The sequence below is a fragment of the Homo sapiens genome, chromosome 8, assembly GCF_000001405.40.
Source record: "Homo sapiens chromosome 8, GRCh38.p14 Primary Assembly".
NCBI classification, from domain to species: Eukaryota; Metazoa; Chordata; class Mammalia; order Primates; family Hominidae; genus Homo; species Homo sapiens.
Window position 1 is genome coordinate 23820728 of NC_000008.11, and position 456651 is coordinate 24277378.

The 456651-nt window shown below is 38.4% G+C and overlaps 1 protein-coding gene, 2 long non-coding RNA genes and 1 pseudogene across 3 annotated transcripts, besides 8 other annotated features; 2 read left to right on the forward strand and 2 right to left on the reverse strand.

Moving 5' to 3' along the window:
• Positions 21202-34079, reverse strand: STC1 (stanniocalcin 1). The gene is made up of 4 exons (NM_003155.3): positions 33679-34079; positions 31515-31657; positions 30593-30804; positions 21202-24313 (listed from the first exon to the last, which is right to left on the reverse strand). The coding sequence occupies exons 1-4, from the start codon at positions 33794-33796 to the stop codon at positions 24043-24045; spliced, it is 744 nt and encodes a 247-aa protein (NP_003146.1). The 5' UTR covers positions 33797-34079; the 3' UTR covers positions 21202-24042.
• Positions 69347-70546: an enhancer, noted in NCBI's record as "CDK7 strongly-dependent group 2 enhancer chr8:23747587-23748786 (GRCh37/hg19 assembly coordinates)". NCBI's record gives its function as "activates an origin of replication core promoter dependent on BRD2, BRD4, P300/CBP, MED14 and CDK7 cofactors, with strong dependence on CDK7, by STARR-seq in HCT116 cells {active_cell/tissue: HCT116}" and the evidence as "EXISTENCE:reporter gene assay evidence [ECO:0000049][PMID:35650434]".
• LOC107986931 (uncharacterized) lies at positions 96606-386801 on the forward strand. Its single transcript, XR_001745844.1, has 3 exons — positions 96606-96675; positions 97974-98041; positions 384805-386801. It is a non-coding gene; the product is annotated as an uncharacterized LOC107986931 (long non-coding RNA).
• Positions 97064-97600: an enhancer, noted in NCBI's record as "OCT4-NANOG hESC enhancer chr8:23775304-23775840 (GRCh37/hg19 assembly coordinates)". NCBI's record gives its function as "activates a minimal SCP1, AML or CMV promoter by ChIP-STARR-seq in primed H9 embryonic stem cells {active_cell/tissue: H9 hESC(primed)}" and the evidence as "EXISTENCE:reporter gene assay evidence [ECO:0000049][PMID:30033119]".
• Positions 97601-98137: an enhancer, noted in NCBI's record as "OCT4-NANOG hESC enhancer chr8:23775841-23776377 (GRCh37/hg19 assembly coordinates)". NCBI's record gives its function as "activates a minimal SCP1, AML or CMV promoter by ChIP-STARR-seq in primed H9 embryonic stem cells {active_cell/tissue: H9 hESC(primed)}" and the evidence as "EXISTENCE:reporter gene assay evidence [ECO:0000049][PMID:30033119]".
• Positions 100675-100945: a silencer, noted in NCBI's record as "fragment chr8:23778915-23779185 (GRCh37/hg19 assembly coordinates)". NCBI's record gives its function as "represses an EF-1alpha promoter that drives an FKBP-Casp9 reporter gene in an ReSE screen in HepG2 liver carcinoma cells {active_cell/tissue: HepG2}" and the evidence as "EXISTENCE:reporter gene assay evidence [ECO:0000049][PMID:32094911]".
• Positions 158237-159219: an enhancer, noted in NCBI's record as "OCT4-NANOG hESC enhancer chr8:23836477-23837459 (GRCh37/hg19 assembly coordinates)". NCBI's record gives its function as "activates a minimal SCP1, AML or CMV promoter by ChIP-STARR-seq in primed H9 embryonic stem cells {active_cell/tissue: H9 hESC(primed)}" and the evidence as "EXISTENCE:reporter gene assay evidence [ECO:0000049][PMID:30033119]".
• Positions 218609-218903: an enhancer, noted in NCBI's record as "tiled region #10080; HepG2 Activating DNase matched - State 5:Enh". NCBI's record gives its function as "activates a minimal TATA promoter and a strong SV40 promoter by Sharpr-MPRA in HepG2 cells {active_cell/tissue: HepG2}" and the evidence as "EXISTENCE:reporter gene assay evidence [ECO:0000049][PMID:27701403]".
• Positions 256270-256431, reverse strand: RNU1-148P (RNA, U1 small nuclear 148, pseudogene; annotated as a pseudogene).
• Positions 269262-285577, forward strand: LOC105379328 (uncharacterized). The gene is made up of 3 exons (XR_949589.2): positions 269262-269649; positions 280047-280156; positions 284317-285577. It is a non-coding gene; the product is annotated as an uncharacterized LOC105379328 (long non-coding RNA).
• Positions 285634-286271: an enhancer, noted in NCBI's record as "OCT4-NANOG hESC enhancer chr8:23963874-23964511 (GRCh37/hg19 assembly coordinates)". NCBI's record gives its function as "activates a minimal SCP1, AML or CMV promoter by ChIP-STARR-seq in naive H9 embryonic stem cells {active_cell/tissue: H9 hESC(naive)}" and the evidence as "EXISTENCE:reporter gene assay evidence [ECO:0000049][PMID:30033119]".
• Positions 346976-347176: a silencer, noted in NCBI's record as "peak6951 fragment used in MPRA reporter construct". NCBI's record gives its function as "represses an SCP1 promoter by STARR-seq MPRAs in K562 erythroleukemia cells {active_cell/tissue: K562}" and the evidence as "EXISTENCE:reporter gene assay evidence [ECO:0000049][PMID:32103011]".
• Positions 386802-456651: the final 69850 nt, after the last annotated feature.

A 456651-nucleotide genomic window follows, 5' to 3' on the forward strand; every position in this document is an offset into this window, starting at 1 on the left:
GAACTTCTGAAGGTTCTCCTATGAAGCAGGAATGCGACATTAGAGACATCACCCTATAATGGGGAGGATGGAGTTGAAGGGCAAAGACTGACCTTCAGAAGGTAAGTTGGGAGGTCATTTCCTTTGTCCAAGGAAGAGAGGCTGGGGCCTTACTATAATATGGGGTTAGGGATGGACATTTAGGGAGAGAGATGAGAATTATTTAAGACTTAAAAATGTCAGGACATCTTAACTTACTGTGTGTGAGGGAATGCGGGAGAGGGTGTGGGGATAAAATAAGTTCCAGTCCTTTGGCTAGAATAACCACATGAAAAATGCTGGAAGGAAATGTTACGAGCTGTGGTGGGGAGGAACAGTTCTGGGGCAGGGAGAGTTCAGGAAATGCTGAGCTTGAGGTGGCTGTGAGAAGATGCTCTTTTTGATGCTTATTCTCTCTCTCTCATTTGTGCCTGCCCTACTGGTGGGACAAAAAATGTAAGAGAATTTAATACCTGATTGAGGAGACTTTTTCTCAAAATCAGATTCCCACTCACAAAACTCTGATTCTTGGTCCATTTATCAACAGCCTCTGATAATTTGGGGGAAAGCCATTTAGGGCTGCTGTATTAGGTTGTGTACATTGTCTGTGGTTCTGCTGTATAGCCACCATTCGTATCATAATACAATGAATGATGCTCCCTGGAACTGGTCTGCATGTGCCCTGGGCAGCTGTATGTGGGGTGTATTGTTGAGTTATAGAAACAGCCTGATCTTGACTCTTACTGGACCATTTCCACATTGGGTGACCTAGGTCAAGTCACTTAACTTTTATGATCCTCTCTTTCCTTGTTTATACTGTGAGCCACCTTACAGAGGTGGCTGTGAGAATTAAACAGGTTACAAATTTAAAAAGCATTAGTTGTTATTCATATTTTATCCCACCTTTTAAATCTATTTGCTAATATTGAGGAAGTTGGGTGACAAGCTTTGGATGACATATTTGCTCCATGGCAATGGTGGCTATGGCTAGAGGAACATAGAAGAAAGACAAAATCAAGATTCAGGACTTGAGGACTGAGAGGGTGCAACAATATCTTTCATATCTTTCTGCTGTTTTGCTCCCCTTCTCCAACCATCTGATTCCTGTATCTTCCTAAATCTTTGTAAGGGGCTTGGGCTGGGTATAAAAATGAGAAGTAAGGGCTTGAGCAGTGGTTTTTAATCTTAGAAGCACACTAAAATCACATGAGAGTGCTAAAAAATACTGATGTCTGAGTACCACCCCAAGGGTTTGTGCCATAATTTACCTGGGGTACGACTTGAGTTTTTGAATTTTTTTTTTAAATTTTAATTTATTGTTGAGATGAAGTCTTGCACTGTCACCCGGGCTGGAGTGCAGTGGTGTGTTCTTGGCTCACTGCAACTTCTGTCTCCCAGGTTCAAGTGATTCTCCTGCCTCAGCCTCATGAGTAGCTGGGATTACAGGCACCCACCATCATGCTGGCTAATTTTTTGTATTTTTAGTAGAGATGGGGTTTCGCTATGTTGGCCAGGCTGGTCTCGAAATCCTGACCTCATAATCCGCCCACCTCAGTGCTGGGATTACAGGCAGGAGCTGCTGTGCCTGGCCACTTTTGAATTTTCTAACGCTCCCTTGCTTCCAATGTGCATCTGGGATTGAAGAACCACTACTTTAGCCTTTGCATGTCACTGATATAATTGGAGGCCAGGATTACAGTCTGTGCTGGGGGCAAGGGAGGGTTTTCTTTGTTCTCTTTTTGTTTTGAGATTAGTGTTTGTTATTTGGGTAAGCTGGGCTGAAACACAGATATAAAGATCAGAATGGGGCTGGTGAGATGGGCTTTCTAATCTCTGAGCTTTTTGTTGTTTTTATGGTCTTGTTATGAGAAAAATGTTGAAATTTACTTATGAAATAAATCCATAAATAAAAAGACATTCTATGTTTTCAAGAGGAATGAAATTGGCAGCTGATGTCTCCCTTTCTGCTTTAAGGGTAACTAAAAGCATTACCGTATTAAAATTTATTGGGTTCGGAAGGAGACAAGAGGTCAGTATGAGGATAAAATAGCTTCTTGCCAGACCCAGCAAATAACAGTAGAGGACACATTTCAATTTGAATTGAAGATAAATGAGGGATACAGTTTTCAGTATGTCTCATGCGTGATTTGGAACATACATGTACTAAAAAAATTTTGTTTGTCTTAAATTCAAATTTAACTAGATGCCCTGCTTTTTTTTTCTGGCAAGCCGAGGGTAAAACTACTCAGTGAAGCTGAGAGAAGAACCTGAAGCAAGTCAGGGTGAGCTGGTCTAGGAATCAAAAGTCATGGTTTGACTATAATCATAAATGGGTTGCCATTGGCTTAGGTTCTTGGGATTAGTCCGGCTTCGAGAGAAAGAATCGAAAACTAAGTAGCCCACAAAGCTGTTTTAATAATACGATCTCTTACATGGATATAACACATATGCTTTTCCAAAGTGCTTTCACAATACATTCTCTCACTTTATCCTCCAAACCACCAGAAGTTTAGCTCACATTAGCCACAGTTTGACAGTGGAAAAACACCAAGGGCTAGAGCAAAGAAACTGCTCTGAAGTCCTCAAATGGGTAAGTATTAAATCAAGACCTAGGATGTATTTTTTTTTTCCTACTTCTAGCTCATAGTCATCTTTAGGTATGGAGTTAACCTTTTAAAATAGAGGTGCCAGGCTGGGTGTGGTGGCTCACACCTGTAATTTCAGCACTTTGGGAGGCCAAGGCAGGAGGATCACTTAAAGCCAGGAGTTCAAGAGCAGTCTGAGCAACATGGTGAAACCCCAACTCTAAAAAGAATAATTTAAAAATTAGCCAGGTGTGGTGGTGAGTGCCTGTGGCCCCAGCTACTTGGGAGGCTGCGGTGGGAGGGTCACTTGAACCTACATCACATTATTCTAAAACTTCCTGAATTCATGGAGTGAAATGGAAAATTCAGAAAATAAAAGGAAGTACATTGTAAAAGCAGATTATAATAAAGCCCAGAGGCATTGAATTTTGGCCTGAGTCAAAATTCAGTGGGATCCTCCAGGCTCCAGTGAGCCATGATCACTCAGCTGCACTTCAGCCTGGGTGACAGAGTGAGACCCTGTCTCTAAAAAAAGAGGTACCAAGGTGCTTAGACTATGTGTGTGTATAGACTTTCAGCAGTGAGGACAAGTAGTTGTCAATATATTATCTGTCCTAGTAAGGGAGGAAGAGGTTAATCTATTTAATATGTGCCTAAACCTATGAATTTTACCCAGGTCACTCTTCTCACTCCTATTCCATAGCTGAAACTGAATTGAAATCCACCTTGCAACCACAGCTCTGTCGTAGGCAGTTCTTTGGTCATACTCACTTCACATCTGCTCTAGCTTCTTCCTCTGTTACTGCCTTTCTTTGCCTCTTGGCTCTTGGTTTTATTTACTGTATCTGGCTCCACAAAGACAGATTTCAGGGTCTCAGGTTTCATCATGATTATCCTCTAGAAGCAACTTGACTTACTCCCCTCCTCCAGCTCTTCCAGTTCCAGCCATCCCCACTGAGTTCCAGCCCCTAGGCCCCAGCCTGCTGTCTAACCACATCACATTATTCTAAAATTTCTAAACATTTTAGGAGAAAATGATGTACTGGAACTCAAATTATCCAGTTGTCAAATATCTAAGTTTGGTAGGGCATTGGAGACTCTGAGGTATTGAATGAGGTTGACTCGGGCTGAAATTCAATGCCCCTGGGCTTTATTATAATCTGCTTTTACAATATACTTCCTTTTATTTCCTGAATTTTTCATTTCACTCCATGAATTCGGGAAATTTTAGAATAATGTGATGTAGTTAAACTAGTGGAAATATCCGAGCTACAAATCTAGCTGTTCATCGGATTTAAGACAGGGCTGATTCTCCATTGTAGGGTGAAGTTCAAACTCCTTAGCCTGCCATTGAAGACCTTCCCCAGGCTGGTACCTGCCTGCCTTCCCACTTTTATTCCTCATGTGTCATCTGCTTACACAAATTGGTTTCCCTGCTGTTCATGGAACACTCCTTATATTTTGTCTCGTCTGACTCTGTTCCTATTTCTGGAATGGGCTCCTCCCCCCATGCTATCTACATCCTAAGCCATCTCAAGGCCCAGCTCAGATGTCACCTTCTCTATGAAACTTTTCTAACACCCTCTGATCTCCTAGGCCATTTTTGTTTGCACCATTCTTTGATGATTTATTATATACTAGGAATGCTGTTCAAAACACTGAGCACTAACTGATCATAATGGCTGCTGGCCATAGTGCTAGCACATGACTCCAAAGGCCCTTCTCTGTGCCAGATATTTCCCTATATATGCTGAATGATGGAGAGGCCTTTAAGGCCTGAGCAAGGGGTCAGAGTGGTCAGAATAGTGGGGAGCGCAGAGGTGGGAGTGCTTTGGGACAGATGCCATTTGCCACCCAGAATAGAAGTATTTCAAGATTTTAACAGCACAGACATAACAGTGCATACCAGATGAAGTCAATTTGCCTTATATTGTCTTATTTTTCTTAACTGGATTTATGTGTATGTTTTGGAAATCATTTAGTCCAGGGCTTCTTAACCTAGGGTCTGTACTGTAGACTCAAAGGGAGTTGATGGCATTTACCAGATTTTCAAAGGTACGTGTAATGCAGAGAAGGTTAGGAAACGCTGGTCTCTCCAACACTTCCATTTACAGATTAAGAAACTGTAGCTGAGTGAGGTTGAGCATAAGAACTATGCATGCAATAATTTTCAGGGAGATATTTGCCATCTGCGGTCCAATTCAAGTTCCCTTATTAAAGGTACACTTAGAGTGTTCCATGACATCATATCAATGAACTGTCCTCACTTTTTCTCCTGCAGGCACCCTGGAGGGCTTGCCTGGTTGGTCAAGACTCTTGGTAAGGTTGGCAGGGAGCTGGTGCAGACAATTGCTCTTCTTAAACAGTAGATGAAGTACTGGCACTAGTACTTAGCGGTCTATTGGGAAGAGGAGTTCAGAATTCCAGTACAAGGAATCTAAAGTTGGTTGTCAGACCAAGGAGAGGGATTGAAAGCAGGTATTAATAATTTACTGAGCATTTACTATCAGATAGGCTTTTTGTTTTTATTAAGCTATTTAATCTGAATGAGAATCTTATGAAGTAGGAACTGCCATCCCCTACTTTACAGATGAAGAACTCAAGGTCCAGAGAAGGTAAGTACCTTGCCCAAATGTATACAACTAGGAGAATTAGGATTTGAACTAACGTGGTCAGGCTCCAGCATCTTCACTTCCAACCACTATACCAGGCTGCCTCTTAAGAGTTGGGTTGTGGAGCCAGGGAATGAAAAAGCAAGGAAAGGTGGGTTTCAGTGAGTGGGTGGTATACGTGGGATTGGGTTGGAGGAGGCCCTACCAAGTGCTGATACCCTTGGCCAGGCCTCATGTGGTCTGGTGCTGGGATTCTGGACTTGTGTCAAGAGCAGTCATAGGGTGGATAGAGTGTCTTAAGAGTCTGAAAGCAACTTGCATTGTGGTATTTATTTACTCATCCGTGTAGACTCCCCTATCTTGGTATTAAGGACACAAGATGTACTTACCACCTGGAAAAAGAACTTGCAGTTCTTTCCAAAGGAATAGAAAATTGAGGATGTGACAATTTTGTTTTGGGGCTATGCTCTCTCCTTTGTAAGTTGTTCTTGTCCCTTGATGCTGTTTCTTTTCTTTCCTCCACGGTCCTCTCATCCTTACTTCCCCTCTGTCAAAATTCTGTTCTTAGGAAGGGAAGGGAAACCCTTTGAGACTGAGATGTGTACAGCTAAGGGGGCATAAACAATTACATCTCCTGGATATTATTTTGTGCATGTTTTGTTTAGCTCTTGCCTTTTAACTCCTATGCCTCCTGAAGATCCATGTAGTTAGCACCACATGCAGCTAAGCTCCAAGCACTCCCACTGCATTTTCAACCCAAGTTGGGGACGCTTCCTTGGCACTGGGCTCTTGCTTTGCCTCCTCTTTCTGTGTCTGCATTTTCTTTGGGTCTGTATATACCAACCTCTTCCCTAGCGCTAACTGGCTGCTCTTCTTGTCTCCCCCGACCAACCCTCACCACCGCAAGCCACGTCTGAATGATCCTGGCTGGGAAGAGGGCCTACACTCATCAGAAGCTATACTGGGTTGACTTGTGTTGAGGTAGATACTTGACTGGGGACTGGGACTGGAAAGAGCCAGGGGATGGGTGTGACCATTCCTGAGGTCCCACCAGCCTTTGAACTTTATACACCTTATCTTATTGAATCTTCCCTACAACCCTGTGTGGGTTGTATTTAGTGACCTCATTTTTTAGATGAGGAAATTGAAGATAGGAGAGTTTAAAATAATTTGCTCAAGCTCACACAGCTAATAAATGGCAGAGCTGGGACCCAATCCTTATCTGTTGGATTGCAAAGTCCATGTGTAATATTTCCCCTGCCCTGGTACCAGTAAAGAAGCAGCACCCATAATCTAGTCTAGGGTAATAAGGAATGGCCAGAAATTTAAAAGGAAAGTAAAAGGGCTAGCAGTTGAGTGGACATTGAAATGGAGCAGCCAGAAACAAATGAACAGGAAAAGAGCAAAGATAGAACTAGAAAGTCTGAGACAACTACAGAGAGTGAATCTGGAGTTCTTGGAACTTTTTGTTTTTGGTCTTCGGTCCCATGGTTTGGAGGAGGGGTGGCCTGGCCCAGGGGCCCAGGATGGGTACCCCTCAGCTGAGCTTGGGTCCTCACTCCTGGATCTGTTCTGCTTACAGTGACCACTTCACTGACTGAGCTCCAGCCCCAGGATACCGCTCCAACCTCGGCTAGAAGCAACATGGGGCTCAATTCAGCCTTGGATGGGACAAAAGGAACAAAAACTAAGGGAATGAACAAATAAGGCATCCTGGGTTTTAGACATTAAAGAGTTTTCTATAAGCTTGAGGATGACCTCACGTAAAGTTATATAGGTGATATTGGCCCCATGAATGCTCACGTCTTGGTCTTTTGACCTCCCTTATGGTCTTTCTAGGAAGATCAATTCTTTCCCTCTCCCCACTATACTATGTACTTTCTGGCTGGGAGGAGAGATGGAGGCTGCAGATGGCTTGGAGGAACCCCAGTGGTCTCAGATGTAGCTATTGAGGCTGGAGAGGGAGGATTCCAGCTCTACCCTGAGTGGCTGACTCAACTCAGCTCCACTCTTAGGGCTCAGAGCAATGGATCATTTTCTTCTGTGCTTCTGGGTTTTAGGCAGTGTCTTGAGAACTGCATGGCTGAGAGAGAGGAAACAGGTGGACACCACGTGGGCTGAAGGAAGCCCAGGGTCACCAACCCACCCTGGGGCCAGAAGGCAATTGTTCCCTTTGGAGGATGGTGTGTTAATCATCAGATCACTGAGCTGTCAGGCTGCAGAGAGGGGAAATTTAAAGTCAGGGCTTGTCAGATTTGCAACAAGGAACTGATTTAGCAGCAGTTTGAGTCCCTTTTAGTCCTTCTTATTCTCATCAGCAATAAGTTGGATGTTGGAAAAAATTTAACATGGTAATTTATGCCAGGTGAACTACACTGTGCTCTGTGCTTCTGGGGTGCTTTCCTGGAGTCCTGGAACTTTGTAGCTGGGAAAGGCCGTCTGGTCCAGTGCCTGATGATTGATTGGTTCTTGGTCATGTTTATTCAATCATACTGATTCTCTGGAGAAGGGAAGTGACCTGCCTAAGGTTGTGTAGCATGTTAGGGCTGGAGGGGGTCTGGTCCCAGGCAGCAGGTGCCCTTCTCCACAGGGACCATTGAATTCTGTGCTCCTGGAAACCTCCATCATAAATACGATCTCCAAAATGAGCTGAGTGGAAGGGCAAATGTAAAGAATTTCACACATCACATGTTATTTTCCTACTGATTTGTTAATTTTATAGATAATTTATATTGTATATTGTCTTTAGAGTTAACGAGCATTTACATTTCTAAGCCTTCTCCCTTGGCCGCTAGATGAAACTTGTACTTTTCTTTTCTTATTTTTTTTGCATTTAATATGCTACAAACATTAAGTGGCCCAGGGGGTTTACATATCTGCTGGGGGAGGCAGTATGGTTTAATGGAAAAAGAAATGGATGAGGAACTAGGCAGGCCTGAAGTTCAAATCTTTTCTCTGCTACTGATCACATATGTAACTTTGGGCTGGTTACTTTATTTCTCAGAATTTGTGTTTCCTTATCTGTGAATAGGGCAACAGGACATTTCCCCCAACCCCCAGTGGGTTACTCTAAGGATTAAATGAGATAATACATGCATAGCATGGCATCTAGCATATAGTAAGCACTCAATAAAAGTTATTAATACTGAGTACTTAACGTTAATTTTCTTCCACTTATAGGATGTTCTGTTTTCATCATAGAACCCTCATTAAAAAAAGAAAAACCAAAGAGCAATTGCCTTTTAAAATGGAATGTTCTTGTGTTGGCTCACATAAGTGGAAATGCACATCTGTATTTTGAATTAGATCACCTGGTGTTTATAGCATCTCTGGGGCATACAAAAGACTTTTACATTAGTTTTGTTTAGTTTTTTATAAGCTCATGAATTTTCACAGCATTCTTATGAGACAGGAATTAGACATATTGTTCATGAATTAATGAAAGTACAGAGAGGTTTAGGCACTTGTCCAACATCACAGAGACAAATCAGTGACAGCCAGGAATAGTATCGACATTTCCAGCCTGGAAACTTGGTACTGACTCGCTGTCCACTGATGACATGCTCGATGTTTTTGTGTGTGTCTTTTCTCCTGCAGTAGGGTTTTGCGTCTCTTAGGTCCTCTGTAGTGGCGCAAAGGTCATGAAGGGTGTACACAGAGCTTCTATCAGATATTGGCCACTCCTCCCCTATGCCGGTTTCCACTGGACGAGCAGGGAGGGGCAATTATAGCAGTGCTGATGGGAGGGAAGTGGAGTCCATGAAATGTCCATCAAGTTCTATTCCACAACCAAAGGCACTTCAGGCATTCGTGAGGTGGTGGTAGTGATGGTGAATATTTTGGGGGACCAGCAGTGGCATTCCCAGTGCTTCTAAAATCACCTTGTAAGGGTGGGGAACTTTCTGGTTCTGGGTGAGGGGTTCTGATGGAAATTACGGTGTCAGATTCTGGGGTCTGATTGCCTTGCTTTTAGGGTGGGCACAAGCCCCGCTCTGGCAGAAGGAGTCTGCTCCTCAAAGGCAGCCCTGGGATAGACTCTGGAATGACCGGGTGGTCGTGCCTGGTCTCCCTGTTAACTCTGGCCATCTCAAAACTTGGGATGACTCACAGACTCTTCCTATTTCATGTTTTTGGACAAGCTTTGTCTTTTCTTGACTTACCTGCTAATTACACTTGGGGTCAACCTTCACTCTACTTCGATCACTGTAACTGTGTTTTGATATTTAAAAAAAATTATTTTTTATATTTAGAAGATACAGTACTTTGTTTTCTTTCCTTTACTTTTTTTTTTTTTTTAATTTCCATGGGTTCTGGGAGAATAGGTGGTATTTGGCTACACAAGTCCGTTCTTTAGTGGTGATTTGTAAGATTTTGGTGCACCCATCTCCCGAGCAGCATACACTGAACCCAGTTTGCAGTCTTTTATCCCTCACCCCCTTCCCACCCTTTCTCCCTCAGTCCCCAAAATCTATTGTATCATTCTTATGCCTTTGCATAAGAATCCTCATAGCTTAGCTCCTATCCCACTTATGAGTGAGAACATACGATGTTTGGTTTTCCATTCCTGAGTTACTTCACTTAGAATAATAGTCTCCAATGCCATCCAGGTTACTGTGAATGTGATTAACCCATTCCTTTCTATGGCTGAGTAGTATTCCATCATATATATATATATACACCACTAACTATGTTTTGATTTTCTTCTTTTTTTTTCTGGCAGCCTAACATTGCACTGTCTCTGATTTTCAGCTTCAAACGCTTGTCTTGTGGCCGACCACTTAGTTTTCTGTCCTTGCTGGCATATAAGAAGAAAGAGGGTGGCACAGGTGGATGGCTCAGAGGAACTTTCCTGTAGGAGTTAGGAACTGAGCTGGGCCTTGAAGTTTGGGAAACATCCTAACACGTGGAGAGAGTTGGAGAGGGGGCCTTAAGCAGCAGGAGCAAGAACAAGGCGTAGAGTGTGGAGTCATAGGAAAGCCATGGTTCTAGAGTTCAAAGGGTGAGTCAGCTCTGATGCTTACAAGAGTCAGAGTGCTTACAAAAACCTGACCTTGGGCAGGTTCCTTAACGTCTCTGGAGCTTGGCTTTCTTACCTGTAAAATGGGGATAATACAACTTACTTCTCAGAGTCATTGGGGCTATTAAATAGTACATATAAAAGCAACTAGCATGATGCCCCTGGTAAGTTCTCAATAAATGTTGATTTTATGTCATTTCATGCTGCCCACCATGCTGGTTAACAGGCGGGAGAAAGAGCTAGAGAGGGGAAGAAACTCCTGTTCCTGCTCTAGCCTCTTGCCTGGCCAATTGCTCAATGCTGAGTAAAGGGAAAGCTTCTTAAACAGATGTGCCTGTGCCTCCAGGGCCGGTCCTTGAGTGTCTTGATTCCTGGAGCTTGCACATGGGGCTAATGCTGCGTTATCTTGCCCTTGTTAAAACTCAGCCTGGGGATGTAAAGAGATGTCAACTCCTCCCCCTCCCACGTGCCTGTGTCCCTCATCCTTCCTCCCTGGGGTGGTGTATTCCAGCTGTTGTAGGCTTTGTGCATTTAACAAAAGGCATCATTATGGAAACCCCTGTATTGTGTTGAGTTCAGGGAGACCCTGATGTTGGGAGCGGCCTGGACTCATTTGCTCTTGTTAACCAGATGTGCTTGTGTGAACATGTCTTGTCCCAGCTCGAGTTCCTTTTTCAGGTGACCTTAGCACCCCCATCCTGTTTATCTTGCTGCTAACTATGGCTCTTTCTATATTTATTGATCATCTGCTCTGTCTCTGGGTTTTGATCTTTGCTCCAGGACTTCTGTCTCTGGATTTGAACCTCTGCTAACAGAATGTTGTCATTGTCTGTGGTATTTAATTTTCTAACTCCTTTTCTTAAATTTGATCTAGAGTTCTCACCAGGCTCCGTCTTTTCTCATTAGTAATTAAAAGTACTACTGATCACTGCCCAGGCATTAACACTAGGGGCTCTGGACTGGATGTCCAGAATTCTTTATTTCTATTTTTAGTTGAATCCCTGGATCCAGATCTTTTATATTGGTTTGACTACCTATATCCACCCAACCTGTCAGAAATGTCTTGCTAGGATTTCTTCTAGACTCCAAACTGATAAATTCCAGCAGAGATTCTGATTCAGAAGGTTGGTTAGGGAAGGAGATAGGGTGAGAGAGAACTCCAGGGAACCAGAGCCTAGAAACTGCCTAGAATCCCATGTGTTTCTGATACAGGTGGATCATGGATCAGACACTCTGAACAACACTGATCAACACTGAAGTTTCTGGAAGTCTGACTTTCATATAAAGGGAAATATTGTCATATTGGCCAATAGAGATTTAAAGTCGCAAGGTTTAAGACCAGGTAAGAATAACTTAAGACATCAGATCTTCTTTGCAGGTGGCAAACAATTTAATTTCCTAAGTAAGCTAAATGTTCTCTCCCTAAGTTTGTCTCTTTTAAGTATTGTCTTGATTAGCTGTTTCTTCAGAGGAAACTCAGAGGTGAACTTCAGGCAATGTTTTGTTCAAATTACTTTTAAATTTTGAATGTGTTCATGTCTGTGTTTATGACCTGTGCCTGGGCTTACAGAGTATAAAGTGTATTCTCATCAGGCCCCATTGTCACTTTCCCCTTCCAACCCTTGCCCTTAATCTGCCCCATATTCCAGCCAGCTCCCACTAACTATTGGTTGCCGTTCCAATAAGTACTTCATGGGCAATCTTTCTCTGAGTTGTATTTTTAGAGGAAGAGATGAAAGGAGACTGAAAAATTAAAATCAAGATAAGCAGTCTCTCCCTTGGAATGTTATTAAGAGGATGTGGTCATTTAAAAGTACTTTCCCCTCTCTTCTCTTCAGTGTTTGACATCTGAAGTCATAGAAGATGCTATCATACCTTGCTTTATTAACATGGCTAGAGTCACCTGTTTCAAAAGGCCCAGGAACATTAACCTTAAGTGAAAAGAAAGTGGCACGAAAGGAAAGATAAAAGGAAACTGGCTTTTGGCAGCAGGAGACACTGGCTCTCAGCCAGGCTCCTGCAGCTACTCTGTTAAGTGGCTCCATGAAATTATTTTACGGGGAGATTATTTCCACTATCTGAGTATACTGAGGCTGTCGTGGTTCGGACATCTTGTGAAGTTATATAACTCGTTGCTCTTCCAGGAGAATGCGGGAAGTGGGTAGTAAGTTAGGAAAGAGAGTTGACCAGGCACATAATTGGAATTGGCTTCCTTTGGAGCTCAGCAGGACTTGCCGAGAAGAGTTGGAGGGTTCAAGAGAAGTTGGAATGAGGATCATACACACTCTTGCCATAGCCATTGAGCTCAAGGCCAAGAGAGTGTTCTGGCAGAGCAGAGTTGTTAAAGGAAAGGCGAGGGGAAGCAGAACTGGGGGCATGGGCGTCACCCAGCTGGCAGAAGCCCTGTAGCAAAGCACTATTGCTAATTCAGTTTTCTTGCACTAAGCCCTGGGCTTACACTGGGCTTATTTCTGGTTGTTAGAGGTTGAATATTCCTAAAAGATAGATGGAGTGGGACAGGGTAGGGGTAGTCCTTTTGGGCATGGTGACCTTATAGCCCAGCCTTTATGAGAGAGTACAGATTCCAATGCTCTTCTTTGTTGACTCTTTTGCCCATTTGTCAAAGTGTATGTCCTGATTTTGGGGTGGGCGACCCCTGTGCTTGGTTTCTCCGGCAGAGTATCACAGAGTGGCTTTGGATTCTGTTAATCTTCATTTCCAGGTCTGCTATTTCCCCTCCAGAGTCTAACAAGGCAAGTGATTTTTAGTTCATTAGTATATTAGACTAGTTCATTAGTCTATAGAATAGCCTGGACTGAGGAAGGAGTTTGATTAAAAGCAAGACAGCTGGTTTTGCTTCTTCCTGAGCATAGGCAGAACCTGCCTTATAGCAAGCTACCTTGCAAATGAGAAGAGCCAAATGCCATAGAGCCAAGAAGAGTGGGGAGGGGGCAGAGATCAGGTGTGAATGGATTTTGCCACCTGGGAAGCCAGCTCAAAGCATGTGTCATCATGATGGCTTTATCATCATGGAGAAGGAACAGTAAATTAGTATGCTGGCAGGAAGTACTTTCCATTCACTAAAGAAAACGATAAAAAAATTATGAACTGTAATCATCTTGTAGGGGTGAAGGTGGTTGTTAGTCCCAGGCTGTGATTGCTTTGGAGCCTAGCACTTAGTAGGAGCTGGATCTTGGTGTTGCATGTTGTATGAATCGCCTTGACCTTGAGTTGTGTGACTCAGCAGTTTTCTGGGAACAGACACATATGTCTTAAACATTAAAATCATTGGATGTATATGTGAATAGCTAGTAATCAAACATGACAAAAGTGTTTGCTACTTTAAAGAGGCCTTTTATATAAATACCTATGGTTAGAACATGGTATTGATACTTTGGATCCTTTAAGGTCAATCCAGAGTAGTTTTATGGTAGTAAGTGACTGATTTGTTGAAGGCCTGCTTTTTGATTGTGATTTTTAAAAAAAAATCTTACTTTTGTCTTACTACAAAAATATGGTATCTTGTAAAAATACTGAAAAAACCCCTCAAACCCAAACTCAAAATGGTAAGCAACCCTATGAAACAATCACTACCAACCTTCTAAAATATAACCTTCTAGCCTTTTATATATGCATGTATATGGGTACATATATATATATATATATATATATACCCTTATACACATTTTAAAAAACTTTTAAGTTCAGGGGTACATGTGCAGGATGTGCAGTTTTGTTACATAGGTAAATGTGTGTCGTGGGGGTTGTCGTACAGATTATTTCATCACCCAAGTATTAAGCCTAATATTCATTAAGTATTTTTCTGATCCACCCTCCACCCCCAGGTAGGCCCCAGTGTGTGTTGTTCCTGTCTATGTGTCCATGTGTTCTCAGTATTTAGCTCCCACTTACAAGTTAGAACATGTGGTATTTGGTTTTCTGTTCTTGCGTTAGTTTGTGAAGGATAATGGCCTCCAATTCCATCCATGTCCCTGCAACAGACATGGTCTTGTTCTTTTTTATGGCTGTACAGTATTCCATGGTGCATATATAAATGTTTTTACAAAAAGGAGATAATATCACGTATTTTACTAAATTATTTTTCTACCTGTATGTATATGTTTATAAATAGACTTTTTTTACATTTATTTTTTATTTTTTGAGCCTGTATCACTGGCAATGTTTTTTATCCTTTTTAATAAGTAAATGTTGTTTCATCACAAATTCCTTAATCACTCTATTGTTAAACATATAGATTATTTTGATTTGTTTGGCAACAGAAAAGTTTTGTGATAAATATCTGTGTCATAAAATGTTACATATGTATATCATTTCCTACTACATTTCTAGAAGTAAATTCTAGTTCAAAGAATTTGTAAAATTTTAAGACCTTGTATAGGTTTAAAATAATATTCCCCCCCACCACACAACCAAGGCACTCTATTTTGCATTCTCATCAGTAGTGTTTGAAAGTTCTATTTTCTTCAAACACTGATCCACTCTGGAAATTATTATTAAAAAATATTTTCCAATTAGACTGGTGAAAATGTGTGTAACTTGAGCATTTTTCATCTGCAATAGTCAATTGTATTTGTTCTTTTGGAATTTGCTTTTATTTCTTTTGCTGCTTTTTCTACCAGAGTGCTTATGCCTATAGATGGTAAGAACTTTTTGTATATCTCACATGTGTCTTGCTATTGTCCCAGAACAAATTTTCTGAAAACAGAGTGACTACCTTTTAATTTAATTAGGTCATATCTTCCTTCAATTAAATTAAACAAGTATCTGCTGAGTACCTATTAGGTACCGAGCACTGTGCTAAACAATAGGCAATAAGTGTACAATTTTGTAAAATGACACTTACCTAGCTCTCAAAGAACATATAGTCTAGGGAGGGAAGAAAAACAAGTCAATAAGCACATTAAATCATCTAATAAAGAGGTGTATTCTTCCATTCTTACACTGCGAATAAAGACATACCTGAGACTGGGTAATTTATAAATGAAAGACAAAGACTGGGTAATTTACAAAGGAAAGAGGTTTAACTGACTCACAGTTCCGCCTGGCTGGGGACGTCTTGGGAAACTTACAATCATGGCGAAGGCACCTTTTCACAGGGTGGCAGGTGAGAGAATGAGAGCCCAGCGAAGGGGGAAACCCCTTATAAAACCATCAGCTCTTGTGAGAACTAACTCACTATCATGAGAACAAGATGGGGGAAACTGCCCCCATGATTCAAATATCTCCACCTGGTCCCTCCCATGCATGTGGGGATTATGAGAACTACAATTCAAGATGAGATTTGGGTGAGGACACAGTCAAGCCATATCAAGAGGTAACCATTAGATGCTTTGGACACAGGTAGAATGGGTACCTAAACTTGTCTTAGGTAGTCATGGGATGTTTCTTGGAGGAAGAGATGAGTACACTGAATCCTAAAGGATTAACAGTAGTTAGCCAGACATAGAAATACGTGTGTGTGTGCAGGCCAGTGAGGTGGAATAATATTAGCAAAGTATTAATGCATAGTTAATACAATGGTATAAACAAAGGTCAAGGAGCAGTTGTATCCCTTAAATGTACACAAATTTAAAAAAAGGAAAGCAAGGTAAATGCATGGAATTGCATATACTACATACAAGACTGGAGCTCATAGTGGGAGGGGTAGAGTAGGGGTTCCGTTTTTTAGCAAGAGATTAGGCTGAAAAGTAAGAAGTGGCCAGATCATGCAGCATTTTTACATTGCATACTAAGCAATGTGGATGTCTTTTTCTGATAGTTTAGATTTGACATCGTTGGTTTTCAGGAAGACAACTGACAGAATCAGATTTGCTCTCTGCAAAGAGTCCTCTGACCCCAAGGGAGGGAATGGATTTGGGGTTAGGGGCAGATTCCAGGTATTCCTTGAATCTGAGAGAGAATTTAGGGGGCTCCTAAGGATGGGCCTAATGCCAATGTAGATAAATGGACGTGTTTGAGAGATAATTAGGAAGAAGAATCAATGGGTATGATTTTCTGAGAGGGGTGAGGAGAGAGGAGTCAAAGATGGTATCCATATTTCAGGGGGATCAGGATGTCATTCACTGAGCTTGGGAACACAGAGGAGGAATAGTCTCTTTAAGAAGGAAGGAGGTTTGGAGAGAGTTCAGTTTTGAATGTATTAAGACTTTAGTGGCTGTCATACACCAGAGTTCTCCAGTTTGATATGTAGATCTGAAACTCAATAGAGTTTTCAAGGGATATAAAGAGTCTTGGAGTTATTAATACATCAACAGCAATTGAAATAGAAGAACAGACCAGAATGCCAAAGAAGAGTATATAGAATGAGAAGACAAGAAAGGCCCCCAGAAAATGCCAAGTAACTCCATTATTTAAAAAATGAGAAGGGAAGGTAAAGATTGAGATGGAACCTTTAGAGAGAAAGGAAACAGTGTTGTCATGGAAAGCCTTTTCAGGAGAACAGCATGCTTACCGCTGCCAAAAGGCACTGATTAATTAATTAAGACAAAGGATGGAGAGCGTCCTCTGGACTTAACGATGAGGAGTCTTTGACCTTGTTGGTAGGTATTTCATTGGTGATGGATGCCAGATTCTAAAGGGTTAAAGATTGAATTAGAGGTGAAGAAAAGAAGAAAGTAAATTCAGACATCTCTTTAGAGAAGGTTGGTTTTGAAGGGGTGAGAAGTATATGGTGGCAGCTGAAAGACAGATGGTTTTGAGGGGAAGCAGAGGGGAGCAGGTGCTGATTAGGCTGTAGAGATCATGGAGGCTGAAGTAGAGAGAGGGTGCTAATAATGAATGACTGCAGGCTAGAAGGTCTGTCATGAGTGGCATCTAGGATTCAGGTGGACTCATTAGTCTGAGATAGGAAGGGGGGTTCTGTACCTTTTATGACAGGAGAAAATAACAAAGGATAGGTGTGGACGGGTATGGTGGCAGGGAATTGAGGAATTTGCCATGTGATGGTTTCTATTTTGTCTGTGCAGTAGGAGGCAAGATTTTCTCCTGGGCATTAGAAGGGAGGTGGCTGGGTGGGAGGTTTGAATGGATTGGAGAAGGTTTTAATAGTTGCTATGGAGAGTAGAAAAGGAAACTGAGCAGGGAAGGATAAGAAAATTCCCAGGCAACACTGAGGGTCTTGTTGAACTTGAAGCTGACAAATTTTAAGTGACACCAAATCTGTTCATGGATTTATGATTTTTTTTTCTCTAGCGGAGAAGGCAGACTCCAGGGCTGGAATTTTTCCAGTTGAGTGTGGCAAAAGATTGATGAGGCAAGCTATTTGAGGGCAGTGCAGTGGTATGGTTGAAGTGATTAACCATGGGTTCATGGTTGGGCAGAGAGGAGATGATGATAGGAGAGGTGTTGAAAGATCAGGAGAATGTAGAAGAATCAAGGGAATGGAGCTTAAAGAATGGGTATAGTGCAAAGAAGTGAATAGGAGAGCTGTAAGGAAAAGAAGCCATAGTTAGAAGGGGAGATTTTGGATTTCAGAATTGCATCAGTTTCAGAAAAGGGTGATATTTAACATATGTAACTGGCATGACATGGAGAATGACCAGTCAGAGTGAACAGCCAGTACAGCCATACTGGTGTGTACCTCCTGTTTCTAGGGTGTGGCTAGGGAATGCAGGTTATCATTATTGGAGCCAAAGAAGGATTGTAAGTTTGAGTACTGGATGAATCACTCACATAAATATTGAATTTTCCCAGACTTATGATGAGACTTGAGAATGAAAAGGAAAATCATAAATCTGACATGAACATCATTGATCAATGAGAGGCAATTTCTGTCAATATCATTCCAAGGTATTTTCGGACTGGATAACAGTGATGTAGAGAGGAGAAAGGGGTATGCCCTCAGTCAATCAGAAGCTCTATAGGACAGTAGCAGAATTATATCTGGAACAGCATTGGGAAAAGAGGCACATGAACCCCTTTTGTCAATCTCGAGACTTGGAATAATAAGCGTCCATTTGGGAGGATTGCACGGGACAACTTTTCTTGAGAAACCAGGTTTCAGTTAAGACAGGACACTGGAGGGAATATTAAAGAAGAGATTGAAGATGTCGTAGAAATGTTTTAAAAACCGTGGAATGGACAGATTTTGGAAGGAGGAGAGTAGTGGGAGATTGACTCAGGGAGGAACATAAAGCCATATGGGAATGTGCAGACAGGAGGAGCTAGATGATTGCGGAGGCTTACATTTTGAGTGTGAGTTTGGATGACCAGAATATAAGGCATGAAGGGATTAGCAGGCTTCAAGGTTTCCAGATAATTAGTCCTAGCAGCCTCCCAATGCATACAAGATGGGGAGGAAAGGAACTTAGGCTAGTGTGGCCGGAGAGAGCTATGGACAGAAGTGATTGAGTTTCCAAGAAATCCCAGGACAAGTGAGTGGGCTGTCATTGGAATTGGTTCCAGGACTGTGACCACATGTTGGAGACAGCTAGTCTCTTGCGGGACATATACTGTGTCTGGTTTTCCTATAGCAGAGGACACCTGCAGTGTGACTTAATTGTGCTGGAGTTAAGAACAACATTCTGTCCTCAAGTGGAAGCCACAGATCCCTTAGTCCTGAGGGGGAGCAGAGATGTATTTAATTGGCAGATAAGGATTGGAATCAGTGAGTTCTCAGCTTAGTATGCTGTGGGTCATACAGGCATAGTGTTGAGAAGCATACTGGTACTTAGTTGACACTTATTTAATAATCAGGCTTTAATTAGTTATTTATAAATGGAGCGATGTGCATTGCTCTTTAGATTTTACAGTAGGGTGGTAGGATAGGCTTAAGCAGTGTCTCACCTAGGTTCTCAAGTTCTTCTTTGAGGTAAAAAAAATCAAATCAAAGGGTCATGAGGATTGCAGTTTGTGGTAGAGCTTGAGCATAGGGAAGAAGAATTAGTGAGCAGAGGGGTATTAGAAGAATGACTATGTGACAAAATAGCTAAGGATACAGGAAATATGATGGAGCTTGACTTGCAGGTGGATATAGTCTCTCTGTGTTCTAGCTCTCTAACACAATGCTTTGCATAGGTCAGGCTAATATCTAACCATGTTTGTTGGTGAGTCTTTTGTTGCTCAGATTAGCAGTTTTCTCTACTAAAACTACAAAAATTAGCTGGGCATAGTGGTGGGCACCTGTAATTCCAGCTACTCCAGAGGCTGAGGCAGGAGAATCGCTTGAACCCGGGAGGCGGAGGTTGCAGTGAGCTGAGATCTCACCACTGCACTCTAGCCTGGGTGACAGAGTGAGACTCTGTCTCAAACAAACAAACAAAAAAACAGATTTATAAAATCTTAATTAAATAATAATGTTTGGTGACCTACAAAAGGAAAAAGTCAGAAAAACATTCTTCATCCAAAATGGTACCTCAATACTCACAGTGAGGGTGAGAGTAGAATCTAAGTGATGGGAATAACTTTAATGTAAATGGTGAGAGTTACATGTATTGAGGGCTCGAGGAATTCTATTCTTTGGGTACTTGCTATATGGTAGACACTATTTTAAGTCCTTTATATGTAACACATTGAATTCTCAGTTACTTTTGGAACTAAGGCCTACTATTTGTCCCTATTTTGTAGGGGCATTTTCATAAATGAAAAAAACTAAAGTGTGAAGATATGAGACACTTGGCCCAAGGCCACAGAAATGGTAGAGGAACTAAGGTTTAAACTCAGTTTATACAAATCCCAGGTCTGTTTTTTTTTTTTTAAACACTATACTACAGTGCAGCATGCAGTCTCTCTGTATAAATAAATATTTATAGGAGACTATGGATGAAGGATAATAATAAAAGAAATGTGCTCTTTTTCCTTGGCCAGGTCAGAGTAAAGCAAGTGCAGTACGTATTTGGCCCTTAAGTGACAATTCATGTACTATTTATTAGTTGCTTTGGGCATAACTGAACTTGGGAAAATGCAATTTGGAGCTAGAAATGAATGATGTTGAGAAAAATGCCCCCATTTGAATTTAAAATATGGGAAAAATTCACTAATATTTAATTGTGAAGATAACCTTCACAATTAAAGGTGTCTCTTATATAAGGTGTCTCTTGAAAAAAATTATACCACCGAAGCTCCCCTTTTTATGTGACCAAACTCATAAGCATCCTTCAAGACCCAGCTGTCATTCTGTTGTGAAGTCTTTGACCATTTTCTGAGATAGGGAGCTTTTGCTCTCATTGTCGCAACTTGTATGATAACAGCTGACCCTCGTTGAGCATAATCGTATATTGGGAATATTGTAAGCAGTTCACTTGTTTTATTTCCCTGTAGCAGCTCTGTGAGATGACTGTCACAATCCCCATTTTACGGAGGGAGAAATTGATGTGTTTTGAGATTAAGAAACTCTTCTGACATCATGTGGTTAATGAGTGACAGAGACTGAATTCAAATCTTTTGTTTTAACTGCAGAGCTATCTGCCTTCCTTGTCACACTGATTCAGTTGTCTTTTTCCCCCTCCTCCAACTCTTTCTAAATCATTCATTTAAAGTATTGAAGATGCTATTTTAGCGTTGGGAACACACTGGTGACCAAGCACGCGCTTCTCCCCATCATGCTTTCAGTCTGAGTGAAGGATGGAGAAAAAAAATCTTCCAAAAAGAGACAATAGCATAAATAAAAGACCTGGAAGGGACAGATCCCAATCATTCCCAGAACTGCCTATGTGGTGGGAGCGTAGAGGTCACTGAACAGAAAGAAAGTTGGGTCTTACAGTTGAGCAGCCTGTAGACCTTAAAGCTTCTTCCAACTTTGTAAGGAGTTTGGGATACCATCAGTGAGAATAATGGGAGTCACTCAATGTTTTTTAAAAAACTTAGGAAATGTTGACTTAAACAATATGTCAAATTTACATATTGACAATTAGTGACTTTAAAGAAACCAACCAGTCTGTGGTTCATGTTCAGAAATTCTCATTCAATAAGTTTTTCAAGAATAACAATGAAAGACATGGGGGGAAACCAATAAAACGTAACACTTTATTATTATTTTTATCTTAGAAGGAATTCACCAAAGGCTTCATATTATGCTATGGCATCTTTAATTATAAAAATAAGCAAATAAAATAACTTGCATCTGTCATTACCATGATATGTTTCATAACCTTTATATGCACATGGAGCTTAAAAATGTAATTTAACAATAAATAATGACATATACCAGATATGCTCACTGTTTATTCCAGTACTCAGCCAAAAACCTAAATATCATTTAAATTATAAATACATAATGCAAATATAATGGCACAAAAATGTCTAAAGTGCAACCAAATCACAAGAGAAGAATCATGCAAACTGGTCTAGGTCAGCCCCCGAATCACTCTGCAGCAAACACAAGACGAAGCTTTGGAAGTTTAAGGGGGAATTGGAGGGAGTAGGGTGGGGGAAAGAGAAGCAAAAAACTAGCAACATTGTGAGAACTGCTTCTTTCTGTATGTGTAGATATATGTATTGTAGATACATATATAGATATCATCGTGGGGAGAAAAGGGGGGGTACCACGGTTTGAAGAGGTCACAGCCAAAAAAAAAAAAAAAAAAAAAGAAAAGAAAAAAGGAAATCTACTGAACTGAAGAAAGAGAGAAATTTGCTAGGAATACTCATGAACTACTTGTCGCATTGGGGTCCTGGCTTAGTTGGGTTTGCAAAATGGACACAACACACAAACTTTAATAGCTTTTCTGATTCAGAGAAGTCAGCCTTGCCTGGGGGTGGGAAGTGTGGGAGGGAGGGGAAGAGTCTAACTTAGAATATGGTCTACCTGATTTCCAAGAGGCTAAGGCAGTGTCCATAAGTTTGGGGACCTGGGGATGGGACAGTTCTGAGTATAAAAATGCCCTTAACAATCTGATGTCAGCACGCTTAGAGGCTGTGTGGGGACAAAGGCAGCAATGTTTGTGCTGCTGCTGCTGCTGCTGGGTCTGCTGCAATTGCTCTTGGTCCTTGAGCAGCACGTTACTGGTTTTAAAGGCTTTATGGTAAAGTTGTATTGCTTTTCATTTTTCTGGAGATGTGCCCTCTCTCCTCCCACCAGGATCCCTATCACTCGATTTGGTCAAATCTTGAGTTTAGCCTAGTGAGAGTCAAGCACCAATAGTTTCTACCTAAGCGAGTTTGGAGTGGCCCCTGCAGTCCTACCCCTCCTCCCTCTCTTCCTCTCTTGACATTGACCTTTGGTGGGCAGTGACGCTCATAAGGGACTGTTGGGTTCAAGGACAGTGACCCTGAGAAACTACTGTTGTTCATAGATAGGTTAGTCGTTTGACTTTGGTGGTCGCCATCTTGTAAACATCATGGCAGAAATGATCAAACCACCAGCTCTTTTTCCCTCTTTCTTTCTTTTTTTTTTCTTTTTTTCTATTTTTTTACGATCCTACAGAGATGGTCCAGCTGCCAGGACTACTTTGGCAGGCAGCGTGCTACAGGACGAAAATGTAAGAGAAGTCTATTAAGGCTGGACAGCCCAGGGTTATTTATACTCTCTCAGCCCCAAGTCCCCCGGACTAAAGACCTAAAGGCTGATTGACTCATTCCTGATTGATTTAATGGAAAGTCTCCCACCCCATCATCATTTGCCAGAGTACCAGGCACCGATGAAAGGGGACGAGTAAAGAACTGCCACTTCCTAATGTATAGTAGGCCTTATCACACTGTAAGTGGTCCAAGCCCATAGGGATGCTCTTTTTGGTTCCTGGAATTTCCAGTTGGATGTGACAGAGATCTTTCAGTATAGGTCTAAGTCAAGAGTAGCCTCTGGGTTGAGGTGGGCTGGGAGATTAACATCTTACCTGGGGTCCTTCAGATAAACCTGTTGGTTTTTCCTGTCTCATACAGGCCCATCTTAAGTTTTGATGTTGAATTAAAACTACTTCTACCCCCTTAGTTATAAAAAAGGCCACAAGGAGCATTTATGTGGATATCTGGAAGTGAGATAGTTATTCCATTCCCAGGAAAAGAAAAATAAAGCTAAGTTACAAAACTAAATCTATATGCAATAAAGTTATTATATACTGCTTTGTTTAAGCAGAGTCCTCTGGAATTTATGTACAGTACATTAGTTTTCAGCTATTTATATTCCACAGTTAGACCTTAAGATTCTCTGGTTTTAAGACAATTGTTAAAGATACTTTTAAAGCTCTGAGCAGTTACAGTACGTAAAGATGTTAGCTTTTTGTTTTTCATTAGATGCAAGAAGATGCAGGCTCAAAGTCTGGTTGGACAGCCAGGCTCAAGCAATTTGGTAAATGTGTCGGAAAGAAAATTAGACATTGGAGGATCAAGACCATAAGACACTAGCTCATTAGAGATCAAGAATTCAAATGTGACATTCATATTCGTCCATGGCCAGCACAGATTCATAACACGAATTCCATTTAACATCTTTATGAGCATTTAAGACATGCATTTAAATAAAGTTTCCTTATCAGCTAACTCTACTGGGGCAACCGTTCTAAAGGGATCCACATCTTCAAATTACAATGGCTGGAGAGTTACATGAATGTTTTGTGTTTGGGGGTGGTCTCAGGGGAGCAGGGGAAAAACATGGCAGAGGAAGTTGGTAAAAGAGGGTACTTTCTCCTGAGGAGAGGCAGAATGGTCACATGGATTTTGTTGGTGGGAATGCTGCCATTGCAGAATGTTGGGATATTGATTACAGAAGCCTAGTTTCATGCAATTTTCTTTAAGGGGGATAGAAAATAGGAACTACTTTAAAAAAATCAAACCAGGCACAGTACACTCAAAACTGGTGTGTCAACACCCCTAAAATGATACTAGTTTGGTGAGGTTGTGAATAACCTCTCCCTGGTTATGCACTCTCATGGGATGTGCGTTTGATGTGGGAGGGAGAGTCCTCCTCACCTCGGAGGTTCCTGAGGAGGACTTTCAGCTTCTGCGGCTCATTGGTGCGTCTCCTGTTGAAGTCAGCTCGTGGGTGTGTTTGGGCACAGTGGTCTGTCTGCAGGATGTGGAAGAGGCTGGCCATGTTAGGCCCAATTTTCTCCATCAGGCTGTCTCTGATTGTGCTGACTGTGTCTTCATCACATTCCAGCAGGCTTCGGACAAGTCTGTTATAGTATCTGCATCAAGAAAGAGAGTGCATATGGTGGTCACCCAGTGAGAGCCCGGCGAGACCCAGGCTTTCACCCGGGCTCTAGCCAACACGAGTCCCTAATGGCCTGACCATGCAAACATCAATAGTTCATCAGCTGAAGGTGGCTTTTGCTCTCTAACCCTTGTGCCATGTCACCCTAGTTTCAATGCATCTGCTCCTAGGGTTTACCACACAATGCAAGACAGATCTTCATGTTTAGAGTTGAGGAGATTTAGATCACACTTTGAAGAGCAGGCTGACTGTGGTGACTGACATTTTTAGAAACAGAATTACAGAGCTAGCTGGGACCACAGAGACCATTTGGTGACTAGTTCAACTCTCATTTTGTAGAGAAGAAACTAAGGTGGATGAGGTGAAGCAAATTAGAATGAAGTGAGTCCAATGCTCATCACTGAGATTAGTAGCCATTGTACATGCATGTGTAATTATTTTGATGCTTTTTTGTAATTTTCCTTTTTTTGGTGGTGTGTGGGCACAGGTGTGTGTGTGTGTGTGTGTATGCAGATCTGTGCATCTTCTGATGAAACTTCTGTCTAAGGCCCCCTCTTCTGTGTGCCATGCATTTTTCTACAAAATCTAATGCCCTTATCACATACTTGGACAGCCCTGATAAAAGATATTGACTGACTCCATCTTCAGCCCTCCTTCAAAGGTATATTGTAGTCAGAAGGCCAAATCCTAGGCAAGAAGTCTATTTAAATGGAAATATTGGTGGTTTTTAAGGGTTCATGCTACTATAATTCATGAATCCTTCTTCTACTATACCAGAGTTTGCTAACCTCTTCCCTTTTTGGATATTTATAGATCTTTGTTTGCCATCACATAGGCCAGCATTTGATGGTTTTGTGATGGCTTTCTTTCGCTGACTAGACTGTAAGCTTACTGAAGGCAGGATTTGTGTCCTTCTTTGTATTCCTTATGGCCCGGTGCCATCGTGCTACATTGCCTGATCACTGCACATTTGTTGATTTATTTTGCAGCCACTAAGGAAATGGAGTTTTAAGAATATAATTCTCTCCAATAAGTAGTGATTCCCAGAAGAAAACTTATCTGTAGTTTTAGTAAATTTTACCAAAACCCCTTGTGTTTGGTATCAGTTACCTTCATCTTTGCAGCGAATTCTTTAAATACCCCCAAGCAATGTAGCTAAGCTTTGTGGCTCAGAAAGGATTAAACTGTCTAATATTTAGGGCATATCAATGACTTGTCCTGTTATTTGGGAAGACAGTTCAGGTATTATCCAATTTAGACTGGGATGCATTTGGTCCATTTTGTAGTCGCAGTTGAGTTGTCAAAACCCATTACCTCTGTGTTCGCTAATAAGAGACTCAGTGACAGTGACCTGCAGTATTTACATGGAGAGAACTTTTTCTCAGAGGAGCCCAAGGATCTCTGGGGCCACCAGGTCTTCCGTGAAAAGAAACCTGTTTATTTTTAACTCACCAAACAGTGCACAGGATCAAACATCTTTCTAGAATAACTTAATCCCCCAGAGAGGTTATTTCAAAGATGTGTGGTAAATAGCATGGAACGTGGGTAATGAGGTGATATGGTCACCCTTCTGTGGCACAGCAGAAGGAAGCTGGGGACTGAGAGGCAAGTGCAGTGTCTTGGTTGCTGACACAGGCCTGGTGAAACCCTTCCCTCCAGGGAGAATTATATCCAGCTGTGGTCAAAACTGGGACTCTCTGGCACAGAGGAACATTGTCCAACTCTTTGGAATTACAAAGCACATGAGTCAAAGGAGATCTCCTTTGGATGGGGAAATGAGGAGAAAACCAGTTTTGGAGAAACATAGAATAAACAACTTTGCACCAGCAGCTTCTGACATCTACACACCCATATAGATCTCCAGGCATCACCTGGCTCTTGGGCTCTGCTAGGACCTGGGTCTTTGGATGGCTGTGTCTATTTCAGAGGGTGATTAGATCCTGGTGGGTGGTTTCTGATCTCCCATCCCTCCAATAAGGACTTTATAACTTAGAAGTTAACCCTTCCATTTCTAGAAAGAGCTGTTCATGCCAGATGAGTCCCCAGATAGGCTGGAAAATACAATCTTTCCCTAGAAAGGGATAAAAAGAAATGCTAGTTCTTCCTTAGAAGGACTTGAAAGCTCTTGTCTGGACAAAGAAGTCTAGTACCCTTAAGGTAATTAAGCTTCTGCAGCCAGCTTTGCAGCTTCAGGGCCATACATTTCCTTCAGGCCCCACTTTGTCAGAGTGCCTGCTCTTTTTTGGAGGGTTTCTACCTTTCTACCTTTACTGTTGCTTTGTCTGCTGGCTCAGATATGACACCTGACCTTGGTGTTTCTTGACAGTGACCCTTGCCAGCCTGAGGGCTCTTAGTGAGAACCACCCACCCCCACTGGAATCTACCCTATTTCCCTCATGGGGCTTTTGTTAACTCAGCAAGGGCAGGCTGAGAAAGCTCTTTAGAATATAAAACAAAGTCCATGTCTCCATTAGTAGTTCTTCAAAGGCTGGAAAATTTGTCAGGATTATTTGATGTCACCAGTTTCTCAGTATGAGCAATAGGTTAACCAGTGCCTGTCCAGTAAGGGCTGGAATAGCCATTTACCTCTGGGATCATGCTTGCCAATGACATAGCCCTTTCCTGTGTCACTAAGTGAGATGGATTATTTAAGAGGTTGTGTCTCCAGCAAGAGTTGACTTAGCAATCGTCACCTATTTAGTGAGCACCTTCTTGTGCTATGGTCTTATAGTTCCTATAGCTATTGGTAGGATGTGTCCATCCTTTTGGGAGAGAAAGGACGCAAATTTAATTGTGGACTACCACGGTGCACATATATTCAATTGTGCTTGGTATTCTATTTTTGGGTTGTGGCTATTTCCTGCAGATTTTGCTGGCTGCCATTTTTGAAGTAGAAATCAAATAGCTTGGCTCAAGGCCACATGAGTTCTAAGCCCAACTTAGTTATTCACAAGCTGTGTGACCTTCAGCAGGTCACTCCACTCTCTGAGCCTTTATTCTTTAATCAGTAAAATGAGGCAGTTAGTCTAGTTAACCTCAGCAGTCATCTCCAACTATGACATTCTATGTTTCTAGGGATTCAATACACATTTTTCTTCTCAATTTTACAAAAAATAGAGCAGCTCTGCTTACATCCCCTCCTTTGCAGTGGTAGTTAGGACTGCTTAAGAAGATTCCTTTCTTGGCTGGGCATGGTGGCTCATGCCTGCAGTCCCAGCACTTTGGGAGGCCAAGATGGGTGGATCACCTGAGGTCAGGAGTTCAAGACCAGCCCGGCCAACATGATGAAACCCTGTCTCTACTAAAAATACAAAAATTAGCTGGGCGTGGTGGTGAGTGCTTGTAATCCCAGCTACTCTGGAGGCTGAGGCAGGAGAATTGCTTGAACCCAGGAGATGGAGGTTGCAGTGAACTGAGATCTCACCACTGTACTCCAGCCTGGGCAACAGAGCGATACTCTGTCAAAAAAAAAAAAAAAAAAAAAAAAAAAGAAGAAGAAGATTCCTTTCTTTATCTTTATGGAGGATGGAGGAGATGTGTTGGAAAGACTTGGTGGACTAAGTGTTCTGATCACCCAGCCCGAAAGGACCTTTTTAATTATGTTTCTTTTTTCTCACTTTGAAAATTCCATCCCTGACCTTTTTTTTTTTGATAAAGAATAAGATCAGATATTCTCCATAGCTACTGTTTCAGCCATGCTTACCCAAATACACACATACTGCCTAGGAACGTTCTGTGTGAGGGTTTATAAATAGTCCTTTGTTTCCCTTGATCAATATTATTCTTCTGTTTCCTGTTCCCTATCCATGCCCTAGAGAGTTGGAAGCTTTGTCAGTTTTCCCACTCTGGATCTGGGTTGGTCTAAGTGGTTCCCAAGCCTCGCACCGCCCTGCTGGCCTGATCAATTTTGCCTGCTTCCCACAGGGTTGAAAGCATAGTCTGCAAATTCAGGCAGGTGGAAACTCCAGCTACCTCTTTACCCTCTAGGTGCATTTCTGTCATGGAAAATCCCCTTGTTCTGGCTCCTGGTCCAGTCACAGGCTTTTGGATTCTCCCAGCCCCAAATCTCATGCTAGATAAGTCACAGGAAGGTGGAATGAACCTGTAACTACTTCCTCTTGCAATTCTGTGCCAATTGGCACTGACTTAGCGTGTGTCTATGGTGGGATAGAGGCTGGGAAAGCAGGATGTCTCAGGAAGGTGAGCAGCTTCAATGGAGCAAAGCAAGCCCAGCATGGAACCGGACATTTCTACAATCCTGAGCAGGAATAATATAGCCTGTTAAAGTGAAATTTTTGGAGAAAGGTTGCATGGAAGATTCCGGTTTTCAAGGGCTGGCCACATTTTTTTTTTCTCCAATTGACCTTTCCTAATGAGTCCCTAAGATGAAAGAGGGAGATAAGAAGACTTTCTTTGTGACCATTTTCTAAAGGTGTTGAAAATAAGGCACTGATTAGAAGAAATAATAGCCTGGTTAAAAATTTACTAGTCTCTTCTTAGATAAATTGGGACCTCTAGTCGAGTAGCTATATAGTTCTGCCTAAAGACCTCTCTGCCTTTCTAATGGAAGATGCTACTTCAGATGAAATAGGGAGATTAGTATCGCCTCAAAATTGGAAATATGCCGTATTATAGATCATGATTTGTCACAGAATCCTTAAGGATCTAAATTGTAATAGTGGCTTTGCTAATGTACCTCTCCCCCCACCCCTAACTACCACACAAACACATACTTTGTCCTTAGCCCCTGTCTGGCTAAGAATTCTTCATTTCTTTTCCTAATGGTGAAGGAAGTCTCCAATAATTAATCAGATCTCCCCTCCCCACCCTCTGCACCTGTTTCCTCTGTGCAATAAGAATCTTCCTAGGGGAAATTTAAAACCAAGAGTTATATAGAGACAGCCCACTTGAGAAAATGGTTGGATTTTTCTGTTCTGAGGAAACCATTTAGAACCCCATGATAAAGTCACTTCCAAGGACTAGAGAAGTGATTTTTACAAATTGATTTGTGGTTCTGAAGGGCACTCACCTGTAGTTAAGGGTGAAAAAGAAATTTTACACAGCGTTTGTGTTAGGCACCTTAGCCTTTCCCTAAGGAGGAACTACTTTTTTGTTGCATGTATGTACATGACTAAATCACTTGTAAGCCCCAGAGGGACTTGGCTGTTGCCACTGTCTTAAGAAGGGTGGTGGCACCTGGCTAGGAAATTAATCAGATAAGCCTGTGATAACTCTCAGGTGGTCAGAGTAACATGCAAAGCACTGATCATTGTGGATATGTGCAGATTTGAGTGGAGAGTCAAAGAATCATAGAAATTCAAGGCTGGGAGTCAAGTTTTTAGGCTGAGGGATATCACAGGGGGCTAAACTTGACCGGTCTGCACTGCCCCTGCCAGACCTCCACGCCAACCCCATTGGCATCTCTTAGTTCTTGCTGGGAACCTTTCCAGGCCACGCACATGAACTGAGGATGCCAGCTGTCTCATGTAACAGGAATTCACTCCTGGCTGGTAAAAACACTGAAAAGTACAATGCCCAGATGTTACTGTACTAGCTCAGTGGCCTTGGGTGGTGTTTGAATACTAAGATGAGAATGGGATCTGGACAGCCATAAAACACACTCATTCTAGGAAATCTTGGGCTAGAGGAATGGGATAACATAAGGCCTGGAAGGAAACCTGAAAATGGTCCAGTCCAGCCATTTTGCTTTTTACAAAGGAAATCTGAGCCCCAGGGAAGTGAGATGGCTTGCTCTGGGCTACCCAGTGAAATCTCTGACTGTGTTTGGGACTGATTTGAAATAGATGGAGACTTAAAATCTGCATTATGACATTTAACCAGAGGGCTTTTTTTTTTTTTTTTTTTTTTAATCATGGCCAATTGTGTTGTTGCACGGTCATGGTTTCAGCCAAATCTGATGTCTTAAAAGCTTGTTTCCAGAAACTTCACCATTCCCTTCAGGCTTATGGCAAAAAATGGTCAATGAAAGCACCCAGGGATGCTGCAGATGAGGCTGGCTTTCTATGAGCTGCATGAAAAGACTTTTCCTATAACAGTAGGGAAAAAAAAGCCCAAGCTGCTTAAACTGTCACAACCAATCACAAACATATTTTTTTCCTGCAAAAGCTGGGAAGACTGCAAGCTAAAATAAGAGCATGACTGTGGCAATTTAACCCTCCCTCCCAGTCTGGCTCTGCCAGCCAGCCACCTGCTCCCAGTCCCCTGATTGTGAAAAAGTAGACTCAGTTTGTACCTGTTGGAGAAGTGATTGGGCAGCTGGACGACCTCAGTGATGGCTTCAGGGTTCCGCTTGGCGATGCTGCACACATTCAGCTTGCTGTAGCACTCTTCCTGCACCTCAGCAATCATCCTTTGGAAAGTGGAGCACCTCCGAATGGCGAGGAAGACCTTGGAGGTGACCCCGTTGGCGATGCATTTTAAGCTCTCTTTGACGAATGCTTTTCCCTGCCATGGAGGAAGGACAAGAGGGAGGTCTTTAGCTTGACCTGACAAAGAGGATGGGCATATACATGGAGGAATTTAAGGGGGCTCATCTGGGCAACGTATCATGGCCATCTGCATATCCTTGCAATGAGAAGATTGCATGTCTCGGCTAAGGATTGAAAAAAAAAAAAGCCCTCTCCCCATCTCCCTGGATTCCCTTGAGAATTAAGCTCTACCGAAATGAAATTACAGAAAAAAAAGATGAACCGTGATCAACCATTCTGCAGCTTAAAAATAGTCGTAATCTGACTTCATATTCTTGAGATTGAGACTTTGAGAATTCAGATCAAAAGCTAGTATGCTAGGTCATGCAGAGAGAACTTCCTTGCTCTATGCACGTTTTTATGTCCTCTTACAGAGGAAAATCTTTTTGGCTTATTACCCCTGGCCTTATAAGACAGCCTCTACTAGCTCCTTAGAATCATGCATTAGAGTGAGTGGGGCGTGTCTTATACAGAACCTATTTCCTGGCCAGATGAGTGCCTCTGTGTGTGTGTGTGTGTGTGTGTGTGCATGCACACACTTGTGCATACACATGCTGAGATGGGAATTTAGAGTGGGGAAGCTGAGAAGCAGGGCTGGTTCCCTACAAGACTGGTTCCTAAGAACCATGGTCTAACACACTGTTAAAGACAAGCAGCCAGTGGGAGCAGGGGTCAAGGTTTTATTACCTGAGTGTCAAATTTAGCAGCGCTGTACAAGAAGGATTTACAGATGTCATACATCCCATCTGTGTCACAGGTGGAGTTTTCCAGGCATGCAAAAGCCCCGCAGCCGACCTGTAGAGCACTGTTGAGGCAACGAACCACTTCAGCTGAAAGAGACAAATCCATCCATTCTGGGTCAAACAGTGAGGAATGGCTGGGTGGGATCAAGTGGGTGCAGAGGTGAATTTCAAGGACATGAGGTCAGAAGAACTTATCCTAGGAATCTGTCATGAGGGGCAATTGATAGACCCATTTGATTGAGAAAGAGAGGATAGACAGGCTCCTTTTGTTTATGATTGCTGGAGTACATGATGGACAGGGAGGGAGTTCTCTGTTTCAGACACACGCTCCCTGTTTCACCATTACCTACAATTTTGGTGTCTGGAGAAGTGAGGCTCAAGTCTGGAAATGCACAGTGCCTTTAAGCCATTCCATAGAATCAAAGGTCATTGCTTAGCACTTGAAAGCATGGGAAGGAAGGAGACAGTGGCTAGTGGTCAGGTTTAAGAGGTAAAAGGGCCAGGGAATCCATCTAGCTTTGGAAAAATGCACTCCCGAGTAAAAAGCATGGGATTTTAGTCTAAATGGCAGAGAAGACTGTGCCAGGAGTCCACTTGGAGACCCTTCTGATTTCAGGCTTTTAACTTACCGTCATATTGGCAAAAAGAAATCTGATCCGTTCATGTTTCACCCCAACCCTCCACTAGGACAGTGCTTAGAGGTATGCATAATCTCTTTCATATTAAAAGCCTTTTAAAAAAGAAAGAAAGAAAGAAAGAAAGAAAGAAGAAACACAGGTGTGGAATAACCAGGCCAAGGCCTCCCTATGCAAGACTGGAAGAAAACCGCAAAAAACTTGCATGAGGCTTTCTACATTCTGGATAAGATCTCCCATAAAAGTAATTTTTCTCCCACAGAAGGGGGGTGTTCTGGCAGGCAGCTAGGCAAGGAATGATCTGCAGCCTTCATGCCATAGGATTCTCCTCTGAGATCAAAAGCATGGTTCAGTTAGTCTTCCCCACCCCCTCCCACCACCCGCAGCCTCTAGGATGTTACAAGTCATTTCCCTAATTATATATTTCCACGGGTTTAAATTATAACTTTGCTTTAAGCAGTTTTAATATGCATTAGGGCTGCTATTGTTTTAGGCAAGCTCGAATTGTGAATCACTGCATCTCTATAGCAACTAAGTACAAAAGGAAGTGAAGCAAAAGCCCTCCTCTCGGCAGGGACCTGTGCTCTTCCAAGGGGATCATCATCTGCAGCATTTTGACACCTGTGATCCGGTCTTTGCTGACAGTTGGAGGACAGAGGGCAGTATTGGAAGGGGAACAAGTGGAGCCAGAGAAGTCAAGAGGCAGAGGTGTCAATGCAGGCTTCCTAATGATTCTTTTCCTTCAGAAGCCAAGATAATGCACAATTAACTGCTCCAAGAGTCAAGACGAAAGTGAGACCTTACCCTTGGAGAAACAGCTGCTACGTTTCACAATTTTTTTTTTCTAGGGGCTCTCTGGCTACGGGCTGCAGGGACGACTGAATGGAGCCCTACAGAGCCAGGAGGGAGACAGGCAGCAGGGTTGGGGGTGGGATGTATAGGGTTTTCTCTGAATCCGCCCTGGATTTGTCAGACTTGAGGGCTATGGTTCTGAAAATCAGTCTGAAGAGGGAGCTTTTCTGTGTATTCTCTTAGGTAGAGAAGTCAAGAAGTGAAGAGGTAGAGTCTTAAGAGGAAAGGAAGAGGGACAGCATCAAACAAGCCAGGTCTTACCTTAGATCAGCTTCTGGAAAGTATAGAGAGCGCTTTGAAGCATGCCAACATTCAAGCCTTTCCTCCCCTCTCACCCCTCCCCCTCCAAGAGGGTACGTGCCAGATTTCAGGCAATCAGGCTAGGCTTATGCAATGAAATACCCTCAGCAGAGCGTCCAGCTTCTTCGTTTAGTTGCATGCAATTTATTAAACAAAGGAGCTCCACTGCCTAAGGCTATTGGATTACACTGGCAGTTTATTGCCATCAGGCATGAAGCACATTTATTATCAAGATCAGCCGTCACAGACACAGTTGCAAAAGGGAGAGGCAAATGAGGACAGCTCTTTGGGGGAGAAACCGCTCTTGGGTTTGCTGCTTACCTGAGTTTTGAGCCGCCACTCGGGATTTCCTGGGGCTCACAGAGTCATTCTGCTCCGCCTCATGGGTTGCAGAAGCACTGATCACCAGCACCAGAAGCACTGCTGAGTTTTGGAGCATTCTCTGAGAAGTTTCCGCTAAGTTGTTGGGTTTTTTTTTTTTCCTGCCCCCCTTTCCTCTTTCCCTCTCCTGGCTTGAGTGAAGATGTGGATCTGGATACACTGAAAGCTTAGGTGAGGATTTGATGAGGATTTTTTTTTGTTGTTGTTGCTGGTGATGCTGCTGCTGCCACCGGTGCCTCCGCTGCTGCTGCTGCTGCCGCCGCTGCTGCTGCTGCTGCCACCGCCGCTGCTGCTGCTGCTGCTGCAGTCGCTGCTTCTTGCACCTCTGGCTTTTGCAAACTGGGGGCCCAAGAGCTGCACCCAGGGATTTTATAGCCGTTCTTATCGGTCCTCAGGATCAAGGACCAATCAGGTCCCTCAACTGGTCTGGTGAGCCAATAAGAGGGCATGCAATTCAGCTGGAGCTTTTTGACTTCTTAGAAATATTTTCCAGCAAATTAAAAGTACCTGCTGCCAATGTTTTATATGTGTGTGTGACTGTGTGTGCAGAGATGTGTGAAAAAGCTATTTTCGTGGAAGTAAGAGATAACTCTGTATTGATTGAACTAAAGAAAAATCCTATAGAAATCTCTCCAAGTTGCTTTTTGAAATCTAGCCATCTTTTTTTCTAATGAGCCACTTGGGGGAAATGGATAGCAGGGGTATGGTGGGGAAATGTGATCTCTTTAGATGAGAACTTAACCTGCTTACAGCAGTTTTACTCTAATTTTAACAGCACATTCTCGGTTCTGTTTTGTAGGCTACAAATGCAATAACTCCCTATCTTCTCTGTGTGTACATGTTCACATGTCTATGATGCATTTTTGTTTGTATGTGGACATCCTGGGTTCTCACTCACACATTTGAGCCCTTGAGGGGGAATTTATGTGAGTGGAAAAGCCTTGGGGGACTGAGATATGACAGCTCAGAGCTGAAGCCTTAGTCCCCCTACTGATCAACCTATGACTCTGGCTAAGTCTTTTTACCTTGCCCCACCTCGTTTTCCCATCTGTAAAACGCCAAAGTTGGACTCTGACATTCTGTATACCTCTAAAATAATGTGATTCTTCAATAATCAAATCAACTTTGACTTCATCTTTTCAGTCACCAGCAAAATTGCATAGTCCAGGAGTGTTAGTTACCCCAGGTACACATGTGCACACCTGCACATACCACACTCAACAGGGAGACATCATGAATGCCTGAAAATTAATAATCTGTGTTCAAGCCCAGCAACTTTATAACCACTTTGAAACAATAAGCTGGCCAAAGCAAGACTAAACCTGCTGAATGGAAACCAGTTCATTTCTTGGGGAGAGGGGTAGGAAAAAAGGGGGCAGAATGGAAAGAAGGGGTAGAGAAAGACCAGAATGTGTAGGAGAGAAGAATGATAAGCTCTAGACTTAATAGGAAAATTGCACTGCAATCACAAATCATGCCTGGTATAGAAACTTATATTTTCTTATAAGTGAGTTGTAGGCAATGCTGAGGTTTGTCCCCAACATGTGAAGGAGGTTAATGAGCCAGAAGAGGACTTCTTAGGGTAGGAAGGTGGTGAAGGTATTATACAATAAAACCTTTAATAATTTTGGGGAAGTAGATGAGAAATGGCCACTGGTGATTCATACAGATTTGGGCAGGATAATCTTGCAGAGAAATGGGGCCAGTGGCTTTACTTTGCATCCTAAAACCTTCAAACAAAAGTTGAAGAAAGAGTGCCACCCCTGTTAACCACAAACTAAACCAAGTGTCAGCTCTGTGTATGTTGTGGGGTGATAGGGTGGTGGGGGGCGGGGGGGGGGGGGCGGCGGACGGTTCTGGGTGATGATAGCCTATCCCTCACAAAATAGGGTTGTTTGGTAAGTATGAAAGTTTGCTAGAAAAAGGAATAGAAGGAATAAAGGATACAGGAAATATCTAAAAGAAAGGAAGGGAATTTTCAGATTTACATTATATAACAAGAATACATTTTAATTTATATTAACAGGCAGTATTGGTATTTCTTTAGAACCTTCTGGGCTGAGTGCTAGGGGACAATGTGGGAGGATAAATGAGAAGACATAGAGAAGAAGGTAAGTTCATTATTCTTGTCCTGAAGGTACTTACAGGTGAGTTGGGAAGATGACCAGCCACAGTCATACTTCCTAAAGGTTCGGGATGTCAGGACCTCATATAGTAAGACACAGGCTCAGGCAGCACTGGCTGGAGATGGGGGGAAAGCTCTTGAGGGAAAGATCAGTGGGGAAAGATGTAAACTGCTGTTGTTGCTTTTTAAGAATTTAGGAAAAGCTATGCTATTTCATTTTTAAAAAACAAAGCTTGTATTGTGGAAAGCTTCAAGGTTATTTGTATTGCTTTAGTTAGAAGTAGTAGATGCCAGGCAAGGCAATAGAATTTCTCAGTGCTCTCTTCCAGAAAGGGAGTAAGAGGACAGATGCGTATTCCTCCCAAGGGTCTTGACTTCTGTTCTTTAGCATTCTCTACCTCCTTGGCCATTATTCATCATCTAAGGCAGTGCCATTTGTTTCTCTTGGGCTTTCCCTGAGTTGGTCTGCTTGGCTTGGTAGGGTGATGATTTACCACCAGCCATCTACTTTGTTTTTCCAACTCTCCGTTGCTCTCACCAGAACACGATGTCCTACAAGCATCAAGATGTGTTTGTGTTTTTTTTTTCTGATGTTGATTTATTATTCCTTCTTATTTTGCTCACTTACTATCTTGTGCCTGGAAGTTCATTGCTAGGTGTGCCAAGTGTTTCCCAATAACAGGTAAACTGTCCTTTGAAGAAATACAATAGTGGTCAGCCCATTGATTTGAATGTAACTAGTATGCATGCCAATGCATTTGAGAACCTTAGGGGAAGGAGCTGAAGTCTACATGAAATGCCCAGTGTAAAATTTCTGCCTAGAATGTCATGGTATGTGGATATCCAAGTGCCCTCAATCATTGTGCAACTGTCTGGAACTGTGATATAGCAAGATAAAAGGGTCTTGGGGGCCCTGGTGGTGATGTCTGGTTTCTTTGTAACTTCTCTTGGGGGTCTGAGAGAATATGGAGGAGTTTGCTTAGCGCTCTTCACAGTCTGAGTTTTATCCTGTAAGGAACAGGAAGTTATTCGGGCTCTTGAGTAGGAATTGTTAAATGATGGGTGGAAATAAGTGTTTAGGCAAGATTATTTCATCATACTTATGATGGTTTGGAGGAAGAAAAGAACAGAAGTTTTAAGACTTGTTAATAACAGAATTTTGTTGATGAGATTCTGGCCTACAATGGTTGTGGCAGGAAAGGAAGGGAGACAAATATGAGAGATGTTTTAAATGAACTGGAAATTATTAATTAACCTAAGGATTGTCTTGGGAAAAACCTTTCTCCCAGTTTAGTGGTAATGGAGATAATACACATGAGGACTTTTCCCTCCTTATATTTTAGTTATGACTTTTAGTTGACAGGACTATCTAGTGTCTCTGTTAGGCAGGTGCTTTCTGGCATACTGTTGAGCAGCAGAATTACCTAAAAAAAGGACTTGACTGCAATGTGCGCCCAAGTGCGCCCAAGTGCAGTGGGTGGGAGGGGAGGGTATACTTTGCCATTGCCCTGAGCAGGGAAAGTGCTAAGAAGTTGGTGGGAGAAGCTGCCAACACCTAAGACTGGGTGATGATGCCCTGGCTGTGCCCGTGCAAGGCTGGCATGAGTTCAGTGAGAAGATTAAGCCAAAAGTCTCTGGGGCTTTGTTGGATTTGGCTAGCTTAAAGCTAAGCAGTGAACAGCTCTTTGCCTTTTGGTGAGAGGAGCCCAAGAACAGAGCATGTTTTCTTGGTAAATGTTCGTGTGTGTGTGTGTGTGTGTGTGTGTGTGCGCACGTGTTTGGCTAACAGAATGCAAGACCCACCAAGGTTGTTTTGGCATAGTGACCAAAGTTGGACCATTTTTCTTTGGGAATTCTGAGCCTGTGTTTTTTTTGATTGGACTTTGGGCTGTTGATTCATGCCTTCCTAACCTCAAGACAAAGAAGAAGAAGAAGGAAAATGAGGAAGATGAGGGGAAAACATTTTTATTTACTCTTCTATAAAGGCACCAGATTATCTGTGTGGACAGTCCTCAATTCATGAGAAAATCTGTGCCATTTGCAAGTCTTTGATTGCTGTAAACTCTACTAAAGAAAGAAGGTGAGAAAATATATTAAGAGGGCAAACTCCCCACTTCTCTCCTTTGTTGATGGAAGGTGACTGTGTGCCTGGTTCTAGGTCAGGTGTTGTGGGAAATGCAGAGATGGTTGACCTTTGCCTGTGCTCCATGAATTCCCAAGCTAGTTCTTAAAGCATGCATGTTGTATTTGAAGAAGAATATCTGTTTTCTGGAAATACAATACAGCAAGTGGGTTGGAATAGAGTTTGTAGATTTGGATTCAATTAACATTTACTGGGTGCCTATCTGCTCTATGCCAGGCATTACTGCAGAAACTTCTTAACTGTGAGCAAAGAACTGCTCTCCTCCCTTCCCACAGGAGGATCTGGGGATCCAAAGAGAAGAATGGCTCTCCCATAGTCTTAAAGTGGATGGTAGAAAAATCTCCTGAGATTTGCTTATTACAGAAACAACTCTGGGTTCTTTAGTTGTGTGACCAGAGCAGTGATAGAGAGAGTGTACATGCTGACAGCCCTGCCCCTCAGGGTGCGGGGAGCAGGGTACAGGAAAAAGAAATAGGCAGGATGACCTGACATGCTTAAACCAGAACAGGCAAGTTGAAATTAGCCTCTACTCCTGTTAACATCTGCTTCTCATACCTTCACGTATAAGTTCCAATGTCACTTTATATCAGAGAGGACAAATTCATCATTCTAGAGCAGCCTGAAAATCTGCAAAGTTTCACATGAGGCTTCTGAAGCAAATAGGAAGAGGATTTGTGTGTCATGGAATCTGTCCTTTGAAATAGCTCTTGGGGAGACCTAAAATGACATTACTCTATTGAGACACATGAGGGCGCTCGGACCAACCAACAATGAGGATCTGTTTCCTTTAAAATTAAAAAAAAAACAAAAAGTTGTGAATGCTGGCTATGTTCGATCAGCCTTTGTTTCATGTTGTCAGGATGCTTCTGTGTTAGTGGTCTAGGGCAGTCACCTATAACTTAGCCCTTGAGCTTGCAGATTAGTGTGGTCCTGCATATTTGGAAGTTTTGCACCATATACCATTCTATGTACTATTCTATTATTGCCTGATAGGGAAATAGGTTGCAGGCAAGTTTCTTACCTGATCAGCCCCAGTCCTAAGTGAAGATCAATATCTGTACTCAAATTGTTCAAGGCAGTTGAGAGGATATGTCAGATAATACACTTGAGGTACTTTGGGCTTCTTAGTTTAAAAAGAGGATTCTATTTCAAGGTGGTAGTGAGCATTCCTCTTCATTACTAGAGAAAAAGAAACCTTTCATTCATTTTTCTACCTAGGATTTTTTTTTTCCAGTTGTCTCTAGGCAGATCAAGGCTGAATAACTTAATCTATTTATGTCACTTTTTGTGCCCATCCTCCTGCTTGGAGATCTTCCAGGGGAGTGTGGGAGGCAGACATCAGGACAAACCTGTGCATCTGCTACTTCATGCTCCTGTCCCCAGACACCTTTGTGAAGAAGGGGTTTTGCATTCAGTTGGATGCAGGGACTGGTTTGCAATACCCAAAGGGTGGGGCAGGCTGTCACGCTGAGCATGTCTGAGATGTGCAGACCCCTTCAGTGAGAGGGTCAGGGCTTACCACTTCCAGTGACAAATCCATCCATCAGTGTGCATTTATTTCTTTTGCTCTCTTTGCCGGAAATGGTGTCAGCATTGTGAGAGTGCAATGAAGTCGTGGGGCAAGGCTTGGGCTCATAACACTGAACCCAAGGTAGCATACGCATGGTGTTAAAACCGAGCTATAATGAGTAGGGCTGATCAGTGATGCCAATGAATTTGTGAAATAGAAATATTTAAAAGTCCACCCCAACAACCCATGCTGAAGCATCATTCTGACATATTTAGCCTAAAGCCAGCTTGTCATTTGCAAAATGCTGTCAAATTGTAAAGAAGTGTCTTTCAGCCATTCCTAAGTGCTAGACAAATCTATCATTACTAGTTTATTGGCTGAGAAAGAGAGGTGTGGGGAAGAAACAGCCTTTATACAAAGTTACCTGGCAAGTCAGGAAAAGGGCTAGACTAGGAGATTATAGATTTCTTTACTTGATGTTTGGAAATCTTGCCAAGAATTTTTTATGGCAATTCAGATGTATTTTATAATCAAATTGCATTTAATATGCTTTAGGCTAAAGTGCAATTAAGAGACATCAGTTCCTGGCTCTGGATGGGTATCATGGGAGAATCAACATATTCCCATTACTATATCAGAGTAGTAAAGTGCAGAATGCAGAGTCAGAATTTATACTGTAAGATTTTGATCATGGTAGCAAAAATGGTCACCCAGTACCATTTTGTCTGCTTTTACAGAACACAGTTCTTGTTAGCTGTTTGGGAAATGAACTCTCTCAGCCCTTTTAAAAATTAATTGTAAGGAAATTTAGTGGAACAAATGGAAATCCAAGTGCAAAGGAAACACACTCTGGCCTCCAGGCAAGCATTTTCTTGAACATGTCATTCCGCTCTCCCTAGTGACAATAATAGGAAGGGGAGGAAGAGAGAGAAAAGTTACAGCTTTGGAGGAAGTGGTGAAATCCATAAGAGCAAAAATGTCATTGGGGGAGTCACTGCTGCTAGGATAGGGAAATTTAGCTCAAAAAACGGTGGAAGGGTGCAATTTTTTTTTCATGCAGCAAATTTTAATTATATTTTCATTGCTTTTCATATTTGTACTTAGAATAATTTCTTCACATAGTTGAAATTGATTGTCTTTACTGTTTCTCTTGTTAGATTAACAAAGGAAAGGCCGTTTCCTCTGTGGGGGGTGTGTGTGTGTGTGTGTGTGTGTGTGTGTGTGTGTGTGTCTACCCTTCTTTTCATTTAGTGTTTCAATCATTCACAATAGACTTTGGTATACGGGAAACCATGTGAAATGAGTCATACTGTGAAAATCAAACATTTGAAGTGAGAAAAGTGTATTTCCTTACATGATACATATCAGACCTTAAAAAATGGGTTGATTTGAAGAAGGGTTAATATTTTGGGCTTTTGGAATCATAGCTTCTTTTTTTTTTTTTTTTCTCCATAGAGGTAGAGAAATGGACTGACAGCTTAGACTTATTCCATGAGTCCAGATGTCTTTCCAGACCATTCAGAAAGGGACACAGACACAGAGTCATTCTCCAGAGATCCCTGTCGTTGCCCTCACTGGCCCTTTATTGCAGCCCAGGCTGGAGCTGAGGACGTGAAGGGCGGCCGTATTTTCACAGTGAGCAAGGCTCCGAGAATTCTTACCTTTATGTAATCCTTACTTTTTCCTTTTGAACAAGTGAAATTTCTTTAGACGACCTTTAGAAGCTGAGGTTTTCTTTCAGCCTTGCTCCAACTCCTTCCCCCACTCACTCCTGAAAATGTTGCCTTTTGCCATCCAGAGCTCCTTTCAGAAGCCGTGAATGCGAAGCCACCAGCTGTGAAATAGGTGCTGTGAATGGCTTGTCACAGGGAGGGGTAGATTTACTGAGAATGAGCTGTGCTTTGCTGCAGAATTCTGTGACTATTGCCAAAAAGGGTTTGCTACATGACAAAGAATCCAAATTGTACTGTCTGTGGACCCTGAGGGCTGTGGAAGGTGGGGAGGGAGAATCCTCTATGTACCCTATTATTAGGTTCAGCAACTGAATCCAGGTGCTGCTCTTATGCCAGAGGCTTGGTTCATAATTTTGGTTCCTTACTGGTTGGAACTTCTGCAGCTCCAGGGTGTGCGCGCGTGTGTGTGTGTGTGTGTGTGTGTACACATCATATGAGTGTATATCTACGGTCAAAAGGTATGGCCTTTCTCAACTCTAGGTTCTCATTCTCATGGAGCTCCTAAATCATAGCATGGCAAGCATGTTAAAATGCACCCATATTCTATGATGTGTATTTTTATGTAATTATATATATAAAATGTCATGAACAGCAGTTGATTAGTTGGCATGCTGTTACATTTTGTAGATGGTTACTTAAATATATGTTTCAGCTTTGTGCAGTTTTCTTTTTGCATTTTTTTCTTTGGAGTAAGCATTTTTTCCCCAGTTCTCAATCGTCTTTAAGCCTTAGAAAAGCTTGTGGATGCTGGGCACCATCCTATAGTGACTAATGAATAAGGTGGCTCTGGGTTTTGAGTTCAAGAAAGAATTGTCAGACAGAACACAGAGGCCCATTCATTTAAACCGACATTTCCCAGACTATGTTCCAATAGTCCTTTGAAATGTACCAAGAGAAAGGGACTCCATGCTCAAATTCATTTTGGTGTAGGGGAGTACCAGGAATATCAGCATGTGAAAGTCACCCAGAAATCCTGCAAGAAGAAAGCTTTTAAATTATTGAATCCAATGTTTCCCAAATGCATTTGATTCAGAAATTTTATTTAAATGAGTACCACTTAGTATTCTCCTAAAAAACTAGTGTTCCTTGGAACTAACTTTGGGAGCTGCTGATTAGAAACCTCTTAACTGCCACGTTACATCCTCTGGGTTTACCTTGGTCCTACTCTGGACTACATTTTTATACCTGCAACCTCAGGCATCCTTCTTTACAGCCATATTCAGAATTAAACCCTCCTTTGCTTGAGGGTCAATAGGGCTTTGAGTCCTGGACATACACTAATTCAATTAATCTCACCATTGCAATCTTCATCACAACAGTGTAATACAGGTATTATTATGCATATTGTACCTACAAAGAGAGTGAGGTTCAAGGAAGCCCTGTCAATAAGTAGAGTCTTTATTCAACAGAATATGGGGTGTATAAGACTCTAGAGCCCATGATTCTAACCAATGGCATGTTATAGAAGAAAACTAAAACACTGAATCCAGAAATAAGTATATTTAAGAATCCAGGACATGGCTATGCCCCATTTTCATTCCACTGTAGGTCTCTCCATATATGTCTTCTATCTATTGCTCTAGGAAAGGTAATAGAAAGTGTGTGTTTCCTTTAGGTCCTGGTAAACTCTACCTTCAACTGAACAAAACTCTTCTAAACTGCCTGATGAAGCAGCTTAGGGAGGAGGGAGTGCAGGCATTCATGACCAGTATCTCTCCCCCAGTTTAGAAAGCTCTCTCTGCTGCTGACAATGTGCAGGGTGGTTGGGCCAGGTTGCACCCAGAGGTTCAGGATTGCTTCTTCCTTTGGGATTTCTCTCTGGCTTCCGCTCCTCAATGGCCATTTTTCCACATGGATCCTTCTAGTAATCACTGCTGAGGTAGTTGCTGGCTACCTAAAATACTGCAGCAAAACAGAATCATCTGGGATGCCCTTTTCTCTCTTTTCAATTTTGTCCCATTAAAATTGCTCTTGCCTCTCACTAGGGAATGGCCCAATCTCTGCTTGAGGGTTACTTTCTTGACTTGAGAAAATGGAGGGGCAGCCCCATGGCTGCTTTGATGAGTCTGTAGAGTGCATGGTGTCTTGGCTTTCTCTCTATACAAAGAGAGGAACTTCAGAATTACAGCTCTAATATTGCTCCTCATTTGAGGAGTCCCAAGTCCTTACTCCTCAAAACTGCTGGGGAAAATTCTAAGCTTATGCCTTTCTCCATTCACATGTAGTATGGAGGGTGCACACCTAGTAAAGGTCACAGAATCTAGTATTTGTAAGCATCTCCTTTTATAGAAGGGCCTCTGTGTGCCACCTAAGTAGTTGATTCTCCATTAGTGAGATCCTTTGTCTGAGCTCTAAGACTTTGTATAGTTATAGCCTTCCCATGGCTTGTTTTCTTGGAGGGTGGATTTATGGAGGAATGGATATAAAATTGCACACCTATACTCTCCAGGCTTTGTAGCTGTGTGAAACAACAACAAAAAGCCAAATTATTGAAATAAAAAGGATAATTAACATTATTTTATGTTTCTCTTTCATGCTATTTCTAAGCTGAGATCATCATCAGGGATAGGAAGAAAATATGCTAAATATTACTTAGGCATTTGACATGATATGAAGGAAAAAGTCTAATCACATTCTTATGTATACCATTATGTTCAGTTCTCTATTAATATCAATAGTTTGGCTGAGTGAAAATTACAGGCTAACATTGAACAAAGAGTCACAAATGTGCTCAGTGTTGCAACTCAAAAATTCAAGATGAGAATCAGACTGAGCCTGGGTTGGGTGACTAGAGAAGGTTTCCTAAAGGAAGAGATGTTTAAGCTGAAATCTAAGTAGCTAAGAAGTAGTTAGACAATAGCAGGGACAGGGTAGTTGGTTGCACAACTCTGGAGATCACTAGTTACAGTATCTAGACTAGTCCTGAGTGTGGAGCGTGTGAAATTAGGTTGATTAGTGGGGAGAGGTTTCTAGTGAGAGGGAGCAGCATGTGTGACTATCCTGAGATGCAGTATGGTGGGTACGAGAAACTGAAAAATGTACGATATGGAGAAACTTGGGGAAAGGAAGAGTGATATTAGATGAGACCAAAGAGATTGGATGGGGCTAGATCAAGCATGATTTTGTAGTCCCTGTTAAGGCTTTTGGACTCTTCCTAAGGGCAATGTGAGAGCACTAAAGGATTTAAAGTAGGCGAATGCCAGGGTGGGATTTGCATTAATAGTATATACTTCATACTACAGTATGAAGAATAGGTTGGTTGAGAACTAAAGTAGAGTAGGTAGACTAGTGGGAGATGAACCATAATGAATGTTGTTTGGACTACAGTGATAGCAGAGTTGGAGTAAAAGAAATGGGTCCAAAAGATATTTAGTGGGTAGAGGGAGTGTGAAGAGAGGGAGTGTGTGAATTCAAGGATAATTTCCAAGTTTCTGTCTTGAACTGGTTGGATGAAGGCAACATTTACTGAGATATGGAACACTGGTGGGAGAGAGTTTTCTGTGTGTCAATGCAAGAGGATGACCTCGGTTTTGGACAAATTTAATTAAGATGTTAGCATGTCTAATAGAAAATTTTGAGTAGGTGGTTGCTTTTGTGGATTGCGAGCTCAGGAGGGGAGTCAGCTGGAGTTATAAATTTGCTGGCTATCAGGTTCTGGAAACCATAGAAATTGGTGAGATTATTTAAGGGGAAAGCATTGAGTTAGAAACAAGGAAAGTCAAAAAAGTAAGCCGTCTATAGAAATCATACACACCTTAAATGGTTGGGTAGAGGAAGGAGATTATGAAGGAGATTTAAATGGCATGTTCAAGGGAGGTAAGAAGATCTAGTCAGCAAAGGCAAAGGAAAAGATTGTTTAGGAGGAAGGAAGTAGTTAACTGTTAAGTGCTATAGAGAGAACAAGGATATAAGGCTGGAAGTAACAGAAAACCTGATTCAAATTGCTTAAACAACCAGGGTATGTATTGACTCTTCCTACTAGAATTTTAGAAGTAGAGAAGGCTTCCAGTTCACCTTATTCTAATGGTTCTGTCTTCATTACTCTGGATTCTCTTGGGGGTACCCTTCTCTGTGTGTTGGTTTTATCGTGAGACTATTTCCCTCATGGAGACAAAATGGTTATAGTTGCTTCTGGTTTCACATCAGTACCTTCTGGCATCCAGAAGAGAATTTTTGTCTCTTCTACTTGCTCACACTTCAGAGGGAGAAAACTTAACTTTACAGAAGCCCCTGGTATACTCTTCCTGGCTTATTATTGGGCTAAATTGAGTCATGCTTATTCCTGAACCAAATCCTGGACAGAAAAATACCTTGCATTTAATGACTTAAATGTGATTTCCCAAATTTATTATTGCTAAGGCATTAGGGGTAAATAAACCAATAAATCCTACCTCAGGAAATAGGAATTATCTTCCCTTGAGTCATAAGACTAGAGTTCTTTTGGGGATGGTGAAGGAGAGAACAGATGTAGGTTGGGCAACCAACAATGTCCACTATATTAACATAAGCAAGAAATGAGAATTGCTTATTGGAATTAAAAAAAATTGTACATTCTTATTGAGGTATACTTGACACATATTCATTGCACATATTTAAAAATGCACTATGAAACCATGAACACAGTCAGGATAATGAACACAAAAGTTTTCTCACTACACTTTGTAATCACTTGCTCCTCTCCTCACCCTTCTCCTCCCCTCCTTGTCCAGTTCTCAGACAGTCACTGATCTTCTCTCTGTCACTATAGATTCATTTGCATTTTCCAGAATTTTTTATAAATGAAAAACTTTATGTGTTCTTTTTTTGTGTGGCCTCTTTCATTCGTTGTATTTTGTGATTCATCCATGTTGTTGTGCATATCAATAGTTCATTCGTTTTGATTGCTGTATAGTATCACATTGAATGGATATGTTACAATTTGTTTATCCATTCACATGTTGATGGACATTTGGGTTGTTTCCAGTTTTTTTTTTTTTTTTTTTTTTTTTTTTTTTTTTTTTTGAGATAGAGTCTCGCTCTGTCACCCAGGCTAGAGTGCAGTGGCACGATCTTGGCTCACTGCAACCTCTGCCTCCCAGGTTCAAGGAATTCTCCTGCCTCAGCCTCCCGAGTAGCTGGGACTACAGGCGCCTGCCACCACGCCTGGCTAATTTTTTATTTTTAGCAGAGACGGGGTTTCACCATCTTGGCCAGGCTGATCTCGAACTCCTGACCTTGTGATCCACCCACCTCAGCCTCCCAAAGTGCTGGGATTACAGGCGTGAGCCACTGCACCCGGCCCGTTTCCAGTTTTGAGGTATTGCAAATAAAGGTGCCAGGAGTATTCATGTACAAATGTGTTCTCTAGGGTAGATACCTAGGAGTGGAATGGCTAGGTCATATACTAAGAAACTGAAAAACTGTTTTACAAAGTTGTGGTTCCATTTGACAGTCTCACTAGCAGTGGTGGGAGTTCCACCTCCTCACTAACATTTAGTATTGTCAATCCTTTTAATTTGAGCTATTCTAGTGGGTCTGTAGTGCTATCTCATTGTGGTTTTAACTTGCATTTCTCTAATAACTAATAATGTTTAGCTTCTTTCAATATGCTTATTTGCTATCCATATACCTTTTTTTGGTCAAGTATCTGTTCAAATCTTTTGCTTTATTTAAAAAATTATTTAGTTTCATTCTTGAGTTGTAAGAGTTCTGTATGTATTCTAGATATAAGTTATCTATTAGATATATGATTAGCAAATATCTTCTCTTAGTCTTTGGCTCCATTTTTATCTTCTCCCAGTCTTTGGCTCCATTTTTAATCTTCTTAGTGCTATTTTCTAAGGAGCAAAGTTTTAGTTTTGATAAGGTCAAATTTATATATTTTTATGTTTGTGCTTTTTGTACTATATTTAAAAAATCTTCACCAGACTCAAGGTCATTAAGATTTTCCCCTATGTTTTCTTTTAGAAATTTTATAGGTTTAACCCTTACAGTTAAAAATATTATTGATTTTGAGTTAGTTTTGTATATGGTTTGAGGTAAGGGTCAGGTTAATTTTTTTTTGTACCAATTGTTCTAGAACTATTTTTAGAAAAGGTGATTTTTTCTTAGCTTAATTTCTTTGACATACTTGTGGAAAATCAGTTGCATATATGTATATGCATATTATACAATTGATTTTCAACAAGCATATATATGTAAAATCAATTGCATATATGCAATTAATTTTCAACAAGTATATATATGTATGCGTATATATATACACACATATACATGTATATGTATGTACATGCATGTACATGTATGTGTATATATTCCTATATTGTCTCTCATGTTTGTCCCTTTATTCGGTTTCCACCCACTTTGATCTTCCAAAGTAATTATTCTTAACAGTGTGGTGAGTATTCTGCTAGATAGAATGCAATACCCAATGTTATCATTGCTTCAAAATTTAAATGGGATTACATTGCACATATTGCCCTGTAATTTGCTTTTTTCTCTTTAAATACATGTCTTGGAAATAAGTAAATACAAATACACCTTATTATTTTTAAACTGTTCTATAGAATTAGTGTGCAAGATATATAGCCAGCCTCTGAATGAGGGACATTTAGCTTGTTCAAATATTTTCAGTGTTACAAATTACATCATTGTAAATGCCTTTTGGGGCATGCATAAGCTTTTCTGTAAAATAGGTTCTTCAAGGTAGAATTTTTGGATCAAAGGGTAAGCACATAAAATTTTATATGTGCTTAAAATATCACCTAAAGGCTATATCATTTTTTGAACAATCTATGAAAATAATTATTTTATCCATACACTCACCAATGCTGAACATTAGCAACTAAAAAAAATTTGGTGAAATTAATGGAATACTATGAAACTATGAAGAAGAACAAGATCATGTCCTTTGCAGGAACATGGATGGAGCTGGAGGCCATTGTCCTTAACAAACTAACACAAGAACAGAAAACCAAATACCACATTTTCTCACTTATAAGTGGAAGCTAAATGATGAGAACACATGGATGCATAGAGGGGAACAACACACACTGGGCTTTTCAGAAGGTGGAGGGTTGGAGGAGGGAGAGAATCAGGAAAAATAACTAATGAGTACTAGGCTTAATACCTGGGTGATAAAATAATTTGTACAACAAGCCCCCATGACACACAGTTATCTATATAACAAACCTGCACATCTGCCCCTGAACTTGAAATAAAAGTTAAAAAAATTTTTGGCGAAATTGAATGGTCATTGTAATTTATCTCCTATATTACTATTGTGTCTTGCAAAGTGAATTTTTTTCTCTATTTTAAATGTTTTGTTTGTATTTTTGCTTTATTCAGATTTTCTACCCTTTTCTGAGTTTATGTTGGCAATTTATGTTTTTCCTAGAAAAACGTATTCATCTACATTTCATTACATTAGAATAAGTTTCTCTATGGTATTCCCTTTGAATTAGTGAAATTTCCTCTGTAGCTGTGATTGAGACCATCTGTCGGCTTTTAATATTGTTTATTTGTATCCTCTGCTTTTTTTAATTAGTAAGACTTGTTAAAGATTTGTTCATGTGTTTTCAAAGCACCATTGAGTTTTATTAAATCTTCTAATTAAAATCTTTCTATATCCTCATTAATTTATTTTTTCCACTTTTAACATGCTTGTTTTGCTGTTAGTTTTATCCCTTTTTGGAAAATATTTTTAAAAATTTTATGTGATCAATATTCAATATTTTTCAGTCAACTTTATTGTGATATAATTTATACATAATAAAATTAATTCCATTTACCCACCCCCTATACTTTAAGTATAGTTATCACATATATTACTTTTATATATTATAAACCTTCTTTCTGGTGATATTATATTTGCTTTCAACAGTCAGTTATGCTTTAAATAAATTAGAGAAGAAAAAAATTGTATTTACTCATTTATTTACCACTTCTGTTTCTCTTCATTCCTTCCTATAAATCCTAGTTCTCATCTGGTGTCATTTCCCTTCTGACTTAAGGCTATGTTTTAGTACTATTTCTAGTAAAGATCTACTGAACAGGCTGGGCATGGTGGCTCACGCTTGTAAACCTATTTTGGGAGACTGAGGCAGGCAGATCACTTGAGGTAAGGAGTTCGAGACCAGGCTGGCCAACATGGTGAAACCTCATCCCTACTAAAAATATATATATATATATTTGTATATATATACACAAAAATTAGCCCGGTGTGGTGGTGCATGACTGTAATCCCAGCTACTCAGGACGGGAGGCTGAGGCATGAGAGTAGCTTGAATCCAGGAGGCGGAGGTTGCAGTGAGCTGAGACTGTGCCATTGCACTCCAGCCTGGGTGACAGAGTGATACTCAGTACTAAAAAAAAAAAAAAAACCTACTGAACAAATTCTCTCAGTTTTTGATTTTCTGAAATATCCTTATTTTTGCTGGATATAAAATTGTGGACATAGTTGGTTTTTTTTTTTTTCACTTTAAAGATGTCATTTCATTAAATTCTGACCTCCATTGCTTCTGATCAAAAATTAATAGTCTTTATTATCTACACTCCCTTCCATGTAATTAATCTTTTTTCTCTGGCTGATTTTAAGGCATCTTTGGATCAATTTTGTGATGATCATCCTCAGAGTGGTTCTTTTCTCTTCATGTTTATCCTGCTTGGAGTTTATTGAGCTTCTTGGATCTGTAAATCAGTTTTTAAAAAAAGCAAATTTATGAAAGTTTCTAGTTATTATTTCTTCAAATATTCTTTTCTGCCCCATCTTACCCTATTATCTTCCTGAAATTCTTATTACACGTAGGTTATATATCATCTGATATTTTCCCACAGGTTCACGAGAATGTATTTATTTTTCTTCCATTTTTTTCCACAGATTGAATAATTTCTATAACTCTGTATTCACACAGACCGGGCTAGACATCCAAGATGACCATTCACATGTTGTTGCTGATTGTCCACTGGACCCAACTCTGTTGAAATTGTCAAACACAGCATCTCCATGTGGCTTCTCTATGTGGCTTGAACTCCCACATCATGACAGCCGAATGTTTCAAGAGGCACAGGTGGTAGCTGTAGGGCTTCTTAAGACCTTGCTTGTCCAGGGTGTCTCGTTATGACACTTCCATGTATTCTACTGGTTAAAAAGTTCCAAAACCAGACCATGGGAGATTGGCACATACACTTTGAAAAAGAGCATATGGGGTAGGATATTGTTGTAGCCATCTTCGGAAGATACAACCTGCCACCACTTCCTTAGACTCTTAATCTGCTAAATATAACATCTGAACTTGTTTTATTGATTAATTTTTTCCTTTACGATAGGTTACATTTTCTTTATTTTTTAAAAAATATTTTTAGTGGCTTTTATTGAATATTGGACATTTGGAATAAAACACTGTAAGGATTCTGAATTCTGTCATATTTCTTTGAAGATTATTGAGGCATGTTTTAGCAGGCAGTGAAATTAGTGGTTGGTCATTTTGAATTTGTATAGAATAGACTTTATGCTTTATTTGAGTGGATATATTTCCCAAGCCCCTTTAAGTCTTGGCAGTCCCTTATAACAAAAGGGATCTCAACTCCCAAAGTCCCTCTTCCATAACATCTTGTCAGGGCTTAGTTTTAAGTGTTACTGATTTTCAGAAAGTCTAGAATAAGTCTTGCTCTAGAGCTTTATCCTTACTTTTAAGTAAAGGTTTTCTGGAAATTCAGCCTGATGTCGAGAAATTAATGAGGATTCTCCACTCTGGCGGGGTCAGAACTCCCTGGTACTGCTCTTACCTCAGCACAGTCCAACCTCTAGAAGCCAGGTTCTCTTTTCAACCCTGTTGCAGTTGCTCTCTGGAAAACCGTGAATGGAATTGTCTTGTGCCTGTGCAGTCTAGATCTCATTGTGGGCTCATGTACCTAACACAGATTGTTGGAGCCCCCAACTCTGCACATCTGCCTCTCTCTCCTACATCTTTCCCTGTAAAATCAGCTGCTTTGAACTCTGATCTCTTCCTCCTAAACTCACCAGGATTGTCAAATTCAGCTTACCTCCTGAATTTTCCTACTCTCACAAATTATAGCTATCTTGACTTATCCAACATCTTAAAAGAATTGCTTTGTATAGCTTGTCCAGTTTTATTTATTTATTTTTTTGAGATGGAGTCTTGTTCTGTTGCCCAGGCTGGAGTACAGTGGCATGATCTCAGCTCACTGCAACCTCTGCCTCCCAAGCTCAAGCAATCCTCCCATCTTGGCCTCCCCAGTAGCTAGGACTGCAAGCACCCACCACCACGTCCAGCTAATTTTTTGTATTTTGGATAGAGGCAGGGTTTCACCATGTTGGCCAGGCTGGTCTCGAACTCCTTAGCTCAAGTGATCTGCCTGCCTCAGCCTCCCAGAGTGCTGGGATTACAGACGTGAGCCACCGTGCCTGGCCTTATAATTGTTTATAGTGAAGAAACTAATGTCATAGGGGTTACCTCATCATGGCCAGAAGGTGAAACTCTGTCAGTCTTTATATTATGACTTCTCAGTTTTGTGTTATATTTGGAAAAACTCTCTCCATTCTGCGATTACAATCAAAAACTCATATTTTTGTAGCACTATTTATGCTTTTAATTTTTAAAGATTTAAATCCCTGATCCATCTAAAATTTATTTTGATGATGTATGGTATGAAATAGGGAGCCAATTTTATTTTTTCCTCATGATGGTTACTCTAGTCCCTAAAACATTTATTTTAAAAAAGCCTTAAGTTTTAACAGTTTACTTGAAATACTTCCTATATAATTTACTGTATTTTAATTCTTATTTGAGTATATTTCTGGACTTCCTAGTATGTTACATTAATCTCTCTGTTCAGATACTTAACTGTTTATTTTAAACTTTATGATGCATTTTAATATATGATAAAGCTGTTTCCTCCTCATTAATATTTTCCTTTCTTTTATTTTTATTTTATTTTATTTTAATTTTTGAGACGGAGTTTCGTTCTGTTGCCCAGGCTGGAGTGTAGTGGCCCAATCTCAGCTCACTGCAAGCTCCGTCTCCCGGTTCACGCCATTCTCCTGCCTCAGCCTCCCGAGTAGCTGGGACTACAGGTGCCCGCCACCACGCCGGGCTAATTTTTTGTATTTTTAGTAGAGAGAAGGTTTCACCGTGTTAGCCAGGATGGTCTCGATCTCTTGACCTCGTGATCCACCTGCCTCGGCCTGCCAAAGTGCTGGGATTACAGGCGTGAGCCATCGCGCCCGGCCTCATTAATCTTTTTCACAATTGCAATGACTCTTCTTATTTTATTTTACATCAACTTTAAAGTCAACTTGTATAGTTGAAAAATCCCATTGTTATGCACTTGGTTCGTACTTAATTTAGCAAGAATTATTATCTTTGTGATGCCATTCTCTTCAAGAATGCATATTTCCATTTTATTTACTTAAGAATTCTTTTGCATTTACCAGTAGCACATTTTTTGTTAAATTTACATCCAGGTACATCTTTCTTGTGCTATTTTTAATGAGGGTCATCTTTGCAGTGCACCCTTTAACTAGTCATTGTGTATAGGGAAAGACTTTGGATAATATATGGCTATCAATTGCTCATTTTCAATCAATTTTTAACAATCCTCTGTGATGATGTAGATGTTTCTCATTTTAATATAGCAATATCACATTTGTAAATTTTGAAATTACAAAACTACAATAAATGATGTTCATCACCATATAATCCTCCACCTTGAAAGTGAATAAATAATACAAATTCCCCTTCAGTTTTTAAGGCCATTAGAATGTGTGGATGCTGCTCACTTTGCACTTCTCAGTTTGTGACATTGCTGTCATTTGGTCTATCCCGCCAGGAGTTGCAACTTTTCTTCTTTCTCTCGATGAGACTCAAACCAAAATCCTGTTTTTTGTTTTTGTTTTCGTTTTTGTTTTTGTTTTGAGATGGAGTCTTACTCTGTTGCCCAGGCTGGAGTGCAGTTGTGTGATCTCTGCTCACTGCAACCTCCGCCTCCCCATTTTAAGCTGTTCTCCTGCCTCAGCCTCCTGAGTAGCTGGGATTACAGGTGCGCACCACCTCGCGTGGCTCACTTTTTTATATTTTTAGTAGAGACAGGGTTTCACCATATTGGCCAGGCTGGTTTTGAACTCCTGACCTCAAGTAACCTACCTGCCTTGGCCTCCCAAAGTGCTGGGATTACAGGCATGAGCCACTGAACCGAGCCCAAAACCCTTTTCTTCAGAGCTCCAGTTCCCTGAGCAGGTCTTTAAGCACCCAGGATGATGACAATGGGCTATCGGCAGTGCCATCAGCAGAGACATACAGAGTGACCAGTGCATTTCTTCTATCCCATAACTACATCTGGGTCTCTGGGAAGCAGCTTATGTGGCCTTCACCCTCCCTTCCCCACTCTTTTAGTGGAATTTGGACCCATGGACTATCTGGCTACCTGGCCAGCTCAGTTTCAGATATGGCAGCTGAACTACCTACACTCCCACTTCCAGGTCTGGGTCTCCCGGGCTTCCCACATCTGTGTTTTTTACCCAGGGAAGGTAAGAACCTGGCTTCCAGAGGGCTGGAGTCTCAGCTGTGGGAAGTCCCTCTCTAGAACTCTCTGTACTCAGATAGGCCATGGTGTAGACACAAGGCTGGTGATAGACCCTCATGTTGGTGCCAAGGATGCCTCTACAATATTGTTCCAGGAAGTAAGTTCCTTCTCTCTGATGCTTATAATATCACTGACACAACTTTCTGGAGCTACCGCTGCTGCTGCTGTCATCCTTTTACGTCCTTAGACCTGAGAATGGTGCTGGGCAGAGGGTTCAGGATCTTGAATAACTCACATCCCTGAATGGATGGGGCCATCCTGCTGCAGTCCTGGACACAATGCTTTTCTTCTTGTGTCCCTGGGCTCTTCCTCTCACCTGCTGCCAGGCAGCCTGACCTGCACCATGGCCTTCCACTGATTGGTGTGGTCCTCCCTTTCTCCTGTGCTTTCAAAAGGACTTGTGTGTTGAGTTTGAGAAATGGTGGAATACAGCATTGTCTATAAACAGTCCTTGTAAAAATGCCAATATGTTCATTTATTGGATCAAAGTTTAATATAATTCCAATATTCACCAACAGATTTGTAGATTAGCTAGTTATCATGCACCATAGCACAATAATGCCACTTAACATAGGCCGGCTGAATTCTGATGAAGGAAGAGGCTTAGATTTACTTAGCATTTGCTAATCCTAATCATGAGATTCCAAGGAGAGAAATAAGGTAATAGAGAGAGGCAGAAAATGGTGTTTTCTTATGTTATAGGTTTGCCTTCGTATAGCTCTAATTTGACAAAAATTTAGTGAATATAAGAACTTATCATGACTGTAGAGAGCGCTTGCTAGTGAGGGCGATTTTAAGCCCCTTGTATTCACCTCTGTCCCCGCCTGGCCCTCAGGTGAGCACAGTGAACTTCAATTTCACCCTCTCCTTTTTTCTCTTCGTAGTAACTGCCTATGTAGGGAACTCTAACCTGGTTCAATCCCATCATTTTATATTTGAGAAAACTGAATTCTACTTATCTCAGAATGACTTTTCCAACACTTTTAATCTTACATCATGTAATATTCACAGGCTCCCTTAAAAGCAATAAACTTCAGTCCTCCCACTATGGCAGCAGAGGACAGAGCCTCCTGTGATGATTCTGCTTCTGGGACCATCGCAGGAGATCTAAGCACAACTTTCCAGAAGCTTCCAGTGGGCTTCTTTGCATGCATTTTGTTGTTCTGGAACTTTGAGTATAGCCACAGTAATAGAAAAAGCTTTTGACAGTGGCAATCTCAGGTTTAAGAGAAGAGAATTCTTAGCAAAAGTGTGAGAAACTGGTTGATAGCTATGTGATATGATGTCAGACATATGTGTGAGGACTAGGGAAATATTTGTTTACCTAACATCTCTAGGTGAATGTTGTCTTGAGAAGATTGGGAAGAAAATATTGAAGGAAAAAAGCAGATTTCTGGAGACATCAACTAAAGAAAGAACTGAAGAAGGCCAGGTGCGGCGGCTCATGCCTGTGATCCCAGCACTTTGAGAGGCTGAGGTGGGTGGATCGTCTGAGGTCAGGAGTTCTTGACCAGCCTGGCCAACATGGTGAAACCCTGTGTCTATTAAAAAAAAAATACAAAAATTAGCTGGGTGTGGTGGTGGGCACCTATAATCCCAGTTACTCAGGAGGCTGAGACAGGAGAATTGCTTGAACCCGGGAGGTGGAGTTTGCAGTGAGCCAAGATTGCACCACTGCACTCCAGCCTGGACAACAAGAGTGAAACCCCCTCTCAAAAAAAAAAAAAAAAAAAAAGAAAGAAAGAAAAAAAAGATAAAAAGAGCTGAAGATCAAAGTCATGACTTGTTTGTTGTCCCATGGCTATTTTTTTGTTGATTACCAACAATTGGTTTAACTTTATTGGGTGTCAGATTCTCTATCTTTTTAAAAATAAAAATCATTTCCAAAAAGTTTACCTGTATTTATACCTATCAATCATCTAGTATCATGTTTTGGACTGCAAAGGTATGGTATTTTAAATGGGTTTATTCTTCACATTGTACTATAATTGTCTGATTATACGTATTTCTTTAAAAATACCAGACTGAATTATTTGAGGAAGGCGTCCATGTTTTCTTTGAACTCTCTGTCCCTGGGGTCTAGTAGAGAGAGCTTTGGGATGAATTAATGAGCTCATCGTATAAGAGAACAGAGACTAGAGGCACTGACTTTGTGTGTGTGTGTGTATTTGTATAAACTAAGTGGCTAACAAATAGTGCCAACATAAACTAATATAAAAGCTAACATAAGAGTTGAGTGTAAAAGAAGGCATTATAAGGATTAGACCCTCAGCTAGTCCTTGACAGATGGAGAATTGGATCTATGGATAGAATATCAGAAGATGCTTGAGGAAGGGGAAATGGTGTGAACTAAGATGTGGAGTCAGGGGAGCATAAGATATGCCTGAGGAGCAGTTGGGATCAGCGTGCCCAAATGGGATGGTTTGTGTTGGGAAATCACGGGCAGAAGGGCCCAGGTTTGGGCTAGTGTATGAGCACCTTGAACATCCGTAAGACATTCATATTTTACCCTTTATGCACAAAATGATGATGTTGGGGTATGAAGTGGGATGGTAGGTACTAGCAGCTTTGAAGAGAGTACTGGGCTTTCGTTGTGATACTGCCACAGTGAAAGCAAAAGGGTAAGAGAGTTTAAAAGTACTTTACTCATTCTACCGATTTTTTTTTTCTATGCCATACAAAGTCCCAGCCACTAGGGATACAATATTGATAAGAGTCAGTGAGTATCTGCCCTCAGGAGCTTTAGAAGAGGCAAGCAGCAGACATTTACAATACACATTATCAGTGCTAAGGGGTCCATATGACGTGATTAGTCATTAGAAGGAATATCTGACACATCCTTGGAGGATGGGCAGGGAAGGTTTCCCAGAATAAGTGACATCTTGCTGAGTCCTAAAGGATAAGTAGCAAGTTATAGAAGGAAGGAAGGCACCTGAAGAACAACAACAAAAGAGCTCCTAGCGTGCCACAGAGAAGAGCGTGGCACTTTCAGGACATTTCAAACAGTTTAACTTGGAGAATAAGGGACTGAAGGGGAGGAGCAGAAAGTGGTGACGGGGGGAACTGGAAAGGTCAGTGGGCTGACTTGCAACCCTAACCAGCTCGTTATTAAGAATGGAATATTCTTAATATCTAAAATATTCTTCTTCCTTATATCTCCTCTAAGATGTTTATCAGTTTACATTTTTTATACTCTGTCATCTTAATTCATTGCATTCTCTTTTCTTCTTAGAATAAGGGCTTTCAAAACCAGTGAACTTCTGTCCACAAAGTACAGGGACTCTAGTTTTCTTCACTGATAATCTAAATTCAGTTAATGGATTTCTAATATTATAATTCAGGCGTTTCTAGAGTAAAACTTGATTTATTAAAAAAAGTATTTTTCTAATAATTGATGGATTCATTTACCACTACTCTATTTCAGAGTTTTGCTTACGTATTTTGCCAATGGGATTATTTTGCAGCTGTGTTTTTGAGTGGGCTGTTTGTCAGATTTCAGAGAAGGTAAGTATAACTTGATGAAGTAAATCACCAGTTAACTTTCTATTGTTTTCTGTGGCCTAGTATATTTTTTAAACAGTGAAGAAATGACCTTTCCCCAACATTTTGAAAGCTTTGTAATCTAGTAAGAAGAGCTTCTAATGGCATGAATGTTCCTCTGAGAACAATGGTGGCCCCAAACTTGTTTAGTTATATAGTGTTTGTATCTTATTATTTTTCTGGATAATTTGCAATTGTGGTTTGTGTTTATAATTTCTTTTTATTTATGTATATGTTTATTTTATTTTTTTCTTCCCACCTTAAAATTTTTGAATGTATTTCCAATTTTGTACAGAAATTTCTTAAAGGTATGTTTTGTAGCCTAGTTTTTAAGTTGGTTTCACTCATGAATTAAAATGATTACTATGATTTTCTTTTTTTAGAAATCATATTGTGTTCATAGATTTTGATGTAAAGCAGTGATAGGTAAACTTCTGTGAAGGGCCAGATGGCAGGGCTTTGCAGGTGGATAGTCTCTGCTGAAACTGTTCAACTCAGCCATTGTAGCAGGAAAACAGCATTAGACAGTCTGTTAATAAGTTATGCCTCAAATGGTGATGTTCCAATTAAACTTTAATTGCAAAAGCAGACAAAGGGGTGAATTTTGTCTGTGGTTCATAGTTTGCTGACCTCTGGTCTAGACTACTTTTGATTTTTGCAGTTTAGTGACTTTTAAGCACTTTAATATATGGTTAACTTTTATAAATATTCCCTGATCACTAGAAAAGAAGGTATGTTCTATCTACACATGGTACAATTTTTATCTCTTAAATCTTATTTCATATAATGTAGGCCATTTTAGCTTTTTTTTTTTTTGGTCAAGTTTCTTAGCCTTTGACAAATCAGTTCATTTCTATCAATTATAACAATTTTATGTGGTACAAATAAAATATTTGCCAGTTGTCCTTTTAAAAACGTTCCAGGAGGCGAGTGCTGAAACGTCTTTTTATGAAACATTATAAACTGGTAGCTCAGTTACTTTTTATTGTGGGGGGGCTTTACAGTGGGGTTTTCTGTTTCGTTTTGCTTGAATCAGTTACCAACATTTAGCTATATGGAGATTTTATAAAATTTTATAAAATTAAGATGCCATGATTGATTTTAAGATACATCATTATTTTACATACCACTAAGGAAATAAAAACATTGTTGCCAATTATAACTGTAAGACACTATTGATTATAATACATATCCTGACTTTAAACCTGTTAAAATGTGTAAAGTATTACATCTGAGAGTCAGTGAATTATGGTAAAAAGTTCGGGATTTGTGGCTGCCTTTATTCATGGGAAGACCCAACAGTATTGGGACCACATTGTCATGTCATAAGGCTGCTCTATTGATGGCTTTGAGCTTTGAATTTTTCACAGTCCCCACCTGGCCCACTAATTTATGTAAGTTACCTGCAGTTGTGACTCCTGTTTCTATGGTAATAGACTCAACCCAGAGGCATGCTCTTCCTTCTTCCGTGGAAGCAGAATGACTCCTTGCAATAATGAAGAGAATACTTGACATCTCAGATTGCAGTGTTTGGGTTGCAGTGACTTTATGGACAGCTAGAGCTTCCATGGTTAAAGAATAGGTACCTTTACAGAGGACATTTGCATGCCGAAGGAGACTCACCTTGAAGTGCCTCTCAGAACAAAATGTCTGCCATTTATTTTTAAGTAAATCCAAGCTTCCAACCTAAGGATCACAGAAAGCGTGTTTCTGGAAGTCTTAGAATAGCAATTTTGTTCCTACTTCTTGCTACCAAATGATCAGACACACTGAAGTCCTTTCTCAGTGTATCCCGGTACATAGTCTAGAATGTTTTCTTTTTAAGTGATTAAAGAAATGGACATTTTTATGTCTAGTAGGCTTTATTTATAATGTAACTACACTAGAAGCCAAAATATTTTACCATTCAGTTTAATACTAAATACCTAGAATTGCCATTTAAATATTCATTGTGAATTCTACCCTTTAGCACCGTAACAGAACCCTCTTTGGAATGTTTCATGCTTTTGACTATGAATTCTAATTTTTCTGCCATAAATACAGCTATCCCTATTTTAGTTATTGCAACTTACCTGACATATCTCTGCTTATTCTTAGAACTTTTTGGATCACTTTGTTTTATGTTTGTACCCAGAACTGATAGAGGATGGGAGTAACTGCTTCTAGGATTTCTCTTTACTCCTTGCAGCACACAGCATTTTTTGCTCTCCCCTGAAGGGCAGGGAATCACTGCCTCCCTTCTTTTAGCCCAGCTATTTCTGTAAGATATCTTTTCCTATTTGTTTCCAATAGGGAAGCCTAATTCTGTTGTATTAGTCCATTTTCACATTGCTATAAAGAAATATCTGAGATGAGATAATTTATAAAGAAAAGTTTAATAGGCTCATGGTTCCATAGGTTGTACAGGAAGCAGGATGCTGGTATCTGCTTAGCTTCTGGGGCGACCTCAGGAAACTTTCAATCATGTCAGAAGGCAGAGCGGGAGCAGACATCTCACCTGGCTGGAGCAGGAGCAAGAGGGAGAGACCGGGCGGGTGCCACACACTTGTAAACCACCAGATCTTGGGAGAATGGACTCACTATCACGTGATCAGCATCAGGGGGATGGTGCTAAATCATTCATGATATCCACCCCCATGATCCAATCACCTTCCACCAGGCCCCACCTTCCATACTGAAGATTACAACTTGACATGAGATTTGGGTGGGGACCAGATCCAAGAAGCCATATCAGTTGCCGTGAGGAGAAATCTGATTTGTTGTTTCTTAACCCAGCTCTCCTCACTGGAAATGACTAACAGAGTCTGACATTATATAACCTCTAAACCTGAGTTTTTGGCATAGCACATTACCATATTTCCCTGTACCCTCAGCAATGCGTAGAGTGAATTTGGTAAAGATGAGCGCCATTTTAACTAGAAATTTCTAAGTGCTATTTTTAATCCCTCCCCGGCTGGAAAGGTAGTTACTATCTGTGGGTTAATGTTTCTGACTTCAATTTTTTTTTTTTCCTGTTCAGCATGAATAATTTGGGGGGAAAACAATTTTTTGTTTTTTTTTTTGCTTGGTACTTCCCTTTCAAGAAACATCAAGTACATTATGACCATTACTTAGAAACAATGCATAGTTTATTTGGGTCTTGTGTGTTTGGTATGTGTGTGTGTTTTTCTAAACAGATGTTGAGTAAAATCTTCAGAAGGTCATGTGTGAGGCAGAATACTTAGAAGAATGCTTCAGAGCCCAGCCGACTTTAAACAACTTGCTAAATCCATTGTTTATTAAAGTGAAACAATGGAAAAGAGGAAGTGGCAGAAAGCTGCTTGGTTAATATTAAATGAAAGTCATCTCTCTCCCCCTCATAAGACATGTCAAACCACCGTAAATTACAAGCTAGATGAAGTTGGAGAGCTGGTTCAGAAATCTTTGAACCAAACCGAAACAAAACACAGCCCTAATGACATGAGTTTCTTGTAAACTGTTTTACCAGGTTGTTTACTGCAGAACAGAGGTGAGTCAACAAGAGATAGATTCTCAGGGTCAACCTGAGAATGACTACCAAATGGGAGAAGAGATGTAGCTGATAGAGGTCTTGAGAAAAGTGGATTTAGGAAGACAAGGAACGTTTTCCTATTGCTGGAGAAGAACTGGCTCTACTTTAGATTGACTGAATGCTTTTTAATGTTTCTTTCTTTCTTTCTTTCTTTTTTTTGTTGTTGTTGAGACAGGGTCTCACTCTGTTGCCCTGGCTGGAGTGCAGTTGCACGATCATGGCTCACTGCAGCCTCTGCCTATTAGGTTCAAGTGATTCTCCTGCCTCAGCCTCCCAAGTAGCTGGGACTACAGGCATGTGCCACCATGCCCAGCTAATTTTTGTATTTTTCAGTAGGGACAGGGTTTTACCATGTTGGCCAGGCTGGTCTCCTACTTCAGACCTCAAGTGATCCACCCGCCTCGGCCCGTCAAAGTGCTGGTATTACAGGCATGAGCCACTGCACTTGGCCTAATATTTAAGTAAGATCAAAACATTCACTCCAATCAGGCTTAGTACTTTACAGGAAACCAAGCCACTAGGAAGAGGAAGCAAGGTTGGAGGGATAAGAAAGAAACCTGGTTTCCTTTCTATGATGGCTAATGTTATGTGTCAACTTTGCTAGGGCGTGGTACCCAGATATTTGGTCAAGCACCTATCTAAATGTCACTGTGAAGGTATATTTTAGATCAGATCAATATTTAAATTAGTAGATGTTGCTTAAAGCTGATTAACCCCCATAATGTGGTTGGGACTTCAACAATTAGTTGGAGACCTAAAGAGGTAAAAGACTAAAGCCTCTTGAGGAAGAGAGATTTCTGCCTGTCAACTGTCTTTGGACTCAAGGTACACCATCAACTCTTCCATGGACCTCTATCTTCCTGGCCTATCCTGCAGATTTTAGCCTTGCCCACTCCACACTCGTGTGAGTCAGTTTTCTAAAATCTCTCTCCCTCTCTTTCTCCCCTCATCCATCCTTTTGGTTCTGTTTCTCTAGAGAACCTTGACTAATACACTTGCAGAAGTCCACAGAAAGTCCATTACTCCAGATACCACCTAGGTGAGTGCCAACTGATTCTTTCTCTTTCTTTGGTCATAATGCAGTCAAACTCCCTAAGCCATGCAGTCAGCTCACACCTGAATCAGCATAGTTTCTAGAGTGGCTCCTCATTGTTGAGAAGTCAAGTTCAGAATTTTATAACTGAGTGGTGGGGATCATTGTAATCTGGCCTCATGCTCTCTGTCCTAGGTCTCTTTTTACAACATAAAACCTCTGTTGTAGATCAATAGTTTCTTTTACTCTACTTGTATCTCTAGTAAGCCTCACATTGCCATTACTTATCCTATACTATTGATTGGATATGCTTTTAAATTCAACTGGAGTCTCCTGGAGAGAAGAGACCAAGCCTTTTACTCATTCTGCCCGTCCCGTGATGTCTACTAGAGAGCTAAACACACAAAAATATCATCCAGTTCATGACAATTGATGGCTGAAAGAATCTCATCTGGGGTTATGCAAATTAACCCTACATCTCCTAGACCCATAGGTGCATGTTAAACTGTGCAGTCTTCTATATGCTTTCTATTAAGGGAAATGTGACTTCAATGTGAACAATGGCCATGATTTCCTAGCAGTTATTGTTCGTGTCACCCATTAGTAGATTGCTGTTTACTGCCTTCTAATAGCTTCTGGTAGAATTCTCTTTTGAGGTGTTGTTTGCTTTTCCTATGCTTTAATATTTCATCAGTTTATATCTTAGAGTTTAAAGACATTTAGTAGACCCCACAATTCCTTGCACATAGTAGGCTCTCCATGAACCAGGCCATAATAAACCAGTAAGCCAATAAGCTAAGTGTAAACCTGAAAGATACAATCCCAAACACTATAATCCTGAATGTTGAAATCCTAAAAGATCAAAATCCCCAAAATTTAACTCTGGAAAAAATAATTTAAAACATTTTAAAAAGGCATTTACTTACATTTTAAAATGGGGATTTATTTGAGAAATATAAAAACATGACAGGACACTTCACAGGCCACTTTACACAATAAAATAGGCAAGAAGAACGTACATATTTTTGCAAGCATAAGGATTCAGTTATGCTAATGACAGTTGCACTGGTACAATACTTGTGAGCAGATGAACCACATCTATAAAGAAATAGATAAAAAAGGGAAATATATAAACACATATTATAAATGGCAATTGTGTGCACCCAACTTTATCACTGCAGTCATCTGAAATATTGTGATAGACAACGTAAGCCTTTGACAAGATTGTTCAAAAACCATGATGGGTCACCACTGCATATGCACTTGTTCAAAAAGCCAGATCTTGAGAAATTTTATCTTTCATAAATGCAGATGTACCAAAAGGACATCTCTTCATTTACTGAGGAAATTTTAAAGTTTTTATGTACACGCACAATGTTAACATGCAACGTCAATGTTGTGATAATGGACTTTCGTGGAGTCAAGTTTGCAAAAAATGCATAAAACAGATTAGAATGCTCTAAAAGTCTCTATATAACTTATACTTCCACTACTGGAAATAATGTGAATACGAAATACATAGTGTAGAAAATTTTTAAAAATGTGCTGAAAATGAAAAATGGTGAAAAAAACTAAAAAAAGAAAAAGGGAAAAAACTGAAAACCAAAGCACAATAAACTAAAAAGAAAATTCGACATATAAAATAGTGGATTACAGGGATAGTTTATGGGCATTCACATGGAGATAGCCCATAAGAACTGGCCTAACATGATGCAACTATCCTGTGATTATGATTTTCAGGATTTTAGACTTTAGAGATTTTGATCTTTCAGGATTTCACCATTCGGGATTGTGGAGTTTATTGCTGGGTCTTTGGGGATTATGGTTCAAATCCGCTATAAAGAGTATGGAAAGATGTAGTACTCTTTTTTGCAATAGTTTATCACCAACTTTAACCAAGAGAAGGCCCCTCATCCTGTCTAAGCCTGGCCATGGACCATAGTGGGAACAAAGGAACTCAGGGTTAGGAATGTCTGCCTGAGCCCCAGGAAGTTGCTTTGAAATTCTAAGCTTGTGGCTTGTAATATATGTTTGTCCATCAAATAGTTCCATGATTTCTTCTGAACAAGATTGTTTTCATAGTTTTAAAAGATGTGTTTGTAGAGAATTTTAAACATAGAAAAGATGAAAAAAATATTGGTGGGTGGAGAGCCTCATTTCCATCAAAAAACTATGCTCCATGAAATAGTTCAAGGGCTTCTCATGTAAGCCATCTCAGAGAAAGGGCCTTTTCAAGTTGAAGTGGGGCATAAAGATGTCTCTGATCTTGGGCTCTGAGAAACCTCATCCTTGATGATGCTGCCTTTCTTTCTGCTTGCTGTCTCATCCCCTTGCCTACCAAATCCATACACTATACAAGATACCAGTTATATTTTTAAAAAACAAAGCTTAATGCTTAATCAACATATAATTGGGCACCTACAATGTGGTTGTCACTTTGGGTTCTGAGCATGTTTCTCCTCTCCTTGAAAATCTCTCTTGATTTCCCTTTGCTCCAGATTAAGTTCACATTTCCCTTCCAGCTACTGCTCTCACCACATCAGACACAGTGTGTAGGGCACACCCTGTTTCTGCCACTAACATTCCATGCCTTCCATACCTCTGTGCCTTTGTTCACATAGCTTCCTTTGCCCGAAACATGCTTCTTCCTACTCCATGTCTAGAAATTTCATTTTATCCCTCAAAGCTTAGCTCCCATTTCCATCTTCTGTGATGCTTTTCTACTCGGGCTCTGTTAGTTAGTTTCTGCAGGAACCCATAGCTCACAGTTCTGCTGTGGCACCTGAACTGTGATCATCTGCTTATTTGTATTTCTCTCTCTACTTCAGTAGGACATTAAGTCTTGTATCTTACTCATCTCTCAATATTTGGCACATAAGAGATAACAAAATTTTAATAATATGCTGTATGCAATACATACATAAGTTATAAATTTTTATCAGTTAAAAAATAATCAGAGGAAAATAAATTCTGGGAGAATGAATAAATGAGGAATGAAAGCTAGTCAAAATGGTTGAGTATGCTTCTTCTTGGAGTCTTGACTGACACATGGAATGAAATCTTTGTGGTACCATTTTGAAGGGAGGTCTTAATGATTTCTCAAACATCTCTTCCAACTTCTCCCTGATTCTTTTCTCACTGGTGGGAGAACCTCTTTTCCCTTAGTGGGGAACAATGACCTTCATTTTGCAAGTAGGAAGAAGATTTAATGCACAGTTACCCTTGGGCAAGGTCACAGACCAACTGCTGCTCACCTTGAATGGTCCTTTAATTAATACTAGAGCTTTTTCTGAAAGCAGACTTTGGTGGGTGATGGAGAAAGAATTGGAGTGGGGCCTCAGAGTCCAGAATGCTTGATGAGCTTGGGGAACACAACATAGAAAAGGATACTGGGGATTTCAGGATGGTGTCATTATCCACTCTAGAAGCTCTTTTGCAACACTCTGAGATTACTGTGGGAGGCGTTTCCTTAGTGCCCATTGCTGGTATGTGTTGACTTGCCTTAGTAATACCAACTCTGCTACCTTCTATTTACACAATATCGGATAAAGTATTTAACCCCCCGAGTCTCATTTATAAATAGGGATTATAATACATAGCTCAGAAATTAGTTGTAAGGATTAAATAGGGATCATGTATGTAAAAATGATATTGCTCTTTGCAAATGGAACAGATTAGTACGCTATTTTGTGTGTTTTTTTTTCTAGTAACTAGTGCCATGCCTGGCATCTGCTGGGCATATTTTTTTGAATGTTACATATTGCACAAATATGCATATGCAGTGTACAACTTGTGACCATGGTTGGAATCCCTGCAAGCCTGTTTCAGGGTTAAATCAGGAAAAGAGTTTAGAAGCAGAATACCTGAGAAAGCTTTCCTTCACCTAGTGAGTATAATATATTCCATACTTTCTGATAATCAGACTGAACCCAGCTCACCTCCTTTTTCACTTTTGTCCATTAGTGTACACCTTATTTTTTTCTAGAATCCTCGATGGCAATTCTTTCAGGGCTTCTACCTGATGACTGTATAAACTAGAATGAACCAGGGCCAAGGAAGTCTTCTTGGGGCGCAGTTGTCCAGCAACTGTTTTCATCAGCCTTGGGAGATGGGCCATGTTGGGGGTCTTACCACATAGGAGATTCCCATGACCTGAGTCTATGCATGCTCTTATAATTACTTTCTTATCCAGAAGTTGCTCCACTACTCCCGATCCCATATTACTCATTTTTAAATGTTCCTCTGATTTTTGAGAAATCATCCTTTCCAGAGCTACAGGGGGAGGAAGGGGTTGAGTTTAGGGATGAAGAACTAGTATTCAGGGATAACAAGGGGAGGGAGATAAGGTCAGAGCCCATCCTTCTGCATGAGCCCTTGGGCACCACAGAAAGGATCCTGCAATGAAACCAGCCACATCATCTTGGGCATGTGCCATTCTGCCCCACCCTCCTGCTGGTCAGTGGCCTCTCACATCCAGTCTCTTCTAAATATGCCTCAGGTAATGGTAACTAGCAGAACCACACACTGTAGCTAGCTAGTCACATTGAGAATATTCCTTTTGGAAAAAGGGGCTCTGGAAAATAGGAAATGCAGAGTGGCAGATGTTAGAGTATTAGAGTATGTCAGATTTTGGGTGCTCTCTTTCCCTAGCTGAACAGTGGGTAGATTTGGTTGGTGCCCTGGCATGATGGGTGATTTTATGTGTCAATTTGACTGGACCATAGAGTGCCCAGATATTTGGTCAGACATTATTCTGGGTATATCTGTGAGGGTGTTTTTGAATGAGATTGACATTTAAATTGGAGGACTCTGAGTAAAAGATATTGCCCTTCCCGATATGGGTGGGCCACATCCAATCAATCAGTTGATGGCCTGAATAGAATAAAAAGGCTGTATTCCTCTCTGCCTGACTGCTTTTGAACTTGGGCACTGGCTTTTTTCCTGTCCTTAGACTTGAACTGAAAGACCAGCTCTTCCTGGGTATTGAGCCTGTTGGCCTTCAGACTAGAACCACACCGTCAGCTCTCTGGGATCCTGGGCATTGAGACTCAGAATAGAACTAAACCATTGGCTCTCCCAAGTCTCCAGTTTGCTGACTGTAGATCTTGAAACTTTCCAGGCTCCACAGTTTTGTAAGCAAATTCTTAACAATAAATCTCTCTCTCTCCCCACCCCACCTCTGTATGTGTGTGTATGTGTGTGTGTGTACATATACACATACATATAATATATACATATATATGTGTGTATGTATATATATGTGTGTATGTATATATGTGTGTGTGTTATGTGTATATACACATACATATACACATACATATGTGTATATATGTATGTATGTATGTATATATGTGTGTATTATGTGTATGTGTATATATGTATGTGTATATGTGTATATATGTATATGTGTGTATATATACATGTGTATATGTGTGTATGTACACACACACATGTACATACATATGTGTATATATGTATATATGTATGTATATATGTGTGAATATATATACACATATATGTGTATATAGGTACACATAACACACATATATATACATACACACATATGTATATATGTATGTGTATATATACATATATGTGTATATATGTATACATTTATATATTATATATGTGTATATATGTATACATTTATATATTATATATGTGTATATATGTATACATTTATATATTATATATGTGTATATATGTATACATTTATATATTATGTGTGTAGATATGTATATATTATATGTATGTGTATATACACATATATGCGTATATGTGTATATACGTATACACACATATATGCGTATATGTGTATATACGTATACACACATATATGCGTATATGTGTATATACGTATACACACATATATGCGTATATGTGTATATACGTATACATACATATATGCGTATATGTGTATATACGTATACATACATATATGCGTATATGTGTATATACGTATACATACATATATGCGTATATGTGTATATACGTATACATACATACATGTGTATATGTGTATATACGTATACATACATACATGTGTATATGTGTATATACGTATACATACATACATGTGTATATGTGTATATACGTATACATACATATATGTGTATATGTGTATATACGTATACATACATATATGTGTATATGTGTATATACGTATGCATACATATATGTGTATATGTGTATATACGTATGCATACATATATGTGTATATGTGTATATACGTATGCATACATATATGTGTATATGTGTATATACGTATACATACATATATGTGTATATGTGTATATATGTATATATATGCATATATATGTGTGTATATATGTGTATGTGTGTATACATATGTGTGTGTGTATATATATGTCTCCTGTTGCTTCTGTTTCTCTGGAGAACCTGAGAACCTTCACTAATACACCTAGTCTCTCTGCATAACACTGGACTCTACCTAAGCTCTGGTGATGAATCAGCGTGATTGATAAACATATAAAGCTCACAGAGAGGTTATTCAACCAGCTCATGTGGCCCTGTTTGGTGCCTGGTTACTGATTGCTGTTTTGTTTCCTGTTTGGCAGGATCCGAATTTCTAGTACTGATCTGGGGCCAGATCCTGCTATGTCCACCTTTCCTAGAGGGAATTTTTCTAGACTATTAGGGAATCCAGGGTCTCTGACAAAAGGGGTAGAGAGGATCTCTGCCTAATGGACCTGGAAGGTGGCATATTATAAGGATAAAATTGATAGAATATTGGGGATTGAAGGGGGCCAGTACAATTTAGTAGCATAACAGGAAGCATAATACAAAATTGATTTTCTGAAGTGCAGTTTTTGCTCTGGTTACGTGTCTTGGTGTGTGTTCCTTAAACAACAATGAAATGTTGTTTTTGGTATTTTTGAGTGTGAGAGGTTAAGAAATTCTTCCCAACTGTGAATGGGATGGGAGTATGTGGGGACTCATGTGAACTCTGAGTGCCATTTTATTGAATCATGAGTGCCATTTTATTGAATCATGAGGGCAAATGTCTAGAACGAGCTTAGGGCCGAATGTGAGTCAGTGAAATAACTCATAATTCTATTTCTACTTTTAACTCAGGAGGTGACCTTGGGCAAGTCATTTAATTGCTCTTGGCCTCCTATGTCCTCTTGCTTCTTGAAAAGTGGTCTTCAAGCCAGCAGTCATAGCATCACTTAGATGCTAGTTAGAAATTTAGACGTTCACACCCTGCCCCAGAACTGCTGAATCAGAATCTTCATTTTAACAAGATCACCACGTGATCAATTTTGACAAGCACTATTATGGAGGAAAAAGAGCACAATGTTTTGGGATTATTTAGAAATGACCGTTTTCTTGATCTGTACACTCCTATATGACTTTGGATGTGTCAGTGAAACTCTCTGAGCCTCAACTTCCCTATTTGAAAACAAGGGTGAAAATAGCTGCCTTACAACCTGATGGACTTTTCATGAGGATGAAATTAAAATCTCATATGCATGTATTGAGTGACTTGCATGTGCCTGGTCCCATCTAAACACTACAGGGTACAGAGATGACTCAGACATAGTACTTATGCCCAGGAATTCGGCCTCTAGTAGAATGGGAAAATATGTGTGACAGCACTTTGTAAATGCAAAGGGCTACCTAAATGTTAGCTATTCTAAGTATTAATGGGGATGATAATACTTGCCCTACTTATTCTGAATGGCTATCATTAAGCTCAAGTGAGATAAAGCATGTCAAAGTCATCCGAAAAGTTGAAAAGTACTGACGTAAGAACTTATTATTAGTAGTATTATCGCCATCACTGAGTGAATGATCATTAATTTTAGTAGGCAAAAACCTAGATTTAATTATATTTACTCAGGCAGCAGAGGATGCTGGAGTTTAAATACCAAACTTAGAACTCTCAAGTTGAACACACAAGGAGACTCTCACTTACTTTTGGTTCTGCAGGGGAACTACATCGACAATTAAGAGTCTGTTAATACTTCTGCTATTTCAGAATATCTGATCCTAGAAGCAGGGATTTCTTCAGAGTTTACTGGCGACCCACTGAAATGCATCCATCTGTGAGGTGGAATGTTCTATCTGATGGGCAGCCTGACAATAGCACTACCCTGACGATTAGGATGTGGTCAGGTGGAAAAAACACAGTTGGCTTATGCTTTGCGAGGTCCTCTATCTGGGTGTCTGTTCAGGGGCAGTCTTGCTCTGTGCATGACTGTCCACAGAGCCCATGGCATTGTGCTGAAACCCTGGAAACTCAGGGCAGGCAAAGGAACTGGGAAATCAATCTAGTCTAATTCTCAAATTTGCAGACACTGTGGCCCAGATCATCAAAATGTTGTCTGTGGCTGGCTCCGGATCACACTTGAAGATGATAGAAAAGTTGGGACTTGACAACTTAGTTCTCCTGGCTCCCAGTACAGTGCCTTCTCCTTATAGCTTCATGCATTGAGGATGCTTTTGTGCTTTGAGTCATGTACCTGCAAGGAGACAGTGCACGCTGCAGTTTTGATCTGGTCGTGTCTACCCTTTGCTTTGTTCTTGACAGTGTAGATGCAGTCTGGGATCTTCTTCCTCACTTCCTCACGGTTGCTCTTCTCTCCTGACACTGCCTGTGATGTGGTCAGTGCAAATTTTAATGAGGCAGCAGCAAAAGGGCAAGATTAACATTTCCCTCCCTGACAGTCCTCATGCATGTTGTTTATTCTTTTATTACATGTTTATCTTAGTCTTCCTTGACTTTGAGTTAACATATATGTGTTTACTTTTCCCTCTAGATTATAAGGCTCTGGAGCTCTGGAGGCGGCAGCTCCATGGTTGAAATCCAGCTTTGTCACTGCATAGATCATTCTGTGATCTTGGGCAAGTCACATTGTCATTTTGAACTTTTTTTTTTTAGCCTGTAAATTGAGATACGATCATTCCTACTCTATAGATGGTGAAAACTAAAGAATACATGTGATGCCACTGATGCATTGTAGTTACTGTCTCTGCTGCTCTCAGATGTGGGCCTGAAGGGACAAAATCTGATTAACCATAGCCACCTTCCTCACCTTTCCATGCTATATGGGGATCCAAATGCACTCTCAGGACAAAAATGTCCTGAGCCTCTCAAGTGAACTTCCAGACATTTTCCTAAGAAAGGAGCTTTAAATCACTCATGAGGTCTCTTATTCTAACTACTGGTCTTTTCCAGGAAGGTTGGGTCACAGACCGTTAACTACCATTTATTTCAGCCTTTGGTTATTGTTTTTTAGCTCTGATGTCTGGCATTCTCTTACTTCTAAGCTCATTCCCATTTTGTTTTGAAGGATGGTGATGATTCTTTCAGGATACAAATATTACCTGCTTCCCTATGCATGAGTTAACGTGTACTGAATTGAGAACAGGTAGATGCTACCATGCCTCTGGGCCTTGGCTCCTTATTTGTGGCACATTTACTGTCTTAACTTCTTCCTGTTCTGAAGCTCACAGCCGGAAGTGACCTCTTCCTCCTTTGATTCTGTGACCTCAAGGGCAGGCCAGCCTTGGACTGCTCCAGGCCCCGTGAAGCACTTTATATCCAGAAGAAACAATACAGAGTTGCTTGATTCCTGCTTCTTGAACTTGATGCTCCTCTTTTAATTAAAAGGAGATGTTTCCCTCTCACAGAATGTATTGGAATTCCTCCGAGAGAGTGTCTCAGCTCCTTGCCTAGAAAAATGTCTTGTTAGTCTATTAGGTGTAGAAATTGAGCCTCTAGGGCTTGGTGCCGAGGTTTCTGAAGGAGAAAGCTTCTTCACATAAGAGAGAAAAGAATATTTGGAGCTGGGGAATTGGGGTATTCAGGAGAAAGGTGGCGAGGATCTGGGAGAGAAGGACAGAGCAGACAGGGGTGAACATGATGGCAGAATGCCACGCTCTTGATGTTATGACCTCTACCCTGATCCTCAAGTAATCTGAGAAGATGGGTGTGATGGGCTCTGCTGTGGATGTGGAAGAAAGGCTGATTCTGCCTTGTGAGTGGGTAGAAGGCAGATCTGGAGACTGGACATCTCTGTGATTTTACAGGAACTTGAAGGAGGAGCATGGATGGGAAACAAACTTTGAACTTCCCCAGACCTTGGAAATGGAGGTCTGATGTAATGTGTGGGGGGCGCAGCAATTCAAGGAAGTTAAGTCAAGAATGCAAGGAGCAGAAGGCCCCCAGCTGACCTCTGGGTTATACTCACATTGAGCCTGGCACAAAGTCAGGCATTTAAAATGATATCCTGCCAGGTTTTTTTTTTGTTTGTTTCCTTAGAAAAGGATATGGCAAACTTTCAAGGGGAAACTGTTGATACCAGAAGGCCACTTTGGGTCACCTCATCCAAGAGTCTGTGCAAACTCCCATGATGCCCAGGGACTAGGTTGGTTTTAGAGTCTGCTGCCACTGCCATTCTCCCGACTGCCTTCTCTCTAGATAGATACGGGTGGCAGTGACCACAGGATACCAGGCATTTGGGGAATCTTAATCCTGCTATGTTTTAAGTAACTATTACTGGCTGTGAACACCACCACCTCCTCTTCCACTGAGAGTCATGGAGCCAGGCTGGCAGTCGATCTTGTGAAACTGAAAAGGGGCCACTAGTGCACAGAGGCCATGCTCAGTGGCCCTATCACCACTGTCAGGAAGAGGAGACAACCAACCAAACCCATGAGATCTTTCAAGAATGAACAGATGAAGGTTTCTGAGAAGTTTCCCAAATTATTACTTTGAAAGAGCGCCTCCGCAGTCTTTCCTGTGTTTGCTGTGAGACAGCAGCTGTGTAGCTGTCAGCAATTGCTGCAGAGATGCAAGATTGTAAGAGGTGGATCAATATTTTTTTTCAATATGACTTACCCACAGCTGTTCACATATTTGGTTTCTTTGAACAGTCTTTCCACTGAACTTAACCAGGGCAGGAGTTTCTTGAATCATAATATGACATGCAGAAAAATTAACAGTAAAAATTTTAAATTTAAAACTATTTAAGTGACCTTAAATAGTTAATAGGTTAACAGAGAAATCAAAACTGCAATAATAGACTCATTAGAAAATAACCAACAATGAGAATACACATATCAAACTTATGCCAATGTTGTTCTTGAGAAATGTCACTGCTCTGAATATTTTCAGAAATAAACAATAAAAATGAAGGAGAATTAAATGGAGAAATGCAAGCAGCCAGGAAAAAAAAAACAAAAATAAAAAAACAAAAACTAAAGAAAGCAAGAAGAAATTTTTGAAGGTTGATATTAGATGCCTAAAGGTAATAGAATGCATTAATAAATCCAATAACAATTTGTTTTGTTTTATTTTATTATTTTTTTGAGATGGAGTCTTAATTTGTTACCCAGGCTGGAGTGCAGTGGTGCAATCTCAGCTCACTGTAGCCTCCACCTCCAAGCTTCAAGTGATTCTCCTACCTCACCCTCCCGAGCAGCTGGGTCTACAAGCAGCCACCACCATGCTCAGCTAAATGTTTATATTTTTAGTAGAGACAGGGTCTCATTATGTTGGCCAAGCTGCTCTTAAACTCCTGACTTCAAATGATCCACCCGCCTCAGCCTCCCAAAGTCAATAGGTATTTATTTTTAATATAATAAGATAGGCCAAACTCTGGCAAATATAAATCACAAATGTAGTGAAAATGCAAATATTTAATATTAGAAGTAAGAAAGAGAATGTACCTTAGAGAAAGAGGTGATTTAAGGAGCAAAACAGTATTATGGGCAACTGTATGCCAGTAATCCTTAGAATACTATGTAAATAAATAATTTTCTTATACATATAAATCACCAACTTGACTGAAGAAGTACAAAACCGAAACAGAAGAGTAGCCATGAAAAAATTGAAAAACAAAAAAAAAAGTTTAGAGGATTACTTCAAAAAAAGGTCCTGGTATATACGGTTTTATGCTTTTCTTCTTTAAAACTTTTAAGAAACCTAGCAATCATAAAAGAAAAATCAACAGATTTGGTTACATAAAACTTAAAACAATATATTATGGTAAAAGATATCAAAAAATTTTGAAAGAAGATGATGGAGAGAGGAAATATGTGCAAATATATATAAAAAGGCTAATATTCCTTGCATGCCAAGAACTTAGAGATTGACAAGAAAATTGTCTAATAAAATAGAATTTATTATATTTATTACAGAAACAAATTTATCACATGCCTTTTTAAAACTGTTAATGGTACATAAGCAGGTTTGTTATATAGGTAAACTCATGTCACGGGGATTTGTTGTACAGATTATTTCATCACCCAGGTATTAAGCCTAGTACCCATAGTTATTATTCCTATCCTCTCCTTCCTCCCATGCTCCACCCTCCAGTAGGCTCCAGTGTCTGTTGTTCCCTTTTTTGTGTCCCCGTGTTCTCATCATTTAGCTCTCACTTATAAGTGAGAACGTGCGGTATTTGGTTTTCTGTTTCTGCATTAGTTTGCTAAGAATGATGGCCTCCAGCCTCATCCATGTTCCTTCAGAGGATGTGATCTCGTTCTTTTTGTCGCTGCATAGAATTCCATGGTGCAAGTATACTACATTTTTTTATCCATGTTACCTTTGACAGGCATTTAAGTTGATTCCGTGCCTTTGCTATTATGAATAATGCTGTCATGAACATACTCATGCGTATGTCTTTATAATAGAACAATGTACATCCCTTTGGGATTGCTGGCTCAAATGGTATTTCTGTTTCTATGTCTTTGAGGAATTGCCACACTGCTTTCCACAATGGTTGAACTAATTTACACTCCCACCAACAGTGTATAAGCATTCCTTTTTCTCTGCAACCTCACCAGCACCTGTTATTTTTTGACTTTTTAGTAATAGCCATTCTGACTGGTGTATCACATAAATTATATTGCCTTATAATACCAAGCCTTCTAGAAACAATTGACATGTTCAGTATAGGGGGATGATTATACAAATTATAAAAGTAGTAATAATTTCTCAGGCCCAAATCTTTTCTGTTTTCACACATACTCCATATCCAATTCATCTATAAATTCTGTTTGCTGTCCCTTAAAAATGATTTCAAATCTGAACATACTTCTTCACTTACACAGCTACTCTGTGGTCCAAATCCCAGCCCTCTCTGGCCTAACACTGGAGAGTTTCTCACCTGCTCTCCTTGCTTTCACTCTACTCCTCCTGTTGTCTCTTATGTGCACAGGTGCCACACCGGGAATTGAAAATGCAAAATAGGTACCACCATCTTGCTCAAAACTCTCCAGTGTCCATCTTCTTATTGCACTTAACATGATACCTGAAGTTCTGACCAAGGCTTACAGGATGTTACTTGATCTGAGACTTGGCCATTGCTCCAACCTCATTTCCTACTGTTCTCCCCTTTCTGGCTTCTCTACCAACACTGGCTTCTTGTTGTTCTTTGAACATGTGTACGAATCTTTTAACTTGATGTTCCCTCTGTTTGGGACACTTTCCCCTAAGGTTATTGACATAACTTTCTTCTTCACTTCCCTTGCATCTTGGTTCAATTTTGTCCTTCTCAGACCATCCTATTCAAAATAGCAATTCCCTTCTGATCCTCATTACATTGGTGACGCATTCTGAGAAAACACAAGTCCAAAATTCAAGAAAGCATTGGATTGTAGTTTAAATCATTGCTCCCAAAGCTGGGTTGCAGTGGTATTTCTACACCAATTTAAGCGCTTTATGCAGATTGTCTCATTTAATTTTCACCACGACTCTTTTGATCAGTGTTTCCTATTTTCAGATCATGAACCTGAAGATGAGAGATGATTTCCTGTAGTGTAAGTGGAGGAGCCAGGACTTGAACCGCGGCAATGGGGGTCGGCACCAACAGGCTAAACTGCCTCCCAGGGCACTGGGCACATCTTTCCTTCTCACCCTTGCACTGTGTCACAAGGGGCAGCAGCTGTCTTTAATTTCATGTTTCACTCTCTCAAAATTTCCCCCTTTTTTATTTTCTAAAACTCAGCCTACACTGATTAATTGCTGTCCCATGCTCTACTGCCTTTGTCCTGGGTCTCTCTCCTTCTTAGACACCTCCACTTTAAAGCAATCTGGAATCCCTGACTTCTCCAGCTCTATATTTTTGGCCAGTTTGTCATCATTTGCATAAAGAAGCTCAAAAGACAGCCTGGGGGCATGCCACACCCTCCTACAAAGGGGCAGGAGGAGAGACACAATTCTCATCACACATTTTCAAGTTTCTAGAAGATGCCTCTGCAATACTTCAGTACGGAGCACACACTTCCTGAACTACTCCAAGTGGAAATGATTTCACCTTTCTCTGAATCTTTATAGAATGTGTTTCTGTTTCTATTGATTTGACCCTAGTATTTAACCATACAAAGCGAATGGTAGGTGTGTTGCCTTTAGCAAGTTATTCATCACTTTGTACCTTAGTTTCTTTCTCTGTAAAATGGAGAAAATAATATCTACACTTCAAGGTCGTGGGAGGGATTAAATAACGCAAGATACCTATTAATACTTGGCATACAGTTGACAATCATTAGTCATGAGTTCATCTTGAATCTGATTCTGAAGGCAGAATATGTATCTTTCCTCATACCTGCAGTGTTGAGTCATTGTATTAGTCCTGAGGAAGTGACTGGAAAAGAAGTCTCAATTTCACTGCCAAAGAAATAATTGGATCAAGGTTACATAGCGTATTTAAAAAAAAAAAAAAACAACTCAAGCAAACAAACAAAATAAATGTGTGCATGCTTATAACCCTCTTATGCATGATTTCCAGGTCAGACATTTCTAAATGTAGCCTTCTGTGGACACCTTTGAGCACTGAATGACAGATGGCATAGAGTGATGGACAAGGAAATGGACCCAGATAGGAAATCTGGGTTCTAACCATTCCTCCCTAGCTACGTGACCCAACTTAAGGTACTTATTTTCCTTAGGCTCAGTAGGTCTTTTTTTGTTTGTTTTTGTTTTTTTATCCTTTAAATGGGAAATACTAAAAAAAAAAAAAAAAAGCAAAACAAAAACAAAAACAAAAACAAAAACACCCAACAACCAAACAATAGGGATTTCTGCTTGCTTCATAGATTGGCTGTGTCAAGAAAGATAACCTACATTAAAGTATTTTGTGCATTCAAGATATGAGAGATTAGCTTAATAATTTTACTGTCTCCCTTTCAATTGAAAAACAAAATGCAGCTATAAGTAAATGTTTCCTACAATGTTGGGTTCCCAGATACATTCTGCAGATATTGAACAGCTTCTACTCTTGTTAGGGACATGTTACTCTAGGATAACTGCTTCAGTGTGAGGATTAGGAAGGGCATGATCAACAACTGAATCTTGAACCATGGCTGACTTCCAAAGGCCATTGCTTCACCTTTGATAGGACAATGACTCAACCTCCAGGGCTGAGTGATGCCTGTTTGCCATGGAGTGATCTCTATTTTCCTCTCCATATACATCCACACATTTTTTCTGTCTCTAACTCTATATCTCTGTCTATATGTGTGTGTATATATATACACACGTATATATGTATACATATATACACACGTATATATGTATACATATATACACACGTATATATGTATACATATATACACACGTATATATGTATACATATATACACACGTATATATGTATACATATATACACACGTATATATGTATACATATATATACACACGTATATATGTATACATATATATACACACGTATATATGTATACATATATATACACACGTATATATGTATACATATATATACACACGTATATATGTATACATATATATACACACGTATATATGTATACATATATATACACACGTATATATGTATACATATATATACACACACACACACACACACATACCTGTATCTATCTATCTATATACCTATACCCATACCTCTCTCTCTTCCTCTAGTTTTTTCTTAATCTTGGCAGTTCTTGATCCAAATTCCTCTTTTTGCTGCAAAAGCTAGCTTTATTCATTGTCAAAAATTTATTCATCATCATAAAAACAAATGCTCCAGAATAGTTGATTACCACACAAATAAAGTCAAATTCATCTCTCTATTTTATCTCTATCCATCCATTTACCTGTCTATCCATCTATCAATTCAAACTCTTGTTCAGCCCATCCATTCAATCGTACCTGCTAGAGTTTATCTTCCTTTCTTTATCTTTTGCCTATCTTTGGGCCCAACCTGGAATAGAAACTATGGCTTCCATCCAAGAAAGCATCATTCAAATTGTGCTCAGCCACATGGCAGTCTAAATTTGGAATCCACAAGGTTTTGAGAATGTCTTTCAACCTTTGGGTGATTATCTGAACTCAATTCAAACCTTCATGCTTGAAGACTCTGCTATTGTTAATTATGGCTCCTGTTCGCCGCTGGTCAGTCACCTGGCTGTTTTCATTTTGCCTGGGAAATGACCTTTTACAAATTCCCTGGATTGTTTGAAACCAGCTGCATGGCAGAGGCTGGTTGATGATGGGTGAACCAAAGAAGGTTGATAGTTTTCAGCTTAGCCTACCCTGGACGAGGGCCCGAAGCTCCTGGCTTTGAATAAACTCAAATAGAATTCACCTGGAAGAGCAGCTTTCCCTAACAGTTGTTTGTGTTACAGACTTAGCCACAAAAGCCTCATGAGAATGCTGGGTCAGAAAACACAGGGATGGGTGTGATTTGGGGCCGAGCGGGGATAGGGGAGCTGATTACAGGATATGCTCACCTCCCCCACCACGGATGTAGCTTTGGTTTGGTGGTTTGATTTTAGTATACCCTAAACTAATTTAGTCCTATCCATACTAAATTCTAGTTGGGCACTTGAGAAAGAGCTTTTATTTCATCCTTGGCTTTAAAAAAATAAAGGCAATATGTTCTTTTTGAAGAGAAAACAACAAAACAGGTTTTGCAAGGGCTGGATTTTCAGTTCTGGAGTTTCCCACACTATCTATGGCCTAAAGGCTTGGCAAGGGCAAACCAGGGCTGTTTAGGGTGAAAAAGATAAAACTAATATCTTAAGCTTGTGTAGAGCTTTATACTTTAAAATGTCTTTTCAACCATCGCTGACTGCAAACTTAATCTCTGCCATGCAGTGTGCTGGGGAAATAAAGGAATAAAGTGAGGTCCTTGTTCTCAAAGAGCTCATGGGTTAGTAGAAGGAGATCAACACTGATGTAAGCAGATGTAACAAGACAGTTTCATGCCACCATGCCAGGAGAGAGGAGGGAGGAGCCAATTCTGCTGTGTAAAAGGTAAGGCAGTTAGAAGAGTAGGACAAAAGTATTATAGAATATTCAAGCTTAAAGGGACCTTAGATTTTATATAATCCTACACAATCATTCTAAAGATGAAAGAACTTCATCCCAGCTGTGAAATGACTTACCTAAAGTCAAACAGCTGGATTAGCAGTGCAGTGGGTCTAGGATGCTGAACTTTCAGATCTCAGGGTCGTAGTTCTTTTTTTCCCCACACTGCATGGCAATATCTCACATTCTCAGCAAGGGACCTGAGCACTTCCGTGGGGTACTGCACTGTGCTGGTGAAGAACCCACGAACTCCTCTGTCTTGCATGCAGGGCTAGTTCAAGGCTGACTGGGCCTCCAGTCTGTGTTCTGTCTGCCTTTCTCACTCTTTCATTGATGACCAGTGTTTTGATGCTCAGGGTCTCTCCAGGAATCACATATACTCGTCCATTCTAAGGAGTTAATGGTTTCCTTTTGGAATCTCTTCCAGAGTACAGCACTTAGTATAAGGTCTCAGGAAAAGCAACTAATAGCAGACTTTTAGGCACTTAGTAGAGATATATTTGGGAGACAAGAATCTTCCTGTGTCCCCTCAGTCACTCTTCACTGAAGACCATTCAGTACGTCTAGTTTTAGAAGTGAAATTGTCAGGGAGAACCTCTGCCTTGTTGTCAGAAGCAATCCTTAGCTCGTGGAAGTGCATTGGGAAGCCACACCATGGCTCACAGGTGAAATTAGATAGAGGGGTAACTGGCATTTTACGGGAGGAGACTGAGAAAGTGATGTGAAGTCTAAGGTCACACAGCTGGCAGAGGACCTCCAGTGCACATGCTGCCTGATGGAGATTTAATTGACATCCCTCTTACCAAGCTCTGGTTGAGTCCAGATACTCACAGATGCCGTGGGAATGGTGAGGTTTGAGAGCGAGGTTTGGAGGCTGAAAGCTTTTCTGTATGATCATGGAAATCCATTACCCTCTGTGCTCTTGGGAATGCCTGCTCTTCTTCCCTGCATTGGTCTGAAAAAGAACAAGCAAACAAAAGTAAGTATTGCTTTCCCCTGTGTTTGACAAGCACTTTATGTTGTGGGCCTCTTTTGTTACTTAATTCCTAGCTGATTTTTGGCTCTGTGTGCAGAATATTGGCTCTTGGGACAGTTGTGTGTGTATATGTATTTTAATCTCTGTGTGTCAATATACTAAAACAATGAAGTCTCAAAGTTTGTTTCAGGCATCTGAGTATGGTAAAATTTGGCTTCTGGAAGGTCTAGGTCCTGGAATTTTCTAGGCTAAAAGTTTTTCAAGTTGTTTAAAGTCATAGAATCTTTATGTAACAAAGAATCTCATAATTGTGTCTAAAAATTTACTTATATATGTGTGTGTGTGTGTGTACACACCCACACATACATAGTTTTAAACTATAATATCTATTTGAAACTATATCTATTACTCCTTGCCATGGGTATATTGCAACTGACCCTTAATATATTGCGCTGTAAATAATGCTAGAAAGGAATCAAGGATGATAAGTGAGTATAGGAAGGGAGAAGAGGGAGAAGCATATAATAATTTGTTAAGATAGAATATTGACAAGCCTTTTTTAATAAATAAAAATACTGCATCTGACGTATACGTGGAAAAACATATACACATTTGCACAAATTTAAAATAGGAAATAAAGCAGAATTTATATCCATTTATAATAGAGATCTATGGGAAGGTTGTTGGTCTCTAATGATAACGGTGCTGCCCAGGAGGAAGTGTGGAGTGCCGCATGAGAGAGTTGGGGGCGGGGGAGGTGCTAAGGTTTCAAGCCAGCTGCTCCCACTTAACAACTCTATAAGCTTGGGACTATTACTTTCTATGGGCTTCAGCTTCCTACTCCGTAAAATCAGGGGAAATGATGTTTCTTCAGAGAATAATGAAAATTAAACAAAATCTTAAGTTGCTTGGCACATGACCAGCATTCCATAAAATGTCAGTTCCTTTCTTAATCCTAGCATCTTTACTGTTTATGGTGGTAACATAATACTTACATATTGTTATGGACTGAATATGTCCTCCCAGAATTGGTATGTTGAAACCCTAACCCTCAATGTGCTATTTGGGGGTGGGGCCTTGGGAGGTGATTAGTTTAGATGAGGTTATAAGGGTGGGACCCTCATGGTGGGATGAGTGGCCTTATAAGAAAAGACACCAGAAAGCTTGCTTCCTTTTACTCTCTCTTCTCCAAGTAAGGGCACAGTGATAAGGTGACCGTCTGCAAGCCAGGAAGACAGCCCTTATCTGGAACCAAATTGGTCAGCATGTTGATCTTGAATTTCCTAGCCTCCAAATAAATGTCTGTTGTTTAAGCCACCCAATATGTGACATTTTGCTATAGCAGCCTGGCTGGCTAACACACACTTGACGACATCTTGTTTGAAAAGGTAGTTATGGCTTGATTCCTCTTTTTTTTTTTTTTTTTTTGAGACGGAGTCTCTCTCTGTTGCCCAGGCTGGAGTGCATGGTGCGATCTCATCTTACTGCAACCTCTGCCTCCTGGGTTCAAGCGACACTCCTGCCTCAGCCTCCCGAGTAGCTGGGACTGCAGGCGCCCGCCAGTACGCCTGGCTAATATTTGTATTTTTAGTAGAGACGGGCTTTCACCATATTGGCCAGGCTGGTCTCAAACTCCTGAGCTTGTGATCTGCCCACCTTGGCCTCCCAAAGTGCTGGGATTACATGTGTGAGCCACCACGCCCGGCTGGCTTGATTCCTATTTTAAGGATGGCAAACTGGAAGTCTCAGAGAAGTTGTGAAGTCCAACATCACAAGAAAGAGCCAGCATCAGGATTAGAGTTTGCACTTCCAGTGTCTAACTCAGCATTATTCCATGATACCATACTTCCTCTCTTTATAATAATTAGGGCTGTAACGTCAGAAATGGAGATGGTGTGGGGTTCCATCTTACTTCATTGTTTTTAATTTGGTTTCTTGTTTGGGTGACAGCAGATCTTCTTAACCTGGAGCAGTTTTGCCACTGCCCCTCCGTCCTGGGGAGTATTTGGTATATTTGGAAACAGTTTTGATTGTCTCTATTTTGACTGGGGTAGAGGGTACTGCTAGAATTTTAGTGGTTAGAGACCAACGATGCTGCTTACCATCCTACAATGCATAGGATAACTTTAATGGTTGAAAAACCCTGGGTTATGGTCATACAATGGAATGCATTCTCTACCCGGAGACAGCAATACTTGTACTGTTTGCCTTTTGCTGTGACTGAAGAATTTAAGGATTGACATCTTGCTGCAAAGTGTAATATAAAGCTAGAGGGGGAAAATACAACCAGGCTCAGAAACAATAGTCCCTGAACACTTTAAAAAATATTATGGCATTGACAAAATCATATTAAAATAACAGGAGGTATCCAAGATAAAAATATTTCTCAATTTCATCACCTAATTAAATCATCCCCATATATATTTAAAATGTGAGAAATTCATAACACCATCCAAATTCTAAGTTTATTAGTAAATATTCAGCTGGTTCTCATGGTTGTATAATTCTACAGAATTGACAAAACGTATTCTAGAACCTTCCTTACGAGTCTGTTATTGAAGAAATGAACCGGAAGCTGGGCGCGGTGGCTCACGCTTGTAATTCCAGTACTTTGGGAGGCCGAGGCAAGTAGATCACTTGAGATCAAGAGTTTGAGACCAGCCTGCCCAACATGGTGAAATGCCGTCTCTACTAAAAATACAAAAATTAGCCAGGTGTGGTGGTGCGTGCCTGTAATCCCTATGAGGCTGAGGCAGGAGAATTGCTTGAACCCGGGAGGTGGAGGTAGCAGTGAGCTGAGATTATGCCACTGCACTCCAGCCTGGATGACACAGTGAGACTCAGTCTGAACAAAAAAGCTAGAAAAAAAAGAAAGAAAGAAAAGAAGTGAATTGGAACTTTGTTAATTGGATCTTTGGCTATTTTGAACCCCTATAATCTTATTTAACAGAAAATATAGAAATGGCAAGAAAAAGAAATTTATATGAGGGATTTGTGAACAAATTTCTAGGGCATTTGCAGAGGTCAATATGGATTTCAGATTCCCCCACTCTCTGCAGGCACTTGAGCAATCTGGTATATGATGTAAATGATCCCAGGCCCTTGTGTTGCCTCAGTTGTCCTGGACAAACTTCGCCTGACTTTGCCAAGGCAGGAAGGTAAACCCAGAAAAAAAATTGCACCAGCACAAAAGATTGGGAGTGAGGAGAAATTTTTTGGAGTCGGGGGGAGGGGGTTGGATTAATTACCTGAAAAGCTCAGTACTCCAGGGTATTCTAACCAATGGAATTTTATTGCAAAACACCCTGTATATGTGAAAGATTGAGTAGGAGGCTAGAGGAGGATGCATACTCCAGCACAGAATGCTGTTAGAGGTGAGAGTTTACTGCAAGAAGCTCAAAGAATCCATCCTCAGCCAAACCTCCTGGGGGTGTTAAGCTGGGGGATCTTGGATGGTGACAACTTGCATGATTCTGTCACCAAAGCATACTCAGATTGTGGCAGAGGACTTCTTCCTTTGGAACATGAGATATAGGACGGGCATGGAACGCTTGTGTGGTGGCTTGGCAAACCTCTTCTTGAAAAAGTGAATTTGATTTAGAAAATAAGAAATGCACAGAAAATTTAAAAAATACATACCAATAATTACATACCAAAATACATAATTAACAGTATGATGTACACTTTGCACCCCTGACCCAGATTGTCCAATGGCATCATCTGGCCTCAACAGTTCCATCCCACTTGTCATGTATATACACACTGCCTTGGTGCCAAACTGTTGATAAATAGGCTGCAAACATCGTGACAATTCACTTCTAAAAGCTTCTGCATGCAACTCCCAGGGAAGAGAGAATTCTCATACACAACCACACCCTTAACAAATCTAAGGAAATTAACAATAATTTCATATCATCACCCAATAGTCTGTAAAGTTAAATATTCCCAATTGTCCCGACAATGTTCCCTATACCCTGTAGCTATTGCATTGCCCATGTATCTCTTTAGTTTCCTCCCATCTAGACCAATCCACAAGTCTTTCTTTGTTCTTCGTGACAATGAAGCTTTTGAAGAGTGTGAGATTGGTTTGAAAGTTTCCTCATAATTAAATTCAGGTTAAACAATTATGGCAAAGTACACACAAAGAATGTGTGTACTCATGGTACCACACAAAAGGGCATACAGTGTCAGCGGTCCCACTACTGGTGATGTCAAGTGTGACTATTTGGGTAAGGTGGTAACTCCCAGATCTCTCTGTTGAGAAATACATCCTCTCCACCTCCCTGTCCTCCTCCCCACACCATCCCTGGAATTTAATAAATAATCAGTGGGGTGATACTTTAAGATTCTATTTTTTTAACATACATTGATGATTTTTGCCTTAATTATTACACTGGAGGATTTTCTAATTTTTTGAGTCCTTTTACACTTACTAGTTACATTCTTTTGTAAAAAGAGATTTTCCTTTCACTCTTATTTCTCTTCTCTCCCCTCCCCACATTTCCTCTTCTTCCTCTTCTTCTCCTCTGCCTCCTTTTCCTTCTTTTTTTCCTCTCTTGCTTTTACTTCTTCTCTTTCTTTTTCTCCTTTATCTTCCTCATCTCTCTTTCTCTGTTTTTCAAATATCAGTATTATAATAACATCTGCATTTCTTCAGTGTTACATTTGATTATTATTGTTACTCCTTATGATCTGCAATCATCCCAGACTTGGGTAATGAGAGCCCCTTCAAGACAGCTCCTCCGTCTTTTGACCTGTGTCCATCATCCCTGGACTCTTGCTTGATTCTGGCTGAAGATGTGTCAGGCTTTTCATTGTCCAGGCCTGGAGTCAGCATTTCTCGAGGAATAGTGGTTCCTATTGGTGGGGAGTGGTATTTAGAAATGCACACACAAACACACACACACACACACATATGAATGTACACTTCACATATACATCCTATTCATGTAGAAAACCACAAAATTTCCCCCCGGCTTCTCTCATTCCATATCTGTGTCTTCCTCTTGCAAAGTGGAAACCCTGGCTCCCTAAAATATTAATTTACTTACACATTTACTCTATATTACACCACAGACAAAGTAGTTCCAAATTACAGCATGAACGCCACTAGGAACAGCAAACCTAATTGTAAAATTCACAATTTGTTTGCAATTCATCTTCTTAGACTCCATTAGTTCCCCCTTACCTGAAGTTATGCTTTTCAGTGTTTCAGTTATCTGCGGTCAACCCTCTGTCCAAAAATATTGAATGGAAAATTTTAGAAACAATTTATACATTTTAAATTGCACACCCTACTGCAGAGCATGATGAAATCTTGTGCTGTCCTGTACCTTCCTGCTCTGTCCTGCTGGGATGTGAATCATCCCTTTGTCCAGCTCCTCCATGCCGCGGATGTTCCCTGCCTGTTAGTCCCTTTAGTGCCGTCTTGGTCATCAGATTGACTGTGATGCCATCACCATGCTTGTGTTCAAGTCACCCTTATTTTACTTAATAATGGCCCCAATCCACAAGAGGAGTGATGCTGGCAATTTGGATGTGCCAAAAAGAAGCCATAGGATACTTCCTTTAAGTGAAAATGTGCAAGTTCTTAACTTGAAAGAAAAAAAAAGCATATGCTGTTTTTGTCCAGGATCTATGGTAAGAGTGAATCTGTGAAATTGTAAAGAAGGAAAAAAAAATCATGCTAGTTGTGCTGTCACACCTCAAACTTTATCATAGGTGCATATGTTTGTACAGAAAGAAACAGCGTATATAGGGCTCAGTACATCCACACTTTTGGGTGTCCACTGGCGGTCTTGGAACGTAGTCCCCATGGATAAAGGGAACTACTGCATATCCTATTGTATTCATGTTACTTTAAATAATGATTTTTCTCTGTGTATGTTTTAAACTTTATATATAGTTTGAATCATTTGTTTCTGTTTGTATTCAATTCTAGGGTTTGCCTTTTATATTCTTTGCAACTTAAAAAATATGTAAACTCTTAACATGATTGAAAAGTCAAAATTATATAAAAAGATATACTCAAAGAAATCTCATTGCTTCTTATACGCTCTTCACTCCATTCCCATCACCTTCTATGGATAATCATTTTCATTACCTATATTCTTAAGTAAAAAGTAAACAAATATGCTTATGTGTGTTCTTATTTTTCCACTTTTCTTTTGGAAAAGGCAACACACTCTACAACCTCTTCAACACTTCAATGTGTAATGTACATCATGCAAGTCACCTCTCCCCTCCCTCCCTGCCACAATGCCACCTTCCAGAGATGCCACTGTTCCCAGCTAGCCATCTGTCCTTCTACCTTCCCCTTGAAGAGTTCTAAGTAGGTGATGGCACCAGGTTGGAAGCCGCATGTGATCTCCCTTCTCCGCTGCTGTATGATTCCCAGTGTTTTCAATATGGCCCAAATTTGAGCTTCAAGCTGCTAGTGCCTACAGCGGTTCCTCATTCAGAAGCCTGGGTTGACTCTTAACTTTGATGCTGCTTTGCAAATTCAAGGCTTTCTTATGAGGAGGGCTAGAGAGAAAGGTTTGTTACCACCATCCTCTCAATTAGGTGACTCTCATATACTGCGCCTTCTAGCATGATGGCCATCCAGGAGAACGATACACACAATGTTTGCCTCATGATAAGGCCTGGCTTCCAAAGGGGCTGCAAGTTTATGTTTGGTTATAAATTTAACGGTTGGTTGAAATTACTACTAGGAATACTTTGAATGGTGGTTCAGCTTCTGTTAGAGTTCGGCTAGGCAGATCCTGCTGGAAAACCCATTTAGCTATAGAAAAGTGGCTGGGCTAAGTTTTTAAATTTATAATTCCATTGTTTATAAAAGCAGTCTCCTTCTAATTCCTCTTTACCCCAGCTCTATGAGATATCTCAAATTTTACTTGTTTTCTTCAAGTATAGAGTTTATCAGTTAGGTAATGAACCAGAAAGATCCTTTCTGGCTCTGACCATCATTTCGGCAGAAGTACCACAGCTGTGACGAGAGCAGCCTGCTCAGGGGTGGTTTGTTAATGCCTGGGGGATATGGACAGGGTCAGGATGGCCATGCTAGGGAGGGCTTGCTTTATTAGGTTGGAAAATGTCACATGGAGGCATGGCCCTTTCCCCGAGGGGCTCTTGGAGAGGAAATCATAAACACAAGGCTTTGGAGCAGAATCCCTGGAAAACCATTTATTGCTACAGTTTCATGGCTTGGCTCTGGAATCTTGTCTCCAGCACAGCTCTGATTCCAACTCTCTCTGCCCTGCCCAAGCAACTGGGTCATGTCCCCACCAGGGTGTTGGACACTCAAATAACTTTCATAGACAAAGACAGCATGATATTTGCCCAAGTCCCTCTTGGTGTCCTATGTAGAGTCCAAATCCTTCAGCAATGCATTTGGAGGTCTGCCAGAATCACCATATGTCTGTCTTAAAAATGTCTCATCTTATTCAACAGGAAACCAGTTTAACACTGGGCCCTGGGCTGAAGGGGTCTTATAATAACATTATACTTTATCAGGAGGAGAAGCAGAGAGGCTTTTGCTCACAGCATGAGGGTTCAGGCTGAAAATCTCCTGGGGCATCACTTTTAGCATCTTCTTCCTCCACAAAGGCAACATTTCTCAGAGATTGTCAGGAATGAAGCATGGGGAAATAACTTATCCCAGGCCTCCTTGTGCAGAGGCTGGAGAAGAGGGATTGATAGTGACAAGGATTCTCATCTCCATTCTAGATGAGGGGTGGGGTAAGTGTTCTATAGCTCGACTCCCCACCCACTTTTTTGTCAGTTCTCTGACTTCTTCAATGCCCTGGAAGGTGGGAGTGGGATTCAAGGACAAAGGGCAGTGGGAGTAAGGGGGAGAAGAACTAAGATCTGTCGAGTGCTTCCTATGTGCTGGGTAACATCCATGCTTTGTGGTAACCTGACAATCACCCTGTAGGTTAATCTCTGTACTCTACGGGATAGCAACTGAGTCTCCATCACACTGAATGACTTGCCCAAAGTTAAGCAGAGAGTGAGGGGTGGAGCCAGTATCTGAACCTAGGCTTGCCAGCCTTGTCCAGTAAGTCACACCGATGCCCTTCACTAGTGTCCCCAATAAAGGATCCTTATAGGAGTGAAAAATGGGTTGGGAGGAAATAGAACAATGCCCAACACTCAGAGCAGAGGCAATAAAAGTTACCCTCACTCCTTTCCTCTCCATTCTCTCTTTCCGTTATCACAGGATTAGAGGTGGTGAGTGGGTGGCAGCAGGTGGTGCTTCTGTGGAAAGAAGTAAAGCGATACCAAATCGAGGCCAGCCAGAGGAGGACACTCTTTTGAGAATCTGGGGAGCATGTCAAAAGGCACAATGATCATTTTCTCTCTCTTCTTTCTCTTTTTGGTGGTAAGACTTCCTTAAGTCTTCCTTAAGGACAAGATGCATTTAGCTTCAAAGATACTGTTGACTGTTGATAGCTACAAGTAGCAGCTCTCAAAGTTTTTGGTGTAGGTCCTTTCACGCCATAAAAATTATTAAGGAATCTTAAGTGGTATTTAAAATGTGTATCATATTTATTGGTGTTTACTAAGGCAGATATTAAAATAGATAAAAATTCAAATACTTATTAGTTTCCTTAATAGTAACAACAATATACTGTTGTATGTTAAATTACATATTTTAATTAAAAAGAACTGTATTTTTCAGAACAAGATATTTATTGGGTAGAGTTGCATTGTTTTATTCTTGCAAATCTCTTTTATGTGTGTGTCTTAACAGAAGACAATAGCGTTTTTATATTTGCTCATACATTCAGTCTGTTGGAATGTACTATTTTGGTTAAAGTATATTTGGCAGAAACTTTATACAGATATGTAGTTGGAAAAGGGAGTATTTTAATTGCCTTTTCAGATAACATTACTGTTCTTTGATATGTCAAAGCTCAACAAGTGGAGATTTTTAAAAGGTTGGTGCAATGCAGAATATGAAACCATATCAATGAACTTTATGTGCTCTGTGAAATTGAGATATATTGGTCTATCTTCCACTTTGAATATATCTTCATTCATGCATGATTTTATAATTTTCCTGCATTGGTGATTTGGAAGATATTAGCTCATCGAGTCATGCGAATCTTCCAAATGTTAATTGGTTTTATTTTTAAAAGTCACATTCATTAATTGCTAACCTCATCAGAAAAGTCACTAAGTATTGGAAAGCTATCAAGCTCATAACAGTGGATACAAGTTTTCTAATATTCTTGTTTCTTTTGAAAGCTCAAACTTTATCATTGGCAACAAATGCTGATTGTTTCTCTTTAAGTGACAGATTCACTTTGTTCATTTTCAAGAAAATGTCTGCTAAATGCACGAATCTAAATAACCATAGTATTATGACTAGTCATTCTTCCAAGTAAAAAATGTTGCTGCATTAAAAAATCGGGTAGTTTAGCTCATAGTTTAATCACATCAGTGCTTTTTCTTGAGACAATCATTGGATGTAGGTGTGTAGCAGAAAAGCTTTATTCCTATTTCCCACTTAGTTACACCGAATATTAAAAAGACATGTACTCAAAGATTAAAATATAATAACATTACTACTTTTTCCTGCTTTATGAAGGACATTCTCAAGATAAATTGGCATTTTTCCTCCGTGCTAGTATGTGGTGTTGAAGAATATGGCCACTGGTAGAGTTTGATGTCACTTCCTTGATTTATGCTAAGTGAACAGCAATTTTATCTACCATTCCTGTGCCACTATCAGTGCAAATGTCAACATTGTTGGTCCAGGATAAAACATGAGATTTTTAAAAGTTATTAAGCACTTTGAATATGTCAGTACCACTGTGTTTGTTGCCAGGCACTTACATAAAACATCTTCTTTGATCATTAGTTGTTGCTGATACCAGACAAATTCAAGCAAAACAACAAGTTTAGCCATATCTATAGGCTCACTGAATTGTAAACAAAAGTGCAGTTGTGCAGAGGAGATACTAACTCAGTTTTTCTGTTTACAGACACATTTTTAATTCATCAAGTTACGTGTTTTTTGAAAGTGGCAGTGTCATGATTTTGTTAACAGACTTTTCGTCTAGTAGGCAGTTGGCAGATGTCAAATGTGGATGCTTTAGTAACATCTCAGTTATTATATCCACTTCTCAGCCAATGCTTTAGCTGCTGAATATCAAAATGATACCACACCTTAACTGACACCAAAATACCATTCAACAATATTCTGTTACATAAGACACACCTGGTAAATTATTATCTATAAAACCAAGGAAAAGATAACTTTTGCTTATTTTTATTTCTTATTTACAGTTTTGCCCAGTTTGGGGCAGTTTCTTCCCTTTCATGAGTCAAAGGACTCTGATATGTCAATATTATCTTTATTAGCATTTTAGAGCTAGATAATGCAGCTGTGAGTTGAAAAAGTAAGTCTCTAATTTCTCCCTTTAAGCCAACAATGTAGCCTAAAAAATGCAAGAAAAGCATATTTTAAATGCATTTTTATTTATTTTAGAATAAAATTCTATTAAGTCCTAAAATAATGTTTTAGATAAAATAGAAAAGTCTTAAAAATTGAAAAATAATTTTGCAAAAGAATACAGAAAGTATATTCACCTTTTTCTTGTGCTTCTGCATAGGTATGAGGAAAACTTGGGGATTTTAAAGTAACAGCTTATTGGACAGAAGGAGATAACACATATCAGATTATAGATGGTATAAATGGAAGTAGCTGGCAAAATCTCAGTAGAAATCCCGAGAACAAACTGAGCTAACCTCTGGAAGCATATGTGTTTATATCCTAAACCTACAACCTTACAAAGTTCTGGAAAACCCAGAACACAGAAACACATATTTCATTAACCATCAGAACAATGGAATTATTAGACATCATGTGGCTTCAGGAAAATACCTTATACACATGTGAAAGAAAAAGAGTGAAGAGGGCAAATGACATTTGTATTAGTCCGTTCTCGCACTGCTATAAAGAAATACCTGAGACTCGGTAATTTATAAAGAAAAGAGGTTTAATCGGCTCATGGTTCTGCAGGCTGTACAGGAAACATGGCAGCTTCTGGGAAGGGCTCACAAAATTCACAATCATGGTGGAAGGTGAAGGGGAAGTAGGCATGTCTTTCACAGCCGGATCAGGAGGAAGAGAGATGTGGAGATGTGCTAAACCATTCATGAGAAATCTACCACCATAATCCAACCACCTCCCATCAGGCCCCACATCCAACATTAGGAATTACAATTCGACATGAGATTTAAGTGGGGACATAGATCCAAAGAGTATCAATGTCTTAGTAATATGGCAAAAATTATCTTGGCATCATGGACTCTAAAAGAACTACTGATTCTTTGAGAGCTGCTGGATAAGGGGGGACTGAACAAGGTTCAGAGCAAAGAAAGAAAAAGGTAATCATTTAGGACCTGTTTTTGATTTTTAAGGGAAAGGGATAAAGGGGACATGAAGGTTCCACAATGTCAGGCCTACCTTATCTGAGAAGGCAGGCAGAGAGGAACTTGAGAACAGTGGCCCTACTGAGGAACAGAGGCTACAGATAGCTTGAACATATTTTGTGTGTGTGTGTGTGTGTGTGTGTGTGCGTGTGTGTGTGTGATTCTAAGTTGACTCTACATAGCAGAGGATTGCTGGCCTAGGTACCAGTCTCATGGAGAGCTGGGAAGACCTAATAGTCATCAATCGATAGAAGGCCTTTTAAAGGTGAAAGAGGAAAAGGAACAGAAAGACATGTATATTAAGAGATTGCGTTTTTTCACACTGAATGTAATGTTTCTATTCTTGTTTTTTTTTAAATCATACGGAAAAAAGTAAATATTTATTTCTTTACCACTGTTCTTCCATTGTAGTTCCTTGTTTTCATCCCCCACCCCATGTCCATTTCTTTGCCTAGAATTTTCCTGTCAAATGGTGAAGAATCTGAGCTGACCCAGAGTTTGATAAGGAGCAGTATTGGGTCTTCAGTGGCAATGATATTGTCTGGCAAGAAATGGTTTTCTTTGGAAATAGACAGTGCGCTTCTGACTCATTCTCCTGCCACCAAATTGTAACTGGCCTATTGACAGCTTCCACTGCTTTATACTTCTTCATCTCTTCCCTCTTCGTCCATTAGAGGATTTAAGGTGAATTAAAAACCAAACCCAAAATATAAACAAACTTAAAACATTACAGCAGTCTAGTTCATTAGAACTTACTGCAATGATGGATATATCCCATATCTGTGCTGTCCAATGTGGTAGCCACAAGTGACATGTGGCTATGGATCCGAGAAATGCAGCTACTGCAACTGATGAATATTTTAATTTAATGTAATTTGAACTTAAATAGCCAAATGTGGCTTGTGTCTACTATATTTTATTGCACATCTCTAGAAATCATTGGCCCTGACCAATCTTTCTAGTTTCATCTTTGGTCTCTGTACTCCTAAATCCCTTAGATTTCAATAACATATCTTTCCTTCATAGCATTTATTCATGTTGTTTTCTCTGCTTGATGAAATCTTACTTGTCCCTTAAATTGCAATTTCAATGCCATCCATTTTGCTAAATTTCCTCAGCCTTTGGAGCCAAAGTAATTGTTCTTTACTCTGTGCTCACATAGTATTTTGTTCATGCTACTAAGAGAGCACCTGCCAAGTTGTCTTTTTTTGTAGTCATAATATGTTTGTCTCTCTCATGCATGTCCAATACAGATGCCACTGGCCACCTGTGGCTACGTAAATTTAAGTGAATTAAAGTGAGATGAAATTAAAAGTTCACGTAATTAGTTGCACTTGCCATTTCAGGGATTCAATAGCCACATATGGCTAGTGCTACCAGATGGGATAGCTGGGATAGCACATATATAGGGCATTTCTATCATTGCAGGGAGTTAAATTTGACAGCACTGACTGAATTATCTGATTGCAAAGACTGTTCATCTTTGTGGCACTAGGATATTCATGGTGTCTGAAAGGGAGTAAACACTTATCCTATCAGGCCATGCCAAGAAGACAGGACTCATGGGCACATTTAATGCTCGAATATGAGAGATAGAACCAAAAGCCATTTGATGAGTTGAAGAATCAGGATATTGGAAAAAGACTGCTAAACACCAAAGCCTCTTGGGGTGGTAATAATGATGGCATGGCCAGGGATTAGATACCTAATGAGTTAGCAAATCAGGGCCAAAATCAGAGAAAATTCGCTAGATAAAATATGGGCACTAACGTTGTAATCAACGTTTTTTGGACAGGCATTGTCTGCACTCTTGCTAAATTATTGGTAATTTTAGAGTGCACTTAAGGCCTGGCTTCTATGAGATGAGAGATAGTGCTCACTAATTGTAAAATAAAATGAACAAAATGTAAATGCAAATTATGTATTTTAGATATAAAGTATATAAGTTATAAGCCATGTATACACTGAAGAGACAAATAGTTTCTCCAGTCAGCAAGTTCCTAGTCTAGGTAGAGAGACACATATACAACCAGCTAGAGCAGTATGATAATGCTGTATTAATATGAACAAAACATGGAACCCACTAGGAAAGGTGATTAATTCTACTCTGCTTTTAATAGCCACATTCTTTCAATATGAATCCTTCATTTGCTCAGTGCTGCACAGGTACAGAAATGTTTGTCAAATAGAGGAATGGATACCCTCTTAACAAACATACTGTATTTCTGCTTTTTGTAATCTGGGTATCACCTTCTCATTACAGCTTATTAAGATTCCACCAACATCACTCCTGAATACTTGGACAACTTTCCTTTCATCACTAGACAATTACTCAACCAATGTTGCTGGGGCATCTACAGGGCATCCTGCTTACCATTGGGTGCTTTGGAAGATAATGGATAGGTGCTTATTCTCAAATAGCTTAGGATTTTACAGGAAAACAAGCATAGTGCACTTATAAATATCATCACCAATCCAGCGTACATTAAATATCAGATGAATGGTATAGACATTAAGTGCTAGGCCAGTTCAGAGGAGGGAGGGATGTTTTCCAGCTGGTGTGATCCAGCTGCTGTGATTAATCAGCAGAAGGATGCCCCAGGGGATGGTAGCTAGAAGTCTGTTTTCTGAGGTCTTTACTGCTAAAATAAGCCATTCTAGGGAATAAGGAAACTGACTCCATGAAAACAGTCCCACTCTGCCTTCTTTCCTAGAAGAGCCTTGGTAAGTGGACTTCCCACTGTAATTCAATGACCAGCAGCTTGACACAACTGTTGTAGATTGTCCTGTTTATTTTATTTTATTTTATTTTATTTTATTCTTTTTCTTTTTAAGCTTCTTTTGGGTATGAATTAGGCAAAAGAAATTTCTTAAAGTCACAAAAGTACCATTCTGGTGTCAGTTTTTGTACATTGCAGAATGTCCCCTTATTGTGTGCTTGGGAAACTCTGAATCTCATGATTTATTTGTAATTCATTGCAATGTGGAGTAAGATCTGGATTTAAATTTCAGTTTGCCACTTGCCAGCTGTGTGACCTTGGACAAATGAATGTCTCTAGTCTTTCCTCACTTTTCCACTTTTATCCCTATTTTCTGCTTTTATTTCTGTGTATGTAGTTGTTAGGTGACACTACAAGTGATCAGTTTATTCAATACCTTTCAGTTTAATAAGATCCAGGATCTCTTGTTTATAGACTTTTCTTTCTCTATCAGATATAATTCTTTCTGTCTGTAGCTTCCCTTTGGACATAGATTATATTATACTATTTCCAGTGTAATTGCCTCAAGAAAGGAGGCAGAAACCTTCATCAGGACCACCTAAAATAAAGGCTTCACTTTAAAATACTCATAGGCGACATTCTCTCTAAATTTAATGTCAATTATGGTATAGAGATATGGGTTTTGTGGTGCTGAAAGATTATCCTTTTGAAGGTGGAACTTGTCATTTATTTCTTTTCCCATACTTCTTGTTATATAGATCTGAGATTCTGGCCTATACTATTTTTCTTCTCCCTGAAGAATTTTTAACATTTCTTACAGAGCAAGTCTGATAGAAAATTTTCTTTGTTTTTGTTTGTTTGAGAAAGTCTTTATTTCTCTTCCACTTTTGAAAGATAATTTTGCTGGACATAGAATGCTAGGTTGGTGGCTTTTTTTTTCTTTTTTGACATTTAAGTATTTCATCCCACTCTCTTCTTGCTTGCACAGTTTCCGACAAGAAGTCTACTGTAATTTTCACCTTTCTTTCTCTATAGGTAAGGTCTTTCCCTGTCCTTCTCCACTCCCCACTACCTTCTTTAAAGATTTTGTCTTTGTCTTTTTTTTTTTTTTTTGGCAGTTTAATATATTGTGCCTAGGTTTACATATTTTTGTTATTTATCCTGCTTAGTGTTCTCTTGGCTTCCTGGATCTGTGGTTTGATGTCTATTTATTATTATTTTAAAAATTCTGAGCCATGACTCCTTCAAATATTTCTTCTGCTTCATTCTCTGTATCTTCTCCTTCTGATATTCCAATTATCTGAATACTTCACCTTTTGAAATTGTCCCACAATTCTGGGATGTTCTTTTCTTACATTTTAAATTCTTTTTTTTTTTTCTCTTGGAGAAGAGAAAGTTTGGAAAATTTCTATTTGAACTATCTTCAAGTTCAGTAATTCTTTCCTTGGTCATATCCAATCTACTGATGAGCCCATCAAAGGCATTCTTCATTTTTGTTACAATATTTTTGGTTAATCACATTGGATTTCTCTTTCCTGGAGTTTTCATCTTTGTGTTTACATTATTCATCTGTACTTGCTTTTTTTTCTTTCTCTTTTTTTAAAAAAAAACAAAACTTTTCATTAAGCCTTTAACATATAATCATAGTTATTTTAAATTCCAAAATCCATGCCATATCTGAGTCTGATTCTGATGCTTACTTTTTTTAAAAAAATTGTTTTTCCATAAGTTATTGTGGTACAATGATATTTGGTTACATGAGTAATTTCTTTAGTGGGGATTTGTGGGAACCTGGTGCACCCATCACCTAAGAAGTATACACTGCACCATATTTGTTGTCTTTTATCCCTCACTCCCCTCCCACTCTTCCCCCCAAGTCCCCAAGGTCCATTGTATCATTCTTATGGCTTTGCATCCTCATAGCTTAGCTCCCACATATCAGTGAGAACGTACTATGTTTGGTTTTGCATTCCTGAGTTACTTCACTTAGAATAATAGTCTCTAATCTCATCCAGGTCATTATAAATGCTGTTAATTCGTTCCTTTTTATGGCTGAGCAGTATTCCATCATATATATGTATACCAGAGTTTCTTTATCCACTTAATGATTGAAGGGCATTTGGGTTGGTACCACAATTTTGCTATTGTGAATTATGCTGCTATAAACAAGTGAGTGCAAGTATCTTTTTCGAATAATGACTTCTTTTCCTCTTTTCAGACGTTGTTTTTTTACTAACTTTTTTGTGGAAACTGCACATGATATGTTGGGTAATAAGAACTGAGGTAAATACGTCTTTTATCAAAACATCTCTGTACTCATATAAATATGTACAATTATTATGTGTTCTTTAAAATTCCTTTTTAAAATGGGAAATAATAGGCTTTACTGTGAGGTTCTATGTTAATCTGTCTAGGAATTGGGCTGTATTTAATGTTTGTTGCAACTGTAGCTTCTAGAGCTCTATGTTTCTCTGTTGTCCTTGTTTCCTCTGTTGTCACTGGGCTTTCCTGGGAGCTCCTCCTTAGATAGTCTCCAACTTGCAGTTCTTTTAGCTATAGTCACTGTTATTATAATGGAGTCCCGTTGGCATAATGGTAAGGTCTGAAGGGGGAGAAGCATTGTATAATCTTACGATCAGTGCTCAGTCTTTTAGTGGGCCTGTGACGTTCGTGAGGGTTTCTTAGATTTTATTTTCTCACTCTTTATTTGACACATAAAAGTTAGATGGGGCTAAAGCCCCCAGGTGGAATACAGCTCTGAAAACATATTTTCCCTGGGAGAACAGGCTTTTGAAATAAAGAATGCTCTGGGTATACTATTTGATGGTTACTTCTTCTCCCCTCTTGCCTAAGCTAGTCAGGGATCGACTTGGCTCTTTGTAGTGAGAACCTGGTGTAATTCCTCAAGGTAAAACCCATAAAACTGTAGGGCTCCCTCTAAGACTGTGCTCTCAACACTTTCTCACTCTGGCTATTGCACACTCAGCCTGGAGAAAATCACCAAAATGACCATTTACATGTTCCTACTAGTTTATGGCTCCAGCAGCTTCTGCTCTAGGTAGTCAGATCTTGTCCATGAGTCTCTGAATTTGCGTTTTTCTCCAGATTTCAAAAGTTAAAGACATACACTTTGAGTATTTGATTTGAATGGACTCACAGTATGAGCTAGATTTTGCATATGTGTCCTTCTCACATGCAAATCAACCTTGGCTCTAAAACTACACTTGGTTTTCAAGCCTTTTGTTTAGGTTTGTTCTAGGGGTTGTTGCGGGTGGGGGGTGGGCAGCGGGAACAGAAGGAAGATGAGTTTTGCATGATGCTTTGCATTTAATGAATTCTTCAGAATCTGTTTGATTTCTTGGGCTTATGGTAACAAGTTTTTGTAATTACACAGGAGTGCCTGAAAAATCTTATAATTCTTTATACCTGTAATACTTAGTCTATATATGAGATTGGCAGAATAGTAGGAAAGCTATGTTTCTCTTGGTGTTGTTTCCAATAAGTAGAGTGTTTGGTGGTTTAAAACTCTCCATTTATTCTGCTATTTTCTCCATTTTTCTCATGGGATGGACTTAATCCAGGAACAAGGTAAATGGCTGAGCTATTACTGATCAAGATGAAAGGAAGAGAACTGCTCCTCTCTGTTCAGGTCAGTACAGGCTCAAGTCCCCTCCCTTGGGCCATGTGGATGTGTGTTACAGCTACATTTGTTAAACTGAATGACAGTCCTTAAGGGCAAAGCTATACAATCTGTCACCAACTACCATGGTGCATGGTATATCTTAGAATGTAAATCATTCAAAAATACTTTAAAGTCATAAATGATATTTTAATTACAATATGTCAGAAAATAGAGAAAAAGAATAAGCCAATTTATCTCATAATTAATTTTCCCCCTTTTATGCATTTCCTTCCTTACTCCTTTTTCCTATGCATATGTTTCATGTAACTGTAGTCACAGAGCAAACATAATTTGTATCCTGCTTTCTGAACACTGTTCTATTGTTATGAACTGAATTGTGTTCTTCCTTCCCAAATTCATATGCACTAACCTCCAATGTAACTGTATTTGGAGACCAGGTCTTTAAGGAAAGTAACTAAGGTTAATGAGATCTTAAGGGTGAGATACTAATCCTATAGGACTGATGTGTGTGTGTGTGTGTGTGTGTGTGTGTGTAATTTTTTCTTTTTATTTTTGAGAATGTATGTGTGTTTTGTGGTGGATCATAAGGGGTAGAGGAAGGATTGGTGTGAGATCTATGAGAGTGGTTTGTAGTATTACAGACTTCTATTCCTCTCCCTTAGACCTCTGTTGGGTGATGGGAAATTAATGGTATCTGTACCTGTGAAACCTAGAGCGCATCCCGCCCCCAATAAGCCAACGTTGCAGAAGGTACTCTGCTTTCTAGTTTTTATTGCTCCAGGCTCTAGAATTTTGTCTGCAGGGCAACTAATATCTGCATCTACAGCTATATCTAGTTTTTATACTTGGGAAATTTTAAAGGAAGCAATGTGATTAAGTTAGATGACTCAAGACACACTATGAAATTAGAACTATAAATATTTTGGTATACAGTTAACATAAGCATAAAAATATATATTAACAATGAACAGACTGGGGTTCTGTTTCTTTTCAATTAGGAAACTTTTAACTGTAAATGGCTAAGGAAATAGTTTCTGTTTCAGTTCTATCTAATTTCTCTTCTTTTGAATTATCAAGATTTTGATAATTCTCATTAATGCGAGGGAAATGATCAATAGCCAATATGTATAATTAATCAAATTTCACATCTACTGCCAAGTCTTTGTAATGGACTCCTTCAAGAACACTCTGCATCCACCTAAGGTTACTTGTTTATTACTGTGGGAATTATTCCTTCACAGTTTTCTTTGACACACTCTGCAATGAGTGTTGCATGATCTATGTGGAGTATCTGTGCTTTGCATTCGTGTATGTATTTGTGTTCTTCTCCCATCCTTTTAATTCAATGTCTTTGGCAGAAAGAACAACTTCCTGATGGATATTCAAGCTGGGGAGAAATATGCATGTTTCCTAGACATATTTTGTAGCACCTGTTCACCAACACCCCATTCTAAAGGATACTGCTTCATCGTGTCCTATGTTTCCTCACCTGCTTCAACTGCAACTGATTGGGAACATCACCAAAGGGAGAGAGTTGGGAAGCAAAGCCTGGTGTTTTGTTTGCGTAGAGAAATAATGTGTCTTGAAAGTCAAAAGCATGGGTTATTCATTGGATATATTTCTGTGATGAGCTACCGTCTAATAGGGAAAGGGAAAATGTCCGCCTGGCCTGCAGTCTCAGTACAGTGGAATTTTGACAGCAATTTGCAATTAGGTACGAAGCTTCCTTACCAGTATCTAATATTGTTTGATAATAATACCCTTAATGATACTCGGATGCTTTTTTTTTTCGACTTATGGCTTTATGAAAACATCATAAAAGGATTTATTGAGACTGACTGAACCTACATTAAATATATAGTTAACTCAGCATAAAGTGATACAGATATAACCATAAATAATATAATGTTGTTCTATTATTAACACCAATCTCCTGCATGAGAATGAAAAAACTCCTCCTCAAGGGAGGCAAAGAAAAGATGTCTGTCCTGGTCCTGTATGTATCCTCCTCTTCTTCTTTGGTTCTACAACATTTGCCTTCTCTTTTCTAGACCCCATGATATTCTGGGTCCTATGCAGGTCCACCTGGGGATATATGTGTTTTTGTAAATTTGGATTTTGTTTTAAATCACCTCTTGATATGCAATTGATCAAATTTCAGACTTAAAGTACAGATATTATTTAAATTGCCGCTTTGAAATCAGGCAATCTAGGTTTGCATTTTGGTCTCTGTCATGTACAAACTCCATGACCTTAGACATGCTTCTTAACCTCAATCTGTTCATTTCTGAAATGGACATAAGAATATTACCAAATGTATAGGATGGTAATGAGGATTAAATAAGACAGCCTTGCGTTTACTCTCAGTGTGATCTCGGTAATGTTAGCTCCTTATAGCAATCATGCTCACAGTGGATACCTTTGGACAATGCAGTTGCCGTAAGGCAACCACTCTGTGCAATGTAGGCTCAGGGACATTCATTTCTTCTCTAGCCACTGTCAAATGCCTACTGCAGCTGCTTATGACTCAGGAGAGCCTTCTCTCTTTATTGCTTTGCATTCTGTGGCATCTTAGCAGGATAATTGTATTGTTCTTACTTTGGGGAGCAAGAAGACATTTTCCAGGTTAAGTGCAGAATGGGAAAGACTCCTTTCTCTCTCACCTCTTCCCCATACCCACACAGTTGCTGGCTGATTTGTTTTTTCATGTTGCACCTGGCAAACTCACGTTTGGATGAAGTCGCCTGGAGAATTTTGTTCCCTTAGTTGCCCCATACAACATTCAGGCTACATTTGTACTGCTCGAACTACTCATTTATAAGATAAAACAGTCAACACTCTTTTCCACTGAATTAACTGACTTTTACCTACTGTAGGTTTTTTGCAACTAACTGTATCCAGGCAAAATGATGAAGATGATGAGACTTAAGACTGATCCTCTCCCCGGTTCTTGGAGTTTTTCTGTGTTTTTCTGCATCTTTCCTCCACAGATTCCAATAACTGAGCACCATTAAAATTAGATGCATTTAATTTGGCATGTAATTTTGAGTTCATCCAAGCCCCTCAAGATGTATCCTATTCTGATGAAGAAGGGAAGCAGAACTGAAGATTCATTTATACCCAGGAGTTAACATGTTTATCTTCTTCCTTTCTGGGAATAATATCTGCAAGAAACAAAAGGAGATGGCAAGGCTGAAGTAAACCAAGGAAGGAAAGAAATAGGGATGCAGTGAGTGCCTTCTATGTGGCAAGAAATGCTATGTTTGCGCAGCTGCATGATCTCCTGAGGTAGTAGCTCTCAGGCATTTGATATGCAGGATTGGACCTTTTTAAATTTTTTTTGAGATGGAGTCTAGCTCTGTTGCCCAGGCTGGAGTACAGTTGCACAATCTCGCCTCACTGCAACCTCCGCCTCCTGGGTTCAAGCGATTTTCCTGCCTCAGCCTCCCGAGTAACTAGAACTACAGGCATGTGCCACCACGTCTGGCTAATTTTTTGTATTTTTAGTAGAGACGGGGTTTCACCTTGTCAGCCAGGGTGGTCTCCATCTCCTGACCTCATGATCCACCCATCTCAGCCTCCCAAAGTGCTGGGATTGCAGGCATGAGCCACTGCGCCCAGCCAAAATTTGACCATTTTACAGGTGACTCAGACAGATGAAGCAACTTTTCCAAGATAACTCAGCTATTATGTGGCAGAGCTTGGATTTTAGACATCAAGCTTGTGTTTTCAGAGAGACTTGGAAGCACCTCATATCATAACAGCAGGGCAGCTGTCCATGTACTCAGGCTGGCACCAGAGGCCCCAGGAAGACTTGATCTATGGCCACTTCCATAAGGTGAAGTCCTATTTTCTGATGGCGGTTATGGGAGGTAAGATTGGAAAGGGTTAACAGATGGTTTGCAGTTCCTTCAAGAACCCTGCTGACTTTTGTACAGTAAAATAATAATGTTCCAATTTGGAAGCGAATTTTCTACTGTGACACTAATACAGCCCCAGGCTATCAGAGGATTAGATGAGTACAAAGCTGTATGAGCCATCAGCTGTGGCACTGGAGGGTGACTCAGCACGCTGGGCGCTGGGAGGATGGCTGTTAATTGGAACTGGAAAGAAGGAGCCCTGGTTTGGCAGATCGGGTTTAAATGGGTGGATTGTCTGATGGAGACTTTTTCTGTTCTTTTTTGGCTTTGGTTCAATGCATATAGCCAGACTGTCCTGCTGCCAGCTGGACTTTGCTTGAAATGTGTTTCTTTTCTTTCTTTCCTTGCTTTTTCTTTTTTGTCAGTTTGTAGCTCCAGATTCATAAGAGCTTGGGTTAAGTGAGAAGCAGTGGCAATACAGCCAACTTGCATCCTTTGACTCTGAATTCTCTGAGACCCCATTTTACTTTCAAGTTCATTTCCTTCTGCAGTCAGTACTGTCCTGGGCTCCTTCCCTCCTAATCATAGAGCCACTGTTGACTGCAAGTTTCTCCTCAGTGCAGCCCAATTTAGTAAATGTTTATTAGGGAGTTAGGGAGATACAAGGAACAGAGGATGTGCTGGATAAAGACCAGAGTTCTAGTACTGCTCTTACTACTTGGACAAATAACTTGACTGCCCAAAGCCTGAGCTTCTTCCTTTGTAAAATGCAGATTATAAAAATGATATTCACCTGGCAGGTTGGTCTTTAACCTATGCATTTGAGAGGCTACCGTATTAGTCTAATTTCACACTGCTGATAATGACATATCCCAAACTGGGTAACTTATACAGAAAAAGTGGTTTAATGGATTCACAGTTCCACGTGGCTTGGGAGATCTCACAATCATGGTAGAATGCGGAAGATGAAAGGCACATCTTACATAGTGGCAGACAAAAGAGAATGACAGCCAAGTCAAAGGGGTTTCTCCTTATAAAACCATCAGATCTTGGGAGACTTATTCATTACCACGAGAACAGTATGAGGGAAACTGCCCCCATGATTCAATTATCTCCCACTGGGTCCCTCCTACAACACGTGGGAATTATGGGAGCTACAATTCAAGATGAGATTTGGGTGGGGACACAGCCAAACCATATCAGCTCCTATGAAACCAAGTAGTAAAAACTCAGAGAAACTAATGTCTTCTTACTGTTTATGAAACTCAAGAGCCACACTCTCATGAAGTTTTTAAAAATTTTTCCTCAGACAGGGTACCTTTCTTCTTTAAGTTCCTTAGTGTGATGAGATCGCTGTGTGTCTACCTCTTATAATCCACATAGTATAGACAGTAGAGACTGGAGGGCAGGCTTTGGAGATCGACTAGGCAGTGTGACCTTGGGGAAAGTTACTTTGTCTTCCTGAGACTCAATGGCTCAAACTCTAAAATTCATACCTGTCCTGCAGGGTTACTGCAAGGAGGAGAGGCCATAATGCTTTTACAGTGCCTTGTACAGAGCCTTGAGCATAGAAGGGGCCATAAGACCTTTCTGTTTCTTCCACCCCCTTATTTTTATTCTCCTTATCCCCTTTCTCTTAACTAAGTCCAGAAAGAAGAGTTTGCAAAATGCTCTTTGAAAAGGGGTAGGAATTGATTGTTTACTCTTCTCAGGTTTTCTAAATTTTTATTTTATTTTTAATTAACTTTTAAATTTACAATAGACATATAATAATGGTGAATATTTATGGAGTACAATGTGATATTTCAACGCGTGTATACATTGTATAATGATCAGATCAGAGTCATCACTATAGCCATCATGTTAAGCATTCGTCATTTCTTTGTAGCGATAACATTCAACATCTTCTCTTCTAGCTATCTTAAAATATATATCATTTTGTTATTTGCTACAGCCATCCTACTGTGTAATAGAACTCCAGAACTTATTTTTTCTGTCTAACTTTTTCCCATAGTTCACAAAGTTAGGTGATACTTATAAGACTTCCAACAAACAACAGTCCTCTCTACTCCTGATTTCTAGTCCCCACATCAGTTCTAGTAACTCTTTTCTTTAAATGATGGTTAACTCTAGCAATAGATGCAGACAAAATCTATTGACTTCCTGCAGGGAAGATGTGAATTCATCCCTATTTCATCTCCTTCCCCATATACCCCTGTATTAGTTTCCTGTGGCTGCTGTAACACGTGACCACAAACCTGGTGGCTTGAACAACAGAAATTTATCCTTACATAGTTCTGGAGGCCAGAAGTCCAAAATCAGTATCACTGGGCCAAAATCAAGGTGTTGACAGGGCTGCACTCCCTCTGGAGGCTCTAGGGCAGAATCCTTCTTTGCCTCTGCCAATTACTAGGGGCTGCCAGCATTCCTTGGCTCGTGGCCATATCACTTTGCTCACTGACCCTGTCTTCACATTGCTATGCCTCTTTTGTGTGTCTGTCTAATCTCTCTCTCCCTCCCTTTTAAACAATTCGTTCAATTGCATTTAAGCCTTATTTAATAATGCGGGATAACCTCCTCATCTCAAAATCCTTAATCACATCTGCAAAGATGTCGTCCCCACCCCCCTTTTTTTCTTTTATTTTTTTTATGGAGTCTCCTTCTGTTGCCCAGGCTGGAGTGCAGTGGCGTGATCTCAGCTTAATGCAACCTCCACTTCCCAGGTTCTAGCAATTCTCCTGCCTCAGCCTCCCGAGTAGCTGGGATTACAGGTGCCCGTCTCCATGCCTGGCTATTTTTTTTTTTGTATTTTTAGTAGAGATGGGGTTTTTCCATGTTGGCCAGGCTGGTCTTGAACTCCTGACCTCAGGCAACGCAACTGCCTCAGCCTCCCAAAGTGCTGGGATTACAGGCATGAGCCACAGCACCTGGCCCTTTCATTTTTTTCAAATAAGGTAATATTTACAGGCTACGGTGTTTAGGACCTGATATCTTTGGGAGACATTATTCAGCCTTCTATGCATCCTTTATTTATTATGGATTGATTAGATACTTTTATTCAACTAATATTAGTGTTGGCATTCTTATGATTCTGTAAATATTGTTCACAGTTGAATGGTGTAGTATACTGTAAATACGTGTTTTCTTTGAAATAAATAATTTTTAAAATTAGCTTTCCAGGTGCCCTTCACTACATCAGTGTCAATCTTCCCAATAGAATCACTAAACTCCTCTCAATATGTTTATCATAGCCTCTATCACTCTCCCAGTTTTAAATTAGATATTATCTTTCCAGAGCCTCTTCCCACCTGCTCCAGTCTGGACTGGCTACTCTAGTCCTGGAGCTCAGCTGTCAGCCCCAAACTTCTCTCTGCCCTCATCCTAGCTTTCCTTCATTCCGTGACCTTATTAAAGCATCTTTCTTGGATTCAGTGTCTCTTTTCTTCATGGTTTTCTCCTGGTGTTGGTAGAGTAAATCATGCAGTGGCTCTGTGTGCATGAGCGATAACACTTTGGAAACCCTTTTTCACTGAAAATGTATTTAAGCATTTTCTTTGATTGGCAGTTTAAGTATAGACTCAGGATTGTACCAAACAAATCCCAGAATTCTCAGAAGACTTGTCCCCTGGTATCGCTTCTGGTACCAAGTACTCTATCAGCCAGAGTTCAGTCATAAAACAGAAACCACATCACTTATTTTCAGAAGATTAATTTAATATAAGGAAGGTTAAACGGGTGTTAAAGAACTGAGGAAATGAAGATGGGATACTGAGATAACACAAAGCTAGTAACTAGAGGAAGCCATCAGCACACCTATGGCAACAAAAGGAAGGCTTGGGAAAATCAGAACCCAAGAGTTTGAAGAAGGAGCCTCTTGAAGCTGAGATACAGAACTTTGAGGAAGAGGTGAGGCCAACCAGCACTGAGACCCCTGAAGGGTAGCATGAGGTTGGGTTTGGAATTCCAGAAAAGTAAAATACCCAAAAGCTGGAGATCGATCAAGTGCCACAGCCAGGGGAAGGGCTATGACAGAGGTGATGCTGATAGGGATAAAAGAAAACAGGAAAGAGCCTGTCCTTGTTCTCCATCCAGGTTGCCAATCTCCGTCTATACCACCTGTTAACGACTGTACCAGGAAGCCATTGTGCAAGGGAGAAATGCAGCTGGGAGAGTCCCTGCTGTGGGTGGGACGGGGCTGAGGGACAATAGCTTAGTAACTGGCACAATCTCCTTCCAGTTCCTGGTGTTTCTAGAGTTTCAAAAATCTCTGTAACCTTGGTATTATGAAATTTCACATGAAGGGCCTTGCAGTGGATTTTTCTTTTAATCGTTATGCTGGGCATTTGGTGAGTCTTTTAGATCTGAAAACTCTATTCAGTTTTAGAAAAATTTTTTGCATTTCTGCTTTAGTTATTTTACCCCTTCCCCTTTCTTTGTTTCTTTTTCTTTTTCTTTTTTTTTTTTGAGATGGAGTCTCACTCTGTTCTGCCCAGGCTGGAGTGTAGTGACGTGATCTCGACTCACTGCAGCCTCCGCCTCCTGGGTTCAAGTGATTCTCCTGCCTCAGCCTCCCAAGTAGCTGGGATTACAGACATGCACCACCACACAGGCTAATTTTTGTATTTTTAGTAGAGATGGGGTTTCACCATGTTAGCCAGGTTGGTCTCAAACTCCTGACCTTGTGATCTGCCCGCCTCAGCCTCCCAAAGTGCTGGGATTATAGGCATGAGCCACTGTGACTGGCCTCTTTGTTTCTCTTTTTCAGGAGTCCTACTACCTATCTCTTTTACCTCTTGGATTGATTGTATAATTTTCTTATATTTTTGCCTTTGATTTCTTATCTCCTTTTCTTCTTGTTATATATTATTGGGAGATTTTTAAAGACCTTTCTATTCTAATCCTTTCAATTTTATTTATTTTTTTACTTTGTAGAGATGGAGTTTCACTATGTTGCCCAAGCTGGTCTTGAACTCCTGAGCTCAAGCTATCTGCTCACCTTGGCCTCCCAAAGTGTTGGAATTACAGGCATGAGGCACCACACCCAGCCTCCTTTCAATTTACAAAAATATTCTGCTAGCATATTTTTAATTTTTCAAGACTTATTTCTGACTCTTTCTTAAATAGCACCTTTTGGGTTTTTTTTGTTTTGTGTGTTTTTTTTTTTTGCTCTTATCGCCCAGGCTAGGGTGCAATGGTGCGATCTCAGCTCACTGCAACCTCTGCTTCCCGGGTTCAAGTGATTCTTCTGCCTGAGCCTCCCGAGCAGCTGGGATTACAGGCGTCTGCCACTATGCCCAGCTAATTTTTGTATTTTTAGTAGAGACAGGGTTTCACCATGTTGGCCAGGCTGGTCTTGAACTCCTGACCTCAGGTGATCCACCCGCCTCGGCCTCCCAAAGTGCTGGGATTACAGGCGTGAGCCACCACGCCTGGCCAAACAGCACCCTATTCTTGTTTCATAGCTTTCAATCTTGTTCCATTCTTTGTTATATCTCTTATATTAAATATGTTTAAAATTTTCTTTTTCTTCTACATTTCTCTAAGACTTTCCTCAAGTCCTAGATACCCACAAGTCATCCTTTTAAAGGTTGAAGTACTCACAGGTTGAACGGAATAGCTGTGTTGAGGAGGGGTTCCTTGATTTCTGGGTGCCACTATAGGATGCTCAGGTAGGAATCGGGATCATTTGTTGGAGATGAAACTTCAACATCTATAGGTGTTTTATTCCCCCTGCTTGGGCCTATCTGAGAGAGGAGCTCTTTAGTTTCCAGGCTGGGAGCTGTAAACCTGACTGCCACTTTCCTAAGAGTTCTCTAAGGCGATGAAGAGGTGCGAAGCCCACCATTCATTATAAGGACTTACCTAGTGCCCCTGTGTTCAGTGCAGTGTCTCTCTCCTGCTCATAGCTGTGCCTACTATTCCTGTTTCCAGAGCTTACTTGTCTAATTTGTTCAGAGACTAAATCTCCCATCTTCTGCCAGGCTAAGAGATGGCAACATTTGGGCTGTGCAGGCTGATGGTGAAGATCTGGAGGTTTACCTGCTTCTTGCACAGGTTTCCAACCAGTTTTTGTCTTTCTCCTCCCTCTGGGCTCTCACTCTGGCCTTCAGCAGTTCCTGCTGCTACCACCTGCTGAGGCTCTCTGAGGATCCTTCTCCTCCAGGCAGGAAACATGAGAGCATGTCTCTTTCACACCATCCCTAATGCCCACTGAGTCCTGAAAAACCATAAAGTGCAGCAACAACATGACATAGCCCTAACATAGCCCTATTTCAGTTAGAAAAGATGTTATGGGAAGTTTACTAAATACTTGTCTTATTTGAGTGAGGTTTTTTTTTTTTTTTTAAAAAAGGAAAAAAACAAAACAAAACAGGGTCTTGCTCTGTCGTCCAGGCTGGAGTGTAGTGGTATGATCTTGGCTCACGTCAACCTCCGCCTCCCAGGTTCAAGTGATTCTCCTGCGTCACCCTCCCGAGTAGCTAGGACTACAGGCATGCACCACCATGTCTGGCTAATTTTTGTATTTTTAGTAGAGATGGGGTTTCACCATGTTGGACAGGCTGGTCTCGAACTTCTGACCTCAAGTGATCCGCCTTGGCTTCCCAAAGTGCTGGGATTGCAGCACTTTGTGAGTCACCACGCCCGGCCCTGTGAAAAGATTTATAATATAGGCACTCCCAGGGGACTCCTTTGAACTCCACTGAATACACTCAGGGGAACAGGGTGTTGGCAGGTCCCTGACCAATTGTGTGCTACCTACCAAGTCTTTTCTGCCTTACTTTAAGGACCCAGAAGATCCTCCCCTCTTCCACAAAGCCTTCCCGAGCATCCCCATTCACGCATCCATGTTTCTTTCTAGTTCTTACTATCCATGATCACCAGCCCTGGGCTTGCCTGGGGCATCTTCTCTCTTTGCTGTCTAGTGTTACTTATTTATCTGTTTAGACACTTACCTCTTTTGATCCCCAGGGATGATGGGTACTTTAAGGATGGTGGTTCTTGAGTTGCACTTGTTAATATCCCTTGTTCTGTGCAAAGTGTCTTCACACTTACACACACACTCACACACTTATGCACTCACACAAATGCCCTCATTACCTTAAAACAGCAGGCATTTGACTATAAATAATCACCGATGGAGATATTAACATCACATGAATTTAGTTATTCATACTTCGTAAGAACCTTCGCACACTATGTCACTGAAATTTTACAACCAGCTGGGAGGAAGATGTGTTGCACCTTTCTCAAAAGCTGAGAATACAGAGGCTCAGAGAAGTGAGATGACATGCAAGACTCACAGCCAGATCTTTGGATAGACAAATATTCTTTCCCACAAATGATCACTGACCCCTTCACCAAAGGGAGGGCTGGCGGGGCACTCCCTCTGACCCACGTTGCAAAGGGAGAAGGCAGCCCTAGCAGTGAGCTGAGAGAATAAGGTGAGCTGTGATAAAACCAGCCTTGCAGAGCCCAGGTGTCACATCTCCCAGGCTGCTTGAATCACACTTCCTCTCAGACGAATGTGGGATTGTTTTGTCATAAAAACACAAGTACAGTCATAAAACATGTCTTTGTGGGGGGAAAAAAGTTCCCAGGCCTAGGAATGTGTATGTGTATATGTGAGACAAGCTAAGACAGGTGTCCCTCTTCCCTGACCCCAGCCCAGGGCCAGGTGTGATCTCATGCTAACCTACAACACGAGGGAAGCCTTGAAAGGCCACGGGCATCTGATACCCTCCATATCAGGCTTCCAACAGTTTTCCAAAAAGCTTTGCATTCCCCTGGGTCAAGAGCTCTCTCTATTTTTTTTTTCCTCAAAAAACATGTGTATTTCAGCAGAAATTTAATCCCTGGGGCTCCAAGTCCTTCACACTTACATCAGTTAAAATGGCATTTCTGCAGAGACATGTGATCCTGCAGAAGCCTCCAGGGACTGTGCTCAGCTTGGCATCCTTCTCATTTCTTGACCTGAAAACAAAACAAAACAAAAGAGGAAGTCACGTTTCATTTTCAAAATGATCTTGACAAAGTCTTTCCTTCAAGTTGGCCTGGATGGAATTGCCTCTCTTGCAGATCCTTTTGCAACATTGTCCTATTGCTTTGTGTGATGGAAGCAGCTGCCAGGCTCAGACCATGCTCCTGAGCTCGAGCTGCTGGGCTCCTTGAGAGAGCTGCCTTGAGAGATGCTGGGCCTTGCATGAGAATCAGACAAGTTTTCTTTATGGAGGGACCCTAATGTTGATCTTCCAATTACCTCCTCCCTCTTTTGTAGATGAGGAAACTGATACCCAGAGAGAGGAAATGCCTTTCTACAATCACACAGATAATGAGTAGAGATTCCCATTGTTTGAAGACCTAAACTGCCAGACATAGTGCTAAATGTTCTACAGGTATTATCTTATTTACCTATTCAGTAATTCATGAACAAGTCATTATTACCCCCATTTGACTACAGGGGAAATTGAGGCCTTCAGGGATTAGGCACCTTGTGTAAGGTCAGACAGCTTCTGGGGCAGAATGGAGATTAGAGTTCAAGTATCTGATACTGATGTTCATGATCTTACCCAAGTGTACTACAGGGCTCCCATAGGGCATGGAGAGTGGTCTGGAGCAAGGACCCAGGGCTCCTGATGCCTGTCCCATGATATCTTTTATGATTTTGACTTTGAGAATATTTTATAGGCTGGGTGTGGTGGCTCACACCTGTAATCCCAGCAATTTGGGAGGCTGAAATGGGCCAGTCGCTTGAGTCCAGAAGTTCAAGACCAGCCTGGGCAATATGGTAAAGCCCTGTCTCTATAAAAAATAAAAAAGTTAGCTGGGTGTGGTGGTGAACACCTGTAGTCCCAGCTACTAGGGAGGCTGAGGATGGAGGATCAATTGAGCCCAGGAGGTTGAGGCTGGAGTGAGCCGTGATTCTACCACTGCACTCCAGCTGCAGTGACAAAACGAGACCCTGTCTCAAATTTTTTTTTTAAAAAAGAATATTTTATATAATTGCTCAACTTCAGTATGTATGTCTAGCACTTAAAAACTTAAATCTATTTTTGCCTAAGTTTGATATTCTGAGAACTAATACCAGGTGATATTGTTGCCTTAGGTTTTTATTCTACCCCCACGTTAGCCCCTCCATCACACCTCTTCTTTGTCGTTCATGTATTGGTGGCACCCAGTTCCCTCTTCTTTTTAGGAGCAATTTTCAAGAAAGGATCTAATATTGGTGATTTATAACTCAGTGTGAACTTAAACCCATCAGGACCTCTGGTAAGGGTATTGTCTTATCTCTGATGATGAAATGAAGAGACTTCAAGGAAGAGGGAAAGGCAAGGAAATTACATTCAATACTGGCAGCTACTTCATGTCAGATCCTGCCCTAAATTCTGCTCGTAAAACTCTTCCTTTCTCTTACCCCACCTTTTTGCGGATAAGGAAACCGAAGCTTAGGGTGGTTAAGTAACTTGCCTCAGGTCATCATGCAGTGACTTCTATTTACAGGATTTTTTCCACCGTACCATCAGCTAGAAGCTAAGGATTTTGGCGGGGGGTGATAAAGTTGGGGGTGAGGGCTACTTTTTGTCCTTAAATCAATTGTGAGAGGCTGACCTCTACTGGACCATATAGCACTTGAACACCAAAAGGAAGAAACAGTTTTCTTGGCCTCTTGTGATCTTTTCTTATATTTTGGAGATAAATCAACTTAATATACATATGCCAAGTGCTTATAGCATGTGAAATGCTGGACTAAATGCTGAGTGAATTCAAGTATAAATGCATTGGCCTCTGAAAGTCCCACTAGGAATGCATTGCAAGCATCCTATACCCAGCATGGCCTCTGCTTTACCAGGGAGATATTTCCAAACAGCAAAAGGACAATGTTCTCTTCTGGAGGGACTAGAAGATGCAGGTCTAACCAAGGAGCAGCCTTTCTCTAGGTAAACATTCTTCTCATGTCCTATTCCGTGTTTTAGAATATGTGCATCTTCTTTCTGTATCATTCTCTGTCCAATTGTCCTTTCTTTTTCATGCAATATAGATTATTTAAACAGCCACTCTCACTGCGAGTCAAATAAAATGGGTTGGTGACACAGAGAATGGACTCCGACGAATGTTTTATTTCCTTATCTGTCATTCTTATCACTGGCCTTCTCTCCTGTCTCTGGTTACCTTTTTCACTTAGCTGGCCAACTGAGAATTAGATGAAGGATGAAAATAAATTGGCAGATTGCCTTTAGCTGCGAGACAAGGGTTCTTTCTTTCTGTGGTTTAGTTTCACAAAGGGTTTTGTAGGCACTGGAAGTTTTGCTACAAAGCAGCAGGATCTAAAGGCTGCACCCCAGAAGGTTGAATGAAGAGGTCAGTGTCCCTGGCTTCATGCTGCCAGGTTTTGATGTGAGGAACTCACCTGTACCTCTTCTTGTCCTTTTTCTGCACTTGGAAAAATTATCTTTGAATTACAGTAGATTATGATCATTATTACTTTATGTTTGATTTGGAAATAAGTTAGTCTTACTAAAGAATGTGGCTGACTGGGGTTGTATAGTTCATAGTCTGGATGGGATCACAGAGCTGCTCAAGATCATGTACAAAATCACTCTGCATCTAAAAGAAGCAGTTTTCTATTAATTTATAATGTTTTTATTATGCTTTTCTTATTACACGAGTATTTCATGCAGAAAATTTGAAAAGTACAGATAAGTGACAAATAAATACATAAAAACCACTTGAATCCTGTCACCTAAAGATATCCACTGATAACATTTTATATTATCCTTTAGGCTTTTTAAATACATATTTTAACATAGGCTGTATTATACTGTTCACAGAATTTTTAAATTGCTTTTTCTCTCAGGAGCATAACAGAATATCTTTCTATGTCATAACAATCTTCTACAATATCATATTTTGTGGTTGCCTAGTATTTTGTCATATAGACATATCATAATTTATTTAAGTCTTTCCTTTTTTAGGGTTATTTAATTTATATCCAATATTTGGTTCTGTTTAACCCTTCTGCCCTAAACATCTTTGTTGCTAAGTCTCTGTGCACATTAATAATTTATTCTTTAGGATAAAAAAATGCGAGTACAAAAAGTTTAAGGGTTTTGATATTTGTTGTCCAATTGACCCCCCAAAAATGGTATTAATAGATATGTCTGCTCATTGAATTACACCTGGAACAATAGTTGCAGTAAACTATTTAAAAATTTTGCCAATTTGACAGATTAAAATAGTGTCACGTTATGTACTTAAATTTTCTCGATTACTGAAATGAAACAGTTTTTGGATTTGTACAATAGACTTACTGATTTCCTAACCCATAAATAGCTCTTTATTTCCATTTGTATATATCTACATATCCAAGTATTACTATACAAAGCATGGGCTCTGGAGACACACTGTCTGGGGTCCAGGACAAGCTCTGACACTTTTTGTCCTGCTTAGAAAGGCCTAACCCCAAGACTATATGAATATTAACTCCTATTTTTTTTTTTCCAGATACTTTTTGGTCCCATTTTCTACTTATCTGCATTTTGAAAGCTGTATTAGTGGCTGTGCTGGTTGTTCTGTTTGCTCCATCAGAACCATTTCCGCTCCTTTCCCAGTCTGCTCGGTGCCATGGGGGGGTTGCAAGAATGTTCTGCCTCAATGGGCTGCCTTGCCTGCTGGCTTTTGGTTGGGTCCAAGAAATGCATGGCAGAGAAAGAAAAGGAGGAGTCTGGAACACTAGATTGTAGAGAGCAGCAGCATGTGCTGAGCTGAAGGGTCCGGATTTAATTCTGTGCTCGGTGGGCAACTGTGAAGAGTTTTAGGTGGGAAAGTAAGATGATCAAAGATCAAAGTGATCAACAAAAAATAGTTAATTTGATGGCATCGAGTAGGCTTGAAGACAGGAAGGCCCATGAGGAGGGCAAGGATTGCAGCAAAGAGGTCGAACTTGCAAATGTTGACTGTGAGTGATGAAAATAACAAAACACTAACTTAGACATTTCCAGAGAAAATGGTCTTGGAAATGGGTATTTTAGGTGTAAGGAATTGAGTAGTAACACTGTTAGTAAATCATCTTTGACCCCTGCCTTCAGCCCTTCTAGAGTGAGATTCCACATGGATCTTTGCAGGGAGACCCTACCTGGCCTAATAAAGAGAATGGCCTTCTTTGTCATGCCACTAAAGCCGAACAATATTTCTGCGTTTTTTTTCTATTTTGTTTGATCCTGGGTCTTGGAATTTTGTAATTTCTTGAAAACTTAAAATAATAATAGCTAATTTCATCGAGTACTTTTCTCCCCTTCTCTCTTATTTTTTTAGCATTAACATATTATTCCACTTAATATTTCTAACTGGCCTAAAAGTTATTGCATAATCAGTTGGAAATATGAGTTGGGATGCAGCCTGGAATAGGGAAGAGCCTGGGTCTGGTGCAAGCAAAGCTGCTTCCAAGCAAAATGGGGCAGCCCACAGATGGCACAGCCTGCTCAAGCCTTGTCTTTCGGTAACTTCTTTATCCTCTAAATCCTTTTCTCGAAAACATGACTTCATCTGGGGACAGTATATGAGAAGTTGGGAAGGAGTGGGAATTTCGTCCCTGAGAGATATGATAGATTTGGCCCTCTTTGCCATTGGCACTACTTCCTCTTGGGCATTTTCCGAGATAATTGTTTTGGTCTGATAAGTTAGCAATGGTAATTGTATTGAAAATTCACCTTGGCAATGACTTTACATATTGTGTAATCCAATCTCTTCACTGTGCCAACAAGGAAACCAAAATTCAGAATTCCATTTTTCTATTCTCTTTGGTCTCCTCGCACTGGAAATCCCTTAGTTTCTGTGAAACAACTCTATTATTAGTTATGTGCCACATAACAATGTTTCAGTCAACAATGGACTGCATGCACTATGGTGGTCCCATAAAAGACCATGTTTTTACTGTATCTTTTCTAAGTTTAGATATGTTTAGGTGCGCAAAGACTTACCACTGTGTTACGGTAGACTATAGTATTCAGTATAGCAACATGCTGTACAGGTTTGTAACCTAGGAGCAGTAGGCTATACCATATAGCCTAGGCATGTAGTAGGCTACACCATCTAGGTTTGTGGAAGTTCACTGTATGATGTTTGCACAACATTGTCTAATGCTGCATTTCTCAGATCTATGTTGTTAAGTGATGCATGACTGAATTTGGATACCTTGGAGGTGCCTGGTAAAATGTGACAACCGCCATGACAAGCCTGTGACTCTCCTCTGGCTCTTTGGTGATCTTCCCATGTTCACAGCACCCATTACATATTTTATATTTGCTTTTATTTCTGAGGGAGTTGATTTTGATGTGGACTAGAGCGTGCTCGGGGTTACATAGGGAGCAAGTGTTCTTTGCTCAGTGGGGTTCAATAGATGAAGTGGAGGAGGAGATGCAACTGTGATCTGTGGGACAAGAAAGCAAGAATTTATCTGAAAAGACCACACTGGTCCTTCCACGTAGCAGAAATTCTGCAGGATTAACTGGTTTTCAATAGAAAACACTTACAGGACTGCAATGCTATTCACTTTCTCATGGTTTTAAATTTTCTTCTTTGTAGATTTCTTTATTCTCTGAATTTTATGCCATGAATGTCTTCCTTTGGTGTTCAGAGACATTTATGTATCTGTATCTACCTCTCTATTGTAATTTCTAAAAGAAGGCCAAATGCCTGGGGAGATCAGCTCTGAGAACTTTGCGCGGGAACTTTCAAGAAGATTGAAAGTGAAGTCCTAAATGGAATTTGCTAAACGTTCTTGAGGAAGCAACCTTGGAAAAACCGTTCTGTGGTCAAATATATTTGGAATGGTGTATTCCAGCCCCTTTGTGGAGACTCATAATGCCCGTGAAAATCTCTGAAACTTTCTGGAGGAAAAGGCAACAAAAATGAAACAATGCAAGATTCTGTCTAAATCTCTTCAACACAGTGTTTCTAAACTTATGGGACTTGATACTCATTTTTTTGTGTCTCAACATTTTAACAGGAACAATATTCTGTGAACCATACTTTGGGAGAACTACTCTTGAAGGAGTCCTATAACAGCTTTTTTTGAAGCTGTTTACTTGAAGCCCGTGGGTCTCAGGATAAGCCTGCCAGGGGCCGGAGACAAACCCGATTGTGATGTCTCTTCTTTACTCTATTGGTGTGTAGGTGAGCACCAAATAAGGTAAGTAGTAGGACTTGCCTTGAAGAAGAAAAGAAGTCCTAAAAGCACACAATTTGGGGTAGGAGGGGGAGGTGTCTTAGTGGGAGGTTGTCAGACTTATGGCCTGGAGGCAGGGTCTACACATACCTCAGTGTAGCTGGGATAGGGCTTCCTCTTCCCTTCTCTGTGACTGGCTTCTTTTTTTTTTTTTTTTTTTTTTTTTTTGAGGTGGAGTTTCTCAATTGTCGCCCAGGCTGGAGTACAATGGCACAATCTTGGCTCACTGCAACTTCCACCTCCTGGGTTCAAGCGATTCTCCTGCCTCAGCCTCCTGAGTAGCTGGGATTACAGGTGCCTGCCTCCATGCCCAGCCAAGTTTTTGTATTTTCAGTAAAGACAGAGTTTCACCATGTTGGCCAGGCTGGTCTCGAGCTCCTGAACTCAGGTCATCCACCTGCCTCGGCCTTCCAAAGTGCTGGCATTACAGGCGTGAACTACTACATCCAGCTTTGTGACTGACTCCTTGAGTTACCACCTAGGAGCTTGGCTGTAGCTGTTCCCTGGCTAGGATGGTGGCTGCTGTTCTCTGTTGGAGGCCACAGAGAAGTGGGATCTGCAAGTACTCTGAGTCCACCCTAGGTGTGCGGCACTGTTCCAGGTGCCCAGGAACCACACAAAGAGACAGACAGCCTCACTCTTACCTTTCTCAGCTAACAATGTAGTTGAGATATGGCATATACATCCGAGGTATCAGAAAACATAAGATTGTGATTGCATGCTTTGTCATGTGATATAGATTTTAAGGTATTGTAGGCTTCTGGGGAAGTAGAGGACATCTACAAGCCAGGAAGGGTTAGGAAAGACTTTCCTAGGGTGTAGGTAGAAGTAGGGTTGAAGAAATGAATCGAGTTTGAAAAGCTGGAGGTGAAAGGTAAGGCCACTGGACCAGGGAACCCATGTAGGGGATGGTGCAGAGCCCAGGGGGAACACAGGATTTGTCCTGGGTGGTATTAGCAAGTCTCGTTAAGAAGTCTCAGTCCTCCCCAAAAGGTGTTACACTTGGTAGAGTTTTTCAGTCAGGGATGCGACTTGAGCATCTTCTTCGTGAGGTCTTACTTGATTACCCCAGTGTCTTCCCTGACTGGAATGGGGTTATGGTGGAGTAACCCATTTGTTATTCACAGTTGCTGGCTTGTTTATTCATTCTGCAAGTACATCTGACAAGATGGCCTGATTAAGCCTATGAACTCTTTGAAGGCATGAACCACGATGGTCTTGTTTCCCTCTCTCCTCCTACCCATTTGCCTTCAGCAAGGCTCAGCACAGGGAATGAGCTCAGTAAGTGTCAGCTGGTGGATCCATTGGATTCTGATGAACACTTCTTGCTTAGAGCACATGTCATCTGTCAGTGCTCTCATTTCACTGGGGTTGGAAAAGGAGCAAGGAAAACCAGTGTGTACTCCAAGATTGCACAGTCTCAGGGTGCTGTAGAGCCTTATCTAAAATTTCACTCTCTTTTGAGGTTTAAGAGGTCCTTGCCTGCTTAGTTCAGTGTCACTGTAAGCATTTACTGGAGCACTATTTTCAGTCCAGTTTGAGGGCGTGTGTGTGTGTGTGTAGAGGTGGGAGTGGGAGGGGAAGAAGATAGTGCAGAGATGTTGATAACATTAGTCCTAGTCTCAAGATGTTCGCATTCTGGTAAGGAGAACCAGACTGAGAACTATCATCTGTAACGTAGTTGCCAACCTTTTGGAGTGCTGGGAAAGGAGGGGCCCATTCAGTTCCTTGTAGATTCTTACCCATTTTTCGGGAACAAGGAGTTGGAGTCTATTGTGTTGTGTTCTGCAGAAGCTGTCTTTCTTATTGATGCGGACTAGCCTGCCAACCACCCTAGGCCATATTCTCTCTCTTTCTACCCCAGGGCAGGGACTGGAAGGTTCTTTAGCTCTGCCAATTTCAGAGCAGACCCTGTACCTCCAGGCACAGTCCACCAGATGGTGCAAAACAAATGAAACACTCATCCTGGTCTGTCCAGCTTATCAAACCCAAAATTGGGCAGCAGAGGAGAGAACTTTCTTTCCTGGAATTTTCCACTTCTGAGTTCAGCCAGAATGGTATGAAAATGCACAACTTAGACTTGAATACGAAGTTTGGAGTAGCTTTAGGGATTACAAACATTTGTGCGCGCACACCTCCTGTGTGTGTTTGTGGTGAGATCTTATATGTAAGCAGAAAGGAGGCATTTGCCTATGCGTGATTGCCAGGAATCTGGGAGACCCCCTACCCTCACCCCTAATATTCTTTCACCTCCTGGCTCTAAGCTAAACTTCCATGCCACAAAGTCATAAAGGTTTTAAAGTGTTAACATCCTAGGGAAAAGTCATAATAATGCCTCATATTTATTTAGAGCCTTGCATGCACCTTCATATATATTGTTTCATTAGAACTTCATACCAACCCTGGAAAGCAGGTAATGCTGCTATATTCACTTTTTAAATGAAGAAACTGAGAGACAGAGACAGTACAACAGGTCCCCCAGTTTACACACTTGGTCAGTGCTAGAGCCGCTAGATCAAATGGAGAACGTCAAGGGTTGAATCTCCTTCTATTTTTCATTACTCTGGGATGAATTCTCTCTTTCAATGACTAGAATCCAGTTTTTTAAATAAATAGATTGTGAGAGGGAGAAAGAGTAGAAGAGCTGAGGGAGCTGAGCTCTTTACAGAGGAAAGAACAGGGACAGTGAGGGAGACTAGGGCCCCAGAGATGCAATGCGCTTCTCCAATTTTTCTTGGAGCAGTTGTGTGGTGCGTGTGTGTGTGTGTGTGGGGGGGTGTATACTCACACATACTTGCACACACAGCGTGAACGTCATCTTATGTATATACTTTTATTCAAGTTGGTTGCATTTGATTCCAGTGACCCTTGCTATAGCAGTGAATAGTATTAGAAAACCAAGTTCTAAGCAACAAACTATGGGAAATAAACATAGGAAGCTCTTTCCTTAATAGTCAAGGTTGCACCTATATCCCAATATAGTACTGTGCCAGGCCTGGGGACATCGTTTCCATTCCCTTTCCTATCTGCTCGCTGAATTGTGCAAGCTCTGTCCCTCCTGGTGTCCTCATAGGACAGCCCTTGCAAGTGCATCATCATGCATGCTCTACCTCTGTCATTCTAGCCTTCCCCTCAACAGATCCCAGAAGACTGTTGCAGCCCTCACAGCCTGCCAGGTGACCAACAGATCCCTCAGAATTTTCTGTGCTGAATATGTCAGTCAATGGTAGGGATCTCATGGGCTTCTCCTTCTGAGTAACACAGACGCTAAGGCTTTATTTCACTCAAAGCTTTAGACACAATTCAAAACAAAGCAATATGGAAGTTCCAGGCATTGCAGTTGGTCAGACCTTCAAAGTTCTGCAAGACTTCTCAGAATCCAGCATATCACACGAGCTGTTTGTGCAACCAGCCTGTGGGGTCAGCCTTGAAACTTGGCCTTAGAGTTGTTTTCTGGGAGAGGTTGTACCTAACCAGGTAAAGTCACTCATACCTGCTCCCTTCTTTTTTATTTTAGTGCCTCTGGGCTAGTTGAGATCCCCAGAAGCTCGACTTGGATTACTGCAGTTATCTAATTGGTCATTTTATCTCCAGCCTCCAGCCTCCTTGTATTTTCATCTTAGATGTGGCTACCAGAGCAATTTTTTTTTTCTTTTCTGAGACAGGATGGATGTCTTTCTTTTTTTTAGTTTTTGTATTTTATTTTATTTTATTTTATTTTATTTTATTTTATTTTATTTTTGAGACGGAGTCTCGCTCTGTCATCCAGGCTGGAGTGCAGTGGCACAATCTTGGCTTACTGCAAGCTCCACCTCCCAGGTTCACGCCATTCTCCTGCCTCAGCCTCCTGAGTAGCTAGGACTACAGGTGCCTGCCACCACGCCCAGCTAATTTTTTGTATTTTTAGTAGAGACAGGGTTTCACCGTGTTAGCCAGGATGGTCTTGATCTCATGACCTCGTAATCTGCCCACCTTGGCCTCCCAAAGTGCTGGGATTACAGGTGTAAGCCACTGCTCCCAGCCAGGATGGATGTCTTTCTTTTGCTCAGGGTAGAGTGCAGTGGCATGATTCATAGCTCATTGCAGCCTAAAACTCCTTGGCCTCCCAAGTAGCTGGTACTACAAGGCACGTCACCATGCTCAGCTAATTTTTTTTTAAATTGTTATAGAGATGAGGTCTCATCATGTTGCCCAGGCTGGTCTCAAACTCAGAGCAATTTTTATACAACTCAGATTGTATCATTTCACTTTCCTGTTTGAAAATTCTAAATAACTCCCCTGTTTTTCTTTTTCACCCTATTTTTCTTTTTTAAACAATTGCTTTATTGAGACATAATTCACATACCATAAATGTCACCCATTTAAGTGACAGAACTCGGCTGGGTGCAATGGCTCATGCCTGTAATCCCAGGATTTTGGGAGGCTGAGGTGGATGGATCACTTGAGGTCAGGAGTTTGAGACCAGCCTGATCAACGTGATGAAACCCCGTCTCTACAAAAATTACAAAAATTAGCTGAGGGTGTTGGAGCATGCTTGTGATCCCAGCTACTTGGAAGGCTGAGGTGGGAGGATCGCTTGAACCCAGGAGGCAGAGGTTGCAGTGAGCCGAGATTGTGCCACTGCACTCCAGCCTGGGTGACAGAGTGAGACTGTATCTCAAAAATAAATAAATAAATAAATAAAATAAAAATAAAAATTAATTAATTGATGACATGACTCAATGAGTATTAATATATTCACAGAGTTGTGCAACCATCACCACTGCTATGGGCTGAATCATGTCCCCGCCATTCACGTATTAAAATCCTAATGCTCCAGTACCTCAAAATGTGACTGTATTTGGAAATAGGGCCCTTAGGGAGGTAATTAAGGTAAAATTAGGTCATATGGATACACCCTAATCTAGTATGGATAGATGAATATGGATGAGGATGTATCCTAGTCCAACTGGTATCCCCATAAAAAGAGGAGATTTAGAAACAGTCAGTATACAGACTGAGAGGACAGCCATCTGCAAGCCACGGAGGCGTCAGGAGAAACCAAACCTACTGACACCTTGATGTTGGATATCTGGCTTCCAGAAATGTCAGAGAATAAATGTCTGTTGCTTATCCACCTAGTCTGTAGTATTTTATTATGGCAGCCTGGGCAGGTGAATACAGCCACAATCTAATTTTAGAACATTTTCATCATTCCATCATCCAATTTTCCTTTATCTCCCCCAGGCCCTAGTTAACCACTAATCTATTTTCTGTTGTATAGATTTGTCTGTTGTATAGGTTTGTCTATTCTGGACATTTTATTTAAGAGAAATCACACAATATGTGGTCTTTTGTGACCAGCTTCTTTCACTTAACATAAAGTTCATCCATGTTGTAGTATATGTCTATAATTCATTCCTTTTTATTGCTGAAGGAAGTTGCACTATTTGGGCATACCACATTTTATTTATTCACTCATTGGTTGAAGGAAATTTGGATTGTTTTCAGTTCTGGGCTGTGAATAAATTTGCTGTGAGCATTCATATACAAGTTTTTTGTGTGGACATCTGTTTTCATTTTTCCGGTGTATATGACTGGGTCAAATGGTTACTGGTATATTTAACATTTTGAAGAACTTCCAAACTGTTTTCCAGATTGGCTGTACCTTTTACATTCTTATCAGCCATGGATGAGAGTTCTAATCTCTCCACATTCTTGACAATACTGGTTTTTATAATATGTTTATGATAATAGTTAATAGTAGTTAGTGTGACTATTTATTATCTCTTGTGGTTTTGAGTTGCATTTGCCTAAGTGGCTAATTTTTGTTTTGTTTTGAAAATTTTTCATGGGCTTATTGGCCATTTTCATATCTTCTTTGGAGTAATGTTTATTCAGATTATTTGCTCATTTTTTAATGATTTAGTTGTATTTTTATTATTGAGTATTAAGAGTTCATTGTATATTCTGGATGTAAGTCCCTTATCAGGTACATGATTTACAAATGTTTTCATCTATCCTGTGGGTTGTCTTTTTGATGGTATCCTTTGTAGCCCAAATGGTCTTAATTTTGATGATATTAAATCTGTTTTTCTTTTGTTGCTTGTGCTTTTGGCATCTTATCTTCTAAGAAATCATTGTCTAATCCAAGGTCACAAAGATTTACTCCTATACTTTATTCTAACAGTTTTACTGGTATAGTTCTTACATTTTGATGTGACTCATTTGAGTTAATTTTTCTGTATGGAGTTAAATAAAGAAGTCTGCTTCATTCTTTTGTCTTCAGTCAGTTGTGCTAACACTATTTGCTGAAAAGACTTCTTTCCCCATTGAATTATCTCAGCATTCTTGTTGAAAATAAACAAACCATAAATGTAAAGCTTTATTTCTGGACTCTTAAATCTATTTCATTGGCCTATATGTTTATCTTTATGCCAATAACCCACTGTTTTGATTACTATAACTTTAGAGTACATTTGAAATAAGGAAGTGTGAGTCTTTCAACATTTTTTCTTATTTTTAAATATTGTTTTGGTTACTCTGGGTTTCTGCATTTCCATAAAATTTAGGATCTGCTTGTCTATTTCTACAAAGAAGACAGCTGGAATTTTATTTTCATTTCTATTATATATATTTTATAGATAAATATAAAAATATATAAATACATAATAAAAATATTTATTGAAGCTATTGAAATATGTATATATTTCAATAGATTTGGGGATACAAGTGGTTTTTGGTTACATAGATGAATTGTATAGTGGTGAAGTCTAGGATTTTAGTGTACCTGTCACCTGGGTGGTGTACATTGTACCCAATATGTAGTTTTTTATGTCTCTCCTTCCTCCCACCTTCCCCTCTTCTGAGTCTCCAATGTCCATTATACCACTCTGTATGCCTTTGCATACCCATAGCTTAGCACCCAGTTATAAGTGGGAACATCCAGTATTTGGTTTTCCATTTTTGAGTTACTTCACTTAGAATAATGTCCCTTATCTAAGTTGCTGCAAAAGACATTTCATTCTTTTTTATGCCTGAGTAGCATTCCATTGTGTATTCATACAACATTTTCTTTATCCACTCACTGGTTGATGGGCACTTAGGTTGATTCCATATCTTTGCAATTGTGTATTGTGCTGCAATAAACATTTACATGCAGGTGTCTTTTTGAAACAATGACTTCTTTTCCCTTGGGGAGATACCCAGTAGTGGGATTGCTGGATCAAATGGTAGATCTACTTTTAGTTTTTTGAGAAATCTCCATACTGTTTTTTATAGAGGTTGTACTAATTTGCATTCCCACCAGCAGTATATAAGCATTCCCTTTTCACCAGATCCATGCCAACATATATTGTCTTTGACTTTTTAATAATGGCCCTTCTGGCTGCAGTAAGGTAGTATTTCATTGTGATTTTAATGTGCATTTCTCTGATGATTAGTGATGTTGAGCATTTTTTCATATATTGGCCATTTGTTTATTTTATTTTGAGATGTGTTTATTCATGTCATTTGCCTACTTTTTGAAGGGATTATCTGCTTTTTCCTTGCTGATTTGAGTTGCTTGTAGATTCTAGGTATTAGTCCTTTGTCAGACGCATAGTTTGCAAACGTTCTCTCCCATTCTGTGGGTTGTCTGTTAACTCTAGTGATTATTTCTTTTGCTATGCAGAAACTTTTTAGCTTTGTTAGGTCTCATTTATTTAATTTTGTTTTTATTGCATTTGCTTTTGGGGTCTTGATCATAAATTCTTTGCCTAGGCCAATGTACAGAAGAGTTATTCCTAGGTTTTTTTGTAAAATTTTTATGGTTTCAGGTTTTAGATTTAAGCCTTTAATCCATCTTGAGTTGACTTTTGTATATGATGAAAAATGGGGATCCAGTTCATTCTTCTACCTGTGGCTGTTCAGTTTTCCCAGCACCATTTATTGAATAGGGTGTCTTTTCTCCAATTTATGTTTTTGTATGCTTTGTCAAAGATCTGTTGGTTGGAAGTATTTGGCTTTCTTTCTGGGTTCTCTATTCTGTTCCATTGATCTATGTATCTACTTTTATAACAAGCACCATGCTGTTTTGCTTACTATAGCCTGGTAGTGTAATTTGAAGTCAGGTAATGTGACGCCTCAAGGTTTGTTCTTTTTGTTCAGGATTGCTTTGGCTATTTGGGCTCCTTTTTGGTTCCACATGAATTTTATGATTGTTTTTTCTAATTTGTGAAAAATGATATTGGTATTTTTATAGGAATTGCATTGCATCTGTAGATTGCTTTGGGCAGTATGGTCATTTTCATGATATTGATTCTTCCAATCCATGATCATGGGATGTATTTCCATTTGTTTGTGTCATATATGATTTGTTTTAGCAGAGTTTGGTAGTCTTCCTTATAGAGATCTTTCACCTCGTTGGTTAAGTTTTTGTTTGTTTGTTTTTTTCAGCTATTGTGAAAGGGATGTTCTTGATTTGATTCTCAGCTTGGTCGTTGTTCGTGTAAGGCAGTGTTATTGATTTATGTAAATTGATTTCATAACCTGAGACTTTACTGAATTCATTTATCAATTTGAGGCATCTTTTGGAGGTGTTTTTAGGGTTTTCTAGGTATATAATCGTATCATCAGCAAACAGAGGTAGTTTGACTTCCTTTTTTCCAAATTGAATAACCTTTATTTCTTTCTCATGTCTGATTGCTCTGGACAGCTGGAATTTTAAAGGAATTGTATTAAATTTGTACATCTATTGGGAAATATTACCATCCTAACAATATTAAGTCTTCTGATCCATAAACATGGGATTTCTTTGCACTTATTTAAATCTTTAATTTCTTTCAGCAATGTTTTGTAGTTTTCAGTGTAAAATTCTTCCACCTTTTTTCAATTTATTTTTAAGTATTCTATTTGATTCTATTGTATATGGAATTGTTTTTAACTTTTATTTTAGATTGTTTATTGCTAGTTTACAGAAATACAATTGACTTTTGTATGTTGATTTTCTATTCTTCAAACTTGCTGAACATATTTCAATGTAAACATATTTCAATAGTTTTTTAGTGTATTCCATTCGGTTTCCCATGTGCAAGGTCATGCCATTTGCAAATATAAATAATTTTACTTCTTCCTTTCCAATCTGGATTTTTAAAATGTTCTTTCCATTGCCTAATCACCTATCCAAAAGCCTCGAGTATAATGTTGAATAAAAATGGTGAGCAGACATCCTTGTATTGTCTCTAATCTTAGGGGAGAAAAATTCAGTCTTTCAGTGCTAGCATTATGTTAGCTATAGGTTTTTTATAGATGCCCTTGATTAGGTTGAGGAGTTCTATTCTATTCTTAATCTATTGAATATTTTTATCATTAAAGATTGCTGGATTGTGTTAAATGCTTTTTCTGTGTCTACTGAGGTGATGATGTAGATTTTTTCCTTTATTCTATTAATATCACGTATTACATTGGTTGGTTTTCAGATGTTTAACCAAATTTGTATTCCTAGGATAAATCCTACTGGGTCATGGTAGATAATCCTTTTTACATTTTAATACATTTGATTTCAATTTTGAATTTGTTAGTATTTTGTTGAGATTTTGGTATCTATATTCATAACTGATATTGGTCTTTAGTTTTTTTGTGTTGTCTTTGGTTTTGGTGTCATAGAATGTGTTGAGAAGTTTTTCTTCAACTTTTTTCTGAATGAGTTTGTGGGGTTGATTTTCATTCTTCTTTACATGTTCTGTAGAATTTACCAGTGATTCCACCTGGGCCTAGGCTTTTCTTTGTGGGAAGTTTATAAATTATTGATTAAATCTTGTGGTGATTGTTATAGGTCCATTCAGATTTTCTATTTATTCTTGATGATTTCTGTAACTTTTGCCTAAGAATTTGTCCATTTCCGGCTGGGCCCGGTGGTTCACGCCTATTATCTCAGCACTTTGGGAGGCTGAGGCAGGTGGATCACTTGAGGTCATGAGATTGAGACCAGCCTGGCCAACATGGTGAAACCCCGTCTCTACTAAAAATAAAAATTAGCTGGGCATGGTGGTGTGTGTCTCTAATCCCAGCTACTCGGGAGGCTGAGGCAGGAGAATCCATTGAACCTGGGAGACAGAGGTTGCAGTGAGCTGAGATTGTGCCATTGCACTCCAGCCTGGGTGACAGAGCAAGACTCCGTCTAAAAAAAAAATTGTCCATTTCATCTAAGTTGTTTAATTTGTTAACGTACGTTAATTGTTCAATAATTACTGATTGTCAAACAGTAACATTAATTTTTTGTATCATTCTCTTATAATTCCTTTTGTTTGTGGAAGGTTTGTAGTGAAACACTCTCTTTTATTCCTGATTTTCATAATGTTAGTTTTCTCTTTTTCTTGTTCAGTCTAACTAAAAGTTTGTTAATCTTGTTTCTATTTTCAAAGAACTAACTTTTGGTTTTATTGATTTTTTTTTCTATTTTTTTTTTTTTTTTTGAGATGAAGTCTTACTCTTGTCACCCAGGCTGAAGTGCAATGGCATGATCTCGGCTCACTGCAACCTCCACCTCCCGGGTTCAAGCGATTCTCCTGCATCAGCCTCCCGAGGAGCTGGGATTACAGCTCCTGCCACCACGCCCAGCTAATTTTTGTATTTTTTTTTCTTTTTAGTAGAGACACAGTTTCACCATGTTGGCCAGGCTGGTCTCGAATTCCTGACCTCAGGTGTCTGCCTGCTTTGGCCTCCCAAAGTGCTGGGATTACAGGCATGAGCCACCGCACCTGGCCTATTTTTCTATTTTCTATTTTATTTATTTCCACACATATTTTTTATTTTCTTTCTTTTTGCTTTGAGCCTAATTTGTTCCTATTTTCTAGTTTCTTTATTCAAAAATTAGGCTATTGATTTGAGATCTTTCTTTTTTAAAAAATTTATGCATTTACAACCATAAATTTTTCTCCAAGAATTGTATTGGCTACATCACATAAATTTTAGTCTGTTGGACTTTTGATTTCATTGGTCTCAAATCATTTTCTTATTTCCCTTTTGATTTTTTCTTTGGTTATTTAAGAGAGTGCTGTTCAACATCCACATGTTCAAACATTTCTCAGTTTTTCTTCTGTTATTCCAAACGTCATTGTCTTGTATTTGGAAAACATACTTTGCATGATTTAAATTCCTTTGAATATATTATGGCTTGTTTTATAGTCTATAATAGGGTTGATGCTGAAAAATATTCCATATATGCTAAAGAAGAATATATTCCACTGTTGCTGGGTAGAATGATCTATAGTTGTTTTTCAGGTCTAATGAGTTTATATTGTGTTCACACTTTTTATATTGTTGCTCTTTTGTTATCCTCCCATCCACATACATCGATTCAAGTCACTGTCTAATATTACTTCTCTTCAGCCTGAAAACCTTTGAGTACTTTTTACAAGGAAGGTCTGCTGACAATAAATTCCCTCAATTTTTGTACTATAGGAATATCTTTATTTTTGCCTTAAGTTTTGAAAGATAGTTCTGCTATATATTTTAACTGACTTTTGTCCTCAGTACTTTGAGTATGTCATCCTGCTGACTTCTGATCTCCATTGTCTGTGATGAGAAGTCAGCTGTAAGTCTCACTGGGATCTCTTCCTATGTAATGAGTTAATTTTCCGTTGCTGTTTTCAAGGTTTTCTCTTCGTCTTTCAACAATTGATTATGGTGTTGCATCTATCCTACTTTGAGTTCATTGAGCTTTTAGGATGTGTAAATTAATGTTTATTGTTAAATTTATAAGGTTTTCAGGCATTATTTCTTTAAATATTTTTTCCTTCTCCTTTCTGGTACTCCCGTTTCGTATATGTTTGAAAGTTTAATGTTGCCCAAAATGTTTGTCTGAGGCTATGTTCATTTGGCTTTACTCTTTTTTTTCTCTCTTTTTAGGTTGCATAGTCTCCATTGATCTATTTTGAAGTTTTCTGATTCTTTTTTTTTAATTTTTTCTTCTGCCACTTTAGATATACTGCTTAGATATACTGCCACTTTAGATATACTGCCACTTTAGATATACTTCTGCCACTTTAGATATACTCCAGTGAGACATTTTTTATTTCTGTTATTTTTTTTTTAGCTCTGGAATGTCCATTGGTTTTTTTAAAATAACATTTATCTTATATTGATATTCTGTATTTTAATTAGACATTATTATACTTTAATTATTTAATTATAACTTTGTTTAGTCCTTTGAACATATTTCTAATACTTGCTTTGAAGTGCTGCCTGTTAAGTTAGATATTTAGGCCTTCTCACAGACAATTTCTGTTGCTTGCTTTTATTCCTATGTGTGAAGTCACATTTGCATCTCATAATTTTTAGTTAAAACTGGACATTTTAGATTATATATAGCAGCAATTCTGGATACTGATTTTCATCTCCTCTGGAATATAAAAATGGTCAGTGGAAACAAAGACACCATTAGATTCAACTTATTTATTTTCTTGCCTCGACTTTTTCAGAAAATATTCATAGTCAATATTAAGACTTATTGAATAAAGAGAAATAGAGATATTAGGAACTAAAAGGAAATAAAATATAATAGGAAATAAAATATTGAGTCCAGGCCCTGTGGCTCATGCCTGTAATCCCAGCACTTTGAGAAGCTGAAGTGGGTGGATCATTTGAGGTCGGTGGATCATCTGAGGCTGGGAGTTCGAGACCAACCTGACCAACATGGAGAAACCTCGTCTCTACTAAAAATACAAAATTAGCCTGGTGTGATGGCACGCACCTGTAATCCCAGCTACTAGGGAGGCTGAGGCAGGAGAACCACTTGAACCCAGGAGGTGGAGGTTGCAGGGAGCTGAGATCACGCCATTGCACTCCAGCCTGGGCAACAAGAGTAAAACTCCATCTCAAAAAAAAAAAAAAATATATATATATATATATATAAAATAATAAAAGATTGAGCAAAAGTGTAAAAATTCTTCATTGTACAGGATGAGATAGATATCTATTTTCTACCTCCCCAGGTTGAATATTACTGGATTTATAGGGAGAGGGGACAACTGAAGGGAAAATCAAAAGAAATTGAAATTACTTCTCTATTTTTCTATTTTTGAGAGCAGTATTTTGATACTGCACTGAACTACTTTTTTAAAACAGGCTATGAACTGTGTCCTTCTGGAAAACTAATAAGAGTGAGACAAAGTCCAAAGGAGATGGAAAGGGGAGATGGCTACTCAGCATAATTTTTCAAATCTAGGCTGTAAGAGATAAACGCTTTGAGCTTTTCTTCTAACTCATCTGGTGTAGGTAGCTAGGAGAATGAATACAACACATTTTATAGAGCAAAATCTGTACAATTAGGTGTTTGGATTTTACTAAATTGTGTTATTGCATGGTTTATGTCTGCCTGAATCCTTTTTGTTATTTTCTGATAATAGCATCCCCCCCCCCTTTTTTTTTTTCTTTTTTTGAGACAGAGTCTCGCTCTGTCGCCCAGGCTGGAGTGCAGTGGCACAATCTCGGCTCACTGCAAGCTCCGCCTCCCGGGTTCACGCCATTCTTCTGCCTCAGCCTCCTGAGTAGCTGAGACTACAGGCGCCCGCCACCACGCCCGGCTAATTTTTTGTATTTTTAGTAGAGACGGGGTTTCATCGTGTTAGCCAGGATGGTCTCGATCTCTTGACCTTGTGTTCCGCCCGCCTCAGCCTCTCAAAGTGCTGAGATTACAGGTGTGAGCCACCACGCGTGGCCAATAGCATACCCTTTCATCTGGGGAAGATCTCTTCTCTATTTCTCATGTTCAGGAGAAGCACTTGATGATAGTACCTACCCATCGATCCTCACGGATGTGGGCCTCTGAGCCACATCTTTTTGTTTGTACAATTATTTCTCTGTATTTCTCTACATGCTAGGAACTTTATTCGTGCAATACATTTTTCTTTCCTTCATTAGGTCAGTCAAAGTCTATGCTAATTGCAATTAAAAAATCGCTAGACACCTAGACCTATGTGATATTTGTCTCTTTAGACCTTTATTCTAACTCATGGGACCCCCTCACACAGGTTAATATTACTGACCAAATAACATTGATGATAAGGCAATTATCTATTTCAAATACAAAGAGTAAAAAAAGAATGAATTAGAATGAAAAATTTGTTTAAGAGAACTTAATACTACTGGTGCATTACATATCAGTAGAGAGGAAATGTTGAAAGAGTAACTAGATGCCAAAATGACTAAATTTGGAATTTGGAGAGGGAACTAGAAGGAGAGTGGAAAGAGGCCAAGCTATTCCTTTAACTACTTTAAAGAGGAAAACAAAGAACTCACTGTAATTCAGAAGGCAGTAGGAGAAAATTCTGCACACACCAACAAAGCACATTGTGCCCAGGCAATTTCTTCCTTAAGTCCTGTCCCACTGAGACTTTTTGGCAGCATCTGTATCATGCCTGATGTAAGCTTTGTAGCGTCCTTGGTCTGCTAGTTGGAGCTCCTCCTGCTAGTGGGTTTACTATTGCCACCGCCAGTGCAGGGCCTGTAGGTTGGTTCTGCAGTGCAGCACGCTGGGGCTTTTCCATCCCAACTGTCACCTGTCACCACCTTCCCTGCCAAGTCTCCCCCTAGCTATTGCCTTTGTCCTCTGTGTTCTGTTGCTGGGAGTTCTGCTGATGTTATGCCAGCGCTCTTTGGTTAATGCCCCCAGTATCCCTGCTCTTGTCTTTCTCAAAGATGACAGTATTCTATTCTCTCTTCTAGAAGAAAGGGCAAATTCATTAACACCTCTCTTTACAACCGTCCTCTGCACTCCCTTCCACAAACAAAACCATGTGATCTTAGCTCACAGACATGTTGAACATTGTTCAACATGAGTTCTGCTGGTGAGCTTTTTCATTCAGTGTTCCTCAAGGCTCAGAAAACAGAAGATCCCTAGATCAAAACCAAGTTCCAATTCCATAACTTCAGGCGTTCACCTTGCTCATTGTCCCGGATGAGAGGGGGCATCCTGAGGCCTAGCCATTCATGGAGATGTACTGGGTGAGTCCCATACCTTTTCTGATTCCCAGATTTCTCACTTTTTTTTTTTTGAGATGGAGTTTCGCTCTTTTTGCCCAGACTGGAGTGCAATGGCGCGATCTTGACTCACTGCAACCTCCACCTCCCGGATTGAAGCGATGCTCATGCCTCAGCCTCCCAAGTAGCTGGAATTACAGGCATGTGCCACCACACCCAGCTAATTTTTGTATTTTTAGTAGAGATGGGGTTTCACCACATTGGTCCGGCTGGTCTCGAATTCCTGACCTCGGGTGATCCACCTGCCTTGGCCTCCCAAAGTGCCAGAATTACAGGCGTGAGCCACTGCTCCCAGCCTGATTCCCAGATTTCTAAGTGGGGGACTGCAATAAATATTATGTTTTATGGTAATACTTCATAATACACTGTCACAGCTAAAGCATATGCTGTCTTTTCTTCTCTTTTCCCTCTCATTTTACTCCAATAATTTCACTATGTTTAGGAGGAAAATCCTCCTAGCTTCTTCAGCGATTTTGCTTTATGGCTTCAGCTTCTCCCTAACCCGCTCCTCCTCCTGCCCCAAACAAATGCAGTTCCCTAAGTTGCATTGTCATGGCCTCTGTGATCACCAGCAATTCTATACCATCAGCCTTTGATGCAACCGTATATTCTGGGGAATTTTGTACATTAAGAAGGCAGATAGGCACCTTACGCAGAGCAAGTTTGACCCATTTCCAACAAATAAATTTACCAGTTTCAACAGACTCCTTCAGATTCTAAATATAACTGCTCATGCTGACGTGTGGGTGACTCGCATCACTGCTCCTCTGAAAGTCTAGTGTTTGAGCATGAAGAGGTTGTAAACTTCACTTTTTCTTTTGTTGTAAAAAGACGTTCATTGACTTACACATGACAATCTGTATGCTTCACAAATTTGTTACAGAAAAAGGGCAGAAGAGGCTGGGAACAGTGACTCATGCCTGTAATCCTAGTACTTTGGGAGTTCAAGACCAGCCTGAAAAACAAAGCAAGACCCTGCCTCTGAAAAAAAAAATATACATATGTATATTTTTTATATATATAAATATATATAAAATATAGAAATATACATATATAAATATATATGGAAATATACATATATCAATATATATGGAAATATACATATATCAATATATATATGGAAATATACATATATATATATATATATGGAAAAGAAAGGGCACAAAAGTAGAGAGAATTTGAGAGACATTTCAATATTTGGGAAATGAGTCCTAGTGCTTTACCTCATTACTTTTAAACCAAGATTCAATTCAAGAAAACAAAGGCAAAAATGACAATGGAAGATGGATAAAATGTGACAGGTTTTAGGAAAACATTTTTAACACTGTAAGGCTATATAACAGGTCCTAAGAAAACGTACTATCTTTTTGATAGAAGGAAAATATCTTTTTAAAAAACTTTAAAAAGCTCTTTCTTTTTATTTTAAACTTTTATCAGACTGAGTGACATGTTTCTCACTGACTCTCTGTGTTAGAAAGATTCAGAGTATTTCAGATTGAGGTTCAGTTCATGTTAATTAATGTATTTATTTTATAGATATGGGTTCTCGCTATATTGCCCAGGATGATCTTGAACTCCTGGGCTCAAGTGATCCTCCTGCCTTGACCTCCCAAAGTGCTGGGATTATAGGCGTGAACCACCATGCGCAGCCTCAGTTAGTACTTATTGAAAGCTTATTGCATGTAAAGGTTTTATCTGAAGTTTTCAAGTATATTACCTCATTGAGCACTCAAAATAATATTATAAAATAGTCATTATTATTGCCATTTTACAGGTGAGCAAATTGAGGCTTGTGACAATTAGTGATTTCCCTAAAGTTGAAGCAGAGAGTCAGATGAAATCCTTCCTAATGTTCTTAAACTGCTGCAAAACCAGTACAATTTTCTAAGACCCAACCAAAACTAAAGGAAGTGACAATGAAAAATGATCAGAACTCTCTCCTGAGAGTGGGAGTACCTATAAGCAGGCAATTAAAGTGTTGCCTAGGGGAAAACAGTAGCTTTCTCCAAAAACCATGCAGAGCACTCAAGGCTTCAGAGGGTCACTAAATCCAAGCCTGAGCTCATAAAGATCCACCAGGGCCCTGGGAGGAGGGCACATGCCCACAACTTCCCAAAGAACAGTATTCATAGCTGTTGGAAATGAGACAGAGCTATGCAAAACACATGTACGCCACCTCATACATTGTCACGTCTTTGTGACTGTGCAAAAGGTGTGAGTTTGTCATCGTGGTAGACAATAAAGATAAAGGAAATCTGTGAATACTTGAGTAACCTGTGCTTGGATTGCATGAGTGTTCTGTCCATACCCCCTGGCAGCCTGCAGAGATGATGCGTTTAGGCCAGCACTGCGGAGCTTCACCATGGCTGGCACACAGGGGCCTTACTCCTCTTCATGTATTCTTGCCTGCCGTGTAAAGTCATCTCATGAAGAGACCCTCCAGCTCTGTTCATTCCTCCAAATCCATGCTCTATTCCTGACCACATTAAAATACTCTGAGTGCCATCTTGCCCTGAACCAAACATTTTACTCATGCTCTGTTTATGTCCCTGACTACTTTCCATGGGGGTGAAATCTATTTCAAAATGAGACACGACTTTAAAAACAATTGTTTTATGGAGTGCAGGCAGCACAAGATTCCAGATTAGAGTGAATACAAGCTTCTCTGGAGAGCAGGCTTGGGTAGGGCCAAGGGAGGGTTATGGTGGTGGTTCAGTGTGAAGGACCTCTACTGTCTAGTAGTCAGAAGACTGAGATACCAGACATGGCATTCAGGCATCCAAAGTTACTGGTTGTATTAGTCAGGGTTCTCTAGAGGCACAGAACTAACAGGAGATATATCTATATATACAGATATAGATATATCTCCTGTTAGTTCTGTGTATATATATTAATATTAATATATTATATATATAAAGTAATATATATAATAAAGTAATATATATATATATCTTTATTAAGTATTAACTTACATGATCACAAGGTCCCACAGTAGGCCGTCTGCAAGCTGAGGAGCAAGGTAAGCCAGTCCGAGTCCCAAAACTGAAGAACTTGAAGTCTGATGTTTGAGAGCAGGAAGCATCCAGCATGGGAGAAAGATGTAGGCTGGGAGGCTAGGCCAGTTTCTCCTTTTCATGGTTTTTTTTTTTTTTTTTGGCCTTCTTTATATTCGCTGGCAACTGATGAGATTGTGCCCACCAGATTAAGGGTGGATCTGCCTTCCCCAGGCAACTGACTCAAATGTTAATCTCTTTTTGGCAACACTTTCACAGATACACCCAGGATCAATACTTTGTATCCTTCAATCCAATCAAGTTGACAGTCAGTATTAACCATCACACTGATTAACATTAAATAAGAGGTTTCTATAAGTGGACTTACAGTATTTAATGAGAAGACAGGTAAGATAAGGTGTGTGAAAGCATTATGGTACCTGGAATACAACACTCTAAATGCACTGGTTATTAGAAAGTGGGGATTGGAAGTGGCAGAAGAATAGAAATGGGCCCAGGGGAAGCCACGTGGTTGAAGGGTTGAAACCCCTGCACTTGCTGGTGGTTTTTTCAAGGGTTTTTTCTAGGGATCTAAGAGGTAGATGTTTTAAATATGGCTTAGTTTTCTTCCTATTCTTCATTGATCAGTCAGTGGCTTGTTGGTCATGGATGACATCAATTGCTCTGATGATACAAATGCTTCAGTTTTCCTTGCTAACATCCACCTGATGATGAAAGAGGGCTCTGTTGCTCTCGTTCAGGTTCCCCTAGGGTTCTGAAATTCTGCAGCATGCACTAACCTGATTGCTACAACTGCAGACTTAGAAAAATGTGGTCACTCTTGAGGTGGCTAAAGTAGAATTTAGAACATCTGGGAACATCAAGTCAGCAGCTGTCTCTGGCTCAGTGTCTCTGCCATGTTTTCTTCTTTTGGGTGATCCAGAGGAAGAGAATCCAGTAGCAGAGGAAGAGAATTGTCCAATTGCAAATTCCCTGATATGAGTTAGAGGAAGAAATGGTGTTAGAGGAAGTGATATATATATAATAGTGATATAGTGTTAAAGGAAGAAAGGTTCTTTTGTCCCCTATAATGTTATCTGGAATGTTTAGATTGCTGAGACAATGCCTAACTGACTTTTGAGATAGAAATAAAGTTTACTGCTACAGGTGAGCTCCTGGGCTTTAACTTTGGCTGAGCTAGAGGGTACCAGAAGAGGCAAGACTGACTCCAGGATTTCTCCATTGGAAAGGTTTGGGCACTACTCTAGTTGCCAGCATGGGTTGGGGTAGTGCAGGGAGTGTTGGCCTTGCCAGGGGTTTGTTAGGTAAACACACTGCTTTTACTTAGAGTGTATGTTTCATTGGAGTGGCCTGGGGATCATAGTGTTTCTGATTATGGGTGAGGGCACCTAAGCCCCATCAACAACTCCACAGTGCCAACTCAAGAGCAGATGGGTTGGAGAAACCATGTCAATTGCTTGCTGAAGTATAATGGACAGCACATTAACCAGGGAGGTTGGGAAACCTGGCTTCCAGTTCTAGCTCTGCTGACAGTGTCATACTTTGCAAGCCAGACTCTCTTCTCTTTAGATGCTAGGTTAATAATACTGAAATTAGAGAAGGAGTCTAGATCAACACGATTTCATAGAATATAATGTGAGAAACACATGCAACTTCACATTTTCTAGCAGCCACATTAAAAACATCAAAATAAATAAGTACAATTATAATATTCTATTTTACCCCACATATCCACAATATAATCGTTCCAACAAGTATCCAACATAAAAATAACTGATGGGATATTTAACATTCTTCCTTGTACTAATTCTTTGACGTCTGATATTTATACTTATGGCATATCTTAATTTGATTAGCATGTTTTAAGTTCTCAGGGGCTCCACGTCACTGCCGCATTGGACAGCGCATCTCTAAATGAGTCTAAAGGCCTGTCTAGACAGGCCATCCTTGAAATGTTTTGCCGTTGACTTAGTCATCCTTCTGCTGGGTTTTCAACTCTCAGGGACCCCTGTGTCAACCTGAATACGCAGGAAGAAATAATTTGTGACTAGACCCTCTGCCCCAGATAGGCTATAGGCCTCCCAGGAACAAAGCATATAACTCCCCCACTTACCTTGGGAAATTGCTTTAAGATCCCGTGTGAAAGGAGATGATAAATACAAATGCAAAGTAATTAGTCCTTGAGCATTTCTTCTTACATAGTCATGGACGTAAGTGCAGTCTGTGATGCATGTTCCTGCCCGAAGCCTCAGGAAGCCTAATTAACAATCTCCTGTAAAGTGCTAGGAGATGCTCCAGATGAAAGGTGGTTAGTGAAAGCCAAACATCATCCTGAGCAACATTTGATCCTGCCCCTCCTGGGGCTGCACCATTACCACCTGGACTGACGTCACTTTCTGCAGTTAGCAGCTCTTCTGCCAGGAAAAAGAAGAAATGGGAGTGTCCAGGTCCCACCAGGTGACCCATTAAAAAAACAAAAAAGAAACACCCCCGGACTTTTGCTCCAGGGGCCTTGCCTGCTCATCCATTCTAAGAAGCCAGATCCCATTTTCTCCAAATTACACTCTTACTGCCTAATTGAGCGCTCTTCTCCTTAAGCTGAAGTCACTTAGGGTAGTAGATGAGTCAGAAACACCAGTGTGGTTTCATTTGCTTTGAAGGCAGTTTTTTTCTTTTTGTCAAGTTGAGTTTGTCCTCAGGACAAATGTGAAGGAGGTAGAGTTTATCTTTAACGCATGTCTACTTTCTCTTTCTAAGGGCTATTACCCTTCATTGGGACCTGGCTGTACTAGTCAGGGTTCTCTAGAGAAACAGAACCAAAAGGATATATATATTTAAAATATATATGCCATATATATGTGTATATATGGCATATTTGAGATACATAGTATGATATATGTGATACATACATATCACATCATATATCTATGTGATAGAAATTGTCTCACATCATTATGGAGGCCAAGGGGTTACAATCCATGATTTGCAAGCTGGAGAACCAAGAAAAGAAGGTGAAGTGGGGGTGGCAGTGATGGTACAAATCCCAGCTCAAGTCCAAAGGCCCAAGAACCAGGAGCACAGATGTCTGAGGGTAGGAGAAGATGGATGTCTCAGTTCAGAGAGAGTGAATTCACCCTTCCTCTGCCATTTTGTTTTATTTAGGCTCTCAATAGATTAGCATTGGATAACGCCCATCCACATTGGTGAGGGTAGTCTTCTTTACTTAGCCTTACTATCTCAAATGCTAGTCTATGCCAAAAACCCTTCACAGACACCCAGAAATAATGTGCTACTAGCTATCTGGGCATCCCTTAGCCCAGTCAAGTTAACATATACAATTAGCCATCACACTGACCACCCAGCAGGCCTTCTCTCTTCTCCTCCTACCCTGCTATCTCTAAACCAAGCCCTGGACTCATATGTTACCATTTCACCTTTAAAATTGCTTTCTCACAATTGCTATTTTATAAACATTTTACTATATTTATTTTATCAGATGTGAAAACCATAATGGTTGAGTTCATTCATTCCTTTTTATAGTTTATTTATTCTTCAACATTTACTTAGCACTCCTTATGTATCAGTGTGCTTGGCAGTCAATGAGCTGGGCTTTTGAAGTGAGACATGTCTCTTTTGATAATTCTTTTTTTCTGCCTGTCCTTTAAATGCTGATTTTCCTCTGGGGTCTATCCTTAGACCAGTGTTCTCATGTGTTCATGGAATGTTCTCTTTAGTCCACATGGTCTCTCGAGTCTGCTGCACTTGGCTATGAAGGTTGTCAACCTCACTATTTCAGGGAGCCCCAGGATAGAGTTGAGTTCTATAGTGGTTGGTTCTACTTTCTCTAAGAAATCTCAACTAATCCTGTGCCAATGACCCCAAATCTGTGTCACCAGAGTCTTCCTTATTCTTCAATATTAGGCTGCCTGGATTCAGTTTGATTTGATTTGGTTTGACTTGATTTGGTTCCCCTCCCTTCCCTTCTTTCCTTCTTCCTTCCTTGTAGATAGGTTGCACATAACATATAAAAAATTGATACATAATATTTTACACATTTATGGGGTACATGTGAGTATTTGTTACATGCATATACTATATAATGATCAAGTTAGGGTATTTATGGATTCCCCACCTTGAGTATTTGTCATTTCTGTGTTGGGAACATCAAAAACCTCTCTGATAGCTACTTTGAAATATACAATACATTGTTGCTAACCGTAGTTACCCTACTCTGCTATCAAACATTAGAAGTTATATCCTCTATCTAACTATATGTTTGTACCCATTAACCAACCTCTCTTCATCCCCTTTCCCACCCACAGACCCTTCCAAGCCTCTGGTCTCTATCATTCTATTCTCTACTTCCACGAAATAAACACTTTTAGCTCCCACATATCAGCAAAAACATGTGATATATGCCTTTTATGGTAGAACATAACATTTACCTACAGTGAAGTGTATCAAGTTGATTGGTTTTGGCTGCTTTGACAAAATGCCATAGACTGGGTTGTTTAAACAACAGAAATTTATTTCTCATAGTTCTGGAGTCTGGGAAGTCCAATATCAAGGTGCTGGCTGATTCAGTTCTTGGTGAGGACTCTTCCTGGTTTTCAGATAACCATCTTCTTGTGTATCCTGACATGGCGGAGTGGGACAAAGAGGAAACAAGCTCTCTTCCGTCTCTTCCTGGAAGTGTACCGATCCCATCCTGAGGGCTCCACTCTCATGACCTAATTATCTCCAAAGGTCCCATCTTTAAATACCATCATATTGGGAATTGGAATTTTAAGGCATGAATTTTGGGGTAGACGCAAACATTCAGTATATAGCAGGCTCTAATCTTAAGTGTATATCATAATACGTTTCCACATATGTGCACTCGTGTGTATCCTCTACCCAGTTCAACATACAGAAGGCATCTAGCTCCCTAGAAAGTGAACTCATGCCCCTTCTCAGTTGCTGCCATCGCCCAGAGGTAACAAGTTTTGAGATCTTTTTATGTTTATTTTTCTCTCTGTCACCCAGGCTGGAGTGCAGTGGTGCGATCTCAGCTCACTGCACCCTCAACCTCTCAGATTCAAGCCATCTCCCACCTCAGCCCCCCAAGTAGCTAGGACTACAGGTGCGTGCCACCATATCTGGCTAATTTTTGTATTTTTGTAGAGGCAGAGTTTTGTCATGTTGTCCAGGTTGGTCTCGAAGTCCTAAGCTCAAGCGATCCACCCGCCTCAGACACCATTTTTGAAACTTTTTGACCATAGATCAATTTTGCTTGTTCTTGAACTTCACATACATAGGATGTGAAGCTTGTATTTTGTTGTGGGCTAGGATGGGGGCAAGTAGTTTGGCTTCTTTCACTCAATGCAATGTCTGAGAGATTTATCCTGTTGTTGTATATATCAATATTTAGGACCATATTTCTGATGGGATATTTCTACTTGTATATCCTGCTGGAAAATTCAATGCTATATACCACAGCCAAACACACTATTTCTATATTTTAAAATATGAACAGAGGTAACCTTTGGATCAGAATAATTAAAGCTGACCCTATAGAGTTTCTGGAATATTTTAATGAGATAATGTATATAAAATGCCTAGCGTACTACTCGAATAGTTGAAGTCAAAACAGTTATTCAGAATTAGGGAAGGGTGACATCCTTATTGCTCCTTTTTAATCTTAGTTGTCTACTTGCTATTTAAGGGAGATAGGTCTTGAGCCATCTAGTGGTCATGGTATTAATAGATATTTCAGCCTTTAATAGTACTAAATAAAATGATTCTGTGCTCTGGGGGGATTTAGCGATGCATTGGGGTCTGCTTATTTGTACATTTGCATGTGAGTTAATTTCTTGGGAATTACATATTAGGCTTTGGTAGTACCTTAATTAAGCCTTCTGTGTGAGAAAAATGGTGTAGATATTCTGTCACCTTTAAGCATAGAGTGATGTCTTTAATAACATAGAGAATCTTAATAAAAATAAATAAAAATAAATAAAATAAGCATAACCCTAGCCTTCATTCCATGTAAGTGTCAGACTTCATTGCTGAAGTAGTAAATTTTTCATTTTGCATAACCTTAAAGCTTAAGCATAATGTGAATCTATGGTCGTCATAGAAGCTCTACCAAACATTATAAATATCTAGACAAAAGGAAAAAGGAAACAAAATTCTGGGAATTTGGAGCATAGAGTCAGGAGTCTCCCACTCTGGGAACTAATCCTGGAATCTGGGAAAGTGGCTGAACTGTAAATGTCTGGAGTCAGGAAAGAGTTATGCGTTGCTAGGAGCTCTATAAAGGAAAGAGTAACTACAGGAATTAAATTTCCACAAATCTCCAGTGCTATAGTTTTAGGCACTGCAGCTCAACTGCTGTAATACACACTTAACATGCTATAGAAGTGGCAAAATGCCAACTCCTTTCATACCCAAATTGTCATTTTAGCCTAGTTTGAGCTTTTATAGTGATAACACATTTAAAAATGGAAACAATAAGGAAACAAGATTTATTTTACACAGATTTGCTTCCCAGCTCATTCTGTGGCCATAGTCCATAACAATAAAAATGACAATAGTGAAAGAAAAGCACTTACCTTTTTTTCCCCCCAAAGTTCCTCCATTTCTCAGCCTCTTCTTTTTATGTAAATGCAGTAAAAAGGACATAAGAGTGACACCATGATCTGCTGGCTGCTGAAAATTTGGGGCAGCTACGGAGCCACTGAGTGGGCAGCAGTGATCAGAGGGGCAGGGCTCTTTCTGAACAGAGGCTATGAGGATCCTCAGGGTAAAGACACAGACCCACCTGTCTCTCTACAAGGCAGTGACAAAACACGGGGTAAGCAATGGCCCTGACCTCGCTGTGCTTCTATCTTCATCTCCAAGTTGTGATATTAATGGTATCCACCTCACTAGCTATGTTATTATTCATTCACTGAATATTTATTATCCTTGGTATGGGATATTCTGCTAATTGCAAAGATGTGAGTAAGACATGGCAACTCCTATGTTATTGCTGCTCCTTCTTATTTTAATTTAATTTTTGTTGTTGTTGTGTTTTGTTTTTTGAGATAGTCTTGCTCTCTTACCCAGGCTAGAGTGCAGAGGCGCTATCTCAGCTCACTGCAGTGTCTGCCTCCCGGGTTCAAGTGATTCTTGTGCCTCAGCTTCCTGAGTAGCTGAGATTGCAGGCACATGCCACCATGCCCAGCTAATTTTTTTTTTTGTATTTTTAGTAGAGCAGGGTTTTACCATGTTGGCCTGGCTGGTCTTGAACTCCTGACCTCAGGTGATCCACCTGCCTCGGTCTCCCAAAGTGCTGGGATTACAGGCATGAGCCACCATGCCTGGCCTGCTCCTCCTTTATTGCGAAAATGACCTTTTTCATGTGAAGACTGGACGGCTTGCAGATGGGAGTATCAAAAATAAGAACTCTGGGTCATGGCTTTGTGTGCAAAGGTCAAGGAGAATGTGTGATGGAAGAAACACAGCATGGTGTGACCGTAGCAATGTGACAAGTATTTCAGGACTTGAACCTCAGTTGTATGCATGTGACCTTGGACAAGGTACTTGCATTCTCTGAACTTTCTTCATGGAACAGAGATGATCATGCACACCTACTTCCTAGGATTGAGGTGAAGATCAATGAGGTAATGCATGAGGAAGACAGAGGAAAGGATAGAAAGTGATAATAATTATTCCCCATCCATATATTTACCACCTACTCTTCCAGTGATTTTTCTTTTTCACTTACTCTGTGCTGGGGTCCAGTGATAAGGCAGAGAGCAAGGCAGTCCTCCACAGCGTGGAGAAGGCCAAGTCTGCTGCAGCACACATGGGGACAAGCACAGCTCTCCTGCGGGCTTGGGTTGCAGCTACTTTGTATCTTGATGGCCTGAGACCAGATCTATGTTAGATGGCAGGTTTAGGAATATGGGCCATAAAAGAATCCTCCTCACTCAATTCATATGAGTTGGCTTCTGCATTTCATCGAGACTTCACCATCAAGACTCTTCTTGGGATGAGTGATGTAAAACAGGGAAGGAGGGAATAACTAATATATCAGGTTGTAGATGTCTGTTCACTTAGCCCTGATATTCCTACAAGACTTCTGTTAGCTTGCAGGGAAACCTTTATCTCTGGATTAAACTTCCAGTGTGCAGAGGGGCCTTATTTTGTACAATAGTTGTTTTTCTAAGGGGAAATGCAAAACAAAACAACAAAGATACAAACAAACCTGCCCAAAAATCTCATTTTAAACCTACGAGGACAGTTGTGGCTTATATTATAGGCTCAGGCAGCCCTAAGCACATGAACAGTCCTCCCTTAATTTATATAAAACTGGTAAAGTTAGTCTTGGATTTTCTCACAGTGAGAGATAGCCTTGTATTTAGTAACAAAAACTAACAGCTACCACCTGGGCTTGCTGGGGGCAGTTAGGAGCAGGTTATTCAGCTCTTACTTTAGATAAGCACTGGGTAAGAATGTCAGGTCTCCCCCTCCCCCCTTTTCCTGCTCCCCACATGCCACCCACCCCGGCTCTCCCAGATGTTTCAGATTCCAAGAATGTTTGCATTGATTAAACATTCTATTTTTTGCTTGTTTCCCCATCCTAGACCTTGAAAATGTTATCTCTACTTTTATTGCTTGAGATCAGGGTTACTTCTGGAAGGTGTGGCGTTCTGGGAAAAAAAAATCATATTCTGTGTTCTTCTCTCTCCTGGTTCTTTTCTTTCATATAAGTGGAAGCTAAAGTGACTTTAATGGCAGTTGTGATAGAAGGAGAGACTATCCAAAGTCTATCCTTGAAGGATTCTGCTAGAATGTTCCTTGAGTGATGGGTAAAGGAGTGTTTATGGGGCTTGTCTGCCATCTTTTTTTTTTTTTTTTTTTTTTAGAACCGGGCAGCCTTTGTTTAGTCATTAGGAGCATGGAGTTAATCCACGTGTGGGGAGGGGTGATATATGTGAGGAGGAAGAGAGGTGCGGATGGTTATATCGTCACATTCTGGGGAAGGAAATGAAAGGCAACAGTGCCAATGAACTGAATTTCGGAAAACAAGCCACAGACTAGAAATTAGTCCATCAGTTATTCAGTAGCCTAATTTTGATTCGAATGCACTTCACTGGTTTAGTACCCAGGTCATTGCCTTCAAGCTATGCTTGGGCTAGTGATCAGAGGCAACTAATATGGAATACATTGTGGACTTCAAGTTAGTAGACTTGGGATAAAACTAGATCTTGCCACTTCCCAACTCTACAGCCTTGGGCAAGTCAGTGAACCCTTCCGAACCTCAATTTCTTTATCTACTAAGACTTGGACTATAACATCTGCTTCATAGGACTGGCCTTTCCGTGTTCTTGTGAGCATTAAATGGAATAACATATGCAAAAATTTAAATCCATTGTTTGGCATCCAGTGGATGAATTGTACTGTCAGGAATTTTGAAGTTCATAGAGTGCCCTTTCCTGAGGAAGAGATGCTTTCATGGGGGCTTCTGTGCTCAAAATTGCTTTAAAATGACCCATACCATTCTAAAAGTGGATCTGATTTAGAGAATTCTGGGTCAAGGCTCTATTAAAATGCAAATTTTCATCAGTGGTTGTTCTTGACAAACTTTACTCTTTCACTATTTTGTGAAATAGGTGGGGTTTACAAAAATTGAAGGGTATGGTTTTAGCAATGATTTGGGGTGCTAATTCCCCCAATTTAAAGCATCAGATGGGGTCCATGACACTACTTAGGGACCTGTGAAAAGTGCAGAAACTCAGGCTCACCACAGACCTGTGGCATCAGAATATCTGAGGGTGGTGCTAGAAATCTACATTAAAAACCAAGCACCCTGGATGATTCTGTGCACAGCAAAGGCTGAGAGCCATTGCTTTAACTGTTATGGGTCATTTATTACTTAGGCTGACCATGGGATTTGAGCACAGATTTTGATGGTGTGGAAGGAAGTTGAGGAAGAAGAGGTAGCCAAGGGTTGGATGAGCGGTGAAGACAGAGATAGGAATAACTACAGACCAATTTTGCTGACTTCCTTGATGTGAGAACCATCCCTTGCCTCATTAGGAAGGATCACCTTCTAGAGAGTGAGACTAGGGCTGATTTCGAAGCACTTGAGCCTGGAGCGAACCAATAACTTGCTTTTTTTCCCCTTCATTTTTTGATTTTGCACAAGGTTCTGCAAAGTCTCAATGTTGTGCTTAGAGATCCATGGTGTGAGGACTGGAGAACGTACTCCAGCCATGAATTGTGCCAGCGGGAACTTATTGTTTTTTTTCCTCTCTGATTAGAGTAAGCGTAAATCACATGCTTGCTAGTAGCACAAAAAATAGGTGTGAATTAAGTTATTGTATTTCCTGAATTTAACTTTGCCTGCGTAATAATACTCAGCCCACATGAATAAAAGATGTGTTTTTCTCCCAGTGACACATCTGTGATTCCTCCCTCTACCTTCCCCACCCCAAACATCCTACAAGAAAAGGAAGAGAGCTTTAGCACCAAACACAAGGAGGTTTCACACAATTTAGCAGGCCATGGTGGAGTTCCTGGAATGGAGTGGAAAGCCCAAAATAGACATCCAGGAAGAAAAAAGGAAGCGGCTACAAAGACCTTACTTTAAGATTGCAGGACCCTGCTTTTATTGCCACAATTGAGTCACGTGAATTTTTGGTCTCTGCCACCAAGAGGGGTGTTTCCCATGGATTGATTCATGTTGCCTGTTTCCTCCCTGAAGGAAAAAAAGGAAACTACTCTGATGATCTAAGTAGTCCCTGCCATCAAAGTAGTAAGAACTCACTGATTTTAGGTTCACACAGAAGTATCTGTGAAATAATGCCAGGCTGAGAGATTCTGTTCCTGTAAAAAGGCATTCATTCGGCAAACACTTACTGAGTGCCCACTACATGCCAGGCAGTGTGCTAAGCAATGAGAGACAGAATCTAATAAGAAATTGCCCTTGTCATTAAGGAGGCTTTTGTCCACTGCAGAAGACGTAAAGTGAATGAGGAATGCCAGCAAAATATGAACCGAATGCTGTGGGAGCCCAAAAGACTGCTCTGATTTTCTCTGTGACCCTTCACATGGCTACAGCCCAGTGAAATTCAACAAAGACAACAGTTTCAAAGTTTAGTTGCTGTAGTGGGCTACATAGTGTTCTCCCCAAATTCGTGTCCACCTGGAGCCTCAGAATGTGACCTTCTTTGGAAATAGGATCTTTGCAGATGTAGCTGAGTTGAAATGAGGTCATGTTGAATCAGGGTGAGCTCCAATAAGAAGAGGAGAGGGTACACAGAGTCACATGGGGGGAGAAGACCGTGTGAAGTTGGAAGCAGAGATTGGAGTGGCCAGCAACCACCAGAATTCAGAAGAGAGGCAGGGAACAGATTCTCCCTCCTAGCCCCCAGAAGGAACCAACCCTGCTGATGCCTTGATTTCAGTCTTCTGGCCTCCAGAACTGAGAGGGAATGCATTTCTGCTCTCTTAAGCCACCCAGTGTCTGGTAGTTTGTGATGGCAGCTCTGGGAAATGAATAGAACTGCTTGCTACAGACTGCATGTTGTTGTCTGTCTCCTTGCTTTGCTCCTGAATCTGCTAAACACACACAGTGTTTCTCTTGGCATTTGAAAAACCTCCGAATACTGATAAAAGGGAGAAACAAACAGGAGACAGTTCAGTAATGCAAAAGTTTCCATGGTTACTTTCTTATTTGCCTTCTACCTTGGTGTTTTCTAATCAGGTTATTCTGGCTGGTTCTTAGCACTCCAAAACTGGTAATTCCTATGGCTGGAGTTATCTCTATCTCTGTTCTTACCTGCTGTCTTTCTTCACTTGAGCTATCTCCAACATCCTTTCAAAAAAAGCTTTGTCCCTTACAAAGCTCTCTAGCAACTAACCACATGGACTTGCTAACTCATGGTGCAATTGTAACTGTTGGCCTCACCTCCCTGAAAGAGAGATTAGCAGGAGGATAATGGCTATATGAATATGAGAATTTTAGCCTAATAGGCTCCCAGTTGTTCTTATGAATATAGGAATTTTCATGTTGGGAGAGGAGAATCTAATGAAATTTTCTGTTGTATTGCTATAGAAGTTGAGGCAAGTGTTGGTGGTTTTTGAAACATCTTGGTAACCAGAGCCAGAGTTGAGATTGAATAAAAGGTCTTCTGTCCACCTTTCTACGTGTTGGGCAGAGATGGAGTGGCCATCAATTCCAGTGGTTTAGGTACCAGAGGTTAAGAAGTTTTCTCTCAGGTTGGATTATCTGGGAAAAATTTTAAAAATTCGACTTCTCTTCCCTTCCCCCAGCCTCATTATTAAGTAGATGCCAGATGGTGACTTGTAGATTGTATTTCAGTTTCCCCATTCACTCAGAAATTTTATGACTTTGGTTTCATATCCACAGGGCAAAATGTTTCCAAAGAAGCTTGAAAATTGTTGAGGGGATTGAATGTCCCTCCAACAGCCCCTTGGGAGGCACTTAGGGGTAAACGTATCTTTTTAATCTATTTATTGTGCTGTGTCTATGGGGGCTACTGGATATATCATTTTGATAGAAAAAATAAGTTAAATTAGTCAAAGCAGTGGCCTGACTGAGCCAGACTCCCTCCATCCACCCCAAACATGACTGGTTGTGAAATTTGTGCTAGAAAGAAAACCCAGGATTATTAATGGGCTGGCCATCTAGAATATCTGTCATACTTTTGCTTTACAAACCGCTGCCCGCATCACTCTGTGAGCCAAGGAATAAGTCAACCAGACTTAAAATTATCACAGAAGCCACAGCTCTCATTCCCATTTCCAAGAATATGCCTGAGTGGAAGGACAGACAATCTCCTGAGTGGCTCTACCACTTATCAGAGATGTTGCTTTGTTACTTAGCCAGTCTGGCCTCAGTTTCCTCATCTGTAAAATGGTGGTCACTCAGTCCGCTTCTCAGGATTACCATGAGGACGAGAGATGAAGTTCATGAAGGAGTTTTTGGCGAAGAGTAAGAGCTCCACAATTGGGAACTATGTTTATTATTTTATTGATTGATTGATTGATTGATTGATTGAGGTGGAGTCTCACTCTGTCACCCAGGCTGGAGTGCAATGGCATGGTCTCAGCTCACTGCAACCTCTGCCTCCCAGGTTCAAGTGATTGTCCTGCCTCAGCCTCCAGAGTAGCAGGGATTACAGGCGCATGCCAGCATACCTGGCTAATTTTTGTGTTTTTAGTAGAGACAGGGTTTTACTATGTTGGACAGGCTGGTCTTGAACTCCTGACATTGTGGTCCACCTTCCTTGGCCTCCCAAAGTGCTGGGATTACAGGTGTCAGCCACCGTACCCGGCCTATGCTTATTATTTAAAAAAATCATTATGATTATTTGTGAGTCTTTGTGCATAGTCTTAACCATTATGAGCTTTTAAAATGGGAAGAAAGCCCTCCTAGGTTTATTAATTAACTGACTTAAGAGACAAAATGTCTTTGCGTTACCATCAGTCACATTTTGGCTGTGGTTCATCTGCTTATTAATGTGTCCTTTCTCACGGCCCCTAGGAAACAGGTCAGCTGAATGTCTTGTGGCCTCTGCCTGGTCTTAGGTATCCTGGTGCAGGGACTGGGTGGCGGAAGTAGGAAGAGGCAGTGAATGGCACCCCTCTTTGGGCAAAAGTGTTGTCACCGACTTAGCTGAGTAGTTCGGGTCCCAAAGTACTCTTGCCTTAAAAGGCCCACAGGAGACATCCGAAGGCACAGAAGAGCAGATCATATTAAAATTATGGGGACATCTGATTGTTCTGTCTAACTCCTCTGGGAGAGGCAGATTCTCCATCCTACAGCAATCACACTGATTTTTTTTTTTTTAAATTTAGAGATGTGGTCTTGCCCTGTTGCCCAGGCTGGAGTTCAGTGGCAGGATCATAGTTCACTGCATCCTGGAACTCCTGGCCTCAAGTGATCCTCCTACCTCAGCCTCCTGAGTAGCTAGGATCACAGGGGTGTGCCAACCTGCCTGACTAATTTTTTTATTTTTTTGTAGAGAAGAGGTCTTGCTATGTTTCCCAGGCTGGTCTTGAACCCCTGGCTTCAAGCAATCCTCCTGCCTCAGCCTCCCATAGCACTGGGAGTAGAGATGTGAGACACTGCGCCCAGCTGCTTCTCTTTTGGTAGCTGTTTTGATGCTGCTTGGTCTCCTGTCTTCCACTTTTGCATATCTCTGTCAAGACAAGGCACTATTTCCATTCCTACCTAAGAGGAATTATAGTTTTCCTCTCTGTGCTTGAAAGAAAGAATATGCTGGTGTGTTATTAGGCTTGCTAACGGGTCTGAAGATATCTAAGATTAAAGGCACACCATACTTAATATCTTTCTTAAGGAACTAATTTGGACAAAACACCAGGTATGTAATTATCAAAAAATTGGAGCCAGTGGAGAAGATGGAAGGAGTTATTATGTTTAAACAAATGAAGACATAGAAATGAAACTGTCACATCATCTACAGGCATGTAAGTTTCCATCTGACCTGCTGGGTAGCTGTTTATAATAGAAAGGACACAGCATTTGGAATCAGAACATTTGAATTGTGTTTCAACTCTGCTTGATACTAGTGTGATCGCATTGGGTAAGACTTGAGTCTCAGTGTCCGCATCTATAAATGGGGATAATAATGCCTGCCCTACCTGTCAGGCTTGTTGTAATGATCAAATGAGTTTAATGATGATCAAATGAGTTTAATGTGAAAACGCCTTGTACCAAATGCCATATAAGCATTATTATCAGGTTATAGCTCAATAAAAAGGAGCTTCACGTCCATTTATATCCACTCAGTGCATAGCTGATCCTGATCTCCAAGGAAATTAGAATCAGCTACTGACTTCATATAGAAAACTGAAGGAAAGCGTCTGCAAAACTCAAATCACTGGTTTATGGAAGCTTTTTGTCATTTCCAAATGAATCCGGGAAGAATTTAGCAGCTGAAGCAGTTTCGCTGCTTCATTTGCTTTCAAAACCTCAAGTTGTCTGGAAAATTACAGGGTTGGAGTGGCTAAGAAAGTGAAGCCACTGAGGAAGGCATTGTTGGAGAGGTCCTTGTATGGCCGGCACTGCTGAGTTCTGCTGCAGACACCACGAAGTCAGCTGTTTTCAACCAGAGAGCCGGGCTGGAGGAACTAAACTAACCAGGAGAGCCTTTCTGTGTTCAATTCCCAAAAGCCTGAGGAGGAAGTTAATTTGCTCAAGCTTGCTCAGGGACTTTCTGGTGCAGAGAGGAAAAAGGAAAAAAAAATCCTTCTTGAGTAGGAGGAGGTGGAAAGTCAGAATTTTCGAGGCTTTTACTGTACTGCTGGAACAAGAAAGAGCCAGTACGGGACAAGGAGAAACAAACATGTCCGTCCCTTGACTCAGTTTCTTGATCTCCTTCTTGGCAGGATACACGGCTTGTCTTGCGAACAGAGCCCTTGAAAGATCTAGCCAGCATGTGGGCTCATGTAGAAAGTACATACCAAGTGGTTTTCCTTCATTACATGATAGCGGTGGATTTAGGTCAGGACCGTGAGCTATGCCTTTCATAGTGTGCCCAGTGAAGTACTAATGCTGACATGATTTTTTAAGTTCACAATTGTTCCTGTGTCTGGGCAATGGTGTTAGAAAGTCAAAATGCTCTCAGTCATTAAAGAACAAGATTAGGCTCACCTGTGCAGGCAGAGAATTGGGGCTAGCTCATAGTGAGTAGATGACAAGTCCAAAATAATAATAATAGCTGCCTTTATCTGCTGTGTTCTATGCTTTATTCATTGTGTTTTGTGTGCATTTTTTTCTCATTTCATAATCACAACTAACTTATGAGAGAGGTAGTATCACCCCATTTCTCAGAGTAAAAAATAGTACTGGCAGGCCAGGCGCGGTGGCTCACGCCTGTAATCCCAGCACTTTGGGAGGCTGAGGCAGGTGGATCATGAGTCAGGAGATTGAGACCATCCTGGCTAACACGGTGAAACCCCGTCTTTACTAAAAATACAAAAAATTAGCCGGGTGTGGTGGTGGGCACCTGTAGTCCCAGCTACTCGGGAGGCTGAGGCAGGAGAATGGCGTGAACCTGAGAGGCGGAGCTGGCAGTGAGCCGAGATCGCGCCACTGCACTCCAGCCTGGGCGACAGAGCGAGACTCTGTCTCAAAAAAAAAAAAAAAAAAAAAAAAAACATGAAAATAGTACTGGCAGAGGTTCCATAACTAGCTCAAAGACGTACATTACTAGATGTCAGAGCTGAGAAAATAACTTTTATCTGAGGAATATCAGTCCTTTTAAATTATCAGGCCCAGAGGGACATTAAAATGAGACAACAATCACATCCTACTTCCCGCTTGAGCATCTCTCAAAATTGCTTGCTGTTGCCACAAGTAGCTATAAATTAACCCACTAAGGCCACACCAGACACTATAACCCACACCCTATAGCTTAACGATATATAGCCAACCCGCTAATGAATGTTATTTCTGTAGAACAATAAGAATTTCTGACAAATAGCTTTGTATCTACCCACTGTCTGTTCCCCTCTTTTGCTTTTAAAAATTCACTTGTAACTGCTGCTAATCAATGTATATTCTGAGCAACTTGAATCAGTGTTCCCAGATTACAGTCTTCAAGCTTGGCCCAAATAAGCTCTCCATTTATATTAATTTTTTTCTCAGCTTCTTCCTTTTAGGTCAATGTATCCAAGATTTAGACTCAAGTATGTCTACAGGTGACCTTGTACTGCCTTGACTAAACAAAAACTTGTTGAATTCCTCAATCCGTAGGGCACCATGAAAGGTGCTGTGCTGTCTTACTCCCAGGCTTCAGTGGGTTTTTCCCTCTCATAGGATAAACAAAAGGACACAAATAGCCGTGACATAAGACCTAGCATAGTAAGTGTCTGAAGGAGGAGCCATATTCAACAGATGCAGCAATAGGCAATTGATCAGTCAAAGCAGGTGCTGGCATGAAACCACCAGTCCCGATGTACCAGCAGGGACAAGTTAATCAGCAGTCCCAGCATAGGGGAAACATTTTGAAAGCCACGTTCATTACCATCCATCAAAGAGGATGAGGGTGAATTGTGGTTTTGAGGCCTCATCTAGAACATAAGTTAAACCTTTTGTAACTCAAATTATAACTCAACAAACATCAATGGCATTGATGTGGGACATTAGCTCCCCATCTTACCCTAAGCATCTCCCAGACACTTTAGTGTAATGCTTGTGTGTAATGCTTTGTGTGCAATGCTTTAGTGAAATGCTTGTGTAATGTTCTGTGGAATCTTCATCTCTGGACACCAAGTTGGCCAGGCACAGCTGTGTTTTGGTGACTGCAACCACTCCTCCAACCATGGACTCCCCACAGGGGCGGCTTCTCTCTCTTCACCTGTAAGAATTCCAACATCTTAAGAATAGGTCTGCTCACAAACTTTTTAGCTGTTTAGACTCTGTTATATCCTATTCTCAGAAATCTTTATTCTTTGTTGGCTCTCTGGGAGAATGCTAGCAACATGGTGTACAGTGTAACTCACCATCTTCTTTAACCAATTTTATATCTAGACCGATGGAAAAATGATCCCTCTGCCCCCAGACCACAAAGCATATGTTGAGTTCTTGCTGTTAAATCTGCTAGGTACCATGTCAGAGACCAAAGGAGAAGGCATGTTTCCTTGCTTGAAGAGTTTTTACCCTCCCTAGAGAGACAAGACTGATGTCCCCGTGGAGATCAGGGCATCAGAGAAGGAGTGCGACAGGCAGCCCTTTCCTTTCCTCATGCTGTGACCTTGCTCAAGCCACTCAACCTCATGCTGTGCCTTCATGTCCCCATCTGAAAAGAAAATAACTGACCTAGACGGTATTTTACTGCTATTCTAGTTCCACTTTTTTCAGATTTCATTAACTCATAAGAAAACAGTGGTAAACAATTCATGACCTACTGGGAGAATCAGACGTAGGTTCTGTGTAGACCTGGAAGGAAAATGTGCATAGTGAGTTGGAGGTGTTCATAGAAGAAGACTTGAAGGATAAGAAGGGACTCATTTGCATATTAAGGAACAATTAGGCTTGGATTTGCAATGTGTGGGAAGAATTTGGTCCATTTCTATCCAGGGTATAAAAGGATTAGTTTTGGGAAGTTACTATCTAAAGGAAATTGTAGTTAGTGTATGTAGTGGGGGAGTGGGTGGATTCAGGGTGCATTTTAGACAAATTTGCTATATTTCTGTCCTTAATTTGTTTTCCTAAAATCCAATTCCATTTCTTGAGCTTCTTTCTTGCCCTCTAAGTTAAAACAAGAAGTGGCAGCACATTTGTGTGTGTGTGTGTGTGTGTGTGTGTGTGTGTGCATTTCACCACTTCTTGTTCCTGAATTCTGAATTCTAAGGGAAAGAACAGCTTATATGTCTATTAATAGCTGTCTGCACACTTTCTTTCTGGAACCCCCCACTCCCAATATTCTTTCATTATCTAAAGGGCTCCCAGGTGTAAATAGTACCATGGTAGCTTGTCTTCAAAGATGACCCCCCTGCATAGAATCATGTGTCGTCACACAAATGCACCCTTGCATAACCCTTTCTTTTTGAATCCGACTGACCCTGAAACTCATTCCGTGGAGAGGTGGCAGAAGTGAAGCTGCCTGACTTCTAAGACTAAATCATAGAAATCCCTGATGTTTGGGCCTGAGTGTTGGTATGTTAACTCTTGGTAAACTCTCAGTTAGAAATTAGCCACGATATAAACAGGATAACAACTATCTTATCCTGAGATGTCATGCTGGGAGAAGCTGAGATGCTATGTGAAAAGATCCAGGGGCCCCAAAGGGGCCTGTAAGTGAAGGAACCACCTAAGAAGTGGATCCTCTAGTTCAGCTGATGTCATGTATATCAGAGACAAACCAACACAACCTGTCCCAAATTCCCGACTCACAAAAATTATGATCAAGCAAAAGTGGTTGCTTAAATCCCTAAGTTTTTGGGTGTAGTTTTAAAGCTGCAATAGACAGCTGGAAGAAGTACCACAAAGCTGTAATACTATTCCTAGAAGTGTTTGCAGCAACAATGTACAATTTTTTTTTAAGTAGTGGAAAGTAAGGTCGGAAAAAAAATTAAGGCCAGACCGTATCATTCTAAGACATTTTTATTTTATTCAATGAATAATGGAAAACTATTAAAGTTTTTGATTAGGATAATGACCTGTTGCAATAAAAATTTACCTAGAAGTCTGGCTGATGCCTTTGAGAGAGAGAAAAAATAAACAGAGCCAGGAAAATCAGTTAGGGAGTCCAGGAAAAGAGTAAGGAAGGTCTAAAATAGAAAAATAGGGATAGAAATGGAGAGGAGGGAGTGGGCAAAGTATGTTGCAGCATTATCATAGACAGGATTTGATAACTAACTAGATATGGGGTGCAAGGAAGCAGGGGAGAGTCAAAAAGGACCTCACGTTTGTAAAGCCTTGGTGACTTGAAATGACTGAGCCATTAATAGAACCTGGTGACTTCAGAGGAGGATTATGTTTGAAGGTGGGGGAGGGGAGGGAGGAGGGTGATAATAAATTCAGTTTTGTGATATTTTACTAGCAATCTATTGCTGACTAACAAATTTTCCCAAGACTAAGTGGCTAAAAGCAGCAAACATTTATTATATCGCATAGTCTGTCAGGGTCGGGCATCAGGAAGTGGCTTGGTTAGGTGGCTCTGGGTGTCTCAGGAGGTTTCAGTCAAGCTGTCGGCCCAGACTGCTGTTATCTAAAGATTTGACTGTGTCTGCGGGAGCTTCTTCTAAGCACACTCACATGGTTGTTGGCAAGAGGTTGCAGTTTCTGGCCACGTGGACGTCTCCATAGAACTGCTCACAATATGGCTTTTCTCAGGGCAAGGGATGCAAGAGAGGCAAAAAGAGAGAGGATGGGGCAGGAGGAGGAAGGAGAGGAAAAGGAGGAGAAAGAGGGAGGGAGGGAAGGAAGGAGGGAGGCAGAGCCGGAGCCCAGAAGAGAGCCATAGTTTTTTTAATAATCCAATTCTGAAGTGATATGCCAACACTCCTGCGGCATTCTATCTGTTAGAAGCAAGTCACTAAATCCAGCCCACACTTGACGGGAGGAAAATTAAGCTCCACCTCTCCTGAAGGGAGAATTGGACAGATTTTTAAAACCACCACAGATGTAAGGTTTAGCTGCTGAGAATCTCTCTGGGCAAGGACAGCCATGGACTTTAGGAAATGTGCAGATGGAACTCAGGATTTTGATGAGAGTGCATACCGGGGATTGAGAAATTATTCTTTGATTCATTTGACTTACAAATACTTATTGCACATCTCCAAAGTGCCAGGCACTCTGTTGAGAGAAGGGATCGGATGGTGAATAAGACAATTAAGGTGCCTGTCTTTATCGTGCTGACAGCCTAGGGGAAAATTCAGATAAGCAAACAGGAAGTTATACATAGAAAATTATAATACCTTGGCAATAGGAAATGGGGAGTTAGAGGGTGAGATTTAAAATGAGATCTGAAGGATGTGTAAGAATTAAGCAGATGAAAACAGGGTTAGAAGAGAGACATAGAGGACAGCGTGGGGATCGTGTGGAAGTCAGGAAAAAAGGATGCTGTCTAGGAGACAGGAGCTGTTTCCAACGTGGCTGCTCATGAACAGAATCTGGCCCAAAAGCTTATTTGATTTGGCCTGCATTCTGCTTTCTTTCTTTCAAAAAATGAAATCATTGCCAATATTTAAAAATCCTGGATTTCTGGTTTCTCTAGAAATTTGCATTCTCTTGTGGCATTTCCTGCTGGTGTTGAGATGGGGCTGTTCCCTTTCCAGGTCCGCCTGCCTCCCCACCCCTCTCAGTTGACGCCAATGCTGTTGCCCTTTACTATCTCATTTACATTGTTAGATGGGCCTATTTCCTTCATTCTGACTCTCTGCATTGCCCTCGTTCACATTTAAATGTGCAATTCTTGATTGCCTGTTTGGATATACCACCATTTGGTACACGTTTACATCATCCAAGATGATGGTAGATGTAGCATTAGGGGAAAAATTACCCTATCAAAGAGGGATTCTAGAAGGCACAGCTGAAAGGTCTGGAAGGGAAGGGAGGCTTGGCAGAGTGGTCAGATGGGTGGAAGCACTTGGCCATAAGAGGATGAAATGCTGGAGAGGACAGTGTTTGTGGGGCTGCCATTGAGGATGGCAGACAACAGGATGGGGAGACACTGTGGGCTACAATCTCTCCAAAAGAGTAAGTTCTAGCAATCCCCTGAAGGAGGATGTTAATAAGAATAGCCAATCATCATGGAGCACTTACTATACATCAGCTCCTGTTCTAAGCACTCTGGAATCATTATTTCCATTATTATCATAACAATGCTAGGAGAAAGTACTAGTACTATATCATTTTTTTGGCAGATGGGGAAACTGAGACAGAGAGAAATTGAGCCACTAAAATTAGATAATGGCAAAATCAGGATTTTATTCCAGGCCTTGTGACTCCAGAGCCTGAACTCTCACCCCAAAACTATGAGGGAGGAAATTTGAAAGCGGCATCACGACAGCATGAGCCAGCTGGGCGGGCTGGATGAACTGCGCTTGAAAATGGTTCCTTGTCTCCAGGATTTGCAGAGACACCAGCCTCTCTGGAAGGAGCTAACTTCATTCTGGATGACTTGTGTCTTCTTGATTTTAATTAGTTTGTTTTTTTAATTTTTGGGCAGGCTCCAGAGAGAGGCTCCCAGCCTGAGGCTGCTGGCAAGTAGATGCCTAAGGCCTGATTATTAGAGGACTGATGTCATGAGCTAGGGCAGTCAGGCAGTGTCGTGATAGTCCGATGCCTGGGGTCTCTAGGTCAGATGCCTGGTTTCTTGAGGCTGACCTAAGTACACAATGCAGTTCAGGATTTTTATAAATCTATATTTATTATTAGTCACAAGCACTCTCAGTGTCGGGCCCTGCCTTGAGCTTTGTCTGTTGGGGTCTTGTGTAGTCAAGCGTGGCGCAAAGGTACACAGCCAGCCCCGGCGTGTTTTGTGAGCTGTGACTAAGCTTCAGAATGTATCCTCGCTTGGGTCTTGCTAACATGACTGAAAATGTTCAATATTTACAGCCTACAGTTCTCTGCTTCCACCTCCATGTTTGTGATAACCTCGCTTTAGAATGAAAATCCTGAAATTCTTATAGCTAAAGCTCCCTCTTTCTTAGACGACGTCTATCTGAGAAGGGATAATTGAATTCACAGAAGTAGATAACTTGAGCTGTAAACATGGTTTATCAATTCAAATCTTTTCAATATGGTTTGGTTTATCTCTTGGCCTGTCTTGAGTCCCGGGGACCCCCTGAGGAAAAAACATAAACCCTTCCGGCTCCTGGTTTTGATAATTACCCTTAGCATCGGCTGCCAGGATTTCTTCCTAGCAGTATAGTGCCAGTTTTCCCTCTGGTTTTTCCTTCTTTTGCTGAATCAGAATAAGGCTCAGCATAGAAGCCCTCTGTCTTGCAACATTTGCCTAACATGTGCATTTCAGACTAACCGACAGCAATGTTGCTGTGGCAGTTTGGACTTCCTAGAAATAGCATTTTCATAGTTGGAGGCATGTTAAAATAATAAAAGTAGGCTGTCATCCCTGGGTTATGGGTGAAAGAGCTATTTATAGATGAGCAAAAAATCCCCAATGTGATAACTTACATTATTGTACAAGGACAATGGAAAATTCTTCAGAAGACAGATAGTATAAAAGGGATTTAAAATTAACCTCGTCATGTTTTATTCATCAAGACCTTAAGTCGACTTATTTTTTTATGAAGGCCATATAATTTTGATTCCTTTTACCTCTCTTTTTAAAAATAAAACAGCAAGCCATTGAAATAATTATACAAGGTCACAAACTGTGGTCCTACTGGCGTGTCTTGCCTGAAGACCGATTTGTTTTGCTCAATAAATATTTTATAAAATTTTAGTTTTTAAGTCCTTTAGCCTGGGCTCGTTCTTTCTAGTTTATATAGTCTGCAGTGTGCTCTATGGCAGCACTGTGGGCCGCTTTGGATGCCCGATGAGTATTACCTTGTGCAGATCATGTTTCTTCTATGCCCTCGTCTTTGTGCATATTGTGTCCTCAACTACTGTATCTTTCTTAACCCATTCTTTGAATGCAAATCTTACATATCTCATACACTACTTCCAAGAAGACTTCTTAGGTTATTTTTGTCCATGGCTATCTTTTGCCTTTTTTTTTTTTTTTTTTTTTTTTAAGATGGGGTCTCCCTCTGTTGCCCAGGCTGGAGTGCAGTGGCGCAATTCCAGCTCACTGCAACCTCTGCTTCCTTGGCTCAAATGATCCTTCTGCCTCAGCCTCCTGAGCAGCTGGGACTACAATCTCACACCACCACACCCAGCTAATCTTTGTATTTAGGGGCTTTGCTTTGTGGCTAGGGCTGGTCTCAAACTCCTGGACTCAAGTGATCCTCCCCACTGGGACTCCTGAAGTGCTGCGATTACAGGTGTGAGCCACTGCGCCTGGCCACTCTCTTGCCTTCTTAATTCTCAACACATGTAATTCTCAAATGTTAGGGATCAGGTAGAGGAAATGTGATTATTGAAATGTGTTATAATAATGTTATAATGATACTTAAGATCCTTGAGGACAGGTACCATGACATCTAATTGAAAATGCACACCTCAGTGTTGGCCACAGCTTACACATTGTAGTTCTTTTGGATTGCATAGCATTTCAGATTTACTTGGTTCATTTGGCACTTCAAATAATGAATAATTAGATGTTGGAAAGTAAAAAAAGAAAAAAAGGAAGGAAGAAGAAAAAGAAAGAAGGAGAAAGGGGGAGAAGAGAGGAAAGAATTTGGAGCAATATAATTCATAGAGAATCACCAAGATTAAAATCTGATCAGATCTTAAAGAACACTTAGGGACCCTCCCTCAGATTATGAGAAAATAGAGACATAGAGAGTGAGGTGACTAGTTGAAAGTCACACTGCTAGTTAATAGAAGCATGAAACTAGTAATGTAGTCTGCCAGTTTCCACTCCAGTGTCATTTCTCTCTTCCTCCTTCCCTCTGTGTATAAGTGTGTGTGCATATGTCTGTGTGTGTATGCACCCCCACACACATTGTTATATATAGAGTATGTTTTGGAAGTCTCTCTAACAAAAACAAAAGCCCACTGACCCAGCATCAGTCTTTTTGTGTTGATGGAACAGGATTAATTGAAGCTGTAACATTAGGAATATATAGTTAATTTGATTGAGAAGGTTAGGGAATCCAGCGATACGTTTTAGAAAAGTTTTCATCTGTAATGGTTAAACAATTGTTGGTGCTTTAATGTGTCAGAAACCTTCAGTTAGCTAGAAAGCTTGACTGTCCAAACCATCTCCTTCCACCAGGTTTACAGATAGTTAAGCTTGGATTGCATTTCAATTAGTTTGCTAATGTGAAGCCTCAGCCTCTCTGAGTCTTTGGAGCAAGAGAGAGAGGCTCCAGGTGGAAGGAGTGTCCTTGCAGACGGTTTCTCTTGCTTTCCTGCCCTTCGTGTGGTGGGGGATTGATATGCAGCTGTTCTCCAGATGCCAGCTCTTCCCCAGAAGCAGCTGCGTCTCAGCAGGGGCCCCTTTTATCAATGTGACAACCTGCTGAGGGCTTTGGAACTTTTCCAGATGTAAGGCATGTTGAGGCTATAAAACATAATCATTAGCATTATTTCCATTTTCGTTTTAGAGTCTCAGCTGTTAAAAGTTTCTTGTACAGATTTAGGGCTTAATTGTTCTCATTTTTCTTCATAGGTAGCTTCTTTTAGACAGCATGGGATCTTCCCTTGGAGCTGATTTTCCTAAAAAGAAAGAAAGAATAGCTATGAGTAATGTTCCTTGCTTCTGGCTGGCTGGGAAGGCTGAGATTAGAGAGCAGTCTTTTCCCAGCTGCAGTTATATGAGTGTCTGTGAGCTAAACATAATCGTCCATGGCTTTCTTTTGCTGAATCACAGGCTTTCTTTTGCTGAATTCACTTGGAATCAATTTCTTCTTTCTTTTTTTTTTTCTTTTCTACCCTCCCTTTCCTTTGTGAACACAGCTCTTATCTTTCATATAGCCTGGAGAGGATCTCTTCTTACTTCATCCTTCTTGGAATCTATGCGCTATTCAAGAGGGGCAATATAATTTTTTTTTTTTTGGCGGGGGAGGGTGTTACTTGAAGATTAACAAGCTAACATTACTTTGCGTGAAAAAAATGATTTTATACTGAGGGTGGAGAAAATTGGAAATAGAGAACTTGAAGGTTTCTGAAAATATTAATCAAAGAAACAGATAAAATAATGACCTTGAATAAATTTGCCCACAGAAATTCATCTTATTGGTTTATATTGTAGTCACTTTGTCTTGAAAACCCAATTCCTCAGTGCACAGTCTCGGAATCACACTGAGTTTCGATGACAGGATTAGAAATACTCACACAACTCCATGCTGGTCGTCGTAGGCAGGCGATTTATGGCATCAGCGGTAAGCATCTCATGCCAGGAGCTGCTGAGAAGGATTTGTTCACACAGGGAACCCAATAATTGGCCAGAGGAGAGAGGCTCATGCATACTGATATCTAAATACCCTGCAATGTTTTACAAGTCTTGAATTAGACATTCAGAAGGTCCTTGTCAGCTTCCTAGCCTTCAGAAAGCTGGACAGGCAGGCCCCCAAGGGACTTGGGCTGCAGCCCTCTCTGGAGGCTGGGTGTGGGGCTAGGTGGATTCCTGAGATCCACAAGCCTGTCTTCTCCAGTGAGCTCCAGTGTCTGCGAAGAAAGATGCACAGGTTAGACGGAGGGTGCAGGACCTTCAATCAGAAATCCCTTCTTTTGCTTAATAGCATAAAACAGTATGTGTAGTAAGATTCTGTTTTAAGAATACACACACACACATACACACACCGCTATCTATCATCTCTTTATCTAAAAATGTGTACCTAAAAGAAGGTAGAAAGACATAAAGCTGATATTGCATTGATTTTGAATAATCTATGTTTTCTTTTTTAGATTTTAAAAGCATTTTCTGATGTTTCTTGTATTTTCTATTTTTTTCAATAACACGAGTTACCTTTATAATCAGAAAATATCTAAAGATGTGTGCAAATCTACTAAATATTTGAGCCTGCAAATTAACATCAGAGTTGGACAGGATCAGTGTTGAGATTCTTTTCTCTACAAATCTACTGGAATCCCAAGTACTCTGGAAAGCCACCCTATAAGTCATAAAAGCTAGCTCAGGCAGAGCAGTAGAAAAACACAGATCTGCAATATTGCTATCGTTATTGCTGGTGGATTTCTCTAATATCCATACTTTTATTATCCCATTTTGGCTAGTTATGTGACATATACAATTGTGAAAATGCCCGAATCTCTTAAAGATCTGTGCATCTTATTGTATATTAATTATATATACGTAAAATAGAAATAAAAATAAAAAATCAACATAAGGTGAAATGTGCAATTTTAGACCTTTTAAAATTTCTATGGGACTATTTTTGCACAAATTGGTGATCTGGTCAGAAAAACGCTCAGTGGGAATAAAAAATGTGATATTAATAATATTAGCAAAAGCTATCACTTCCCCCAAGAAATAGCAGCCTCCAAAATGCTGCCTCTTATAGAAGACATCAGTGTCAGGGAAGGAAGGCACTGAGAAAAATCTCTTAGCTTTTATAATTGGGAGAGTAACAATAGCGTGCGAGAAGCTCTGTGATGTAAAAATGTTTGAAAGATACAAAACATCATCTGGCATTAAATCACTGAAGAAGGCAAGAAGAAGATAACATACCTGGGATGTCTTTCATTTTATAAGTAATAAAATCACATTCAAATGGTGATGTTTTCCCCATCAGTGTTTGAGGCTGCGCCCCTCCCAATGTGTGGGACATTTTAATAATAAGCAAATGGACTTAAACCCTTGATAAAGCCAAAAGCTTATTTCCTAGGCCTTCTTTTTAATTTCAGTGGTGCAAGGCGAATTGGAAAACCAGTTAGCTCTGTTTTGTTCCAAATATTTAGCTAATGAAGTAAATTTAGAAAAAAATTATTCTAATTATTGTCTCAATCTTTAATCTTCAGATAGAGAATCATAAGAATTGTGTTTCTTATAACTGTTATAAAAATAGTATTTTAAGTTTTTGGTGCATGATAGTTTTTAAAGCATTTTCACATACTTGATCTCAGTGAATTACCCTAACACCCCTCAAAGAAGTCAGGCTAAGAATTACTACTTTTTATTGTAAGGAAAATGAAGTTCAGCGAGGTTATGTGACTTTCCCAGTCCACTGCTAGAAATTGGAGCTGTTCCTCTCAGTCTGGATTCTGATATGCCTGAATCAGAATCGACATTTGTTACTTATTCCTATTTTAGAAAAATTTGTTTAACCAGAATCCACCAGATCAGTGAGTTGGGTTGCTCTGGATGAGTGAACACCTGAGGCCTTCCACCTATGGGGTTTATATTAGGGTCCAGGCTCCTCCTGCTTCACTGGTCTATGGCTAAAAATGAGGTCACTGTAAAAGTAATAATTTAAATATCTCCAGATCAAGTTAAGTGCCTGAAAAAGGTAGAAGTGTAAACCCCCATACAATTCCCCACTACTTTCAATGGGGATTCAAAAGGGAGTTGGCCCAAGTCCGTAAAATGCCAACATACACTGCTAGTAAACATTTTTACCCATCTGTCATTGGAGGGAGTCCAGAATTCTCCTTTTTAATGGGGTCCAAATCTGCCCTTGGAGGCTCTAGCACTCCCTGAGCCACTGCGAGGTTGATTCTCTCTGAGAAGTGGGCAGCTGTGCCTGGCTTACCTGCTGTCTGTTTCTCTTTATCATATGGGCATCAAAGCAGGATAGCTTAGCACCCTGGTCTCAAGGCTTGCTCAAAAAAAAATGATAATAATAGTAATAATAAAAATCTGTCAGTTCTGCTAACAGTTTGTGTTAGTCTGTTCTCACGTTGCTGATAAAGACATACCTGAGACTGGGTAATTTATAAAGAAAAAGAGGTTTAATGGACTCATAGTTCCATGTGGCTGGAGAGGACTCACAATCGTGGCGGAAGGAGAAAGGCACGTCTTACATGGCAGCAGGCAAAGAGGGAATGAGAGCCAAGCAAAAGGTTCTCTTATGAAGAAAAATGGTTTATCTTATAAAATCATCAGGTTTCCTGAGACTTATTCACTATTGCAAGAATAGTGTGAGGGAAACCTCCCCCATGATTCAATTATCTGCCACCAGGTCCCTCCCACAACACATGGGAATTATGGGAACTACAATTCAAGATGAGATTTGGGTGCAGACACAGCCAAACCATATCACAGTTCTCTTCCCCATACCTGAATCTGAAGACTTAGTAGAGGTCTAATATCTAAAGTCAGACACAAGGCTTTCCCGCGTTCCTTGTATTCCCCTCCTCCACTTGGCAATATATACACACGCACCCGTCCAAAATCTTCAGCAAAAACCTCATATGCAAATAACATTTGGTGGCCCCACCATTTGGTCATCACAGAGGCCAGGCTGCTCAGACATGTTTGAATCCCACCTGTGGCTCAAACCAAAGCCTCTGCCCCATTATTCAGCTGGAGCAATAAGATTAACACCTGTGAAAAGATAAGTGCACAATCCAACATGGAACATAATCAAAGGCTACACAGACGACATGTACTGCCAGTGCTATGGGATTCTGGGCCAGGAAAGGTCCCCACAGGCACATGTTAGGAAAGACTGCACATGAGGATAGAGGTGTGCTGAATCCGGAAGAAAGGGCAGGATTTTGATAGGAGGGATCCTGCTTTCATTAATCGTACTTGAGGCATACTTAGCACATACATCCTTATAGAGTTCATTTAATGAGTTTTCTAATTTCCTGCCTTAAGGGAAACTGAATTACTGCCCCCCACTTCCCCTTTTTTTTCTGGCACTAGAAAGAGAAGTGTTTTAGTTCCAATTCCATGCCTTCATGTATTGAAATTATTCAGCCCAGAGATGAGGGGTTTTATTTGTTTGTTTGTTTTGTTTTTTTGAGACAGGGTCTCGCTCCATCGCCCAGGCTGGAGTGCAGTGGCGCAATCTCGGCCCACTGCAAGCTCCCGCCTCCCGAGTTCACGCCGTTCTCCTGCCTCAGCCTCCCGAGTAGCCGGGACGAGATGAGGATTTTTTTAGACCAAAAGAGAAGCAGTGGAGACAGTAAGAAGTTACTGGATTTTACTGTTTGCTGATGAATGGGAAGTGGAGAAAGAAAGGAGGTGAGAATGATTGTCAGATTTTTGTCCCAATCAACTGGAAGGATGATGTTCCCATGGACTGAGATAAGGAAGGCTGCAGGCTCAAGATGTTATTGAAGAGAGAGGATTGGAAGCTCAGTGTTACACATTTTAAGTTTGATATGCAAACCAAGATACCTAGTAGCCAGTGAGATGTATGAGTCTAAAGTGCAGAAGAAAGTTCTGAGGGAGAGATACAAATTGAAGTCGTTGGCACAGACATGACCTTTAAAACCATGGCACTTAAGGAGAGCACCTTGAAAATAGGAGGAGATGGAGAGAAGGCAAGGCCCCAGGCCTGAACTCCGAGCCTAGGGGTGCCCCAGCATCCCCAGTCATCATTTATGTCTTTCAGATCCATGGGCTTCTGTTCCCTGCACCCCACCTCCAGGCCCTGGAGACCAGGGCGCCAGGGTCATAGGCTCTGCTACCTCAGCCGGGCACTGCTGCCATCTGCTGGGCACTGGTTGGGGCTTCTCCTGTGTGCGGCTACTCGGGGTGCCACAGTGCTGCGTTCTGCAGAGGGGGAGTAATCCTAGACACTTGAGATCCCAGAGATGGGTAGAATGGGGGTGACGTGTATGTGGGCACACAGGGATTTACCAAAGCAGTGCAGCTTATGCCCCCAAATTTAACAACTGAAAACTCCAAATTCTCCCTCCTGGAGCTATCTACCATCCAACCAACTTCTGCAGTACTCAAATTCCATTCAAACACCACGCCCACCTTAGAATTGTCCCTTCCCTGACTCCATCGGCCATGCTTATCTGTTTGAACTTCTATTCCCTTGGAATGTATTCTCCCCTGGGAGGTTTCTTCATCCTTCTTTCAAATAGACATTTGGCAAGTCTAGCACATCGGTTTGCCAGACATACCTAGATATATATCAGCTCTAGCAGTGGGACTTTTAAGCGTTTACAGGGCCCTAAATTCAGACATTTTCTATTTGCTATAAGAACATCTCACGTGTTAGTTACTCTGAAGTTCACTGGGGCAGAATGCCATACATCTGATTTATAATAACGTTTAAAAAGATGATATCTTCTGGTGTGGGGGGTATCTTTTCTGAAACCTTTTTAATCATTAGCTTCAAGGGAACAAAACTTCATTTGGCACCAGCAAAGGCAAGGCACTTGCATATGAGTTGGTAGACGTTTGATATTTAGTTGGTATATAGGTGAAAGTATACAGAAGTCTATGATACTTAAAAGTTCTTGGAAATGTGACTATTAAGATCACACATTCGTTTTATTAATTTTTTATTATGGTCATGCTTTCTTTAAATTTGGGGTTTCAAAGTCTTTTTAAAAATTGATATTTTATTATTATTGTCTTAGAGACAAGGTATTGCTCTGTTGCTCAGGCTGCAGTGTAGTGTCATGATTATAGCTCACTGCAGCCTTGAATTCCCGGCCTTAGTGATCCTCCTGCCTTGGTCCCCCAAAGTGCTGGGATGGGTTTCAAAGTCCTTAAAAATTATATTGGCATTAGGAATCTATGCATGCCATAACAAGTATTTATTTTTGAGCTTGGGCAGGACTCACAATGGTTTTGCCCATGTACCTATTTTGGTATTTTGCTGGTTATACCACTTCTCCTACTATATTGTATGAAGATCTGCAGAGACAGGTTGAGAGTCTGTGGGTAAGCCCCAGTACTGCTGGTTGGTGTTTATTCCAACTGATTGGATGTCCTCTTTGAGGACATTCTCAAAGAGGACGTTTAAGTAAATAAATTTTGAGTACTACTCCTGATTTTAGATAGAGTTGTTAACCCACTAATGTGATAGTTTACATTTTATAGAATGATTTTATATACTTATCACATTGGAAAATTGTAACAACTCTCTGAGGTAGATGAGGGAAATATAATATTCATTACTTTTTTTTTTTTTTTTTTTTTTTTTGAGATGGAGTCTCGTTCTGTTGCCCAGGCTGGAGTGCAGTGGTGTGATCTCGGCTCACTGCAACCTTTGCCTTCTGGGTTCAAGCGATTCTCCTGCCTCAGCCTCCTGTGTAGCTGGGATTACAGGCACCCACCACCATCCCTGGCTAATTTTTGTACTTTTAGTAGAGACGGGGTTTCACCATGTTGACCAGGCTGGTCTTGAACTCCTGACTTCAAGTGATCTGCCTGCCTCGGCCTCCCAAAGTGCTGGGATTACAGGCGTGAGCCACCACGCCCAGCCAACATTCTTTGAGAGATAAGAAAACTCAAAGTTGCAATGATCACACTCCAGTTTATACAATGAGAAGCATCAACATCATCTTCAGGACTCAGGGCCTCTGAGTCCTGGGAAAGTGCTCTCTCTAGTAGGCAAGCTTCCCTTTTCTTTTTTTTTTTTTTTGTTCGAGATGGAGTTTTGCTCTTGTTGCCCAGGCTGGAGTGCAATGGCATGATCTCGGCTCACCGCAACCTCTGCCTCCCAGGTTCAAGCAATTCTCCTGCCTCAGCCTCCCGAGTAGCTCGGATTACAGGCACACACCACCACGCATGGCTAATTTTTGTATTTTTGGTAGAGACGGGGTTTCTCCATGTTGGTCAGGCTGGTCTTGAACTCCCGACCTCAGGTGATCCACCTGCCTCGGCCTTCTGCCTTTCGGATCATTATCTAAATGGACTTTAGTTTCTCTTTAGAGCTGCTGTGGAGAAGGAATATTTGCTAGTGCATATTTTTCACTACTTTTTTAAGCGACATTTTCTTCTTATTTTGGTTTGTGTGTTTGGGAGAAAATGTCTCATCTAACTGGAAAAATGAGGATGTAAATTTATAGGCTGATGCACAGGAGAGAGGAGGGGGTGTCTTGTGGGTGATGACAGGTGTGTGAGGGATGTGAGGTTGTGAGCAGGTGTGTGAGAGAGTGTGATGGAGCACAGTCATGTCAGGCTGAGTAACATTTCCTCTCCACAGGGTAATTTACTAGGGGACCCTTGACACAGCAGGAAATGTGGAATAGATAGTGTAAGAACAGCTGGAACACCTGGAAAAACTGTATACTTGGAGGGAATTGTGGATTCAACATCTTCATCATCATTTAGTTTGCTACCTGGTATTGTTAGTTATGTTTCTTTGGATATGTTATTTTTTTTTCTAATTGCGTGCCAAGCTTTCAGATGGAAGGAACGGTATTTTGCCTCAATACATCCCTGCAGTATTTGGCACAGTAGAAGGAACGGTGCATGTGTTTAGGACTCATTGTTAGTTATTTATTCCTGCTATTCTCAGTGGTCAGGGAGACATATAGCTTATTGCCCCACAAGCTGTAGTTAAAAACAAACAAACAAACAAAATCCATGAGCCCCAGTAAAGGAAATCTGTTAATAGTCATGCTTCCTTCAACTCTTAAGGGGTCCAAACAGAGTAATGCCATCATTTGGGTTTGCAGATAGATTTCCTTAGGTAAAAACTTAACAAAAAAACAAACATTCTGGAAAGTCCAGTCAGAATAGCCTATCTCAAGAAAGTTTTGTTTGCTTAAACTTAATAGCTCTGTCAACCTAATCACTTCCCTTCCAATAATTTCCCTGTGGTCCATTTCACCCCAGATTTTCATAATGATCATTTGCTGGCAGTAGAAACTCAGCAACAGAAAGCATACAATGTAAGCTACATGCAGGTCAAGACTTGGAGCACACAATGCTTGTGATAATTGCAAAAATGACCTCAAATTATTCTCCTCCGTTGTCCATACCCCCTTGCAATTTACTTCATAGCTCCTTTCATCACATTTGGAGTATCTTTCTCCACTCCTTAAGTCCGGGGTGTACTTGATTTTGCCATTGGGACATTAATTAATGTGACTCTAGTCAGGACTTGAAAAGTGCTTTTTTATTGAGACTTTGCTGTCTTGCTGCTTTCCAAGGCTGCTATGTGAATAAACCCAGGCTAGCTGACCACATGAGAGCCAGGTGGTGCAGTTGCCTCTGTTGCCCCAGCCAATAGCTAGTCAAGATCCAGAAGCAAAGCTACCTTAGCTGACTGACAGCTGACTTCAGCCATATAAGTGAGTCCAACTGAGACTAGCAGAAGAATCACCCAGCTGAGCCTGGCCCAACTTGCTACTCTGTCAAATTTTGAGCTAAATAAATGGTTCATGTTTTCATTTATTTATTGATTTATTTACATACTTATTTATTTATTTATTTATTTAGAGACAGTCTCGCTCTGTCGCCCAGGCTGGAGTGCAGTGGCGTGATCTCGGCTCACTGCAACCTCCGCCTCCCAGGTTCAAGCAATTCTCCTGCCTCAGCCTCCTGAGTAGCTGGGATTACAGGCATCTGCCACCGCGCCCAGCTAATTTTTTTTTTTTTTTGTATTTTTTAGTAGAGACAGGGTTTCACCATGTTGGTCAGGCTAGTCTTGAATCCCTGACTTCGTGATCCACCTGCCTCGGCCTCCCAAAGTGCTGGGATTACAGGCATGAGCCGCCATGCCTGGCATAAATGGTTCTTGTTTTAAGCTACTAAGTTTTGTGGGGGCTACACAGTAAACATCAACTAATACAGTCCTCAGTCCTCAATAAAAATTATTGAATAGAAAATTTAAATGAATGAATAAATGATTAAATAAATGAAATAGGTGGTGATTTTATTCAATTTTCCCATTCCACAAATAAGGAAATTGAAGTCAAAGTAGTTAAATAACTTGGCTCATATGAGGCAGCAAGTTTGCGGAGAGACAAGTATAAACTATTATAATTTCCTTTTAAAATAACATTATGGCTCCCTAATGATATTATAAGCTCCTTGAGAGCAGGAAACATGTTTCTATTTCTTTACATCATCAGGGTCTACAAAAAGTATTTCATGCATTTCTGATTTACAAATTACTGTTTTAATATATAGTATATGGCCACAGCACACGAGTCAAAAGGCAGAACAGCTTTAGTGAAAAGCAAATCTCTTTCCTCTTTCACCCAGCTACCCAATTCTCTTCTTCAGAGGCATTCCCTGTCAAAACTTTTTGTTTGCTTGTTTGTTTTGTTTTATGTTCTTTCAGAAGTCTATCATTTGTTTGTTATAGATGATGGTGAGTAGAACTCAGGGCTTGTTTGTTTCCGAAAATCTGGGAAAGGAGAATATGGGACAATAAACAAAGCCCAGTCCCATGCCTCCCTCTTAGCCATCTGCTATACCATCTACGAAACCACACCATTTTTTGGAGACAAAGTTGAACTAAAAAATAATCAGGGCTGATCAAAATAATCAGAGTAAGTGATATCTTCTGGGTTATTGTGGTCTATATCCTAGCAAAATGAAAAAACAAAAACAGAAACAAAAGCAAAGTGAAGATATAAGGGATTCTCTAGATGTTGGCCAAGAGTCATACCCTTAAATGTTTTGTCTGGATCAGAAACAATGGAAATATGTCTCCAAAGGCTCAAAGGGACTGCTTTGCTATCCTGTAGGGGTAATTGTGCATAGACAACATTGACATTCTGGGGCTGGATTGGGGGAAGACACAACAAAGGAGAAGGGAAAGAATGTGAGATGAAGTTGGGGTGCAGTTAAGAAGGATCAGGGTTTCCAGTAGTTTAAAATATGGTAGATAAATTAAGAGGATGAAGTTTCAGAAATGGGTGTGGCTGTCACAGAAAGCAGGGTATGTTATACCATGGAAATACAATACATTTCTGTAAAGTAGGGAGCTAAGAGCTAGATTGCTGGAATTAAGAAGTAGGGGACAGAAAGAGGGAGGACTTGTGTAGAACGTAAAGGTACTAAATGAACACCATGTGTGCAAAGTTTTTTGGCTACTGTGGGAGAGTGAAAGATGAGATAGAATAGAGGAAGAGAGAAGAAAGCATTAAAATATGCCTTTTAAAGAGTGTTTTTAAGATGGGGAAGTTCAGAACATGTTTTAAAATGGAAAGAACTTCTCCCCCACCACCCAAAGAAAGGGCCAAAGAAAGAAAAATTATGGGAAAGAAGTCTTGGATAAAGGGGACAAACTCATTTCTCTTAATAATATCCTACATATAACCTAATTTTTTTCAAAGTGCTTCAAGTACTGTATCTCCTAGGTTTTTCTTCTTATAAATAGACTTACCAGCTATAGAAATTTAGAGTTATTTTTCTCTGTCAAGAAAACCAAATATTTTTACAATACATTTTAGTTTTTTATAAAAATTAAAAATCCGAAGTTTTATTTTCTCTTATTTCCTCCCTTTCTCCCTTTTCCTTAATGCCTTATCTTTTTATAGTCACCTCTTCTCCATGTTTCTGTGCCTCAGCATTTTGCCAGAGATGATGAAATATCACCACCCCCCTCACTTTGTCATTTTCTTTCAACTTGTTCTATACTAAAATGTTGTTCTGCTTCCCCAAAGTTTTTACTGTCAAAACTTTATAGCTCAGCTCTTTTCTATGAGTTTACTTGAGGTAGTTGCTTGTCTCTTGCATCAGGGTGATGTAAATTTTTACCAGCCCTCTGAGGGATGTGATACATACAACATTCCCACACCAATCTTTCATTATGATATTCACCACGTAGCACAGGTTGACTTGTTTCTTAGCAGAGTGCTTTTTCTACCACTGCAGTGTCTTAATTTTGTGTGATGAGGGTTTTTGTATCCTAGTGTGTGCTAGGGGTTTCAGATAAACTGAATTTCCTTCTGCAGAAAGAATTTCTCTTCTGGTTCAGAAAGCTAAATTTCTTTCTGTGGATGTCTACTGAAGACAAGTTTTTTTCTCAACATCTAGTCTCATTCTAGTCTGTTTCTGTTGTCTTGCATTAAGGTATGTCTTCTCATTGGAGCCTAACCAAAGGCATGGCTCCCCAAATTCTCCCAAACAGAATTATATTCTAGGACAGAATCATAATATCCATCAGATGCTACATTCTGGAAATTTCATGTGCCTGAGAAGTCAGGGATATGGGTGGTTTGTTTTTAGTACTCCCAATATCTTTTTCAATATTATCTTGTGTCTCATTTCTCTTCACCAAGTACTTTTGCTGGTTAAAGTTTTGCTGTGATAGTTATGGGAAGGTATTAGTAACTTTAGGAAGAAGGCAGTACTTGATCTGATTCTTAGATGATGACCTCTTAGATCCCAGGGGACCCAAAGGGGAGATACATTTGGGCAGGGGAAAGATCATCCTGACATTCTTCAGCCTAACCAGTAAGTTGCTGCTGACTCTGCATGCTCGTGAGACAGCCCAACCTCCATAGTAATTATCAGTGCTTATACCAAGGTTCAAGGCTGCCTTTTTGCCAGTGCCTCTGCTTAATGATCACTTCTCTCTATGTTCTTCACGACCTCACAGCTCCATCGCACTCTGCTGCACTGGCCACCTGCATATCAAGGTTGCACTTCATCTGTACGTCCTGTCTCTGGCAACTGTGATGTTCAACTTCCCTGAACTAGAAGAAGAGGGAAGAAGAAAAACCTCTTCTTTGTTGAGAATTCATTCCAGCACAATTACCCGGCAGGGAGCCTGCCTTCTAGGTTCCCTCCCACGCACTGCTGGAAGCTTCCAGCATCCTATCTCTGCAGCTCTAACCCTGTGTCTGCTTTGATAAGAGCTATGGTGTAATCAGCGCAGCCGCAGTTCTCTAGCTCTGATTCCCCCTTGTGGCTTCTGCATTCCTGTTGATAATTAAAGAAAGCTTTCTTGCCATGATGCAGGCTATATAAAATAAGTTAATAAGTAATAAAGCAGCTGGCCTTAAGCCAGGAACTTGCTGCTGCTGGTATCGGTCCCATCCTGTGGTATAGTTACTGAGGGGGAAGGAAGCTTGGCTCTCAGACACAGGCTTTTGGAATGGATAGCTGAGAGAGTCAGCTTGGCTTGATGTGCCACTAAAAATGTAAGAGCCATAAAGAACATTCTGTGAGAGAGTTTATGGGTCCTTGGCCTTTGAATGAGATGGATCGCTGACCCTCCTTCCTATGTTCCCACCTCATCTTCTCTCAAGTCCCAGATTATTTAACTCTTTTTGCCAACCGTATCACTGCATAGCTCACTCCTATTTTATTAGGTTTAAAATAAATGCAGCAGGGACCTGATCTCCAAGTTTTGTGTTACTCAACCCTTGATTTCATATCTTCCTTTTGAAGATTGCACCCTGATACATTAAAGATGAGTGCCTTGAGAGCCATTTATTTTGAGATTACTGTGTGCTCACTTATTGTATTAGAGTTCTCCTGTGAGATAGAACTAATAGGATAGCTAGATGGGTGGATGGATAGACAGACAGGTGGATGGATGGATAGATAGATAGATAGGTAGATGGATGGATGGATGGATGGATGGATGGATGGATGGATGGATGGATATGAGGGGATCTATTAGGGAAATTGGCTCACATGATTATGGAGCCTGAGAAGTCCCATCACAGGTCATCTGTGACCTGGAGAATCAGGGAAGCCAGGAGCACGGCTCAGGCCAAGTCCAAAGGCCTGATAATCAGGGAAGCCAGTGGTGCAGCTCTCAGGCCGAGGCCAAAGGCTTGAGAACATGGGGCCACTGGTGTAAGCCTTGGAGTCTGAAGGCTGGAGAACTTGTTGTTCTGAGGTCTAAGGGCAGAAGAAGAAGGGTGTCCCAACTCTAGAAAAGATAGAGTAAATTAGTTTTTCCCCTGCTCTTTGTTCTATCAGGGCCCTCAGCCAATTGGATGGCACTGTCCCATACTGGGTGAGGGTGGATATTCCTTACTCAGTCCACTGGTTCAAGTGCCAATCTCTTCTGGAAGCATCCTCACAGACATAGCTAGAAATAATGCTTTAGCGGTGATCTGGGCATCCCTTAATGCAATCAAGTTGACACCTAAAATTTACCCTCACACCCATGCTCTCTCGAAGTGGCCGTGGGTTGTTTCTCTGTTCCTGGAGGCCCTGGAGAAGCTTCCCCGTAATGAGGTTTCGGCTCCATCACAGCCCAGGAAACTTTCTGGGAAGTGTTTGGGCCTGGAGGAGAGTGGGGTGGTGGTGAGCCTGTTTTGATTAGTAACAGATGTCTTGCTTGCATTTAGTCTGCCTTCGGTACAAAAAGAAGAGCTGAGACCATTGTTCAGGTGATTTGGGTTTAAAAAATCCCTGTACTCAATTTCCTTCAAAGAAGAAAGTGATATTTGATTGTGAATGAGCCAAGATGTCTGTTTCCATGAATGAGGGTAACTGGTGCTCAGGACACACATTTGCTTTTATCGGCTGCCCATATTGTCCTCGGACGTGGAAAAGGTACAACTCTATAGAGGGCTGAAAGGGTAGTTTCAGGAGCTCCCGCAGCAACAACCCCTCTAAACCCTGCAGCCTTCCAAACCCACTGGCAGTTAAGTAAAGCATTAGCAAAATAAGCTCTTCCACACCTAACTGCTACTTCTGACTCTGATGTTTATTCTGGAATTATCTACAGCTCATCCCTGGTTTCTGTTGTTGACCGTAAGCTTTGGGTTTCATACGTTACTCTCTAAACATCCTTTGGTACTGACTTCATGGTGACATTCAAAACATTCACTAACGCTCTTTCCCTCCTGAATACTGATATGTCATCTTCTACTTGCTTCACATATACTGTCCCAGAGTTGTTCTTGGTTGATTCACACTTCCTCCTAGGTTTCCTACCCTAGGTTGGCTCCTGACTCTAGCTCCTCTTAAAGCTATTTACTGTGAAACTTGACTGCCCGGCAGGTGATGAAACAATTGCCACCATTTATTTGTTGACTCATCCTGAGATCCAAAGATATAATTATGACAACTACTGTTCAAATTAATCAACCACATTTCTACAACTAGGGCTGCCACAATGCACAACTACAGGGGCCAGCACTCACATACAATGCAAGGTGAATGGTACCTCTTAGCGTTGTGCTATGTGAAGGTCCTGGTGAAAGCTTTGTCCATGTACAACAGCAGTTCCTTTAACCCCAACATGCAAAACTAGACTGTAGATGAATCTGGAAACTCTGACATATTTAGCGATCACAGGAATGTTAAGATCCGACTTGCTAGAGTGAACTGATTTATTACTGTCTTCTGTGTCTACACTCTAGGTGTACGTGAAAAAGCCACATTGTGGCTGGTCATGCACAATAATAGAAAAATAGAAAGTGGGTTATATGCACTTATGTTACATTCTGCCACATCACTCAGTGCTCTTACGCATCTTCATCCCTAGCTTTTTCCACCATTCTTCTCAATCTGGAACATTCCCTACTATTCAGAGTCTTTGTTTTATTTGGAGTTAGTCAATCCCCTTCCTAACACACACTGAATCCTTTGCCCCTCCTCTTTTTGCCCCAAACACATTTCTAGGAAGGCTTATCTTGGATTTATTTGCTGATGGGATTTGGCAATTTTGATAGTGGTTATAATTTTTCATGTAACCTCTATAATTCTTTAATTGTTGGAAGGCTAGGAGAGATGGTTTTTTTTTTTTTTTAACATCAGGAGGATCAGGAGTTGGATTAAGCTATAAACTATCCTTCCTGTGTAAATATATAGCGATCTGACTTCAGTGACTACTTAATCTCCCTTTATTTATATACTATTATAAGAGGATTGAATTATATAATTCCAGCTATATGACTGATTAAATAGCATGTTCCATATGGTATATTAGTACTTTTTGAGCACCTACTGTATGCAAAGTTTATTGTAGCAAACAAGTGAAATTGAATTTGATGTTATATCAAGGGAGATAAATATTTCACAATTGATTATGCAATATTTGATTATGGTTCCTTTAAAGTACCTTGAAAGAGAGGTATAATAGGCAGTGAGAGCTGATAAAAGGAAAGCTAGCTGTCCTTGAAGGCCAGGGAAGACTTCCTTGAGCTAGAGTTGAGATTTGAATATAGAATAAGAATTATTCAAAAAGGTGAAGTAATGATAATGAAGGAATTGGGGAGTGGAAGTCATCTGGCAGTAAGTGTCCCAGGTAGAGCCTAAGGCATGTGAAGATTCTGAAGCAGGAAGAAAAAGGGCATATTTAAAGAGCTAAAAGATGGCCGAAATGACAGGAACAGAGAGAGCTTGGGGAAGTGTAATATAGATGTTGGCAGAGGTCGGATCACACGTGGCTGTCTGGATCATGTAAAGGATATTGTCACAAGCCAGGTTTCCCAAAAAGCAGACTCAAGATGTACATAAGCAGCATGCAGGGAGTTTATTGATGAGTACTTTAGGGATCAATACCTGTAAAAGAGTGAAGCAAGTGGGACTAGAAAGAGGATAAGTTGAATTAGGGTATAGTCTCAAGAAATATGTCAGTTCATTCTATAGAGAGCTAGGAGGGCTTCTCAGAATTACCAAAGCTTAGGTGAGGGGGCTGGGTCTTTATGCTTTCTCAATGACAAGTTGACCAGTAGCCAATTGAGAAGTGCAGTGGGGAAGGGTGTGCTTTCTTAATTGAGTGGCTCTCTTCATCTGAGGACAAGTCCAGGAGAGGGATTCAGCTGACAATTGTCAGCTTTTATACTCTCAGCAGCTGGGGGAATGCATGTCCTGGTCTGAAGGGAAGGATCTTGATGTATACCATGGTATCCATTATTGATATTATTCTAAGTCTGATGAGAAACTAGTGGAAGGTTTTCAGCTTGGGAGTAATATAATATTTGTGTTTGAAAAGATGATATTGACTTTTGCATGGAGAATGGATTGGAAGGCTGATCAGATTGGCTCTGGAGAGACCAGTTAGGAGAGTATGGGAGTAACTCAAGCATCAGATAACAATAGGTTGCACTGGATGGTGGCAGAAGAGATGGTTTGTTATTTGAGTAACAACAGACCAGGTATGAAAAAGAGAGCCTGACAATAGACTGGCTGGAGAGATTGAACGATAAAGAAAGTCAGGTATAACCATAGAGTTACTGGCTTTCAGCACGGAGTGGATGGTGAGACCATTTGCAGAGCTACACAGCTGAGAAAGAGAGTAGATCTTGAGTTCAATTTAGGCAAGTTGAATTTGAGTTGCTTGTGAGACATTAAAACAGGGAAGGCAGCTGGATGTATAATTATAGAGCTTAGGAAGATGTCTGGACTGTAGATGTAAATTTTAGAGCTGTCATGGTATTTGAGGCCATGGGCATAGATAATAAGATGGCTTAGAAGAGAGCATGGAATAAGATGAGAACCCCAGAATGAGCTTACAGGAGCTCCTGCATTTCAAATGGAAGATAAGCCCCTAACTAAAATAGACAAGGCATAACCAGAGGGGAAGGAAGAATGCCAGGAGAGTGTAACATCAGGAAAAATAAGAAAGGTGTAATGAGGAAGAGTTTCCAATGCTGCTCCTGTAGCAGGTAGGACTATAGCCATGTTTTAGGCACTTTTTACGTTCTAATAAAATGCTATAGTTTAAATATAATGAAAATGTGTATTAAAAATGTGGTTACAGTGTTTTTTACATTCCTTTTGAGGCAAAAACTACTTTATCCAAGTTTCTGAATCTGTGGTCATGCGGCAGGATCCTAATTAAAGAAGCATTTTGCCTTGGTGTGAGGGAAGAATTTTTTTTTTTCTGTCATATTGCACAGAAAAATAATTGTTGAGTGCCTACTGAGTGCCTACTGTGTCCTAACATGCTGCTAAATGCTGCTGAATGCATGGATTCCAAGACAACATCTTTGCTCTCAAAAGGCTCAAAACCTAATTGATGAAACAAGACCTGCTACTTCATTAGATCTCTCTTAGTACCTAGAGAAAAGGTGCTACTGGCCAGCAAATGACAGCAAAAACTATGGGTTGGGGAGATCAGACAAGGCTTAGGTGAAGACACTGAAGTCTGAGCTTCACTCTAAATGTTAGGTAGGATCTGGATGGTAGGGAAGATACTTTAGGTGAAGGTCAGGGCTCAAGGATAGGTGGAGATGGTGGAATATATAGGATACATTTAAGGGATGTTAGTAAGTGAGCAATATACAAATTGAGTGGCACTTGGATGCCACTTGAACTAACTGTCATATTCTAAATTCTCACCTACTTTTGAGGCCTTCAAATATCCTATGTGGTTTGTAATATCTCTTGTGATTCTGAAGTTTTCTGATGAAATATTTTTTTATTTGCTTTTCTTTTGAATTTTAATTGGTGTGTGCTTTGCTATGTGTTATTAAATCTCAGACTGGTTAACTTTGATAATCAAGCCCGGAGGAGGTTTCCTCTGAAATGCAATCCAGTTCACTCCTACATTGTCCTTCATTCTTTCCTCCTTACCCCACCCAGATAGGTCATAGCATGTGCTTTTACTAATGGATTACAGATAACACGTTTGATTGGTTTAGAATCTGCAAAGAGTGGTTTTTTGAAGCATCTAAAGCTTTCACTTATACTCTATTCATATTCATTTAGAATCGATAGACTAAAAAAGGAAAAATATAATCAGCCTATATATGTTGAAATAGTTAGCAGACACAGCACCACAGCATTTTTGTATGATAATTGAACATATTTAGTAAGTGTCAGATTGCTATCTGGCTTTTTTCCAAACATAAGATACTGAATATCATTTTACCTAAACTGCTAGAAGCTTATTTTTTTTTTTTAATGGCGACTACAGTTGTAACCCTTTCAAAACCGAACGACTCCAGAGAGCACCACTGATACTACGCTCGATGTAAATGCCCTTTTATTCCTCTCCTATTGCACCGCACCCAGCCTGTACCACATATCCTAACTCTGCTTGCACACAATGTAGCAGGGAGAGGTACCACCTGGGCCATGGCCTTCTGGTAGAACAGCTAGTTTCTCCATAGCCACAGGATGAGGTGATAGTCCTAATAGTTAACCCTATATAGCATGGACACAAACCCATCTTTACCTACTCCAGCACTTGCTTGATAGTTTGATTGAATAAAGAATTCTAGGTTGAAACTGATTTTCCCTAAAAATTTTGAAGGCTGTGTTCCATTTTATTCTAGTATGCAGTATTGCTATTTAAAAGGCTGATATATTTTAACTATTGATTTTTTTGGTATATAATCAATTTTAATCCGTTGAATAGTTTTGGCATCTTCTCTTTGTCCCTGATGCTATCAAACTTTCTGCATCTAACTTGAATATCTTGGGAGGAAAATTTTCTGACACATTAGGTGTCTGCAAATGTCTTTATTTTAGTTTCTTATTTCATATTTTGTCTGGATATATAATTCTAGTTAAAAAGTAATTTTCTATTAGATTTTTGAAGGAATTGGTTTATTGACTCAGAACTTCCAGAGTTGCCATTAAAAAGATCATTGCCGTTCTGATTTCTATCTCTTGATGTGAATTGTATTTTCTTTTGGAAAGCGTTTTTGTTCTTTTTATCCTGGGAGTTCTGAAATTTCATAATAGTATGCCAAGGTGTGAATTAAAAAATATTTATTATGTTGAACCCACGGTTAGACCATTTCAATCTGCAAACTCCTAATCTGTAGTTTTGGGAAATCTTTTGTATTACTAATACATTAATTCTTCTTTCTGGGTATCAAATTCTTTGGATATTGAATATACTAGTTTGATTCTCCAAATTTTACAGTATTTTAATTTCTGCTTTTTTTTTTTTCCATCTCTGGCTTTTGTTTTACTCTTTAGAATATTTTATCATCTCTTCCAACTTCCTTACATTGAATGTTTTATTTGTGTTATGTTTTTAATTCCCAAGATTTTTTTTTTTGTTCTTAGAATGTTCTTTTTAAAAATAGCATCATGTTCTGTTTTCTTATCTCCATAAGCACATCAATGATAACTGGTTTTTTTTTTTTTTCTGCTTCTTCTCGAATGGTCTGTTTGCTTCAGGACCTTTTATTCTGTTTGTTTTCGTTTCTGTTTTTCATTTTTCAGGCTTTCCTCAAATATCTGATGATCTATGGCAGTATTTAATATTTGAGAGTGAAATTCCGAAATGTCCTTTTGCATAGGGACTGTTGACTGGCGGGTTCACTGCGGATGGCAGGTGAGGCTGTTTCACTGGGCTGGTTGGTTTATCCAGAAAGGAGTCTTGCAATCTTCTTCTGAGGACTTATAGGCCTGGCTGTTTTTATTTCAGGAGTTAGACAGAGGACGGGTCTGTGAGGTGCCCTGCTCAGTATGTATAAACTTTCCCATACCCCCTGTGCAGAACTCCGATCCTCATGGTGCCCGGCATTCCCGTAAGCCATGCCAGCTGGACTCCTTAGGAAACGCCCAGTCTTCTCTTTGGTGGCAGGGAAGGAGAAGTATATTTTCCTATTTTCTTTGTCTTTGTCTATGTAGACCTTTAAAAGAAATCTCTTTATCTTGTTTTTAATAGTGGTTTGAGACACATGGAAAGTTGACTTTTGTTTTTAATCTCCCCTATTTACCCTATGGTCAGTGGCGTTCTCTTCAGAGGCAGTGACCTTGGCCTCATCATGCACTCATGAGGCCATGGTGCGAAGTCTCAGACCTTCCTATGACTGTGGCCACAGTGAATGCGACTGGAAGATGAGGGTCCCTGACACTATCTCTACTATCTGTGCATAGTCTGCCTTCAGGTGTGGTCATTTCTTACCCTTTAATCATTCTCAAGGGCCCTTCTCATGGCCACCAAAGTGGCACCTCACTAGGATTCTGTTTGGATCGCAGAGCAAACAAAACCTACAGTCTACTGGGCAGGTCACAGTGTGTGAGTTAACCATGTCGGTGGTCTCCTGTATGACTCTGCCCACCACCAACGAAACCTTGAGTCCAGCCAGCCCCGATCTTGTGCCCTACCCCTGTTATCCATATCACCTGCAAGGCAGCCCCTCCAGTTTCCTATCTCCCCATCTCCTACTCTTCTTTTCCCCAGGCTTTCTTCTATATAACTCTTCCTACTGCTGCTTCTTACCAGCATCCTTCATATAAATACATTTTTCTATTTTTCTTTATCTTTAGTCTCTTTACAGAATTCTTTCTAATACTTTTCTTTAACTTTACTTAACTTAGACTACATTTTTTAAACTCATGAGCTCCCTTTGCAATATTACATAATTCTTTGGACTCTTTTTTGAATTTGAAATTCATTTAATTATTTTTGTATGGTATGTGATGAAGAAGTGCTTTGAAGTAAAATGCTTTGCTCATGTCAGCATACTATTAAAGTTCATATTATAAATGTCATTATGAAACAAGCTTTACATTTGATTCTCAAACCCAGAAAGGGAAAAGTTGACATTTGTATATAAAATATTACTCATTAATATACATACATATTTTAATATTTATCATATGTGTATTTTTATTTTTCCCATTCACAAAATGAGACATACTCTTTAATTTATAGTAAATTAATCCATAATGATAAGCCAAATTTTTTAACAAACTGCTACAGAAATGGCAAATTTTAAGACGCATATTTTTGAGAACATATTGAAATGTAATTCAACATTACCCCATCAAGGAAGCACTTGTGGCTTGATGATTGGGATTACTTCACTTTTCACTTAAATTGAAACCTAGCTCTCCTCCTAAGGATGCTATCTCCTTATAGCTCTCTTGAGTAGAGACAGTTGTTCCCTTATCTCACAGGGCATGAATATGCCATCAACAATCTCTCCTTTGCCTTTCCTGACCTAACCATAGTAATTGACCAGGCCATTGTTATATCAGGCATTCTTCTTCATTAGTTGAGGGCATGGCCACTTGGATCATGGATTATTTCCATATTCAACAGAGTCTGGCCATGATGGATAAGTTGTCTTCCTGGCTGTGGAAGGGATTGTGGTATCCTGTATGTTGGACAATACTAACGTGAGCCAGCTCTGCATCCCCTCTGAAATAATAAACTCCAAGAATCATTTTCGACCTACGACAACTTTCCATGTCTGTAGACCTTCCTCTTGTCCCAAATACCCTGGGCTTAGATCTCACTCTGATTTCTCATTTCCTTTCTTTCTCCAGTCCACAAGTCTCCTCTACAGCTTGACTTCTTCTCCATCTAGTCGAGAACTCCATTGCATTATTTAGCTATCATTTTTCCCCACCACTGTCAACATTTTATTAGTAATAACAAAAATCACATTTAGTAAGTGTGTTCTAGATATTAGGTATGCTACTAACCACTTTATGTGAATAATCATATTTGATTCTAAAAACTCTATGGTTAGATGCTATTATTATCTCCAGTTGACAAATGAAGAAACTATAACTGAGGATGATTAGATACTTTCCCTCAAGTGATGTAGTTGGAAAGAGGTACACTGAGGTTCTGTGTAGCTCTAGAACACATAATCCTTTAAATCATTCTGTTAGCACTTCAATAGCCTCATCTTACCTGCCCTGCAATTGCTGCTTTGAAAGACTTTTGTCATCCACTTTCCTACTCTTTTTATTTTATTTATTTCTTCATTTTTCTGAGGCGGAGTTTCGCTCTTGTTATCCAGGCTGGAGTGCAATGGCGCGATCTTGGCTCACTGCAACCTTCACCTCCAGGTTCAAGCGTTTCTCCTGCCTCAGCCTCCGGAGTAGCTTGGATTATAGGCATGTGCTACCACGCCTGGCTAATTTTGTATTTTTTTAGTAGAGACGGGGTTTCTCCATGTTGGTCAGGCTGGTCTTGAACTCCTGACCTCAGGTGATCTGCCCACCTTGGCCTCTCAAAGTGTTGGGATTACAGGCATGAGACACCGTTCCTGGCCTCACTTTCCTACTCTTACATCAATGATTTATTTTATTTTATTTTATTCTTTTTTGAGACAGAGTTTCGCTCTTGTTGCCCAGGCTGGAGTGCAATGGCACAGTCTTGGCTCACTGCAACCTCTGCCTCCTGGGTTCAAGTGATTTTCCTGCCTCAGCCTCCCGAGTAGTGGGGATTACAGGTGCCCACCACCACACCTGACTAATTTTTGTATTTTTAGTAGAGACGGGGTTTTGCCATGTTGGCCAGGCTGGTTTCGAACTCCTGACCTCAGGTGATCCACCCACCTTGGCCTCCCAAAGTTCTGGGATTACAGGTATGAGCCACCATGCCCAGCCTTACAGCAAGGATTCTAAGAGCTGCTAAAGGGAAATTGTCAGTGCCAGGTGGATTGGTGCCATTACAGAATCATCATCTCCAGAATCACCTGAGCTTTTCCCTGAATCCAGTTTATGTAATTCTTTCCCTTTCTTCAGTGGCTATTCAAAACTTTCAACACAACAATCCTTGGGTCCTCTACCTCACTCCTGTCTCATTCAGTCTTAGCAAATGACTTTGACTCCTACCTCACTGGGAAAATTATGATAATCAGGTATAAATTGCTCTACGTTTTTGCCTGCACACTGACAAATGGACTTATCTGTAAAAATCACATTAGTCTTTTTCCCTGCAGTCCAAGAAGATGACTTCTCTGTTCAAGACTAATTCTTATGTCTGGACTCTGTACATCCCTCTCTCTCATCTAGCCAAATACAAGGATTGCATTACATATTTCTTTCTCTTTCTTCTGTACTTTCTGTCTCTTCCTCTCCACTGGCTCCTTCCCCTCACTCTGGTCCATATTCTCCTTTAGCAGACTTGAGATATGCATTAGCTGGAGTCCTACCAGGAATCAGGTGGTACTATCACAATATTTTGAGGAAATTTTAATAAAGAGAGTATTTGCAATGTTATAAATAGGCTGTAGGTAAACTACAAGCACAGTAGACATGCAGGGCTGAGGGGTAGGTCAAGGAAGTGGTTACTGGAAGCAAGGAAAGAGTTATATGTGTGGGATCAACTTAAGAGGAGTTGGCCAAGGCACAGAGCTAGCCTGAGCTGACTCTGCAAGAAGGTTGCTGAGAAATAAATACCTGAACCTCATTCCTCTCCTTCCAGTTTCCTGCCAGAGCTCTCCCATTGGCTTGAAGAAGTTAAGCCAAACATAACCAGAAGCCAGAGGACAAAATATTTTTTGATATGATTATAGCCCGTAAATATCAGCCTCTTAGGGCACAAAGCAGGTTGAAGGATAGATAGGAGATCTAGAGGGACAAATTATTGTACAGAATCACTTTATTTTTTCTGGAAAATCTTCACTTGAATTTTCACTGGAATGCTAATTTTAAAGACAAATGTCATTTTTAAATTCTCAATTGTCACCATTTTGCTTCTAGATGGTGGAATAAATTTCAAACAAAATACATCACTGAGAATAGGTCCTGCCTTCTATGATTCTTTGTTCCATCATTGTAAGTGGCCACTTACTATGTCTTGAATATAGTTGGTGCCAAACAAGTGATTGATTGAATTTGCTTTAGCTTCACTACATACCATTCTCTAATTGCTCGTATTTCTGTTGCCTGGTAACCTTCAAAGGCTTCATTCTATAAAAAACAAAGGTGAGAGAAAAAGCAAAACCAAAAATACTCAGGATTTTTTTCTCTCTAGTATCACAAAGTAAAATACACAACAAAACATTGAGTGCTGTTACACATTGGGGAGAAAGATTAATTTGAAAAGTAAGGAAGCAGATTTCCCCACCACGCCTGGCTTTGGCTATGCCATCGTCCATTATGGCCAAAGGGAAGCTACAGGGCCAGGACAGGCCTAAGGGAAACTCTCCGTTCAGACCTGGCAGGCCCCAGACCTGTACACACACACTGCAAGGAAGAGCAGTGGGTTCTGTTATTGGTGGCCAGCAGCAATTGCTCTTTCATCAGAGCTTTTTCTAGGTGTTTTTCATTTATCTAGCATGTATCTTGGCTAGGATATTCCAGAAATGGATATACCTTTGGCTTTCCTAGGAGAGTGATGTGGAAGAGGGTGGGTGTTGGCTACCTAGATTTGGTCAAAGACTGCCCTGGCTTTCTTGGAAGCCTTGAAACCTGGTGTCTCCCTTGGATCTGTCTGAAAGTTTGCATAAGCTGTCTTATATTCAGGGTAGGGTACATCACCATCAATTATTTTATCATCATTATGTCCTGAAATGGTGAAATGTTGCCTCATGGGCATAAAAATCATGTATGGGGTTAAACTGATGGTTATGGCCTGGGGAGAGGATGACATGCATATCTGTTTTATCTTGGAGTCAGACAGAATCTTAAGAAAACTTCTTTGTCTCCTAAGAAAAATTTAAATCATTGTGTTTGCTTCTCAACCTCCATTTTTTCTTTCCAATTTTCTCTTTCCCTTTATAACTGCACTTGAAAATGTCTCTTAACATCAAGCAGAAAATAGGACAGGTACATATCTGATCACCATTCTTTGATACCTAGACATCTATCCCGATCTATAGGCCAGGCAACTGGGCAATGATTCCATAGCTAAGTGGGTTGCAAATGCAAGGGAATTCCTACAGAAGTTTTTCACTGCTATAAGAAATTATTCCTACCCTTTGGTTATATGCTGCCAAATGAAGAGTGGAGCTGGAGCCAGATTAAATATACACTGATTGGAAACTGGGAAAAGGCTAGTGTACTTCTCAATAGGCCCGCTCATTTCCATTTAACTAAAAACTTGCTATTACATATGCATTTGAATTAAAATAAGATCATTTCAAATGAGGCTTTTATTCCCTCTCATTACTTTATAGTCATCTTCTCTACATTCATTCTCTCCACAAATATTTACTGAAAGCCTTGTAAGTGCCAGGTATTGTTTTAGATTCTGAGATTACAACAAGAAGCAACAGGCAAAGCACCTGACTCACCAAGCTTACATGTGAGTGGGGCAGACATGCATGCAAGGGAGTACATGGGCAACAGCAGTTCTGTGAAGAAAGCTGAAGTGGTGTGAGGGGAAGCAGGTTGCATTTTAGCCAGGGTAGTCAGGGAAGGACTCTCCGATGAGAATCCTTTTAGTGGAGATCTGAAAGCTGTGAGGAAGTGTACCAAGAGACTGCATGACAATCTATGCATGCAGCGTGTATCTGGCTACCCAGTTACAGTAAGTGATAGACAGATGCATGTCCAGGTGACACACTTTCTCTCTCTTTCTCTCTCAAGCACATTGCTATATTTTGCTGAGTTTGTGCTTTTCTGTATGTCTGATTACCCGGATGGCCATTCAGATGGCCAGATGATGGTGCAAATATATTTATAGGATTTATTGGATCATACTCCAGAGGGTCAGGAATGATCTGAAGCAGGGACCAGGGACTGAGAAACTTCTGCCACCAAGGAATAGGAGAACATCCCTTCCTGGGCCTGAGCAGGAGTGGCCTGAAGGGCTGCAGAGGTCAAGTTTCATGGGTCGGCTGTGCTTATGGTTTTCTTGGAAGCAGGAAGTGCTTTACACAGGAGTGTTGGAATTGCTACCCAGACCTGTGAGCTCTTCAATGAGTCCTATACATGCCTGGTTGGTAATCTACGTTGGCTCTGAGAGACACACTCAACAATAGAGGTGGGGAGGTACAACCTGATCTGGAGGCATCAGTAGACAATGTTGACTAGCACAGAGGTTTTTGAAGAGGAGAGTGAGAAGAAGTATTAGGAATGCAGGTTGACTTGCGAAGGCCCTTTAAAAAAGTCCTGTAAGCAAGTCTTTGTAGATGCATAGGCTTTAGTTACCTCATCTCTAAAATGTGGATAATAAAGCATCTCATGGGGTGAGAATTAGATGACATAATGCATATAAAATGTTTACAGTTACGTTGGACACATATTAAGTGCTTAATAAAGAATAACGGCTGCTTTGATAATGAACATGGTGTTTAAGGATAACTGATGTGGTGATAGTGTGTAGGATTAGTTGGAGGAGGGATGTAGTGGAACAGGGAGCCCAGTTACACGATGGCTTTAACAATTAAGGCACAAGAGTAGTGGTAATGAGGCTGGGAGAGAAGGGACCCATGAGGAATTGCAGGAAGGAAGAGTTAGGAGGATGTGGAGACTGCCTGGGAATCTACCATAAAGGAGATGGAGAGCCAAAGATAACTGGGATTTGGGCTGGGCAGTGGAGAGAGTGATGGGCTATTTAAAGTGTGAAAGTGGCATTGGCTAGGATTGTTAAATAACAATACACAGAGGAGGGTGGGCTGGGAGACAGCCCCTGGCTGGAACAGGAGTCACACTGGAGGAAGGAATGAGGAGAATGAAGTAAAAGTTGCAGGATGGAAACAGACCAGAACAGAGGAGAATTGCACAGTGGCAAGACCTGTTGATCAGAAAGGGAACAGTACCAAAAATGAGCTGCCTGGTCAGCTCTGTAGAGTCCAAGAATTAAACTAGGCTGGTTTCTCCTTCCCTCCCTCCCTCCTTTCCTTCCCTTACTTTCCTCCCTTTCTTCTTTCCATTGTTTCTTCCTTCCCTTTTATCCCTCCTTCCCCTTTCTCCCTTCCTTCCTGCCCTCCCTCCCTTCCTGTTTCCCACTCTCCCTTTCTTCTTTAAAGAGTGGGCTAGATCCTATGCCCAATACTAGATGTATAAGGAAAGTAAATGACACCTTTGCTCTGAAGAAGTTCACTATTGAACGTGAGTTACAGAAAAGGCTGGGTACAAATGTGAGGGGTAGGTTCAGTGAATGAGGCCCAGTTATTTTTGGATTAAGAGAAATAATTAGAGATTTTTTTTTTTTTCTTCTTGAAGATCTTTACACAGGTGTTATGGTTTGGCTGTATCCCCACCCAAATCTCACCTTGAATTGTAATAATCCCCACCTGTCAAGGGCAGGACCAGGTGGAGACAATTGAATCATGGGCGTGATTTTCCTCATACTGTTCTCATGGTAGTGAATAACTCTCACGAGATCTGATGGTTTTATAAATGGGAGTTCCCGTGCACAAACTCTCTTGCCTGCTGCCACGTAAGGGGTGTCTTTGCTTCTCCTCTTCCTTTGTCTTCTGCCATGATTGTGAGGCCTCCCCAACCATGTGAAATTGTGAGTCAATTAAATCTCTTTATAAATTACTCAGTCTTTGGTATGTCTGTATTAGCAACGTGAGAACAGACTAATACAACAGATAAGGAGATGTAGGTGCACTGATTTATTTTTTATTCTACAGATGATATGAGTATATTTTGCTCCAGGCCTGCTTGTTAAGGTAAGAAGTATGTAGCCTCTGATTGATTTTGATTTTCATTTCAGGAATGCTGAGTTAACTATGTCTGAAATGATCGTGATACAGTATAGAATTAGGTACACTTCTTGCTTGTTGAATTAAGTCACCCCAGCTTACTTAGTGTGGTTGCTAGGCCTGCAGAAGCAGGACCACCTGGGAATTGGTGAGGAATGCTAATTCTCAGCCCCCCTCCCCAGACCTGATAAGTCAGAAGTTCTGGGCTGGAGCCCAGGGGTATTTATTTTTACACATAGTCCTCGTGATTGTGAGGCAGGCTAAAGCTTACAAATTACTGCTTTATGTTCCTAGCATGGAGTCTTGCATTTAGTGGATAACCAATATACATCTGTTGAATCCAATTAGTAATACTGAAGGCTCTTTCCCGTCTACCCGAGAGATGGTAATAGACTCCCAAGGTGAAATACGCTGTAAAGTTCTCTTCGAAAGCTGGAGAAGCACTGACTTCTTGTCCTTTTTTTTACCTGGCCTGATTTTCATCTTTTTCTTCATCTCAACAGTTGTCATATGGAACTTGCCATTTTGTGTGAGGCTCAGGTTAGAGTCTGGGATGACAGCGTCCTGTGCTTATGATGCGATAGTGAATGGCCATGATGAAAGGGAGTCATGAAGAGCAATCTTTTAGTGACTGCTTCAGTTTCTAGGTTTTATATAGAGTCAGAGAAAGAGCAGCCTTTCTTAGTTTATCCTCACTTCTCGGGCACATAACAGCCTTCAATCGTGTTGATTAATGCCGCCTTCTTGGAACTACTCTCTTCGCTTCCACCCTGACCTCTGCTATCTGTCCTTTGCAAGCTGCTTCTCCTGTTCCTGACTCCTCCATGTAGGTCACACTCACTCTCTCTCTGTTCTCTCTGCTTTGGAGATTTCAACCACTTTTCTGGTTTCAACTTGTATTTCTGGGGGGAATTGATCCCAAACATGAAGGTCGCACTGATCTTCACTGCCTGTGAGTACCACATTTCCTTCCTTCCTTTCCGCCCTCTCTCCCTTTCCCTTTCCACTCTTCCTTTCTTCCTTAAAGAGTGGGCTGGATCCTATGCCTGATACCAGATATATAAAGTGAAATAAGTGACACCTTTGCTCTTAAGTTCGCTATTGAAAGTGAATTAGAGCCTGTAATCCCAGCACTTCGGGAGGCCAAGGTGGGCAGATCACCTGAGGTCAGGTGTCGGAAATCAGCCTGGTCAACATGGCAAAACTCCGTCTCTACTAAAAATACAAAAATCAGCCAGGTGTGGTGGTGGGCACCTGTAATTCTAGCTACTCGGGGAGGCTGAGGCAGGAGAATTCACTTGAACCCAGGAGGCAGAGGTTGCAGTGAGCTGAGATCATACCACTGCACTTTAGCCTGGGCAACAGAGTGAGACTGTCTCGAAGAAAAAAAAAAAGGAAAGCGAATTCGAGAAAAGGCTAACTGTCCTCTGGACCTTCTGCCTGGACATGCCGCTGGTACCTTCAACTTACCCTGCCCTAATCAAACTCCTTAATTTCTTCCCATCATCCTACTTCCTTCCAACCTCCCTATTTCTGCTCAGGGTGCCATTATCTTCCTAGTCACACCTGAAATTTTAGAAGTTTTTTTTTTTTTTAATGGGCAGGGTCAAAGTGAGGGCAGGATTAAGGAAGTGTAAGCCACTGAGGATTCTTCCCAGGTGGTTCTCTCTCAGGTACGGCCCTATTTGCCCGCCCCTCTCCCCCTTCCTAGTTTAGCCTCTCACCTAGGCTGTTGCAAGAGGTTCTTAACTATTTTTCTCTCTGTGTGAGAGACGGGAGATTGCGAGAGATTGTCCTTAGCTTTTCCTTTCTCATTTGAACATCCCCCACTCATTATTAAATACGTGGAGAAAATAATTTTGCTCTGTAGTTGTGTAATAAAGCTCTTTGTGGCAGCTTGTTCAGCGTGGGCTGGAGAGCATAAACAAATGGAGGTCACTTTGCCTTCTGGGGGATTATTTTTAATATCCAAGATTTTTCAGTGCCTGCTCATTTCCCCTGCTTCTTACTTCAGAAGCTTCTCACAACTAAATCCATTGATGGCTTCCACAAAACCTAAATCCCACAAGAGAATGCGTAATTAAGAGACCTTCAGATCGTCAATCAAAACACAGGTACTCATGTTTTAGATACATTATTACCTGGCTTTGCACACCACGTAGAAACAGCAAATTAGGTTTCTAAAAGGAGGGAGGAGTGCTAATAATGCTAGCATTTACTGACATTACAGGGTGACCTTTTAGAACGAGCAGAGGAAAGGAAGGAGAGTAATCAATTATCTTTTAAGTATTTTATATTCATTGTTCTATAAATCCCAACAACAACTCTCATATACCAGATGAGGAAACTGGAACTTAAGAGATGTTTAATGACTCACTCAAGGTCATATTTCTGAAAGAACTAGAGATTCTAACTTGAGCCTCTTTAATTTCCAAAGCTAATTTTCTCTTTATTATGGCAGCATTTCCCAAAATGACTGCATGGAACAAGACTTCTTTGGAATGATGATAGGGATTCTGTGTAAAAGGTCAATGAAGTTACAGAATGCTTCTAACACAGCTCTTCTGTTGTTGACTCTTATCCCCACCTTCAGCCTGTGGCAAACATTGATTTCTTTTGTTCTATAGTTTTGCCTTTCCAGATGCCATATGAATGGAATCATGCAGTTTGCAGCCTTTTTGGTTTATCTCTCCTTTTCATTTAGCAAAGGCACTTGAGATTCCCTGTGTTGTGTGTATCAATAGTTGGTTCCTATCATTGCTAATGAGTATTCCACTGCATGGATGTACTGCAGTTTGTTTATCCATTCACTGATTGAAGGACATTTCAGTTTATAGTTTTGGGCCATTGTGAATAAAGCTGCTATAGACAATCACATACAGGTGTTAGATTGCTGGTTAATTGGTTACCTTGAAACCTCAGCTCTCTAATGGGTTCATGAAAAATTGTGAATTTGCAATTGGTTTGACTTTTGATATTGTTATAAAGGAGAAAGCAATGCCCTTCTAAACTTCACCTGTCTCAAGCTGAAACTAATCCTAAACTGGATTCTATTTGTTCATTAAAAGAAATGTAAGCAATGGTTTTGAATAGACCCATATGATTCCACAAACTGATGCAGTTTATTTCCAATATTGTAGATATTGTTTATCTGCACATGAGAAATTTGATTGTCATTTTTTTCATCCGTGAACATGGAGGGTTAATCTCTATGGACTCCAAATTCCAATACCGTCTGCACGTATGTTCTTTAAAGGGAAGCTTGGCCAGGCATGGTGGCTCATGCCTGTAATCCCAGCACTTTGGGAGGCTGAGGCTGGCGGATCACCTGAGGTCGAGAGTTCGAGACCAGCCTGACCAACATGGAGAAACCCCATCCCTACTAAAAATACAAAATTAGCCAGGAATGGTGGCGCATACCTATAGTCCCAGCTACTCGGGAGGCTGAGGCAGGAAAATCGCTTGAACCCAGGAGGCGGAGGTTGTGGTGAGCCGAGATCGTGCCATTGCACTCCAGCCTGGGCAAGAAGAGTGAAACTCAGTCTCAAAAAAATAATAAATAAGGGAAGCTTGACATCTTCTAGCTACAGTGTTCTTTTGTTGATTCCATCCCTAAGTAAGTAAGATTCCTTAGATCTAACTAACGTCAGTCTTAGATGAACTACTGTTCGTCTCACAGGTGCCTGTGCAGCGTGTGTGTGTGTGTGTGTGTGTGTGTGTGTGTGTGTGAGAGACAGAGAGAGAATGATGGAAACACAGGAGCTAGCATATTCCTGTCTAAGCTCAGGAAAAGTGTATATTTTTGGATGCCTATATCATTCAGCTGTACCTTCCTCCCTCCCTCATCTTTGCTGTTATCTTCTGATTTCCTGATCACTACAGCCTGTCCACTGGAGCCTTGGGGAGATAGTCCTGTTATAAATCCCAAATTTTGTCATCTGAACTCTAGCCTCTGAGAATTGCCGTAGATAAAGCCCCAAAATGGTGCCTATACAGATACATGTTTTCAAACCTGACCTCAGCTCTCAGCCCTCACTTCAAAATTCTTGTGTGCATCCCTAGCCTGCTCATTTTCCCGTTAAATTCAGAGAGTATTTCAAAATATTAATCCCCTTTTCAAGATGTTCAGACTACTGTCCTGTTACTCAATTCAGCCGATGACCTCACTGCCTAATGGACAGAGATACACAGTCATCACATGGGTCTTCTCCCTGTCTTCCATGTAGTTTCTCACATCTTTTTTAACCTCTTCTTTTTGTTTTAGTCAAAGATATATTTATCTTCCAATCTAAGCTTAATCCTTCCCTCAAAACCCAGAAATGTCTAATATATAGAATCAACTACTAGTTGTTGACAAAAACAGCTGAGATTTTGACTGGGAATTATTGAATTTATGGAGAGATTCACACTAATTATTAAATTAATATTTGCTGACATCCTTGGTAATATTTCTTGTTTGATGGTTAATTTTCTTGATAGGACTATAGTGACTTTAGCTTTTTTAAAATTTGTATTTGCATCCTTTTTCTCTTCATTTTACTATAATCTGTCTTGAGTTTTTGTATTTAAAATGAGCTTCCTGTAGACAGTATACAATTGGATCTTTTTTTATCTCGTTTGAAATTTAAATTGGGTATTTTATTATATTGACTAATATATGCTGAATATTTAAATTGGATAGTTTAGGACATTTATACTAATGTAATTTCTCATAGTTTGGTTTATATTTTATATCTTACTATTTTTTATTCACTCTCTGTTCCATTTTCTTGCTTTCTTTTGGATTCAGTATTGTACATTATTTCATTTCACCTTGTTTACTCAATTTTTAGTGTTTTGCCATGTTTTCTTTTTTAAATAATTGATCTAGGGTTTAAAATATGAATCTTTAACTTATCGCAATCTACCATTTCATGTGTAATTTAAGACCTTAAGACATATATTTCCATTTCTTTCGCTCTGTCCTGTGACTTGTACAAAGTTTAAATTAAGATTTATGACATAGTTCAGGATAATTTCCACTGTGTCATTTTGGAATGGCTCACTGTTGTGGACCCCAGGGATGCCAAGACATAGAACTGTCTGCAAGGTGATTACTTGAGAATATGAAACATATTTATTTAAAAAAGTACACATATATATAATTTCAATAACTTTTGGGGCACAAGTGGTTGTTTTTGGTTACATGGATGAATTGTAGAATTGTGAAGTCTGAGATTGCAGGGCACCCATCACCTGAGAAGTGTACATTATGCCCAATAAGCAACTGTTTATCCCTTAACCCCATTCCACACTCCCCCCTTCTGAGTCTATAATGTCCATTACACCACTCTGTATGCCTTTGCAAACCTATATCTTAGCTCCCACTTATAAGTAAGACTGTATGGTATTTGGTTTTCTATTTTTGAGTTATTTCACTTTAAAATAGTGGCTTCCATCTCCATGCTGCTGCAAAATATTTCATTCTTTTTTATGGCTGAGTAGTATTCCATGGTGTATACATACACCACATTTTTTTAATCCACTCTTCGGTTGATGGGCACTTAGGTTGGTTCCATATCTTTGCAACTGTGAATTGTACTGTAATGAACATATGCATGCAGGTGTCTTTTTGATATACTGACTTCTTTTCCTTTGAGTAAATACTCAGTAGTGGGATCACTGCGTATCAAAGGGTAGATCTGCTTTTAGTTCTTTAAGAAATCTCCATATTGCTTTACATAGAGGTTGTACTAATTTACATTCCCACCAGCAGTGTATAAATGTTCTTTTTTCACCAACATCTGTTAATATTTTTTGACTTTTTAATGCCATTCTGGCTGGTGTAAGGTTGAATCTCATAGTGGTTTGCACTTCCCTGATGATGAGTAATGTTGAGCATTCTTTCACGTTTTTTGGCCATTTGTATAACATCTATTAATAAACGTCTATGTCATTTGCCCACTTTTTGGTGATACTATGTTTTTCTTTTGCTGATTTGTTTGAATTCCTTATAGATTCTAGATATTAGCTCTTTGTCAGATGCATAGTTTGCAAATATTTTCTCAAAAATATGGAACAAATTTAAATGGAAAGTAATTATAACAGGACAAGAAAATATATGTAGTAAACACCTAATGACAAGAACAGATACTAAGGACAAAATGAGCTCACGGCAGAACAGCATTGCTTTAAGTGCTCAGGAGAAGGTTCATCAAAGGACTAGAATTCAAAAGAAGAATGTATCCAAAGAATGATTTTATTAGTTGAGCAGATGTGAATATGATGGTGACACTGAGATACGGTAGGACTGATCGGATGCAAATGAGCTTGAACAGGATGACAATTTCAGGCTGCAGACGGTAGAATATAAATTTGGAGCAATTGGCATAATTCTGCAAAATTGAGCACAGTATTTCTTGCAATATGCTATGTCATTATTCTACAAATTTTGTTTCTATGGCTTTGTCCCTTTGCATGGTAATGCTATTCCGTCTCACTCTTTTAGATAACAGCAATTTGTTACACAGCTTTCCAAAAGCAGCACTGCTTTCATAAACTTTGTGTCTAATAACGTTTGTTAATGAATTATTGAAGTGGGAAAGGCAGAGCTGGGAGGCAGAGAATTTAATAAGTGATGGAGAAAGCAATCATGAATCTGGTAGCAAATATCACTTTTGGCCTTGAGAGAACTTTACTTGAAAAAGAACAACAAATATTTTATAGTTTCATTCTCTCTTCTCTCAGTCCCTCTTCTCCACTACCTATTAGTTAGATTTGTCCCTCCTTTAAACACATTTTTGTTTGTTTGAAACAGGGTCTCACTCCATCGCCCAGGCTGGAGTGCAGTGGCGTGATGACAATCACAGCTCACTGTAGCTTCAACCTCCCCAACTCAAGTGAATCTTCCACCTCAGCCGCTGGAATAGGTGAGACTACAGGTGCAAGCCAGCACACTGGCTTTATTTATTTATTTTTGTTGCAGACAGGGGGTTTTATCATGTTGCCCATGGTTTTGAACTCCTGGGCGCAAGTGATCCACCCACCTCAGCCTCCCGAAGTGTTGGGATTACAGGCATGAGCCATTGTGCCTGGCCTTAATACATTGCTAATTTAACTCTCGTGTTCCAGCTTGTATTGCTCTTAATTAACGTGTGAGTGATCCACTTAGTGACCTCACGCCATAGTTGTTGCCTGCCACTGCATATGGGGGTGGCTTATCTCCTCTCTGATGGAATCATCCTAGAGGCTGTGCAGGCATTTCACTTTTCCTTCACTATTTCATGGCACTTCCCAAAAGATAATTCTCATTGATACATGGAGATCATTCCTCAGTCAACAGTGTCTCCATATAGTCAGCAATATATAAAGAAACTTTCTGTATGATTACTAATCTGGCATTAAGACTCCTCCTGCCCCTTTCCAACTGTAGCAGTGCACAGCTATTGCCATGACCAATGCTACTTCCATATCCCTTACCACTACCATCGTTGGCTGTTATGCTCAGCATGGTGCTAGACACACTCTCTGTACTGTTTCCAATCCTCCCATAACCCTGCATCACTGACATCATTCTTCATGAGCTCCCCAATTAACTAATGGATTATGCAACTTGCCCAAAGTGAGTGATTAGTAAAGCCAGGAATTAAGCCTAGATCTATCTAATTCTTAAGCTAAAGTTCTCTCAACCATCACAAACGGCCTATCAAGTGCCCTGTGTTTAACAAGAATTCATTTTCCAAAGCTTACATTGGATCCCTACAGGGCTGTGTCTGAAAACCCACTGTTATGTTCAGTGTGTACCTACAGATGTCTTTCTGAACCTCTTAATGTTTTTACTGTTTTTATTATTTTTATTTTTCTCCCCGCCCCTACCCCTCAGCTAAATGTCCTACCCATGGTTTGGAGTGCCTGTGGCAGTTGGTGAACACTCCAGTGACCATTGATCTTATTCAATAAATGCTTTTTAAGGGCTGTGTAACACATTCTCAATGTGAGGTCATTTCATAATAGGGAAAATTGGGCAATTCAGTAGTTTAGAAGTGGTGGCATATGGTAAGTCTAGTTTGAGTCTTGGGGGAAGGGGGTTGATAATACATGATGGTACAGGGTGTAACTTATTTTAAACATAGTCATACTGAAACATTTACACACCAAAATAATTGCCAGTAGTATCTGCTCTCAGGTTATGCCATATTTGTGTTTCTTATAAAACATAGAAAAAATCCCTGCTGTATCTGGTGGTTTTAATTATTTCATGCTTTGCCACTCTAGTTCCTATTTCATACTTCAAGTCAAATTCATTTTCTATAGTTCCAAATCTCTTGTATTTAAATCTTGCTATGTTTAGAATTTTTATCCCAGTTACATCAAATGAGCAGACACTGTTGGTTGTCCCCCTTATTCCCGGAGGCAAGGTTGTAAGCTTGGCTTTATTCCAGCAACAAGGGGATGCATCTTGATGAGTTCTAGCCAATTATAGATCATTTCATCACCCTTTAAAGTGAATAGTTTAAGTCTTGACATTTAATGCAATTTTGGCTGAAGAGACATGAGGGGAAGTCTGTTGAATGATTCTTGTAAAGCTTATTTTCATTGGTAAATATTTATGCTGGAGGAAATATTTTTCTTTTCTTGAATCCCTCACTATTTCTGTGACTATTGTGATGTATGCAACTTCTGTAGTCATATTGCAATGATGAGAAACAAACCTAAGGAGGAAAGAAAACAGATTAAGGATGCAATGCTGCAAGATGGAAAAATCCTGCATCCCTAGTCATGTTTTTGAGCTACTGAGTTAATAAATTCCAAAGCTGAACTGTAATGCTTATATGAGGTGATAATACTACTAGGTGTGCAATTTGTTATTTATGAGCTATCAAACTTTGAGAAGTGGTCAGTTTTTTTTTCTCCCACAGAAGCACTTGTCAGAGATTGCAAGGCCAATAGATAAATGAAGAAAAAGCTCAACGAGCTGAAGGAGGTTGAAAAAGTACTGTATAATTATTAGGATATGAATATCAGCAACCTTTTTTTGTTTTCACTATGCTGAATTTCTAATGCATGCATTACTATTAGATGTGGTCTAATTATTTGGCCTTTACAATTCTCATGAGTACAGAAATCTCTAGTAGACAAACATGGTGATAAAGTTTTCTGCTGACCTCAAAGTCTTCCATGCAGTGCTTTAGGCTGCTAACTACATCAACTCAGCTAATATCTGCTTTTGCAGAGGAGATTTTTGCAAGAAGCAAAGCTGAAGAGTTGGTTTATATAAACCTTTGTGGCAGAATCCCACACTCAGACTTAAGTTATCTTGAAGAGAATAAACAAGAATGATACATATAAGGCTCACTGACTCAAAAAAATTGATATACTCATTTTCTAAATCTTGCAATCGTGTCGGTAAATGACAAACGTGAAATTAATAGCAATAGCTAAATAAACAATTGAAACCATTACAAGATGTGCTTTGTCCTTCGGCATGGAACATTCCAGCCAATCTTCTTGTTCTCCTCCAGTATCGCCTTCAGGATCTAACTTCTCCTGACAAAAATTAGAGAACCCAAGGTCTGTATCTCCCTCTTCTCTTAGAAACCACATCTATTTTGTTGTTCATTCTGTCAAATGCTGGAATTTGCTGACACATTGGAAAATATGATAAAAATACAAAAGCATTTCAGTAGGATTCAGAAGACTTGGGTTCTGGCCTCCGTGTCATCATTGACTAGCTTTGTAATCATACAGACTTTAGGTAGATTTGCTTTATCCATTTTGGAAATGATTTAATCAAAGCCAATTGAAGTGATTTTTGGATAAGCCACAACATCCATACTCTCTGGTAGTAATGAATCACTAAGAGTTGACTATAAACTCAATTTTGTCTTATCACATTATGCATACCTACATTACTTGCTCACCATGGATTGTGAAGGTCTTTGCCCTTCAACTAATAATACACATGCATAGCCAGTCAAGATATGGTCTGAATCCCTGGGGTCATGTGATGCTCTTTGCCCCACATGGACACATAGCATTGCACTTGTTATCCCTAAACTTCTACCAGCTGTGCTTATTGACCTTGTTGCATATCAACTTGTTATGGACACCCATGCCAGAAACTGTGGAGATGGGTGCAAGATACTGAACAAATAAGCAAATGGTACTAATGGATCTGCTAATGATGCAGAACCGTAGAGCTGATTACCTGCAAGCATATTATCTCTTGGTTAAATACTGACTTTGAAGGTGGCACCCGTTCCAAGCTGCTCCTCTGCTTCCTCATACGTGATTTACAATCAGTTGTCAAGTGATAATTTGATGAGATTAAATTATGTTTTTAGAGAAATAAGTCTGCTTTGCCACACTTGAGAAATTTTATGTCACACCAATGTTACGGATATCTCACATCATAGTCAAACCTTTATGTACTGGATTTTTATTATTTATTGACAAAGCCTCTGTGGGTCCTTTTCTGACAGCTCATATACAAGGGTCTTAATGTCAAGGTCAGACCAGTACAGTAGGATTTGTGTTTTTAAGGATAATACCAACCTATTAAGAAAGGAAAGACTTGGAAGACCAAGGAGGATGGAGCAGAATAAAAGATGGAAAGGGAGAGCAAATATATTACATTTTTTTTTCCTGCAGAAAGAGATAGGGAGGAATTTTCTTTTTAAGAGTTAGCAGATAATTGTGTCTCCCTCTTTTTTTCTTATTGACCATGGTCCTGCTGTAAGGTTTGCGAGGTCAGGTAAGTTAATGTGCTGAATCCAAGTATCTCTAGGTCAAGGAAACATGAAAATGTTCAAATTTTTGTGTCAGAATTCAGGGCTTTTTGTTGATGTTGTTCTATATCTGTATCTGAGGCTCTATTCTTGGACATTCGGTATTTGGTTAAAAATACTGTAAAGATGTAGTGAGATAATGGATATGGAGAGAAGAGATTGTTTTCATTAGTATTGTTTAAGCCCATTAGTGTGTGACAGTTTGGCTGGACAGAGCTTCAGAGCTTCATAGAAAGGGTGTTATCAGAGGTTTGTTTGTTTGTTTGTTTGTTTGTTTTTTGAGATGGAATCTTGCTCATTCATCCAGGCTGGAGTGCAGTGGGTGTGATATTGGCTCACTGCAGCCTTTGCCTCCCCAGTTACAGTGATTCTCCTGCCTCAGCCTCCCAGGTAGCTGGGATTACAGGCATGTGCCACCACGCCTGGCTAATTTTTGTATTTTTAGTAGAGATGGGGTTTCATCATGTTGGCCAGGCTGTCTTGAACTCTTGACCTCCGGTGATCCACCTGCCTCAGCCTCCCAAAGTGCTGGGATTACAGGCGTGAGCCACCGAGCCTGGCCCAGAGGTGTCTTGATTGAGCCATGGAATGACAAAATAAGAATGGATGCTTTTACAATTCTGATCTTTCCCGCTCCATTTATAGACAGGAACATTGAGGATGAAGAAGATGAGATAATTTAAGACTACCTGAAAAATTAATGTCAGAGTCACTAGGACATTAAAGAGATAAAACACCAAAGGGTGCAAGTGTTTTGGGGTCTAGAGCTGGGCTCTGAGCCAAAACATGCTTCTGCCACCCCTAACTAAGTGCCTTTGAACAAGTTGCCTAGTTTCTCTGGGACTAATCTTCCTCATATTTAAAATAAAGGTGTTATATACCCATGGTTTTGTTTTATCTACCCCATAAGGTGATTATGTATGAAAATATATGTAAGGATTATAAGTATATATAAAGTAAAAGTATACTTAGGCAATACCTAGTAAATGCTCCATAAATGTTAGCTACTATTAACTATAATTACAGCAACTAGCATTTCATTTCATTGCTCAAATGTTGACGACAGTAAAGATGATGCAAGGTTATAAAGACTATGCAGCGTCATCTCTGACTGTGGGAAGAATATGATCTGATTCAGGAGTCAAGAAATGTTGCTCAAGCAGTTAAAGAGCAATGAAAGGAAGAAACACAAGCTGGTTATTTATAATAGGTATTCATCAAGGTTAGACAAATCTGGGAATTTGAAATAGTGCACCTAGTAGAAATGCAACTGGCCTCTTCTCAGCCTTGAAAGAAACAAGTTTCCCTGAAAGAAAGGAGTTTCTTTTAAGGCTGGGGGCTTTAGTAAAAAGTCTGAGGGACCACGGGTGATTCAGTATAAACTTTGGAGTGAGGATATCGCGAAATGCAAACAAACATGGAAGTATCACAGGAAAAAGATGCAGATTTAACAACCTGCTGGACAGAAGGAAGCTTATAATGGTGCAAGTCACCTAATGACATTTTTGTTTACATTACTACTTTACTCTTCCTTTCCTCTAATCTCAGAGGAAGGGATAAGAATTAGCAGCTGGTATATGGGGATAAAAATGAAGGAGAAAGAAAAAAGTTACCTGCAATTCCTTTCTTAAAGGCAGATGCCTTGTCTTCAATAAGGCATAGCTTGGAAAGAGTATGATGATGTCTTGCTTTTGATTAAAGTAGGTAATTAGGCTGGAGAATTTTATGTACTGAACTGAGTGTTTGTGACTCAAACTCATGATAGATCTTTCTATTGTAAAGTGTCTAGTGGAGTTATGGGAGGGAAGAGCTAACTAAATTTTTATTCAATGGTAAAGGAAAAACTAGTATCACTGAATACCTTCAAAGGCACAGTGGGAGATATAGTAACTTTATGATTCTCTTCATGAGTCTACTCTCCTCAAAGAATCATTTAATGTGTTTGTCCAAATTTGCTATCAGCCACCAAATTATTCCAGCCAATTTTGTCACCCGAAGTCCTCAAGGTAAAACAGCCTATCATTCTCTTAAATTATTTTCAGAATGACAGAAGGAAAGCATATCTACATATTTATTTATATCTACATATGTAGGTATACATTTACATACAAATTATAATTCTCTAGACCTTTCTACACTCACTTATGCAGCAGTCTTTTATAATATGTGACATATTATTCTTATACTTTGGGTAAAAGAAACAGCTCAGAGAGAGTATTTCAGTCGGTCAACCAATATAGTAACAAGACAAATTTCTAACAGTTGAAAGAAAAATGAACCAGAGAGTGAACTTCTAGAGTTATAGACTAAAGACCTTAGTGAACTTGCTTCTCTTCTAAAACAACAAAAATATGGTCCAAACAATTAAAAACAAACATTACAGAAATCTGGCAATAACCAACACCACAGAACAGACTGGAAATCATGTATCCAAGGGAAACTACTAAAGATCAGTAAAATAGGGTCTGTAAAATTCTAACAATGAGTTCATTTCTTTCCTCCTTCATACTCTGTTCAGCAGTGTGGTCACCAAACATTGACAGCCATGCAGAAAATGGAAAGATTTATTGTTTTTGGATCTTGGTTAAAAGCGTTGTTCTCAGAGTATGGTAGCTATTTGACCCAGAACTTAGCTCTGTGTGTGTGTGTGTGTGTGTGTGTGTGTGTGTGTGTGTGTGTGTGTGTGTGTATGTATAGCAGAAAGCCTGCTCTAGGACATTATTTAAAACAATAGCAAACTGCTGGTGACATTTCAGTTGCCCAAGGCTATGATTTCAGTTGGCCAAACAAGAGCCTGTTTGGGTAATTTTAAAGACAATCCTGGAGAACTAGACAACTATAGGAAACTTTAGAAAGCTCATACATGTTCCTTGAGATCTAAAAGACTGCACATGAGCAAACCTGAGCAAATGCCTAGGAAAGAACCGGGAAAGGAAAAGGCACTCACAACTTCCTGTCCTTTTGCAAGTAAGAAATATGAGCTAAGGATACCTTATAAACTGAAGTTTGAAGGGTTACCTTCTCACACAGGTCCCCTTGGCAACAGTGAAAGATTGAAAAGCAAGGCATTTAAGCATCTCTTCTGACCAATCAGTTGGTGACCACTAAATTATACTAAACCAGATGTGACCCTTAGGAGGCCAGGCTTAAAAATAAAAGCAAGGACTTTACAAAAAAACTAGCAGAGGCCACATACTTCAGGGAATAAAGAGTCTAGAAAAGTTGCTAAACAAGTGGCAACCAGAAAAACAACAGCAAAAGCCACAAAACTTTGGGATGGGTGGAGGAATCTGATGCCACAGATGTTACAATGTGTATTTAAAAATCTAATTTTCAATCACAAGTCCTTGTCTAGTAACTTCCTGAGGAAGCTCAGACATTGGATTTACTAGACATAGACTTTAAATCAGCTATGTTAAATATGCTCAAAGAACTCCAGGAAACTATGTCTAAATAATTTTTTAAAAGTATGGCAATACTTCTTACCAAATAGAAAATATTATTAAAGAGCTAGATATTACAGAAAAGAGCCTAAATAGAAATTCTGGAGTTGAAAATACAATAACAGAAAAGAAAAAATATATAACAGCAATAGTAGATTTGAGCTGGCAGAAGAAAGAAGTAATAGACTTAAAGATGAAAAGTCATTCGAGATTATCCAGTCTGAGGAACAAAAAGAATGAAGGAAAAGACTCTGCTCATTTTCCTTTATTTTTTTTGTTCCTCAGACTGGATAATCTTGAATGACCTTTCATCTTAGAGTCTGAGAGACCTGTGGGACACCATAAATATACACATAATGGAAATTTCAGGAGGATAAGAAAAAGAAAAGGCAGGAAAAAGTGAAGTAATGCCTCCCAATTTTTAAAATTTGATGAAAAATGTTAATCTAAATATTTGAAAATTTCAATAAACTCCACTTAGAATAAACTGAAAGGTATCCACACATAGACATATAATAGTTAAATGATGAGGTCAAAAACAGAAATAAAATATTGAAAGCAGCAAGAGGAAAATGACATATCATGTGCTAGGCATCCTTTGTGAGATTAATAACTGACTTTTCATAAGACAAAATAGAGGCTAAGGAAAATCTGATAAATTATTAGTGTTAAAAAGATTGTCAACCGAGACTCCTGTATCCAGATAAGCTATTCTTTAAAAATGAAGAAAAATTAATTAATTTTCTGGAAAATAAATACAGAGAATTTACTGCTAGTAGGCCTTCCCTATAAGAGTTTCTAAAGTACGTCCTTTGTGATACAGTGGACAATAACTGAAACCCCCAAAAAGAAATAAACAGCACTATTTCAGGATAAGTGCAAGTCATTATGAAAGACAGTGTAAATATATATTTGTAACTATCCTGTTTCAAAAGGCAACAGTATAAAGCGATAATTATAAAATTATTTGTTAAACACTCAACAATATATAAGGACATAATTTGTATGACAATACTAGCACAAAGGAGGGAGAAGAGAATTGAGCTATAGAGGAGCAAAGTTTTAAAACACTGTTCCATTTAAGTTGGAATTATTTCACCAGTTTGTTAAAAATTAAGATGTTAATAGTAATCCCCAGAACAACAACTGAGAAAATAAATTTTAAAAGCATATAGTAAAAGAATTGACAGGAGAATTGAAATGGGGACACATTAGAAAATATCCATTAAACACACAAAAAAGACAAATTAAGGAATAGTGAAACAAAAAAGACATAGAAAAACAAAACAGCAAACGTAAGTCTTTATCAGTAATTATGTAAATCGATTAAACACATCAGTCAAAAATAGATTCTCAGAATGAATTTAATAACATCATGATCCAACTATATACTGTCTACAAGCAATACACTTAAGAGTCAAAGATACAGCTTAGAAAAAGACATAAAGATTAAAGACTTAAAAAGCATGGAAAAAGGCATATTATATAGACAGTACCCAAAACAGAATTTCAGTGGCTATACTAATAACAGTAATCACAGAGCTTAAAAGTATTATTAGAGACAAAAAGGACATTTTATTAAAAGAATATTACTCCTTCAGAAAGATGTTATGATTATAAGCAAAGACACCTTTAAAAATTTCCCAAAATACAGGAAGCAAAAATTGACAGAATTGAAGGGAGACATGGAGAATTTAGCAATAATATTTGGAGAATTTAATACACCATATTCAGTAATGAGTAGATTAGACAGAAGGTCAACATTGAAATAAAAGATTTGAACAAATAGACTTAATAGACATCTGTAGAACAGTTGTCTCTAAATCATACAAAGTGTTTTCCAACCAAAATAGAATTAAATAGACATCAATAAAAAATTTGAAAAATTCACAAATATGCGGAAATTAAGTTACACTCTTTTAAATAGCCAATGGGTCAAAGAAGAAAATGCAATGGAAGAGAGAATACACTTTAAGACATGAAAACAAAAATATGGCATACCAACATACATGGAGCACAGGTAAGGCAGTGTTTAGAAGGAAGTATATAACTGTAAACAAATGAAGGGGTAAAATAAGTGATTTTGGCATCAATTTAAGTTCAAGTCAAATAAGTGATTTTGGCATCAATTTAAGTTAAAGTCACTTGAAAAACAGCAGTTACATAAAGATCATTCTGACCTTTGTGCTGTTTCTTGAAAGCAGAAGACAAAATTCCTATGTGAAATACTCTCTGAAGATTAGAAGGAAAAGCAACATCTTCATCCTCAAGATAGGAAGTCAATATTGAGATAATTCTATATAGACCTTGTTAAAATAACTTTTATCTTTTCAGCCTTACTTGCTGATTCACAATTAACTATTGTTAGTTCAATCTAGTACATAAGTAGCTGACTATAACGACTCCTTTGGGTATTCATTATGAGAGTTCTCATATCATGTAAAACTTGTATTATGCTTTTCTCCTGTTAATCTATCTTACTTAATTCTGGGATCCAGCCAGGACCCTAAGAGGTTAGAAATGGAGCTTTTTAACCACTATATATTAAATATATTTAAAAAATATTAAATATATTAACTAATATATTAAATATATAATATATTAAATATATTAACTAATATATTAAATATATAATATATTAAATATATTAACTAATATATTAAATATATATATTAAATATATTAACTAATATATTAAATATATATATTAAATATATTAACTAATATATTAAATATATAATAAATATATTAAGAAAGATCTCTAGATAATTCATCTTAAGATATTCGAGAAACTAGAACAACAAAAACTAACCCAAAGCAAGCAGAAAGAATAAATAACAGAGAAGAAATAAATGAAATAGAGAATAGAAAAGCAATACAGAAAAATCAACAAAATTAAAAGTTGGTTCTTTGTAAAGATTAACAAAATTGACAAACCTTTAGACTGAAGAAAAAATTTTTATTAAATCAGAAATTGAAAGAGAAGACATCATTGATCTTGCAAAAATGAAAAGAATTATAAAGGAATACTGTGAACTGTATGCCAATAAATTTAGATGAAAAGAATAAATTCCTAGAAAGACACAAGCTACTGAAACTGACTCAAGAATAAATAAAAGAACTAAGTAGACCTATAAAAAGCAAAAGTTTGAGTTAATAATTAAAAACACTTCTAGCAAAGAGAAGCTCAGAGCCAGATGTCTTCACTTGTGAATTCTAACAAATGTTTAAAGAACTAATACCAATTCTTTACAAACCCTTCCAAAAAATAAGAGGAGATAACATTTCCCAACTCATGCCATGAATCCAGCATTACCTTTTTACCAAAACCAGACAAAGGAATTATATGAAAACTATTTACCAATATCCTTTATGAAAGTAGATGCAAATATCCTCGAAATAAATGAGTAAACAAAATCTAGTAAGATTTATAAATGATCATACACCACAACTGATGTGAGATTTATCTCAAGAATGCAAGGTAGTTTAACATCTAAAAATCAATAAATATAATATACCAAATTAATAAAGGACAAAAAAACCCCACATTTATTTCAATGGATGAAGAAAAAGCATTTGACAAAATCCAGTACTCCTTCATGATAAAAACATTCAATACTAGGAATAGAAGGAAACTTCAACTCAATGATGGACATCTTAGCAAAAGAAAGAATGACTTTCTCCTAAGATCAGAAACAATACAAGAATGCTGCTCTTGCTATTTCTATTAAACATCGTACTGGAGTTTCTAGCCAGGGCAATTTGGCAAGAAAAGGATATAAAAGACATTCAAATTGGAAAGGAAAAAGTACAACTCTGTTTGCAGATGATTTTGTATATAGTTTTATATATAAATATAGGAAAACTACACAATTTAAACTGATAAGTTCAGCAATGTAGCAAGATACAAGCTCAATATATAAAAATCAATGTACTTTTATTAACTGGCAAGAAACAATTTTAAAATAAAATTGAAAAAGCAATTCCATTTATAAAGAATCAAAGAAAGTACTTAGGAATAAATTTGTGTAAACAAAAAATGAATTTCCCTAAACAAAAACGACATTTGTACACTGAACACTACAAACATTGTTGAAAGTAAGATCTAAGTAAATAGAAGGATATCTGTGTTCATGGATTTGAAGACTTAATGTTAAGATGGCAATACTTAATACACAGATTCAGCATAATGCTATCAAAATCTCACTTTTCCCCAGACATTGATAAGCTGATCCAAAAATTTATGTGGTAATACAATGCGCCTAGAATAGTCAAAACAATTTTGAAAAAGAAAAGTTGGAGAACTCACACTCTGATGTTTTAAAACATACTGCAGTTGGCCTTCTTCTACCATTGGATTCTGCATATGCAGATTCAGTCAACCACAAATCAAAAATAATTGAAAAAAAAAAACAGAAAACACAATATAGCAACTAGTTACACAGTATTTACGTTGTGTTAGGTACAATGGGGGAGCAGGAATAAGGTATGACTGCTATGAGGCTTTTTGGATTGTTGAATATGTCCTAAAATTAGAATGTGGTCATGGTTGCGTAACTCTGTAAATAGAATAAAAATTTTTGAACTGTACAGTTTAAGTGGATTTTATGGTATGTGAACTATATCTCAATAAAGCTGTAAAAAATGATCAAGAATCCTGATTCCTACTGAAAACTCTTTTCAAACCTATGCTGAATTTTTGAGAATTTAAAGACTTATCTAGTGTGACATAGATGGGGTGTGGCAGATTAAGGATGGAAACTAAATCTAACCCTGGAATTTGGGTTTTTAACCTTTGCTAGATCTTCACCAGACAATAGATCTTACTTGACTGAGATATCCATCTCATTCAGAGGTGTGAAGCCCTGGGTGGTTTAGAAGTAGCCATTACTATCACATAGTAAGCTAAGATTGAAAGATAGAATTGATGTAATTATAATCAGGTCTGCCTAAGAAAAGACTGTAGATATTCATTTCTCCTACTGATAAGATTTAGATTCTGTTTCACATTCATTTTGTACATTGATAATGAGGGTTTGATGGAAAAATTAAGACTCCGTAAAAAAAAAACCTTTCTCTAATTAAAGTTAGGGTGTGTGCATGTGTAGTGTGTGAAGTATAAGTTTTCATGTATTTTTTAAACCCCTTATACATTCAGTAAAGTGTTACATATTTAGAGAAACATCAGTGGATCCTCTTGCTTATACAAGCAAGACCACTTGTACATGCTTAGTATTTGAAGTTCTCTAGTTGAGCATCAGCCACTTCATCCCTATTGCCCATGACTCGTCTTCCTATAGCACATGTTATAGCCAAACTGCCTGCGGATGGCTCCTTTGTCACATCTTCAGCTCTGAAGACCGGAAGGGAACCTTGGGAAACATTTCCTTAAGGATAGGGTCAAAGTGAAGGAGACAGAGGAGTAGCCCTCAGTCACTGTAAGGTCACAAGGAAGTGCTGAGTCAGTACTTATTACTCAGAGAAGTGCTGAGCACAGTAAGTACTTCTAACTTACTATTGTAGTGAGTTAGAAGTGCTTACTTACTGTGTGCCTACCATACCCTCATCTTGGCAGTGTAAAAGAAAAAGAAAAATATCAGCAAGGGTAGGCAAGTAATTTCTTGTGGAAAAATAATGTAATTTGGAGATCAATGGGTGAATTCCATTTCAGTAGAAATAGCCAGATTGTAATGGGTGGTGAGCATTGGAGACAATATATGAATTTGAAGGTGAAAGGAAATAAACTTCAAAACTGTCAGAGGGACAAAATATTCCCTGAAGAACTTAGAAACACAAACTGTGTTTAAGCAAAATAAAAGGAAGAAATGAAAAATAAGAATACAGATACCGGTTACAGCCTGTTTGGAGGCTATGTTAACAAGGCCATGGTCAAGGGTTCAGTTGTCATCCAGGCCAGTTAGTCTTACATAATTAATCCTTTGTTTATTGGTCACAGCTGCACTTCTGACCTTGGGCAGCCATTTAATAATTGCATAGTTTTGACTCATGGGAAGTCAGGCAGGTAAGAGCTGTGAATGTTCAGATGCAGCTTCTTCTCAATATATGAAAAAGAAACTTAGATCCACACTCTGTAGAACTAGTAATAGTGGCATGCCGTAGAAATCCCACTGGACTTGGATTTAGAAAACCTGGATTGCATGTTTTCTCTCTGTCACTGTTCCCCTAATACTATCAGGACAAAATAGTCCATGTTCTGCTTGCTGAATATAGCTGAAAGTAGTATAAAAATCCTCATTAAGACAATCTACCCTGTCAACGAAAAGAAATTTACTGCACCATCATAGCATGGCAGGAAAGAAGCAGTGAGCCTGGTTCAATCATTTGTTTATTCATTTAACAAATGTTTATTGAGTGTCTAATATCTCTCAGGCACTAAACTAGGTAAGGGGGTTGCAATTGTTGAGAAGATAAAGTCCTAGGAAAAAAAACCAAAAAATAAAGAGAAAACAAGTAAATAGGGCTTCTAAGAACTGTGATTAAGTAGATAATGAATTTAAATAGCTGGGTGTGGCCTCTGTAGAGAGAGTGGAAATGAAAGAAGCCTTTCTCTTGGTTTGAGTTCCTCCAGGAAGAGGCTCTGAGCTAAGAATTTAGGCACAAGTGGTTTCTTTGGAAGGTAATCCCACGAATCCCCAGAAGATCAGGGAGTGAGACAAGGAAGGGAAGGAGCCCACCAAAGTGCTTCATTAACCCTCCAATCACTTAGGCAACTGTAGCTGATTGCGCTGGGGAACTCTGGGAGATGGTGTCGAACATGGACCTGTGAATTATTCCACCTGAGGTGGGTGGGAGCTGGAGTATTTATAAAGTGATCATGGTCAGTTATTAAAGTTACCGTGAGAGGAGGGCATTTCTGGACATTTCCTACCTACTGAACATGTGGCCAGAGGAGATCCAGCAGCCAGAGAAAAGCTCCCATCTGGAAAAAAAAAATGTGGGTGCCAGCAATAGGAAGTCAGGTCTTCATGGTAAGAGGGACTGATGGAGTCTGCCCCAGTTTCTGAACGACACTTGAGTAGAGAGGGAAGGAATGAAAATGATGCCACCACATGAAGAGCTAGAAGCAGTGCATTTCTGGAAATAGGAACTTCAAGAAGAAAGGTCAAGAAGTAGGAAAGGATGTATGTGTTTGAAACTGAAAAACGGGCCAGCTAAGTACTGGGGTTAGCAGAAAGTAGTATATGATGAAACAAATAGGAGGGTCTCCATCAGATGTGGCTTTAAAGAGAACAGAGAAATGGGATAGAAGCCATTCCAAGGGCAAAAAACCTAGTTAAAGAATTTAGGAAAGGGGAATGATGTGGCCTGATTTACTGGCTCCTAGGGACTGAAAATTAGAAACGAGCAAGAGTGGATGAAGGTGGTGACAGGCAAAAATAAATGAATGGATTTGACATTTGGAAAAAGAAAATTGGCTGAGCGCAGTGGCTCATGCTTTTAATCCCAGCACTTTGGGAGGCTGAGGCGGGCAGATCACTTGAAGTGTAGAGTTCAAGACCAGCCTGGCCAACATGGTGAAATCCTGTCTCTACCAAAAATACAAAAATTAGCTAAGTGTGGTGGTGCCCACCTGTAGTCCCAGCTACTTGGGAAGCTGAGGTGGGAGTATTGCTTGAATCTGGGAGACAGAGGTTTCAGTGAGCTGAGATTGTGATACTGTACTCTAGCCTGTGTGACAGAGTGAGACCCTGTCTCAAAAGAAAATAGGAAAAAAACCCTGTGGGACATGATTTGATAAGAGGGCAAAAGAAATGAAGGACATAGGGCTGACTTAGATGTTTGGTTTGAGCAACAAGGTAGATGGTGGTGCCCTTTCTTGAGATAGGGAAGACTGGAGTAGGAAGAATTTGGGATAGGCAAAAAATAGATTTGTTTGTGTTGTCTAATAAACATCCAGCTGGAGGTGTTAAGTGGGCAGATGAATCTAGAGTTGAAGGGATAAATGAATTTGACATGTGAATTTGGGAGTCACCAACATATAATTGACCTTTAAAATTATGAGGTTAGATTAGCTCACCTAGGAAGAGAATAAGAGATTTAAAAAAGAGAGATTTGTGCACTAATACTCAAGAACCATCAGCATTTAATGGTCAGCTGGAGAAGGAGAAACTGGCAAAAGAAACAGAAAAGGAAAATCTGTGAAAGAAAAACAGGAATGTGCTGTCATGAACACTTCGTCAATGCATTTTGGAGGCAAGTGTTGACTCAGAAGAAAAAACATCATAGCTGACTTACGCCAAAAAAAAAAAATTATTGAACAGTTCAACTGAAAAATTCAAGACTATCCAGCTTCAGGCATGGCTAGATCTAAGTGCTCAAATGACATCATTTATAATTTGGGGGCTCCACTTTTTCCCACTTTCCCCTTTATACTTATGCAGACTCTTTCCACATGGTCACAATGGATTCTTCTAATTTACAAATTCCAGTGTCAAGATAATTTCCGTTAACACACACCCCGTAAATCAATGACTGTGGTCAGGAAATGTGAGAGAAACAGAATAGCACCATGATTAAGGGCATGGGATTCAACTCAGCTCTATTGTTCATTAGCTGAGTGAGCCTGGACTAGTCAAGGATTCTGTGGTTCTGTTTCATTATTGCTAAAGTATGGCTAATAATAGTACCTACCTCATAAAATTATTATGATTATTAAATGAATTATTCCCAGAACGTTTAGAACAGTGCCTTGGACATAGTCAGCACTCTGTGCTATTACTATTTGATTGAACAGGTCTGGAGTAGAAGGTCACTCGCATCTGAAATGATATGACCAAGATGAGGAGGGTACAAAATTAGAGTATTGTCAACAGAAGGGAGAGTGGATCTTGGTGAAAGAACTTCAATAAACATTCACTGCAGAAGCAGGAAACACTAGAATGTTCCATGAGGGAGGACAGAGTGAAGTGAGTTATATTCTGCTGAAGATGCAAGTGAGATGAGAACAGAGAGGAGTCCATTGGACCTGGAAACAGGAGGTCACTGACAAAAGAAGGTGAATGAGAAGTGAGGATGAAGAGGGAGCTAGCAGAGACAACTGTTAAAGTTTTTCTGTGATCATGGACATAAAGATGGAAACAGTGAACACTGGGGACTCCAATAGGGGGATGGAGAGTAGGGGGCAAGAGCTGAAAAACTGCCTGTTGGGTACCAAGTTCACCATGTGGGTGATGGGATCAATAGAAGCTCAAACTTCAGCATCACGCAATATACCCATATAAAAAACCTGCACATGTATGCCCTGAATACATTTTTTAGAAAGTTTTTCTGTGATAAGAGGAATTGAGCAGACACTGATAGGAGATGTGAGAGTTAATGTTTTGTTTTCTTTTGTTTGTTAATAGGAGTATGTATGTAAAGAGAATGGTCCAACAAAGATGGAGAAACTGATGACATAGGGTATGGAGAAGGGAAAAATGAAGAGGCTGGGTCTTGGAGAAAGCAAGAGGGGATGAGACCCAGATGTCAGGCAGAAGAAATTGTGGGCAGTGAGAACAGAATAATGGAGATAATGAAGAATAATGGAGAAGGCAGAGAAGATGAAGATGGATGCAGGTAGTTACATAATTTTGTTGAGAGAAATATGAGGCAGTTTTCCTTCATTGCCTTCTTTTACAGTGCTTTAAAAAGCGACGTCATTATCTGAGAATGTATATCTGTGTGTATAATGTCGGGGGATGCTGGAAGGTTTGAAAAGAGAGAGGTTTTGATAGAGTCTTAGCAGGGCTGTGTGGGATAGTAGGACATCATGGGATAGTCCCTTTCTCTGTTCATGGGTGAGCATTGCTGAGACTGGGGGCACTTTTAAGGTTCGGTCACCCACTACAGTGGAGTCCTGGTATGTGTCAGGCAATCTCATTATGTGAGATGAGTTATAAATTTTTCTGATCTTACACTTCTGATTTCTAAATTTCATTTTAATCACTCAAGTGACGTGTAGATATTTTGAATTATTGGCCTGCCTCTAAGAAGTCTTGCACTGATACTGATAGTTCAGCGCTGTCACCTTTCCACCACCTGCGCCACGTACAGCGACAGAAGCTTTTCCTTAACTCTGCCAGATGCTCAGGCTCAATCTTCCCTGTGGACTTTTGGATGTTTGGGTAATGTGAAAGGTGGTTGTTTTCTTTATTTGATCAGGGCACAAGCAGTGTCTGGACTCACTTGGTCAGTTCTGGATTTTTGTGGAAGGAAAACCCTCATCAGATTCTGATGGGAGGGGTGAGGGTAGCTCCTGGGAAGAGAAGACAGACAGTTTTCATTCTCACAATGGCTGAGATGTTCGAGATGGGTGCCTCAGGTGCCCAGGTTCTGAGACGATGCCCTTAGGTCCCTCGGGGTGTCCATGTGCACAATGGCTCCTTGTTTCTGTATATGAAACATGATCAGATTTGACCTTCATTACCCTTAAATTTTTCTCTCATATTTTTTCTTTCTGTGTAACTTTGGAAGAATCTTTTTCTATTTTCTGGATAAAAATCCCTCATTCTCCTGCATTTTAGGTTTTATTTCAGAAGTATGCCACTAGATAGTGGTCTCTAAGGGATTCATCATTTAGTAAAAGTGTCTAAGCAGGCACCTGTAGTGTATGCATAATTTTATAATTAAATGCGTATTCATATCTGCATGTATTTGTATATATGCAAATAATATATTTGCATATGTGCCTATTTATGTATTTGTGTATATGCATAATTCATACATAATATACATGTACTACTCTATTGATAGTTTAGGTTCTTCATAAAACATATATAGAAATATAAATTTAAATATAAAATAAAGGAAATGAAAAAAGTAAAATTTATTTAAATACATTTAATTTATTAACAGCAATAGAGACCTTTTTGCTCTAAAATATCAGTAATAATTATTATTAATAATAACATGTTGAGTAAGAGTAAGGTGAAAAAATACTGTTTTTGGAATTGAGGCTTTTGAGCCCTGAAAATAGTTTTCAATAAACCCAATTCCTTTTTTTTTTTTTTTTTTTTATTTAACCTTGAATAGGCCCAGACTAGTACTGGAACATGTTTAACTTGGCCTTGGCCAGACTTCACCTTGAAGCCATAATCAATAATTTCTAAAACTCATGCTGAGGATAGTGGGAAAAAGCAGAATATTCATAAACTGGGGATAAGAAATCTAATTTCAAGTTTGTGATTTTATTTGACTTGCCTGTACCTTTACTATGCCATTTTCTCATTGCCCAAAGTTAATTATTTCATGAGGTAAAGGAGTCTCCTGTGAGACTTTTCAGGTAAAATATGTTCCTTTCCATGTTCCCACCCTTTTATTGAGGTTATAATTACAAAGTTCAGGGAAGGATGAAAAGGATAAAAGAATGTTTATGATCCTTCTCTTCATCCCCTCACCCTTTTTTTTTGGTTTGTTTGTTTTTTAAAAGAAGGCAGTATCAAACCATTGATAGAATGGGATTAAGAAGATTGGTGAGTGCCTTTTTTCTCTTTTAGATCATTAATCATGCTGGAGTAGGGCAATGTGGGAATGTCCCATGCTCTGAAACTGATCTCTACCTATATCCTGTCTCCATCTATACTTAATAGATGAGCCATTGAGGAATGGCTATGAGTAAAGGACTTTTAAATTTAATTTCATTTTTTTTATAACAACAAACAAGCTTAGTGAGTGCAACCCCCTCAAAAGCAATGCATTTGTTTGAACAATACTGTCATTGCTAAAAATAATTTCTGTAAGTTGTAGTTTTCAATTCCTCTTTTTAGAATTCTTCACAAGCTCCCTAGTGAAAATCAATGCTCATGTATTAAAAGTCAACCCTAATTTTTTAAAAAATCAGAATTGCTAAGCTTGATTGCATACATTATTCAGAAAACTCAACTTCGGATGAATTCAGGCTGTTTCTGAAACTCCTGAGGATTTTCACAAGAACATAGGACAAGCTCTGAGCACAATTCCACACGGGACAGCTGAGCATAATGGCTTGGACATGGGATAATGTCCTTTAGAGTTAGGAGAAAGGGATTACAGTTCTTTTTAGGACTAGATACTTGACACATATGCAAGCCCTAAGATTCTGGCAATTAGTAGGTTCCCCTACAAACGCTTATGGAACAAATGGCGACAACGAAAAGGTCACATTTACTCATTTTCCTTCCCCTTCCCTCCCCACCTTAGTGCCACTCCCCAGAGGCTTCTGTGCTTTTTCTTCTGTCAGTTACGCCACAGTCCTGGCTTATGGGTTCTGGTAATACCGTCTCTGCTCTGTGCCCCTGCAGTCCTAGGGGCGCTCATAACTTCTAGGTGTGGCTAAAAGTCTGGGTTGCTTAACTTCCTCTTTTGGCTTTTCAGTTCTTCCATGACTGTGTAACCAGTTCTCTGCATTAAATGCCCACTGTTTGAAATACCTAGAGTGGTTTTCTGCTTGTTTAATATGACCATGGCAAAATTTAAAGCCATGTGTGGTTACCTTGTTTCACTGTTGATTTGGGGACAAAAGCCTTATTAGCCTCAATTCAAGACACAAGAAGAAGAATCTGTCTCTAGTGTGTCTAGTTTTCATGTCTGGTTTTTCAAAATTTCTTAACTGATGTGCTAGAGTTCTTTATATATTGATATCCTGATACTAATTTTTTATCTATTGTATATGTAGTAAGCATTTTTCAGGATGTGTTGACTCCTTTTTATTCATTTTTTGTTGTCTAAAATTTTAAAATACTTAAAGTAAAATCATATCTAGTTTATGTAATTAAATCTAAAAACACAAAGTATATATTCATATTTTTCCAATAATTTGTGTATTTATTTAATGTTGAATTATTTATACATCTAGAATGTACTGTTATACTGAATCAGAGACCTAGCTTATGTTCCCCACAACCCTTGCCAAAGGATTAGTTAGAATTATTGTCACTCTTACTTATTGTTGATAAGTAAGAGTTGATAAGAGTGACAATAACTCTGTCTTCTTCTACTACTGTACATTTAAGTCAAATTTCTTTATCCAAGTTCCTTAAGGTTTGCATTATGTATATTTTTGTGTTCTTGACATTTAACAATAGAAGAACATTTTTTTGAATGGTTTCCATATCTTTTAAAAAACTGGCCAAATATATTGTATAGAAATCATGTTAAGTACTAAGACACACAGGAGATAAGTATTTTCTTGAATTTAATTTAAAATGTTTACTTATCTAATTATATTTACGGCAGATTGACTGGAATGAATTCTCCTCTCAGGATATAAAAACCATGTTGCACAATATACTATTTAGCCAAAAACGTGCACATATTTAGCTCTGTTATTTGGCATCTAAAAAGTCTTTCCCTTTAGGAGCTTAAAAAGCATGTATTCCTTCTGTTTCCTTAAGAAAGACTTGGTTCAGGTTATCCTAGTTGTCATGATTGGTCTTCAGCCTTCCCACCCAAAATGAAATAAATTTGGAGGACACAAGAGTAATTAAGTTCCTTAGGATACCAGTTTCTCCATAAAGCATAGTATGAAAGCTCAGAGGTAGATGTTTTTGTAAATCTAAGTAAGTAGAAGCTTGCCCTTCAGATAAATAATTCAATGTAAAGAAGTATGGGAATAATTCTTGGACTCAGTATCATTCAGGCCCATTTAACAACTTTCTATCTCTAGAATGCGTTAATTCATTCAATCAACAAATTGATAAATTTTATGCTAAAAATATCAAGTGCTAGGGATTCATGAGTGAACAAAATATACGTGGTCCTTGTCTGCAAGAAATTCCAGTCTGCTGAAAGAAATGACCTGTTATTAATGTGATGGGGGTAATTAGAATTTTTTATTTAACACACATGGGGAGCACATTTTATCTAGTTTGGGTAGGTCAGGGAATACATCTCAAAAGGATTCTAACTGGAAATCGAAAAAACACAATAATGGGCTGGGTGCGGTGGCTCACGCCTGTAATCCCAGCACTTTGTGAGGCCGAGGTGGGCGGATCACGAGGTCAGGAGATCGAGACCATCCTGGCTAACACGGTGAAACCCCATCTCAAGTAAAAATACAAAAAAATTAGCCGGGCATGGTGGCGGGTGCCTGTAGTCCCAGCTACTCAGGAGGCTGAGGCAGGAGAATGGCGTGAACCCGGGAGGCGGAGCTTGCAGTGAACCGAGGTCGTGCCACTGCACTCCAGCCTGGGTGACAAAGCGAGACTCCATCTCAAAAACAAAACAAAAACAAAAACACAACAACAAAAAAACACAATAATGATGAGTGGGAAATACATGTTCTAAGGCAAAGAAACAGCATAAAACAAAGGCTGTAGGAAGAAAGCCTGTGGGGGCAGTAAGAGAACTTCAAATAGTGATAATGACTTGAAGACAGAGGATGATGGGGCTGAAAAGATGACCATAAACTCCAGTAAGTCAAATATTTGTCCCTAGGCCAGTAGGGAGGGCCATAACCATAGGGTAGAACACAATCAGATTTGCTTTTTGTAAGACTCAGCTGGCTTCAGCTAATAAATGAATTGAAAAGGGAGGGCAAGAAGGGAGGCAGGAAGACCAGTTAAGAGGCACAACTGGGGTTGTATCATACCCAAATGAAAAGTAGACAGGTTCAAGGGAGTTTAAAGAAATAGAATCTGCAGGACTTGATGACACATTGAAGATGAAGAAGAGGGAAGAGCACAGGCTGACTTTAGGTTTCAGTGCTACAAAAGATCGAATATAGTGTAATTAACTGATATGAGAACCCCAGAAGAAATAAGATTTGGGGGAAGAGGTGCTGAGTTCAGTTTTGGGCAGGTTTAATCCAAGGTACCCATGCGATATCCAAGATACATAGTAAAGATTAGGGTACTGGATTCTAGAACTCAAATTGAGGTGTGGATTTTGGATTTAACAGTTTCTAAATAGAGAATGTTATGGAAATCATAGATTTTTAATTGTACATCTGACTGTCCACTAGGGCAGGAAGGTACAATTACTGAGCAAATAGAACTAAGCCTTGCCATCATTTGACTCATTATGAAGTACAAGTAGGGCAGTAGTGTTTGCACCTGAACAATTTCACCTATGAATTTTTAATTTTATTATTTTAAAAAACGTATATTGGGGCTAGGTGTGGTGGCTCACGCCTGTAATCCCAGAACTTTGGGAGGCCAAGGTGGGTGGATCACCTGAGGTCAGGGGTTCAAGATCAGCCTGGCCAACATGGTGAAAACCCATCTCTACTTAAAAATAAAAAATTAGCCAGGCGTGGTGGCGGGCGCCTGTAATCTCAGCTACTCAGGAGGCTGAGGCAGGAGAATCACTTGAACCCGGGAGACAGAGGTTGCAGTGAGCTGAGATCGCACCAGTGCACTCCAGACTGGGTGACCGAGCAAGACTGTGTCTCAAAAAACAAATTATATTGGATATTGACAGGTTATGATTGTATATATTTATGGGGTAAAAGTGATACTATAATATATGTATACCATGTATTGTCTAATTGAAACACTGCACCCTTTGATTGACATCTCCCCATTTCCCTCACTCCCAGCCTCTGTTAACGACCATTCTGCTTTTGAATGCCTTAGATTCCACATGTAAGTGAGAACATACAATATTTGTCTTTCCATGCCTGGCTTATTTCACTTAGCATAATGTCTTCCAGGTTCACCCATGTTGTTGGAAATGGCATAATTTCTCTCTTGTTAAGGCTGAATAGTAGTCCATGGTATATATACAACATTTTCTTTATCTGATTATGAGACATTTAGGTTGGTTCCTTAACTTGCCTATTGTGAATCATGCTGTAATGAACACAGAAATGCAGACTTCTCTTTGACATAATGATTTCAAATTCTCTGGATATACACTGGGAAGTGGGGGATTGCTGGATCATATGGTAATCCTGTTTTTATTTTTTTGAGGACAATTCGTACTGTTTTGCATAATACTGTACTAATTTACATTTCCACCAACGGTGTACAAGGGTTCCCTTTTCTCCACATCCTCACCAACACTTGTTATGGTTCATCTTTTTAATAATAGCCATTTCAACAGATGTGAGGTGGCATCTCACTGTGATTTTAATTTGCATTTTCCTAATAATAGCAATGTTGAGCATTTTTTCACATATCTGTTGGCCATTTGTATGTCTTGTTTAGAGACTATCTTTTTCATTTCTGGGAGAGTACTCCAAACATCTTTTCTTAAGTCTTTGCTCATTTTTTTTAAGTTGGGTTATTTATCTTCTTGCTATTAAGTTGAGTTTCTTATATATTTTGGATATTAACTCCTTATCAGATGTAAGGCTTACAAATACTTTCTCCCATTCCATAGGTTGCCTCTTCACTCTATTGTTTTCTTTGCTGTGTGTATGTTACTGAGTTTGATATAATTCCATTTGTCTATTTTTGGTTTTCTTGCCCGAGATTTTGGGGTCAAATACAAAAAAGTCATTGTCTAATGTTGTATAGTTTTCTCTCTGTTTTCTTCTATTAGTTTTACAGTTTCAGATGTTATGTTTAAGTCTTTAATCCATTTTGAGTTGATTTTTGTATGGATGCTTCATCATCTATGATGGGGTTATATCTCTAACCCATCATAGATTGAAAATATTGTAAGTAAAAAATGCATTCATTACACCTAATCTAGTAAACATCATAGCTTAGCCTAGCCTTCCTTAAACATGCTCAGGAGGCTGGGTGCAGTGGCTTATGCCTGCAATCCCAGCACTTTGAGAGGCCAACGCAGGCGGATTACCTGAGGTCAGGAGTTCTGAGACCAGCCTGGCCAACATGGTAAAACCCCATCTCTACTAAAAATACAAAAAATATTACCTGGGCATAGTGGCACATACCTGTAATCTCAGCTACTTGGGAGGCTGAGGCAGGAGAATCACCTGAACCCAGGAGGCAGAGGTTGCAGTGAGCCGAGATTGCACCATTGCACTCCAGCCTAGGCGACAGAGCAAGACTCCATCTTAAAAAAACAAAAAGCATGCTCAAGATACTCACATTAGCCTACACTTGAGCAAAATTGTCTAACAAAAAGCCTATTTTGTAATACACTGTTTAATATCTCATGTGATTTATTGGATACTGCACTGGAAATGAAAACAGGAATGGCTTGCTGTTGCCCAGCACTGCAAGAGAGTATCATGCTGCGTATCACTAGCCTGGGAAAAGATCAAAAATCAAAGTATGATTTCTACATGCTTTTGCACTATCATAAAGTCAAAAAATAAAAATCAATGTAAGTCAGGGACCATGTGTACATGGTGTGAGGTAAGGTTCTAATTGCATTCTTCATGTTACTGTTCAGTTTTTCCGACACCATTTATTGAAGATCCTTTCAATAAATGACATTTTCTCACTGTGTATCGTTGGCATCTTTGTGGAAAAGCAATTGACCTTAAATGTGTGGGTTGATTTTTGAACTCTTTATTCTGTTCCACTGGTCAGTGCATCTATGTTTATGCCAGTACCATTCTGTTTTAACTATGATAGCTTTGTAATATAATTTGAAGTTATTGTCTGTGAATTCTTAGAAGTGCCATGTTTTAACCACATCAGCATAAATTTAAATTTGAATATATTCTCAAGGAAAAAATTTTTTTTTAAAAATCTGTTTTGTTCAGTGATGTACCTAAGACATGGAAGACTCTTTGACGCATAGTAAACACTTAACAAATATTTGATGACCCAATGAATAAAATTCTACACAAAAAACAGCACAAAATAGTCTCCAGGTTCTTAATTCAGTCAGTGACTGTTTCTTTTATTACATTTTAAAAATGTCTAAAATTCTTATCTAAAAGGTATGAATTTTAAACAAAGAAGTCTCAGAACCTAAGGCACAGAACCCTAAGTTCTAATTATTGTACCAGGTTTTGCACTGGCCAAGAATACCCTCAGCATCTCTTCTCATGTTGGGATTCCTATGAAAAGGGAGAATAGATTATGTTGTTTTCCAGCTAGCTCATGTGAGGTTTCCACTGTGTTTTTCCATGTAGCCAACCTTCCAGATTTTATCCTTTATAATCTCTGCTTCCACCTCACCTTCCTTGTCTTCAGTGAAAACTGTTCTTTTCCATACAAATTTCAGATTGTGACTTTTATGTAAGATATTCCCATTCAGATGTCTTTTCTCAGCCTGTTGTAGCCTCCTGCCCTTTGTTTGAAAAGAGTGAAACATCATGAACTTTACTTTTTGACCTTTGAGCATTCATGGGGGAGACAGGGGAGAGAGGCGGCACAGAGGCCTGGGAGAATGCCTGCCTGTAAGCGGCTGTCATGGTTTGAGCCTCTAAAAGGGCAAGCCTGTTGCTAAGGAAACTGCTGCTCTAGGAGGGCTAAACATACAGTAAAATAGCAGGAAAGGAAGGCACAAATAAGTCAGATGCTTGGGGGAGGGGTGGCAGGAGGCAACCTAAGAACTTTAAACCTTTATTGCTGGGAACATATTGAAGGCTCTAGTGAGAAGAAAATCAAGCGTCTATATCCCTTCCTAGAAAATAGCTGAAATTTAAAGGAAGCCTAGACTTCATGTGAATGTCATTTTGCTTAGCACACAAGCAGAAAAACAGTGGCTGTCAATATTTCGTTAATATTTAGAAAGTATATAGCAATTTTCCAAATGTAATCATGTTCATTTGTAATATTCAGTATCATAAGAACACATTCATAATAGTCATCTTTTATTTTGTAGTCAATGCTTAAAGTAACTATAGATGTGGTGACTTTGGAAATTATGTAATACATATATTTTTAAATGAATAACTTTTCTTAAAAGAAAAGTAGTTATGCCCATAGTTAATGGTGTTCTCCATTTATTTCCTGTTATTTCTAACACAATAAGCCTTGAGTTACTTGAATGAATACATTTGCAAAATTAGGAAACATTAAAAAGATTATTTTTAACCTTACACTAAATATAAGGAGTATAACTTCAAAGTCATTTTCCTATTAATATAAAATAAGTCATTTTATAGCAGTGAAAGTTAGATTTTTAATATACAATGAGTTGGCACAACTAACATGGACAATCTTTGGAGTTTCCATTACCATTGTTTGTAAAACATCTGCTTGCATCAACAAACATTTCCTTTCCTTCTATCCTCTCATCTCCCAGAATAAGTCATCAGTCCAGATCAGTCCACCTAAAACTTTGGCTTTGAAAATATCCACCTTCTTGTTAGGCTACAAAGATTTTTATTTCAAAGGATGTTTTCCCAAAGTGTGTAAGATAGACCCATAGGAATTTTAAAATAAGGAGAATGCCTTATGAGTAACAAAAAGTTAAATTGAGCTGTGCAGAAATAAGTGAGAATGTGGCAGAAAGGTCAAGAAGCATGTACCACCTATGCCTACCATTGTGTAGATGCCAGGGATGGGGTGTGTGTGTGTATGTATGTGCACGAGTGTGCGCATGTGTATGGGTGCGGCAAGAAGAATGAAAGAGAAATTGAAGATATAAACATAGTTTGGGTGGAACCCAGAATCTAACAAAGTTACTTGGAAGGAACCCAGCTTATCCTTAATCAATGCTTTAGTTCAAGTAGGGGTTGACTTCTAGAGCTATGCAAGTTTTGGATTTTAAGTAAAACCTGCAGTGTATGCCTTGATGAACTCAACATACCAGGTCAGAAACCCTCTCCGATACCTCCTCTGGGACTTGGCAGCAAGTCACCAGACTTCATTGTAGTATAAGGTAGTGTTTGCCTTCGTTACATAGAAAATGTATAATTTTATAGCAAAAGGATGTTTGTTTTCTTTTAAAGTCATGCTAATTTTCTAACCCAATATTCTCTTGCAGATATTTTTAGAGAAGCTCTTGAGTTCTTAGTGATATTTACTAGGCAGTCTTAAGAAAAAATCAAAGTATCCCAAATGATGTAAGCTGATTTAAGTTAATTGTGAAAATGGAAAAAGCAAGAGTGACATAAAAGAAGGAAGATAGGAAGATAGCTGAGAACATGAAGATTAATTAAGTCAAAGGCAGATTAAAGTGGTTCATTTATTTTTAAAATTCTCTTTTTAAAAAATTATATTTTATTGTGTTAAGAGCACTTAGCATGAGATCTACCCTGTTAACAAATTTTAAGTGTACAATATGGTATTGTTGCCTGTAGGTACAATGTTGTACAGCAGATCTCTAGAATTATGAATCTCATTTAACTGAAACTTTATGACCATCGATTAGTAAGTCTCCATTTTCCCCTCACCCTAGACACTGGCAGCCACCATTCCACTCTTTGATTCTATGAATTTTTAAAAAATTTTATTTATTATTTATTTATTTTTGAGATGGAGTCTCGCTCTGTGGCCCAGGCTGGAGTTCAGTGGCGTGATATTGGCTCACTGCAACCTCCACCTCCCAGGTTCAAGTGATTCTCCTGCTTCAGTCTCTGGGTAGATGGAATTATAGGTTTGCACCACCACCACACCCAGCTAATTTTTGTATTTTTAGTAGAGACGGGGTTTCGCCATGTTGACCAGGCTGGTCTCGAACTCCTGCCCTCAGGTGATCCACCTGCCTCAGCCTCTCAAAGTGCTGGGATTACAGGCATGAGCCAACTTGCCTGGACTGATACTATGAATTTGATCATTTTAGGTATTTCATATAAGTAGAATCATGAAGCATTTCTTTTTGTGACTGTCTTATTTCACTTATCAATTATAAGGCCTGACTGAATTCCAGGCACTGTGCTAGGTACAGTGTGGGAATATAAGATTAATAACATGCAGTTCATTTCCTCAAATAGCTCACACTCTAATATGTGGCATAAGGATAGAATTTATGGAAATAATTATATAACTTTCTATGTGACTTATTTTCTACTTGATAGCATTTAAATACAAGAAAGTATTAAAATCATTTGTTATATTTCCTTTCATGAAAGATTAAGATAATATTTCTTGATTAAAATGATAATCTGTTTTATAATACTACTTTTTGGTTAGTGACGGACTTTGGAAAAAATGAACAGTATTATATATATACTAATATATGCACTACTGTGTATATATTATACTAATAAGGTTTGAGAATATGCAAACACTTTCACACTAATCTTGCTTGATTTGCACAAGGTCAGTGTAGGATTTATTACCTTATTGCATGGATACAGAAGTGAATGGCTTTTGCAAAGTAACTTGGTTTCGACAAAGCCATTTGCTTTCTGAAAGGCACTTGGCTAGTAAGAGCTAGTTCTAGTCTAGATCTTAAACAACAAATATTCTTCTTCCTTCTGCCTTCTGGAAATATGTAGGCAATTTTTTTAAAAAAAGAATATTTAGTCTGATTCTAAAAGTATTATACTGTATACATTTTAGAGTGAAAAGTATTTTTCTTTTCACTGGGATCTAAAATATAAACAATGCAGTGTATAAAGCACATATATCTTTGGTGTACAGATTGATGAAATTTATAATATATCAGGTAACTATCAGTGAGATTAAAGTACAGAACATTTCTATAGCCCAGAAATGCTGCCATGAACCTTTTGAGTAAATATCTTTTCTCCTTCCACAATGACTCATGAGGGTAGCCACTATTCTGACTCCTATTACCATAGGTTAGTTTTACATGTTCTTGACCTTTTGTAAATGGAATCTTCCCATATGTTGGCTTTTGTGTCTGGCTTCTTTTGCCTTGAATTTTAACTACGAGAGTCATCCATGTAGTTGCTTGAATTCAGTTTTAAAAAGTTACTGTATAGTATTTCATTATATTCATAGTATGAATATATTATAATTTTTAAATGCTTGCTACCATTGATGGCTATTTCAGTTAAAGATTTTGGCTATTATGAATAAAACTTCTATGAGCACCTTGCACATACTTTCCCCCCTGGTGGACGTGGGCAGAAATTCCTCGTGTATGTATACGCACACACCCACCCACACAGACACACACGCATACACATATCAATGAGTGGAATTGTTGGTTATTCCACTCAATTCCAATGAGTGGAATTGTAGATTATTGAGATAGGCATATATTAAGCTTTAGAAGACACTGCCAAACAATTTTCCAAAGTGTTTAAAACCAGCTTACATTCCCACCAAAAATTTAAGAGAGTTCTAATTTATTCACTTTCTCATTGACTTAATGGTGCTGTCAATCTTTGATTATAGGTATCCTGGGTATGTTCATAAAGATATACCATTATGGATTTAATTTACATTTCCCAAATGAATACTGATTTTGAGCACCTTTTCACATGCTCAGTGGCTAGTTAGAATTTCTCTTTTGCTCCTGTTTAAAGTCTTTTGCATATTTTAAATCCTAAGCCAAAATAACAAAGCCAGAGGTATCACATTACCTGACCTCAAACTATACTGCAAGTTTACAGTAACAAAAACAGCATGGTACTGGTACAAAAACGACACATAGACCAATGGAACACGATTGAGAACCCAGAAATAATCATCTGATATTTGACAAAGTCAACAAAAATAAGCATTGGGGAAAAGACTCCCTATTCAATAAATAGTGCTGGGATAACTTGCTATCCATATGCAGAAGAGTGAAACTTGACCTCTGCCTATCACCATATACAAAAATTATCTCAAAATGGATTAAAGACTTAAATGTAAGAGCTGAAACTGTAAAAAATAATTCTAGAAGAAAATGTAGGAAATATCCTTCTCTAGATTGATCTTGACAAAGAATTTATGGCTAAGTCATCAAAAGCAATTGATGTCAATTAATGATGTCAACCTACAAATCCTTTGCAGTTACAGAAAACACAGTCATTGGCAGGAATCAGTTTGTGATCCACTCTTGTTGGCCTCTGACTTCAGTTTTCTTTTTATTGATACGTTCCTTTGAGTTTGGAATTTGAGATTGCTACTGAACTCAGAATTATTTGAATCCCTTCAATCTTTTCCTGCATTTTAAAAGTGCTTATATATCATAAAGACTTGACTTTCCTTGAGTTTACGCAATACTTGTTAAATTTTATGGGCCTACTGTCTTTTTTGTTAATTGTTTGGCTTTCTAATTTTTTGATGTGTAATTCATATACTATAAAACTGACGTATTTCATATGGTTTGAACCATGTAAACAACACCACTATCGAGATATAGAATAGTATTTCTTTCATGCCAAGTGGGCCCTTGGGCCCATTCCTAGAAAATTCCTTCTGCATCTCGTCCCCAGGTGACCAATGACCCACTTTATACAAATATTGATCAGATTTGTTGTTTCTACAGATTTATATAAGTGTACCCATACAGTGGAGTATTACTCTTTTGTATCGGGTTTGGTTATATTTTAGTGCTTAGCAGTGTTCCATTTTGTTAAATATATCAAAATTTGTCCTAAAAAAATGACCTATTGGGTACTGTGCTTACTCCCTCAGTAACAGGATCATTCATACTCAAAATCTTAGCATCATACAATATATCCATGTGAAAAGACCTGTATATGTACCTCATGAGTCTAGAAAAGTTGAAAATAAAAAAAAAATCCATTCATCTATGGACATTTAGATTGTTCTAGTTTTTCAATAAAACTGCTTATAGATATTGATATTTAAGTATTTGTGTGGACATATGTTTTCATTACTCTTGCATAATTATCTAGAAGTTGACATGTTGGCTCATATGGAAAGTGTGTGTTTATAAGAAATAGCTAAACTGTTTCTCAAAGTTGTTATACTATTTTACAGCCTTACCTGCAATGAATAAGAATTTGAGTTACTTCATGTTCTCCTCAGTGCTGAGTACTGTCATTTGAAATTTTTTAACCATTTTATTGGGGGTGTGATATGGTTAGGCTTTGTGTTCCCACCCACATCTCATCTTGAATTGTAATCCCCATAATCTCCATATGTCAAGGGAGAGAACAGGTGAAGATAATTGAATCATGGGAGCAGTTTTCTCCATGCTGTTCTCATGATAGTGCGTTCTCATGGGATATAGTATGATGGTTTTTATAAAGGGCTCTTCCTCTCACTCCGCACTTGTCCTTCCTCCCACCTTGTGAAGAAGGTGCCTTGTTTCCCCTTCGCCTTCCAGCATGATTGTAAGTTTCCTGAGGCCTCCCCAGCCATGGTGAACTGTGAGTCAATTAAACCTCTCTCCTTTCTAAATTACCCAGTCTCAGGCAGTTCTTTTTTTTTTTTTTTTTTTTTGAGATGGAGTCTCGCTCTGTCGCCCAGGCTGGAGTGCAGTGGCGCGATCTCGGCTCACTGCAAGCTCCGCCTCCCGGGTTCACGCCATTCTCCTGCCTCAGCCTCCCGAGTAGCTGGGACTACAGGCGCCCACCACCACGCCTGGCTAATTTTTTTTTTGTATTTTTAGTAGAGACGGGGTTTCACCATGTTAGCCAGGATGGTCTCGATCTCCTGACCTCGTGATCCGCCCGCCTCGGCCTCCCAAAGTGCTGGGATTACAGGCGTGAGCCACCGCGCCCGGCCTTAGGCAGTTCTTTATAGTGGTATGAAAACGAATTAATACAGAGTGCAGTACTACACTACGGTTTTACTTTGAATTTTCATGATGTCTAATGATTTTCCTGTGGTTATTGGCAATTTATGTATTTTCTTTTGTGAGCTATCTGTTCAAATCTTTGCTCATTTTTAAAACTGGGGTTTTGACTTTGATGGGGCCAAGATGGCCCATTAGAAGCAGTGGCAATTGAAGGCTCCCATCAAAAAGAAACATAACAGAATGCAAATCCTGGACTGGCAACTGAGGTATCCAGGTTCTGTCATCAGAACTGACTAGGCATCTGACATGACCCATGGAGAAGGGAGGAAGAGCAGTGTGGTGCGGTGGCCCAACTGAGAGCCACACAGGGCTCAGGGGATCCCCCGGCCAGGGGAGGTGGTGAGTGAGCATGCTACCCAGCCTGGGAAAACATGCTTTTTCCATGGAACTGTGCAACCCACGGATCAGAAGATCCCACTCGCAAGCCCATGCCACAGGGGCCTAGGATCCCAGCCACGGAGCTGTGCAGATTCTCAACAGCCACCAAGCTAGAATAGGTTTAAACCTGCCCAGCTCCCAGTGGGAGGAGTGAACAGCACCACAGCTGCAGCTGCCTGCTGTCTAAGCTGTTTGAGCTCCTTGGGGGAGGGGTGACAGTTAACACTGGGACTGATAGCTGCCTAACATACTAAGTTCCCAGGGTCGGGGAGGGGCAGCAGCCATCTCTATAGCTTCAGGCTGTGCTTTTTTCCTGCTGGAACTAGAAAGGCTGGACAGCATGGTCACAAGAGCTATCCCCCACGGTCCAACACACCGGCTGTGGGAGACTGTGGACAGAGTGCCTCTTCAGGCCTGACCCTGACCCATCCCTCTTCAGTGGGTGGGACTTCCCTGCAGGAACTCCAGTAATTCCAGCCAGGGGCTCAGGGACAGAACTCTGATCTCTCTGGGCCTGAGCCCCTAGGGGTAAGGGGAGGCGCAGTCTCCAAGGAGCAGCAGACTTAGTCTTTCCTCCTGCTAGTTCTGAGGAATCCAGGCAGCCCTGATGAGTGGGTTTCCACCCAGCAAAGCACACCCCCTTCACCAAGGGACAGTCAAAGTGCTTTGTTAAATGGGTCCTGCTTCCTGTGCCACCCAACTGGATGAGACCCTCCAATGAGTTGTCAGATACCCTATATAGGAGCATTCCTACTGACATAAGGTTGGTGCCCCTCGAGGTCAGAGATCCCAGAGGAAGAAGGAGGCATCCATCTTTGCTGTTCTCCGGCCTCCTTGAGTGACATCTCCAGGTGCAGGAGTGAACCAGATGAATAGGGCGTGAGGTGAACCCCCAGCAAACCACAGCAGTCCTACAGAGAGGGACCTGATCATTGCAAGGAAAACAAAGCAACAACAAACAGCATCAACAAAAAAGTCCCCACAAAGAAAAACCCATTCCAAGTGTCAGCAGCCTCAAAGATTGATACTAGACAAACTCATGAAGATGAGAATCAATGAAAAACTGCTGAAAATCCAAAAGGCCAGAGTGCCTTCTCTTCTCCAGATTATTGCAACACCTCTCCAGCAAGGGCACAGAACCAGAGGGAGAATAAGATGGATGAACTGATAGAAGTAGGCTTCAGAAGGTGTGTAATAACAAACTCTGCTGAGCTAAAGGAGCATGTTCTAACCCATTGCAAAGAAATTAAGAACCTTGATAAAATGTTACAGGAGCTGCTAACTAGAATAACTAATTTAGAGAGGAACATAAATTACCTGATGGAGCTGAAAAACACAGCATGACCAAGCAGAAGAAAGGATATCAGAGTTTGAAGACCAATTTGCTGAAATAAGACATGCAGATAAGATTAAAAAAAAAAAAAAAAGGAACAAACAAAACCTCTGAGAAATACGGGACTATGTAAAAAGACCAAACCTATGATTGATTGGAGCACCTGAAAGAGGAAGAATAGAACTAAGTTGGAAAACATACTTGAGGATATTATCCAGGAGAACTTCCCAACCTAGCAAGACAGGCCAACATTAAAATTCAGGAAATACAGAGAATGCCACTAAGATGCTCCATGAGAAGATCAACCCCAAGACCCATAATCATCAGAGTCTCCAAGGTCAAAACGAAGGAAAAAATGTTAAGGGCAGCCAGAGAGGAAGGCCAGGTCACCTACAAAGGGAAGCCCATCAGACTAACAGCAGACCTCACAGCAGAAACCCTACAAGCCAAAAGAGAGTGGGGGCAAATATTCTACATTCTTAAAATAATTTTCAACCCAGAATTTCATATCCAGCCAAACTAATCTTTGTAAGTGAAGGAGAAATAAAATCCTTTTGAGACAAGCAAATGCTGAGGGATTTCATCACCACCAGGCCTGCCTTGCAAGAGATTCTGAAGGAAGCACAAAATATGGAAAGGAAAAACTGGTACCAGCCACTGCAAAAACACTCCAAAATATAAAGACCAATGACACCATGAAGAAACTGCATCAACCAGTGGGCCAAATAACCCGACAGCATCATGATGACAGGATCAAATTCACATAGAACAATATTGACCTTAAATGTAGATGAGCTAAATGTCCCAAGTAAAAGACAGACTGGCAAATTGGATAAAGAGTCAAGACCCGTCAGTGTGCTGTATTCAGGAGACCCATCTCATGTGCAAAGACACATATAGGCTCAAACAGATGGAGGAAAATTTACCAAGCAAATGGAAATAAAAAAAAATGCAGGAGTTTTGCAATCCTAGTCTCTGACACAAACCAGACATTAAATCAACAACGATCAAAAAAGACAAAGAAGGGCATTACATAATGGTAAAGGGATCAATTCAACAAGAAGAGCTAACTATCCTAAATACATATGTACCCAGTACAGGAGCACCCAGATTCATAAAACAAGTTCTTAGAAAGTTCTTAGAGGACCCACAAAGAGACTTAGAGTCCCACACAATAATAGTGGGAGACTTAAACACTGCACTGCCAATATTAGATCAACGAGGCAGAAAATTAACAAGGATCTTCAGGAGTTGAACTCAGCTCTGGATCAAGTGGAACTAATAGACATTTACAGAGCTCTCCACCCCAAATCAACAGAATATACATTCTTCTCAGTGCCACATGACACTTATTCTAAAATTGACCACATAATTGGAAGGAAAACACTCCTCAGCAAATACGAAAGAACTGAAATCATAAGTCTGTCAGACCACAGTGCAATCAAATTAGAAGTCACGATTAAGAAACTCAAAACCACACAACTACATGGAAATTGAACAACGTGCTCCTGAATGACTCCTGGGTAAATAATGAAATTAAGACATAAGAAGTTCTTTGAAATCAATGAGAACAAAGAGACAATGTACCAGAATCTCTGGGACATAGCTAAAGCAGTGTTAAGAGGGAAATCTATAGCATTAAATGCCCACATCAGAATGCTAGAAAGATCTCAAATTGACACCCTAATTATCACAATTAAAAGAGCTAGAGGAACACAGTAAACGAATCCAAAAGCTAGCAGAAGGCAAGAAATAACTAAGAGCAGAACTGAAGGAGATAGAGATAGGAAAACCCTTCAAAAAATCAATGAATCCAGGAGCTGCTTTTTGGAAAAATTAACAACATAGATTACTAGCTAGACTAATAGAGAAGAATCAAATAGACACAATAAAAAATAATAAAGGGGATATCACAACTGATCCCACAAAATAAAGAGCTCTATGCAAATAAACTAGAAAACCTAGAAGAAAGGGATAAATTCCTGGACATGTACACCCACCTGAGACTAAACCAGGAAGAAGTTGAATCCCTGAATAGACCAATAACAAGTTCCAAAATTGAGGCAGTAATTAATAGCTTGCCAACCAAAAAACACCCAGGAACAGATGGATTCACAGCAGAGTTCTACCAAAGATACAAAGAAGAGCTGGTACCATTCCTTCTGAAACTATACCAAGCAATTAAAAAGGAGGGACTCCTCCCTAACTCATTTTATGAGGCCAAGTATCATCCTAATACCAAAACCTGGCAGAGACATAACAACAAAAAACTTCAGGCCAATATCCCTGATGAATGACAGTGTAAAAATCCTCAATAAAATATTAGCAAACTGAATCCAGCAGCACATCAAAAAGCTTATTCAGTTATCAAGTCAGCTTCAACCCTGGGATGCAAGGCTGGTTCAACATAGGCAAATCAATACACGTAAATCATCATATAAACAGAACCAATGACAAAAACCACATGATCATCTCAATAGATGCAGAAAAGGCCTTTGATAAAATTCAACACCACTTCATGTTAAAAGCTGTCAATAAACTAGGTATTTATGGAACATATCTCAAAATATTAGCCATTTATGACAAACCAATAACCAATATCATACTGAATGGGCAAAAGCTGGAAGCATTCCCTTTGAAAACCAGCACAAGACAAGGATATGTTCTCTCTCACCACTCCTATTCACTATAGTAGTGGAAGTTCTGGCTAGGGCAACAGGCAAGAGAAAGAAAGGATATTCAAATAGGAAGAAAGGAAGTCAAATTCTGTCTCTTTGCAGATGACATGATTCTTTATTTAGAAAACCCCATCATCTCAGCCCAAAAACTCCTTAAGTGGATAAGCAACTTCAGCAAAGTCTCAGTATACAAAATCAATGTGCAAAAAACACAATTTCTATGCACCAACAATAGACAAGCAGACAGCCAAATCATGAGTGAACCCCCATTCACAACTGCTACAAAGAGAATAAAATACATAGGAATAGAACTTGAAAGGGGATGTGAAATATCTCTTCAAGGAGAACTACAAACCACTGCTCAAGGAAATAAGAGAGGACACAAACAAATGGAAAAACATTCCATGCTCACAGGTAGGAAGAATCAATATCGTGAGAATGGCCATACTGCCCAAAGTAATTTATAGATTCAATGCTATTCCCATCAAATTACCATTGACATTCTTCACAGAATTAGAAAAAACCAGTTTAAATTTCATATGGAACCAAGAAAGAGCCCATATAGCCAAGATAATCCTAAGCAAAAAGAACAAAAATGGAGACATCATTCTGCTCGATTTCAAACTACACTGCAAGGCTACAGTTATCAAAACAGCATGGTATTGGTACCAAAACAGACATATAGACCAATGGAACAGAATAGAGACCTCAGAAATAACACCACACATCTACAACCATCTGATCTTTGAGAAACCAGAAAAAGGCAATGAGGAAAGGATTCCCTATTTAATAAATGGTGCTGGGAAAACTGGTTAGCCATATTAAGGAAATTGAAACTGGACCCCTTCCTCACATCTTATACAAAAATTAACTCAAGATGGAGTAAAGACTTAAATGTAAAACCCCAAACCATAAAAACCCTAGAAGAAAACCTAGGCAATACCATTCTGGACATGGGTGTAGGCAAAGACTTCATGACAAAAACACCAAAGGCAATGGCAACAATGGCCAAAATTGACAAATGGGATCTAATTAAAGAGCTTCTTCACAGCAAAATAAACTATCATCAGAGTGAATAGGCAACCTACAGAATGGAAGAAAATTTTTGCAAGCTACCTGTCTGACAAAGGTCTAATATCCAGAATCTACAAGGAACTTAAATTTACAAGAAAAGAACAACCCCATCAAAAAGTAGGCAAAGGATATGAACAGACACTTCTCAAAAGAAGACATTTATGCTGCCAACAACATATGAAATCTCATCATCACTGATAGAGAAATGCAAGTCAAAACCACAATGAGATAACATTTCATGCCAGTCAGAATGGTGATTATTAAAAAGTCAAGAAACAACAGATGCTAGTGAGGCTGTGGGGAAATAGGAATGCTTTTACACTGTTGGTGGGAATATAAATTGGTTCAACCATTACAGAAGACAGTGTGGAAATTCCTCAAGGATCTAGAACCAGAAATACCATTTGACCCAGCAATCCCATTTCCTGGGTCAAAGGAAAATAAGTCATTCTACTGTAAAGACACATGCACACGTATGTTAATTGCAGGACTATTTACAATAGCAAAAACATGGAATCAACCCAAATGCTGATCAATGATAGACTGAATAAAGAAAATGTGGTACATATACACCAATAAATACTATGCAGCCATAAAAAGGAATGAGATCATGTCCTTTGCAGGGACATGGATGGAGCTGGAAGCCATCATCCTCAGGTAACTAACACAGGAACAGAAAACCGCATGTTCTCACTCACAAGTGGGAGCTGAACAATGAGAACACATGGACAGAGGGAGAGGAACAACACACACTGGGGCCAATCGACGGGTGGGAGACAAGGGGAGGGAGAGCCTTAGGACAAATAGCTAATGCATGCGGGACTTAAAACCTAGATAATGAGTTGATAGGTGCAGGAAACCATGATGGTACACATATACCTGTGCAACAAACCTGCATGTTCTGCACTTGTATCCTGGAACTTAAAGTAGAATAAAAAATAAAATAAAATTGGGGTTTGTCTTTTTTTTTTTTTCTGAGTTGCAAGAGTTCTTTGTATTTTCTGGCTAAAAGTTCTTTGTCAGACATATGCATTAACAAATTTTATACCAACTTCTGGCTTGTTTGTATTTTTTTTAACAATACCTTTGACAAAGTAGATGTTTTAAATTTTGATAAACACATTTAATTTTTTTATAATGTGGGCTTTTGTATCCTATCTAAAAATCTTTGTCTACTTCCAATGTTGCAAAGAATTTTTTATCTGTGTTTTCTTCTAAAGTTTTGCAATTTTAGCCTTTACATCTAACTCTATGTTCCATCTTAAGGTAATTTCTACACATGCAGTAAAGGAAGGATCAAAGTTATTTATGCATTTTTTTTTCATATGGATATTTAGTTGTTCTAGCACCATTTGTTAGAAACTCTTTTTTCCACATTAAATACCCTGGGGTGTTTTTGGCCATAAATTAACAAATATATATGGATCTATTTCTGTACTCTATTTTCTTGATTTATGTTTATTCATTTCTAATGTCACATTCTCTTCACTACTTAACTTTATAATAATTATTGAAATTAGGTAGCATGATTACTTTATCTTTGTTCTTTTTCAAAATTAATTTGGATATTCCAGGTTTTTTGGATGTGCAAGTAAACTTAGAATCTATTTATTTTTAATTTTCGTGGGTACATAGTAGTTGTATATATATTTATTGGGTACATGGGATGTTTTGATACAGGCATGCAATGTGTAATAATAACTTCATGGGCAAGAGGGTATCCACCCCTCAAGCATTTATCCTTTGAGTTACAAACAAACCAATTATAGTCTTATTCAAAATTTACCTAAAATACATAATTTATTTAAAATACAATTAAGTTATTGACTATATTCCCCTGTTGTACTATCAAATAGTAGATCTTATTCTTTCTGTTTTTTTGGTACCCATTCAATTTATTAGTATCTTCAAAAAGCTTGCTGGAATTTTTATTGAGGTTATTAATTTGAGTAGATTTGACATCTCAAAATACTGTGTCTTATGAACCATGAGCATATTATATCCTTCCATTTATATAGAGCTTCTTGAATTTCTCTCATAAATATCTTAGAGTTTTCAGTAAAATGGTTTGGTACACATTTTGTTAAATTTCATATAATTTCATTGTTTTTCTACTGTTTTAAATGGTGTTGCTTTACATTTTAATTTCCAAAATTGTTCTCTGTTAGTATAGAGTTAGTATATGCTATATATACACTAACTCTAGTTAGTATATAGTAAGAGAGTTTCCTTGATCTTATATTCCTAAGTCTTGCTGAATTATTAGTTCTAGTAGCACTTTTTATGGATTCTTTAGGATTTTCTGTGTACAACTAAGTCTTCTACAAAGAAAGACACTTTTACTTCTTCCCTTACCATCTTATGCTTTTAGATACCTTTCTTTTCTTATTGCACCATTTCATGCTCTTAGTACATTACAAACTACAAAGAGTGAGAGTGAACATCCCTCTTTTTTGTAAAGTCTTAGAACAAAAATCATTTTTTTATGTTGCAGATTTTTTGCATGTATCTTTGATTAAGGTGAACAAGGTCGTTTCTGCTGCTGTTATTCTGAGAGTTTAACCATGATTACATGTTAATTTCTGTTTCATGCCTTTTCTGCTATTTTAAAATGGTTATACATGTTTTTATTTTATCAGTATAATGAATTGATTCTTTGAATGTTAACCAATTTAATATTCAATCCACTCACATTGTATTATCATGCTTCTATTTCTGGATTCAATTAGCTATAATTTTGATAAATATCTTTATGTTTGTGAAAAATATTCGTCTATAGTTTTTGGATTGTCTGTTAACTTGATTAAATTGTCTGTTTTTATTTGACTTTTTTAAAAAAAATTAGGGTAATGCCTCATAAAATGCGTCAGGGAGTGTTTTCTTCTCTACTATTTTCTAAGAGACTTTATGTAGGAATATATTGATATTAAATTTTCCCCTTAAATATTTGATGTAATTCAACAGTTAAGACATTACAGTCTGGATTTTTTATTATAAAGATGTTTTAAGTTACCAATTCATTTTAATACTTGAAAGCCTATTTATATTTTCTGTTTCTTATATCAATGAATTTATCAACTTTACCTTAGTTACACAATTAAATAGCAAAAAATTATTCACAGTATTACTTTAAAAATATCTATAAGGTCTATATTGAATTTTTTCATTTGTGATACTTATTATCTCCTGACATCTCTTCTTTCAGTTTCAGTCTACATGAAAGTTTCTCAATTACAGCTGACCCTTGAACAATGCAGGGGTTTTTATGGCTGTTATTTGGTATATTTTTCTCAATTCTTTTGCTTTGAAAATATCCAAGACTTTAGGTGTAAGAAACATTTTTGCAGATAGTAAGTACTTGAATCTTTTTTAAAAAATTCAGTCTGACATTCTCTGTGTTTTAATCAATGTATTTTAGACTATTCACATTTAAAGTGATTGGTAACACAGTTCAATTAATGTCCGCCATGTTTTAATGGTTTTCTGTTCATTGCATTTATTCTTTATATTTCCTCTTTTTCTGCCTTCTCTGCTATTATTTTACATTATTTCATCTCCTTTCCTAGCTTATCTTTTATCCTTAAAAATAATTTTTAGTGAGTTTTTCCCTCTGTTTTATAACACATATTTTAAACTAATTTAGATCCATTTTTAGGAAATACAATACTGTTTGACATGTAGTATAGGTAGCTTAGAACAGAATTACCGCAATCTCTTTCTCCCATCCTTTGTGATATTATTTTCACTTATTTATCTATGTTTTAATCACCTAGTACATTGTTACAATTCTTCAAACCGTTATGTTTTAGATCAATTTACAATAAGAAAATTAAAAATTCTATTTTACCTTTATTTCTTTTTCTTTTATGTGGACTCAATATCTAATCCATATAATTTTTCTTCTACCTCAAAAACTTGTTTTAACATTTCTTACAAGGTACATGTGTAGGAAATGATTTATCTCAGATATTATTTGTCTGAAAAAATATTTTTCCTTCACTTTTGATGATATTACTCAACATTTTGATGAGTAATTTTGCTAGATCTAGAAGTTTAGGTTGCTGGCTTTAAAAATATTTTAAATATTTTACCCATTTTTTTCTTGCTTGCATGAAAAGTCTACCATAATTTTTTCTTTGTTCTGTAGGTAAGTTACTTGGAGAGTAGAACTTCATAATGGGGAAGGGACTGGGTATATTTTATAGTGATTACTCTTCCCTTCTCTTTGTGAGAGCCATAAGGAGATCTTTCTGGTAGTGTTCCCGAAAGTAAAGCCCATGAATGTGGAAGGTCTCCTAACACTGCATTCCCTAGGAATTTCTAACTTGTAACACTAATTCACATGTAAACTCCAGCAACTTGTCAATTTAAGGGTTGATAGCTCCAGCATCTTCTGCCATGTGTAAGAAGACAGCACATGTGCCTGTCGTTTTTGAAATTGAGGTGATAGTTTCCCTGCAACCTCAGGTCTCTAATGGGTTCAAGAAAAGTCATTGCTTTTCATTGAGTGCAACATGTTCTTATTGTAAAGACAGCAATGGTGACTTCTAAGGGCTCTATTTGTTGATGTTGATTCATTGGCTTTCATAATGAGTCAATGCTTCTGCTGCTATTCACAAGCTTGGGGGATTGTGAGATGCTCCTCTTTCTTGAGTATCCCATGTAATTTTTATTGTTGTACTTTTCCTATTATTTCTAAGATAATCTCTCTAGCTTTTCTTTTAACCCATAAATACAATTTCTGCCATGATTAATTAGCTTTTAATTGTCCTGATTATACTTTTGAAATAAAGCGTTCTTAGTTTTTGTTAAATTTCCAAATAAGTTTGTTGATCTCACAATCTTTCAATTGTCTCCATCTACTTAGAATTTTAATCCTTTCTTGAATTTCTTTACAAAAATTAAAGTTGTATTACATGTTATCATGTTTGAAAGCAACTATTTAATAAAAGAAATACTAGTTCTAACATTTCAGAGTGGTCTTTTAGTTAAAAATGCAACATTTTTTATTATCCTTGTCTCATCCTGACAAAGGAGGGTAAAAGCTAGTCTAAACTTATTGAGAGAACTCTGTCAGAGTATGTGATTCATTATTGGAATGTGTCACATCTAAACTTTTTTTTTTAATTTGCTGGGATATAGGTTCAACTGATTATAGAGTAGTAAAGAAGCTTTAATTAGCAATATTCAAGAATGAATCTTTATCTCCGGGATGACGTATTCTTTAATGTGTTTGTAATGGCAACCTTGTTTAAATGCCAGGAGTGCTCTTGTTAGGAGATAGCCATGCCACCCACTTATCATATTTCACAAGCAGCCTATTTCATAACCTACAGGAAGCTAGATGTATCCTAAGAGTAGGAATTTTGCTTAGTCAAAACTCTGACACTTTTTAAAGACCTTAGAAATACCAACATTTACCAAAAACAACCATCCCATAAATTTATCAATCTAAATTGAGGGAAGCAAAGATGTTATGCTGGCAATTTATTTCATTTATTTTCCCAGTGTATGTTTAATCCTCACTTATGATTAATCTGAGATTGGCCAAGGGAGTAATGTCAGGAAAATGGTGGGGTAAGAGACACCACTCTTTATTCCCTCACACACAAAAAACAATTACACATCTGTTGACCAATGGAAATAGCCTTGGGAGGGTTCAAGTAAAAACTTGTAGTGGAGGAAAAAACAGAATAACTGCACAGAAATGATTTTTGGGAAGATTGGCATACCTGAAACACCTGGCAATGGCTAGGAACAAAGAAGAAAGATGGGGGCTATGGTTATCAAGCAGGCAACGAATGCCACCATGGTCTCCAGCGGCCTTCTCTGCCAAGGACACTGGAAGCTTTCACTGAGGTAGCCAACAGCCATCACTGTTGCAACATACTGGATAGGGAGATGCTACTGTGCCCCCACTCCAAGAAAAATCCACTGTTGGACCACCACCAATCCCCAACCCTGTGTGTGCCTAGGACTTCATGGCTTCTCCATGTGTCTATGCTCCGCATCCCTGTTCTGTGGCACACATGTACTTGTGCCTCAGACAATGAAGCCACCACTGCTGTGGAATAACACTGCTCCAGGCTTTTTTTTTTTTTTTTTTTTTGAGACACTCTCATTGTGTTGCCCAGGCTTGAGTGCAGTGGCATCATCTCAGATCACTGCAACTTCCGCGTCCCAGGTTCAAGTGATTCTCCTGCCTCAGCCTCCTGAGTAGCTGGGATTACAGGTGTGCACTACCACACCCAGCTAATTTTATATTTTTAGTAGAGATGGGTTTTCACCATCTTGGTCAGACTGATCTCAAACTTCTGACCTCAGGTGATCTGCCCGTCTTAGCCTCCCAAAGTGCTGGGATTACAGGTGTGAGCCACTGTGCCCAGCCCACTCCAGACTCTTGAGGTGTGATTTCTATGTACATGCCTGTGCTGCAGACCCTAGCTCTGCCACTGCTACATAAGCACCTATGCCTTGAGCATCTTAGCCACATCCACAGTGAGCTAGACTGCACTGCAGGCCCTGGAGCCATAGTCTCTTTGCATGCAACTGCAGTCCAGGCCCCAGCTGTCTTCTCATTTCATGAATGCTCATGTCTCAGATATGAGAGCCACTGCCACAGTGAGCTACCCTGAACCCTGGACCCTAGAGCCACACCACAGACATTAGAGCCACCAACACAGTGAGCTAGCCTGCACCCTAGACCCTAAATCGACTGTCACTCTGCATGTGCTTGCTCCCCAGACTCTGGCTCTGTTGCTACTATATGAGGCCTTATACTGCAAACACGGAACTATTGCTGCAGCAAATGTCTGTGGCTTAGTCCCCAGAGCAGCAATAAGCTTGCATATACTCCATGCTGGACCCTGGCTCTGCAACTGGTCCACAAACACCCATACCTCTCACTGTTACAAATGTGGCAGTGGAAGTGCTTGCAACCCAGGCCCTTGTGCCTCTACTGCCCCAAATCCAGTAGCCACAGTTTTTCCACACATGCCCATGGTCCAGACCCAGGCTATGGCCACTATACAGGCACCACAGATCAGACACTAGTGCCGCTCCAACTGCCAAGGTACCCACAAGGCAGATCTGGTGCTAAGAGGGGTCCCCTGAGCCACAACTTCTCCATGGAAGAAAGAGATCAGGAGAACTTCAGCAGTCTTCATCACCAAAAATCCCAACAGCTCTCACTACTAATGCAGACACTCATGGTTTTGGCTACTCACAATCCCTGCAAATCTTTGCTGACAACAATCACAGGTGACAGAGCTACACGAAGGCTACATCACTGCACATTTACTCAAGCTGAAAATCACTGCACCTCACTCAGCCAGCCCCTTCACATCCACCCATAGATGAACATTTTTACCCACTAACACCGGCCTATAAAGTCTAGAAGACATCTATATTCTAGAAAATCAAACATCATTATAGAATGATAAAAAGATATATTCATCAAGAGGACTTAACAATTATAAACAACAGTTATTAAGTTGTTTCAATGTTGGATATATAATGCATCCAACATCAGAACACCAAAATATATACAGGAATATTCATAAATGTGAAGGAGGAGATGGACAACAACACAAAAGTAGGATCATCAGCACCACACTTTCAACAATGGACAGATTATCCAGGTGAAAATCAATAAGGAAACATTGGACTTGAACTACACCTCGGATGAAATCTAATAGGTATATCCAGAACATTTCACCCAACAGCAGCAGAAGATACATTCTTTTCAAGGGCACAGAGAAGTTCTCTAGGATAGGTTGTATATTAATCCATAAACAAGTAAAAATTTAAAGAAAACCGAATCATATCAATTATCTTTTTCACCCACAATGACATGAATCTAGAAATCAATAACAGGAGGAAAACAGGAAAACTTATAAATACAGTAAGTACTTATTTAACAGCATTGATAGGTTCTCGGAAATTGTAACTTTAAGTGAAATGACTTAATGTATGCCATAGGAACTTAACTCCTATTTATATCAATTAGCCCATGGTAAAATTGGTTTTGTTATACAGGTCATCATTTCAATTAAATTCATGATTTCCAAGAACCAATCAACAATGTTAAATGTGGACTTACTGTATATGGAAACTAAACAACACATTTTGAACAACGAATGGGTCAGGGAAGATATCAAAGGGAAATTTGACAATATCATGAGACAAATGAAAATGGAAACACAATGTTCTTAACCTCATGTGATGCCAGAAAAGTAGTTCTGAGAGGGGAGTTTGTAGTGATAAATTCATAGATGAAAAAAAGATCTCACATAAAAAACCTAATGTTACACCCCTAAGTACTAGAAAAAGAACAATCTAAGCCCAAACTTAGCAGAAGGAAGAAAATAGCAAAGAGCAGAAATAAGAGTCTGGCGTTACAATGAAAAGATCGAGAAAATTAAGAATTGGTTTTCAGAAAGGTAAAATTGACAAACCTTTTGCTAGACTGAAAGAGAAAATACTCAAAATCAGAAACAGAAGGAGGCATTGCAACTGATATTACAATTATACAAAGGATCATAAGAGATCACTATAAACAATTATATGACAACAAAGTAGACAATCGAGAAGAAATAAATTTTAGACACATACAAACTACCAAGACTGAATCAGGAAGAAATAGAAATAGAAAATATAGGAAAATAGAAAAATAGGAAGAAGTAGAAAATCCGAACAGACTAATAGTGAGTAAGGAGATTGAATGTCATTAAAAAAAAAATTCCCAACAAAGAAAAGTACAAGACCAAATGGCTTCACTGGCAAATTCTACCAACCATTTAAAGAAGAACTAATAGGAATTCTACTCAAAATATTCTAAAACATTGAAGAGGAGAAAACATTTCCAAACTCATTCTATGAGAACACAACAATAAAAAACTACAGGCCAATATTCCTGATAAACAGATGCAAAATTCCTCAACAAAATACTAGCAAACTCCACCAGTACATTAAAATTATACACGATGATCAAGTGAGATCTATACCTGGGATAGAAGAATGGTTCAACATATGCTAATCAATAAATGTGATACATCACATTAATGGAAGGAAGGATAAAAATCATGATCATCATAGGTATAGAAACAACATTTGACAAAATCCAACATCCTTTTATGACAAACTACCAACGAATTAAGTTTAAAAAGAATGTGCTTCAACATAATAAAAGCTATATATTGCAAGCTCACAGCTAACATCATACTTGTATTATTCTGTTTATACTGCTATAACAAAACATCTGAGACTGGATAATTTATAAACAATAATAATTTATTTTCTCACAGTTCCAGAGGCTGGGAAGACCAAGTCTAAGTCACTAGTACTTGGTGTCTGGTGAGGACCTTCTTGCTGTGCCCTCATATGGCAGAAGAGGCAAATCCTGTGTCCTCACATGGCAGAAGGAGGAAGAACAAAAAGGGCTGAACACTCGTGAACCTTCTTTTATAAGGGCACTAATCATGAGGGACAAGTCATCATGACCTAATCAACTTCTAAAGCACCCACCTCTTACTATTGTGCTTTGGAGATTAAGTTTCAGCATAAATTTTGGAGGGCACACAAACATTCCAATCGTAACTATACTCAATGGTAAAAAGTGAAAGCTTTTTCTGTAACATCAGGAACAAGACAGGGATGCCCACTCTCGCTACTTCTGTTCAACATAGTTCTGGAAGTCCTGGCAAGAAAAAGAGAAAGCTTCTAAAGAGATAATGATTAATTCTAAATGAAGTAACTCAGGAATGGAAAACCAAACTCATCCTATATTTTCATACGTGGGAAGCAAAGCTATGTGGATGCAAAGGCATAAGAATGACACAATGAACTTTGGGGACTCAGGAAAGGGTGGGAAGGGGGTAAGGGATAAAAGACTACAAATTGGGTTCAGTGTATACTACTTGGATGATGGGTGCACCAAAATCTCCTAAATCACCACTGAAGAACTTACTCATGTAACCAAATACCACTTGTTCCCCCCAAAACTAATGGAAACAAAATTTAAAAAAATAGAGGGAAAATGGTTTCTGTTAGCAGATGGCAGAATCTCATATATAGAAAACCTTGAAGTTTCTACCAAAAATGATTAGAAGTAATAAAGTTTGCAGGGTATAAAATCAATATACAAAAATCAGTTTTCTTTCTATACATTGACGATAAACTTTTCGAAAAAGAAACTCAGAAGACAATCTCATTTTTAAGATAGCACCGGAAAGAATAAAACACTTAATGTGGTGAAAGATCTGTACATTAAAATCTGTAACACACTGATGGAAGAAATTGAAGAAACAAATAAATGGACAGAGATACTGTGTTCATGGATCTGAAAGTCAACATTGTCAAAATATTCATATTACCCAAAGCAATCTACAGATTAAATGCGATCTCTATTAAAATTCTAATGGCACTTTTCATAGAATTAGAATAAACCATTCTAAAATTATCGTGGAACCACAAATGACCCTGAATGGCCAAAGCAATTTGAGCAAGAAGAACAAAGGGGGAGACATTACATTTCTGCCCATGCATATATGGTCAACTAATCTTTGACAAAAGTGTCAAGGATACACAATGAGGAAAGAAGACTCTTCAATAAATGGTGCTGGGAAAACTGGATATCCACCTGCAAAGTAATGAAATTGGATATGATACACGAAAATCAACTCAAAATGAATTAAAGATTTAAATATAAGACCTGAGACCATGAAACTCATAGAAGAAAATGTAAGGAAAAACTTCATTACATTGGTCTTAGCAATTGTTTTGGAGATGACACCCAATACAGAGACAACAAAAGCAAAGATAAACAAATGGGACTACATCAACCTCAAAATTCTACGTAGAGCAATGTAAACCATCAAAATGAAAAGGGAACCCATGGAATGGGGAAACCATTTGTGAGCCATTTATCTGATAAGGGTTAATAACCCAATTAAAAAATGGGCAGAGGACCTGAAAAGATATATATTTTTGTTTCCCAAGGAAGACTTACAAATGGTAAACAGGTATATGAAAAGGTGCTCTGCATCACTAATCCTCAGTGTTCTTCAAATTGTTTGATTTCAAATGCAAATCAAAACTACAATGAGATACTATCTCACACCTATTGGGATGGCTACTATGAAAAAGTCAAAAGAAAAAAAAGTGTTCTCTAGACTGGAGAAAAATGGAGCTCTTATACATTGTTGCTGGGAATGTAAATGGGTACAACCACTATGTAAAATGGCATGGAGTTTCCTCAAAAAATTACAAATAGAACTATATGATCCAGCAGTCACACTTCTGGGTATATATTCAAAGTTAGCAAAATATCTCAAAGAGCTATCCACAGCCCTGTGCTCATTGCAGCATTTTTTTTACAATGTTCACAATAGCCAAGATCGAAATGACTGAAGTGTCAGTTGATGAATGAACAAAGAAATTGTCATATATATAACAAAATATATTACATTATATACATATAAATATATTTAGCTTTAATCCTTTTCCCATTTGCCTTGAGAATACCTGTCAGTGGCTCTTGTGGCTGCAGCATTTACCCTGAGATAACTTTGCCAGGAAATATCTTGCTTTTATTATTTTCCCATCATTCTAGTAAATCAACTTTGGAAACAAAAGACGTCATTCTATTTATAACATTCTGTTTTTAGTAGCAGTATTTCCATTTACAAAATACAGTAATTCCTGATTGTTAAAAATGTCAAAACCTAGAAAACGTAGCAGTCCTACACGTGATGTTAACATCATTCTCGAACAGTTGTGGGCCAGAGATTCATTTGATAAGTTAAGGTTTTCCAAAATACATGATTCTGATGAGTCAGATAATTCTGAAGTTAATTTTGTTTAGAAATAGCTCGGAGAACAGTTTTCATATTTTATTTTCACATTGAAAATCAGATTTGCTTCAGCCTCAAAAAGTGTGTTTATGTAAAATTAAATGAGCACTGACAGTGAGCTGCACTTTTTTTTTCTAAATGGGAACAGGATTAAAAGGAAAGGAAATTCTGCCATTTATGACAACATCAATGAACCTGGAAGACATTATGGCAAGTAAAGTTAAAGTAAGACTCAGAAGAATAATGCATAATCTTAATTATATGTGGCATATATAAAAGTCAACCTCATAGAGACAAATACTAGAAGGGTGATTATCAGGGGTCAAAGGGATTGGGGAAATAGGGAGAAATTGGTCAAAGGATAAAAAATGCAGCTGTAAGGTGAATAAATTCTGGTGACCTCGTGTATAGCATGGTGACTATAATTGATAATATATACTCAAAATTCACTAAGAGAGTAGTTAAGTATATGGATATGTTAACTAGCCTGATAATTTTACAATGTACACATATGTTAAAATATCACATACATTAAAATATCACATTGTACACCTTGAATATACACACAATAGTCAATTATACCTCAATAAAACTGAAAAAAAAATTGAGTAATTTTTAAAAACCTGAGATTGGCCAACTCTCCATTTCTCTGCTCTGATTTGGTCTATACATCTCATTTTCTGTAATCGTATAGATTTCTCTTTATTTCCATTTGCCTGATCTAGTGGAAATTTGGACGTGGGCAGGGGAAAAGGGTAGGTTTTAATTCCATTTCAGGTTTCTATCTTGATCCTTAAAACTCCTCTCCTTTTTTCTCAATTTCTAGGCTAGATCTCAGGACTGGGGCCTCTGAGGTTATTTCACGAATATCATTATTTCAATTTATTTAAACATCTTAGAGATTAACAGATCAGCCCCATCAATGGTAGTTGGATTATAATCTACAAAGCAATGAGTTTCAGTGCATATCTACCTGCATTCTTACTTGCAAATTAGAGTGTCTCTTGCAAAAAGTTATCTTTTCTGAGACCATGATATACACAAAGATAATTTCTAGGCAAAACCGGAATATTGGATAATCAATAAAAATGCAAGTATATAGAGTGTTTACTTCGTGTTAGAATTTATAGTAGTTCTTTACACATACTGCACCTTAAAATGAAATCTTTTATAGGGATATAGTTATGAAATTTCACATTTTGCGATTGCAAAAGCTCTGAAGTTTGGAGAATGTATTACAATACAAATACGCTGAGCAATTGTCAGCCTAGAAGACTTGCTGTCAGAGAAAATTAGAAACAGCTTCACACTACCAAATTAAGAAAAGAATTTGGCAATATATTTTGGGTGCTTGCCCAATGTTTAATATCACTTGAGGGAGTGCCTACTTCTAATGAAAAATAAATTTGTAGAGTGAAAGAAAAATTTTATTTGTTCCTTTACTAAAAGTAAAAATATGACTAAAGAATATGGCTGCAGTAATGCATTTTTTAATGAATATAAAAGATTTTCTCTCATGTTAATACATCCCATGATTTGAAGAAGAGTACTCTTATTTTATTCCTGCCTAACCTATCCAAGACCTATCCAAGGCTCTGGGTAAGGATAAAGGAGCTGAAGACTATTTTCAACTACACTGGAATAACTAAGAACATACAATGTCTGTAGAGTCAGGGAAATCTCTAAGCATATCTTTCTGAGCCTTAGTTCTTCACTTGTAAAATGAAGACAATAGTATCTATGCCATAGGAGTGTTGTGAGGATTAAGTGAGATAATTTATGCAAAACATCCGGTATTTTGCCTCTTACGGAGTAGGAGCTCAATGAATGATGGATTTTTTAAAAATCATTGTTTATCAGTATTATTTCTCTGAGTCCATTCCTTTTTCTTTAGTGCCCAAGAAAAGGTACTAAAAGAAGAAAGTGAAGGGAAGTTTAGGAATGAGGGAGACTAGATGTTTTGGCTTTAGAGTGATGATAAAGCAGAGAATCCTAGAACTGTGTCTCTGTTTAGTAATTTTCTGTTCCTAATAAAACAAAGCAAGGCAAAAGAGAAAATCTTCGTAGCCTTTTAGAATAACAATAAGGTTATGTTATAATCAACCCAATAAACACATATTGTTTCCGTGATTCAACATGGAAAGGGTATCTCAAATTTAACTCCCATAACTTTAGAAATTTTAACGATCAGAGTTGCTTTCTTGTCATATTTGTGGTGGATCTATGTCTATCTGGATGCCCAGATAATGCATTTGTTGCAGCATGGTTCTTTCAGAGGTACACACCCTTTCCTTGAGCATGTACCAGCATAAGGTGCAGACTAAGGAAAGAAAACAGCTTTTGTGAAACCGGACATTAAACTCAGTGCATTGCATTCTTCCCATTTTCCCCATTTTTTTGGATCAGAGTTGTGGTTTGGATTAAGTTCAGAGGGAGAGGTTTTTCAGGAGTCGAATAATTTACATGATTTCAAGAATTTGTAAGCCCATGAGTTGGCTGCAGTCTTCTTGTCTTTGCCTTTCCTTTCTTGGAAAGTCCAAGTCCTTTCAACAAGGCCAGAGAGTCTAGCTTCCCTTTGCTGCTGCGTCTCTCACCATCTTCCCTTGCCCTCTGTGACTCGGCACTTCTCAACTTCTGTCATTTCTTTAAACCTGTGGTGTCTGCTCCTGCATCCAATTCTTCACATGTGGCTTTCTCTCTGTAGGGAAAAAACTTCTTTGTCATGTTTGCTTTTCCTTGTCTGCTTATCCTTCAAGGTCTCAGCTCACAAGTCACTTTCTCCAGGAAGCTCTCTCTGACCTTTTAAGTTAGGGCTAGGTTCTGTTCTCTGTGTGTGCATATTAGCATTAGAAAACATAACAGATTGTTCTGCAATTGGATGGTTGGCTGCTCACTGTTCTTGTATTCCCATAATAGTGGAAACCATGCTCATTTTGTGTCTTAAGTGCCAAATAGAGTGCCTGGCACATAGGGGAAACTCAGTGAATGTTTGTTAAATCAATACATTTGAACTTTTTTTTAAAGAACAAAAAGGAGGAGTTTGGGAAAGCACTGCTGGCCCAACTATAGCAGCTTTTATTTGCCCCTTAGCTATTCCTAGTTCCTTCTTGCCACGTCTTTATAATCTCCTTTTCTAGAATCTGGGTAAAATATTAAGTAAAATATTAAGCACCTTCACAGCAAAGCCAGTTTAATGGTAATGGGGACTTCAGTTTATAGTGTATGTAATAAGAAGTCAGAATAGCTTAGATGTTAAGTCCCAGATTTGGAGTTAAGCAAACCTGTGTTTAAATCTACCCTTACAGGTGGTGACCCTCAACGATGTACATTGACCTATGCAAGATTTAGTTTCATCTATAAAATAGGAATAAAAATGTGTAAGTCAAAGGATTTGATGACAATTCCATTGGATATTTTATGTGCAATTGGTTTACTGAACATTATGGGCTCAGTAGGGTGTGAGTAAGAAGCAACCTAACTTTTTTTCTTTTCATTGTTTCTTTAAAGTTGTCTTGTTGACTCCTTCCTTCCCCCTGGGTAAAATATTAAGCAAATAACCATGGGTTTTCTGATTGTTCTTAAGTGTGAATAGATTGTCTCATTTTCAGGTACTGCAGAGTCTTGTCCATTGTGATTTCACAACAGTTTCTCATTTAATTCTGAGTCTTTCCTGCTTGAGCTATCCCAGCTTGGGATAACTTCAGGTCAGGAAAACCATGACGGCAGGGGAAAAGAGGTTATAGTGACCTTCCTTAATATTTTCCCATGTTACTCCTCCCCCCGTCATTCACTGAGCTGCCCCTGTTCTTACAGGGAAGAGCCTGGGAAAGGTAAGAGAGGGAAGGATAATACAGAAGCTCTTTTTTGCCAGCATAGTTTTTACCCAGTATTGGCACCTTTCTAATGGGACAGAGGCAGATGCAAGCTATTTCTCTCTTGAGCTCTTGTCTCTCAGAGGATCTCATTTCTGGGGATCTTCCTCCCACTATTCCCTGATGGAGGTGATATTTTATGGCTGGCTGCTTAACGCCCTCCTCAGTCCATTTCTATCTACTCCAAACAACTTTCTTGGGAGTGCCTTACCCCTCCAAGCCCACCTTTTGGACAGGGTTCCTTGCAAGTTGACTCATGTCTGGCTTCATTCCCCAATGCTACATCTCTTTTTGTCCTGGAATCTCTAATAATTCTCACAGTGGAAGGTATTCTTCATCTTTTTGCAGTAAGTGGAGCCAGACATGAAGACCTTGTTTTACATAATAGAGTATGGGGAATTATTTTCTACTTTTGATACAGGATTTGTATTACATTTATATTATGATCTTCACTCTAACCATATCTCTTCTATCAGGCAAGGATGCTCTAAGCAGCTTCTGGCTTTTAGATTTTTTTTGGGGGGGGGGATGGGGAGAGGGGTATAAGTCAGGTGTCAGGCCCAATATCCCCCAAACTTCAGAAGATACACCCATCAAGATTTCTGAATCACAGGTTACTAGTTTGGAGGGTGAAAGAAGGAAGATAGGGTACCTTGAAATGCTCTTGCTAAAGAAATGCTAATGCACCAGCATCTCCTCACCAATAGGCAGATGTCCTTGGTTGTTTATGCCCTCGGTTGTTTATGCCCTCAAGGTGGCCCAGTGTTTGCTAATCCTGTTCGCTAGACCACCTACTAGATGGTCTGGTATCTCTTTGGAATATTGGGTACTCATCACCCTTTGATTTCAGGTTTGGGTTACCAGCCAAAATTAACATGATGGGAAAACATCCCATTTGACATCCTGTTGTACATGTAAAATTTACATATAATATAGTTAATTAATAACTGGTTGTAGTAATTAGCTTGTTATTAAAGCAAAGCAGATGCGTCAGCATCATTTCCATCATTCTGAGTCATTCTCCCTTTTAAGAATGGTGGGAAGATTTAAGAGCTGGATGTTAAATAAAATAAAAGATGAAAGATGACTACGTCTATCTATGCTGGAATCACCACCTGGTCATTTCCCACCCCTGTTACAGGAAGAGATAGCAAGGAAGGATTTCCCTTTAGTGAAATATATTTGGATTTTATATCACATGTTATTTCTTTGATCTGAAATCTCTGTCCATCTCTTCTTTTGTCCATTTGTTTAAAAAATTCGTTTATTTTCTTTTTAAGACATAGGAAATGTTTCAACATATTTTTCCAATTTATCTTTCAGAGGAGGTCTGCTTTGTATTCAGATGGCACTCCATATAGGCCTTTATTTTGAGACTTAGTATATTTATTATATTCACATATTTATGAAATTCTTGAGTAAGAACCATGCCTTATTGCACAAGTTGGAATATGCAAAAAAGCTTCAACTGTAATGTAACATTGGAAATTTTACGGTTAGACTAAAATCTATGAGAAATATTGATTTGGTGTCCCTACTTAATTCCTTTTTTATCGTGAAACATTTCATCGACTATTCATTTACGTTTTGCCCATTCCAACCTTAAAAGCTATTCCAGGCAGGCAAGTGTTAGGCTTTTCCATAAGCAGAGCCAGGATACGAAGACCTTGCTTTGTGCACAATGGATAGAGTAGGAGGAGTTATTTTCCATTTTGATACAAGATTTGTAATAGTTTATTTATGGAATAAGATTCAATAGATTAAATTTAACATTTACAATAAATGGCAATGCTGCTGTTTACAAAAGTACTGATATTTGTTACTTCATTTCTTACTACCCTATGAGGTAGGGGGGTTATTGTGCTTATTATGATAAAACTGAAGCCCAGAGAGTTGAATAACTTGCCCAACCTCACATAAAAAAAATAATTTATAGATTCATCATTCAAACCAATTCTAACTCAGGATTCCATGTTCTTTTCATTATATGAAGGCTCAATTTGTAAGTTATACAGTTAATAGCAGAAAGATGTACACATGATTTTAACTGATACAAATCTATTACATAAATCTATTTTTAGATACCTTTACCACGTTACTAATATTCCATGGAAAAAATATGCTGAAATTTTTTAAAATGTATACTAGATTTTCCTATTTATACAGCACCTAGTACTTTAAAAAGTGCTTGAATTTTCTTACAGGATTCTCACAATAATTCAAACTCAGAGGCTTATTCTTCCTTTATTATCAACTCATAAATATCCTAAAAATAGACATAAATTCAATCATTTTGTGACATTCTGTAATGCAGAAACTTGGTTACAAGGTTCTGAGAAAGTGAAACTATAAATTACAAGGCCATTTATAGCTTTGAAGCAAGAGAATCTTCTCATCTTCTAATGGTAAACTACCGTTCATCCATTTATTTACTGATAAATTATTCTATCATAGTCCAAGAACATGGCTTAGACCTATAGAGGATATGAGCATTAATAAAGTTTATCCTTTGCCGTCAAGTGTTTAATTTGAGATTGAATATGTATGTGACATAGACATACATAATGCAAATATTTAGTAGGAAAGGTAAAAGACTGAAGGAATATTTTTAAAAGTTCAGTGTAAAGAGAATAATACCACTTCAGAGAATTAAGGAAGATTTTAGAGAAGAGACATTTAAATAGGATCCTGAATAATATAAGCAAGTAAAAAAGAAAGAAAAGAATCTCCTAGAGTCAGTGAATAATAAGATCAAAGACAAAAATAGAAAGGCACAGGTTGAGTTTTGGAAATAATTGGTTGGACTATAAAATATATGACAAGAAGCAGAAGGAGATAGGTCTAGAAAGATGTTTGAGGCCAGACAGTGAAAGGCCTGGAATATCAAGTGAAGAAATGGATTTTATTCGGTGACGATGGGGAGCTACTGAAGGATTTTGATTAGGAGAATGTGACAAGTTGGGAGATGGATTCCGTAATCATTTTCACATTTGGAAAGTGGAAGAAGCATCAGTTAGAGGGATTATAGTAGTACATTTGAAAATTGCCTGAGGCCTGGAGTTTGAGACCAGCCCAGCCAGTATAGTGAAACCCTGTCTCTGCTAAAAATATAAAACTTAGCCAGGCTTGGCGACGCATGCCTGTAATCCCAGCTACTTGGGAGGCTGAGGCAGGAGAATTGCTTGAAGCCAGGAGGCGGAGATTGCAGTGAGCTGAGATTGCACCACTGTACTCCAGCCTGGGCGACAGAGTGAGACTCTGTGTCAGAAAAAAAAAAAAAAAAAATGCATTCTTCTTAAAATGCTTCAACAGTTCCCATTGTCTTCAGGGAAAATTAAAACTTTTCAATATGCCTGAGAAGATACCATGTTTTTTCATTTTTCCTTCTCCACCTCCCCTCACTTTACTGTAACATGAGGTGCTCTCACTCCTGATACTTTCCCCATCAGGAAAATGCTGCTTCTGTCTTACCTGACTGACTTCAAGAATATGTGTAAACTTTATTTGTTCAGGGAGATATTTTCCTTCTGTAAAACAATAAAATTCTCCTGTTATATGTCCCCATAGCACCATGAACTTCTCCTGCTCTGATTGTTATTCCATTTCATTGTAATTAGTTGTTTAATGGTGTATCTTTCCAGTTAGACTGCGTGCTCTATGGAGGCAGAAACAACATCTGTCTTGTTGAATCATGTGGACACGTGTACCTGGGTCATGAAGGTTTCTCTCAAATAGATGTGGGTATATATGTGTATACTATGTAGAAAAAAATCCTGGAGTAGCAGCAAAGCGGTACATGCTATTTTATAACTGAGAATGAAGATGTTCACAGCAAATAAATATTTTAAGTTACTTGGTCGGTTTTGCCTTTTATAAATTAGAATGACCACGATTTTTGGTGAGGTGAGTCAAATTTTATGTTTCTGTTCATGATGTTAATATTTGGCTCTCGAGAACTGTTATTTCTCTGGGAGTTGGAGGATGGGAAACGTGCTTGCTTCCTCCTCTCTGAGTCTGCATGTATGTGCCTCCTGCATCATCATCATTATCATTATCATCATCATCATCACCATCACCATCATCATCATCATCATGGCAGCTCTCATTTACTGGTCCCTGGCAATATGCCAGTTCTGGTGCTAGGAGTTTCATCCATGTTATTTGAGCTAAACAACAAGAGATATTCCCTATTTTATATAATATTATTGATGAAGAAATGTCAAATTAGAGAGATGAAGTAGCCTGCTCAAAATTACTTAAAAAATGTTGCTCTCATTGAATTAATGAATAGAGCAGTGGTTTCTAGAGACTGGGAAGTGTTGGTGGGGTGAGGGAATAGTGACAGGTTGGTTATCAGATACAAACTTACACAGCTAAATAAGAGGAACAAGTTTTAGTGTTCTGTAGCTCTATAGGATGAACTATAATTAACAATTTGTTGTATATTTTCAAATAGCTGCAAGAGCAGAGTTCACAAAAACTAGAAAAATGGGAAGAATATTGTTTTGTTTAATGTCTCACATGGACCTTAACAGTGATGATGGCCATATGTAGATGACAAGCTACATGTGCGATTGTTTTCTGATTTTGTAATTGTTAAAAGTGAGGCTCAGAGAGGGCAGAAGACTTGCTGTAGGTCACCCAGCTTGTAGGGCAACTGAGGCTCAGATTATTAACCCTAAATCCAATCTAATTATGCTTTCTCTCTGTCTCTCTTCTTAATTTTCAGTGGGAATTTTTGGCGTTTTTATTTATTCATTGATTCATTCATTCATTTATTTATTTTTGAGACTGAGGCTCACTCTGTCTCCCAGTCTGGAGTGCAGTGGCGCGATCTCTGCTCACTGCAACCTCTGCCTCCTGGGTCAAGCGATTCTCTTGCCTCAGCCTCCTGAGTAGCTGATATTACAGGTGCCTGACACCACGCCCAACTAATTTTTGTATTTTTAATAGAGACACAGTTTCCCCATGTTGGCCAGGCTGGTCTTGAACTCTTGACCTCAGGTGATCCACCTGCCTCGGCCTCCCAGAGTGCTGGGATTACAGGTGTGAGCCACCATGCCCAGCCATTTTTGGCACTTTTAAAGGAAGATTATAGAAATGCTAAAACGATGTTGGTTTGAATTTGTTGATTCATACATGGTCTGCAGAATTTTTTTATTCAGCACTATTGTAGTCAGCTATATTCCTCTATAATTACATCTGTAAGCACCATTGACTATTAGAAAAAGGTTTTGTAATTTTTTTCTATAGAAAGATAGAATGATAATTTAGCATTTCCTTTAGCATGATTGGTCAGAATTTGTTGTTTGTAATTCATAGTTTGGAGAAGTTTATTTCAGCTTTACAACTCATCATTGACAAAGCCATCTCTGCAGCTTCCTTCACAGTCTTTTGTGTAGCAACAGGCTCTGGGAGCACTGCAGCTTGTTTACATCCTTGGGCGTGATCCTGACAGGCAAACTGGTTCATAAAGGCTATGTCTCACTCTGTAACCGCTTCCTTTAACACCAGCCTCCCTAGATTTTCTTCTGTGGATTAAGACGATACGAAGCTGCAATTTAGTGGTCCCCAGGGCTCGCTCCTTCAGCAATTCCTTGTGGAGTAAAATATAAAGTCTGGTCACTTGCTGAGGTTTATCAGAGGTTGTCTTACAGTAGAAGCTGGTCTTGGCCTCAGACCAAGGAGTGTCACTTTTCTTTATACCCTTATTGAGCCTCATTGGTCCGAGGTCCACTCCTTATAATTGAGGCCTGAAGCCAATAAGAAGAAAGGCCAGATTTGGGATTGGGTGGGAATAGAGGGGAACAGAATAGGCTTAAGGTCCTATGATGCTTATGGAGAAAGCAAATTCCACAAATGATCAGCTCTGCTTCTGCAGAGAATGACGCTCTGGATGGATTTGCGGTGGAAAACAAAGGCTTCCCTCTCTGTTGATGATGAGCAGATGGAAGGAGCTGATGGGGTAAAGGAGCTATCAAATCCTCATCCTAAGTAGAATCTGTGTGGATTGCCAGAGGTAAATTGAGGCAGAAAAAAGAATGTAAATCATCATTGGTGAAGTGTCTGTTCAAGTCTTTTGTCTGCTTTTTTTTTTTTTTTTCCGATTGGGTTATGTGTCTTTTTTTAATTGAGTTGTATGAGTTCTTTATATATTTTGGATTCAAGTCCTTCATTTGTTATATATCTGCCAATATTTTATCTTAGTCTGTAGCTTGCCTTTTCGTTTCTTAACAATGGGTGTTAAAGAGCAGTTTTGTTGTATTAAAATAACACAACAAAAAAAACAGCTTTGGGCTTCAAGAATTTTTCTGTGTTATTTACCTTTGCAATTGTATTAATTTCTGCTTAATGTGTGTTATTTTCTTCCTTCTGCTTGCATTGGGTTAATTTGTTATTCTTATTACAATTTATTATGTGTAAGCCTAGGTCACTGATTTTAATCTATTCAACTTTTGTAATATAAGCTTTTAATGCCATAAATTTCTAAGTATTGCTTTACCTTGATCCCATGGATTTTAATATTATGTGTTCCTTTTCATTTAGTTCACAAAATTGTCTAACTTCCCCTTGTGGTATTTCTTTGACTAATGGTTAATTTCGAAGTGAGGTGACAAGTTTCTAAATATTTGGAAAATTATCAGTTTTTTAAATTTTTTTAAATTATATTCAATTGTATTTGTATAATTTCAATAATATTTTTATATTTATTGGGAATAATTTTACGACCCAGAAATATGGTCATTTGTGGAAAATACTTCATGTGCTCTTGAAAAGAATGTGTATTCTGGTTGTTGGTGGAGGTGATTATTCCATAAACATCAATTAAGTCAAATTACTTGATAATACTGTATTGCTCAAGATTTCTGTGTCTTTCCTGATATTTTTGTCTACTAATTTTTATCCATTATCGACAGAGGGAATTTGAAATCTTCAATAATTGTGGATTTAAGAAAATTGTATTTTTAGTATTTTCAGTTTTTGATGTATTTTGAAGTGCCATTAAGTGAATATGTTCTTAGAATATTTATCTCTTCGGGATTAACTGATCCCTTAATCATTATACAATGACCTGCTTTTTCCTTGGTTTGATATAGTTATAGATAGAGATATTGATACTATATACTAATTTATAGCTGATATTGATATAATCAAGCTTGTTTGTGTATATGTGTGTATACCTGCAAAATACAACTTTGTTTCCTGACTTTTTAATGATCGCCATTCTAACTGGTGTGAGATGGGATCTCATTGTGGTTTTGATTTGCATTTCTCTGATGACCAGTGATGATGAGCATTTTTTCATGTGTTTTTTGGCTGCATAAATGTCTTCTTTTGAGAAGTGTCTGTTCATATCCTTCGCCCACTTTTTGATGGGGTTGTTTTTTTCTTGTAAATTTGTTTGAGTTCATTGTAGATTTTGGATATTAGCCCTTTGTCAGATGAGTAGGTTGCAACTTTGTTATTTATTCAACCTATATGTGTCTTTGTATTTAATGTCAATTTCTTTTAGATAGTGTATACTTTGGTCATTCAGGTTTTTTTTTTTTTGGTCATTCTGTTTAACTTTGTCTTTTAATTGGTGTACTTATATCATTTACATTTAATGTGATTGATTGTATACATGTCTTTAAATCTGTCATCTTTTAACTCATTTCTTGTCTTATCTATTTTTGGGCTCTTAGTTTTTCTCCTTTTCTGCTTTGTTTTGCATGAATTACATATCTTTCCATGATTTGATTTGATCCTCTTTATTACTTTTTTTCCCCTAGGGTTTACATATACATATAATTTTTAACTTCTAGCAAGCTACCTTTTAATACTAGTCTGTCACTCTGTACATATTATAAGAACATCGTGACAGTACACTTTCATTTTCTATGACTGGTCTTTGTGCTATTGTCATATGTTTTATTTTAACAAATGTTATAAACTTGGCAATGCATTGTTATTGTTTTTGCTTTAAACAGCCAATAATATTTTAATGAGCTTTAAAAGTAATAAAATTAAATTTACCAACATATTTACCATTTCTGGCACTCTTCATTCCTCTTAATGGATCCAAACATCTAGTTGATACAATTCTTTTTTTCTCATGAAGGACTGTCTCCTACATTTATTATAGTGCTTATCTGTTGTTAATGGATTCTCCCAGCTTTTATAGGCCTGTAAAAATTTTCAATCCATTTTCCTTTTGGAAGATATTTTCACTGGGTATAGAATTCTAAGTTGACAGTTTTTTTATGGAGTATTTTAACAATGTTGCTTTACTGCGTTCCAGCTTGTGTTTCTACTTAGAATCCTGTTCTGGTCACTACCTTCGTCGTTTTGTGTGTAATGTGTCTTTTGTCTTCCAATGGCTGGTTTTAAGATTTTTTTTTCTCTGTCACTGCTTTGCTACAGTTGAGCTATGATTTATCTTTTTGTGGTTTTCTTTGTTTCTTCTATTTGGGGTATTTTGAGCTTCTTGGATCTGTAGAATTATAATTTTCATAAAATTACTGAAATTTTTAGCAATTTTTTCAAAAAATTTTTTTTTGTCTCACTACTCTTTCTATTCTGGAATTCAATTCCATGCTCATTACACTGTTTGAGACTGCCAATAACTTGCTGTTGCTCTGTTTATTTTTGAAGTCTTTTTTTTCCTCCATTTTATTTTGGATACCCTATCCTGTCATGTCTTTAAGTTTATTATTTGTTTTTCTTTTGCAGTGTCTAATCTGTCAGTCAGTGCACTTTTATGTCAAATGTTGCAGTTTCACTTCAGTTCAATGTTTTTAATCTTCTACTTTTTATTATACTCATACTTCTTGTACAAATTGAGTTGTATTTATAATTGTCCCCTAATTTATTTAACACCCTTGTCCACTAATTATCTTTATTTCTTTGATTTCTTTGTTACTGACTTTTTGTTATGCTTCATATTTTTCTGGTTCTTTTCTTGACTATTAATGTTTAATTGTATGCCAGTTATGAATTTTAGATGATAAATCTTGTTTTGTTTCTTTAAATAGTTTTGGTCTATGTTCCAGGGCATAACTAAGCTACTTTAAAGTTTGTTTTTAGGTTTTGTTATGTGGGTCCGGAGCAGCTTTTAAGTTAGGACTAATTCGTCTCAACTCCTAAGGCAAAACACGTTTGAGGGCTCTAATCCAAACATTGGCAAACTTTTTCTCTGGAAGACCAGATAATAAATATTTTATACTTTGTTGGCCAAATGGTCTTTGTTGAAATGGTTTAATTTTGCTATTGCAGCACAAAATCAGTCATAGATCATATGAAAACAGATGAGTATGGCTATGTTCCAATTTGGCCTGTGGGGCATGTTTTACTGACTCCTACTTTACTTAATGCTAAGCATAAGGAGAGCTTTCCATTGTAGCTGTTGAGGGCATGAACTAGTCCCATCTTTTAGTGAGCCTTGGAGATCATTCTCCCTGTTCCTTTCTAATGCTACTTGCCTTAGCTTCAGGACTTATTTTACATGCATATACTGATCAGTATTTGGTTAAGTCTTTGAGGAAACCCTCTGATAATCTCTGGCGTTCATTCTCTTCTCTTCAGTAACCTGCCTCATGAATTGAGAATTCTTAGACGACGACTACTACTACTACTACTACTACTACTACTTCTTCTTCTTCTTCTTCTCCTTCTTCTTCTTCTTCTTCTTCTTCTTCTTCTTCTTCTTCTTCTTCTTCTTCTTCTTCTTCTTCTTCTTCTCCTCCTCCTCCTCCTCCTCCTTCCTCCTTCCTCCTTCCTCCTTCCTCCTTCCTCCTTCCTCCTTCTTCTTTCTTCTTTCTTCTCCTTTTTTTTTTTTTGAGATGGAGTCTTGCTCTGTCACCCAGGCTGGAGTGCAGTGGCATGATCTCAGCTCACTGCAACCTCCGCCTCCCAGGTTCAAGCAATTCTCCTGGCTCAGCCTCCCAAGTAGCTGGGACCACAGACGTGTGCCACCATGCCCAGCTAATTTTTGTATTTTTAGTAGAGACAGGGTTTCACTATACTGGCCAGGCTGGTCTTGAACTCCTGACCTCAGGTGATCCACCTGCTTCAGCCTCCCAAAGTGCTGGGATTACAGGCGTGACCTGCCGAGCCCGGCCTGGACCTGTTCTTCAACCATGAAGACCAGGGGAAAGTGCTAACACAGTCCCCACTACCACAAATTATGCAGTTGAATTTCCCACATTTGGGGAAATTGCAGGGGTCAGCACATCCGGAGTGCAATGGATGAGCCTCGTGCTGGGAAAATCACCTTCATGATCATGGTATCTCCCCTGCCAGTAAGTATGAATTCTTAGCCTTCTTAAACCCTGACCTCTGCCTCTTCAACTCAGGGAAAACGCCCAGGTCCTACTGGTTTGATCTGTTTTATGCTGCATACTCTCCCCAGGCAGTAAGCTAGAGCAATGTTAGGGCTCTTTTACTTTGATGTCTGATTCTTGGGGATCACTGCCGTTATTTACTTGTTTTTCAATGTTGGAAAACTGTTCTTTCCTATATTTTGTGTGCTTTTTCCCTATTATTTCAATTATGTATAAATTTAGTCTGTTATTCCATCATGACTAGGAGCATACCACCTCTGCTTTAAAAAGTGCTTTTTAACTACTGTTCATCTATTACTTATAAAGTCTCGATGATTATCCATATTTGCTTTCTATCCATGAATTTTAACATTTAAAAACAGGTTTTTCTGATTTCTCTTTTGTGTATTTTACTTATAAAAATAATTAGTTACATCCATATAAATACTTGAAATTTAGCAGTTTTTCACTATGGTAAAAATTTGTTAAAGTTTCTGAATTTTTCAACATTGTTCCCTCTAAGCTTATAAAACCTTTTCATCTGTAAACGGGAACTTTTCTGCCTTGTTTTTACCTCTCACTTTTTTTCCACTAGCCCATCATCTTAAAACTTACTATGCTAATACTACTCTCGATACCTACAATTTCCTTTTCATATTAATGGATTTTCATTAAGTGACAGGTTGTATTATCCCTGATTGTGTAAAGGAGTATTTTCTTGTCAAATTTTAGTTTTAGACTGAGAAGGTGGGAAGCTGAGAGGGTTTTGGCACAGGTTATACCTTATATTAATAATAAAATTTCAAAATTAAAATACAAGTGGCAACCGTTAGAAATCTAAGAGACAAGACGACGAGTCAGGCTGGTATTATAATGTGGGCTTCCAAACAGGGATGAGAGCAATTACAATGTCTGGGCAGTTAAACAGCAAGACATTCTTAGCTGGATGACAGAACAAAATTGTGGTTGGGGCTCTTGGTTTTAGTCTGATTCCATCTGTACTAGATCAAGTAGGACTCAGATATTTGTGAATGTGGATCATACCTTTCTGTTGTTCACACTTGTGATGTTCTGGGCCCTCCTTTTTGCACATCTTTTGTTATTTAGCTGAGATATGACATGAGAGGGAAAGGAACAGGATGCGTCTTCCCATCAGGAGGAAAATAGAATCAGCTATTCTGAGCATTTTAAATCTTTTGGGGTTACATGAGGCATTTCAGCTGCTACATCAACTAAACACTTCAGTCAGTCAACGTTTACCAAGTATATTGACCCTCCATATCCACAAGTTTTGCATCTGAGGATTCAAACAACTGACGATCAAAAATACAGAAAAAGTAAATAAATACATATACCATGATAAAAATAATACGATTGAAAACAAAGCATAACAATGATTTGCATAACATCTACGTTGTTTTAAGTATTATAGGTAGTCTATTGATGATTTAAAGTATAGAGGAGGATGTTTGTAGGTTATATGTAAATACTACATTTTATGGAAGACGCTTGAGCATCCACAGATTCTTCTGTCTGCGGGGATCCTGGACGCAATCCTCCATGGATACAAAGGGAAAACTGTACCTGTTATTTGCTAAATACTGAGAAGTATAATGGTTATTACACGTCTTCTAACTTTATAAATGTTAGTTTCTGGTTAGGAAGATTGATGTATAAGTAGGTAACTTTACTTATTATTTCTAGTATTAGGGGTATACGTGAGATGCTCAGGAGCCCCCTTGAAAAATTAGCAAGCCTTGTCGTGACTTCTTTAGTAAATGCATTATCTTTGATGCTGGGAATCTTTATCACACATTGTGTTAATATACTTATCTGTAATTTACTCATAGAAAAGGACGTGATGCTATTTTGTTCTTAAGTAACCAATTTTCTTCTTATTTTTGACATTATAGATTAAATCACTATATTACTTTTCCTTGACTCTAAATATATTTTAGAAGTAGCACCTTTTAAATATAATTTTAATATTCTACTTTTCAAGTTGCTGAGAAAAAGTATTTCCAATTAGGCTTAGCCCTGAATAACTGATTGTCATTATTAGCAATCTTGCAGTATGAGAGAGATTTTTTTCTTATTTAATTCCTAGTCATCTAAAGGAGACAGATGTTGATTTAGCAGGCAAATAACACCAAATAATTTCAGGACTGGTGTCAGGCAGTTTTTTCTGTTGTCAGCTTACGAACTGGTGTGATCCTTCCTCTACTCCCAACTTCTTTTTCTCTTTTTGGGCACATTAGATTGGGTTAATCTGCCTCCTTCTGAGGCACAGAAAGGAAAAAGCCAACTGCATCCAGTTGACAGAATTCATGTGAAGGCATTAGGATATTTGAACAGAGTTTCTAACAGGGAAAAATCTCAAGACATTTATGTTTGCAAGTATCTTTGGAAGCCCGGTACCACAGAAATTTGAGGGTAAAAGGATATGTCCAGGTTTCTTCCAGACTGGTAGTTTTAGAGTGCACATCTGAATTAAAAAATCTTGATAAATAATTACTTTGAGGGAATGAGTATGTTCTACAAAAGAATGCTTGAATTGCCGTGGGGAATCAGATTATCTTTCATCCTAGTATTTGTTTTTTAATGACCTTTGTAAAACGTATCTGGTGGGTGTCACTCCTCACACGAGGCTTAGCTGGGATACATACTGGGGAGTGTACGATCAGACAAATGAGAGAAGAAATGGACTCAACTGTGCTGCCGGCACCACATGGGCAACCACAAATTTCAGTGCTAAGAAGTCAGGCACACTCTGTGTAGTGTCAGCTGGCATCCATATTTGGGAAGGCTGCCTCCAGCAGGTTAGAATTAGCATTGAGGTGCAGGGAACAGGGGCATCTGAAGTCCAATGGCAGCAACTGAAGGTATCGGGAGCAAGACTAGCTCTTCAGGAGGATTTCAAGAATGCAGGACTGTATAAGCTGGAGTCAGGGAATGAAAAGCATAGTATCCAACATGGGATCAGTGGACTGGGAACTTGGGCTCGGGGGAGGCTATTTATGTATAATAGGGAGGTTGGGGGAGGGAAGAATGTACAAACAGGAACAGAGCTCCCTTAGACATATTAGATACCATTTGATGAGAAAGAGGCTACTTTCAGTTGCTGCTGCTGATGTACTGTCCTTCTAGTTTAATTTGGGCTTGGAGACTAACCAGGGGTGGGCCTGCAAAGGTGAAGGTAAAGCAGCCCAAAGTTGACTCTAGGTCTTATTCTAGCATCTGATTTCCCTCCTAATCGTTATCCTCACTCCTTTTACATTTTCTGTTTCTTGCTTGGATTACATTTTGCTGGTAACAATTTGCTGTGAAAAGTATAAACTCTTCCCACTCGGAGTGTTTCTCCACATATCTCTTCTCAAGACCTGCTTAGAGCTAATTTTCCAATCTTGTTTCTTCCAAGTCCCTGAGGTCCAGCTAAACCATTGTTCACCGTGCTTGAGTCACATACTTCTGGCCATCTCTGTGACTTCGAGATGTGCTTAAGTTTTTTCTTTTATACCACTCTATTTGCTTACCGAATGCTAACTTTTTGGCTTTGTAGGTCAAACAACCCCAATATATGATGGGCAACTCAAGTCACATGGTGATTTAAAAGACTACGGCTAAGCATTCCTTCTCAACCAGGGCCCAGTAGTAAGCCAGAATCTGTTTCTCCAAAAAAAAAAAAAAAAAGAAAAAAGAAAGTATCAGTAAAGAATGGTATAGTTTTGCGTCAATATCCTAAAAATCTGTGGTGTGATTCACCTAGAGATTCTTGCCAAATGCCTATCTGCTTCAGACATATCAAGCACTATCAGATCTGCTGGGTCACACAGCCTGATTGACAGAACAGCTTGCTTGACAGCTGGACAGGTGCAGAGCCTTTTCTTATTCTGCTCCCCACTCAGTATGCTGACAAATAAAAAAAAAATCTGGGCTTGGGCTTGTGGCCAAAACTGATCTTTTAAAATTCAGTAGGTTATGAAATACCTCATGAAGCCTTTAGAAAAATAGCTAATAGTTTTTCGTTGCCAATGAAATAAATTGTTTTTTTCCCTGAGAACTTGGAGAGTTATGTTTTTATTATTTTCTATGTTTTTTGAGTTTGCTACCAACTAAAATCCTTGGAGCATTTTTTAAGATGTCATTAGGCCTGTATAGTAATCCTAACCAAGGGCAAGTGGTTAATCCTTTAAGTTTGTTGAATTATTGCATAAGCAAAGAATCAGCCAATAAATACTTATAAGACAAATGTTCATATTGCACAAATAGGAGATATGGATTCAATGTATACAGAACACTGATACCCTTAGTATCAGTCTATATATCAACATTGATACCCTTAGATACCTAAAGAAATTATTCAGTTTTTGAAAATTTATAATTTGTGTTCTGTTATACATAATGGATGTGAAAGATCATGTTTATATATTTTAAATTTTATTTTCTAGTTTTAGATTTACAAAAAAAGTGCCAAGATAGTACAGTTTCCATACACCCCACATATAGTTTCTTCTCTTATTAGTATCTGTCAGTACTATGGTACATTTGTCACAACTAGTGAACAAATATAGATGCATTATTCCTAACTAATGTTCATATTTTTAAAGATTTACTTAGGTTTTTTAAACCTATTGTTGCTTTTTTGTTACAAAATCCCATCCGGAATACCACATTACATTTAGTCGTCTTGTCTCCTTTGTCTCTCTTGGCTGTGACAGTTTCTTTGTTTCTGATAACCTTGAAAGTTTTGAGACATCCTGCTCACATATTTGGTAAAATGTCCATCAATTGGAATTTGTCTGATATCTTTCTCATAATTAGATTGGGATTCTGTGTTCTTGGGAGGAATACCAGAGAGGTAAAATGCCATTTTCATCATATCAAGTTCAAGGATATATACCATCAATAAGAATTTTCACTGTCATATTAACCTTGATTACTGGGCTGAGACAGTAATTGTCAGATTTCTCTACTCTAACATTGTTCCTTCCCCGATTTGCTCTACTCTACTCCTGGGGAGGAAGTCTCCCTGCAGAGCCCATAGGTAAGGCATGGAGAGTTATCTTCCCACTTGAGGGTGGAGGATCTACATAAATTATTTGGAATTCTTCTGCATGGGAGATGTGTCTCTTCTCCTTCCATTTATTTAAAATGAATTCATAATTCAATCATATATTTAAATGAGTGTGTATTCATGAATATTTATACTTTGGGTTATAATCTAATACCATATTTTGTTCAAATTGTCTCAGATTTGGCCATTGTTGGCCTTTGTGTTCTTATGATATACCATAATCATTATGGGTTCTTTTGAGCACTTCCTTACTTTCTATCACTGCAAGATGCACTGGTCTCATCTTGTATATTTCCTGCCTCAGTCCTAGATTCAACCCTTTTTCCAAGGAGTCTTGGTAATAGAGAATGGTATTTTTGTTGGAGTATGGTATTGGAAACCAAGATCTGGATTCTAGGTGTACTCATTACTATTTGGGTGTCATTGCTTTTAGGTCTTCTTGGCTGACAAAGCATGAACATACATGTGTGTGTACTATCCTGTCTATATATATATTTATCAATATTACTGTATGCAATTATTTGCATTTATATTAAGCTAAACATGAGCTTATACTAATGTCTCTATACCTTGCTTATCTGTAAATACCCATTCCAAAATATGAGAAACCTGACTTCTACCTTCTATCATAAATTCACTTAATTGTTCCAATGGTTTGGAATTGTTAACCCATATTTTCATGGGAAATAACTTTATCAACCAGAGTGCAGTGCTTCTGCACACTTTCCCTTTCTTTACTCTTACTCAGGTCAGCACTTTCCCCCGAGATTATTTTATACATTCGTAGTACAATTGATTCTCTTGTGACTGTCTGCTTCCATCATAGGATTCCTCAACACCCTAAATGATTTAAAAATTTTTACAGACATTAAGGTTCAATCTCTGTGCCATAAAGTTCAATGTGTTTTGACAAATGCATAGTGTCCTCTATCCAGCATGAAAGTATTACACAGAATGTTTTACTACCATGAAAAAAATACTGCCTGTGCTTCACTGATTCAACTTTGTTCACCCATAATCTACCGGCAAACACTGATCAGTTTACTGTCTCTATTGTTTTGCCTTCCACAGAATGTCATATAAATGGAATCATACAGAATTTCAGACTGAGTTCTTTTACTCAGCAATATGCATTTAAGGTTCATTCATGATTTTGCATGGCTTTTATAGTGTAATAACCGTATTTTCTAGCTTCTATATTTGATACTTTGATATCTTGAGGTCCGGGAGACCCTGGAGGGATCTGCTAGGTCAAGCTAATTCCTAGACATAGCAGATCAATCTTTACCTTTCCTATGGAAACTAACCAATCTAGACCCTATGCTCCACAACCTCCCTCTTTATCCTCTCACATTACAAGGTACAATCTCCTCTAATCATTCTAGGGCAAAGTAATTTAGGTCTGTGATCCACTTGGGTTAATATTTGTGAAAGGTAAAAGGTGTTTGTCTATGTTCTTTTCTTTCCCCCACTTTTTTGTATATGAATGTCCAATTGTTAAAGCCACCTTTGTTGAAAGGACATTTTTTTCTTTACTGAATTGCCTTTGCACTTTTGTCAAAGATTATTTAGCTAAATTTGTCTAGATCTATTTCTGCACTCTCTGTTATGTTTCACTAATCTATGTGTCTATTTTCCTCAATGATACCACACTGTATCTGTATTGTAACTTTATACTAATGTTTGAAATTTAATAATATGTGTCATCCAGCTTTATTTTTCTCCTTTAGGATTGTGTTGGATATTCCTTGCGTTTTAATTTTTCATGTAAAGTTTAAAATTAGTTTGTCAATATCCAAACATAATTTGCTAGAATTTTGGTTGGGATTGTGTTGACTCTATAAATCAAGTTGAGACAAATTGCCATCCTCATGCTACTAAGTCTATTAATCAATGAACATGGAATATCTCTCCATTTATTTATGTCTTCTTGGATAGTCTATTTTTTCTTCTTATTCTTCCTGCCTTTCTCCCTCCCAGGAGAAATTCTTGGCCTTCTGAAACTTCACCGAAAAGTCAACTCTGAAAAGGCAGATTAATAGAAGAAAAGACATGCAAATTTATTTAACATGTATACACAAGAGGCTTCAGAATAAAGACCTAAGCCCCCAACGAGGTACAGAAGCTTATAGACCATCTTGAGGTTAAAATAATGTGGGCTCAGAGCATGGCCAAAAACATGTTATGGTGGTAAGTCAGATTTGAGGGGCAAGACAGGTTATGGGAGAGATAAAGGGAGAAGCTATGCTAGCAAAGGTGGCCTTGTTACATAGACGAAGTCTCATAGGCCATAGCCCTCAGAGAGAATAGAGGATAACTATTTCCTTTCAAAGTTTGAAAGATGTCAGGCTCAATCTCTGCTAGAGCCGGGAAAGGCCGAGAAAGGAAAGACCTGGCTGCATTAATGGAGATTCTCCACAGATGCAAATTTTTTCCACAAGAGAGAGTTTTGCAAGGTCCCTTCTGTCTTCTGACCCCCACTGGCAGCCATTTCAAAATGTGTCAAAGATAGATATTTTGAGGTAAAGTATTTTTATTTCCTTCAAAATCATTCTTCATTTAGGTTAGAGTTTTTTATATCTAGTATTCCCTTTGATTCTTTCTTAGTTTCTCTCTGCTTACCTTTCCTATTTCTTCTTGCATGTTGTGTATTTTTTTATTACAGTTCTTAACATATTATAGCTATTTTAAATTCCCTGTCTTTTTCAAAGTCTGTCATATCTAAATTTGGTTCTGATGGTTGCCTTGTCTCTTCAGACTGTTTTTTCTTCATATTTATCGTGTTTTCTAGACAATGTATCAAGTAATAGAAACTGAGTTAAAGAAACCTCTAATGTGACTTTTTATGTTATATGGGTAGGAATTAGGTTGTGTTTAATGTTTGGTGTAGTTGTAGGTGCCAGAGTCTTCACATTCCTATAGTATCGTTGTTTTTGCTTTTGTCTTGTTTATTCCCTTTGGGATTCTCCCAAAACTCCTTTTTTTTGGGCGGGGGTGGGGAGGTTGTTTTTGAGACAGGGTCTCACTCTGTCACTCGGGCTGAAGGGCAGTGGCATGAGCAGAGCTCACTGCAGTCTCAACTTCCTGGGCTTACACAATCCTCCTTCCTCAGTCTCTCATGTAGCTGAGACCACAGGTGCTCACCACCATGCCTGGCTAACTTTCTGATTTTTTGTGGAGACAGAGTCTCACTTTGTGGCCCAGGCTGATCTCAATCTCTTAGGCTCAAGCAGTCCTCCCACCTCAGCTGCCCAAACTGCTAGGACTACAGGCATGAACCAGTGCACCCAGCCAAAACTCCATGTTTGATAGAGTCTATATCTTGATATTCTTTGAGCTGTAGTTCACTGCTACTATACTGGAGACCTAATGGTGTTGCTTAAAGTCTGAGGGAGAGGAAGTATTCTATAATCTTATGATAAAATCTCAGTGTTGTAGTGGGCCTACCTCCTCAAGCTGTGTGCTTCACAAATGTTTCTTAGCTTCCCCCTCTTTAGATTGAACATGAAAGCTAGAGGGGGCTTGAGTCAGAGAAATGACTTTTTCCATGTGAGATGACTCTCTGGTAAAGTCTTTACTTTGGAGAGTGGGCTTTGTTATGGATAAGGCTCTGTGTATTTCACAATGTCTTTTCTTGTCGGATCCCCTGCCATAGCCATCTTTCTTGAATTTTCACATTGAGAACCTTATATTATTCATGGCAATAAAGCCCAGAAAAGTGTGACACCCCTATCAGACTGTTAACCCCAGGAGTTTCTCTCTTTGATGCTAATCTGCATTTAGCCTCCAGGAATTCATCAAAGTTGCCATTTAAGTGTTCTTCCCAGTTTTTGACTCCAGAAGGCTTCTGCTCACAGTAAACAGATACCAGCTGTAATTGTTGGGAATTGCCTGCGTGTCCAGATTTTGCAGTGGTAGTTTCGCATGAAACCTGTCTTCAGCATCCATTTCATGTTTTATTTGTTTGTAACATAGGAGGGTTGAGTTCCAGACTCTTTACATGTCGTAGGTGAAACTGAGAGAATTGCTATCTTAATACTATTGAGACTACCAATCCATGAATATAGTACATCTCTACATCATTCACGTTCTTATCCTTTTCGATGTAACAGAGTAATGCTGAGAAAACATGTTTTTGTTTCCTAAGAAATATATTAATTATCCCAAGGAATTAAAATCAACTATAGTATTTTTTTTTACTTGATGCTTTACATGGTTTTATGACTTTAATAAAAAATTGCTGCTTTCCTCCCCAAATGGTACGCTCAAGCATTGTTTTTCTCTGAACTGATGTGCTTGTATCCAAAATGTTTTCCCAGTTGCTAAAAATCTTTATCCTTAAATTGATTTATATCTCTAACTTGAGTTATAGCTCTAGGAAGTGCCTACTAATTTGGGGAATGTAAGTAAAGTGCCTCTCCTATAAAGTTTATTTTTTAATCCTATAAAAGTTAATTTTGCCATAGGAATAAAGAAGAAATAAGCCAGAGGAACTGAAATATAAAAGCTGATCAAAGTTATTATAGGAACACTTGAAAACTTTTCTCTATGTGACAAAGCATACATCTGTGTCTTTATTAAATGAAATTACTGCCCAGCAGATCGTAAAATTACATGATATAATTTCCCTGTACCAGAGAACTTCCTATGACTCACACACATGAACTACCTTGTGTTTAACTAGCACTTATTTTTTCTAATACAAACCTAGAGCCAAATTAGTTATTAAGCTTCCAGGAAAATGAACAAGATTGTCTTTGCTTTTATTCTCTCTCTTTAAAACCGCAAATTTACTTAATGTTATTTCTTTTTTCTGTTCAAATAAGAACTCCTTGCCAATTTTGATAAAAATCCAAAGCAATTGGCAGGCATTGATATTTCTTCCCTCCTCTGCTTGTCTTATGTAAAATGACCCACCAATATGTCTCCAAGTAATTTACCTCCCCATCTCTGGAAGCACCATTAATGATAGCAGTCCTTTAAGAAATTTCAAGAGTTTCACCTGCTTTTCAGGTAGCTTAGCAGCAGTCAACCTGGACAATATTCAGCAATCTTCTTGTTACAATAATTCTATCCACCTTTTTGTGTAGAGGATCAGATTTTTATATCTTTAAGAGGACAACAATGATGACCATGATTTATTAAGCAACTCTACTCTTTTAGAAATTTTGCATGTGTACTTCTTATTTAAGTTTCACTGTAATTTTATGAGTTAAGGGCTGCTGCAGGCACAACTGGATATGGCCAGACATGTTTTAACCAATATAATCCAATTTCAAAGATGAGTAAACTGTCTAGAGACTATTTTACCCAAGATCATTTAGTTAATAGTCAGCAGAACTGACATCTAAACCGAGGCGTCATGCCCTGCCAGGTTATCTCTGAACCCTTCACTTTGCAGGAGGCTGGCAGCTTTCCGTGGGCAGTAAGTGTTTCAATTGGGCTAAAGATTTAATACCAAGAGTCCCTAGAAGAGCAATATAAGTGCAATTTGTTGATGCAATATTGCAAAAGAAAAGTAGGTTAAAACCATCTACCTGTGAATCAAAAGAAACACAATTCATGATCAAAACCAAGACAAGTTCCCTATGATCAAACTTATGACTTAAGATTTCTTGGTTGAAGAGAAATATGAGCACAACTTTCTTGGACTGTGGATTTTTTTCCCCTTTCCCCACCTTCCTCTCCTTTTTTTTCTCCTTTTGCTTTCTTTCTTCCTCTCTGCCTCCTTTTTTTTCCCTTCTCTATGTTTCTTTCTTTTTACTTCTTTCGTCTGCTTTTGGCCTTTTACTGGGAAATTACAAGAAGAGACTGCATTTGGCTATGTGGGCTGACAGAGTCTAATGTGCTAAGTTTGAGGACCAGAGCATGGGTCAGGCCACATACTACCCACTGCTTTTATTTGTATGATTCCATGAGCTAAGAATGGCTTTTACATTTTTAAATAGTTAAAAAAGAATTATATTTTGTGACACATAAAATTATATGAAATTTAAATTCAGAGTTCATAAAGTTTATTGGAACACAGCCATGCTCATTCATTTACACATTGTGTCTGAGTTCTGTTCGGCTACAATGGCAAAACAGAACAGTTGCACCAAAGACCACATGGACTCTATAGCCTAAATTATTTACTCTCTGGCCATTTATAGAAAAGTTTGGTGACCCATGTTTTAAAAGGTTAATTCTAGCCTCCAGATCTTAGAATTTAACAAATGCTTGGAACTGAACCAGTAGGCCTCCCTATTTTGGAACGAGGAATTTTTGTTTGTTAAAATGCAGATCTTTCTAGAAGACAATTATGCCTATTAATCACTAGAAATGGGTTAGACTTTGTTGATTAGATCCTTACATGGCATGTAATAAACAGCCAGGACTAATAGATGAAAGATGTTGGAGAACACATGCTTTTCTCTAGGCCATGCTAACAAGATGGGGTAGACAGGCACTGGAGTGGGGTGAAAAAATACAAAACACAGACATTTAAGGCAGACTTAGGATGTGTCTAACTCACCATAGCATCTTAGTATACATTTTTTATTTTAATCTTCATAATCCTACCATGTAGATATAAAAACATTAATTTTTATTAAGGAAGAAATGGAGCATCAGAAAGATTCTCCAGGATATCAAGATAGTAGGACGACAATAGTTTTGAAACAGGATTCAACCCAGGTCTAACCAATTCCTCTGTTACCATGATCACAGGTAAAATTTTCCTTTCCTGTTAACACAGTTTTGCCCAGGACTGACTCTATTTACATAATTGTGATACTGGTGTAGTTTCTATGCTAACAAATTGCTACTTGCGATAATGAACTTCCTACCAGTTGGTTGGGTTTTGATTTTTGCAGAAGGGAGAAGGGAGTTGACCCAACCCAGACAGCTTTGGTGTAGTACATAGTTCTCTGCGGGTGGGGATGAGAGATAATGACTTAAAAAAATCATACTTTGTCCCAGCCTTTCATCCCGTCTTTCTCAGTTTACCAGGTTGAATCTTACAGAATTCTCATTCAAAGATAGAAACGACTTGAAATTCAAAAACAATTTCAGAAGATGCAACCTAACATATTTATGTGCTATCAAAGAAAGTTAACATTAAGGCTTGACAACTTTCCAGAAGGTTTTGTGGAATTGAAAAAGGCTGAGTAATTCTCTTAGCATGTTGTTGAGGGAGTTACAAATCCGAACTGATGTTTCTTACTACCAGTATGCATAAATGTTCTCTTTACTGCTTTGTATTTTTTCCCTAAGCCACAGGTTTCTGCAACATCTGTCATGTATACCTATCCTCCAAAAACCCAATGGACCAGAATAATTGCTTTTATTTGGCTATGATGTCCTATTATGATGGAAGTCATATGATCTAATGTGAATCCATGTCTATAGCTATTTCCTACATTAAGGATGGGACATGTCTACCTTCACTGGACTTAATTTCCCACAATTTCCTGCCCAAAATGCCATGGATCTCCTATTGATTTCTTCTCTATGTTTAGAAGCAATTAGCAATTGAAGTAAATTATAAGGTGTTTCATAAGCTTCCTTTAAAAATAGTTCTTCCCTTTGTTCGTGTTATTCCTTATGACATCCTTTTCCCTTCTTCCCCACTCTGTGTGGGGTCATTTGTCATTGCGGGTTTTCTCATACCCGAATTTTTTTTTCTTTTTTAGCTATTCATTAATTTTGGGCTGCTGCTACTGGTTTAAATTGTGGTTTTACTTTTTTCCTGGTTAAAATAAAACAACATGCAAGGGAAGTTATCCATACAGATGAGTTAATGTTTACAGATTTTTTGTGGAGATAGAAAATGCTTTGCTTGCCAGACAGGGGAGAGAGCTGGAGGCTGTGTGGACAATGTGGATCTTGAGAGAAGAAAAGAGAATTTCTAAATTCTTCCTTGGTATGGGCTTTCGGGAGAATCACTGTGGTTCAGCTTACACAAAACCAATCTCTGAGGTTTTGCTGCTCACAGCCTAGATGTGTGGGTGAGGAGAACCTGATGTCTCAGCCAAATAAGAGAAGTGAGCAGCCGTCAAGATTAAATCAACCTATTTGTGATTTTAACTTTGCTGATTGGACTCAAGTCACAGTTGCTTTTTCTGTGCTCAAGGTTAAACAGCAACTACAGGTACTTACTTAAAATTCACAAATAAGATCTTTAGTAATTTTACCTAAAATGTACAATTTAACTGAAAAGAAATTGTATAACCTCTTCTGATTCTTTGTTTTCCTAGAACTACTGTTTAAAACATAAAAGGCTTTCAAGATACATATTTTTGCACTTTATATTAAGAAAATGTACTAACAGGACAATGCCTTAGTAGGGTGTGAAACTCTTAGTAAATCTCAGTATTTCCTTTTTTTTCTCTTTTTTTTCCACCTCAAGTATTAAAGCCATGAAATATTAGATAGAAAATAGGTCACAGAACATGGGATCTGGCCGGGCGTAGAGGTTCACTCCTGTAATCCTAGCACTTTGGGAGGTAGAGGTGCACGGAATGCCTGAGCTCAGGAGTTTGAGACCACCCAGGACAACATGGTGAAACCCAGTCTCTACTAAAATACAAAAACTGAGCCAGGCATGGTGGTGGGTGCCTGTAGTCCCAGCTACTCAACTGGCTGAGGCAAGAGAATTGCTTGAACCCAGGAAGTGGAGGTTGCAGTGAGCTGAGATCACACCACTGCACTCCAGCCTGGGCAATAGAGAGAGACCCTGTCTCAAAAAACCAAAAACCAAAAACAAACAACAACAACAACATGGGATCTAAGGACAGAGTGGTGAGGCACCCCAGCTCTAATTTGTAAAAATCCCAGTGACAGGCTAGACACAGAGGACTGACTGGCTTGGCAGCTTTGCCAGTCAACCTTCCCTTCAACTGTCCATCTGAGCAGGAACTCAAGCTATTACACAAGCAGACAAGGGAAAGAGCTTTAACTTAGGGAAGAATTGGAAAGTGTTCCAGAAGGGGGTGTTGGGTCCAGAAAATTTGATATTTTTATTTTCCAAAATAATAAGACACAATACCTGTAATATTTAATGTTTATTTTACCAAATCATTATACTACAGGTAATATATTTTGGCAGAGGTAGGATAGATAAAGGGAAATACAGAAGAACTTCACTAGTGAATATGCAGTCAATTTTGCATAGTAAGCGACAACATTAACTGGTGTACAGATGACTTAGAGTGAACGGTGAAAAGGGCCTGGGATCCATTTACCTGTTCAGTGGAGTTTGGAAACCAGTAGCAGCTGGCGAAAGGACATTTTTTGTAAGGGGAGTGACTAAGGCAGATGCTGAAGATGGAGAAGGATGTGTGTGTGGCTGGCTGGCCGGCTTGTGGAATGGCAAGAGGCTGGTGAAGTGGAGTGAGCAAGGGAGAGGGCACTAGTGAAGTAAGACAAATACAGGGGAGCTACAACACAGGGGCCCTGTGCCACTCAAGTGTGATCCTGAGACCCTGCAGCATCAGCATCCTCTGCAAACATGGTAGTAATGCAGAATCTTAGGTCTCATCTCGACCTCTACAATCACAACCTGCATTTTAACAAGGTCCTCAGGCGATTCTCAGACATTAAATTTTAAGGAGCATCATCCATTGAAAAACTTCGGATTTTACTTTGGGACAGTGGTTGGCTGCCCATGATAGTGGTTGGAAGAATGGGGGGGCTGTGGTCTTTTAAAAATACTGATGCCTTAGCCCCACACCCAGAAATTCTAGTTTAATTGGTGTGGAGTGAGGCTTGGGCATTGGGATTTTTATACTCCCCTGGTGATTCTAATGTGCAGTAAGGGTTGAGGATGGCTACTGCAAGTAACATAATTTGACTTTGTTTCAAAAAGGATCACCTACACTTGCTGCTGTGTTAAGAGAAGATTGTATGAAGTCAAGAATAGAGATAAGCATGAGAATAATGGACAAAATCCAATTCATAGCAAGAAGAAAAGTTTTAAATTGGCATAGGACTTCTATCACTATGTCAAATAAAAGTGGCAAGAGTGGTCATCCTTGCCTTGTTCCTTATTTTGGAGCAAAACCTTTAAGTTTTTTTGTTTTTTGTTTTTTAACCATTGAGATCATGTTAGCTGTGAGTTTTTCTTACAGTCTTTACTCTGTTGAGGTAAATTCCTTCAATGACTGGTATGTTGAGATATTTTATCATGAAAGTGTGTTAAATTTTGTCAAGTGCTTTTTCTGCATCTATTGAGGGATAATGTGATTTTTATCCTTCATTGTGTTAATTGTAGATCTCTCGCATTAATGAATTTGCATAGGTTGAACCATCTTTGCATCCCAGGGAAAAATTCCACTTGGTCATGGCGAATGGTCCTCTTAGTGCACTGTTGAATTTGGTTTGCTTAGCATTGTGTTGAGGGTTTTTGCAGCTATGTTTCTTAGGGATATTGGCCAGTGGGTTTTTTTTCTTTCTTTCTTTCTTTTTTTTTTTTTTTTTTTTTTTCTTCCTGTAGGATCTTTATTTGCCTTTGGTATCAGGGTAATGCCAGCATCAGAAAATCGGTTTGGAAGTGTTTTCTCCTCTTCAATGTTTTGGAAGAGTTTAAGAAGCATTGGTGTTAATTCTTTAAAGTCTTAGCAGAATTTGCCAGTGAAACCATCTCATCCTTGGCTTTTCTTTGATGGGAGATTTTTGGTTACTGATTCAATCTCCTAATTAATTCAATTAGGAGCGATTAGACAAGAAAAAGAAAAAGTGTCCAAATCTGTTAAGAAGAAGTAAAATTATCTCTGTTTGCAGATGACATGATCTGACATGTAGAAAACCCCAAAACTCCACACATACAAAAATGTTAGATCTAATAAATAAATGAAGTTGTAGGATATAAAATCCCAACATACAAAAGTCAGTTACATTTCTATAGACTAACAATATGCTATCTAAAAAGGAAATTTAGAAAACAATCTAACTTATAATAGTATTAAAAATAAAATATATTGGAACAAAACTTAACAAGGAGGAAGACTTAAACACTGAAAACTATAAAACATTGTTGAAAGAAATTAAAGAAGACACAAGTAAATGGAAAAATATCTTGTGTTTATGGATTGAAAGATTTAATAATGTTAAAATGTCTACTATCCATAGTAATCTACAAATTCAATGCAATCTCTATCAAAATCCCAATTGTATTTTTTATAGAAAAGAAGAAAAATATTAAAACTCATCTGGAACCTCAAGAGACCCCCAAATAATCAAACCAATCTTGAGACAAAAGAAGAAACCTGCAGGCAAAACACTTCCTGATTTGAAAATATATTACAAAGCTAGAGTAATTAAAACAGTATGGTACTGGCATAAAAATAGACATATAGGCCAATGGGACAGAAGAAAGAACCAGAAATGAACCCACACATCTGCAATCAACTGAGCTTTGTCAGAGTGGTAAAAATACACCATGGGGAAAGGATAGTCTTTTCAACAAATGATATTGGGAAAACTAGATAAACACATGCAAAGGTGTGAAATTAGACCCTTCTCTTATGATACACACACAAAGTCAACACAATATAGGTTAAAGACTTAAACTTAAGACCTGAAACTGTAAAATTCCTAGACAAAAACATAGGGGAAAAAACTTCATGACATTGGTCTTGGCAACAATTTTTTTTTGGATGCCAAAAGCACAGGCAGGCAACAAAACAAAAATAAGTAGGACTCCATCAAACTAAAAGTTCTGCCTTCAAAAATAAGAAACTTCTGCAATATGCAACAACATGAATGACCCTTGAGGACATTATGCTAAGTGAAATGTGCTAATCACTTAAAGACAAATACTGCATGATTCCCCTTATGTGAGATATCAAAAGTAGTGAAATTCATAGAATTGAAGAGTGGAATTGCTCTTCCCAGGGGATAGTAGGGAAGGGGAAGTGGGGAGCTACCAGTAAATGAACACAAGGTTTCAGTTAAACAAAGTGAATAAGCTCTAGAGATCTGCTGTACAACATTGTGCCTAAGGTTAACAATACTGTATTGTGTATTGTATATTTTACTTGTATTTTTTATTCCTTTTTTTCTTTCTTTTTTTTTTTTTTTTTTTTTTTTGAGACAGAGCCTCACTTTGTCACCCAGGCTGGAGTGCATTGGTGCAATCTCTGCTCACTGCAACCTCTGCTTCTGGGGTTGAAGAGGTTCTCCTGCCTTAGCCTCCTGAGTAGCTGGGATTACATTTGTGTGTCAACAGACCTGGCTAATTTTTGTATTTTTAGTAGAGATACGGTTTCACCATGTTGGCTAGGCTGGTCTCAAACTCCTAACCTCAAGTGATCTGCCTGCTTCTGCCATCCAAAGTGCTGGGATTACAGGCATGAATCACCACACCCATCCTGTATTGTGTATTTAAAAAAGTAATAAGATGGATATAATGTTATGTGCTCTTACCACCATAAAAATAAGTAAATAAAATTTGTTAGGCATCATATAAAGAAAAATATGTAACTTTGCTGAAGGCATTGATAAAAATTTGAAAATAGAGCTTCATAGCATCGTCTTACAATTCAAATTGTAAAAATGTCCATTCTGTTCTTATTAATACATTCATATAATTCAATTCTCATCAAAATGCCATAAGATGTTGTTGAAACATGATAAAATGTTTCCAATACTCATCTAGAAGCTTAAAAATGTGAAAATAGGGACTTAGAGTTTGATAAAGAAGAATGAAATAGGGAAAGTAGTGGTAGGAGGTATTAACTTTTTTTTTTTTTTAATCAACCCACATAGTTTTTTCAACAGAAATGGCAGTGTAGATACAATAGAAAGTTGGGAAACACACGTTAGTATATTTAAGAATTTACTGTTTCAAAAAAGGAATATTTCAAATTAATGATTATTTCATACTTTTTGGGATAACTCTATCTCTTATACATTTGCATACATTCTAGACAGAAGAATTAAAGACATATATGTTAAAACAATCTCCAAAAATGTGAGTATGCATGTATGTGAGTAAAAATAATTTTGATATGGGTAAGGATTTCTTGAGGGCAGGGAGTAAAATTTTTTAAGTGTGACACAGCCAGAAAGCATAAAGGAGAAAATAAATTTGCTTTACAAAAGCAACTTACACATTTAAAAAATAACCATAAATAGGCTGAGTGAGGTGTCTCACACCTTTAATCCCAGCACATTGGGAGGCCGAGGCAGGAGGATCACTTGAGGCCAGGAGTTTGAGACCAGCCTGGCCAACATAAAGAAATCCCATCTCTACCAAAAATACAAAACTTAGCTGGGTCTGGCAGTGTGAGCCTGTAATCCCAGCTACTTGGGAGGCTGAGGCACAAGAATACCTTGAACTTGGGAGGTGGAGGTTGCAGTGAGCTGAGATTGTGCCACTGAACCTCTAGCCTGGGAGACAGAGTAAGACTCTGTCTCAAATACATAAATAAAAAGCAAATAAGACCCCATGGGAAATATTTGTCTTATATATGTTAGACATGTATGTGTCTCATATGTATTTGAATTTGTCTCTCAGAAATACAAAAAAATTCTTAAATTTGGAATATATATATATATATTCCATTTATATTTCTACCTCTGAATTTTCTGACAACCATTTCACATTGCACTATTAGGTGTTCAAACTACTGTTTGAACACCTAATAGCGCAATGTGAAATGGTTGTCAGAAAATTTAGAGGAAAATTCAGAGGAAGAAATACAAATGGGCAGTAAACATACTGTGATATGTCCAATTGCAGTATATTAAGAAATTCAAGTTAAAGTATGATATACTACTTTTTGCCTATTGAATTAGATGGTATTTTAAAATTATATTAAAATTATGATATTTGATCTAAGCAAGGTTATAACAAAATGGGTATTCTCATATACTCCTTTTCAAAATGTGTATACCCATTAACCCAAATGATAACTTTATGATAATTTTTATTAAAATAATTATGGCAGTGAACACTAATTTTGCTCCTGGTGTATATTTCGTAGCATTAAAAAATAAAAATAACAACATAAAATTCTATAATTTTTGAGTATTATAAAAATTTATGATACAGGTAATACAATATAGACATTTTATAGAAAACAGTTAATATTGAATATTGGGAACATAAATGTTCTAAATCAATATTAGACTTACAAATATACTCACTACTTACTCTTAAAATAGAAGATAATATGTATAGCATGAATTAAATTAAAGATAACTTTATAGAGAAAAAATCTGAAAGTGACAAAATTTGCTAAGTCATCTTTGAGTTCTTCCTCACAATTCTGTTAATCTGTACTTTCTAAATCTTCTATAATATGTAATAGTTGTTTAAAAATAAAAATTTTGGAATAATTTAGGTATAGAAAAGTTGCAAAGAGAGCAGAATGCCTGTATACTCTTCACCCAGCTTTTCCTAATGTTAACATATTTTGTAATTACAGTGCAATTGTTAAAAATAAGATATTGAAATTTATACACTACTATTAACTAAACTGGTTACTTTATTTGAATTTCACCAGGTTTTAACTAGTTCTGTTCCAGGATTTAAGCCAGGATACTATATTGCATTTAACTTGTTACTTTTCTAAAAAGAGGGGGAAAAAAAGCCCTCCAAAACTCATTGAAAAACAATAATAACAACATAAAATTTGCAAATTGAGGGCAACTATAGCATTGAGCATAAGATGGGCTTTGTCTGGGCTTCCTGCTTGCTGTACAAGAAACTAAAGGAAAGATGATAGGAGACATAAGCATTCTTGTCTTGTACCATGTTAAGTCTACATACTTGAAGCAGGTAATAGTGACCGGGGATGGGAGTAGGGAAGTGAGGTGGGATATACACACCACTATTCCAAACAGCCCCATTGAAAAACGTTTCTTCTCCTGTACAAAGGTTATCTATAACAATGGATCTTTGCTTCTGGTTGAAGCTATATCCAACTAAATATACTTATTTAGTTCCGCTCCGAAACGTTGATTGGCTGTCATTCCTTATTCAAAAGAAATTGAAAAATGATGTATTAAACACAAATTGGTAGGCTTTTGAGTTCTGTTGGGGAAAACAAGAAAAGAGATATTTGGTAATGAAATATTTAGGACTACTTATAGGCTAAAGAGGTATTTATTGCCAAGGTCTTGTCTAAGATCTTGAATTGTGCTGGTTTATTTCCATTTGTGTTGCTTGGCTCCCTGAGTGACAAGGGGCATATCCTTGTACAGTAGCCAGTGTAAGACTTCCAAGGAGAGTAAACTTGAAGGACAGTTTAGGTTTTGCATATCTGAGAATGACCTTTTGAATGGATTTGGTAACCGTGGTATAGACTCATTTTGTCTCCTTCAGTATTTGATTGGTTATTAGGCGACCTCCTCTTTGCCTCCCTGTAGTGCTCTATGATTTGGGGTGTTGCCATTGACCTCCTATAACTCAGGATTTATCTGACTTGATGAAATAGAGGATTTAACTGAGGGAACTTCAGAAATTCAATCTTATTGACTTAAAGAGCCTTCTTTCTATCAGAGTTCTTTCAATGAGTGGGGACTATAGGAAATTATCATTGTGGAATCAAGCTAAGTAGCTGAGTGTCAGATATGCTTTTAGGGCTCTCTGAAGCCTGAAACAAGTGGTTGGCTGATCTCTTGAACACATTCAGTATATTGATTTTCCTGGTAACTCACCCCTTGTGGGTTAAATGAGCACCTAAGCTCTTTCAATCTAGGCAGTATAATTCTGGATAGACCATATATAGTAAATAGTAGACTCCAGTATCTAGGTATGAAAAAACACTACTGAGGAAAAGGTGTATGTACAAGCCTACCTTGGTTAGGAGGCCCCCACTCTGTAATCCACCCAGTACAGGCTTTGGGGTAAGGCAGAGCTGGATTCAATTCTGACTCTGTCACTTACTGTGGGATTTCTGGTTTATTCCTTACCCTCGATGACTTTCATTTCCTCGTTTATAGAATAGGAATTCTAATATCCTCTTTGAAGAACTGTGAAAGTTAAAAGAAAAAATAATATAAAATATCTGATGCATACAGTCATGCAAAAAGGGATGCTTTAGTTATCCTCTCAGCCCTGCTTCTTCCCTAAAAATGAGCTATCTTGGTCACAAAGATACAATTCTTGTATAACCATTTTGTTTTGAAGCAAGAAAAGGTAAAAAATCAAAGCAAAACAAAACATGGTATTTCCCAATGGAGGCAAGTAAACTGAGAGTTTTGGATGTCAACATCAAGGTATGTCATTTTGTATCAAGGGATTTCAGAAAGGCAGGGTAAAATTGTACCGTGATTTACACTACTGTCAAAGTAAATTTTCAGAATCAGCTACTCTGCAGATACTTGGTGCTGATAAGTTAGTTTTTAGGTTCATTTAATCAGTTATCCCACTAAGCCAGAACTAAATGAATCCCAAATGATTTCTAGCTATTCTAGGACATGTGTCATTTTCCTTAACCCCGGTCATTACACTTCTTCCCCCTGTGTATTCCACGATTTTCTTGCCAAACAATTTCTGTAACGAAGACTACAAAAACCAAAAGTATTTACTTTCAAAATATTGCAAGCTACCTTAATTGAAAGAAGATGAGATGTAAAAACATTTGATCTAAGTACACACCAATCCTAATATGATATAGTTATGAAACTTGAAAGGAATGTAAAAATGAAATTAAGAATTTGTTTCATTGCATTGTATTAGAAGGTAAAAGTAACTTTGTGATACAAATGTACATTTATTTAAACAAGTACACTTATTTTAATATTTTGTGTGTCAAAAATTTTGATGCATTGCTTAATAGAAATGTGAATTTTTAGGTTTCACTAACAAAGATTCGGAATCAGTGGTGCTGAGGTGGAGCCCCTGGAAATATGCCTTTCAAGAAAGCATGCATGTGACCTTCAGGCAGATTTCCTTACAGAATATTTTGTGAAATAATTGGAGAATGAAATTGTATTGGTGCAGATGTCTTCTAGAAATTAAATTCCACCAGCTTTTCACAAACTTGCCCCATTGGCCTAAAATTGCAGACTTTTTCAATCAGCATTAACATTCCACAGTCTAGCTTCCTATATTCCAAGGAGTTCAAGATGCTCTGAAGTCAATAATGAAACCAATGAACATTTTAAATTGTGTTAACAGTAAATATCCTGATGGTAGGGTATATGGAAATGTTTCCATTATAATAAAAAAATACTGTGTGCAAGATTATAGAGATGCTTCAGAGCTAGCAGAATTAGTACGTAAGAGAAACACTTGAGTTACCTAGAGGTATAACTGACATTAGAGAATGGCATCTTGCACACTGAATCTAGCAGTAACTTTACTTAAATTTTATACCTAGAGCCTGTTCATGTAGACCGGTGCTACTCAAAGTGTGTTCTGCGGGTTGGTGCCATCTTTAAATGCTTGTTACCAGTTGGTGACAAAATCCATACAGAAATTAAAAGCTTTCAGAAACTTTGAATAACATTTTAAAAGAGTAATTTTATGTTCCTTAAATCTAAGAAGTGAAATACATTGGGCTTGCATTTTGTGTATCTTTTCTTTCAATTTCATTTTTCTAGTAATTCATGTTGATTGCATTTTACAAGGGTGTTGGACCATGATGGACTGGGAATTTTAAGTAAACTTGTTCTTTCACCAGGAGTAGGTTGAGAAGCCCTGATCTAGATCACTTCATTTGTGAAAACACCTCTTTGTTTACAGTTTTCCTTGAGACGGTGATTTATGATTGCTCAGAGATTGACCATTTTTCTCTCTCTGAGTCAAACCATAGCTGTCGCCAAGCCTGTTTGTAGTTATAACTAAACAGTGAAGATAAGGAGAGCTATGCATTGTATTTTGCACGCGTGCGCGCGCGTGTGTGTGTATTTACATTGTTCCAAGAAAAAAAAATTCAAGGAGGCTGGCTTAAGGACTAAGAAACCTGAGATGGAATGAGGCTCTCTGAATTTAGGAAACATTTATTTTGTTCTTGAAGAGTCCAACGGTGTTTGGATGGGAGCTTCCTTTCCTTTCTCCCGCCCTCCAAAAGATTATTAGCGTCTGGGAGCTGGTCTTGTCTACATGTGCTTGGATCCAAGTGGGCCTCAATTCTTGCTCTCATTTTGATGTATAAGGCCACTTCTTAGGTGGAATGCAGAAAAAGCTATCCTGAAATTTAAGTATGACTCTTGTTATGCATTGTTGAGTAGGTGACCTGCCTTATGTATAATTCTTAACTCTCAGAAATTAAGTTTTGGGAGAAGAAACAACACCTATCAATACTAATTACCAACTACACATTTATTACATTTCTGAGTCTCATGCCCCGCCTAACCACTGTCCTTAGTAGAAGGTGGTAGTTAGATCAAGTCCATTGTCAATATTTTCAGAGTTCATTGGACCGTTCCTGTTAACCTGCAATAGCTAGGTGGATCCAATCTAGCTCTCCAAAAGATGCTTCCAGACAGTACTGCAAATGCTATAATTTTTATGAACCCATATTAGCTTTTTGTTGTTATTGAAAGAAATTATCACAATTTACTGGCTTCACAAATATATTTATTTTCTTACAGTTCTTGAGACCAGAAGTCGGAATGAATCTTACAGGGTGAAAACCAGGGTGCCATCAATGTTGGTTCTCTCTGGAGGCTCTAAGGGGAAAGTCTTTTTCTCCTCTTTGCAGGTGTGTGTTGGGGGGTCTTTCCCAGCTTCTGGTGGCTGCATCACTCCAATCTTGGCTTCTGTCATCACCCTGCCTTATCCTCTTCTCTCTTCTCCTCATAGTATCTCCCTCTACTTCTCTTGGAAGCACTCTTGTGATTACATTTCAGGCCCACTTGGCTAATTACAGATAATTTCTCCATCTCAACACCCTTAATTTAATCACATCTGTAAAGTCCCGTTTGCTTTATAAGATAACATATTCACATATTCTGGGGATTAGGATCTGGGCAGTTTAAGCAGCCATTATTCAGCCCACTACAGACCTCAGTAAAAATCCTTTAATCCCTTTGTCTTAATCCCATCACATTTTAAAATGTCAAAGCAGGGCTTTTTTTGGTACGTGAGAGATTTTATTGGCTGCAAAATTAATATTGCAGCAGAAAAGCAGGTAAGAATACAAGCCTTAGTATTAGACTACGTGGGTTAAAATCCTAGCTCTGCCACTTAGTCTGTTTAACTTTAAAAATAACCACTTTGTGCCTTATTTTTCTCACTTGTAGAGTGGATAAGGTAGTATCTACTCCATAGGCTTCTTATAAAGATTAAATGAGTTTATACAAAGAACTTAGATCAATATCTACATACACAGGAAGTGTTCAACAAATGTTAGCGTTATCATAATATTTTAAAGCAAATATGTGTTGGTTAACCCTGTGCCAGGCTCTGTGACAGCTCCCAGGGCTATTTTCACATGAATTACAGGACTGAGGACTCGTAGAATTTGTGAGTGTTGAGAACTGGCTTCTTCAGCCTCTTTTCCACCTACATCCAATGTGTCTGCCTCAGGTCGGGCCCCTCAGCAAACTGACTCTGAGGTGAATAATTGCATAGGGGAAGTTTATATTGGAGAGTGGCCATCATAGCAGCTGTGGGGGAATAAAAGACATAAGATTGTGCAGAGAAAAGAGTTAACCTATGAGGCAGTCATAACGCAGGATTATTCAGTCCATTCTATGAGGGCCTCTGTTGCTGGAATGATCATGCCTTGAGCCAAAGGGTCCTTCCTGTCCTTCATACCCTCCTGCAGACCAGCAATTAGATGCAGTGTGTCCCCGGGACTGGGCCTCATCCTAGATAAGTTAAGTTTCTCCAACTGAAGGGAACATCCTGAGAAAGACTCAGCCTAGAGAGGTCGGCCGCCAATAATGTCAGCTGCAGGAGGAATGAGTGACTCAGTCCCACAGGAGCATCTGTGCCACCCACCTGGAGGGCATCATCTGCAGTGCTCTCTTAACTAGACATTCTGATGTCCAAAGTCTTAGGGTTTCACGCTCCCTTGCAGGTGAAGAGCTGTGTGTGATTTTGGTTTTAGTGATCAGAGGTACTCCACGGAGGTTTTCATTTAGAACTGAGTGAAGTAGGGGACAGAACAGGCAGACATTCATTTGCTGAGGGGGACTGTGGCACAGACAGTGTGATTTTTCAGTCGGAGCCTTCCTTATCTAGTACCTTCTCACACTGATGGTGACAGCTCTCCTGCTGTCATGGTAGAGACAGTGTGATACTGGGGACTGGGAAGTGTTTCAGGGAGTCAGGTTAGAACCGACTCTCCTAACCTTCCTGTGATTTCTTGTAAGCCACTTAATACCTGATAGTAAATTATTTCTACTTAATTTAGCTAGATGCTAAATTTGTCGCCACTGTACTATACCCAATTATAATAATTTTATTGTCATTTGTTTTGTAGATGAGAAAACCAAATGTCATTGAGGTGCAGTGATGCTCATAGCACGATAGAACTTGCAACTTGCAAGTGGCAGAGCCCAGATTCTGACTCCAAATGCTGGACTCTTCCCCTGTAGAAAGGTTAGAAAATACACATGATGTATGCTGCCCCTCATCTGTCAGCCGACGTCCAGAAAGGGGCTTAGAATCCTTAGCACAAAGCTTCAGAAAGCCACAGCTGGTTAATAGAAGGTAGCACGTAGTAAGTCTATTGCAAATTTAGCTCCATATCACACAATATTTAACTACAATGAAGGAGTAAGTCTGATTTCTTGGTTCTCTTTCTACCTTTGTTTCTCAGTACATTTCAAGGCCTCTTCCCAGTCGAATGCTCTCAGATGTCAGTAGTCCTGCCTCTCTGGAAAGGTGTTGTCAATCTAACATGTTATCCTCACATCAAGGGTTTTGACACTTAAAGGATGACCTCCAGAAAAAGGAAATGCTTAACCCTACAGAAGGGACTAGTAACAAAGTAAGTTTAGAATACTCGAAGGGAGATGTTTCAATAATATCTCGGTACTGGCACTTCCTCTAGTACAGCACTTTACACCCTTTTGCTCAGTAAATATTTTTTGATTGGATGCTTTTCTAATTTGTCTGCTAATGGCTGTGTGGGCAAAGGCAGAAGACTTGGATTCAAAACAAAGAGCAGTATTAGGGTTAAAATGATTTCTTCCAGGGACAGCTCCCAGGGTAATATTCTAGAGCATAAATTTAGCTTGGCTGATATTTTGTGAAGGAAGTAGAGGAGTCTTTATTTATTTTGAAATGCAATAGCCAAGGATTCAGCCTTTGATTTCTCTCCAGATATGGTTGGAAGTTCTGAAAAGGTCTTCTGGGTGCCTGGATCTTGCTGCTCCAATGCGAATCTTCTTGGTGTCTCTCCTGGGTAGCTACAATCTGCCTTTGATCTCACTCCCTAATTCTGGGTGTGTGTGTGCTGACATTTATAGTTGTAGACTTGTTTGCTTCCTTCTGCTTGCCTAATTGATCCATTTTCCTGCTGGGGGTCAATACCCAAATGCTATGACTTTGGTGGTAATGCCATTCACCCCATTCTCAAAGTGAACACATGTGTGTGTTATATAAACAGCGTGGTATTATCCTCACTGCCGAACTTACACCAAAGCTGTGTGTTTTTACAAATGTATTAAATAAAATGCTGCTTGACCACATTGGTGGTTTGACAATGAGTTTAACCTTGAAACAGCCATATTTTGACCTAATCTAGTATGAAGTGGGTAAAGGAGGTGACATTTATTGAGTTTTATTTATGCTAGGCACAGTGATAGGCATTGAAATACACAAATTTCATTTCATCCTCACAATGTTTTATGAGGCGGGGATTATTATTCTGGGGGGTGAAGTAACCCAACGGCACAGAGGTCTGAATCCAACTGTGACTGCCTTGTCAGAACATCAGTTTGCCTCCTTGTGGTCTAGGTAGTCCCTGGTAGACCTGTTGGAAGTAACTGTGGAGATCTGATGGCCAGGGATGGTCTTGAGTTTTACCTTCACTCTGTTCTTTTATTTACATTCATTTAAGTGCAAGAAAAAGTGAACCTGGGGTGAGAAGTCATAGATTCTTGTCCGAACATTGTCATTAGCTTGTTGTATAATGTTGGGCAAAACACTCCGCTTGTCTGGGCCTCTCTCTCAACATCTGTAGGAATGATTTGAGCTAAGTTGCTGCTGGATCTCCCCTCCAATCCTCCTGGCTGCCTGGGAGTGGGGAATGCTTCATAAAAAAGATATTCCACTTGATCTTGGTCTTTAAGGATGTAAAAGAGTTTACCAACAAAGATGGAGAATAATAGCTTTGCTGAGAGAGAAAACAGAATGTTCACTTCTGTATGTATGGTGTGATAGGACACACTCTTGGAGAATAGTGAGAAGCAAAGTATGCTCTATGGATAAAATATACACTATGAGGTGAGTAGAGACAGGAAGTTTGGGACCCAGTTGTAAAGTGCCTGGGATGACAATTGAAGTGAGAATTTCACCCTGGATGTAGGAAATCAATGAAAGTCTTTAATGTGAGGAAGTCACCGTCAGAGCTGTATTTTTAAAAAGTTTTTCTAATGGCAATACGAAGGATGGACTGGAGGGAGAAGAAGTGAGATAGGAAAAGCAATAGGTTTTGCATATTAATGTTCCAGAAGAAGATGATGAGGTCTAAATTAGCAGAAAAACAGAAAAAAGGAATGAGTTTCTAAAGATATATATGAGAGACAATACGTTCCCTGTCATACTGATCTGAGTTACCTTGTGTATTTAATAGATTCTAAATGTACATTTAAAAATATGTAAAGATTCTTGAAATTCGGATTCATGTTACCATTGGCTATCCCGGTTTAATCGCCAGAATATTTTTTCTTCTTTCTAAATGCATAGACATACTGATGAGTGTAACAATTCATGGAGCCATAGATACAGCAAAATAAGGTAAGTTACTGTCCAATTTTCTCATATTCTCTGTACAAAAATCCTCTAAAGACTTCTGGTCCAGTGGAGGTAAAAATCATTGCCCCTTCCTTGTTAAATGGAGCAAAGTAAAAGGATAAAATCAACCTGGCTTTCCTTAGTAAGTAAAGGATCAAGTTGGTTGTTTGTTGAAAATACAAATTCACTTTTTATTGTAACTATTTGTTTCTAGGTGAAGTCAATTCTCTGTCCTAAATGAAATGGCAAAATACTCAGATTCAGCAGAAGAGAAGTAGCATGAGATAATACAAAAATCTGTTAAAAGCTTTAATTTCAAGTTCTGCCTGTGGGGCATTAGTTGTGTGACCTTGGACAAGTCATTTCAGCCTCTCTAAGCCACTCAGTTGCCTTCTTGGTAAATATAGTTCCAAGATCAGTCTCATAAAATTGTTGGGTGGCTGAAATGAAATATTTACATAGATAATGTAAGATAATTTTTTTCTTTGTTAATCCGTTATCTTGTTTGAGTACTTTGTAAGCTTCAAATTACTATGCAAAACTTAATTGCTGCCCATATCTGCATGCCCTGGTGGTATGTTCATAGCCTATCGAGGACCTAGTATCTCAGACCTCCAGAGAGTCATCTTGTTTAACCTGTTTTGTAATTTGGCTCTGAAAGCACATTTTGATGGCGGATGTGGTATTAACAAATGTTCTAGAGGGGAGAGTGGTTTGCCAGGAAGCTTTGCCAATTAAAAGCAAAGTGAAAATTCAGAATTACAGAGATTTAATTTCCTGCTGAATAATTCTCCACAAGCTGTGTAAACTTCTCCTTACTGAACAAATACTCAGAATAAAATAGCTTAGATGCTCTTTTCCTTTTTAATAAGAAAATGTTCATATTATTTGCATGTGGAGCCAAGGGAAGAAGGAGGTCTGGCTCTCCTGAGCTGAGTTTGTATAAGTCATCAAGAATCCTGCTGTGTCCTTGACCTGTGGAACTTGGAAGGCTGGGTGAAAAGAGCCATTTTTAAAGGGCCTTTTGCCAGCAAGAGCCCCATAGATTGTCCCTGGGCTAGTTCCTTGCAGTCTGTTTAACTTGATACTTTTAAAATGAATTGACCATTAGTGGAAGATGCTTTAGAATAGTGTTTGAGCACCTACAATGAGCCAGTCCTGAGGTCAAGTGGCTAGCAAAACAGACATGGTCCTTGACTTCCCAGAACATAGTTTGGAAGGGGAGTCAACCAACAGATGTTCACATACATAAATATAAAGATAAAAATTGTGATAAATGTTAATATTAATGCATCCAAAAAGAAGGCTATTTAAGAAAGGACATTTGAACTGGAACGTAGTGTAAGTGGGAGGTGTTCAACTGCCTAGATCATAGACAAGTGTTCAGGCAGTGGTAGTCTCTGTGAAAAGTCCCTGAAATGGAAACGGCTGGGTGTCCTTGAAAAGCTGAAATGAGGCCAGTATGCAGGAGATAGCTTGAGGGAGAATGGTTCAAGAGAAAGAGAAATAGTTCCCAGATAATAAAGCTCTCCTGGACCTAAGCACAGTGGGAATCCATTAAAGGGTTTAAATCAAGAGAATAGCCTGGCCAGATTGTATTTACAAAGATCACTTTGCCTGCTGTGTGGGAAACCACTGAAGAGCAAAGTTTGCAAGCAAGGACAGTAATTAGCAAGCTCTTGTAATCATTCTAGCAAGTGATGGTATTGAGGTGGACTAATGTGGTCATAGAGGTGGTGAAGAACAGTGTGCAATTTTGAGATATATTTTACAGTCAGGATCTGCATGACTTGATTCTGAATTGGATGTTAGAAGTGAGGCAGAAAGTTGAGACTCATAGTCGAGTCTCAGATTTACAGATTGAACACTAGCTGGGTGGATCATGAAGCCATTTACCAACTCAGTTCCACAGAGGAAGGAAGTTTTGATGGAAGACCTTAAAGCTGAGCTACAGGTCTTAAAAGTCTATTTAAGTTTTTATTTCATGTAGACTTCATATCGAGTTTAAGTTTCCCAGCAGAGTCACAGAGTGCAATGCTACGTAAGTCTGGAGCTTTCAGCAGAATTCAAGCTTGGAGATACAAATTCAGCAACTCACTGAACCATGGAGAGTTGTGAAAGCAATAGTATAATGGGACTCCAGGGCATTGTCACTAAGAGAAGTTGGAGCGGTTGCCTCCTTCTGATTAGTATGTAAAAATTAACTGAGGAGATTAGGTTAGGAGGACACAGGCCATGATCAGGAAGCTCAAATCGATCATTAGGCAATGAGAGTAATTGAGAATCAGAGCACAGGCTTCTTTTGAGGGGGGAAAAAACAAGCAGCTCTGTCTCTCCCATAAGACATATGATAAAATATTAAGCACGTACCGTGTAACAGGCATCATGCAAGGCATTTTGTAAACCTTTTTCCAATGTAAACTTTATAAAAAGTTTGCATTGTTCTAAAAGATATGTATACACATAGGTTAAGGGGTTGAATAGTTCTACAAAGGTTATTATGAAAACCACGTTTCTTCTGCCACTATTTCCAGCACCCACTCCTTATAGGCAGCTGCTTTCCATTCTTTTAGCTTTTTCTCTTGGTATTTCCATGTATGTCCTAAATAACACATTTTATGATGTTAATTCCTGATTTTTTATTTTTATTTTTTTTTGTTTCAGGCATTGTATTTTAGCTTTTCACTATGAAAAATGAGAACTTAGCCTTTTTCTTCAGGCTCTTCCTCCAAACACAAAGGCACTGAGAGAATAGACTCTAAAGCTATAGACAGTGTAGAGTGGAATGCACTTTTAAAAGCTTCCTGGTAGAGTTTGAATTGCCAGTTGCATCTCCAGGTAAAAGAGATGGCTTGACAGAACGTAAGGGCAGCAGCAGTGTCTCACCTACAGAGGAAGCTTCTCACCTGGACAGGAGTGGTAAAAGGCAGTTGTGACAATGACCACAGCACCTTGCATTTCAAAGCTTTATGTCTTTGCAGTGCATTTTCCCACTGACTCTTTAAAGGACTTCTGATATTCCAGTGAAGTAAGTCGGGCAATAGTATTTGTATAATTTTTTCCCTCAAAAAGGAAATTGAAGTTAAGAAAATTTGGGTGATTAAGCCAAGATGAGTGACAATTGCGATTATGGCAATGAGGGAAATCATTGATTGATAGCTATGTTTCAATACTAAATGAACACAGTAATCTTTGTTTCTAACAAGCAGTATAAAGTACATATGTGTATGTCCATAATAAACATGTATTTGCATATAAATTATATAGGTATTTAACAGTGTACATATTTCACTGGCTGTTAAAACTGTACATGTGTATGTATATATTAATATATAGCATAAATTGGTACAAGACTAGAAGAAAATAAGCAAAAACTGAAATAATTTAGTTGGAAAGATCAGATTGTGAGTGGTAGCTTAAAATTATTTTTTTCCTGCTATACTATAGCTAAGCAAATTAAAATATTTGCTAAGTAAATTAAAAAGTAGTACAACTTAGCAGGTTAAAAGAATTTTTTTCCCACCTATGAGTGAGAACATGCAGTGTTTGGTTTTTTGTCCTTGCGATAGTTTGCTAAGAATGATGGTTTCCAGCTTCATCCATGTCCCTACAAAGCCCATGTACCGTAAAACTTAAAGTATAATAATAATAAAATAAAATAAAATAAATAAAAAGAATTTTTTTCTTTCTTTTATCTTTTTTTTTTCTTTTTAAAGATGGAGTCTTGCTCTGTTGCCCAGCCTGGAGTGCAGGGGAGTGATCCTGACTCACTGCAACCTCTGCCTCCTAGGCTCAAGAGATTCTCCTGCCTCAGCCTCCAGAGTAGCTGGGATTATAGGCATGTGCCGCCACGCCTGGCTAATTTTTGTATTTTTGTAGAGACAGGGTTTTGACATGTTGCTCAGGCTGGTCTCAAACTCCTGGCCTCAAGTGATCCGCCTGCCTAGACCTCCCAAAATGCTGGGATTTCAGGTGTGAGCCACTAAGCCTGGCTAAGGATTTGGATTTGTTATTACAAATGCCATGGGCTGTTGTTTAGAAATCCACATGAATTAAATTGTTTTAAGAGAAATTATCAAGTGAGCATAAGAGTATAAGAAAGGGTAGGGATAGAATCTTTCCTCATTTTACAATGTGCCCTCCCCAATCCCTATTTCATCATACATATATAAAATTGTAATTTTTTGTGTATGTTAGCTAGTGAAACATGATTATTCATGAATCAGCATGTGAACTCATAGACTTACTATTGCCTGTCACACAGCCACAAGTGCACACCTGCTTAATTCACTGTGCCCCTCTGCAAAGCAGTCATGACACTGCTAGCTGGGAGAGAGTCACAGAAAGATCTGTTGCTGTGAATTAATCATGAAGGTGATAATGCCTGGACAAGGGCATGTATGGGAAAGGGTAAGGCAATAATTTGAAGACATCTATTTTCCCCAAAGAAGTTAGTTGGAAAAATCAATATTCTGAAAACTGCTTAATATATGATTTTTTTTTCAAACTTTGGGCAGTGTAGCAGGCATGCCATTGAAAAACAATTGAATTAGCAATTGAAAGCATTGTTGAGAATGCCAAGTCTCTTCCACGTGGATGTCATGTCTATGAAAAATGCAAAGGTGGCTTGGGATGTGAAAAACTGTCTAACCCAAATCCCTGGTGAGAACATAATGCCTCTTTAATAAATTCAATAAAAATATAATAAATTATATTTAATTTTATAATAACCAGTAAATTTATAATAAATTCATGTATTTATTTTTATTAAAGTAACTTTATAAAATTATTAATAAATTTGTAGTAATTAATAACATTACTTTTGTTAATATAATAAAAACTCATAGAAGGCCAAATTGCAACTTTCTAACATAACCACTAGAACAGTAAATTGAAGAGGAAACTAAGCCTTCCTGCATCATTCCATAATGGATGTGACACGCATTCGAATGGTAGTATCTACTCTGGGTGACATGGTATAACCTACACTCTGAATAATCCCAAGAAAATGGCTAGCTCTACTTTTTTTCCCTGTGGTATGCTTATCTCTTGCTGATAAATGCATTATTTATCTTTGTAATGCTATATGATTACTTACAAATGAATTCCACCCCCTACCTCCAAATAGCAGTACGCTACCCTCTCCAGTGCGAAAACTTGATTTCGTGAGGAAGTGAGGAAGTTGATTTAAGAATGTCCAAATGAAAATAATAGGTTCGAGCTTAGAATGATTAAGGAGTTTTGCATTTCATTAATTTCTCTTTCTCTATTGTTTTAGAGAAGAGTTTTCATCCACTTTGGATTAAAAGTTTCATGTCTTCTTGATAAGTACTCTATATCCTAATATAAAGCTGATATAAAATGTGCATTTCCTTCCTCCTTGTATCAGAGATTATTGGTATACAGTGGTCGGAAGACTTTCTTCTATGGACTCAGGCTCACTTTGTCCTTCTTACGGGCATTTTTTTAAATTTATATTTCTACAGAATAAGTAACGAACCTATAGGGGAATAGACTGATGAAAAGTCACAGCATCATGCTGAATCAAATGGGCACAGAGAACTGTTCAAAGTGGACCAGTCATCAGGAACAAGTGGCTCCTTAGGCCAGACCCCAGGACCTCCTGAACCAGGACTGAGGAGTGGTTTAGGTTTTTATGCCCCTGGGTTAGTGAACATAGCTATGTCACGCACAGGACAGTAGGCAGGAGCATCTGCTCATTTTCACAACAGAACAACCAAGGGGTCTTTGGGTTATGACAACTTGAACTCTAGAGTTAGATGGCAGGGGTACCTCATTTGGCCCGGGAAGGATGATAGAGGAAGGCCACTGTATGTTCAGTAGCACAACTGCCATCCAGTGGGTAACGACCTTTGCAGCAGTTTGTCCCACAGTGGCCTTTCTCCTTTTGTTGTGGTTTTTACAATCATGGAAGAAGGCAAACTGGTGAAGAGAATTAAAATGTTCTCAGCAATTTCTCTCTCAAAAGGCTCTTCCAGTCCACCATTTGTCCAGCCAGCGCTATTTTCAGGGTGACTTGTGTTTGTGCTTTTTTTGGGTTTAAAATCCACAGTCTGGCCTATTTCCCTGGCTATTAGCCTCTTCCTTCTTTGCTCTTCCAGCAGAAACAGAGCTGCTTTTTTTTTTTTTTTTTTTTTTTTAACCTCTGTGACTTCCCAGGGACAAGTGTCCAGTCACACTCCCATAGTGTGTATTGCTCTTCTATAGGAAAATTAAGATTTAGTCACACACACGTACACACTTATAAGTCCTTATTGCCGATGGGTGCAGTTTGGGAATTCAAGTTCAATTTTTTTTTTTCATTTTTTACACAACTCTCTTTGAAGGTATAATTGTCAATTACTGAAAGCCTTTTTACATTACTGTTCCATTTTCTTGGTCAGTCTCATAAGACTGTGTGTGTGTGTGTGTGTGTGTTTAAATCTGATGGGCATAGATATAATCCTCCGACCAAGGATGACTGCACACCCTCCCCCTTTTCCTAATGCAGCTGTTCCCTGTTGACTCTCAGGGATGCACCATCCTATGCCATGCCCCTCACAGACTTGAGCATAAGCTACTGAATTTGGATTTGACCATATTTGTAGATGGTGCAGGTGTGGCTTATTTCATGCCAATTATAATTTCACAAGACACAATTTATTTGATGTCTTAAAATACCTTGAGCAGGTATGAACACAGTACCTCTGGTAGGTACCATTTTCGGCAGAACATTGGCAAAGCTGAATGGCTTGAGAATGGTTCAATATTTGAACTTCCTATTGGAAGAGTTGGGCTTGGCACTGTTTTTAAGAGCAACCAAGGAAGGTGGAGGAAGAAATAAAAACAAAGTTGATGATCTTAAGCAGCAGGCTAAAGTTTGGGCAGTGTCATACCCGTTAAATTTTCTTCTTAAATCCAAATAATTTTTATTTATTACTCACCTTTTTAAAATTACATCTCCTCTTGAATTATGGAAAGCGATACATTAAAACATTTAGATACATTAAATATATATACATTAAAACATTTAGAAAATTCAGTAAAACATTAAGAAGAAAGTAAAAACCACTTGTTACCCAAATTTTAGAAATAATTTCTGTTAACATTTTGATACGTGTCTGTGGATATTAATATGTACATGTATATCCATGATGTGCAGCAATATTTATATGCATAATTATCTTTGGTAATACTGGTATGTGTTTATATGTGTATAAATATTCTTGCATTGCACATAAGTATATTCATGGTTTTGCTATGTATAATTGCAGTGCATTTGGATTAAAGATATATATGAATCCTCTACAATAATTTTAAATAGTTAAGTAATATTCCACCTTCCAATGTATTCTAATTCAATGTTGGGCATTCATGGAATTTCAAATTTCTTATTATAAAAAAAATTTGATGAATATAATAGTACATTTATGTTCATTAATGGCTCTATTTCTACAAGAAATATGGTTAGCTCAAAAGGCTTTTTTGTTTTTTCACATTCTTAAGTTTCCCATCAAAATTGTTCTTATTGATGTCCCAGCCAAAAAATTTATGTGATACTTACTTCTCCACAGCCTTGCTGACATTTGGTATTAATATTTGTGTTGATAATTTTGTGAGCAACACATTTGTATTTTCTGATTATTATTGAGTTTGAATCACTTTATTCCTACTTCTACTTATTTTTTCTCCATTTGAACACTTTATGTCCTTTACCCATTATTCTTTTGGGAATATTTTTTCTTAGTGTTTTGTTTGTTTTTGTACTTCTTATAAGACTGTAGCTCAGATATTTTGCCAGAAAGTGTGAAACAGTCCATGTTGTCTTTGATTTCACTGGGATGTGACAAGCTTTCTGAATTTCATACCGAAGTGCTTTACTTGAATAAATGTCGCTGTATTATAGCTCTGTTACTTAGAATGTAATACATTCTTATACAGCCAATCTTCATTACTCATACACTATGTATTTGTGAATTTTCTTACTTGATAAAATTTACTCGTAATCCCCAAATAATACTTGCAATGCTTTCATGGTCATTTGCAGACGTGCACATGTGCTTACCAGGGAAAACTTCCAGTTTTTTTTCAGTATATTTAGTGCCACATTTTTTTTTTAATTTTTGTGCTTTTCCTTGGTAATTTCTCCATTTAAAATGGTTTCCAAACATTATACTCAAGTATGTCTGGTGTTCCCAAGTGCAGGAAGACTGCAAGATGATTAATGGAGGAATTGTGCATCTTAGAGAAAATTTTTTCTTTTTCCAGACATGAGTTGTAATGCTGTTGGCTGTGAGCTCAATGTTAATAAAAATTATATAGTGAATAAAATGTCTTTAAACAAAGACACACATAAAACAAAATTATGTACTGATGGGTTGGTGAAGACGTTGTGACCAGAGGTTCACAGGGCAGAAACCTAACCATGTGTTTTACTGAGGAGTACTGGTTTATTATTCAGTGGTTCATAGCCACTTTAAAGAATATAAGTACCACAAATAATAAGAATCGACTGTATATTCTTTAGGGGCATTGGTATTTTGGATCACTGAGCATTCCTATATTTCTACCATTTTCTCATGTTTTTTAACCTTTTGATCTTTCAGCTTTTTCTGAGAGTATTGCAAATTTGATGCCACACCAGTGATTTATTATTATCCTCCAATGAGAATGATCAGCCTTCTGTTTTATTGTTGTTCTTATGAGTTTCATCTATCCATATCTCTCCGTGTATTAGTGTAAAGAACCAGGGCAAGTCTTACCAGAGCTTACTAAAGAAATACCATTATGAACTGAATGTTTGTAGATTATTTTGGTTTTCATTTTAATTCTTCACTGCATCACGAGGCACAGTATACCAAAATGATATATAGAAATGAAAATATTCTCTTCATTCAATTTCTCCAATGTAAACAGTGCTACTGAAGAGTATTTCAATCAGCAAGATAAAGTGTAATTTTCCCCTAAAATAGAGTTATTTATATATACTCCATTATGGTCCTGCCCTTAGAAACTGAAGATCAATCAGTACCCTTAAAATTAATTAATCAACAGCAAGATTACTCTTTGAGTATGGAATAAAGTGGGAGTAAGGGGCCGGGGAAGGCATCCATGATTTTCTTTTATCAAAAGAAACTCACCTTTATTGATTATTAATAGGCATTTAAATATATTATCTTAATGATTACAAACCCCAAAGGTTATAGGCATTTAGATAGTCAGTGTAAGAGCTGGTCTTTGAAGGCAACAAAAGCTTATATTTGGATCTGGACTCTGGTACTCATAAAAATAATAATTGGGTCTGGTTTATAAGGTTATTGTGATCATTACATGAATTCATCCATGTAAAACATCTAAAGGAGCTTCTGACACATAGGAAAAAATAAGTATTACTTTTATAACTATAACCTTGATTCAGGTGAAGCAAATAAAGCCCAGAAAGGTGGAGTAGCTCATTCAAGGTCTTACAGCAAGTACATGGAAGCACCAAGACAGATCAAGTTTGTCTGTTTTTAGATTCTTCATTTTTCCTGTACCATTTACTATTTCTCAAGACAGTAAATATTGTAAACCTATATTTGTATTATAACTGCATGCACTGCAGGATTTCAGGAAGGCAAGCATCAATGTCTTCAAAGTGATTACTTCTCAATCATGATAAAATTAAGTGATCATGCATTTAAAAGGATTACTGGTATTATGTACATGTTTACATACTTTCTCTGAAATGATGGGCTTCTGCTAATTTCCTCCTTCATTTTTGTGCCTGTCACCTGTTTACCCTACTGTGTAGCCTGGATCTGCTATTAGTGCTGGCAGTTGAGATCTCTTTGACATTTTCAGCTCGAGGGTTGGACTGAGGCATTTTCTCAGGAGGTAGAGTTTGCTGTGCCACAACCCTGTGCTCCTTGGTGTGAGTAATTAATGAAATCCATTTTGAAATCAGCTGTTCGCCAAACAGAGAAACTTCCTGTATGTCCCACGTTACGGGTAGTACAAAAGACATCTAGTTGTTGCGGAGGTATTAGAAAATGCTTCCCAAATCCTAAAGGCCATCTTCGTGGCCAATGTAGCGTTCTCCCCAGCCTTCTGACTTAATGAGCAGGGCTATAGAATAGCCAAAAGACTACAGGCTGTGAATACCATAGTTCTGGCTACTTAATACATTTGAGACCTGAGGAAAATTACTTAATCTCTGATTAGTGAGTTTGTCATCTTGAAAATAGCCTAATGATGACTATGATTTAGAAAAGTTGCACAGACTTACTGGGATAACACATAAAAGCACTCACCTATGGATTTGTATTTTAAAGATACTCTATTTATCCTCTCATTATGATTCCCACAGTCACATGTATGCAGAGCATGTTTTCAAGACCTCTTTCTCAGAAGGTCTAATGAAACTGCAGTCTTTTTGAAGATTCAATGACAAAAAAAACAAAAACAAAACAAAAAAAAAACAAAAACAGGATCCAGGAAAGAACTAGCAGAAGGTATCACTTCAGACTAACAGATTCTTAGGTAAAATGATGAGCTGAGAAATTTTTCCTGAATGCAACGATTGATTGCTGACTCTGATTTCCAAATTTAGGGAAGTTCTTGTTCTGGGAGCATAATTATAATGGACAAAGTATGTAGATATGCTGTTTCTATGATCATGTAAATTTCACACAAAGATGACTTGGACCATATGTAAATAAAAATAACACATCAATAATCAATATAGTCACCTTAGTGGAAAAAAGAATTTTTTTAGCATCATGTAAACACATGATGCTAAAAATTTGGGAAACAATACTATTCCAATAATATCTCCCAAAGAATAATATTATTGGGGAAACAATAATTCTTATATAGAATTAGAGGTTGAGTACCTCTAATCTGAAAATTCAAAATTCGAAATGGTCTAAAATCTGAAAGTTTGTGAGCACTGACATTATGTCACAAGTGGCAAGTTTCACACCTGACCTGACGTGATGGGTCGTAGTCAAAACACAGGTGCATATCACACAATTGATTCAGCATTCTTAAGGGAAAAAAGGCCCTCTCAGTCCCCTTCAGCTATGATATATTTTTTCTGTGCATGCCCAGATTCCCCCATGCAAACATGCCCCAGAAGTGTAATAAAATGGTATGTGTGCAGGCTGGACATGCCAATGGTAGGTTCACAATGATGATCCACATGGGGCCAAGGCCTATGCACATTACTCATTGTGGGTTTTTGTTTTTTTTTTTTGCTTATTCTCTTCTTTGTGGTGTAAAAACATTTTTGAAAATGTCTACAAATATCCATATGGGTCATGATGATAAGAGGAAGCATTTATGATGATGTATAGTACAGAAAGTCAAGCTGTAGGAGAAATCAGACAGTGGTATAAGTGTAAAACACCTCATAGGAGAGTATGGTGTTGGAATGACCACTCTGTATGACTTGAGGAAACAGAAGTACACAGTTTTATAGTTTTATGCTGAAAGTGATTTAGAGAAATCAATGAAAAATAGAGCAACATTGCATAAAGCCAAAAACAAAGATCTCCATTGTGTGTCAAGAGTAGATCCATCAGCATTGCAGTGAATACATGGCACTTAATTGTATACTGATCATGAAACAAGCAAAGATCTATAACAAGGAACTCAAGATTGAAGGGAACCGTGAGTATTCAGCAAACTGACTGCAGAAATTTAAAGAAAAGACATGATATTCTATTTTTTAAGACTTGTGGTGATAAAGCATGTACTAATTATGAAACGGTAGAAAACCTCATGGATGAGTTTGCCACTGATGAAAATATGGTGCCAGAGCAAGTTTATAATGCAATGAAGCATCACTGTTTTGGTGTTATTGCCACAGAAAGCCACCGACTACAGCTGATGAGACATCCCCTACAGGAATTAAGGATGCCAAGGACAGCTTTACTGCTGAGATGTGCTAATGCAGCAGGCAGGCATGCCTAAGTGTAAATTGCTGTGATGGGCAAAAGCTTGCATCTTTCCTGTTTCCATGGAGTGAATTTCTACCAGTCCATTATTGTTCTGACAAAAGATATGGATCACCAAGGACATCTTTTATTTTTATTTTTCTTTGAGACAGGGTTTCACTGTGTTGCCTAGGCTGAAGTGCAGTGGTGTGATCACAGCTCACTGGAGCCGCAAACTCTCAGGCTCAAGTAATTTTCCTGCCTCAGCCTCCTGAATGGCTGGTACTATAGGTACATGCTACTATACCTGGATAATTTTTTTTGTAGAGAATGGGGTCTCACTATGTTGCACAGGTTGGTCTTGAACTCCTGTACTCAGGTGATCCTACCACCTTCGCCCTCAAAATGCTGGGATTACAGGTATGAGCCACCAAACTTGGCCGGATATCTTTTCTTACTGTTTTCACAAACATTATGTACTAGCAGCTTGTGCTTACTGCTGGGAAGCTGGACTGGATAATGACTGCTATATTCTGTTATTACTTGACAACTGTTCTCATCCTCTAGCTGATACTCTCATCAAAAATACTTATGTACTTTTCCCCAAATGTGACTTCATTAATTCAGCCATGTGACCAGGGTACTCTCAGATCAATGAACAGTAAATATAGAAGACACTTTCTTGAACAGCATACTAACAACAGGGAACAGAGGCACGGGCATAAAAGGTTTTCAAACAGTTTAGCATGAAAGATGCCATATATGGTGTTGCAACACTTAGAGCACGACTGAAGACATAGTTGTATATGCCTTGGACAACCTCTGATCTGAGACTATGTTTGGTTATGATGAACAATGTGGTAGCTTTGAAGGATTCTGCATTTCAAGTAAGAAAAAAACAATGTCTTACCTTCTTATGTAAGCAAATATACCTTCAGAGTGCATTAGTAATCTGGAAGAAGTGGATACCAAAGAAGTTTTTTTTTTTTTTTTTTTTTTTGAGACGGAGTCTCGCTCTGTCACCCAGGCCGGAGTGCGGTGGCATGATCTTGGCTCACTGCACCTTCTGCCTCCTGGGTTCCTGAGATTCTTCTGCCTCACCCTCTCGAGTAGCTGGGATTACAGGTGCCCGTCACCATGCCTGGCTACTTTTTTGTATTTCTAGTAGAGACAGGGTTTCACCACCTTCGCCAGGCTAGTCTTGAACTCCTGACCTCGTGATCCACCTGCCTCAGCCTCCCAAAATGCTGGGATTACACCAAAGAAGTTTTTAACCTCGACAATGAGGCTCCAGTTGTTTGTTCATTGGTTGGTGGTAAAATAGCCTAAATGGTTCTGAATCAAGGTGATTGTGATAATAGCGATGATGAAGATGACATCGTTTACACTGCAGAAAATGTGCCTATAGACAACGTGGTGAAAAAGTGTCATGGGCTTAGTGAAGGGCTAGAGCAGCAAGCATTCAAAACAGAACAAGAAATCATGTCAGTTTATAAAGTCAGAGATGTCTAAGACAAAAACCATTGTTAATAAGACCAGTGACTCTGCAGGAAAAATTTAAAACGCCACCCAGCAGAATGCTTCCTCATTCCTAAACTGCTTCTGATGTTTCTTCTCACCTAAAACCAAAATTCGGTGTACGGTAACCTTTTTACTAAAACCCAGCGTTGTAGGTGGAGACTGAAAGTCTGCCATTGCCTGTTGTCGCTGTTGTCTAACAGCTGATGCAGGTACTCTGGGGATGACACTATGCTGGTTAGTCACCCTGAACACATTTTTATTTCCTGTATTAATGGTATGTTTTATATATATATATATATATATATATATATATATATATATATATATTTATTTATTTATTTATTTATTTATATTTTTATTATGTTTTGAGACAGAGTCTCGCTCTGTCACCCAGGCTGGAGTGCAATGGCGTAATCTCGGCTCACTGCAACCTCTGCCTCCTGGGTTCAAGCGATTCTCCTGCCTCAGCCTCCTGAGTAGCTGGGACTACAGGCACATGCCACCACACTTGGCTAACTTTTTGTATTTTTAATAGACACGGGGTTTCACCATGTTGGCCAGGCTGGTCTCCATCTCCTGACCTTGTGATCCGCCTGCTTTGGCCTCCCAAAGTGCTGGGATTATAGGCATGAGCCACCGCTCACGGCCTGTATGTCATATTTTTTACTGTTAAGTACTTATATGTGAATAAGTGTAAGAACTTATTGCTTATCAGTAGCATGTAAATTCAGAGTTAGGAAAAATAGTGATGTCAAACAACTACAGATCGTCCACACGGGTGGCTGAGATAGTGACACTTTTGCTTTCTGATGTGCACGAACTGTGTTTCATGCACAAAGGTATTAAAACTGTTGTATAAAATTATTTTCAATTGATGTGTATAAGGTACATATAAAACATAAATTAATTTTGTGTTTAAATTCGGTTCTGTCTTCAAAATATCTCATATATATGCAAATATTCCAAAATCCAAAAAACTCGAAACACTTCCAGTTCCAAGCATTTCATATCAGGGATACTCAACATGTGGCTGGCTTTAGAAATAGGATGTGATCCCCAAAACTAGATAAAGATGAAAACAGGCATCTTTCAAGAGAGTGTCCTTAAATCAGAGATGTAGGAAAGAATCGCCTGTAGAATCTTGAAATACATACTCATCTCTGGCATCCAGCCTCATACGTTCTTATTTGATAAATGTGGTTGAGGCCTCAGTACCTGTATTTCATTTTATAGCAGCTTCATTGCTATAATTCAAGCTACCAAGTGGATTCTAGAATGCACATATGACTCTTGCTTTAGGCCAGCAATATATATGTTGCTTATCCATGTTCAATATCCATTCTTTTCTATCTTGTTCTATGATAGGGGAAATTGATTTCTAGAAGTATTTATTCCTTTGCTCCTTCCCTGTCAAAAGCTTCAGTTCCTAGGTATCCCTTAAACTCTCTAGGATGTGCTAAGGTCTCCCTCCTTCAGGCCCAGGAGTTGTAATGGCTTTTCACTGCTCATGGATCAGGATATGTATATTATTTCTAACCCCAGGGCACTTGGTTTTCTTAAACTCAATCAATACCTTGTGTGATTAGTTTTGTGCGTCACCTTACTGGGAGATCGGGTGTCCAGACATTTGTTCAAAAGTTATTCTGTATGTCTGTGAGGGTATTTCTGGGTGAGATTAACATTTGAATTGGTGGAGTAAACCAGATGAGCCTCCCTAATATGGCTGAACTTCACCCAATCAGCTGAAGGCCTGAATAAAACAAAAAGACTGCATAATAGGAAACTCCTCCTGCCTGACTCCTTGAGCTGCGGCATTAGTGCTTTCTTGACTTCAGACTCATTCTGAAACATTGGTTCTTCCGCCTGGAGCCTGCTGGCTTTGGACTGAAACTTACACATTTGGCTCTCAGGCTTTTGGTCCCAGACGGGAACTGCAAATAGGCTCTCCTGGGCCTCCAGCTTACTGGGTGCAGATCTTGCGACTTCTTAGCCTTCATAATCTCATGAGCCAAGTCATTGTAATAAATCTCATATATGTATATATACATATTATATATTCTATAAAATTACCTTCAGGCTATGTGATTAAAGTGCATATAAAACATACACACACAAACACACACATATATACTATTGGTCTGTTTCTCTAGAGAATATATCCTGTAAATACCTCCTTTATTAACTTCTCTTCAATTATCACATTTGGTGTGTAAAATGTGATGATTAGTTCTTTCAAGACCCTGCCTGATACATACACGCTAGTCCAATGAACAATAACTAATAAGTTACTCTGTAACTTTTGTTTTGACTTTTGACTGTACTTTATAAAAATATTTAATAAACCTATAAGAGTTGATATCATTGATATTACAAAATGATTTGTATTTCTATGCCAAAAAAAAAAAACTGAGGAGTTTTACAGGAATTTTTGGAGCAATTGATTTCCTTCAAGAGGAAAGTAGGACTTTTAAAAATAGAAATTGGCTTCTTTCTCAAAGTGTTTTGCCTTTTTTTTCTAAGTTCTAAATGTAAGGGTAGATTTTGCTTCTTCAACATTTATTTCCATTTGTTTGTTGTCAGCTCTTCTAGTGCACCGGTACATGTGGGTCTTAGTGAAAACAGCTTAATTCCCAGTAGAAAGAATGTCCAATTGTTTTAATTTCCTTTATCACAGCTGTTAAGCAGCTCTTTTATCTTTGCAGTGGATCAACTTTTGTTGCATTTGAAATCCTTCAGAATGAAATTTAGTTCACAAAAAGAATATTGACCTTGGAACACACAGGTACTGACTAAATGTGCAGGGTAGAGTAGGAAGATAGACTGGCCATTCCAGTGAGGGCTGTGGTGACTGGAGTTGTTGATCTCCTTGGAAAAAACCTGGACTGTCATTTGGGATTTTTATTGAATATTCAGCTCAGTGCTCTCCTTGGTTCAACTCTAGTTGGCTTAAATTCTGTCCAGTATGAATCCCCATATTTTTCTTTATTTCTTTTTCAGAAGTGGCAAAGCTAGTTCAAGCAATGAAGGTGAGCACAATTCTCTGAGCTTAAGTGATCAGTGATCTCCATTTGCCATATGGGTTATTGAACAGAGTTATTTTGTCTCTTTGTGTTTATTTTCTCCATCCATAAAAACCTAACTTTTCTACTTCAAAGAAGTCTATGCAAATATAGGCATAGACTCTGGATATTAGAAAAAGTAGGAATTAACCTATTATCTAATATAGGTTAATTCCTATATTCTGAGAGACATAGGTGGACATTAGGGGTCTGTGAACCCCTGGATTTAAATGTGTAAATGTGCGATGTGTAGGGGGAAGAAGTTGGAAAATCCAGAAAAGCAACTTGTTGGTTGGTTTCACATATAGCTCTCTTAGAATCCCGGTCTTCCACATAGGAATCTAGGGATCTCCTGAGGAAAAGAAGAGTAGAATCAGGTCACATACATACACATACACACCCTTGATGAATAAGGTTCAACTGATATTGTCCAACCCATATATGGGGTTCAAGGAGTGATGAGAAATTGGTCAGTCTATTTCCTGTTTAGAAAAAAAGGGCCTCTCTTGATAATTGAGGCACTCCATGCAGGCCCACCTCTGTCAACAGTAATAACCTTATTATGTTCTGTTTCCTTTCTCTCTCAGTCCCTCGGTCACTTCAACCTCTTCTCTTTCTCCAAAGTTCTCATCTCCTTGTTTGTTTTGGCATTTCATCTAGTTCACGATTATTCTCTACTTCTCTTCTGGAGAGGAAAAGGAACCCGGTTTTTGTACACAGAGGAGAATGAAAGGCAAGACACCAGGAATCCTGGCTTCTGGGTGAAATACCTAAAGACAATGAGACACTGAGCTCCCTTATCAACCAAATGATTAAATTATAAAAATGTCTGTTTCGTGATTAGCTTGATCTTAGAATATGCCAGCCTCTAGGAAATAATGAGAAAACATAAGAGGAGAAACATTTGTCCAGCTTTGTGCATTATTCTGTTGAAAGTTTTACCTATCTCAAAAGAGTATATGACCTGAAAGGGTTTGAGTATCACTGCTTAAATGGAAAATTTTCATGTTACAGATAAGAAAACAGGTATTCAGAAAAATGCAGAGAATTGCCCAAACTCACACAGGGAAAGGCAGAAAGGTGGAGCAGAGATATAATCCACATTCTCAGACTGTTTGTCATTCCAGTGTTCTTTCTAAAATACACTGAAAACTCTAATATCACGTGTAAAAGAAGGATGAAAAACAACTTCCTGAGGAAGATGATTTCTTTAAGAACCAGTCCTTAAGAACACTTTCTCAAGGATTCTAGTTAAGGTTCTGGTTAACAGAGGACATAGTACTTTTTCTAATAAGACCTAAGTGAGAACCCTACCTCCTTTCCCCAGTTAGGGAATACAATTTTGGAACTAGTTAGCTTTTTAGGGAAGACAGCTATAAGTAATAGTAACAAATGAGCAGCATCCCAATATTTAACCCATAATGGGAACTCAAGAGTGTCATCTTTTGTCTTGAGAGCAAGGACCAAACAATGCTTTGTAAGTGGGAGGGAGAGAGGAAAAGAAGAGAATTTCACTTTCTTTTTCTGGCTTTAATTCCAACAGACACAAACTGATAAAATGTTCATTTGTTTTCCACTCATGACCCATAGTTCTCTGTTTTTAATGGACACATATTATAATTCACACACATAATCATAATTACAGACCTATATAGAAGCAAATTTGAAGATACTACCACTGTTAAAGCACCTCAATTATATCTCTTAACTCACTCTTAACTCTGATAAATCAGGCATCTGTAATGCTTCCCAAAGTTAGCTAGTGTCCCTGTAACTACTTTTAGTGTTACTCCATTTTACAACAAAGCACTCTTTTTTCTTAGATCATAGCTTTCATTGGAACTACTTTTTGATTGCATAAGAGTCCCTAAGCTAAAAAAAGTTTACTTCCTTGTTACTTTCTGTGAACCAGTTGACTAAGACATATTTGAAGCTTCCCAAACTACTACTGTGTTAGTGCCTAAGGCACATGTGTGCAGAGTGATTAGATATACTTCACCCATGCATGTGTCTGAGTGTAGCTGAGTCATACTCAAGTGGTACAGGCTGGTCCTACTAAGCAAACTTACTCTGGCTAGAACTGAATGGTTCTCATACACCACTGGAGCAATGTCCAAGATTTCTCTAATTCTTCCAGCTGCCTCCAGAAATTACATGCCAACCACAATGCAGTACAATTATGCAGATCACAGAGGGCCATCAGAATGTGAACTGGGTATCATTCACAGAATGACTGAAATAAGATGGTTTCTTAAATGCCTCATATGCCCCTACTTCTTCCTCTTTACATATAGACACCTTTTTCAGGAGTCTAATAAGGATAAAAAGGCTTAGGCCATGACCTAATGCTTTGGTAGGAAGATCCAGGGCTGGGATGATACCACTGGTGCTCAAGGCATTGCTGGTTGACACCTCGTGATCCAGGATGACTTCTTGATTTCTCAGGACCTCTATGAATTTTATTTTAGTGTTCATTCTAGAGATAATATAAACCCCTAATTTATCACTGTATACCTTGAATTAATATATCATTTCACTTATGAAGTAAGAGTCTTACAGCAATGTTTCAATTTACACTTCTATTTCTTGTGCTGTCATATATTTTATTGCTATAAATTATAAACCCTATGTAATGTTATTATTTTTGCCTTCCAAGAGCCAACTGACTTTTAAAGAATTTTTTTAAAAAGAAAACTAGTTCTTTATTTTTTCTTACATACTGATCATTTCCATTGTTCTTTATTCCTTCCTATAGATTTATATTTCTATGTTATATTTTATTTTACCTTGCTCTGAAGAACTTTCTTTAGCATTTTTTTTGTAATGTGGTTTGTGGAGAACAAAGTCTCTAAGCTTTTATCTAGGAATGACTTTATGTTGTCTTCATTGTTGAAGTATTTTTCCCCTGGATATAGAATTCTAGGTTGACAGTTCTTTTTTCTCAGCACTTTAATGTTCTCTTGTTTTGTGGCCTCCATAGTTTCTGGGTAGAAGTTAGCTTTATTACTGTTACTACTTCTCCAAATGTCATGCGCCCCTTTCCCTTGTATTTTTTTTAAGATTTTTCTTTTCTTTTTGTTTTTTCGCAGTTTGAATATGATGTGCCTATGTGTGGTTTTCTTTGTATTTAAACTGCTTAGGCTTCCTGGATTAGCGGTGTGCTGTTTTTTGAACATTTTTGGAAAAAAAAATCAGGCAAAATTTTTTGAAGTACTTTTTATGACCTATTACCTTTGCCCTCTCTTTCTGGGATTACAATTACACATGTGTTAAACAACTTAACAATCACCTGCTTGTCATTGAATGCTTTAATTCTTAGCATTTTAAAATTATTTATTGTTTAATGTGCTTCAATTTGAAAATTTTCTATTGACTTGTCTTCAAGTTCACTGGTATTTTCTCCTTTTGTGTCCAGTCTGCTTAAAATACCGTCCAACAAATATTTCAGTTGCTACACCATCATTCTCAGCAAACTAACACAAGAACAGAAAACCAAATGCCACATGTTCTCACTCATAAGTGGGAGTTGAACAATGAAAACAAATGGACACAGGGAGGGGAACATCACACACCGGAGCCTATCGGCGGGTGGGGGGGTAGGGGAGGGATAGCATTAGGAGAAATACCTAATGTAAATGACAGGTTGATGGATGCAGCAAACCACCATGGCACATGTATGCCTATGTAACAAACCTGCATGTTCTGCACATGTATCCAAGAACTTAAAGTAAAATAAAATAATAATTTTAGAATTTTCATTTTGTTCTTATTTAGTTTCAATACATGGAATATATTTAGAGTATATGAAGTTCTATATTGTCCTGAAATTTCCCATTTTTTTGTCCAATCTTTTTCTATAGCTTCTATAACATATTTATCACTGTTACTTTAAAGTCCTTATTTCTTAACTTGATCTGGAGCATTGGGGGACATTTGTAGTTTTATTCCTATTAACTCTTTTTTCTTTTTATCATAGGTCATGTTTTTGCAAATCTAAAGATACTTTATCTGAATATTATAGATTATGTGTTTTAGAGACTTTGGATCCTGTTATAATTCCCTGAGGGGCAGTCAATCTTGTCTTGGGCTCCTTGGAGTCTCATCCCATGCATATGTTGTTCAGGGTCCACAAAGAATTTGTGGGAAGTTTGCATGCAGATTTTGTAGGTCCTCCTCTGTGACTCCTTTCTTTCTTAAACTTTCTTAAACTCCATTCACTTAGCTACGCTGGCAGGCTCCAATTCCATCATCTGACTTCTGAGACCAGTAATGCTATCTATGATTTTCTGTTTGGTTCTCTACTTTAACTGCACTGTAGACAAGGAAATGCCCTCAGCAGAGTCAGGAGGAGGGTAAGAAAGGCAGGAGATAGCTAGGTTGTAAGGTATGAGGAGGCATTCTTTCTCAGGGTCATGAAGAGCAGGGTCAGGACTTGACAGCATGTGCCTCCTTACATGTTACACCCCAGGTGTCTCTCTTTCTTAGTTTATTCTCAGCCCTGTCTGACCTTCAGAGAAAAAAAAAAAACTATATAAACTGGAAAAGAGAAAATAAAACTACTATTACTACAAAAGAAGACAAGAAGAGAGCAAGAAAGAAACTAAAGAAACATCTCCCTTCCCTAATAAAAACCTACTTTAAAAACATCATTATATATCCATGTATCTATACAGCGCGCTCGCTCTCGCTCGTTCGCTCTCGCTGGCTCTCGCTCTCGCTGGCTCTCGCTGGCTCTCGCTGGCTCTCTCGCTCTCTCTCCCGCTCTCTCTCCAAAGAGAAAGAGAGCTGAGGGAGACTATGAATTAGAGATGTCAGTGGGTTTGGGACAAAATAAAGCAGTTGGATAAGTGGGACCTGTTTTGCATTTTGGAGAAAGCTGAAATGCATTGGAGGGCCTGTGGAGGAAATGAAAACTAGAAGCAAGGCTATTTGAATCATAGAACCCTGAAAAAGCTGGGCAGGAAGAAGCGAGAGACACCACTAAAATCAGGGGGTTGAAGTCTGCGTAATAATTAGTTAAACCTTAGCATCCCTCCTGCTTTCCCAAATAACTAGATTCTCACTTTCCTAAATACTTCAGAAGACACAGGATGTTATTCATATGAAGAGGTGAGGATGCCCTGTCTTTGGCCAGAGGTTAAGCGTTGTATAACAAGTAGGAGGATTGAAAGAACATACATCTCTAGTGGGGATGTTCTTGGCCCTCTTTTAATACTCTTCATCCAGCATGCTGGCAGTCAGCCTTACATATCTCTTGGCAAGGAACTGGAAGATGCTTCCCTGGAGAAGCTGGTCCAAGAGAAACGCCTACAGATACTAACATTTGAAAATACTCCAATGAGATGGTCAGGACCTGGCCAGATTTACAACAACAATCTGAGACCTAAACCCACTTATCTCAGAAACTAATAAACCAAATAGGAAAAAAAAAAAAAAAAAAAAGACTTGTATTAGAAACAAGTGAGATACATAACATCTTGTGTTTAATAAACTGAGAATAAGCAAACAATGTACTGTTAATAAAATTTGACTATGTTAGGCCCCAAAGAAAAATAATCTCCATAAATTTCCATAAAGAAGAATTTTTATAGACAACATTTAGCTATAAAACAGGAAATTATAAATCACGAATAAAAACTTCTTGATTGCAAGCAACAGAACTTACTATGACTCTTTTAAGCAGTAGAGAAGTGTATTGGAAGGATAGCAGGGAGCTTGCAGAATCAACTATAGGCTGGAGAACCAGGCCAGATGCAACAGAGTCCAGATCAGACATCAGGAAAGATGATCAAGGTCTAGTTCGTGTGTCACATTGTGCATTGCTATTATTAGACACTTGCCACTACTGTAGTCTTGCTGCAGCCCTCACCTCTGGACTCTCCACATCATTGCCCTTACCACTGTAAACACTTCAACTGTCCCTACACTTTGTTCCTCCTTCAGTATTCAAAATCTAGGACAAGAACATTGAATTGGCTAAGTCTATGTCATGAACATTCCATAACTATCCTGAGGTGAGCAGAAACGACAAGGCCAGTCCACTGGGACCCACACAACACATGCTAACCTGAAAATTAAAGGGGCGGCTGGATGCTAGGTAGCACAAAACAATAAGCAGGCACTTTTAAAAATAACAAAATAAAAATAAATGCCCTCTACTATTAATGTGAATTTAAAAATTAAATAATTCAATGGATAAATAAATGTTGATTATTTGGGAAAAATGAAAATGTGAGCAGAACATCAAAACTGATGAGGAAATACAGCCCTGTGTCACTTAATGAGGGGATACATTCTGATAAATGTGGCATTAGGCAATGTTATTGTGCCATCATCATAGACACAAACCTAGATGGTGTAGCCTACTGCACACCTAGGCCACAATACCGTACAGCATGTTACTGTACTGAACACTGTAGGCAATTATAACAGAAGGTAAGTATTTGTGTATCAAGCAACATCTAAATATAAAAAATGTACAGTAAAAACATGACATTTTAATGTTATTGGGACCATGGTTTTATATGTGGTCTGTCATTGAAACATCTTTGTTTGGTGCAGTTTTTAACAAAATACATATATTAGGAAAAGAAATGGAAGATAAAGCATATCACTTCACAAGCCAAAAAAAAAAAAAAAAAAAAAAACCAAAAAACCCACTATCTCAGGAAGAGACAGAAAAACCTGAAGATATTAAGAAACAAGGGAAAACAGAAAACATAATTATAGATTCATCACCTTAAGAAGGCAACCAATCCCAAATTATTGGAAAGAAGAGTCCTTTCAAATCTTTTAGGGACAGAGAATTCTATTGACACTATTCAAATGGAAAAGGAAGTTCCCTAAATCATTCTATGTGGCTACATAACTCTCATGAAAATAACTGGATGAGAATAGCATAAAGAAAAAATAGATCAATTTCACTGTGAGTATCAATGCAAAAAATATGAGTATGCTATTTTCAAATTAAATGCAATAATGGATTAACAGAATAACCACATTCCAAGCTTGGTTTATCCCAGGATTGCAAGAATGATTCAACAATTGGAATCTATTACTTGAAATTAACATATTAATTGAAAAAACAAATACATTATATTATCTTCTCATAGACGCCACAAGGGTTTTGATAGCATTTAACATTCATTTCTGATATTAAAAAACCTCATCAAGTTAAAAATAGAAAACAGCCCTTCAGGCTGATAAAACTCTGTATCACAAAATTACAGTACACATCCTAACAATTACCGAGACACTAAACATCCCTTAGAAAGTCAGTGTGGCAGACAATATTAGTTGTCTACCCATTATTCATTACCCATTTTTTTTGCTAGCAAAACATCAATGTCCTTTCTAGGGGTCAAGGTCTAGTTGAATACTCATTTTCTGAGCCTCTGTCGCTGTTAGGGCTGATCATATAATCAAGTTCTGTTTGCTTAATTGTTGGTGGAAGTCTCCTGTGCATTCTGAGAATGTATCTTTCACTTTCTTGATAAAAGGTGGTACCAGACAGTCCCTACTTGTCTTTCATCTTTTTGCCTTGATTATGAGAAAGAGCCATTTTGCAACCAAAAAGTAAGGAGCCTAAAGGAAAAAAAAAAACAACATAGTAACAGTGATGCAGAGAAAAATATAAACAGCTTGACTCAGTTTTGGCAGTTTTATTAAGCAGTTGTATCGTAACCAGCAACTTACGGACTCCTAATTATAAAAGAAGAGACCAGAGAGGGAAGGGAAATTTTAGTTCAGTTACTCATAGCTGAAACATTTCTAACAGAAACACCCAAAAATAAGACAAGAATGCTTGCCATACTCAATACTATTTAGTGGTGTATATTACAGCCAATATAGCAAGAAGACAATCATTGAATAAAAGCTACAGGGATTGGCAAAGAGGTCAATTTTCACCTTTAATAAACCAATATATCTTGCTAGAAAATTCAAGAAAAATTTAAAGCCACAATAATAAAAGAATAGTAAAGTGGATTTTTACAATATCAACATAAAATGATCAGTAGCTTTCCTAATCAATATTTGCAGTAAGCAAATATAATAAACAGTCCCATTCACAGTAGTAACAAAATTATAAAATAACTAATAGGAAGGGTACAAGATCTGTTTGAAGACAACCATGAAACTGTACTAATGACTAAAGACAGATATACTATGTTCCTGGAAAGAATGATTCGGTATCTTAAAGATGCCAATTGTTTAAAAAACTATTTTTAAAACCCAGTGGAACACAAAGTTAAAATTCCTAAAATGGTGTTTTATAAAACTTGGTGAGAAGTCTTTAAAGTTCCAGAAAAAGATGAATTGGACAAAACAAGCAAGAATATTTGAAAACAACATTGAAATATGAATTAACATACCCTACCATATATCAGCATACTATAAAACCACAGTAATTAAAGCAATATGGTTTTGTCACAGTAATAAATCAATCAGTTCGATAGAACTGAATAGTCAGTAAAGAGACCCATGTTTATGATAAAGTTGTGCATGTGGGTGTGTATACATGTGTGTATGCTAGCTTCTATGTCTACAGTTAAAGACAACATGACACTTTGGAAATTTTATTATTAAGGAAACATTCAAGTGGTTATGTAAAAGTAAGCCACCCATTGCCCTGGTGGAGGGGTATGCAAGAGTGCTAGTGAGAATATTGTTAAGTTCAAATATGGGAGAAAGGCCAGACCTCTGACCTCTTCATTTTTGTGGTTCTGTATTGTTCTGATTTCTCTGGTGACTTGAGATTGTCTCATTCAGATCTATTGGAATCAGAAGACACCAAGAACCTCAGAAGGTGGTCATTGGGAAGGAGATTGCTTGTGAGTGGTGTATCAGGTGCGGGAGGTCCTTTGAATTGCTGACCACAGCTCTGTAGCAGAGCTTGGATCCCCAGAAAGAATGGGAACTCTTTCATGCACCAACTGTGGCTGAGACTGGGAGCTCTAATGGCCCTAACACTCTGGCAAACTCCTATGATTTGGGCATGAGATCTGAGCATATGAGTGTGCACTAACAGATCTGTACTGTTGGAGGGCAAAGCAGTCACTACTGCAGACTTTGGGACTCTGTACCAGCCCAGGCATAAATACGGAAGTGAACAAATGACCATCAGATTGTATAGAGATCAATGTTTAAGAGCAACGCTCTGTGGCAGAGACAAAAGTGCTGATGGTGAGGAACTGGTCAGATGTTGCAATGCTCTCTGCCTGGTATTTGGAAGCAGGCTTGAGAAAGACCCCATGCTCTTACAATTTAATGCTAGGGAGGTGGGAGGCATCACGAAGATACTAGGTTTTCTACTGGTAAGATATTTAAGGCTTGATGATTGGAAAAACAGATACGACTTTGTATGTTTCCCTAATTGATAAACTCACAAAGGTGCAAAAAATTATAGATAAAATTAGATGTAATCTATATGTTCCCATTAAAATTGCAAATGGAATCATAGTATGAATGCATTGTTATGAACTTAACTGTTTGCATTCCGTATGTATCTTAGACATTTTCCTATATTAGTATATGTAGATATAATCCATTCTTTTAAAGTATTTTCTGAGATCTTATTGTAGGGATGTATAAAAATGTATCTATTTTGCCCACTATTCATGAACATAGGGACCCTTTTACCCTAAAAAAATGCAGCAACGAATATCTTTGCATCATTGTATAATTTTATTCATAGGTTGAATTCCTGGAAATAAAATGGCTATATCAAAGTGTATGTACAAAAAATTTTAAAGCCACTGCCAAATTGCACTCTAAAAATTTGTTTTAGTTTGTAGTAGCCAAAATAATGTTTAAGTGGGCCTGTTTCCGTATTGGCAAACATTGGATATTCTCAAACACTTAAATCTTTGCCAATCTGATATATGCAAAATTGTATCTCTTTATCACTTTGTTTTGAATTTCTTAAAACATAGGCTGAGGATATTTTCAAATTTGTTGGCCATTTGTATTTCTTCATACATGGGTTGCCAGCAGTGTTATTTACACATACTTTTATTGAGCTAGTATTATCATTTCTAATTTTTAAGAATTTATTTTACTAATGCATTCTTTCCTAGATTTTATTTTTAACTTTCTTCTGTCATTCTGTTTTATGTTTCCTTTGGAAATAGCAAAGAGCTATGTTTTAACCTAAATACAATTCTTTATTTTTACTAAGTAAATTGTATTTATGTTAATGATGACTTCTGTTTGATCCCTTTGTGGGGGGATATTATTTTATTTCACTTGATTTTATTTAAATTATGCATATCACATTTTAAATTTTATCTCCCAGCCCCCCTTTCCTTAATTAAATTAATTTTCTTTGTTTCTTCTTTGTTCCTTAAGTGGTTTGGAAAGTATACATCTCCTGTATATTCAGGTAATAGTTATTCTTAAATATTTAACAGACATGTTTGAATTATCTATCAAAATGAAGAATTACAGCATTAATAGCCTTCTCTTTTTGAACAACAGAACTTTAGATTTTAGCCTGTTTTAACTTCCTACATTGCTAGTCTCACCCTTTTCTCAGTGCACCGCTCAGGTTTTGCTGAAATAATTGAAAATTTTAGCTTCAGGTTGCTTTTATCATTATTATAACTGTATTTTATATTTCTCACTTCAAATTTTTAAAAAAGCAGTTAATTTCACAGACATTATGAGCAATTGTTTAGATGCACTCTCAGTCTTACTTGTTCATAACTTACCACTATTTCTCCTCCATCACGTCTTCTCTCTTCTTGAGGTATTTATTTCTCAGATTCAGTTTTGCTTATTTAATAAATTTTTCAAGGTCTTTACACAGAAATATATTTAGAGTGTACTGTTTTACTTCTTGTGTATCTAAGAATATCTTTATTCCTCCTCATATGGCAAAAAGATCAGCCTTTTCTGTTTGTAGCTTTTCAATGTCATTTTCCTTGACCTGAGTCCTGAGGGATGAGTTTGAATTCTAGTGTTCATGTGCCTGGAGAGAGAAGGAGACATTCCAGACAGAGGGAAGAACATTTGGAGAAATTTTAGGAGACTAATGGCTTTTAGATTTATCCTTGAATATGAAGGAAGAAGGAAAGGAACATATTGAAGGTAAAAATGTAGTTAAGGAGGAAAAAAAAAGAACCAAAAGTATAATATTTTATGACATCGTTTTATAGTTGAAATTGGTAGAAGTGGTGAGATCATATAAGAAGCCAAAATTACATAAGTAAAAAGCCAAGATCAAAGAGAAGAATAAGAAGTCCAGAAATGAAAAAGAGAGTGAGAAAACTGTAGACTTACAAAGATATATAGAGAAATAGGAAGGGAGAGAGGCAAAGGGAGGGAGGGAGGGCAAAAGAGAATCGAATTTGGCTGGCAAGATGTAATTGGTAACTCAAAGAAGACAGTGAACATGAAAGCTACGGAGTACTCATTTGAGAAGCTTAGTTTAAAGGAAGGAAAGGTTGAGACTGGTGGTTGGAAAAAAAATCTTCTTGAAGAAATGGTGAAACAGCTGTGCATCCTGTTTCCCAGAAAGTGTAGAAGATAAATCTGGACATTTGAGGAGATCTGATATTGGGCTCTATCTACTTTTCCAAATCTTTCCTCCCTCTCTTAATGTGTACTTAAAATATTTTAAATAAAAAAAAATTCTGATGATTTCCCATGAATACCAGGAAGAAATATAGATCCTACTACATGGGAAATATTTCTGGCTGAGGCACTAATTCCAGTCATGTGACAGCACCGACTCAGAGGAAGACTGCTCCAACAGGCCTCCTTTGCCTGTCTCCACTGACCACACATATTCATTTCCAGAGTTAAATAATTTCCGAAAATGCAAGGTTCTTCCCAGTAAATTTCCTGTGACATTCTTTGTGTGACCTCAGTTTACCCCCAAGCGAGAAATGTGAAAGTAAGAATGCCACAGAGACTGGGTTTAGCACAGCTCTGATTATCTGTCCTTGGTAGTGGAAAATATTTTCTCTCGATTTGGATGTTTGGATCTGGCCCCATGGGCTTTCTCTTCGATGAAGCAAGGACATCAGGCTTATTACAGCTGGGGTCTCCCCAGCTGCTGGCTTAGCTTATCTTAAATTGCTCAGGGATAGAGTAAATGTCACTGAGATGGCAAAAGTCAATGGGGCCATCAAGTAACAGTATGAGTATTATATTCCGTTTTATGTATCAGGCATTACAAAACTACTAAGCAATCTTTGTAATTTTTTCCCTCTGTTTGCAAAGGAAAATCAAGTGAAGGTAATGAGTACATATTGATTCTATGAGATAGGTATTTTAATTTTGAGAGCTCCTCTATGAGGGAGAGAGTTTGATACAACCTTGTCTTGCCCCTGCCCCCTGATTTCTGGGCAGGGAAGAGCCTGTCACTGAGCAAACACAGAGGTGATTTTGAGAACATTTTCTGTTCTGTCCCGGGGTACCATTTCTCATTGGGTAGGTTTCCCTCCATCTCCCCAACACCACCACTTTTTAAAGCAGTATAAATGCAAATGAATTGAGTGATTTACAGCTGCCCTCACTCATAGCAGCTGGAGAAAATTGCTTTTGTACAGAGCTGGTTCTCAGCACTCTTAGATATTTTCTGATTTTTCCACAAGCAAGCTGTGCTGACCAGGGAGAAGGGCCGGGCATAATCCTTCATTAACTTGACAGGAGAAAAGCATTTGACAATGTCACAGTGTCCCAATTCTGGGCAGCATGTGAGAGGTGACCCTGTCTATTTAGAGGGACGATGAAAATGGGAGAAGGTATCTTTTCCCCTGAATAAAAAGCTACAAGGAAAGAAAACGTATTAATTTCTTATTCTGTATCAGGAACTGTGTCAAATGCTTTTATTTGCCATTGGTTATTACTTTGAAACTCTATGAAGTAGGTGATAGTGTTCCCAATTTTTTAGATGAAGGAACATCTATAGGGAGTTTAAGATACTTCCTAAGGCCATGTGGCAACCTTCTTTCACCTATAGCAATTGCCCCATCCTGCAGAACAGGGAAACTAATCAACAGACCGGTTGACTCCTTTGGAGGGAAGAAGGGCTGTACTAATTCAGGTCAGGAAATGACAGTGTTCACTTGTTCCAAAAAAGTTTCAAAAAAAGTTGAAAAAGCTTCTCCCACCTCATAATGTACACAGTATACATCTTCTAGGTCAATGGGCTTCAGACTTTTTATAGAAACACATTTTATGTTGTGACCCCTAACTGCACACATGCAAAATGTCTCTCAAAATTGCCTATTTGATTAGAAAAATGCTGGCTGGTGCTCCACTAAATTGATTTTGTGATCACTTATACAGTGATCTGCCATTCAAACATCACTCCCTAAACCACAAAAATGAACAAGTAAAACATTGAATCCCCACCCTTACCTAATTTTTAAAATTATTTCTCCAACTTTCTCTGATCTCATACAAATTACTCATTTCAAGACCTAATTACTCCATCCACTTTTTTCTTCAGTCTTCTCTGATCATTGAAAGTCTTTGATCACATAGATTGATTTAGTAGAAGTTAAATCCTGGACTTATGTGAAAGGTTAAGTTTAGACTTGGCCTCTCAGAGCCATATAAAACATCTTAATGAAAGGCACAGGCATTTGGTTTAACTTAGCTTTGTGGATTCCTCATGTCAGGACCTTAAACCACATAGCATATACTCTGATCCCTTGCTGGAAGATATCACAGATTTTTGAACTTAAAAATGCCCAATGGATGAGTGTTATGCAATGGTGGGAAGACCTAAAAGTGGAACAGAAACTAGTAACCTGTGTGGCCTGATTGATGGCCTCCAGGAACTCTTTCGGTACAGCCATAGGGTATCCAGCGCTCCTGGGTGCAAAGCTTAGAAGTAATGAATTATACTCTGAGGCTTATTGTGAGGTAGAAGGCTCAAGACTTCGCATCATGTTTCTTTTGTTTTTAATGATTTATGAACAGTCTTTGACATGAGCCTCACCACTCTATTTCGTTTAGAGAGTATAATAATTACAGAAGTGAAATGTAAGATACAAATAGTCCTATATAAATGCTACTATAAATGTGTGGCATTCTTTGCTTAAGTTGGGTCCTAGACCAAGCCACAGAACCAAAGGATTTCAAATGCATGTTGTTGGTGGCTCCAGGGGATACTGGGGTTTCTGGTTTGCAGAAGCCCTGTAGGGGGCCAGGAAACAGAATGAGAAGTACCATATTCCTCAGTGGAATAAGACCTCAGGGTCTTATCATCAGACTCTAGTGCAAATCCTTTTTGCTTTTCTTCATGGAATTCCATCCATCTTATAAGCTCCACAAATAAATGTCTATTCATAAATATATTAAGTACTTGGCTTTTAGAAGCAGAGGAAAGAAAAGGGTATTAATTCTACTAATGTTTACCAGGATAAGGAATGTGAGGTACAAGCTGTGAGGAGCTTTCCCTAGATTTCTGCCTAAAGGAAATGTCCAATAAGCTTATTAATAATTGATTTCTGTTTTTCTGGGGTTTTCAGGATTTCTTGGGCTGCCATCTTCTTGCTCCATCCATGTACTAATAAATCCATTGGTTAATTGTACTTACCTGATATTTATGGATACCAGATACTGGCTAGGTGCTGCTAAGGAAAAATAATTTAATCACAGTCCCTTCCTACATGTAATGCAGAGTCTAGAGGCATGAAAATAATTCCGTAGTTCAAAATAGCATTCAAATGAGTAAAAGTCTATTAGAAAAATATGGGGACAGGAGAATCCCACAAAACCTCCCAGTGACATTGCTGCCTCTGTGGGTACTGATCCTCACAGAACTGTGAAGCAGGTAACATTTATCTGCCTGAATACATTCCAGGATTTTATAGGACAAGAACAGGGCAAGTCCAAGCTGTCGTTGATCTTCCAAGACTGGGACTATAGGAGGGCTGATTAAATGCTATTACTGATAATAATCAGAGAGAATTCAGAGTAAATGGCCCTGTGCTTTCAAATGTAATGCAGATAAAAACTAAATGCTTAAGTGATTTTTTACCATTAACACAGTCATGGCAGGCTATTTCAAAAGCTACTAGTTGTCCTGTTGTAGAAGCCTTTCTCCTAAGACATGGCAAGAGGTAGAATAGATTTTTTAATCCTCCACTTATGTTTCTTTTAACCTGGACCGGAGTAACTTACCCAGGCTTGGATGTCTTCCTCATATTGGTTTCTTACAAACTACAAACCTTATGTAACCAATGATCTGCAAAAGATAGACTTGTTCCTGCAATCTATTTTTCTTTGTTGCCTTGGAAATAGATTAATATCTAAGGGAGGTAAAAACTTTCTTAGAACTGATTTCTCTTTTTTTGAGTCAAGAGAGATAAATAGGATGGAAAACTATAATGCCATATGTAGAGGCATTCAAGTTCAAGAATTCCTTGAACTTTACTTAAAACTTGATTGAATGTGAGCTCTACGTGGAGAGGTGTCTTTGCTTTGTTCACACTGATAACTCAAGCATCTAGAACCGTGCCTTCTACACAGCAGATGCTCGATTATACAAACCCTTGAATCTTCAACAGCCTAGTGTGATCTTCCTCAGGGACATGACAAAATGCGACATGGACTTACAGTGGAAATTAATCATCTAGAGGGAATTTATGAAGCACTTACATGTGCTCATTCTACACCATTAAAAATGTTTGTTGCAAGGAAAGGCATTGAGATTGCTTTTGGGTAAAATAGGAAATAGGAATATTTTCACTTCTGAATTCCTTTCTTGTGCTTCCTTATGAAGTAATTGTCCTTTGCTTATCATCCCTTCTCCAACCCATATCCCACCATTTATTCTTGTTCCAGGAAGACATAGCTCAATCACATACTACATCATGCTGTGAAATTATGGTACAAGGATAAAGAATAGAAATGTCTAACTAAGTAGGTCTAAATAAGTACATATTTTTTAGGGCAACGTTTTTCTAACTTTGTTACTACTGACATTTTAGACCAGATAATTCTGAGAGGTCCATCATGTGCATAGAAGAATGTTCAGCAACATCTCTGGCTTTCACCTACTAGATGCTAGTACCACCTGTATTTTGTCCACTTCCTCTTACCCTGTTGTAATAATGAAAAATGTCTCCAGACATTGGTCCTCTGGGGGAGAGGGAGAAAAATATCCTTTTGGTTGAGGACCACTGCTTTAGAGATATGTTTGGTTTCTCCAAGGGTATTTATCATTATCAAGCTGAATATCCTGCTAAAGGAATTTCAGAGAACTGCAGTACATATAATTGAGAGGAATTTGTTAGGAGGTCTTTTGAAATGCCCTTTAAGGTGACTGTTCACTTAATTTACCTTTGTGAATAGCTGTAATACAAAGACTCTTTCACTCTTGGACCTGAGGTTGGGGTTGAGTAAATCAAGCGTCTATGGGTTATCTGAGGACTCTTTTGATTGTATATATGGGACTAGACCTTAACTTCATATCCATCCCGAGTGACCTTACCTCATTTTTAAGCTTGTTGGAACACAACATGTTTCTATTCTTAATGATGACATAATGATGATGTTCAGATTATGATATCACCATGATAATTATAATAATGGAATAATATTGATGAATGCTTTATATGTGCCAGCCACTGTGTTAAGTGCTTGATATGGAAATAATTCACATAATTCTCTCAACAACACTGTGATGAATGATGACAACAATTGTGTTGTATAGCAGATAAAGGAGATTATATGCTAATTGTGATCATTATTAATAGCTGACTGCAGAAAATATGTTCCTGAACAACTGATATGGGTAGAACACACTGGTAAGTAAAAGAAAATGTGTCATATTCTGGCTGTCTTTAGTTTGTTGTGTTATTCATCTTTCTGCCTTGTAATTATTTGTATACAAGTATGTCTGTCTTCACTAGACTCTTAAACCACTTGTGAGGGTCTGACTTATTGCCTTTGCTATCCCCAGTACTTACCACGTAACAAGCACTTCAATGTGTATTGAATATGTAAAGGAATGAATAAGAGAATGGAGGCTGTGCTGTGTTAAAGAGGACAGCACAAGCGAAGGAAGCTCTGCTTGTCACTTCCAGATTACTTGATTCAGCCATCAGGACTCTAAAAATACTCTCTTCCACACCTCTTGTTGTGGGGATAAGAAGGTCTTAAAGGCTTACTATATAATGCTATACTTGTGGGTCAAAATAAAAAAGAGAGTAACATTTTTGGATCACATATTATGTGTGAAGCCCATTCTCAGATGTCATTTTATTCTTACATGGACCTGGATAGGTGGGTATTATTTCTATCATTTTGAAAATTAAACAACTAAGGCTCAAAAATGCTATTAAATTTATTTTCTTTCAGATTGATCACTATCCTTACTGGAGATAGCACTTTACTGAATTCTTTATTTATGATGCAAGATGCACATTGATCTGACCTGTATCCTCCCCCAGAAAACTCTGTCCTAAAAAATGAGTGCACATTCCAATGTGTGAACTGAATTTCATTATTCTCTTTCCCTTTAACTTACTGTGGCATTCTGGTGTCTCATTTTTTTCATTCTTAAATGAACATTGTTCATTTCTGCCATCAGACCGTGTCAGCGACTACTTTGAAATCCTTAAATGAAAGACCCTACATAAACAACAAATATGGTATTCCAGTGACAGTAAGCAATCAAAAGAAAGTAACTTGGGGCTAAAGTGTCAAGTTTAATCCTTTGCATTCTTTTATCTCCAAGCAGAACCAGGGCGAGTGCATCTCTCCCCAAACTTCCCGAGAACCACACACTAAAGAATTGGGAATTCTGTTTAGTTCTACTGAAGAGTTAAGCAAATCACACCAGTACTCCAGCACATGGCTCCAAGGAGTCTAGGTACATCAAACAAGATGTTCAGACCACTGAGCCATGCCCTCCAGCTGTCCTAGGAAAACATTTCTTAGACTAAAAATGAACATCTCGCTTGTCATCATTGGGCATCATGTAGCTTCCAGGAAAGCAAAGGCTGGTACTTCTTTTAATTTGTTTTGCTGTTGTTAAACTTTGTTCATTCTTGTGGTCTACTTTATTTGTGTGTGAGAGAGGCTTAAAAAAATGTATGTTTTCACTTTATCTCTCTTTTGGTATTTATTTTCTTGGGCACAATCTTATTTAAGGACAATGGGGGATTGCCCAATGGTCAGTAGAGTCATGAGACTGCTATCTAATTTTCCAGTAGGAGGATAAGGTTCAGTAACTCTTTCCTTCTGAAAACTGCCAACCTGTGGAAATTTCCAGTCCCAGTTTTTAGGTGTTATCTTTAATTTTGTGCAAAATATCATTTTGGCCCTTTGATGTTCCAGAACACCTCTACCTTCTGCTATTTCACCCTGTGTGTTGATTGAGACTTTACCAGTATAAAGATGTAACAGCTGGAGTACAGTATTAATAAAAAACAGAAAAAACATCTGAATTCGCTTAAGCCTTTGGACATCTGCCTCTTCCCTTGTGTCTAATCTAGTATGCATGCATGAGTTCTGGGTACCAGGTTAGAGAATAAAATGTCCTAGGACATTGGTGTCTAAAATATTTTCCTTCTTCATGGTATCAGAAAAGATGAAATCATTCAAAAAGCATTTTTCCCTCTGTCGACTATCAACTGTGCAATAGGAATTAGGTTAAGTTCTGAACCAGCGCTTTGGTAAAGCAAATGCCCAATCCGATTCATAGCGTTGGTGACATTCCTTCCCCTAACCCTCTTTGATGGCAGTTTTGACAATGGAAACATTAGAAATATGCACTATTGCGTAAAAAGCTTTTTTATCTTGGGACCAAAAGAAATGCTTTTATGGTTATAAATACACTGAAAGAAACCTCAAGAAAACCTGGAGCAAATTAGTCAATTGCTGTCAAAATGACAGAGGCTGGTATACTTGCCTTCTTACTGTCACTCCCTGGCTGCAACCCTCTGAGTTTCTTTCTAATAGCTTTCCTCCACTTAACCTACAGTATTCACTATATTTTTATTTTTGGATATTAGGCATTCTTTACTTTTATCCTTTGACATTGCTAGCTGAATATTTGGACAAAGATAATTTTTGCCCCAAAATGATATAAAGAGGGGAAGTATACCATTGCCATTTAAATCCTAGTCTTCTCTGAAAGTAAAACTGAGTGTCAATAGTATTCTCTTTAAAGACATAAAAAATCCCTGCACATAAAATCTGCTTTGCATCATCTTGAATCTTTGAATATCTGTGGTCTCCTATCAGTTCACAAAATACACACTTGTTCTGGTATTGAAGACCCAGGAAACCACCTTCTGTTTCCAAACTGGGTGACATTGAAATTCTTTCCCCTTGCCTACTCATCTGAAATTAAAGTTTTGGAAGTTACTGGTGGCCTGACAGTGCCCATGTGGGGCAATTAATAATAGAAGACAAATACCTTTAAGGAACGCTTGCTCAAAACAACTTGGTTCCAGCCAAACATTTTGAGGGACAGGAGAAGTCCTGGGGCTGCACATGAGTCCAACAACATATTTTCCTGGTTGCTTGCCCTCTCACATGGCTCAGTCTGCCTTCCACTGTTCTTATATTCTTTCTTTAGACCATACTCAAATGCATGGGCTTTTGGTCAGCATCATGATTCAGAGATGTTCTAAACACCAAAAACCTTAAAAATAATCAAACATATAATGGGTAATAGTACATTTCAATGAAAACATAAAAGTTTAATAAACAAGTTTTCCTGCTGAAACTTGTCTTTCCTTCTTGCTTCCTTTGGCCGTTATCTCCTTCCTTAAACATTTATTGGCTCCACTTTCTCTCTTCTTTTTTATATTGATTCTTACAAGAATCTGAGATATGCCATTATTTTGATATGGATATTTTAGATGAAAAAACTGTTCTTGTTGGGGGCTTGTGACTTTTGCATCTTGTCATTGATTGACATTAAGATTTATTAGGGCTTTAGCAACAAGCTTACCCTTTAGGTTTCTTTATTAATACTAAGAAGGTCTTAACTATAATCTTATCTGGGGTATTATGCTATGTAAAGCCCAGAACACAGAGCAATTTAATAGGACCCATTGCCGCAATATGAGCATAATTACGTTCACAGAGGCACTTCAACATGACCTAGTAGGGATAGAAGTTGGATTGAGAATTATAGCCCAACTCTTCTTGCTCTTAGTTACTCATTCAAGAAGTATTTATTGAAAAGATAGCCCTATGTGGCCATATCTTAGAGCAAGTCCTTATGTACACATAAGAATCACGTAGAAACTGTCAAATCTCCTAGACTAGATCCATGGGATATGCAAAAATGCAAAGACCACATCATATCATCTCCTACCATTGTCAAACGAGAAGATGACATGAAATTCAAAATATCAGTACTCTTCGTGTCAAGCCTATCTGAATGAATTTGGGGGGGATATAAAAAATTAGTTTAACCAAGTAGAAAACACAGGGAAAATCCAGAATTCTTTATATATTGTGAAATTACATTGTCATTCAAGAGTAATGAAGAGATCAATATTGTGATTATGGGTCTGAGGATCCATGTGCCTACCGAAAGGCAAAAATGCTGAAGAGACTTTAATCTCTGAATGTGAAGAAAGTTTAGACTCAAGAATATGGATATACAAAGATAGCAGTTATATTTATATGAATTAATATTTGCATTTACTGATCTCAAATATATGTCTATGTTTAGTATTTATTATCGCTAAAAACTTATAATTTTAATAGAGGGTGCATTGAAGAAATAAAAACAGATATACTCTCTGAGGATACAGCTGTGACAAAGGTCTACTATACTCTTGCTCGTGGAGTTAATCTCAGAGGATACAAGAGAGTAAAGGTTTTCCTTCAATAGCCCATATTTTATTGGCTTAATAGGTAAGAAAAACATAAGGAAATGCAATTTGGTAGAACAGGCTACAGAATATATAAACGAAGCTGTCCAGTAAGTTCTCTTGTTTCTCTGAGCCTCAGTTTCCTCATCTGTAAAAATAAAGGCATTGATTTACCTACTCTTTAAGCTTACTTACAGTTCTGCAGTCTAAGACTGTATTGGATATGTGTATTAATAAAATACACAAGCACATATAAATGAAAAGAGAAGTATAAGATGATATTGTTACCCTTTGTGTGGTCAAAGGAGCAGAAGGTGGACAGTCGCTGAAAAATGTTTATGGAGAATCCAGTGCTGATGATCCACATCACCTTCCTCATTTTAGGAAAGGAGAGCTTGGAGGAGAAGCAGAAGGCTCAGAGATGGTTAGAATATTTGGCCAAAAGCTGACAGGTTGATATGGAGAGAGCATCATGGGCAAAATCAAAAATGGGTGAGAATTCTCAATGTATTTAGGGAATGGGTGAGTAAAAGAAAAAGTACAAAGAAAAAGTCAGGGGGAGGATGAAGCTAGAAAACTGATTATGAGAAAGTTGCAGCAGTCTTATATGTTTTGATAAGTATTTTTAATTTATCTTAGTAGACAATGGGTAAACATTAACAGTTTAAGCAAAAAGTTAAGGTAGTAAAAGATAACTCTGGTAAAGGAAGGATGGTTAGATTTGAATTTATTATCTAAGTCAGGGTTTCCATAATAGTATGCTCAAACCTGGTCCACTGTAATAAAGTAAAAATATATTAGAACTAATATTTGTTTTAATGCTTTATTTTTTACTTAAGAAATTAGCCTTTTGGGCCAGGCGTGGTGGCTCACAACTGTAATCCCAGAACTTTGGGAGCCTAAGGTGGGTGGATCACTTGAAGTCAGGAGTTTGAGACCAACTGGTCTCATCTCTACTAAAAATACAAAAAATTAGCTGGGTGTGGTGGCAGGCGCCTGTAATCCCAGCTACTCGGGAGGCTGAGGCAGGAGAATCTCTTGAACCCAGGAGGTGGAGGTTGCAGTGAGCTGAGATCATGCCATCACACTCCCGTCTGGCCAACAAGAGTGAAACTCCATCTCAAAAAAAGAAATTAGCCTTTGTAATATTGCCTATACAGATTAGGCATAATATATATGCATCATTTATAAATTAACAGACATATATTGCTGTGTACTCTGTTTTTTTAAATTGAGGGTCATGAGAAAATTAAGTTTGGAGATAGGATTGGTCTAGATAGGTGATCTTTACCTTGAGATCATTGACCCATTTTGGAATGTGATAATATCTATGGATCTTTTGTCAAAATATTTCACATTTTATGTACTTTTATTTGTTTGAAATATAAATTAAAAGGAGAAAAAGACATATTTAATATTTTAAGTACAATTTTAGCTGGTTTATAAAACATCTGAAGCCAAAATAATGAGAGTTTGATCTGTGGTTAAGGAAGTTTGGGGTGGAGAAAATAGAAAAATTAAAGAAATATTTATACAGTCAGCAGAGATTTGTTAATAAATTGGGTTTTGTGAGTGGCGAAAAGAAGTAGCTGTGGTTAAATCTCAAATTTCTCCTTTGAGCTTATGTAGAGACAGATGGTGATATTACATTAGATAGAAAAGAGAAGCATGTTTTGGGGGTATATGAGTTGGGTTTGGGATATTTTGAGTTTGTGAAATTGAAGAATACCAGTGGGAGTGAAAAGATCTGGGATTTAGGAAAACAGTGAATTTGGAGCTATATATTTGAAAATGAATTGCACATATATGATAAAATCATGGACAAAGATGAGATCCCCCACAAACAAAAATAAAATGCCCCAAGAGCATGCAAAATGTGAGAAATGATGAGGGTTGTAGTAAAGAACCTTAGTAAAAACCACACTTAACGGGAAGTCAAGTAGGAGGACCGAGAGTAAAAGACAGAGACAATGCAGGGAAGGAAGAAGAGAACTAGAGTAATAACATCATAAATGAGTCAGTAGAGTAGACCATCTGACAATACAAGGCCAGCATGTTCAAATGCATAGACATCAATTAGGAAGAAGCTATTAGGTTTAAGGATCCTAAAAAGAACATTCTCAAAACTTTAAAAGTCCATTTGTTATGACTAAAGAATAAAAAAGTAAACAGAAAATGTAGTTTATGTTTTAAGAAGATGGATGGTAAAGGAAAGAAATACATTAGGTTAGCACCTAGACAGAGAGGAAGAATCAGGTAATGTTTGTCTGTCTGCATTAAATAATTGAGCACGTTATCCATGAGCTTTTAACTGTGAATCTCTGGATACATGACTCTTATTGATGGTACCTTCTCTTCACTCCCACAGCTTTATTTGATTAATGATGCTTATTCTTCGGGTCTTAGCTAAATAGTTCATTCTTTCTAGGACGCCTTACCTGACTTCTTGAAATGGGTTAGAACTCTAGAATCTCTTTGGTATTCACCTGTAGCTCCCTCCAGCTTGTCTTCCATGGAATTCATTATACTGGCCCATAGTAAGTTTTCAGTAAATGATAGCTATTACATTGAGTCATAGGTGTCCTTGAGACTTCTAAGCAGAGCTGTCAAATACGTAGTTGGATTTATAATCTTGGACCTCAGGAAAAAATGGCTAGTTGGAGATAAAATTTGTGGGAGACAGACAAAAAGGGACAATTGGAGTCACTGGTTTTAGTAAGATCCCTAAGGAGACAGTGGGATATAAGGAAGCCTAGGATTGAGCCTTGGCCTACAGAATTAAGTAGCCCTGTAATTGAAGATGACTGTGCAAAGGAAGGGAGAAGCCAGTGAGTTCCAATTCCCACTTGTTTATTTTTGTTTCTGTTGCCTGTGCTTTTGGTGTCATATCCAAGAAATCATGGCCAAGACCAATGTTATGAAGCCCCCTCCACTGCCAATCTTCTCTTGTAGGAATTTTATAGTTTCAGGTCTTATGTTTTAAGTCTTTAATCCATTTTGAGTTGATTTTTGTGTATGGTGTAAATTAAGAGTTCAATTTTATTATTTTGCATGTAGACCGCTGTTTCCCTACCACAATATGTTGAAGAGACTATCCTTTTCCCATTGTGTATTCTTAATATCTTGTCAAAGAGCAGTGGACTTTATATGCATGCATTTATTTCTAGACATTTCTCTGTTCTGTTCCATTGGTCTATATGCCTGTATTTATGCCAGTATCATACATTTTTGATTACTAGAACTTTGTAATATGTTTTGAAGTCAGGAAGTGAGTTGCCTTCAGCTTTGTTTTTCTTTTGCTTGATTCTTTTGGCTATTTGGGGTCCTTTGTGATTCCACATGCGTTTTGTGATTGTTTTTTTCTGTTTCTGAAAAAGATAACATTGGGATGTGAATAGAAATTGCATTGAATCTGTAGATGGCTTTGGGTAAAATGGATACTTTAACAAAATTTAGTCTCCCAATCCATGAACATGGATTGCCTCCCTATCTTTCTCTTAATATCTTTCAACGCTACATAGTAGCTTTTAGTGTACAAATCTTTCACCTTGTCTTAGTCTGTTTTGCATTGCTATTACAGAATATCTGAGACTGGGTAATTTATAAAGAAAAGTTTATTTAGCTCATGGTTCTGTAGTCTATGAAGTTGAAGGGCACTAGCTTCTGGTGAGTGCTTTTATGCTGCATAATAACATGATGTAAGGTTAAAGGGGAAGCAGGTTTGTGTGAAAAGGGACCAAACACAAGGGAAAACCTTGCCTTATAGCAACTTACTCTTGCAAGAACTCTTTTATTACCACAAGAGTGAGAACTCACTCATTCCTGCAAGATGGCATTTAATTTATTCATAAAGGATCCACCTCCATGACCCAAATATCTCTCACTAGGCTCCATCTCCCAACACTGCCACATGCAATTAATTTTCAACATGAGTTCTGGCAGGGACAAATCACATTAGAATTACGGCACACATCCTGGTTAAGTTGATTCCTAAGCTGTTTTTTTTTTTTTTTGATGCTATTATAAATGAAATTGTCTTCTTAATTTTCTTCTTGGATTATGTTATAAATTCATAGTAATTCAACTGGTTTTGTGTGTCAATTTTGTATTCTGTAAATTTGCTGAATTTATTTACTTTTAAAAGGTTTTTGTGGTAGTTTCAGGGTTTTCTACGTATAAAATGATACCTGCAAAAAGTCATCATTTTACTTCTTCCTTTCAGAGTTGATGGCTTGCATTTCTTTTTCCTGCCTAATTGCTGTAGGATTTCCAGTGCTATGTTGAAAAGCTTTTAAATTGTGCACATTGCATATGTTAGCTGTGAACTCTTCAATATGGCCTTTATTATGTTGAGGCAATTTCCTTCTATTCCTAATTTTTTGAGGTTTTTATTATAAAAGAGTGTTGAATTTTGCCAAAGGGTCTTTCTGCATCTATTAAGAGGATCATGTTATTTTTATCCTTCATTCTGTTAATATGATTTATCACTTTGATTGTTTTTGGTACTCTGAGCCATCCCTGAACCTTAGGGATAAATCCCACTTGGCGATGGTGTATAATCCTTTTAATATCCTGTTGAATTCAGTTTATTGCCTTTTGCTGAGGGTTTTTTCATCCATATTTATTAGGAATATTGGCCTGTAGTTTTATTTTCTTGTAGTGTCTCTGTCTGGTCCTGGTATGGGGAAAATGCTAGCTTTATAAAATGAGTTTGGAAGTGTTTTCTCTTCTTCAGGGTTTTGGACGAGTGTGAGAGGATTGGTGTTAATTCTTTTTGAGTGTTTGGTGGAATTCACCAGTGAAGCCTCCTGGTCCTGGGCTTTTTGTTACTGTTGTTGTTGGGAAGGTTTTGAATACTGATTCATTCTCATTACTAGTTATAGGTCTGTCCAAATTTTCTATTTCTTCAAAATTCAATTTTATATGTTTCTAGGAATTTATCTATTTCTTCTGTTATCCAATTTGTGGGTGTATAATTCTTCATAGTAGTTTCTTACAATTCTTTATATTTCTATGTAACATCCCACTTTCATTACTGACTTTATTGATTTGAGTCTTCTTTTTTTCTTAGCTAGTATAGGTAAAGTTTTGTCAATTTTATTGTTCTTTTAAACAAACTATTCATTTCATTATTTTTTTCTGCTTTTTTTTTTCATACCCTATTTCACCTATTTCATCTGCTTTAGACTTTACTATTTCTTTCCTTCTGCTAACTTTGGACTTAGTTTGTTCCCTTTCTAGTTCCTCAAGGTGAAAATTATGTTGGTTATTTAATATTTTTCTTTATTGATGTAGGCATTTACCACTATAAACCTCCCTCTTAGTACTGCTTTTGTTGCATCCCATATGTTTGATATGTTGTGTTTTAATTTTCATTCATCTCAAGATACTTTCTAATTTACCTTTTGGTTTCTTTTTTGATCTATTGGCTGTTCAAGAGTGTGTTTAATTTTCACATATTTGTGACTTTTCCAATTTTCTGTCTGTTATTGATTTCTAGTTTATTTTCACTGTAGTCAGAAAAGATAACTTGTATGATTTCAATCTTCCTAGATTTTTAAAGATTTGTTCTGTGGCCTAAATTGTGATCTACAATGGAGACTGATCCATGAGCGCTTGAGAAGAGTTTGTATTCTGCTGTTGTTAGATGATATATTCTATTTTTGTCTGCTAGGTCCCTTTCATCTAGAGCATTGTTCAAGTCCTGTTTCCTTACTGATCATCTGTCTGGATGTTCTTTCCATTATTGAAGCTGAAGTTAAAATCTCCTATTATTAATTGTAATTTATTTCTCCCTTCAGTTCTATTAATGTTTGCTTCATATATTTGAGTGGTCTGATGTTGGCTGCATGTGTACTTAGAATTTTTATATCTTCCTTGTGAATTGAACCACTTACTATAATATAATGTCGATATGTCTGTTGTGACAGTTTTTGATTTACAGTCTATTTTTTTCTGCTATAAGTATGGCCTTTTTAACCTTTTTTGGTTACAATTTTCATGGAATATTTTTTCCATCTCTTTACTTCAGCATATATATGTCTATAAATCTAAAGCAAGTTTCTTGCAGACAGCATATGGTTGAATCATATTTAAAATCCATTCAGCCTTTATATGTCTTTTAATTGGACAATTTTATCCATTTACATTTAAAGTAATTACTGATGGAGTGGATTATTATTAGATTTTGTTAATTGTTTTATGTCTGTCTCTTAGTTTTGTTGTCCTTCTCCTCTCTTGCTATCTTCCTTTGTATTTTATTTATTTGTCATAATTATGTGCTTTATCTTTTCCTTTTCTTTTTGTATCTTCTATAGGTATTGTCTTCATGGTTATCATAGGGCTTACATAAAATGTCTTATAATTATAACCATGTATTCTAAGGTGATAACAACTTTAGTTATATGCACAAGCTCTGTACTTTGAATTTTCCCATTCTGGAACACTTTATGTTATTGATGTCACAAATTACAACTTTGTATATTTTATATCCATTTTACATATTTTATATGCTATAGTTTTTTATACTTATTTTTAACTTCTATACCAAATGATTTATGCACTATTACTGTATGAGTATTCTGTGTCTGTCTATGTATTTACTTTTACCAGCTAGTTTTATACTTTTAGATACTTTTGTGTTTCTGTCTAGCATCTTTTAGTTTCAGCTTGAAGGATTCCATTTAGCATTTCTTGGAAGGCAAGTCTGATGGCGGTGACATTTCTCAGCATTTCTTTATCTGAGAAAGTTTTTATTTTCCCTTATTTTTGAAGCATAATATTGCTGGCTATAAAATTCTTGGTTGACAGTTTTTTTTTTATTTTAGCACTTTGAATTCATCACCCATACCTCTGTTTCTTTAGGGTTATTTTTGGAAATTTATTTTATTCATTTGAATGGGCTATGTCTTCTGTTTCTTCCTGTGCCTCATGACTTTGTGTTGCAATCCACACACTTTAAAAAACAGCCTCCTCTCCCAGTCTTTATGGAGTGGCTTCATACAGGAAAAGACGTTTACTAATCACCCTGGCTGGAGATTATGACAACTTCTCAATTTTTTTCTTTTTCTTTTTTTTTTTTTTTTTTTCCTGTGGATGCGTCTTCCCTGGATTGTGCAAGTAAATTCCTGATTTCAGGGATCTGCTGGTGCCCCTTAATGGAATTTCTAAAATCTTATTCCCTCTGGTGTCTGTCTATGGTACCGCGGTTATGTGGAGCTGTTGCAAATTCTTTTGTTTGCTTTCAGTGTCCCCCAGGCTTCTAAAATATACTAGATCTCATCAGTGATACACATTGGGTGAGACAGAAAACAGTTTCTTGGGTAGTTATCCTAAAAGCTGGAATGTTGGATCTGTACTCCACTCCCCTGTCCAATGGAAAGGGCCATTAAGTTGCTTTAACTTCTGTCTGTTGTACTACACATCCTCTGGAACAGCAAATCATCTAGGTTTCTTTTGTTCTTGGTGGCTTCCAAGCATCTACAGTATGCCATGTCCCATCAGCACTCTGAGATAGATGAGACAGAAATAAGTTCCTTGGACAGGCCCCTTGAAAAACTGGAATGTGGGATGTACACTCCAACTCTTTCCTGCCCCAGGGAGAAGCCAGGTTTGGGGATGTTCTCCTGACTATTCCACACCGAGCTGGTGAAAGGGACTATGGCAAACGAGTGCATACTAGCCCAGTCTGTTGCCTTTGTTATCAGTATCGTCAACCCTATGCCCTTTCCTGCTAGCTCTTAGATTTAAGCAAGATAGAGCCAATCCCTTGGGCAGTGCCTCAACTGCAAAGTATGAACACTGGATGTATGGTCTGGTCTTCATTTTTCTCCCCAGGAAGAAGTTAACACCTGGGAGTTTTCTCCCATATCAGTGCACTGTGGCAGGGGTAGGGACTATTATGAGTACCATGAATTTTTCTACCAGTGTTGATGTGGCTGGATTGGCATTTGCCTGGGGTTCAGAAGCCTCTTAACAGGTTTCTGGATTTTTCTCAGAGGGAATCAGTCTGTGTATTTTTCAGTGTATTTGCAGAGGATCTTGGGTTTCCTATTCCACATTGCTGATATCACCCCTTATTTTACTATTTATATTTGGAAAATTTTAGCAATCACTTTTTAGGAAGCATATGATTAATATTTGGTATCACTTAAAAACTTAAAATAAAAAAAATTTTAAACTGCATTAATTATTTTAATATGTTTTAGTTTTTTTAAAGTACTTTAATTATCAGACAAATATTCCCAAATGCTTAAGATTTTCTAATGTAATACATTAAGCTTTTTCTAAACATTAATTTTCCCTAAAGTCTTAAAACTTTTATTTTGTATATTATAACTTTATGAGATTTTAAAACTTAAACATCAATTATTTAATAATACATTGTAAATTTGGAATCATAAGACTGATTAGCCAAATTCATTTTATATTGCATTTAAATATCAAATGCCTATCTTTTAGGACCACAAACTCATAATTCTACTTACAATTAAAAAATGGAAAGTGATTATGTACAACTTTTTAAGCACTTGTTATCAGATATTTTCTCAGGTATCTTGCCCCCTACCCACCCAAATTGTAACTTGTTCCTTTATGGAACTGCACTTAATCTAGTATGACTTGGCTTTAGTGAAATGTGATGTTTTCTGTTGATCAGAAATTGGTTGCCCATATCTTGAGACTGGATTTTCTCTTAGTCATGTTTTACACTTTGTGGCCTGAAAAGCAAGCTCCTTTGATTTCAGATTCTCAGGCTTCTTTTCTGCTGTCAGCCAGCAGCAGGGACTTCCAGTCCCTCCCGAAGGGGATCTTGCTCTTGTAACTGGCAACAGTATCCCTGAACTTGATCTCTTTCATGGGATGTCAGTGGAATGGCTTAGGTGGTTTTGATGTTTTCAAGAGTAATATTCATCATCTTTCTGGCTCTTCTGGCACTGAAGAGTTTTGAGAGTGGCCACTCTCCCCTTCTGCCCCTTCAGTGGCAGATGGACTTCAACTCCTCCAGATTGAAGCAGGCGGAAACATATCTTCAGCATACTTTACACATCTCTCCAATGTCGTTTTGAAAATCTTAGCTTACCGTAAAGCTGTGCATGCAGTCGCATTATTTTCTTTAATATTTCTTTTTCTTTCTTTTTAGAGTTCTTTCTACCATTTTCACAAAGTTTGGTTGACATTTGTTTCAGATTTGCAATATTCTGTATACTCTCATATCATTAACCAATAATTATTTGTTATAAATTAATATAAAATGCATATTTTAATTTTTGTTTCCTTTTCATGCTGGTATATACAATAGACTTTAAGGCACCTTAGGAATATACCTGGTAGATGTGACTTTAGCAGGATTAGACCTTGATCCTTCCCCTCCACAGTAATTATATCATTGTTAAATTTTGTTTCTCTAAAAATTCCTCTGGAATCATTATCTGCAGCTTCCATATTTACAAAACCAGAGTCTTACATAAATAAAAAAATCCTCCTTTATCTCTTATGTGAGATTTTCTAAATGCAGTTAATTTTTTCTCATTTGTTAAACAATCTTCATGTATTATTTATTCTCCTTAGCACATAAAATGCTAGTAGGTAGTTAGAAAAGCAATATAATATTAGAAAAACAATTTAGGCTAATTCATTTTTTAGTATATGTAAGATTGCAACAAAAAAGATGTTTTAGGCTGAGCACGGTGGCTCACACCTGTAATCCCAGCCGTTTGGGAGGCCAAGGTGGATGGATCACTTGAGCCCAGGAGTTTGAGACCAGTATGAGCAATGCGGCAAAACCCCATTTCTACAAAAAATAAAAAAATCAGACAGGCATGGTGACACACCTGTAGCCTCAGCTACTTGAGAGGCTGAGGTGGGAGGTCTCTTGAGCCTAGAAGGTTGAGGCTGCTGTGAGCTGTGATCATGCCACACTGCACTCCAGCCTAGGTGACAGAGTGAGATCCTGTGTCAAAAAGAAAAAAAGATGTTTCAGAACAGTGCCTGGCTAATGGCCATGTATTCTAAAATAAGTACTGTAAGGCATTTATAAGAAGGAGATATGGTATCAGGGTGAACTTGACATGTCTGGCCTTCAGAAGGAAGCAAGAGTAAAGCCAGTGGAAGGAAAGTGAGATGCAGAGAAGCAGAGTAACAAGGAATCTGAACAAAGACTTGAAGATCTGAAAGCATAAGGTGAGATTTGGAGAAAGCTGACCTATTTGGCTAGACTGGAGCATTTGAAGTGGGTTGATGTAACATATAAACCTGTATGAGTTCAGGTGCAAGAGGAACAGAATCCCAGAGATGGTTGAAGTATTGATGCTTAGAGTACTGAAGCCTGAATGACACTGATCCCTGTGAAAGGAAAGTTTGGTATGTAGAGAGACCATGTGGATAAAGAACAGCTTTGGCTCTGTAATATTTAACATCACCTGGTGTTAAGCCATTTTGTTTGAGATCACTTACAAACTGGAAACAAGACAGACTAGATGAAAGAGACTGTTCAGGGGTTTATCTGTGAACGTACTGTCTACAGCCATTTTAATACACTCATTATGTTTTGCTAGTATAAATTTTTTAAAAAAATTGTTGATATTCCTTCTCATCCTCATACTGCTTTGCTGCCCACCTGGAAGGTTATGGTGTTTATACAAAAAGGGCTTGCGTCATGCTCAGCATCTCAAGAGCCAAAGATGGATCTTACATTAAATCTGAGTTTGGCTTGCATGGAGAGATGAAGAGATGTTCTCGTCCAAGTTTGGCAGCTGCTTAGATGTTGAGGTCCCAATGTTTCAAACGCAGCTCAAAACCCTTTAGTGTTTTGAGTTTGGCTCTTGGCAAGGCATGATTTCCTGTTTCTAAGAAAAAAGACACATGAGAGAGCCTTAATAAAGCTTCTTGGACATCAAAACAACATTTTGATGAATTAATTGTAAATGAATCAGAAACATATGGATGCATTCTCTTGAGACACACACATGTTTAAAAAGAGGGGGAAGGGTTGTTGCTCAGGGCTAAATATGTTTTGGGTTTTATCAAATGAAGAATGCTTAGGGGAAAAAAAAGTAAAAAGGATGAATTGGAACTCCTGCTTTCTCTTTAAATAGACAAACCATTTACAATCTTTTTTGCTGCCACCTATTGCTGTTTCTGAAGAAATTCAACAGTGATGACAAATCACAACCAGCCAGGCCTCACAGTTTATATCAGTGTATTAGTCATAGAGGCTTGAAACCCAGGGCAAGGCTTTGGGAGTTTAGGAGAGAATCGGTTTTGTTTTCATGTTATTAACAGAGTTCATGTCAGACTGTCTGATAAGGATTGTTTTCTCTTACAAATCACTTGTAAATCTACTAATCTTTTATCGAATACTTCTTTCTCCTCTTAAACGTCCTCTGAAATACAGAATGGTTTTCTGAAAATTCTATTTTCAAAACAAATGGAACCACAATAAGATATTACTTCACTTGCACTAGGATGACTATTATCTAATAAACATAAAATGACAATTGTTTAAAAGGATGTGGAGAAATTGGAACCCTTCTGTACTGTTGGTGGCAGTGTAAAATGGTGCGGCCACTATGGAAAATAGTACCATATGATCCAGCCATCTCACTTCTGGGTATATACACAAAATAATTGAAAGCAGGGACTTGAAATGTGCACACCCATGTTTGTAGCATTATTCTCTACAATAGCCAAAAGGTGGAAACAAACCAGGTATCCACCAACAGATGAATGGATGAACAAAATGTAGTTTATACACACAATGGAATATTATTCAGCCTTAAAAAGAAATGAAACTTTGACACATGGTACAACATGGATGAACCTTGAGGACATTACGCTAAGTGAAATGAGCCAGTTCAAAAAGACAAATACTGTATGATTCTATTTCTGTGAGGCACAGAGAGTAGTCAAATTTATAGAAACAGAAAGTAAAATGGTGGTTCCCCAGGGGCTGGCGTGGGGAGGGGGTAATGAGGAATTATTGTTTAATGGGTACAGGGTTTTGGTTCTGCAATATGACAAGCATTCTAGAGATCTGTTGCACAACAATGTGAATGAGCTTAACATTACTGAACTGCAAATTTAAAAAATAAGATGGCAAATTGTGTGTTACAGTTCTTGACCACAACAAAATTAAAAAAAAAAAAACTACTAAGGAAACTTTATTTGAATATTGTTGGACAGAGTAGTCTCCAGAATATGTGACTCCTGCAATCTCAGGAATTTTGTCTTATGGGTCTATGGAGTCTTATTTCTGGGCTAGAAGAATTTGGTTTTACCTGTGAGTAGATGAATACACATGTGGGCACACACATACACGTACAAACACGTATCTCCTGCCCCAATCCCCTCATACTACAAGTTCTGTGACATTTCCCAGTACATTCCACTGGCCCCAAAGACTGTGCTTAGTGTCAACTTTAATGAACCATCACCTGGAAATTGACTGTGTGCTTGGAGGAAGGAGCACATTTTGATTTGCCAAGTTCTATTCATTTGAGTGTATTCCTATTTCTGCTCATTATCATGGAACATAGGTAAATTCCCAAGAAAATCCCCTACAACCGGAGAATAAAGGAGAATAGTATAGCTTGGTTTTAACTTCATGAATAGCATTCTCACCACTGCATAGAATACATTTTCCCCTTGGGGTTTTTTTTTTTTTTTTTCAGCTTGTGCCCAGGAAGAGAAATGATAAAATGTATGGTTTGTGGATTATATGTTTAATTTATACTATTCCTCACTCCAAAAATGATTTGAAATTATAAGTCACAAATAAGGGAGAGTGAAAAAGAGGAGAACAAGTTGGAGCTAGGGTTAAGATTAGAATAAAAATACATGCAATAGACACTGTATTATTGCTAGAGAGAGGCCATAAATTTGACTCTGAGTTTTCTAACTATTAACACAAGGAGGAAAATACACATTATAAGATTTACAGAGAAGAATTTTTCTCTATCTGACAAAAAGCTATCTTGATACACAATGGAAAACTTAGTCTGATTTTTATTCTTCATCTTAATCCAGTTCAACAAAAAATTCATTTGCTGCTACCAAGTGGCTGAAAGACCCTTGGTTTACCAAGTTTGACTACACTGGAGTGGATACAGTCTAAGCATTATCTAATTTTTTGAAAGTGATCTGAATTTTTTATTTTCCTTTTACTTCCCCATTCTCCTCCATTTTTTATTAGTATCTCCTGGAAAGGAAATAAAGGTTGCATGAGAGGAGAAAAATTCAAGTATGTTATTTTTTTTTCCTCTGTTTACCTGATTCCTGGAAAAAAAAAATCTCAGTTTAGTCAGTACTTGATTCATCTTGCCTAAAGTATTTGACTTGAGGTCTAAACAACTAAGTGGTTTTAGGCATCTTCTCTCATCCTGATTCACTGCTAGGTCAGCAACTTGGTAGACTGACAAAGTAGAAATGGTGTTAGATGAAGAGTTAGCCGGGGCTAGTGCTTAAGTGACAAGTTAGCTTAGAATATAATAATCTGACCATTGAAGCCTTGGCAGTACCTCTTTGCTGGTCTTTAACACAGGAAAGGTGAACTAGACAGTCTCTTTGGTCTTTCTCAGCCCTGTATTATATTGTTTAATTTTTCTACTCAGAGATGACTCAAGTACATGGAAATATCCTTAGGTGTAGTGTTATCTTTCAATAATATCTATTCAATAATCTCTAGCTACAAAATGTTGGTAAGAAAAAGATCCCTTAAAAATGCTTCTGAGTTCTTTGGGGCAGAAGTGCAAGAAGAATGCTTTCTGTAATTAAAAGGGCAGGGGCATTTGTGAGGGCCAGGGAGAAGAGGCTGGGATGTCACCCTAGGCTGAAAATGACTACTATATACACAATGGAACTTGGCAGTCTAGATTGTTTTGGCTTTATTTCCATTCACTTAAAACAAGTATGTGTGGGAAGGAGCTTGTGGGAAATGGGAGTGGAAGAGATATAATTTATTTTGGGTATTGTGTATTAGTCATTTTTTTGTCCACGAAGTCACCACCTGAAAGAAACAAGACAGCAATAGACGTCATTCATAAGCAATACGTTTTGTTTTAGGAGAGACTTTTATGGATGTGATTAAGCCCTGTTAAACATCCTATGCCACTGGGGCCGGAAGCATTCTCATTGTGTATTCTCACTTGTGAAACACCATGACTCAGGAAATACATGAACTTTTAAAACTATTCTGGCTGAATCCATATCTGCTTTGGAAACTAGGAAAGGGCAATAGAATAATCTGATCATTGAAGCCTTGATTATGTAAAAACTGAGTCATAAATCACCCAGATAATTTCCAAAATTTGCTATATCCTTGTTTTGAAAGTAAATAATGTTGCTTTAACATTCAAAAGCAACTTATTTTTTTATTTAACTATAATACTTCAAATTCTGTCCACGGTAATTTACTGGTACATTTGGAGCAATCATTATACACACGTTTACAGTAATTCTTCACAATGTTGCATGTGATGGTCTTAATCTAAAACTGGTGGACAGGATTATTTTTGGAGTAACCTCAGTATTTTGCTAGAAGGAAAATAAAAGTCTTTATAAAAAGAAAGAACAAATAGCCTTTTATTAAAGTAAAGCCCTGGGTTAATATACGTATCCAGAGAACTTATTGACTAAAAAGATACTGCAGAGGACAATCTGAAAGGGTGACAACCATGGATTGAGTGTGTGATGTGAGTTTTTTTCTTTTTTCAAATATGGCCATAATTGTAAAATATTCCAGACTACATTGACACTCCAAATAATGAAACTCATATTTGATTTACATTTTCAAATTTGAAAACACTTTAACATTCTTTTGAGAAACAGCACATGGTAAATAACACCATTTTTTATAAACTTGAGTAAGTAGTGACTTGTCACTTCATCTGGGCATAAAAATCTCTCTTACAGCCTAGAAGTATATGTGCATCACATGATGTTTGTGAAATTAGTTCCAAATACTAGATTGATTTTTTTTTTTTACAACTGGTTCTATCCACAGGGTATATAACTAAATGTAAAATACCAAAATATTTAATTTGACCTACCACTTCTGAGTTTAACAAACACTGTCATGTAACGAAGATCTAAAACCAAAGACAATGGCAAAAGCCAGAACAAATAAATGAGGCCATGTATATCCAAAAATCAACAGAAGGCACTTAACATGACTTGTAAGTGTAATGCTTTTATAAGTTTTTTATTGATTCAAAGAAAACCTCAAGTATAACAAGTTCTTGTAGAGGATCTAAGGTTGGTTGGCAGCACTTGTTATCTGGGTATTCTTTGACATACTCAAGATATAAAATTGATGGGTGACTTTGTGGAGAGTAAGATACAAGGCACTCCTGGAAGGCTTATTTTTCTAACCTTTGTTAATTGACTTAACTAACCTTTGAATTTTAAAGGTTTCAGGCTATCTTCTGATTGATTTTTTTTGTGCCAGTCTCTCATTGTATGATACTTGAAAGTATAAAAAAACTTTGAAAGGTTTGTAAACTGAGAATTGTTCAAGGATCTTTCTAAGAGTGAGCTTTGATTTCCAATGATTTGTTTACCTTCACCATCTATTTTGGAAACATTGCATGTAGTTGAATTAAAAGTATACTTCATCTTATTTTTTAAATATTTAATTTTGTTAAAATATACATAACATAAAATGTGCCATCTTAATCATTTTTAAATGTATACTTTAGTGGTGTGAAGAACATTCACATTGCTCCAGAATGCTTTCTATCCTACAATCAATCTCCAGAATCCTTTTCATCCTACAAGACTAAAATTCTGTACTCATTAAACAATAACTCTATATTCCCCTGATACCCTTGTCAGTCCCCATTCTACTTTGTTTTTAGGGATTTAACTATACCAGGTACCTCATATAAATGGAATTGTACAGTATTTGTCTTTTTGTGACTGGCTCATTTCACTTAGCATAATGTCGTAAAAGTTCATTCATGTTGTAGCGTGTGTCAGAATTTCCTTCCTTTTTAGGGCTGAATAGTAATATTTCATTGTATGCATAAACCACATTTTGTTTATCCATTCATCTGTTGGTAGACACATGGGTTGCTTCCACCTTTTGGCTATTGTGAATAATGTTATTATTCACAGTAGGATGTGAACAAAGGTATATAAATCTCTTGGAGATCATCTCATATATTTGTTTATTATACTTCAAGTTCTGGGATGTATGTGCAGAACGTGCAGGTTTGTAACATAGATATACACATGCCATGGTGGTTTGCTGCACCCATCAACCCGTCATCTACATTAGGTATTTCTCCTAATGCTATACCTCCCCTAGCCCCCCAACAACCGACAGGCCCCGGTGTGTGATGTTCCCCTTCCTGTGTCCAAGTGTTCTCATTGTTCAACTCCCACTTATGAGTGAGAACATGCAGTGTTTGGTTTTCTGTTCTTGTGTTAGTTTGCTGAGAATGATGATTTCTAGCTTCATCCATGTCCCTGCAAAGGACATGAACTCATGGTTTTTTATGGCTGCATAGTATTCCATAGTGTATATGTGCCACATTTTCTTTATCCAGTCTATCATTGATCGACATTTGGGTTGGTTCCAAGTCTTTGCTATTGTGAACAGTGCCACAATAAACATACACGTGCATATGTCTTTATAGTAGAATGATTTATACTCCTTTGGGTATATACCAAATAATGGCGTTGCTGGGTCAAATGGTATTTCTGTTTCTAGATCCATGAGGAATCACCACACTGTCTTCCATAATGGTTAAGCTAATTTACACTCCCACCAACAGTGTAAAAGCATTCTATTTCTCCACATCCTCCCCAGCATCTGTTGTTTCCTGACTTTTTAATGATCATCATTCTAACTGGTGTGAGATGGTATCTCATTGTGGTTTTGATTTGCATTTCTCTGATGACCAGTGATGATGAGCTTTTTTTCATATATCTGTTGGCTGCACAAATGTCTTCTTTTGAGAAGTATCTGTTCATTTCCTTTGCCCACTTTTTGATGGGGTTGTTTTTTATTTCTTGTAAATTTTTTAAGTTCTTTGTAGATTCTGTATATTAGCCCTTTGTCAGATGGATAGATTGCAAAAATTTTTTCCCATTCTGTAGGATGCCTGTTCACTCTGATGACAGTTTCTTTTGCTGTGCAGAAGCTCTTTAGCTTAATTAGATCCCATTTGTCAATGTTGGCTTCTGTTGCCATTGCTTTTGGTGTTTTAGTCAGGAAGTCTTGGCCCATGCCTATGTCCTGAATGGTATTGCCTAGGTTTTCTTCTAGGGTTCTTATGGTTTTAAGTCTTATTTTTAAGTCTTTAATCCATCTTGAGTTAATTTTTGTGTAAGGTGTAAGGAAGGAGTCCAGTTTCAGTTTTCTGCATATGGCTAGCCAGTTTTTCCAACAGCATTTATTGAATAGAGAATCCTTTCCCCATTGCTTGTTTTTGTCAGGTTTGTCAAAGATCAGATGGTTGTAGATGTGTGGTGTTATATCTGAGGCCTCTGTTCTGTTCCATTGGTCTATATATCTGTTTTGGTACCAGTGCCATGCTATTTTGGTTACTGTAGCCTTGTAGTATAGTTTGAAGTCAGGTAGCGTGATGCCTCCAGCTTTGTTCTTTTTGCTTAGAATTGTGTTGGCTATGTGGGCTCTATTTTGGTCCATATGAAATTTAAAGTAGTTTTTTCTAATTCTGTGAAGAAAGTCAATGGTAGCTTGATGGGATAGCATCAAATCTATAAATTACTTTGGGCAGTATGGCCATTTTCACGATATTGATTCTTGCTATCCATGAGCATGGAATATTTTTCCATTTATTTGTGTCCTCTCTTATTTCCTTGAGCAGTGGTTTGTAGTTCTCCTTGAAGAGGTCCCTTCACATCCCTTGTTAGTTGTATTCCTAGGTATTCTATTCTCTTTGTAGCAATTGTGAATAGGAGTTCACTCGTGATTTGGCTCTCTGATTGTCGATTATTGGTGTATAGGAATGCTTGTGATTTTTGCACATTGCTTTTGTATCCTGAGACTTTGCTGAAATTGCGTATCAGCTTAAGAGGATTTTTGGCTGAGATGATGGGGTTTTCTAAATATACAATCATGTCATTTGCAAACAGAGGCAACTTTACTTCCTGTCTTCCTGTTTGAATACCCTTTATTTCTTTATCTTGCCTGATTGCCCTGGACAGAAATTCCAATACTATGTCGAATAGGAGTGGTAAGAGAGGGCATCCTTGTCTTGTGCTGGTTTTCAAAGGGAATGCTTCCAGTTTTTGCCCATTCAGTATGATGTTGGCTGTGATTTGTCATAAATAATTCTTATTTTGAGATACATTCCATCAATACCTAGTTTACTGAGAGTTTTTAGCATGAAGGGGTACTGAATTTTATCAAAGGCCTTTTCTGTGTCTATTGAGATAATCGTGTGGTTTTTGTCATTGGTTCTGTTTATGTGACGGATTATGTTTATCGATTTGCATATGTTGAGGCAGCCTTGCATCTCAGGGATGAAGCTGACTTGATCATGGTGGATAAGCTTTTTGATGTGCTGCTGGATTCAGTTTGCCAGTATTTTATTGAGGATTTTCACATTGATATTCATCAGGGATATTGGCCTGAAATTTTCCTTTTGTTGTTGTTGTGTCTCTGCCAGGTTTTTGTATCAGGATGATGCTGGCCTCGTAAAAGGAGTTAGGGAGGAGTCCATCTTTTTCTACAGTCTGGAATACTTTTAGAAGGAATGGTACCAGCTCCTTTTTGTACCAGTGGTAGAATTTGGCTGTGAATCTGTCTGGTCCTGGACTTTTTTTTTGGTTGGTAGGCTATTACTGCCTCAATTTCAGAAATTGTTATTGGTCTGTTCAAGGATTCTACTTCTTCCTGGTTTAGACTTTGGAGGGTGTAAGTGTCCAGGAGTTTATCCATTTCTTCTAGAATTTCTAGTTTATTTGTGTAGAGGTGTTTGTAGTATTCTATGATGGTAGTTTGTATTTCTGTGGGATCAGTGGTGATATCCCCTTTATCATTTTTTATTGCATCTGTTTGATTCTTCTCTTTTCTTCATTAGTTTGGTTAGCGGTCTATCTATTTTGTTGATCTTTTCAAAAAACCAGCTCCTGGATTCATTGATATTTTGAAGGGTGTTTCATGTCTCCATCTTCTTCAGTTCCGCTCTGATCTTAGTTACTTCTTGTCTTCTGCTAACTTTAGAAATTGTTTGCTCTTGCTTCTCTAGTTCTTTTAATTGTGACATTAAGGTGTCGATTTTAGATCTTTCCTGCTTTCTCTGGTAGGCATTTAGTGCCATAAATTTCCCTCTAAACACTGCTTTAGCTGTGTCCCAGAGATTCTGGTACATTGTGTCTTTGTTCTCATCGGTTTCAAACAACTTATTTATTTCTGTCTTAATTTTGTTATTTACTGAGTAGTCATTCAGGAGCAGGTTGTTCAGTTTCCATGTAGTTGTGTGGTTTTGAGTGAGTTTCTTAATCCTGAGTTCTAATTTGATTGCACTGTGGTCTGAGAGACTGTTTGTTATAATTTCTGTTCTTTTGCATTTGCTGAGGAGTGTTTTACTTGCAATTATATGGTCAATTTTAGAAAAGCGTGATGTGCTGAGAAGAATGTATATTCTGTTGATTTGGGGTGGAGAGTTCTATAGATGTCTATTAGGTCCACTTGGTACAGAGCTGAGTTCAAGTCCTGAATATCCTTGTTAATTTTCTGTCTCATTGATCTAATATGGACAGTGGGGTGGGTGTTAAAGTCTCCCACTATTATTGTGTAGGAGTCTAATTCTCTTTGTAGGTCTCTAAGAACTTGCTTTATGAATCTGGGTGCTCCTGTACTGGGTGCATATATATTTAGGATAGTTAGCTCTTCTTGTTGCATTGATCCCTTTACTATTATGTAATGCCCTTCTTTATCTCTTTTGATCTTTGTTGGTTTAAAGTCTGTTTTTTCAGGGAGACTAGGATTGCAACCCCTGCTTTTTTTGCTCTCCATTTGCTTGGTAGATCTTCCTCCATCTCTTTATTTTGAGCCTATGTGTGTCTTTGCACATGAGATGGGGCTCCTGAATACAGCACACTGATGGCTCTTGACTCTTTATCAAATTTGCCTGTCTGTGTCTTTTAATTGGGGCATTTAGCCCATTTACATTTAAGGTTAATATTGTTATGTATGAATTTGATCCCGTCATTATGATGCTAGCTGGTTATTTTGCCTGTTAGTTGATGCAGTTTCTTCATAGCGCCAATGGTCTTTACAATTTGGTATGTGTTTGCAGTGGTTTTTACCAATTGTTCCTTTCCATGTTTAGTGCTTCCTTCAGGAGCTCTTGTAAGGCAGGCCTGGTGGTGACAAAATCTCTCAGCATTTGCTTGTCTGTAAAGGATTTTATTTCTCCTTCTCTTAGGAAGCTTAGTTTGTCAGGATATGAAATTCTGGGTTGAAAATTCTTCTCTTTAAGAATGTTGAGTATTGGCCCCCACTCTCTTCTGGCTTGTAGGGTTTCTGCTGAGTGATCTGCTGTTAGTCTGATGGGCTTCTCTTTGTGGGTAACCCAAACTTTCTCTCTGGCTGCACTTAACATTTTTTCCTTCGTTTTAACCTTGGTGAATCTGATGATTATGTGTCTTGGGGTTGCTGTTCTCAAGGAGTATTTTTGTGGTGTTCTCTGTATTTCCTGAATTTAAATGTTGTCCTGTCTTGCTAGGTTGGGGAAGTTCTCCTGCATAATAATCTGAAGAGTGTTTTCCAGCGTGGTTCCATTCTCCCCGTCACTTTCATGTACACCAAGCAAACGTAGGTTTGATCTTTCCACATAGTCCCGTGTTTCTTGGAGGCTTTGTTCATTCCTTTTCATTCTTTTTTCTCTAATCTTGTCTTCACACCTTCTTTAAGTTGATCTTCAATCTCTGATATCCTTTCTTCTGCTTGATCAATTTGGCTATTGATACTTGTGTATGCTTCACGAAGTTCTCATGCTGTGTTTTTCAGCTCCATCAGGTCATTTATGTTCTTCTCTGAACTGGTTATTCTAGTTAGCAATTCATCTAATAACCTTTTTTCAAGGTTTTAGCTTCCTTGCATTGGGTTAGAACATGCTCCTTTAGCTTGGAGGAGTTTATTATCCACCTTCTGAAGCCTACTTCTATCAATTCATCAAACTCATTCTCCATCCAGTTTTGTTCCCTTGCTGGTGAGGAGTTGTGATCCTTTGGAGGAGAAGAGGCTTTCTGGGTTTTGGAATTTTCAGCCTTCTTGTGTGGGTTTCTCCCCATCTTTGTGGACTTATTTACTTTTAGTCTTTCATTTGGTGACCTTCTGATGTGGTTTCTGAGTGGATGTCTTTTTTGTTGATGTTGATGGTATTCCTATCTGCTGTTAGTTTTCCTTCTAACAGCCAGGCCCGTCCGCTGCAGGTCTGCTGGAGGTCCACTTCAGATCCTGTTTGCCTGAGTATCACCAGCAGAGGCTGCCGAACAGCAAAGATTGCTGCCTGTTCCTTGGTCTGGAAGCTTTGTCCCAGAGGGGCACCTGCCAGGTGCCAGCGAGATCTCTCCTGTATGAGGTGTCTGTCGGCCCCTGCTGGGAGGTATCTCCCAGTCAGGAGACATGGGGGTCAGGGACCTTCTTGACGTGGCAGTCTGACCCTTAGCAGAGCTCAAATGCTGTGCTGGGAGATCCGCCACGGTCTTCAGAGCCAGCAGGCAGGGACGTTTAAATTGGCTGAAGCTGGGCCCACAGCCACCCCTTCTCCTAGGTGCTCTGTCCCAGGGAGATGAGAGTTTTATCCATAAGACCCTGACTGGGGCTGCTGCCTTTTTTTTGGAGATGCCCTGCCCAGAAAGCCAGCTCATATTTTTAATAAAATTTTTTTTCCTAAATATTGGAGAAGAAACAACTTTTGAGACAGTCAATCTAAAATATACACTTAATTCTTTCTTAATAAATTCTGAGCAGATTATATAGATGAACTATTCCCTGAATGATCAGTGTTACGACCTCTCTTCCTTGTGAGGACTTCCTGCGTGACAAACTATATTGACCTGATATTGACCTTTCATTTGCATTTAATGCATAAACAAAAAAAGTTATAGGTGAAATTAAATAAGATCAGTTGAGACCCCTGATTTTTAAAGCAAAATCAAAACGTGTGCTTGATTCTGCTTTGAGAATCATGGATAATTGGAATGAACATTGGAATGATCTTTAAATAGATCAGATATGTTCCCAATGAAGTAAAATGTGTTCTCATTTCACCTTTTAAATTTTACCTTACTGACTTAAGAGCACTCCCTTCACTATTATCATTTCATTAATTCAGTCATGCATTCTATTCCATTCTACGAATCTTTATAGAGCTCCCACTGTTTCAGGCACTTTTCTAGGTGCTCAGCATATAGCTATAAACAATACAACAAGGTCCTAGCCTATATAATTACTTATGTTAGATACTGACATATATTTAAAATAAACAAGTAATAATTCATAAATAACAAATCGCTTGGTGGAAAGTGAGTAAGCCTTACAAAGGACATAGGGTGGGCAATATTGTAGCTTGCATTTTATTGGCAGTGCAATAGAAAGTTCCTGGCTAGTTCTGAGAAGCAGAGTACCATGCTCTGCTTTAAGCTTTTAAATGCCACTCTGGCTTTTGAATGGAGAAGAGAACTTGAGGGCCCAAGAGTAAGGGCAGAATCCCAGGGACCAGTTAGGAAGCGTTGCATTAGTCTAGATGAGTAATAATAGTGACCTATCGTGGGACTTCACCTTGTGATCCTGTGAGTCAATTCTCCTTAATAAACTCCCTTTCATATATACGTATATTCTATTAGTCTGTCCCTGTAGAGAACCCTAATACAAGCATATTGATAGTAGTAGTGACAGTTACACATGCCAGTTAAATTTGGGGTGTCTGTTACTTGTGGCTCTCAAGTCCCACGATAGGTCATCAGCAAGCTGAGGAGCAAGGAAGCTAACACTGGCTCAGTCCAAGTCCCAAAACCTCAAAAGTAGGGAAGCCAACAGTGCAGCCTTCAGTCTGTTGCCAAAGATCCAAGAGCCCCTGGAAAACCACTGGTGTAAGTCCAAGAGTCCAAAAGCCGAAGAACTTGGAGTCTGATGTTCAAGGGCAGGAAGCATCCAGCACGGGAGAAAGATGAAGGCCAGAAGACTCAGCAAGTTTGCTATTTCCACCTTCTCCTGCCTGCCTTCTCCTGCCTGCACTGGCATCCAATTGGATGGTGCCCACCCATATTGAGGGTGAGTCTACCTCTCTCACTCCACTGACTCAAATGTTAATCTTCTCTGGCAACACTGTCACAGACACACCCAGGAACAATACTTTGCATCTTTCAGTCCAATCAACTTGACAATATTAACCATCACAATGCTTAAATGTGCTTTTGGCCATTTGTGTGTGTCTTTTGTTTTTTAATTTACCTCCTGTCAGAGTGCTTATTTTTCTGGTTTAGTTTTTTTCCTTATCAATGTACAATAACTTTTAATATATTAAAGAAATTAAACATTTTGAGTGAGGTATAATGAGAAGCATTTATTTTTCACATTTTAAAATTTGCCCTCAAAGTTTAATGATTTTATCATACAGATATTTTACATTTTTATATAGTCAAATATAAAAATATCATGTTGAATTCTTTTCAGTTTTTCCTGAAGGTGGAGGGTGGGAGGAAAGAGAGGAGCAAAAACAAATAAATAAATAAAATAACTATTGAGTACCAGGGTTAATACCTGGTTGATGAAATAATCTGTACAACAAACCTTTAGGACACAAATTTACCTATATAAGAAACCTTCACATGTACCACTGAACCTAAAATGAAAGTTACAAAAAAGAAACAATAACCCTGTCTACCTAGAGGAGACTAAGTAATTTCATATGTGTTTTCTTCTATCTTAAAAGATTTATTTGATTTTTTATAATATTTATAGAAATAAATACACCTTAAAAGTAAACAAAAATATCGTTAATCAAACACAATAACCCATTACCTTGATATTTATAATTTCAGAGTCTGTAAACAATGTTATATTGTACTGTTTTAACGTATTTTCACCAAATAAATATATTGCACATTTTTTATATCATCTCATACTTTTTATAACATTTTAATAACTTCAATATATCTTTATTTCACTTATTATATTCAGGTACGCTCTGTGTTGGATGTTTTCAATTTTCTTCTAGTGTAAACGGTGTTGCTAAGATACATTGGTAAGGAAATTTTTATGGATGTTCATGACTATTTCCTTAGCATCTTCTTCTAACGTAAGTTTGTATGTCAGCAGTACTTCTATTGTAAAACCTTGAGCAGGGTGACAGAAGAGTACTTTTGAAGTTGGACTGTGAAAGCAGCCTGCCTTAGTTAGACCCCTGGTCCTGCCCCCTGCTAGCTATGTCACCTAGGAATGTCACAAATACCCTCTGTGTGTCATTTTTCTCACTTCTGTAGTGTCCACCATCTATAATAATACCTACACCTCAAGACTGTTATGAAGATTAAGTGAGCTAATATACACAGTAGCTTAAAAGAATGTCTTGGCATTCAGTGAGAAATTTATTTCTTACTATGTACTGCTGAATTGTCCTAAATATGGTGTCCGTTTACAATTTTTAAAAATATATAAAAATTCCTATTTATACAGTCTTGTTATTTTATTTTTAAAATCCCATTTGAAAATTTAAAATGTTGTATTACTGTTTTAATTTGCATCTACTTAGCTTTCTAGGAAAAATGAACATTTTAAATCTATGTTAATTGCTGATATATATTTATCCATTTCTGAATTGTTTGCTTAGGCATTTTCCAAAATTTCCATTGGGATATTTATTTGTCCCTTATTTATTAAGATTTTAAAGATGTATTGATATTAACTCTTATATGCTGCAAATATTATCTCCTGTCAGATGTTAATTTTTCACCCAACATTTATTTAGGGGAAGAAACTGTGGTATCACACTCTTTTATAAAAATACTTTAACACCAGCATGTTCACTAAATTGCTGGAAACTTGTAGACATTATGTGAGTTAAGTATAAAGTTGACAGATTCAAGTTAATAAGGCAAAAGCTTGAATTTAGAATTAAATTTAGAATTAAATTTTTTTAATGAAAGAATATTTCGTAATATATTTTAAGTAGGATATGTGTATGAGAGAGAGAGAGATAAGAGAAAATTGAGTCTTCTTGGCAATTCTTGATAAGATTTAAACCATACCTAGTTGGCCCTATAAACAGAGACTTCCAGGTGGCTGTCTGGAGTAGTTCTATGAAATAAGATAGGCACTTCACCAAAGCTGCAGTTGTTTGAGTGTTAAGACCTGCAAGGGGAAGTAGAGTGCCTTCCCTGGGAAGACAAGACCCAGTTTTCTTGGAGACACACAGGCAGCAAGATTAAAGTCTAATCTCTTTTCCATTGGTGTGCACCAATTCAGCTGAGAGTGTGAAAATCTCTATTCCTCTCTACTATCTTTAGCTACCACTCCCTGCCATTTCATTACCCACAGGAACAGTCTAGGAGGAAAAATTAAAACTTGCTTAGTTTCCTATCTTGTGAGCCTGTATTTCTAGTGTAAAATCCCACTCATTTGAAGGACAAAATATCCTCTAGATCCATCTTTGAAATTTAGAAAGCTAGTCTTTATTACAATAAGGCAAAAGTAATCCCTAAAGCTGAAATTTTAGAAAGATTTACAAATACATTCATCTTAAAAATTAATGGTTCCATTATTTATATGTTTGTCTTCAGTTCATCTGCTGCATATTTGGGCTCATGGCAAAATAAGATTCTTAATTTACTTTCAAATGATTAGTCAGTCTTTCCAGTTCCATTAATTTGAAACACACTAATTCAGCATGCCTTCAGAATATGATATTTATATTCATATATAAAGTGAACTTTACTACTACACCAGTACAAATACTGTTTTTATCATCATGAATTTTTTGTATGTTTTACTGTCTGGGAGGCTAGTAAGTGCCCTCCTTCTGACTCTTGTCATTTAACATTTTATTGGCTGATCTTTCTATTCTTCCCAAAAAGAAGTGTTGAACTTAGGAGAAAAAAAATTAAAACTGTTCCTTCCAGAAGGAATTTTTCTTCTAATTTTTGAAAAAAATCTATATAAATGTGTTGGGGATAGCTGTTTATGGCATTTTCCCATCTGAGAATATTACACACATATATAATTAAGATGTTATTTTATGTCCCTGAAAAGAATGTAATAATACTCTGAATATTTTGATAATATATGGATATACAATGACTATGCATTTTTGGATATTTAATATTTTAAAATTTGAATAATCAATGAGATATGGCCTTTCTCATGTACCCTACCAGAGAGTTACTGATAAATAGCAAGAGTACTAGTTGTCACACATTTATTTTTCATCTGGATATATGAGCAAATTACCTTGGTTTAAATAGTACTTTATTCTCTCTAAATTTCTAGATAGATAATTATATTATCTGCAGACAGGTGATGTTACTCTTTCCTTTTCTAATAGCAATTACTTGTTTTCTTTAGAACTCTCTCACCTAGCATGAACTTCCAAGATATTGTTAAGTAACTGCAGTGAAAATTAATTTACCTTAAAGTTTTGCTGTAGTTTAAGACTTTTTATCATGTTAAAGAAAAATAATCTTCTTTAACAGTTAGGAATGGGAGTTCATTCTTATCAAATTTTAATTAAAAATGATTATTCAGTCCAGGCACAGTGTCTCACACCTGTAATCCCAGCCCTTTAAGAGGCTGATGTGGGCGGATTGCTTGAGCCCAGAAATTCTAGACCAGCCTGGGCAACATAGCGAGATCCTGTCACTACAAAAAGTATTAAAATTAGCCAGGCATGGTGGTGCACATAGTCCCAGCTACTTGGGAGACTGAGGCAAGAGAATCACCTGAGTCCAGAAGTTGAGGCTGCAGTGAGCCATGATCACAGCACTGCACTCCAGACTGGGTGACAGAGTGAAACCCTGCCTCAAAAAAAAAAAAAAAATTCAGTACTTTCTATGACCCCTATCCTAAGAACTTTACCTATATGATTCCACTGCAACCTCACCTCTATAAATCAGGACTCTTATAACTCCAGTTATACAAATTAGGATATTATATTTTAAATAATTAGAAAACTTTTCAAGTACTATGTTTGAAAGTAGTCGCTGAGTTTCAGATTTCTACTCTTAATATCCTTTACTCTTTCTTATTGGGACATTTATAAACATAATTGTATTATTCATCTCCTTTGATGTATCATTGTAATGAATTATAGTAATTAACACTTCCATTAAAATTTTTTCTTTGAATTCCCAAAATTGGCCATGCTAGTTGCTATCTGCATAGTATTAGACTTTGGTTGATAGCACTTCCAGATAGTAAGCCAGTCCCACTATCTTGAAATTCTGTCTTCATTTGGCTTCTGAAACCAAACACTTCCAGGTTTTCTTTCTTGCTCACATACCAAGCCTTTCAATTTTCTTTTCTGGGTCATTTTTCTCTTCCTTGTGTCCACATGTTAAATATTCCTAAGACTCAGTGCTTACATTCTTATTTTCTCAAATTATACCCTCTTTGTAGATCATCTTTTCTGGTCTTGTGGCTTTAAATGTCACCTGCATGCTAACAATATTTAAATGTTTCCGGTTTCAGTTTACCCCACTGAGCTCCAGGATTGTTGATTTAACCAACTTCTTGATTTCTTCATTTGGATTATCTAAGAGAAATTCAAAGTTGGCATAGTCAAAATAAAACTTTAGATAAGTATATATTTTAGTGATTAAAAAGAAGAAAATATGTTTTATATCTACATTAATTTTTTACCATTTCAAACACTCTTCCACATGTCTGTCTAGTATCATATGCCTTCTTCCTGAATAATTTTCTTTAACATTTTGTGTAGCTCAGATATTTTGGCAAGTAATCCTTTAAGATTTTGCTTGTCTGAAAATATTTTATATTTTATCTTCATTTTTGAAGGATACTTTTGCTGGGTATAGAATTCTACATTGCCTTTTTTTTCCATTACTGTAAAAAATGTCACTGCATTGTCCTCTGAATTAAATGATTTCTGCTGTTGTTCTTATCTTCGTTTTTTGTATGCAATGTGTTTTGATTTTTTCCTGACTTTTGCAGATTTTTTTTTATTCTTCTTCGATAGCTTTACTATATCTCTGTTTGGTATTTATCCTGCTTGGCTTTCTCTGAGCTTTTTGGATCTATGGTTTGATATCTTTTGTTGTGTCTTCAAATATTTCTTCTGCCTCATTTTTCTCTCCTAGTATTTTAACTACATGTTAATGAGATAAGGAAATATTATCCAATATTGGGTGGTCCTTGTTTTATGAATTTTTTTCTCTGTGTTTCAATTTGAACATATTAAAATTAATCTATACTGACACATTTTTAGTTCACTGATTATTTTACAGCTTGTGGTAAATCTGGTGATCCCATCAAAAGAATGCTTTATCTCTGATATTGTGTGTATGCATATGTATGCGTATTTATAATATTTTCATCTGATTTTTTCTAATTTTTCTGCTGAAGTTTCCCACGTGTTTATTCATTTTTTTCCATGTTTTCTGCTAAGGGTTTTGGCATATTAGTCATAGTTATTTCAAATTCCAAACTCTCTCACTGTTACTCTCAGTGCCTGAATTATCTCCGAATCTAGTTATATTGTCTGCTTTAGCTCTTGACCCAGTTGTTTTTCCTTGCTCTATTTTTCGTCTCTGGATTTTTTATTGAATTCTGAAAATGATGTAGTAAAGACTGAGATATACTGTATTCATGGCTGGAAACAGGCATGTCAGGCTGTTGTTGTGGAGACTTGACTTATTCTAGTCAGGAGTTGAGTTATCTTTGGGTTTTGTTGTTGCTATCATTACCTCCAGTAAACCACAGGTTTCAAAGTTCTCTAACAATGGTCTGCTGTTATCTTGTAGTAAGAGTGGGGAATGGGATACCAAAAGGTTTTTATGAATGCCAGAAATGATGGATAATACCAACCCTTATACTATATATATTAATACTATACCGTATTTTTTCCTAAACACACATACCTATGATAAATTTAATTTATAAGTTAGGCATAAGAGATTAACAACAATAATAGAGAAAAGTTATAACAATATACTGTAATAAAAATCAAATGAATGTGGTCTCTCTCTCTCTCTCTCTCTCTCAAAATATCTTCTGGTATTATACTCTCCTATTTTCAAACCATGGTTGACTGTGGGTGACTGAAACTGTGGAAGGTGAAATTATGTATAAGGGGGCACTATTGCTTTTCTTTTCCACCTTTCCTTCAGTTTTTAACCATCCTGGTGTGTCTCAGCCACAGAGAGGGCTCTTCCAGAGTCTTTCCCTCTCCCAAAAGTAGACTGCTCTTGTTACTTAGTACTGGGTTCATGGTAGGGGAAGCAAAGTCCTCTGTTACCCTGCTCCAGTTTCAGGCTTAGCCTAACTCAGTGCATGTCAGTCTTATATTTACAGCTATCTCAATGTTCTTACACATCCTTTCCATTGCAGAAATTATCTGTTTTTATCTGTAGTCATTTTTGGGCAAGAGAGAGTTTACTGCCCTTCTGCTAGTGGTAGCAGACTTCTGCTTAGCATTGGTGTACGATCCTAAATCAGAGGTGATGTTCCACCCTTCTGCCACAGGTAGAATAATATTTTTTAAACATATTTCTCCAAGCAACAATGGTTTCTCCAAGTGTCTTTATCTAGAAACAGCAATGTGTTCTATGGTTAGAAAGACTTCCTATTTCTCCCTCAGAGGGGAGACAGATTTTTTTCTATTCATTTCCTAGAATCAGTCATTCTTTGCCTGTGCTCTGAGTCAAAAATGTTTGCTGCTGTCTTCCAGTAGCCTATGTGTTTGCTTCTGATGAGAATGTTATGTAAGTAGTCGAAAGACATCTTCTATTGGCTGTAGATTGTTTATTTCCTCAAGGCTCATGATAATGGTATCATTAGCCCAGAGGAAAACTCAAATTTTTACACATTCAATTGCTTAAAAATGTAGTCCAAATAAGCATATTTTTAGTGAGTTAGAGTCTGCCTGCTTTGCATATCCCAGAACATTTCACTCAACATCTACTAGCCTTAGTTAGATAAGACAAATTCTGGAGTTATAAAAGACTCTAAGCCACTGCTGTCCTTTGAAAATCTTGGTCCTAGAGACTTCTCATGTTGCTGCTTTGTGACATCATGTAGATACACAAGCCCCTCACCAATTACCCTCTCTTGCCCTTGCCCTAGTTTCCTTCTGGATGGTAGTCCTGTGCCATTGTCACTGGAAGGTCTCATGCTGTAATATGCGCCCCTCATGCCCCACCACACATACACATGAAAACCTGTCAAGGTACCACCCTAATAAAACTCATTGTTTGTTAATGCCCCCTTGCTATCATATATATATTTTTTTTATCAGCCCTGAAATCCTGAACTCGCTTCAAGTGGCAATGAAGATGAGGTGATTTTTGGTTATGATCAAGGAATTCATATGGGGGTCTACCCAGTTAGTGAAACAATCATTGGAAAGCCCATACGTTAGTTTGGTATAACATTGCTCCATGCTGTATTGTACTCTTAATATTTTACATGTACCCCCATACCTTATTAGCCTGGCCAAGCAGGAGCACCAATAACTGAGTAAATCCCCACCATTAGAATTGACTTTTGGAGTCAGAGGCCCAGGAAAAGTGGTTAGTGCTCCTGTCTGGGTCCCCCACCAGGAAGGTGCTAGATGTTGTAAGACCTGCAGGCCTAAATAGAAAAGAGGGAGAAGTACACACTTCTAGACCAAGGGTTGCCTATCTGTGACCCTGTAACAGCCTACAGTGGCAAGAGCTCCTTTTAGCCAGTGATTTGGGGTGTGCTGAGACAAGAGGATATCCTTATTCTTGGGGACCACTACAGCAGGTAAATGAGACAGTGAGGCAGAGACATCAGGCTGAGGCCAGGCTCCTGAGCCTAGCTGGAGGAGTAGCCTTTGGAAGCAGCTAGCACACCTCCGTGATACTCAGTTATGCTGTGTGATGTTGTCATTATAGTTTCTCCTTGGAGGGATATTGAGATCCCAAACCTGGGGCCAAACTAGCCTAAGTGTTACTTCAAGTGAATAAAAGCAAGGCAATTTACATCTTTGTTCCTTCCAGAACTTTAAAGTAGCCACTGCCCTGGTGAGCACATGCTCCAAACTACAACTCATGTGCTGGTCCTTGTTCATGGCAGCTTCTTACCAAGAGGCCACGCAGAGAGTGAGGAGGGGCCTGAAGTCCTGGGGGAGATGTTATGAGGAGAGGAACCTGGGCAGGAGGATTTGTGCTCTCTAGCACAGTGTCACCAGGACTGGGACTGAGATAATTTACCCTCTACTTGACAGTGACCACCCACTAAGTAATGAAGACAGAAAAATCAGAAGGAGAGGGCCAATAAAGAGGACGAGGTTATCACTTGGATGAGGAAACATGGCCTTTCTTTTACACTGAGACCCAGTTTCTCTTTAAGGAGCTAGCCTGCGAAACAAATGAAAAGGGGCAGCCTGGCCACATAGACTGTGTTTGGTGGAGAGTAAGCTCTACCTAACAGGAGCTAAATTTAAACGATTAGCTGTCATAGTATTAGATGCAAAAATGGTATTCCTATTAAAGGATCCTGTAAAATTAGTGCAGAAGGTAGGAATGACCCACATATGAAGCTCTGGTCTTGGTCCACAGATGCCTTGATGATGTAGACTTTTATGACTTGGGCAAGTATTCAGCCTACATGAGACCTCATAACAGCCTGGGCAGAGTGTCAACGGAAGATTTTAGCTGAGGCCAAAAATCCTCTCCATCAATTGGGGATATTAGAACGGGCTTATCAGTCAACAGACCGCATGTAATATGATGACTTGGCAAGTCTGGCTGAGTCTGAAATAGGTCGAGTCTATCCAGCTGTTTCTTGGATTGGGGAGTGGTCCTGAAAAACATAAGTTGTTGTTAGTGGCAATGATGGCTAATACTAAAATAATTCGAGAGGCCATACATACCCGGATTTAAAAGAAGCTCACAGAGCCACATCTCAGGATAACCCGCAAAAATTAAATAGCCCAGGGACTGGAACTCATGGCCAAATCTCATGCCTGGATTACTTACTGGCTGAAGAAGCAGGTGTACCTGCTAACACATCTTTCTGTAGGTAACACTCACTAAGTTTTACAGATAGCCAGGAACAGGTACCAAAGGGGTCATAATGATACTCTACTCACTAAAAGATTAAATAAATCAAAGTCTTTTCCTCTTCTAATCTATTCTCCAGACTTTCTTCCACTAAATGGGCAGACTACCCGAAAACAGAATTTGAAACTGTAGCATGTGACCTTATAGGGTCATTAGAATGCTTTACCACTCACTGGATCCAAACTCAGGCTTTATGAAGTAATACACAACTAGGATTGTAAAACAACATGGGGCAAAGGGATGGGTTGCTATATACATGAGCCAAAAATAGCCCTGTGTTGTTTATTTCTTCACACCAAGCTGGGACCACTGAGCTCAAAAACCTGTCAGAACTAAATCCAAATTTTTGTATATCCAGTTGCTTTAAATATATCCCAAATGAGCATATTTTTAGCTATTTGTGAACCTACCTTTGCATATTCCATAAAACAGCACCCAATATCTGCTAGCCATAGATTACACAAACCCTAGGATTTAAAAATACCTCAAGCTGCAGAATTCTCTGGCCTAGAGACTCGCCATCATGCTGGACACTAAATTCCCTTTCCAATTTCTTTCCCCTGAGAGATCTCTTGACCTCTTGCCCCTGTGTGTAGTCCACCCCACCCCCATTGTCTCTGGAAGATCTCTTTCAGAGGGGGAATTTACCTCCTCAGGCCAAATTATCAAAGTACCCACTGTCCCCCAAACAGAGCTCCTGTGTGTTACTACTGCTTGGTGGTCCTATCTTTCCCGTTGATCAGCCTGCAAATTCCTGAATTCACTTCAGGAAAGAAAGGTCTGGGGAAGTAGACAGGGCTTTTTACTGCCTCATCCCTACCCCAAAGCCTGTCTGCTAAGACCCAAATGTGGAAGAGATTCCCAAAATAAATAGTGAGATGGATAGATTATGGGGACATCTTGGGAATGACCAAGTTTCCATCCACTTTAAGTAAATGGTGAGAGAGAAAATGAAGCTGCGTTTTATTACATACCATGAATTGGGCTTAAGTTCAGTGGCTAGGTTATATTCACAGTATCTCCTGAGTTTGACCACATTCTACTACTTCCTCTGCTGCCTCTCCAGATTAAAGCACTGTGATATTTTCTCTGGACAATTACAACAGTCTTCCTGATATTCCTATGAAAGGATCCTGTAAAATTTGTGTCCTTGCAACTCAGATACCCTACTCCCATGATGTCTGATGTCTATTCTCTAAGTGACAGTTTTTAAAAATATAAGTCAAATTATTTCACTTGACTGCCAAATCCCCCCAAAGGTTTCTCATTATACTTGCTAAAAGTTTCAAAGTCTTTACCATTTGTTCTCCCACTTTATCTCCCATCACTTTCTCCTTTGTTCTATCTTCTGGTATTAACGTTCATCCTTGGTTCTCTTAAACATATCTGTCATGTTCTTGCCTTAGGCATTTGCATAGGCTGTTCTCTTTGCCAGGAATGCTCTTTCCTACTTATTTCTGTGGCCTTCCCCAGGACGACCTTACCGAGAATAACCTTCCTCCTGTCCATTCCTTACCCTGTTTGCTTTGTCTTCATAGCATTTTAGACATCTGGTGTACCTTTGTTTCTTTCCTATCATCTCCTACTGGAATATAAGCACTGGAAGGTTGGGAACAGCCTCTTGGTTTTATTCACTATCTCTCGAAAGCCTGATACTTGGCAGGGCCTCTGAACATATCTTTGGACTTAATGGGCCAGTGCTTAAAATCAATATTTAGCAAAAGGCAAATATTACTTTCAGGGAAGAAACTTCATGATATGGGAATTAGAATACCAACAAATTAACCATTATTACAATTTTTAATTTGTAATTGAATAGTCAAATTTTATAAGTTTGGCATAGAAATGGAAGAATGTTAATTTCCCAGTACCTTAATCTACAAGCTTGCTTCTGTCACTGTACTGAATGTTTGCCTTACTAAATACATGCTTACTTTCAACTGAAACTGGTGAATGACCAAGATCATTTTTTACTCCTGCTGCTGACAGTGTCCAACTTGTAGCGATGCTATCACCTAATTATTACATTTTTCACCCATCTCCTGACATAACCCCTGAACTTGATTTGTATTATATAATGCAATTTCTTTGAAGCAATCTTATAAACTAAAGTTTGATATAGTATTTGAAAAAAGGATGTTTTCTGAGTATTTTCAGATTTCAGGCTTAGAATTACTGCCTTCACTTATATATTTTATTTCTAAGATTGTTTTGCATTCACTTGCTGTTTTACATAATCACTGCGGGGAAAATGCCCTTAAACTACAGACACAGAAATGCAGAAATGAAAGCAATGTAATTAGTTTTCAAGATAACAAAAATTGCCTTTGATTTATTGTCTGTAACTCCAATGTAGTTTCCATTTAATGAATATTAATTTTAGCATTTTACCTGAGTGGAATAATAGAAGGATGTTTGCAGCAGATAAAATATAAGAAATTGATAAAGTTTTGAAATTCTTCTGTTTGGTTACTTCTTCAGCAGTGCCCATCACACTCACTTCATTTTCTGTAAGAAACTATTGATGAAATAGGTCACGCTGGTTGGTTGTGGGTTGTCTGTAAATAAATTATTAAATATTTATTTTATTCAAGAAGTCTTTTTGACCTGTAATTGCAATTTTACCACATTTGAATATCTTGCATAGGTATTTGATAAGGCAGTACTCAAATCTCTTATATATTATGTAGTTTGTCTTCAGCTAGAAAAAAATGCAAAATTCCCAGTACATTCCTGATAAGGCAATGGATTTTTTTTTTTTTAACATTATCTTGTACTACAATTTCTTTCTGAATATACAATTAATTGGTGTTAACAAAACAATGTATGCTTTTGGCTTCTTAATTACTTAAAGCTTAGACCACATCTGTGCCATTTTCAACATCGGTTGCATAACATTGTTTTATTTTCCATTTTATATGAATTTCTTCAATGAAATTCACTGTGTTAGTTTATGTGGGACACAGAATTCTCTGAGCAAGCAAGCAAAGCAGACATATAGTGGAAATCATTCTTACTCCACTGAGCTGTCAAACCTTCAATATTTTCTTCTAGAGTCAGAACTATAAGACAAATATTATTAAAATACTTTTGTAATAGTTTTGAAATTTACTTAGTGAAAAATAATGGTGCTTGGGATACCTTTATTTGTTTCTAATTTTTCCTTCTTCAGACTATTTATTTATAGTGTTTATTGCTTTGAATCAAAGTAATTTAGTGTGAATGTTTTGTACACGATTTTGGAAATTTTTCTTTTCCTGGAAATGTGGCTTTTAATCCATCCTTATAGATATGAAAATTCATGAGTAGGATGCTTTTAAATAAGCTTTGCAGTATAGGTGGAATTATCTAAAAATTAGTAAGGATTGCTTCATATACTATTAGGAATGCGAGGATAGAATTACTCTATAAATTACTAGAATTATAAAGATTTTTTCCTTTTTACAATTTCTATTATATAGATTTTTAAATATTGTTGTTTTATATTAGGACTATGTTTTCCATACAGTTAGATAGTGCTGCATAATCTGTCTAGTATTCTCAAATTAACTATAAATATATTACTCTATTCAACTACTTGAAAGTTTTTAATATTTGTTTTTATATATAAAGTTAACAGCTTTCAGTCATTAATTATAGAAGCATTTTTCTTGCAATAATACATAGATATATTTATATTTCATTCAACTGATAGAATCTTAAAATATAGCATATAAAAGGGTTTCATTCCAAGTTATAGCTAGAATATTTACCTTCATTTGATTATGAATATTTAGATATTAATAAATTTCAATGGTATGCCTATTCATATTACTGAAGCTGTTATATTGATTAGATATAATTATATCAATGGATTATGGATTATGTACAAATTTGTAGATACCAGTAATAACTCTGGAGTAGAGTTTGAGCCTCCCGAAGAAGCCACACAGCAGCTTTTGACAGGATTCCACCACTGAAGGTGGACTCCGGTACACCAACAACCAAGTGTTGAACTAAGAATAAAAGAACGGGCACACCCTTCTCTTACCTAGAATTCACACAAGGAGAAAGATGATGTGACATTATCTCAGCATACACACTGGGAACGAATTTGTTTGGAAAAAGCATCTGTTCATTCTGCAAAGCTTTACATGCATCTTCTCCATGTCAAGCACATTCTGTTAGGCAATGGGCATACAGCCCTACAGAAAAGAAACTAAGACCCCATTCTAGTGGAGTAGACAGACAATATACAGATAACCAATCAGTGTTTTCCCAGTCAGTTTCTATGAAGACAAATAATACAGTTCAAGGAAACAAAGTGACTGCAGCTTCGATATTAGACAGGGGTTAGGGAAGTTCTCTGAGATTTTCTGATAGTTGACTAAAGATCTAAATAAAGTGAGGACATGAATTTGTGAATATCTGGAGGAAGAGTTTTCTAAGCAGAGAACAGCATGCACAGAAGCCTATGGTGTGAACATGCTTAGTGTATTTAAATAACTGAAAGGAAGCATATTTGAATAACTGAAAATGGTTGCAGTATATTACAATTTTCAGTTACAAGGCCTTTTACAATGTGTCAAGTCCCAGAAACTCATTTTTAACAACAACAAGAACAACAAAACAAAATGCTTAAATAAAAACTATTTTTAAGAAGCAGTAGTGTATAGCTGTATAGCAGCAGTTTTCATAGTTTATGGCTATAAAGTTAAGTCTGTCGGGGTGCCATAGAGGCAAGGAGCTGTGTTTTGACCTCAAACCAACTGTGCTGATGGAAGGACTGATGAGTGACACTTTGAAGTAAAAATTGGAGGTGTGGTGTGAGATGATGGCATTTAAAGATTAATTATAATAGGGCCAAATTGTACCTAAGTGTTAGTTTCTTTGTCCCAATCTGTTGCTTACTTTGTTGTAGCTCTTATATTTTAATAAAATTACATATATTCATTAAGCTAATATATGGCAATGTTTTATATGTTTAATCACCTAATGTTCAAGTGTGGCATTTAGGGCCTTCTGAGCAAATTACCTACTACTTACTTGTATCACATGTTCAAGTGCAAGATCAAATAAAATGAATATAGTTAAAAATAAAAAGCAGAAAGGCCACTCTGTAAATCTATCAGTCTAAAATAGTAATGCTACTGTCACCAAGAATATCTCAAACATCTGATCTTTTTACGAGTTATTTCCCTTAGTAAAACAATTACTCTTGCTATATTCTTAACCCAGATTAGAGTAACTGGTATTATAAGATCCTCATTCTTCTGTCTTTTCTGCCTTTGTCTGGTTTACAACATGGATGTACCAAACTGTTTGCAAGGAAAAGAAGGGTTAAAAGACTTCTGGTTTCTGGGCTATCAGAGAAGGAGCTTAGAAGCTGCCACTCTATCCCAACAATAAGTAAAAAGCTGAAAAAGTAGTAACTCTTCTGATATTCATCAGAGCACTGAAGTCACAGGGTAAACTTGCTGCCCTCAGAAATGGAGAGACAGATAAGCATACCCAGAGAATCACAGCTTACTGGAGCTGACACACACCTGCAGGACCCACCCCAGAACCAATGCTGGCATGGGAGTATCTGAACTGTAGTTGAAATTGCTGGAGGTGCAGTATGGAGAAGTTTTTCCTGAAAACTTCCAGGGAGATCCTATTGTAGGGGGTCCCACACTTTTATGAGTTTTTGTTCCGGGAGCTCTGCTAGCTTCTCACAGTGCAGATTGTTGAAAATTCCCTAAGGCTGTTCCAGCAGAGGTCTAGGGGAAGAAGCCATTCCTGAAATGCAGCAGAGCACTCTGCTCTCTGTCACTAGGCCTGCCTTCAAGAAAAACTAACCCATTGGGGCTTTATTAGAGCATAACTTACCTGGGGAAGGAAAATGCCTAACTTCTCTATCCTTCCTGGACCACCTAAGAAGGTGGGGGTGGGGGGGTGGAAATCCCAAACAAACTGAAAAGCATTAGTGAAGTTTCTGGTCCAAGGCACAGGCTTCCTAAAAGACTGAGACTTAATCATAGGAGTATAAAATGCTCCCCCTCCCCTACATAATACATCACATTACTAAAGGCTTATTTATCACAGTTCTGTTTAGCTAGTGCATCATGTCTTCTATCAAAAAGAAATTACAAGGCACACCAAAATGAAAAAAAAAAAAACAAAAAACAGAGCAAACATCAGAACCAGATACGGCAAGGATGTTGGAACCATGGTTAGTGGGTGCAGCACACCAGCATGGCACATGTATACATAGGTAACTAACCTGCACAATGTGCACATGTATCCTAAAACTTTAAAGTATAATAATAATAAAAAAAAGTAAAAAAAAAAACCAACAAGGATTAATATGCTAAGGTCTCTAATGAAAAAAGTAGACAACATGTAAGAAGAGATGGGTAATGTAAGCAGAGAGACAGATATTCTAAGAAAGAGTCAAAAAGAAATGTTAAGAATCAAAACATTATAACAGAATGAAAAATGCCTTTGATGAACTCACTAGTAGATTGGACATAGCTGAGGAAAGAAACTCTTAGCTTGAGGATATGTCAATAAAAACCTTCAAAATTGAAAAGCAAAGAGAAAACCAGGACAAAAAAGGAACAGAATTCCAAGAACAGTGGAATAACTACGAAATACTCAAAATGGAATACCAGGGGAGAATAAAGAGGAAAAGAAACAGAAGCACTATTTGAAGCAATAATGACGGAGAATTTCCACAAATTAATGTCATACAACAAACCACGGACCTGGGAAGTTCAGAAAACACCAACCAGGATAAATACCAAAACTTTGCACAGAGGCACATTTGCAGGCATGCTGTATTTGAAAGTAGACTTGGATTATCTAGTGAAATGTAACCACTCAAGCAACCCCTGAAAGAAATTATAAAACATAGTATAATATGCTAAGGAAAGAGAAAAAATAAAATCATATAGAATAATGTAGATCTTACTATATTGATAATCACTTTGAATGTCAATAGTCTAAAAGCACCAATTTAAAGATGAATATTGTCAGAGTGGGTTAGAAGAAAAAAGACCCGATTATATGTTGTTCATAAGAAATCCATTTAAAATAAGACACATGTAGATCAAAAATAAAAGGATGGAGAAGGTTATAGCATGCTAATTTAAAAAATGTAGCTATATAAATTTCAAAGAAAATGGACTTCAGAGCAAGGACTGTTATCAGGAATAGGGAAAGGCATTACAAAACAATATTGCAGTCAATTCTCCAGGAAGACATACCCATTTTTGCTGCTTATGTGCCTAATGACAGAACATCAAAATATGTGAGGTAAAAATTAATAGAACTGTGAGGAGAAATAGATTAATTCATGATTATGATTGGAGACTCAACACACCTTTATTCAAAATGTACAAATCCAGCAAGCAGAAAATCAGAACATAGCTGAATTCAATGACTCCATCAACCAACTGGATATATTTGACATCTGCTGAATATAATTGACATTAACTGTATATAATTCACAAACGACTTTTTTCAACAACAACAACAAAAACAGAATCAGTCTTCTAAAGCTCACATAAAACTTTTACCAAGATAAACATTTGGGACCATAAAACACATGTTAACAAATTTAAAAGAGTAGAAATTATACAGTGTATGCTAAGACCACAATAGAATTATACAAGAAATAACTAACAGAAAGATAGCTAAAATAAATCCCCAAATACTAAGAGATTAAACACATATCTAAACAACACATGGATCAGAAAAGAAATCTCAAGAGAGTTTTGAAAAGATTTTGAGCTAAATGAAAATGAAAATATAACGTATCAAAGGGGATATAGCAAAAGTAGTTTGTACAGAAAAATTTGTAGAATGGAATGCATATATTAGAAAATAAGAAATAGCTAAAATCAATAAGCTTCCATTTTAGAAAACTTGAAAAAGAAGAGCAGCTTAAATCCAAAGTAAGCAGAAGAAAATAAATAATAACAATCAGAGCAGAAATAAATGAAATGGAACACAGGAAATCAGTAGAGAAATTAATGTAATCAAAAGCCAGCTCTTTGAAAAGATCAGTAAGATTGATAAGCCTTTATCTGCCTAAGAAAAAAGAGAGGATAAAAATTAAGGTTAGAAATGAAAGAGGGGAAATCACTACAGGTCCCATGGACATTAAAAGAATGATTAAGGAACACTGTGAACAACTCTATGCCCAAACATTTGATAATCAGATGAAATAAACCAACTCTTTGGAAGACAATCTTCCAAAAGATCATATTATTTCTCACATAAGAAAAATTTACCATCTGTGTCTATCAAAGAAGTTGAATAACTAGTAACTTTCCAAACATAAAGTACTAGGTCCAAGTGTTTTCACCAGTGAATTCTACCAAACATTTATGATAGACTCTAGATCAATTTTTTACAATCTCTTCCAAAAGATAGAAGCAGAGGGAATACATCCTAACTTATTCTATGAAGCCAGCATTACCCTAATCCCAAAACTAGACAAAGGCATTTCAAGAAAAGAAAATGGCAGTTCGATATGTGTCATGAAGATAAAGGCAAAAATCATCAACAAAATATTAGTAAATTTAACAATGTATAAAAAGAGATACATACCATTACTAAATGAGATTTATCTCATGTACGTGACTAGATCAACACTTGAAAATCGATGTAATCCACGACATCAACAGGCTGAAGAAAAAAATCACATGATCATATCAATATGTACAGAAAAAAACTTCTGACAAGATTCAACACTCATTCATGATGAAAGCTCCCTACGAACTAGGAGTAAAGGGGAACTTCTTCAATTTGATCTGTAAAGAACATCTCCAACAAACGGCTAACATCATATTTAATGATGAAAAATCTGAAGCTTTTTCACTAATATCAGGAATAAAGCAAGTATGTCTCCTCTTTTTTTTTTTTTTTTTTTCCGAGATGGAGTCTTGCTCTGTCACCCAGGCTGGAGTGCAGTGGTGCAACCTTGGCTCACTGCAATCTCCACCTCCTGGGTTCAAGCAATTCTCCTGCCTCAGCCTCCCAAGTAGCTTGGACTACAGGTGCATGCCACCATGCCTGGCTAATTTTTGTATTTTTATTAGAGATGGGGTTTCACCATATTGGCCAGGCCTGTCTCGAACTCCTGACCACGTGATCTGCCTGGCTCAGCCTACCAAAATGCTGGGATTAAAGGCGTGAGCTACCATGCCTGGCCTATGTCCCCTCTTAACACTGCTTTTCAATATTATACTGGCAGTCCTAGCACATGAAATAAGACAAGGAAAGGAAATAAAAAATATACAGACTGGGAAGGAAGAAATAAAACTTTCTTTGCTGTTGACTTGATTGCAGAATGCAAAGTTAATATACAAAAGTCAGTTCCTTTCCTATATACTGTCAGCAAATGATTTGAATTTTAAGTTAAAAACACATTACCATTTACATTAGCACTCCCAAAGATAAATACTTAGGTATAGATCTAGCACAATAAAAGTATGTATACAATTTACATGAGGAAAACTACAAAATTCTGATGAAAGAAATTTTAAAAGAACTACATACATAGAGATTCCATGTTAATAGATAGATATTCCATGCTGTATTGTAAAGATCTCAGTTCTTTCCAACTTGATCCATAGATTCAGTGCAATCCAACTCAATATCCCAGCAAGTTATTTTAAAACTAGCTTTAAAGTTTATACAAAGAGTCAAAAACTTCAACTCATATTAAAGGCGAACAAAGTTGGAGGACTGATACTACACAACTCTAAGACTATAAAGTTATAATAATACGCTTTGCAGGATTGGTTAAAAAAAACTGGCAGAAAACATTTAGAAAAGACACATCTGGTAAAGGACTACTATCCAAAATATGTAAACAACTCTTAAAATGCAACAGTAAGAAAACACATGACCTGATTAAAAATGGGCAAAAGAGCTGAACATATACTTCAGTAAAGAATATATACAGGTGGCAAGTAAGCATGTGCAAACATGTTCAACATCACATGTCCTTAAGGAATTACAAATCCAAGTAAAACAACAACGAAATGCCGCTACACAACTATTAAAAGGGCCAAAATGCAAAACAGGATGTGGAGCAACAGGAACTCATTCCTTGTGGCAGAAATAAATACAAAATGGTTAGCCACTTTGGAAGACAGTTTGATAGTTTCTTAGAAAACTGAACATAATCTTACCATGTGATCTGGCAATTGCCCTCCTTGATATTTGCCTTAATGAATTGGAAAGTTATGTTCATATAAAAACTTGCGCACAGATGTGTATAGCAGCTATATTCATAATCAGCCCAATTTGGATGCGATCAAGATATACTTCAGTGGATAGGTGGATAAACTGTCGTACATCCCAATATGGAATGTTATTCAATGCTAAAAAGATATGAGCTATCAAGCCATTAGATGGCATGGTGAAAAGTTAAGTATATATTACTAAGCAAAAGAAGCCAAATTGAAAAGTCTATATACTGTATGATTCCACCAACATGACATTCTGGAAAAGTCAAAAGGCATCATCTATGGAGATGATAAAAAAGGATCAGTGGTTTCCAGGGGTCACAGGGAGGGATGGCTGAAGAGGCAGAACATGGAGAACTTTTAGGGCAGTGAAACTAGGCTGTAAGATACTGCAATGGTGGATTCATGTCATCCCACAGTTATGAAAATTCATAGAATATACAACAAGAGTGAATCCTAATGTAAACTATGGACTTTGGATGATAATAATGTGTCAGTGTAAGTTCATCTATTATGACAAATGTACCCCTCTGGTGGGGGATGTCAATAGTGAGTGAGTGAGATTGTGCGTGAATGGGTACAGGGGCCATGTATAGGAGAACTCCCTGTACTTTCAGCTCAATTTTGCTATAAACCTAAAATTGCTCCAAAAATCGTCTATAAAAAAATTGTACAGTACAAAAAGTACTTTTCAAAAACAAGTTTTGGGAGTTTTGTTGTTATTAACTGCATTTTATTGCCAGCTGCTGAAAATAGCAGTGCGGAGAGTGGGGGAGCCATTGAGTTTTTGGTGAAGGCTTTCTGGCTTTCTTTTTACTTTTCCTCCCCTTTCCCAGCCTACTTCTTTTGGACCTGGTCTTTTTTTTTTTTTTTTTTTTTTTTTTTTTTTTTTTTTAACTGGTGGACTATAGAATGCAGTGCTTTATAGTGGTGTCAGTGTCAGACTGACTACATTCAAACCCCGGCTCTGTCCCTTACTTATTGTATAACTTTAGGAAATTTACTGACCTACTCTAACCCTCATTCTTCTCAGATATACAATTTCAGGGAAAAATATGCACTTCTTTATTTACTGAGGAGCACTCAGCTAATTTTCAGTTCATAGCAGCTACTGTTAATATGGATGTTGCCACTGATGAGTAAAACGGGATTGCCCTGGAGAAATAGGTTCATTGTACAGACATGTCTACTGAAACCCCTGATGAATGTCCATTGCTCAGTTGTAAATACGACAATTATCCTAAAGAGGAAATTCTACCTTTTAGTTTAGACCCACTTTTCTATCCTTAAAGATTTATTTATTGCACAAAATTTAGACTTCTTTTGGGGCCCCAAAGGATGAACTAAGAAGAATGTTTTTATTTCACAATAAGCAGGAGCTTTGTGAGAATAACAATAATTAGTTCTTACTAGCTTTAGAGCCTCAAGAAGCTTCCTGCAGTTTTCTGAACCTCATCTTCTTCTTTAATACAGTCAGAAAGATGAGACCAGTCTTAGAACGTAGTTGCGAAGATTAAGATTTACAGTGTCAAGTACTAACTGAAAATGTTAGTGCCCTTTGCAAATCCTTGTGATTATCTTCCCTTTGGCGTATCTGCAAGGAACATATCTCAATTTCCCACCTATCCTAAACATCTATAGTTGTCAACGTATAATATATTCAGTGCAGAAAGGTCCTATTTTCACCGTCTGCTTTAACAGGGCACCTATTCTAGTGAAGCTAAGGCAAATATAAAGATAGATGCACATACTTCAGGATAGAACTTCGCTGAAAATTTAAAAACATTCCACCATCATCCTACACTATACTCCCATTCCTATCTTTCAGTGGTGGTGGTGGTGGTGGTGTGCGTGTGTGTGATAAGAGAGTGGAAAGAGAGATTTAGACAAATACAAACTTCCCCTATCAAGGAAGGGGGCAGCATTAAGTACTTCACGCAAGCATGCAGGAAGATGAATGGCAGAGCAGTCAATGAATGGAGGCCCCAGACAGAAAGCAGAATTCCTGTACCTGCTTCCTAAGTCTGCCCCAGAATGAGGGCGTTCTCCCCTGTCTGGGATCAGCATGCATAGTTGAAGAGCCATTAAAGAGTAAATAAGCTTTGCAGTCAACAAATCTGGGTTGGAATTATGACACTGTCACTTACCAGCTATGTGGCCATAGCAGTTTCACATATGTGAACCTGAATTTCTTCATCTGTGAAAATAGGAACTATACCTGCTTCACGGTGTCAATGAGAGGAGTAAGTGAGATAAAGCATGTGCATAGAAAAGATAAATGTTTGTTTGTTGATAGAACTCAGCAAGCTCTATGTAAGCTTTTTAGAATATACACTATCCAAATGGGAGAAAATTTTTTAAATTCCTCACTGGATGCTGCTACAATGGAAAATCCAACTTTCAGACCAGCACCAATTAAGACCTGATTAGTTCACTTAGTATGAATAGTTGATTGCAGAATAGCAACAATTTTATGTTCATAATTTCCATGTCAAAAAGAATGTTTGTAAGTGAAAACTGGTATGCGTTTCTAAGCAGATTGTTAATAAGAAAGTGAATATTAGAAAAATCCATTCACCTCTCTGTGTCCAGAAAATATTAGATATGGCCATTTAGCCCTATGTGCTAGCTTCAACAGGGGTGTTTTGTGAAAGCATGTGATTATCTTCTTGATAGCTATTCTGTAAATTTAGAGAGTTCCTTGCCCCCAATTTTATGTCCTTTAATTAGTACATATGGTGCTATAATTGATTTATTTATCACACCCCTTAAAATCTTTTCTGGCTGGGTGTGGTGGTTCACAACTGTAATCCCGGCACTTTAGGAGGCTGAGGCAGGAGGATGACTTGAAGCCAGGAGATGGAGACCAGCCTGAGGAACAAAGCAAGACACCATCTCTACAAAACTTTAAAAAATGATCTGGCCATGGCAGAGTGTGCCTGTAGTCCCAGCTGTTTGGGAGGCTGAGACAAGAGAATTACTTAGCCTAGGAGTTCAAGGCTGCGGGGAGTCATGATCACGTCACTGCACTCTGGCCTGGGCAACCGAGTGAGCCCCTGTCTCATTAAAAACAAACCAAAAAACAACTCCCCATTAAAGCTAACCTTCTTCTCTGAAGAGAAGCAAAATAGTACAGGGTCACTTGGCCCACTGTGGCACATGTATCATGGCTTCTCCCTTCTGGGCCTACAGCAGACATCACTGATCAATAAAGAAACTCTTATTCTCAGAATTTTTCACAACCCAGTGTTTCAAGCAGCTACCACCAATCTATATGTTTGGCAAGTAAAATGAAACTTGCGTGTTACCCTGTTTATAGTGAAAGGAAGAGTACCTGGAAAGTTAATAGGATTTCTTTACTCTCAACTTCTTGAGAAATCTTAGCCATGTTGCACAACCCATCCAAGACTGACTTTTCATGTCTATAAAGCAAGAGAATTACGGTGGCTCTGTGGCAGGTCAACTTGGGTGGGCTAAATTATTAGGTTGGTGCAAAAGTAATTGTGTTTTTCCATTAAATTAATGGCAAAAGCCACAATTACTTTTGCACCAACATATAGATTTCCCAGCATTTTCTTTCCTATATGTTTCCAGCTAGCATTGACCGGAAGAGAGATTCTTGTGGGAGATCTGGAGGACGGACGCGAAGCAGCCATTTCATAGATGGCAGGCATTGCTTCTGATCTGCTGACTCACCTCACAGGCATGAGGCAGCAGACAGGCTCGCAATGGCTCCGCTTTGCCACAATCCTCTCCATTTGTTCAAAGCCTAGGCCAAGTGTGTGTGTGTTTAGTCCTGTGACAAAGGACCCCAGCTTCTGCAGGATATCCTCATCATCAAGTTCAGTGGCAACAAGAACTGATGTGGGTTTCACACTGTCTTTCCGATTGTGCATGAGTGTTCCCACTTGATCTTGCTGTCACTCATCTCATATACAACTTTCCTTCCCAACTACCTGTTCTGTGATCTTCAGACTCCCACATTAGACACAAACACAACAACCTTATGGAGATGTCTAATCCAGACCCACAATGGCATAAGGTCAAGTCCCTGCAACAAATCTATCTATATCCTAGTGATTCTGATTCCGTGATTGAGCCTTGACTAACATAAGAATTCAAATCACATGGATAGTTTCCAAAATTTATTCCATTTCCTGATCCCCCTTACGTAGGGGGAGGACAAAATTAGCAGAGTGGGGTCCCAGGCTTTGTAGTCAAGGTTAACCCAGGTTCAAATCTTAGCTCTGACATTTGTTGTTCATGTGTCTTTAGAGAAGTTTTAAACCTCTTTAAGCCTGAGATTTCTTGTCTATAATAGAGAAGTAATAATATTTACCTCTATCATAACATCATTATGAAGATTAATAAAAATCATCTTTATAAAACACTTAGAATAGTGCCTGGCACTCAACAAATGGTAGCTTTATAAAACTATATGTATAGGTCTAGTCTCACAATACTTTGAACTGACAGAGGCGGCTAAAATAATAAACCTAAAATTACTTTGATTACCTTAGCTGAGAATAAGCAATGTAGGAAAAGAAAAAAAAAAACCAAAAAAATTTTATTGACAAAAAGACCATATTGCTTATATTTCCACTTTATTTTCTTTAAGCCATAATTTGATATTTGATTTATAATGTTATTTACAACAAATTAGCTGCTTTGCATTTTGAAGCAAAATGCTTACCTCTTGATTACTTGTTCTTTTTTATGGGGTCCTAAGTCCTAAGTCCTAAATCTGTGTATGTGTGTCATACAGTAGAAAGTGTATACAGAGGACTTCAAAGTCCTGGATTCAAGCTTGACTTCACTGAGTTTGTAAGTGACTTGAACAAATAATGTAGCATTACTGAAACATGCTTCCTTATCTGTGAAATGAGGCTAATATCTTCTATGACTACCTGTCTTGAAGGGTTTCAATGAGGGTTAAATATGAAAGACCTTTGGTAACTTCAAATGATAAACAAATATATAGGATATTGTGATTCTTGGATGTGTTCTCGTTCAAGTCCAATTTGAACTGTTCTCCTGGCTCTGTTTAGCCAAACAGGAGCACTATTTATTTTCCACTTTTAAGAGATGATGTGGGAAGCATAGAGTTTAAAGGGAACCAAGTCTTGCTCCTATTCCGAAAAATGATAGAGTAACATTACATATCGTGTCTATTAATTGTTTAACCAACTGGAAAATGTGGGGAGAAAAATAGAACGTTCAAGTTTTCCCATTATACTTATTTCAGATTGTAGGTGTTTATTTTGAATAAATGAATAGCTGAATGCTAGCACGAGGAAAACAAAGTTAGCACACTTTTTTTTAATGCTTAGAATGGTCAAAATGCTTGACGAGGTGTAGTAAGAACTCCAAAGATGATTTGATAAAATCTCTGTCTTCAAAGAGCAAGGGACATAACAGAATAGATCACACCCCAGGTACAAGTACATATAATTAATTCACAATAGAAAATGAAATGTCAGCATTCACAGAAAACCCATTTAAACAATCTATCTTTTTCTCACAAAGGCAGTTTTACATGACTTCATACTGTTACTATGCATTTACTAAAATTGAATTAGCATGTGTAACTGAAGTCTAAGCTAGACAGTTAGACCAAGGCCTGATATCTTGATCAAAAAGAATAAAAATAGAAAGTGAAAGAAAAGATGGCTCCATTGCATGTGTCTCTTAGTGAGGCTGTACAGAAGGCTGGGAAAATATCTTAAATTTAAACAAATCTATTTCTTGATCCTATTTGTGTAGAGAAGAATACTATGTTTGATAAATGTAGGCCATTTAGACAATTACACTGGCTAATGAGAGGAAAGATTTTCCTAGTGTGGTCAGCAATATTTAGGAGAGGAAGTCTAACCTTGGGACTGGGCAATAGACCTTAGTGGAAAAAAGTATTTAATTTCTCATATTGATAGTTCCAACATAGTAGATATGACTTCCAGCTATTAGAGGCATAGCTGGTCTGCCTCTACTCAACCCAGAGGGCATATGGGTCTCCAATTTACTGTCTTGACACGGAGTCATCCATCCCGGATCTCTCCAACAACCCCCTCACAAACCCTAAAATACTTTCACATAAACTAAGATTCACTTTATCTCTTTTAATCAAAACTTCTGATTTGTTATTGCTGCTACATAGGGGCATTACTGATTTTAATTTCTTAGTTTTTTGAAATATTTTATTTCCCATGGTTTGTCAATTCTCATGAATTTAAAAAATTTTTTCAAGTTTGTGAAATATGGCATATATTCAAAAAGTGAAGAAAGCATAAATGTCCCATATAACAAGTAACAAAAATAAATACCTGTATCATCATCACCATGCAAGTGGAAAAAAATAGAAAAAAAATATTGTCACTATCTCAGCTCTTCATATATAATACTCTTGAATTTTCTATATAGAAAATTGTCTATTCATAGAAGAAAATGTATTTCTTCCTTTTCAATCATTTTATCATTCTTTCTTGCTTTGTTGAACTGCATAGGACGTAGATTATTACACTGACTAATAATTTAAGTTTGAGTCCATATTTAAGTGATGTGAAACCCATGTAGAAATTTTGATATATATTTTCCCAGGCACAACCTGGCTGGTGGCATCTCTCTTGTGGTGGTTAGAAAATCCCTTTCAGTATCATGGATTAGTAGTGACCTATTTCTCATTTACTTCAGTATCATTACTTTTCATTTATTAATTATGGTAATTTTCATTCTTTTATTCAGTAAATATTAACTTAGCAATGAATCAATGAACTCATTCATCACAAAGCTTTTGATATAGCTAGGGACACTAGAGCTTCACCAGAGTGCAAACCCTACTGTGAACTGTGCATGTGAGGGATCCAGGTTGCATGCTCTTTACGAGCTAGAGAGATAAAACATATACATATAACTTTAAAATTTTTACTTAATTTTTGACAATGGTATACTGTAATTACATAATAATATAGGCAATAAATTCTTTGAGTTTTCTGGTGAGGTGATATGTGGAGAGAGAGCTGGTTTACAGATGGACTGAAAATACTTTATCTTTATCCTTGGGGACTCCTGGATGTCTGGTTTTACTTTTGACTAAGATAATGGCAGTGGTGTTTATGATGTGCTACTTAAAATCCGAACTCCCCCAGTGACCCCCCCAAGGGTCAGTTTCTTTACTGAGGGTTTGCAACTGGCCTAACCGGTTTGATGACCTGGCATGACTACTTAGAGAGCTAGTGAGAGCTTTGGGGGAATTTCTCAGCAGGACTCCTTGCATGAAGTTGGTTCAAGCCAGAGGCTCAGCCCATCCCTAGTTTACAAAGGTAGGGCCCTGAGGAGTTTGTGCCTCCCGATGTCTCTCCAACCTCCCATGCATGTCTGTATTTCCTTTCTCCTGCTGCCTTGAAACTTTTGCCTTTAAATAAAACCGCAGATGAGTATACTCTATGGCAAGTACTTTTCAAAATACCCAAACTGGGGAACACTATACAGTGAGTGACCCAGACCGGACATTTGAAATGACCCTTCCCATTCTGTAATTTAGGTAACAGCTAAGGCATTGCTTAGGAGAAGGAAAGATGAGCTAAGGTTGGGGGGATGAAAGCATTGGTTTCTGCTGGCTTCTGACCGCCCACTCCTAGGCTGAGGTCACAAAAATATTCTGTCCACAGATGGGTAGAAAAGCATTTGTGGACCAGGGCCAGGGGAGGTAGCTAAATGGGTAACAAAAAAGGTTTACACTGAGGAGAAGTCAGCCAAGAATAGGTGTCTTGGCTGCTCCCATCTGTTCTAGCTAAAGTGACGATCCCAGAGAGGGAGAGTGAAGCTGCAAGAGCCTCGGTGTTAGGTCCTGTGTCTGCCTGGGAGGAATGGAGTGTCCACAGGGAACTAGTCAGATATTTGCTTTGATTGGAGTCTGGTCCATTATAAAAGAGTTAATCTACTTTTTAGGTTCATTTTGCAGCTCTTTTCACAATTGCTTTTGCAATGGAAATTGAGTTTGGGGGATCCTGGGTAACTTCATGTTGGATCTTACTCAGGATCCTAAATTGGCTTGCAGCTTTTACAGAATTATGGTCCCACTCTGTTAAGTTGCATAAAGGCAAGAAGACTATGTGATTCATGCCCTGAAAAGGAGAGTTGTCTCACTCCTCTCTTAGATATTAAGTGGAGTACCCTGAAGCTACTGAAATGCTAAGGATGCAGGTAACTTCATATTGGTTATGTGGTGATGCATAACTTAATGCTATGACTCAGGGTTTCCCAACCCCTGGGCCACGGAGCAGTCCATGGCCTGCTAGAACCCAGGCTGCACAGCAGGAGGTAAGCAGCGGGTGAGCCAGCATTACCGCTTGAGCCCCACCTCCTGTCAGATCAGCAGGGACACTAGAGCTTCACCAGAGTGCAAACCCTACTGTGAACTGCGCATGTGAGTGATCCAGGTTGCATGCTCTTTATGAGAATCTAATGCCTAATGATCTGAAGTGAAACAGTTCCCCCTAAACACACTCCACCCTCGCTGGTTCGTGGAAAAATTGCCTTCCATGCAGCCAGTTTCTGATGCCAAAAAGGTTGGGAACCTCTGCTACAACTGGCCTAGGTGAGGGTTGATGTTATAATAACAAGAGTTGCAACTTCATGGACTCCTTGGGTGCCTACATTGGTTGGGGGGACAAAAAGTTGTGAGGGAAATTGCAGCTGATCTCTTTACTCAGCTCCCTCAAATAGGGTTTTTAATGACAAGAAAAAGAGCAGGATTATTCAGAAGAAATGAAACAACAAGAATGCAAAAGTTGGAATAAACTTTGGGACAATTGAACCAGGTGGAAATATTTTATGGCAGATTAAAAAATGGCATGAAAAAGGAGGAGATAGATGGAGTAGTCACTACAATGTTAATGAATTGCTATAAAAGATTATAAAAGCTATAATACCAACTCAGATGATAAAATGAATGAGACCATTTCACTCAATGTATCCTAGAAAATTTATCCCAGTAAGTTCATCCTAGTAAATTTATCCTAGTAAAAATGTTATGGATTAAAAATTTGAGTATTACACGAAAGAAGAGTCTAAAATCTCTTCAGGGCCTATACCAATGTCAAAAGTGCAATGCAATGAGACAGCCCAGGTCTCCTGGAAAAACCCTCAGCCAGGGACCCCTAGCTATTTACATTGGTGTAGGTCAAATGGCTCATGCATAGCATAGAAACTTTATCAGGATTGCTGAACATTGGTACTTAAACCTGTGAATGAAGTGTTAAAGGGCGATGTAGTTAAATTAGAATGTTGTGGTGTTGCAATTAATGAAGGTGAGCAAGTGACTGTATGGCTTAAAGTGGAAATTTATGGGTGAAAATGTGCACGGTGTTGCCCTACACTGATCAAAGTATCACTGCAATGGACGTGATGTCTGAGGACATTTTCCTTATCAAAATCACTGGGCAAGGGATTTTGTGCAGTTTCCTTCTTCCCTTGTTTTTAGGCATGCTGCATCACAAATTGCTAGAATGAAATAACTTAAGTCGTAATTTAAAACAATAGCAGATACCCTGGCGGGTATAAAATTTGGCCTTAATTGCAGATCTGTTATATGTGGTAATATTAGTGCCCATGAATCCCTTTTGTCATAGTGCAGGATGGCCTATATTCTTATAGAAAAGAATATTCTACATTCTTATAGAAATTCTATATTCTTATAGAAAAGCTGATGGATCCAGGAGGTGAACTGTAGATGAAAGAGAACTGAATGAGATGATTTGGGAAGTTTCTGCTACTTGCAGCTATGCTGACTGGAGCTTCTGGTAAAGGCCTGTGACTGCCACCCAGCGGCAACAGCTAGGAATTTGAACTAGGAGCTGGCAGACTGGCAATGTGATTTGGAAAATGGGCCTTAGATGACCGGAAGATAAAAGGAACATCAGGTCTGGTGCTCTGTTATAGAAAAATCTGTGGACTTGAAGGGGGAATTAAAGTGGGACTCACATCTATGCCCATTAAAAAGCCCCCTTCTTATTTCTGAGGAGACTGGGACCAATAAGTAAATGTCCTCCAGTGCACTTTGGAAGTGGCCTTTTAGGTATGCAAATTGAGCTCTGAGCAGCCATGGAAGCATTTGAGCAAGGCAACAATTACAAGGGTTGGGACGTATCCAAATGTCTCCCTTAGCAGCTTGAACAGTGACTAAAAATTGCTCTATTTGTCAACAGGAACATCAGAGATGAGATACAGCCATGGGCCTCATACCAAGGTGATCTGGGCTTGTCTATAGCTGGCAAGTGGATTCCCAACTTTGTAGTAGACACAGTGGGTCTTCACTGGGATGGATATTCATTCTGGATTTGGGTTTGCACATCTGACAGCTGAAGCAAATTCCTTTAACACCATAGAGGCCTGGAGCAAATAGTATTATTTCAGTTTGGACTTCCTGCTTATATACTATTGAATCCAGGAATCAATTTTATTAGAGTGCCCTGCACTGTGGGCCAGACAGCGTCATATGCAAAGCAGTTGACTACCTACAAAGTATCGGACTGACTGAAAATGGGAATGGGAAATTGAAACACTGGCTTAGTAAATTGGAGGTGCTAAGAATTGAAGGGATGCTTACCATGATTGAATACATATGTGTTAAAATGTAGACTGTGTGGAAGTAAAGAGGGTTTGCCTTTGAATCAATTGTTGAGATATTGTGGGGAAGATAGGGAAGAAGGAATGGGGCATAGGAAGTTACATAAACTTGTTCTCTACTACTAGTTTCTTCTTCTCTGCCTGATCTTGTAATGCCAGCAGTTGAAATGCATTCAAGAGTTCCAGAATGAGGATCAATTGCTAACATGACACCATGACAATGTCCCTCAATGTCACTGTACAATTCCCTCAGGGAATAACAAGTTGTGTTTCTCTTGTCTGAACTGGATCGGTTTCTGCTTTCCTACCTAGTGGGTGAGCCAGTGCTATAAGCATATATATATCCAACCCTAGTCTATTGGAATGAAATGAATAAAGGGGAAGGCATTGGCAGGACTCATATTGCTGTCCCCTCTATAGGTAAGTCCTCTGCTGATCCTTATGTCTTTACTTCAGGGGTAGAAGGAGGATGTGGGTGAAAATCAAAGAAGGAGAAGTGCTTGCTAATCTAAAGAGAGCCAATAAATGGATAATGCTAAGAAGGAAAAGCTAGAACAGAAAATGATATTTACTCTCAGATATAGTTACAAATGCCCATGAGAGTGAATGTGTAAGTCTGCAGAAAACTCCTCCTTTGCTTGAATCTGAAGGTCCAGGATGAGCTTCAGGGAATTCAAGAAGCATTAACATATGTTCATGTATACGAAGCATCCCAATGACATTTTCAACACCCTGCGAAAGACAGCTTTTGGGAAGTACCATGCAGGAAAGAGCCATAGATCACTGTGTAACTGTTAAACTAAATGATGGCCTGTTGAGGAAGATGCCTAAACATGATGAACAAATTTGTTGCAGGTTCAATTTGTCATAGTATTACGTGGCCTAATGCATATAACCCATGTTTATGTGGATGGAGGGAAATCATCAATGTAAAGAATACTTTTCAAACAGATTTCAATGTCTGTTTAGGGGTGACTTGGTGGGCCCATACCTCCTACTGATAGCCCCAATGTCTGCCAAGGGAGTATATAGCAAATTCCGGCATACTCAGACTAAAGTGTTTTGGGGGATGACTACTAACTATATGACATCCTAAGGAATTCAGCATTTTTGTGTCCTAAATATGTACTCAACTTGTATGTACTCACTAAGACTCTATGGCAACAGCATATCCAATCAGTAAACCAACATTGTCCAAAATACTGTAAAAGAGCCCTGGATGAAACTGGTATAGTCCTAGGATTCCTGGGACAAGCTAAACTTACTTTTATTATATATAGAAAATATACTGAAGAAACAGACTTATTGGCCCATATTAGCCTATTAGATTGGATGTTATTTCAAGAGAAAGGGAAAAGGTAGCAAGAAGCCTGGGCAGATGACACAGCCTTGGAGAAATAGGTAAACAGGCTCAATAGATACTTAGGCAGCACCCTAGGGAACAAAGGTAGAAAAGAGCATTCACAGTAACCAAAGAGGAGCTGTGAAGTATGCTCCTCCAGATGGAAGCAGTTAGCTTAAGGGCAATGTTCTGGGATCCAGGGATGAGTTACAGGAGACTTATGGTCTCCTGAGTGCATGGAAATTTCTAAACGGAGAATACAATCTACATGCCTGCTCCTTAACTGTCAGAGTCCCGTGCATAAATAAAAACAGATGTACCCATTGGTGAAGTTAGTTAAAACTAATTAAACTTCAAGATTTTACCTGTGGGGGAAAGACAGACATTTCTTAAAAATAAACACCTTGGGAACCTGTATCCGTAAAACCTTATAGTATGAAACAGAGCATATAACTATGCCCACAAGGGACTTGGAATCCATAACTAACTGCAACTTGGCTCTTGATTTATACTTCAATCCATGACAACATTAGGTGTATGGACAAAATCACTTTTTGCTGGGAAAGCCAGGGAAATGTGACAGTAATTTTAACTGACTTGTTTTGTAGTGATCTTAATCTAATTCATAATGTAATTGGTAATTGGTGTAATGCTGGTATAATTATAAGGTTAATTTAATGGATTTTTACTAAACCTATAACACTGATATTGATGACCAAATATATTGTCAGATTGAATTAAAATCTTTACAAGATTTTCTTCCAATAGAAGCTGATTGGGCAAAGGAGGAACTAGATTTATTAACAATGAATTAATCGTTCCATTGGATCAATCCATTGATACCCTTTATAAAGTTTACATTTTAGTGGCAGAGGGTTGTCAAATTGTTGTCAAGCTTGTGCATGACTATGAAGAAGTTTGCACTGGAATCTTCTAGAATCTTTGGCAAACTGAAAGCTTTCTTTACAGTTATACCCACACTTTTTGTTGATACAAATAAATAGTATTCTAGCAGTTGTTCTTTCTTTTTTTCTGTAAATAATATGAAAGATAGAGGGAAAGGAACACCCATCAGCAATTTGTACTTGCAATGCTTTGACCAAGAGTTAGAAGGCTGTTGGAATAGAGCTGACTTACAACTGTACTGGAAATATTCTGTTTTTAATCTTTGGGGATATTTAGACATTGGAAGTTTTTTACTCTTAAGGTCAGTGGCATTTATGATGTACTGTTTAGGGACCGAAACATCCTTGCCATATTCCAAGTTTACCTTCTTAACTTATGGTTAGGCAACAGGACTAACTGGTCTGATAAGCCTGGTTTGACTAAAAGAGCTACTGAGATTTTTTTGGAGTGCTCCCCTGGAGCCAAGGTTTTTTACACAGATGACAGTTCAAATCATGGACACACTAGGACACTGCCCAGTCCTAATATGCAGATGGAGCCCTGGGGAGTTCAAGCTATGGGATATCTCTGGAGACTTCCAATACCTGCTTGCATTCTCTTTCTCATGTATCCTTTAAAAGCCTCAAGTGAGTACATATTGAGTGGTGATATTTCTTTTGAAATATTCAAACTAGATATGTATATGCACACTGGACATGATGTTTTGTTGGAAAAGGTAGGAGTCACCAAAGCAGTTTCTTATAAGACACAAAAGATTTGGGGCTGCTTATGTTTAGACAGCAGGTATTATTCACTCATCAGAACCAGTAATGCCCAGGACCAAATGGGTTTAGGATCAGCCCAATAGCCTGCAAATCAGGTCAGTAGGGGAAAAAAAAAAAAAAAAAAAAAAAAAGGAAAATAAAATATAACCTCAGGGGAGTCCTGAGGCCTCTAATGAACCTGGTTTTTCAAATACTCATTTATTTAGAGTCTTCTATTAGTTGCTTTTGTATTCTGTTTGAAGTGTTAAGTTATAATTAGCAGGAGAAAAGAAGTAGAATGCTCTTAATCTCATCCATCATTGAAAGCCCCATGGAAATCTACTTTAAAACATAACTCAAATTGTGTGACTCTACTTACCCTCCAATGGATTGCAATTACACTTAGAATGAAATCTACCATTTTCCCATGGCTTCAAGGACTCTGCTGAATGGCTCCTGCCTACTTCTTCACTTATGATGGCTCCTTCCCTAGCTCTGTGCTCTCCTACCACAGTGGAATTCTTCCCGATCCCGGAAGATGCCAAGCTGATTTCCACATAGGGATTTTATACTTGCTATTCCTCTGCCTGAATATATATCTTTTTCCAGATACATAATCACATACCTGGCTTATTCCTTACAGTGGTAAAGGAATAGAACTGGAAGATAAATCCTCATCAAAACTATATATAATGTTAGATGCAGATGGACTAAAGGTCAAATTTTAATGGTAAACCATAAAGTTATACAATGTATTTCTGTCTAGAATTGATGAGCAACTCCTTGACATTCAGGATCAGGACATAAACTAAAATATTCTCTGCAACACTTAACTAAGATGCTATTTGAAAAAAAAAAACGTACATTAGGTACTTGGTATTTTATAACTTTAAAATAATTAACACTTGAGATTTGATAAAAACCTCAAATGCAGAAAGCATCAGGGCAAAATGTATTTACATAAAAATTAAAGATTTATCTTAAATATAGAACATTATGGAAAATTTAGACTGAGAGAAGATGTTTGCAATGTCTAAAATTGACAAGGGATTAATATATAAAAGTTATAAGAAACACTTGCAAATAAGAAGAAAAAGACATGAACCCTAATAGAAAATGGGTAAGAGGTTTGAACAGGAATTCACAGAATAGAAGATCTCAAAGAGATGCTCAATTGTATTAAAAATAAAAATAGAAACATCCATAATTATCACTTTATGTCTGTCAGAGGGTGATAAATTAGACAGTTGGTAGTGGGGAGTGTGGCTGTGGATATATTATGCCCTTTTCATGGAAGGGTGGTACAGCTTATTTTGCATAACCACCCAGCAATGTTTAGTCTAATTAAATCCATCTATTCCCCATGACCCACGGATCCTTCTCCAAGGCATATGATCCTAGAGAAACTCAAAAACATGCCCTCTGATACTCACTGCAGCAGTATTTGTGTTAGTGGGTAGTAGAAATGTAGAATGTCCATCACTGGAGAAGCCATTAGGTGTGTGTTGTAGGTAAACCCCATGGAGGATGAGTCTGAGTTAATAATAACACACTAGATATACACACAGAAACATGGATTGACCCTAAAAGCAGTGATGAAGGGCAAAACTAGGAAGCTTAACACAATCCTTAAAAAAATTAAATTTAAAATTCAAAATTACATGTCTACAAAACAGCAATGAATATAAGAACAAGTAAAAAAGGCTATACATCATTTAGAATAGTTGAGACATAGTGAGATATGAGAAAATTGAGTAAATGCACAAATAAATCAATGGATGAATCAAAAACAAGAAACCAGAAGAACAGGTTGTGCAGCTCAATGATGACAATGTTCCATTTACTGAAGACTATGATTACATTAGCTCTTTGTACCAAGGATTCCTCCTACCCACCAAAATACACACACACATGCACACATGCACACACGTGTGCTATCTCAAAGAAACAGCCAGTATTAGTCCCTTTACCTTCAAGATCAAGACAAAAATGAAGATTCTCTTCAACACTTAATATGCTATTTGAAAAGCAATACATTAGCTACTCAGTAATGTGACAGCTTGTAAGTGGGGTATTGTAATTTGGCCATATTCATTCTGGCCTATTTCATTTTTACTTGTTTTACAACTTAAAAATATAAGTAAACAAATATCATTGAATACCAATATAGAGCAAATACAGTCTTAAGAACTAGAAATATATCTGTGTACAAAAGAAACAAATATATTGGATGAATTTTAAGTGTTATGGAGATATGATCAAGATGTTTCTAAATAATTTCACTCTTGTTTAGAAATTGTATACAGTGTTTAACACTTTCAATGTATATATATATTTCTCAACTGCTTTATTAAGGTATAATCCACAAAACTTACAATTCACTCACTTAAAGTTTAAAATTCAATGGCTTTTGGAAAATTCACAATTATGCATCCCTGACGACTATAAATTCTAGAATATTTTCCATATCCTAAAATGAGACCCTGTATGCCTTAGATGTCACCCACCAATCTCTCCATTTCCTTGCTAGTTGTAAGTCCCTAAGAATCTAATTTCTGTCTCTATAAATTTATCTATTTGTGACATTTTGTATAAATGGAATCATACAATATGTGGTCATTTGGGTCTATCCTCTCTCATTCAGTATGTTTCCAAGCTTCATCTATATTATAGCAGGTATTAGTACTTCATTTTATTGCTGAATAATATTCTACTGTATGAATGTAAGATATTTACCCATTTATCAGCTGATAAACATTTGTGTTGTTTCTACCTTTCAGTTATTATGAATTATGCTGCTGCAAACATTTGTGTACAAGTTTTTATATGAGCACATTTTCATTTCCCTTTCACTTCATTTCATCTCATTTAATCCGTCTCTCACATATATAGCTAGGAGTGAAACTGCTGGATCAGATGATATGAGGAGTTGCCATATTGTTTTCCAAGACAGCTGCACCACGTTACGTTCACACCAGCAATATGTGATTGCAGTTTCTCCACATCTTTCCAAAACTTGTTATTCACCTTTTGGATTATAGCCCCCTTAGTGGATATGAAGTGGTATCTCATTGTGGTTTTCTGCATTTCCCTCATGTTTAAGGATGTTAAGCATTTTTTCATCAGCTTTTTGGCCATTTGTATGTCTCCATGAGAGAAATGTCATTTCAGTTCCTTTGCTCATCTTTTAATTGGATTATTCATCTTTTTATTATTGAGTTGTAAATTACAAAAAAAAAAAAAAAAATCTATTTTAGATGTCAGGAGCTCAGCTGAGCTGGGAGATAGGCTGAGCTGCCATGCATGAGAGTAGCCAGTCAAAGCAGCAAGTCCAGTATGAAAGTGTTAAGCATTTAATTACTTACTGTAATGGCATAACAAGAGGCTAAAGCTCAAGAAAGCACAGCACTGCCTATTCCATCTTCCTCTCTGGAAGGATGCATCAATGACGGGTGCTGAAGAGAGAGCAATGCTCATTTCTCATGTTGGGATAAGGCTATGCTCAAGTTTTACTCTTCCCTGTAGAGTAGGACCTTGTTAGAGCAATGCTGTAAGCATATTTTACAAATGTTACCTTGCCCTTTCCTTGATCCAGGAGGGAATCTTTCTCAGTGCTTCACCAGGAGAGCCTGGTCAGGAGTTTATTACAGGCTATTCAAGTCATGTTCTAGCAATTTAGGAAAGTAGCTATTTGGGTGTTACTGGAGCTCCAGTGGCTTATGTTCTGCAGGTAGGCAGGCCTCAGCTGCCACTGTCCAGATTTGGTGGTGGATTTTTATTGTGCTCAACTTTTTCTTGTTGTAAAAGATGAGAATGATGACTTCTAAGCTTTTCGTGTCAGAGATGCTTTTGAAGACTTATCCTGGATTGTGGACTATTAGAGTGTAAATCTTTATTCTCTAATTTTCAATGTGGATACATTATTCCCTTTAAAAATATCTTGTTAAAATTTGGTTTTGATCGGAAGTGGCTGAAGGTGATATTTCATGTCACCCCAGGCAATATGTACTGCAGTTGAGAACTCGACTCTGAAGTCAGAATACGGGATTTTGAATTCTGCCTTCTCTTTTTATTCAGGTGTGTAACTTTGAGAAAAATATTTCACCCTGCTGCTCCTTAGTTCCTTAATCTGTAAAATAAGGTGACAAAGCGGTAGTAACCTTCTCTCAAAAAGAGGTTTCATCGTGTTAATACCTATAAACAGAATAGTGCCTGGTACTTAATAAATACTGGCCATTATTAAATTTCCTAGATGTGTGAGAATACTGCTATGGTTTTAAGATGTCTCACTTTGCCTTTAGAGTTTGGAAACCAGGCTCATATTGGCATCACAACTAATGTAAGTCACCAGGCAATTTCAAGTAATGAGGCCAGGCTATAGCAAAGGGTTATCAAATTGAGAGGCACGCCTTTGTCCCTAACAACACAGGGCAAAAATCCAACAGCTTTGTCTTATTTTTGTTGAAATCATTGTGTGTTTGAAGAAGTCTCTTCATGAATAGCTTATGGATTTTGGAAAACTTCCCACAAAAACAAGACTCTTTGATCCACAAGGATTTGTTTTTCATCTTAAAAATGAAACAAAAGAAAAAAAGAACACCACCAACAATAAAATAAACCTCATACAACTCTAAAGTAAAAGTTTTTGAAGAGCTTTGAGGGCCCATTCTTCTTCCTAGAAGTCTTCTATTATGTTAACACAAAATTGCCTTGCCATGACTGAGAATGTAACCAGGTCCTTCGATAAAACTGGAGATGTCTGTAAATAGGAGAATTCTCTGCTCTGATTTGACTGCTTGGTCCCGTATTGACTTTCTTACCCATGCCAAGACTGTCTAAGATCAAATCTTGAAATAAAAAAGATTATTTTCTGCTGTACCCAACCTTTCCTGTTCTTGTCTCAGCTGTTTCATCCCATCCTCAAGTCTATCAGTTTCTAGTATCATCAACAAGAAAAATTGTTAAGTGCCCATAAGTTGCATGTAAATATGTGGGAAATTCATTTTACATCTAGGGAATGTAACTTTCTATTCACAATGTTCTGAGTGAATGCAAGTTATCTATTCTGTGGATATTAAAGGGTTCTAGTCCATGAAATGTGAACAAAAATGGTATAAGTCATTTTCAGATCTCACTCCAAAATCATCCTACAAAATTTCTCATGCTTTCTCCCTGTTTGAAAACCAAAAATGAAGGATGCCAAGTTGAGACAGTCACAATATGTAAGGAAATGGTCCCTGAATTACTTCTTGGCAGAATTGCCACCCCAAGTGAAACCCAAGAGTCACCTGATATAGAAAATCCTCTTTGGACCTTGTGTCATTAGGACATATATTTTGTTATGTTAACTCTCAAAGTTTTGTAGTTGTTTGTTACAGTGGTTATCATTAAATAATACAGTTGTCCTTGAAATCATCGGGGATTGGTTTTAGCATTCCCCACAGATAAAGAAATCTGCAAATGATCAAGTCGCTGCTATAAAATGTTGTAGTGTTTTCATATAACCTATGCGTATCCTCCCATATACTTCAAAGCATCTCTAGATTACTTATAATGGCTAATATAATGTAAATGTCATGTAAATGGTTGTTATACTCTATTATTTTTCTTTGTATCCTTTTATATTTTTTATTTTTTCTGAATATTTGTGATCCAAGGTTAGTTGAATGCATGGATATGGAACCCATGGATATGGAAGGCTGGCTGTGTACAGATAGAAAAAGAAATCTCAGAAAATTGAAGTAATTTATTCTAGGCAACATACGACTTAATGCCAGGGCTGGAACTAGAAGTTTCCAATCCCCAGTTTAATGTATTTATGAAACTATAACATATACTACTTTTATTGTCCAATCCCAGCTAGTTATAAAAAAAAACCCATCAACAGATAAGGAACGGAAACTGAGCTATTTAATGTATAGTAATTCCACTCAATACCTTTCTGCATTCAAAAAAATACTGAATTTTAAGACATTCGTTCTTTTGGATACTTGCCATTGCTTTGCACAGCACGTTTTCTGAAATTGTTGATTTCAAGTAGTATAGCTAACATTGGAGGAGATCTGTAAATACACCGGACAGTTATTCAAACTCAAACCACAAGAGTTACCACCAACTCTGTAGACTAAGTCCATTTTCAAAATGATAGTCACATGAGATCGTAAATCTTTAATTCCATTTAATACTCTATCTATGCCAATGGGATGAGTTGGACAGTGAAAGGTATCTGACCAACGGAAATGACTTAGGGCCAAAGTAAACTGTCAAAAGGAGGCTAAATTTAGCTTTGCAACAAAGCAGATGTAAATCTCAGTGGGTTTCTCACCATCAGCTAAGAAAATAACAAAACATCCGTGTCCCACAGAAGCATTTTAAAAGGTTGAATACAGACAGGGCAAGGTTTGTACCCTGTTTCCTCTAAGCTGCAAGTTTGAGATCAGTTCCAGTAAAAGTTGAAGGTTACTTGAAGGAGTCTGACCTATTTCACACTGGGTACATAAAGTGTTCCCAAATAAAACTCGTTTGTTCGATGGCTCTGAAAGTGCATGCTTATGTCTAAATCACAGAACATGACAGCTTTTGGTAGCCATGCTGTTACCTCAAATGCTCCAGGGAGTTTATAAAGAATTCCAGAGGGAGGAAGAACGATTCTCTTTCCCAATTCTCTTTTCCAGCATAGTGAAATATTTGCATACAGTGACTCAATCACAAGCAAGCTAAATGTCTGTTGTTATGAAATCTTACATTCTTCCACAGTGATGGGAGAAAAAAAATGAAAATAAAGCATAGGGGAGGGACATTTTTACTTTACAAACAAAAAAATACACTCTTGTCCTATAAGCCTTTCCTTAGAAAGTTGATGGAATTCTATAGCTGTTATCAACTATATTTCAGTTGTGACTGTTGAGTTTGGGTTTTGCATTTTGAGAAAATTTCCATGTTCAGATTTCTTAGTTTTCTTTTTTAACATTTGTGAAGTAATTGCGTGAAATAACTTAAAAAAATCTTTCCAGAGTTCTCTGCCAAAAATATCTGAGCAACTTTTCCCACTCTTGCATTCCTACAGGTCTTTCTTCAGAGCTGATGAGTTACTCATTTGCCCTAGGACAGGGCTACGTGACAAGGTAAACATACTATGGTTTTTGAGAGGTATTAATTCATACTATTTTGGGATTATATAAAAAATACAATGTACATCACAGTATTTCTATATAGTAATTGTCTCACAAAATATGTCTATATAGTATAAGAAAAATTACTACAAAAATCTCAACATGGGGGATATTCTAATATGAGCCTTGGGGCAAGTATTTTGGGATAGACTAAAATATATACAGTATATAGATGTTGTATAATATTAATTTACATATTCATAGTATGTATAATAAACACTGAGCTGTGAACAAGATAATACTCTATATGTCTTATATTCCATTAAAAGTAAAGAAGAGCCTCATTCAGTCCTCAAAGGATAGGAGAGATTTGCTACTAATGCCCTTATAAATGCTGACAATCAGGCTGACTTTAAGCTTTGACCTAAAGGGTAGTGTCTCTGCCCTAACAACTAAGGAAGCAATTTCAGTTGGGACAACCAGAACCCCAAAGGAAAGCCACGCCTGTTCTTCAAGGGAAAAACAGATGAGGACTAACATGATGGACTTTCTCTCATAACCATTGTCTTTTTTTCCCCTTCTGTAATTATTCAAACATAGGCGGTCCCAAACCTGTAAGTTCACAGAGTTCACTTATCAAGAGAACTGTTGGAACTCAGAACATAATGTTCCATAAAATCAATGTTATGCTGCTGGTTTCTAAGGTGCATGAATTTTGTTTTTTGTTTTGTTTTGTTTTGTTTTTCTGCCTAAACCCCTCCCTTTGTCTACTGTTGACAGTACCCCTTTCTCTCACTCTGTGGGTCTCTGAGAGTGCCTCCAAACCCCTTGATCTCCAGTTGTTTGGTCAAAGTTTAGTAATTAGTCAAAGGAGTGGACACAATTCAAGTTGGGGCAACCACAGTAGCTCCCTGCTCAGCCATAGTGATTTATCCAGTGGTGGCCAGGTAGCTTAACCTAAGCTGGGCCTGGCTAACCAGATTCCTTTCCAATAATATATTCAACTGGAGCTATGGGGACAACCCCCAATTTCTCTAGTGTGAGGTTGTGAGGTTGTGAACCCCTTGCTTTTAGAGTCACATCTCCCAATGTGTGAAGACACCATCTTATAATAAGAAAGAATAAAACTATCAGGCCAAGAGAAACAGAGATGAGAGAAGCAGCGAGGGAGGGTGATGACAACATTGGAACTCTGTTTTTTGTTTTGTTTTGTTTTCTTTTTTTCCTGCCTGAGGACCAGAACTTCTTTGATTCCAAAGTTGACTGTTTAACTCTTTGAGGATGGAAGCTCCCTGTCATCTTAAAACAAGACCAAACAAAACCTCTCTCCCTTTTCCATGTTTGTTTCCCCTAAGTCTATTTTTAATTGTATTTCTGCCTCTTATAAACAAGCGTCCTACTTAAAATGGTTGGATTCTCAAGGAAGGATTTAGAAGCCAATTTTGACCACGATGTAAGAAAGCAAACCCCTAGTATGAGACTGGGGACCCTTTCCCTCCTTGTTCCTCTTATCTGCTTACAACAAGTGTTCAATGAGATCAGATAACTTAAACAGAGAAGGTTCAGGCCTAGGATTTTGAACTCAATATCTCCTTCTCTTGCTGTAAACATGACGATAACTGTTTGGTGTAAAGGGAGTGTACAGATTCACAGAATTCATCTAATTTTCTGGGGACCTCGACCCAAGTAAAGAGCGTAGGAAGACCTTCAAGTGACATGGTGTGACTCGCTAATAAATTCAATATTGTGCTGGCTGACTATTCATAGCATAGCTTTTATGAAAGGGTGTGTGTAACAGTGGAAACAGCTGAGAGGGTCATGGCTTTAATTATCTGAGGAGGGCATTCAGGTCACACTCATCCACTCATTTGTACTTTTATTTTTCTTTAAATAGCTGAGTCATCTCAGTCATGGAAAAAATTTAAAAATACTGCTGAAAATAGCAATTACATTATGGTGATGATAATAATTCCTAATCAACACTGTTAGACCAATTCAGGTTGCATGAGAATATTCCTTATTTCTGGAAAGGCATGAATTCTCCCAGTTTCTGGAATAATATTTTATCACACTCTGAAACAAACAATTAATTTGTATTATTTGTTAAATTATAGATGTTTATCTTACACATATCTATCATGTTCAAGTCCTCCTGGAAACATACACACAAACACACAGACTAACATATGTCCATTCCCCTTTTCAGCCACAGTCTCCATGTTTCTTAGTATAACCACACTGAAACCAAATACATCTGCACAGCAGCATATTTGGTGAAAGGTAGGGACAGGTCACACTTTTGTATTCATTTATTCCTCCTATACATTTTCTAATTCTCTATCCCTGGGGTGGGTTATCCAACTTCCTTTGATGGATATATTTGCCTAGTTAATAAATCCTGCTAAGTACCTGTTGTGTGTTAGACACTATGTTACACTCCAGAAATTCAAAGATAAATAGAATAGAGTCCTTAGAAATAAGTTATCAGCTCCATGGAGAGGCTGTCACAGAATCAGAAAATTTTAATAGTCACAACAGATGATTTGAGAGTACAGAAGAGTGACACCTACTGCTTTCTGAGGTCAGAGCATGCTCTCTATAAGAGGGAATAGTTTAACCACTACATAGAGCATGAGTAGAAGTTGTTAATCCAGAAAAGGCTGAAGAATAGAGGGATAAGAGGTTACCAGCTGAAAGGAGGACTTGGGGGAGTCTATTTTAGGAACAGAGCACAGTATAGAGGGAGTGACATGGTGTAAAAGAGATCCTCAAACAATTGGATGTTGCAGGGTTGTAAAATGAGGAATAGTTAATGACTACAACAGAGAACTAAGAGATAGATAGGGGCCAGATGATGGAAGGGTTTACCTGCCATTTTATGGTATCTGAGTTTTTTCTTTGTTGATGGGCCCACTAAGGGGATTTAAATAATGGAGAAGTAGCATAAACAGACTTACTGGTTGGATCAGTTGCTGTAGCATCAGGCTTTGAGGATGGATCTGAATAGGATGTGAGAACTTCACCTGCTCACATGGAGGGGGGCTTATCTGCTACGATTCAACAGAAGTCCAATAACCATTGCAAAAATAGCCAAAGTATATGAACACAAAGCTTATAGAAAAAGATATACAGATGACTTCTAACATTATTAAAGCTCAGTCTCATTCATAAGAGAAAAGAAAATTAAAACTCCAATGAAATGTTATTTTATTTTTTCCTGTTGGCAGAGGTCAAAATTTATGAGCACACTGTGCTTATGAGAGCATGAAAATAGACACATTCTTGCATTTGTGATAAACTTTAAATCAGTAAAATCTATATAGAGAAAAATATATATCTATATATATAACATGCATATATACTTTGAACCATAATTCCACTTCTAAGAATCAGCTGATACTCTCATATGGAATAAAAGTGGTTATATACAAGGTTCTTATTGCAGTGTATTATTTGTAAAAGCAAAAGATTGACCACATTTTAAATTAGCAAATAATGAATAGCAGACAGTAGGTACATGTCTTGGAATAGTATGCCTCACTAAGAAGAATACTGATACTTCTTTATATATGGAGAGAGAATGACCACCGAAAAGGTATTTTGAGCCAAGAAAAGAAAATGGTACAGAAGGTGATGTATTGCATGGCTACATATGTATGGGAAGAAACCCACATGAGTGTGCACAGAATATTTCTGGAAGATTACATACGAAATTGACAATGAGGGTGGCCTCCAGTGAGGGACCATTGTAGTGGGGCTTCAGGGATAGATTGTGACTTATTTTTCAGAGTATACTCTCTTGTATTTTAAAATCTGTATCACATGCATTTATTACCTAGTCAAGGATGGAAGAGAAGGGAAAGAGGGGGAGAGGGAAGAAAGCAGAAAGAAAATGACAAAGGAAGAAGGAAGAAGAAAAATAAATTAGGGAAACTGATGTGTCAACTGAATTTCTGCCCTACATGGGGTCAAGAGCTGAGCACTGGAATCCATGTGGAGTAAAGAAATGCACTTGAGGCAACCACATCACACTCTGATCCTCAAAGTGCTGAAGCCTCACAGCCTCAGACACACTGTGCCAAGAAAAGGCACACATATCAGCATTATGACATCTTTTCTCACTTATGGAATAGAATAGAAACATAAAATTTTCCCATGAATTCATAATTATAAACTTGTCTTTATTTGCATTTGAAGACTATTTTTTATTAGGTATTCCTATGCCAAGAAGGTAAGACAAAAAGAGGTTTGGGGTTGGTAATATCTTGTGATACATAGCAGAATCAAAAACCATTCTAGCAGTACACAATGTTAGTCTAAATTTCTTAAAGTCTTCGTTGATAAATCCCTTAGAATAATGACCACGTGACCTAAAAATGGCCAAAGACACCGTAAAACAAAATATTATGAATGAGAGACGAAAAGTTTAGGATTTCAAGAGTGTCACATAACAGAGCTATTAAATAAGAATGTTTAAAACTAGTAAACACATTTTTTCAAAAGGACCCAAAACCAAAAGATAATATAAAAACACTTGGCAGCATGTTAAAAGAAATCAAACAGAACTTCTAGATATAAAAATGGTTTTTGGAATTAAGTCAAGGGAGAGACATGGCAAGTATGAAAGATGTTAAGAGTCATGAAGGAGATCATATTTTCAGCAAATAATTTTTCCTTGCATTAACTAAAGAAGTTTAAAACATTAATCTCGAAGAATGTCAAATTATTATCCTGTCTGGAAGATATTTGTGGGGTCCCAATAATAGTAAAAATGCAGGTCCATATAACGTATGTCTAAATATTTAAAATTTATCAAGCTAACAAATTATTGAATGATTTATCTTTCTTCCTTGACAGATATACCTTTATAACAATATAAGACTTTCATATGACTAAAAGAATAGCAAAGATAACTAAATTACTAATGTGCATGTTTGGATTTTCCGTTGATGAACTAAGATGTTTGAATAATATACAATAATATACACAATTTACGAATTATATAATTTATAAAATTTTCTCTAGAATTCTCTAGAATAAAAGGTTCTCTAGAGAAACAGAACCAATATGATATATATACATATATCTACACATATACAGAAGAGGAGATTTTTGGGAATTGGCTCACATGATTATGGAAGTCAAGATGTCCCACAATATGCAATCTACAAGCTGGAGAACAAGAAAAGCCAGTGGTGTAATTCTGTCTGAGGCCAAAGACCTGAGAACTTGGAGAGCCAAGACCCAGGGGTTGAGCAAAGAATCAATAGCTCTGATGTCTGAGGGCAGCAGAAGATAAATGTCCTGGCATAAGAAGTGAGAGAGAACTTAGCCTTTCTCTGCCTTTTTGTTATTTTAAGGCCCTCAAAAGATTGGATGATACCCATCTGTATTGGTGAAAAAGGAGCTTCTTTACTCAGTCTACTGACCTAAGTATTAATCTCTTTTGGAAACACCTTCACAGGCACTCCCAGAAATAATGTTTACCAGCTATGTGGGCATCCTTTAACCCAGTCAAGTTGATACATAAAATTAACCATTCCACAGAAATTGCTTGGTATTGCAAAATGTTGCTCAGAATGATAAGGTTTGGCTCTGTTTCCCCACCCAAATCTCACCTTGAATTGTAATCTCCATAATTCCCGTGTGTCAAGGTGGGGCCAGGTGGAGGTAATTGGATCATGGGGCCAGTTTTCTCCATGCTGTTCTTGTGATAATGAGTCTCACAAGATCGGATGGTTTTATAAGTGTCTTGTATTTTCCTGTCTTGCACTCACTCCATCCTATTGCCCTGTGAAGAAGGTGCCTACTTCGCCTTTGCCTTTCACCATGATTATAAGTTTCCTGAGACCTCTTCAGCAATGCAGAACTGTAAGTCAATTGAACCCCTTTCCTTTATAATTTACCCAGTCTCAGGTATTTCTTCATAGCAGTGCGAGAATGAACTAACACAGTCACCAGGTTCAACTGTTGCTATCCAGGCTAACTGCTAGGTATCTTGGAACTACGAATTGAAATAAGAAGACAAGCAAGAGAGTGGACTCAAGGCACTGCTTGGAAATGTATTGTGTTACCCAAGAATCCCTTGTATTCATCCTTTCAGAAAAGAAGAATTGGCAAGTTAGGTAAACTTCCTGCTACCTCAAGTCTGCTATTGCTCAAATCCTCTTCGCATTACAAAGCACCATCCATCTTTGACACTGGCTGTCACACAACCCACAAAATTTAATAACATTTCAAATTAACTGCTTTTTTTGCAAGAATATAATGAAGAAGACTTCTTGGGGCCTAAATGGTGCTAATTTTAAGACCAGATATTTAGTTATAAGTTAAATTGTACCAACATTGAGTACTGAATCCCAAGTGATGATACTTGTTAAATATGAGTGAGAGAGGGATGACAATACATGTTAAATATGAGAGTGAGAGAGGAAGGAAGGAAGAGAGGAAGGAAGGGAGGGAGGGAGGGAAAGTGTGTGTTGTGAGATGCAGGACCTCTAAGACATGAAATCCAAGACCAGAGCTCCTCTTCTCTAGATCTTTGAGTACGGTTGCAGATTGGAGTTCTGGAAGGACAGAATAATAAGAATGAGAAAAACAATATTAAAGAGGTAGTGGGTAAAATTTTGTTTTTACAATTTTTTTTTAAGTTCAGGGGTACATGGGCAGGTTTGTTATATAGGTAAACTTGTGTCATGCATGTTTGCTGTACAGATTGTTTCATTACCCACGTATTGAGCCTAGTATCCATTAGCTATTTTTCCTGATCCTCTTCCTCCTCCCACCTTCCACCCTCCAGTAGGCTCCAGTGTCTGTTGTTCCTCTCTGTGTGTCCACAAGTTCTCATTATGTAGCTTCCACTTATAAGTGACAACATGTAGTATTTGGTTTTCTGTTCCTGCATTAGTTTGCTAAGGAGAATGACCTCTAGCTCCATCCATGTTGCTACAGAGAACATGATCTCACTCTTTTTTATGACTACATAGTATTCCATAGTGTATATTAACTAGATTTCCTTTATCTAATCTGCCACTGATGGACATTTAGGTTGATTCTATGTCTTCACTTTGTGGATAGTGCTGTAATGAACATATATGTGCATGTGTCTTTATCAGAGAACAATTTATATACTCAGTAATGGGATTATATATTTGGGTATATATGCAGTAATGGGATTGCTGGGTCGAATGATAGTTCTGTTTTTAGCTCTTTGAGGAATCACCACACTGTTTTCCACAATGGTTGAACTAATTTACACTCCCACCAACAGTGTATAAACGTTCAATGAACAGAATTTTTTCAGAAATAAAAGAAGGCATAAATAGCCCCAATTATAGAAGCCTAAGGAATGCAGTGAAGGATAAATAAAACTGAATTTAGGCAAACACATCACAGTGAACTTTGAAACACCAAAAGAAAAAGAGATCCTTTAAACAAACACAGAGAAAAAACAAACTTTCTACAAAGACCATGTTTAACATTAACATACACTTGCTGAAGAACATAATCCTGGAAGGAAAACAATAGAAACCAAAGGGAAGACAGACTATGTAATGTAGAATGGTAAGCAAATAAACTGGCAAACACGCAAAACATATGAACTCACATTAACTGTATGAAATAATAATAGTATTGAAGGATATTTAAAGTACAACTAACATACTGGCCAAAATATGATGTAAAATGAAAGATAGGAAATTGAAATTAAAGCATTCTAAGGCTCTTGAATGCTTTGGGAGAAAACTGGCAATTATGATTAACTTTAAGCACTGTTTAGGAAAGATAGGTGCTACAAAGCTGAGGCAATCAGCTAACAAATGAATACGACATATATACGTCAGTGAAAAAAAAAGGTTAAAAAATCTGTAGAAACATGATAAATAGAAACACAAAACGAGAGTAAACCTAAATTTTAAAATATCAATAAGACTAAGCTTATCAACTAAAAATGTCTAATACAGAGAAAAAAGAAACAATTCCAGCTATAGAAATACATCTAAAACAAGAGTATACTGAGAAGTTAAAAGCAGAAAGATAGGCCGGGCAGTGGCTTACGTCTGTAATCCCAGCACTTTCGGAGGCCAGGGCGGGCGGATCACGAGGTCAAGAGATCATGACAATCCTGGCCAACATGGTAAAACCCCATCTCTACTACAAATACAAAAATTAGCTGGGCGTGGTGGCATGTGCCTATAGTCCCAGCTACTCGGGAGGCTTAGGCAGGGGAATCACTTGAACCCAGGAGGCGGAGGTTGCAGTGAGCGGAGATCATGCCACTGCACTCAAGCCTGGCGACAGAGTGACACTCCGTCTCAAAAAAAAAAAAAAAAAAAAGATAAAAGAAATTACACTAGACAACTCACCAAAAGAATGCTGGTGAAGCTATAGCACTATTAAGAAAAATATTTTAAGACAGAAAAATCTTCCCTACATAATCATAAAAAGAACAACTTACCAAGAAGATGTAAATTTGTATGCAACTAATAATAAAGCTTCAAATTGTATAAGGCAAAACCTGACAGATTTACAAGAAGAAAAATTTAAATACATCATTATGATGACAGAATTTAGAGTTTGTCACTAAGTGATTAAGAAATTATATATGTGCATATATGTAGATATATACATATTTATTTAGAAATTGTCACTATTCAAACATTTTTGATAAATGAAAATTGACAATTTCATAAATTTCCATATAATATACAGAATATTGTCTAGTAATTAAAGAGTATACATTCTTTTCAAGCACTCATAATAATCACTGCAATTATTGCAACGAAGAAGAATTTAGTAAAGTAAAATTAACTGCTGATTATATCCTATTAGTCAAGAGTAAAATCTAAGAATATGACAGGAGAAACACTCATTTCCCAATGTCCATTAAAAGAAAAATCTTAAGATATCTGTAAAAAAATTTAACAGGACATAGGTAAGACTACTGATGAATTAGTAAATTTAATTAATGGAATAAATGATAGAATAAATATGGTATTCTATTTTAAAAAATAAGAACAAGGATTATAAAAATGCCAGGCCTGCAAATGTAAAACACTCCTAATGTAATTACAAGCAGATTTTAAATGAACTTTGATAAACTGAGCCTACCATTTATTTAGAAGAGGAAATGCTTAAAAATATCATGGATGTAAATATGAGAGAAATTGCGCTATGAGCTATCAAAAAATGATACAAGGCAAGCTCAATTAAAATGATATGGTTTGGTATAGGAATAGAAAGAGAGATCAACAGAAAAACAAGTCCAAAAATGTTTAAACGAATATGTAGAAACAATGAGATGTAAATATTTAAAATAATAATGTCTCTTGATAGGAAAACTCAAAAAATATTTTAAAAATCCAGATCTTCTTAAAGTTATGTATAATATTAGAAATATCCCATGTTTTCCTTGGCTTGGTGTTAGCAAGGAAAGATTATTTTACTTTATTTACTTATTTTTAATTCGGAGCTGGGGCCATTTTATTTAAATATCTAAATGGAATCTTCAGTGTTTCACTTATTTTATGGGTTTAGTTCATTTATACCAGGTCCTATGTCAGTAATTTCTAGACTTCCTAGGCAATATATAAAACGGATTCAAATCCACTCAACAACATTTATCCCTCTTCATGTGACAAGGATGAGAGAAACTTCTGCTCCCAATATGGAAGCTACAGTAGGAAAAGAATTCCCCCTAATCCACTAGCAACAAGCACATTCTACTGTAGTTCAGGATAAAGACTACATACTTGAGAACATTCACATCCTGATTCCTGTAAACAAGGACTGACTCCTTTCAAAACCCAACTGTGGTTGAGAAGTGCAGATTCACAAACACAGGCATGGAAAGATGAAATAAGAAAATAACTATGTAAGAATAGCCAGAAAACCTCTAAAAAGAGGTTTTCTTTTTAGAAAGTAAGGGGGAGATAGTCCGCAAATTGACATACTAACCTATCAGAAGATAGTCCAGAAATAAACTAAAAATCATGTTGTAGATAATAAGTGCAGAAATATTGGGTATTTACTATGTACTTTCATGCTTTTACGTCCTTTAGAAATACTCTCACTTAAGCATTAAATCAACCCCCATAAAGTAGATGCTATTATTATCGTCCTCTTACAGAGGAGGAATTGGGGCAAAATTTTGAATAAGTATGAAAAGATGGATTTAGGAAATAGTGATGGGATAATTGATTCAGTTTCTTAAAAAATATAGCTATATCTATACCTTTACTCAAAAATAAATTACAATGCATCAAATGTTTAAATGGAAAAGATGAAATCATGATAAAACTTTGAAAGCATAGTAACAATACTGAAGACCTTCTAGTGGAGACAGAGTTCATGGCTTCTTAAAATTACTAGACGATTCATAGTGAAGAATATTAGGAAAGTGGCTGAAGTATGAGAAAAAGTCAAGATAAAGATTGTTTTGTTTTGTATGTGTATGTGTGTTTTAGGATGAAATAGAACTTTTCTTGAGAGGAAAACCCATAGAGAAGGATGAAATTTGGAAAAATTTAGGAAACGAAAAGATTTGAGAGACAAAAAAACATAAGCAGGAACTGGATTGGTTATGAAGTAGAAGACCCCTCACATTCTAAAATGAATGAAGGCCGGGAGCAGTGGCTCACACCAGTAATCCCAGCACTTTGGGAGGCCGAGGTGGGCAGATGCCTTGAGGCCAGGAGTTTGAGACCATCCTGGGCAACAAGGCGAAACCCGGTCTCCACTGAAAAATACAAAAATTAGCCAGGTGTGGTGGCACACACCTGTAATCCCAGCTACTTGGGAGGCTGAGGCACGAGAATTACTTGAACCCGAGCGGCCGAGGTTGCAGCGAGGAGAGATTGTGCCACTGTACTCCAGCTTGGGTGACAAAGCCAGACTCTGTCTCAAAAAAATAATAAAATGAATGAAGTTCTGTGTTGAAATTTAAACTTTTGTGATGACTTACAAATCATATACAAGGTTGGGTGTTTCTTTTTTTTTTTTTTTTCTCTAGCAATGCTTAACTGAGAGAGGAGAGAAAACACCATAGAAGAGATTTGGAGTAAGAAGTCCTGGGTGCAGCAGAAGGAAGGGGAAGAAAAAGAGTTGAAATTTCTGGTGAAAGGGGAAAGGTTTTCTTTTGGGGCCCAGCTTGGGTAGGATTAAGGGCTAACTGAGGACTGAGAGATTAGGAAAAAAAAAGGATGTTTCCTAAAACATCATGGCAGTGCTAATGGAGACAAGAAGAAAGGTTCGAAACTGGAGAGTTAAAAATGGGAGGAAATTGTGATGAAGTGAATGCGGGGCTTGAGGAAGGGAGGCATCTAGTATGACTTCCATGTTACTGTCTTTCTTAGACAACTTGGTACATTTATAAACTTGGGAGTATGGAAAGGGGAGCAAGGACTAGGAGAAAAAGGATAAATTCGGTTGTAGACAAATTGAGTTTCAGGTGTTTGTGTTCATCCAGATGACCATATTTAGTAGGCATCTGTGAAAGTGAATTACAGATTCAGCAGTATTTTAGCTCAGCTTCCTCAGAAGCAGATGCTGAGACAAAATTCATGTGGCCGTGACATTAAAGAGTGGCTTGTAGGAGTTCTTTCCGTAAGAAAGGAGTCAGACAAGAGTGAAGTTTCGGTGACGTTTCAGCCTTCTCCAAAGCCAAATGGAACTCTGAAGAATACATCACACCACAAAGCTGGTCCTGCTCAAAGCAATATATCTGGGCTTTTATACCATTGCATCAGTCATTTGCTATGGTCTGCCCCAAGGGACCAACTTTCAGGCACTTAAGGCCCTTGGTTTTTTTAGGCAAAGTGGCTCCAGTAGCCCAAGGAATGCCTTCTGAAGAAGGTTGCTGGAGTTAGCCTTTAGGATCAGAGAAATGCAAATCAAAACCACAATGAGATGCCATCTCATGCTAGAGTGGCTATTATGAAAAAGTAAAAAAGTAACAGATGCTGGTGAGGCTACAGAGAAAAGTGAATACTGATACACTGTTGGTGGGAATGTAAATTAGTTCAGCCACTGTGGAAAGCAGTTTGGACATTTCTTGAAGAACTTATAAATATAGCTAACATTTAACCCACCAATCCTGTTACTGGATTACCCAAGGAAAAATAAATCATTTTGTTAAAAAGACATGCACTCGTATTTTCATTGTAGTATTATTAATAATAGCAAAGACATGGAATCAACCTAGATACCCACCAGTGGTGTGGATTGGATAAAGAAAATGTGGTACATATACAATGTGGAATACTATGCAGTCATAAAAAGAATGAAATCATGTCCTATGCAGCAATATGGATGCAGCTGGAGATCATTATCCTGAGTGAACTAATGCAAGGACAGAAAACCAAGTACTGCACATTCTCACTTATAAGTGGGACCTAAGCACTGGGTACTCATGAACATGAAGATGGGAATAATAGACGCTGGGGACTGCTAGAGGGTGGAGAGATGGAAGGAGGAAGGGTTGAAAAACTACATATTGGTACAATGCTCACTGCCTTGGGATCACTCGTATCCCAAACCTCATCATCACATGATATCCATTTAAGAAACCTGCATGTGTACCCGCTGAATCTGTGAAGAAGAGACACAAAATCAGTGAAGGGGATCCGAATGTATCTAGTGAGGACACTGAAGCTTCTGGAGACAGATCTAATTCTAGGATTCATCAATCTGCTGGGGAAAAGTCGGACAGGAAGTAGGTAAGTTCCTGAAGAGACAGTGCAAGAGATCAAAATGCTCCTTGGGAATTTCTGACATTCAAAAGGAAGAAAGGCTTTTAAATAAGCCTGCCAATTGAAAAAAGCATCAAAAAAATGAGTAGCCGACCATGGAAATATCCTGGGGTGCAATCATGACTGGGTTTTACTTGTTTGTTTTATGATAGGATATTTCACACACACTGCTGTTTTCAAAGAGCCAATAGTGAGGTGACAGCAGAGAGTCCTGGTAAGTGGCACAGACGCGTCTCCTGGGAGAGTCCAGTCATCAGCCCAAGAGGGACCTTTCAGTTCTCTGCCTGCTTTCCATGGAGCTCCCCAAACCCAAGCCAAAAGGCCCCTCACCACTGTGATGGACTTAGCCCTGTTTGAATAGCAGCAGCCTGCAAAAAGCTCATCGTTGTCTTCACCAAGTGCAGAGTGTTTTCAATCTGGCAATTCTGGCAACCCAGAAAGTAATAAGCTGATAAAGCACAAGCTTTCTGAAGGGGCAAAGGAAATTGCCTTAGGGGCTGGAAAGAGCCTGGCGTAATATTTACACAAACAGAGGCTGAATCAGACTGTGCTGAGACCTTCTGGCTTAGCTCCCAAACAGGAAATGAAGGAAATGAAGCTGTATGCATTATGGTGACTCAGAAGCTAATCTTACTACCTACTTACCTAGAGAGAGAGAGAGACAGAGACAGAGACACTAAGGACTTACTTGGAAGAAAGGGAGGGGGACCACAAAGCTGGGACTAGTGTAAGGAATCTGGTGGGAATTCTTTCTCTCTGTACAGGAAAAAGCCTTCTGGTGTTTTGAGAGGATAAGCCTCCACAATTCTTTTCTTTTCAGATCTGGCACCCACCATTTTTAAAGGGCAGAGTTAGCCAGGTCTGTTATCACTGTTATTTGTTAAACAATTAATTATTACTGAAATAATATACGCTCACTTGGGAAACATGATAAAATCCTAAACATGATTTAAAAAATAATCCATATTCTCATAATCAAATATTGCAGATATTTCACGTGCATAAAAATATTAATCTAAAATGACATTGTGCTTTTTATGTTAACACATTTTTAAACATGATTTTATGGCCATAGAACATCGCTTTGTACAAATGTCACAATGTGTATTCAACCCCTTGACTACTGTTTGATGTATTTTCTAGCCTCCTGTTTTTAGACTCAGAACAACAAATGCCTTTTTGCTGCCAGATAGGTCTCAGGTATTTTGCAGCGTATTCTGCATATTCATAGGCAGGTATTCTGCAGCATCCTGGGGATCTACCTGCACTTGCATCTTCCAGGCACAGCCATTGATTGTATTTGGGGAAAATGCACCACTGGTAGATAGGATGAGAGTGCAACTGGAAACTACAAGAGAAAGAGCTGTATCCACACATAATACCTCCAACCAAGTTAACGATGCAAAACTATTCTCTGGTTTTATGAAAGTATTTAAAAGCTAACTGTGCAGGTCTAATATGATAATGCTAGTTGAAGCTCCTGTGAAATCTCAGAATCCTAGGGAATGTCTCCAGCAACACCACATACACTATGTCCCCTCACCCCATTTCTAGATTAGGATAAGAAAGAAATGTGAAATATGCACCTCGGCCTGAAAGAAAATACGATAAAGCTAGAAGTACAAGACCATGTAGGCAAAATTTATATATATACAAAATATAAATATATACAAATATAATTGTATTTATAAAACATATTTCATATAAATATAAAATATATATTTATATGAAATATTTCATATGAAATATGTTTATATCTTATACATATATGTATTTTATACATTATATGTATAATATATAAATATTTAATATATATACTATATATTATGTATATTATATATAATTTATATTATGTGTATTATATATAATATACATAATATATAATATATATTATATTCCTGCTATTCTCTCTACCACATGAATAGATGTTCTTCTGACATTCTTAACTTCTTTACATCCACTGCCTTTACATCCTAATTTCCTCAGACTCCCTCTGCCATGTCTACACTTTGAGGTAAAATGGTTCCATATCAGTGAACTTGGATTTACTTAATAACATCTATTTTCTTTATCCCACCCGTTCATTCCATTTTTTTCATCCTGATCTCCAGATACCCAGAGCTGTACTTTTTTTCCTCTCTTAATGCTTGTAACTCATGGCTGCCTCCATTACCTCCTAAAGTTCTGGATCCCATGGTCAGCCATCCCACACCTTTTCCATGAACATCCTAGCATTCTTATTTCCTTCCATACTCCACATATTAATTTACTTCTGATTCCTAGACTGCTATGTGTTGCCAAAAAAGTCTCAGATTTAGAATATCATGTTCTCTATAAATTCATGCCTTCCCAGCTTCAATGTTGCACAGACAGCTGCCCAGTAATCCTTTTATTCACGTCTTATAGATTTCCTATGACATTATCCATGCAGCTGCTATTCCAAAACTTTTCCATGCTCACTTGAGCAATCTCTGCAGGTTGCTTACCCTGAACTATTCCCCTTTATTATTTGCTAACAGAACCCGACTTTTATTCAGGTAGCACAATGCTTAGCCTGGAAGTAAAAATTATGATTGGTCTAAACCAGTCATACTAATCCCATTTCCTTTTTTAAAACATTTTACTTTAAGTTCTGGGATACATGTGCAGAACATGGAGGTTTGTTCCATAGGTATATACGTGCCATGGTGGTTTGCTAAATCTGTTGACCCATCCTCTAAGTTCCCTCCCCTCATCCCCCACCCCCAAATGGGCCCAGGTGTGTGTTGTTCCCCTCTCTGTGTCCATGTGTTCTCATTGTTCAACTCTCATTTATGAGTGAGAACATGTGGTGTTTGGTTTTCTGTTCCAGTAATGGGATTGCTGGGGCAAATGGTATTTCTGGTTCTAGATCCTTGAGAAATCACCATACTCTCTTTGCCATACTGTATGGTTGGACCTTATACAAAAGTTAACTCAAGATGGATTAAAGACTTAAATGTACAAACCCAAACCATAAAAACCCTAGAAGAAAACCCAGGCAGTACCATTCAGGACATAGGCATGGGCAAAGACTTCATGACGAAAATCCCAAAAGCAATTGCGATGAAAGCCAAAATTGACAAATGGGATCTCATTAAACTAAAGAGCTTCTGCACAGCTAAAGAAACTATCATCAGAGTGAACAGGAAACACTACAGAATGGGAGAAAATGTTTGCAATCTACCTATCTGACAAAGGTCTAATATCCACAATTTACAAGGAACTTAAATTTACAAGAAAAAAACCCCATCAAAAAGTGGGCATAGGACATGTACAGACACTTCTCAGAAGAAGACAATTACGCAGCCAACAAACATACGAAAAACTCAACATCACTCATCATTAGAGAAATGCAAATCAAAACCGCAACGACACACCATCTCACACCAGTCAGAATGGCATTAACAAGTCAAGAAACAGCAGATTCTGGTGGGCTGTGGAGAAATAGGAATGCTTTTACACTGCCGGAGGGAATGTAAATTAGTTCAACCATTGTGGAAGCTAATCCCATTTTCTTTGGTAGTTGCTGATCTTGGAATAACCCCTGACCAGTTGTGGCTACTGAGATTAAGGAGATACTTGCTGATAGCTTCTGAAAAAAGAGTGTCTGTATATGTGTGTGTGTAAAATATATATAATGTATTTATTATATATAATACATATATTTATATATAAATATTATGTATAATGTATTTTATATATAATAAATGTGTTTATTTTTTCCCTTTTTTCTTGGCTTTTTGGTGATATCCTGTAAAATAGTGATGTTTGACTCTTCAACCACATCTTGCCACTTTCAGGGAAAGGTGAAGGAAATTTCACAGATGATAATCCTGTACCCTGATATTTATAAAGCATCCTTACCCCATCCTGCAACTGCTTACTTCTAGGCTTCTTATTAAGTGAGATAACTAATTGCCTTTGAATTACTGTTAGCTGGGAGTTATGCTGTTTGTGGGCAAAAATTATCCTGTTGAATCCACTTCTTAAGGCCCAACCCTTATCACTGCTTCTGATCTCAGCAGCTGACATCACCTCCTACTTGACTAACAAGCCCCAAACTGTCCACACAGCTGGGTGGATAGTGGCACAGCTGGGTCATCTCTCATTCTATCCTGGGTCAATCCCCTTCTAGCTGGGTCATATCCCATTTGATCCCACAGCTGCGTCATATCCCATTCTATCTGGGTGGATAGTGACACATCTGGGTGTGCCACAGATGGCACTCCCTTTCTCCCATTCTATCCTCCCTTTCTCCCATTCTATCCTCCTTTTCTCCTATTTAATAGAAGGGAGTGCTTTTTCTTAGCAAAATTAACTCATTTATCTGTTAGAGACCATCAGCTTGTTCTTGGTCTAGGACATGGCTCTACCAATTCCTTTATTTCACCTGAACCTTTAATCTTTTTGTTTTATGTGCCTCCTCCTCTTCCCACTAGTGAGGGAGGGATTTCCATCTTAGGGTTGTGGGGAGGACCAAACTCATGACACTCAGCACTGTGCCTATGAGATCAACAACAGTGTATTAGTCACAAACACTCACAGCCTAGGGGAAGAGGACATCACATGCCACGCATGGGGCCACGTAGGGATTACATTGAGGGATATCATAAACAACCAGAGGCTGTGGGACGTTAGCGGGGCTTTGCAGCATCAAAGCGGGAGGTATCTTCTGGTTCCTGTAGGAGCAATGTGATGGGCTTGTTTGATATTTCTGTGGACTGGCAAAAAACTGAAGCCTGCTACTTAGGGATAAGTATTAAGTGTCCCTGGTCCCCGTGATAAGGAGGGTTGTTTGACTAGGGAATCTTGTCCAGAAAACAAATGTGAACATGTGGCTTTTTAATTCTAGGCAGATATGATCATAATCTTAAAATATACTATTTGTATCTTTAAAAACTTGTTCTTTTCCAATTTGATGAATACTTTTCTATTCTTTGAAGCAAAACTGCAATTGCTTTTGCACCAACCTAATACATCAACAGTATGTGATTCATGAATGTAATGTCTTTACCCCAAGGCCCCATGTTAGATACTGAATTTGTGATGATACACTATTGTTTTATTTTCTTGCTGAATATTCTTATGGCTAGATATTTGCACATACAGATAATTGTTTTCCTTTAGATACATTCTAGGAAACAAATTTTGTCAAAGAGTTTACAAAAAGCATTAACTACCTGCTTTCAATTGTCATACAGTTTGCTCTGATTCTGCTCTTAAAAATATTCTAGGGTTCATATTTCTGTGTATTTTTGATAACATCAAGCTTTATTCTATTTTAATTAACTCCAATGGAATAAGTTAAAGTTGTCACTCTCGTTTAAATCCTTGTTTTCCCACCCATTTACTGGCTATATATATTTCTTCTTTGATAAACTAAGTATTACTATTTTCCATTTTCCTATGTAAAGTTCATATAATTTTAAGATGAGCATATAATTTTTTTTCTATAAATAATTTTTAAAATGTCCCTGTAACATATTTAGTGATAAAATATTGGGGGATGTGGGTATTTTTAATTAAAATTATCTAGTTTTTAGTAAGAGGCCTTTCACATCTAAATATTCAGGTTTTCTTTATCTTAGGCCAGTTTTCTCCTTCCTTTATTATGCCTTCTCAGCTCACTTTTTTGAAATTTCACTTACAATGACATTTGACATCTCTGTTCTGTTACCTATAATTCTGATTGTTTCTTAACACTTTTGTATTTATTGTCTTACTCTGATTTTTCTAGGTGACTTCTTAAGATTGTCTTCTACTTTAATAATTTAAACAGTTCAGTTCCTCCACTGCACTTTTTCTGTTTAGTAATCATATCCTTATTTTCTATAGTGACTTTTTCCCCTCCTCTTCTAAATTCATAGCTGCCATACTCTCTCAGATTTCTTTGAAAGTTCAAGATTTTCTGAAGTCCTCGGGTTCTGATTCTTTCAGTAGCTTTCACAAGATATACTTACTGACTTCTCCTTTATTTATATGGATGTTTCTGTTCACTGCTCTGGTACTAACAGGTTATATTTTTCTATTTTATGTTTTTATTTCAGGACCTTTGATACAAAATCTTTTTCTATTTCAGAGAGTCAAAATGGGTGTTTTTAGAAATATATCTTTCAAGTCTCTATTTGAGTTAACAAAACTCTGCAGGACATGAAAAAAATTAGTTTTATTAAGGTTTAACTATGCCAGATCATATATCCAGGACTTTTGGTGAAAATAACGGGCAGTATTCCGCACAGTCAAGTTTGCTTCTGCACTACAAAGTTTCTTTTACATAGTTGTTATGGAAGCTTGAGTATAACTCAGCCGGTGACACCCTCTCCAAATTACTTTGTTAGTAGCCAATTGGAATATCAACCATATTTCACTTAGAGTATTCTTCACTTAGCAACACAAATGAGTGACTTCAAAAGAAGACTCTCTAGTTCTCCAAGAAGCTAGTAGATGGAGATTAGGCCTTTACCAATCGCCCCAAGAGACATCTGCACTTCTAGTGTTTTATTTTTTAAGCTAGAAGATGGTATTGTAGTTCTGCTAGGTAATAAGTGCTATTTTCTCCAAATACAGACTTTTGAATTGTGATGAACAGCAGTTCACTCAGTAATTTCATCAATCATTTCTCACCTGCGGGTATATTGCATATAGCCTTCTTCAACACTTTCCAAACATGAAACTATTCCCTGTATAGTGTCAATACACATTTTTCCCATTATTTCTTAGGATTCTTTTTCCAAATAACTTTTTTTTTTTTTTTTTTTTGTGAGATGGAGTCTCACTCTGTCACCAGGCTGTAGTGCAGTGGCACGATCTCGGCTCACTACAACCTCTGCCTCCCAGGTTCAAGTGATTATCCTGCCTCAGCCTCCTGAGTAGCTGGGACTACAGGTGCACACCATCATGCCCAGCTAATTTTTGTATTTTTAGTAGAGACAGGGTGTCACCATGTTGGCTAGGGTGGTCTTGATCTCTTGACCTCGTGATCCACCCACCTTGGCCTCCCAAATCAAATAACATTTTTTATAGATGTAACAGGTAGGTTCTCTTCTTTTTACATTAAATGAGTAGTTCACACCCTTTCCCCTAATTTCTTATCAATGACTCATTGTTTAAGTCTTTCAGTCTACTTCCTTGTTATTTTAATTACTTCCTATCTAATAACAGGTTATTACTTCTTTTCACTCTCTGTGTCAGTCAGAACAGGCTAGTTAATGCTGTATTAACAAACAGTCCCACAATCTATGGCTTTAAAGAACTAAGATGTATTTCTTATTCATGCAACATGTCCTTTGTGGGTTGGGAGAAGAATCGAGTTCACATTACACGGCACCCTGTGCTTAGTCCCAAGGTAATGAAGCAGCTGTTATCTAAACGTTCTGTCACCTAGCAGTGGAAACAAAAGGAGACATGGGGAAGTTGTCACTGGCTATCAAAGCTTTCAATGGAAAATAACACAAGTCATTTCCAATCACATTTCATCAGCCAAAACAAGTCAGGGAAACAGTCTTTAATGTACCACAAAGGGGAGAGAGGGCTGGAATATTTATGGACAGTTCTAATAACTACCACATTTCCTATCATTTCTAACCTTTAACACTATTGCCAACCCAAACTTCTAAAAATGTCCTCTTTGTTTTCCACAACACAAAATACCAATGGCCTCTTTCCCTAGCTCTCTGATTGTTTATCATAGTTTTCTCCAACTTTTCTTTTTGCAATGACCTAAGTGTAGTTGATCCCTAAATTTCTATCTTTGTTCATTTTCCATTTTATCACTTTTCCCTGTCCTGGACTGACCCTATTTGTGCTTGATTCTTACAAACACTCATCTATCTACTCAATCTTGAATTATTCATTTACCATGCATTTATCTTTAGTTTTACATGTACTATGAGACATGAGGATGAATGAAATAAAATCTTATAGGAATTTCACCGATTACTTAGGCAAATATCAAACAGTTTCAGTAAAATGTACTTTGTGTTTTAGCAGATGTGTGGTATATGTGATAAAAAAAATTGTAATTCCAGTGATTAGCATTACTAAGGAATTTGAAATCCAGAAATATTCAGGATTAAACTTAGGCTCAAAATATGAAAAGTAATGACTGAAGCTCTCAAAAGTTAAATGAAATTTTTTATTTCATTACTTCAGGGTAAAACTTGATTTTTGAATTTTCTCCAGAGGAAAACTATCATAAAGAGGACGTACCAAGAGGGGTGGCCATAGTTTATCTAATACTGCTTGTAGGGTTTACCTGGATGTGAATATATTTCTAATCAGAAAATGCGAAACTACAGACACCAAGATTTAGTCTTTTTAAAAAATTACCTAAATTAATTAGAAAATATAAGAAGTAGTTCTGAGTCCTTAGAGGTCCCACGCTATCTGTATTCACCTCTGTGTTAAATAGAACCCTACATATGGTAGTGTCTCAAAAATATTTACGGAATAAAATTAATTTACCCACTATCTTAAGAGAATTGACTTTTTCATCCTATTTTTTTACCTAGAAGTTAAAAAGAAAATCCCTCTGGAATATTAAGAAGATTCATGAAAATAATAAAGGCTACTTTAAGAGACCTAGGTTAGTGTCTTTGAGCTGCCACTGACTCTTTATGAGCAAGCCACTTAACATTGCTGTGGCTTGGTTTTCTAGAAAACTCAAATCAATGAGAAATCAATGATTTCAAACAGGAATTGAGTGGTGATCAGGATGAGTTTAAAGTAGTAACACTTTACTTTTTGTACCTTTGGATTCATGAGTGTTTGAGTTACTCAGTCTAACATTCTTAAAACCCCTAACCTCCAAAGCCAAATCCTATATATTTGTATTATTTTGAGGGAGAGAAATGATGTACAGTGGTTATAGTCAGTATGTAGAAGTCAGTCTACCCCATTCCTAGAAAAGTAGACATGTGAGTAAATATCCAAATAAACAAGGTAAAAACAAATATTTTCCCATAAAACCTGTATTGGGATTCTCTAGAGGGACAGAACTAATTATATATACACACATATACATGTATATGTATATGTATATGGGAGTTTAGTAAGTAGTATTAACTCATACAATCACAAGGTCCCACAATAGGCCATCTGCAAGCTGAAGAGCAAGGAAGGCAGTCCGAGGCCCAAAGCTGAAGAACCTGGAGTCTGATGTTCGAGGGTAGGAAGCATCCAACACAGGAGAAAGATGTAGTGTAGGCTGGGAGGCTAGCCCAGTCTAGCCTTTTCATGGTTTTCTGCCTGCTTTTTATTCCATGGCAGCTCATTAGATGGTGCCCACCCAGATTAATTAAGGGTGGGTCTGCCTTCCCCAGCCCACTGACTCAAATGTTAATCTCTTTTGGCAACACCTTCACAGACACACTTAGGATCACTACTTTGCATCCTTCAATCCAATCAAGTTATCACCCAGTATTAACTATCACAAAACCCAAATCAATCACTGGAATTTCTCAAATTCAACAAAATGTGGAAGAGGGAAAGAAGTAAGAGAGAAAGAAACGTGTTTTGATTTGTTTCCATTTCAGGACATGCAGAGTCTCTGAAATGTGTATTTTCATAAAATGAAGATCAGCTAATTGCAAACGTATTCATCCCCTCACACGTTTGGACAAACCCTTTATATGACAGGTATTCATTAAGGTCATATGCATTATTAAGCAGGCCCTATTCAAGCACCATCTGCAATGTAAAGAAAATATATATATATTTATTGAAAACAGATGACCCTCGAGGGTGTAAACTTGCAAAGTCGCAGTCTCAAACATACCTATGAGTAAATGCCCACGTATTAATTTTGAAGTTAGAGACCGTGCTTCATACTTTGAAAAAACTCAAGACCTTGAATTTGTAGGAGAGACCCGAAATGACTCTAGAGGAAGACAGCATCTTAGTCGTGTATTACATACCAGTCTTTGCAAATGCTCTCACTGGAATCATTCACTATAGCAATATTATTCGTCGATGATTAAGCCACAGACCTAATTGTCTATTAATCAAATTATCTTTCTTAACGTTTCTCTACTAATTCACCTTGGCACATTTGTTTGTTTTTATTTACTCGTTTTGAGATGGAGTTTCACTCTTGTTGCCCAGGCTGAAGTGCATTGGTACAATCTTGGCTCACTGCAACCTCCACCTCCTGGTTTCAAGCGATTCTCCTGCCTTAGCCTCCTGAGTAGCTAGGATTACAGGTGCCTGCCACCATGCCCAGCTAATTTTTGTATTTTTAGTAGGGATGGGGTTTCACCACGTCAGCCAGGCTGGTCTTAAACTCCTGACTTCAGGTGATCTACCCGCATCGACCTCCCAAAGTGCTGGGAGGCACATTTATTTAACACATTAAACTCTGGAATAATATTTTCTTTAGCAGTACTAAAGTTTAGCTTTTTAAAGTTCAATTTGTTCTTTTTTAATTATTATTTTTTATTTTTTTCTTCTTTTTTTGATATGGAGTCTCGCTCTGTCGCCCAGGCTGGAGTGCAGTGGCGCGATCTGGGCTCACTGCAACGTCCACCTCCCGGGTTCAAGCGATTCTCCTGCCTGTTCTTTACTTTTGTTGTCATCTTGGACGAAGAAAAGATGAATGACTTACATTACAAATTTGAGTAGATTTGTTTAAGGATGTAGCTAAGATTTTTTTTAAAGCTATGTTGTTTTCATGATGTACTTTGCAAAATAATACATTCCACTTGACATCTTATAATTTGATTATATAATTTTTAAAATTTGGTTTTACTTCCTTCCTTGGCTCTGGGAGGAGTGTGATTTCTTTCCCTTGCAGAATGAATATTTCCATTTAATCTATTCGAGTTTGGGCCTCTGACTTCTCAGCTTATTGTTTCTAAGGAAATGTGCAGGAAACGTCACATATCAGCTTTTGAGAGTAAAAATAATGAATGGACGTTTGAAATGAGTAAGAATTAGTCTTACCCTCTGTCCCACCTAGGCCACGTGTTTGCCTTGTGCCTCATTTCCCACAACTGGAAGCTCCCAGCTGAATAATCATATCCCAACATGCTGAGTTAATTGAAGAAAGGTGCTATATAAACACGAGGTACCATTATTATGGTCATTTTCCCAGGCCTTGGGCTTCCCCACCCACTTCCTCTAAATTTACAATGAAATAAAAAACGTAGCCTCCAAGTGGATGCAGATTTGAGAGCAATGTCTTTGGCGCCCTCTCGTGGTCGCCTCTATGTAGAAATCACTTGGGTGATGGAGGCTTAGTTGAAGGCAGAAATTCCCTTCAAGCCCGTTTAGAGGGGAAAAGATACGGTAGAGGCACATAATTCCTTTACATCAGTATTTTTAAACAAAATTATCATGTATAAAAATATCAAGCAGTCTTCACTATATTTAAAAATAACATTAGCATGGCTTCTGAATGGGAAAGGTACAAGAAATATTTTTCTTGACAACCTAGTCACTCAACAAGTTGCTACTAGGGCAAATCTTTCTATCCTGAAACTAGAGGCTACGTTATGAATGCTGGAGAATATGTGGAAGTACTTAGCAACCAGGACCTCTAGTAATCAGCCAGTACTTTATAAATGCTTCTTGAATCTGTGTATTGTCTCAAATCCACCATGATCTAGCTGGGTGAGGTCAAACAAACCATTTGCACTGGCTGACCTACAATTTCTTCATTCCTAAAAACAAAGCATTGAACCAAATTGGTGGTTTCTAAAATTATCAATTGGTTTAATCAGCTGAGCCCCTTTTTATGGATGAAATATTCCACAGAATGCAAAAATACAAAATAAAATGAAAGACTGTGGAACCATTCCACCTCAGGCTGTGTTGAGGAAGCTGAGCTTGGCCAACTTAGATCTTCATTTCCCCCAAAGTCTCTTTGGAAGCCTGATACGACCCTAGAACTGCGTGGGACACAGTTCAAAAATCATTTTTACTAGTCATCTCTATTGTTTAAGCTCTAATTTTAAAACTGCCCTAAAATATTATTTTATTAGTTTGCTACTAGGTACTTAATTTTTTTCTTTTTTTCAGACAGAGTCTCCCCCTGTTGCTCAGGCTGGAGTGCAATGGCATGATCTCGGCTCACTGCAACCGCCGCCTGCCAGGTTCATGCAACTCTCCTGCCTCAGCCTCCCGAGTCGCTGGGATTACAGGCATGCACCACCACGCCTGGCTAATTTTTTGTATCTTTAGTAGAGATAGGGTTTTACCATGTCAGCCAGGCTTGTCTTGAACCCCTGACCTCGTTATCCACCCTCCTCAGCTTCCCAAAATGCTGGGATTACAGGCGTGAGCCACCGCGCTGGCCGGTACTTAAATTTTTAACCTTTCTATTGCTCTCTAGTATTTTTTTTTTTTACTTCAATCATTAGTGTGTGCACAGAGGTGGTGAGGTTAAATAAAAAGGCACTCCCAAGCCTCCCGTGTATCCTCATAATGCTTTTGACATTTCATGAGTCTACAAATACTTCTATTTAATCACACATACTCCTGAGTATCAGATACTCAACTTGATGCTGGATTTTAGCAGGACAAAGAAGCTGATTGAAGTGTAATCCAGTGGACAGAATGTTGAAGGCTAGAAAGTACTATCATATAATATAACTGGATAAGACCAAAAAATGTATATGAATGCTGACATTTATGTGACAAAGTAGTCTACATTTTATAGCTGTTCAGAGAAAAGGGAGAGCAGTATGTTTTGCAGGAATCAAAGGACAAAGTGAGATGAGCTTAGCCTATAAGAATAGATGACCTTGGATACTCAAAAGGATCAGAGGCAGATTTTAAAAGTCTTGATAAAATGTGGGCAGGATTGAATGTAAAGAACCTAGCTTTGTGAGGCCATGGGTATGCAGGGGGACCATAGGCTTTAAAATCAATGGTTCCATTGCTTCACCCTGGCTCTACTTTTTTGTCAATGAGAGAATGTTAGTGAAGACACAACAATATGTGACACTAAATAGTAATCTATTTTCCTCCCTTAAAGGATGATACAAAGAAAAAAAAAACCTACTCTGTTCTCATATATGTACTTTTTATCATGTAAAACATAAGATTATAACATATTTACAATATAAGTTCACAAAGTATATTTAGAAAGGTTATTTAAGTTTTAACCTTTAAACAGATAATTCATTTTTAAATTTATTTTTAATACATAAATCAATGATGTTAAGTGTTGGTATAACACTTAGAAACATGAGCATATATGGGCATATGAAAAGTTTCTCACTGTCAGGTAAGCATGCCTCAGGAACTCTACTGGCTAAGTCGGTGCTGCCCTAAACAGATAGCACAAGTCATCAGCCATCACCTACCCAAGAAGTAGACTATGTCATAATATTGGAAATCTCACATTTCAAATATAAGAGATGGAACACAGCTAAAATGAGAGGTCTTTTTTTCTTATGTCACTATTCAAATACCATTTTCAGGGAACAAAAGTCAGAGAAGGTAAGAGGTAACATGAAAGTTAGCTGATTCTTATAAAATAATCACAGCTCCTAGTTGATCTTCGCCAAAATTCACCCCACCCCTCACCTATTACAAAATTGAGGGAAAAGGTGTTTCTCCTCATAAGTAAGTTGCTATTGCTGCTCTTTTTCATTTCACACCCAGGCTTATGTGTTTTCTGGCTCTGGAAGGGAGTGAGGGAGGGCAGGAAATGTGGTTTTACCTACTCTACTTCCTGCCAGGTCAGCCCTAGGAAGTGCTAAGGACCTGGAGCTGTGGGTTCAAGTCAGGTCCTGAAATCTCCCTGAATCAATTAGGTTCATCCCTGGAGAAGGAGACTTGCTGTTAATAAAATATGTATAGTCCAGACTAAGAAAGAACACTGATAGGAAACAACATCTTTCCTCACTTTGAAGTCAAGGGCAAGACAAACCGGATAATCCCGAGGATGCTGGAAAGGTATTTGAATATGAAAAGTTAGCATCTCTTCATAATTGAAAAATATTTTAGTGCACTTGAAACTAAAAAAAATTATATTTGAATAAGTAGGTAACATATTTTCTAGGGAGAAAGGACATATAACTATTGGAAAGAAGGACAGATAATTATTATTATGCAGAGGATGTACCTAACAGGAAAACAAAAACATTACTTTGACAGTTGTGGAGAATCAAGAGATTCAGTTTAAGTGAATGATTACAATACTTATAGAGAACATATATGAAATTTCATATATAACAGCCATAACAGCTTCTATTGTGAAGGGAAAAATAGTGCATTCAAAATATAATGGAATATACTCCATTCACGATAGTAAGAAAAATGAAAATGCCATAAATAAACCGTAACAAATACTTTAGACAAAACTTGAGAAGATACAATAATAGAAATGACATAATGGGGATATGGTCTATCGTCTTTCTGAAACATGTAAAGTTTCTTGGTCATCCCATTCTGATGCTGCAAGTGGTAAAAGATTATTTAACACAATTTTAAATCATGGTTACTAACTTTTAGTCCATGCCTTGAGCAGAGAATTTTGGACTTCAAAGTTTGGAGTTTTAGACTGTGTACCACTATCAAAAGCAAGCAGCTCACCTCAAATCCCTTGATGGTCTCAGACTTACATCCTCTTCCATTCACCAGCCACCCAGGCTTCCAAATTTTCTGTTTAATGGGCTCTTCATTACAGGTGACCATAGAGAGCCTATGCATGACATCACTGCGAGCTGCCAGAGAGTTCAAGCCCTTAATTGTACAAAGAATTTTTATGGCTGTCAGCACCAACGAGGCCAGGCCATAAATCCTGAATTTCTCCAACTTCTTTGCTGGAAAGGCCTACGATTTTTTTTTCCAGCACTAATTTTCGTATTAGTTTAGTCGTAAGCACAAAAGTCCAACTTAGAGCATCCAGTGTCAAAAATACATTATTGTAAGCAAAAGAATGATGAGTTGATGAAGGCAGAAAGAAATTATTAAAGGATAGTGATACCTTACAGAACCTTTTGAGATGCCAGGAAAATAAGCTTGGAGGTTACACAGGCAGGGAGAATGTCTCAAATCAGAAGAGGACACATTCTTCTGCCGCTGCTGAGATTTAGGTGACGCATTTGACTGACACTGGACACTTATGCCACTGGAATTGCAGAGACCAGTTCCTGCTTATCCTGGGTTACCTATCAGTCTATAGAGTTATTCAGACAAGTCCATCACATCCTTTTATAGGCACCAGGGAGTATCCCGTTTCTTGATGCTGTTTCTAACAGTCCTTGGTTGTGCACTTGGTTCCTGAATGCAACCTCTGTGTGGTCCTGCGTGGTGCAATGCCCTCCTCTCCCAGGCTGACTGTATGTGAGTAATAAACTGATATGGTTAGGCTCTGTGTACCCCTCATATCTCATGTGGAATTGTAATTCCCAGTTTTGGGGGAGGGACCTGGAGGGAGGTGATTGGATCATGGGAGTGGATTTCCCCCTTGCTTTTCGTGTGATAGTGAGTGAGTGCTCATGAGATCTGGTTGTTTAAAAGTGTGTAGCACTTCTCCCTTCCCCTTCCCTCTCTCTCCTGCTCTGCCATGGTAAGATGTGTTTGCTTCCCCTCCAACTTCCACCATGATTGTAAGTTTCCTGAGGCTCCCCAGCCATGCTTCCTGTACAGCCTGTGGAACTGAGTCAATTAAGCCTCTTTTCTTTATAAATTACCCAGTCATGGGTAATTCACTGACAATGTCATCTGTCCATTGTGTTGGGTGTTGTGTTTGACCATCCCCATAACCCTATGGTGAGAATTATTTCCTCATTAATAAAATGAAGAAGAGGCCAATAAAACACCTTTGTATAGTAAGATTTTGTTTTCAATGCTAAATCATAGTATAATCATTTATAAATTTTTTAAAAGTAATTAAATTTAGCATATGTAGAAGAATCCACAAAACTTGACTGAGAAGAGATCAACACAGATGTCTGTGATCAACTTCGTATGTGTGGAGACAATGGCAACTTTCCCATGACTGCAACTTAGTCAGCAGCAGGTGCAAGAATAACAAGTGCAGTACGTGATTCAATGTGGTCTGCAGCCTGTTTTAGAATGACCTGTGAACTAGGAATTATTTTTATTTATTTAAAGGGTTGTAAAAACAAGGGAAGAACAATATGCAGCGGACACCAAGTGTGGACTGCAAAACCTAATATACTATCTAACCCCTTATAGAAAAAGTTTGCTGACCTCTAATATAAAGTAGTACAGGTTTGAATGTGTTAATTACCAATAGGTATACTTTTGAGTGATTATTTGATTTATTTATTTGCAGAGATAGGTTCTTGCTATGTTTCCCAGGCTGGTCTCAAACTCCTGGCTTTAAGTGATCCTATGGCCTCAGCCTCCCAAAGTGCTGGGATTACAGGCATGAGCCCCCATATGCAACTTTAGTGATTAGTTTAAAGGTTCTGCAGCTGTCTTCATCCACTGCATCTTTTGTCACCCAATCATTTTTCATGGTACCCTAGGCCCAAAAAAATACCTTTAAGTACTACTTATTAATTAGGTACAAAAGATAAAATAAATATTTATGTCCTAACAACTTAATAGCCATTTGAAAAGGATAAACCACATAAATTCAAAGAAAAATGTTATTTTTTAATGAAGTAAAAATGACAGTTACTTAATTTGTTGAGCATGTGAACTTCTTAGGTCTGTATGATTTCGTAAAGCCCAGAGTGAGATTGGACTCTGTATTAGTCTGTTCTCATGTTGCTAATAAAGACATACCCAAGACTGGGTAATTTATAAAGGAAAGGAAGTTTAATTGACTCACAGTTCCACATGGCTCGAGAGGCCTCACAATCATGGCAGAAGGCAAAGGAGGAGCAAAGTCATATCTTCCAAGGTGGCAGGCAAGAGAGCTTGTGTAGGGGAACTCCCCTTTATAAAACCATCAGCTCTCATGAGACTTACTCACTACCATGAGAACAGCATGGGAAAGACCCGCCCTTAGGATTAAATTACTTCCCACCACATCTCTCCCATGACACATGGAAATTATGGGAGCTACAATTCAGGATGAGATTTGGGTGGGGACACAGACAAACCATATCAGACACCATCACCCTCATTTTCTGTTCTACAGTGATTCACACTTGCTTTTTTATATAGTAACTACTGAAAATCCACCTTTACAAAGATGATCTGGTGGTGAAATTGCAAGCAACTACTACTAGTACTAGTAAGGGAGGAGACCACCCCTCATATTGTCTTATGCCCAATTTCTGCCTCCAAAGAAAGAAGAAGTAAAAATTAAAAGGCAGAAATAAAATCCATAGGCAGACAGCCTGGTGCTGCGCCCCGGACCTGGTTAAAGATCGACTGCTGACCTAACCAGTTATGTTATCTACAGATTCCAGACATTGTTGTATGGAAAAGCGCTGTGAAAATCCCTGTCCTGATTACCGGTGCATGCAGCCCCCAGTCACGTACCCCCTGCTTGCTCAGTCGATTACGACCCTTTCACGCGGATCCCCTTAGAGTTATAAGCCCTTAAAAGGGACAGGAATTGCTCACTTGGGGAGCTTGGATTTTGGAGACATGAGTCTGCTGATGCTCCCAGCTGAATAAAGCCCTTCCTTCTACAACTCAGTGTCTGAGGGGTTTTGTCTGCGGCTTGTCCTGCTACATTTCTTGGTTCCCTGACCAGGAAGAGAGGTGATTAACTGATGGACGGTTGAGGCAGCCCCTTAGGCAGCTTAGGCCTGCCCTGTGGAGCATCCCTGCGGGGGACTCCAGCCAGACTGAGTGACGTGGATTCTGAGGGCACTCCTGGGTAGGCATTTGCCCTGGTGGAATGCCTCGTCAGAGCGGTGCACAGCAGGCCCCCGCAGAGGATCAACGCAGTGGCTGAACACCAGGAAGGAACTGGCACTTGGAGTCTGGACATGTGAAACTTGGTAAGACTGGTCTTTGGAACTTGCCCACTCCATTTGAGTGGAAGCATGGCCTGATCACCCACGACATGCCTGTACCGGCACTTTGGTTTTTGTTTTTGACTTGACTCGGATTGCTTGATACTTTGGTTTTGGCCTGGCTTGGATTTCTTGATACTTTGATTTTGGTTTTGATTCTGGTTTGGTGTAAACTGTAAAAGTGTGTGTGCGCCCTTTTTACCCTCTCTTTGTTTTGTGCTGTGAGTGTGGTGGTTTTTCTCGAGGAAGTGTGGGTCAGGCACAAGGTAAGCCCACCCCAGCAGGAACTATGTTGAAAATTTTCAAAAAAGGATTTAAGGGAGACTATGGAGTACTATGACACCAGGAAAACTTAAAACTTTGTGTAAGATAGACTGGCCAGCATTAGAGGTGGGTTGGCCATCAGAAGGAAGCCTGGACAGGTCCCTTGTTTCAAAGGCATGGCACAAGACAACCTGGAAGCCAGGGCACCCAGACCAGTTCCTGTACATAGACACTCGGTTACAGCTGGTTTTAGACCCCCCACCCCACAGTCGTTGAGAGAACAGCAGCATAAGCGGCTGGAAGAGGCAAGGAAAGACCAGCAGAGAGAGAGAAAGGAAAGAGACAGAGAGGAAAAGAGGCAAAGAGAGAGAGGAAGAGACAGCGAGACAAAGAGGGAGTCAAGGAGAGAGAGACGAAGAGAGAGAGAAAGAGACAGAGGCAACAGGAAAGTCAGAAAGAAAGTCAGAGAAAGAGAGATATACAAGTAGTTAAGAAAAACAACAACAACAGTGCACTCTATTCCTTTAAAAGCCAGGGTAAATTTAAAACCTGTAATTGATAATTAAAGGTATTCTCCGTAACTCTATAACACTCCAATACCACTTTGTTGTCAGCGTAAACAAGGGTGTAGCCCGAAAGCACTGAGGTCACTGACAACCTGTAGCCTTCCTATCAAAAGTCCTTAACCTATCTGCAGATGTCCCAAATGCATTCAATCTGTAGCGGCAACTGCTTTGCTAACAGAAGAAAGTAGAAAAATAACTTTTAGAGGAAACCTCATTGTGAGCATACCTCAACAGTTCAGAAGTATCCTAAGGGAAAAAAAAAAAAAAGCAAAAAGTAGGTTACTAACTTAAAAATCTTAAAGCATGGGGCTGTCCTGTTAAAAAAAAAAGATGATTTAACATTAACCACTGAAAATTCCCTTAATCCAGCAGGTTTCCCAACAGGAGATCTAAATCTTAATTACCATACATAGGTCCAATCAGACCTAGGAGGAACTCCCTTCAAGACAGGACTATAGACAGTTCTTCCCGGGTAATTGAAGGAAAAAGAAAGCCATCTATACCAATTGTAAGTTAATTTGGACTAAACAAGGTCTTACTAATAGCAAAGGATAATTGAAATCTCAAACTTACAAGGGTTTCAACAAAAGTAAAGTTTGCTAAAAGTTAACAGTGTAACATGTATTATAGTAACTTCTAATCTTGTGGCCTTAGACAGTCTAGTCCACAGACATAAAGGAAGTTTGCTTTGAAAAAGAATGGTTATCGTCGAAAAAAAAAAGGGAAAAAAAGCAGGGGCAAGACTTACATAAAAAGAATGTTATATGGTAAATTCTTGTCCTGAAATAAATTAACTGGCTGTTTAAAGAAAGAAATGTTGGTAATAAGTCAGAAAGTTAAGGCACGTCAAAGAATTGCCTGTAAAAGTCGTGAAAGAAAAAAAGTTTAAAAAAAAGTGTGTTAGAAAAAGAATTTATGCAAGAAATGTTATATAATTTAAAAGTAATTAGGCCTCCTGAATGTAAAACTATTGAAGGGACAGTTTATGTGCAAGGTGTATAAGGAAAGTGAAATATACCTTTGGTAAAGGGATTATAAGGAGGCATAAGAATGTGGACTTTTACCTACATTAAAAGGTTAAAAAATTGTTTTAAAAGTTTAAGCAAGTTTTCAAATGTTAATTGTGTGTAAATTCTGTGTGTAAACATATTAGCTAAAGTTAAAGGGGTATCACCCAGTTTTTCTGTGAACTGGACATTAAAGTAAAAACACAATGGGTTTTTCTTAAAGTACTAACCTGCTCTGTTCAACAAAGATTATAAAAGGTTAAAGAAAGGTCTCTAAAAATCTTACCTTATGGTCTGACATTAAAAATAGAATAAATATGTCTACAAAGTTTTATTAAAACTAAGTTTAACATTAATAACACACTAATATAAAGGTGAAATTTAGCTTATCTGGTATAAAAATCATACAAAAAGCATTATTAAATATAAAATGTTATTTGGCTCTCTTTGGTCTAAAAACTAATAAAAATAGGTGCTAAAGGAAATTTCTCAGTAAGAAGGCACCAAAGACTGTAAAGTCCACTGTTGATGTCCCCACATTTAAAACAAAAGGTGAATTTCTTAGAAATTATATACCTGGTTTATCTTCCACTTTCCTTTCCCTCAAAACTAAAAGTCTTTTAGCACAGATACCACCCCTAGAATTTCCATTAAACCAGTGCCAGCCTGAGGATCATGTTCTCATCAAAGGGTGGAAAGAAGAAAAACTCGAGCCAGCCTAGGAAGGACCCTACCTTGTGCTGCTAACCACTGAGACTGCTGTGCGTACAGCGAAAAAGGGATGGGCTCATCACACCCGAGTCAAAGCACCACCCCTTCCAGAGTCATGGGCCACAGTCCCAGGGGAAAAGCCTACCAAACTAAAGCTAAGAAAAATTTAACTCTTTCATCTATTCTATTACTCTTTCTTCTTTCATCGCTCTATTGCTCACCACTTAGTTATTAACATAACCAAGTCGATTTCGCCTCAAACTATTGCATTTAATGCTTGCCTTGTTATACCCTTTGGGGACTTGCCAAGTCAAAGACAGCTCTCTACTTCAGAAAAGTACCCCTGTCCCTCCTGACTCTCCTCAGACTGGGCATTAGTAAATTAGGACCATTTAATCCAGGGAAATTTCGATAAAGACTCCAGTGTCAACCAGGAGTCTTGCCCCCTGATGTAGAGCTTTTATGCCAAGTTGGTCCAACGTTCTGTGGACCACTAAAGAGCAAGAATGGACTGCCCCAACCGGTTTTTGTAATTTCCTAAAATCATACATTCATTTTACTAGAAGATCATAGAAGTTAAAGACTTTAAACACACTTTGGCAATTAAGACAGGATACCAAGATGCAAATGCCTAGTTGGAATGGATCAAATATTCCATCTGCACATTAAACAAAAGCAATTGTTATGCTTATGCGCATAGCAGGCCAGAGGCCCAGACTGTCCCCTTTCCACTAAGGTGGTCCTCCAGTCGACCAGGTGTGGGCTGCATGGTAGCTCTTTTCCAGGATTCTACAGACTGGAGTAATAAGTCATGCCAAGCCCTCTCTGCTATATCCTGAAGTCTGGCACCCTGTGGGTCAGCCCCCAAGGGCCATCCAGCCTCCATCTCACAACACTAAGTTCACTTCATGACTCTCACGACAGGGAGGAAACTTAGCGTTCCTTGGAGACCTGAAGGGATGCAGTGAGCTTAAGAATTTTCAAGAGCTTATCAGTCAGCCCTTGTTCATCGCTGAGTGGATGTGTGGTGGTATTGTGGTGGACCTTTGCTGGGCACTCTGCCGAATAACTGGAGTGGCACTTGTACTTTAGTCCAATTGGCTATCCCTTTCACCCTGGCATTTCATCAACTAGAGGGAGAAAAAATAAGACATCATAAAGCGAGAGTAGCCTCTTATGGGTCTTTTGACTCTCACATCTATCTAGATGCAATTGGAGTCCCACAGGGAATACCAGATAAATTTAAAGCTTGAAATCAAATAGCTGCAGGATATGAGTCAATATTTTGGTGGGTGACAGTTAATAAAAATGTAGATTGGATAAACTCCATCTATTACAACCAACAGCAACAAGCTTTTCATGAGTTAAAAGAAAAACTCATGTTGGCCTCAGCCCTGGGGCTACCTGACCTGACAAAATCCTTTACACTCTATGTGTCAGAAAGAGAAAAAATGGCAGTCGGAGTTTTAACCTAGACTGTGGGGCTCTGGCCAAGGCCAGTGGCCTATCTCTCAAAACAACTAGACATGGTTTCCAAAGGCTAGCCCCCATGTCTAAGGGCCCTGGCAGCAATAGCCTTGTTAGCACAAGAAGCAGATAAACTAACCCTTGGGCAAAACCTGAATATACAGGACCCCCATGCTGTGGTAACTTTGATAAATACCAAAGGACATCATTGGTTAACAAATGCTAGATTAACCAAGTACCAAAGCTTGCTATGTGAAAATCCCTGCATAACCATTGAAGTTTGCAACACTCTAAACCCCACGACCTTGCTCCTGGTATTGGAGAGCCCAGTTGAACATAACTGTGTGGAGGTGTTGGATTCAGTTTATTCTAGTAGGCCCAATCTCCGAGACCATCCTTGAACATCAGTAGACTGTGAGCGGTACGTGGATGGGAGCAGCTTCGCCAACCCCTGCACAGTGACTCTGAAGAAGACAACAAGCCCTTCTCCAGTCACACCCAGAAGCTGACTGGTCCACGCATGGCTGAAGCATGAGAAAACTCATCATGGGACTCATTTGCCTTAAAATTTGGACTTGTACAGTAAGGACTTCAGCTGACCTTCCCCAGACTGAGGACTGTTCGCAGTGTATACATCAAGTCACTGAGGTAGGACAAAAGGTTGCTACGGTCCTATTATCTTATGGTTATTATAAGTGTACTGGAACTCTAAAAAGAAATTGTTTGTATAATGTTATTCTATACAAGGTATGTAGCCCAGGAAATGACCAACCTGATGTGTGTTATGACCCATCTGAGCCTCCCATGACCATAGTTTTTGAAATAAGGTTAAGAACTGAGGACTTGTGGGGGCTCATACATGATATGAGTAAAATGTTAGCCAAAACAGAAGAAAAAGGGGTGCCCAAACAAGTCACCTTGAAATTTGATGCCTGTGCTGTCATTAATAGTAATAAGTTAGGAATAGGATGTGGTTGTCTTAATTAGGAAAGAGGCTATATGGCAGAAAATAAGTACATTTGTGATGAATTAGGGCTGTATGGAAATGAACGTGGATACTGGTCTTGTGTCACTTAGGCTACTTGGACAAAAAATGAAAAGGATCCTGTCCACCTTCAGAAAAGGAAAAGTGGCCCTTCCTGTACCAGTGGTCAGTGTAACCCCTTAGAACTAGTAATAACCAACCCCCTTCATCCTCGCTGGAAAAAAAGGGAGCATGTAACCCTAGGAATTGATGGGACTGGACTGGATCCTCAAGTAAATATTGTGGTTGGAGGAGAAGTTTATAAATGCTCTCCTGAGCCAGTATTTCAAACCTTCTATGATGAACTGAATGTGCCAGTACCAGAAATTCCACGAAAAACAAGAAATTAGTTTTTGCAATTAGCCAAGCATGTAGCCCAGTCTCTCAACGTCACTTCATGTTATGTATGTGGAGGAACTGTGATAGAAGATCAATGGCCATGGGAAGCCCGAGAATTAGTACCTACAGACCCAGTTCCTGATGAATTCCTGGCTCAAAAGAATCACCCTGATAACTTCTGGGTCCTAAAATCCTCAATCATTAGACAATACTATATAGCAAGAGTGGGGAAGGACTTCACCCTTCCTGTGGGAAGACTCAGCTGCCTTGGGCAAAAACTGTATAATAGTACTACAAAAACAGCCACCTAGTGGAGTTCAAACCACACTAAGAAAAATCTATTTAGTAAATTTCCAAAGTTGCAAACCGTTTGGAACCACCCGGAGTCCCACCGAGACTGGACAGCCCCCACTGGATTACACTGGATATGTGGGCATAGAGCTTACACCAAATTACCCAACCAGTGGGCAGGTAATTGTGTTATTGGCATTATTAAACCATCTTTCTTCCTACTGCCCATAAAGACAGGCGAACTCCTGGGCTTCCCTGTCTATGCTTCCCATGAAAAAAAAAAAAAAAAAAAAAAAAAAGCATAGCTATAAGAAATTCGAAAAATAATGAATGGCCCCCCTGAGAGAATCATACAATGTTATGGGCCTGCTACTTGGGCACAAGATGGCTCATGGGGATACCGGACCCCCATTTACATGCTCAACCAAATCATACGGTTACAATCTGTCTTGGAAATAATCACTAATAAGACCGGCAGAGCCTTGACTATTCTGGCCTGGCAAGAAACTCAGATGAAAAATGCTATCTATCAAAATAGATTGGCTCTCGACTACTTGTGAGCAGCTGAAAGAGGGCTCTGTAGGAAATTTAACCTTACTAATTGCTGTCTACACATAGATGATCTAGGGCAAGTAGTTGAAGACATAGTTAGAAATATGACAAAACTGGCACACGTGCCCATGCAAGTGTGGCATGGATTTAATCCTGGGGCCTTGTTTGGAAAATGGTTCCCAGCGCTAAGAAGATGTAAAACTCTTACAATAGGAGTTATAATAGTAATAAAACCCTGCTTACTGCTCCCTTGTTTGCTACGTGTATTTCTTCAAATGATAAAAAGCTTGTAAGCCCTTAAAAGGGACAGGAATTGCTCACTCAGGGAGCTCGGTTTTTGGAGACGTCAGTCTGCCGATGCTCCCAGCTGAATAAAGCCCTTCCTTCTACAACTCGGTGTCTGAGGGGTTTTGTCTGCGGCTTGTCCTGCTACACTAGTATAATATACCATGTTAGTCAGATTGCTAATATTATTGTGTTTGCCTGGAAAAAGTAAAATATCTTGCTTTACCCTGTGAGTTGCTATGTTAATGGGTACACAATATAAAATAATGTAAAGCAAGACACCAATAGCATAAAATGTGTATGCAAGAGGAGAGGGGAGTAAAACTGTAGAATTTTTTATGTTATTAAAATTAAGTTGTTATTAGCTCAAAATAGACCTTTGTAACTATAGAATGTTTTATATAAGCCTCACGGTAACTGCAAAGAAAATAACTCTAGTAGATACACAGAAAATAAAGAATAAAGGATCAAAGCTTACCGTCACAAAAAATTAACAAATCACAAAGACAGCAAGGTTGGAAGAAAGAAAAAATGAAAATTGAGTATAGTATGTATCTTTAAGTATTTTCCATTTCATTCATATTTTCCTATTTATGTGCATACAGTGCAAAGTTGTATTCTACATATCTTTTTCTCAATTTTTGTGGTTATTTTCCGTCTTTTCAACCTTTATTTGTGCAGCTTGCCTTTTTTCTTGATAAGATTTAGATGATTATTTTGTTACAGAATTATTTTTCATTTTTATTAATTTTCTTTTCTCTTTTCTGGTATATTTCTGCCTTTAACAGTTTCTCCTTTCATTTTCCTTCAGTTGATTTTGTTTTTTCATACTTTTGGATTTGTAAGTTTAATTCATTTATTTATTTTTAGTAAGGCTATAAATTTTTCTCTGAGCTGTACTTTAACTGTAGTCCATATACAAGGGTGACTAGATCACTATTTGGGGATACTGTGAAATTTTTGCTTTATTTCATCACCAACTCACAGACTATTTAAGACAGAGTCATTTTTATTTCCAAAAGATAGGAAGTCTTTGTTTTCTGGTGTTCTTGGTAGTTTCTAGCTTATTGATAGAATCTTTTTGAAGATGTTTTGCTATACCTGTTAGAAGCAGCTGAAACAGTTTGTGGGAAACTCATTGAGAATATTACTGATTGCCAGTAATATTTTGGCATTAATTTCAGGGTCTGACTCATTCTCACTCAGACTTTGTCATAAAAATAAAATGTGTGAAGCTTAGGACTTTTAAAAAAAATGTGAAATCAAATAGGGATTACTAAATTTAGTAATACAGGTTTTCCTTCTGGAGTGGTTCTAAAATTAATTCCAAAATAATTCCAAGACATGATCTAGGGCAGTGGTGGAATATCTTTAGAATAATTTAAAAGGGAGATAACCTCCTATGGTGGATACTTCGAAGTAAAAAACATTCACATGGATTTGCAAATGCTGCATTGTTTGAAAACATTCTCATTTTGTCAATGCAGTCTTATTCAAAATATACTAAATTTGAAGTCAGCTACTTGAGTTAATATCCTGCCTATATAACTCATCAGTTGTGTTACATTGAGCAAGTTCCAGAACTTCAGTGACTCGATATTGTCATAGGTAAACATACAGTAACAAAGACTTTCTTAAATGCATGATTTGAGGATTATAAATATTATTTATTTAAAGCACAAAGCTCAGTGCTGGCCATAATGAAGACATCCTGCAAATGGTAGTTATTCCTATACATACTGATATGGTTTGGCTGTATCCCCACCAAAATCTCATCTTGAAATCCCATGTGTTGTGGGAGTGACCTGGTGGGAGGTAATTGAATCTTGGGGGGCGGGACTTTCCTGTGCTGTTCTCCTGCTAGTGAATAAGTCTTATGAGATCTGATGGTTTTAAAAATGAGAGTTTCCCTACAAAAGCTCTCTCTTTGCCTGTCGCCATCCGTGTAAGATGTGACTTGCTCCTTCTTGCCTTCTGCCATGATTGTGAGGCTTCATCAGCCATGTGGAATTGTGAGTACTCCCTTAAACCACTTTCTTTTGTAAATTGCCAAGTCTCAGTTATGTCTTGATCAGCAGCATGAAAATGGACTAATACATGTATTGATATCAAAACCACCAAAGTAGGAGCAGAAGTATAAGGATCTTGTCCCACTCATACTATATTGTACTACTTTCAATTTTGTCAATCAGTAGATTGTAAACTTTTTTAAGGAATAGAGTTTATACATCTTCCAAAGAACCCAGATATATGATGAATATGAAATTGTTACTCAACTTTATGAATTTTTGCATTCCTATTGAGCACTTTAGATTGCTCACATAAACATTAAACTAAAAAAGCAATCTGAGAGTGCTTACATTTCTCTTATTTTGGTGTTTCACAAAAATATTTGATCACTAGGTGGCAGCAATACGTAGAGAAGGAGCCTGAAGATCTGACGTTCGCTTGCAAAAAGTTGGCTCTTCTGCACAATCACAGCCAGCCTGTCAGCCTCCCGGTTGCTGTGATGGACCTGAGTCACTTCCCATCACAAAGAGCATTTCCCAGCTGATGCTAAGGACCCAAGGCCATAGCATCTGTCTTTACCTCCTCAACAGAATGGGTAGCTTGTCATTTGGGGATTTCAAATATTTTTAGTAAAAAATGTTACTGAATAAACAGTGGTACTTTAAAAGTGCTGCCCATTGATCTTAGGAGTGTTTCTATTTCAACTCCAGTAAGCTTGTCCTCTTTCTGTAGCTACATCATAAGCTGTTTCTATAGCTGTTTCTGTAGTTACATCATGAGCCCCTGTGAGGATATTTATTTTGACCTTTCAACATTTTTTACTTACACATTCTCATCATTCTCCAAATTGAGTTATAATGGTCTATGGAAGATAATTGTTTTAACCAGTCATAACACAGAGTATAGAACTAATGGAGATTTAATTTTTTAAATTTTAGATGAATTCACAGAGTAGGTGCAAAGACAGCGCAAAGAATTCCCACATACTTTCCTGGTAAGGATATTTTACCTCTCTGTATTCCTGGTGGCTAGCTGTATGCCTCACACTATTGAATGAATGATTTAATACCAGTGGCCCTATAAAATATTGTACCTGTTAATGGACGATGAAGAATGATGTTTCAGTCAGGTTGGGCTGCTACAACCAAATATCATAAACTAGATGGCTTACCAACAAAAGAAACTTATTTTTCATGGTTCTGGAGGCTGGAAGTCCAAGATTATGGTGCCAGCATGGCTGGGTTTTGGTGACAGCTCTCTTCCAGGTTGTAAACAGCTGACATCTCTTTGTGTCTGCATATAGCAGAAAAGAAGTGAACTAGCTTTCTGGCCTCTTCTTATAAGGGCACTAATCCCATTCATGGAAGCTCTACCCTCATGATCTATTACCTCTCAAAAGCCCCACCTCTAAATTCCATCATATTGGGAATTAGATTTCAAGGAATTAATTGGTTTTAAGGACATGCCATGGTCCAGATGAAGCTTAGAAACCAGTCACTATCCAAAGAAACATAAATTTGAAAGTCATTTTCATGTGCTTCTCTTATTATCATTTCAAGACCTCTTTCACATCTGCCTATTTGCATTTTATCCCAGTTTTCAACCATTTTTACACATTTACTATTTACTGCAATCTTTACTGTGATCTTAGGTGAAACAGACATTATTCTGTTGATTTTACAGACAATTGAGGTGACAGAGAGGTTAAGTAACTACATGAGAATTAAAAAGTGTAGAAATTTAAATAGTTTGACTTCAATTTACTGTTATTTCTTCTTTGCCTCATTCTTCTTACCTCAATACAAATGTAATGAGTGCTCTATTGAAAACAAATTTTAATCAGAGGTAAGAATGAGTTAAGCCCTAAGGCTTTGCACAGCATTTAATCTGAAAGCAAGAACCTTAAATACAATCCTCCTACTTTTTGAGTAGAATGGCTCCAGCTGTCTTGGCAGGGATAACCCCTTGTCAATAACATTTCAGAGTTTAGAGATTTAAAGAATTTATTTTCACCTGACATGCATGGCATACCTGAAACCACCTTTGCAAAAATTATAACAGTGAGAAAATTATGGCAGTGAAAGGGATTTGGCCCCCTGACTCCATTTTGCTTCTAACCTCCAAGCTGCACTTGTTCATTCCTAGGCACAGGCTAAACTAACTTTGGGAGGAACTTAGTTTACAGCTTAACTTTGAAACAAAGATAATAACAGCCCTTTCCGGAAACAAGCCCCCTTCTAGCCTGGGGACCAGACTGCCTTGTAAAACTAACATATTAGCCACAAGATTAGAAATTATGATTTAGGAGTTATGAAGCTAGAGGCCACAGTATTCCAAACGTTCCCAGTTGCTCCTAGGGATAGCATCACAATGGTAAATCCTAAGATTGATGCTTGAGATGTTTTTTAGACCCTTAGTTCTGATGCAACAGCTGGCGCCAACCAGATCAGTAATCTGGCTCAACCAGTTGTGCAATCCCACGCAGGAATAGAAGGCAGCAAGAAAAACCCATTTGACCCCGTATGATTTCATCTCTGACCCAACCCATCAGCACTCCTCCACTCCCTGGCCCCCCACCAAACTATCCTTAAAAAGCCCCCATCTCCAAATTTTCTGAGAGACTGATTTGAAAAATAAAACTCCAGTCTCCCATTCAGCTAGCTCTGTGTGAATTAAGCTTTTTCTCTACTGAAATTCCCCTGTCTTGATAAACCAGCTCTATCTGGGCAGCAAGCAAGAAGACCTCATTATGTGATTACATACTTCTTGTAATAGTTAGGGCTCATTTGGTCTCAAGTATCAGAAATTCCAGACCACTTTGACTTTCACATTAATGAAATCAGTTTCTAACTTAAAGTCCAAATATGGGACTACCTTCAGGAGAGACTCAACTCAGATCCAGACGATGTTACTCAGGACCTGTCCTCACTCTCTCTTTATCCTGCTTTCTGCAGCATTGACATCTCTCTCAATGTCCACCCCTCCATTCTGCAGCCCACTCCACTTACCCCAACACAGTGCTAAGCTCTCAATTCATGGTAGCAAAATGGCTGCAGTGGCTCCAGGTGTTAACTTCAGCCTACATTATTTAAGAGTACAGAGAGGTTCTCTTCTGGTAGATCCCAAGCGAATGCTGAGATGTATCCTTTCTCTGGCCTGAATTGGATATTACACAAACCTTACAGAACAGAAGGCAGGATCTGCTGGTTGGCTATAAGCCAACCAGGGGCCATTTCTGCAACTGGGAGGGGGTGGTCCTTCCCAAGCCTCCTGCTGGATAATGATGGCAGGGTGGATTCTCCACAATCTTTTGGCAGAAGAATAGCAAAATGAATTCTGGGGAACAATTGGCAAATTATACCTCCTTCTCTGTGCCACTGTGGCTCAACCTAATACTTTGTCAACTATTACTCCTCTCTGAATTAGGAGATTTTGAGTAAGATTTATAAGAATTGACTTCTGTAGTATCAAGACCTTTTATCAGGAATCACATCGGCTATGGCTCCCAGATGCAACAGTTGTTAACTAGGTGATTTAGTTGCATTAGAAATTCTCTGAGTCAAAATTTCTTCAACAACAAAAATAATGAGTCCTAAACTACTAAATTCTTGAGAGCCTGAGATAGCAGAGGTAAATTACCTAGCAGAGAAATAATTCTCTTTTCTCTCATGAGCTACCTAAATAGGCAGCTCAGGTAGATATGGCCCAACCAGACACTAGTCCCTCCCCTACCTGAATTCTAATAGGATTTGGTGCTAAAATGCATCTTCCAGAAAACACTCTGTGCAGCTCAGCCAGGTGTGCTCAATAACTTACTCAACCTGATATAGTTATATTAGGGTTATAGCTTTTTCCACAGGAACATCAGGTAACTGCAGGAATGAAACCACCGCCTACCATCTCTCCCCCAGACAGACCAGGAAGAAGATGGCTTTTTGCTAAGAATTCACTTGGGTGTTTACAAATGATCATTTCAATAGTTTCAATGTGCCTTTATGTAACTAAGAGAATGTACATTAAGATACTTACTGCCCTATATTGTGTTTATTTCTTGGTACCTTCAAGTCTGAGGGATTGGTTTTCTGAAAACGAGGAAATAAAACCAAAATAACTAAAACTTCTATTCATAGTAAAGTTTTAACTCTAGAGCAGTATTTATGAACTGGGGAGAATTCTCCTTAGGTGATATTTGGCAATGTCTGGAGTCATTTTTGGTGGTCACAAAAGCACAGGGGTAGTCATACTGACACCTAGTGGCTGGAGGCCAGAGGAGCTGCTGAATATTCTACCATGCACAGGGCGTCCCCTGACAACGAAGAATTATCTCTCAGTTCAAGAACGTCATGGTAGATTATGGGACAGAAAAACATACTTATTTTCATTCTTAGGGCTCTACATTCTATAATATGTGAGATTTGATATTTGTCCTTCTGGAAAGATGTGTGTGTGTGTGTTGGGGGGTGGGTTACTTGTGATTAGTTACTTGTTGGAGAATAAAGAGTATAAGTCACTGGAAAAGATTTTGATTTAAGTTTGAAATGTCACTGGCTTCCCTAAGCCCGTTTATAGAAGGAGTTAGAGATCCAGACCAATGTTTTCCTCCTGATTTGCCAAATATATGAAATTTTGTAAATTATACATGTGTATTTCCAAATATAATTCAGACTGGGAAAAATCCACTTCATGAGGGAGGAACGTGCATTGTGGGGGTGATGGTGAAGCCCAAAACGCAGAAAGAGAGTCACATGGCAGAATTTAGAAGGAAGGGTCAATTTCACAAAGAAGCACAAAGGTAAGGACTCTAGGCAGGGTGACCACACATGCCAAGTGCCCAGGAGAGTTCTAAGTTATACCCCTTGTCCAGATGGCTAATCATAGTGCCCTCTTTCATCCTAACCATGGAGCAAGCTTAGGCACTGGGGTGAATACGTATGGCGCCTACTTAGGGAAGTAGTCTATTTCTTGAGTTTCTTGCCATAAGAATAAAACTACAGTTTTAAGTACTTGCTCTCCTAGGTTGTTATTCTTATTTTACTTAAGCCTTCAATAAAATCTGATATACTTACAAATTTGTAAATGGAGAATAGAAAAACAAGCCTGGCTGTCTCACCTTCATTGATAAGTAGCAGCTGGTTGCAGAGTTTAATGACAAGAGGCAAAGCTGGGAGAATAGAGCGGTAGGAAGGAGCTTGGTGGGCAAATAGGAAGGATTCTTTTGAATTAAGTTCTTTTGATTGGGGACATAAAAAGATGATTTAGTTATAAAAATTTCTTTGTACCTTAAGCTCACTTTCTGTGCACTTCTTGGCTCTGTTTATGTCTTATTTACTTATTTGTAGTCTTCATTCCCTGAAAAACTCCAATTTATCCCTGCCTGAATTTTTGGATGCTATGCTTCTTCCTTCAGGTGAGATGACTTTTTAGTTCTTGCGTGTCTACTTGGCATTTTATTTGCTCTTCATATAATTCTTGACTTTAGTTTTGTTTCATGGCCTAATTTTCTAAGTTATGCATCTAGTTACTACTCATGTTCCTCCTTGGATCATAGGAAAAAATAAAAGCAGAGTCCTATCTGAGTTTGTGTGGTTGATATAAAAGAGAAAATGATAATTGTATTTCTATATGGGTCCAAGATCTGAGAATGCATCTGCCAGGAAAATAGATTTTGATGGAGGTGCGCCAGGCATAAGCAGACGGAAAACCAAAAAAATGAATTTATGTCCAAAGAACAAATAGAGGGCGAAGTAGCTTGAAGCAGGATGTTCTCACACCTGGCTTGTCACTGGATTTTCTGTAGAGGTTTATAAAATATGGATGCCATGGCCCCATCATGGACCTTTTCAAATGAAAATCATCCAGACTGGAATCTGAAAACCTGTATTTTTGAAGAGTTCTAGATGATGGTGATGACCAATCAGGTTTGAGAAGCTGGCCTCTGGGGATTTCTGGTGAATAGCTGGCTTGCAGGCATGGCTACACTATGGGTCCTACCACCTTTGAGGATAGGCTTATGGACCCTGAGAGATTCAAGATGCATTTTTGACTCATGAGTTTTGCTTAGGCCCAGCCTAATTTGTATCCATATACCCTCCTGTACTCCAGCCTGTTACTATTGCTTCTGTTCCTGACTTTATTAGAGTACTGACTTAATATACAGACCCTATCAATTTGGACTGGATCTTTATTTCCCTTGGCTTATTCTAGTGGTACAAAAAGAGATTAATCATTTACATTTGACACAATTATATACAATATGTAAATATATATAGTATGTAAATATATAGTATGTAAATATATATACATATATATTTTTTTTTAAGTAAAATCTGTGCCACAAGGAAGGAGTGGTTTCCAAGCCTGTGAGCCTTCTAAGTATTGGCATGTCAGTTTTTGTTACTCAGCTGCTTCTCCTGAGTGGTTTGGCTCATCTCATTATTTGTTGTTAAAGATTTTTGAACTGCATGACATATGTAGAATGATTTTCAAAAAATTGGCCAATTTTACACAATGTGTGGGACCTCAGTTTAAAAAGGATCGTGTCCCCAATCCATACATGGTATGTGTCTCAGTCTCCAATTCTTGGCTTTTTATAAAAATTTAAACATTGTTATTTGTTTTCTGTTTATCTCATTTTCCTCATTTTTAAAGAATATTTTTCTGTTGTTAAAAACACCTTCCTGTTATTAGAAGCATCAATGATTACAGCAATAGTATAGTCTTCCCACAGTTCCTTCTGATTTAGGTAAATGTAGTATTCCTTGGGGGCCCTGCTATATACTAAGTGTAAGGTGTACATGTATTTAAATAGATAAACACAAAGTCTCATTGCCAAGTCTATCCTGCAGACTCTGGCTGAGCGATGGATGAAAGGGGTATGCAGACACAGGTATTTTGTGTGAGCGTGGCTAGGGGACTGCTCGGCTTAGAGACACTGAAGACAGAGTGCAGCTTTGATAAGCTGGAGTGGCTTATGTTTATTCAGTGCAGATTTAATGACAAAGGCCTGGAGCCAGCACAACCTGTGGATAATTAATATTGTTATCCCCCCACTTACAGTGAGCAGTCAGGCATGTGGATGATCAAAGTTCAGTTTCCAGACAACATAAGTAAATAAACTCCTTTACATTCCCTTGCACCTACTTCTTGCCCTCTGCCTCAGGGTAGGGGAATTAGTTGCCTTCAGCTTTTATTCTCTCCCCAAGCTTTGCAAAACCTTCCGGCCTTCCAAGAAGGTTTGCATCTTACCGTATAACTTTTCCCACCACCCTGACCGAGCTCCTACATCTTATAATTTTAAAAGTTAAATATAAAAGCTAATCTCAAACCTGGTGAAAAGTAGGCTTGGAGTGTGTATCATTAAGTAGATTCTGAGATGGCACTGATACATTAGTTATATGAATTAATATGTAAAAATATAAGCTTACTCAAAGCATCTCAGGATCATATTCTTGGAATTTGGTATACAAATATGTCTATATGAGGTAACAATGAAACTCCAAGGTTTTCAATAGTATTCTATACCTGGTGTAGTATTCAAATATAACTGGTACCTAGCAAATTTATTATATCATGACCTTGCTCCAGTATCATCCTTACATGCTCATTATCCACGTGACAAGAATTAAAAGTATTTAGCTCAATATTTTCGGCAACTTTCACAATCTGCTGTACTCACTCTTTCAAGCCTCATTTTTCTCCAGGCTGCTCTATGAACCCTGTGCTTCATCTGAACTGACACAATTTTCTCATTCCCAAGGAAAATACCTTGCTCACGATTCTCCACTCTTCAGAAACGGGAACCAAATTCTGCTTCATGTTTCTGAGTCCTACTTATAATCGAACACCCAGTATCTTAGTCTGTTTCATGTTGCTGTAACAGAATACCACAAGTTGGGTAATTTATGGAGAGAAATAATTTAGGGAGAACAGAGCTGGGGGGGAGGTGTAATTTATGGAGAATGGAGGCTGGGAGGTCCAAGGTTGAGGTGCCCACCTCTGGTGAGGGCCTCCCCATGGCAGAAGGTGGAAGGGAAAGAGAATGCACGTGAGAGATACCAAGAGAATAGAGAAGGGGGCCAAACTCATCTTGCATCAGGAACCCACTCTCAGGATAAATAACCCACTCCCATGATAACTAACAAACTCCCATGGTGACTAAACCTCTCCCATGATGAAGCATTAACCCATTCATGAGGGCTCTGCCCTCATGACCTAATCACTGCTTATAGGTCCCACCTGTCAACATTTGCATTGGGGATTAAGTTTTTCACACATGAACTTTGGGAGACATTTGGGGAATTTGGGGAACATTCAAATCATAGCACCCAGTTTACATTGCACCTGAACCCAAAAGCCTTTCTCAAGCCCCCAAACCAAATGTTATTTTCCAGAATTTCATTAGAATTGTAGGCCCATTTCATTTTCTTGGGTCTTGATGTACACTGCCTGCATTGCCAGACACCTTTTTTTTTTTTTTTAAATTGTTTACATCTTGTTATTTCAGCTTTCTTGAAAATAACTAAGCATAGAAACTTGGATGTTTGCCTCTTTTGTATTCTCTCATAGCACACAACCGGTGCCTTTCACACTACAGTCAAATACGTATTTAACTGGTTGTACACCCAAAAGAAGTAGAAATAATGTAGCTTTAATTGGATTTCTAACTGCTTATTTATAACAGCAATTTTTTTAATTTCTGAAGAAAACCATGTTGATTTTTATTTCATTTTTTTTGTTTTTATAATATCTTTGGATAACTTCTGAGTTTTTTTCAGTTGATTTTAAGAATCCTTCATTTTAAATGTTCAAGCATAATTTTTAAAGGTGTTAAATAGTAATTTGGGCTAAAAAATTAGGCTTTGTTGATTGGGTCAGTTCCTATACTGAACTTAGGAAGAAAAAAATCAATAGTTTTCCTAGAGCTTCTTGTTAAAAGTACAATAAACACTCCCAGAATTGTGAAGAAGTATAGCACAGTCAAGTTTGTTTGCCCAGGAGCCAAAAAATTAAAGGAACATATGTTTGGCAAGTTAGTGGGATGTCAGATAATGGGTTTAAATGATCATAGGAACATCTTTGCTGAATTTTCCAGAATTCAGAGGTTCCCAGATGAATGAGACTGGGATCAAGGGACTAAGGGAATGAGCAGAGCCTGTAATTGTGGTCATTTATTCTATGTTGCTTTACACTTACCATAATTGACTCTTCTGTAACAAACAGTCATCTGCTATGTAATATTCCATTACCTACTTGGAAAGTAAAAACACCTTTCTAGGATTGTTCTAGTATATTAGAACCAATCACCCCAGTACATTCTGCCTTCAGAGTCAATTAGTACCATCAAGACATTACATATATCTCTAACCTAACACTCTGTCAATACCAAGGTGATATTTTCTAACTGTTTTTAACTTACCTAAATAACCTGAGAGAATCAGATAGATGTACAGGGATCTGGCTTTCCCATTCAGAGTCATCAGGAAATAATTCAGCATTTATTTGTGTCACTCTAAGAATTCTACTCTCAAAAATAGAAAAAAAACATGGTTGAAATAAAAAAATGTAACACAAACTTATCAAAGATAATTTGAAAGCAAAAAAAGTAATTAAAAAAAGGAAAGAAACATCTTATTCCCATCCATATTTAAGGGCCACTATTCATGTTTTGTTGTAATTTCAGTTTTTCTTAGAACATATAACTTTTTTATTCAGAATTGAGATCATACAGTGCTAATTTGTAACTTGCTTTTAAATTTAGCAACACATTATGAATAGCACATCATGTTATACATTACATGATATTCTTTTTTTATTTTTATTATACTTTAAGTTTTAGGGTACATGTGCACATTGTGCAGGTTAGTTACATATGTATACATGAGCCATGCTGGTGCGCTGCACCCACTAACTCGTCATCTAGCATTAGGTATATCTCCCAATGCTATCCCTCCCCCCTCCCCCAACCCCACCACAGTCCCCAGAGTGTGATGTTCCCCTTCCTGTGTCCATGTGATCTCATTGTTCAATTCCCACCTATGAGTGAGAATATGCGGTGTTTGGTTTTTTGTCCTTGTGATAGTTTACTGAGAATGATGATTTCCAATTTCATCCATGTCCCTACAAAGGACATGAACTCATAATTTTTTATGGCTGCATAGTATTCCATGGTGTATATGTGCCACATTTTCTTAATCCAGTCTATCATTGTTGGACATTTGGGTTGGTTCCAAGTGTTTGCTATTGTGAATAATGCCGCAATAAACATACGTGTGCATGTGTCTTTATAGCAGCATGATTCATAGTCCTTTGGGTATATACCCAGTAATGGGATGGCTGGGTCAAATGGTATTTCCAGTTCTAGATCCCTGAGGAATGGCCACACTGACTTCCACAATGGTTGAACTAGTTTACAGTCCCACCAACAGTGTAAAAGTGTTCCTATTTCTCCACATCCTCTCCAGCACCTGTTGTTTCCTGACTTTTTAATGATTGCCATTCTAACTGGTGTGAGATGGTATCTCATTGTGGTTTTGATTTGCATTTCTCTGATGGCCAGTGATGATGAGCATTTTTTCATGTGTTTTTTGGCTGCATAAATGTCTTCTTTTGAGAAGTGTCTGTTCATGTCCTTAGCCCACTTTTTGATGGGGTTGTTTGTTTTTTTCTTGTAAATTTGTTTGAGTTCATTGTAGATTCTGGATATTAGCCCTTTGTCAGATGAGTAGGTTGCGAAAATTTTCTCCCATTTTGTAGGTTGCCTGTTCACTCTGATGGTAGTTTCTTTTGCTGTGCAGAAGCTCTTTAGTTTAATTAGATCCCATTTGTCAATTTTGTCTTTTGTTGCCATTGCTTTTGGTGTTTTAGACATGAAGTCCTTGCCCATGCCTATGTCCTGAATGGTAATGCCTAGGTTTTCTTCTAGGGTTTTTATGGTTTTAGGTCTAACGTTTAAGTCTTTAATCCATCTTGAATTGATTTTTGTATAAGGTGTAAGGAAGGGATCCAGTTTCAGCTTTCTACATATGGCTAGCCAGTTTTCCCAGCACCATTTATTAAATAGGGAATCCTTTCCCCATTGCTTGTTTTTCTCAGGTTTGTCAAAGATCAGATAGTTGTAGATATGCGGCGTTATTTCTGAGGGCTCTGTTCTGTTCCATTGATCTATATCTCTGTTTTGGTACCAGTACCATGCTGTTTTGGTTACTGTAGCCTTGTAGTATAGTTTGAAGTCAGGTAGTGTGATGCCTCCAGCTTTGTTCTTTTGGCTTAGGATTGATTTGGCGATGTGGGCTCTTTTTTGGTTCCATATGAACTTTAAAGTAGTTTTTTCCAATTCTGTGAAGAAAGTCATTGGTAGCTTGATGGGGATGGCATTGAATCTGTAAATTACCTTGGGCAGTATGGCCATTTTCATGATATTGATTCTTCCTACCCATGAGCATGGAATGTTCTTCCATTTGTTTGTATCCTCTTTTATTTCCTTGAGCAGTGGTTTGTAGTTCTCCTTGAAGAGGTCCTTCACATCCCTTGTAAGTTGGCTTCCTAGGTATTTTATTCTCTTTGAAGCAATTGTGAATGGGAGTTCACTCATGATTTGGCTGTTTGTCTGTTGTTGGTGTATAAGAATGCTTGTGATTTTTGTACATTGATTTTGTATCCTGAGACTTTGCTGAAGTTGCTTATCAGCTTAAGGAGATTTTGGGCTGAGACAATGGGGTTTTCTAGATATACAATCATGTCGTCTGCAAACAGGGACAATTTGACTTCCTCTTTTCCTAATTGAATACTCTTTATTTCCTTCTCCTGCCTAATTGCCCTGGCCAGAACTTCCAACACTATGTTGAATAGGAGTGGTGAGAGAGGGCATCCCTGTCTTGTGCCAGTTTTCAAAGGGAATGCTTCCAGTTTTTGTCCATTCAGTATGATATTGGCTGTGGGTTTGTCATAGATAGCTCTTATTATTTTGAAATATGTCCCATCAATACCTAATTTATTGAGAGTTTTTAGCATGAAGGGTTGTTGAATTTTGTCAAAGGCTTTTTCTGCATCTATTGAGATAATCATGTGGTTTTTGTCTTTGGCTCTGTTCATATGCTGGATTACATTTATTGATTTGCGTATATTGAACCAGCCTTGCATCCCAGGGATGAAGCCCACTTGATCATGGTGGATAAGCTTTTTGATGTGCTGCTGGGTTCGGTTTGCCAGTATTTTATTGAGGATTTTGCATCAATGTTCATCAAGGATATCGGTCTAAAATTCTCTTTTTTTGTTGTGTCTCTGCCTGGCTTTGGTATCAGAATGATGCTGGCCTCATAAAATGAGTTAGGGAGGATTCCTTCTTTTTCTATTGATTGGAATAGTTTCAGAAGGAATGGTACCAGTTCCTCCTTGTACCTCTGGTAGAATTCGGCTGTGAATCCATCTGGTCCTGGACTCTTTTTGGTTGGTAAGCTATTGATTATTGCCACAGTTTCAGATCCTGTTATTGGTCTATTCAGAGATTTGACTTCTTCCTGGTTTAGTCTTGGGAGAGTGTATGTGTCAAGGAATTTATCCATTTCTTCTAGATTTTCTAGTTTATTTGCGTAGAGGTGTTTGTAGTATTCTCTGATGGTAGTTTGTATTTCTGTGGGATCAGTGGTGATATCCCCTTTATCATTTTTTATTGCATCTATTTGATTCTTCTCTCGTTTCTTCTTTATTAGTCTTGCTAGTGGTCTATCAATTTTGTTGATCCTTTCAAAAAAGCAGCTCCTGGATTCATTAATTTTTTGAAGGGTTTTTTGTGTCTCTATTTCCTTCAGTTCTGCTCTGATTTTAGTTATTTCTTGCCTTCTGCTAGCTTTTGAATGTGTTTGCTCTTGCTTTTCTAGTTCTTTTAATTGTGATGTTAGGGTGTCAATTTTGGATCTTTCCTGCTTTCTCTTGTGGGCATTTAGTGCTATAAATTTCCCTCTACACACTGCTTTGAATGCGTCCCAGAGATTCTGGTATGTTGTGTCTTTGTTCTCGTTGGTTTCAAAGAACATCTTTATTTCTGCCTTCATTTCGTTATGTACCCAGTAGTCATTCAGAAGCAGGTTGTTCAGTTTCCATGTAGTTGAGTGGTTTTGAGTGAGTTTCTTAATCCTGAGTTCTAGTTTGATTGCACTGTGGTCTGAGAGACAGTTTGTTACGATTTCTGTTCTTTTACATTTGCTGAGGAGAGCTTTACTTCCAACTATGTGGTCAGTTTTGGAATAGGTGTGGTGTGGCGCTGAAAAAAAATGTATATTCTGTTGATTTGGGGTGGAGAGTTCTGTAGATATCTATTAGGTCCGCTTGGTGCAGAGCTGAGTTCAATTCCTGGGTATCCTTGTTGACTTTCTGTCTCGTTGATCTGTCTAATGTTGATTCTATAATGTCATTTAAATATTTACATAGTATTCCATTATCTCACTAGTCCTCATTTTAAATAACATTTTAATAACTATTCTTCCATTTATAACTATTACAAACACTTCTGCCATATCTTTATTCCCATTTTTCTGCATTCATATTAACTTCCTATTATATTGTATCAGATAAATAAATTCTCTGTTCTCCTTTTCCTTTAATGCATATACTTCTCCTCTGAGTTCTAAAAAAAATGTTTCTCAAGCTTGCTTTCTAATTCCCTCTCGTATCCAATCTAATGCATCCTTCCTTCAGTGCACTTCAGTAGATATTATATTTTTCCTCTCTAGAAATTTCCTTGAGATTTTCTCTTCTCCCAGAAAATTATGGTCTAATTTTAGGATGTAATAGTTGCTCAGATAACCCAATGGACAAAAATTAAATATTTGCTAACATTTTCTTCTCTGTCTTACAGCATATCTGTTTCATTGAGGGCTATTTGTTGATGCCGCAATTCAACTTTGTTCTTTAAGTACGTTTTTCTTTAAGTATTTTCACGAGTAATTCATAAATAGGTGAGTTCATTCAGATTAATAAGAGGAAGAATAATTATTACTAAATGTTAATTATTCAGTAAATTTTGTAAAGTCTTTCATTAACATGGCTTTTAAATACAATATTAGAAATAGTTTTCAATAGGCAAAACTTCTTACAGAAGAAAGCAAGAAGTTGATTTTATTTTGTCAGAACCTTCTTCCAGTTTCAAATCTGTCCTGTTTTAATCTCAAGACATTCAGTTGCTTTTAAAAAATTATAACTTTGGGTACAGATTTGTAAAACCTATTAATGGCTAATTTTTCATTAGCTACCAATTTCTTGAGGTTCTTTTTTTTTTGTGGGGATAGGGGTCAGGGATGTGTGTGTGTGTGTGAGGGTGTATGTGTGTGTGTTTCCTCCCAGAAGTGTAAGAGGGAGTGGGAAGGAAAAAGGGGCAGGAGCAAAGGGAGTGAGTTGTTAAGAGAAGCTCTGGTAAACAGTCTCAACAAGAGACATAGTGTTTATATTGACATCACCGGGGATGGTAGCATTTAAAATAAAGTGAATGAGGAGAACAAGAAGTGACTTGGCAAGCAATTATAAGAAACAATGAACCAAGTTATTCAATGTAATACAAACTTATCATAGATAATTTGAAAGCAAGACATTAGAAAAAAGAAAAAACATCTTTCTTATTCCTATCCATTCATACTTTGTTATAATTCCAGTTTTCTTAGAATATATAACATAAACTTTTTATGCCGAATTGAGAGAGACTACACAATGCTAATATATAATTTGCTTTTAAATTTAGTCACACATTATGAATAGTATAACCCACCAAATTATAACCCTTTGGGGCAAGGCAGATTTGATGCATGTAACTAAAGAGGCCTGTTACACCGGGGCATTGGTTGCTAGTGATAGTTTATGGCCTACCAACAACAAAATGTCTCATCCAGTTTTATTAAAACTCATTTAAAGAACTTCTATTACTGCCATATCTTATGTATTACTACCCAAATAAGACGTACAGAAAGTTTTTTTCAATTATTGGAAAAACAGGATACATGTTATTTTGCCAGCAGCTGAAAGAACCACCAAATAAAAGTTATTATATTGACCTGTTCTGAGTCATGTATTCATTTATTCATTCATTCATTCAGTGATGAGTTAGTCAATTCACTAAAAGAGTAGACACTATGTTAAATAAAACTTTAAAGGATTAGAATAATCCACTAAGACATTTTGTTCAACAGTACTGGCAACATATTATAAATTGAAGTCTAAAAACTGTTCACCAAAGTGGCTGAAAATGGCTTTTTCTTCCTATCCAAGTCAGTAATTTGTACTTAGAACCAAAATGCTAGGTCCAAGTTACAACAGATTACAGTTGGATATGAGAAAATGGTTTATAGAAATCAGTGGAGATTTGTTTCTCTTCACTTTCTGCAAAGGTTCTACATAAATCTGAAATGGTTTCACTTGTGTCTTTTATGATGATCAGGTTTCTCTTTAACATGACTAAGTCCACTTTGGATTGTTCATTATAGATTCCAAATAAATATTTATTGTTAAGATGACTAAATTGTAATATTAGATCTTGATGTTGTAGACTTGGACAGTGTCAGAGAAGCCTATACTTGAACCTTCCTAAATCCTCCTCAAAGTGTTGGTAAACTTTTCCTGTAAGACAACTTATTCTTAATGCACTACAAACCAGATTTTCTTAGATTTTTGTTTTCAATTTTCCAGTGGGTGGCTTTCTCAGACAAGCTTAATGAATAAGCTTTTGCTGTATTTCAACATTTATCAAAAATGAGTCACTGCCTATTATAAAATTATTTGACAATACCCAGGGAAAGAGTTATAATGATGAAACAAGAAAATGGGAACAATTTACTCAAGGAGAAGGGAGGATTTACAAAAAGAAGTGAAGAAGCAGAGAAGACAATCATCTAAATGGAAAATTCTTCCTAACCGAGGTATTTTAACCAAGTGGACTTATGAACTGAAAAGCTGAGATCTGTGATCTTCAAGCCTGGCTGAATCTTAGAATCACTTGGGGGAGTTTTTAACAAACACCAAAGTCTGGGTTTCTCCCCTGGAGTATATGATTTAATTTGCTTGGGGTGACGTCTGAGCATTGGTGTTTATTAATAGCTCTCCAGGTGACACTAATGGACAGAGTTGAGACCACTAGCCTTGATCATTGTCTCAACTGCCCATATGAAATATACTGTATTTCTACAGAAAGTGTGGATTATTGATCTTTAATTTCTTTCGAGTTCCAGAAACATTGCAGTTAGAGGTTAAACACACACAGGCACAATAAAACATCAAGCTGTCAGATCTTTAAAGCCAAAGATAGGGTTTGGTTGTTAACACAGTCTTTAAATGCCATTGTTAATCACTGATCTTTAATAAAAATAAAATAGTGTAGCTTATTCTAAGATTAAACGTTAGCCAAAACTGTTAACTTTAGGAATATAAATAGGAATTGGCAAATTCTTTGGAAATAGCTGTCCGGTATTTTACTTCGTTCCTCTTGAAGGTGAAAGTGGTAACACATGAAGAGTGATGTAGGGACGTAGGGTGATGTGCAGCCCTTATCAGTATTTTCCTCCATGCTGAGAAAGCTGCTACAGTTGGAAGTAGTTGGGCCAGGTGTGGTTGATGAGTCCTAGGAAATATGTCTATAAGCTCCACAATTGAGGAATAAAAAAATTGTGTGGGAATAGGGCTGCATGATTCAACACAATAAGGAAGAAAGTAGAGTCTCCTCAAAAATAGCAAATCTTTTTTTTGCTAAGTCTTGATTACTTACTTTTATTAGTTATAGTATTAATACACTTACAGGGATTAGTTGGAAGTCATCTCTGAACAAGAATGGAACATTGGGTAGCAAAGTCCAAGCAGAAGCACTACTTCCACCAACATATCTGAAACCACAGTGCAGACATAGCCCCATTTCTTTCTGTGTTGCCTTCCCCCTCCCAACTGTTAACATGACTGGACTTCACAATATCCTACTCCCAAATCTTACTGACACTTGAGGTTGCAGTCCTTTCTTCCTTCTGTATTTCCACTTAACTGGAATCTCTTTCAACCATTGTCAAGGTGCCTAACAAATATCCCATTAAAATTTTGGCTTATCTGATTCATACTTAATTTTTGTTAACTTTAGTTCCTTTGTTTGTGAAGGAGGAATATTACTTGTCCTATAGTTTTTTATTGTTATTATACTTTATTATACTTTTAGTATACTATGTTATACTTTGAGTTCTGGGATACATGTACAGAATGTGCAGGTTTGTTACATAGGTATATGCATGCCATGGTGGTTTGCTGCACCCATCAACCCATCATCTATGTTAGGTATTTCTCCTAATGCTATCCCTCCCCTAGCCCCCCACCCCCCAACAGGCCCCGGTGTGTGATGTTCCCCTCCCTGTGTCCATGTGTTCTCACTGATCAACTCCCACTTATGAGTGAGAACATGTAGTGTTTGGTTTTCTGTTCCTGTGTTAGTTTGCTGAGAATGATAGTTTCCAGCTTCATCCACGTCCCTACAAAGGACGTGAACTCATCCATTTTTATGGCTGCATAGTATTCCATGGTGTTTATGTGCCACATTTTCTTTATCCAGTTTATTATTGATGGGCATTTCAGTTGGTTCCAAGTCTCTGCTATTGTGAACAGTGCCACAGTAAACATATGTGTGCATGTCTCTTTATAGTAGAATGATTTATAATCCTTTGGGTATATACCCAGTAATGGGATTGCTGGGTCAAATGGTATTTCTAGTTCTAGATCCTTGAGGAATGGACACACTGTCTTCCACAATGGTTGAACTAACTTATACTCCCACCAGCAGTGTAAAAGCGTTCCTATTTCTCCACATCCTCTCCAGCATCTGTTGTTTCCTGGGTTTTTAATGATCGCAACTCTAACTGGTATAAGATGATGTCTCATTGTGGTATCTCAGTGATGATGAGCTTTTTTTCCATATGTTTTTTGGCTGCTTCAATGTCTTCATTTGAGAAGTGTGTTCATATCCTTTGCCCACTTTTTGATGGGGTTGTTTGTTTTGGGTGAAGGATATATCCTATAGTTTTTACTAGAACAAAAAATTTGATTATTTTATGGGAAAGTATACTGTAAACATTTGCTACTCAACCTAGAAAAATTCACAGGGTTTACTTTCTTTTCTTCTACCACCAAGCATGAATGCGGTATGCATTTCACAGATGCTTCTCCTATTGGAATATTCAATGCCAGGATGTACTCATTGCTGTCCCATAATTATTTCAACTTTTGTGGCCTCCTTGTTGCGTTGTCCAAATTGCTGTTTCATAACTTTTCTACTTTCTTCAAATCTCTACTTTTCTCCCATTTCAGCTGCTGTAAGTAGATGGTCTGCTCTCTATTTGTGGGTCCATCTGATGGGATGTCCCTTTAATGTTTCTATATTTTATCCACATATTTCCCTAGTCTTTCATCCTTCTTATCTCTCCTTGCTCCCACCAAAAATTTCTCTTAAAGATGAACTTGACTGAATTCTATCTCCTCCTTCTGTGTAACCTACTATTTCATTACCCGCTCTCTGTCCAGCCTCCTCAATCTCTATTTATTGATTTGCCGCCTTCAGAAACATTCTGTTTTCACCATCCTAATATAAACTCTCCTTCACCCTGCTTCTAGTTATATTACCATCTCTCTCTTTCCCTCTCTCGCTTTTTTTTTTTTTTTGAGATGCAGTTTTGCTCTTGTTGCCCAGGCTGGAGTCCAATGGCACAATCTCGGCTCACTGAAACCTCCACCTCCTGGGCTCAAGCAATTCTGCCTCAACCTCTCCAGTAGCTGGGATTACAGGTGCCTGCCATCACGCCCAGCTAATTTTTGTATTTTTAGTAGAGACAGGGTTTCCCCATGTTGGTCAGGTTGGTCTCAAACTCCTGACCTCAAATGATCTGCCAGCCTCAGCCTCCCAACGTGTTAGGATTACAGGCATGAGCCACTGCGCCCAGCCTACCATATCTCTCTTTTACTAGTATCCCACATCTTCTTAGTAGCATCTTCTCATCCTTTTTTGCTTTTACCTCTTATCTCCCTTTGTCCCCTTTTCAAGCCTCATTTTCTGTGACCTCTTGGCTGCATTTTCCTCAGTTAACAATTCCTACCTTTATGATGCCAGCATTCCCTTTGTCCTCTGAGACAAAGGCTGCTCTCATTTGTGTCTTGCATTTCACTCTTTCAGTGACTCTTTTATTCTTCCTTAGCCTCTAAGTGCGATTTTACATACATCCATTCCATGGCTATCTTCTCTTCCTACAATTTCTCCCATAAGGCCATAATCCATTTCTACCACTTGTAATATGTACATAACTACGAAATTTGTGTGTTCAACACCACTCTCTTGAAACCCATTCTTGCATTTTCAGTTGTTTGGTGGTCACACCCACCAAACTCATATTTAAAACTGAACTCATTTTGTTTCCCTCAAGCACATTCATTTTCCAGTACTTTTTGTTTCTATTAATGGCATTATCAATTACCTAATAATGCTTCAATCTCAATCACCCACTCAGCCATATTTAGTCTAAATGCAATTAGATTCATATTTAAAAATTATTTAATCAGTCTGGCCCATGCAATAACTATTAGATATACACACATGATTCTTTATTGTCATTGTTTAGTGGTATGGATATTTTGTAAAAATTAGTATGAAATAAATTACTAGAAATTGTTCCAGTTAATGACACTGTATTTATGAGAAGAAATGAGTTCATTTATTTTGCAATCTGATATGCAATTTTTGCCCTGGAACTAAACAAATAGCTAGTGTGGTGTGAATCTCTTTATGATACTGTTAAATCCTATCTGAAGTGTATTTTAAAACTCATCTTAATGTTAAGCTACAGCAAGCACTATGTCCCATTTATTTCGATTTTATTGAAAGTTCCTAGCACACTGCCTATATCTAGCGGGTAATCAATAAATAATCACTAAATTCACAGAGACATTCAGGACTTGAGGTAAAATGAAAAAAGCCACCCCAAAAATGGAATGACTGGAGGGAAAATTGCTGGTGACAGAGTAGAGAGATTATAAAAACATTCTTGGCTTGCTTTTACATTATTCTTAAGCCCAGATAAAGTGATGGCATCTTCAGCAAGAAAAAAAGGAAATAAATACAAGAAGTACATAGATTTCTACCCTACAATGTCACCATGTGTTTCTTATATTTTATCTTTTTTCTTTGTGATTGGCAAGCCCTACATATTTAGCTCAATGTTCATTTTGGTGGTTCTTCCAGAAATATCATAAGATTAGCTCACTTATGAAACATGAGCAATTTTTCTCCATGATTATTACTAGTAACAGCAATTAGTTAACAAAAAGATTCAGTGCAAGCAGAGCTACGGAGTCATTTGCTGTTTAAAACTTTACTGGAGGTGGTGATGGGAGAGCCATTTAACAGAGTTTACACATTTTAAAGCAGTTTGAGCCTGGAATTATGAGAACATAGACCTTAAGAGAACTAATTTCCAACTTTGTAAATTTTCTCATGAAATTACAGAATTACTTTGAGATTCTTCATACAATTCCAGCACTTTTGATTTTATGTTGAAACTGGGTTGGCTTAGAGTCAAGCCACAGTTCTTGTGTGTTTTTTACAATTGGTTTTATGCTGCCTCCCCGTTAGTTTGGCACTGGCTCTGTGACATGCCTGAAAATGTGTCAAGAAAATCCAGTCTCTTGTTTTCATTACCAAGATATTATAGCTTCATAGAACGCTTATTGGGCAAATGACAGTCTCCCTCCACTGTGAGAATGGGAATTATATTGGATTTTTCAACACAGCCATTTGCTGAAAATGAACTTGCTGGTGTGAGCTACTGTTTCCACAAGCAGGATGTAGAATGAGAAATGCATTAATGCCTTGATATTTGATATCTTAGACTCACACAGGATATGTGGAACACAGGAAAGAAATAAGGAGAAAAAAGGAAAAGAAGTGACCAGAACTTTGCTTTGATTTTCATTGTCTCTTTTAACCTATAGAGGCAAAGCAAAGTTCACTTTTCACTATGAAATACTTATCCCATTAACTTAGGTCAAATTAAATGAAGAAATGGTAGTAACATTTTGTAAAATGACAAATAGCTATATAAAAGGAAAATATTATCATTATATTACTATTTCACGGGTAGTAATACTATAAATGCATCTATAAGTACTATAAATTAGTATATAGAGTATAGATAGTATAAATTTATAAATACCATACATACATAAATACAAAGAACATATAAATTCTTTGTGAGCTCCTCAATGCCAAGAGAGACGTTTGGCTTCATTTTTGTATCTATTCGGGGGGTGGCATGTATCTATTTGGGGGATGTGTATGTACTTAGTTTATAAAGAAGTAGCATTACCTTAAGATTATTTTGTCATCACCTTAATAATCACAGCTGGATGTGTCTATTAGGGTGAAAAAAACCTAACATTTTTCCTTTGGAAAGATAAAGAGTTAAATTTTAAAAAGTAAGAGAAAGAAGGATCCCAGAATTCTCCAGTGTGACATTCTGGAAATACTCGTATAAAACAGAAGTATCTATGGATTGATGTGTCTTGCCTGAGAGTATCACTCTACAAAAACAATAGGATGGAAAAAATATCTTGGTGACTCGTCTATTTCCAATAGATGTTCTCTATTCTACAACGTATTCTAAATAGAAGGCATGCTTATTCCAAAACGCCGTGCCCAAACTCTAAACACAGTGAAATTTGTATGTCTGTTTCTTTATGGAAAAACTTAAAGCCAGTTTCTAACATAGTCTGGAGACTTAATAAAGGCTCATCAAAAATGTAGAATTGATTCTTTTTCCTGTTTGTGAATCCTAACAGACTCTCCAGTCCCAGGTCTAATCTCACCTTCTTGTGGCGATGTCCACAAGTGCAGAAAGGAAAATTAAAAATCATCTTACGGCTGGGCATGGTGGCTCACACCTGTCACCCCGGCACTTTGGGAGGACGAGGCGGGTGGATCACCCGAGGTCAGGAGTTCGAGACCAGCCAGGCCAACATGGCAAAACCCCATCTCTACTGAAAATACAAAAATTAGCTGGGCGTGGTGGAACGTGCCTATAATCCTAGCTACTCGGGAGGCTGAGGTGGGGGAATCGCTTGAACCCAGGAGGCGGAGGTTGCAGTAAGCCGAGATCACACCATTGCACTCCAGCCTGGGCAACAGGGTGAGATTCCATCTCAGGAAAAAAAAAAATCATCTTGCTTGGCTGTGTTATTTTTACAAAGGAGAAAACTGAAATGTACAAAGGTTAATTGAATCGCCTAAGCTCACACAGTCTAGTTGTTCTGAGGCTAAAACCCAAATCTTCAAGTCCAAGTCTGTTCACTTACTCAGCTTCCTCACTGTCTGTAGTGAACCTCTCAGCTTTGAAATTACTAAATAAATGCAGTTTAGGAAGACAGTGTTCTAGGAAATGGGTGAAATGTTCCAGGACCAGCTCCCTGACTGAGCATGTCTTCCTGACAAAGGTAATAGATGTAGGGGGCTTGCTGCACTCAACGCCTCCTTCTGTCCTGCCTGGTTAGTTTGAGGGCGTTATGATGGGAATTACAACACAGGGTTGGAACAACCTCCTTGCCAAGCTTATCATAGATTCCTTTTGGTACCAGGAATCAGTGTATGCTTCAGAATACTGATTTTGAAACTGGGTCTATAAGTGGACTTCAGGGGGTCAGGAAAGTGGCTCAGCTCTAGCACTGACTCTAGAGGTGCAGATGGGATAGACAGTGGGCAATTGTAAAAGATTCAGGTGGCCAAGGAATCAGGTATTTAGAACCAAGTAGCAAAGAATTTAGGCAAAGGTGAGTTTTCAGATTTAGGCCAGAGGACAGGGAGGCAGTTGTTATTTCTGAGAACTGTACATGGCTGGCAAAACCCTCTGCACTGTCTTAGATCTAGAAAAGTCTTAAGGTGGGCCTGAAGGCATCAGGACACCTCTATTAAAAAAAATCCGTCAAATCAGAAAACACCAGAAAAATGACTAGGGATAGAGAAGGTGTTCTATCAGCCATATAACTTGTATCCAGAAATCTCCTCTGGCAACAACAGTTCTGGACAGCAAAAGAAACTCAGAGAATATCATACCAATCCAGCAGGCAAGACAGGACCACTTATTCCTGGGTCTAGAAAGGGTCATGTTTCCTTCTCACATCTGCTAAATATGGAGAGGAGCAGAGACTGTTTTTTGGATCCCATATTATTTAAGATGGACTCAAGTGCTGCATGGGACTGACTAAACCTTTGGGTGGGACAGCAGTAAGACTGCCATGAGGAGCTGGGTGTAGTCAGAGGCAGGGATGTTGCTGAAGACTTACAAGAACAATCAAAGTGATGTTTCAGAAAGATCCATCTGAATGGGGAGTACAGAATGCTCTGGAGGAGAGAATTTGCAGACTGGAAAATTGCAGAAGTCCAGGCATGGCAATGTAAATGGAAGTCGGGATGAGCATGGTATAGAAACTACAGGTGAATAGAACGGCTTGCCAGTATTAGGTGGGTGCAAAAGTAATGCGGTTTTGCCATGAAAAGTACTAGATTGAGAGCTTAGGAGAGCCACTACATAATTTACTGTGACACACAATTCTATCAACAGGCCAGAACAACAGGAGAAAACCAGGACCGTCCCAGGGAAACTCAGATGTGTGGTCACTGTGGATACAGGGTTCAAAGCACAGGAAGAGTCCAGGTAGATTTTGGGTTTGGTCAGCTCCTGGGAAACTTAAGTCCAGCCTACTTGGAAGTAGAACTGAGCTCTCATACATTCTGTATGATATGACACAGGATCACAGGGTGTGATAAATCAACTAGGTATCCCTGTCTTTTTGTTTAGCCCTTTTTTTTGCTTTAGTTAATAAGTTAATAAGACTCAAATGTGAAGTATTAGTACTGTAGTACTCCAGACTCTGGACTCTTACTAAAAGTAGTTTCAGAGTTTCCCAAACTATCTTCTGAGAAATACTGCCTAAAATGATGTGATGATTCAAAAACATATTCTCAAATTTTTGACATTCTTCCCGTTAAGAGGAGTAGTCTAATTCAGCGGTCCCCAGCCCCGGGCCATGGACCATTACTGGCCGGTGGCTTGTTAGAAATCAGGCTGCACAGCAGGAAGTGAGCTGTGGGTGAGTGAGCATTACCACCTGAGCTGCACCTGCTGTTTGAGAATCTAATGCAGCCACTGATCTTAGTGTGGCAGGCCAATTCTCCCTGATAATCACACAGACAGGCCTGCATAGCACCCAGTTACACAAATTTCCACAGTGCTGCCTTAACATTGAGCAAATAGTTAAACCTAGGGAAATCGGTGCCCAGACATCAAAGCCAGAAATGAAACATACGGCCAGTAGTAGCCTTGCATGGGCTTCTCCCTTGCTGGAGCAAGTCAAAATAATAGAAACAGTTTTACATTCCTAATGCCAGGACCAATCTTAGGTCGACAAAATCTGAGACAAGTCAAGGTAACAGAGACAGCTGTTTGAATAGATTCATCGGAGAGTCTAAGGCAGCCCTCAGGACCAAGCTGTAAAGGAGATATGATGGAAATAATCACTCCAGTACCACAGCAGACAGGCCTTGAAGGCACTGGGGCCCTTTTAATCGAACTTAGTATTTTTTTGCTTCTGACCTTCTAGTTAAAACAAAATTAGTTAACAATAGACTTAGGCAAATGCTATACTGTACGTAGGCACATAATCCCAGCCTACATAAGCACTCGCAAAATTGTGATGCTTTGAGTTGGTCTGGTGGAATTATCTCCAGCCTTCTCCCTGTATCTAGTTACAGTAATTAACTTCCTTCTTTCCTTGTCTGCTTCTCATTATTGGGCCTCGAGAAAACACAGCTGGGTCTGGCATGGTTTGGGGAACAACAGGAGTGTGAACCCTATTGTGAACTGTGCACGCGAGGAATCTAGGTTGTAGACTCCTTATGAGAATCTAATGCCTGAGGTGGAACAGTTTTATCCCAGAACTGTGCCCCCCACCTCCATGCCCCTGTTCCGCAGTGAAAAAATTGTCTTCCATGAAACTGGTCTCTGGTACCAAAAAGGTTGGGGACCATTGGTCTAATTCCTCCTCCCTTGAATGTGAACTTGACTTAGTGTTTTGTTTCTAATGAATAGTATGTGGTGAGAATGACACTGCAGGGCTTTTGTTTTGTTTTGAGACGGAGTCTCTCTCTGTTGCCCAGGCTGGAGTTCAGTGGTGCTGTCTCAGCTCACTGCAACCTCTGCCTCCTGGGTTCAAGTGATTCACGATTCTCCTGCCTCAGCCTTCCGAGTAGCTGGGACTACAGGCGCATGTCACTACGCCCAGTTAATTTTTGTATTTTTAGTAGAGACTGGAATTCACCATGTTGGCTAGGAATGTCTCGATCTCTTGACTTCGTGATCCGCCTGCCTTGGCATCCTCCCATAGTGCTGGGATTACAGGCGTGAGCCACTGTGCCTGGCTGACACTGCATGGCTTTTGAGGGTAGAACATAAAAGACGACACAATTTCCACCTGGTCTGTCTTGGGACACTTGCCCTTAGGACTCAGATGCCAGGGTCTAAAGAGAACCCAGGCCACATGGAGCACCTTTGTGAGGGTGGCCCAGATGGCGCCTGGCTTGGCTTGGGTCCCAGGCAGCAGCCGCAGTTACCACCAGACATATGAGAAAATGTGAGCCTTTAGATGTTTCCAGACCCAACTGCCGACTAATGACAATTGCACCAGAGGCTCTAGGCAAGAAAGTCCTGGCTAAACCCAGGCACATTCTGGAACTGTGAGGGATACAATACTCATAAATGTTTGTTTGATGAGTATATTAAAGTGTGTGTGGTAGTTTGACTGGCTGCCATAAAGAATTAGAACAGATAGTAAACATTTTTCTACCAGAAATAGTTCTATGATCAAATATCTTCTGAAAATTCTATGTATTATTTTGGTTTGTCACCAGGAAAGGTAACTCAACTGAAAAAATCATGACATCTATACATTTGGAAAGAAGACTTTATTTCTTGTAAAGAGTTACAGCCTGCAAGGTGACCCTTCTGATAGGCCAGGAAGCGTAGCCTCCAGCAGAGCCCTAAAGGCAGGCACTCTGAAGCAGGGGTTGGAACAGGGATTTGTGCTGAATAGGTTGGCTAAGTATTCAGATTCAACAGGCTATAGGAGGAGCTATTAATATCCATGAAGGGGATCCTGATGCATGTGTACTGAATAAACGTGCATGTTACCTACCACCCATGTTCACATTCCACCCTGGTGGAACAGGGGCTTATGAGTCAGGGTCTGATGGTTGGTGAGCTGCATATGTTTTGATATTGCTTATCTCAAGGCTAGTGCTCCATTAGCTGCTAGAGAAAAAGAAAAGCCTTGTAGCAGTTACAACATAGTTTATTCTTTAAGTGTAGGAGTGCAGGACTTAACCCTTGCCTACATGACCTTAGGTCTCATTTATAATTTAGTATCTTATTGCCACAAAGAGTCCATTCTGTCAGTCTTATAATCTCTATTTTAACATTAATGCTGGTCAGTTGTTATGTCTAAGGCAAAAGGCAGGAGATACAACAGAGTGTGTCTGACCTTCCATTCCATCGTGACTTAGGTTTTAAGGTTTCTCTGAGGTCCTCTTGGCCAACAGGGAATCTGTTCAGTCAGCTGTGGGGCTTAGCATTTTATGTTTAGCTTTCAAAACACCTTAAAGTTTCTGAGAATTTGTCATTGCTTAGATGGTACTTTCAATGACACCACCCTCCCCCACCCCTTGCCTTTTTTGGTAGCAATAAAACTCTTAATGTCTCAAAAATCACAATGTTTCACACAGCACAGTGAAAATACTTAGAAACACTCTCGGTTTCAACGTGGTGTTATAAATTGTTGCTACAGTATCTCATTGGGGCTAAATTTATGCTTTTGTATGCATTGCTATCTTTCTAATTTTGCCAAAACAGATCCTCTGCAACTTAATAAGAGGTTTTGATCCAAGCCACCGAAGATCCTGTCTGGACAGTAAAAAACCTTTAAGAATGGGCTTGAGCTGAGCTAGACAGAACCCAGGAGTGATAGCACAGATTATTAGGCTTCAATGCAATAAAAGTCAGGCCTCTTGTTAGCCTGAGCTCAAATAATCTACCTGGAGGTCTCCTGAGTATCTAATTCTCACGTAGAAGACAACGTTTGCTGAAGTGTCATCTGAAGTTCACCGGAAGTAAACCGTACAATGCTGCAACACAACTAGAGCAACAGTAAGGAGTACAGAACTGTGATTAATACGCACGTAGGGCTTTTGAAGAAAACACGAGTGTGACACACAGTTGGCTCTGAAATTAAGCTTTGACAAGAAGTGATAAAGGGAAGTGTAAGTTGATCATGACTCACTTGGTAATCTGGTTCCAACCACTTCCTCCTGTGTATAAACATGGCAAGCTCTATCCTTCTTTTCTATCCAGAAATGGAGGGAACAGATGGCTTTGGAGAAATTTGTTTTGTAAGAGGAACTTCTGAATTGTCTGGCATGAGTTTTTTTTTTTTTTCTTTTAACATGAGCCTTAGCTCCAAACACTCAGGCTTATTAGAGGCCAATCCTCTATCACATTGCTGGGAGATGCCACCTTCCTTCTGACTACACTGACAAATCTCTGGCCTTGGCCCTTGTACATTTCTGCCTAAATTTCACAAATGAGAAAAGCTATAACTGGAGCAGAGATTTGCAGCAAAACAAAACAAAATAAAACCAAAATAATACAATTAAGAGACAGAACTGAGTTGATTTCCTGCTTTGGCATTAACTGGTAGTGGAAGTTTTTTCAAAAGTAACTTGGCCTCACTGACTTCAGGTTTCTTGTTAGGAAAATGAATAGGTTTGGCTCAAAGGCCAAGAATTCTTCTCACCTAAATGGTTATTCTCCAGCTCAAATCTCTGGTACATCCAGCAGCATCTCTGCTGGAGTCAATGGCGGTGTGTTGTAGAAAGCAGGGGTTGTTTTTTTTTTTTTGAATAACATCTATCTATACCTTCTCTGGTTCTGTCATCTTCCTTTTCTCCACCTGTTTAAAAAAATCTCACACATTAAATGACCACACACATTATTAGTTAACTTTGCCTCAAATAGCATCTCTAGCCTTCTCAACCCTTGTATTTTTCATTTGTTTTAAATTCTAACTACCCTTAAACTGTATATACCCTCTACTTATTTCCTGGTTGACTCTTCCCTCTCAGCCTTCAATCTTGTCTCCAAGTCATTGGCAGTCGGTAAACTGTTCTCGTGTCTTTAGCCAGCTTCTTCCCCTCTAAGCACAGTTTATTCTTATGAGAAGTCCTTCTTTCCAGGACAGAAAGACCAGTTCAAGCCTCACAAAATGAAAATGTTGCCTCTCACCTGCTATCGTTTCCCATATGTGTGCTATTTGTTTTATTTTCCAATATTTTGCTTGCCAGTTCTTTACTGCAAAATTCAGAGGAGAATGTTCTGCACTTGAGTAGGGTTTATGAGATAACTGAATTCTCATGCTCACTTTGTTATTTGCTATGTGTTCTTCCGCAAGGGATTGCTGTGTGGCTTATGCAAATTCATTCCTTAGTAGAACCTGCCCCTCAGTCTTACAGTGTCCTCATATCGCAAATTAGCTGCGTTCCTACCTTGCTCTACTTTTTTCTAAACTGTATACATTAGGAGCTTATGTGAACTTCTTTAACATCTGATATGTGTGTGTGTGTGTTTGTGTGTGTGTCAGAAAGAGAGGAAGAGAGAGAGAGGAAGAGAGAGAATATATGTGTGTTTGGTTTTGCCATCTCCCTGCAGAGTGGAAGGTAATGAATAATCATTTATAGTATGAATGGATAAAATTGGATAAAAGATGTGAAGATTAGTGAGGTTATCGCAAGTATCGATTTCTATTAGTAAATAGAACAGGGAAACACCTACTAATTCACTTTACTTACCTAAAAAAAAAGCCATAGTTTTGAAAAACTCAACAGCATTTTTCTGTAGCTTCTACTGTTCATATTTATTTTGGAATTTTCCAGATCTTAAATCTTGGAATGTTTATTTAAGGGTTTAAAATATAAGCAAAATAAATCCTGACTTCTGGCAAACATTACTATGCTAAGAATTAGTTGATTTCAAATTCTCAGACAGTTCTGTTAATTCTCAGTAGATGGTGACTGTGTGAACACACTGTACTCAGTGGGGTTAGATTTACCAATAAGTACATTATTATTTCCAGTAAAATGTGCTGTCCACTTTGGCAAAAGTGGAACGAACTTATTAATTACTAACTTACACTAATGCTGTTTTACATATAGATCCCAGTAAAGAACCCAACTAACAAAGACTGCAATCCAATTTGCCAGTATCAATAAAAATTGGCTGAAATGCCAAAGAAGGTTACTGAAGGATGTTGTACACACCACCAGCTACTTTTAAAAGTGGCGTGCCTGTCTCCAAATGGTGAGTGTGTGTACGAGTCTGCACATGGGGATTCTCTGTAACATCGTTTACGATAGAAAAGTGTCGGAAGCCATCCCAGGAAAAGACATCAGTTAAATGTTGTATGTCGATAAAATAGAGTGCTATGAAGAAATAAAAAGGCTTCAGAACTGCATCTATTGGAAGATTTTCACAACATTTTTTTAAATGAAAAAGAATGTTATATGTTATAAAATGTATGAATACCACGATCTCATTTTGAAAAAAGTAGGCCGGGTGCGGTGGCTCATGCCTGTAATCCCAGCAATTTGGGAGGCCCAGGCAGGTGGATCACCTGAGGTCAGGAGTTTGAGACCAGCCTGGCCAACACGGCGAAACCCTGTCTCTACTAAAAATACAAAAATTAGCCAGGTGTGGTGGCACGCACCTGTAGTCCCAGCTACTTGGGCGGCTGAGGCAGGACAATCACTTGAACCCAGGAGGCGGAGGTTGCAGTGAGCCAAGATTGTGTCACTGCACTCCAGCCTGGGTGACAGAGTGAGACTCTGTCTCACAAAAAAAAATAAAGAAAAGAAAAGAAAAGAAAAAAGTAGTGTACATGTGGATTTGTTGTAGAGAAATTTTCTAAAAGAATATACCCTGGAGTGATAATTTATATCAGCTTAGAGAAGTTAGAACCTTTAAAAACATTTTTTCCCATTTTTCCTTGTTTGTCCTTTTTCTGTTTTTCAATACTCAATATCAGATAACATTATAATAAACAAAAGTATTCCATGGTATATATGTGCCACATTTTCTTTATCCAGTCTATCACTGATGGGTATTTGGGTTGGTTTTAAGTCTTTGCTATTGTAAATAGTGCTGCAATAAACATACGTGTGCATGTGTCTTTATAGTAAATGATTTATAATCCTTTTGATATATACCCAGTAATGGTATATATCATTAATGATTATAGTATATATCAGTAATGATTGCTGGGTCAAATCCTTTGCAGGGACATGGATGAAGCTGGAAACCATCATACTCAGCAAACTAACTCAGGAACAGAAAACCAAACATCGCATGCTCTCACTCATAAGTGGGAGTTGAAAAATAGGAACACATGGACACAGAGAGGTGAACATCACATACCAGGGCCAGTAGGTGGGTAGGGGGTTGGGGGGATAGGGGAGGGAGAGCATTAGGACAAATATCTATTGCATGTGAGGCTTAAAACCTAGATGATGGTTTGACAGGTGCAGCAAACCACCATGGCACATGTATACCTATGTAACAAATCTGCACGTTCAGCACATGTATCCCAGAACTTAAAGTAAAATAAAGAAAAAAAAAAAAAATTCTCTTCTGAGTTAAAAAAAATATTTTCAAGGGGACTATTTACTTCTATTAATATATGTTAAAGGTCAAGAAAAATCATGCCCTCTGCATAAGAAAATGTGTATAGATAACCCAAGAAAATGATTAATGATGTAAGTGACATATATAAAAAATTGAGCTAATTTACCCTTTCTTCAGCAGTGGCATCCTTAGGAATACCTTTGAAAATACCAGTTCATTACCATTTTTTAAATCTTTGCCAATCTGATGGATGAAAAATATGATTTATATTTATATTTTACATTTCAATCTTTAAGCAATCTGGAATGAGTGAAGATTCTAAGTTTATGTTTTTCTTTTCCATACATAGCTATTAATTACTAAGTCTGCTAATCAATATCATGTTTTGAGCCCTCTAAACTTTCTCCTCTGATATGTAACTATAACCTTATCATACATTAAATACTTAGGTATATTTTGGTGCATTTCTGGACTTTCTCTTCTGCTCCACTGATCTGTCTGTTACTATGCCTGTACAAGACCTTTAAATTGTGTAGCTTCGTGATTGATTTTAACATCTGGTAAGAAAAAAAAAAGTATGCTCACTTAGACTCACTTTATTGTTTGCTAAAATGAATTGAGAACTATTAATCAATACAGTTGAGAACATGAATAACAGTGCTCTTGGGCCCTTTACAAGGTTTGGCAGATAAACTGATGATGTATTTCTCTAGGTTTCTGAGTCAGTAATTTCATGATGAATTTCTGTTGCCCAGGCTGTAGTGCAGTGGGGCGATCTCGGCTCACTGCAAGCTCTGCCTCCTGGGTTCACGCCATTCCCCTGCCTCAGCCTCCCGAGTAGGTGGGACTACAGGCGCCCGCCAACACGCCTGGCTAATTTTTTGTATTTTTACTAGAGACGGGATTTCACCGTGTTAGCCAGGATGGTCTCGATCTCCTGACCTCGTGATCCGCCCGCCTCGGCCTCCCACAGTATTATACTTTTTACATGTGTGCAAGCACCTCTTTTTCTATTAAGTTAGGCACCTCTCTACATTTGCTTAACCTCCAAGCTACTTCTCCATATTCACCCGGGATTTACTGATCATTTCACAGGTTTCCTATTCTAATCCCCAGTTCCTGTCACTGACCTGAGTGATAACAATGTCCATGCAATCATATAGAAAATGCTGCTCTCTCAGTTCCTTGATAATCAGTTGCATTTTTCTTATCACTTCCTAAGCCACTCAGAAATGGTTTCATTCTTGGCCTGTTTGTCACTTGAAATTCTCCAGCTTTGGAACAGAAAGTTTAAAAAGTTTTTGATTTCCTATTTTCTAAAATTAATAATGTTCATCTTAGAAAACATTTAAGAAGTCATAAATAAATGAAGTATATACAAATCACCAGTAAGCTTATAATATTGGTAATTGGTAGATTATATTTATCTATCCATCCCTCCATCCATCTATCTATTATCAATAGTCCATCATAAGTATGTTATCTAGTTACTTAGCTACCTGTCATCTAGCTATCTAGCTGTATATTTAGCTGTAATTCTTCCTCTCCACCTCCACTTCTGCACACTCACACACGATACTAATATATAGGTACACGTCCATATTTTTTCTGTATCTTTTTGAAGTGGCATTGGAGCCTATTTTGGCCTGACCTGCTAGAAATAAGTATATGCTCTGGAGAAATGGATGTGTGAATGAATCTTAAAAGATGTGATGTTTTAGCAAGCTCATTTGAGCAAGATGCACAGTTGTAACCATATGACCTCCCGTAGTTTAAATTAAAGATCTAATTGCCTATAGCTCTTGACTAATAATGAACAGTGTGAAAAGTTGTTCTCTGTTCTGTGTATCTCCAAAG

Coding starts and splice junctions, on each gene's coding strand:
- STC1 (NM_003155.3), bottom strand. CDS start 33,796: ATGCTCCAAAACTCAGCAGTGCTTCTGGTGCTGGTGATCAGTGCTTCT. Junction 30,805..31,514: donor CTGCTAAATTTGACACTCAG/GTAATAAAACCT, acceptor CCTCCATGGCAG/GGAAAAGCATTCGTCAAAGA. Junction 24,314..30,592: donor CCCAATCACTTCTCCAACAG/GTACAAACTGAG, acceptor TTCTTGATGCAG/ATACTATAACAGACTTGTCC.